Source organism: Dermochelys coriacea, chromosome 6 (genome assembly GCF_009764565.3).
Source record: "Dermochelys coriacea isolate rDerCor1 chromosome 6, rDerCor1.pri.v4, whole genome shotgun sequence".
Lineage (NCBI taxonomy): Eukaryota > Metazoa > Chordata > Testudines > Dermochelyidae > Dermochelys > Dermochelys coriacea.
The window spans coordinates 29,592,974-30,102,391 of record NC_050073.1 but is presented as its reverse complement, the minus strand read 5'-3'; the positions used below and the strand labels follow the sequence as shown (position 1 = coordinate 30,102,391).

General features: G+C 41.8%; 6 protein-coding genes, 4 long non-coding RNA genes and 1 other non-coding gene across 17 annotated transcripts; 3 read left to right on the top strand and 8 right to left on the bottom strand.

Moving 5' to 3' along the window:
• Positions 1-57,149: 57,149 nt before the first annotated feature.
• SWAP70 (switching B cell complex subunit SWAP70) lies at positions 57,150-114,747 on the bottom strand. The gene is made up of 12 exons (XM_038406891.2): positions 114,392-114,747; positions 104,533-104,673; positions 98,938-99,111; positions 82,878-83,102; positions 78,070-78,216; positions 77,510-77,618; positions 76,458-76,639; positions 68,311-68,418; positions 66,070-66,236; positions 64,910-65,108; positions 61,747-61,843; positions 57,150-59,937 (listed from the first exon to the last, which is right to left on the bottom strand). Exons 1-12 carry the CDS (start codon positions 114,587-114,589, stop codon positions 59,828-59,830), a joined length of 1,857 nt encoding a protein of 618 aa, XP_038262819.1. The 5' UTR covers positions 114,590-114,747; the 3' UTR covers positions 57,150-59,827.
• A 29,143-nt stretch (positions 114,748-143,890) lies between these two features.
• On the bottom strand, positions 143,891-161,672 carry WEE1 (WEE1 G2 checkpoint kinase). Of its 2 annotated transcripts, none has more exons than XM_038407145.2 (11): positions 160,798-161,670; positions 155,261-155,469; positions 154,508-154,574; positions 154,232-154,404; positions 152,831-152,952; positions 150,691-150,837; positions 150,216-150,311; positions 150,041-150,126; positions 149,616-149,786; positions 149,378-149,523; positions 143,891-145,264 (listed from the first exon to the last, which is right to left on the bottom strand). In XM_038407145.2, the coding sequence occupies exons 1-11, from the start codon at positions 161,332-161,334 to the stop codon at positions 145,114-145,116; spliced, it is 1,905 nt and encodes a 634-aa protein (XP_038263073.1). In that variant the 5' UTR covers positions 161,335-161,670; the 3' UTR covers positions 143,891-145,113. The 2 variants fall into 2 exon arrangements, with proteins under 2 accessions (XP_038263073.1, XP_043373360.1); XM_043517425.1 differs by lacking the exon at positions 143,891-145,264 and adding an exon at positions 147,431-148,139 and having other exon boundaries at positions 160,798-161,672.
• A 5,965-nt stretch (positions 161,673-167,637) lies between these two features.
• On the bottom strand, positions 167,638-173,453 carry LOC122460807. Its single transcript, XR_006282318.1, has 2 exons — positions 171,086-173,453; positions 167,638-168,110 (listed from the first exon to the last, which is right to left on the bottom strand). It is a non-coding gene; the product is annotated as an uncharacterized LOC122460807 (long non-coding RNA).
• Positions 173,454-181,761: 8,308 nt separating this feature from the next.
• On the bottom strand, positions 181,762-256,012 carry ZNF143 (zinc finger protein 143). Its single transcript, XM_038406033.2, has 16 exons — positions 255,596-256,012; positions 239,192-239,310; positions 238,291-238,383; positions 237,843-237,926; positions 237,521-237,601; positions 234,069-234,265; positions 232,874-232,948; positions 224,513-224,632; positions 222,375-222,450; positions 219,211-219,336; positions 205,158-205,337; positions 197,537-197,764; positions 195,681-195,829; positions 188,712-188,873; positions 187,327-187,470; positions 181,762-182,620 (listed from the first exon to the last, which is right to left on the bottom strand). The coding sequence occupies exons 2-16, from the start codon at positions 239,301-239,303 to the stop codon at positions 182,537-182,539; spliced, it is 1,911 nt and encodes a 636-aa protein (XP_038261961.1). The 5' UTR covers positions 239,304-239,310; positions 255,596-256,012; the 3' UTR covers positions 181,762-182,536.
• A 15,320-nt stretch (positions 256,013-271,332) lies between these two features.
• IPO7 (importin 7) lies at positions 271,333-319,722 on the bottom strand. Of its 2 annotated transcripts, XM_038405346.2 has the most exons (25): positions 319,387-319,722; positions 307,108-307,189; positions 303,083-303,236; positions 301,882-302,040; positions 298,842-298,998; positions 297,912-298,001; positions 297,353-297,447; positions 297,166-297,250; positions 291,019-291,153; positions 290,076-290,175; positions 288,797-288,873; positions 288,252-288,368; positions 287,187-287,276; positions 286,502-286,667; positions 285,758-285,918; positions 284,640-284,768; positions 282,822-282,888; positions 282,616-282,741; positions 282,213-282,310; positions 280,659-280,754; positions 279,311-279,531; positions 278,997-279,202; positions 277,600-277,806; positions 277,081-277,197; positions 271,333-273,681 (listed from the first exon to the last, which is right to left on the bottom strand). In XM_038405346.2, exons 1-25 carry the CDS (start codon positions 319,534-319,536, stop codon positions 273,584-273,586), a joined length of 3,183 nt encoding a protein of 1,060 aa, XP_038261274.1. In that variant the 5' UTR covers positions 319,537-319,722; the 3' UTR covers positions 271,333-273,583. The 2 variants fall into 2 exon arrangements, with proteins under 2 accessions (XP_038261274.1, XP_043373359.1); XM_043517424.1 differs by lacking the exons at positions 271,333-273,681; positions 277,081-277,197 and having other exon boundaries at positions 277,600-277,835; positions 319,387-319,615.
• On the bottom strand, positions 286,815-286,996 carry LOC119858134. Its single transcript, XR_005293792.1, has one exon. It is a non-coding gene; the product is annotated as a small nucleolar RNA SNORA23 (small nucleolar RNA).
• On the bottom strand, positions 315,386-319,096 carry LOC122460806. Its single transcript, XR_006282317.1, has 3 exons — positions 318,580-319,096; positions 317,180-318,328; positions 315,386-316,982 (listed from the first exon to the last, which is right to left on the bottom strand). It is a non-coding gene; the product is annotated as an uncharacterized LOC122460806 (long non-coding RNA).
• Positions 319,723-351,831: 32,109 nt separating the features above from the next.
• Positions 351,832-373,661, top strand: TMEM41B (transmembrane protein 41B). 2 transcript variants are annotated; one of them, XM_038405803.2, is made up of 8 exons: positions 351,974-352,108; positions 356,751-356,837; positions 358,169-358,286; positions 359,243-359,371; positions 364,241-364,334; positions 367,340-367,444; positions 369,160-369,298; positions 370,523-373,661. In XM_038405803.2, the coding sequence occupies exons 3-8, from the start codon at positions 358,201-358,203 to the stop codon at positions 370,690-370,692; spliced, it is 723 nt and encodes a 240-aa protein (XP_038261731.1). In that variant the 5' UTR covers positions 351,974-352,108; positions 356,751-356,837; positions 358,169-358,200; the 3' UTR covers positions 370,693-373,661. The 2 variants fall into 2 exon arrangements, with proteins under 2 accessions (XP_038261729.1, XP_038261731.1); XM_038405801.2 differs by lacking the exon at positions 356,751-356,837 and having other exon boundaries at positions 351,832-352,108.
• A 10,606-nt stretch (positions 373,662-384,267) lies between these two features.
• DENND5A (DENN domain containing 5A) lies at positions 384,268-497,206 on the top strand. Of its 4 annotated transcripts, XM_038404477.2 has the most exons (24): positions 384,268-384,843; positions 419,450-419,521; positions 420,150-420,259; positions 421,152-421,812; positions 443,497-443,684; positions 454,501-454,818; positions 457,169-457,384; positions 458,241-458,475; positions 459,165-459,315; positions 459,965-460,058; positions 462,900-463,031; positions 466,912-467,064; positions 467,838-467,942; positions 470,677-470,761; positions 472,727-472,811; positions 475,796-475,924; positions 482,362-482,483; positions 484,356-484,501; positions 485,412-485,530; positions 486,795-486,976; positions 487,908-487,990; positions 493,130-493,253; positions 494,292-494,460; positions 495,331-497,206. In XM_038404477.2, exons 1-24 carry the CDS (start codon positions 384,744-384,746, stop codon positions 495,512-495,514), a joined length of 3,963 nt encoding a protein of 1,320 aa, XP_038260405.1. In that variant the 5' UTR covers positions 384,268-384,743; the 3' UTR covers positions 495,515-497,206. The 4 variants fall into 4 exon arrangements, with proteins under 4 accessions (XP_038260405.1, XP_038260406.1, XP_043373357.1 ...); XM_038404478.2 differs by lacking the exon at positions 467,838-467,942 and having other exon boundaries at positions 384,286-384,843; XM_043517422.1 differs by lacking the exon at positions 419,450-419,521 and having other exon boundaries at positions 384,570-384,843.
• LOC122460805 lies at positions 404,116-413,699 on the bottom strand. Its single transcript, XR_006282316.1, has 2 exons — positions 413,600-413,699; positions 404,116-404,566 (listed from the first exon to the last, which is right to left on the bottom strand). It is a non-coding gene; the product is annotated as an uncharacterized LOC122460805 (long non-coding RNA).
• Positions 428,475-429,880, top strand: LOC122460804. Its single transcript, XR_006282315.1, has 2 exons — positions 428,475-429,338; positions 429,387-429,880. It is a non-coding gene; the product is annotated as an uncharacterized LOC122460804 (long non-coding RNA).
• Positions 497,207-509,418: the final 12,212 nt, after the last annotated feature.

The window sequence follows — 509,418 nt, the reverse complement described above, 5'->3', positions numbered from 1 at the left end:
AACAGGTAACCAGTAATACCTGAGACAACATGGACAGGATTGGATCATAGTCTACAGGTGGGATGTTTCAAAAGTTCATCGCTGACTTTCAATGGGACTTATGTTCTTAAATCATTTTCAAAAATCCCACCACATGGGCTTATCAGAGCCACTGGAGGGGAGGTATCCATCCATTATTAGCAGCTCACAGCCAAAAGCAGGAGGAAGGGAATGGATCTAATAACTTACTTCATGGAAACACATTGAAGTGATGTCCTTACTGTTGGAAAACTGGGCTGAGTCCTCAGTCAGGGAAGTGATTAGGACTTTTGGGCCCAGTTGCTCCACAGTTCCTCTGTGTGCAAGCAGACTTCTCCCTCTCAGAACTTCTACAGCTAGAAAAAAATTGTAGTTAGCCAATGCTACCCTGATTGTCTATTCCTTTGCCTGAGCCCTGTGCCTCTACTGGATGTCCTGTTCATACTAGTGGGGTTGCATCACAAACACTTAGCAATGTACAAGATGTCTTGTTTTTCTGTGATGTGGCTGTATGGCTCTGACTACAGGGACCACACCCACAATGGGAAGGAATAGCTAGGGAGAATATAAGGTGAAGTGACCAGGGAGGGTGAGCAGACTGAGAGCAAGAGGGGAGATTCATTGGAGCCCATTGGGGTGAGTATACTTCCTCTCAAGGGTAGCCACCTTGAGACTGCCATGTAAGAACTCCTCTGAGAACTCATCAAAGGCCACATACAGATTCAGTTGGTAACATCTCTAGAAGCTGTGGTCAGACATTGGCCCAGTAGAGCTCATCCATAGATGCCTCTCTGTGCTCTGCCAAGGACATGGCTACTTTCTGAGTAGTTAAAAAGAGCTCTGAGTTTACTGGAGGGGAAGTTTGTGAGGGAGTAGGATTGTGGGATGTAGGCCTGAATCCAGCAGAAAATTACCTCTCTGGATGCCTTCTCCCACTTGAACAGTGCAAACAGGAACTTGGAGTTGCTTAAAGGGTTTGATCCAGGAAATGTAAGCTTTAAGTGTTCAGCACACAGCCTCGGAATGCCACCAAATGCAGTCTAGCCTAGTCTAGCAACATTTCTCTTGGTTAAGGTAGACAGGTGAGACTTCCTTGGGAAGAAAACTGGAGCATGTTCAGATAATTAATCTCCCTGTGAGAAATAAGGCACAGGGGATTTCAAGCCAAGGCTGCAAGTTACAGTAATCCTCACTTAACGTTGTAGTTCTTTTCCTGAACAATGCAACTTTAAGCAAAAGGATGTTAAGTGAATCCAATTTCCCCATAAGAATTAATGTAAATGGGGGGGTTAGGTTCCAGGGACATTTTTTTCACCAGACAAGACTATTTTATATATATACATACATACACACAGTATAAGTTTTAAACAAACAATTTAATACTGGTACACAGCGATGAAGATTGTGAAGCTTGGTTGAGATGGTGGAGTCAGAGGGTGGAAGAGCGTGGGATATTTCCCAGGGAATGCCTTACTGCTAAATGATGAACTAGCTTTTGGCTGAGCCCTCAAGGGTTAACCCATTGTTATTAATGTAGCCTCACACTCTACAAGGCAGCATGAATGGAGGGAAGGGAGACAACATGGCAGACAGAGACAGAGACACACACCCTGTGTGAGAGAGAGAGAGAGATGTGCATTGCCCCTTTAAGTTCGCAGACCCCACTCTAAGTACACTGCCTTTTTAAGTAGATCAGCAAGTTGAGACAGCCCCTGCAGCCAGCATGCTCCCTCCGTCCTGAGCCCTGTCATGCCCCCCGCAAGGAGATGGGGTATGTGGGGTGCAGGAGAAGGGAGGAGGGGGACACCCTGATATTAGCCCCTCTCTTTCCCCCCCTGCACAGCAAGCAGGAGGCTCCTGGGAGCAGCTCCAACGCAGATGGCAGTGGGGGGAGGGACAGCTGAACTGCCTGCAACTGATAGCCTGCTGGGCGGCTGCCACACAGGGAACTAAGGGGAGAAGGGAGCTGATGGGGGGCTGCTGGCCCATCTTGGTTCCAAGCCTCCACCAGCTAGTTCCAACGGGCTGCTCTTCCTGCAAACAGTGGACAAAGCAGGTGGCTGCCAAACAATGTTGTAAGGGAGCATTGCACAACTTTAAACGAGTACGTTCCTTAATTGATCAGCAACGTAACAACCAAACAATGTTAACCAGGATGACTTTAAGTGAAGAGTTACTGTATCTGATCCATTGTGACAGCAACTAGAAAGGCCACTATATCAAGTGATTGTCTATATTGGTTCCACTCCTGGGACATGTGTGCTCAAGATCAGAATCTTTTGGTCTGCAATCTCTGTTGGGGCCATGCTTGTGCCCTACATGTCCTTGTGCTCTGTACCAAGGCCAGAGTGGTCCCAACCACCCTTATTTCCTTCTTACCATTGTGGCTAATGAGATGGAACACCGGCAATGTCTTCATTTCAACACAGCAAATATTTTTGCAGCTATTTATACATTTAGAGAGCAGCAGGCTTAGTATAGTTAGACTAGTTTTCCTTTGTGCCCATTGGCAGGTTAAAACTGTTGGTTTTTTGTGGAAAATTTTTCCCTGATGCTGGAACTAGATTATGATGAAACCTAAATCTCCTGAGTTCAAGAACTGCTCCTCTTATGAAGTGGATACACTGTTCAGCAATGGACACAGTAGATGTCTTTATCTACTGGAGGGGCACATCCCCAGTAGATGTAACATACATAAATCCTTCTCAGAAAAGACAAATCCACAGAAGATTGCCTTAAATTGTTTCTTTTGGATAAGGCTATGGGGCCTGCCTCAGATTCAGGCAAGAAAGACTTGCTGGTCCAAGGGTTCTGAGTCCAGAAGTGCCCTGATATGAGCTCCATCTCAGCAGCATCTCCATCTCCCAACTCTCTTCTATGGCTCAGGGTCGTCTATCTGATTCTTGTAGGGCAGAGTAAAACTCCTCTAAGTTTGTGTGGAGTGATGTACAAAGGGCAGCACTCTGGGAAACACGGGGACAGATCCACCTTTGCTGAATGGTGCAAGAAAGGACTAAAATCACCTCAGAAATCTTGAGTCCCTTTAGAGTCAGAGACTAAATTGAGTACCGCTGAAGCCCTCAGGACAAGGTAGTGCTGAAAGTCTGGTATCTCAGTCAGTGGTACGACAACCCCCAGTACAGTTCACTTGGCACTGGCAACTCTGGCAGAATCTACCCCCACATTGCATTTCTTGGTGCTGCGATAATATATGGTACCAGGAGTCCTTTGTAGTACAACAGAGATAAAGTCTGTTACTATCCACGGTGCTGAAAACTTCAGTAGTGACACCAACTACTTCAGCTTCATCGGTACTAAGATCATCTGCATCACTAATAAAGGCTCATACAACAGTGAATCCTGGGGAACCTGTGAGAGCAGCATCTCCATTACATGTGTTCTTTCTCTTCATGTGACTCTAACTCCATGGAGGGATCCTCTGCCTGTCACTTCAGATCCCGTGCTGAGAGCCCTTTGAATCAGATGAGAAATGAGAACCTCCTATAGACCTCATGCTAAGAAATCTAGGGATAGTTGCACCTTGTAGTATTTCCCCACCTTGGCTTCCAGGTCCCTAGGCATACAATATGTTATCATGGCCCTACTGGAACCTGTGGGTATATTTCATCATGCAAGAGAGCCTTTGCATCCTGTCCAGGATTAATACCACCTCCCCGCCTCCCTCTCAGGGACTGACAGTTGATCAAGCAAATTCCCATCAGACTAGTTAATCTTCAGATGAAGAATATCCTCCCAGGGAGGAACACTCCATCCCAGCTGCTGTCTCCATACCAGCTGCTGCCTGATCCCATCCTTGATGTGATGTTACATTCCATAATCTTTATGGAAATATGCTTATGATATGGATATGACATAACTAAGATTTGTTTTATGCAAGATGAGTCATGTGAGATATTGGAAAGGTTATGATTTACTGAATGTGATTATCCAATTTGTATGCATTTATCATTTCTGTATCTAAATTTAGGATTATGGACTATGTAACAATTACAACTGGGTGTGTATTTGGAAGACATCCACCAGACAACAGGCCATCAGATTTGATGGACCATTAGGAAGAAACAACAAGACTGTGGAGCTACTCATCTCTCTTCTTCCTGGGAGGTGTCCTGGGATGTAACTGTGACACTACTAGATCAGGTGGTCTTGTCATCTGATACGAAACGTTATCTTGGACTTCTTGTAACTTTCCACTAAAAGGAGAGGAAGACTTTTCAAGTTTGGGAAATAAAGGATTCCTGCCTTATGTAAACTTATTTAAGAGTGGGGAGGAAGGCAAATGGGGCTCTCCTCCATTGCCTACCCAAGAAGAAGGACTGCTGAAAGAACCTGAAAGGACAAAGAAACTAACCTCAAGGGAAAGGCAGGGGTGAGTCCAAACTGAGACAGGGATCCAGTCTGTAAGAAGAAATAACTGGAACTCTGAGATACAGAAACTCTGCATCCTGCCTAATTCAACATTTAGGGTGACAAATTACATTTTGTAACCTGTTTCTTTAGTGCATCAAGCTTAGTTTGCATGTTTTGTTTTATTTGCTCAGTAATCTGCTTTGTTCTGTTTGCTATCCCTTATAATAACTTAAGAGCTGCCTTTTATAGTTAATAAATTTGTTTTGTTTATAATATTGCCCAGTTAGTGCAATTCATATCCACAGGGGGCAAGAAGCTGTGCATGTCTCTTCACATTGAGGAAGAGGGCGAATTTTTATGATCTTGTGCTCTGCAGATTTTTCTATACTGTGCAAGACAATATACCTTTGGGTCTGCATTCCAAGGGAGATGGGCACCTGAGTGCTGGGGCAAATCCCTTAAACTGAATCTTCCCAGAGCTGATGTCAGTGTCTGTGTCTTTCTGCAGCAGGGTGGGGCCCTGCCTGTGTTTGTGCTAGAGGAGGCTTAAGAGCCTGGCTCAGCAAGACAGGTAAAAGGGGGCACATACTGGCAGAACAGGGGGGCTTAGTGGTATCTCTTGTTGATGGACTTCAAGGCTATTCTGTGTTCACTAGGATTATACACCCCAGCTCCCAAAAGGAAGCAGGGAGAAAACATCATATTCTAGATGAAGAACATCACCCACTGTCTTATACTACAAAAGGACCATGAAGCCTTCATGGAAGAGACCGTGTTTTGAAAAAAGAAGACTTTCAATCTGTACCCCAGCCACCTTTCATACTGTGATCACATTGAACAAATCCTCTTGACCAACGCATCAAATCCATGTTACAGTATTTTGAGTCTATAGGATCTTTACCCCTTCTCCTCTCTCTTTGGGCACCTCTTCTATTTCTTTTGGGAAACATGAAACCTCATAACATCAAACTATTTACTTCTAGAGAGAGTCTGCGTGGGGTCTTATTTTCAGTTTCATACCTTCCTGTTCGGGGATCTCTCTCATGACATTGTTGCTTTAAGAAGTGGAGACCTTTCTCACTCTAGGGGCAATAGAGGAAGTTTGGCTTCAATAGAGAGGAAATGGTTTTTATTCCAACGATTTCTTAATTCCAAATGGGAGTCGAAAGTAGTGCTCCATCCTGGATTTGAGGAGACTCATAGCTTTCATTCACAGCTTCAAATTCAGAATGGTAAACATTTTTTGCACCCATACTTCTATTATTAGATCTATGGAACCAGTTTGTGGTTCTTGACCTGCAAGATGCTTACTTCTTTGTTTCTGTCATATGAAGTACCTGAGGTTTCAGGTAGAACGTACCGAGTTCTGTCTTTTGAACTGTTGACAGCATCAAGAGTTTTCATCAAATGACTTGTGGTGGTGGCGGCTCATCTCAGAAAACAGGAAATAGTGTACCCATACCTCGAGTGGCTGATCTGTGGCAAGTCACCTCAGCAGGTGAAGAATTCTATTAATCAATCTTTTTCCTTGAGCCTGGGCCTAAGAAATTAACAAAGAAAAATCATTGATTCCAACACAGAGAATAGAGCCAGAGTTTCTGCCCCGGGGCAGATTAGAATCCTCAACCACCCTTATCAACCACATATTTTGGTGAGAACTTGCCTGAGTCTCCTAGGACATATGGTTTCCTGCATGTTCATCATGTAGCATGCCAGAGTTCATTTATGATGCACGCAGGGCTGGCTGAACCTGTACCTTACTCACCATACCTATCAAATAGGCATCCTTTAGACCAGTGTTTCCGAACCAGTGTGCCAGAGCACACTGCTGTGCCATCAGACACGAACAGGTGTGCCATGGAATTTTGAAAAAATTGCTTGTGATGAGAAAAAAAATTCTTCTTTGAGTGATTGCTCATGTGTTTCCACAATAGGTGTGCATGCTCGTCACGTGCACTGGTGCCAGAAGTTTTTCCCCTAGCAGTACCCGTAGGGGAGAGCCCCTTGCGACACCTGGAGTGGCACCTCTATGGTGCGGTAAAAGGGGCACTGCGTACTTCTCCCACCCTCAGTTCCTTCTTGCCGCCACTGAAGGTGTATCAGAACTGCTCCGCTCCAGCTTGTCTGCAGCTTTCCTCTTGTACTCTTGTTCATTCATAGTTAGTAGTACCTGTAGTTAAAGTGGTTTAGATTAGTGTTAGTTTAGTTTAATGCGCCCAGGTTGGGGCAAGCCCCATGCCCTGGGCTTTAAGTCATGTGACACTTGCAGGCAGCTGATGCCAATGAGTGACCCGCACGCGGACTGTTTTTGCTGTCTGGAGGAAACCCATATCAGTGATTGCTGCAAGATTTGCAGATCTTCCAAGCCTCGGACCAAGAAAGAAAGGGACATTTGGCTACAAGCCATTATGATGGAGTCAGTGTTGACCCCCAACTCCGGTGCACCACTCCAAGTTGGCACCAGGTACCGTGGTGTCAGTGCGTGGCGAACCTTCAGTGCCTTCCACCAGTCGGCACCACTCCCTGTCCATGGGGCATGCCAAGAAAGCTAAGAAGAGGTTTTCTCTGCCAAGGCACCAGAGCCAAACCGCGGGAGAGACTAGACCCTTGTTGGGCAGCTCTTGGTCCCTGTCGGCCTCCAAGCCTCTGACTCAGGCGCAGGCTTCCCCAGATGTCCAGGTGCCTTCCATGCTGGAGGCCCTGCAAGTGGTCTGGGACGTTATGTCTTTGCCAGTACCAGGGGCACTGCCACCATTGGCTCCCTGGTTGAGAGACAAGCCACCGCTTGGATCACCGCAGTCGCCTCCTGGTCGGTCCCATTCACAGTCGAGGGAACGTTCTCAATGCCATTCGCTGCTCAGCGACCATCTTGTGCATAGTCCATGCCGGTCACTGTCGACCCCTACCAGGTTGTCTGGCTGGGTTCCAACTGACGGGTTCCAGGCACTGCTCCGCCTTGAGAGACCATAGACTTTGCTAAGAGAGTGGGCCCTGTCGAGACTGAGACAGACAGTGCCAGAGGTCCTCTTCTCTGAGGGGCTACCATAGCCCATTGCGATATGGGCGTCGACACGGAGCCCGTTCGTTGTCTTGCTCCAAGACCCCACCTCAGCACTGCTCCCGCAGTCCTGGGTGTTGATCGCCGGCACCTCACCATCATGGATCCGCTCACTGGAGCCGATCACAGAGCAGCTGCTACTGGTGGTACCGTTCCTCTATGTTGGGATCACGATCTCATGGTCAGCACCATTCCCGATGCCACCGCTCCTCCCAGTCACAGGACAGTGGCAGGTCATACGCCAGCCTGGCCTCCCTTCGTTGTCGTCAGTCGATGAGACAGACTAGTCAGGCTTGAACAGCCTGCTCCGCTGGTGCCACAGCAGGTGCAGTGGCACCAGGCTCCTTGCCCGGCACCATGGTACCAATGGGCCCTGTGGCCTCCGACGCAGCCTCTGGTGGGGGCTTGCTCGGTGGCCAGAGCCTCGGAAAGACTGTCAGCCTCCCTTTCCCAGCCTCCCAGAAAGAAGTCAGTGGGGTGCGCATCTTTGGTTCTTCGCCCTGAGGGCAACCCAAGTGATGGGACTTCCAGTACCAGTGGGTACGCAGAGTACCGCGCCCGCATCCTCATCCTCTCCTGATGAGACGATTACGGCCCCTCCTCCCTCTGTTCCACAGGAGGACTCTAAAGCCCACCAGGAACTATTGAAAGGGATGGCATCAAGCCTCAACCTTCAGGCCGAGGAGGTGGAGGAACTCTCAGATTCCCTCTTCAACGTCCTATTGGCCTCAATACCAGGCAGGGTGGCCCTCCCACTCCATGAAGGGGTGGAAAAAATTTCAAACACCTTGTGGCAAACCGCGGCTTTCTTGCCCCCCATCTCTAAGAGGGCAGAATTGAAGTACTTTGTGCTCGCCAGGGGGCATGAATACCTGTACACCCACCCTGCCCCCAACTCCCTGGTGGTCGAGTCAGTCAACCACATGGAGAAGCAGGGCCAACTGGCCCCTACTCTGAAAAATAAAGACTTAATAAGGCTGGATTTATTTGGAAGGAAGGTTTATTCGTCCTCAAATTTCCAGTTAAGGGTGGTGAATCATCAGGCTGTGCTGGGTCGGTATGAGTTCAATTTGTGGGGCTCTCTACCCAAATTCAAGGACTCCCTCCGGGAGCATGACAAGAAGGAGTTCAAAGCTCTGGTGGAGGAGGGCACAGCGCCTGCCAGGGCAACCCTGCAGGTGGAATCAAATGCTGTGGATACGGCTGCAAAGTCTATGGCCTCCGCACTGTCCATGAGGAGGGCGTCGTGGCTCCTGCTGTTTGGGCTGTCCAGTGAGGCACAGAACTCCTTGCAGGACCTCCCATTCAATGGCAAGGCCCAGTTTGTGGAACAGATGGACGTGAAATTGCACGGCCTGAAAGATTCCCACACTACGCTTAAGACACTTGGCCTCTATGTGCTGGCTCTGGCCAGGATCAAGTTTAAGCCTCAGCAGGCTCCCACCAAGGCCACCCACTCTAAATGCAAGCCCCCTGATAAAAAGTCATGTGACTATAAGAAACACTCGCAGAGGCAGTCCTGATCTGCCCCCCAGCCTGGGTCCTCCAAAGGTAAACAGGCGGGGAAATGTCAGTTTTGACAGGACGCCCGGAAGCGATCTACCAAAGTGGTCTCCGTTTTCCCAATGGGTGGCTGAGCAGGGCGTTTCCCCCGTGGCTGCCCCGATCCAGCTCTTTTTAGACTACCTCCTTCACCTTAGAGCCCAAGGCCTGATGCCCTCGTCCATCAAGATGCACTTGGCGGCCATATCCGCCTTCCACCCGCCAGTGCAGGGGCACATGGTATTCTCCCATGCTATAACTAGCCAATTTCTTAAGGGATTGGATTGTCTCTTCCCATATGTTAGGCCCCCAGTCCCGCAGTGGGACCTGAACTTGGTGCTGGCCCGGTTGACGGGTCCCCACTTTGAGCCACTAGCTACATGCTCCTGGTCGCACCTCTTATGGAAGGTAGCCGTCCTGGTGGTGATCACATCAGCTAGATGGGTCTCGGAACTCAGGGCCCTGACTTCCAAGCCCCCGTACACGGTGTTCCATAAGGATAAGGTCCAGCTCCGCTCACATCCTTTGTTCCTCCCAAAGGTGGTCTCTGCCTACCACATGAGTTAGGACATTTTCCTGCAGGTCCTCTGTCCCAAGCCCCATGCATCCAATGAAGAGCACCGCCTCCACACGCTGGATGTGAGACAAGCTCTGGCCTTTTACCTGGAGTGGACTAAGCTGTTGAGGAAGTCTGCAGCTGTTCATCGCCTTGGCCAATTTCCACTCAGAAGCTCTCCAACTGGATCACCTCGTGCATCCATACCTGTTACAACCTGGCGGGAATCCCTCCACTGTCAATTGTGAGGGCACACTTGACTAGGGCGCAAGCCTCGTTGGCTACCTTTTAGCCCATGTCCCCATTCAGCGGTGGCAAGTAAGTTAATATGACACCTTACAAGCAAACATCCATCCCTTGCCAACAAGGGCACATATTTTTTTTGAGCGTTTGAAGGAGCAAAATGAAAAACAAGTGCAAATGATGAAAGACCATGTAACAGTTTCTGATAAACCACTGAAAGTAAGCTACTTCGCCACTGAACTTGCAGCAAAGGCAAAAAAGCTGTATACAGTTGCAGAAATATTAATTTTACCAACATGCAAAGAAATGGTGCGAGTTTGTGTTCGGTGCAAGTGCAGTCAATGAAATCACAAAAGTTTTCCTTTCAAATAATAAGTCGCATTGATGATGTCAGCTTGACATTGAGACTGCTCCTAAAAAAAAAAATCAAAGCAATCAAAAAATTTTCACTGCAACTTGATGAATCAACAGATACCTGAAACCATGCTCAACTCTTGGCTAACATCAGGCACAGTGATGAAGATAATTTTTTTTAATTATATTAGCAGACAACTGCCAGGTCACATGACTGGAGAGGACATCTTCAGGGTGAAAACAGCCTACCTTGAGGAGGGAGAATTGCACTGGAAGAATTGTCTTAGTTTTTGCACAGAAGGGACTGGCTCCATGACTGGCAAAGTGAAGGGGTTTGTAAGCAAGGTCAAAGAACAAAACTTTGGTGTCCTGGTGACCCACTGTTTCCTGCACCGTGAAGATCTCGTGGCCAAAACACTGCTCAAAGAACTTTCCTTACTATTAGATGGAGCAATAAAGATACTGAGCTTAATAAAATCACAGTCCTTAAAATGTTGCCTTTTCTTGCTGTTGAGTGAGGAAATGGGAGCAGAACACCAGAGTTTAATTTTGCACACAGAAATACGCTGGCTTTTCCATGGAAAAGTTCTCTCATGTTTGTACGAGCTGAGAGAGGAATTAAAAATGTTCTTAACTTAATTGAGGATGTGGCATGGTGTGAAAAACTTGCCTCGCTGGCTGGTATATTCTACCACCTCAATGAACTGAACAGGAAAATGCAAGATGGAAATGAGAATCTTCTCTCCTTCATGGATAAACTACATGAGTTTAGATCTAAGTTAGCCCTCTGACATCAAAAACGTACCAAAAGGCATAATAGAAATTTTCCCCCTGGAAAACGTGGCAGAGTCTACTGGCAGTATTTTTGGTCAGAGTCGTTTCTGAGCATTTGAAAAGTCTGGAAGAAAAATTCAGCTACTATTTTCCTTCATGCTATATAGAAGATTTTGAGTGGGTCTGGGATCTTTGGATTTCCTCTGCAATGGAAGGTGCTAAGAATCTTACAACAATGACTCGAGCAACTTGCCGAATTAAAGATGAACCATTCTTTTAAAATTAAGTTTGGTGATGTGCCTCTAGACTCATTCTAGTTGACAGTGACAGATGAATACACAGTAATCTTGGACCGTGCTATCTCCATTTTGTTGACATTTTCAACAACATACCTGTGCAAGTTAAGTATTTTTCGAGCCTGACTTACATCAAAAACAAAGAGAACATCTGAGATGAGTGGAGCAGGAGTTCCAAGTTGCACTGTAAACATTTCCTGCCAAGATTAAATGACTCTGTATATCAAGGCAAGCTCAAAATACTAATTAAAAGTAAAGTGGAGGGGTTTTTTTGGTGATAATTTAGCATGGGGCAAGGGTGCACCGCGCAAATCTTTTATTGAAGTAAGTGCCCTTAGACTGGGAAAGGTTGGGAAACACTGCTTCAGACACATGTAAGTACATGTCCCTCCCTGAATTGATGGAAAGATCCAGGTCAAGTATGCAAGGAAGTACTATTCTCCCCATAAGATACTGGTGACCGATGTAACCCTCTTGGATTGGGGAGCCCATCTTGACAATTATCCAGTTCAGGGGCTATGGACCTGCATGGAAATACAAGTCCATGTTAATGTGCTGGAGCTCAGAGCAATCACTCGGGCTTGTGCTGCTTGCCTCCCAATGATCCAAGGAGTGATAACACAAATTGTTTATGGCAGACATGACTGTTGTTATGTAAATAGACAAGGAGGTATTCCCTTCCAACCCCAGTCTCAGGAGGCAGTTTGGTTCTGGTGCATCTGTCATTTGAGTCTGGCTATAGCGGTACAGCTCCCAGGTCTCCAAAATGCCCTGGCAGACTGTCTAAGCAGACGTTTCTCCATGGTCCACCAGTTGGCTATCAAGGAATTCATTACAAGAGACATCTTCCAAGAATGGGGTCAACAATCAGACCTCTTTGCAACAGACAGGAACAAAAAATGTCCCATCTTCTGCTCCAGGTGAAGCCTATCCCCAGGTTCCATATCAGAGGCACTCCTCATACCAGGGTCTCCAAGGATGACTTGCACTTTCCCTCCCACCCCCCAGATCCTGAGAGCATTAAGGAAGGTCAGACAAGACTCTGTCACAGTCACCATATAGCACCTGCTTGGCCAAGTCAGTTTTGGTATACAGACCTCATGAAATTGTCCACTTGTCCTCCAGAACACGTACCTCTTTTATCAGACTTTATCTCCCAGGATGATGGCAACTTCCTTCATCCACACCTCAGTCTGAATGTTGGCTGGATGACTGACTCCTGGACATCTTAAAACATTTGAATCCCAAGTAGAAAAGACTCCAATAGGCTAATTTATGCTGCCAAACAGAGGAGGTTCTCAGTATGGGCTAAGCATTGTCAGTTACCTCCTATGGGTACCAAATTCCCAGCTGTCCTAGATTACTTGCTAATACTCAAGAATTCTGGAGTAACTCTTAGTTCTGCTCAGGTGCACTTAGCAACTACATTGGCATGCCATTCCCCCAATCCAGGGATGCACAATTTTCTCCCACCCAACTAATTATGGCTAGTCTACACTAACAGGCTATATTGGCACAGATGTGGCTGTGCCACGGTAGCACATCAGGTGAAGCTATGCTATGCCGGCAAGAACTTGCTTTCCCATCAACATAATTACTCCACCTCTATGAGAGATGGAAGCTATGCCAGCGGGAGAGCACTTTCCCATCGGCATAGCGCGTCATGGATACCGCTTTAAGTCGATGTAATTTGTGTCGCTCAGAGCGGTGGCTTTTTCACTCCCTTGAGCAAGATAAGTTACATCGACTTAAGTGCCAGTGTAGACAAGTCTTTAGATTCCTAAATGGTCTTTCACATAGCTATCCCCATTTAGGGAGCTGTCCCCTTAGGACCATAATGTGGCCCTAGTGGGTTTAAAAGGATCCCCATTTGAACTATTAACTTGCTCTTTGCTACATTTATACAGGAAACAGAATTTTAGTAGCAATTATATCAACCAGAAAAACTGAGAAAATTCAGCCTCTCTATGATTTTTTTCCATGAGGATAAGGTCACTCTAAGGCCCCACCCCAAACTTGATAGTCACTGATTTCCATTTGAAATGTACCAGTCTTTCCCAAACCACATACATACTACTGAGGGGAGGCTAGATTACTTATTTTGGTTGCTCTCAGAATATTATTCTATTTGAATACAACTAAACCATTTAGAGACTGAGACTCTTTATAGTGTGGGCAGACAGAGTGAAAGGACAAGCTATTTCAACCCAGAGACGTTCAACGTGGATATCTAGCTGTATTGGACTCTGTTAAGAGCTATCTAATTAATGGGCTACATCTGTGCAATCTAGGAAGTGTTGGAGGCTGGGCAGAGCAGTGAAAGATCAGCTGGAAAACTGAGGCTGAGTGGCTCCTATACTGCACAATGCCACAAGGGCGTGCTCTGGTAAGGATGTGCTATAACATGGTTACTTTACAGTAACTCTGGTTCTGTGACATGTATATGACATGTATATACATGTCAATGTATATTCCATGATCCGCCTTCTTCCCCACTGCTACGGACTCTAATAACACCTGGAACCTACATTAGTGAAAGAACTGAAGGACAGTCTGTCCTGCTCTGCCCTTATGCTCTTAGTACTGGGCACTAGGACCATTAGGGCAGGAACATAGGTGAGCCCCAGCAGCCACTTGTGGCAAATATTGAGTGCATGAGGTATGGTTAGTGTGAGGTAAGTAACTGTTTCTTTGTGGAACTGGCCAAACAGAACAGGGACGATGAGCCTGAGCAGTGGGCATCAGCACTAGGTGTAGCATTCAAAAGGGAATAAAAGATTTAGTGATAAGGTCTCTGGTTTTCCTTGCTGAGGCATGATTTGTCCAGTGGCGAGGCAGGGGGTTGACTAAATGAACAGACAGTTTCTTCTCTCCCTAAATGTCAATGTTTCTAAGAACAGGGTGTGAGTATCTGTGTGGTCTTACTGTTAAAACTCAAGCATTCATAACATAAAGGATGAGAAGATAATTTAACAGTCCTAGAAACAGTGCACAAATGACTTAATAAATCACCTATATATGGGCGGAAAGAAAAGTGGGGCAAGGTAGGGGGTGTGTGTGGGGGGGGGGGGGGTAAGGGCAGAGGAAGGACAGGATGCTCCAGCCCCAAAAGGAATGAAAACAATTTGGGACAAGTTTCCCTTTCTCCAAAATAACAAAGCAACAACCTAAAAACGTAAGTTATTTTAATTGACTGTGTCTGCTTCCCCAGGGAATGTTGTATTCTATGAATTGGCTGTGTTTGGCTCCCTGGGAGACGTTGTATTCCTCAGCATTTGGGCAACAGAAGTGGAAACGTTGAGTGCTTATTTGCAGGTATACTCAGAAGCCGGACCACAGTGAGATCAAAGCTTGACTTGGGAAGCGCTTAGGATGCAAATGGCATAGAGGGAGGGTGGGCAGCTTAATGGCAGAGATACTGATCTCCCTTTCACGTTTGTAACTCTGCGGGAACATCACTGAACTCAGTGACATTATTCTGGATTTCTATTCCTGTAATGGAGATCAAAGGACCTGGTTCAGCCCTTGCCAACAGCCTCGTAAATCGGGAGTCGCTCCACGGAAGTTGGTGGACTTGCACTTCCTGTGTAAGAAAGGGGAGAGTCTGGCCCGTTACGGACACCGTTTGTTTTGTTTAATTACACTACGAGCCCTGAAGAAAGGGGCAGGGGCGGTGAGCTACAGGGGCCCGCGGTGCCCGGGGTTCCAGCACGATCAGGCCATGGGGGCCCGGCTCCACCAATGCTCGGGGCTGGGTCTCTCCCGCGCGCCGCCCCTCGAGCGTCCCCCGGCCCCGCGCGCCGCCCCTCGAGCGTCCCCGGCCCCGCGCGCCGCCCCTCGAGCGTCCCCGGCTGCCCGCTGCAGCTCCGCGCTCGGCTACAAGGGGAGCGGCGCCGGGGCCAGGCTGAGGCGGCTGCTGCGCCTGCGGAGGGAGGAGGCGCATGGCAGCGCCCGCCCGCGGCCGGTGATTCCGAGTCGACTGCGGGGCTGGGGAGTTTATCCTGGCTGGGCTTCCCGAGCAGCAGCCTGGGGGCGGGGCTTGGGTGAGTGTCATGCTGGGGGGCACCGGGGAGCCACCCCCCCGTCCTTCTCCCGGAGCTCGCTGCTGCTGCTGCCGCCGCCAGTGGGGAGAAGGCTGGGGGGAGTCCTCCTCTCTGGCCCCCAGGCAGCCTGCCTGCTGCACCCCAAACTCTACATCTCCATGCCCCGCACCCCCTACCGCACCCCAACACTCTGTCCCAGCCCAGAGCCTGCACCCAGCACCCAAACTCCCTTCCACAGCTGCACCCCCTCCTGCACCCAAACTCCCTCCCAGAGCCTTAGGCAGATGTGGGTGGGGTGGGACTTGGACCCCTTCTGGGCATCACCAATAATTATATAAACCTGCAGCCCCTGGAAAGGGAAGAGAGAAGCTTTTGGTGTCCTCTCATTTATTCCTCTCCGCTTTCTTTTACTCTGTTTTCTATTGGTTTAAAAGAAAAAAAAGGGGGGGGCCAGTGAAGGGCATTAAAGAGCTAGACCCTAATAAAGAACTCTCATGAAAAAGGTTGTATAGAAGGGCCTTTGCATAAGAACCTCATAGTGTGTGTGAGTAAATGACCCAGCAAATTCATTTGTGTGGAGTAGTCGAACACTTCTCTGCTTCTTGCATTAGAAAACAGAACAACGCTTCCAAGTGCAAGATTTTGATTGCAATGGGAGTTAAAGGCATTGGATTGGGCCCTTCGAAGAAAGAAAATTGTTCATGGTTTGTCTAACACAAAAGGTTAATGTTTCCAAGAATCGTTCAGAGCTGTATTCTGGGTACAGTCCTGCAAACACTTGCTCATATGCATAGAATCCTATAAGCAAAACTCAAACTTAAAGGGTCATCATTTTCTGGAATGGACTAGACACAAATGGTTCCAGGTATCACACCTGCTTCTGAAGCCTCCTGCCAGTTTTTGTCATTTTTCATATTTCTCTTTAAAATATTTTTTCTCCTGCTGTTGTGTGAAAGACCCACCCAAATAGGGGAAACAGACTAAATGGTAGAACTAACTGTACGCACCATGCTGTCAAACATGCAAAATAACCTGGAAAAAAAGAAAATCTGTTTCTCTTTTCTAGTCATCTGAGGTGTGACAGGTAACAGTAGGTGGAAAAACATTGACAGAAATTTGATGTGGTTTTTTTTATATATAGTAGATGGTGTTCCTTTAATTCCACCAGGAGCACTGGTGGCTGGAAGCACCAAATTATTAATGTTGTCTTGGGCCCTGTGGGGGACATTTTCCTTCCAGATAAACACATTTTTTTCCTAGAATATTTTTGGTTTTCCTTGTGCAGCAGCTTTGTAATCATCTCTTGGGGCCTGATCGAAAGCCCATTGAAGCCACAAGGAGCATCTTTCCATAAACTTCAATGAGCTTTGGACCAGACACTTGGGGAATCGAGCATGACTTTTCCCTTCTCTCTCCAATTTTCCTCCTCCCCACTTCAAAGTGGTTGCAAAACTGGCGACATGCATGGAACATTCTCTTTGTAGTTTTTGTGCTCTTCCTCCATCCCAGGATTTATGGGAGGCTATAAATCACACTGATCATGGATGCAGGGTTTATTGTTTGTTTTTTGTCTCAAGCTGTTTAGCCACAGAATGCCAAGGTGCATATTTTCTGCCCTTGTGAATCTGCTGTTGTAATAAGTTTTTGTTTACACAGTGTCTGTCCATTGTAAGCTTTCAAAGCATTTCATAATCAGAAAAATTCAAAACTCTAATAAAGTTTTTAAAAAATAAGAGTTACAAGTGAATTGCAGTGTTTTTGGGAACTTTTCCCAGCTTTCCCTTTTTGTAGAAGTACTTCTCAGGGACAGGGCACTAGTGGCATTTTTCTTTGGCCATGCTGTTTTGCTGGGCTGAATGTAGATTTGCTGCACTGCTATAAAGTGGGGCTTGCAATACTGTGGCTTACCTCAAGGTGATTTCACTGAGACTACTTGCATAGTAAAAGACTATACAATGTGTATGGGTTGGAGGCGGGTCAGAATCCAGGCCCAGAGTATCCAGAGGGGGGAGGGACAGCTCAGTGGTTTGAGCATTGGCCTGCTAAACCCAGGGTTGTGAGTTCAATCCTTGAGGGGACATTTAGTTATCTGGGGCAAAAATTGGGGACTGGTCCTACTTTGAGCAGGAGGTGGACTAGATGATCTCCTGAGGTCCATTCCAGCCCTGATATTCTATGATTCTAAGAGTAAGCAAGGATTAGTCATAAGTAATAGTTGCAGACCTGAGTTCTAGATATAGCTAACTTTAGCTTTAGGGTTTGATCCTGTAAAGTGAAAATCCTAATTTACACAAGTAGTCCAGGGTCACGTGAATGTGTTACTGGAGCCATATTAAGTACATGCTTTTATAAACTGCACCATTGCAAACTGCATTTTTGTTAACAATTGCCTGACCCCTACTGCTTTATTGGAATTTCCTGTAATGCAAATGTTTGAATTGTGGTGGGCTGTCTGATACAAATGGAAACTTTAAACCAAATTGGGAGGTGCATCAAGTGTGAAAGCAGGGAAACACATTTATAAGAAATAGCAGCACTGAATTAATTCCGGTAAGTAAATATAACTAAGTATGAAGCATTAAGGTTATTCTCTGATATATTTTAGTGGGGATGGGCAGTCTGATGATAAGCATAAGGATGATCATACTGAGAGAAACAAACCTGCAAATAACTATGAGGAACTGACGACCTGTTTTCTAATGGTACATTATAAATTACAAAATGAATTAATCATATTCCCTCTGTTGGAAATGCAAGACAATCTGAGAAAATACTTTTTCCACTAATGTTAATAAATGGAACTGCATTAAATAAAAATCATCAACTGAAACAAATCAAAATTCTGTAAGACTTGGCAAATTAAGCATGGGCAGTTTTGCTTGAAAATTAGCATGGAAATTAAAAACGGATAGAGCTTGGCTGGAAATACATACATTGTGCATATATTTAAAATGTTGCTGGGAAGAGCCAAGACACTTTATATTTTAATCAGCTATACAAAAAATTATTTAAAACTGTCTAAAAATTTTAAACTAAAAATGGTTAAATGCCATAAAATTGATAGTGGGTTTTTTCTTCTATTGCTCAGTACACATACGGTTCAATAACAATTTCAGAAAATGTATGCAAACAGAATTGTACAAACATGTAAGTTGGCAGATTTTGCCTTTGATACATTTGGGGGTTAATGACCAACTTCTCTGACAAATTTTGCAACAGGCAAAACCAAACCTGTTTTTTGTCCTCGCATATATTCACATTTTCTGCATCAGAGTGGAGAGGGAGAAGATCTTGAACTCAAAGGTCAGAGTTTGCTACATTATATGATAGATTTATCTGAAACCTGTGTACATGTTCACCACGTACAAAAGAATGTAGAACGGAGAAACCCACTGGGGCATCAGTAGGAAACAACTGTTTTTAAAATTCATCAGGAATTGGTGAAAGCTCAAATTTATATCCAGTGTTAGGTACTCTGTTGACTCTATATAAAAATGTTGTTTGTTGTTATCTTCTTTGGTTGTCTTTAATATAGATATGTTAATTTTTAATCATGTAAAGGATATCTCCAAAATCACCATGTATTCCATAGGGTGATTGCAAAAAGAGGGTTACGAATACAAAAGGTCCTGCCCTAAATCCCACAGGGTGGCAGTGTTGCTTTTCTGTCCATAGGGATGGGGGGTACTCAGTGCCATCTGTATGGGCTAAATTTCACTAATAGGATCAGACTAGGAGGAACACAGAGGCATCAGTCTGTTCATATGTGATAAGTTCTCCACATGAGCAGACTTAGCTAATTATTCCATGTGGGTGTAATTCTACTCTGAACTATGTAAAAATGGGACTTTCCTACTCAGTAGATCTGTTCCACGTGTATATTTAGTGACAAATATAAGTGTTTACTTTTTTATTTCTGTTAGCTCTGCAGTGCTGAGAGTAAGCTGCATTCTTTTCCTCCCTGTGAATCATCAACAGACTTGATTACTGAATTCCAGGCACTGGTGCCTGTGCAAACCTTTGAAGGCACAGACATGTCACTGAGGTCATAATTTGGCCTACAGAATCAGATGATGTTGTTCAAAAGGAAAGAACCCAGCTTCACTCTCAGAGCCCAGGCTGATTTTGCAGGGCTGGCGTTTAGAAAAAAAAACATGCTACTTGCAAAATGAAATGGAAATTGCTGAGACACAATAAGCATGGAACCACACAATGTGATTATCCTTCCATAGTGTAACCATGATTTAAGGCCAATATTATGAGCTTAACTGGAGTGTAAGTGGTGTGAAGGTCTTGTGCAGGCCCTATGCCATGAGGAGAATTTCACTCTATGCTGTAGCTATGGGTCATGATTTTGGCTTTCATGAGTTTCGGTAGCATTACGCCTGCTCCATGCTTAAAACTACCCTTGAAATACAATTACAACTGAGAAGCATACAAGAGTCAGGAGATACAGAAGTAAGGCTAAAAGGCCTTAACTGTGCTTCCCATGTGCCTTTTTAAGAATGGTCTCTCTTCGTATGTTTATAAATAGAACTGGTTGAGAATTTTCTGTCAATGTCTTGGTTTGGGAATGTTGAAACAAAACATTTCCAAATTATTTTGATTTAAAACTTGGCAAAAAAAGACTAATATTTCAATCTTTTGTTTTAGGATGAAAGCTAACTTTAAAATAATGGAATTTCCCACAGGATGGAAATTCTGAGTGGGTTGGGGTTTTTTTTTTTTACCAGCTCTATTTATAAACTATTTGTTTGTAGAAATGAGACCAAACCCAAATCTAGATCTATCCATTTTAAACCCCTAGATCATCTTGAAACTGAGACATTTGATTTGATTTTTATCCTTGCAGCTGTCCACCTTATCTCTATAACAGAACTATTTTAAAACCCTTGATCTGAACACCCACAGACTTTGAAAAAGTTCCAGTTCTAAAAAAAAGTTCTAAATCTGAATTTTGCAGTTCAGACCCATTTCTAGTTGTTGTTTGCATCTGCCCTGCTGTCAATACAAATAACGAAATCGCTGCAGCAATCAGTGAGGAGAGGTGACTCACGGAAGGGAGACAAAAGCCATTCATGCCATGATTGTAGAAGTCATTTTGATACAGTAAACAAATATTTTTGGAAGGACAAAACCCAAAATATTAAATGTCACCCCCACGCAAAAATCCAAACAATACCCCCATGATTAAGTGATGACGCTTTTTCTGATTTTGGTTCATGAACTAACTGGACAATGTTTGTCATTTTAACAAACTGTCAGGAATACATGGGTAACTGTAACCTGCAGTGCTTTAATAGCTGCTGTGACATGAGATGTTTGCAAGGTAAAAGCAGAATCAATAGCACAAAAATGATAGCAGAGTGTCACATTCTTCCTCCTGTGCAACTGCAGCATGTGCATGCCAAGCCATTCTTAACCGAGCTCAAGGCCCTGAATGCTTCTCTTTCCACCTCTGTGTCTGCTGCTATCATGAGTATGGCCACTACTGGAGAATGGGCAATTAAAGAAGCGAAGAGGCACTCCAGTGTTAGCGCAGCTTATGATGGGAGGGGTCTGTAGTGGTAATATTCCTGATGTACCTTATTTATTCAATAGATGGAATTAACAACAGGAAGGATGATTCAGATTTAGTCTTCTGTCAGGATATTTATTGCCTTAGGCTATATACATACTTGAGCTAATTTCAGTTTGTGGCTAGCTTTGGTCCAGCTTATTTCTGTGTTTCACTCACTTACTCTTGCTGAAAATAAAAACAAAACCAACCCTGCCCTTTCCTCTAATACCCATGTGAATAGGTTAGGTCCAGGTCTCTATTCCCATATTTATTTAATTGTTTTGTTTTTATTTCCCAACACTATTGGCATCGACTGCAGCAGCTCTCGCTTCTGCAGCAAAGGTCATGTTTGTTCCCTTCTATAGCTTCTCTGACAGATACTGCTGTGGGGTGATGTAAGATCTCATTCTGTATTTAATTATAGTCTCCAACCTTCCCAAAGCAGTGCGGGGAGGGGGGGGAAAGGGGGCGGACTTTTGTCACAAAATGGGTATTTGTGTTGCTGGACAGCCAAATCCTTAGGAACCTCTCTGACTTCGAGACTATGGCATCATAAGACCAAGAAGTTGGAATACTTATGCTCCATCCTTCTCAGGTGCTGTTCACTCCAAACAGTTCTTGACCTGAGTAATTCCAGAACTACTTGTTTTTGAGTAACTTTGATTCACTGCTGCATTATCCTAGTGAATGATGAATTCTGTCCTTTCATTTACTTCCGTCTCTTAGAGTTATGATGAAGTAGATCATAAATCAGTGGGTGAACCCTTGATTTCTAACCTCCCAGGTCTGTGCTCTTTCTCTAGCCTTAAATTACTAATAATTCCATTTCTTCCCGTAGATTCTCAGGTGTCTGCTGGAGGTAGCCTCAAGCCACAAAATCTCAATTTTGAAGACCCCGTAGAGTTCCTGGATGTTTTGGATCCAGAACTTTAGTTTAGCCCATTTGTAGAAGTTGGATAGGGTTTATATTTTCATCACACTTGGGGTGAAATTCGAGCCCCAGTGAAATCAGTGGGAGTTTTGCCATTGCTTAAAAAGAAAGTAGGATTTCATCTCAAAAGTTTATGGGGGTTGGGGGGTGTCTTTGGATCCAGAGTTTCTTTTTGGGCCAGTTTCTAGTACAGAGAGGTTACTCACTGATAACTCTAGCTCTTTGAGGCTGTTGCTGCCACATATTCATGCTGTAGGGAAACTCTAGTACTTCAGAGGTTTGGAACCACAAGGCCCGGCACGTGGAGCAAGGAGTATCTCCTTAGTGGAATACCCAACAGCAGGGTTCTTGCCACAGAGGCATCACAAGACAATGTGTCTGAAGACTACTTGAACATTATCAATGTCCTTGGCTGCCATTGCAGCAACCCAGACCTCATCTAGGCTATGTATGGTTGCCACCCGTTGGGATTTTTCTCAGACCATCCAGGTTTTGGCTTCTGTGTCCAGGTGCCATTTAGGGTTGCCAGGTGCCCGGTTTTTGACCAGAAAGTCCAGAAAGGGAACCTGGCAATCCTAAATGGCACCTGAACCAAAAGTCTGGTTGCCACGAGGCTGGCGGAGATGCTGGGTCATTAACCTGTGCCAGCCCCTGCTCAGCCGGGGCCACCTCCTACCTTCAGGCAGGCTCCTTGAGACAATCTAGTGAGCAATGGGGGAATGGGGGAGAAGAGCAAGTGATAGGGGCAGGGCCTTAGGGGAAGAGGTGGAGCCGGGGAGGGACCTTGGGGGAGGGGGAAAGAGGTGGGGCAGGGCCGGGCCTCAGGGTCCAGTTACCAGCACTTAGAAAGCTGGCAACCTTAAGATTATACCTACTCTAAGGAGAGGGACAGGCAAACAAATACAATGAAAATAACCTTAAATTTTTACACTTTATAAAGGAAAACCCAAGAATTTGTCAAGAACATAAATTATACAAGGTAACATAAAATACTCATTTAGGAAAATTGTAAATTACCACACAATGAAAGAAATTTTGTCTTCAACATGCTGTCCCATCCCCAAGAAGGAATCCATTCCTCCTTTACCTGGCTGCAAAGTCTAGTTTCACCCCTGCACTCCCACCTTTGCCTTTCTCTGGTTTGTGACGCTCCTTTGATTCGACGCTCCAGTGACCACACTTCTTTTCAAAAGGTTCACCTGCGACTGAAAACGCCTCACTTGGAGAACCACACCCATCGACCCAAGCACCCAAACTGTATCCCTTTTGTCTGCATCAGAATGGTCAGTCTCACTGTTCATACATTCCATGCCCCTTGCACCCGAGCTCCTTCCGCACTGCTCGAGTTTCCTCTAGCGTTTCTTCCTCAGCACATCCTCTTTTCCCCAAGTGCCACCTCTTTTTGCCTCCATCCTCTTTAACCACTTTCCAACCACCTCCTCTCTAGCAGCTCCAAGCCCCCTCCATAGCTTGAGCTGCCCTCTCCTGGCCTGTCTCTCAGCCCAGGAAAGCCTTCTATGCTGCTGCATCATAGCTGCAAACTCTAACTCTACCCCTCTTGATTGAAACTGCAGCAGGTTCTAGTGCTAGGGAAAAGTTTACTACACAATCTCCAGCCCCTGTGGGAGAGGATGTAGCCAAGGGAGGATCTGCTTCCACGTGCTGCTGTTGATATTTAGCCAGGATACTTGACAGTCTGACACTGATATTGCAAAGGTGCTAAAAGTGATCTCTTGCTCCCCAGAATAGTCATTCTCCATGACTCTGTCTCACAATGAGGAGCCTGAGATCCCTTCACCTTCACCAAAGCCACCAAGACTAACAAGGATTTTGGTGTCAGAGCCTTGCTGTGGCACCTGATACAACCTATCCATCTTAGTTATGGCAGGTGTGGAGGTTGTGTTCAAACTCCAGAGTCCTTTGTTTATTGCAAGCAAGATCTGTCCCTTTTCTCTCAACCTCAGAATGTCCCATAACTAGATTTATAGTCGTCTTTAATGGTGGTAGCAATTACAAAAGAAAAAAGTCATCATATAAACTGGCAATGGAGATGGCCAGTTGAGTTTGGGGTTTGTAGCTCACCCCTACACTGTGCTTCTGGCTACCTATTGTTTCTATAAAGTTCCTCCTTGCTACACTACACAGAAAACCCCAAAAGCTGCTCTCTTATCTCCCAGTTCTCCTCACCCCTACCCCACAACCTGAAAAGAACATGGTGGTGCTACTGTTGATGTCAGGAGTAAGCAAATGCTATTCTGTGTTCTACCTGTTAAGGGGCAACATATGTCCTGACAATCCATGTGACTAGATATCCCCAGCTACTAATCGATGGTTCTTTAGGTTCTACTTTTCTGCAGAAAGGGACCTAGGGGTTACAGTGGACGAGAAGCTGGATATGAGTTAACAGTGTGCCCTTGTTGCCAAGAAGGCTAACGGCATTTTGGGTCGTATAAACAGGAGCATTGCAGACAGATCGAGGGACATGATCATTCCCCTCTATTCGGCATTGTTGAGGCCTCATCTGGAGTACTGTGTCTGGTTTTGGGCCCCACACTACAAGAAGGATGTGGAAAAATTGGAAAGAGTCCAGTGGAGGGCAGCAAAAATTATTAGGGGGCTGGAGCACGTGACTTATGAGGAGAGGCTGAGGGAACTGGGATTATTTAGTCTGCGGAAGAGAAGAATGAAGCAGGATTTGATAGCTGCTTTCAACTACCTGAAAGGGGGTTCCAAAGAGGATGGATCTAGACTGTTCTCAGTGGTAGCAGATGACAGAACAAGGAGTAATGGTCTCAAGTTGCAGTGGGGGAGGACATTAGGTTGGATATTAGGAAAAACTTTTTCATTAGGAGAGTGGTGAAGCACTGGAATGGGTTACCTAGGGAGCTGGTGGAATCACCTTCCTTTGAGGTTTTTAAGGTCAGGCTTGACAAAGCTTTGGCTGGGATGATTTAGTTGGGGATTGGTCCTGCTTTGAGCAGGGGGTTGGACTAGATGACCTCCTGAGGTCCCTTCCAACCCTGATATTCTATGATTACTTAGCTCTTCCTGTTCTGGACAATCTTTGTGTGAGCCTAGGGCTGGAAGTCTCTCATTCTACAGCCATATGCTAATAATGAGCCCTCTATAAGCAGTGCCTGCCTCTGCTTTTACCCCTGGATCTAGACTGTTACTGTTTCAGGACACCCAAATAGTCAATGGCAGAGACACTGTCCTACCATATAAATAAGTACAGCGGGGCTGGGATTTGCTTGGTACATATTCTCCTGCACCCTAGCAATTATTTTAAATGTTTCAGGCTTGCCCGAGTGTCTCATGGTTTTTTAAACAGGCAGAAAGACCTTGTGATAGAGAAAAGAGCCACTAAGTGAATTACCAAGGTCACGTACTGCCTGTGACAAAACTAGGAATATACACATCCTTGACTAGGCAGTTTTTTTTACTGAGCTAGTAAAATTATACTGGTTTGTTTACTTCTCCTGGGGTCACAGATCTTGAGGTTAGCTTGGAGTTCTAGCTTTGTATTAAGCTGAAAATCCAATCTACTAGGCAGTATGAAGTTCTCTTTTCTTAGATCTACCACTGTCTGTGACACCTTGGGCAAATCCTTCAATGTCTGTGTCTGTTTACCACTCTGTAAAACGGAGATCATACTAGTGCTTCCTTGCCTCATACGGTTAATGGGAGGCTTGTTTCTAAAGCGTTTTGAGATCCGGTGAAAGTTGCCATGTAAATGCAAACTGATACTGATGATCCAGCCTTTTTACTGAAGAATGCACACTCTGAATACTCAGACATGCTGAAGTCTTGTCTTTTCAGAACATGAGGAAGAAATGTTTTGTTTTTTGTTTTCAGATCCTGATCTTTATGTTTGTGCTTGCAGTGGTTAGAGAGGGACAGAGAAAGAGGGTTGGCAAGTGCAGTGCTGACAGAGATTAACCAGACTGAAACTGATTGATTGGAACAGCTGGGGGGGATCCCAAATCTTTCCAGTCTGCACACATAATACGTAACACCTAGCCTAAGAACAAAAGCTGTGTCATGTCAGATCTGTCTCCAGTTGGCAATAAATTATTGTAACATTAAGTTCCAGAGCTAAACAGAGTCCTTACTGTTCCCTTTCTCTTAGACTTAACTGTATTTTCTTCATCTTCCTATGTCAGCTTTCTTCTCTTTGCATGAGGATTTCTTCAATGCCTTCCTAACAAAGAACAGCTTTGGTAATGAACTAGCAGTACACTTCACTCATGTAACAACACGCACCTGTTTTTGGCTTACCAAGGTGCAGAAGCGGCTTGACACAGCCTGGGGTTTTGATTTTATTTGTTCTGTCCTCTAATTTCAGCAGTTTGGAAATGTCAGGCACAAAGTATTTTGTTGCGACATCCACAGATAAAACTAGTTTCAAATTGGCTTAATTTCATCACTTGCATTCTCCATCGTCTATTGTGGATCTCTGTGTACAAGTCATTACAAACACCAGTCCAAACCCAGTAGTCCTTACTCAAGCAAAACCTCTATTGATGTCAACAGGAGTATTGCCTGAGAAGCACTGTAAAATTTGGCCCAGTTTTTGCAAACTGTCCAGACTTCCTCTTAATGGTCTATGAAATAATTCAGAAAAACACAAGAAGAGAGAAAATTTACTAGCAGCAACCCTTTTCCCCAAGGCTTGCGAAAATATGAGAAATATTAATGCTACAATTTGAATTTTAGGAAACAACAACTGAAAAATACATACAGCCTGTTGGATCCCAGTCAAGAATTGTAGCAAAAAAATCGACATTGTTCCAGATCTAAGTAAGCCAACAAAAAGCACAGTTTGAATTTTAGTAGGATTTTGAAAGATTTTGGCCTCTTCCATACAGTATGGAAACAGTACACCCATCATGTCCACTGTCTTTGACCTGTCCTAGGTAAAATGGGTTTTCAGAGCTGCTCTATTAGTTCATTAAGAAACAGGTGAGTGTCCGCTGCACAATGCCAGCTGAGCTATTTCTGCAGAGCTGGATGTATTCATTGTAAACTTTCACTATGGCCCTAATTCAGGAAATCATCCATAATCAAGAAGGTCATTTCAGCATGCACTTAACATGTAAGGATGTGCTTAAGTGCTTTCTTAAATGAGGTGCTAGATCCACAAAACTGGGAAAAATCAGTGAAATTTTACTTTGATTATTTTTAAAGCACTAAACAAGTGGCAGCTCTCATCTGTGAAGACTGAGATGGATCATGAAAATATTTCATGTCAACACATGGCCAGCCTCTTTCTTGCTGAAATGAACATCTTTACAGTCTTTGGAGTACTGATGTGAGGAGAGAAATACTTGTTTGCAGATCATTAAGGACTCGGGGATAACCAAGTAAAATGTCCATTTCTCTTTCTGGCTAATGGGCTATATAGATATTGTTTGCCATGTTGGTCCCAGGATATTAGAGAGGCAAGGTGGATGAGGTAATATCTTACATTGGACCAATTTCTGTTGGTGAAAGAGGCAAGCTTTCAAGCTACATGGATATTATCATTCTGCCTCCAAGACTCTGTAGGGTGGCACCGGAGTTCTCTCCAAGCATCTTCCAAGAAGTAAGAGTAAGATCATTCGTATGGGCTATCTTCCAGTGATGTGCTGGAGTGCAGTACTTAGGACGCCTGTGTTAAAAGCTTGGCAGAACATCACAGGCATCTTCGATACTTTTAGCCTGAGGAAAGGCATTACTGTACTTCATGATCCACATTAGATAGGAGAAAGGGGAAGGTTTCAAAACAAACCCCAAAGTTCAATCTCAGGAGGAAATATTTTGCCTTCTAAATTTCTCTGATTCTGGGGCATGCAAGTCACAGGCACATGTAGGAAGACGCAGATAAACCATGAGAAAGGTGTGGGTTGGTGGGAGGGGAGTTTTCTGCAGAAAACTGACAAGTATCAACTCCTCCATTAAAGATTTGTTTTTTGCCAAATAGGAGAATGTTTCTCCTCATGTGCATGCATCCCTAGTAGAGAGCAAAACTATCAACTGCTGCTTCGCTAAACTTACCTGACTTTGAAAATAGGATGAACTCTTACTGAGAACTCCTGTGTGCGTGGAATTTACTTGTCAGGATTGTGAACAATAATGAAAATGTTTAGTCAAAAGTGGGAATCAATTGCAGTTGAAAGTAGGCTATGCCCTCTGTAGGCTTCTGGAGCTATACCATCCTGGCCGGATGAGCAAGGGAAACCAGGAGGTGGGCATGAAATTTTACCCCAAGTGGCGGGTGGGTGCATCTGCATGTCTGGAATGTGACCAGGCGGAGAGGAGCATGAGTAGCAGCACTGTTTGCCATCTTTATGCTTAGGTGACAGAAGTACTAAAATAAGTTCAATATTAAATGACTTATTAGGTGTATTATGAACAAAAATTGTTGCAAGCAGTTCAGGCTGTCCTACCGAATCTTCTGCCTCACTTACTACTACTTCCATATTTATCCACAGTCTCCTGTCTTCCACCTTCCCCCAGATTTCATCTAATTTTTCCTCACAATCTTGTACCCCTCACATTTTTCCACTGATCCCTTCAGACTTCCTCCTGTAACTCACTATCTTCGTATGTATCCATTTATGCAGATTCCTGCCCTCCACAAAGTTCCTGTCTTCCCCACACACATTTCCTGCCTTCACTATGTTTTTCCCTTTCTTCTTGTACTAAACTGCTTTGTCACACTGTCCCTTCCTCTCTGCCCATATTCACCTGCTCCCTACAGTGACCTTCCCAGCCAGCCACATAGATCTGCCATCTTCCTTGAGAGCAGCTTAGCTTCATTACCATTAGGAACAATACCAGGTGGTGGCCACCTTTACTAAGGATAGCCCAAACGTCTGTCTGTATAGGCTGTAGTACAATGGCAATCATCTGAACTGAGGGCAGTTTGTGGCCTCATTCCCAGTGAGAACAATGGCAGCTCATGGCTACTTTGTGTTTAAAAAAAAAAAAAGTAAAACTTTGAGTTTGTGCTCCCTCTGCTGGCACAAGGGAATAGCAGTAGCTAACAAGGGAACAGTTTTGAACCAAAAGTTGTGGGGAACGGTGCAAGGAGCTGGTTCCATAGGTGAGCTCTATTCCCCTTCTTCAAAGAGCCTCCAGTAGTACCATGTCCTATATCTGTGCCATACCGGTGTGCCTGCATCCCTCCCTGCCCTATAAGCTTCCACACCCAATGCTCTGTTCTCTTCTTTGGGTCTTCTCTCCCAACCTGTGGTGTCTGTCTCCTCGTGTTCCTAGCTGTACCTTTTCCATCAGGACAGGAAGTTGGAAGGGTGTCCTTTATGCCTCCTTCAGTGTGCCACCGGCTGGTGGGAAAGGGACTCTTCTTTCCCCTGCCTGTGCGTGCAGCTAGCAAAAAGGAAACTGCATTCTTCCCTTTGGCTGCCTCAGTCACTGTCTTCCTGGCTGGTGGTGCTCTTACCTCCCCCTTACAGTTCCACAGAGGAGGGAGAAGTGCTGAAGCTGCATGTAGAAGAATTTCTGGGGCTGGCTTCCCCTGCATCACAGGCCGAAAGTTGGGATGGAAATGCCCCCCCCCCCCGCCCTGTCCCCACTGTAATTATCCCCATCGTAGCTAAGAATATTAAAAGCAATGATGTGGTAAAAGAACGAGAAGAGGCAAAAAGGTCAGGAACTCTTGAAACGCCATGAGAAGGAGCCATCATCTGGGAACGTAAGAGTACGTCGATAGGTAGAAGTAGAACCATGACAGAACTAGGAATACCAGCCTAGCTATGAAAGTGGTTCAGGAGGACTGAGTAGTCCAGAGAGTTGAAGGTGGCCAGAGGTCTAGTGGAACAAAAAGGGAGAAGCAGCTTTCATTAGAAGAAAGGAAGTCATGAAGGAGAACAGTTTCCATGTTCTAGCCAGAATGAAATCAAGGCTGAGAATGATTAAGGACATAGGCACTGACTTGTTTTTGCAGGTGTACAGGAGTCCTCTCTGTACTCTCCCCGTGCGAAAAGTGGGCAGGGCTGCGGGGCACAGCACAAATGGGGTCATGGGGCCCACAACTGATTAATCCGCCCCTGCAGGTGCTGAGCACCCCCTATATTTTTTTGGTGGGTGCTTGAGCTCGAGAGCACCCACAGAGTCGGCACCTATGATGAAGGATAATAGGGTATATGAGAGTAGTTTGGAGAGATGCACATATCCTTTCGGAGAAAGGGAAGGTTTGAGTTAGGGTAATAATCATATAAACTGTCTAGGAAGTACAGAATGTGGCATATCGTATATGGTTTGGGAAAGTACCAGAGGCAAAGGAATTGCTATCAATGGCAGTAAACCTGGGCGAGAGGAGGGGGCAAGAGTAAGAAACAATACGAAGGGGGGATGAGGGAGGCAAAAGAGAAAATGCTTTTCTTAAATCACTTGGTGATGCAATCTGTGTACAGGTGAGACGGGGGAGGAAGGAGAGTGGCAAGAGAAATCGGTGGATAGAAGTGTTCAGGGTGAAGTATCAATGAGGGCAATTTTACATGCACAGCATAGGAAAGGGCATGCCTCTTATTGTTACCTGTCCTGACGCACCGTTCAGATATTCTATGCACAATATGTAATTAAAGGGGTGCCGCTAACTGAAGAAATCAATCTGCAGCTGTAGATTGTGCACCTTCTACTGTCAAAGAGAAAAACCTAAGATGATTAGAACTGAAAGAAATCGGGGGCGGGGGGGGGCATAGGTGCTGACTTTCTAATGTGCCAGGGAGTGCTCCCCTGGCTCCACCCAAGGCCCCACCCTGCCTCTTCCTGCCCCCGCCTCTTCCTGCCCCCTCCCCCAAGAACACTCCCCCTCCCTCCTAGCACCTCCTGCATGCCGCAGAATAGCTGACGGAGAGGCGCTGATTGACGGGGCTGCCAGCAGGTGGAGGCGCTGGGAGGGAGTGGGAGGCACTGATAAGGTGCTGCCAGTGGGTGCTCAGTCAGCACCTATCGGGGGTGGAGGGGTGTTATTTCAGTGTGGCAAATGACTGCATTTGAGAGCACTTTGTGTAGTCGCTTCCCCATGCAGTCAGTTGGTTTTCCCTGCACATGGCAATTCAAGGGGAAAGAGGGTGAGAGTGGAAATAACCACGGAAACCTGCTCACAACTTTTTAAAGGGACACAGGGCAGTTCAGCATCACCAAAATGACAACAGTGTGTTTAGAATCCTGACTGTTATCCCAGCAGTGACTGGAGAGATACTGTCTGCCTCTCTCAGCTACCCCCGTTGCCTCCCACAAACAGCAGCCACCATCAAGAACCCTTCCAGCTCCAGACTCTTGCCTACATTGCTCCCTATACCCCCACTTCCCCCAACTACCACTGAGTCTTCCTCTCCCCAGCTACTGCCTGCAGCCCCCATTCAGTGGGCGGGAAGGTAGGGTTCCACTAGCTGCCTCAGATCCATGCGGCTGGGTAGCTGCGAGTGCAGCGTTGCCTCTGCCGGTCTGAGAGAAGGGGGCAGAGTAGTGACTGAATCCCGAGCAGCCAGGGGGAGCAACTCACAGGCCAGAGTGGAACCCGCTGTCCCACCACCGGAGAAGCTAGCAAACCTAGCGAGCCCATCAAAGCCCAGGGAACACCTGGGCCACAGCAAGGATGAAAAGAAGCCCAGGAGATATCTACAGAGAAGGAATCAAACCAAGCAGAGCCCAGACAGGCATCTAAGCCAAGCCTAGGTGAAGCTGAGCCCAGAGGATCCAAGCATCAGTGAGGAGGAACTGAATTCAGCAAAGTGCAGGGGGCACCCAAAGTGCAGTGGGGACACTAAGCTGGGGGGAGAGGTAGATATGCTGGAGGGTAAGGCTAGGGTCCAGAGTGACCTAGACAAATTGGAGGATTGGGCCAAAAGAAATCTGATGAGGTTCAACAAGGACAACTGCAGAGTCCTGCACTTAGGGAGGAAGAATCCCATGTACCGCTACAGGCTGGGGACTGACTAGCTAAGCGGCAGTTCTGCAGAAAAGGACCTGGAGATTACCGTGGATGAGAAGCTGGATAAGAGTCAGCAGTGTGTGTCCTTGTTGCCAAGAAGGCCAATGGCATATTGGGCTGTATTAGTTGGAGCATTGCCAGCAGATCGAGGGAAACGATTATTCCCCTCTATTTGACACTGGTGAGGCCACACCTGGAGTATTGCATTCAGTTTTGGTCCCTCCACTACAGAAGGGATGTGGACAAATTGGAGAGAGTCCAGCAGAGGGCAATGAAAATTATTAGGGGGCTGGGGCACATGATTTATGAGGAGAGGCTGAGGGAACTGGGGTTATTTACTATGCAGAAGAGAAGAGTGAGGGGGGATTTGATAGCAGCCTTCAACTATCTGAAGGGGAGTTCCAAAGAATGAATGGAGCTAGGCTCTTCTCAGTGGTGGTAGATGACAGAACAAGAAGCAATGGTCTCAAGTTGCAGTGCGGCAGGTCTAGGTTGGATACTAGGAAATACTATTTCACTGGGAGGGTGGTGAAGGACTGGAATGGGTCACCTAGGGAGGTGGTAGAATCGCCATCCTTACAGGTTTTTAAGGCCTGGCTTGACAAAGCCCTGGCTGGGATGATTTAGTTGGTGTTGGTCCTGCTTTGAGCAGGGGGTTGGACTAGATGACCTCCTGAGGTCTCTTCCAACCCTAATATTCTATGATTCTATGACCTATGAGCCTCACTCAGGATTATCCAATCCCATCAGATCCCAGGAGGAGATTAACTGAGCCAAGGCTTTGTCGCCCAGGTACTCTCACTGAGGAGGAGCTGAGCCCAACAGTGCCTATGCTGGCATGGGGCATCTGAGCCTTGCGGTGTTAGAACATATAACCTACTTACCACAAGGAATTTACCCCATTGCTTCATATTGTTTCCTTTGGAATCAGGATGGTCCCCTGGGTTTTCTTCTTTTTCCTTTCCCTTCCCTTTTAAAAAGCCCTATGTTGGGACATCCCGTCCTTCTAGCCAAGCTGAGCTGGATTCTGCTCCTGGCTTGCTCAGAAGTGGTTGCTCAAGAGCAATGAGAAGCTTTCCCTCCTGTCAGGCGTGGTGTGCACAGCATCCAGAGTGCTCCTGGGGTCAGGGAACTAGGTATTAGGTTCAAAGAGAGATCCTCTGCATGGCAGCTCAGTGCGTCACTACTGAGACATCCAGTCCAATTGTGCATTCCAATATATAACAGCAGCCAGGTGTGTACAGCATTATGGGGATTTTAATGACCTTCCCATTAGGCTTGCTGTGTGTAGCATAAATAATTCCATAGTGGCAGCCCATGACATCTGTTTTATGAAGCCAAATCACACATGTCTATATTTTACTGTTAGCACTTCTGCAGTTAAGGGTCTGTCAACATTTCCAGTTTTGGAGGAGTGATTTGGCTGTTTTACATCTATGTCAAGGCTGAAATTTGGCATTAAAATCTAAATGCAAGATATTTGTTTTTACCATATATGATTTATATCAGTTTTGACCATGTAATTCTTGGGTTTGAGGAGGAGTTTTAGGCTGCTTTAGAGCAGCAGGAGAATTAATCTTTAAACACACAACTTTGCAAGTGGTTTGTGAATCAAAAGGAGACTAATCCCTTTGCCAGCTCCAAAGTTGTTTGTTTAACCCCCAGTTCTTTAAGTTTAAAAGTAGCCACTGTGCGTGCAGAGCAAATCCCATCCTCTTTCTTCCATACCTGCATTCTATGAGTAAAAAAGAGAATAGTCAAACATTTCACTGAGTACTAAGACTTGAATTCAAACAAACAGTGTTAAATGAAACACGTTTGGAAGAATCACACAAATGTACTATATGCTTTCTATGCCAAAACTCCTCAAAACTTTAACCATTAAAGTTAGTTACTGCTTCTTTGGCCAGTACTGTGGATTGATATGCTGTCGATACTGTCACATTCTCAAGTTTCACATATGTAAGACCACAATGGAGTAGAAACACAATGGATGAATTTTTCCCATATTGACTGAATTACATACTGGTATTTGACCTCAGACCCTAGGAAATATTCTTCCTACTACAAAGATTTGGAAAACATGGTCATCCCTGTGGTGTGGGACATATTTATCCTATCCACATATATTCATATCCATGAGCTCCCCACAGGCCCCTGGCCATATTTACCATGGCTGGGACTGCTGCTATGCTCTATGAGCATAGAATCATAGAGTATCAGGGTTGGAAGAGACCTCAGGAGGTCATCTAGTCCAACCCCCACCCCCAGCTCAAAGCCGGAGCAATCCCCAATTAAATCATCCCAAGGAGAAGTGAGAATGTAGTGCTTGTAGCTTGTGTGGATCAAGTGGAGTGAGTTCAGTATACCAAGTTTCCATTTATCTTGTGAATATACTCACAATAGTAGTACCTCTGTGCATTGTATCTTTTCCTCCTTGAAATGTGATCTTGAGGGTCTCTCCATCCACACCAGTGGAGCAGCTCAGCCAGATGAAGAGGAGAAGGACGAGGATGTGGGATGATATGTTCCAAGAAGTCTTGCAAGCCTCTGGTGCTTTGGATACTGAGCACAGCGCTTGAAGAATCACCCTTGCGGACAGAATGGACAGGGGTAGAGTGGAGAGGAGAAAAACACAGGAAAAGGAGAGAGAGGTGCAGCAGGAGATGCTAGCACTTCTCAAGCAGCGAACAGACATGCTGGAGACTCTTCTTGACCTTCAGGTTCAACAGTCCTGTGCTCACCTCCCTTTGCAGCCCTAAGAGAACTGCATTCCAGGACCTCCCTACACGCACATTCCACATGGCATCCGAGGCCGCTACACTACTCCTACCACTCCACCCCAGGAGTTTTGAGGTCTTTTATAATTTTTCTGTGAGAGTTAATTTGAGAGCGTAGTGTTTGTCTAATATCCACCCACATAGATGTTGGAACATTTGATGCCCTCGATAGTATGCCACATATGGTGAAAGGCATGTGTAGGTCCTGTAGATCTTGAAAGGCGTGTTGTGGGGGGTATTGATCATCGTAACAGTGGAGATATGGCTGCAGGTTTTGCATCTGTTGTTCTGGCAGGGTCTGGTGCCTCTTTGAGTTGGTGTGTGGGGAGCTTGCTTCTGATGATTAGCTTGGCTGTGACACTCTGAGTACCTCCCTAGACCTGAAGAAGAACTGTGAAGTTCAGAAGCTTGTCTTTTTCACCAACAGAAGTTGGTGCAATAAAAGATATATTATCTCACCCCCGCCTTGTGCTTCTTGTGATAATTCTTTTTTTCTTGATTGACTGACCTAAGATGAATTTGATTATTACCTTTTCTGGGAGGAGGACAGCAGAGAGGGGATTTGGATTGTGTATCCTGTCTTGAAGACAATATTTGAACAATTATTCTACTTTCTGGCAATTCCCTTACTGTTCCTGGAGGCTAATTCAATCAAGATGAATTTCATTCTAAATCTATGATCTCTTTTTTCCGATTACTAATGAAGCTATAATGACAACAGAAAAGAAAATTTTCTGGGAGAGTTGGGCACTTAACTATGGCCATTAAGGGTGGCAGAATTAATTCCTTACTCAATGCGAGTAGTACCTTATTCTGGGAGTCAGCCCATTGAAATAGCATAGCTGGCATCCAGAAACTGCATAGCTACTTTACTACACCCCCAGGGATATCCCCAGCATAAAAGGCATTCACCAATGATGTAGGGCTAGAGGAATGGGCTTATGTTGCAGGGCAATATCCTGCAACATTGGGTGTGCTGGGGTATTTTCTGGAATGGTGGGTATGTTAGGGAAGCAAGGTGGTGTGGTGAGAGTGTCTTCTTCTTCTTCAGATAATCTGGACTGCTGCAAGGGCCTGTAGTCATGAGGCCGCTCTAATGTACACTGGGACTACAGCTGTCCCTAACCAGCTCCTGAATCCAGGAGGTTCAAAAGTGACAAAAAGCTACTTTTGACCCCTTCCCCTCCCCTTCCATTCCTGCACTTAGCTCTGCTCAGCTGGAATAGAGAATCAGGTTCAATGTGAGTAAGGGTGTTGGAATTTGGCACTAATTCTTTATGAAGGAATTTCCTCAGTGTAATGCTGCCTAATGGCCCAATCCTGTATTCCTTGAGCACCTAATATTCCCACTACTTCAGTGGGAGCATTGGGTGGGCAAGGAATGTAGTATCCTTGTAAATTAGTTTCTTAGCAGCTAGCTAAGGATATCAAGCTTGTAGGGTGCTCCTGAATGCCTAGTAATGCTAAAAGGCAACCTTTCTAGGACTGAGACCTTGTACAGGAGGCCAGTGTTCAGTATGGATCACATTTTTATAGCTGATCTTCTACATGATAAATACCAGAAAAATTAGGTTAATTGTCAGAGCCTGAATTAAAGCAGTGAGCACAAGATCACTAACCTGTGTTGATTTGTATCAAGAGTAGCCAAAATTGTAACTTTGTTCTCCATAGGAGATAATGCCCTGGCAACAGATTGTTTCCAGTCCCAGTATCGCCAGTTCATTAATTTTGTCTCTGTAATCCTGGATTTTCTCTCATCCTTTCCCCCCCCCCCCCAGTTTTCTGTTGTACTTCCTTCTCAGGATTGACCTTCTGTCTCCTTTCCTAAAGCTCTCTGCCTGGATACAGAGGTCAGACGTTCTTTTCTTACACCCTTCTGCTCCTGTATTTAACTGCTAAGGGTATATGAACCTGTAGCCCTCATGTGAGGATGGATCTTGCAAGACGTTTAGTGACTTCCACTCTGATTGAGGGTGAATAACATTTTGCATAACCGAGCCCACGAGCAAAACTTCAATTAATTACAACAAGGAGTTTTGTCTGCGAAAAGCCTGTAGAACATAAAGGAAATGAAGGGCTAGATTCACAAAACATGGGGGCAATGGTGGTGCCACCCTCTATAACTTTTGGCCTTGTGGTTTGGGCACTCACCTGGTATGTGGGAGTTCAAATGATGCTTGATGTGAAGAAGGAATTTGAATTTAGCAGGGAGAGCTCTAACCACTCGGCTAAATGTTATAAGACACAGAACAGCACGGTCTCCATGGTGCCTAAGTCTCGGGGGGGGGGAAATTAGCCAAAAGCATTTGGTTCAAATACAGTTTCATGTTGACCAAAATTGCAGTTTTCAGCGAACACCTCGCCCAGCTCCAGTTAAGTCCCCTTTCTGCTGCTAGAACTGCACAGAGGGGGCCTCAGCCTGTCATCTGGGATCTGACCTGAAATCTCCCCTTTGGTCCAAGACTCAGCTTTGCCTTTCTCTCACTGAACATCTTTTAGCTGCCTGCTTGAAAGCTTTATGTAACTTTATGAAATAACAATGAACATACACACAATAACAAACCAGAAAAACAAAAAGAGGACCCTGGTTGAATATAACAAGTTTGAATACCACAGGATATGGAAATGTTGGGATTATCTCTATTACATACAGAGACCACCTAATATCTAGGTTGTTTTATTCATCCTGACTTTTTGCTGCTGATTTTTTTTCTCTTATCCTTCATCTTCCATCTAATCATCCTGTGATTACTTAGGACCTGCGTGATCCTTTAACTCAGTGAAAATGTTGTCATTGTCTTTAGTGAGCACATGGGTTGACCCTTTAGGATATTGAACTGAAAATGCCATCATGTTCTAAAATCAGACCACTTCTTGGTCAGAATGCAATTTATCTCATTGACTGACAGGGCTTCAAACAGAGAAATGGACTATACCGTAAAATGCACAGTGTAAATAAAGAGCTTTCATAAGTGACTACCAGAAAATTCTAACAGTCTTATTTCTTTCTAGACATGTATCCTGAAATGACTTTTTCCTCTGTCTACTTCCTTATTTTACAATGTAAGCATCCCATGGAGAAGATGAAAGGGATCTTTCTGTATTTAAAATTTCATCCATGTCATCACATTTTCTCATCTGGATATTACCAACTAATTGTATTTTAGGGGTATCTCTTTAAAAAACAACAATAAAGACCAAGAAGTAGAGGACATTTCCTGGCAGTGTATAATTGTTTTGCCTTGGGGCCCATAATTCCATTTACTTCTCTCTACACTGAGCTCAAAACCATGCTACCCACAAATGGATTTAAAGATAATCATTCCAACCATGATGCTATCCATTTCCTTAACCTGCTTGGAGAGCGATTTTGTATCTTACAGCCTTCTTATTAGAACCATGTTTTCCAGACAATAGCATGATTTTGGAACACAGTGCAACAGAGATGTGAGAGGATAGACTGGTTCTATTTCCTGTCATTTTTAATATTTAGATTTTGTTTTTCATAAGAGCTAAGATGAGACATTTAACTGCACTGAAGTAATAAATGGGCCTTTTATTTTCTGGATGCTGAAGCTCATGAAAAGCAATTAACACAGTACCTCACAAAGGGGTGAACACCTCACCCTCATCATAAAGAGCTTTTTCATTCTTAAGTGATACCCTTCCATCTGTGTCAGTCTGACAAAGGTGTGTATTCCAAGGTGAGGTCACTTTAACCATTCAGAAAAGCCTGACAGTCATCTGACTTGGATGGAGCTGCCTTGAGTATGGGGGGGGGGGGGCACTGTATATTAATAGCAGGGAAGCTTGCTCTGACTTTCCCCAGGTGCCATGATCTTTAGAGCCAAGATGTCTCAAAGACAGTGGTTTGAATTCTTTGCCTGGGGAAAATTCTCTAAGATCCCAGGGAAATTAGGTGCCCAGCTCCTGTTATTTCCTGTAATCTGTTTTGTGCCAGCATTACCATTGTATTCATTTAAGCAGTTTGGGAGTCATGTAATTATCAGAAAGAAACAACTTGCTCTCCTGGCTAAAGCATGAGCCTGGTCATTGAGGGTTCCAAGTTCTTTTCCCTGCTCTGCCATTGAATGAGTGGTGTTGGGCAAGTCATTTAACGTCTCTGCCTCAGTCTCCTGCCCTGCTAAACAGTGATGATAATACTTCCCTACCTCATAAGAAACTTGTGGAACTTCATTAACTAAGGAGGGTGAAGAACTTGGAAATGTCTTAAGAAAAGGTTCCGTAGCAGAGCAAAGATGTTTGTCATCATTTTCAATTAATGCCATAATTCATTTCTGCTGCACTGTTTCAAGAGAGTTTACTATTCACACAGTCCTTGTAGGCATGTTACTAACACATGCCCGCTATGGGCAGATCCTTAGTAACAGAGCCAAACAGGATAATGTTTGTTTGAATTGGATCCCCAATTCTTAAGAGGTCACCTACTTTTAAGATTAAGAAAAGCAGGAGGATTTGCTATAAAGCTGGGTATCAATTACATATTTCAGATTGCATCAGATAGTATCTTCCAGTGCCACTGGGATGGGCATAGTCTAAAATCCTTGCACGACAGATCAGAAGGGCAAACACAAGGTGTGGGGCTCAGGCATTGGGGAGAAAATTCTGGCAGAGTATTAAGATAATGCATCCATGTCAAGCCAAGCTGGGAAGCCACATCACAACTCTGCTGGCACAATTCTTATCCTAAGAAGTAGACAGGCTCCTACTGGCAGGAAATGCCTTCCGCATTCAGTCAATGTTAATTAGTGAATATGATTTTTCAGGCAGTTTACTCATAGAACTGAGGGACTAGGCACTTGGTTTATTGAGATACTAGGAGGGAGGGAGAAGACATGGGCTCACAGGGGCTTGATCCAAAGTCCTTTGAAGTCAAGTCAAGATTTCCATTCACTTCAGTGGATTTTGGATCAGGCTGTAGGATTGTTGTCCGCTTCACCTGGCTGTATTCATTAGGTATATTTGGAGTTGTTTTGGCATGGGAGAGAGTCAGGCTGGGGGATTCTGGTACCTTCTATCTACAGGTATCAGAATATGAGAGAGAGGCATCCCCCCTCAATGCCATCCTCGTATCTTGCACTTATGGTAAAGGTTATTTAGAAAGAAACATGTTGTATGTGAAACTCTTCAACATCACAAGCAAATTCTTCAATGTAAAATGTTTGGGGTAAATCATGCTGTGACTGCCTGGTGCTGAAATGCATGGAATGAGATTAGATAAACCTTTTCTTAATTAAAAAATGAAACTGGATTCTGAACTTTATCTAAGGGTCACTTTGGGATGATTTCTAGACAGAAAAAATCTTGGCTTTCTGGCAGGACAGCTGTGAAGGGAGTGTTCTGTTCATTAGAATACAATTTGTCCAAGAATGTACGTTCCAAATCCTAATCAATTTAGATGAAAACTTACTGGACAAGATTCAAGCAGGCCGGTTATGGAGTTTATAAAGCCAAACCCACATGTCTCAATGGGCAAGAGGGAAGATAATCTTAGCTCACATTGGAATGTTAAAATTTATACAGTTAAGACATTGTGACATAGGCATGATTTTTTAAAAACAGAAATGTGAAGAATTAGAAGGTTAAAGTAATGGAGGGAATGTCCCTTTAAGAATCACTCCTTTTTCCTCAGGATGAGTGAACTACAGCTAGTTAAGAACCTGGAGTGAGGACTATCTTAAGATTCTTATGAAATCATAATTTCCAGCAAGAGTATTTAAAGATGTGTGTATGTGTGATTTAAAATATGAGATCCTTGGGTTTATAATCTGGTGCTAATAGATGTTTGTTGGTAAATTACTTTGCAGTTCCTCATTGTATGATGAGCTGTTACACACTGAGTTAATAGCAGAGTGCAATAATTTGCAGAAACTTTGCACAATAAGCCCCTGTCAGGGTGACTGCACATATAATGTACTGTACAGCCACATAAATGTGCACATTATACCATGACTCAGCAGCAGTGGACACAGAAAAGCATAAGATTCCACCACCCCCACATCCTTTAAATAGTACATTTCATGGTGTTAATGGCAACTAATCTAGATTTAGGGATTTCCATCTCCCAAACCTGTTACTTGCAAGCCCCATCTCATCTAGTGATTGAAAGGCACTGAGTCAGAACTCTTAGTTTTTATTCCTGAGCTCTGTAACTTTGGGGCAGGTCACCTTACCTCCCTCTGTTTTGGTTTCCTTCTCTATAAAATGGACATAATATGTGAAACACAAGGTGGGTGAGGTAATATCTTTTCTTGGGCCAACTTCTGTTGGTTCAAGAGACAAGCTTTCGAGCTTACACAGAGCTCTTCTTCAGGCTACAACAACACTGCAGTAGTAGGCAAATGGCAGGCCAAATCCGGACTGCCAGATGTTTTTGAATAGACCCCAAAATCTTTTTATTTACTTATTATTGTTATTGTTGTGTTTTTTATTATTATTTTCTCTGGAGTCTGGACCTTAACTATACCTTGACCAAGAAATCTGGACCTTGGACAAAGAAATAGACTACCTTTGGCATATAATAATACGTATCTGTCTCACAGAGATGGTGTGAAGCTTAACTAATTATTAGACCTGATTCTACCTTAGTTATATACCTGAGCAGCTCTTTTGATTTAAATGGTGTGGAAGGAGGCAGAATTTGGGCTTGCAAACACTTTGAGATGCTAGGCTTTGGCAAATTCACAACTATTATAAATACCAGCAGGAGCCCAGGAATATTTTTTTTCTTTTAACCTTCTAAGACTATTCTTGCTCAGCTCATCATTTCCCTGGCTCTTTTTTTACTTCTTTGCTTCAAACCTTTGCCCTCCCTCTCCACCCCCGCCCCCATCCCTCTTTCACTTGAAACTACTTTGAGGGTCATCTAAGAACATCCACCCTTCCCAGAACCTAATCAGAATTTCCAAACCCATTAAGCTAACTGACAGCATTTTTTGCATATCTTAAAAAATGACTGTAAACATTTTGTTAAATATCCCCAACAGCTTTTAAATAAATCCGTGTCTGATAGAAAGTCTTTAAAATAGTGCTTTTAAAGATTTAACTCTATAAAGATAAGGAGAGGATATTCCAGAGACAGTAAGGTAGCATGTCACCCAGCAGAAGCAGCCTACATTTCACTGCAACTGCCTGCAAAATTTCACTTCCTGAAAGCACTCAAGATTAAAAATACCTGTGAAAACCAAAACCCCAGCCTATTTAGTGAGACTTGCTACAAAGTGTCCTATCAAAAGGCAGATTTTTCACCAACCGAATGAATCAGCTTTTAAGTGGCAGGCAGCTCCTTGAAATGAACTCATTAAAACTTTGTACAACAAATTGCAGCGAAGAGACACAATATTTCATTATTTTAAAGCCAGAGAATAGACAGGCCTCCTATGGAAAAGTGAGTCATATTCTGTGTAGTACATTCTGTTCATTCTGTTTAATAAACACAAGTGTTTGTTTGCTGATCCCCATTAGGAACTAGTTGTGTAAACTCCTTTAACAGAAAAAGTCCCACAGCCGGCTGTTAAGACTTGTGCTTTTTGAGCATGTTGTTTTTAATAGTACCAGTCCTTTCAGGATGCCATTCCAGAAGGAAGTAATGGCAGTCTTTCTGTTTCTTTTCAAATCTGTTCCAAATTTCTATTATACACTTCAAAGCTATGACTGTAATGCTTTCCATGCTTGTCAAATGTTCCATCCTCAAAGAAACTGCAGGGGAAGTTGTCATCAATATTCCTTAATTTCAGGGTTTAAGTAGTCGGGGCGGGGGAAGTAAAGTAAAAGTCCCATCTTCTCATAAAATTGTTCCCGTTATTTCATATAATTATGTTAATCTCTGTGCTACTAATTTGAATTGGTGTTACAAGACTGGAAGTCAAAAGGAGAACAGAACCTTTAGTTCTCTAACTTTAAACTAATCCTTTTAGTGTACCTATTCTGCTCATGGTTCTGAATTCCATAGTAGGTCAAATAACCAAGCAAACAAACTTAATCCCCCATTGTTGGGGGAAGGTGATGGTCTGACAAGCAGCTTTCAAAAGGGCTGGGTTCTTTATTATTTGTATTATTATAGCACCTAGGAGCCCTAGTCATGGTCCAGGACCCATTGTGCTAGGCACTGTACAAATGCAGAACAAAAAGATTGTCCCTGCCCCAAAGAGTTTCCAATCTAAGTGTAAGAAAAGAGACAACAGATGGTACAGACAGGCAGTGAGTCAGCATTGGTGAGAATGATAGGTAAACGTCTCAGTACAGCAGTGGCATAACCATGGTCAATGTTTTTTTGTAGGCATAGTGGGAGAGGTGTTTTAAGGAGGGTTTGGAAGAAGGCTAATGAGGTAGCTTTGCAGGTGTTCACAGGAGCTCCTCCCAAGAATGAGGGGTGAGGTGGGAGAAAGCACTAAGGTGAAAATTTTGGTACCCCACCTGGAGGGGTACTAAAAGGAAGGTGCTCCTCAGGCTTATCGTCTTGGGTCTGACAGGCAGAGTTTTTTGTGCTTGTTGGACACAATGGCGCTATATAATTTCATGCCTGTCACTTTATTGTAACTTCTTCCCCTTTTGACTCACATTGATGCTTCTGACAGACACACACACTGACTGTACAGAGAGTGGACATTTGCACATTGAAGGCAAATGGGATAACAGTATAGTTTCTGGGGTGTCTGCAGAGTAAACCAAATTTTGGGCACATAAAATAATAAACCTGTTTTCTGTTGGATGACTTCACTGCCACCATAACTTCAAGTTCCACAATTTACAACGTGGCACCTATCTGGAGGTAGTTACATGGATACAAAGCATCCTCTATGTCAGCTCTGAACAGCTGCCATCAGTCACTCTGAAAAGTATCTATATACTAAATAACCTCCTCCTGCTAAGCGCTGTGTTTTAGGGATCTGAAGTAATCAAGGAAGGTTTGGATTGGACTTCCTCTGCAGCCTTTCGCGTACCATTCCTTGCTCAGCCGCAGAGAAACATAAGTTGATTCCTCTGCAATGTTCTCAATCTTAGCTGGTCTGAGGAGCAACAAATCAGGTCCAAACTCCGTGTCTCTCTCTTATCCCAGAAGGCACTGGTGCTCTGAGCGGCATGGTAAAGGGGCGGGGAGTGGGGGGGTTGGATAAGGGGCAGGGAGTTCCAGGGGGCAGTCAGGGGACAGGGAGGAGGGGGTTGGATAAAGGGCAGGGGGTCCAGGGGACAGTCAGGGGACAGGGAGCAGGGGGTGGTTGGATAGGCGTGGGAGTCCCCGGGGGCCTGTCAGGGACCTGGGGTGAGGATAGGGGTCGGAGCAGTTAGGGGACAGGGAGCAGGTGGGATCCCGGGGCAGTTAGGGGTGGGGGGTCCCAGGAAGGGGTGGTCAGGAGACAAGGAGCAGGGGGGGTTGGATAGGTCAGGGTTCTGATGGGGGCAGTCAGGGGGTGGATAGGGGGTGGGGGCCAGACTGTTTGGGGAGGCACAGCCTTCCCTACCTGGGTGTAGTGTATTAAATTGCTCCTTGTAGGAATGGGCTACTTACAGTGTGCTACTTACAGCTGCCAGACCTGGTGTTCCGTAAGTAGCCCATTCCTACGGGGAGCAATTTAATACACTATACCTGGCGGCTCTCACAGCCGCGATGCCCAGCAGGAGCTCACAGCCCCGCCACCTAGAGCGCTGATGGCACGTCGAGCTGAGGCTGCAGGGGAGGGTGGACAGCAGGAGCAGGGCTGGAGGCTAGCCTCCCTGGCCGGGAGCTCAAGGGCCAGGCAGGACGGTCCCGCAGGCTGGATGTGGCCCACAGGCCGTAGTTTGCCTACCTCTGCTCTAGTGCACTGGTCCTCCTCTTCAGTGTATTGTGTTTCCAATCACCCATTTATAGGAACTCCCCAGAAATATTCTTTTCTGAGGTGATCAGTAACATACATTCAGCTATAGGTGGTATGTTTAGTTAAATAAGCCTGTTAGTCTTTGTGTGTGTAAACTGCTCACTGAAGGGGGGAGGGAGAGAGTGCAAAGACAAAGCACATTGCAATGAACAAGCAACACAATGAAAAACAAAAGTGAAAAAGTATGGTAAAATTTAGTGCTAATGTAGAAGGTCTGAGTTATTGCCCAAGGACCCTGAAAGGGTCACCAGTCTTCTCTGGTGGGTGTGTTCTTCTCAGTAAAGCACAAAGAATTTGTATGTAACAATTAAATTATTTTTATTTAAGGTAATAGAATACAGTAACCAGAGCCTGGTGTCTAGAGCAGTATGAAGTACTGTGAAGTCCCTGCAGGTGGGAACCCCACCTTCCAAGATGGAGGATGATCTTTGGTTTCTAGCCCGCCTCCACAAGTTTTAACAAACAACTGTGACAGCTGCTCCACATAGTGGGAAGGTAATCAGAGGGTCCCAATTTCCAGAAAAACACTATTTGCTCTCCAGGAAAATTAAGAAACTGCCCCTAGGATAAAAAGATTGAGCTTGTGCTTAACCCATAGGATTGAAGTTTGGCAGATCTAGATTCTAGTTTTGACCCTGTGACCACAAACTTGATTTTTCTGAATGTGTGTGCTGTTGTAGTGATTGCATGTGCAAATAGAGTAACTGTACATGCAAATAGCCAGACAAACATGTAAGTGATCATTACTTGATCTGCGAGAACTACACAGGTACATTTGAAAATAGCAGGCCTTTATTGTCTTTCAGCTTCTATTTCCTTTCCTGTAAAATAGGAATAATAGGACCTACCTGTCTCTGAGGTTATGAAGCTAAATTATTAATGTATGTAAAGTACTTGGAGACCCTCAGATGAAGGTGCAAAGTATAATGCTTCAAAGACCATGTCCTTAGGCATGCAAACAGTTATGTATTTTAAGAATGGGGAGCAGTTTCCATCTTGTTTTCTTTTGTTTTAAGCACACTGCTATGTCTTTCTAACTGCACTTCCTATGGCAAAATGAGTGTGCCTAATCCTTGGGATATATAACTGCAGTGGTTAGGCCCAAGGACTCCCCCTTCCATCCACAGTCTCAGTTTTTGCATTCCTGAGTGAGTTTAACCCATTGTCCCTCTTGCCATTTGCTGTTAGAGCTGGGATGGAGTGTATCCTGTGGGAGAGGTATCAAGAGCCGAGGAACCAGACCCATGCTCCACCACCAAGCCCCAGAAGGCATTACGCCTGCTCCAGGCACAATGCCACTGGGAGTGGTTGCATTGCTCAGTGTCTCTTTACCAGTCCCTCCCCAACACAGGCACTGGTTTGAATTACAACCTTTCGTGAAGCTTGTGACCCTAGCGTGTGTAAAAGCATGTCTGCCGTGGGAGTTATGGGAATACACAGTGAGTAGGAGTAAGGAATCAGAAAATCTGTGCACACCCCCTACATGTTGGTAACTTGCCCTACTGCTTCACTGTCTACTCCTGAGAGACTGATGCAGACGTTCAAGTTTATGCTGGCTGCCCCAAACTAGGAAGGTCAAGCAAATTGAAACACTTTTCAAATTAATTACATGCAGTGTTGATCAGTGTCCATTTGAGATCCTTTGTCTCTCTGCAGCAAAAGTATGAGCCACATCCCAGTCACCCTCTTGCGCCAGGAGAAGAGTGATGCCATTTTGATAAGTGCACGACTTGGACTTTTTATTTATTTATTTATTTATTTTAAAAGCTTGTTCAGTGGAGTGTGATTTTAACTAGAATGATCTCAGAGCTTCACTGAGCCTGTCCTTTACAAATGTTAATCCTTAACCATTACCCTTACAAGTTCTAACAGACTAGTAAAATGGACTGAAAAGGGATATGTTTAATTTAAGCAATGAGATTACCATGCTGCAAATAAAGCCACTTTTATTAATAATTACCTCTCTGCCATGACTTAAATTTAAACAGATGGGAATTTTACAGCCTCTGCTCTTCATTAATTTTCTTGGATCCTTCGGAGTAAAGCCCTCAATTCCTGTGATGTAATGGTATAAACAGTTGGCTCCCTGCTTAGCTTCCACCCACAAGTTCTAAATTTGGAGCATGGCAAATTTTTGCAGATTCCAGAAAAAGGCTATGCTCAAGACGTGCCGCTTCCTTGAGTCCCATTCGATTGCACCAAACAACAAAATTGTGTGCTTTTTTTTATAACTGGGATAATAAATATGACTCAGATGCACATGTTGTCTATGTAAGCACTTGGGGTTGGCTATCACTTTATGGCACTGGGAAGAAGCCAAGCCAAATAAAAATTGTTTTTAGTAAATATACATTTCTAGAGCATGAATAAGTTTTCTCTACAGCCAGCGTGTCGCTAATGGGAATAAGAAAGAAGTTGGGTGGAGGAAAGCAGTAACTAAATCATCGTGCTAAATGTAGACAGTCTGCACTGAGATCTGTTGTTTCAACTCGTCTGGGGTGTAATATCACAGCTAATTCTTAACAGGTCTCAGCAAGGCCACAAATGCTGGAAATAAAAATAGCCAGTATAGGTCAAATAGCTTGTCCTCCCTGATATTTTGCTTCCTTGAATGGAAACTCAACTAGTGACATGTAAAGGAGACCAATTAAGACCTCTCCAAACATACAAAGACTATGCAGGTGCTTAAGATGAAGCCCCATTAAGATCAATGGTATTACCCACATGCTTAATGATAAGCATGTTTTTTCAGGATCTGGCTTAAAGAAATTCTCATTAAGGAATTGGGATTTTCAACAATGCCAATGTGATGTATGAGCACAAGTGCCAATGAAAGTCAATGTAGACCAAATAAGGGACTAGCAATCAGAACTCCTGGGTTTCATTACAGCTCTCCCATTGGCTTGCTGTGTGACCATGAGGAAATAATCTGCACCTTCAGGGTGGGTGTAACAACAATTTTCGCTGTCTGACAGGTGTGGGGGGGTAGTTACTTACCTTTTCACCATTTGAGAACCTTGATTGGAAGATGTTATATTCACGTCCCACTACCACCACCATTTTGTGCTTATATATCAGAAGAAAGCATACCTGTGGTATCTGCAAAACTAGATAAAATAGAGCCGTGAATACTGCCTGATAATGAAATAAGCTTATTTATTTAAAATAAATTTTACCCAAAAAGGTAACATCCATTTACAAATGTGTTTAAAAAATTAGATTATTAAACCAAAATACATTTTCTGTGTCCCTAACCACAATGTATTTCTGAAAACAGCAGAGGCATCTCAAGTTGCGAGCTATAGACCTGTTCAAATTGCATGAACACTTTTCTGGGAGCAAGAATGTTCTTTTCAAAGGCTTCTTCTGTGCAATGTAGGGGAAAATGTGAGCTGGGTTTTAAAAGAAGCCTTCAGCCAGGAAAGTGCAGCTCACCAGGGAGAGCTCAGAGTCACTGGGAGCAAGACAGATTCCACAAAGTGTATATTTGAGAGACTCTATGAAATAATCATTTATAGGGTTAGAACATGTTAGCAAGGTGGGGTCAGAAGAATTCCATGTTCTAAGTGATTCAAGTATCTTTAGCAGATTAATTTAAGGAACTTCTTAATAGTGAGGGCAGGAATTTAATTTACAGATAAAATTGCTCCAGTTCTGTGAGCTCTATTGCTGAGATAAGGGGGCCTATTTACCATGCTGCTAAAGCAGCTTTGACTCTGCAGAATCTGGACAATAAGTATTGTCCATGTATTTGAAGCTGCCAATGATCGTTTTCTGCCAGCACAGCAAACCAAGAAACTTCTTTTGAAGGGATGACTCTCCCCTTTTGTAATACAGTATATTTTACAATTTAGGGGAACTTCTGTAACACAAGAAAGTGTTTAAATATTAGCGCTTCTAAAGTGTTTGAACAGCTGGTAAATCCTAAATGACCTTGTTACTAAAGGAAAGAGCAGTGAAAAGTAACACTGCAAGGAACAAAAGAACTAACAAATGCAGGACGTTAAACCAGTTTTCAAAACTGGGCGCAATTGAAGGCTCACATTTGCACTGATGAGCCTAAAATAGAATCTTGGGCATCAAACTACTGATTTGAATGCCCAGCTGCAGAACTGGTTGCCCTGACTTAGCAGTCAACTGCCCAGAGAACTCTGTCCTATAGTCTACAATACCTTCGCCACAGTCCCACTGTGCTGTCTCACTTACTAGTCCTGATTCTCTGATATGGCCAAGGCAGGCTCAGTGCCAGCTCAAGAGGGCGAGGTGTGCATAGATGACTTTAAGTTACCTTTTTGCAATCCTCTGCTCCTAAGACTGTCTGCATGATGGCCTAGTTCCCAGTGTTTAATTAGAGCAAACTGGAGGCTGCTGTAATTTAAGCTGGTTGCCAAGCAGGTCCCAGAGGCTTTCTGGCAGCCAGGGATCTCCTGGCCACAATCCCGATGATGGTAGGAGAACCTTCCAGCAGCCAGATCCATCAATTACAAGGCTGGTCTGCATGCCACAGGGCCATGGTAGCTGCTTACAGCATTCTTCTTCCAAGGCTGTCAAAACACTTAAAACGTTAACTAAGCCTCACAATTCTCCTGTGGAATTGTAATATCATCATCCCCCGGTCACTGATGGACAAACCGAGACAGAGAGAAGTTAAGTGACTTTACCAAAGGTGACAGAGCAATTCAAAGTATCTGTACTGCTAATATATGGCCAGAACCATCTGGAATTATATATAACTGTTCAACAAATAAAAGACAGTTTCCTAAAGCAGCTCAGTGGTAATAGGATTTCATGACTGGAACACTTCAAACCGCTGATCTATGGCCAGTGTATCAAACCCAAACAAGAAAGAGAAGAAAGCGGCAAATGTGAAAGCCCATGATGTTGGGTCTCTTTTAAACTATACAAGTAGCTTCACATTTCTGCAGAGGAGTAAATTCCCTGCAGACATCATAGTGGCTTTTGGCTTATTTTTGTAGGTCTGAGAATTCTATTTCTTTAGATGCTGGATTCAAATGAGCCTGGATCTTGGTGTGCCAACAAAGGGATGCTGGGGAGGGATCTCCAGGCTACTGGGATATTAAGGTGCCAGCTTTAACACAATGGAAAGTGAATTTTCTCTAGATTTTTCAGTGTGACCTTGGATTTTACCTATGGCATTAATATCCTGACACATGGGTCATTCTTACCTGTTCCTTGTTATATTACTTATTCCATACCCTAATGAAAACCTTAATGTAAAGTATAGAACATATTGTCTTGCTGCTTAATAAGTGATTTTTGGAAAGTGAAAACTTGCTGTACATATCACAAACAAATATCTGCTCAAATGCAGCCTTAAAAAATAAAGTAGGAATTACTGAAAGTGTTCACTGCGCTCTCTTTCAAAACCTGAACTACAGCTCTGCAGAGGAAAAGTCCACAAACCCCCCAGCATTGCTAGGCTGGGGCTTGTGCCATGGTGCGAGTCTGCCATCTAGTGTATGCTAATCACAAAGCATTGTTTAAATCCCTGCTAAGGAATGTTTCACTTAAACCACTCTCGTTTACTGTGGCACTTCTCTGGCACCAGGTAGGGGTTCAGGTTCAGGGGAGGGTAGAAAACAGAAAACTAGGAGAGTAGTAGTCATGTAGCATCTTAAATGGCATGACCCATCAAAAATGAGTGTACGTACTCCCCTATAGCTGGGGGTGAGTGTGTGCCTTACGATACCCTCGGAAGAGGATTCCTCTATGAATGGGATGTTAGTGTTTTAAAGCCAGATTTGTTGGTACCGTGATACCGTTGCCCACATGCAGAGTACCATTTCTGTCTGTCTATCTGAATACTTATATGGGCTCAGTCATCATAGCATCCATTTGGATGTGTTTTTAATACGTTCTTTTGTCAGTTGCATCTGGGTCAGGTCAATGAGTAGCACATAGTTACTAGAATGGCAAATCATGAGGCAGGTGCACCTCTCTTAACCAGTTGTCATCAAGAAATGAGAGACACTGGCCCCGCACATCATCACATTCCCTGTCACAGCACTACACACAGAACATCACAAACAGTTCTCATTCAAAGGAGACGACTTTTAACTATTCTAGGGTGGGTGACTGTAAACCAGGGGTGGAAGGATGAGCTTGTGGCTAAAGTACAGGAATGATAGGAGATTCTGCAGTGATAGGAGCAATATAAGATCTAGGCACAGTTTATTCCTAGCTGAGACATGGCCTCACCATGAGACCAGGGGCAAGTGTCTAATCCTTTCTGTCCTTCGGTTTCCCCATCTGCAAAGTGGGGCTAACGCCACTTACCTGCCTCCCAGGGATGTTGAGAAGCTGAGTTCATTAAAGTGCTTTGAGATCATCAAGTTGCTATAGATGTGGTAAGTGGTGTTACCTACTTGTTTGACAGTAGGATAGTCTTTGAGGGCCAGATTTTCTGTTCTTCCAGTTCTGCACTGACCACAGAGCAGCAAAGGAGGATCTCTTGCTCCTGGCCCCAAGGCTGCTCTGTGCTGCACTGGGATGACTCCCTGGTGTAAAATAGCTGGAGCACACCATACTCTGATGATGGTCCCTCCCACTCCTGACATGATTCTATGACAGGCCTAAAGGGAATTTCGCATAGAGATACTTTCTTGGATCTGTGCTGGAGGGGGATCCTTGAGTTGGGAGCACTCTCTAGTGGTCGGTTTCATCCCTTTTACCCCACAGAAGCAATTTAAAAGGACAGAGTGGCTTGGGCAGAGTCTAGTGTTTAGTCTGTGTGTATTTCATGGTCAAACATGAATTCTCCCCTTGAATATTCTTTTGCGTGCTCACAGATGCACCTGAGAAAGCTTTGTGGTTGCTTTTTGGCGAGTCTGTGAGTGTATCTACCTGAGTCATCCTAATGGCTTGGGGGGGCGAAGTAAGAACATGAGTTGAAAACATGTTTTTATTAGACTCCTCCTAAGGAACATGCCAAACGTTTTAGCTCAGCTGCCCTTTTACCCAGATCAGCTCTAAACCCTGCAGCCAGAGAGTGGGAGTCAATCTTGCCAGCTCCTGAATGTGCTCCATAATTAACTGCCTCTGAGGATCACTGATCTGGGAGACTTTGCTGCTGTTTGTGTTTGACTGGAGAATGGAATGCTTTACATTGTGAAGCTATTAATCACAGAAAGGTAAACACAGCCAAGCGTGTACGGATAAAGTGGAAGAGAGAGCTAACGTAGTCAGCCATGCTAGAGCCCTTTTTAAAGTAATACAGAAAACGGAGAGATACTCTCTGTCCCAATCAAGGAGATTTACAGGCTCTCTCATTGGACCCATTTTAATAAAAATAGATTCGGTAAGCGTGCCTCCCTTTAGTCTGTGTTGCAATCCCACTGGGAAATAAACAAGCTTTGATTTATAGGCCCAGACCCATACAGAAATAACTGCCCTGCAGCCATCTCTGGGAGACTGCTCAGATTTCAAGGTGAAAGAAACACATTCATCATCAGTCTAGATGCAGCCACACTGACTCTTTTCCTAGCCTTCTTCTGTTTTCACACTTGGGAGTAGAGATGCGCACAGCAAAGGCTGGAGATTCCTGAAACGTGCTCCCAAGAAAAGGGTTATGGGCTTTCCTACATTTCAGGTGCCTGCTTCCATTGGTTTCTATATTGAAAAAGATATTCCTGAAACTAGACAGACAATTTCATTAATGAAAGACTCAGTTTGACAGATTTTACTCCAAATACTTCTTAAGCTGAATTTTCAGCTTGGCCTTTTAAGGGTAGGGTTAGAATTTTCAGACATGCCAAAGAGATTTATGACAGTAAATCCCATTTTCAAACATGACTTATGCTCTTAGGGATGGGACTCACAAAGGTTTTTAGGCACCTAATTCTCATCGATTCCAACAAGAGTTAGGCACCTAAATTCCTTAGGGGTCTAAATTCCAATGACTTTCAATGCAATTTAGGCTCCCTAATGCCAGATTTTTAAAGATATTTAGCCCCCCCAGTGGGCTTTTCAAGTTCCTAATTCCTGGTGGGTAGGTGCTTTTGCAGAGCTCAGTAGGAGCCTATCTGCATCTTTAGGTGCCTGAATACCTTTAAAAATCTGGTCCTTAGTGCCTAAACCACTTTTAAATAGGAGATTAGGCTGTTATATCACTTAAGGCAAAATATTCAAAAGTATCTGTCTATACTTGAATGTTAATCATATTTGAACAATGCTAATTAATACATTAATGAACATGATTTGTAAAGTTGAATGTCCTGTCTACATAAGCATGTGTTGCTAATCATATAAGCCGTGGTGAAGCATAACTATCAACAAATGTATCCTGTCTACATTGGAGCTTATCATCGTGTGTTTAAACATTTACTAAAAATTCAAGTATAGATTCTGCCCTAATGGAATCTATTTTATGTGCATATCTCCTTGGCATGCACATGAAAGGCAAATGTGGAAACTGTATTTGCAGCCTGGCATTTGCATGCTTGGTTAGGTCCCACTCCTGCAAAGATTTGCATGTGTGCTTAACTTGTGAGTAGACCCCCATTGACATCAGTAGAACTACGCAAAGTACATAAAGGTAAGTATTTGTGAAAGTCTTTGTAAGATGGTGGCCTTATCTGTTTTGCAGAGGCAAAATATATGCACTTGCAGTAAATAGTGGGCATATTCAAAGAGGCAGGTGCAATTCTGGTCACAAACCTAAAACTTTGATTTAATGGCTAGTAAGTGAGTTGAGCGAATAAGTGTTTTCTTTTTTTCAGTTTGTTGGCAATGTGGTAGGTGCAGGGTACTATTTTGGGTTGAACCAAAAAAGAAACTTTTTTCAGCAAATCAAAAAAACTCAAAACAAAAAGTCATTTTGAATTGAAATGTTTCATCTAAAAAATGTTGAAACAAAATGTTTTGAGTTTTTGGAATTCAATTAAATTGACACAAAGTTTGTGTCTTTGAGTCTGCATTTTTCACCCCTCAAAAAGTGTTGGTCAAAAAAAATGTTGCCCATGTATAACTGAGAGTAGTTTTGCTTCGGTTGTGTCAGTGAAAAATCTTGTGCCTTGCATGGTCACGTTTATAATTAGGTTCTGGATGCAGGTTTGGATTTGTTTACATAGTTTTAGGCCCTCCTAATTAAAATGATCTATTTAAAGAAATTGTGCACAATCTCAAGAATTATTTAACCTGCAGCCAATAGTTTATTGCTGTTATCTTCAAGAGTTGCACCTTATTTGTCTAGCACAGACAAACCATGTTGAGTGCCTTTGGGAAACCGTGCTTAAAGTCTGCACTGAGATGCGTTGGCTACAACTGAGGTTGAACTGTGTCCCGCTCTACCTGTTGCTGACACCATTCTAAATCACCGCTAGATGGCAGGGTGAGACCAAATATGACCTTTACCAATGACAGTATGGCACTCACGCTCCACAGTTACACGACAGCCTCAGGAATGGAAGTTGTTCGTAACTCTGAAATGTTCGTAACTTCTGAACAAAACGTTACAGTTCTTTCAAAAGTTTACAACTGAACATTGACTTAATACAGCTTTGAAACTTTGCTATTCAGAAGAAAAATGCTGCTTTCCCTTTATTTTTTAGTAGTTTGTTTAACCCAGTACGGTACTGTATTTGCTTTTTTTCGCTGCTGCCTGATTGTGTACTTACAGTTCCAAATGAAGTGTGTGGTTGACTGGTCAATTCGTAACTATGGTGTTTGTTTCAGAGTAGCAGCCGTGTTAGTCTGTATTCGCAAAAAGAAAAGGACTTGTGGCATCTTAGAGACTAACAAATTTATTAGAGCATAAGCTTTCGTGAGCTACAGCTCACTTCATCGGATGCATCCGATGAAGTGAGCTGTAGCTCACGAAAGCTTATGCTCTAATAAATTTGTTAGTCTCTAAGGTGCCACAAGTACTCCTTTTCTTTATGGTGTTTGTAACTCTCTGAGGTTTGTAACATTGTCACCCTGCTGCCACACCACCGATCTCAGGGGAAGTCTCATTGCATGATACAAAGCCTGAACTGATAGGGAAATTTTAGTTTTGCTACTGTGGATTTTTGATTCAAGGCTGCAACTGTCTGTTGCAAATAATAGATAAAAGGTCACTATTTAGGAAAATAGAGACCCACCTGTATATGTAACATTGGAAGGATCCTAAGTTAAAATCTATTCACAATTGGCTGGTAGAAACAATGTGTGTGCTGTGTTACTGAAGGTAGATATGGGCTTAAGGAAGAGAAATAAGAGGTAGGTCTAACATTTTGTCTATTACAGACTGGGAGACGATTTGGGGCTGCTACCAAGGAAGACAACGTTGTTGCAGTGTGAGTGTTGTTCCATGCCCCTCCCTCTTTTGAGGGCTTCCTGAAGTGCTGGGAGACACCCACAAGTCATACATAGGACATTTGTGTATTACAGCTTGGGAGGAGGTGGGGGAGGTTCTCATGTGCCTAGCTTCCTGGCTCATCATGTGCTGTGGTGGGGGAAAGGAGCAATGCTGTGTTGAGACCTAAGTGGATCAAGGAGACACTTGTGAATAAGCTCACTCCTGCATCTAACTGATACTCTAAAAGGCACCCACTCAACTCTTCCCTCAGGGTGCTCTGGAGTGCAGCATGTAAGGGCAGCAGGCCAGCTTCTACTGAAGGAAACAGGCATTTTGCCATTGACTTCAGTGGGAGCAGGGCTTTAGTTTCCTTAGCAGTGTTTGAACTTAGACCTCCAGAACAGACTGTTGCCCAGTGTAGCATTTCACCAAGAACTTCCTTATAAACATTTTCTATCATCTTTTATAAGTCCGGGGCTTTCTGGAAACAGCAGGGTTGTTGTGGTTTTCCAGGCTGCAATGTTTCATGAGCCAATACATTGACTGACTGAGAAGTATCCTTAATGTGGAGACTGTTTATTTATTATTTTGCAGCTTAAGTGGACTTGATTCAAAGGGCAACTATTCAGTATGCTTGAAATGGGAGGGTGGGGATGTTTTTAAAGTATGTAGCATCTTTCACAAGATTTAACTTTTGAAAGCAGACAAAGCCCATGAAGTAACATGACTATTAATCAACTGAGGCAGCAAAACAGAAATCGGCTAAGAAATAACCCCAAAATGATGAGAGGGGTTTTTTTTATTTAGAAAGATGCTACATTTTAATTTTATTTTAAAACCCCATTAAGAGGATTGATACAATCAGAAAATGTTTGGGACAGCTTCCAAGACAGATGAAATCGTTGCAGTGTGAGTACTCTTCCATAATTTCCCATCTTTTGAAGGACTCTGAGGGTTTCCTGCTGTGCCAAACCAACTCCCAGGAAGGGTTTAGAGATGCTCCTGGGAGATGCACAAAAAGATGGTGGTGACAATGCAATCTGTAGGAGGGGGAAGCTGACTTGGAAGGGAGGAGTCTATAAAAGATGGGAGCAGAATGGAGAAGGAGAGAACACCAGAAGAAAGAAGAGAAGGGGCCACCTTCTTCTGACTAAATTCACACTGAACAGATTAAATGTGTGACCTAAATGCAAAGCAGAAGTCCCTTGGCACTGTGTTTTATTTACAGCAGCCAAGAAGCTGGCCCAAGTCTTCTTTTAGACCTACTCCTCATTCTGAATAAAACGACCTCCACCAGGCACAGTGATGCTGAGAACTGTTCTGTACAGTAACACCTTTCCTACTCAACGTCTACACTAGGGTTTTTCCTCCCCAAATGAGGAAGGACATTTCCCACTGTTGCTACCACTGGGTTAGCTCCTATTGGCGGTGTCAACAGTGCATGTTGCCAGTGGCATTTAAAACTGCTTAGAAAGCATGGTGGTAAAAATTGCTCATGGCAGGAGGAGCTTCTTCTACACTAGAGCCCCCATTACTGCTATTGGTGGTGGAGCTGCATTGGTGTTAGAAAAAAAAAAATTGTGCCAAGTCCATCGGAAGTAGACTCCTCAGAAGGAAAATGACTTAAGACATCCACCCCATTTTTTTGAAACAGGTATTAGCCTCCATGGGGCTGTACTAGCAGCCAAACTGTTTCCAACCCTAGTAAACGCTCCCCAGAGGGGGAGTGGAGTTCTTAAGAAAAAAGGCCCAAGTCAGGGAACCTGTGCTACATGCCAATAGCACGGACCCTATTATAAAACATTTTCTCACTATCCAAGTTTCAATCGTAATATGGAAAGACCTCTGGGATATGTTGGTCCTGCCTGTACTTAGAACAAGAAGAATGGCACTGGAGTGATGGGCAGACTGCTTTGAGGTTACCGTCCCTATGCAATACCTTGCATCCCCCAGCCCCCGCCCGTAGGCATCCTTTAAGTGCTGATTGCACTGAATATTTGTAACACCAGTCTTCAGCTCCGCCCGAGCTCAACTACTCAACAGCAATTTTTTTTCTCAGGGCGGCAGGGAAGCCACAAGAAATGTACTGGCCTGAACTCCTTGCCAAATTGCTGCACCTTGTGTTTGGCAGTTAATCTAAAGGCCCTATTCCTAGCAACACTGCTGGGCATAAAGGGAGAGTTGTTTCTGGAAGCAGAGAATACATTGGTACAACCACTACCGTAAAGAGCACTTTGTGCAGAGTAGTGTTGACAAATTAAATCACTGCAAAGACAAGGTCTACAACAAATTTCATACAACGTCCCTAAAATTGTTTTGGTGCTTATAGCCTGATCCAAAGCCCAAAGGATCCTGATCTCTGAGTGCGGACAGTCTCTGAATGTGGTCACTAGCTTGATGACTAAATTGTTTTTTCCATGTGGTTATTTGCTCAGCACAATAAATGTGCTGTTGCAGCACCGACCATTTCTCATTCCAAGAAGCCAAAGAAAAGTGTACAAGTTCATCTCGAAGGGTAAATAACTTTTTTGCATTATTTTATTAAAAAGCCAATTCTAGAGAACAGTAAAAAAGTCTGCATCATTTGGTATTTCCTTAAAATATTTTGGACAAGTTAAAAAAAAAAAAAAAGACAGCAGAAAATTAATTAGCACCTAATACACCTTCATGCCAAAAAAAAAAAAAAAAAAGGGTGGGGAGATGATTGTAAGTTATACTGTTCCAGCTCTTCCTTTACCAGTTTAAAAATGTATAGCTATGCTAGTATTAGCACATTCTTATGTAAACAACTATAGTCCGAGTAGTAGTTTAGCAGCAAACTAAAAGAAATATTAGTTTACTTTACAGTAATTACAAATATGAAATTCTAGGATGTGCTAGTACTCAAATCTTTATCTCCACTTATTGAAACAACGAGTTCAATTAATTAGTATAAAAATATAACCACCCATAAAAGTGTCTGATTTCAGATCTCCCGGTGTTTGAGTCTCCAGCAAATAAAAACAGATGAGTTCCAGTTTTGAAGGATGGTTTTGTTCAACATTGTACAGTTTCTACTTCTGTTATTTTACCGAATCACTTAGTAATACTGTTCTGTACACAAATATATGGTTATCAATCTAAAACATTCATTTTCATATTTAACTATGCAATAAGTTAACATTTAGTTGCACTAAAAATTAGAAGTTGAGAATTGTACATTTCATAGCGGTGTAAGTCAAAAGTTGATTGGCAGGCCCTATGCATGGGTAGCTGCTATTCAGTATGGGGCATAGTGCGCATTTGGAGAAATATTTCTCAGGCATTGACTGACGTCTGTGGGGGAATGTCTACAAAGCAAAATCATGTAGTATATTACTTTGAAACAAATGGCTTTCCCTGCTGCAAGACCCATCCTATGCTAGAATTCTTTTGAATGTTTTTAGTATAATGGGATAGATTTATAGCGTTCAGTGACAAAGGTTTTTGTTTTGTTATTTAAAGGTAATAATACTAGGTGAGGGCGGCATTGGAATGCTGGATTAATTAAGTTTTCATTCCAATTATAGGATTAAAAGAACAAAAAATCAAATTAATTTTTTCTGCTTCCTTGATTGGTGGAACCTGGTTCATAACCAGTTTTTAGCATCTCACCTGTTTCATAATAGTTCTTGTGGCTACACTTCAAGCTGGGGCTGTTGTTGCCAGCTCAGAGCACTACTCTCCCCGTGTACTAAAAACAGAATGTGGCTGCAAGCAGTGTGAGGGACTAGCTGCCCTGAGTGTAGGCGTGTTAGTGCTAATAGGTACACAGGTGGGAGTATGTCTCCTCCAGCTGGAGACTGTATGTACGATACAGATTTTAAGGCTTAAAGGGACTACTCTGATCAGCTAGGCTGACTTCTAGTATAATGCAGGCCAAAGAACCTCATCCACTAATTTCTGAATCAAGCCCATGATTTGTTTGAAGAATAGAATGTCTTTAAATCATGAGTGGAGGTCTTTTAAAAAGACTTTAACCAAAATACATCAACTGAAGACAAAAGCTTTAGGACAGCTGGACAGCAGCTGCTTTTCCACATAGAGACTGCACTACAGCTATGATCCTGGAGTGCTGCTATTCCCAATTGTGTTAGACCAGTGCTTCTCAAAATGTGATTTATGAAGTATACAGTGGTGGTCCATAGAGAGCTGTCAGGTCATACAGTGCTGACTCAGCTGCATCAGTGCAAAGAGAACCCAGCCTAGCTGCCTTCAGCAGGAGTTATTGTACAGTAACAGAGCCACAAAGAGGAAAGTAAGGGTATGTCTCCACTGCAATATAAGTTCAGGGTTAGAAGAAATTTAGTTACCAAGTCTTGGGCTTGAGTGCATACTAGAAATTGTTGAAACCTGGGTCCCACCATGGATACTTCATGATACAAGGCAGAGTCCAACTACCCAGACCCCAAACTTCCTAACAGGTGCTTGCTTTAGCCCTTTGTTCATGGTGCAGCGTGGGAACACTTGACTGGCCCAAGGAATATTTTTGCCAGATTCCTCAAGCATAAGTCCAGTGGGACTGCATCTACACTGTAAAGCAATAGGGTTTGAAGGCTGGGTCCCATCTTGACTCAAGTTGGGACTCTGGGGTAGCATGATTTGTGTGTAGAGGGTTAGGCTTGAATCTGAGCCTATTGAATTGTAGACATGTCCTACGTGTCCAGTGGAGGAGATGAAATGAAGGGCAAAAGGAGACTATGATTGGCAGTGGGAAGAGAAGTGGGGTTGCTCGCAGAATATGGGTCCCACTTGTTTTAAATGATACTGCCTGTATAAAGACATAGGCAAGCAGTTCCCTCACTTTAGAAACACTGGAAATAACAGTACTTAACCTATCAAATGCAGTCACAGTGTTATGTCATAAAATTTTTAACAGGTATTCTATGAACAAAATTATTATTTAAATAAAAATCTGCAACTGAGAGATTGGATAATGTTTTCCATATAAATAAAGCAGTTTCTGGAAGTGTTAAGTGTTGGAGGGAAAATTGCAGACTTGACAGCTCTGGTATACTGTTATGATAAAAGATCCCTTTGTAGACAGCATTTGCAGAATGTGTTGCTTTGAACATACTCAATCATTACAAGCTGTAAGCCATATCTGAAGTATAAAATGGCAGGATTAAATATTTTATTGCTGTTCAGTGAGATTTCAGCTGCCTTCATTACTCAGAAGTGGCCTTTTTCCCTTTCCAGCTCTTTTCTCTTTGCTCAAGTTCAGCTTGAGTGAAGGCTGCTGGTCCCCAGTTAGTAATTAAGTGAGGATTCTTAGACCCTGAAAGACATTATAATATTTGACATAAAATAGACATTTTTCCATAGGTAAAATTACTGTTTGCTACATCAGGCTAGATGGAGCACAGCCAGAATCAGTACAACTAGCGGTGCGGTAACAAACATCTGTTGGCTAGAGGAAGGTAACCAGTTTTTAAAAATCCATGGTTACTTTCTATATACACTTCTTGCAGAGACGCAATTTCATAATCCCATTCCATTCACCAAGTTCCTTTTTTCACAATACCTGCCTGGCATGACTTAAGGCAATTTACGTGTCTACTACTACAAGAAGTGCATCTGTATACGTGTCCAAAACCCACAACCACTGACTTCTATCAGCTTTGCCAAGATTTTCTCCCTTCCTTTAGGACAAACAGCCATCTCTTTGTAATTGTCCATGCCTGTGGCACAATTGACCAATCTCTTAGTGTAATCTCTTTTGGGGGCAGAGACAATCTTTTTGTTCTGTATCTGTATAATGCCTAGCACAGAAGAGTTCTGGACCATGACTAGGGCTCCTAGGCAGTTGGGTAATAGAAATAATACTATGAGTAACAGAGGCTTTTTCCCTCGATTTATGGCTGATCTACAGCACCCCTTCCCTGTGTCTGTAGAAACCTTGGGCTAAACCCTTAGTCCCACCAAGGATTCTCGTCAGCACTAAGGCACTGCAAAACTACCTTCACCTGCCTCCTGTCGATGGGAAATCTCCATGTGGCACAGAACAGATATCAGGAATGTCCCCAAGACAAAGGGGACCTGGTTGGGTAGCCTCCATGTTCCAGCAGTCTCCAGCTAATAGAGAAGTGCTGGGGTCACTCCAGGGCCCAGGATTGAGAAGCCACTTTTTTCTAGCCCTTGCACATGCACTGAATACACGCTCACTGGACTAGAGGACTTAGACTGTCTTGGCTGAGCTTGTTAATGTAAACAAGCAAGTGGTTTATTCTATGTTTTTGCTATTTATTTCCTGTATTAACCACCCTAAGTAACCAAACTAACTTGAGCTAGCCCTAGAAGTAACTTTTTCACACACACACACACACACACACATATATTGTAAACAGATTTTTAGGATTTTAAGAATGTGAACAAGGTTGATAAGGCTCAACCTAAAAAAGCTCCCAAGCATTATTTTTGTTTGTTTGTTTGTTTAATACATCGCTGAGGATAGCAAAGTCTTAAGAGTTACCACAGTATTGAATGTCCAGCCTCTTAGCAAAATTAACAAGCCTTGGGTATTGTGCTTCCCCTCTCCTGGCTGACTGTTCAGGAGGTAGAAAAGCACTAAGACCTCATTCTTTGAGTAGCTCAGGGCCCAATCCTGCTCCAACAAATGGTGTTGCTTTTGCTAGAGCAGGAATCTGATCAACTGAAATTTTGTTTTCACAAGGAAGGAGCTGGCAGGGAGATCAGATGGCTCTAAGGCTGTCAATGCTGACAGTACCCTTCTAATACTTCATATTGACACTGTTTACTTGGCTCCACAGCAAAGAAATGGAGGATAACGTGAAACTGTGGTATAATCTTTGTTCTCAAAATCATTTAAAGATTTTGTACAATCTACTCCAATTTCTCAATGCACTATATATTGAGTCAAAAATCACAGCCCCCAGATTCTGCAGGGTTCCTCTTTACTCAATGTGCTTATTTTAAAATGTGTATTTGCAGGTGGCAATGATACCTGATGAGCTAAAGGGAAAGGTTGCCCTTGATAAGTCAGGCAGGAGCTCCAAGTCCTTTCTTGGACACATCATAAAGGCACAATGAGCTCTGTTAATTTGTATTTTCTGTACTGATTACGCACCTGGTTCTATTAATCGAATTAATCCTTCATGATGAGCTACTTTATCTTTCCAGCTCTTGGTCTTGTTAGCTGCAAGTTCCAACTTCTTTTTGACTCCCTGAAACAAGATGCAGCACGTTTAAAAAAATTAAAAGGCTCTGGCCTATTCCAGATACAACACACAAAATATACAGGAAGATGAAACTCTCTTTCAAACCTCCCCTTTCAAAGGCTGATTACCTCCCACAAAAGCCAGTTAAAACATCCTTTGTCATCAGTTCAACTAGGACCACTCACTTTTTGAGAACAATTCTTTACCAATCAATTCAATTAGTCTCAAGTCAGAGTCTTTAATGATCTCTCTCTTCCTAGCTAAAGCTAATAAACAGTACTCCATCCTCATCCTCCTTGACCTGTCAGCTGCCTTTGACACAGTCAACCAGGTTCATCTTGAAATTTTGTCCTCCTTTAGCTTCCATGACCCTGTCTTGCTTCTCCTTCCACCTCACTAATTGCTCTTCCAATTTGTCCTTTGCTTCTGGGGATCCTCCTCATCCTCTCCACAGGGCATTCTTTGGTCTCCTCTTCTCCCCTTACACCTTATCTCTGAGTAATCCTATCTGCAAATAAATTCAACTACCATCTCTGTGCAACAACTCGCAGATCTGCCTCACTGCTCCAGACCCGTCTCCTCTCCAAACTGACGTCTCAGCCTCTCTCCCCCACATCTTCTCATGGATGTTGACCTTGAGTTGATGACTGAACATGGTTAAAACAGAGCTCTTAATATTCCCCCTCCTCAACCAAGAGCTCCTTGCCACCTCTTTTATCACTTTGGAGACAACAGCACCATCCTGCATGCCCACAGCCTGGACATTATCTTCAATTCACACCTCTGTCTAGGTCTTCACATCTGGGCTATGTCTAAATCTTGCTGATTTTTTTTTCTGCTTAACATTACTCTCTTATGCCCTTTCCTATCCATCCATGCCATCACCTCATGTCTTGATTACTACCACATCCTTCTCTCTAGCCTGGACAAATGCAATCTTGCCCCATTCATATCCATTCAGAATGTTGCAGCAAAGAATTTCCTAGCCTGTTATTATGCCCACATCACCCTTCTCTTTGTGTACCTCCAGTGGCTCCCTGTTATCTATTGCATCAAACATAAGCTGCGTGTCTTCACCTTCCAAGCCCTTCACAGCCTATCCCCAATTTGCTATCAAGCTGTCAGCACCGGCCTCTGGTCAGCCCATGATGCCAGCCAGCCTCCACTGCCTACATGCTGAATTTTCAAACAAGCATCTTTGTACTTTCACCCATGCTACTCCTCACGCTGGAGAGGAGCTCCACATAAATACGTGCCATCTTGTTATCCACCTTTGCATGATGCCTACAAAGAAACTTGACAATGTGCCAAGACTATTGCTTAGCATGCTGACCACGTATACCTCGTTATGTCCTTGTACTCTCCCATATGTCTATGTCTCCATTTGTAATCCTTACATCTTATCCTGAGAGGGTAAGCTTTTCGAGGGGTGGAGGGGGGGTGGACAATTTTTTGTTGTTGTTTGTACAGTGTGCACAGCACAGTGAGGTCCTGGTTCATGACTAAAGCTCATAGGGATTACAGTGAAGTACATAACAAAATGTTTTAGTCTAGCCTATAATGCTGTCAATTGAGGGAACGGAGTTTAGAAAGATATTCTGCACTAGCAGAGGTAGGACTGAAGTGACACTTGCAGGGCGAACAACTTCCACAGAGCAAGAGGTTTCTGTTTGTGGGCTAAGACCATTACTGAATGGCCATGCCCCTGAGAGTCCATCGTACACTAATCAGTAACTTCATAAAGTGACGCTCTGTGAGGAGAGTGTTCATCTTGGCACATGCAAGGCAGCTCAAGCATCCTGGAACGTTTGTCAGGGTATTGGGGGAACATGAATAAATTGAGAGCACCAGAATGAATGGGTGAAATGGAAGCCTAAAGACCTAGCCTTCCTCCTCTAATCTCAGCTGGCCTTTTGAATCAATGCCAGAAATTCCTAGAGGCCCAATTTGTAAAGGAAAGGTCGGACTATGTAATCAGAAATCTGAATATTTAAAGAAACCTTGTTAAATATTTAAAATATTTGCACTAACTTTAAAAAAGGTAACAAGTAGCTTAAAGTTTAGAGTTGTTAGATTTAAATCTGGTTTTGGCAGGTTGCTAGTTGGAGTAGGAATGTGGATTTGTTTATGGATGTACATACATGTGCATGTGTAATCAAAGATGGCTCAAGTGTTATCAGAAAATCAAGCAACTCCCATGGCAATGTCACACTTAGCCCCAATTATGTCAGTCTAAGAGATCCTTGGAAATTATCTGTTCAAGATATTGCACTTCTTAATTTCACTTTCCTCTCATGAGGTGGAAATGGGTGCACCCATTATTTCACTCAACTGCAACCCCCCAGAACAATTCGATGTTCTGTAACATTCCCAGACGCAACTGGGTATGGCTGAGGTACAATCACAATAAGGGGATGAGAACCACTTCGTCTTTGCCTCTGAACGTCCTGGCTTGCATGGTTTAATGTTAATGTGTTCCTTGCAGCACCATCAAGAAAGCAAGTTGGCCTGAGAATCAAGCCATTGTGTGTCACCCAACTATGCACAGAAAGGCCAGTTCTAGGGGTCAGAGGACAATCCGGTCCCCGTAATCATTACTTGTCATCCTCTGTCAACGGGGCTCTTGATTAGTGCTAGCTGTGCTGGTGGTTTGTGCAATATCGATACTTATCCTGGGGAACTGGACTGAAGCTCTCGCATGAGAGGCAGGATGGTCCTTGTTAGCCTGGGAGTCAGGAGACATGGGTTCAATTCCCTGTTCTGTGTGACATTGGGCCTCAGTTCCCCATCCATACAATGGGAATAAAAGCAGTTCCCTTTTTCACAGAGAGGATAAATACATCAAAGATTATGAAGTCTAAGTTGTGAAGTGACAGGGGCCATAACATGCACCATAGAGGCCACTGAAAAAGCTGGAGATAACTTCTTGTCTTGGGCTGGATTCAAATGCAGACACATGAATTAAAAAGGCACGACATCCCATTACCAACCCCTAAATTTGTTTTAATTTGGCTCTCGTTGAACACCTGGCATTAGGCAGATTAGGAACACAGATGGCATAAAGTAATTTACCTCATACTGTTCAAGTGCCTGCTTCCTTTCTAGTTCAAGCTGTTCCAACTGTTGCATAGCAACATGAAGAGCACGTTCCTTTATGATCCTCTGGGTCTCTAACTCTTGCTTCTCTGCTTCTGTCATCAGAATGGTCTGCTGCTGTTGCAAGTGCCATTTTTCCAGGTCAGCTCTCTTTGCTGACTCTTCCTCCAGTAACCTAGAGAGGAGATTGTGATGACTGCAGCACTGCATTTGAAAACTACGTCTAATCCATTATCTAGCACAGATGTGCTAACAAGCAAGGCAATCGAGCACATTACTTTCTGATGATTAACTTGGAAAGCATGGGAAAGGGAGGAGTTTTTACAAACATTAGAACCCATAACAGTCACTCAAGAGCAAAAACAACACAATCACAAAAAATGCTGTTCAGGGAGTTATTTCAGCCTGTAGTGTAACTACCCAACACTAAGAAACCACACGAAAAACGGGCACATAAAGTTGTCACTAGCAGGGAGGATTGAAATCCACAACAGAAAATGAAAGTGCAGCTCATCATCAGTATGAAATTAATTTGGCATAAAATACAAGTTGATATGAAAATTGCATAATTATTGCTTTGTGAAAACATGTAATAGCAAAATACTACACATGCAAGCCTCCATTTTCAGAAGTGACTTGACATTGTTGGTCACACACATTGACACACACTAAAAGGGGCCTGATTTTCTGAAAGTGCAGAGCACCACACCTGAAAGTCAGGCCTCTTTACGGTGTCATGTTGGAAACCCAAAAACTGAGACAGCCAAAAGCATTAGTCACTTTTGAATGTTTAGGCCTTAGAGACAAGGGTCCAATACTCAAAATCCAAATCTATTCTGTACCCCCAATGTGTCTACTACATTCAGCTTTGATATCTTAATAAAGATCACTATGATTATTAATCACTACTATGTATTTGTAAGTTCCTTACCCTTATAGTATCTGAGAGAGCCCAGTGGATAGCAGCACCTCAATCCCTCACCTCACCCCTAAGCCTCCTCTTGGATATCCTAGAGTCAGAGGTCATCAAGTCCAATCCCCTGCACTGAGGCAGGACAAAGTAAACCTAGACCATGCCTGTCAGAAATGGTTTTATCGATTTACTTCCACTGCGACCATAATACTAAAAACCACACCTGGCTTGAAGTTTCCTCACGGTCTCTTCATCTTGACGTGCCTGTTTCTCATCCTCCAAGGCTTCCTGTAGCTCTTTATACATTTCTTCGAGTTCACTTACTCTCTGCAAATACTGTTTAAGTTCAGACGATTTCTGAGCAACCTGCTCTTCCATTTCCTGTCTTACCTGACAACAAAGTGAAGACACACCTTAGCTCAGCATCCCCATGACAGTAGTGGGCTTTTCTTTGCCCAGGATGGAGCCCTCAAGGATATCCAATTTTCAGAGAGAGAACCTTTTCACTATACTTGCCAAGTTTCCCACCTCAAGCAGGATTTTCACATGCAGCTCACTTCCCCAGCTCCTCTGCTTGTACTCTTCCCAGGATGCTTACCTTCTCTGCCGTCTGTGCTGTCCACACAGCAGGATGTCGTAGTTACACTTAGGCCTGGTCTACACCCAGAGTTGTAGCTTCATAATTAACGTTGTGGTTTCATATTAGCTTAGTTAAATTGCTACAACTTTGTGGGGATGATCTTAGAGTGGTTTAAGTCTGGCTCAGGTCAGGCAAGTTATAGGCACAAGCTAAACAACTGGAACCAGTATTATACAGACAAAAGAGTCCACATACAATTTTAAACTAGTTCAACAGCAGTGTGTAGACAACCCCTTAGTAAATTTCACACTGTGAAGTCCAGAGTGGTAGGCAGTGAATAGTGGTGGAATGGCAGTTGTGGGTATGGGAGCACATGTGGGGCTGGAAAAGCAGAGAAACCAGAGAAGCAGAAAGAAAGCCACAGCAAAGGGTGTTGGCTATGGAAAGAGAAAGCAAAGAAAGCGGAAGAACTATGGAAATCAAGGAAAGAGACAAAGAAGACAACTGCCTGCCACTCCTCCAGCTATGCCAGACTAATGGGAATGCTCCACACCCCCTCTCCTTCAGATCTCTCAGTCCCTCTTTTAACACATGGCCAGAGCACGGAACCAAGCACAATTGACAGAACTGCTGCACAGCTGTTCCTCTGCTGGGCTCCCCATTCTCACCATGTGTCATGCAGAGCTGGAAGCTATGATCATTGGACGGTCTGGGAAGAAGAAAGTACCAGTTGTAGAAGGCTGTCTCACCCTTTTAGCAAGGTGAAAGGCTGAGGGAAGAGAGCAATGAAGGTAAAGCAGGAGACAAACATCTAAGTTTCCCTCCAGTCACTGTTTGAAACTTAGCTACTATGTCTTACTCTTGGCACCAAACCATGACCCTGAATCTCATTGTTGAAGACCAGGTAGGACATGCTTCAATGCTCATTACGGTCATTCCTTAAGCAGCTAGGGGGGCTTGCTTTTGAGTACCATGAAGGCATTTCCTCTCCTGCAGCTATTAAGCATGCTGCTTCCACATCTATCTCAAGCCTCTGTTGCTCCAGCAAACAAGATCATTTTCCAGAACGGAGCCCACCCCCTCCCATGTGCACGGCCATCCCATCACTGGATTAGCACAGTAGCTTTATGCCCCAAGATTTTATGCAATGAAGCATCTGAGTGACAATCAACACTTGTACTTTATTTTCAGTAGATAACATTAGTAATATAACCTTTTATTCAAGACAAAGCCCCTGATAAAAAATTATAATAAAATTCATCCTGGGATCTGATTTACTAACTGCGAGCCAGCATTACAAGGCTGCGATGTAAGACATGTTGCTTCTAAAGTTTAATAGGTAGATATGTGCTATGTAATAATTAGGGCTTTAGGGATAGCAGATGTATTTTAAGGAAAGCAGCATGGAATTAGCAAAGCTGGGCTCTGTACTAACTTTGCCACTGACTCATTTTTGTGACCTTTAACAAGAAACCTCTGTCTGCCATGGGTTCCTCATCTAAATTTTTGAGATCTACAACTAAAACTACAATATAAGTGCTGAGCACTATTATCTTTATAATCTATGCACACACAAAGCTCTTAAAATTCAATTTTAATAAAATTATTCAGAATTAAGAATAGAATTGACTGTTTAAAGCACAAAGAAACACACTTTTCACTCAACTACTACGTTCATGTTGTCCCAGAATTGTACAAACATCATCAATCTGTAGATGATTATTCAAAATGAATGCACCGCAAATAAGGATACAGTACATCTACTCTGGTACGCCACCATTTAAAACCTGTTTGGAATCCATTCAGCAAAAGCCTATGATTGTCAAGGTGGAAACACAGCTCACTGAGGAAATTCAAAATGTTTTTGGCTATCCCAACACTCACCATTTTCTCTCTCGCTAGTTCCAGACTGAATCGGTCTTGCAGTTCCATTTGAGTCTGAAGACGTTTCTTCTCTTCTACTGCGGCTCGAGCAGCTGCTTCTTCCAGTTGCTGTGCAAAGAAAAACACCATGTAAAAAAGTGTGAGAGACAGTTATCTCACACCTGCATGGATTACATGCTAACCAAAGGCTGACCAGAAGTGGTTCACTGACCTTCAGTCAGTCTGTTTACCTGGTACCATCCATGAAACCTCCTCCCATCCAGTCTCATGTTCTAGATGGAAACAACGTTCTCAGCTCCCATTCATACAAATGGACATCTCACTCAAAAAACTTTGGATGGCACTAGAGTTAGTCGGGAATTTTTTCAAATTAATTTTTTTGTAAATGCCAATTCATCAGCACCAAAACTGTTTGCACAAAAAGGTGAGTTTTCAGAACTGTCCAAATGCTTCGTTTCAAAACAAAAAAGTTGTTTTTCACTACAAAATGGCTTCTTGTTTTTAAATTTAATTTATAGTTTAAAAAATTTAGATAAAACTGAAATGAATTATTTCTATTAACCCAAACCAAAAATGTTGCCAGTTTTTGGTTCATAAAAATTTACGATTTTTTGGTCTTAAAATGAATTCTTGAAAATTCTCACGGGGTGGGAAACCCATTTCCTACCCAGCTCTGGGCAAAACTATGCAGATTCCTGCAATAGCGATTGCGCGTATGGGGACTGAACAACAGCCAGCAGTGAGTGAGTGGACAACAGAAGTACAACACACTTCTTGTGATTTTACAGATATTAACAGGGGTGTCTGTTTTATAATCAATTTTCCAATAATTAACAACTGACTGAGAAGCAGAGAGAAAAGGAGTACTTGTGGCACCTTAGAGACTAACAAATTTATTAGAGCATAAGCTTTCGTGAGCTACAGCTCACTTCATCGGATGCATCCGATGAAGTGAGCTGTAGCTCACGAAAGCTTATGCTCTAATAAATTTGTTAGTCTCTAAGGTGCCACAAGTACTCCTTTTCTTTTTGCGAATACAGACTAACACGGCTGCTACTCTGAAACCTGAGAAGCAGAGAGTTATCTTTCGGCCCATATGCATTCCCCAAAATACTACCCTGATCTAAAATTCTACATAATTGAATGAATTTGCCCTGCAATTTGACCTGTGGGACCAAAAGTCAGTGACAACAGAGCAAATGAGAGGGAAAAATCCAAAAATCCAGATTTCAGAGTTGAGTGAAAGATAAGGTCAGGAGGCTGGCAGGACAGTTCCTCCTGGCTGCTGCTAATACCCAGGCATAGAGGAAGAGGACAGGAGGTCACAGGCTTTGTGCAGGGTGGGAAGCCCCGGACTCACCCCTCTGCACACTTGGCTGCAATGGATGCTTTGAGGGAGGAGCTCTAAGGGCCTGAGGATTTCCACACAGAACCTGACAAAGCCAAAATTGTCTCAGAGGATAAGAATATGATTTTTTCTATGAGATTATTAAACATAATGGAGTATAACAGCAAAAAAATGAAAATGATCTATGCAATTTGACTGTGTCCCATTAACATCCACATGATTACCCACAAGGTTATATCATACAGGGTTGATAAGAATGGAGCCAATAACCATCACTTGAAATTATAAAGGAAAAGATAATAGTGAGACATGGTCAGAGCAAAGGACTGAGACACAGAAGACACTAGAATCGAGTGCCAAGTCTGACCCTAGCACCCTCTACAGCCTTTGGCAAGTCTCTTCACCTCTCTGCACCTTTGTTCCACAAATGTGGATGATAATCTCTGATCTCATCACAAGGTTTGTGCATGGATTAGTATTTGTAAAATGCTTGGACAGTGCTGTACAAGCAATAGTCAGGAATTTCGCACCACTTCTTTTAAAAGCAAAAATAATTCCTTCAAATGAGCTAATTCACACATTACCCCTCTTTTGGAAACCCATCTATATCTTGAGACACTAACATCTTATCAAAGTAAGAATATTTTGACATATTTTGACATTTTAGGCTGGGACACTCAAATGTGCTGAAGGGGGTTAGGGCCCCATCACCTTTCCGTGGGAGATGGACACCTACCTCTTCTACTGTCTTTTGAAAATCCCAAATTTGAACTGCTACTCTACTTCTTCTTTCTCCCCCGCAGCTTCACTAACTCAACACCTGCTCTGTTAAAGCTGCCAAGACACGCATTTTAAATAGCTTTCATTTCTTTGCAAGCCAGCAACACACACAAGTACCTGACAAAAACGATCAGGCTGACTAGCACTGAAGCAATAAGAGGGAAAAAAAAGAATAACTTTAGTATTAAATAGTACAAGAGAAGTTTGGTGTTAGGTTTAGTTCCCAAATGTAGGTGTTTTACAACAGTGTCTTTGAAAATGTTCTGGGAATGGGAGCAACATCTTAAAAACATCCAAATCTGATATGCACATTAAGGGCGCTTTACGTGTTCACTCCCCACACCCTTTTAAGATAAATGAACATAAAGCAGCACAATATGAACGTAGGGGCCAAATACATATCAGATTTATAAAAACTGGAATCTAAGATCATAATTTTTCAAGTGTCTGCACCAGCTAAGCCCTGCATCCATGTAGATCCCTGTAGACATCTGGGGGCTCCAGATGGACAAGCGCCACCATGCCAAGTCTCTTGAACGATCGGATCCTATTCCTGCTGCTATAGATTGAGGATAGATATTTTTACATTGGAGTTTTTTGTCCCTTATGTCCAAGAACACCCCCGCACCAGACACTGCCTTCAAACAGGAAATATATGTATAAATATTCAGGTGTGGGGAAGTTATAGAAGGGCATTAGATATCAGAAAAGTTACTGAGGTAAACAAAGTAGGGTAGGTGCTCTGTGTGAAACTTGCGCCATGTGACCCAGACCACATGCTGGCCTTCTGCATCACTTAAGTCCCACTTCTGATCACAAAACACAGACTTAGCAGGTTCATAGGCCTTGTGGTTGGCCTCACTATGGGGATAAAGTTAATCCTTTAATTAGATTAAGGGGAATCTCAAAATTCCATAAGAAAATGTTATTTTAGACAAATGTCAACAACTCACCCCCACTTCTAAAGATTTAGTGGCACACAGGCCATTCTCAGAGTGCACTTTAGCTCCTTGAACTCATGCTGGCTCACAGCCTGATGCAAACTGAGCTCCAAGTTTTCCGACATAATTCAGTTTCCTGGAATGTTTACATAGCTTTTTCCATTAAAAGAATTTCTTAACTTATCAAAAGCTGCTAATTCTTCTACCCCAAATACACAACACTTTCATTTGGTGGAAACGCAGGAGTTCATGTCTTAGCCTAACTTGTTCTCTTTTCACCTTTTAAGATTAAGGAATCATCCGCACCTATATGAAAGAAGCTTCTTGCCTCAACACTCTTGCCAGCTGCCATCTCTGCTGCAAGATTCACAGAAATCAGTTACAATTCAGTAAACATACAGCTTCGGTGAGAACAATCCCATGTTTCTTCCTCTTGCGCACCTGCTCCTCAAGTTATAGCAAACAGGAATCAATGCCCAGGATTTTTGCTGCCTGGTAAGTTACACAAATGATATCAGTAGGGAGTACTAGATATAAGCTAAGGCAGGCATTGCATTTTGGCACATTATCCATGTTTAAAATTATGCAAAAATAACGAGGCATACTTGTGGCACCTTAGAGACTAACAAATTTATTTGGGCATAAGCTTTCATGGGCTAAAACCCATTTCATCAGATGCATGGAGTGGAAAATACAGTAGGAAGATATATGTATAGAGAGAGAGAGAACATGAAAAGATGGGGGTTGCCATAGCAACTTAAACGAGACAAATCGATTAAGGTGGGCTATTATCAGCGGGAGAAAAAAACCTTTTGTAGTGATAATCAGAATGGCCCATTTCAAACAGTTAACAAGAAGGTATGAGTAACTCACTACAAAAGTTTTTTTTTCCTGCTGATAATAGCCCACCTTAATTGATTTGTCTCATTAGAGTTGGTATGGCAACCCCATCTTTTTATGTTCTCTATGTGTGTATAAGCAGAGTAAGGATGAGCTCTATCCTGATATCTGGTGACGAGTCATGGTGGGTTGGGGAAAAGAACTTCAGGGGCTGATCTTATTTGCATAGGCACACCCACCCTGCCTAGATGGTCACTTTAGCCCCAGTTTCTCTGTTATTGGAATAAACTGTTATTATCCTGATTATGTGAATCAAGGACAGTGGAACTATACTCGACCTTTTGTTATGATGGAGGGACTCACCATCAACTAAGCAGCACTCGCTAGGCAAGGGTCACGGGTTCCAAAACCCAGTGAAGGGAGAGAGGCTGGGGACAGGTATTAATACTTGGTGGCATGGGCCCCCTGGTGAGGGCCTTACATGCTCATTGCATTTCCTCCTCTCTCCACTGTGGAGTATCAGAGCTAATTTTGATTCCATTAGGAGTCTAGTTACAGGCTGCTGAGCTGAATTCACTTTGGGCTAATGGTGCGCCAGCACTGAGGCTCCCTTACTTACAAGCTGAAATCACGGAAGAGCTAAACTTATTAAGAGCTGAAATCACTGAGTGTTGTGTAGTGGGGGAGCCTAAAGATATATGGCGGAGCAGTTTGCGGGACGGCTGGCATAGCAGAGCAGCTGGTGGAGCAGAGCAGTTTGTCGGATGCCTGGAGCAGCTCATGGGGGCAGCTGGCAGAGTGGAGCTCCATGGAGAGGTGTGGCAATCAGCTTTGGACCACATAAGGTGCCCCATAACCCCTCTCCCCCATCTTCACCCAGGTTGGGAGGTAAAACTCTGCAGATAAACTTTCAAACTCTGGGAACAGACTGTTGGGTTTCTGGTCTCAAGAACCAAAGGGAAACGACATGCCCCAATTTGCTTGGGGTGGGTTTTTGCTCATCGGTTGTGTTATGAATCCTGTTGGTGGTGTTTCCCCAACATAATGCCACATTGTTTCTCTCTGTTATTAAAAGGCTTTTTGCTACACTCAGACTATGTGCTTGTGAGTGGGGAAGTATTGCCTCTTGGAGGCGCCCAGCGGGGGTGGTATATATTTGTCCCAGGTCATTGGGTGGGGGCTCGAGCTGGTTTTGTATTGTGTTTTTGGAATGGAACCCCTAGATACTGAACCCGGCCCTTGTTGCTGCCAACTCCAATGGGCAGAAGGGTTACATATATATCTATATCTATCTTCCTGCTGTATTTTCCACTCCAAGCATCTGATGAAGTGGGCTTTAGCCCACGAAAGCTTATGCCTGAATAAATTTGTTAGTCTCTAGGGTGCCACAAGTATTCCTGGTTCTTTTTGCTGATACAGACTAACACGGCTACCACTCTGAAACCTTTAAAATTATGGGGTAAGAATCAAATCAAAACAAGACCTACTATTACCAGATTCAGAGCAAGGCAAGAAAACTAATACTCCATATCCCAGTATTACCAAACAGATGTTTTCAAGAATCAGGCTCACAAGAATTACAAGATTTTAAAAGTAATACATTTGGGTTCTTTTCATTTGCCTTCTAGTTTCTGTGCCTATAGCATGCACTCAGATGACATTTTTAGGCTTCTCTCCACAACCATGATAGATGGAAATTCACTTTTTAAATGAAAGCTGAGATTCTAAAATATTCACATGATTCCAGGAGCCGAGACTTTAAAAACTCCAAATATGAGATTTATCATAAAGTCACAAGAATTGACAACACAGACAAGCTTAACTTTAAACACAATACTTAATGGGACTACTCACATGTTTAAAGTTAAACTTATCTATGTATTTGCAGGATCAGGGCCTCAGATTGCATACATGTATTGGATTCAAAGTCTGGGTGACTCTCTGCACTCTACATCTAGTCACTCTAGTTTACTTTATAATTGGATCTGATCTTGCTCTAAGAGCTTAAGAATAAGTAATAAATCAGATATTTTCTATTTATGAAGATGTATGAGAAATAAGGCAAGTGTGCTCTAACTGGAAACACAAAACCAACTGAAATGTAGGACAAGGTTACAAGCAGACCAGTTCTGCTTTTCATGTTACGTGGCTAAAGAATGTCATTTTAAATAGCTTGCAACCACAGTGGGGCAATGACCAAGTCTCCTTCCACATGTTGTATAGCATGGAACATACTGCCAGTACACAAATTACTAACAAATAATAAAAAAAAAATAAAAAGTATATGTAGTTGGAGACAGTATGAGCCGGGGGAGGGGAGGAGTTAATAGGAGCATGAAGTGGAAAATGGAAGAACAACATAGCAGGAAGAAGGAAAGCACAGAACAGAAGATGGAGAGCCAAGAGCGTTTTGAATGGCTTAACTACTCATAAGTTGTGAATCCACAAGTGAGTTCATTTGATATATACAGGTCTTCCCAAAGGAGTGCCAATAAAACTATTATACCACATCCCACATTCCCTCCATGCTCTACACATCTTCTAGAAAACTACTTTAGACATATTTTGATTTTTTTAATCAATACTATTTTTTAATCTCTGCCTGTGAAAGCCAGCTCTCAGAGGGAGAGAGGTTATGGCTAACACGTTTTTGAAACTTCTGAAAATGACCTAAAGTGAAGTTTATGTATCATCATGAATTTAAGGTCTGTTGTCTCTGAATTGACCAGGGCTGGAGGAAAGTACTGTGTCCCAATAAGAAGATGAGAATCTCCCCTTTCTATTGGTATAAGACCCTTTTTCAGCACTGATGGATCATGAAATAATTAGACTGTAGGCCTATTACTAGTTCTGAAATGGCCAGTGTAGTTTTGTGACAGAAATGCCTTCTTTTCTGAGGAAATGTAGAACATATTTCTCTGGCTTATTTAATTTTTTTTAAATGGAAAAGGCAGCTGTCTCATTTTACAGCACAGGGGTCGGGATGTAAGGAAGTGATGCTGGCTCCTGACAGGAAGCACTCTAGGTAGCAGCTGAGATGTGGTATGGCAAGTGGCGGGGTTGAAATCCAAGAATAACTCATGATATTTAAGGGAAAGTTCACTAGGTTTGTAAGTTTTGTCCAAGAACATTTAAATTACAAAACATTTTCTACAATGAAAACAGGGAGAGCTTTTGATACATAAATCTTAAATTAAGTAGAATGGATCTTTTAACTTTCACCAAGCCTCATAGGGGAGCAATCACACAGATGTGGGCAACTCTATTATCTGCAGTGATCAGCAAGTTAATAGCAAATACATAATGCTCCTCAGTGCTGTTCATAGAACCTTCTGCCAAGCTTCCTTAATCCAAGTTTTAAGCATCTTTAGGGCTTTTCAGATAAATGGATTTCTAAAGCTTTCTCCCAATATTCACACTCGAGCTGTCTGAATCTGTTGCTCTGCAAAGTCGATGCAAATTTTATGAGAAAACATGCATTTGAGCAAAGTACATGTGGTCAATACCTTTATCTGAGTTGTGAATCTGCCCAAAACTGCTTCAATCAGATTACAGACACACACAAGGATTCTGCAGCATATTTCAATACATCTTTGGAAACTGAGATTTACACATACTGTTGGAAGTGTGCTGGGGCAGGATTTTTTCCTCTCTCTCAGTCCCTGCTACCCCACACCTATGCAACTTTAGCAATCCATTAAAACTAAGAAAACCCTAATGGAAACTCTGTTAAACTCCACCCTGCTCCTTTAGTTAATTAATTAAAGGGGCTAGATGCCCAGGCCTTGGTGCAGCCCCTCTGAGATGCATCCATAGCACAAAGTGCTGTAAAGCTACCCTATGTGGACAGCTGGTGATTTCCCTTGCTCTACGCCTCTCTCCCCCTGACGGAGGCGGCCCACCCAGAGCATTTTCTGTTCCTCCAGTAAAACGGCCTCTACAGAGCTGTTGCAGACAGCACTAATTTAATTGGGGTCTAGCTCATTTGCCAGTAACTCCAGGTTGAAACAGCTGCATGCCTGCCTCCTTTCCCATCCCTTCTGCCCACCCAGGGTCCTGTGCTAAGCATAGCTCAACCTGACTCAGGGTGTCCTGACCCTGCACAAAAAGCACACACATGTGTAAAACAGACTAATATTTCAAGAAACTCAATCTCAACCAAACTGAAACTTGTCTAGGCAAAATTTTGGTCTGATCGGTGCAATGTGAAAGCTTGAAGGCTAACAACACGCTCCCACCTTTCTCACTGTCTCCAATTCCTCCTGCTTGTTCTCATTGGCTATTTGGAGTTCTTTCATCTGTCGCTCCAATTCCTCTTGCTCAGCTTGCAGTTTCTGGCGTAATTCTTTCCGTTTCTGGCGTGCTTCTTTGTGAGGTGGAGGGCTGCCAACCCTCAGCAGGCTTACAGTGGTCTGAATGGCTGTAAAGGAGTCCACGTGATTGAAAGGAAAAGCAACAATAAAAGAGAACTTCAGTTAGAAGAAATGCTAGACTCTCTGGATAGCCTGGGTGGGTGAGAAACAGCTATTTTCTCTTCATCCCCACTCTCTCTTATTAAGTTAACTAATAACATGAAAAAAGTAAGCGTGCTGGCTTTCTACACATTGCAATATCATCTGTATCCCAAAGAGAGGAATGTCCAGTAGTTCCAATAATACCCTGACTGATTATTCCATACCCAGTGTCAATTTCTGGTGGTGCATTGGCAAGATTAAGGTGGTATGAATGTAAATTATTGTAAGAGAGAAAGCCTTAGGAAACGACAACCAATTGCAAATTTCTCTCCACATCCCTAGACAATTTTCTCAGCATTTCTAATCCAGATAAGAATCCCTCTGTTTCTCAGGGGTACGTTGATTGATAGAACTTAAAAAATAGTACCCTCACATTTCATTTGCTAGGGCCAGCATTTTAGCTGGGCTGCACAAATAAAAATCATCTTTCATTGTGAGTTAGCCATCCAACAACATGCAGCAAATCAGTTACTGAAAATGAACTGCTCGGAGGATCAAATGTCTGAAAGCACTTCGGCACAGATTTTCAAACGGGACTAGTGATTTTGGGTGCCTCAATTTGACACCTTGAAAAGGTCCATTTTTCAGCATTTTGGTGCTTAGCTCTTTCTGAAAATCAGGCCCTTTTGAGATGTCTCAATTTGGGAATTCAAAGGGGAACCACCCCCAAATCGCTAGTCACTTGTGAAAATCTTGTTCTTAAGCACATGCTTAATTAAGTGCTTTGTGGAAGCAGGACCTTAACTCTCACATCACTAAGATTTAAGACACCGTACCTTGAATCCACTCCTGCTTCTTCTTTTTATCAGAGGCACTAATCTCAAAGCTTTTATCTAAGCATTTGATAAGAAAAAGGCATTTCTTCCCATCTTTGTCAGGCAAGGACTAGAATGGAAAACAAAGTATTAGTTTCCAGTTAACCTAAATACTACACTGCAGTATCGCATCCCACCTATGCACCAATCAGTCACATGTACAGGCTATGAAGGCCTACAACAGTAAAATATTTAATTTGCATATTTTATAGTTTGGGATATAAATGTCATTTTACATTGAGGTGCAAAACTGCTGTTCATGAAAAACTGAAACATTATAAAATAGTTAAGTTTTTACTGTTACTGCTTTCCACTCATGAACTTATTTGTACAAATTCCAATAGTTTCATTAAATGATCTTCATGAAAATAAAACCAAGAGAGACAGCCCAACAGACTCACTGATGCAAAAAGGAAAAAAACAGAACAAATATCCCACCATCACTGAATACACACTGGGAGTCCACCACAAAAGATGATTTTAAAATTTCTATATTTAGAAAGAGTTGAATTTATTTTTACCTCTACAAAACAGTTTTCATCCAACACGATGTCTCCTTTTTTGTCTTTTAAATCTTCACTCGTGTAATATGAAATAATATTTGGTTTTAGCACAAACCAACGTTCTGTCCAATTTTTCCTTCTGTGACCTTTTTTCAACATATAACCCTGTAAAAAGGAATGACCCACTGAATTGCGTCCCCTCGATTGTACTGCTCTGCCTTTTACTTGTGTGCACTAAGGTTATGGTCCAAGACCGATGAAGTAGACCAGGCCCTAAATGCCAATTCTTACACATTTCCGTTCCTCATAACTCCCAATTCCATCACCTGTTGCTTAGTTCATGAAAGTAATTTGTGATTCCTTTTTCCCCCGATTTGCAAATGGTAAAACCATCTTTAAAATAATGGAAATAATACTGCAATCTCTCTGGATTCTATTTGACAATATTTTACCACCACTCTTCGTTTTTTATTACTATTAATTATTATTGGCTCTGCTGGACATGTCATACATGATGTCTAATGACAGATTTTATTAAATTTAATCACATTGTGAAATGTCAACAACAAAAGATCTCCCCAGGGGTATATGTAGGGCCTGGAGCTAGATAGATATTCTAGCTAGATATTCCATCCCCTACTGTACACGTAACCCTGGGGATAAGAAAACTTCCACCTCCTGGAAGTGGTTCTTCCTGTCTCCTAAAATACCTTCTGCTGCCTTGCTCATCTAGCTGCACCCAAAAAAAGACCAAAGCCTTTTTTAAAGGACTGATCCCAACGACAGTGTGATAGAAACTTTAATAAGTGGGACTGAGAAAGGGAGAATGAAAACTATACTTCTGGCTAGTACACTATATTTGGGGAGCATAGGGCAAAATCCTGACCCCGCTGAAGTCAATAGTTGTTTTCCCGTTGATTTTACTGGGGCCAGGATTTCACCCATACTATTTTAGTTTTCCTTACATTTACTCAATCCACTTTAAAAAAAAAAAAAAAGAAACATTGCATCTCCAAGGGCTTGTTTCTATGAGCAGTTCGCTCACAGCAAGCTGGGTGTAAATCTAGCCTGCTCTAGCCTGCCATGCACTAACTGGTGGGTTGACACTGCTCCCACACACTAAAAAAGCGTTGCAGTGCACTTTGATCTACTGTAGTTTGTCAACACATAGATCAACGCCCATAATGACATTTTTAGCACCTGGTAGCAGTTCCGCCTGGCCAGTTAGTGGGCAGGCTAGATTTACACAATAGCTTGCTGTGCACTAATATCCATACAGACATGCCCTAATACATAACCTTAATTATCATCATCAAGATTTCAAACTCCTCTTTCCTTCCTTTTACAATCCATGCTTTTTACAATCCACACACACAGCAGGTGGACTTCATAAAGAACAACTAGTCTGATCGATTCGTCCTCAGCTGAACTGGAAGTGGAACTATTAGTGGGAACTTACACCTAATTATTTAAATGTACTACAGACCTAACATCATGTAGGCCAGCAGTAAGGAAGTACTATTTGTGATATAATATTGGAATTTTTTTACATATTTTTTCCCTTTTAGATAGCTAGTTAACTTTCTTTGAAAATGTATTTATATCCTTTGTCTCTTGGTGAGGAGGAGGAAGAACCAGGGGATGTGGCGGTCGTTCTTTGCTTAAACTGTGTTCAGTTTATGTGGAAAATAAATAAAATTGATCGAATAAAAGAAATACCACATTTCTCTTTGCTTTGAAGCAGAATCAGATGAGGATCACTTCTCTTTTCTTTTCTGTGGGGGAAGGAGGTCTAGAAGTACCCAATCCAAAACAGAGCTTGTATTTCACACAGAGGAAATATTAAAATGTCAAAGATGTAAAACTACAGTTGTTCTAGATACCTATCTGTGATGATGGAGTCCAATAGACTGGCCCCAGGATCCTAAGCATCTACATTGCACCTCCACACAGAAAGGACTCACCATAGCTGCCTTTCACCCAAGCCTTATCCTGGGCCATCATTTCCATCTCTTATCAGTTCCAAACGTACCCAAGTATAGGGTGAGTGAAGAATTTAGTGTAGCCTTCCCCTAAGCTCTAATAATGCAATTAACACACCAGGTACAAATACTGCTGTTAGCAAATGGGAAAGACCAGTTCAAGCTCCCTATTGCCCAAGAACGTCATAAACATGAGGCGGCAGAAGCAGCCATGAGATAGTTACACAGCTACATGGTGAATTCTTCCCAGGTTATGGGAAGAATTCCATCCCTCTCAATTTTCTATTAGTCCTCCATATAAGCCCTATTTACTCCTGCACCAGGGAGGAGAATTTGGCTCCAAGCAAAGTGGTGTGCCCCCATTCATCTCAATTAGCTGTTAACACTGAAATCTAATGATGAAAACATAATTAGATATATTAACTACTGTATTAACAATTTTAACAGAAGTGCCCACCTACTGTGTTTTATCCAGTGTGGTTACAGCTAGTCAAAAGGATGTTCCACAGGAAAGAGGATGCATGTTGAAAGATGTAAATGATTGAATGTTCTATCAGACATTTTAATTTATTGGCTAGTCAATTTTTTTTTTAAACTAATTTAAAAAGTTATTTTGGGTACTACAGCTTCCCCCATTTCCCCTGCTAATTTCTGTAATCTCATTTTCCCAACTCTTATGTGCTTTGGGGTTTGTTTGGTTTTTTTTGTCCTGTTGCCATCCTGTCAAGCAGGAGCCATTCAGCAGTGGGGTGGCTTCCCCAATGGCAAGGGGCTCTTCCTCCTTTCCATCAGAATCCTGGCTGAGGGTCTCTGCTCTGCCCTGCCAAGACTGCAGCCTCCCTTGCACCTTGTGCCAGTAGAGATCAGGCATCACCTGTCCCAGAGCCAGGCAGTGAGCCCTCTGCATCTCGGCTGTAGTGGCCCCACTCACGCACTCACCAGCCAGGAGTGTGTAGGCAGTAATTGTTCAGCAGCAGGATGGCCTCCCCTTCAGTTGGGAATTCATCTTCCTCTCTGCCGCCCTGGCTGGGAGTCTGTGCTCCAGTGGGCCAGGACCACAGCCTTCCACCCAGATGTCTTGGGCTCCTTGGAGCACCCTGCAGTTCTGCTGTCCTCTGTGCCCCAACTCTAACCCTAGCCCTACGCCACCCTTACTTTCCCACAACTGTAAAAATAAAAAGTTAATATTTGCACACACAAAAAATAAAAATAAAAATCAATATTGTCAAATTTGCAACAACAAAAAAAAATTAATTCCATCAATTCTAGTTACGTCTGAATTAAAGTGTGAACTCCATTTTCCAAAAAACTGGTAACTGTCCAGAAGGGGAGGGGACTAGATTATAACAAAAAACTTTTTTTAAAAGTCTTTTTAGAAGCAGGGAGACAACCCCGAACAAAGTCACAGTCACCAAGAGAGGAGACAGTCAAGACACTGCAGCAATGAGAGGCAGCACAGCATCAGATAGAAAGCATTTGAAACATCTAAAGAAATCAGAGATTTCCTTTCAAATCTCAAGTGGATGGACTGAGCTGATGCCAATTATTATGTTCAATGGTATCAACAGAATGACTTAAAGTTTTGTCCTCAACAGTTCATCCCACCAACGAACAATAAGGAGTTAACAAAAACAGATGCTTTGCATTGTTCTTTGGCTATTTTGAAAGAACTTCCTGTGCCAAGATTTTCTGATAACTTCTTCTGAATGGATTTGGAAGGGCTGCCAAAAAAGCCTTTGCTTGCTTTCTTCGTAAGGAGAAACAATCAAAGACCACCAACAGTTCCCCATAAAGTACATATGAATGTGAATTAGAACCCTAGGTAAGTGCAGTTTGCCTGAATAAAAACACTTCACTGGGGTTTTAAGGATTTATTTTCCCTATTAAAAATATACAGTCCTTTAAAGCCATTCTGGGACTTTCTGAAACATCTAGAACAACTGAGGAGTCCCCAACCAAAGGGTAATCAATCCCTCTACAGGAACTCCAAATGAGCAGAAGGTTGACAGAAATATTCTATGAATTTTAAGATAGAGCCATTACTTTTTAGCTTTGACTTCAGTTTAGTAAATCACTAATGCTCCATATTCTGCTATGCAGAGTTAAATAGCATTTTCTACAAATTTACAGCCTGTTTTAACTGCATCAATTTAGAAACAGACACAGTTAAATCGGTGCATCGCCCTTGTGTGGGCACAGTTATACTGATATATACCTATCAGAGCTTTTTTCTGTAAATTAACTGCAAATTTCAATATATTAATACTTATAATATATTAATATTTTAACATATTAAAGACTTACCACAAATTTAGGAATTAATAAATACAATTTTGCAGCTATTCTATTAGCTAATGAATTACTGGTATAAAGAGAGGTCATATTTTAAGTCAGACACAAGGGCCACTTTTCCTTCAGTTCCTAAGTATAACTCACCAAGGACAAGTATCTCTTTTGCAGTACTAGAAGGGTTAAAGAGATCTTTTTACATAGCACAGCTTCTGTTTTACAAAATATATTCTTTTAAAAATAAACCACATTCACAAAATCTTAACTGAAACCAACTCTCAGGGCGCTAAGTAGACCCCCTCGAGCTTGTTTGCTGCCATCAGCTAATGAAGTGAGCTGTAGCTCACGAAAGCTTATGCTCAAATAAATTTGTTAGTCTCTAAGGTGCCACAAGTGCTCCTTTTCTTTTTTGCGAATACAGACTAACACGGCTGCTACTCTGAAACCTAAAGAAACTGTTATTCATGGCAGCAGAATTCATGGGCAAATGATCTCATTATCCAATAACTCATACATCCTACTATTTTTCAAACACTCATTCCATGCCATTCTTACCTGTTTCAATACATCTAATATGAGCTCATTAAAGACTTCATTAACTGCCATTGATACTGTCTGTCGGTCCATCCCTTTGCTAAACTGTCCACTTCCAATAAGCTCAATCAATTCCCATGCAGAAAGACCTTGATTGGCACCGAGGCTGTTCTTATTATGTTCAAACTGTTCTTGATGCGAGCCTGCCCCCATTGCTTCAGTGAGTTTTTTAAGTAAGTATTCAATCTGTACAGAAATAGAAGCAAAAATTACATCATTTTTAACAAAGAATTTACTCAAATGCTTAAAAGCTCTAGGCCAAAATTTGGGTGCCTAAAATTAGGCTCTTAAATCCACATTTAGGCACCTAAAGATAAATGGCTTCATTTTCAAAGATTCCAAGCTCCCACAGTTCTTATTTGCTTCAACGGGATTTGTGTGTGCTCATCACCCCCAGAAAATCTGACTACTCATATTTAGAAGCCTAAATATGGATTTAGACTTCTAATTTCAGACACTCAGTTTTGGGATTTCTGTCCACGAATAATACACATGGAGGTTATTCTTTAATAGCATCAAGATTATGCAGAATTAAATGCGAGAAAGAGGAAAGATTCAAAAGCATTACAATTTTATAAAAGTAAACCAATAAAATATACCAGGAAAACTGAAGGAAATAGCTTGGATAAGGAAAGACATTAGCAACAGTCACGTCTGAGCCCTGACACCTCCCCCTCAAATCTGATATTATGATATCAGGACGGGCTTAAAAAAAATGAAGGCGAGGATAAAAAAGTATTCATTCCTAAAACAAATTCTCCTTTTCCTAATACTTTCCATATCATGTATCAGACAACTATAACAAAGCGTCTACTGAGGTTAGTCAAGACTTAAATCTTGCTATCTATCTTATACCACTAATTGCACTTATTTAATACTAGATTTATTTAAAACTGTAATAAAAAAATAAATAAATTTTATTACAGTAATAAAAAAACCCTACAAATCTTTAACCAACGCCAGTTGTGAGTTCCTACTTCCACAATCAAATCTATACAATAAAAATCACTGTTGAGAGTTTCCTATGTCTGAAGATACACAACACTTTGACGTGATATAATTAGACTTCAGGGATGGTTTGGTCTAGTCCTGAAGACAGGCCAGGTTTGCCCAAGACAGCAGAGAAAGGCATAAAGAGAACAATGGTTTACTGTATTTTTCCACCAGCTTCATGGCAAGGCCAGTATGTGCCATAGCCTTCCTGCCCCCCTAGTTGACTGGGGCAATGAAGCCAGAAAAAGCAAGGCATTTCCCTGACAGCCAAAGTAAACCTGGGTAAAGGGAGCAAAGCCACAGTGATACACCATGGCCTGCCAGACCCACCAAGAAGTTCCTATGGAGACAAGGGACAAATCAGCCTCTAAAATAGCTGGCCCATCTTTCCGGTGACTATAAAAGCGGGCATATGAATCCTGCCTCTGGCCTCCACCTAAGTCAGATGTTGCGCCAACTCTCCAATGCCAAGGGCTCTTAGAAGTGGTTCCTCTTAATTACTGAATTTCTTTGTGTGCAGAGCTGATGTTGCTGAAGGAGCACGTGATGGTCACAAGCTACAACAATGGCTTAGGGGTGGACACCATCGGACTGAGTCTTTCAAGGTACCTTTCAAATCCCCCTTTCAGTACATGCAGGATTACCTATTTTTTAGGCCTACTCTCTCTGATAGACAGTCCTGCTGGAGGGTTGGAACAATTGTGTAAAGTAGACCAATTGTAGGTACAACTTTCAAAAAGCACCTAAGTGACTTAGAACATCTCATGTTCAAAAGTGACAGGGTCCTCAGTGCCTCAAATGAAAGCCAATGGGACACAGGCTTCCAAGTCATTTGGACACTTGTGAAAATCTCCCCCCTCCATGTCCTTGATGCTGTGCAACCTCCCTTACCTTAGTGCCTCCGAGAAAGCAGGAAGTCAGTCATTTCTTCCATGGATTACAGAAAAGTCAGTTTGGGTCAAATGAGGCTTCACCATAGGCCAGCCTAACCTTTCAGCAAGAATAACTGGGCCACTTTTTGATTGGTGTATATAAGGGATTGAATTGGTAGGCTCTTGAGTGCCCATCACTGTCTCTCATCAGAGGTTTGGGAGAAGAGGAATGAGGAAGTGTTTTTCAATACATTCATCCTACAAGGACTACCAGGCCTCAAGCATCTGATGTTAGCCACAGTATATATGTTAATACTCTGGCCAATATGGCTTCTCTGGCTTCTTCTTGATGTGAGCAAGGACACCCTCCTTTCACCCAAGTCTGTGGCAAATAAATACAAAACACATGCAAATCTGTGACAGAATATAACAAGTCTGACAAAGCAGTTAATTACTGAACCTGAGCTGAACCTTAGAGAAGTGGGATTTTTACTGCTATTTCTGGAACATTGAGATTAGTTATTAAATAGTTTCCTTTTCAGTAATACTAAATAGGAATTAATGCTAAAGGAAAAATGAGGAAGTAAACTATAATCACTTTATTGTCTCAAAAAGAAAAACAAACACATAAGAAAAATTACCCAATTCATATGCTTCTGAGCTAACTGCTAATTGCTCAGGCATGCAGGAGTGAAATCAGGAAGGCCAAATCACACTTGGAGTTGCAGCTAGCAAGAGATGTTAAGAGTAATAAGAAGGGTTTCTTCAGGTATGTTAGCAACAAAAAGAAAGTCAAGGAAAATGTGAGCCCCTTACTGAATGAGGGAGACAACCTAGTGACAGAGGATGTGGAAAAAGCTAATGTACTCAATGCTTTTTTTGCCACTGTCTTCACGAACAAGGTCAGCTCCCAGACTACTGCACTGGGCAGCACAGCATGGGGAGGAGGTGACCAGCCCTCTGTGGAGAAAGTAGTAGTTCGGGACTATTTAGAAAAGCTGGACGAGCACAAGCCCATGGGGCCAGATGCGCTGCATCTGAGAGTGCTAAAGGAGTTGGCGGATGTGATTGCAGAGCCATTGGCCATTATCTTTGAAAACTCATGGCGATCGGGGGAGGTCCCAGACGACTGGAAAAAGGCTAATGTAGTGCCCATCTTTAAAAAAGGGAAGGAGGAGGATCTGGGGAACTCTAGGGAACTACAGGCCAGTCAGCCTCACCTCAGTCCCTGGAAAAATCATGAAGCAGGTCCTCAAGGAATCAATTCTGAAGCACTTAGAGGAGAGGAAAGTGATCAGGAACAGTCAGCATGGATTCACCAAGGGAAAGTCATCCCTGACTAATCTAATGGCCTTCTATGATGAGATAACTGGCTCTGTGGATAAGGGGAAAGCAGTGGACGTGTTATTCCTTGACTTTAGCAAAGCTTTTGACATAGTCTCCCACAGTATTCTTGCCAGCAAGTTAAAGAAGTATGGGCTGGATGAATGGATTATAAGGTGAATAGAAAGCTGGATAGATTGTCGGGCTCAACGGGTAGTGATCAATGCTCCATGTGTAGCTGGCAGCCGGTATCAAGCGGAGTGCCCCAAGGTCGGTCCTGGGGCCAGTTTTGTTCAATATCTTCATTAATGATCTGGAGGATGGCGTGGATTGCACCCCCAGCAAGTTTGCAGATGACACTAAACTGGGAGGAGAAGTAGAAACGCTGGAGGGTAGGGATAGGATACAGAGGGACCTAGACAAATTAGAGGATTGGGCCAAAAGAAATCTGATGAGGTTCAACAAGGACAAGTGCAGAGTCCTTCACTTAGGAAGGAAGAATCCCATGCACCGCTACAGACTAGGGACTGAATGGCTAGGCAGCAGTTCTGCAGAAAAGGACCTAGGGGTTACAGTGGACGAGAAGCTGGATATGAGTCAACAGTGTGCCCTTGTTGCCAAGAAGGCCAATGGCATTTTGGGATGTATAAGTAGGGGCACTACCAGCAGATCAACGGACGTGATCGTTCCCCTCTATTCGACATTGGTGAGGCCTCATCTGTAGTACTGTGTCCAGTTTTGGGCCCCACACTACAAGAAAGATGTGAAAAAACTGGAAAACGTCCAGCAGAGGACAACAAAAATGATATGGGGACTGGAACACATGACTTATGAGGAGAGGCTGAGGGAACTGGGATTGTTAGACTGCGGAAGAGAAGAATGAGGAGGGGATTTGATAGCTGCTTTCAACTACCTGGAAGGGGGTTCCAAAGAGGATGGATCTAGACTGTTCTCAGTAGTAGCAGATGACAGAACGAGGAGTAATGGTCTCAAGTTGCAGTGGGGGAGGTTTAGGTTGGATATTAGGAAAAACTTTTTCACTAGGAGGGTGATGAAGCACTGGAATGCGTTACCTAGGGAGGTGGTGGAATCTCCTTCCTTTGAAGTTTTTAAGGTCAAGCTTGACAAAGCCCTGGCTGGGATGATTTAGTTGGAGATTGGTCCTGCTTTGAGCAGGGGGTTGGACTAGATGACCTCCTGAGGTCCCTTCCAACCCTGATATTCTATGATAATTCTACATTCCTGTGATGTTTGCTTTTTGTAAGGACTTATTGTCCTCTTAAAGATTATCGTAAGCAAAGATGTATTTAGCCTTGCAGGGCAGATGGCTTTAGGGGCGCAAAAAAAGGTAAATTATTTTTCACCTCTGTTTCCCTACACATAACTGGACATTGAATTTAGTTGGGATGTATTCATACATAAATAGCACTAACAGCCAACCAACTTTAGGGAAGAAAATGTTTAAGTAGATGCCGTTTCAAATTGGATATCATGATTATTACTGAGAGTACTCCTATTGATTTCAGTACAACGATTGTACTTCTGAATGCTAGGTTGAAGGCTTTAATTCTGCCAGCATTTACTACTAGCCATAGTGCTTACTCCTGTGAGCAGTCCTGATGATTTCAGTGCAGTGATTTCAATAGGACTACTCACAGTAGTTAGCAGTACAGCAAATAGTAGGCTTTTGCAGGAATGGACCCCTAGACTTTGCATTTTAGAAGTTCAGTGCATGGCTCTGAATTACTCACTTTAAGGTCATTCAAGTTAAAGCAATCTGATGGTAATAAGCATCTCAACTCTTAGCTTCATAAAGCTATAATTTATAATCACTTAAATTTCATGTTGAATCAATAATTAAAATATTTTAATTTATATAAATAATTCACAAAAACTAAGTTTGTTATTTCCACTTTTCAAACTCTTATACTAAGAAATAACTTATGTGCAGCCAGGGCTTTCCAGAACAGATACCATAAATCCTCAGCATTCAGTAAGATTCAGGAAGCAGCTTACTTCCCACTTGCAGGCAAGCTTCCTCACCACCACCAAAGAATGCTACTTCAGTGTACATGAACTGCAGTGTCTGGTGACCCCAGTTTAGAAACAAATTTCCAGAAGGCCTCACCTTAATGACCTGAAATAAACATTGGCTTTTAAAGACAGGCTATCCTTTCTTTAATAAAAGGTAAGAGTAAGTCTCTCATTTCAGGTTTAAAATGCATTATGCCCATCAGTTCAATTCCTCTGAACAGAGCTCACTGTATTTCTTTTAGCAGGATGGGAAGTTTAAATAACCAGAGCAGAATGCTACCCTTTTGCAATATTCTGCACTTAATGTAAGTCATACCATCCACTTCATTTCGTTTGTCATGTGTCATCTCAGCCTACCAAAGTACAAGATAGTAAAAGAATTAAGAATTCTTACTGGCATTTAACTTTGGGTTTTTTATTTATTTAAAGAAAGGTGTGAAGCACCCTCAAATCCCTTTTGCTAATCATTTTACAAGACTGGGCTCACACAGAGAGGGACTAGAAATCATACTTGAACAGCTTTTCACTGTTACCCACAGCATGCAATCATGAATTTAAATCAAACTAACAGGTTGAGAGGGGAATACATCAAAACTGTTAATGATGTTTTATTAAAACAGACACTAAACAAAGGGATTTACTTTCATTAGTTCTATATAAACCAAGTATTACTCTGTGTGTGATTAAAATAGATGAATATTTAATCTCAAGGAGACAAGCCCACAAGTACAGTAATCTCCATGAGTTACACTCATCACTCTCTAAAAGCCCATTCAAGTGTATGAATAGCAATACTGTATTTAGATATTTTCTTACAAGAAAAGTGGCTTATTTATTAGTTTAACTTTTAAACATTAGAATTTTACAGGAATTACTCTTCTTACTCTGGCAGGTATATACAAATATTCTGTACAGTAGCTGCATTACAGCTGTGGAGATGGGGGAAATTAGCATAAAACAATGAGTGATCAACGTAATACAGTAGTTCCATCTGGTCAAATATGGACGTAAACACTAGACATGCTATTCATTTGCATGCTCAAATGAGGAACTTTTGATACTTCTGAGAACAGAGTACTTTACTTCCCTTCCCTTCCATTCCCCTTCCCTGAACCCCTCCACTTCACACGTTAACACATCAAAATAACTGACTAACTAAATCATCTGGCTTAGACAGTCTATACCTGTGGTTAATAAGTTGAAAGAGTTAAGAAGTAAGTATGACGCAATGTTTGCTGCTACTCTGAATGCAACTATTCTCTGTGATAAAGTTGTAAATTTTTCTTTTAAAGGATTGTTTGTTTTGTTTTAAACAATGATCAATGCTCTACTGAGAAGGTGAAATCATGACCCACTGAACTCAGTGGAATAACTCCCATTGACTTCGGCGGGGCCAGGATTTCACCAAGAGTCACTATTAAGAACATATGGGTATTAAAGAGTTTTTTGTTTTAATACTAGACACAAAGTGCCTTTAGCATCTTCTTTCAGTGGAATAGTTCCCTCTTCCCTTTCTGATGCCGTTTTCTTTTATTAGCAGTTTTTCCTGTATTGGTTTCAACCTTTTGGATATTATCACATTCCATGTGAAAGTACTGATATCAGTTTTACACGACCTTTTGCCAAACACAACTGGATGAACCCATGTGTTTAAAGGATGAAAAAAAAACAACAAAAACATCAAGGTAGCCATAATGCCCACCAGATGGCTCCTCTTACATTTCAGACATTCAAAGCTATTCTGCCAAGTCCACTCCATCAAAACAGTGGTTGCAGTGAGCCACCAGTAGATATGTGGAGGACTTGTAATGCCATCATTTTTTTATAAAGTAGGTGCAATGTCTAGGCCAACTGATAAGGTACTCAAGAGCAACTATGACCCATGACAATGGTGCTATCACCTCATCATTTCCCCAATGCTCAAAGTGACTCAACCCTGCCCCAGAGGGATCACCAGGGTTTAGGTGGGTAGCTTTCGCTTCATTTCCATTAGCCCCTTGGCCTCTCTGCTGAGACTGATAACAAGGGTTTCACTTGTGGGGTGTTTTTTGTGGAATCTGATCACTGGACTCGTTTCACAGATGCCCACCAAAAAACCCTGAAATGATAACTGCCAGTCTGCTACACACCTGGGCAGAGTTTGAACAGTCAGCCAACAGGTGAAAAGCTCTATATTCCGCTACCATCTCTTAAGCAATCCAAGTCCCCTTCTGGGCAAATATTCCTTCCTTCCTACCCTACACAAAAATCCCCACACAAATATTTATGTTACTTTAGCTCATACAGCTATTTGGGTAAACAGAGTACAAAGACTGTGCTTATCATCCAATGCAAACCATTATCTACTCTCTTCAAAATTAAACTAATTTAATTAATAATTTGATATAAGTTGTGAAGATGCACCTCAAGATAGGACCTATACATATATGGTGAACCAGATGAGAAATCAGCTACTCTGAATCTTATCCTTGTTCTTTTCAAGAAGCAAGAAAACTGTGGTTTCTAAATGGAAGAATTTAATGTAACCTATGAGTGAGCATGTGATACACATTCCACTCTGTTCCCAACACACAGGGCATGAGAGTCTGTTACAGCCCCCACTAAAGAGCCTTGTCTCTTTATCTCAAGCTGTAGAAGCTCAAGATTTTAGCTCTGGCGATCCCTGGTTCAACCCCTGGCATGTCTGGAAAGACAACAGCCATTACATTAACAGCTAGTGTAACTTTGGTAGTCAAAAAATGCTTTCTCCAAGCAGTTTTTCAGAATCACTAACATGCAACTCCATTCACACTCCTTAAATCCTGTCATGAAACTATATCATTTTTCAAGAAAAATGAGGACACACAAAGATGAAGCCATTTCTGTTTTGCAGTTTACCGAAATAGCTCGTCACAGAAGAGTTGCCATAGAACATACTTTTTCATTGCAACTAGTATTGATATTAGACAGAGCAGAGCATAGTGCTTCATAGTACTACTCACCATACTGCAGGCATCACCACCACACTTTTGGTCTGAAGCAAAGCAGATTTAGAAAAATTTTTAGCTTAAAACAGTGTAATTACTTACACAATTTGGCCCTAAACAGGGTCTGGGAACATTTAAATAAAAATAAAAAGTCTATTTGCTTTATTTTTAAAATTTTCAAGTGTTTATTGAACACAACACAATACACCACTATATACTGATTCGCATTACACAGCTCGGCACATTTCATTATTAAGGCTGGCCCAAGAATATGGCGGTTTACTAACCACACACCATAGATTTAGATGATAAAGAATTTCCAAGGTAACAGTCACATGTGCTGAAACAGAGGAAGGGGGAAACATTTGGAAATCTTTTTTAAAGATAAGACACGTTTCAGTTAAAGAACAGTGAGACATACCACCAAGTCTAACAGATAAGAAGGGCAGTGAAAGCAATATTCAAAATTGGAGATGCAGCCGGAAATGTTTTGCTTATGATTACAATTCTCTCCTCCACCCTTCTATTTCAGTTATCCCTCCCCCATCCGACTAGGTGCCTAATAAAAGCAAGGAAGACATCTGTGAGAGCTGGAGAGAACACTGTTGGGTGCCTAGCAGGAATGAGGTAGTAGAGGAGATAGTATGCCATACAACATGGCTAGACAATTTTCAGATTGCCCTGCAGTACCTACCTACTTGTCAAAGTTTTCCTGCCATAAGAGAAGACAAGGCTATTTCTGACTAATTATTTCACTAATCCAGAGAGATGCGCTTTCCAATGTAGCTCTCTTTAAAACAGGCAGAGACAACAACAGTAAGGCACAGTTTGGGACAACCACTCTTCTCAGATTTATCCTTTCCCTTCCAGGAAAAACCACCGAAGAAGTGGGTTTTCACCCACGAAAGCTCATGCTCCAATACGTCTGTTAGTCAATAAGGTGCCACAGGACTCTTTGCTGCTTTTACTGTCAAGTGAGAGCATGCCTACTTTCCCAGAATTAGAATCTCTCTCCAACCTCCCCAGTCACCAGGAGAATACATTAAGAAAGTGGTTCTTCAATAGATTTATTCTGCTAATCCCTTTGTAAGAGACCATGTCCTTTCCCATCCTCCAGTAGAAGTCCATTAAAGACATATTAGTTTTCTATTATCATTAGATCAACACAGCAGCATATGTACAAAACATTAACAAGCCAGGAAGTTAGTGGTTCTGATTCTTCATTCAGACTGTTGCAACTAAGGTGAGACTCCATTTAAATCAATGGAATTACATAGGTGTAAAATTAGTGTGCATAAAACAGGATCAATCATCCTTGTGAAAAAATTTCAGACTTAAGTCCTAGGCCTAGGACAGTCCATCACAAAAAGGAAGGGAAAGTGCCAGTGGCTTTCAAGCTGCACAAACCCAAACACATTCTCCTTGCCAGGAGGAGGAGTTTGTGGAAGCGTGGAGGTGGCAGAGGGCAGAAACCTTTAACTGCACTATACTCAGAGTTCAGTGGCAAAATATGCTCCAACCCTCTGAATTCTAGGCCATCCACAAGAGCACGCCCTCTTATGCATCTCCCCCACAAGCAGACATGCTGCTGCTTTCTAGCTGTCCTATGGATGTATGCTAACCCATCCACTCTCTCTGAGGGGGGTTTAAAAACTGCAGGGGGCGGAGGAAATCATTCTTTGGCAGCATTACTACACAGCAATCTACTGGTTTTGGAGGGGAGTATGCCATGCTGAACAGCTCCATCCCACCAATACCCAATATTCCCCTTCTGACCCAGGAAGAGGAAGCATATCAGACAGACCTGCCACTCACCCCGTGGACTACTTCTGGAGCACTTCAGTCCTACTTTACTCTCACTTGCTACTCTCCACACTTCTGAAGAGTGTGCAACAGCAGAGAATAGATTAATTGAGAGGGCACCCATCCAAACCAGAGAATGGGAACATCAATATTCAGTCAGATACCTCATCTGGAACCTAGGACTCTTCAAATATTTTCCACATGTTCACCCAGGTTTTGGACAAAAACTGGTCCACTGGTCCATATCATTAGATATCCAAGAAGCTCCTTTCCATTCCTTTCTAACAGCCAGATCTTCTGATTGTCAACAATGTAGAAAGATCTAAAATGTGTGATGAACAGCAGGAATTTTGAAGTGACCAGCCTTCTTATCTATCTTATCTATAGGCACTGGGCCAAATTTCCCCACCAATTTATGAAATTGCTGTGGAAGTTGGAGTGTGGAGAGAGGGCTGGAGGTCACACAAAGGACTCGGAGCTGGAGACTGTGGCAGATAGTGTATTGTACTATACTTAAAATGATAAACGCAAGCCATTGAAACAGAGAGATGGGGAAAACAAAATTCCCTGGCTGCAAAGTTATAGTGAATGATTACAGAGGTACATCACCCTTCTAAAAAATAAATCACTGGTAGGCTGTAGTGAAATGCTGTGAAGGTTCACAACAGTCTATCCATTTTATTCCAAAACTGCACTGTAACTTACAAACAAGCGCTTTAAGTAACACTACACCTGATAAGCAAACCTCTTATTATACTCAACAGCAGAAAATAGGGGAAGAGACTGTACTGTGATGGATTAATCATTCTTCTCCATTATAAAATGGAACCTAAAGCAAAATGAGGTGGCATATGTTTCAAAAAACAGACAAACAGCTTGATAAACTGTCATGTTAAATATTACTATGGAAGTAAAAGAAGCTACTTAAAATAGTGAGAGTTTTCCAACTCAAAAAAAAAAAAAAATAAGGCCTCCCTTCCTGAAGGGACATCAACAAGTTTGTATTAAAGAATGCTTAGGAGAACTCATCAGGATTTTAGATGTGAAGTATTTAAAAGGTAAAAATATCAAAAGTCCATAAAGCTAAAACAAAACAAAGCTGAAAGTTGTTTCATTCTATTTCTTGGATTTCTTGGTTCAGAATACGTTTGTTTTTAAAACCAATCTTTCAGGAAGACAGAGAACTCTACATTGATAGATGCAAAGCAAACAAAGAATAGTGTCAAATAGGACACTGCACTTCTATTGCGCTGGTTACTTGTGGTAAATTACATTACCTGCATTGACCCAAAGTGAAGAGTTAAAGAAAGAAAGAATATATGCATTGTGCATGATAAGAACAGAGTAGTTCAAATGACTTAATAAAGACAAGGTGGGTGAGGTAATGTCTTTTACTGGACCAACTTCTGTTGGTGAAAGGGAGACGCTTTCGAGCTTACACGGAGCTCTTACCTAACCCAACTTCTCTCTAATATCCTGGGACCAATATAGCTGCAATAACATTGCAAATAACTTTACAAACTTTCTTTAAACCATATGAAACTTAAAACACTTTGCAATAACAAAGAAGATGCAGACGGTGTCCGTTCTAAAAGATGATAAATCAAATCAAGAGTGAAAATGAGAGATACTAACTGACATGCCGCACTTTTTCCTGAATGAAACGTATGACTGTGGGGAGAGGAAATGAACAAAGACTGTCTATGAAAGAGACCCAAAATCTGGAGTATGTAGTTTGCACATTAGCTTTGGAGCTGATGATGCAGCCTGTCTGGCAGTCTCAGGAATATTGTGGTTATGCACCCAGCAACAGATGTTTGTAGCAGCATGAGATTTCAGAGGAGAGAAAAGTATACACCTTAGCACTGGGGCTCTGACGCTTCTAATGATAGTATCAGATAGCAAGATGCCAAATATTTACTCTCAGACCAGCCAGGCTGTCTAGCAGCCAGCACAATCAAGCACTAGATAAGGGATCTGATCTGTGTCCCAAGTTCTACAAAAAGAAAAGCAGTACTTGTGGCACCTTAGAGACTAACAAATTTATTAGAGCATAAGCTTTCGTGAGCTACAGCTCACTTCATCGGATGCATCCGATGAAGTGAGCTACAGCTCACGAAAGCTTATGCTCTAATAAATTTGTTAGTCTCTAAGGTGCCACGAGTACTGCTTTTCTTTTTGCGAATACAGACTAACATGGCTGCTACTCTGAAACCAAGTTCTACAGTTCATTAGGGGCTCAGAGCACCTTTCGGGGAGGGAGAGAATCATACGCATGATCTTGAGTGACCCTTACCAATACTGACTTACTCCTTGGCTTACAGAACAGTCACTGCCAGGAATGCCAAACTTTGAGAGAAAAATGGAGAAAGAACCCCATAAGTTCTGGCCCCGACACCACCAAGCCCCAGCAAAACATTGTAGTGTACTGCAGCTAAATAAACTGCCCTGGCAAAAACACAGAGGTTCATTTTATGCTGATGAGGCAATGTTTATCCAGGGAGAATAGTCACAAAGACTCTCTCCCCTACTACACCAAGTGACATTGCTGTATTCAGAAAGAATGTGGTATAAAGAAAAGGGGGCCTGCGTCTAATCTCACACCAGTGAGAATCAGGAATACCCTCCACTGGAATCACTGAAGTTTGTACCAGTATAAAAAAAAAATTTAAAAAAACACAGTCCTCAGGATAAAACTAAGGAGAATCAATCAGTATTTTTTATGAATAAAATGGTCTTTGATTGATACATGTGTGAAGTAAATATGTCAGTAAATAAGGAGTATTCATCACACTTTGAACACGCAATCCACTTAGCATAATAAACAATTTACATTCATTTTTATTTGTGATGTTGTGGAATTTGAATCACCCTGTTTTGATCCTTGACTCTAAACATTTGGCCCCCAAAGTGCCGAAGAGAGTCATACTTACTGCAGTGCATTCAACTGGATTTTATATAGCGTCATACAGGAGTTGCCACATTATGGCTTTCCTCTTCTCCATGGAATAAGCTCCTACTTGTTACCTTTTAAAAATTCTGTTCTAGTTTAAGTGAGTCACCTGCCTATAGTTATTCAAGTTCTTAAATTACAGGCAATTCATCTCGGGTGCTTCATTCACAGCACAACTCTGCTTCTACAGCAACCAGCCACTGTTTCAAGCAGATTTTTTTTTAAACTAAAACAAAGTGGTTCACGAAAATCTTCAAACTTCTGCTCTCTGACATGAGGATAATGAGAAAGAAAAAATCGGAGTCTTCTAAATCATTAGAACACTGGAATAGAAATAAGAGGAGAAGTTTTCTTCAGAGTGAGACTTTGTGGGTGGTTCTGAGGAATTCAACTTAACTACATGTGAACAGGTGCAGTGGTTAAACACCACACACACAAAACAAACAAGGTCTGATTCTCAAGATTGAAATTTTTTGAAGGTTAGAGTGTGTATTTGCAAGAAGAAAATAAAAGAGTTAACAGAAGCAGAAAAAATAAACTTCACACCTAGGGGTTCAGTCCAGTACCATGAGCCCCGGGCGTGGAGCCCTCCTTTCCAAAAGCAACCTTTCCTCTCTGACTCCTAAGGGAGTCATTCTTATAGCCTGTCCCTCAGCACATGTGCAACGAGAAGAGACAGCTGAGCTGAAGTTAAGCCCTTGTTTACTGGGAACCAGCCAGTACTCCTGCTATTTTAAAGACATATGCTATTTTGAAGACAGACTCTACACTGATGACATCTTCATCATCTGGACCCAGGGAAAAGAAGCCCTTGAGGAATTCCACCATGATTTCAACAATTTCCATCCCACCATCAACCTCAGCCTGGACCAGTCCACACAAGAAATCCACTTACTGGACACTATGGTGCTAATAAGCGATGGTCACATAAACATCACCCTATACCGGAAACCTACTGACCACTATGCTTACCTACATGCCTTCAGCTTTCATCCAGACCACACCACAAAATCCATTGTCTACAGTCAAGCTCTACGATACAACCACATTTGCTCCAATCCCTCAGACAGACAAACACCTACAAGATCTCTATCAAGCATTCTTACAACTACAATACCCACCTGCTGAAGTGAAGAAACAGATTGACAGAGCCAGAAGAGTACCCAGAAGTTACATACTACAGGACAGGCCCAACAAAGAAAATAACAGAACGCCACTAGCCATCACCTTCAGCCCCCAACTAAAACCTCTCCAACGCATCATCAAGGATCTACAATGTATCCTGAAAGACGACCCATCACTCTCACAGATCTTGGGAGACAGGCCAGTCCTTGTTTACAGAAAGCCCCCCAACCTGAAGCAAATACTCACCAGCAACCACACACCACACAACAAAAACACTAACCCAAGAACCTATCCTTGCAACAAAGCCCGTTGCCAACTCAGTCCACATATCTATTCAGGGGACATCATCATGGGGCCTAATCACATCAGCCACACTATCAGAGGCTCGTTCACCTGCACATCTACCAACGTAATATATGCCATCACGTGCCAGCAATGCCCCTCTGCCATGTACATTGGCCAAACCAAACAGTCTCTACGTAAAAGAATAAATGGACACAAATCAGACGTCAATTAATGAATTATAACATTCAAAAACCAGTTGGAGAACACTTCAATCTCTTTGGTCGCTCAATTACAAACCTAAAAGTGGCAATTCTTCAACAAAAAAACTTCAAAAAACAGACTCCAACGAGAGACTGCTGAATTGGAATTAATTTGCAAACTGGACACAATTAACTTAGGCTTGAATGATTACACAAAGTAAAAACTATTTCCCCATGTTTATTTCCCCCACTACTGTTCCTCATACATTCTTGTCAATTGCTGGAAATGGCCCACCTTGATTACCACTACAACAGGATTTTTTCCTCTCCTGTTGGTAATAGCTCACTTTACCTGATCGCTCTTGTTACAGTATGTATGGTAACACCCATTGTTTCATGTTCTCTGTGTATATAAAATCTCTCCACTGTATTTTCCACCAAATGCATCCGATGAAGTGAGCTGTAGCTCACGAAAGCTTATGCTCAAATAAATTTGTTAGTCTCTAAGGTGCCACAAGTACTCCTTTTCTTTTTGCGAATACAGACTAACATGGCTGCTACTCTAAGATTCTGCAGTTTGTTTCAGGAAAAAAAACTCAGTAATTTAAAAAAAGGAAACAATTGTATTCACTTCAAAAGAGATTTTTCTCTTCCAAAGGCTCTAGAGAGCCTTAACCATTTCAAAAGAGCACCAAATACAGCAGAACCTCAGAGTTACGAACACCAGAGTTACAAACTTACCAGTCAGCCACACACCTCATTTGGAACTGGAAGCATAGGCACCGACTCCGTGGGTGCTCTGGGGCTGGAGCACCCACAGGGAAAAATTGGTGGGTGCTCTACACCCACTGGCAGCTCCCCCTCCGCCCCCGCTCACCTCTGCCTCCACTCCGCCTCCTCCCTTAAGCGCATCTCTGGGTCCTGCTTCTCCCCCATCCCGCCCAGCGCTTGCTCCACTAAATAGCTGTTTCACGCGGTAAGCCTGAGAGGGAGGTGGGAGGAGGAGGAGGAAAGTGGCACGCTTGGGGGAGGAGGTGGGACTGGGGCGGGGATTTGGGGAGGGATCCAATAGGGGCAGGGAGGGGCAGAGTTGGAACAGGGCAGGGCGCAAGCATCTGATAAAAGTTGGCACCTGTGATTGGAAGTATGTAATCAGGCATCAGCAGAGAAAAAAGGAATAGTCCAGTCCTGTGTTAAAAATAAATTAAAAAATATGCATAGAAAGGGAAAGCAGCATTTTCCTTCTGCACTGTGAAGTTTCAAAGCTGTAGTAAGTCAATGTTCAGTTGTAAACTTCTGAATGAACAACCAAGCGTTTTGTTCAGAGTCACGAACATTTCAGAGTTATGAACAACCTCCGTTCCCGAGGTGTTTGTATCTCTGATGTTCTACTGTATCAGCAACAGAGGTCCATTTGGACACTGAAGGAACTCATGTTATTAAGCAGTTCAAATCACTGTTTCTTACCTCCTCAGGTACAATGACCAATGGGTATTTGTCCTCAGATAAAAAATTGAAAATAACCCAAACTTTAAAGGCATCTTCATCACTAATAAACAAAGGACTTTTAGTGAGGTTCTTTTTGAAGCAGAGAGTCCAGCACATCCTATTGAACTCAACTTTATCAAAGTTCCCTTGAACCTAAAAAGAAAGAAATGAAAAAAAAAATAATCTACATGAAACAGCACAGGACATTGTACAGATAAACATAAGTGAGAATGTATTGATCAAATGACACCAAAGGACCAAGAAAATTCTAATTAAGATTCTTGGACTCTTATCCAGTAAAACCAGCTTCAAGCCCACAGTTTCTGATTGAATTAAAGCATATTTAAAATTTTCAGTGAAGGAGAATTCACCATATTTCATATTTACTCGAGTGGCCTAGTTTAAACACACCACTAAACCTGTATAACTATCACCTTCTTAACTGCAACTATCCTTATGTTATGCTGAGTTACTCGGATAGAGTGAATCCAGACATCATCATATAAAAAAACCTAAAAGCTATATACAGAAGAGTAATTGTGAAAGGTTTGTTGTAATATATTTTACTATTTTATTATGTTAAATGTGCTGCTATTGTAATAAAGTCATAATCACTATCATTCATAATCACATGCAATCACTTATTTTTGAACACACAACCCTCACATACCCCTGTAATTTCCTCCTAAACTCTCATATTTTTCATTATTTTGAAATAACTTTGAAAATTTCCAGTTTCTTCTTCATCATCTTGTACATTTGTGTATATAATTTGTGAATGATTTCCAGATGAAGATTTTTCCCATACTATAATAATTTTATGCACTCACTCGTGTTAGATTTAAAACATACTCCATCACTCATAACTCTACAGCTTTGTAATGCTGTTTCTTGGTCTACACAGAAGTTAAAGACACATTTTGCATTGTAATGAGATTTCTCTTGCTTTTTTGTAACACACAAAAAATGTGGGGAGCCCCACACACCCAAAGCCCCTCATCGAGCCCCATCCCCCCATAGCCAGATACACACACCCCACTGAGCCCCAACCACCTTCATCTGGATATTCCTGCAGAGTCCCGTTAATCCTGGATAGGAATAACTGCTGGCAAATGGACAGAAATCAGTAATAAACACACACAAGCTGCTTATTGTGACATAAACAAATATCCATTTATAAAATCAGATACGAGCAGAGGCCATCCTGGATTTTTAATTTAAAAGAAGTTGCAAAATTAGCTTTAAAAATACTAATAGTGAAACTGACTTGACTAGACTCCAAAATACTGTAAGAATTTTTAAACCCAGACAGAGTCTGATCTTGAATTTTATTCATACATTTTTATAGGTCACAAGCAGGATGAAACTCCTATCTGAATAATGTAGAATCCTAACAAACATGTTCTTAAAGATTAACATTAGTTTTAACAATATTATTTATACCATACACTAGTATATGCTTTTTACTCTACTCTCTATGGAGCATGTGCAATTTACTTCAAGTCACCATTTTGCTTGGAAACTTCTGTAGTATTCTATGCTATTAACCATAAAGAAACTATCAGATTATTGATTTGTGCTTTTGTGCAAAGGAAGATACAAAATGAACTAAAAGAGAAGTGGAAAAAGCACTCTCTTACTTAAAACAATAAAGTATAATAATAATAATAATAACAATAAAAAAATACAGAACACCTCCATCTCCTCCCAAAGAAATTTTACACGGTAACTACAAAAGATTTAAGTCTCTGAATCCTGTAAGATTGTTTGTTTGTTTTCTTGGTATACAAAACAAAACCACCATCACCACTATATCCCACTAGCAGCATTTGACCAAACTAAACAGTCTTAAGTGCAACTATGTACAGAAATTCAACAGCCTGCCTGGAGCTTTACAAGACACAAAGACAGTCCCCAAGGAGCTGAAAGAACTTGGAATTTATCGGTCTGATTCTTCACTAGTTTGCAACTTGACATATGAAAAGCGGGGTGTAAAATGCTACCACCAGATAAGTGAAAGGAAGTGTGATTTTATGTATCAATTTTATGTAACTCTTCTATTATAATTTTGGCTGATATCCATGTGACATATTACTGACAACTCAATAATAAGTGCACAAAAAGCAGAGAAATAAAAAACAGAGTATGAAAAAAATCAGACTGGCAAGATGCATATTTCTCTCTCTCTCTCTCTTTACTTTTAGGGCAACAGAAATAAATATAAATAAAGAGGAAGCACGTTGAACTGAAGACATCTGAAATGCAAAAGCATCAAGACATCTGCCAGGGAACTATAAAGGGTAGTATAATGAAAATATTATAAGTGGAGGTATTAGTAATACTAATTCCATATACCAATAAAGAAAGTTTGTTGCTACTCGCTTCCTTCATCAAATTGCCAACCTGGGCATTTCTCCATGCTTCCCTGGTTCAACAATGGAGACTTTGTTGCAGGGCAACTCATTCCCTAGTACTCTAGAGAAATAATTCATTTACATTGAGGAGTAGAAGAAGAAAGATTTTAAAAGCTTTAACAGTTTTCTCAATGAGATTTACTCTAGAAGTGAGGCAGGATAATATGAGTTGTTGCTTTGGCACCTCAAAGTGATTTTTCTATACAGACTGGCATGTTTGCTGAAAATAAAAATGATTTGGGAACACTGAGAAACAATATGTTATGCTACAAAACTAATGCAAAAGCTTCTTTCTAATTTCCAGTAAAAACAAGCTGATATGTTTTCAGACGCCTTTAGACTAAAATTAAGTGTCTTTGCCATATACTAATACCAATGTTTACTTTCTAAGAAATGCTGAATCTTACTAAAATACAAATGCAAGGATTTATTATTTTAAATAAAAGGAGAGAGTCTGGGTAATTTTCAAAAAGCAAAATACCCTGTGAGTTTAAGAACTCCCTCAAAACAGGCTGCTTCCACTCTCATTGAAGACAACAGGAGGACAGTTATACCACCACCCCACAGGAAGAATTCATAGGAAACTTGCATGTCTGGAAATCCACCAAATGCATCCGATGAAGTGAGCTGTAGCTCACGAAAGCTTATGCTCTAATAAATTTGTTAGTCTCTAAGGTGCCACAAGTACTGCTTTTCTTTTTGCATGTCTGGAAATCAACAGAGTATCCTTTGGAATAAGTGGGAGTACCATAAGGAATAATGTGCTAAGGACTTGATCATGCAGTGTTTAATATGTGAATATTTTTGTTTAGGAATACAGATTTGGGGGGAAATCCTGGATAGGTATTTGTTCACTTGTTCTAAGATCATCCAAACTAAGGCACAAATTACTGAAATGGGGAAAAGCAAAAATTCATTTTTCCAAGGGAAAAATGGCACGCATCTGTGCCTTCACCCAGTGCATCTCTCTTCTCTTCTGACACTTGTTCATAAATACCTCCTAAACTGCCAAAGAAAACAGGGTACAATGAAGATTTTTACTGTCCACAAAGACAGCTTTGTACATGCAGCAATGCATAATTCAGATCTTAAAAAAGGAATAAAAAAAGTTTCTCAAGCAGCATAAAAAACCCCTTTTTTAATTTGTATCTAAGATACAAGCATTTTCAAATATCTGACATATAATTAGCATTACAAAGCAAGAGATTCTGGGCAATTCAACCCGGGTTTCTCAACTTTTTCCTTTTAAGATGAAAATGTTTTGCAAATTAAAGTGCTATTAAATGGTAATAGCGCAGTTACTCCTTCCCTCCCCCACCCAGTCTCCCACTCCTCTTATGCACACTTTTTTAAATGAAAGCATATTTCATGTAAGCACTTAGGAGGCTTTTCATTTCCCTTTTTTCTATTCTCTCTGTGACAGTGCATTGCAGATGACAACTGGCTTAATGACTTGATACTGCCTATGAAAGGCATTTGTAAAAAGTTGGGACTACAGTTCAGGCTCTCCACCCAGTTGAGGCTCTTTCTTTTTTGAGAAAAATAAGGCCCTTTCTTTCTTTGGAAGATTTGGTAGGAAAATTTGATGGATTTTTTGTATTTCAGAATAAATAGTCTCTTTAAATTAAACTAAAATGCTTCCACGTTTACCAGTTAACGCTGTAGAATGTTTCACCACAGAATGGCCAAGACAGTAACAGGTACATCAGCATCATGATGTACCCTGATGTGCTTTAATGGCTAACACACCAAAACCCCGCCACCATCAAACCCCCCCCCCCACACACACACACACAAAGAGGGAAGAGTGTGAAATCTGTGGGAGAACTAAAGTCTGGAGAGATAGCGGGGGCCGACTGGTTAAAACTAAAGGAAGGGATGAAGCTCAGTGGTGCCAGAACGGGGGGCCTAGAGGGCCAGGGCTCCATCATTTTTAAATTTTTTACCTGCCTTACGGGGGAGCAGGCAATGAGGAATGAGTGGCCTTGGGGGGAAAAGAGGTGAAGCGGGCACAGGGCAGGGCCACAGTTTGGGCACTGGTGGTCCCCCTACTTCTAGGGAGTTTCCAGCATTCCTGATGAGGCTTAACTTCACTGCTGGTGATACCTCAACCAGACCTGCCAGGAGTTATGCACCTCAAAGCTCTGTTATGCTCCCCAGTATTAAATGCATATGCTATTTTTAAGTTTATCATTAAAGACAAATTGGTTCATTAAATAATTTGCACGAAGTGTGACATGATGCTGCACAAAACTTTCCAGCTATTCCTTGGTACAGGACTCCATTAAGAGGAACTCATTAATGCTATAAAAAGGGGGCCACTATCTGCACAGCTATTGTCACCCCTCTGCAGAGCAGTAGCAGATTTTGGGGCCTTGCAGGTCAGCTTCTCACTGGAGGAGAAATCAGTGATGGGGAAACTGGGAATAGTCTTATTGCTGTTTATTTTACACTTTCATACACCATGCCTTGAACAGAGGTGGTCACAAACGGCACACAGACAACTCCCTCTTTTGGAATTTCTGACAAAACACTAATGCCCAGTTCCCAGAGGGCAACTCTGCCTCAAGAATTACTTCTAGTTAGATAGATTAAAGTAGAGAGCAAACCTTGCTGCTCACCAGAGTTCCCCCAAAAAAGAAAATACATCACAAAACTAACAATGCATTTCTTCAAAGACTAAACAATTCTTGTGAACTAAGAGAAAGAATTTTTAAAACTAACAGTACCATCTACTGACTCCCACTGTACTAGTATTTTTGTGGGTTTTCAAATTAAAATACCCTCTTTCGATATAAGGAATTTCTGCCCTTCCTGTTTGTAAATGAATCTACATATCACTACAGTATAATATAGGTCAACATACAGTTCTACAAGTTTTAAAATAATTTTAACCATGATCCACTATGTACATGAACATGTCTTTGCACAAGTGAGGCCCAGGAAGTGGGGTTAAAAAACAAAAAACAAACCATAATACTGCATCTTGCAATTTTAAGGCATACAACTCTGCACAGAGCATTTCTCCATTATGTCCCAATGTACAGAATCAGGATCAGCATTTCTTCGTTTCCCTTCCTTTCTGTCCATTTCTAAGTTTATTATCTAATCCTAAAACTGCTTACCTGAAGAGAGAACACAAGAAGAACTAAAAACTTACCTTTTCCAAGATGAATTTGTTTAAATACGGCATGTAACCCTGATTGGAAACTGGTCCTTCATCATCGTCCCGAAAATGCTCTTCCAAGGCCACTGGGTCATGTGGAACATTTAGCACTGTGCACAAATTGTGAGAAAGGACCTAAAAATGGAAAACAAATCAGTGAGGTCAGAGGTCACTTTCCTTAGTGGCAGTGCTGTGATTCACTAAAGTCTGCACAGAATGAGACACATTCATGTCAGGGTGAGTTGTAAACTGGGGATTTTTGTTAGAGGAAAATACAGTTCTAGTAGTTAAGTTACAGGAATTCAAACATTTCAAATGGTAACACTATTATAGATATAAAAATGGTTATAATCCGGTGGTTATCAAACAAATACAAAAACAGCTTCACAAAGAATTCAAATGATGTATTTGAAAGTAAGGGAAGATCCGTGGAAATACAGAGCTCATGTTTCTATGAGGAAATTAGTTAATAAGGGGAAATGATAAGCATAACCAGCTCCGGTTATAAAAATTCAGCAATGTGACTAAAATGACTCATGAAAAGTATTTCAACATACATCCTGAGTTTATAGGAAAAGCTAACTTGTCAAATAAAAGTATAGATTTCGAATTTCTCTCATCTGCTTGTTTTTCAGTTACTTTTCTATATCTACCATAGGTTTCAACTGGTAAGAGGCAAGTAATGTTACAAGAGGGCCCTGGGGGGAAGGGGTGGAGGGAAGGGAAGAGTTCAGAAGCAATTCTTAACATTTTATTTTAAAACAAAATATTTGCATGTGTTACTTCATCGGTTTCATCCCCCGCAAAACCTATCTAGAGAAATGACCTTCAATGAGAGGCTACATGCTTCATTAGTTTTAAGGAAGTACAGAGTTCATGAAAACTGAAAAAAAAAAAAGAAAAAAAAAAGGAGTACTTGTGGCACCTGAAGTACTCCTTTTCTTTTTTGCGAATACAGACTAACATGGCTGCTACTCTGAAACATAAAAATTAAGTGGCAATAAATACATCTAAAACTCTCCATTGTATGCAGCATTTTACAAGCAAAATATATGCCTGGTTACCAACTATAGAGCAAAGAACCTAGATCATTTTTATTTTTATGCCATGAAACTAGTAGCAGTAAGGCTACATTCTACACTACAAATTAGGGGTGTGATTCTCAGCTTGTGTACACCTTCTAGCATGAGCATAAAGAGTAGTGTAGCCATGGTAGCACAGGCAATGGCAACCGACTTAGCCATACCAAGTACATATGGGAGTCCAGGGGGTTGTACTCAGCATAGCTCAGCCATGCCACCACTACCTGTGCTACCATGGCTCTGATGCTATTTATACTCGCATGAGCATATGTAGGCTCTGGGAATCATATCTCTAGCTCATATTGCAGACATATCCTAAGAGTCCTGGTGAAAGGTGCCGCATCTCCCAGCCACAAAGAGTGTGGTTCCTTCCTTCTCTTCTCTCTCACATTCCTTCCCAAGGATTAGACAGCCTGCTGCTCAGCCAGTCTAAGGGTTTGTCTACACTGGCACTTTACAGCACTGCAACTTTCTTGCTCATGAGTGTGTTGCAGGGGGGGAAACACCCTCTGGAGCACTACACATTTCAGTACTATAAAGTGCCAGTATAGACAGTGCACCAGTGCTGGAAGCTGCACTGGGGCACTGTCTGCACTGGCACTTTACAGCGCTGAAACTTGCAGTGCTCTGGGGGGTAGTTTTTCATCCCCCTAAGCAAGAAAGTTGCAGCGCAGTAAAGTGCCAGTGTAGACAGTGCACCTGTGCTGGGAGCCACACTGTGATTTGCACCATTTTTCAGCTATTCATGCAAAAGTTGCAAATAGACATGCAAAGCCAGGTCTCAGACCATGAAAACAAAATTGCTCCCAGCGCTGGTAGCTATTCCCCTCACGGAGGTGTTTTTTTCTAGCACTAGGAGAGCTCTCTCCCAGCACTGGTGCCGCGACTACACAGCCACATTAAAGCGCTGCCGCGTCAGCACTTTAAAGTTGCTAGTGAAGACATGCCCTAACATGGCTTACTAGGGCTTGATCCTGCACCCATTAAAGTCAAAGAGGAAAATTCCCATTGGATTTATATAGTACGGTGTCAAGCCCTTAAGGATTATGTACCCCATAAAACTACAGAAACTGGGTTAAGCATTTAACCTTACTTATCTATGAAAGGATTGAAACTGTAAATTTCTTTTCCCAGTGTGCTGTACGAGAAACAATATAATAAAGACAACATGCAGAAAGAAGAGGCATTAAACAGAAAAAAGTAGCTTGTATTTTAAAAAAAAATGCATCCTGCCTACATAAAAGAAAGCTAACAACCCAGCTGTGAGAAAAGATAGCAACTGAAATCATTTGGTCTCTCTCTCTCTCTGAGAGATGTATGTAATGGTCCTCTTTGTTCATTGAGCAAGTACAACATCTAAAAAACAGAACAAAGGGAGACAGGGAGAAAGTCTGCAAATTTGTTATGGCTATTTATAGACAGCTAAATACATCTGTGTTAGTGAAAGAGCAGTTGAAAATGGGGTAGCTGCAAAACCAGAATAAATGGAAATAGATTTGAAATCTTCAGAGTTGTCAGCTAAGAAGAATGTATCTAGGTTACAGATTCAATGGAGAGTCATTCTGCTTTCCTATCCGATTACATTAAAATTTGCTCCATTGCTCTTATGATTAAAAAAAAACCTAGCAAAGTATGAGCATCATCATGAAATCCTACCAAGACCACATTTTAAATTTACAAAAGCACACACACACGTCAATGAAAACAAAATCTTCACATATGTACATTAAAATTAAACAAAATAATTTAATCTGACCTAGCCAGGTAACAAAAGTCTAAAGAGAACAGAAATAAGTACTGCCCTCTATTGCCTGCCATTTTATATTAACTAAGTTTTTCAAAGCAGATAATAAAAGTGTATCTATGTTTTGTGTTCACACTGTGATTTGCACCATTTTTCAGCTATTCATGCAAAAGTTGCAAATACACATGCAAAGCTGGGTCTCAGACTATGTATAAGAACTCAGGTGAATAAATATTGGGGATATTAGATGCCAGGTTGAGATCCTATTGAAAATTTGATCCTAAGCAAAATGCCTCACACTGGCTACACTGTACTAAAGTACAGTATGGTAGAGGAAGATGCAATAGTCCTCTGGAGTCTCTTAAAATACCCACCCATTCCAGTGATGAGAAGTTTAAAAACAAACATTCCCCTTCACTCTACCCTTTTCACCACACCCTATGAATTGGGATGATGATGTTAAAAAATAAGTAAAAAAAACCAACCCAGACATACGCACACAAATACACTGCCCTCCTCAACAAGATGGTCCCCTCCAATTTAAAATTACCTTCACCAAAGGTGAAATGAGAGATTAAGGGAAAGGAATAAATTGATCTGAATTTTTCAGCTAGAAGGCACTTAACCAGAACATTCCAAAAAAAATGTGCTCATTTACAAGGTTACCATTAACAACAACTAAGGAATATTCAATAAAAGCAGCACTTTGTTCTCATCTGCCTAGCTCTTACACATCTTCCTGCTCTCCCCCTTGAGGGTTTACTGCTGCCCAAAGGCTGAAGGAAACTCTGGATGGTTTCAACAACTAGGAACCAGATACCAGGAAAGAATTCTACTTTCAATCATTTTTGAAAATCTGCCTTATTTGAGACTCTATTATGCTCAGTTCCTTCTTTTCATAGTTCAAGAAATTCCCTGCTGCCTTCCAAAATCTTCCATTCTTTGAAGTGGCAGAGAGCCAACTGCCTTTCTTGGCATCTAGAGTACATTTAGAAAACTCAGCAATGAGTTCTTACTTTTTTTTTAAATGCCTATCATCTAAAGCATTACTTTGACGATCAATAGAAAAAAAAATAGCTGAGCACAAGCTTAAGGGACTAAAAAGCCCCTTGTATTGCAAAATCTCAGTTAAACTGTGAAGAAAATTTCCACCAGTAAGGATCATTCTTCTAGTGCCCATATGGTTGCTAGGCAACTTTTTCTTTCAGCATTTATTATGCTCTTGTTGCCACAATTAACAATCCACCTCCATACCAGAACCAGTCTTTTGCTCTATTCCAGAAAGTCATCTTTCTGCTATGCTGTGGATCAAGCTGCAAACCCCTGCAGTAACTGACACCAGCTAAAGGCTGGATCACTAGGGTCCTGAAAGCTTCATGAGACTTTGCTAGACGCTTCTGAATCATATTTTTATTTTTAAAGCTGCTTTACTTGGCATTTATGTCTCTAACACAGCTCTATCTGTGGTATTGCTGCAACTCCTAGAATTACTTAGGCCCTGATCCTGCAAACTGTTACACGTGTGCTGAAATGCAAGCATAAGAGTGCCCCCATAGGTGATCTGTCCCCCAGAAAGAGAAGGAACACTCCAACAACTTATTCAACAGATATTAACTGCCCCATATAAAAGAGTATTACAGTCAAAATAATAATGGGACCGTTAAGAGTAACGGCCTTCACTGCACAGGATATTGATAATTTCTTCAGTACTAGTTTCATATTTTAGGAGAGAGTGGGATTGGTTTTTTTCTTTAAGAATTTAAAACAGTTATGGAACTGTACAATTCCATTTACTAGCCTTCTACAAAGTCACTTTGAGATATTCTTGGACTGTCTCTCTGACATCTCCTAAAGGACATCTTGCCATCAGTTCCAGATCAACATGCTCTGATCCTCAGTCTCCTTTCTCAATCACTGACAATACCAGCATCCTGGACATCAATCAGGCCCATAACCTGGGCATCATCTTCAATTCAGATCTCTCTCTAGGTCCTCCCTTAAAATTCTTTTTGCATAACATCTCTAAGATACGGCCTTTCCTATCCACACAGCTAAAACTGTTGAGAGTTTGGACATCATCTTGCGTCTCAGTTACTGCAACATACTTCTCTTTGGCCTTGACAAATGCAATCTTGCCCCACTCATATCCATTCAGAATGCTGCTGCAAAGATCACTTTCCTTTCCCTCGCTTTGACCATGTCACCCCTCTCTTTCAACCCCTGCGCTGGCTCCCCCTTCTCTATCGCATCAAACATAAGCTATTTGTCTTTACTTTCAAAGCTTTTTACAGCCTATGTCCACCGTACCTGTCGTCTATCATTTACTATCAAAAAGTCAACTCTTACCTCCGATCGGCCCATGACGAGACAGCCTGCACTGCCCACTTGTTACATTTTCAAACAAGCACCTTTGTGCTTCCTTCCAGGCTGCGTCTCACCCTTGGGAGGAGCACTCCATAAACATTGACAAAACTAACTCATTATCTTCCTTCAAAGCCCTCTGTGATGCCTACAAAACAACTGACAACAGTTAGATCACTGTGTGAAAACCACTGCCTATCATGCTGACCAATAGTGTCTCATGGTTTTCTTGTATTTTGCCATCAGTCTGTGTCTCCACCTGTTGTCTCTTAGCTTACAATCTAACATAAGCTCTTTGAGGCAGGTTCTATTTTCCTTGTTCTGGTTTTGTACAGCACACAATGGTGTCTTGGTCCAGGTCTCCTAGGCACTATGCTAATACAAACAATATATTATAACAAAAGTGTTTCAGTATAGGGAATAATGCTGGCAGTTGGGAGACTTGAATTTAAAACAGAGGTGGGCAAACTACAGCCAGGAGGCCACATCAGACCTGCAAGACCCTCCTGCACGGCCCCTGAGCTCCTGCCTGGGAGGCTAGCCCCCAGCCCCTCCCCTGCTGTTCTCCCTTCCCTGCAGCCTCAGCTCACTGCGCCGCTGACGCAATGCTCTGGGCGGGGGGGCTGCGAGCTCTTGCCGGGCAGCGCAGCTACAGAGCCGCGGCCTGACCCGGTGCTCTGTGCTGCACAGTGGCGTGGCTGGCTCCAGCCAAGCGGCACGGCTGCCTGTCCTGGTGCTCTGGGCGGCGCAGCTGTAGCACCACCAGCCACCGGTGCTCCAGGTAGCGCGGTAAGGAGGCAGGGAGCAGGGGCGGTTGGATAGAGGGCAGGGGAGTTTGGGGTGGTGGTCAGGGGTGGGAGTGTGGATAGGAATTGGGGCAGTCAGAGGGCAGAGAACAGGGGGGTTGAATGGGGGCAGGGGTCCCAGGGAGGCAGTCAAGAATGAGAGGGGGGTTGGATGGAACAGCGGGGGGCAGTCAGGGGACAGCAAGGGGTGGATGGTGCAGGAATCCTGGGGGAGCCGTCAGGGGGTGAGAAGCAGGGTGGGTCGGAGAGTGGGCGGGGGTCGGACCACGCCTGGCTGTTTGGGGAGGCACAGCCTCCCCTCATCGGCTCTCCATACAATTTCAGAAACCCGATGTGCCCCTCAGGTCAAAAAGTTTGGGGCCCGCCCGGTTTAGAAGGGTATTCTGTACTGGTAGAGGTATGGCTGCAATGATGTTTTCAGTCTCAAGGGAGAACAAGATAAATAAGTTCATTCATTCCAGTTAATATAATAAAGTAACAATTTCTCATAATAATGACCAACTAAATACTGCTCACTTTTGCTAGATGACCCACCTTTATCTTCTCCACTTGGATATTAAACTAATGTTCTATAACATACATCTCCCTCTCTCGTTTCTGCCCTGTTATCCTAACCCTGTATCACCCTGCCGATCAGCACACTGGCCAAAATTTTCAAAAGTGACTAGGGACTTTGGTGGCCTCACTTTTCGGTCCCACACCTTGACACACCTGAAAAAGGCAAAATTTTCCAAGAGCATTGGTCACCCCACCTTCTGGAAATCAGGCCCTATTAAGGAGTGAAGTCGAGAATCCAAAAATTGAGATGCCCAAACCACTTTTGAAAATGTAGGCCACAAGGAGCAAACAAGAAAGAACAGCAAAGCTGTGACTAGTCAACAGGTAAGTGAGTTCACCACCAAACAGAAAATTAGGAAGAAATACAACAAAGTTTTCATATATTGTATAAAAATGGGTTTGGCTTGCATCATCTCTAAAGTTTCAATTTCTCAAACATACTACCATATGTAATGCTTACTGCTGTAAGCAGTCCCATGGAAATCCAGTCGTAAGCATTTGCAAGAGTTGTCCAAAGATTAAATTAAACTTTTGGAAACTACCATCATTATTCAAACCACCAAGACACAACATTTTAATAAACCATTTAGAAACTGAAGAGTGCAAAAAAAAAGGTGAAACCAAAAGGAAGATTTAAAAATAGTACAACATATGCCTGCACGTAGCTCATACTAGAGCCACAATAGTAAACTAAAGCTGTAATTGCTTCCACAAAAATTATACTGTAATTTTGCTATAGTGGCATTTGAAAGGGCATGGTGCAATATATAAACAAAACAAGAGCAATGTTTATAATTAGCATGCAATTTATGAACAGACAAGCATCATAAATGTTTACAATTTTTGCTGATGCGTAAAAGAATGGGGTAATCAATATAACTGCAGAACTACTAGAAAATATTGGTCAAATGAATCAATGCACGATATTTTAAAATACAAAAGAGGACTAATTTTGCTTAAATTAGTCAGTAGCACCCATATTTGCATTTTTTTAAAAAGACTGACAGAGGAACAAGTTAGCTCAAGAACTATGCCATATACTGTGGCTGTTCCTCATATTGTCCCCTCTCACTCCCAGGGTCTTTACCTGTTGGTTGTACAGATATCATGTACAAAAGAATTAAGTAATTAAGAGAAAAGGGATAAGGGACATCTCACACAACTGCTTCTGTCCTGATGGGTCGCAGTTTTTTTCCTAGGGGCTTGACTCCTCTCCAAATGATGCAGAGGGGGTAGAAAGGACCCACACACTTGTCTCCATCACTTTCTATTTCCATTAAATTAAGACCAGTGCAGAAAGTAAATCCCTTCAGAATTGGACATCTGCTGCATAAAAACACATTCATTCTTATGCTGGATTATTTTTATGTTTGTACTGCCTTGACAAAATAATAAAACGTCACTTTTGTGGAACAGACAGACCAGCTGGGAAGAGAAATTAGAATATGAGTTCTTCAGAAATAGTGGTATAATCCACTTCCAGAAGTATTACAAATACCAAAAATATTTAGGAAAATCTTTGGTATGGTTGAGGGATAACATAGCAGATAATTAAAGTTAACTTAAGCCACAGCAAACATGCTGACACTAAGAGGAACTGTCAAAGATGACCACCAACCATTTATTTTATAAACATCTCAAGTGTCAACCTTTCCTCATACCCTCAAGGCAGGGCAATTACAGTAATGGGGAACAATTACTGTTGTTGTAACTAGACAGAGACTGCACAGGACCTACAAATCAAGAGAGAATATAGCAGGGAGTGGCAGGAAAACAAAGAAGATTTTAAAAAAAAACAACAACAGGAGCCTTGATAAATTAGAACATTTGTATTCCCAACCGACTCAAGCTGACTGTGGATTTCCCACTGTAATAAGGACAGATGCACTGTCTTTCAGAAGGGAGACAGTCCTCAAGTTTTCTCCAGTGACTACAGAGGTTACAGTTGACCTGGTGATCAATACAATGATCTATGAAACACGGCCAGAATGGAATCAGATTCTACAGGCTGTATGAGTTCTATTAAGAACACACATCACTTTAACAGGTTTCAGAGTAGCAGCCGTGTTAGTCTGTATTCGCAAAAAGAAAAGGAGTATTTGTGGCACCTTAGAGACTAACAAATTTATTTGAGCATAAGCTTAAATGCATCCGATGAAGTGAGCTGTAGCTCACGAAAGCTTATGCTCAAATAAATTTGTTAGTCTAAGGTACCACAAGTACTCCTTTTCTTTTTACACATCACTTTAGAGCATAAGCTGGAAAAGAATCACACAGTTGGAGCCTCTTGACTACTTCTCCTGTTTACGCTCAAGTAAGAGAGCGCTGTAAAACCACAGTCTCCCTTTGGCAGACTAAATTCCACTTGAATGGGGTCAAGTCCTTTGTTTGGGACCTTACATCAGTCTACAAGAGAGCGGATGCAGAAAAGGGTACTCAAGGCAAATGACCGAAGGGATGGGTTTGTATAAGTGCACCTACAGGCCAGAAATCAAATAAGCTGCATCACCCTCCATGACAAGAGAAGTGCTTTAACTTCAGGACCCACACACACACACATATATGTAACAGCTCAAGACCCAGGGTGCTGCACATCAGACTAGGGAACAGCACTGGAGAAAAATGAATCTGTGGCCTACATAGCACTTCAAACAATCTGGAAAGAGCACTACTCTGCCCCGGTTTTGCCCACTGAACATGATGGGAACGGGATGGCTCACAGAGAAGATGGGGACATAGGGTGTGCATATTCTGCACCAATAGCTTTATTCCCATGGGTCCCCAGTAACTTTCCAGAGTTATATGGCGGCAGAGATGGACACCAGGGTACTATGTCCAGGACAGTCCAAGTGTGTGTCCGGATAGAACGTTTCCAGACCCCGTGTTCAAAGCCAGCTCCACCATTTTGGGGCCATCCCAAGAGAGCGTCAAGGTATCTGACGCTGTCCTGACTGGAGTATCCAGCAGAGCCACAATGGAGCCAAAGCACCAAGCGTCCCTGAGGCAACTGTCCCAGGGCTTTGCAGGAGGCTCCCAGGCTCCTGCTCTCCACCCCCACCCCCGTGAAGAGCAGGAACAAAAGACGGGAGGCTGCAGATTTGGCTCCCCCAGCAGCAGCAACCCAGGTACGGTCGCAAGCGGCTTCCTTCCTCTCGCCGTGGGGAGGGAGAAGGAAGGAATCACAGCCAGGAGGCCCCGGGGCGGGAGCCTTCAAGGCCCCTGCTATTGCCCCGTGCCCCTCGCCAACAGCAGCCCTGCGGCCCGGGGTAGGGCGGAGGGCTCTTGCCCCCTCCCGCACTTGCCTTGAGCTGGGACTTGGAGACCTTGCCGCTCCGGTCCAGGTCCAGGGCGGTGAAGGCATGCCAGATGGCCTTGAGCAGCTCCTCCTTCAGCCCCCCCATGGCCAGCCTGCCCCCAGGCCGCTGCGCCCCAGCCGCACGCGCCGCTAGCTCCAGCCGCCCCTGCGCTCCAGCCGCCCGGTCCCCTGCTGCCGCTCGCATCACTCCACCCCTCTCCGCCGCCGGCAGCCAACCAGGCCCAGCGGCGTGGGGCAGGGCTGCGCCCGCTGGGGCGATAGGAAGTGACTGAGCCCTGGGCAGCTGCAGGCTGAGGGTCGTGCGCGCCCCGCTCCACCTCTCCCTGACCCCTTGCGTAAAGCAGCCCCGAGGGGGGGGCGGCCCCTGCTCCCAGCACCCCTCCTCCCGGCAGCGGGCTGGAGCCGGCCCCTGAAAGGCGAAGTCCCCCCCCCCCCGGCCCTCCTCACTCTGCCCGCGGGGCCGCACGGCAGGCTCGGGCCCCACGCGAGTAATTATCACAGTGAAACGTGAGGCCCCGATCCTGGCAACGCTCCCAGCCGGGGCTGAGCGCTGGGCGGGGAGCGACGCTGCCCCGGGGCAGAAGTGGTTGCAGGCTCAGGGCCTTGTGTTCCCTAAGGTCTGTAAAACGAAACCTGTAGCCCCCAAATGCTTTACAGCGGGGGGGGGGGCAACCTGCGGCTCCTCGTATAGGCACCGACTCCAGGGCTGGAGCTACAGGGGCCAACTTTCCAATGGGCCCCCGGGTGCTCACTGCTCAACCCCTGGTTCTGCCCCAGACCCTGCCCCCACTCCACCCCTTCCCGTCCCCTCCCCTGAGCCTGCCACGCCCTCCCCCCCTCAAAACAGCGGATCGGGAGGTGGCACTGATCCGTGGGGCTGCCAAGGGCTGGGAGGCGCTGGTAGCGGTGTGGGGGAGCTGACGCGGGGCTGCTGACATATTACTGTGGCTCTTTGGCAATGTACATTGGTAAATTCAGGCTCAGGTTGGCCACCCCTGCTTTATAGGGTCAGATACTGACCCCTGCTAGGGCACAAGTACCTGCATTGCAGGTACTCTGCCTTGTCCCCTGGGACTGGTAGTGCTAGTGGGTACCTTAGTGAGGGGTGCTGGTGCCCTCCATTCATGCCCTCTGCAGCACATACAAGCATGGATACTACATGCATGCATATAGCTGTATTGTAACATGTTCTTTCTACCTTACAGAAGACAGCACATTTTGAGGTTAAGAATTAAAAATTGTTCAAGGCAACCCTGCCCCAGGCCATTGCCTCAAACATCCTCATTTGGTCACTTAAGGTAATGAGTGCCTTCTCCATAGAAGGGACCTATTATCCTTATTCACCTAGGACACTTGCTCCAACAAAGCACCTGATCCAATATGTGTAACAATTAGCAGGTGAGTAGGATTATTCACAAGAGTAAGTTTAAGCATATGTGGAAGTGTTTTTTTAGGAGTAAGGCCTTCAAGCTAATAAGGGAAAATCTAATAATTTGGGGGCCTGACCCTCAGGAATGTTTATATGTTTTTAAATGAGTGTTTCCAGTGGAATTTAAAAATAAATCATGGTAATGTTAGTATTGGGGTCCCTCTAACAACACTGATGAGCACCTAATGCTCTGTCTCAAATTGGCCTCATACAGATTTTGGTGTATCACCAACAGGCAACTCCCTCTCCTAAATTACTATTTTAAAACAGCCCTGATGATTCCACATGGCTTTGACTGACCTTTACATACACACTAGCTCTATAGGGCATGCAACTTTTGCTAGTCTCATGAGTGGTCTTTGAAGATGGGCTTGAGTGGAATTTGAAATGAGTTTGTGAATCAATGAGAAATATGGTGGCAGTTCCAGGCAGCTCTAGCAGGACAAGCTTTTGGATTAACAATGTGATACTGTCTGAGGAAGCCAGTGGTAAATGGAATATAAGGAGGGAAGAGTAGAAAGAGACAAAGTCAGTGAGGTAGGCTGAAATAAATCCATTGGTGGTTTTAAAATAAGGACATTTTTTATGTGGATCCTGAAATAAACAAGAAGCCAATAGCATTGTTTGATCACATTTTTTATGTCTGAGAAGGGAGAGGTAGCAGCATTCTGCACTTGCTAGCATCTGGAGAGACTGGATTTGCAGAGGCTAAAGAGAATGGGGTTGCAATAAGCCTGGCAAGATGAAATGAAAGCATGGATGGAGATGAAGCTCTGTGGCAACAATGCAGTGTTGTTTGAGGGGATGATAGGCAGCACTGCAATCAAGAAGGACAAGGCATGCTGAGAGTCTGGAATAATGCCACGGTATAGACAACTGAGACAAAGTGTGAGTCAAGGCAGAAGGCAGAGGTTCTTTTTATTTTCTTCAAAGGGGTAAGGGAAAATATTATTATATAATTTCTGTGAACTCATTTATTATGTTTATCCATATGTTACATTGTGGCTATGCATGAGGGTCTTTAAGGAACCCTCTCTAATGGCAATATGCCTCTGCCAAATATGTACACAATGAACCACTTTCTTTTCTGGAAACGCAGTCGAGAACATTCTCACAGAAATAAACAGCAACTTACGTAGATATAGTGTATTTCACTCCAAAGGGTATTTCACTCCAAATCACTTAATAAATGGAAATGCAAACTGTAAATAGGGCTCGTTTTATTGCTTTTCCCACAGCTGAAATGCAGCTACTTCTGGGGCAAAACTGACCCTGAATCTTCTTCCATGAAGTCAGGGGAAAGATCCCACCCGCTACAATGGGGGCAGTTTTGTTCTTGTAAAAAAGTTCATTGTGCCAAAGAAATTGACTCCATTTCTTATAAAACAAGGTGTGGGCGGATCACAGCAGGATGGTAGGGGTGGTATTGCAGTATGTAACAATCTGCCAGCCCATCCAGAATGGACCCTGTTGACAAACGGACACCGAGTATCAAACCTCAAGTAGCCCTAACAATACCAGTTCTAATTTACTTCTGACAGATACTTGAGAAAGCCTGTCTCTTTTTTCATGCCAATAAAGTATAATTGAAGTTGAAGATATAGAAGCTGGAGCTAGAAAAGATGTATGACATCTGTGTGCCCACCACCTTCCTGTGCAAGTGTGTCAAGGACATGAGACATATCAGATATCAAACTGAAAAGGTATTTGATTTTTGACAAAAAGTGAGCTGAACTTTTGTGAAATGTACATGCAATAAAAGAACAAAGCTGTAGAGGAATATGCTTCCTGTCCAATCTGATATGAAGATATTTATGTTGATAATCCTGTCATCACCAATATAAAAAAACAAATGGAGATGACAAAACTTGCAAATTGTGCAGTGCCATTATTTTTCCAGTCTAATCGGAGGAACCAACCCTAATCTAATTGAAGTTAATGGCAAAACTCCCATTGACTTTCATGGAGCAGGAGCAGGCTTTTTCCTTCCTTAGTGCTGTTTTCAATCAGGTTTAACAATATGTAAACAAAAAAGGTACTGACGCTGAGGGGTGATGTTGTCATCATTCGGCAAAACATGAGATTCGCACTTGTGTACTGATCATTTCACAAAGCTCATCAAGTAATGTTCCCAGATTCAGTTTATGCAAAAAAGAATTTTCCAATGAAAGAACAAAAGCTCTGCTTTCGTCTGTACTTGACGTTGCACAATGTCACAAATGATACCAGAAGCTGCATAATTAATACATGTACCTTTTAGAAGGCGAGAGTTATAAGGTCCCTTCTGACCTTAAAATCTGAGTGCTGTATTCAGGAAGGTAAAAGAAGTATCAGCCACAGGGTATGGTTTCCTCCATGCAGTTTCGTCTGTTATCAAAGCCAACAAATCATTTTTGGTTGGCTCATGAGATCAGTGGTAGAACAAAACGAAAGGAGGAATGTCACATCAGAGCTGGATGAATATTGCACACAAATTGTCACAAATGCTCACTTGAATTTAAAAGTGAACTTGTTTCATTTGTACACATACCACTACTTTGTTGAATTCCTGCACCTATTCCAGTAATTGAGGATTAGAGAGATAAGGTGGGTGAGGTAATATTTTTTCATTGGACCAACTTCTGTTGGTGAGAGGGACAAGCTTTCAAGCCACACAGAGCTTGTTTTCAGATTAAGGATCTCTCATAAAAATGATCATTCAAAGTAAAGGAAGCACAACCTTGAATATTCTCAACAGTGGCACATTTTATATGGGATGTGACACTGCAGCTGGAAGGTGTAATTACAGTGCCATCAGCTTGGTTAGACTTACATGCGCTAGCTCTAATCACAATGGAGAGCAAACTGTCAGAGTCCAGATGAAGGGTGGGTAAACTTTCTGACCCGAGGGCCATATCTGGGTGGGAAAATTGTGTGGAGGGCCATGAATGTAGGGCTGGGGCAGGGGGTTGGAGTGTAGGAGAGAGTGCGGGAGTGCGGTGTGCAGGAAGGAGTTTGAGTGCAGGAGGCTGAAGGGAGTTAGGGTTCGGGTGCAGGCTCCAGAATGGCAGCGGTGCGCAGCAGGGCTAAGGCAGGCTCCCTGCCTGTCCTGGCCCCACGCAGCTCCCGGATGTGGCCAGCATGTCCGGCAGTGGCTCCTGGGGGTGAGGAGGGGAAGGCAGCTCCACTGCGCACTGCCCTTGCCTGCAGATACCACCCCCTGAAGCTCCCATTGGCCCCGGTTCCCTGTTCCCAGCCAATAGGAGCTGTGGGGGGCGATGCCTGCAGGCATTGGCAGTGCACAGATGCCTGTGGGCATCCCCCAGGGATGTGGTGCCAGCCGCTTCTGGGAGCGGTGCAGGGCAGGCAGGGAGTCTGCCTTAACCCTGCTGCGCCATGGGCCTGATGGGCTAGATCCATCCCGCGGGCTGTAGTTTGCCCTCCCCTGGTCTAGATACACCATGTGGATTTGAGAAGAGAATTTTGCCCTTCAGTAGCTTTGCAGTTTAAAAGCAAAGTAGAGTTTAAAGTTGTGCTGGTTTTTTTAACTAAATAGAGATGCAATGGTCTCTCTTTTTGTAACATGGTAAATGTTTATGGGGTAAACATGTATTGCTTTTTGAAGGTATTCTAACACATTTTTTTGTTTCTTTGTTTGCAATACTTTTTTTGCTTATTGCTTCAAAGGTCTCAGAATCCACAAACTCTGGTGATTAGGCTCTGCTCCCAGGATGGATGGATCACTAGTGTGAACTTCTTTATGAATCTCAATAGGTTTTAACTCTAAGGATTAATTTAATTATGACAATTTAAATAGCAACACTGTTAATTGCTGATGATACCAGAAGCATCTAGTTAATGTATTTCTCCAGTGTAAGTGAGCATAGCTGTTCTACTTATTCAAACAGGAAACAAGCTGCAAATTTTGTATATGCAAATAGTCTATTGAATAATCTTAATTGGATAACTGAGAATGCACACAGGTAAAGATGAAGTTTACAGTGCCATCAGCAAAATAGGCTGGACTCCCACAGTGTGAATTTTGTGAGGTTTTATCAAAGGTGACTCATGAAGAGCAGCCAAGCCAGATTAATGAATAATCTAACAAATATATCTACTGAATTACTCTACTTCAATATTACTGTCACACCTGGTATTAAAATATAAAAAGGGATCTAAGTTATTGTGAACATAGCTCTGCTCTTGTGTTTCCCAATTTCCTCACCAGGATCTTACACCCTTTGCAACCTTCCCCTTCATCTAATCTGTATTTATAGTATTGTGTTATATGTTTCATTTGAAATTTGGGTTGCCTTGTTTAAATTAGACTGGAAACGCCTCATGGCATGGACTTTATCTTTTTCCATGTTTTGCACAAAGGTGAGTTAATTTTTGTCGTCATATATATAACAAACAATATAATAGAAAATGAAATCATAATAAAATCCCCAGAGAAAGTCTTTGCAGGTTGTGCCAAAATTTTGTACTGGCTTCTTTGTCCCCGATTGAAACCTAAAGAGGCCCTGATCCAGCAAAGCATTTGAGCAAATGTTTAGCATTAAGAACATAAATAGCCCCATTGAATAGGACTTCTCAGATGATTACATTTAAGCACATGTTTAAGTGCTTTGCTGAATTGGACCATAATATACTTAAGGTTTTGTCTGCACAAACTTGCACTGGTCTAACTAAAGGTGTATTTTTTAAATCCATTTATTAAACTGGAACAAGATTGTGTCTGGACGCACTACTTTCAGGTTGACTGGTTTACTTCAATTTAACTTCATCACGTTTTTATAGGATTGAATTAAGACACTCTTAAAATTGTCTTGACTCAAACTTTCACCAGTTTAATAAAACAAAGTTAGTTAAAACAGTGTAAGTTTGTAGTAGAGAAAGTCTTATTTAGACACATTTTCAAAGAGGCCTCTAAAACTGCAGGGGCCCTTTTCACATTTAAATCTTTGTCACACTAAAACCCGAATTTGTGAGCAAATATATTCCTTAGGTTTGGCTCATGCAAATTCAGTTTGAGCTCACTAGTCTGAGTTGCTGCACCCAAATATCTAGATGTGAAAATTTTAGAGGCAAGATTGAAGCTCATTTGATAATGTCTGTAAAGTGCCACATGCAAACAATTAAAATTAATAATTCTGGCCCATAAACTAATCGGCTGTTATAATGTTATGTATGTAGTAAACTCTGTGAACTTTTGCCATGGTGACATTACACAGAAATAAATCCAGTTGCAACATCTTCTTAGAAAGGCAGAAGTATGTCTGAATTATGAGGATTTTTTTTTTTAAATTGTGTTTATTCTGAACATGATTGCTCTTGTTCCAGTTTTAAAATGTGGTGGGGATGGGGGCAGGGAGGGAATATTGGCTCATTGTCTCTTACAATGACTCAGACCTTCAAGAGGAAGCTCTGACTAGACCCTGCTGAGCTCAGCTATAGGAGGTCATAATTACTTTGTTTTAGAAGCTTAATTACTCTTTGTTTAACCAAATAATAAATATTTGCCTAGCAGCTCCCAGCCCGAAGGCTCACTGTTTATTTATTGGCATTGGCTGATTAGATTGCCATCAAGGAAAGAATTCAGACACTCCAACAACTCATTTCAGAGTAGCAGCCAGGTTAGTCTGTATTCGCAAAAAAGAAAAGAAGAACTTGTGGCACCTTAGAGATGAACAAATTTATTTGAGCATAAGCTTTCATTGCATCCGATGAAGTGAGCTGTAGCTCACGAAAGCTTATGCTCAAATAAATTTGTTCGTCTCTAAGGTGCCACAAGTACTCCTTTTCTTTTTTTTCCAACAACTCAGAGTCCCAGACCAATATCACCCATACCAAACCTTCTCAAGCTCTTAACTGCTTCCTCCTCTCTACACAACAGAAATAAAATGAAACATGTAAGACTTGCAGATTAGCTGTCATTGTAGCCTTCATTTGAATCAGGAAACAATTTATGTGTTTAATTAATATGAACAATATCAGAGGAATATGACATGAAATTCATTAGAAGAGGTAAATTTTCCCCAGTAAATTTAGGGGAATAAACTTCACTTGGGTACAAGACACCTTTATACTAGAGCTGTCAATTAATCGCTGTTTACTCATGCGATTAACTCAAAAAAATTAATTGTGATTAATCACATCGTTAAACAATAGAATACCAATTGAAATTTATTAAATATTTTTGGATGTTTTTCTACATTTTCAAATGTATTGATTTCTATTACAACACAGAATACAAAGCGGACAGTGCTTAGATTATATTTTTTATTACAAATATTTGCACTGTAAAAATTAGTATTTTTCAGTTCACCTCAGACAAGTACTGTTGTGCAGTCTCTATTGTGAAAGCGTAACGTACAAATGCAGATTTTTTTTTTGTTACATAACTGCACTCAAAAACAAAACCACAAGTCCACTCAATCCTCCTTGTTCAGCCAATCGCTAACATGAACAAGTTTGCTTACATTTACGGGAGAGAATGTGCTCTCCTTCTTATTTACAATGTCACCTGAAAGTGGGAACAGGAGTTCGCATGGCACTTGTGTAGCTGGCATTGCAAGGCAGTTATGTGCCAGATATGCTAAACATTCATATGCCCCTTCATAGTACAGCCACCATTCCAGAAAGGATGCTTCCATGCAGATGAAGCTCATTTAAAAAAATAATGTGTTAATTAAATTTGTGACTGAACTCCTTAGGGGAGAACTGTGTCTCCCCTGTTCTGTTTCACCTGCATTCTGCCATATATTTCCTGTCCTAGCAGTCTCAGATGATGACCCAGCACATTGTTTGTTTTAAGAACACTTTCATTGCAGATTTGACAAAATGCAAAGGTGGTACCAATGTGAGATTTCTAAAAATAGTGAAAAGAAAAGGAGTACTTGTGGCACCTTAGAGACTAACAAATTTATTAGAGCATAAGCTTTCGTGAGCTACAGCTCACTAGCTCACGAAAGCTTATGCTCTAATAAATTTGTTAGTCTCTAAGGTGCCACAAGTACTCCTTTTCTTTTTGCGAATACAGACTAACACGGCTGCTACTCTGAAACCTAAAAATAGTGACAGCTCTCAACCTAAAGTTTAAGAATCTGAATTGCCATCCAAAATCTGAGAGGGACAAGGTGTGGAGCATGCTCTCAGAAGTCTTAAAAGAGTAACACTCCAATGCAGAAACTACAGAACCCAAACCACCGAAAAAGGAAATCCAGCCTTCGGCTGGTGGCATCTGACTCAGATGATGAAAATGAACATGTGTCAGTCTGCTCTGCTTTGGATAGTTATCAAGCAAAACCCATCATCAGCCTGGATGCATGTCCTCTGGAATGATGGTTGAAGCATGAAAGGACGTATGAATCTTTAGCGCATCTGACACGTAAATATCTTGCGATGCCAGCTACAACAGTGCCATGAGAACACCTGTTCTCACTTTCAGATGACATTGTAAACAAAAAACAGGCACCATTATCTCCTGCAAATTGCAACCAAACTTGTTTGTCTGAGAGATTGGCTAAAGTAGGACTGAGTGGACTTGTAGGCTCTAAAGTTTTACGTTATTTTATTTTTGAATGCAGTTAAAGGGAATGGCGCATTCACTCTGTTACTGGCATGTGGCTTAGAGAAGAACACAGGTAAAAATATGTCCTGGTTCACATGAAACTGGGAGACTACTTTTGGTAGAAATGCAGGGTGAGGGCATAGCTGCACCTTATCTTTATAAAAGACCGTATGGGGGCCCCAGAAGTCAGCGCTCTGAGCTCGGAAACCCTTCTGACTGAGGTTATGGTCACCAGAAAGGCCACCTTCCAGGAAAGGTAGGACAGAGGAGCAGGTCAGCATGGACTCGAAAGGGGGCCTCATAAGTGTGGACAGGACCAGGTTGAGGTCCCACTGCGGAATGGGCTGTCACACCTGGGGATAAAGCCTGTCCAAGCCCTTGAGGAATCGGTTCACCATGGGATTTCCGAAGACTGATCATCTGCTGCCCCCGGGTGGAAGGCCAAAATGGCAGCCAGGTGTACTTTGATAGCCTGCTGCTTGAGGTACAGTAGGTAGTCCAAAACAAGGGGAAGTGATGCTTGCTGTGGAGGGCTGCCCTTCTGCAGAGGCCAAATGGAAAACTGCTTCCACTTTGCCAGGTACGTGGCATGAGTAGAGGATTTCCTACTTCTCAGCAGAACCTCCCTAACTGAGTCCAAACACTGAAGCTCGAGTGGGTTCAACCATAGAGTTTCCACGCCGTGAGGTGGAGGAACTCCAGGTTGGGGTGTTGTAGATGGCCGTGGTCCTGTGTGATGACGGCCAGGCACACAGGAAGGGCTGTCCACTGAGAGGTTCAACAGTTTGGTGAGCCAGTGCTAGGGGGACCACGCTGGCGCTATGATGATCAAGGAAGCCCTGTCCTGGTGAGCCTTGAGGAGGACTTTGTGTATGAGTGGAAAGGGTGGGAACATGTACACCAAGTGACTCGTCCATGAAAGGTGGATCTGGAACACTTGGCATGCCAGACGAACCGCCCTCCGCTCCCTTACATTGATGTGCAGTGATAGTTCTATGTGGGACCATCGGCTTTGGGTTCTGATATTGTCCATGTGCACTCCCCAACTGAGTGCTGAGGCGTCCGTGACTAGGGATAGCGTAGGTTGGGGATGGGCAAAGGGTTCTCCCACACAGACCACTTGCGGCTGCAGCCACCAGCAGAGTGATACCAGTCAGTTCTGTGGTTTTAGGGAACCAGGGCGCAGTATCTAGCCTGTCTGACTCATGAAAGACACCCCCCCAGCCCCTGCTTGAACCAAAATTGATCAAAGAAAAGATTTGCAGAGAGCAGTGAAGGGCGGTGGGAGACACACCTAGACCCTCCTGACAAGGGTGACAAGATTAAGGCATCGCCATTAGCATACAGACTAGAGAACAGAGAACTGCACTGAACTCTGGGACCAGAAAAGCAGGGAAGCACCCCATCATGGGGAATCTCTGCTCCAGATGTTAATGAACCTATGCCTGCAAACACCCAGCTCAGCAGTTATCAGACCAATTCTAGTAATGATTCCTTGATTGATATCCAAAATACTGAAGCAGCCTAGTTGCATTGTGAGCTCCCTGGAAGAAAACATCACCCATAGCCAAAAATGATCAGCTCCTATTGTCTAGCCTAAAGAAAACCCTTGAGGCATCAGTTTACCCATAAACAAATCTAGTGTTCTCCATTGAACCACTGTATTTTCTCTACAAAAACCCCTACCTATGCCCATGTAAGTGTTCTGATACAGGGACCTAAACTCTGTATCAGTTCTACTGGACTCCCTCTCCTGACTGATCATGCTGGGGTTCTGCCTGTCTCCAGCAGTCCGGACCCTGAGCTAACATCACCACCTGGGAACCCCAACTAGTTCAAGTCTTGAGGAGTGGGTGAAATACCTCTTTCTCTCTCTCTTCCTTTCTACCTTTAATAATGGAACTGTTATGTTTGTTTAGCCCTCCTTGTGTAATTATCACTATTATTCAGTAAATAAATTTTATGGTTAAGGTGGTTGCTTCTCTCTCTCTCTCTCTCTCTCCCCCTCTCTGAACTTTATTCTTGTGTTTTTAGCTTCCCCATTTACTGTGCAGCAACGCTTCATTTACCTAAGCTAAAGATCCCTGTAGCACCCAAAAATACTGTGGGGTTTGCTCATCAAGTGGGTTACTACCAGTGTAATTGTAACATGGAAGTGGGGATAGGGACGTGCTGAACCTGCGGTGTATAAGGGTAGCAGCTGAAAATGCTGCTTGGCCCAGCCTATTGAGACCGGGGCATATAAGGGAGTCAGCTTGAGAGTGCTGATTGACCCAGTCCACTCAGACTTTCTCTGTAGTATGTGTGTGTGTGGGTGGGTGGGCGTGTTCATCCGATTCTGGGGCTGGAAGAACCCAGCCCTAGGGAACCTAGGTCCTGCAAGATAGCTACATTGGGAGGGGATTTGCAGAAGGGAGAAGAGCTCCATCTGAACACACAAGTACTACATTAATAGAATTACAGACACCCCCCCCCCAGAGTAACCCTAATAAATGAGCATACCCCAGAGAAACAGGCACATCTGGTAACAGGAGAGACTCAAGAATGCGAGGGTGACGAACCTGCCCAGTGGGTCCCTTCTGGGCTTGTGCACCTGGAGCAACCACGCCAGGAGAGGCCAAAGGCGCAATCTGATGTGCTGGACCACGCATGTGCAGGCCACCATATGCCCCAACAGTTTCATGCAATTTCTGGCCATTGTTGTGGGGAACCGGCAGAGGTTCTCGATGATGTCCCTGCATGCTCGGAAGCACAGCTCGGGCAGGAATGTCCTGGCATGCGTCAAGTCCAAGAAAGCTCCTATGAATTCTATTCTCTGCATCAGGGCTAATGTGGATTTGGGCATGTTTAATATGAGGCCTGGCCTGAGGAAGGTGGCCTAAGCCAGAGCCACATGCTCCATAGCCTGTGCTTGCGACGTGGCCTGGGAAAACTTGCACTTAATGTTTGCTAAGAAAGGCTGCTACAACCGCCATACACTTCGTGAACACCTAGGGGGCCACCGAAAGTCCAAACTGGGAGCATCCTGAACTGGCAGTGCTGGCCGCTGACCACACAGCGAAGAAATCATCTGTGGGCCGGGATAATGGAGATATGAAAGTACGCATTTTTCAAGTTGAGGGCGGCATACCAGTCCCCCAGATCCAGGGAAGGAATGATGGAGGCCAGGGAAACCATGCAAAACTTCACCTTTCCTTATGGATGTGTTGAGGTCTCACAGATCCAGGATAGGCTGGAGGCCACCCTTGGCCTTGGGGATGAGGAAATAACAGGAGTAGAACCCCTTGCCCCTGAATTCCTGAAGAACCTCCTCTATTGCCTGTAGCAAGAAGAGTTGTTCATGAGAACAGTCCCTGAAGAGGGACATGGAAAGGGGGTGGGAAGGAACAGAATTGGATAGAATATCCCACCCCTACTGTGCCGAGGACCCAGTGATCTGATGTGATCTGGGACCAAGCATGGTAGAAGTGGGACAGTTGATTCACAAAGAGGGGATAAGGATCCGAGGTTAGTACTGGAGCTCCGACCTTGGGAGCTTCTTCAAAAGTTTAGCTTCGGGCCGGGGGCTGTTTGAATAAGCCCTGTCCTTGGCCTGAGGAGAACTGGGTACCTCCTATCATTCCTACCTAGTCTCCTGGACAAGTCCCGCCTCGGGGGCCCAGAATAGAAGTGGGATGGGGGTCGAGGCTTTAATTGCTGTCTTTGGAGTGCAGGGGTGTGGATCCCCAAAGACTTGAGTCACCCCTGAGTCCTTAAGACTGTGCAAGTAAGAGTCTGAATTTTGGGCAAACAAGCCCACACAGTCAAAGGGCAGATCCTGGATAGTGTTCTGGACTTCTGGTGGTATACCCGACACCTGCAGCCATGTGCTGTGTCTCATTGTAATGGCGGTAGCAATAGTGCAAACTGCCGAGTCCGCCGCATCTAACGCAACCTGGAAGGGGGTTTTTGAGACCACCCTGTCCTCCTCTAGAAGTGCTTTAAACTCCTGGCACGAGTCAGCCAGGAGCAACTCCTGAAACTTTGCCAACACGCTCCAGGAGTTGAAAGCATAGCAGCCGAGTACCGCTTGCTGGTTGGCCACTCAAAGCTGGAGCCCCCCGGTCAAGTAGATCTTTCAGATGAAAAGGTCCAGCTTCTTAACGTCCCGTGACTTTGGAGCAGGACCTGGCTGCCCCTGCCGCTCCTTGTGATTTGCCTCATCGACCACTAGAGTCCCTGGTTGGAGGTGGGTGAAAAGGTGTTCAAACCCTTTCTGCAGCACAAAATAACGTCTCTCCACCCCTTTAGTGCTGGGTGGTATCAAGCCGGAGTCTGCCAGAGCACCCTAGTAGTGTACTGGATAGTTTTTATCATGGGAAAAACCACCCTAGATGAACCCTCCAGGGCAAGGATGTCTACCATCGGGTTCGACTCCTCCATAACCTCCTCCGCTTGGAGGTTTAGGTTTAGGGCCACCCTCCTAAGAAGGTCCTGGTGGCCCCTGGTGTCCATCACCGGTAGGGGTGGTGATGGTGCCCGCCCCTGCCTTGTCTGTCAAGTAGGAGGCGGCAGCCTGTGGGACTGGGTCTTCCTGCCCTTTTGGCTCCCTAGAGGCTGGGTTGGGTGGATCAGTCTCCCCCCGTGACTGGAGGTAGCTCCAGTACAATTGGTGGCACTGGTTCAGGTGCTGTGCCCGAGTACGAGGGCCCAGAATCCTTGTCCCGTATGGGGTCCTCCAGAGCCCTGGAGGTGTGGGGAGACACCAACGTTGCTGAGATGCGGATGCCAGTGATGCAGCCCTGACCCCGATGATAGACGCAAGGATTCCAAAAGACCATTGTACGGGTCCTGCTACTGGGGGGGCCAGGATACCACCGGTGCCAAGAGTCCACAACTCTGCAGTGCTGGGACCACGAGCAGTACCAGCTGCGCCGGGAGACAGAAGACTCAGACTCCAACTCAGAAGACTACTGTGAGCCTGACCAAAGGGGGACGGAGCCTGACTGTGCCAGGGAATGATACTGGAGTGATGGGGAGCGGCGCCATAACATCATGGGCTTGCCCTGATGATGAACAGGGGGAGGGGAGTGATGCCATTGGTGCTGTGAAGGGTGTCAGAGATGGTGCCACATGCAGCACCATCATAAATGCCACATACAGTGGTGTTGTCAGGGCTGCTGATGGTGCTGGAACTTGAGCCGATATCTGGATCGGTGCCGGTGTTCGCATCTGCGGGGCTGGGGACAGTGTCGTCATGGCAATAAGCTGCCTCATAGGTGTCCAACGTGAAGGGGAGGTCAAGCTCTTCCTCCAAATCCTCCTGGGGAGTCCACCAGCACTGGACTCGACTCTGGCCCTGACCGGAGTCCATCAACCGTTCTGGGTCTTGAGGGCTAAACTGGGGATGTCCCAACATGGAAGGACCCAGCTGGAATCCCCTTGCGGCTTCTTAACAGGGGAACAACCGCATCCACCTTCTTTTTCTTATGTGTGACCGGGAACTGAGTGCGGTGCCACCTGCTAGAGCAGGCCTTACGAGCTGGGGTGCTATGCTGATGCTACTTGGAGGAGTCCTTCCTCGGTGCTGGGGCATCCTGCACCAAGGCGCTATGCACCAATGATGCCGGTGCCATTTCCGGTACTGGCAGAGGGCTGACTCCATCGGGAGGAGCTTTAAACGATAGTCCCTTTTAGGGGAGATTGCTCTCTTAGTCCTAGGTCTAAAGCTCCTGGGAATTGGGCACTTGTCTGTCTGATGACCTTCTCCTAAGCACTTAAGACAAGCAGCATGCGGATCACCTCTCACACGCCTTAAACCCTTGTTACCGAGGCATGCCCCAGTGCCTGGGGAAAACTAGGGGTGGGCCCCCAAAGTAAGCTTAACTAACTATAGACTACTATACAACTCAAACTATTTACAAATGAGAAAAGGAAACCACTTGGTACCACTTGCGAATGCAAGAGACTGAGCTGCTCCAACGACTGTCACTGGCGGTAAGAAGGAACTGAGTAGGCGGTGGGTTAGCAAGGACCTATATACACTGCCATGAAGGTGTCACTCCAGGGGTCTTCACAGCTGACCCAACAGGTACAAGTAGGGGGAAAACCTTCTGACAATCATGCACATGGCACGCACACACACCTATTGGAATGCACATGAGCAATCACTCGAAGAAGAACTAAGTTCTCTCTTACATAAGAAATAGCTTCTTGGTCTAGCATGAGTAAGGTTGGAAATATAAAACAAACATGCTTTAATTGTTGTACGTGACTCTTTTTATATTGGAGCACGCATTGCAGTTGTAACAGCGGATCTTTCTGGATCATGGTCATCGTGAGAGGGACTTTCCAGAATGACCTCAGGCCTGAAGTCTGCTCACCTCAATGAGGATTGGGCCATGCTGACCATAACCAGAGCATGTGGACCACATACTTGGCCCCAAATCTATGAAGATGGCACCTGAGGTAGAGTAAGTGGGATTCATTAAAGGTCAAGACCACCATGCAGAAAAGCTATGGCTGTACAGAGCCTAGAGAGAAAAGGAGTACTTGTGGCACCTTAGAGACTAACAAATTTATTAGAGCATAAGCTTTCGTGAGCTACAGCTCACTTCATCGGATGCATTTGGTGGAAAAAACAGAGGAGAGATTTATATACACCCACACAGAGAACATGAAACAATGGGTTTATCATACACACTGTAAGGAGAGTGATCACTTAAGATAAGCCATCACCAACAGCAGGGGGGGGAAGGAGGAAAACCTTTCATGGTGACAAGCAGGTAGGCTAATTCCAGCAGTTAACAAGAATATCAGAGGAACAGTCGGCACTGCGATGGGTACCCGCATGGCCCCACAGTATGCCAACATTTTTATGGCTGACTTAGAACAACGCTTCCTCAGCTCTCGTTCCCTAATGCCCCTACTCTACTTGCGCTACATTGATGACATCTTCATCATCTGGACCCATGGAAAAGAAGCTCTTGAGGAATTCCACCATGATTTCAACAATTTCCATCCCACCATCAACCTCAGCCTGGACCAGTCCACACAAGAGATCCACTTCCTGGACACTACGGTGCTAATAAGCGATGGTCACATAAACACCACCCTATATCGGAAACCTACTGACCGCTATTCCTACCTACATGCCTCTAGCTTTCATCCAGATCATACCACTCGATCCATTGTCTACAGCCAAGCGCTACGATATAACCGCATTTGCTCCAACCCCTCAGACAGAGACAAACACCTACAAGATCTCTATCATGCATTCCTACAACTATAGTACCCACCTGCTGAAGTGAAGAAACAGATTGACAGAGCCAGAAGAGTACCCAGAAGTCACCTACTACAGGACAGGCCCAACAAAGAAAACAACAGAACGCCACTAGCCATCACCTTCAGCCCCCAACTAAAACCCCTCCAACGCATCATCAAGGATCTACAACCTATCCTGAAGGACGAGCCATCGCTCTCTCAGATCTTGGGAGACAGACCAGTCCTTGCTTACAGACAGCCCCCCAATCTGAAGCAAATACTCACCAGCAACCACACACCACACAACAGAACCACTAACCCAGGAACCTATCCTTGCAACAAAGCCCGTTGCCAACTCTGTCCACATATCTATTCAGGGGATACCATCATAGGGCCTAATCACATCAGCCACACTATCAGAGGCTCGTTCACCTGTGCATCTACCAATGTGATATATGCCATCATGTGCCAGCAATGCCCCTCTGCCATGTACATTGGCCAAACTGGACAGTCTCTACGTAAAAGAATGAATGGACACAAATCAGACGTCAAGAATTATAACATTCAAAAACCAGTTGGAGAACACTTCAATCTCTCTGGTCACTCGATCACAGACCTAAGAGTGGCTATCCTTCAACAAAAAAGCTTCAAAAACAGACTCCAACGAGAGACTGCTGAATTGGAATTAATTTGCAAACTGGATACAATTAACTTAGGCTTGAATAGAGACTGGGAATGGATGAGTCATTACACAAAGTAAAACTATTTCCCCATGGTATTTCTCCCTCCCACCCCACCCCCCACTGTTCCTCTGATATTCTTGTTAACTGCTGGAATTAGCCTACCTGCTTGTCACCATGAAAGGTTTTCCTCCTTCCCCCCCCTGCTGTTGGTGATGGCTTATCTTAAGTGATCACTCTCCTTACAGTGTGTATGATAAACCCATTGTTTCATGTTCTCTGTGTGTGTGTGTATATAAATCTCTCCTCTGTTTTTTCCACCAAATGCATCCGATGAAGTGAGCTGTAGCTCACGAAAGCTTATGCTCTAATAAATTTGTTAGTCTCTAAGGTGCCACAAGTACTCCTTTTCTTTTTGCGAATACAGACTAACACGGCTGCTACTCTGAAACCAGAGCCTAGAGAGTGGCTAAAAGATTTGTTCTTAGTAATGGAAATCAAAATCCTACCAAAGAATTGAAGAATGGTATACAGATATGGCTGCACAGGCAGGTATGGAAAGGATCCCCTTCCATAATAAAAATGATAGATAAGTTTACTCATATGGGCAAACTTCATAGAAATTAAATGATTCAGGTTGAGTCCTTCTGGTACTCTCTCCCATCCCTTTTCCCTTTCTTCCTTCTGTTGGTCTCCTCTGTAGTAGTATTGACTTTTATGTCCTTTATATTTCATTGTGTGTGCAAAAGTTCATATGATTGATAGTTTTATTCTATGTATGGTAACTTGTACTGTAGTCAAAGTTTTTTAATTATTACATTGGTATACAAAAATTTCAATAAAAAGACCATGCACAATTGTGCTTTCTCAGTTCACCAACAGTATCTAGAAGAAGTGCCCCTTTCCTTCCCAGACCATGAGACCACCCAGGATAAGAAGAGGTGGAGAGTCTGGTCATCAGCTATGCCAGCTTGACTAGTCTGCTCTTATCCAAGAGACCCCTGCCAGTGTCAAGTGCTCTGACTGAACTACTCCATCATGTGGTTCTACTAAATGCAACCACATGAGTTAAAAATCACAAGGCCACAAAGCAGAAAAAGTTCAAACTCTTTTTGTCTTAAGGGAGAAATACCTCTTTATTTATCCAACGCCCATTGAAAGCACTGGCAAAACACATGTTGTTTGTAGGAGCTGGAGCAAGACCTTATTTTCCTCTATGGCCAGGCAGCGCAGCTGCATTTCTGCTTTCTCTCTCTCTCTCTCTCTCTCTCTCTCTCTCTCTCCCTCCCCCCAACACCTCTTCCTTAAACACAATTCCAAATCTATGTGCCAGCTCAACAGCCTCCTCCTAGAAGCTTCTTCTTCCCCGCCCCCCCCCAAAATCCCTTTATTTTACAAATGGCTAGGGAGGGGAAAATGACTATACAGTTGACTTTTGCTAAATTCTGATGGGCAAAATCTGCTCTCAGTTACATTCATGTAAATCAGAACTAACTCAATATACTTTAATTAGTCTCGATTTATACCAATGCAAATTAGAGACAAATTTGCCTCTGCATACTAATTTTCCCAAAACTGTTACTTGAGTCTGTAATTTCCCTGCTCTGCATGTTGTCCTTCCTGAAAACAATTAAAATGTGAGGCCAAGATCCCAGCCCCTTATCCAACTGCTTTAAGCTATTCAGACAATGAAACGCTAACACAATGGGGCAACTGAGGATTATGCAGCACAGGGGAATCTTTAGGAAGCATGAAGCTGACACAACCAGTTTTGGGACACTCTCTGCTGGCTCCCAGATGAATGGTGGGCAAGGAGGGGGTATGACTGCATCAACTTGCTCTCCAACAATACAGTCCCTAAGGAACTGTTACTACTGTGTAACGTAGAACAGCACTTATTCTAGGCCAGTGGTTTTCAACCTTTTTTCATTTGCAGACCCCTAAAAAATTTCAGATGGAGGTGTGGACCCCTTTAGAAATCTTAGACAGACTGTGGACCCCGAGGGATCTTTGGGCCACAGGTTGAAAAAAAAAAAAAAATGGTTACTCACCTTTTCAGAACTGTTGTTCTTCGAGGTGTGTAGTTCATGTCCATTCTAAATCAGGTGTGGATGTGCTGCATGCATGACAGCTGGAAGCTTTTTCCCCTAGCAGTATCCGTAGGGTCAGCCTAGGCGCCCCCGGAGTTGCGCCTTCATGGCGTCCAATATAGGGCCCAGCCAACCCGACCCTTTCTCAGTTCCTTCTTGCCAGCTACTCTGACAGAGGGGTAAGGAGGGAGGATATTGGAATGGACATGAACACCACATCTTGAAGAACAACAGTTAGGAGAAGAAAAGGAGTACTTGTGGCACCTTAGAGAGACTAAAATTTATTAGAGCATAAGCTTTCGTGAGCTACAGCTCACTGCTCACAAAAGCTTATGCTCTAATAAATTTGTTAGTCTCTAAGGTGCCACAAGTACTCCTTTTCTTTTTGCGAATACAGACTAACACGGCTGCTACTCTGAAACCAGTTATGAGAAGGTGAGTAACCGTTTTTTCTTCTTCGAATGCTTGTTCATGTCAATTCCAATCAGGTGACTCACAAGCCCAGATTCAGGAGCTGGGGTCAGAGTTGTCCACTGATTGGAGCACCGCTTTACCAAAAGCGGTGTCGTCTCTGGCCTGCTGGGTAATTGCATAGTGCGCAGTGAAAGTGCGTATGGAGGACCACGTCACTGCTCTGCATATTTCCTGCATCGGAACCTGAACCAGGAACGCCGTTGAAGAGGCCTGCGCCCTAGTGGAGTGCACAATGATTAGAGGGCACAAACCCCTGCCAGATTGTAGCACTCTTGGATACAGGACACGATTCATGATAAGATCCGTTGGAATGAAAGGTTTTCCTGTCTCTCTCATCTGCCACAGCCACAAATAACAATGGATTTTTGGAACGGTTTTGCTCTTTCAATGTAAAAGGCTAGCGCTCTGCAGACATCCAATGAGTGAAGCCTCTGCTCCCTGCAGCTCAAGTAGCTTCAGATAGAATACGGGGAGGAAGATTGAGTTTGCAACATCCAGGTGTAGTGACCACTCGTGGAACAACCTGCTGAGATAATCCGCCAACTCGTTCTGTACCCCAGGGAGGTACAATGCTTGTAGGTGTATAGCATGCTCTACACAGAAGTCCCAAAGGATGAGGGCTTCCTGGCACAGGGGAGAGGAGAGTGCATCCCCATTTGTTGATATAAAATCACCACCCATGGTGTTGTCTGTCATAACTGATACACATCTTCCTGTTAAGTGGGCTCAGAAAGCCTGGCATGCCAAGTGTACCGCTCTCAGACATCAGATGTGGAGGGCGAGTTCCGCCCGAGACCAGAGGCCTTGAGTCATGAGGTCCCCCAGATGTGCTCTCCAGCCCAAGGTTAACACATCTGTCACTAGTGAGAGAGACGGCTGTGGGCTGGTGAAGGGGATCCCTGCACATACCACCTGTGGGTCGAGCCACCACAGGAGGGAGTCAAGGACAGGACAAGGCAGGGTCACTATCCTGTCCAAGCTGTCCCGGACTGGCCACTACACTGACGCTAGCCACGACTGAAGGATTCAAAGGGTCTGAGTCTGGCATGCTGTATTACGTAGATACAGGCAGCCATGTGTCTTAGAAGTTTCAGGCAATTCCTTGTGGTGGTGGTGGGGAACTGCCTGAGACCTTGAATGATCTCGCAGAGAGTCTGAAATCTTGCTTCCGGGAGGTATTCCCTGGTTTGTGTTGTGTCCAGTACTACCCCTATAAACTCTATCCTCTGAACCGGGGACAGCGTTGATTTCCCCTCGTTCAGAAGACAGCCCAGTTTGTTGACCGTTGCTCTTATGAAGTTGACCTGTGCCTCCACTTGAGACCCGGAATGGCCCTGGATGAGCCAGTTGTCAAGGTACAGGAACACCTGTACCTGCTGCCTGTGCAGGAATCCGGCCCGACTGCCAAGCACTTGGTAAACATTCAAGGTGTCACCGACAGACCGAATGAGAGGACTGAACTGGTAGTGGTTGTTGCTCACCACAAAGGGATATTTTCTGTGGGGTGGAGTTATTGCTATATGAAAGTACGTGTCCTTCAAATCGAGGGCAGCATACCAGTCCCCTGGATTCAAGGAAGTGATGATGGAAGCCAAAGAGACCAGGCGGAACTTAAGTTTGTTCATGAACTTCTTGAGCTCTCGCAGGTCTAGGATGGGCCTGAGCCCACCTTTGGCTTTCAGTATTAGGAAATACCAGGAATAGAAGCCCTTGCCTTTCAGCTCCTGAGGAACCTCTTCTCCTGTTCCCAACGATAGGAGTGAGTGCCCCTCCTGTATGAGGAGTTGCTCGGGAAAGGGATCCCTGAAGAGAGACAGTGAAGGGAGGTACAAGGGCGGGAGGGCCGAGAATTGGAGGGAGTATCCCCTTTCTACTGTGCATACACCAATGGTTCGATGTAATATGGGCCCAAGCAGGGTACAAAGGGGATAGTCATGACAAGAAGGTAAGACTGGGTGGATCCAGTTTCTGAGCTGGTGCTCCAGCCTCATGCACACCTTCAAAAGATTTGTTTCTGGCTCGAAGGAGGCTTGGTCTGACCAGAGCCCTGGCCTGAGTATGGATGTGGCCTCTTCTTGCTACTCCTATTCCTCCTCCGGGAGCCATCCAGTCAGTTTTGCTGGTAAAACTGCAAAAGAGGTTGTGGCCTAAAATGCCTGTGCTGTGTGGCAGGGGTGTGCATGACCATGGACTTGAGGATGCCCCCCCCCCCCCCCCGAGTCTTTTAAGCTGTGAAATCGCCTGTCCGTCTTTTCAGAGAACAGGACCAGATCTTCAAAAAGAGTTGGTCTTGAACGGTCTGTTGGACTTTGTGAGGTAGTCTAGAGACCTGGAGCCAAGAGCTCCTTCTCATGGCCACTCCTATAGCTATGATTCAGGTGGCCGTGCCATCAAGAGCCACCTGCAAGAAGGCCCTAGCAATGAGTTTGCCTTCCTCCACCAAGGCAGTAAATTCAGTGCAGGAGTCTGGTAGTAGCAGCTCAACAAACTTGGCCATCGGTCCGCAGGTATTAAAGGAGTATCTATGAATGATGGCCTGTTGGTTTGCAATGCAGAGCTGCAAACCACCAGTAGAGTAAACTTTCCTGCTGAACAAGTCTACCTTTCTCACCTCCTGGCTTTTAGGGGTGGGTCCCTGAAACCCCTGGCTCTCTCTTTGGCTTGCCACATCCATCACCAAGGAGTTGGGTGGAGGATGGGTATAGAGATCCTCATACCCCTTTGAGGGGACGAAATACCATCTCATACCTTTTCACTGTAGGGGGCAAAGAGGCCGGAGTCTGCCACAACATTTTTGTGGTCTCATTTATAGTTTTAATGAGTGGCAGTGCAAATATGCAAGGGCCCATAGGGAGCAAGGATGTCCACCATGGGGATCAGCATCCTCTACCACTTCCTCTGCCTGGATCCCCCAACAACTGTTGCAGGACTCTGCTATCCTCCAAGGCCAGGGCCGTTTAAGCGCTCACAATGGCCTCATCTGGGGAGGACAAGAGCACCGACACACAGCCTTGGTCACTGCCCTCAGCGTCAAGAAGGTCACGTTGTTTGTGGGGCCAGCGTAGCTGGTGCTGAGGTCAGAGCAGTAGCCGGAAGCACATGTGTCATCACCAGAGATAGTCCTGGAGCCAGCTGCTGTGCAGGGGCGAAGGATGCAGAAACAACTGACACCGACCTGGATCTCGATGCCTGGCTTGGATCCTGGGCCTGATGGTAAGGCCAGGAAGTCCAAAAGGGCCACTGAGCTGGTGGTTGCCATTGAGATAGGTGGCCATGGTGCCAGAGGAGGCTGGAGGTGTTGCCTAGAAGTAGACATTCTGCTGCTGGATCTATTTGAGTGATAGGACTCCTCCTCAGACTCCAAAAAAGACCACAGAGGAGCAGTACTGTTTGGTGCAGATGAGCAGTGCCAACCTCTAAGTACTGGTGTGGTTCCCCCACATGGGCAGCTGGCACTGGGGAGTGGTGCACCAGAGATGAGGAGTGACATGACATCATCGCTGGCTTGCTCCTAGATGGAATATGCGGTTGGGTTATCACCAGTACCTCATCCCTCCTTGTAGAAGGCAGTGCCATCAGGCAAATAAAGTCCTGAGCTGCCTCAAAGGTCTCTGGAGTGGAGGGGAGTTAGTGTCCCAGCCATGACAGTCTGGAGAACCGTAGTGGGCCAGATTTGATTGGACTCCTTGCTGGGCAGGAGCGACGAGCCTCTGGGAGCTGCCGGGCCCAAAGCAGGCTGGGTGGGCTGAGGTCTCCCTGCCACTGGCTCCTTAGGCTTAGGAGGGGCAGAGTGCCCTCTCTCCTGCCTCTTTTCCTTCTGGGGTACCAGAGATAAAGGTGGGCACCTGCCAGAAGTCTTACGTTCAGCAATGTATCAGTGCCAAGAGTCCTTGGCCTCCTTTCTTGGCGCCTGGGGTCAGACTGCAGGCGGAAGGCTGCCTCCATGAGGATAATTCTGAATCTCTGCTCGCACTCCTTAAGGGTTCTCGGCCGAAACCCTTTACAAATGAGGTAGTCATCTTTTTGGCCAGCACTTCAAGCAAGAAGTGTGCAGGTCACTCTTGGGCATAAGTTTTCAGTCTTCACAAGATTTGAACCTCTGAGACCAGGGCATAACAACCTTTTGCAGACCCCTTAGGCATTGTCTGCAGAACCCCAGGTTGAAAACCACTGACCTAGATGATTCTAAGACCATGTCTACATTATGGGGACGATAGTGGCATGCCAGCATAACCTCTATAGTGTAGAGGCAGACTACAGGAACAAAAGGGGTTTGTCCATTCCTGCAGGAACTCTACCTCCCTGAGTGACATTTTTCTGTTGACCTAGCTGCATCTACAAAGGGGGTTAGGTCATCATAGTTATATCACTCAGAGGTGCGGATTTTTTACACCCCTGGGTGCTGTAGCTATGTCAACCTAAATTTTAAGTGTAGACCACCAGACCTAAGTTACACCTGAGACTGAATGAGGCCCCAGATCAGGAAAGTAGAAAGGTAGCTTTGGATTGTCTCTTCCCCCCCCTGCCAGCTGGAGCCAAGAATGAGGGTTCTGTATTCTAACCTGGACTTCTCTCATACCAAGCTTTCCAATTGCCTTTGATTTATTCCTGCCACTCATACCTCACTCTACTCTTGAGCAGTGGCTGTAGATCAAGTGTAGTTATAGAAATATTTCTGGGGGAGAGGAGCGGGGGAAATCCATAAAACATTTAGTTTGTATGCAAGTCCACATAAATGGTGTAATCTTATATTACCCATTACCCCCTATGCACATTAGAAACTGACCCCCTTGTCATTGAGTCCCCCAACCTGGTACCGAAAAAAGTTTAATTGCTGCTGTAAACAGGACAAAACCATTTCAACATGCTATATAAAGTCTCCTGTCTCCAAGCCGATAAATGCTGTTCAGTGTTTCCTTTAGAGACAAAAAGAAAAACATGATTCTAGTTCAGCCCAAATGCTCTGCAGTCTTTTGTTAACCAAATGTACTGCTTTGACCAGCAGGTGTTGCTACAAGCTACCTAATGCATGTGGGTGTGGGGGGAGAGAGGGGATGAGGGGCTTTCATCAAGGAGAAACAAACAGAACTTTCACACCATAGCCTGGCCAGTCATGAAACTAGTTTTCAAAGCTTCTCTGATGTGCACTGCACCCTCCTGTGTTCTTCTAACTGCCCTGGTGTCTGGCTGTGCGTAACCAGTAGCCAGGCGATTTGCCTCAACCTCCCACCCCCCCCCCATAAACATCTCCCCCTTACTCTCACAGATATTGTGGAGTGCACAGCAAGCAGTAATAACAGTGGGAATATTGGTTTCACTGAGGTCTAACCGAGTCAGTAAACTGCGCCAGCGTGCTTTTAAACGTCCAAATGCACATTCTACCACCATTCTGCACTTGCTCAGCTTGTAGTTGAGCAGCTCTTGACTACTCTCCAGGCTGCCTATGTATGGCTTCATGAGCCATGGCATTAAGGGGTAGGCTGGGTCCCCAAGGATAACTATAGGCATTTCAACATCCCCAACCGTTATTTTCTGGTCTGGGAAGAAAGTCCCTTCCTGCAGCTTTTGAAACAGACCAGAGTTTCTGAAGATGCGAGTGTCATGTACCTTTCCCGGCCATCCCACGTTGATGTTGGTGAAAGGTCCCTTGTGATCCACCAGTGCTTGCAGCACTGTTGAAAAGTACCCCTTGCAGTTTATGTACTCGCTGGCTTGGTGCTCCAGTGCCAAGATAGGGATATGGGTTCCGTCTATGGCCCCACCACAGTTAGGGAATCCCATTGCAGCAAAACCATCCACTATGACCTGCACATTTTCCAGGGTCACTACCCTTGATATCAGCAGATCTTTGATTGCGTTGGCTACTTGCGTCACAGCAGCCCTCTCAGTAGATTTGCCCACTCCAAATTGATTCCCAACTGACCAGTAGCTGTCTGGCGTTGCAAGCTTCCACAGGGCTATTGCCACTCGCTTCTCAACTGTGAGGACTGCTCTCATCTTGGTATTCTTGCGCCTCAGGGCAGAGGAAAGCAAGTCACAAAGTTCCATGCAAGTGCCCTTACGCATGCGAAAGTTTCACAGCCACTGGGAATCATCCCAGACCTGCAACACTATGTGGTCCCAACAGTCTGTGCTTGTTTCCCGGGCCCAGAATCCGCGTTCCTCCACATGAACCCCATTAGCACCATGATGCCCACATTGGCAGGGCCCGTGCTTTAAGAGAAGTCTGCGTCCATGTACTCATCATTCTCATCACCGCGCTGATGTCACCTACTCACCTGGTTTCGCTTTGCCAGGTTCTGGTGCTGCATATACTGCTGGATAATGCATGTGGTGTTTAATGTGCTCCTAAATGCCAAAGTGATCTGAGCGGGCTCCATGCTTGCCGTGGTATGGCGTCTGCACAGAAAAAAGGAGCGGAACGATTGTCTGCTGTTGCCCTGATGGAGGGAGGGGCGACTGACGACATGGCTTACAGGGAATTAAAATCAACGAAGGGGGTGGCTTTGCGAGAAACTGAATGGCTGCCTCAGGGATAGAACTCAAAACTGGGTTTAGCAGGCCATCGATTTCACCGAGGGAGGGAGGGAGGAGAAAATGAATTCAAAACAAATCTGGTCTATTTCTTGTTTTGAGCTACTTCATCTATCCTTATACGTCATGCTGGCAGCAGACTGTGCAGTACGACCGCTAGCCAGTCACCTCCTGGGTGCTCGGCCGAAGACGGTGCAGTATGACTACTGGCCATCGTCTTCTGCTAACTGCAGATTAAAAGACAGTGTACTGCCAGTAGGACTCAATCTCCATGAGACGAAACAAGGGAAAATGACCTGGCTGAGTCACTCCCATGTTTGCCCAGGCGCCCAGTTAAAAGAGCACCCAGGACTACGTCGACAACGGCTACCAGTCATATTGCACTGTCTGCTGCCAAAAGGCAATAAACTGCTGCTATGTAGCAATGCAGTACCTTGTCCGCCAGCACCCAGGAGACATACGGTGACGGTTAGCTGAGTGGGCTCCATGCTTGCCATGGTATGGCGCCTGCACAGGTAACTCAAGAAAAAAGGCACAAAACGATTGTCTGCCCTTGCTTTTACAGAGGAAGGGAGGGAACAGGGGCCTGACAATATGTACACAGAACCACAGAACAAAACAGTGACAATGTTTTAGCCCCATCAGGCACTGGAATTTCTACCCAGAATTCAAATGGGCGGTGGAGACTGCAGGAACTGTGGGATAGCTACCCACAGGGCAGAACTCTGGAAGTCGACTGTTGCCTCGGTACTGTGGACACAGTCTGCCGACTACATGCACTTAGAGCATTTGTGTGGGGACACACACTCTACTGTATAAAAACACTTTCTACAAAACTGACTTCTATAAATTCAACCTAATTTCGTAGTGTACACATACCCTTAGAGTGACAGTCAATTTAAAAAATATTCCTATCTGAAAAATTGTACCTGGTGCTGTATCCTTCTGTGCCATACCTTAAGTGGAAGCAAGGCTGGTGCTGACCTTCTGTGTGTAGCCTTCCTTGGTGCCGTGGCTGCCGTCTGAGCAGTTCTGCGGGTGGCGCAGATGAGCTTGGTGCTGGAGGGGGAGGAGGCCACTTTGGGTCTGCTACTCGACTCCTTGCTTCTGCCAGCATAGGTCCCTGAACGGATGGTACTGGAAGTGACCAGTGGGTCAAAGGTACTCACTCTGGAAGAGGTTGGCACCATGGGCAGCGATCTCGCTAGAGACAGTTTCTTTAACTGTTCTCGACGTGGTAGAGGCATGGTCCTTTTCTTCCTTTTTGTAGAGGAATTGGCACTTAGTCCTTCCATAGAGGAAGTGCCCAAGGAGGCCCATGTTGCAGGTTGTCAAGGTCCAATGTAGGAGCAAGGGATTTCTCCATCAGAGTAAGTTTAAAATTGTTGCAGTGAGCGCACTTCTGCAGTATGTGCAACACACCTAAGCATCGGCCACATAAGGATTGGCCATCAGAAATTGGCATTACATCCTTACATGAAGTACATCTTTTAAAGCCTGGGGAATGAAAAATAGCTATTTAAAAAAAACCCTACATTTAATTAACACCAACTATACTAAAGTAACAAATTACTAATAACTAAGCTAATAGTCTAATTTTATTTGAACCTTTGTAGAGACACTGCTAACGGACTCCATCCCAAGCATAGGACAGTTGAGAAGAAACTGAAGAGGTCGGGGCGCGAGCATGCTAGAGGGGGCACCCGTGGCGCCGCAAGACTGCACACATGTGCCCTGACCAGACGCTACCAAAATTCTCCCATCTATAGCACCGGGATGCACTGACACTCGAAGTAGAGCACCCACAGGGACAGAACTCTAAGAACAAAGCCTGTGATTAGTCAATTTCATTATTTCCTCTGGATGAGTCATTCACAAAGTAATACTGAACCAAAAAACCCCACCATCACATTTTAAAAAGTTTTCTTAAAAACCCACAAAGATTGGCACAGAGACTCAAGACCAGTGGAAATACCTGACACCTTTCTTAATTGATGTTTTGAAGTAGTCTAGATTGAGAGAGTGTCCCTTTTAAGGCAGGGTACTTGGGACCCAGGCCCTGTAATTGGTGGTGGCTGCCCATGGCAGCAAACACCAAGAGACATGGTGCACAGCAGATGGGTGCTAACTGGCTACCTATTGATGCCACAATACCCACCAAGATCAATCCATATAGGTCCTGGCCACTTCCTTCTCCTTTTTAGGACATTCAACAAAACACGTTAACTATTGTGGGAGGGTTCCATCATTTTTGTAGGAGAAAGAGGATTTAGAAAAGTTTGGTTGATTCCAACCCAGTATAATCTTTTGCTTGAAAAGTCTATTTACTTAATTTTCAATTGTTTAAATGAATATACTTTTTTGGGAGGGGACTCATATGTAGCACAATGAAATTCTGTTTTTGCAGTAAAGATACAACAAAAAGACCTTAATTCTCCTCCACATGTAATTAATCCCGCCCCCAAAAACAAACAAAATCACAGTGCCTCTTTACAGAGCTTTATACAAAGATGGCTTCATTTGTTAAAGACACACAATGATGTAATCCAGGATATGTATGCTGATATTTTTCTACTTGGCAGGTCCTACACTTAAATTCAGATAAAGTGAATACGTTTGTACCTTTTTATGACAAAAGTTTTCAAAGACTTGTCATCTTATTATTCTTTGCATTAGAAAGTCAAGATTTCTGTAATCTTATTTTCCTACAAGGGTACAGACAATTAAATCAATACAAGCATTTGCTGCCCGGACTGTGGAATATGAATATATAAAGATAATTAGCTCTCAGATTTAAGAACCCTTTCTTGTTAATACCCATTTAACTCAAACACCCTAATAGATAAGATTGTTAAAGATTGTCACCTGTGACTCCTTAAAATTAAGGCAGTTTCAGAGTTGTCCATAAAGACTTTAGCATAGGGCAATAAGCCTATTACCTTTTCCTTAACCATACACATACAAAATACCCTCTTCTCTCCACTCCTCACCATACACCCCTTGGGATTGAGTCACCTGTCTCACAAAGAATCCCATCCTACCTTTCATTCAACTATTCCCTTACCCTTCCCTCTCCTTCCCACCCAATTAACCTGAATGATTCTCATTCATTCTTCCCCCAATCAATCAATTCTCATCCTTACCTCCACTAGATCTACTACGTAAGAAGCAGCTCTTTCAAAATTGATTCTTTTATCCTCAGCACTTGTTGCCTGGACCAGCTTCAGAGCTGCGAAAGTCACCTCAGCCTCTCTCCATCCATCCTGGCTGCACTGCTTACAGGTGCCATTTCTCAAATTATAGTGGGCTGCAGAGAGGTGGACAGCATTGCTGTACTCCTCCCCTATGATAAGCATCCATAGCCATAGGCCTTCCGTAAGCGAGGTAGGACCATTGGAGTAGGCAGGCCACGTCAGGACTAGCCATGATATACTATAGATATTTTATTTCCACAACTTTAAAGCCAAACAAATATTAGACACTATTAAGCTCAACCTGACTTTTAATATTCCAATTAAATACTAATACAAGTAAGTGAAACACAAACGGGGAACATTGTTTAAATCAAAGCTAATGAATAGGGACATGCCAGTAACAAACAAATTCCATTTTTGGCAATATCTGTCAGCTTTTAACTAATATCAGAAAAAGTGATTAGACAGCCAAATTGTATTCAGTTCAGAACTTGTACTGGAATAGATTCAATTCAGTCTTCTGGCATCCCAGACTGCAGTTTAGTATGGTATACTATGAGCAAGATCAAACAGTTATGTACATGAACATTGAACAGCCAAAATACTTACACTAAACAGCACAAGTATGTACAGGTACTCCAACAAAAATATGCAATAGCCATACAAACATGAAACTGAAGGGAGGGAGAAGAGGAAAACCCCAACATTCAGAGAACTTTATTAAAAAATTACAAAAACATTAATAGCTGAGACATTAACAATTGCACTACACTAATACAAAGTTCAAATATAAAATTGGTGCATTTAGTTCACAATGCACTAGCTTTAAAGAAAAATGCTGCTTTCACTAAAGGCAGCTTAGATATTTTTCACATAATTGTTTTAACAGAAAGCCTATTAACACAACAATGATTGTTTTAATGCTACAGTTTACAGCAAGGACAAAAAACTAAAATAGCAGCAGTTTCACATGGCATATACTTCCACAGGCTTATTTATCCATGGTTTAAGTTACGCCGACAAAGTGCTCCCAGTTGAACAGACAAGTAAAATTCACAATAAAAAGTTTCCTGACACCAGGTATATTGAATGGTCTTAAACCAGTCTCCTCAGCGTTCCTTCCCTGTTCCAAGGACAGTCTAATTTCAATAAAGCCCTTTTAAGATTAGGGAAAATATATTGTTACAATGTAGTAACACTAAAAAGCAGCACACCACTATAGTGGTTAACCCTGGGATGGTGTAACATTTAACAGTGTAACTGAAAGGCTTATGGATTAACATCCAACATTTTCAAATAGACCAGATATTAGAGTCCATATCTCAATTGTTAATACAGCTAATTTGCTGTATTTTGCAATTAAAAATCCTAAAAGTTATTTCTGTAAAACTAGAGACACTGATTGAAGACTGGGCAAGAAACCAGAAATTGAATTCTTCCTTCAACTCCTCAAAAATTCAATCCATTAAGAAGATTTCATAGTCTCTTCTCAGGTTTTTTTGGAATGGATATTTCAGTATATAGTAAGACTAACTGAGCGGTTCATTTTCTTTCCGATGAGTCGAGATGTTCTATTCTGTGTTGTAGATCTAGTTGCCATTCGGTCGGTGAACAACGCCCTCTCTTCTGCTGCAGCTTTTGCCATTTGTGCCTTCTTCAGTTCTCTGAAAGAGAAAAATCAAGAAATTTCCATCCCATACAAGACTCTTGACCAGGCCACAATTTATCTGGATTTGCATAGGCAGCATTAAAGCAATTTGCAGAACTGCCCAGTTGGTGTCTCCATTCATTTCAGGAGATAACAGGGAAAGTTCAAGATCCAATTTTTGCATCTTGTCTAAATTTTCTTACTTGGAGGGAGAAATAGGAAGGAAATTCCAGAACCATATATATTGTTGACGCTCAAATAAATACCCACAGATTTTTTTAAAATGTATATGCAACTGTAAATCAGTAGCTATTAATTAAAACATTTAAAACCACATTTCAGTAAATGTCAACACTCCAATATAGCTATGACAGCACTACATACACAGAAGCTAAATAATAGAGTTAATTAACAAAGGCCTTTTATTAACCTAATGAGGTGTGTCAGTTCAACTGCTTGTTGGTCACCAATGATAACTAAGAGATGGAACAAATTATTTAATTTTACCATGGAAAAGGGGAACCAAAAGAACCCATAATACTGGATGATTAATTGGATTGGTAGAATAAAGAATCTAATTCTTCCTTGTATCCCAGTTAAAATACAGACTAGTAGTTAATTGCCAGTACAAGCTGACCTTTAAATGTCCACAACTAGCCAACTTTTAGAGTGCTAAGTGTAGAGACTTCATCCTCAAGTCTAGCTACCCTTTTTAAGCTCTTTGTGGTCTGAAGTTTTCTGCAGAGATTTCAAAGTTTTTTCTTTTCAACAGACTGCCCCCTAAAAGAATGGCATCAGTGACAAACAGCCCAAAAATGCCACAATGTCATTTTCCTTCTATAGGCCAATACAGGCACTATACCTGAATCTCTAGTTTGCTTAACATGTCCAACTTGAGTTGGCTGCAAGACTGAGAAGAAAGCAGAAACTGCCATGCTGGATAAGACTGGTAGTCTGTCTCATATCTCATCTCTGACACTGGCCAGCACCAAATGCTTTGGAAGTTACAAAAAAAAAAAAATTATATATATTATACACCCCCCCACCCCCCCACCCACAAGTAGGTAGTTTTAGAATAACCTGACCACAGGGAAAATTTTTTCTAAATTACATTAGTTAGAGGTTGGCCCATGCCATGAAGGATGAAGATTTCCAACTTCCTAAAAAGGTAACTTGTTTTTTCCCCCACTATCCATATAAAACATCCAACACTTTTGAATCCTGCTATGTTCTCCGCCTAATTGAGTTCCACGGGCTAATTGTGCATTGTGTGGAAGTACTTTTATCAGTTTTGCTGCATATCCCCATATTATTGTATCGCAAGAAAAAAATAGCAGCAGCTCTCCATTTACTTTCTCTATACTATTTTATTGTTTCCTTTGTTTAATCATTATCTTTCATATAAAATTTTAACGTCCATAGTCATTACTTTCAACCATTGCTGAATCTCTTTATTTCTGCTGTATCCTCTTTAGACAGGGTGGCAAGAACTCAAATGCTCTAGCTCAGTGATTCTCAAACTGTGGGTCAGCACTCAAACGTAGGTCACGACCTTGTCTTAATTGGGTCGCCAGAGCAGGTGTTAGATTTGCTGTAGCCCGAGGCCAAAGCATAAAGCCTGAAGCCTTCAGTCCTGGGTGGTGCGGTTCAGGCTGCGCTTCGGCTCTGGGCAGTGGGGCTGAGATTACAAGCCCCCTGCCTCCGCGCGCTGCCCCCGCCCCAAGCACCCCTGCGGCCAATGGGAAGCTGTGGGGGCAGAGCCGAGGGGCAGCAGTGTGTGGAGGCCCCCCGGCCTGCCCCGCCTTGGAGCCAGGTAAGTGTCACCCACCGCGCTCCCCTCCCAGAGCCTGCGCCCCCACCCCAAACTCCCTCCCAGAGCCTGCGCCCCCTTCCCATATCCCCTCTCATCCTCAACCTCCTCCCCAGAGACTGCACCCCATCCTCACCCCCCTCCAAACTCCCTCCCAGAGCCTGCATCCCTGTCCCAGCACCCACACCCAGCACTCAAACTCCATCCCAGATCCCCTCCCGCACCCTAACTCCCTCCCAGAGCTCAACCTCTCACCCCTTCTACACCCAAACTCCCTGCCAGAGCCTACATCCCCATACCCTACCCCAGACCTCCTCCCCCACCCAAACTCCCTCCCAGAGCCGTAGGCAGGTGCGGGGGTGGAGTTTCAGGGGGTGGAGTTTTTGGGGGCAGGTTCTGGGCAGCATGAGTGACATTATTGGCCTGCTGGGAGGATTTGAGGACTGGCATTGGCCCTAAAGTAAATTGAATTTAAGACCCCTGCTTTAAAAGAATATCAAGGACACCATAGGACTTTTTTTTTTTTTTTTTTTTTTAAAGTTGCATCCAGGAAGGGTGAGGGAAGGATGTGAAATATTTCCCATTACTGATAATAGAGAATTTTGGTACATGCTTCAAATGCTCCATTGAAGCCACACTTTGAATCTGGAGAAGTGAACCTCTTTAAGGGAGAGGCTAGGGACAAGAGGGTTTGGGCGTGTCCCTCAAATGGGTTCTCTTCACTTAAGCCTGCTTTTGTACAGTACAAAGTAATATCCACAAGGTGATGACTGAGTGTTTGTGACATGGAAGAAGTAATTAAGAGTTGGACCACAAACATTTCACCAAGTATTTTTCCTGATCAGATTTCAAAAGTTTGCTTTGTGAGGGAATTCCTTTAAAGTAGTCATCTATGTTCTAGTTAAGCTTCCCTCCATTTCAGAATGATGGACATGACATGCTTGTTCCTAGATCCAGAAGTCCTTCCCAGAAACCGCTGACTTGGTGAAAGCTTGCTTCCTCTCCCCACTTGCCTGTCTGCATGAAAATCTCAGCACTCAGAATTTGTCTGTCAACAAAAGCCTGCAGACTGCTAGATTTACTTCCTCCTTTCTGCAGTAAGTGTCATTTCATCAGGAGACTGTATGAGCGTAACCAACCAAAAGAGCACGTCTGCCTCTAGCTGTACCAGCTATAGCAAAGGCTAGAGGAAAAACTGCAAGAGGGAATGGTGGAAAGCATGAAAAATGGAAGGCATGGGAAAAAGTGACTACGGGCATCTATATTAATCGCAAATGATGCGCAGAAACACAGCAATACACCACCTTAAGATTTCTAGCCATTAGAGGTTCAGATGTCGACAGTCACCATAATTCTTCCATCTCCTGCCTATAATTTAGAGAATGACTTAACAGCCAGCTCAAAGGGATTAAGGGGGTTAATATTCTTCCTAAAGGGAATCTCAGTTAAGTCACACTCACCCCTTACTAAAACCCTTTTATTATTACAATTGAAAACTTGCCCAATGTGCTATTCACTATTTATGCTATTTACATTTTCATCAGCAAAAAATAAAACCAATGTAAAACACTTCATTTATTCTCAGTACTGCAATGATTATATCAAAATATTGCAAAGGAAATTTGACTTTAAAAAATAATTAGTTTTTTAGGATGTTCTGCAAATATTGCTATTGTTCTTAGGTTTCTATGATATGTTTGGCCCCTCAGAGTCTCCTTAAAGGCTCCAAGACAGAGGTGGGTAAACTACGGCAGATGTGGCCTACGGGACTGTCCTGCCCAGCCTTTGAGCTCCCGGCTGGGGAGGCTAGCCCCCGGCCCTCCCCCGCAGCCTCAGCTTGCCATGCCACCAGCACTCTGGGTGGTGGGGCTGGCTCTGGCCAGGCAGCACAGCTGTGAGCTCCTGCTGTTCTGAACTGCATGGTAAGGGGCGAGAGGTCTCAGGAGGCAGTCAGGGGACAGGGAGCAGGGGTCGGTTGGATGGGGCAGAGGTTCGGGGCGGGGGGGCGTGTTTGGATGGTTCAAGAGTTCTTAGGGGGGCAGGAAGTGGCAGATAGGGGCAGGCTGTTTGGGGAGGCACAGCCTTCCCTACCTTCCATACATTTTTGGAACCCCAATGTAGCCCTCAGGCCAAAAAAAAGGTTTGCCCACCCCTGCTTTAAAGAGTAGATTTAGGTTTAGTGCAAGTATAGTTACGGTGCTCTTATGTCCTATCTTTAGTAATCTTAAAATTTGAAATAAGGGTATAAATTTCATCACCCTAAAACACAAACCACCACAAATTAATTATGCCTGATAATCAAGGAACCTTTGCACTCACTTTTGCAAGAGTGAATTTTTGAACTTCTCAGCATTCAACTCTATACGAAGTTGCTCTGCACTCTTTTTGGCAGCAGACAGCAGCACTGAATGCTTGCCCAGAGCCATTGCTGTGGGTCTTCTCTCTGGATCTGGACTAATCATAACCTTGAAGAAAAGAGATTCATGTTTAAAAACCACTAACTACTTACAGTATCAGAATAAGCAAGGAGCCATTTGCATACAACAACAATTCTTACTTTTAATAACTCCAATAATTCTTGAGAAAGAACTTGTGGTATTCTAGGCAGTTTTCCTTGTCGAATTTCATGCCATTGGTCTCCATTAGTCGGAAGTGGTTCAGCACCAGCAGCACACACAACAGTTAGAGCAAGAGCAAAAATATCAGCTTTCGGCAAGTGAGTGTAGTTCTGCAAAGAAAAAGTTAAACTTTCTGTGAATACCCACACCAGAATAGAAACTGGACATATGACTAATTTGGAAATAGAGACATCCAAAGCATCTATCTTCTCGAATTCCAAAAGGTGAGCCATTTAGAAAAACTCACGTTTTACAAAACAAATAGTTATTTCTACTTGTGGGTGATTAAATAAAAAAAAACTGCAAAAACATCATGCAGACTTAAACCTTATTTTAGCTTCAATTAGCAAAACAATGCTGTTACCTCTTGTAAAACTTCATTTGCAAGAAAACGGCTATCTCCTTCCTCTACTTGTGGACTAGATACTCTAGTTACATGACCAAGATCACCTAAAAGGAATAGTTAAGGGGAAAAGTTATTATTCAGAAACCAAATGAATTATATCATCTGATCTTTAACCATGCAGCATTTGCCTTACCTATTTTAAATACAACTTTGTCAGAAGACCAGTCATCATCATCACCTTCCTCTGATGTCATACTTGGAACTGATGTCCTAGATATGAAGATATTACCTGCAAAGAACAATTCCAGATCTAAATTTTACCTCATTTGATTTCTCAGACAACTGTATTTATAAAGAAACTGGTTTCATTATATACCATTTCCTAGAGTAAGACAAACTAGAGAGCAGAAACCACCACATGGAACAGAAGCAAAATTTTTTGGCAAGTCAACAAACTTGGTTCCACAGAAATGATGCAGGATAAACTTAAAAGCACTTTAATTATGCTAGCCAATTTTAAAATTGATCTCTTTGATGGTCTGAGTAACAACACAAAGAATTTACAGTTATTGAGGTGTGGCTGACTGCTTATTTTTCTGCAACAGACTAAACCATCTAAAGAAATTGTAAATATAACTTCAATAGAGTACAGTAGTTTACATACTTACTAGGCTTTATATCCATGTGTACCAGTGACATTGAATGAATATACTTTAAGCCACGAGCCACCTGAAGTAGAAGATCTTTCAGCTCAGGTTCAGTAAAATAGCGCATATTTCTGTAGTTTTCACTTATGGCATCAGCTAAACTGCCACCTAAGACAAAGCCAAAATACGTCAACTACCTTCTTCCACAAGTGTTTTTACGTAAAACGAAGGTGGTTTCCCATACAGCAGAGATTCCCAAAACATGGTTCGTGGACCACCGAACACTGCTGGTGGTCTAGAGCAGGGGTTCTCAAACTGGGGGTTGGGACCCCTCAGGGGGTCACAAGGTTCTTACCTGGGGGGGTCGCAAGCTATCAGCCTCCACCCCAAACCCCGCTTTGCTTCCAGCATTTATAATGATGTTAAATATATAAAAAGTGTTCTTAATTTATAAGGGGTCACACTCAGAGGCTATGTGAAAGGGGTCACCAGTACAAAAGTTTGAGAAACACTGGTCTAGAGAGCTGGATGGTCACATGGTATACCTCTTTCTCCTTATTCCCAGCTTCTACATTGAAATATATGTAAAGTAATTGTAAGCAATCACTGTAGTTGCCATGGGATCCCAAGTGTGAAGAAACTGCTCCAAATAGCCATGAATTGGAGGCCATGTCACCCATATAATATGTATTAGAATATTTTCTTCAGCATAAGAGCTTTGGAAGATTTGGCCCTGTTAATATTGTGGTGAAAGCCTCAATTTTTGGAACCTCCTGTCTTGGGACTAGAATGTAGGCTACAGAGAGGGCAACAGTTATCTGCAAAAGGAAAACCAAAAGGCACTGAATATCTAACCCTAAACCACAAAGGTGTAGATTTAGTCTGTGCTGGTGAGTTGACACACACAGGAAAAGTATTAAATTCAAATAAGGAGAACTGAGCATGTCCTCCTTAAGCATGACCTTTCTTGGATGCTGTCCACTTTTTCTTTGGATGAAGTCATTTAATCTAATTTTTTTGTTTTAAACCCATTTAAGGGACTTTGGTAAGACACCACAGAATTTTCCCTGAGAAAAAAGTTATTTGAGTTGGCTTTTTCACATTTAGGAAGTCAGCTCATGGCACTGAGCAAAAAGAAAGAAAGAAAGAAAAAAAAAAGCTACCCCTACTGCTTTTGTAAGTGGAAGATAAATACACTTTGCACTAGCAGCACTTTTCAAAGAAGTCTCTCAGTTGATAAGAGTATTTCTCTCTCCCTCCCTCCCCTACCCCATCTATAAAATGGAAAACAGTAATTAAGTGATTTACTCATGGTCCCAAAACAATTCAATACAGAAATATTCCTCAAATCTTTATACACAAGTAATAGTTCAGAGTCAACATACTTTCTGATATTAACATAAAAAGCAATACAGAAAGTTAGTTTAAAATCAAAATCACTTCTGGTTTGTGACTTAGACCCAGCTGCTGATCCAAATGAAGGCTGAGCTATTCAATTAAAATGGTGGAAGACCTGGGGCGGGGGGGGGGGGGGGGAGAAGAGGAGGAAAGAGGGAGAAAATAAAAATAAAAAAAAAACCCCCCACCTGTTTCTCACCTGCCCCTTAAATAAAGGGTGCCAGGAATTCTGATAGGGGAAGAGGGATTTTCTTTTTAGTTTAGTAGCAACGTAATTGTTTTACTGTACTTCAGTATGTATGGGCCTAGTAGTACAATAGTAGAATATGTCCAAAGTAAAATTTAAAAAAATGTTTTCCCCATAAGGAATACATTAATTTGCTTAGAAAAAATGGTTATGCTCTGCAATATTTACTTTATCAACCAGGGAGTAGTCAAGCAGCCCCATGGCTCACCAATTGTTACGTGCAAGGGGAGAAACCTTTTGCTATGTCCTCTTTTTTAGAGAATTTTGTTTTATTCGAGTATTTTGTTTGATCAAGTTTAGTGATTCAGGTTTTTAGATATATAAAATAGTCCTACCAAAAGGGACTGCACATTTGTGTAACTCCATCTCTTTCACATTTAGAAAAGAGTATCTCCTATAACCAGTGCCATCCACCCCTGGCTAATGCTCCTGAGAGACTTGCCAGTTCAAACCCTACAGGAAAGTTTAGAAGACCTACGGTTCATAGCAAGTTGACTGATAACAGGTTTTTCTTACCATTACAATATTCATTCTGTATAAGCATGTGATCGTCTTCTGCCCAGGCAGAGTAGTACCTGACTACATGAGAATGCTGCCCCAAAACTGCATGTGCATAGACCTCTCTTAAAGCATTCTGCCTATTATAAATAAATTTAACAAAACAAAAACAAAAAACAAATATTTAGTGATAGTTTAAGTTTATTTCAGAATATCTAAATTTAGGTCTGCTAGAAGTTGCTATTATATATATTTTATACACACACACAATCTTTATACAGTGGTCACATGGCTACTGCCTTAAAGGCACATTAAACACAGAGCCTGAAAAAGGGTATTCATCTGTCAATACTGCTTTGTTATCAAGCAACTGATCTAACACCACTCACCCCTGAAAAGAAGAAACAATTCACCTTGCCATTATAAACTTAAGGCTGATGTCTTTTAATGAATTTACAGATTTAATTGGGTGGTATCTGAAGTTACATTTGCATTGATGTCAGTGACTGAGTATTTAAGTTTTAAAATAATTTATACTATACTATATAAAGATTAATCACTGGGTAAAATACTACAATACAAGCTTTTGTTGTAGATCAGGTTGTATGGCTCCATTTCAAGAACAACTGAGCCTTCACCACTGGTAGAGGCTAGAAGAAAGGGCTGCAAATTAACTATGCATTTAAAGCACCATTGCCATCGTTTCTAAAGGCCTGCCATTGAACAGTTTCAGAAAAGGCTCCTGATGATACAATCTTTTGGTCCAAAGTTTAAAAGGGAACTAAACATTTATGGGTTAAATGAAAGAATTAAGATTGTGAACAAACAGTACCATAAATGTATGTTTTAAAGACTTCAGTATTTTGGATTTAAGTATTCCCTTGAAGTGTTGTAAACTAAATAGCATTGTGCAAGTGCACAAGAAAGAGAAAAAGAAACTAGCCTACTCAACTACTTTATCCCTGACTCAAAACTGGACATGGAGCAATATTTAACATTTTGCACTTCTGTAAAGCCTTCCCAGCAGGGGTCACAAAGGGCTTTACAGACATCAGTGCAACATATATACCATTAATGGAAGGAAGTATTATCCCTACTTTATAGATGACTAGAGTGATTTACTTAAGATCATACATGATGCCTGTGGCAGAGCTGGGAATAGAACCCAAATCTCTCTTCCCACTTCACATAACCCACAATATTACCCTTTAACTTCAGAAAGACTGATGAAAAGTTAGTTTTAGATTTCTATTTTAAAGGTGTTAGTTGTAAAGCAGATAAACACTTGCAAACTTGTATTCATCCTGAAAGTCTCATTTTAATGCATACACCGGAACAGTTGATGTAAGAGAAGCAAAAAAGTAAAAAGGCAACCAAGAGTTAGTAGCTAGCTTTTAATAAAATAAAACACATACTCACTCATCAACTGAGCCAGCTAAGGGCTTCTTGGACCGTTTTATAGCATAGATACAGCCATCAAGTCTTTTTACACATTTAAACACGGAACCAAATTCTCCAGACCCAATCTTCTCCAATTCATGAAATTCTGTTTCATACCGTGACTTCATATTACTTTCTGTTATTGTGATCCGCTGCAGTGATTAAAAAAGGAAAAAGGAAAAAAAAAAAAAAAAAAAAAGACTTAGGTTTGCAAATACACGCTACTAATTAAACACAAAACTATAAGCATGTTACCTTGGCAGGTCTGATAGTTTCATCTTCAAGCTCTCCATCACTTGCTTCCATGTCCTCCCCACAAGAGCTGAAAGTTACATTCATAATATATTTATTTATTGAAAAAATAAGTCTTGATGATCTTAAAGACAGACCATACGAATTCCAATTTTTACATTCTATCAAGGCCAAGCTAATGGAAAACCAAACCAAAAAGTCTGGAATGTGAAATCACACAAGGTAATACCCACCTACAAAATGTAGCTCTCTTGCATATATTTGTCTATTGTTTCTAGGAGATTAACAACTGCTGCAGCTGATGCCCACTGCTAAATGGCTATTCTATCACCCCCCTTTCTGGTTTCTATGTAGCAGAATCAAGACAACTATTACTACTTGACTCATCGTACAGTTGCTGGTTTCCCATCCTAACTCAAATCCTTGTCTGGACAACATGGTTCACCTGTTAATTCTTCTCCTAATCCAAGGATTCTCTAAACCGATTTTACCTTCCATCTGACAAATCCCACTGCAGATTATGGTCATGCACATCACACTGTACCCCAGCGCAACCCAGAAAATATATTTCTGGATGTCATTCACCTTGAAGATACCCATTGTTATTAAATCCAGAATGTACATTTTGGATCTGTTGATTTTAGGGAAAACAACAAGAGATTTCCTAGGAAATTTAGGAATACAATATATATATATATTTTTTTACAACTAAAAATAGTTTAAAATAAGCTCGATAAAGAAGTATGAGTTACTCACTCATTCCAATGTGTTCTCTTTCTTCTACGACACTGTCCAGCTGAAGTCTGAAGGAAAAGCGAGTCTGGAGTAAAGGGATTAATGTTCACATGAGGTGTCCGTCTCATAACAGCATCCTGCTTTTCTGACTTCCCAACATTCATGAAGAGGGATCCTACACGGAGTTTAACGGAGCTGGAGCCCATTCCTTGAGCTTTGGAAAGCAAACTCTACAAAAAACAAAAAAGGCTCGTCAGTAATTTAGATACTCATAACTAGGACCCTACCAAATTCACCACCACGAAAAACATGTCATATACTGTGAAATCTGGTCTCCCCCCATGAAATCTGATCTTTTATTCTCTACAGATTTCACAGGGAAGACTAGCATTTCTCAAACTGGGGGTCACAAGGCTATATGCAGGGAGGGGGGTGTCACAGTATTGCCACCTTTACTTCTGTGTTGCCTTCAGGACTAGGCGACTGGAGAGCGGCATATGCCCAGCTCTGATGGCAGTGCAGAAGTAAAGGTGGCAATACCATACCATGACACCCTTATGTCTGCACTGCTGCTGGCGGCGGCACTGTCTTCAAAGCTGGAGTCCCTGTCAGCAGCTGCAGAGCTTCCTGAAGCTGGGGGATGTTCCTGGAGATGGGTCTGACCCGGCCCCAGGAGCAGTCCATGCAGGGGAAGAGGAAGTTCGTTCCTTCACCAACCCAGCCAAGACCAGCAGCTGGAGCCTGGCATACAGTAGGAGCCCTTGGCCAGGGCACCACCATCCCTGCCCATCCCTGGCTCCAGCACATCACTCTGGCGCTCATGAGTTAAAGGGGCCTTGGGCCTGCTGTGTGTGGAGGCGGGTGTGTGACCACAGAAACCTCCCCAACAACCACAGCACCCATAAGGCTGGCCCTGCCCTCCCCCCACCCCAAGGCCCTCCCATACCATGCCAACTCTCTTCCGCAATGCTGGTGGTGGTGGTGCTGCCTTCAGAGCTGGGCGCCTGGCAGCAGCCACTGTTCACCAGCCGCCCAGCTCTGAAGGCAGTACCACCGCCAGCAATAGCACAAAGGGTGGCAAAAATGCAACCCCCTAAATAGCCTTTCCACTCCCCTATGACTCCCTTTTGGGTCAGGACCCCCCACCCCCAATTATAAAAAATCTGAAATTTCACAGTAAATATCTTAAGCCCTGATTTTTATTTTTATAAATCTTATGACTGAAGTTGACCAAAATTGACCGCGAATTTGGTAGGGCCCTACTCATAAGTGGGCACATTTAGCTATGTTTTCCAGAAAGTTGTTATTAATGATGACTACTGTTTAATTAGGATAAGAGCTGCTTAATAGGAATGAATTTGTCCAATGTAAATCACTTGGATATGAATTTTTAAGCTTTAGTACTGACATAGCAATTGCCAGAATAAAGATAAAACACTAACATTTTAATCATTTTTTAAGTCTGGCAACTAAAAGTGACCACTTTTTAGTCAGGATAAGACCATACAGAAGGATGGAACAATTAACACGATTCTCTTTCAACAGAGAAAACCATGAAGCATGACTATATAGAAACATGCTGAACTCTGAGCCACTAAATACTAAATTACCACACATTATCGGCTCAGCTACACAGCAGCACAATAAAGCCTTGTTATGACTTGCCTATAAAATTCTCATGTTCTTCTGCCTTCTATAAAAAAAAGTTAGTCCCTATACATCTAAGATTAGCAGTACTAGTGCTCAGTTCTTCACTGATGGGGCACTAGAAATGCACAAAATATATGGGTTTCCTCTAAATATTCAGAATTGAAAAGTTCATATTATACACAAATACTGTAACAGAATTTCTTTAATCCAAGAGAGGTTTTCACAGTGAAGAAAGGTCACCTATTGAAAAAAATGAAGTAAAACCAATCTCTCCATAACCCCAACTCTAGTATTTTCAGAAGCAGAGGGCAATCTACCAGTCAAATATATTCATCAAACCTTCTTTGGAGGGGAGAGGTGGGAAGATGAAAGACTGGAGAACGGGTTATAGCCAAGTTGCCAAGGCTTCAACCAGCGCCTGTCATGACCTGTAATCCCTAAAATTGACCTGGGCAGGCACATGCATGCTCTCTCTCATTCTGAGTTTTCAAACACATCAGAGTTCAATGGCATACACCACCCACTAAGCATGTTTCCTGTTGTATTTGATACAAGCAAGCATTGACATTTAAGTCACACTTACATGCTATGTAATCGCATTAATTACATGATTGATCAATCTACTGTTACCATTAGAGACATTTTCAGATTAAAAGTGTTTTTCCAAGTGTACTTTTATCAATAATTAATAAATCAAGTAAGACTATTTACTTTTAATTATTTATTTACATTAGTTTTTAGCACAGGAAGTTAAAAGATTAGCCAATTTCATACTTATATAGTATGTTTCCAAATAAATAGTTTTCAGATTTCCATGTATTCAAGCAGCAAGAGCTGGTTTGGAACTCTGGCATGGGAATAATTGTTTTAAAAGTTTGAAACAGCTTACATATTCTTTTGAAATTGATCATATTTCAGCAGTCCCAAGTCCCCCTAGCCATTTGTAGTTTATAAATTCTAGGTCTTCTCCTTTTACCCCCCACAAGCAAAGTTTCGCTCATGTGTCAAATACCCACAAAACGAGAAACAATGGAAACAAACTACATGGTGCTGTCAAACAAACATGGAGACAAGCTGATAGAACATTTAAATGCATCAATAGATAAAACTTAGACAGCCATGACTGAAAGGTTGAGTGTCACTTCAATATACATGTCCACTGAAGCGTTTAGAAGTACTGGAAATATGCCTTTTACTTTTAGAACTTGTTTTACAGAACCTACTTTTTAAAAAAATCCACATTGGATTAAACGGATCCATTTAACAGCTCATACATATTTATAATGACAAAGTAATCAAACTAAATTGACAAGTCAATTACTGAACTATAATTTTAAGATCAAAAAGCGAGACTGGAAAACTCTTCTGATGTTTAATAAAATAGTGGCAAACCAACAGGCTAGTCTGATCATCTACTTTAAAATACGAATTTAAAAAAGTACCAAACAGACCGGATTAATCTGTTACATAATCTTAACGGACAATTTGTGGGCAGGACCTGGAAAAGATGCCAACTTTTTTTTTTTTTTTTGGTTACAGGCAAACCACATATGTTATGTAAGGATTGCTCTAGAATGGGCAGTGGCACTGGAAACACAGATGACAACTTTGTTTTTAATCCCAGACACAGAGGAATGAAATGGGGCATTATGTTTTATTAGTTTATTTTTGTTTAGGTTCCCTGTCAATTGCATCAGCTATCCTCTGCTGGTGTAGTTCTATATTTAAAGGAGCCAGATGTTGCTGGAAGAGTTTGTAAAACACCATTTTCTATTCTAGTTCACTCCCTACACTTAAAAGGAAACAAACCTATCATTACCCTTACACCAACTGTATTATACAGAGTGACTGTACCCAGGTCGGTCTCAGGATATTAGAGAGAAAGGTGGGTGAGGTGTCTTATTGAACCAACTTTTGTTGGTGAGAGAGACCAAGCTTTCCAGCTACACAGAACTCCTCTTCAGGTCTGGGAAAGGTACTCTGAGCATCATAGCTAAATGCAAGATGATGGAAAGCAATGTTCCCTCTAATTTTTGACAGGCCATGTGCGCAAAAAATTTCTTCTGTGCAAATTGTTGTGCTTCTGTGCACATTTTTGTGCGCATGGGGTTTTGCAGTGTGCGTGTGCACAGCTTAGAGGGAACAGCGATGGAAAGGACTGTTTAGCTTTAAGTAGTTAGCACATATTCAAGGTAGAATAATTCTTCAAAACAATCCTTTCCACCTTGCATTTAGCTGAGAGTACCTTTCCCAGACCTGACGAGGAGCTCCATGAGGCTAGAAAGCTTCTCTCACTCACCAACAGAAGTTGGTCCAATAAAGGATATTACCTTGCCCACCTGGTCTCTGTTTGGAGTATTGTTAGTTCTTATTACAAATCTATCAAACAAGACCAACAAGTTTGAAATAAGTGGAAGTGTAATGCAAATGTATTAATACTTCTAACCCACCATCCTCCTGACATCCAACATTTTGTGCCTGCCAAAAACATTGCTCTTCCAGTAAACGGAGTTTAGTTCTCTAGAGCAGTGCTTCTCAACTGATCTGATGTGGGAGACCAGCATTTTTTTCCCCAATGTGCGCACAGACTGACAGCCGATGGCTCGTGGATCGGCACCAGTCCACGGACCACCACTTTGAGTAGCACTGCCCTAGAGTATTTTCTCTCAGGCAGGTGGGCTGGTTCTAGCCTATATTAGGCAGGGATCTTTACTGTAATACAAGGTCCAAATTTCTTGGTCAAAGTATAGTCAAGATCCAGACTCTATAGAAACATTTTTTCACACCACAACAACAATAGTGATAAGTGAATAAAGAGGTTTCACAACCCATTCAAAAGCATCTGGAAATCATGCCCATGATCTGCCTACTACAGGGGTGGGCAAACTTTTTGGCCCGAAGGCCACATCTGGGTATGGAAATTGTATGATGGGCCATGAATGGTCACGAAATTGGGGATGGGGTAGGGAAGGGTGTGAGGGCTCCAGCTAGAGGTGCAGGCTCTGGAATAGGGCCAAAAATGAGTTCAGGGTGTGGGAGAGGATTCCAGGCTGGAGCAGAGGGTTGGGGTGTGTTGGGGGGGCTCTGGGTGGGGGATGCAGCTGATGAGTTGGGGGTGCAGTAGGGTGCTCCGGAGTGGGCCCAAGGGATTCAGAGGACAGATGGGGGCTCAGGGCTGGGGCAGGGGCATGGCAGGGGTGCAGGTTCTGGGTTGCGCTTACCTCAAGCGGCTCCCAGAAGCAACAGCATGTCCCCTCTCCATCAGAGGGGCAGTCAGGCAGGTCTGGGCGCCGCCCCTACAGCCCCCATTAGCTGCAGTTCCAGGCAAATGGGAGCTGCAGGGGCAGTGTGCAGAGCCCCTGGCAGCCCCTATGTGTAGGGGACAAGAGGGAACATGGCAGCTGCTTCCAGGAGCCGTGCAGGACCAGATCAGGGCACGCCCTGGACCCTGCTCCCGAGTGGGAGCTCAAGGGACAGATTAAAACGTCTTAAGGTCCGGATGCAGCCCCCGGGCCCATAGTTTGCCCACCCCTGGCCTACTGACTACCCCTCCTGTACAAAGAGCCACAAAGCCAGGCCCCTCACTACCCTTCCCCCATATCGCACAGACACCACAAGCAAAGGAGTGGATACTACAGATCTGGCCCACAGCAAGGGGCGTGCGAGAGCCTATGTGCACAGTGCTTTGACGAGCCGGGGGAGCAGGCGAGACCCAGCACCGCAGGCAGCTCCTCCGGGAATCCTGTGCACAGACCGCGCCACGCCCTGTGTTGGAGCACGGGGCACACACGTGCTACAAGTTACAACCAGCCGCCCTTTAAGGCGGCAAGAACCAAAGGGGAGCTGTGCCACGAGCAGCCCCAGCCGCTCCGCAGGGCACCATCCCCACCCCAAGGCCGGCCCCTCACCTTGGGCGTGTGCGGCGTGTCGAAGAGCCGCAGCTTACGGAAGGTCTTGTGGGGCGGGGTGCCGGGGCACTCGAGCAGGGGGGAGCGGGGCTCCTCGCCGCGGACCCGGTACCCGCCTGCGGCGAAATGCGTCGGCGACTCCCCGCAACACCGGCGGCCCTTGAGCGGCGGCGAGGGCGAGCCGGCCATGAAGTAGGCTCCGGGCGACTTGACCGGGGACGAGCCGAAGCCCTCCTCCTCCCACGAGTCCTCCTCATCCCCAGGCAGCGCGGACCCCGCCGGCTCCATCTCCTCCTCTTCCAGCGGCGGCGGCTCGCCCCGCGCCGGAGTGCGGGCTGCCGAGAGCGGCGAGTCCGCCTCCTGGAAGGCTGAGTCCTCGCCGGTGCTGTTGCCGCTGCTGCCCCCTTCCTCCTCCTCGTCCTCCTCCTCGCAGTCGCTGCTGCCGGCCGGGAACAGCAGCTTCTGCCGGATCGGGGCGGCTGCCCGCCGGGCCGAGACGCGCCGCGCCGCGGCCTGCTGCAGGCTCACGAAGCTCATGGCGGGACCAGGGCTCCGGGCCGCTCCCAGCTCCGAACGGGCCCCGCTCACGGGGAGACGCGCTCCCCGGCACCCTGGCTCCCTGGCGGCCGCTCCCACGCCGCAGGCCCCGCGCTGACCGCTCCCCAGCTCTGCCACTATCGGCGCAGAGTAGGCACCGCCCCGGGCTCCTCCTGGCCCCGCACCCCTGCAGGCTCCGCGCGGACCCGCTCGCTAGCGCTGCCCAGGGTAGCCCAGCTCTTGCCGTTCAGACTCCGCGGCTTTCCCGCGACCGTTAGTCTCGTGGCCCCTACGCCAGCCAATCACACACGCCCACCCAGTTTGAAAACAAGGAAGACGGAGGCCGGGCCACGCAGAACATACGTCATACGTTCGTTTGGCGCGAATGGGGCGCTGGAAGGGGCGGGGCTGGAGAGTCTCCTTCCGTGGGGGGGAGCACGGAGGCGCTGCCGGCGGTAGCCAGGTGCCTCTGTTCTGGCGAGGGGGCGGCGATGGCCCTGGGGTAGAGCGAACAGCGGAAGGACCCGAATAGGGCGCTAGGACGAGTGTGAGCTCTGACCCCGTGAGTCAGTCGCCAGAGCTGCTCCTCCGACCGCACCATCCGGGGCGGCCCCTCGGGGCGCCGTTCTCGCCAGGCTCGTGCAGGAAAGGTGGAGAGGGGCTTGCTGCCAGCGCGAGCGCGGGGTGGCCAGGCAGGCTGCCAGGCTGCTCCCGCGCCGCTGGGATACGGCTCCAGTTCCCCATCGCACAACCCCGCGCATCAAGCGGGAACTGCCCCTTTAACTGTAAAACACGTCGCAGGCAGGGAGGGGAAAGCTGTCGCGCTGGAGGCAGGGCAAAGCCCCGGCCGGCGGCCTTCACCCCCCTAGCCCCGCTGCACACACGGCTCATTGCGGTGGAGCTACTGTAAGCGGAGGCGTTGCGTGCTGCTGTTCAGTGCCCTCCTCCCCTGGCGCCCTGCGGAACGGAATCCGTCTGCCCTGCAGCGGCTTGAGCCCGTCGCAGTTGCAAGGAGCAGACGAGCTGCGCGCACCCTGGCAGGATTCGCCTCCAGCCAGCCAAACCCACGTGTCTCACGCGAGGGCAAACAAAAAATATATTGTCCGCTCCCCTTTTCTAGAGAGCGCTTCCAAGTGAGCTTCTCGGCTCTATGCACACGTGGCAGGATCGGAAGTCGAAGAAGGCCGACAGACCCCCCCCCCCAAGTAAAATGCCACTTTGCTGGTAGCCGTTAGCGGCGGGGAGTTTCATCTCTGCCTCGTTAAGAACAAAGACAGTGTATGAGCCCCTTTAATTCTTCTTTTAAAGTCTATCACTGCACGACTGCTTGTAAAGACTGGCAGCGTTGAGAAGGCTAAGATCTAAGCAGATTGGATTTTTTTTTTTAAAGTTTCTCTTAATACCAGAAGAAGAAACGGAAGATTGACGCTAGATCATCTTTTCTACTAACGCTCGAAATTAACAAATATACTGGTTCCCTGCACCCCAGATATACATATTTGTTTGACATATACATCAGTAACTTTTGTGATGATGATTTCAGGTCCAGCAGTAACGTGATTTTTTTTTTTTTTTTAGTTTCAGCACAGAGTAAGTTTATTGTTTTACAACAAAATGCCCCATATTAAAAAGGACAGGTTTCAGAGTAGCAGCCGTGTTAATCTGTATTCGCAAAAAAAGAAAAGGTGTACTTGTGGCACCTTAGAGACTAACAAATTTATTCGAGCATAAGCTTTCGTGATGAAGTGAGCTGTAGCTCACAAAAGCTTATGCTCAAATAAATTTGTTAGTCTCTAAGGTGCCACAAGTACTCCTTTACTTTTTATTAAAAAGAACATAATTGCTAGATGTTCAGCTGAGCAAAATGGTACAGAGTGCTTAAGTACAAGTGGAAGAGACATAATCTTTAAATACTAAATGTTATGGCCCTATAAGACAAGATGTGAAACTACAGCATGATCTGAGAGCAAGTGATATGTAACAATCTCAGCTTTTTTTAAAAAAAGTTGTTTGCAGTAAAAATATTACAAATGGTTTGTAAACTTTTCTCATGATATTTGAGACCTGGATTCATGAATTTTGAACATTTGAGGTTGGCAATACAGCAGAGCCACTCAACCCATTTCCACTTGTGGTGTAAGTAAACCTTTGAATTAAGGATGGCCTATCAGGGAGGGAAAATGGTAGGCTTGTGCCCTGTTTTGCTCTTTTAGGGTGCATAATGGAGGGCTAGTGGCTCTTAGCCCAATTTAAAAAAAATCCCTTTTTTAGAAAATTTAAGCTTAACTATTTAAAGAAATGCAAATTACTTTGACTTATAAATATTGCAAACCTCTCAGAACACAGGGACATCAGGCACAGTATTCTGATTGGTTGACTTGCAGCCCTCGTTTAATAAGAACTTCTTACTCATAAACTAGAAAATCACCTCACAGTGAACGTGTTATATACTCTGCATTCCGTTTGACACACACTGACCTCTCTATGACCGCTTTGACTTTGGCCCTCCACTTCATCTCTATCAGCCCTTGCTGGACTGATAATGCAATCAAGTATCGGTCCTTTATCACTTTATTCAAATTATATTAACTAAAACTAATCTTTTGAGCAAAGCTATACTGACCAACTTTGTTTTCCCAGTCAGAGAAAGCTAGAATAATCCAGAGCTGGCTCAGTCTAGGTCCCATGACCTATCATCAACTTCTCCTTATTTACAAGACCATACACATTTCTTCACCCTATCCTTCAGGTTAAAGAGTCATTCGGTGGCTGATGCTAATGGCTAGAGTAGCTGTGACAGTCCCAGTGCCCCTGAATCCTTTTGGTAAGGTGAAAAACATACAGAATTTATCTAGCAAATCTTTTGGCCCTTATCCAGTTCTACATGATAGCATGTAGACAGCCCCCATTAGAATTGATGTCTGTCTGTGTTTTTTACCCCTCGAGTGGCATCCCCAAATCCTGTTTTCCTTATCTCTGGAAAAGCAAAATCAAACCTATTCTGCTGCATGAAGGACCTCTGCACCCAGAGAAATAGGGGCAGGATTTGCTTCTAAAAGTTTAGGAGACAATGAATTAAACACACCAGACCCAGCCTACAGAGAAAAGGGAAATTAAAATGTGTACTTATCCAGATGCTCCAGTTGTTTGCTGTTTGATATGATTCCAGGCAATGATGGATCCTAGTAACAGAAACCTTAACTTAAAACCATAAACTTTAAACACTTTTCTACCTCTCATTTTCACTTTTTTATAAGCCTAACTGAATACTGTCCTCAGCCTCTTCCTCCCAAAGAGCCATTTCACTGGTACATTGGAGCCGGCTCCTTTAACAACTCTTCCTCATCCTGTTTCCCCTTCCCACTGCCACACCAACTGGGGGTGCCATTGTTAGTTTTGTCATATAAGTGGGGGCATAACAGAGAGAGCAATGGAAGGCTTTGCCCTGACTTCTCCATCTGGAAACCACTAGCAGTTCTCCTGGCTGCCCTGTGAAAGGAAAGTAAACAGCTGTCTAATCTCCTAGGTAAGAACCCTGGCCACTGCAAGAACGGGATTGTCTGCAGGCTCTGCTGCCTCACAAGCTCTCGAAACCCAGATAACACTTGCCACCTTTACTGGATCTGTTCACAAAAATGGGACAGCCATTGTCACCTCTCCTGGGATTGTCACTCTTAGACCCTCTTCACACACACACAGGATTATTCTCCTAAATACATCTCTTACCACCACACTTTTCAGCAATTAGGGAATTCAACTACATTACTTGTAAGTAGTTTTCTATTTTACCAATTATAATCATTTCACCTTTCACTAGGCTAGGAGCTGGTGATATAGAGCAAGGTGGTCTGAGGAAGATATCTTAGGCCTTGTATATACTGGCACTTTACAGTGCTGCAATTTTCTCGCTCGGATTGTGAAAAACCCTCCCTGAGTGCTGCAAGTTTCAGCGCTGTAAAGTGGCTGTGTAGACAGTGCACCAGCAAGCTATTCCCCTTGCAGAGCTGGGGTTTTTTTGTTTTTTTTTTACCAGTGCTGGGAGAGCTCTGCGATGGCATTAAAGTGCTGCGATGGCACCACTTTAGCGTTGCTAGTGAAGACATACCCTTAGGGTGTGAGTTTCTCCAACTGTAGGTGAGTTTTTTTGGTTACTTTCTTCACTGCTCTTCCTAACAGCAAGAGACCTCCACCACAGACCAACCAGCTTCCCTCCCTCCTTCCCCATGCACTCTCTCTTACATGTAGTGGGTAGTCCCACCCATTTCAGTTTCAGCTCAGTAGGCCCCCTATCAGACTCCTGCCCCTGCTCTGCTTGGCTTCCCACTTTTGGGTTGACATCCCCGCATTGCCTGCCATTTCCTGTCTCAGGCCCCTCTCCCACTGCAGCCCCTCCTGGTTTGGCCTGACCTGAGGAGGTGGGCTTGATAAGCAGCTAGTCTTGGTGATTAGCTCTAAGTTATGTGCAGCAAGCGCTGCTGCCTTCCTGGCAGCTTCTCCCTCAGCAGAGGCAGCCAGCAACTGGGAGCTGGGAAGACTTACTATAGCACAAACTACTGGCTGGATTGGGGCTTTGCAGGAAGCCATTTCAGCAGTAGGGAGCAGGCATAGAGAGGCACCATATACAAGCACAACATTTGAATGCCCCTAGATGCACCTATGCACAGTGAAAAATTTAAAAGCCCGAGATATCCATCTTGCCTGCACTCTGCAGTTCTGTCCCCAAGGTTTCCCTTTATTATGTGACCAAAAAATATCATAAAGAAAACGTGTCTTTTTAAAACCAGGAACATAGTATGTTCCCTGACTTTAAGCAGATCTCAAAGGCTCAAGAACTTTTTTTCTAAACAGGATCTATCCTTCTATGCTATGTATCTATCCATATCCAGGTTCTCCTTGGGTGTCTTATCAGTGTAGGGTCTGAGCCCCTATTCCTCTTCTATTCAGTATCACCTGTGATTGTGGAGGCCTGAGATCCCACAAAAGTCAGTGGTGTGGCCACTGTATCCTAGGGCCAGCACTGGTCAATGTACATGGCTTCTTTCTTCCTTTTCTTTTCTTTCGCTTTTCTTCTATTTCTTCTTTTCCTTTAATTACTGTTTCTTCTCTCTAGAGATGTTCTGAACCTCTCTCCCCTTTGGGCCAAAACAACTGCCACTAACTGCCGACTCCAAGAACAGAGGCTTCCCATTGGAGCATCAGTTTGTCAATCAACCAACTCAGGAAGTGGGACTCTCTTTCCCATGCAGAGCTGCACAGGTCAAACAAAATGTGTGATTTTTTTTTTTTCTCCCATTTAGATAAATGGGTACAGCTTTGTGTGGGGCACCAATATATCAGTTTTAGAGCATCTTAAAGCAGTTCATCTTATGCCATTTTGTAACTGACAAACTAAACCCATTTAAGACATTTAAACCAATTTAAGTGTGTCCATATTAGGGAGGGAGTTGCTTCAATTTAATTAAATAGTGCACAAAATGTGTGTAGACAAAGCCTCCTTTGCCAGCAGAGCAGATAAATTCACTAGAATATGAGAGGGTAATTATTCCTTTTGTAAATCATAAACAGGAACACTTCCATAAAATATCAAACTTTTACATACTTCTCATGTTCTTTAGTGTGCTGAGAGCTGAAGTACTCCTTTTATTTACCAAAAGGTACAGTACGGGTGGTGTTAAACCACAGAGAGCCTCCAGAGGACAATCTTTGGGCTATGGAAACTTTGGGTGAATAGGAAGGTAAACTATCAACAACAACAAAATAAAAATTGCCTGTTAACATATATATATATATATATATATATATATATATATTTAAAGTACTACTAAAAGGGAAAATCCTGTGCTAGGAAGTGAGGTATCATTGTCTCCATTCATGAGGCCATTAGTTTAATCTGTTCTTGATAGGTGGGGGGGGGTATTGCATGCTGATACTTGTGTTTAAAACAGCCTACCTTCCAGCCTACAGCTCCTATGCCACACCCTCCTGTAGATAGCATAGGGGCCTGATGATCCCTGGCTGCTGGAGTATCCTTTTAGGGCTGCTGGCACTGGTGCAAATTGGAGCATGCTAATGGTCCCAAGACTGGGGGAGTTCAAAGTTGGTTTACAGCCATCTGTGTACTGTCCCCCACTCCTAACTTGTATCAAGTGTTCCTCAGCCAGATCCCAGGATCCAACCCAACATATTTACATTCCCTTATGCCTGTAGATCAGTGAATTATTTTATTTTTTTTTAAAGCAGTCACTTTTACATTTGTTTCTTTGCCAAGCAAAGAATCTCATCTTCTCATTTTCACTGACAATATTTTTCTTTTCTTTTCTTTTTGCAGGGAGGGGAGTTTGTTTGGTGTAAATTGTGAGAAATGTAATCACTTTCCAAAGTCCAGTTTCACTAAGACAAGAATCATTTTATCAAATTAAAAAAATACACTGAAAATTAACACAATTCTTCTTGCTTCACTTTCTCATCCTGTTTCTGCCCGTCTTGTTGGTATTACCTTCTCAAAGTAAAAGGAAGTTTTAAAAAATAATCTGTATTAACTGCTAAGAAACCTTTAGCAGTATTGGATTAAACAGCTTTTAAATCATCACAGTACTGAATAAAACAAAGATTGATATAAACAATAACATCTTGGTAAATTCTGCTCCACATGCTTCCTAGATCATGGGTTTGCTGTCACTACTAAGAAGTTTGCTCATCCACTTTAAAAGTTCAGCCACAAGCATGATCTTAAGTTCTAATATTTTCCCCCATAGAGAATGCAGAAAAACCTGTAACTGCAAACAAAGAAGTCAAGAGTTTGTCAAATGGGTGTAAAACACAAGCTCTTTGGATTTTTGGATGTCAGAGTGAAACAACAACAACAACAATATGCTTAAATAGAACAGCATTGTTTCTCCATATGATGATACTTTTGTTAAATTGAAGAATCCCATAAAGAGTCTTGTATTTTTCTTTCCCATTCTTTATTCGTGCTCCAGTCAATAAGGACTGTTCTTGCCACAAATAGCCAGTGCATTGTGTTAAAATAGTGCAAAATTACACTGTAATAACTTTGAACAAGATATTCAAATTCACTTTACAGAAAAGGTCTGATCACCATGACTCACAAGGGCCAAAGGAAAGGGCAAGTCATGTAGACTCTTTTTTGAGGGAGAAATAAGAAATAGGAGGCGCAGTGCAGTTCTTTGTACAGAGGCCAAACACCTAGCCCATAAGCCAAATCTTACCTGCATGACATTTTCAGATTCTGCAGAATTTAAGTTTTTGATTAAAATAAGAAATAAATTTATAGCCCTCAGAGTTGCAAAGTTCCCCTTCCAAATTTGGCCCAAGTGTAACCAATGCACTGTTGCCTTCCTGAGTTTGCAGGCAGTCTGGAATAATGGCTTGTAGAGGTATAAATGGTCTCAAACCCCATCAATTCCACTGAGGTATTTTTACTTTAAAGCCTAATTACAATACTTTAATGTAAGCATTAACTATTTAATTGCTGAATAGCAGAGGGAATGTGGTGAATAATTGGCAATTGCTGCAGGAAAAGCAGAGGGGAGACCCAAAAAAATATGGATGAGTGAGAGGGAAAAGATAAAGAATGGCGAGAAAGGGAGAGAAATAAAGGGGGGAAATAGCAGTGGTCCTAAAAGAAAGCTTATTTTTCCACTGAGTGAGGCTGAATAAGACAATGATGTACTAATCAAATAATGATCATGGAAGGTTCGTTACTGTAGTCCTAAAATTATATACCTTGGCCCATGAATCATAATTAAAAATGGAATTTGGCCTTCTCCACAGAATACATTTTGACACTCTTGCCCTAGTGGATACATTCCACATCAAAAAAGCTACTCCCACTGTTTGCACCCCTGTTGACAGCCTCAGCAAAGGCACCATAGAGTGAATGGCCTAAACTAGTGGTTTTCAAACTTTTTTTCTGGTGACCCAGTTGAAGAAAATTGTTGATGCCCACGACTCAATGGAGCTGAGGATGAGGGGTTTAGGGTGTGGGAGGGGGTCAGGGCTCTGGGCTGGGGGTGCAGGCTCTGAGGTGGGGCCGGGGATGAGGGGTTTGGGGTGCAAGAAGGGGCTCCGGGTTTGGGGGGGCTCAGGGCTCGGTCAGGGGATTGGGGCACGGGCTTACGTCAGGCAGCTCCCAGTCAGCGGCACAGTGTGGGTGCTAAGCTAAGCTTCCTGTTTGTCCTGGCACCGTGGACCGCACTGCGCCCCGGAAGTGGCAAGCAGCAGGTCTGGCTCCTAGGCGGAGGTGCACAAACGGCTCTGTATGACTCTTGCCTGTAGGCACGCCCCCCGCCCCCATCTCCCATTGGCCGGCAGAGCCGGTGTTCAGGATGGGAGCAGCGTGTAGAGCCCAATGGCCCCATTGCCTAGGAGCTGAACCTGCTGCTGGCTGCTTCTGGGGCAAAGCGTGGTGTCAGAACAGGTAGGAACTAGCCTGCCTTAGCCAGGGACTTTTAACGGCCCGCTCAGCAGTGCTGACCAGAGCTGCCGCAACCCAGTGCCTTACATTCCGGGTCGCAACCCGCAGTTTGAAAACCACTGGCCTAAACCATGGAGATTGTCTGAAGAGGTCATTGTGAGCTGGAGGCTGGGGAAGCTTGCACTGTGTTGTGCTCAGTGGACCAAACTGATCCCAAAGTCAGTGAAATTAAATAAATTACACCCAGATGAATTGAGCTCTTTGGCCTTGAGGATCTTGCAGTCTAAGGCCCCAGTCCTGCAAACAGATACACTACTAGTGTTGACCTTTATGCAGTGTCCCCACTGAAGTCCACAGGATTCCAGTACCATAAGAGTCTGCACCAATGCATCTATTTTCAGGATCAGGGCCTATGTTTTTGAATATAAGTTTAAACCAATTTTAAAAAATAAAACATAAATGTACACAATATGGAGCCTGGAAGCCTTAATAACCAGACATGCTTCTCTGGGCCTCCACAGACTTGCTGACAAATGGCTGCTCTTAATTACAGATTGTGAAGCTCCAAGGGAAAACTTTGTTACTTCCTGTTGTGGATAGAAGAGGAATCCTAATGATGCCAAAAGGGAAGGGAAATATGTGAAAAAATTCTTTGTGCTGTAGGGGGAAACTGACACAGAAGTGAGTGTGGTGCCATCTTGTCAAGGTTTTCTGCTCTTACAAGGTCAGCCACTGTTCATAAAACCACTTATGGCTAAATTAGAGGAGCTCAACCAAGGTTTGGATGGTGTCCAGTCCACAGCAGCCACCATGAACTTAAAACTGGTTAAACTGGTGAGAAAAATAAACAGTTTCCAAAAAAGAACAGCTGGAGAGCCAAATTGCACAAGTGAGAATCAGAAGCAAGCAGAGTAAAGCAGGACAACTCTCAACCCTGATGACTAATGTAATGAAAGAAAATAAAACAAAATGCTATGCTTTACAGTGGTTATGCTTGAAAAGCAAGTTAAGATGTATAATCTAAACAGCTGCCTGACATTTTACACATTGCTATAAGCGATGACCCTGTTTTCATTGAGCAATAGACTATCCTGTCATAACTACACACCCTTGACTAAAACTGTTAGTGCTAGAATTACTGATGTTTCAGATAAAATCTGAACCTTACAAGCTGCGCAGAAAAACACATACTGTGTAATAGCAGCAAAATTCTTATTTTTCCAGATCTTGATCATTGATTGCTCTAATTTATTCCAAGTATTGGCCCAATCCTGCAATCAAACAACTATTAAGATACCTTAAAGAAATCCTCACCTCTTCCTCTGTCTTGCACCAAACACAGCTCACTTGCACAGAGGATCTAGCCTTCTGACTCACAAGTTCTTGCTGTTGAAACTTAAAATACTTCAGACAGAATTCCACACATTTGGAATGTGTTGAGTATAGAGAAGGCTTCATTTCACAGAAATCCTTAATATTACTCAGTACTGTAGTACAAAATAGTTATATGGTTGTTGAGATTTTCTAGTAGTTTTATAAAGCCTTTATTTCTTACCTTTATGCATCTTAGGATCTGATCCTGTAACTCTTACTCAGATGAGGAATCAACATGAAGTCAAGATAAAAGTTAATGAGTCAGAATAATTTAAAATAATTATTGCTCTGACTAACATAAACAGATACTATGACTATAATATAGAGTTAAGATGTTCTATTCCTTTTTAAAATGATTACAGTTATAATGATTTAACATAAAATGGAAATCAGCATTTTGTATTAGTAATTAAAAATATTAAACAATTTCCCAACACAAGGTAAACAAATCTAAGCAATCACAGTAATTATTTCACTAGCTGTTAGTAATAATTTTTCTTAGTGTATGTAAAACCCTAAATAATTCCTCTATCTTCTTGGGGGTTTCACTATTATTATGTTTGTCCCCCTTTAGCCATCTCTTACACATACTATACAGATTGAGGGACAGATTTTTAAACATATAGGTACAGATAGGTGTCTAACACGATTTTCAAAACTGCCTAGGCACCTAACTCCCATTGAAATCAATAGGAGTTAGGCACCTAGGCACTGCTGAAAATCCCTCAACCACATATCTGCATCTTTAGATGCCTAAATACCTTTACAAATTTGGCCCTTAGGTCTTCTAATCTTTCCTCACAAGTCAGTCCCTTCCCCAATAACTTTGTTGCAATTCTCTGAACTCCCTCCAATTCGTCAACACCTTTTGGTTAAGGAGGGGACCAGAAATGAATGCAATAGTCCAGACAGGTGTAATCACACCATAAAGGGTCCTGTTTCCTCCCTCCTTCAGGACATAACACTTCTGCATATGCAGCTCAGAACAGCATCAGTCTTTTAGTTTGCCATATCATATGCAAACTCATCACATTGCCTGGTCTTTATCACTTCTAGATTTTCTTTTTAAAATTACTGTTCCAAGTTTCTCCTTCCCATTGAATATCTGTGCTTCAGATTATTTTTCCTTAGATGTACTAATCTGAATCTCATTTTATTTTCTGGGTATGCTTCTAACATAAGTACCTTTGTATTATGTCCCCGTCCTGAGTGGCATTTGCAATTCTTCCCATTTAATATCTGTGAATTTTGTTAGCATGCTGTTTACCATCTATTCTAGATCTTTAATCCTGGGTCATGCTGTTCTGGGCATTAATATTTAAAACAAGAAACAAAAATCAAAGTCCTGTATAGTAAAGAAAGTACAAATTATATTTTTAAATTCTAAATTATAGAGGGATGAAATCCAAAATACATACAACAGAGGGCCATATCATATCATTTATTATTGAATATTTTATATTTATCTTATAGTAGTACCCAGAAGCTGCAACAGAGTTCATGGTTCCATTGTCCTAGGCATAGTAAAAACACATAGGAAAACACAGGGCCAGATCCTCAGCTGATATAAATTGTCATAGCTCCATTGACTTCAACTGAGCTATGACAATTTACACCAGCTGAGAATCTGAATCGTGGTCCCTGCTCCAAAGAGCTTAAAATCTTACGGTTAGTGTCTACACACAAAAGTTGTACTACTTTAAGTATACCAGTATAACAGTACAACTCCCCTATTGTGGATGCAGTTATGCCAGTATTAAAGTGCTTATACTGGCATAGTTTATTTCTGAATAGGAGGATGCTCCTGAGAAGGACTTACACATACTGAACAAACAGCTATACCAATACAAAAACTGTGTGTAGACTAGGCCTTAGCTAGCCCTTCTAATCCTGCAAACACTTATGCATGTGAGTACCTTTACACATGTGAGTGGGACAATGAATTTAGTGGGACAATTAACATGCCTAAAGATGCATATTAGTCAAGGGCATAAGAGTTTGCATGATTGGGCCCTAAGAAGGAAAGCAATATATGAAGAATGGGGGCGGGAGAGGGATACAATCAAATATATACATTTTATACACATTTTGACATTTTAAAAACAATTATACATGAAGTAAATGCCAGTTAATCCCAATGTCCTGTCCCAATGACCCGTGATACATTGCTTCGCATCACAGCAATCCCTGTGCTTCCGTCTGCATTTGGCACCATCTTTCAACAGTTTGTGTACTGCATGCTCTGCCTCTTCCGGCTGCAGGAATGGATCCCACACTGTTGACCAATATGCTGCTTGCTCTCTCTAACGCATCACAAGTGGCAGTGGCGTTATTCCTTAAACTACAAAGGCAAGAGGAGTGCAACATTGATGTAGCTATGACACAAGATTGTTTGTGGCATTCACGGAGGTGCTGAGCACAGTGGAACGCTGCTTTTGGGCTCGGGAAATTACTGAGGGTGCACTTCTAGGATGACGAGCAGCGGCTGCAGATCTTTCGGATGAGTAAAGCCACATTCATGGGACTGTGTGATGAGCTCGCCCCAGCCCTGCGGCACAAGGACACAATAATGAGGGCTGCCCTGTCATTGGAGAAGTGCGTGGTGATTGCACTGTGGAAGCTGGCTACGCCAGACTGCTACCGATCGGTCACTAACCAGTTCGGAGTGGGAAAGTCAACCGCTGGACTCGTGTTGATGGAAGTGTGCAGGGCCATTAATTGCATCCTGCTCTGACAGACTGTGACTCTGGGCAACGTGCATCATATTGTGCATGGCTTTGCAGAAATGGGCTTCCCTAACTGCAGAGTGGGAATAGATGGTATGCATATCCCAATTCTGGCACCAGACCACCTAGCCACTGAGTACGTTAATCGCAAGGGGTATTTCTCAATGGTTCTCCAGCCATTTGTGGATCACAGTGGGCGTTTCACAGACATTAACGCAGGCTGGTCCAGAAAGGTGCATGACGCATGCATCTTTGGGAACACAGGCCTGTTCAGGAAGCTGCAAGCAGGGACTTTCTTCCCAGACCAGATCATCACCATAGGGGAAGTTGAAATGCCCATTATGATCCTGGGAGACCCTGCCTACCCCTTAATGCAGTGGCTTATGAAGCCATACACGGAGCATCTTCACAGTAGTAAGGAGCAGTTCAACAACAGATTCAGCAAGTGCAGAATGACTGTTGAATGCGCTTTTGGCCATTTAAAGGCCCACTGGTGCTACCTATATGGGAGGCTGGACCTGGCCAATGACAATATTCCTATGCTTATAGCCGCGTGCTGTACACGCTGTAATATTTGTGAAAGGGACGGGTGAAAGCTTCACTCAGGGCTGGACCACTGAGGTGCAGCGTCTGGAGGCTGAATTTGAACAGCCAGAGACCAGGGCTATTAGAGGGACGCAGTGCAGGGCCATAATGATCAGGGATGCCTTGAGGCAGCAATTTGAGGCTGAAAGCCACTAATATTTGTTGCTGTGCTTGGGAGTGTTGTGCTTGTAATGCTAGGAGGTGATTGTTATTGGTACAGACAATGCACTATGAAGGTGTAAGAAAATTGCCTGTTGCTTTGCAGGGCTCAGTTTGCTTTCAATTAATGGAATAAAGATTGCTTTCAAACCAAAACAATTATTTTATTAAAAAACAACAACCAGAGGAGAGAGACAAACAAAAAAACACATCAGCACTGACAGGAATGGGGGAAGGGAGGGTCCCAGAAGGAGGTGGGGTCCCAGGACAGTTAAAGATTTGTGTATGTTCAGGTATCATGTCCAACCTTCTCCTTTGGAGTACAGTGCAGCGGGTACTGTACTTCAGTAGGGCTAAACTGCAGAGGGATGGGAATTGAGTGCAGTGAGTACTGGGAGTCCGCAGGGCTGGACTGTGACGAGACAGGAGTCGAATGCAGTGCGTACAGACAGGAGCCAGGAGGTTGATAAGACTGTGTTGGCGGTGTCTGGGGGGGGCGCATGGGAAAGAGTTTTGCAACAACGGCTGCAGGGGAGGACGGGTGCGGAGCTGCTTGGTTTGCAGTGCTAGTATCTCCTGTAGCGTGTCCACTTGCTGCTTCATGGCTTTGTTCTAGCACGCCGCATTCTCTCTTCGGTCCCTCTTCTAGCTGTCCCGTCACTCCTTCTTGTTTTTCAGCCATGGAGTGCATCTTGACATCACACAGAAAGTCCTCCTTAGTTCTTGGTGGCCACTTTCTAATACTGGGCAGCCATTCAGCCAGCGATAATAAAGAGGGAGGCTGGGTTTCCAAGGTCATCTCTGTGAAGTCAAAATGCAACATTTTACAGAAGCAGTATTTAAGTATATACAGACCACTGATTTAAAACACAGCTACTATTCACATACCTGTCACTAACTGGCTGACCTCAGGCAAGCACACAGGAGCCAAAAGGCCCCCAAAATGGGGGGAAATCAGTGTTCCTGGACCCTACTGTACACTGGGCACGTGGCTCTTGGGTAGAGCCAGCACTGTGGGGGGGAGGGACCTAATAATCATTCCTGTCCCCACATTTTCCACAGGCTGTGCTCATATGGAAGATACCTGCTGCTGAGGGTGAGCAGGGAATCTAGAGAGGGTCTTCTCCAAGACTGTGGCTTCCGCCCTGGCCCTCATGTGGCTCACTTGTGTGCAGCAATGGTCCCTCTGCCTTCCCAGGGATGGCACAGTGGCATGGGAAAGTTACCCTTAATGGGGCAAGAAACAAAGCAGCTCTGCCAAAGAACCTGCATCAGTGGATTGCCCAGTATCTCCATGAGAGTTTCCTGGAGATCTCTGAGGCAGATTCCTGTGAAGTGAGGAAGTCTGTCAACACCCTGTTCCACCGCTCAAACTAGGTATGTGGTGGTACGCACATCATACAGACACAAGCCTGCTTTCTGCAACCCTACTCCCCCCACAACTTGCTTCAGCAATTTCCAAAATCAATTCCACATACCAGGGGCCTCCTCTCCAGTTTGCGCTTCACCAAGATCCGACAGCTATGACTGCCTAGTGTCCTCCGGGGTAGAAAAGAGCTGTTGGCTGAATGCATCTCTGACCTCAGAGTCGTCCTCTGCCTCCGGGTCCCCCTCCCCCAGCACATCCTCGTCCAAGATTTCCTCCTCCTGGCTCGGTCCACTTTCGACTGGCACGTGAATCACCAAAATATCCATGGTGGCCTTTGCAGTGGAGGTGGGGTCGCCACAGAGTATTGCGTCCAGCCCTTTGTATAAAGGCAGCTCATGGGAGCAGCACTGAAGCAGTGGTTTGCCTCCCGCGCTTTGTGGTAGGTGTTCTGCAGCTCCTTCACTTTGACCCTGCACTGCAGTGTGTCCTAGTCATGGCCCTTTCTGTCACGCATCATGAAATCTGTCCATAGATATCATAATTCCTACGGCTGGAGCACAGCTGGGACTGGACAGCCTCCTCTCCCCAAATGCTGATGAGGTCCAGCAGCTCGGCATTGCTCCAAGTGGGGGATCGCCTGGTGTGTGGAGCAGGCATGGCCACCTGGAAAGATGTGCTGAGGCCATTGCATGCATCACCGAGCAAACAGGAAGGGGACTTTCAAAGTTCTAAAGGAATGTATGGGGTGGGGATGATGGTTGGTCACCTGAGGGTAGGTCAGTACAGTTCAAACCAATGACCAGAGAGGTGAGAACAGGCATTGTAGGACACCTCCCGGAGGCCAACTGCAGCACTGTAATCAACCAGGGTGTCTACACTGGCACCATGGCACTGTACCCCCAGTGCAGAAAGCTGTACGCTTCTCGTCAGGATGGTTTTTTTACAGCACTGCAACTGTGCAGTTTCTGCGCATTAAGTGGCTTGGCAGTGTGTACACCTTGGGAGTTACAACGCAGAAAGCTATTTTACTGCGCAGAAAATTTTCAGTGTAGACAAGGCCTGAAATACTATGGTGATGTGAGGGCCATAAAATTACCTAGACAGACCAATAACATTAGGTAGCCAATAAGAGAAGTTCGATGGATTCTTAAATCTCAAATCATTCCTTCTCAGCCAGAAGGTCAGTGGGGAATTTAAAGGAAGGAAATAGTGAAATCTGAAAGAGATGAAGAAGACCCCTTTCCTCTGGGTAAAAAGCATTCAATTGTTCCAGTGGAGCTGTAAATATTTTGTCATTCCTTTAAGCAAAATACTTAAATAATCTCAACAGAACAGAAGCAAATCAGTACACAAAACTCTCTTTTCACTTCAGAACCTGAAATGGGATTTAAGAGAGTCACACTTTCATTAGAGAAGAACATACACAGAGAATTTAAGACCAAATGCTTATGGAAATGTATATTTCTGATATATCCTTGTACCTTTATTGGGTTAATAAAAGTATCCTCTGAATGTACCTTTCGGTTGAAGATGTCTTATATCATACCCCTGAAGGTTTAAGTGTCAGGCAGTTATCATTTTTAAGGTCTAATTGCATTAATGTCAGATGCTCCCTTCCCTTTGAAAAAGTGAACTTTGCTGGAAGAACCAAGAACAAGGAGCAATGTCACAACTGGGGAAAAACCTAAGATAAATTCTTAAATCAAGACGCAACAGGAGGAAATGGTTATTTGTATTGCTTAAGTGCAGTATAATTTACTGTAATAAAAGATGTGACACAGAGTTCTGGTAAGAGACTGCTCTTTATTTTCTGGCTCCTGATATATGCCATGGGACAGAATTACAAAACTATTATATCCTTATCACATAGCAGGGGTTATTACCCGTTGACTATCGTTACATTTACTACCATCTTTAAACATTATGTGGAACTGCAGGAAATGTAAAATTTGTCAACGTTTTGTTCCCCATTATTATTCGTGCTAACTTTTACCTCAGGTTTTACGCATTTGCAAACCCAATGCAAATAATTATCTAACTGCATTTAGTTTATACACTTATTTTATACATTTTTCCAAGACAGTGAAGGGGCAAACTGAGTACATTTTTTAAATGCTAACAATTGCAAAGTAGTATCTGAACCAGACATACTGGTCAGGTACAACCCACCACTCACCTTCTGTCTGGTAACTATTCCCATTCCCTAACCAGGTAAATAACAAGTCTCCTCTCCCGCAACTAATCAATGAAATATTTCAGAGTTGCATTTTTTTTTAAATAGCTGTAGGGTTTTATAAAATATTTCAGTCCTGTCACCCATTTGGGGCAATGTCTAATGGTAGAACTGGAGTACAATTATATCAGAGAACTCTCCTGCATCACAGCTAGTACTATGTGGCTGAGCTATGATAGACTATGTAACCCACAGGCCAAATCTCAGGGCCAGCATGAGTGAGCTCTACGGCTGTTGAAGCTGCCAGATGCTGAAGAAAGAATCTAACGCTTTCCTTACCAGTGGCTACATAGTAATCCAACCCACCTGTATCCTTGAGGATGTGGTTGGGGAAGCACTGAGCATGCTCAGTGCCTCAACACTCACTGGCCAAAAAGACATCTGTCTCTGGCACACGGGCACCATTAGCGGAATGCGCCTGTGGACAAGCACTCAAAAGAGAAGATATGGATTCTTCCATGTTGACTGGCAAGCAGCCTCCGAAGAACTTTAAAGGGTGTTTCACATCCCTTACAGGTCTCCAAATCAGAGTGCCAGCCAGTAAATAACAAAGGGCCACTAAGCCAAAGAAACACTCCCTCCAATGCAGTTGGGGGTGAGGCATGGGGAGAACTACTTCCCAGGGTGAACCATTTCCGTTTTAACCTTTTGTAATATATACACTATATCCCTAGCCCTTTCCTTCCCCACATCCCTACAAGAGAAACAACTGAGGGCTGCAGCAGCCACTGTGGCCCCAGTGGGATTCAGAGGATCCAGGAGCCACATAGGGTTGCTCAGCTCCCAAATGCCCGAACAGCTCTTCCCCCTGCCTCTGCCCCTTCTCCTTCACACTGTGCCTGAATAGCTCTAGCATCAGTGGTGCAAAGAGTAACTATGCAGCAAGAAGGGACTATTGCTCCTTTTACAAGAGTTTAACCAGGCCTGAAGTTTGGCCTCAAGAGCAAAAAGAAGGTAGCCCAGCTCCAGCCTATACATGTATGCTTCTGAGTTCCCTCTTCAAGGTAGGGACACTCTTTGTTATGTGTACAGTGCCAGCCCCATTGGGCCAGCCAGGCTGGAGCACCAACAGTAGCCACCATCCCCATCTGGGGGAAGCAGGACTCTTAAGGGAGAGAGATGCTAGGCTGCTGTGAAGAGCAGCTTAGCCCATGGTGATGAAAAGGATCTTGGGAGCTTAGGAGAAAATGTGATTGTGTGTTGGGAGGTGGGGAAAGTGATTGATTTTGAAGAACAGGGAAGGTGATATATTTTAGGGCAGGAGTTGGTTTTGTAGGGGCAGAACTGATTGTGTGGGGGTAGGGATTCAAATCTGAAAGTGAGAGGAAATAATGTGTAGGGAATACTTGGATAATGAGGGTGATTGTTGGGGAGTGAATTGTACAGTAAGTTATTTTGCTTGTGGGGGAGCCATTCATAAACTGCCTCCCTGTCCTCAGCTTGTATTAAAGAGTTCACTTCACTATGAGAAGGAAGAGACCTCCAAGGAAAGGGAATACGGCATAAGGGTCAGGGCAAGATATTCCTACTCCTAACTGCCCAATTTTAAAATGCCACTCCTACCTCCCACCTGATTCCCTCCTTCCCACACGCCCTATTCCTTCTCGCTGCTCCAGTTGCAATTCCCAGACTCTCCTACTGAATTTCTTCTTGCCAATCCCTCCCTCTAGCAACCCAATTCCGTATCTGATCTATCCCATACCAAAGAATCTTCCAATTCCAACATCATCTGATATCTTCTCCTAGTAAAGACAGTTCACCAAAAACATTCTTCTGGCTCTTAAAAGAAGAGATTAAAAGAACATTCATCTTTTCACTATGAACTGAATATCATCTCATTACACATGCAGATTTGATTCCCATATGTAAAATGTATGTAAACACCATTTCTCCTTCCCTCTCTAACTTGTATAGGCAGCCTACCTCTTTTCATCTCCAGTTTATTCTGTACACTGAACTGTGATTTTTTTTTAATAACTGGTAAACAATACTAAAGCACACCTAAGAACTTTCAAGTTTCATAAAAGCTATGAAGATACTTCCTATGACGTACAAGAGAGATTTCTTAAAAGATAATACTTTAAACAGCCTTCTGAATAGTGACAGATTAAAAGGCCGTGCAACAGACTGAATAGTAGAAATAGGAAAGCAGTAATCAAATTGGGATTGTAGATAATGTACAGAAAATAGAGCTGAAGCTATTCCTGTCATAGTCCTCTTCCTTCTTCAAAAAGATGTTGTTAACAATGAAGATTAAAAACCAAAACCAAAAAAAAAATTTCTGGGAGTTTATGCCAAATGCCGTATCTTTAATTTATGTATAAAGGGACAATTTTTAAATGCTTGTGACAAACTAGCCTAGCTGGCAGGCAGTTTATCCCTCCATGCCAGATAATATTTACTTCTGTGTGATAATACGAGCTACACCGAGGGAAGAGTGGGGATAAAATTTTCAAAAGCAGCTCAGTGATTTAGGTGCCTAATTCCCATTAAAAGTCTTTTTTGAGAAAAGTCTCAAAAGACTTTTGAGAATATTGCCCTAATCTCAAGGATATGCTAGATCAATGTGAATATTCTTGTATTCCCAACCCTACTCCATATTACAATACTTGTTCATTACAAGTGGTTTTGGTCATATGTATGAGCAACCTGAAAAGATACCACCAGTTTAGAATCAGTAACCCAGAACAACATTAATTAATCACTGATTTGACTATTTGCACCTGGGTTCTTTGAGGTCAAATGCCAGAGTGAATAATGAGGCACAAGATTTTTATGTAACTTTTTTGTCACAATACTTACTAGAGACTGATTATTCCTTTACAGCTTTATCCTGCAAGTGCTTACTGCCTTCTGTGAGATGAGAGTTGAGGGCACTTAGAACCTCATATGACTGGCTCTTTGAAGAGAATATTCATCTAAAACAAGCATAAATTCTTATCTTAAGACAAAGGTTCTTTTTTAGCATGTCTACTAACCAGACTAAATTAAAGGCACTTTTTGGTATATAAAAAGTTTAAAGGTTCCTTTTACTATCTCTTTCCAGATGCAACTACAATGAATCCTCTTTACAGAATGATGTATGATGAATAGTGGTGTACTTACAATACCAGGAATTAAATCTATTTCTAGTGACTTCTAGCCTGATTTTCTGAAGTTCTGAGCATCCATAAATCCCATGTAAATCAAGAGGAGCTGCAGGTGCTCAGCACCTTTGAACAATCAGACTGTAAATGCTTGTCTCTATATTATAACAAACATTTTTAAATTAAAAAATGTTTTATTATGGTCAGAATTTACATTTTCGGTAGAATGTGTTAGCTAACCTACCATCATAATCACTCTTGTACTGTCTCAGAATTCTTTTTAAATTAAAAATGTATACTAAATGTTTAATACACTATGATAGCTGCTGGTCAAAATTAGTATACCACAGAATAAAATTTATGATAAACTCACTTTGGAACGATTTATACAAAGCAGTAAATAAATAATTTGCACTTCAGTCTCATTAAAAAGTAAAACAGTACTTCACACCACAGTATCATCCTATCTAGATAATATAAACTTGTTATCCTTTATTGCATCATAATTTGAAGATAACATTTTAAGATTAAGTAAAATATGTAAAGAAACAGAAAAATTAGATTTACTTCCTTTAATATTGAACAACCAAAGTTTCTCTTTTGTACATAATCCATTTTTAAGATAATATAATTAGCACTTCCAGCATTAACAGTCTGTATTTACAATGAATGAGCTGGACAGGGAATCTAAATATGAAGAATCTTCACATCTGTATGAAATGCAAATCAAAATGCAAAGATTTACAGTAGGCTCAACTCCAAGATTCTTCTATTTATGGGAGACAATTAAAAATGCTTTACTTTCTTTATTACCTGGAAGGGTTCCTGAAATGATTTTGGTATAATGTTTTAAACATTTGAAATCTTCAATAATGCCTTCATTATTTTGCACATTATATTAAAAATTCATTCCAATACTTCTACATCAGCTTTTGCTTTTTTGTAGACTGGCTGAAATCTGACGAAAGGATAATGAGGAAATTTACTATGTAATCCTAATTTCATATTCCTGGATATATATTGGGTTGAGAAGATGGTGCTGGTCTATTCCACGGGTCATGTACACAAAAGTTATGCACGTTTTAAAACGTTCTTCACTCTTGCATAAAATGTGTACAGAGTATGAATGAGCAGGAAAACATCAAAGTTATTATGGATTGCAGCTGGCATGGACCTTTGTTGATTGAAAATAAAATATCATTTGCTCTATTGTTCTTGTAGCAGAGTTAGAAGTTAATCATCAATCCCTGGTGTTTCACCCTGTTGTATTCTGGAGGCTATTCTGATGGCTTCTTCCAAAGACTGCTGCTCTCCAAGCTGAAACAATGGTATGTGAAAAAAAATAAATTGATCAAAAACGTGACAGAAAGAGGGGAAAGCAAAAACTACACCAGTCAATTCTCCTTTCTGCAGTAATTGTGATAGCCAGTATGGTCACATTTTTCTGAATAATATGTACAAGCAGTTATCTAATCAGTTATCAAAATGAAAATACACCAGAGGAATTAAGCTCAGTTTGCTGAATGGCCTTCAGAGTCTTGGTGCACTGCAAACAAAATTTCACCACATGCATTAGAGATAATCTTTCAACTTGGCAGATATTAAAAGAAACTGCTAAGATAAGATTTTCAGCAAGCAAGGCAGGTGCTAAATAATGACCTATTAATACTTACAAGCCAGAATGTATGATACCACTTTTCTTTAAGTTTTCAGCATATAAACAAGACTTTGGGAACAATGGCATATCTTTTTTTTTTAATACAAGTGGCAAAATTCAAGTTGATGGAATCAAAAAGTTGGAAAATAGTGATGACAGTGCTCAACACTGCAGCAGTTTAAAAAAAGAAGACTCTTGTGGCAGCAGCTACAGGACCTTCAGTATAACTGTATCACTGTTAGAAGCCATTCCATAAAACTCCAATTTTTTGTTGTTGGAAATGGTTCTCAAAGTATTCTATATCAGTGAACTCATGGCTGAAAAAGTAATCTTTAAATTGTACTAACCTGCCCATTAGCCATTACCAAGTTGCACAGAGGATGAAGACAAAGTGAAGAGACAAGACAGACTACATGATAGATGACTAGATCTGGGAGGATAGTTCGCTAGTCCAAGTAAATATGTTTTTTATAGTCACCAGATGAGAAATTCCGGCCATACTGCAGTCAATGAGAGCAATGAGAGTCTCATTTGACTCCAACAGGACCAGGATTTCACCCTTGACATGTATCATTCTACTGGCCTCATTAATATTTAGATATCAATGGAACACATGTTTTAGTATAGAGCAAACTACGGCCTGTGGGACACATCCTACCCGGCCCCTGTGCTCCCGGCCACAGAGGCTAGCCCCTATGCTCTGGCTCGCCGCTCCTGCCAGGCAGCGCAGCACGTGGCTGTGAGCTCCTCCTGCTCTGAGCAGCATGATAAGGGGATGGGGAGTGGGGGGGTTAGATAAGGGGGGCAGGGGGTAGTTGGATGGGGCGGAGGTTCTGGGAGGACGATCAGGGGTCGGAGAACCGGGGGGTTGGATAGGCATGGGACTCCCAGGGGGCCTGTCAGGGGTTGGGGCAGTCAGGGGACAGGACGGTCAGGGAACAAAGAGCAGGGGGGAGTTGAATGGGTCGGTGGTTCTGAGGGAGGCAGTCAGGGGGCAGGAAGTGGAAGGTGGTGGATAGGGGGCAGGGGCAAGGCTGTTTGGGAAGGCACAACCTTCCCTACCCAGCCCTCCATACAATTTCACAATCCCGATGTGGCCCTTGGGCCAAAAAATTTGCCCGTCCCTGGTATAGAGGGATGGTGGAGGAATTGTTCTTAAGTGGTAACTATAGAATTTTCTACCTTGCTATATATTTGAAACTTTTATTAATATAGATTTTCCTCTGCATCTAAAGACTATCAGAAATTATGTATTACTTTGATAAAGGCTATGAAATTAGTGAAATTAAGATGTTCACAAAGAACATGATACAACAGAAGGAATAAATGGATTTGTCTATAAAAAGACCAGTAAATAATACTACCAGAAGTCTGCAAACTTGACACTTTTGCCTCACAATGTGATAAATTTTCTTTTTCTTTGTCAGCACATGGTCAATTTGAATCCTAATTAACTTCTGAATATTGCAGATTCAGAATATTTATTCCATCCAGTAAACATGGCATTGATAGTGATTTTCACTGTATCCCAAATACTGGCAGTTTGGAATATTTGATAGACTTTGTTGCTAAGAGACACTGGCAGGCTACTTATGCACTTTAATGTTCTTGATAAGCAGTTAAGGAAATCAGTAAGCCTGGGCATTGTTTCAAGTTTCTGTGTAGAAAGAAATAATACGTTTTCAGGTCTTAAAGAGTAATTTTTCAAAACTAATTTACAGCATATGAGACATATTTTATGGGGTACATTTTCAGCCCGGTATGTGGGAATGTAGACTTGTAAATCCTATTTTATATTCCTTTTTGGGGGGGGGGGGGTTGTTATACCTTAAATTTAAACTAGTTCGGTCTAACTTGTATTACTGGAAATGTAAGTCTAGTATTCATTAAACAGGCTTTCCTAGACTGATTTGCCAGTGTATTTCAATTCTGACCCAGAGTGATAACTTCTGTGAGTGAAAGGGCCATTTGTTTTCCTTGCCCATTCAATCACTGGACGCTTTGCTGAGGGTGCCAAGATGGGCTAATTACACTATTGCTTTTTGTTATTTGTATAACTAATTTCAGAGGGACCATTAAAATGCCCTCACAAAGTACCCAATTTTAATCAATACCAATTTAGGCAAAATTAGAACCAATGTCCTAGAATTGAAAGGCTCTGTAATTCATTACCATTCAAATTATGTTCCTTTCCTCATGAACCAAAGTGACAATGACATCCTCTCATACTCAGACCTCCAATGGAAATAAAAGGAAATAACCTGTAATGGGGGGGATGAGCTCTTTGAAAGCTGTATGCATCTGAGAACACAGAATATAGTTCTCCTGGGTGTGTCACCTTCTGAGTAATCATAAGTTTGGAATCTTTCAATCTCTCTGTTAGCTTTATCAAATAAATGTAGTTTTGAGTGGTCAAAACACTTCTGAAGAGTTACTGATTGTGACCCAAGGAGCTTCTCAAATACCAATTGGCAGAAGGCATACCATACCATAGCTCTTATCAGGCCTGACACACTCATTGCCCCAACTCACTGTTGTCATAATCTGTATCTTTACCATGTAAGATGTTGTCATATGCAAATTAGTCACACGCTGGTCCTTAATATTATTGTGTACGTACTGGCAGTGTGTAAAGAATTATAGACGTGTGCTGGAAATTTGTTCCTAAAATGTGTTTGGTAGGTAGTTCCTTTGTATAGCCCATCTTATACAAAGTTGTTTCACCCAGTTTGACCACGTTTCCAATGTAAATTAACCAAGTTAAGATCAAAGACAATGAAAAAGGCATTTACGTGTAAGGTAAACAAAGTCATCAGATGAGCAATTGGCGGAAGATGACCACTTAACAATCATGACAGGGGATTGTGGCTGCACCACCAAGACGCCTTCCTGCCTCTTGAAACAAGGTCATTGAACTTTGGGAAGATATAAGCAGACGCAAAAAGCCATTTTGTGATCCATCATAGGACGGAGACAAAGGGCCAGAGCTCTTGTAATCTGAGAAAGTTGGATCCTTCAACCAAGGGGGATGAAGTGTCTGGGAACTGACTCTAGATGAGGAATCTGCTTAAATAGAGATTTAAAAAGTTTTAGTCACTACAAAGCATGTTTTGTTTTGTTTAACCATCTCTGTGCCTTATATTCTTACTTATTATCACTTAAATATCTGTTTTTTGTTAATAAACTTGTTCTTGTTTATTATGAAACCATCTCAGTGCTGTATATTAACCTGAAGGGTAAAATCCTCAGCCAAACTACCAGACTGGTGTGTGTGTTCTGTCACTTTGGAGGCAATGACCATAATAACTTCTATGAGGGACCAGTGAAGCTCTGGACACTACAAAGGGGACAGTTTTGGAGAGACTCAGGATTAGGAAGGCTGCTGGAGTAACCAGGCTGGTGGAAGCCAGGCTGAGCCAATTGTGCTGTGAGCAGGCTGCTGATGTCAGGGCTCTGAGCCAAAGCTGAGCAGCACAGAAGCACCCAGTGTTAAAGGCAGGTGGTAACACAACCTATTGCTGGTCTGCGTGATCCCCCAAAGCATCCCACTGATACACTCAGGTAAATATCACAAAATATATTCTGCACAATCAACATGAAACTGGTGCATACTTATTCAGTATTTCCTTTCCATTCATTACTAATTACTAAAATATTTTGTATCAATATTTATCTTAATCTGGAGATTTTCAGGTACTTTCTCTTCCTTTTACCTCATCTACTTTTTGATACCTATTACTGAAACAACAAATACCCTTATTTCCTTCTGACTCTGCTTTTACTCAAACTGTACTTGTTATGAGGATAAAACAAAAGATGCGATTTCTGGGGATGTCAATCCTGCACAAATCTAGATACTGATTTCAGTGGGTGGTTTCACTATTGGTATTTTGAACCATAAATAACACAGAATCAGTCTGCCAGGGAAATCATTTAAATCCCTTTATCTAGTCCTGGCAATGTAAATTGGGGAGTTTAGAATTTCTGACCATCCCAAAATATAATCTTGAAGGATGGATAGCAGGGCTTCTCACTGAAGGCCTGTGCCTCTGGAATATTCTCTTCATCAATATACAGGAAAATGTATAAATATGGCATTTTTCCAGGTATGGCTCAATATGCCTCAGTATTTTTAACTAATTTTACAATTTGATGAGTGCTTATTTTATGTTTGAAAGAAGGAAATAAGGACGTTTGTTATTTCTGCATCCATGCTAGTATTTTATTTATTTATTTAAGTATTGGGCCAGACTGCCCTTTATTTTGGGGTGGGAGGGTGGAGATAAGTTTGTTAGTTATTTCATTAGGTGCCCAGAGACCATTGTACACAGGGCACACACTAAATAAGAATGCATTATTATCTTACCTGCACTGCAATTTGCGTTCCATTGGATGTAGCCAACAATGTAACAGGCCTGGTTTCTGTAGTCACTAAGTGATGCCCATGTTGCTGATGTCCCATTTCTGATGAGGCACTATGGAATGCTAAGTCTTGAGCCACTATAGCAACCTTTAAGGCAAAAGAAAAAAAAATCTGAAATTTAAAATTTGTTTCAATAATCTCAGTTGAATGTTAACTTCAGGGCCTATCTAGGACAATTTACTATTCTAACTTGATTCAACAAAGCAATCTAAGAGACAGACAAATATGATTAACTTTTTTTTAAACCAACACCACCATCATCATGTTCATGCTCTTCTTCAATCTTATCTGTCATGACCTCTCAAAAGATGCATCTGGAGAAGTGGGGTTTTTACCCACGAAAGCTTATGCTCAAATAAATCTGTTAGTCTTTAAGGTGCCACCGGACTCCTTGTTGTTTTTGTGGATACAAACTAACGTGGCTACCCCCTGATTCTCAAAAGATGGATATCCTCAAAGATCAGAACTCAGAATTAAGGGAGATGCTATGAACTAGTCATCAGATGTTACTTCTTTCAGTCCTGAGAAATAGAAGACTGAATTCACATTTAAATTTAATTCTCTCCTTTGGCAGCCTAATAAGGTACCACAGAAAAGCTCAAATTCTTTTATATTTTCAAAATTTAAATAGAGAAGATTGCATTATTTGCACATAAGCTTAGAATATTTGCTTAATTTGTGATTTATAGATCCATAGTTCTATAATAATTAATACATATTCTCATTTGCAAGTACACCTTTAAAACAGATATAATAGGGGATTATTTTACAACATTTGAATACATTCTGAAAAACAGGGATTAGGGAATTGCATAACTAAATTTCTATACATCTTTCTAAAAAAAATCTAATGTTTTGCAGATTAAAGGCAAAAAAGTGCAGCAAAATTTGCCAAAAAAAAACAAGTATTTTTTACTCTGCTTAAGGAAATGTTGTCCCTTAATGGGATTTGCAGGAGACAAAGAGCCAGGACTAGTTCTGGCTTTTATTCCCAGCTTTGTCACGGGTTTGCAGTATGACTTGGGCATGTCACAACCTCTCTTTGCTTTATTTTACCCATCTGTAAATTGGTTCTCTCATCACTAGGTCACAGGTTGTTTTGAGGTTCAACTAATTAATGCATATAAAACACAGAGCCTTCCACGTAAGGCAGTACAGAACAACGCTTTACCATGTTATTATGAGAGGAATGATATAGTCATGTATGGAAATCTTTGCTCTAATCAGATATGTTTGTGTGAAGCAGATAATACTTCAAGTGTCTTTGTGTATATATTTAAAAATATCTCAGAAAAAAAAAGATACAGGTATGCAGAAAAACATTTTACCTGCTGTCCTTCAGTGCCCTCTGCAGTTACCATTGCAACAGAATGTGTTCCTGCAGAAGAAATGACTGCATCATGGGCAGGGACTGTGATGGTGGTGCCATCTTGTGTTACCATAGTGATAGTATTTCCAATGGCCTGCATGTCAGCCTGAGATATGTTGACCTAAAACACAATGTAATTTTTGAATTAAAACAAGTTTATTTTAATTTCTGATTGAGCCTTAAATGAGTTTTAACTTTGGGTCATATGGCAATGTGTTTTCAGACAACAATCCAAGATTTGTAAACGTTTCCAAATAAGAGTTTAAATAAAGACAACACAAACTTAAAATGTAACAGTGTTTATAAAATACTCTTCTGCCATCTGGTAGCACAATTTCTTTGTCAATGAACAACAAGCCACAACTATCCTTAAGAAGAAAGTCAATTCTTAGTAACACTGAAGAATTTACTTTATCCAACTGTCACATTTAAGCTAAACTGGCTATAGACTCTAAAAGCCATCACCACTCTTCCTGCTGTGCTTGTTCCTGCATTTCCTTCAAACCACTTTTCTTCCCCTAGTTTTCTTGGGCAAAGTGTCACCATCCCAGCTCTTTTACTGGTTGGAATCCATTATTCCACAATCTTTCAGACGTTTCCTAATTCTTAATGCATGTTTACAGAAATAAAACTAAACTACAACGGATAGGTAGCAGCAGCATATATCCTCTTTCAGTCAGAGAACTGCTTAGAAGTTCTGTTTTAATTAGATCACGTCCAAATTAACCTCAGACATTACAGATTGTCCATTGAAGTGTCTTGCATAAGGAACAGTATAACTAAAAGTTTCACTAAAAGTGTTGGAGATGCAAACTCAACATAATACCATTTATTTTGTCTTAATAGAAGCATCAAAGACGCCTGCATTTTCATTTGGCTTAGAAAATGCTGGTAAAACATCATTGTAATTTTTCTTAAGAATTCAAAGACGTAAGTATTTATTTTATGTTTTCAGTCTCACATGCATTACCAAACAGAAAAGAAATCCAAAAATGAAAATCAAGTTGGGGTGTAAGAACAAGTGCAAAGAATTTCTGGGTTAGGGCTGCTACACTCCTTCTTCATCTTTGGTCATAAAAAAAAAAAATACACTACAGTAATGGTCTCAAACACTACAACACTCAAACACTACTGATCTTTGCACTGGTCTACACTATGAGTTTAGGTCGAATTTAGCAGCATTAGATTGATTTAACCCTGCACCTGTCCACACGACGAAGCCATTTTTGTTGACTTAAAGGGCTCTTAAAATCGATTTCTGTACTCCTCCTTGATGAGGGGATTAGTGATGAAATCGACATCGCTGGGGTAGTGTGGACGCAATTCGATGGTATTGGCCTCCAGGAGCTATTCCAGAGTGCTCCATTGCACCACTCTGGACAGCACTTTCAGATACACTAGCCAGGTACACAGGAAAAGCGCCAGGAAATTTTGAATTTCTTTTCCTGTTTGGCCAGTGTGGTGAGCTCATCAGTACAGGTGACCATGCAGTCCCAGAATTGCAAAAGAGCTCCAGCATGCAGGGCCGCCCAGAGGATTCAGGGGGTCTGGGGTCTTTGGCGGTGGGGGTCCTTCTGCTCTGGGTCTTTGGGGCACTTCGCCGAAGATATGGAGCAGAAGGACCCCCGCCGCCAAATTGCCGCCGAAGACCCGGAGCAGAAGAAGCGGCAGCGGATCCTCACTCCGGGCGTGTTCGGCGACACTGAAGGACCCGTTGCCGAAGTGCCATTGAAAATTCTCCTGGGGACCCCTGAAAATTCTCCTGGGGGCCCCTGCAGGGCCTGGGGCAAACTGCCCCACTTGCCCCCGTCTCTGGGCGGCCCTGCCAGCATGGACCGAACAAGAGGTAGTGGATCTGATCACTGTATGGGGAGACAAATCCGTGCTATCAGAACTCTGTTCCAAAAGACGAAATGCCAAAATATTTGAAAAAAATCTCCAAGGGCATGATGGACAGAGGCTATAACAGGGACCCACAGCAGTGCCGCGTGAAAATTAAGGAGCTCTGGTAAGCCTACCAAAAAAACAAAGAGGCAGGGATCTTCCCTGATACTAGTCACGCGGTGGGAGGAGGGGTGAAACGATCATCCCAGAGAATTGGGTGTGTGTGGAGGGGTTAGTTGGATTTGTGCTGCACGTTAACCTGAAAACAGCAGCCCTCCTTTTAAATGGCCAACCCAACAGGTGCTTGGTATGGGAAAGGAGGACACTGCTGTTTGAAACGATTCCCACATGTTATGAAGGTTGAAGAAGCCGAAAGACTGTGCCTTACCATGGCTGCCTGCAAGCCGAATTCTGTTGCTCGGCTCTGTGTGTGTGTGATTTCTCACACCAAACCAGCAGACCCTCAATACAAGAGGCAAAATGCAACCTTGTACCGAAAGCACATGTGCTATGTAATGTTAACAGCTTGGTTCATCGTGAAATAGTCTACCCATTGTTCTCTAAAAATGTGTCTTTTTAAATACTACTCTCCCTTTTTTCCTCCCGCAGCTGCAAATGTTTCAACACTCCCCCTATCATCTCCAGAGGCTAGCGCAGATAAGAGGGCGAAAAAACTGCACTTGCAATGAAATGTTCCCCTAGTTCATGCAGTCCTCCCCACTGAAAGAGCTCAGCAGAATGGGTGGAGGCAACCAATGGCAGAGTCCAGGAAAGCAGAAAATGAATGCGAGGACAGGAGGGACGAGCAAGATGAGAGGTGGCAGCAACATGATGAGAGGAGCAGGATGCAATGCTAAGGCTACTGGGGGATCAAACTGATATGCTCCAGCGTCTGGTGGAGCTGCAGGAAAGGCAGCAGGAGCACAGACTGCCGCTGCAGCCCCTGTGTAACTGCCCGCCCTCCTCCCCAAGTTCCATATCCACTTCACCCAGACGCCCAAGAACATGGGGTGGCAGCTCTGGGCACCCAACCACTCCACCCCAGAGGACTGCCCAAGCAACAGAAGGCTGGCATTGAATAAGTTTTGAAGTGCAGTGTGGCCTTGTCCTTCCCTCCTCCCCCACCGCACCCAGTGCTTCCCTCTTCCCCCACCCCTCCCAGGCTACCTTGGCAGTTATCCCCCTATTTGTGTGATGAATTAATAAAGAATGCATGAATTTAAAACAACAATGACTTTATTGCCTCTCCATGTGGTGATCGAAGGGGGGAGGGCGGTTGGCTTACAGGGAAGTAGAGTGAACCAAGGGGGTGGGTTTTCATCAAGAAGAAACAAACAGAACTATCACACCGTAGCTTGGCCAGTTGTGAAACTGGTTTTCAAAGCTTCTCTGATGCGCAGCGTGCCCTGCTGTGCTCTTCTAACTGCTCTGGTGTCTGGCTGCACGTAATCAGTGGCCAGATTATTTGCCTCAACTTCCCACCCAGCCATAAATGTCTCCCCCTTACTCTCACAGATATTGTGGAGCACACAGCAAGCAGCAATAACAATGGGAATACTGGTTTCGCTTAGGTCCAGCCGAGTCAGTAAACTGGGTCAGTGCGCTTTTAAACATCCAAATGCACATTCTACCACCATTCCGCACTTGCTCAGCCTATAGTTGAACAGCTCCTTACTACTGTCCAGGGTGCCTGTATATGGCTTCATGAGCCATGGCATTAAGGGATAGGCTGGGTCCCCAAGGATAACTAAAGGCATTTCAACATCCCCAACGGTTATTTTCTGGTCTGGTCTGCAGTTATTTCCTGCAGCTGTTCAAACAGACCAGAGTTCCTGAAGATGCGAGCATCATGTAGTTTCCCGGCCATCCCACATTGATGTTGGTGAAAAATCCCTTGTGATCCACTAGTGCTTGCAGCACCATTGAAAAGTACCCGTTGCAGTTTATGTACAGGCTGCCAAGGTGGTCTGGTCCCAAGATAGGGATATGCGTTAGGGAATCCCATTGCAGCAAAGCCATCCACTATGACCTGCACATTTCCCAAAGTCATTACCCCGGATAGCAGCAGCTCAGTGATCACGTTGGCTACTTGGATCACAGCAGCCCCCACAGTAGATTTGCTCACTCCAAATTGATTTCCGACTGACCGGTAGCTGTCTGGCACTGCAAGCTTCCACAGGGCTATCGCCACTTGCTTGTGAACTGTGAGGGCTGCTCTCATCTTGGTATTCTTTCACTTCAAGGCAGGGGAAAGCAAGTCACAAAGTTCCATGAAAGTGCCCTTACGCATGCGAAAGTTGCGCAGCCACTGGGAATCATCCCAGACCTGGAACACTTTGCAGTCCCACCAGTCTGTGCTTGTTTCCCGGGTCCAGAATCGGCGTTCCATGGCATGAGCCTGCCCCATTGCCACCAGGATGTCCAAATTGCTGGGGACCATACTTTGAGAGAAGTCTGTGTCCATGTCCTCATCACTCTTGTCACCGCGCTGCCATCACCTCCTCGCCTGCTTTTGCAGGTTCGGGTTCTGCACATCTTGCGCATTATCCTGCAGTGTGTTTACGATGCTCATAACCGCTGCGGTGATCTGAGCGGGCTCCATGCTTGCTGTGGCATGGCATCTGCGGGAGAGCAGAGTTGCAGCGGAAGTGGTCGCTGACAACGGTAGTGAGGACGCACTCCGCTGACTTAATGCGCTTAGTGTGGATATACGCAATCGACTGTATAAAATGGATTTCTAAAAATGGACTTCTATAATATCAACCTAATTTCGTACTGTAGACATACCTTCCCATCTGAATCAAAGGGTATTTTTCAGATCTAAATACATATATCAACTGCTTGCCATGCTGAAATATAAAAAGCAAGGATTTTCCCAGATATGTCTTGGTGGTGGTGCAGACCCCAAAGAAGAAATAAACAGATGAACTTCTTATGGCAAGGTCCTCTCTCAACTAAGTTCCCTATTTACCACTTAAATGAAAACAAACTTTCTGTAGAAATCTTTGTGCTGAGGTAGTGTCAGTGCACTTCTTGTTCCCTCTTGGCAGCGACTGAAGCCTGCTAGTGATGGGAACTGTCCAGCAGCACTAGAGCTGGCAAGCCCCTGCATTCAGAGGGAAGAATCAGAAGGTCAGGGAGTCTGGACAGATGTAGGTGAGTAAAGAAAGCCTGGACCTGTGAGAACATAACTTATTAAGGAATTTCAGGAAGCCTCAGAAATCAGGCTCTATGCAAAGAAGTTCTTATTATGGGGTGTGTCTGTGTCAGTGGGGGTGAGCAAAATGAGCCTGCAAAGCTTCTAAGGCCTTCCAACCCTGAGAGAGGGAACTGATCAATTAAACAGTAATAAGTCACCAGGACCAGATGGCATTAACTTAAGAGTTCTGAAAGAACTCAGATATGAAATTGCAGAACTACTAACCGTGGTATGTAACCTCTCTCTTAAATCAGCCTCTGTATCAGATGATTGCAGAGTAGTTAATGTAACATTTATTTTTTTTTTTTTAGAAGGCACCAGATGTGATCCTGGCAATTACAGGGCAGTGAGCCTAACTTCAGTACCAGGCAAATTGGTTGAAACTATAGTAAAGAACAGAATTATCAGACATATAGATAAACACAACATCCTGGGGAAGAGTCAATACGGTTTTTGTAAAGGGAAACTGTGCCTCACAAGTATATTAGAATTGTTTGAGGGGGTCCAGAAGCCTGTGGATAAGAGTGATCTAGTCGATATAGTATACATGGACTTTCAGAAAGCCTTTGATAAGATCTCTCCCCAAAAGCTCTTAAACAAAGTAAGCAGTCATGATATAAGAGGGAAGATCCCCAGTAACTGGTTAAAAGACAAAGGGATACGGACTAACACGGCTACCCCCGATACTTGGTTAAAAGACAGGAAACAAAGGGTAGGAATAAATGGTCATTTTTCACAGTGGAGAGAGAGAGGTAAATAGTGGGATCCCCAAAGACTTGTACTGGGACCTGTGCTGTTCAACAGATTCTGGAAAACAGGGATGAACTGGAAAAAGGGATGAACAGTGAGACGGAAAAACTTCCAGATGATACAAAGTTACTCAAGGTAGTTAAGTTCCAAAGCTGACTGAGAAGAGTTGCAAAGGGATTTCACTGAACAGCGTGACTGGGCAACAAAATGGCAGATGAAATAAAATGTTGGTAAATGCCAAGTATTGCACACTAGAAAACGTAATCCTAACTATACATACAAAATGATGGGTTCTAAATTCTAAATGTTACCATGCAAGAAAAAGATCTTGGGGTCACTATGGCTAGTTCTCCGAATACATTTGTTCAACACGCAGTGGCAGTCAAAAAGGCAAACAGAGTGTTAGGAACCATTAGGAAGGGAATAGTTAAGAAGACAGAAAATATCATAATGCTACTATATAAATCCATGAGACACCCAAACCTTGAATACTGTGTGCAGCTCTGATTGCCCCATCTCAAAAAGGACATATTAGAATTGGAAAAGGAAAAACAAAAATGACTGAGGTATGGAACAGCTTCCATACGAGGAGGGATTAAAGAGACTGGGACTGTTCATTCTGGGAAAAGAGATGACTACGGGTGGGTAAAATCTTGAATGGTATGGAGAAAGTGAATAGGGAAGTGATTTTTGTAATCCCTTCACATAAAACACAGAAACTAACGGTCACCTGCTGCAAATAATAGACAGCAGGTTTAAAACAGATGTAAGGAAGCAATTCTTCACACAACACACATTCAACCTGTGGAATTTGTTGCTGTGGGATGCTGTGAAGGCCAAAAAGCCTTTGTATTCATACTCTACTCAGAACAAACAAACAAGACCTAACCTGGGTATTCCAAAGGAAGCCCATTCCTAAACTTATATTTATTCTGACCCAGCTTTGGAAACCTGATCCTAATACATACAAACATCCATTATTCAGGGATTTTAACTCTAATGTAAGTACGCATAATGGAATATCTGAAGATAAATAACAGCTTTAATTCTGAATGTCCTCTTGTTAGCAAATTCTTTACCATGGTGAATACTTACATGCTGGGTCCCATCCTGGGAAATTAATGCAACTTGTTGACCCAGCCCTGACTGAGTAACTGTAGCAACTTGTGCGGAAACGACATCCTCCCCGTCTACACCTGTCACATAGGTTATCTGGGAGCCTTTTAGAACATCTTCACCTTGATCTATTTCATAAAAGGAAGACAGGAGGATATGTTACATATAGCAAATACTAATAGTAATAAGAGTAAACCTAAAAACTAAAAAAGAAACTTTTGGATAAAAAGTTTTAAATTCTGAGTTGTAACGAGGGGAGAGAGAGAGAAGGAAATGAAACTGATATTGAAATCAAATCAAAATTCCTCAAATGACTGTTTTACTAGGTCTGGGGCATACTTTTTAAATGGGGAATAATGCATATAAATCCTGTGCATTGAAAAGAAAATAGACATTTTGGTATTTAAGGCATATTTACTTAGTTTATAAGCAAAGAGAATATTAAAAAGGGGGACAAACAATACTGTGATTCATTTAATTAAACATTAACCTTTACATACTAAGGTTTGATGTAAACTCAATCGGCAGCCCATTAAAAGAAGTATTCATTAACGAACACACTGAACCTCAGAGGAGTAGAGTGGCATCATTGTGTGAGGACTGATATAACAGTATATTATCTTAACAAATATTTAACCTTGGCAAATAGAAATCTTCCATTCTAATCTTTCCTTTGTAAGTAGCAATCAGAATGCGGCAATTTACTTAAGAGGGGTTTCACTGCAGTCTCCCATATACAAATAGTAAAACTGCTTTTCCAGTCAGGATAGATCACTTATTTACGTCTACCCTGTATTCAACCCCAACACCAGCTAAAATAAGAATGTAAAAAATTACGTTTGTTTTCTTGCAATAAGAAAATGCATTTTTTCATACTCCAATCAGTCTGACTTTTTACTCTGACTGGATTTAACTGTCTAAAGTACCGTAAAGACTGTTTTCTAGATAGTGCTCCTACATACTGAAAAACTGCTTGCCAACAGTAAATGGACATCTTGTATGGGCTGTGCTGGGGGCAGATCCATAAAGCATAGCACTGTGGGCATTTTCAACAGTCCCACTACCCATAGGGCAGCCCAGAAAGGCTGTTGTAACTTTAGGGCAGCCCACTTTGGTCTCAGGAGTAGCTCAAAATCAAGAGGGTGCAAAGATAGTGTGAAGCCACTTTTTTCCCCTCCCTTCTCCAGCATTACGCCTTTAAGATCACAGCATAGACTCTCACGCATGGTGTTTTATATACTTAGAAGAATCCTTTAGGATGTAATATAAATATTTTGTCCATCCTCAGGCCTGCTTCAATATGATATTCATAGATGGTGTGATCTAGCGGTTAGAGCACAGGAAGGCTGTTTCTGTTTTATTCTCAGCTCTGCCATGGACTTGTTTTATGACCAAAATGACCAAGTCAATTACTCTCTCAATGCCTGGTTTCAGAGTAGCAGCTGTGTTAGTCTGTATTCGCAAAAAGAAAAGGAGTACTTGTGGCACCTTAGAGACTAACAAATGTATTTGAGCATAAGCTTTTGTGAGCTACAGCTCACTTCATCGGATGCATTCAGTGCCTGTTTACTTAGCTATAAGATGGTTATAGTAATACCTACCTGCTGTGCCTCACATGGGTATTTTGAGGTTTACTTAGTGTTTGTAAAGCACTTCAGTACTCTCAGATAAAAGATGCTAGTTAGTGCAAAGTATTAATAAAGAAAATATCACACCTGTCTTTTAAATTCCCCTGGCTCTGTGGAATACTGATAGTCATAGGTGTGTGCTGGATGCAATCTTTTATTTTGCTACTATGGGAGGAAGATCAGAGACTGGGAACATCAAATACAAACCTGGAGGCGGCTCAAAGAAAGCTTCCTGCTCTTCTTCAATTGGCTCTGTGTCATTGTGCGCTGTTCGCTTGTGCATAGCAAGTGTGGAAATCTGCTTGTATGTTTTCCCACAGTGATTGCAGTTGTATGGTTTGGAATGAGTATGTACAACATGGTGTTTGTATAAACTGGAATATTCTGTGAAACGTTTGTCACAGCCAGGAACCGTGCAGACATAGGGCTTCTCACCTACAGGGAAAGACAAAAGGGATGAAGAAAATTATAACCAGGATATGCAGGAAAACCCTGACAATAAATATCCTGCCACTTTCACAGATGTTTAATGGCCCAATTTTACTACCACCCAGGTCAGTCAGGCATTCTCCAGCTTCCTTCCCTAATGCAGCAGCAATGGTCACAATGCAATGCATGACTGTCCTCTTTAATACCAATGTGCTGCCACAATAAGCTGGCCCTACCAGGCAATCTGAGGAGGCCATTCAGATCAAGATGGACTATGCATACTGGATCTCCTACTTTTCATGTGCCAGATATTCACACTAAAGATGAGGGCAGCTGCAATCTGCTTCACGATATGAAAACAATATATGGCCCTCCAAGCTCCTGGCAAGATGCCAGTACAGCCCTCCGTTTGGCACAGTATTCACAATTCTGCCCTAACTCTTTACAGCAGCTGCCCTTCTGACTTCATAGGAAGATTTACAATTATCCTCAAAGATTAAATGTTATTTGGTCTGGTAAGTTAGAGTCCCAAACCTCAGTCTCTTTAGCTCTACAGAAATTTTATGGGATTTATATATTAAAATGATTAAGGCTAAATAAAAATGACATTCGTCACGTAAAATCAACGTAACACAAACTCAAACCAAAAACCAGTTAAAGAAGTATACAAAATCTTCAACTCCAAGAGATTTATTCATCCCTGCTAACAGTGAAAAACAGGAGGATACAAAAAATCATGGCTACAGGGCTGTAGGACCCTGCACATGGAGGCAGCGTTACTTCTGCTGATTCATCCTAGCAGCTAGACCAAGCGGATCCTGTTAGGTCCGGAAAAGGAGGTTACTCACCTGTGTAGTAACTGACGTTCTTCGAGATGAGTGTCCCTGTGGGTGCTCCACTCCAGGTGTTGGTGCGCCCCTGCGCCTTCGTTCCAAGATTTTTACAGCAGTACTCACATGGGCCGCACATGCGTGGTGCCTACTTAATTCGCCGACTATCTCTCAATAGCGCATGTGCGGCCCGGGCTCCTCAGTTCCTTTTCTACAATGGAGACCGCTCCAAACTCCGAAGTAGAGGGGAGGAGGGCGAGTAGTGGAGCAGCCAGGGACACTCATCTTGAAGAACGTCAGTTACTGCACAGGTGAGTAACCTCCTCTTCTTCGAGAGATGCCCCTGTGGGTGCTCCACTCCAGGTGGCTGAAAAGCAGTATCTCTTAAGGAGGTAGGGACTTCGGACCTAGTAAGAAAGCTGTAGACAGCACAGCTCGGCCCATTTGAATGTTGGTCTGGGGACCCTGAGTAAGAGTATAATGTTAAGCAAAGGTATGCTCTGAAGTCCAGGTGGCGGCTTGCAAATATCTGTGAGGGGATTGTTACATAAGAATGCCACAGACATTGGCAGAGATCTGGTGGAGTGCGCTCTAACAGAAGTTGGAGGATTCATCTTCTTTAGTTGGTAGCATAACAGTCTGCTATCCAATTGGATATTATCTGGGTAGAGATGGGATTTACCTGTGGATCGTTCTGCAATTGAAATGAAAAGTTTAGGGGAAGCCAGGCTTACTCCTATCGAAATAAAAGGACAATGATCTGTGCACGTCGAGTGTGTGCATTGCTGATTCAAAAGTGTTCGCATGCAGTTTAGGAAAGAAAGCTGTTAGATTGATAGGTTCATTGAGGTGGAAGGAGGAACGCACCTTTGGGAGAATTTAGGATGCATTCAGAGCGTAACTTTGTCCTTAAAAAAATATAGTGTACGGTAGATCAGCTATAAGCGCTCCAAGTTCTCTACACATCTGGCAGATGTATTGGCAAATAAAAATGCAGTTTTTATGGACAGATGTAGGCGGGAGCATGTTGCAAGCGGCTCAAATGAATGGTGCATCATGGATGTGAGGACCAAATTCAGGTCCCAGGGTTGAGTGGGTGATCTAATGTCCGGCTGCAGCATCTGGAGACCTTTGAGGAACCCCTTTGTGATGGGGTGGGCAAAGTAAGTAGTGTCTCCAGTCTGATTGTGAAACACCGTAATTGCTGCTAAATGTACCTTTATGGAGCTAAAGGAGAGCCCAGTTAGTTTAAGTTCTAAAAGACAGTCTAGCATTAGTGAAAGAGAGGAGGAAGCACAAGCTGTTTGCTTGATGGAGCACCAGTGAGTGAACCTAGTCCATTTATGGAGATAGTAGAACAAAATCCACACATACCACCTATGTAACATACTCTTTGTACCTGTTCAGAGCAGTCTAGTTCCTCATTAGAGAGCCATTGAGGAGCCATGCTTTGAGGTGCAGCATCGTTATGCTGGCATGGTGTAGTTGACCCCTGCATTGTGTTAATAGGTGCGGGGGGGGGAAGGAGTGGAATCGGCAGACAAACCGACATCTCGTTAAAAATAGGTACCATGCCCGTCTGGTCCACGTAGGGGCTATTAGTCTGATCCAGGCCCTCTCCGCTTGTATTTTTTGTAATACCCTGGGAAGAAGTGGTATCAGGGAGAATGCGTATAGGAAATTGTGGCTCAATTTGATGATGAATGCATCTGCCCCTGAGTACTTTCCTAGGCCCACCCTGGGCATTTCTTGTTGGTTGTGGTTGCAAAAAGATCCAGTTGCGGGTTGCCCCGTATTTTGAATATGTTGTGTAGGATAGTATCGTTTATCTCCCATTCATGATCTGCAGGAAAAGATCTGTTCAGCTCATCAGCAGTGGTGTGTAGTAAACCAGTTATGTAGGAGGCTGAAATTTGGATACTGTGTTGGAGGGAAAAAGAAAAGGAGTACTTGTGGCACCTTAGAGACTAACAAATTTATTTGAGCATAAGCTTTTGTGAGCTACAGCTCACTTCACTGGATGCATTCGGTGGAAAATACAGTGGGGAGATTTATATACACACAGAGAACATGAAACAATGGGTTTTATCATACACACTGTAAGGACAGTGATCACTTAAGATGAGCCATCACCAGCGGGGGGTGGGGGGGAAAGGAGGAAAACCTTTCATGGTGACAAGCAAGGTGGGCCATTTCCAGCAGTTAACAAGAACGTCTGAGGAACAGTGGGGGGTGGGGTGGAGGGGAGAAATAACATGGGGAAATAGTTTTACTTTGTGTAATGACTCATCCATTCCCAGTCTCTAGTCAAGCCTAAGTTAATTGTATCCAGTTTGCAAATTAATTCCAATTCAGCAGTCTCTCACTGGAGACTGTTTTTGAAGTTTTTTTGTTGAAGGATAGCCACCCTCAGGTCTGTAATCGAGTGACTGGAGAGACTGAAGTGTTCTCCGACTGGTTTTTGAATGTTATAATTCTTGACGTCTGATTTGTGTCCATTTATTCTTTTACGTAGAGACTGTTTGGTTTGGCCAATGTACATGGCAGAGGGGCATTGCTGGCACATGATGGCATATATCACATTGGTAGATGCGCAGGTGAACGAGCCTCTGATAGTGTGGCTGATGTGATTAGGCCCTATGATGGTGTCCCCTGAATAGATATGTGGACAGAGTTGGCAATGGGCTTTGTTGCAAGGATAGGTTCCCGGGTTAGTGGTTCTGTTGTGTGGTGTGTGGTTGCTGGTGAGTATTTGCTTCAGGTTGGGGGGCTGTCTGGAAGCAAGGACTGGTCTGTCTCCCAAGATCTGCAGCAATTCCAAAGTTTCATAGCCTCCATGCAGAGTGAGTGGGATCGAGCTCCCCCTTGTCTGTTTACATAAAACATGTAGACGATGTTGTGGGTCATAAGCCTGATATGTTGGTTCTGGATGTATGGGAGAAATTGGAGGCAGGTGTTGCGGACCGCCTGGAGCTCTAAAGGATTTATGTGTAGTGAGGCTTCTCTAGGGGACCAGAGTCCCTGAGTGGTGTGGTGTGCCATGTGTGCTCCCCAGCTCATGAGGGAAGCATCCATGGTAATTATAACGGAGGGGGACTCCTGCACGAAAGGGACTCCAGAGCAGAGGTTGTGTGGACAAGTCCACCAAGTGAGTGAGTCCTTGACTTCGGTAGGTATGGACAGAAGCATGTTTAGGCTGTGCACATTTGGTCTGTAGACAGTCATCCAACTCTGCAGGCACCGCATGTAGAGGCATGCATTCTTGACCACAAAAGGCCACAAAAAACCGCAAGAGGCCAGATGGTTGAGAAGTTGCACACAGTCCCAAACAGTGACTTGTGGGCTGTCTTGCAACTTGGCAACAAGATTCTTTATGGTACTGAATTCGTCGGATGGGACATTATGTAAATCCGGTTATGGAATCAAGATGAGTGTCTATGAACTCTAATCGTTGAGTAGGAGTTAATGTGGAATTTTTTTTTTTTATTTGTAGGCCAAGACCCTGGAAGCAGTTGATGGTCATCTGCGTGGCTTGGATGGCCTCCTCAAGAGTCTGCGCCTTCAGCAGGCAATCATCCAGGTAAGAAAAAATTAGGACTCCTTTTTTTGGTAGGTGTGCTCTTGCCACCGTGAGAATCTTGGAAAAAGACATGGGGTGCTGTTGAGAGGCCAAAAGGGCAGAACCTAGTGATTTGAGCCCATGACAAATCTGAGAAAAAATCTGAGACAAATCTGTGGGCAGGGTGTATAGTTGCATGAAAATAAGCATCCTGCAGTTTTCAAGGGCTGAAAACCAATCTCCCTGCTCCAGCGCTGGAATTATGGTTGCGAGGGTAACCATTTTGAATTTTTTCTTTTTCGACGAACTTGTTCAGTCGCTTGAGGTTGAGAATGGGTTGCCATCCCCCACTTTTCTTTTCTGTCAAAAATTATTGAGAATAAACACACTTTCCCCTGTACTGATTGGGCACCATCTCCACTGCTCCTATTTGTAGAAGATCTTGCACCTCTTGGTAGAACAAGTGGTCATGACAGGAGTCCCTAAAGAAGGACAGTGTGGAAGGTGGGTGGGAGGTATGGACAGGAAAGGGATGGAATAGCCCAATCGGATGACTTCTAGGGCCCATCTGTCCATATCTCGCCAGTTGTGGTAGAATGGGAGCAAACGGTGACCAAAAGGTTGGATGAAAAGTATAAGTGCTGGAATGGGTGGAAGGTCTTCTATACCCTCGACCAAGGCTTCAAATCTGCTTATTAGATGGCGGGGATTGGGACGGTGTGGGGCATCGTCGTTGATGCCTGGGTCTCTGGGAGTGTTGCCTCTGGCGGTTGTATGGCCTCTGTTGTTGTTGTGTGTAGGCCACGTATCATGTGTGTTGGTTAAGGCTGATACCTGTATTGTGTTCTTCTAGTTGCTATTGTATGGATGCCTAGGGATCTGAGCGTCCCTCTGGAATCTTTCATGGTGTGCAGCACCTTGTTGGTTTTTGCTGAAAATAACTTCTCGCCATCGAAGGGAGAGTCCCCATGGTGTTTTGTATCTCGCGTGGGAAAGAAGAAGAAGAAGAGGTAAACCATGAAGCTTGATGCATCACTACGGCCATCGCGGTGGACCTGGAAGCTGTGACTGCAGCATCGAGGGCAGCCTGCAATGCTGTGTGGGAAATAATCTGTCCTTCAGAGGCTACTGCTTTGAATTGTTGTCTCTTGCCCTCTGGGATGTCATTAATAAAGTCCATGAGTTTCCCGTAATTTCTGTGATCATATTTGGCCAGTAGGGCCACGTAGTTTGGCATGCTAAATTATAGCATGGATGAAGCATAAACTTTGCGGCCGAGTAGGTCCATTCTTTTGCTATTATTAGATGGAGTGGACTGAAAATGCTGCTGTTTGTTCAATTGGTTGGCTGCTTCTACTACCAGTGAATTTGGTGCTGGGTGCATGAAAAGGAATTCTGAGCCCCTGGAGGGAACATAGAATTTTCGGTCTCCCCTTTTGTAGGTAGGGTGTATGGTGGCTGGGGTTTGCCAGATATTCTTGACAGGGTCCATAATGGCTCCATTAATAGGTAGGGCAATCTTGGAGGAGGTCAAAGGTTGTAATAGGTCAATCAGCTCATGTTGAGTCTCTGACACCTCCTCCAGAGTAATCTTGAACTCATTAGCCACTCTTTTGAAGAGGTCCTGAAAACGAATAAAATCATCTGCTGTTGTTGGGGGCATAATAGCCCTTGTCCGGTAAGGTGGAAGAATTATTATTATTTAGGAGAGGATTCAGGTGCCTCCTCGTCTGCGTGCACCATTGCCGGTTGCTCCCATCCATCCATCACAGAAGTGTGCATGGGTACAGGAGGAGATCTAGTGTTGCCTCTGCATGGGCTGTGCCGGCTACTGTGGTGCCTGCTGTAGGACCCCCACGGGTTCCAGTAATGCCATTGTCCGGGGAAGGGCATGGGTGGTCCCATCCACAGGTGTCCATACCAGGGTGGTAAGACCCTAGAATACGAGGGCCTCAGTCTCCTTAGACGACAGTTCCAGTGAGAGATTGTTAAAAAGTAATGGGGAATCTGGAGTTGGCGAAATTAGCAAATTGCTGGAATGAATAAATTGTGGTGCAGAGGTAGAAGGAGCCGGAATACATTCTGCTGGGTGCAGCGGCGGTGCCGCATGGTCAGCCAGTGCCGATTGGTGTAGCGCCATATGCGGAGTCATAGGTGGTTGAGGTGTCGGCGCTGTGACAGCAACTATACTTCTGTGTGGCATGGGCAGCCTCAGCCGAATTGGCACCGAGTCCTTTGCAGTGCTGTGCGGTGCCATATTAGAAGAGGCAGGCAACTTTAAGCCCATAGCCTTGGCACCGGAACAGTGCATACCAGCAGCAGCTGGGGTACATGTGGTGCCAGAGATCCCCGGAGTATTGTATGTGCTGAGCCGTGTTCAGCACTGACGAGACAGGCCTGGTAGGAGTCCGTTTGGTGCACCAACATCTGGAGTGGAGCACCCACAGGGACATCTCTCGAAGAGCAGCAGCAGATTTTGATTCTTTCCACAAGGAAGGGGGAACTAAGGGCAGGGACAGAGTACCCCAAGAGAGAAAAATTCTAGGAACAGCCAACATCAGGCTGAGGTTTGTGCTTTACATTACTTAACAATAAAGGTGAAACTCGGGGACTAAGGGTTTGATCCAAAGCCCTTTAAAGTCTTTCCATTGTCTTCAAATGGCTTTGGATTAGGCCCTAGGTACAACTGTGTTGAGAGCAGGATGAGAAAGTCACACCTCCTCTTAAGCAGAAGTTTGGTCATTTGGTGTTGTCTCCTGGGGCAAACAAGTCAATCCAGGGGTCCCCCATTGATGGAATAATGGCTCCATGATACACCCTACAGTGACTATTTGTGGCTGGTCAAAGGGGAGAAAAGGGTTAAATAAAATTAAAAAAAAAAACATGACACATCACTATAAAAAAAACTTTCTACCCCAGTTCTGATATGCAGCAACAACTGGTCCACCAAGGAGAAAATCACAGCAGCTAAAAAGGAAATTGCTCTTCAAACAAAATGTCATTCACGTACCTGTATGTATTCTCACATGGTTCTTGTAATTGGTTGCACTGGCAAATGCTCTCCCACAACCTGGTTCTGTACAGTAATAGGGTCTTTCACCAGTATGTGTCCTGATGTGAACTTTTCTAATGTTGGATGTTGTGAATGACCTTCCACAGCCTTCAAAGGGACATTTGAATGGTCTTTCACCTGGAACAAATATAGAAATGTATATAGGTAAAGTTATAAACCACTACAAAAATAAGTAACTGGATTGAGATTAAATTTAGGATTCTAAAGTGCCTGTTTAATGATTTACATGTATTTCTTATATCATATTTTAGCCCAGTCTTACTTTCAAGATACTGTAATCAGTGTGGATCCCGCTGTTGGTTCACACGTGCCTTATGCATGCAGAGCTAGAACATCTTTGAACAACAGTGTCTTCATATACCCTTTGCCACCGCATGTTCCCATACAAGGACATAAAGGGCAGGAAGCGATCAGCCTCTATCAGTTCCCTCACAATTCAAAGTCAATGTTGCTGAGGACTCTGAAAACCGGGGATATAAGTTATGGGATCCACACTGACTACAACATCTCAAAGAGCCACAATTACTGTAGGTATGCATCCAATGAAGTGAGCTGTAGCTCACGAAAGCTTATGGTCAAATAAATTTGTTAGTCTCTACGGTGCCACAAGTACTCCTTTTCTTTTTGCAAATACAGACTAACACAGCTGCTACTCTGAAACCTTTTTAGAGAATGTGTCAGTGTCCCCTGGATGGTGGGAATGAGGAGTTCCAGTTACATTAGTCGAACAATGACTGTAGCACTGCCTCCTGAACTTGGCATCTGCCCTGGCTGCCATGTCAAGGCAATAATGTTTAACAAAAACAAAATAAAACAGTGGGTTGCTCCACATTGCAGCCATACAGATCTCAGAAACTGGAATGTTCCTGAAGTAGGTGGTAGATTCAGGCTATGCCCTAGTGCAGTAGTTCTCAAACAGGGGTCCGGAGCCCCCAAGGGGGCCTCGAGCAGGTTTCAGGTGGGCCTCCAAGCAGGGCCAGCATTAGATGTGCTGAGGCCCAGGGCAGAAAGCCTAAGTCTCACTGCATGGGGCTGAAACCCAGATCCCTGAGGCCTGCCACCCAGGGTTGAAGACGAAGCCTAAGCAATGTAGTTTCATGGGGGCCCCGTGGATTGGGGTCCCAGGCAATTGCCCAATTGCTACCCCCTAATGCCGCCCTGGCTTTTATATGTAGAAAACCAGTTATTGCAGCACGTGGAATTTTTATAGCATGTTGGGAAGATCTCAGAAAGAAAAAGTTTGAGAACCCCTGCCCTAGTGGTGTGTGCATCAATGAGGCCTGCCAACCAGTTGACAGCAAGTGGAAATGCACTTTGAAATCCACTTGGAGATTCTCAGTGATCAGATGGTTTGGCCCTTAAATGGGCTGGAAATGGCCACAAAGAGGCGGGAAGATAGCTGGGAAGTATTGGTCTTTTAAGGCCCTGGCAAGATCCAGAATGTGGCTTCAGGAAGAAGACTAGCAAGGCAATTTATTGGTTCAGGTGAAGGATTGAGACTACCTTAAGGATAAACCTGGGATGTGGTCTCAACACCACCTTGTCCCTACAGAATGAGGTGTAGGCCACACAACCCATGAGGGCTTGGAAGCTCCCTGACTCTCTGGGGTTGAAGTGATGGCCACCAGAAAGACCATCCTGACGGCACCGTGTACTGAGTAATCCAACAGTGGTTAAAAGGGTGGTTTTGTGAGTTGCAGGAGGATAACAGAGATTCCTCAAAGGAGTAGGGTCTCTAACTGGAGGGTAGGCGTGAAGGAGGCCCTTAAGGAATTTCAATACCTTTGGATGCGAGAAGATAGACTGTGACTCTACCAAGGTGTACATACTGATATTGCTGGTAGGTGGACTTTGAAAGAGTTAAATGTCCAGCCTGTTTTAGTAGCTGTGTATAGTCAAGGAACTTTGGTATCTGTACCTCTACTGGGTCCATATTATTTTAGAATACTCATATGGAAAATCTTTTCCATTAGGAGGAAGTAAATCTTCCTGCTACAAGATTTCGTGCTTTGGAAGAGAATTTTCTTAACCTTCAGAGACCAGTCTCTTGTCAGTAGTGCTCACCCAGACAATATCCAAGCCATCATTGCAACCACTGCAGATCTGGGTGCAAGTTCTGATGTTGATTCTAAAATATTATGTCCAGACAGGCTCAGAGGAATGGGGAGGCTACATGAACATCTGTATCTTGTCTGACAGCCAAAACTGCCTTAGCCAGTCAGGGGCTATCAGGATGACCGCAAATTTGTCTCACCTGATCCTGGATATTATCCTGGGGATTAGGGGAATCAGTGGAAAAGCATATAGCATCCCTCAAGACCACCAAAAGGAAGAAAAAGCAGCTGTAATGAGCCAAGACTCTCACCTTCTTTTAAGCAGAAGTTTGGTCATTTAGTGTTGTCTTTTGTGTCAAACCAGTCTATTGAGGGGGTTCCCCATTGATGGAATAATGGCACCATGATAGACCCTACAGTGATGATTTGTGGCAGGTCATTGCATGCCTGGTTAAGAAGTCTGCCAGATCATTGCCAACCCTGTGTAGGTATATAGCAAGCAGGGTAATATTGTGTTGGGGACACAACATTCAGAGTCAGATGGCTTCCTGGCAGAAATGGGATGATCAGGCACCTCATTGTTTGGTATGTATATAGTGCATAGTGGACATGTTATCAGTTAGGATTTGCATTGTGGTGTTCCGCAGAACATGCAGGAATGCTCTACAGGCTAGTCTGATAGCTCTCAGCTCCAGGACATTCATATATAAAATTTACATCACCCGGAGACCACGTCCCTTGCACCTGCAAATGGCTCAGGTGGGCAACCAGGCTGTTCCTGCAGTGTATGTGGCAAGTGTCAGCTGGGAAGGGAACAAAGAAGGGAACCCCTTTCCACATGTTCACTGGGTCTTAGCACCAAGGGATCTCTTGTAGGACGAGAGGCAGGTCAGTGGCCCTCCTTTTCATGTGATGCCTGGACGGGGAGTACATGGACCTCAGCCACAGTTATAATGGTTGGCGGTGAAGACTGGCAAACAGTGTCATCTACATGCACACAAACCTGTGGCTGTAGATACCCAGACATGTGTGCACCACCATTCAATTTTAGGTTGTTTGCCACCCACTGGAGAGACTGGAATTGGTCTTCTGGTAGGCAGGCTCTGGCTGATGTGGAACTGATCAAAGCACCTATAAACTCTTATCTGCGATGGTGCAAGGATTTCTTCACAAGGAGTCTTAGTTGAGAGAGCAGGAAAAAGATGTATCCCAAAGTTGTTGCAATCCCCGTTGGGAACAGACTCTGATGAGCCAATCATCAAGGTACAGGTAGACATGGATTCCCTGCCTCCTTAAATGTGTTGCCTCTACTGCAAAGTATTTCATGAAGACTCTTACCGCAGAGAAGAATCTGAAGGGGAGGATCCTCTCTGATTAATGGTTGGGCCTCGCTATTTATCTTAGATTCTTCTGAGGGGCAGATGATAGCTATATGAAAGTATGCATACTGCAAGTACAGACCTCTGAACCAGCCTTGAGCTCAGAGAGATGGAGCGATGGAACCAACTGTTACTATGTTGAGCCTGAGGCAACAAAAGTATTCATTGAGTCCCCTCAATAGCATGAAGACCCCCTTTCTTCTTTGGAATGAGGAAATACTAGGAATAGAACCCTCTTCCCCTGAACTCTACTGATGTTTTGGTGGTAATACAGAGCATTGGCATTGCTCTGCCCACAGATTCGATTCCTCCTGGTACTTTGGCATATGTGGTCTGGCAAGAGATGCTGACAGGTAGAGTGACCTCTTCCTCAAGTTTGTCAAAAAGTGGCTGGTGGACCCCAGTAACCTTATTTAAGCCATGGAAGCATAACATACAAGTACAGTTTGTTCACCAGGTGCTGGCTAGTCCAGTACCCTTCCTTATGAATCCGTGGTGGTGCAGGCCTACAGGGAAAGCTGACAGACCTTTCCATGGTGCTGACTAGTGACCACCTTGGAGAAGATTTTCTACTTGAAGATAGGGAGAACGTTTGCTCTGCCGATGGTGAGGAATAGATTTCCTCTGGGGTGCTGCCGAAGTGTATGGTATGCGTATCTGACCTGGCACTAGCAGGTGCTTTGGCATCAATGGCTGTTCCAGTTCTCCCCAAGTTTATTCTATGTTTGACGTCAACACCAACGGGGGCACCACTGGAGCCAAGATCAGGACTGGCAAGGTCTTTTGCATTTTAGGATACTCCTTCTCTCTAGCCCTTGAAACTGAGCAAGGCCTGGTGGATTTCCCTTTGAAGGATTTGCAATGTCTGCCCTTATGTCCAAGCTCTACTTGGAGCAATCCCTTTTGGTGTCCCATTCAGAGTGGTCCCTTTTGGGGTCAACTATGAAGGTGTTAGTGCCCAATTCAATGAAAGGGATGTTGGGATTGGCTTTAGTGCTAATGCCTGGCCCTTTCTCGGCTCCATTTTCCCTGCATTGGTATTCAGTGTAGCTTGTCTGGTAGACAGGGTGCTGGATAAACACTGACTTGTCCATTAGCAGAATACTTTGGAGCTCAACTCCTCAAGGTTCAAGGAGACCTTCATGGATCGTTCCAGAAGACTGAGTTTCAGCCTCAGGTCTTGTGACTTATGCAACTCAGCAGAGAATGACAGGCACACTGAGCCTCTGTCATTATGCGTGATTCTCCTAGACAGATAAGGCACTTACTTTTAAGAAAATTAGTCAATTGCAGGATGGACACGGCTTAAAGCCTGCAATTTTTGAGACTCCCATGTTAAGAAGTATTGTACAGGGAGTGCTTGGGAGGTGAGGGAGGAATCTAGCGGTTAGTCAAGATAGGCCTAAATTATCACTGCAGTCGAAAAAACAAGGTAATCAGAAGACTTCTGAAGATATTCGATATTATATTTAGAGGATCTTCAAGAAGGTTTAGCCAAAGCTAAAATTAGCAGATCAGACACTGCCAGGTTCCATCTTTTTGCTATGGGTGGTAAGAAGGAACTGAGGGAGGATCGCAGCCACACTGCCCTTTATGCCCTCATATGAGGGCATGAGGAGGCACAGAAGGCATAAGTGGCCCCAGATAGACACTATTATTCAAAGAAACCCTCATTTCTCACACATCTGGTGCATGAATACATACAGTGCGATTAACACGGATACATATTTGAAGAATGTAATTTTTCTATTAAGGACTGTATAAATGCATGATGACACAAAGATGTGCAAATATTGCGGAAGACGCAAAGAAGACCAGCATTTTATAGAAATAAATTAATCAACAGTGCTCACTTTATTTCATAAAATTAATTTTAACTTCTAGTATGTAAACTTTTACATGCAACATAAACTGATTTTGAAGAGTTGTAGCACAAAGCAATTCATTCTCTTAGTCAATCTTAATTAAAGCATTTAAAAATTGTGGGTTTTTTTAATAATTATTTGGTATTTAAGAACTAAAACTGTGTCCTAAATATTATGGGAAGGAAAGAAATAAATTTATACTGAAATATGTAAGAGGCTGGCAGTCTTTGCCTGAAACACTCCACCCTGTCAGCAGGTGTTGGGAAAATAGTTAAATTGGTTCTGCTGAATTACTGAGGGAAGTGATTTGTAACCTCACCAATATTTAAAAAGTGAGGATTTAGAATGTGGGCTGACCCCTAGAAGAAGCCAAGTCTGGGAGAAGGCTTGAGCAGAGTTTTATTTTGATTTTACTGTCTTTAGTCCTGATCCTGTACTCATATCCACTTGGGTGGATCCGAATGACCACTAGGAGTCACGTGCCCAGGGGTCTTACCCAAGTGGATGAAAATTGCAGAATCAGGGCCTTTGTTAATAACGTTAACATCTCACAAAGGGGTTAGGGTTTGATTGTACACATTTTTCCAAACATTCTTTTGATAAACAGTATACAGACAACATAATATCCTGCTGTATGAAGGATTTGCAGAGAACTGCAGCTATGCCCTCAACAGTTAAATATTGATGTGTTTTGTGTCCATTTTACAAGATTTATTTGGAACTGTTTTATATTATTTTTTTAACCAATATGGTACCATGAAATTAACTATTTTAATTTAATTTTTGTTATTATGGAGCTCCACTGGTGTGCCCAATAGAACCACATAAACCCCCAAGAAAATGTTTTAACATTTTAGGGCTTGATCCTGCCATCTAAGTATTGTGGGTGTTCCAAGAAAATGATCCTACATTTTTATGGAATCCTTCATCTTGAAACAAACAAAAATGCTTTATAAATTTAGCACCAAATCCTGCCAACCTTACTAAGCCATTGGGACTACTTGTGTAAAAAGGGACTTGTTAATTCGGATTGCAGACATGGGTCCTTAAAATAAGGATACAAACTATAAGCATGGATAATCCATCACTAATGTGTAGCCACCTCTATGGGTAAATATGGTAGCTACATTTCAGCACATAGCACTACTATACATCAGTTTAGAACAGGAAGTCAATAATGTTCTACTGAACGGGGCGGTTTAGGTATGCAGAATTAAATTACTCTAGCATGTACCTAAACAGTAGAGAATGGGGTTCAATCTTTCATTTGGAATATATATTTTTTGTATTTTTAATTAGAGACATACTACCAACTGCTTACTGGTATTTTTAAAAATTTGTTAGTATTTTCTTTAAATTGCTCTGCCTATAATCCTTCTCCATTTTGCAACCAGCATCAAAGTGACAGATTTAGAATACAAAAATATTTAGAATCTTTGGTCCTTAAAACACATGTAGTCTCTTCCACAGCTCATGATCATATTGGGAAAAAGTATTTCATGTAAATCCATTCTGTGGCTTGAACACAAACATCAGGAACACACTGAATTAACAAATCTTCTACTGAGATTAGCTGAATCATTGTTACTAAATATTTAGCTGGAACTGGGGCAATTATATGGCCTTTCAACAAAATTCTCAAACTGTGTAAATATTTAGATTAAAGGTGCTTACCAATTTGTATCATTTATTCACTAGCTTTTAATGACTCCTACCCATTCAATGCTCTTTAACATGTAAATATGCATTTAGATAATTTAAAAAAACCCCAACATATTATCAAATGTCAGCGTATTATACAATTTGTACATTTATAAGATGAAATTGACAAAGTGCCAAAAATGTTTTAGTGATTTAATATATAAATTGGATTTTTTTTAATTTAAAGCTTTTTCATAGTTAAAACTCTTTAATAAAAACAATTACTCTGCATGGGCAGAAACAACTTTTTAAAGTTGTTTCTGACATTTTAGTTTACTTCTTCAAAATACCAAAGCAAATTCATTACTGACATGGCCTTTATTTTTTTTTTTTTTTTTAAAACAAATCTATTTTGTGTAATAGAACTTTAAACACAGCACCTTAGAATAGGTTTCAGAGTGGTAGCTGTGTTAGTCTGTATCAGCAAAAACAATGAGGAGTCCTTGTGGCACCTTAGAAACTAACAAATTTATTCGGGCATAAGCTTTCAGGGGATAAAACCCACTTCATCAGATGCATGGAGTGAAAAATACAGTAAGCAGTATATGTATTACAGCACATGAAAAAATGGGAGTTGCCTTACCAAGTGGGGGGTCAGTGCTAATTCACCCCTTCTTGTCAACTGTTGAGAATAGGCCACCTCCACCAGGATTGAATTGGCCTCGTTAGCACTGTCCCCCAACCCCCCTCACCACTTGGTAAGGCAACTCCCATCTTTTCACGTGCTATAATATATATACTCCTTACTGTATTTTTCACTCCATGTATCTGGTGAAGTGGGTTTTAGCCCACGAAAGCTTATGCCCAAATAAATTTGTTAGTCTCTAAAGTGCCACAAGGACTTCTCGTTGTTTTTTCACTTTAGAATAGTAAATAGTTTCAAATTCATCCATGGTATAACTGCATCAAAAAATTACACACCCCACATTTTCTAATTTACACTCATCTATCTTAATAACAGCCACATTGATTTGTTTTTTAAAATCATGTAATAAATTATTTATATTGGTAGCCTCCCCACATGCTCAGGAAAGGCTGGAGGGCGGGGAAGGAAGGGAGGGGCAGGGATCATTATTGTAAGACAGAAATAAAAAAAGAGCCCTGAGACAGACGTTAACTCCCAGGAAACTTCAGAGCAGTTAGTTGTTTGGCAGAGGAAACTGTAAGTAATTCTTTAAAACAGCAGTTCTAGAAAAGTTTGTCAGTTTCCTGCCAAAAGGATGTATGTGTGTGTTTTAAATGTGTGCATGTCGCAATGTAGTGGTGCTATGGCTTCTACAATCCTTCCTTGAACACCGCACATCAGATTACAGATAGAAAAGAGCGGAGCTGGAACCAGACCTGCCCAGCAACAGTGTTTTCTTAAAGTCAGTTTTTTTACTGTAAGTGTAAAGAATACCTGCAGGAATGTCACACAACCAGTTCGTGAACTCAGCTCTTTGTGTTTCTAATTTAACTGTTAGACAACAAACCAGTTTCCAGGTGGCTGGAAGATGGCTATTTCAAAAGGCGGAAAGCAGGGTCTGCTGGGTTAGCTAGTCTACCTCAGTCTAGTTTAACGAGGGTTACAACAACAAACAAAGCAGGTCAGAACTGCTCTCCTCCCCAGTACCAGAAACCATTATTAATTCCTGGAGATATGCCCTTCCAGATGACCATCTCTCAACTACTAGTGTTCAACCAGGCCAGGAAGGCCCCTGTGTAAGTGGAGAAACCATTCTGGCAGCAATCAGTGGGCCTGGGGGAAAGCTGGCAATGAGGCAGAGGGAGAAATCAGGGTGAGGTAGTTTGGGGAGTGAGTTGCAGTAAGACTGGTAAAGCAACCCCCTATCCTTTCATGTATTTATACCTGCTCGTGTATTTTCACTCCATGCATCCAATGAAGTGGGTTCTAGCCCATGAAAGCTTATGCCCATATAGATCTGTTAGTCTCTAAGGTGCCACAAGGATTCCTCGTTGTTTTTAGACTTCAGTAACTCAGACAGAGGTTATGGGTGTATTATAGCAGTGGGTGGGTGAGGTTCTGTGGTCTGTGATCTGCAAAGGTCAGAATAGATTATCACAATGGTCCCTCTTGACATTAAAGTCTATGAGTCTCATCAGGGAGAAGGAAAAGAAAAGGCTCAGCATTTATAGGGAGGATTCCTGTCTATATAGGTTTTTATACAGTGCTCATTAAACACCTTTCAGTAGTGCATTAAGCCACATGACTACACATCTGTCACTTTGTTTGTTCTCTCATCCTCTCCCCAGAGGGAGAAGCACTTGCAGTGAAGTGTCTTGTTTAGATAATGTGTGTCTTTATTTATTTTTAATAAAAATATACCTGGTGCTATGTGTTTATATTAGAGAAGGCAAAGTCAAAGAAATGTGCCTTGGACTTGGAGTGGATTGATGAGATTTTTGATCTTCCTTAGTTTCTAGGGGAGTTAATTCCAGTGTCTTGGATCACCCCGGGAGAAAATTCTGTCTCACACACAGACAAGCTTTACTCTTACTGTTGAGAGTTCCACTGGGCAAAGGAGCAGAATTGTCCATCATGGTCTTCATCCTAGAGCTTTAGAAGATCTTTTGGGTAACCTGGAACCAGGCCACAGAATGCTTTGAAGACCTTGAACTTGATTCAAGATTCTATGTGAAGCCAATATAGAGAGAGTCAAGGACAGGTTTGAGATGTTCCAGGTAGACTGTGATTTTGAGGAGATGCGCTATAGCATTCTGTACTAACTGGAGTTTCCTAAGTGCTGAAGGCTTCATGCCCAGATATATTGCATTGCTGTACTCCAGACGAGAGGGGAAGGAATGAATAACTGAGGCTAGGTCTTAGTCAGCCAGGATGGGATGGAGTTTCCTAGCCAGACAGAGATGGTAGAAAGCATTACTCGTGGATGCTGCTATGTCAGAATTCAGCAACAGTGAGGAATTGAAGAGTACTCCTACACTACAGACTAAACTGACCAATTGTGGATGTGCATCTTCAACCCATGGAGACTACACCGGGGTTATAAGCTTTTCAAAATACTCCCCTCTGCCTTGCTCAGGTTCAGCTTCAGCCAACTGTTCTTCGTCCAAGAACTGATCTCATCCAACCACCACTGGGCCATCTTGGTAGAAGTAGTGTGGTTGTATGTGGTAACGGATAGGTAGAAATGTGTATCATCTGCATATTGTTGGCACTTGAATCTATGTCATCTAACCAGTTCACCTACTAGTTGCATGTAGATGTTGAAAAGTACCAGAGAGTAAATTGATCCTTGTGAAACTCCACAAGTGAGGGTCTAATGATGGAACTGCAGTTTCCCATCACTACTCACTGGAAACATTCTTCCAGGGATGACTCAAGCCATTTTTGTGCCTTATCCTGGACCCATGTTGCCCCTCTCAGGCGAGACAGCAGAATCTCATGGTCAACAGTGTCAAATACTTCAGAGAGGTCCAGCAGGATGAGAATGGATGCCTATCCATTGAAAGGAGGAGTTTATCCGTCCGTGCCAATAAAGCAGTTTCGGTTCTGTGTCCTGCCCTGAATACAGACTGTGTTGGGTCAGAATGTTAGGGTCCGTTAAATGAGCATGGTCAGCTTTTTGCTAGCTCTTCTCTGAACTTGCTTAACTATGGGAGGTTTGATGCAGGATGGTAAATGACTAGGACTTGAGTATCCAGGGTGGGTTTCTTCACGTGTTGGTCAAACTGTTGGGTGTTTGAAGGAGCAAGGGAAGATTCCTTCTCTAAATGAGGCATTGGCTATTTCAGTCAGGAGCGGCACCAGTTGTTCACAACTCTCTTTCACAAGCAAGAAGGGCATGGGGCAGATTCACAAGTCTTGCACTGAGTCTCCTTTAGGGTATACAAAACTTCTTCATTGAATATACTGAACTCTGGAAATGCAGGTGAGATGTTGGCTGGTGAGCGGAGGTGGAGCAGATGCATGCTGTTTGAGACGGCTTCTCAAAATGATCTTTTCAGCAAAGTGGCATTCTTTGCAGTATTTGGTGCTTGGCTCTATTGCAGGTTGGCATTCAGGACTGATGAAGAGGTTTACCACAATGGATAGCTCTTTGGGGTGGGATTTAGCAGCTTCAACAGAGGTCTTGGCCTGTAACACAGCCACAGCATAAGCTTTGAGGAATTTTTTTTCACGCTATCTGAATCAGGTTTGTTTTCCACTATCGGCACTCAAGTTTCCACCCCTTCTCCCTTCATCCAGAACAGACAATGTCAGAAAACCAAGATGTGTATGGGTGATGGGGATAGGGGACCAACTGGGGGCCAGCACAGCAGTGGCTGAGGCCACTGTGGAATGGCAATGACTCACCAGGTCCTCAACTCCTCATTCTACATGTGGGGTACTATTGTTCTTTAGAAAGCTATGGAATTTGTTGGAGTCCATGAGTCTTCATGGTTGAATCAGGGTCACTGGTCTTTCTTGTTATGTGGGCAATGGAAAGTCTGAGACCACTTCCCTAATCATAAACAATCAGTCCAAAATAGTGGACTAGGTTGTGATGTTCTCTATCCTAACATAGAGCCTGAAGATCAGGTCCAGGATGTGACTGGATTTGTGGATGGAATCAGAGATGACCCGTGAACACCTTCGGGAGGGAAGTGAGGAGATGAGTTTCTGGTCTTTTATATCTGTGGCCTTGTTTAAATCTCCTAGGATGACAAGTCTGGAGTATCTCTCCACCATCTCTGGCAAGGTATCAGTGAACTCTCTTGTGAACCCTTTAGCGGTCTGTAAGTGAGCATAAAATCTAGGTTAGCTTTGGCTCTGGTTTCTACTGTGAGATGAATGAATTCAGATGAAGTGATCTTACCTGAGGCCCCTCTCTTGCATTTCAGGTTTGCAGAAAAGATGAATGCAGTACTACCTTCCTTCTTGTGCTATCTAGATCTGTGCTATATTGAGAAACCTGGGGGAATGAAGTGCACCAACACAAGGCTTATGGAGTCATCCTTCCCGGTTTTGGTGATGCAGACTATGTCAGGTGCCTCATCACTCATGAGGGCATATGTTTTTGTTGTTAGCAGCAGATCTTGCATTGATCAGTATCAGCTTTACTTCGTAATGCCAATCAGGGCTGAGGGCCTCTGGCATGGTCTACAGAAGAGAACTGCACTGTGCAACTCGCACTGGTTCAGCGCATCCACATTAGTCATCCTGTTTTGGGTGCATCACTCTGTTTATCCACAAACAGAACTCACTGCAACTATTGCTGAACCTGTGGACTGTTGCATCTATTCATAATTCCTGGTGCAGCATCCAATGTCTGTGGCAGAGGTTCCCAAACTATGGTCCATGGACCATAGATGGACTGTGAAAGACTTGCTGGTGGTCTGTGACGAGTTTGCCAGTTACATGGTGCTAGCTCAACTCCTTAGTTGCAGCTACTAAATTGCATTAAAATACGTAACATTCTTTACTAATATGACTTTTCTATGTAAGCAAATGCTGTAATTCTCAAATATATGTGATTGCAAGAATGAGAGGAGGGACAGTCCACAGGACAATTTTTCTATTAAGATGAGGTCCATCCTATGAAAAATTTAGACAGCCCTAATCTATGGTATCTAAATGTGTATTTGTCTGCACTGTGTAATGACTGCATTAATATGGTTCAGTTCTCAACAAAGATCTACACAGGAGTTGGGAGGAGAAGGTGATGAACATTGGTATGCCCTCATACAAATATCATTGTGAAGAATCATAAGTATCTCCTGGCCCACTGGTAGATTGATTTGGATCTGGAAGCCCAGGAAGATGGAATGATTTTATTCTTTCAACAGTTTTTATAATTGTTGTTTGCCTGTGGTTTTGATTCTCTTTTCTGGATCTGTAGTACAACTAAAGGTTTCCTTCTCTCTCTCTTTTTTTAACCTCTAAAATCCAGAGATGTGAGCGGTAAAGGCCAGGGTCTGGAGGAAGGATGTCCTCCATGTGGTCCAACAAGCTCCCCACTATTCCATCCCATCTAATAAACTGGGGGCTCACTCTTCTATCACTCTTCAAGGGTACTTGGTTGGAGGAAGAAGAACAAGGAGGTGCTGGAGCACTATTATGAGGTATTTAATGGCACTAGAGGTTGAGTAGGGGTTAGGTGGTCATCCTGGTTGTGTATTTTTAAATTTATGTCCCTTTTTCAGATCTCAGGAGTGAAGGTGACATTCCATAGATGTACAGATTGCCAATACGACTATTATAGTAAGTGAATGGTGTGTGTGTGTGTAAAGTGCTTCCATGCTGCTGCTAATAAGGGATTTTTGTTCTTTTTATTTTTTAAGCAATCCACCACTGCATGGAAGACACCAAAAGATTTTATTTTTTACACAACTGAAAAGTTTTTATTAAAAGTATTTTTGCTGTTTTTCTGCATGATCTTGCTGTGTCCTTCCCTGCTGCTCTAAGGATGTGGGGAAAACAAGCTGAGTACCACAGTTCTTGGACCTGCACACAGCTGGTTGGCAAGATATTTGACAGCTAGCTCTGAAATGACAAAACTGTCACTGGAGGATGAGTAGCAGCATTGAGAGTTGGCACTGGGAGGAGTAATTGCTCTGTTGCAGCTACAATTCTAGTAACTTTTACCCACAGTGGCACTGCAAAGGTGCAGACAGACTCAGTCAGTGTAGGATTCAATGGTGATGCACCTGGTTCAAAGATAGGCTTTCACACTGCTATTGCAGTTGCACTATGCACAGTTCCCAAAAAAACTGTATGTTGAGATGAGGAGCATTACTATTGTGCTAAGGACTTGCAACGGTGTTTGCAATGCTAAAATACTGTTTTGTCACGTAAGCTTCAAAGGGGACTTTTGAGAGCAGTTGTGCACTAAGGCAGAGTATACTTATTCTGATTTCACAAATACAAATCACTCAATAAAGCGAAGGGTTAAATTCCTTCTATAGTGTCTCTAACTAAATAGATTTTAATTTAAAACAAAGAACCAAGAAAGCAGAGAGAAAGAGTGACCATTGTAATGACTCCTTGTACCTGTGTGGGTTCTGATATGTTTCTGCAGGTCTCCAGAAGTCTTGAATGACTTGGTGCAGTTCTCCTCCGTACACCGATAGGGCTTCTCTCCAGTATGGGTTCGGACATGGCTTTTTAATCCATAACCTTGAAGACAATTTAAAACAAGAACAACCAAAATCTTAAATGTTACAATACTGCCATAGAAATATATCTAATACTCCGAATGCATCTGGTCACAAAAACTGTGCTCGTATGAAGTCCTCTGATCAATCAGTAACAAAAATCAATTCTTCTATTCATCTCACTCTCCAAACACATCACTGGTCACATAACCAGGGCAACAAAGCACTGCTTGCATTTTAGAAATCCTCTTTCACCTTATTTATGAAAAATGTACTTTTTCTAATTTTTCTCCTTTTCCTTATAATGGGACAAATTCTGGTGATTATACCAAAGTGGTCAAACCTTTGCTCAAGCTTCTGTTAAAAAAAAGTCCAGAACAATCTGTGCTTTCTCTCTCTTAGCAGCTATTCCCATCATAATAGTTTCAGACAGAGCCCAATCCTGCTCCCACTGAATTCAAACGCACAGCTGGCACGTGGCTCCCATTTATTTATTGACTTCTTATTTTACAAATGACTATTCTGAGTTATAAAATTGTACCCACCAGTCAAGCCTCCGGGTGCAATTTCATTTTTTAGAAACACATTATGCAATAACCATAGACAATCTCCCTTTCTAAGGCAAATATCAAGAGCAATAATCCTGTGATAAATAACAATACTGAGAAATTTAAGGGCCTGATCCAGAGGCCACTGAACTCAATGGGAAGGCTTCCCCCCATTGAGGAGGCTCATTCACTTCAGTGGGCTTTGGATTAGGCCCTAAGTGGACTGCCTTGCGCTGTGCCCTGAAGGGACAACAAAATGGGGGTTTTGGTGAAGTGACAAGGTGGGGGCTATTTTCTGAGCAGAGGATCCTCCACTGAGAGCATCCTATCTCTAGTCCCCTAGAAAAATGCAGAACCAAAGAACCCAGAAAAAGTTGCTGAAGACAGACTAACATGCATCTTCCCTGGCCCCATAGTGATATACACATTTCTACTAAATAAAGGCCATGGATTCTCAGAATGTGGTTCCTGATTTAACTTTACAATGTGCTGTTGCTATATCTCCATAACAGTTGAAGTTTTGATTAAAAAACACTATTTGAAAACATGAAGTGCATCAACCAAGTTAGCCAATCCCCTAACTTGCATTCTTTCTTACTTCTACAACACAAACACAGCCTCAGAATCCAACTCAGAAAAGCTACTACTATTAAATCCAGGTCATTTAATCCTTGAAGATGCATTTAAACATCTGCAGGGTTTGCCATGCTCAACTGGTACAATAACTGACTAAAAATACACTTAGACATTAATAGGAAAAAAAGGTAATAAATTTGTCCTTCTGTCTGTTGCAATGGTATACAGCAGGGGTGGCCAAACTGCGGCTCACAAGCCACATGTGGCTCTTGCATAGTTAAAGTGCAGCTCGCAGAGCCCTGCACATTCTCCACCTACCAGACTGGCGGGGAGAGTTCAGGGCTTCTGCCCTGCAGTGGGGCGAAGGGCTTCTGCCAGAGATTACAGTGGCTGCTGAGAGTGGGGGGACAAAATTTAAAGGTTCGGCCTCCCCAACAGCTTGAGTCACAATCCCTAGGCACATTCCCCCCTCTTACCCTCAGCAACCCTTCCCTGCAGCTCCCAGGTGTTAGCTCCCCATGGAGAGGCAGCTGCAAACAGCTGGGAGCTGCAGGGACAAGCAGCAGCAAAAGCAGTGGCACTCCCTGCAGTTCCTAGCTGTTTGCTGCTGCCTCTCCCCATGGTCGCAGCTCCCAATTTGCTGGCTCCAGCAGCTGCCATGCAGGGAGGAGGCCTAGCAACACCATGAGACCGAGTGGGGTCAGCAAACCCTGGCAAAAATCAGGTGCGGGACGGGGAGGGAATGTGACCCCACGTGCCCTTCCCACGCATCACCTCTGGCTTCTGCCCCACCTCAGGGCTTCAGCCCCATGGGGCACACCTGTCAGGGCTCTGGGCTTCAGCAGGAGTGGGGCTTCAGCCCCAAGCAATGAGAGGCACCTCCCATGGGACTAGAGGCCCGAAACCCCCCCTCCTGGCAAGGCTAAAGCCCTGAGCCCCAACAGGTGCTTCTCACGGGACTGAAGCCCCGAGTTCCGACAGGTGCGCCCCAGCTCTCGAACTTCTGAAGATTGTCATTTGTGGCTCAGAGGGTCAGTAAATTTGGCCACCCTTGTACTATAATCTTAAAATTGCTTTACAAACACTGTGCAACTAAATTTATTTGAAGTCACTGAAGTGCAGTTGTTTCTATTCTGGCCTTTCAGCCCAGTATTGCTTATATTAGTATGCCTACAAAGAAACCAGGCTTTTTATATATTACAACAGAAGGAGTTCTTCATGCAATCTTCTTAATGTTTCAAGTTTCAGGGTTTTTTAACCCCATCTCTTTGTTTCTTTGTATTACAATCATGTTCAAAAACCAAGAAAATAACATTTTAAAACAGCCACTGCTTGTTTTACTATCCTCCATATTTACTTACTCATCTCATCACTCCATTTTATAGGATCAAATGAAATGTCATGCATAAATGGACTAGTCTGTATGAGCTGTTAAATTCACTTACTTTATGAGAAATGTCACTGCTTGATGCAACTGTGAAAAAGAACCAGATCAATCACACCGCTTGAAACAGAGTATCACCTATCAAAAAAATTTTTTTCAACTGGGGATCAGAGGCTTAGATATCCTTGTCTGCAGCCAGCAAGTTGAGCCTTTTTATTTTCACCTTATTTAAGTCATGAAACTTATTCCACATTAACGGATTTTTCTGTCTATAGTGTAAAAACTGATAATAGGATGATAGATTACACATTTTCTTCTGTAACTCTTTGTTTCATTACATTTCTGCTTCAATAACGCTCAAAATATTCTTTTCCATAAGCCTCATTCCATCTTTACTAAGCCATGTTAGCTGAAAATATGCCCACTTCTCAAAAATAGATTGAAATCTAGCCTTTTTGCATAGCAGTTTAAAAACTGCATTAACAAAAACATGTCTTCTAAGGAGACAGACAGGCCCTAGCAAACAGGAGAAAACACTCCCCAAAACATTACCTGTTGCAAATGCTTTGCCACAACCAGGATGTTCACACTGATATGGTCGATCTCCCGTGTGTGACCTTTCATGCACCTGTTAAAAAGACATCCATCACATTGATGTAATGCAGTATTTTGTTTGCTTTCTCGAATATAAAAAACTATTTCATTGTCAAAAATTATATATTTAGTCTCTCTTCTTGGAAGTCACTGCTTAAGAAGTGTTCTTTTTTTTCAACAGTAATAATGATTTTTAAAAAATAGGATAATAATGTGTTCTGGAAAAGTAGTAATGTCTCTGTTTTCAGGATCTGACCTGATGCCCTGATCAGTTTTATTGAAACAGGTGATTTGTCCTATTTTTGTAAACAAGCAGAAGAGCCAACTGAAAGAGTCACCAAACAGCTAAACTGGCAAAATTGACAGTAGTCTGGCTGTGTGCATGTGTGTCTCAAGGGCTACACTCCACCCTGAAAGGGTTGCCAGGCGTCCACTTTTCGACTGGAATGCCTGGTCGAAAAGGGACTCTGGCAGCTCCGGTCAGCACTGCTGACCAGGCCACTAAAAGTCTGGTCAGCGGCACAGCGGGACTAAGGCAGGCTCCCTGCATTCCCTGACTCTACGCGTCTCCTGGAAGTAGCTGGCATGTCTGGCTCCTAGGCGCAGGATCAGCCACAGGGGCTCTGCGCACTGCCCCCACCCTGAGCGCTGGCTCTGCAGCTCCGACTGTCCACGTTGCCTGGCTGGAGCCTGCATCCCAACCCCCTGCCCCAGGTCAGAACCCACACCCGCACCCTAACTCCCTCCTGGAGCCCGCACCTCACACCCCCTCCTGCATTCCAACTCCCTGCCCCCCTCTCACACTCAAACTCCCTCCCAGAGCCTGCACCCCGCATCCCCTCCCACACCCCAGCCCTAAGCCCCCTCCTGCACCCCAAGTCCCTCATCCCCAGCCCCACCCCAGAACCCACAGCCCCAGGCAGAGCCCACACCCCCTCCTAGACCCCAATGCTCTGCCCCAGCCCTGAGCCCCCTCTTGCATCCTGAACCCTTCATTTCTGGCCCCACCCCAGAGCCCTCACCCCCTCCCGTATCCCATCCTCAGGCCCCAGCCCAGTGAAAGTGAGTGAGGATGCGGGAGAGGGAGCGACAGAGGGAGGGAGTATGGAGTGAGCAGGGGGCAGGGTCTAGGAGAAGGGGTATGGGCAGAGCTTTGGGGCAAGGGTGTTTGGTTTTGTGCGATTATAAAGTTGGCAACCCTACACTCCAATCTTCCCTCAATCCCTATGAGGCCTCCCAGTGATCCTTCCCCTGCTGCATGAGACATTTAGCCAGTACTCCACCACAGGATTAGATCCACTCCATTAGATGGAGTGAGAGACGGATTCTAGACTGTACTATCATTGGAAAGGTTGCACCCTCCCGCATCTGCAAGTGACTAACCTAGTTGGCATCTGTACTTCTCTATATGTTCTGTGTACCAGAGCTAATCATGGGATTGAGAAAGGGAACCAGGGAGCAAGTAGAAAAACAAAAGCTGTTCCAATTTTTCAACTTTGAATATTTGATCGCTCTAAAGAATTAAAGATCACAATACAGCAATATGAGAATTCAAATGATAGAGCAGAGCTTCCCATTATATATAAACATAGAAATTAAAATGTAATTGTAGCATCTCCAGGCTACTGCTGATGGTAGCTATCTTGATGAAAAAAGTGACATACTTTGTGATACTTGCGATATAGGAATCTTACACATCTGCATTCATCCTGCTTTGAAAATCAGAAGATTGACAACCTTTACATTCAACCTTTTTTCCTGCTGGTCTTCCCAGTTCTCAGATGTGATGCCATTTGTTTAATTCATGTTTTCTGGCAGTGTTTCCCAAAGTATGGCGTGTATTTTGCTGACCCACTGACAACAGTCCATTACCTGTTAAACTTTCTAAAAAGGGCCTCATCTCAGAACACTAAGCATGACAGTTTGGAGAAACTGGGGCATCTAGAACATCCTGTTGATGGAGATTTCAGTGTACTCAACTTAGTATAAAAAGAATGCTCTTGTGTCTGACTTCTTATATGTTTCCATTACCTTTGTCCATGTAATGGTGTAACCAAAGAATGCCTGCAAGCCACTGACCCTCATTCTGCAATTACCTTAAGATGGTGAGCTGTTGTGTACAATTTTCCACAGCCATCATATTCACAGCGAAAAGCCTTCTCTCCACTTGGCTGAGATTTAGCTGTCACTCTTGTTCCATGTCCTTGCAAGACAATCTAGGATAAAACAAATATGACAACATGGAAATCATTTAAGACGTTTATAACCAATTAGACAAAAATCAGATTTTCAAAAGAAGAAATAACAAGAGTTAATCCTAGTTGATGTTTTTTGACTCAGTCCACCCTGCCATTTGTTGTGTTTGCTGATTCTCCTCCTGAAGCTTGTCTTCCTTCCAATCTACTCTCCCTAATGTCCCTTAAGTTTCATTTCCTTCTCCCGTTCTTGTCTTCATGCCTTCTTCAATGCAGCTCCTGCAATTGGAATTTCCTTTCAGACTGGTCTACCAAGCAACTTCATTTCTCTTTATTCAAATCTTTCCTTAAAACACAATTCTTCTGTGAGGCTTTTAAAGAATAATCCCCCACATAATTAATATAGACTTAAAAACAAACGATTTTTAAAAAAGCATTTCTGTCTTGAAGATTAGACCTTGAGCCTCTATGCTTGCATATTTGGACTGTGTAATCTATGTTTTGATTAAATTATCAATTCCTCAGGGTAAGAACTGTCTTTTTATAGGTTTATATGGGACTGAGACTATTACCAGGGCTCAATAAATAAACAATTATTCAAAAGTTAAGAGTAACATTGCACTTCAGTCTGCAAAACTTTGGCCAACAGAATTTTGTTGTGAAAGGAGGAAACAAAACACAGAAGCCTGTGAAGTTAATTTATTTTCAGCTAATAAATTATAATGGCATAAATGAATAATCAAAAAACAGTGAAAAGAAAGTTAACATGATAAGCGAATCCAGAAAGAATGCAAATAATCTAGTGCAAGTGAATGGGTTAGACTATAACACTTGTCCAAACTCATAGGAAAGGTGCTAAAGGAAGTGCTTCTCTGAACACATTCAGATGCCGTGCTTCCTACTTTCTACTCTGAAAGTGCCTGCTATCTCTAAATTACAATACAATGTATATGCAACTGCAGACACTCGTAACTTTTATTTTAAATATTAATCAGCAACAGAAGCAACTCCCAATTTACCTTTTTAAAATAAAATATTAAATATCAGGTCAGGACAGTCCAATTAGGATTTTCTTTTTTTTTTCTTTTTTTTTTTTTTTAAAAAAAGGTTTATTTCACCAAATATTAACTCATATAATTTATTTTTTAAATTATTAGTATTTCAGTGAAAACACTGGATCTAAATATTCCCCGGCAATATTTGCAACCCAACGGAACAATGCACTGCATTGGTACATAAAAACTAGAACATAAAATAGATTTGAAATCCATTATAAACAAAAGCAAAACTAACTAATCTGTTTTCCTTGTCCAATCTGAAAATGTAAAAAGTAAACAAATCAGGTTAACTGGAAAAAGTAAATTATATTGTTAAAATTATTTCATTTTAATCATTTAAGATATTAATATTAACAACTGTAAGGGAATATTTTTGTTAAATATTATTTTTATTCTAACAGTGTCCCTTTAAAGTCTAAAATCAGTGTGTCCTTGGGAAAAGTATTATTGAAATACACACCTGGGTTTAAGTTTCCGTTTTCAAAATGCTGGTAATAATGGGCTATTTTATCTTTACCAGCATGAAATAAGATTCTCTGCTTGCAACACAGATTATAAGTAACAGAACACACCGGACATCAAAATTAATTCAGTAAGTCACTAATTGTAAATACTAAACTTGCTACCACCAGAAAAATAGCTATATAATAACCAATCTAATGGTTCAGAAAGGTGCCTTATTGGACAACTAATGCCCATGATTATCTCTTATGTGTCATGCTTTTATTGTTTAGCTGATGTATCAATGTATCATTCCTCTAATAAACATGCAGACACCAACCTGAATCTAGATGAAATCATGGTCAAGTGACTAGTGATTTTGGGGTGCCTCAACTAGAGACACCTCAAAGAGGCCTGATTTTTAGAGTGGGTACTTAGCACTTTCTGAAAATCAGGTCTCATTCTGGGTTGGAGTATGCTGCGCCCTGGCTTTCCTCAGCTGCCATATGCTTCTTTGAGAATCAAAGCCAACCTGTGCAAAGTTACAGCAGACTCCAAATTGTTGTGTGTTGAGGCTGGGTCGGAGAATCAATTTTCTTCTTAATGTAGTTGCCATTGAAGGTCTCAGGTTAGACACCACACCCACAGACCATCTGAAAATATTGGTGCCAGGAAACTACCAGGCTGAACACTCACAAATTTTTACTACTACTAAGTATAACTAAAATTAATAAGAGGCCTTCAGAAAGTGAAAAATAAATTGTTTTCAGCATTTTGTCTCTCAAGCAAGTTTGCTATTGGAAACCTGCTACTCTGCTACCCTGCTATGGCCTTCTCACTGAAGAAATTCTGGTGATGAAATGGGAAAGTATCATTCAGCTGACTGTAGTCTACTACTAATGATCAAACAGAACTGTAGTATACTAATTTGTCCTTGACTGTTGAAACAGAGGGCCCATACCAGCATTCATGAAATCCTGAACAGTAGAGTTTAGAGTGATTGATAGCATGATTTAATCTAGGCTGTCTCCACTAAATTACAGAGTAAAATTTCTTTCTGTGAAGGAATTTTCATACCTTGGGGATAAAATTACTTAAGATTTGGTCCCAGCTCTCTGCCACCATTGTGGCATGTGAGATGTGGGCTTCCAGTGCCTTTGGTATGCAGACAACATCCAGTTTTAAATCTTTATCTTGTCTGACTTGGCTTTCCAAAGAGCTTATAACCAGAATATTTTGGAGGACATCATCAAATATTAGTTTTCCTGTCTTTCATGGGTGGAGACACAAATTTCACTTTGTTAGGAAATTCTCCACCCCATCTAAATCATGTCCTCTTTAGCCAGGTGAGCAGGAATTACAGAGATCTTCTTTGATGTAGGAAGAAAGACTTTTGATTGGTTTTTTAATTACCTTTTTTGTTTGTGGAACTTTAAAGTAAAAAAGCAACTCTGTTCTTTCCTTGTCTTATTCTATTTCTTTACAAAAAGACCCTGTGAAGAGAAAGACCGTCATCCCCACTTATGTTTAAGAGATTCAGACTCCTGACCCTTCTCTGGGCCTAGCTTCAGAAATTGTATCCTAGTTTTCCCACTATCCTTAGAACCCCTCAGGGAAGACTTCCCTTTTGGAAAGATTTTTAAACTTTAAGTGGTACTATGAACTCAATGAAACAATCTTATTTTCAAAAGGAATAGAAATTTTATGTTGCTCCTTAAAGGGCTGATTTGGATCAAGGCCTCCTTTGCTGCTCCTTTGCCCAAATCTGTGAGATAAGTGGGGGCACTTGGTAGAAGAATGAAATGCTACGAAGGAGACCAAAGAGAGCGTCTGGAAGCATATACCCAGTATGTCTCTCTAAGGAAAAGAACAACCACTTCATCACCTTTTGTGAGATACCTGGAAGCTGAAAAGCTAAATGTAGAATTGTTTAACCCAGAGGTTCTTAAACTTCATTGCACCGCGACCCCCTTCTGACAACAAAATTTACTACATGACCCCAGGAGGGGGGACCAAAGCCTGAGCCCGTCCTGGGGGAGAGCTGGGGGGGGCAAAGCCCAAGCCTCACCACCCCAGGCAGGGGGACCAAAGCTGAAGCCCCAGGGCTACAGCCCCAGGCAGAGGGCCTGTAACCTGAGCCCCACAGCCCAGGGCTGATGTCCTCGGGCTTCAGCTTTAGCCCAGAAAGGTAGGGCTCGGGCTTTGGCCCCGGGCCCCAGCAAGTCTAAGCCAGCTGTGACGATCCCTTTAAAACAGGGTTGCAACCACTTTGGGGTCCCGACCCACAGTTTGAGAACTGCTGTCTTAACCCCTTGCTGCTGTGTCCTCAAACCAAGAGTCAGCCTATAAACCAAATCAGAAACCCAAGAGAATTTTTTTTAATCTAGCAGTTTTAAAGAGAAAAACTTTGAAGATGATAGTGGGCGGGGAGAAAGGAGGTTACTTAACTGTAACTGGAGGGTCTTCCAGATACGTGGTCCCTATTTGTATTCTACATGTGGGTACGCATGCGCACCATGCTCTCCTGACTCTGGGGATTTTTAGTAAGCAGTGTCCATTGGTCACCACATGCGCTGTTGTTCTCTTCATGCTCTAAACTGAGGGCATAAGGGGCAATGCAGACTGGCGCCTCTCCAATTCCTTCTCCTACTACAAATCTAGTAATATCCGCAGCAGAGGAAAAGAAAGGCAGGTAATGGACTACAAATATGGGCTATACATCTAAAAAACCCGCGAGTAACCTCCTTTTCTTCTTTGAGTGATGGTCCCTGTATGTATTCCACATGAGAGATGAGTAAGCAGTAGTCATACCGGAAGTGGGTGCAAGGTCACAGAAGTGATGGCTGAATGTAATATTGCTGTCTCCACAGCTGAATCTGTAGTTGAAGACTGGCCGAAGTGTAACGTCTTGTAAAAGGTGTGGAAGGAGCTTCAGGTAATTGCTCTACATATCTCTACTAGAGGTACAACATCTCTTACAGATAAAGAAGAGATTGCTTGCACTCTGGTGGAATGACCCTCACCCTCTCTTGGGGAGGTATGTGAGCTACTTTCGTAGCAAAGGAGAATGCAGCCAGAGATCCATTTAGAAAGACTCTGAGCATGTATATCTTGACCTCTCTGCTATGGTAACAAAAAGTCTAGATGTCTTTCTATGTGCTTTTGTAAATAAAAGGCCAGTGCTCTTTGGACATCAAGAGAATGAAGACATCTCTCCTCAGCAAACACATGCGGTTTTGGGGGGAAAAAAATGGTAAGGGGATGGTTTGACTCTCATGAAATTCTGAAATTACGTTAGTGATGAATTTCAGGTGGGGGTGAAAAACAAAGACCTTTTCTTTATGAAAGATAGTATATGGTGGGTCTGCCATGAGTCCTCCCAGCTCACTGACTCTTCTGGCTGATGTGATGGTGTCTACAAAGGCAACTTTCATTGAGAGATGGGTCAAGGTCCATGTGGCTGAAGGTTTAGGAGGAGGTCTGGTGAGAGATGAAAGAATGGCGTTGAAGTCCCATTGAGGTCTTGGCTTCACCAGTCGTGGAAAGGATCTAAGAAGTCCCTTAAGGAATCAATTTGTCATGGGATGAATGAAGATGATACAGTCATTGATAGGAAGATGAAAAGCACTAATTGCTGCTAAATGACTCTGTAAGGAGCTAACAGAGAGACCCAATGCCTTAAGGATAAGTAGATATTCTAGAATAGCAAGGATCCCAGTGCTAGGGAATTCTGCACAACTAGTAGTTATGCTGCAGAAAGAGTTACTTGATGTCTGATATATCAATTCCAGAGGTTGACTGTCTCTACACACAAAGGAAAGGATATTGTTCCTCCCTGCTAGTTTATATAGAAGATAGTTAACATACTGTCTGACATTATCTGGGTATGTCATGACTGAATGAGTGGGAGGAAAGTGTTGCAGACCCAACAGACCACTGTTAATTCCCATAAACTGATATGCAACCTGAACTCCCAAAGGGTCCAGTTGCCTTGTGCAGTATGATTGTTCATATGACCTCCCCCATGTAAGAGGGAACGATCTGTAATGATACTCACTTCAGATGTAGGTGTGAGGAAGGGAGTCCCCACTTGAACTTTCTCCGGCTTTGTCCACCGGACAAGAGAGATTAGAATCTTGGATGGAACTGTTAATTGGGACTGATGTTGATTTTTTCTGGTGAGTAGATGGACTGAAGCAAGGTATGCAGATAATGGAGATGGAGCCTGGCAAATGGCATCAGGTGTGCACATGAGGAAAAGGCAAGTCTAATTGAAGTCCATAGGTGACCTGTTTTATGAGATTACCCATGGCCTGGAATCTTTCGACAGGTAGCTAGGATTTTGCTCTCATTGAGTCTAAGGTTGCTCCTAAGAAGTTTGAGGACCTTGTGGGTGGTCAAAGAGGACTTTTTGTGATTGGTAAAAATTCCCAGGGAATGTAGCATACAGAGGAGGAATTGGGTTGGCAACTGGGCCTCCTTGTATGATCTGCCTGTCAAAAGCCAGTGAGTCACAAAAGCCACAATTTACGGATCCATACTCTTTCTGGTCACTTTCTCCTGCTAAGGAGGTTTACTATGGCAAAATCTACAGGACACAGGTGTGAGGACTGTCCTGACCTTGAAGGAGAGGAGGGATCTCTTTTCTGGGGGGCATCCTTGAAAGAAGATGATTTGTCTCTATGCTTGTAAGAGTTTCCTTTACTCTCATGAGAAGCCTTATCCTTTGTCTTGGAAGTCTTAGCCTCGACTCCTGAGCTCCTGCACTGCCTGTTGACTGAGGCTGATGTACAGGAGGTCTCACCAACCCAGATCGGAGTGGGGTATCCTGGCTTTCTCCATCAGATGTTTTCTAAGTTGTAGCTCTTCATCATCATGAGTTCTGGGAGGGAAGGAGCAGCAAATTCTATACTTCACTGAGATGTGAGCCTCACCTAGGCAGTAATAGCAGAGTTGGTGTATGTTGCTCACTAAAAAGTAGCGGGGACAAGAAACGTAATTTTTGAACCCCAGGACTCTGGACATAATCCTAAATCCCCAGGAAGGATTTCCTGGGGACAGTGAAAAACAACTAACTAACCACACTAGTACTTAAAACTAAAAGAGTTAAATACGAAAACTATTTAAAATATATTTACAGATTGACACAATTGAAGAAGAAACTGGACGAAGGTTCCAACTCAGGCCATGTGGCAGTAACAAGGAACTGAAGAGATGCCAGTTCCCTTATACCCTTGGTTCACAGCAAGAACAACAACTGTCTGTGTGTGGACCAATGGACACTGCTTATTAAAAATATCTGAACTAAAGATGCATCAGGCAAGGTATTTCCGATAGAGACATGGAAGTGTATCATTATACAAGGCACTGGTGAGACCGCATCTGGAATACCATGTGCAGTTCTGGTCCCCCATGTTTAAGAAAGATGAATTCAAATTGGAACAGGTGCAGACAAGGACTACTAGGATGATCCAAGGAATGGAAAACCTACCTTATGAGAGGACATTCAAAGGGTTTGGCTTGTTTAGCCTAACCAATAAAAGGCTGAAATATGATTGCTCTCTACAAATTTATCAGAGGGATAAATATCAGGGAATTATTTAAGTTCAGTGTCAATGCTGACACAAGAACCAAGGGATATAAACTGGCCATCAGTAAGTTTAGGCTTGAATTTAGATGAAGGTTTTTAACTATCAGAGGAATGAAGTAACAGCCTTCCAAGGGGAGTAGAAGGGCTAAAAACCTAACTGGCTTCAAGACTGAGCTTGATAAATGTATCGAGAGTATCGTATGATGAGACTGCCTACAATAGCATGTAGCTGATCTGCAACTGCTAATAGCAAATATCTCCAGTGGCTGGTGATGGGACACTAGATGGGAAAGGCTCTGAGTTACTACAGATAATTCTTTCCCAGCTGTCTGGCTGGTAGGTCTTGCCCACATGTTCAGAGTCTAACTGATCATCATGTTTGGGGTGAGGAAGGAATTTTCCCCCAGGTCAGAAAGGCAGAGATCAAGGGGGAAGGGAGGGGGGGCTGCCTTCCTCTGCAGCCTGGGGCACAGGTCACCTGCAGGTTTAAACTCGTGTAAGTGGTGGATTCTCTGTAACTTGAAGTCTTTAAATCATGATTTGAGGACTTCAGTAGCTCAGCCAGAGGTTATGGGTCTGTTATAGAAGTGGATGAGAGAGGTTCTATGGCGTGCAATGTGCAGGAGTTCAGTCTAGATCAGGGGCTCTGAAACTATGGGCCACAGCCAAAAGTTGAGCTGTGACACAGTCCCAGGTGGCCTGCCATGGGCAGAGTTGGGGGGGCATTGTCTCCCCAAACTATATACATTGGCGGAGTGGCAGCTGGTGATGGTGGTCAATTGTAAATGTTTTTTAAGTCCCGTGAATTATTCTTCTATAAAGGGAGAAATGGAGCCTGCCATCTGCACAGGTTTGGAGTCAGAGAACTCCTGGTAGGCAGCCCAAGGACCTGGCTCAGAGCTAAATATTTGGCGCATGAGTGCTGGAACAATTTGTAGAGTGGGGGTACTGACAGCCATTGAACAAACTGTAAACGCTGTATATAATGGAAACCACTTCAAGCCAGGGCATGCTGCAGTACCCCCACACGCCTAGTTCCAGCACCTATGATTCAGCGTGCTTCCAGCTGTTATGAGGAAGGTGAACACTTGCACTGTAAAGACTGTTGGGCATAGAAGAGACAGAGAAAGTAAAAATCCAGTGGATCTAATTATATTGTATAGTGTTACATACCTGCATTTTTTTCTCTTGTTCATTTTCACCTATCATTCCTGAGCTACTAACACTTTCATTTCCATCAATAGACACCTGAAAATAATATGAAAGAAAAAAAATTAAAATTATTTACCAGTTGCTTTTCTTCCATGAATAATGCAAAAGTGAAAGGACTCAGCTTCTGAGGATGCACACTCATTCATAGCTCTGTTACTCCATCATCTTGAAACATGGCTACCATATGGTATATTAGCTCTTAAAAAAATGTAAAATCTTCCCCATGTTGTAACAAAAGCCGTGTACAACTACCAAAGTGCTGAACTTCTTATGGTTGTATTGAATTAAGGAGGGAGTGCAAGGACCAAATTTGTCCCGGATTTAACTACAGTGACTTCAAGAGCTAGTTCTGTCACCAATGACTTCAATGAAGCTAAAATCAGGGATGAATTTGGTTCTAAATCTTTCTTATAACCAAATAATTTCTAGCATTGTTCTGTGCATGGAGTTCCTGAAACTATTAGTAAAGGGGACATGATGGCAAATTTAAAAGTACAGAGCCAGATCATGCCTTTACAATGGCCCCTTTTAGCTGTTCCAACAGCATAAACAGACATTAAAACCAGCTTAACTAGACAGCAAAGGATTCCTCCAATGTGGGAGAATCCACCATAATATTTATGTAGGCATTTCTACACTATCCCCAAAGCTCCTGGCTCAGAAGCATTCTTACCTTAACCCTTCCAACAACAAGCTCATGACTTCATCTTGTCTCAACCACTGCAATTCCTTTTTCTATAATCCTCCTACATCCAATGCTTTGTAAATTTCAGGGAGTTCCTACTCTCCGTTACCTTCACTGGTTTCCAAACCACCTTTCAAATTATTCAAAATAACCCTTGTGGTTTTCCATATATTTGCTTCTACTATACCCCTCTGATTTTCTAGCCACTTAAACATCTGCTATCTCACTCTGCACTTTCAGTATTTAACTTCATAATCCCTACCTTCAACTCTACACAGTTTGAAGTTACATCTTTTATTTGTGATGCTTTGTCTACTAGGAATTCATCCTTTTCCATATTCCAAGCTTTTAAATAATTCCTCCAATTAATTCTCATCATATATTTCTTAGTTTAAAAGATGTCTGTGTAAAATGTATTGTGATGCTATATATTAAAGAAACTACATATGGATAAAATGTATTATAATGTACCTTGGCTGCATACTGCTCCAAAGCACTGATGGTATCTGGATCAATTGTAGCATCTCCCGTATGAAGGCCTGCTACTGTGCCATCAGCTTGAATAGCTAAGATGGTATCTGACTGTGGCATTTGAACTGTATGGTGAATGTAAGCAGTGGTTCCATCTTCCAGTTGGACTGCTTGTAATGCACTCTGGTCATAACTGTCTAAGAAATAATATTAAAAACACTGTTAAGACAGGGAATGAATATCAGAGTCTGCATTTCTCCAATATAAAGGCATTACATATGTGAAATTATCAATACACATTAAAATGCTACTGATGAGTACAATAGTTGAGAAAATTGCTACCAAACCACAGGTTGAATTTGTTGTAAATGATTACTTACCCCAAAATACTTCTATTTCTGTCCACTTATAAACAGCATTACAATTAGCCTAGCTCTTACTTACAAAGTATTACATCATACACTTTGAAATTTCTACTCCCTAGTGATCAATTAATTGTTGATACTGTCTGTTTTAGGATTTATATACCTGCTTCCTTTACACTAAGAACCCAAGCATCCTTCCAACGGCTAAAGCAATGTTTTGCCATTACTTTAATTTTACATAAAGGTTTGCATATGCCATTGTTTACAGAAACGAGTAATCTGTGGGAACCTAATAAGCAATCACAACAATAATTTCAATATTAAGATCATATAAAGATGTAGGGCTTGAAACATTTACCCAATATCTACTAGCCTTCCAATCAGGGTGAAAATACCTGTGCTGGCACTTCCCTCAAAGCCTTTGTGACCACAGTCCCATTGGTGATTCACCACTCTGTGTCAGCAACTCGTTAGGCCCAACATACTCACTACACCTAACATTGCTGCGATGACATATACCCAAACAACATCATGTAATACATCACTGAAAAACTAATAACAACTCACTGATTATTAATATTCTTGTGTGATGTAAAGAGTTATAAATATGTGCTTGAATTATGTTTTTAAAAGGCGTTTGGCAATCAATGCATAAGCATTGTCTGACTTAGATAAAGAAATGTGTATTTGCTTGTCTGACCTGCCTGGCCAGGCAAAAACAATGAAGGCACATTTATATAAAAGGTAAAAAAGCCCATTAAACTAATGAATGGGGAGATAGCCTCTTAAATATAAAGACATCGGGGTCTGAACCTCAAATAAAAGCAGCTGAATCAGCTGATTGTATACAATATTACTGTATTATACAAATGTATTAAGAGCTTTTATGAAAGCCTGTGGCACACTAGTGATCAATATCAATGTAAAATGTATGCTTTAACACTATATAACAAATTATAGATACTCACTGTTCTTATGCTTTAAAGTCTGTGACCACACACAGGGAGAAACAGGTTTTCTCCCAGATAGGAGGGAAGGCAGCTATCTATTTGTCTCCAATGTAAATTAAGCAGTGTGGAATAAAAGCAATGAAAGCTCAATTTAAATACAAATCAGCAGGGGAATGGAAACTGTACCCCTGGAAAGCCTTCCTGCTTTGTGAAGCAGGGCCAATGAAATTTGGGAAGATAGCATGGTGTCTAAATCCCAGCAGAACTTACTTTCCAAAGAATACATTTCAAAGGTTAACTGGACTATAAAAGGAAAGGGGGAAAGAACCTCAGAGAGGTCCATCACTTGGCGGATTCAAGGGGCCTGAGCTCTTGAAATCACAGAATCTTGAGTCCTTCAACCAAGAGGGTTGAAGTCTCTGGGAACTGAATATTAGTGACAAACCTGCTTAGGCAAGGCTTAAAAGTTAACTTTAGCAAGTACCTGTCCCTGAAGTGTATTTTTACTTTTGTTTGTTTGTAACTATTTCTGTCTTTATTCCTTATACTTGATATCATTAAACCTATGACTTTTTGTTTAATAAACTTGTTTGACTTTTACTTTAAATCAATTCTATGCTGTGACTGAAATAAGAGCATTTGTCAAATTACAGTGAAATTAATGAACTGCTGTTTATTCTCTTTGCAGCAGCAACAAACTTAACTTCTGTGAGTGTTCCAGAAGAGAGCTGGACACTGCAGGGAGATGTCTCGGGGAAATTCAGGAGTTGGGGTTTACTGTTACTTGTAAGGCAAAGTTTGGACTGGCAGAGTCCTGAGGAGCCTGCTGGCAAGGCAGACAAGCTGGTGTGGCAGGAGAATTGTCACACAGCTTAGCAGTAGCAAAACTCTCACTTGTTGAGGCTCAGAAGAGTAACACAGTTACTCACAATTCTGGGAGCCTCAGCAAATTATCACATGGAGACGGTTTTGGATAAATTTGGGACTAGGCAGGTATTTGGGTCACTGCAAAAATAACTGGGTGGTGGAAGCCAGGGTGTGACCTGCATGCTTGTAACACTGGCTATTGGCATCAGGGCTGTGAGCCACAGCAGCATAGCACTGAAAGCATGCAGAGTTACAGGGCAGGTTATGTCACAACCCTTCATTGGTCTGGGTTAAAATATCACACCCGCACTGCAATTTAAATGAATAAAAGTACTGTATACTATCTACTATATGTAAATCACACAATTAATTAACTTTCACCTTATAAAGTGTACCAGATTCAGGGTTTTTAGTAGCAAAGTGAAACTAGCAAGACTCTGCTATTGTTTATGGCTTTCCCAAGATACACCAGAGTGAAAACTGACCAGAGGCACAGCTATCTTCCTATCTGCACACTCAAGAAGCCAGCAAAACATCAGTTTATACTCAGTCCATATTTTTTTCTTCACAACCATAACGTCTAGAAATAGGCACTCTCCTGTGTCAGATTTGGAAAGTATATGGATACAGAAAGGTACGACTTCTAATGTGATAATGAAGGAGAGGGAAGATCATACATTGTCCAAATCCTTTGGTGAAGTACACCAGTACTGGTACGACATTTTTTTCCCCCTTCATTCAAAGGCCAATCTAAGGCTCAATTTAAAATAAAATAAATGTGCATACTTGACTGTCAACTATGGTGTTCTTTGTGTGTTACACTGATAGGTCTTCCAAAAAGTATCAAATGTCACTCACAGAGTATTTAAAATATCCCTAGAGCTCAAGAATCTAATTCAAGTGATGTCTGCTTTTTTCTGGTTTCCTTTTTTCATTTCCAGGTCCAGTCTTTCTTGAAATTCATACAAGGGTTTAAATTTCTAGAAGTGGCATGACTGCTTCTATGTTAAGATTCTAGGACAGCACACAGAAACGCCCAGCAATCTTCTGATCCAGCCATTTACTACTACATTCTGAATGAGGAAATCGAACCACTCTCAACTCAGATGTTTTCAGATATGCCTATTTAAATGCAACAAGTTATTTCCAATAAGAATACTTGTAAATATGGTCATAATCTAAACATATTGTCAGAAGTGGTACTCTAGAAGAGAAATTATAATTAAATTGTTTCATAATATAATGAATCACACTTCAAAATGCAGTTTACCTTTTGAAGCATGATGAATAAATGCAGTAGTTCCATCTTCCAGCTGAACTGCCTGTCCATCTTCCAGGCGCAGACTGTCCCCTGTTCAGGGAAGGGAGGGTGGAGAGCATAACTTTAGGCATCACCAATCATAAATGTATTTGATTTAATGTTTTAACAGATTAGAAACCACATTAACTAAAAATATTAACCTTCAAATAATAAAAGTATATGTATTAGACATCTGAAATTATTTTAACAATGTTTTATTGATTCTAACAATACTATATTATATCAGTGCAGTCAATATTTTAAAACATACTCATGGATGTAATACACTTACTACTTTTTGGCATGGATACATGTTGAACATAGGCAGCAGAGCCATCTTCTAGTTGAATCACCTGGCCATCCATTAATTTACCATCTGGAATACATTATATTTATGTAAAGTATCCTATATGGCATGTCACATTTTAAATCATACCATTGAAACTCTCTGGAATAAAGTATTTCATAGAACAAAAATATAGTTTAACAAGTATTAACCACAGTATTAGGATATGTAAAGTGCTTTGAGATCCTGGGATAAAAAACACTAAATTGGGATCAGATCCCCATTGTATAGGATACTATACAAAGAAGCAAATGAATACACTGAATACTCTGAAGCACTTGGCATTGGCCACTTTCAGAAGACAGGATACTGGACTAGATGGACCTTTGGTCTGACCCAGTATGGTCGTGCTTATGTACAGTGAAGAATTATTGATTTTTAGTCAGGCACATACCTTTAGAATTGTGCTGTATGTAAGCAGTGGAGCCATCAGCAAGCGTAACTGCCTGCAAACTTACACCTTCCATGTTTTCTAAATTGTCACCATCTATTGGGGTAAAAAGTTTATTTACCAGTATTGCCAACTCCATATGCTCTAAAATTGTGAGTTATGCCCCAAAAAATCATGAGATGGACTTAAAAGCTTTGTATTAGCCTTTTGATTTTGAACCTTTAGGATATACTGAGGTCACATTGTTAAGTTTTTATCCATAAGCATGAGAACTAAAATGTTTTATTTTAAATAAAAGCTGAAATTCTCATGAAATAACTTGAGAACTGGGGCTTTAAGAAGAACACCTAATATCAAAGACTCACAACAAAATCATGAGAAATGGCAGTATTACATGCACGTAATGTTAATCATTGTTCTGTGCATCATCAGTCATTAACACATACAAGACCATTTTGAATAAAATATAATAATTAGACAAAAGCTTTTATTCCTTTATAAATATTAAGAATGGCCAAAAAAGCATCAACATGTTAATATCAATCCTAAAACACCATTCTTTCTGTAAAACTGAGTCTATTTTGTACATCATTTACATATAAATTGGAATTACATAATCCAAAATAGTAATGCTGTATTTTAATTTGATTGGAATCAGATTTTACACTACAAACACAATTGTTATTTTAATTAAGCAATAATTTCATTTCAGAATTAAATCAAATTTCAGATTAATCAAATACACTATCTAAAAACAATTTGGTCTTTTTATTATTTTCTCCATTTGCAATACACAACATCACTCCAAAGTTTAGAAGTTTAACAGGGTACACAGTCTGCTCTTTCTGAATGCAAAACTACAAACTGCATGATGATGTGGAGATACTTTAACCTGAATGCTCACCTTGCACAGCTACTGCTTCTGTCAAACAGAGAGTCACATGCTGAGCCTCCATCCCACCTCCAGAAAACTCAGTCATTCCCTGAGAATCTCGATTTATCTGGGCTAATAACATTGTTTATCTAGAAACAAATAGCAAGTTTACAAAACATAAAGACTCAGAACCATAAGAAGTAACATCAAGAAATTATGTGAAATTTTATTCCATTTTCTGGATGAAACACAAATCCTAGAAGTTAAAAACAATCCTACTTTTACCAGAATTTCATTTAGCATGTTACGGATATTTGGTCTTACCTACCCCAAAGAGATTATACAATTATTTATGAGTGTCTGGAAAGTGCTTAGAAGATGAAAAAAAAAGTGCTATATGAAATGGCCAACTATTATTTTCATTAACTTTATCGAAGTAATTGCTAGATTTTAGGTGGGTCTGACTCTATTTATACTTCAATTAAACTTCAGTAATTATACCGCTAATTAAGGCTTACTAAGCTTTAAAAAGTATTTGGGCCAGTTTAAACTGTACTATAATCTCTTTTCAGACTTAAAAGCAACAACTTTCACAAATCACACATGGTCATATGGAGAACCCCTTCTGAGTCCTATTAAAGTCAGTGGGACTACCCATGCAATTAACTGCTCAACAGTAAGACTAAGAGGTTCACACTCTGGCCCATGCTGAAGAAAGGCCTGAATATGGGAAGTCAGACTGAATGATCCAGCTGTTTATTTTCTGGCTCTATTATTCAGGATTCTATTAAAAGAATGACCTACTCGAAAGTAACTATGTTTTATGTTATAAAATTGTCACTATGAAAAGAGGAATTGACTAACAAATGGAGACTGCAACTGAGCACTTACCTGGTAAAACCTTATCCCTTTTCAGTGAGAAATGTATTTTATCCAAGTTTCAACACAAGGGATTACAGAACACTGTTGGATCCTAAAGTCTGCAAGTACGGTTTCAAAAATCATACATTCCACAATTAACCAACAGTTATGGATTAAATGGACAACAGTGACTTCTAAGAGCTCTGATGTTGGTTCCATCACCACAGAAATCAAATACTGGACTGGACAGACCATATATTTCACTTGCACCTGCCAGCTGAGTTCTTCAGTGCTCTTTAAGTAACATCACACACCGACTCAACCAGGAATTCTTGAAATTGATTTGTATGAGCACTGCAAAGGCTCATTTCGCCCTTCTGACATATTGCACACAGAGCTGCAGATTTAGGAAAAATCATAGAAAAAACCTACACTAATTTATTAAGCTTCTGAAGCGCTTAGCTAGTTGGCTTTAAAGTGATATTTCTATTTCACCTCTTCCAATCAGACAGCTTCTCTTAAAGTATCAGAAACATAGATCTTTTAGGTTTCAGAGTAGCAGCCGTGTTAGTCTGTATTCGCAAAAAGAAAAGGAGTACTTGTGGCACCTTAGAGACTAACAAATTTATTTGAGCATAAGCTTTCGTGAGCTACAGCTCACTTCATCGGATGCATTTGGTGGAAAATACAGTGGGGAGATTTATATACACACACAGAGAACATGAAACAATGGGTTTTATCATACACACTGTAAGAAGAGTGATCACTTAAGATGAGCCATCACCAGCAGCGGGGGGGGGGGGGGGGGGGAAGAGGAGGAAAACCTTTCATGGTGACAAGCATTTAGATCATTTAGAAAAACATGCAAAAGGATTACATTTGCATATAACTGACAGGCAGATTTCTCATCTCATCATTTGGTCCTCTCATAAAGAAAAACTCCAGTGTAGATAAATCACCTGGATTAGACATTATTCACACCTGCTTTCTGAAGGGAAAAAAAATGTGCAATAGCAGATATTTTAAAGATATTTTAAAGATCATAGATGGGACTGGGTCACTGGAGATTTAGGTTCAACTCCGATCTCTGCCACTGGCCTGCTGGGTGATCATGGACAAGTCACTTCCTTTCCTGTGCTTCAGTTTCCCCATTTGTAAAATAGAGATAGTGATACTGACCTGCTTTGTAAAGAGCTTTGAGATTTAAAGACAAAAAGGCCTATCTAAAAGTTGGGTATTATTATTAATGATGATGGTCTAAGTTCTTAGCACTTACATAGTGCTTTACATACTCAGAGTGTTCTTCAGTCATTAACTAATTAATTTTCAAGACACCTCTCTCAAGTAGGTTGCTAAGTAACTATCCTCATTCTACAGATGGGAGGACAGAGGAAAGGAAGTTACTGATCTTGCCCATGACTACATTCTGAATCTGGCAGGGATTAGAATGAAGGAGGTCCTGGCCACCAGCCCAGTGCTCAGTCCACTGGACTGTGTTGCCTCTCTTATATTCAGACAATACATCCTTTAAAAGACCTAATGTAGCTAAAAACTGGAAAGCTGCTAATATATCTGTCTTTAAAAAAAAAGTCAAGGGAGATCATGAGAATAGAGTTGGATTACAGACAGAAGAACAGAACACTTAAATAAGAAATATAGCCTGACAGGGTCAAATCATCATGTCTGTTGTATGAGAAAACGTCTGCTTTTATTTGCAGAAAAAAATAAATTTCAGTGATCTAGTCACAATTATTTACTTGAATTTTCAAAATATTCAAAATATTTTATAAACTCCCTCCACTAGAGGACAAAGAGAAAAACTGCAGTGGATTAAAAAAAAAATTAAAAAACAGAAAGAGTCAGTGAACTTCTGACTACTCAGTACAGACAGAGGTTACCAGCAAGGGTAACCTAATGGTTGTTACAGAGGCCACCACTGTTCAATATACTCAATTAGACACACACAAAACCTATGTGAAAAAAACACTATTAGGGTTGCAAAGTCAAGCACTCAAAAGTTATAAAATGCCAGAGTTAGGGTGGTCTCTGCATCCTTAATTCAGGTTCCTTGTGCCTAGCATTATTATAATGTTCTAATTACATAATCATGTATTATTTTTTCTGTGACCCCTGCCTCATGCACTGCACGGGATGGACAATATTCAACTGAAGAGTAGCTATTCGATATTTTAGTTTATCCTCATTTTTTAATGTGTGGCCTTTAAGCCTTATTTACTACCTACTATGCTCAGAAGACAGAATTAACTTCCTTTTATGGCATTCTTCACTTAGTAACAGAGTACATCTACACAGAAAACAATAAAACCCCACAGCACAAGTCTCAGAGCCCAGGTCAGCTGATTCAGGTTCCCTGGGCTCTTGCTGTGGGGCTAAAAATAGCAATATAGATATTTGGGCTCAATTTGAATCCTGGTCGGATGCTCCTTCCCCACCAGGTTTCAGAGCCCAGTCTCCAGCCTGAGCCTGCTATTTTTAGCCCCGAGGTGTGAGCCTGCGTCAGTGGAACCAGGCTCTGAGACTCATTATTGTGAGTTTATTTGGGGGTTTGTTTGTTTTTGGGTTTTTTTGTGTGGATGTATTCACAACACCCCTGTCAGGAGCATATTACCGATGGGGAACTGTCACAGAGAGATTAAGGACAAAAGTACCCAGTAATTGTGGGTGTCCAAACAGATGTCTAGGACCTGATTTTTCAGAATACTTAGCATTATATAGTACCTTATTTGGTCAAATCAGTAGGAACTGTGCCTTCAGTTACAGCTGTGAGTGCTCAGCATTTCTACAAATCAGACCCCAGGTCTCAAGCTGGGAACCCAGAAAATGAGGATGACACAATTAGTGACCACTTGTGAAAAGTTTGGTTTAAGTCATCTGACTAGCATTGCACCAAGAACTCTGAGGCAGAGGCAGGGATAAAATCCAATTATTCAGGACAGTATTGAACTTGCCAGGGCTTTAACCATGAGACCATCCTTTTTCTTCCTGCAACTCCCTGCCTCATTCACTACAGACCTTCCAATTTCTGAAACAAATAAGGCAGGAGGCCTGAAGTCAACAGCCTCCTTCACTGTACAACTCTGATTCATCCCTAGAGCACCATCTGTCCTAGGCACTGAATGAGTCAGAGGGTCCTCTGGGAAAAAAAAAAAAAAAGAGTACGCTAGAACCTCAGAGTTACGAACACATCAGGAATGATGATTGTTCGCAACTCTGAAACGTTTGTAAGGCTGAACAAAACGTTATGGTTGTTCTTTCAAAAGTTTACAAGTGAACATTGACTTAATACAGCTTTGAAACTTTTACTATGCAGAAGAAAAATGCAGCTATTAACCACCTTAATTTAAATGAAACAAGCACAGAAAGTTTCCTTACCTTGTCAAATCTTTTTTTTTTATTAATTTATGTTTAACACAGCACTATATTAGCTTTTTTTGTCTCTGCTGCTGCCTGACTGCATACTTCTGTTTCAAATTAGGTGTGTGGTTGACAGTTCATAAACTCTGGTGTTCTACTGTATGTGATCGTGTAATTAAAGACTGTACCATAATGCATATGCACAAGTAGGCCAAATTAAGGTGGCAAAGGCAACCTTAATTCTGGCATTTCATAATGTTTGTTTGCTGGACTTTGTAACCTTAATAATGTTCTTTTAACATAGCTCTGTGTGTGTAATTTGCTAGGTTTCTAAAAAGCAAGTTGGAAAAAAAACCCCAAGCCCCTAGAAATGTCATCATGTGGCATCATACTGACACCCAAGATTCATGAGCAGGGCTGGAATCTTTAGATTCTCCACACAGACCTCTGCTACTCGAGCCAACCGATAACAGTAGTAGATTATCATTCTCTATGTGGACCAACACTAGAGGCAGATGAAAAGTATGCTTTGCCAGTGGGTTTCACAGATATTTGCGGACAGCAGAGAAATGGGGAGACTGAGGAATCTGAGGTACCATTCCACACTCTGGAGGAAAGCGGGTTCTAGTGGACACAAGCTCGTTTCCCCCCAGTCTTCAGACTTTCTGCCCAGTCCCTTCCAACCTGCCCCAGCCCTGTTTCTTCCCCACTCCTGGCTCCCTGTCACAGTCACAGACTCCCTGTCTATCCACTCCCACTCTCCACTCTTCAGGCTTCTCATCCCAGTCTTCTTGCCCAGCCAATCCCAGTCTTCCCCTGTGGGTTCTCCGTCTGAGTCCTCATCTTCCCTCACAACTCTCAGTCCCAGTCACCCGCTCCCAACTCTTTGCCTGAACTATCTCTTCTCCACCCCAATGGCTCCCAACTAGTCTCCCTCACTGGGTTCCTCACCTCATCCCTCCTTGTCTCAGTCTCTTTGCCCAGCCAATCCCACGCACACCCCAGGTTCTTGTCAGATCTGTCTCTCTTCTCCCCCTACCCCTGCTCCCCCTCACTGGTTCCTCCTCCAGCCAGCCCCAGTCTCCTCCCCTCACCCCAGCTCTTTATCCAATCTCAGTGTTGTCCCCATAACTCCATCAGATGTCCATTTCCCCCCACCCCCGGTTCCCTCACTGGCACCCAATCTCCACTGTTCCAGTGCCCTGCCCCACCGCAGCCCAGAGCCTGTGAGAGAAGCCATTACAGAGAAAGCCTTTCTAAGACTCTAGCTTTGGGCTAAAGCATGCTTAGTCGCAGTCATTGCTATGAACTTATTTTTACTGCATGTTCCTCAGACAAAGGCAACCCCTTCCAAATTTCAAGCCCCTGCTACACTGCATGCTACTTGATCATTTTAAAGAAAAGGCCTCACAAAATTTTAGTAGGGGCAAAACAATGTATTTTTCCCTTCTTTCATTCTTGGAAACAGCTGACCCATTTTGTCTGAAATTTTCCCAAAAAATTCAGCCTGAGACACCTTACATGGAAAATGTTGGTTAAAGTTTGATTAAGCAACTGAAAACACGATCTTATAATAAGAAAAGGAGTACTTGTGGCACCTTAGAGACTAACAAATTTATTAGAGCATAAGCTTTTGTGAGCTACAGCTCACATGCATCCGATGAAGTGAGCTGTAGCTCACGAAAGCTTATGCTCAAATAAATTTGTTAGTTTCTAAGGTGCCACAAGTACTCCTTTTCTTTTTGCGAATACAGACTAACACGACTGCTAGTCTGAAACCGATCTTATAATACGTGTCTGGAAACCTTAACAAGAGGCAATAAAACCAGACCTGCCTATAACGATTTGGAGGCAGAACTGGCTAGTGAATGAGTGAAGACTGCTGCTGGCACTGGGGGGGGGGGGGAAATCAGTGTAGAAAACCTACAGAGAAATGTAAAATTCAAATGGACTTTAAACAATGGCAACTGATGGCAGACAAAAAATTTACCTTCCATAAATGTAGCACAATGAACATTTTATAAAAAAAAACAAAAAGCAAAAACAAGTTTTGAACTTGCATAAGTTGGAGAAAAGAATTATTGGATTTATCATGAATAATGCAGAGTGCAGCAGCAGTCAAACAAGATGCCTATGTAACATGCTTCTGTACTCAAACAAGCAGCAGAATATTTTGGGTTCTTTTCCTTTACTTGGAGAAGGGATGAAATGTTTAAATCAGACAGTTCAATGGGAGCTGGAAGCAGCAGCTGGCATTGGGCAGCAGAGATCAGGAATAGCAGCTGGAATTTAGGCAGTTGGGAGCAACCGTGTTAGTTTCGAAATGGGCATCTGGGAATGGTGATTGGGTTATGAGCACTTGGGAAATCAGCAGCTAGGAACTTGGCTGGAGGGAGGTAGGCAGTTGAGAACTGGAATGACAGATGGCAAAGAGGCAGTTGGGAATGGGAAGGTCAGTTGAGAAATGGGAAGCTGGAATCTTACGTTGCCATAGGGAAGTTAGACAAAGAAAACTGAAAAAAAGGGTAACAACAATAGCAGGATCCCCCTAAAGAGAGGGAAAACATAGCAGTCACTGAGGAGAAGCTAACAAGAAGTACAGTAAAATCTGTAACAACAGCAATGTTGGGGAAGGAAAAGTGAGCTCATGAGAGAGCAAGAGGAAACTAAAAGACCAACGAAGAAACTGAGGATAAAGGGGGAAAAAAGCCTGAGAAAAATCAACCTGGAAAGGTAGGTTAGCTGCTACTTATTCTCTGTCTTTGTAGATGGTATTGTGAAGGGTATGGAATAATAAATATGAATTTTATTTATAACACACCTCTGGTGCTGTACAATAATTTTAAAAAATCTTATGAAAACAACTAAAACAGGACTATAAAACTACAACCAGAATGATAAGAGACACATAGCCCTATAACACAGAACAGAAATAAAGAAACAATACCGGCTTTCATTGATGAGGCTTGTGAAACTGAGATCCTATATTTCAGAGCAGCAGCCGTGTTAGTCTGTATTCGCAAAAAGAAAAGGAGTACTTGTGGCACCTTAGAGACTAACAAATTTATTAGAGCATAAGCTTTCGTGAGCTACAGCTCACTTCGGATGAAGTGAGCTGTAGCTCACGAAAGCTTATGCTCTAATAAATTTGTTAGTCTCTAAGGTGCCACAAGTACTCCTTTTCTTTTTGAGATCCTATAGTTGGTAAAATTGCAGATCACGCATATAGGATCACTGCATGTATTTAGAACACTAAGACCCAGAACCTCTAAAGTATTCAGGCTCCTAACGTGCCTAAACACCTTTGAGGCGCTGTCCCTGTCTAGACAAAGCCTAAATATGTTTGACTAGTGCTCAGTTATGTTGTAACATTTGTATACAGGTTCTTACACTTGTAATCACTAAAGCTGACACTTAACAAATGTTTATTCCAGGGCACAACTCATTTTGTGAAGTGTCTACATTAGCATTTACAGTTACAATGGTTAACACGTTGGTTAGAAGTTAAATGGCAATTAACATGTATTAGAGATGGCCTGCAGTTTTGCGGCTCATTTATGGTTTTATGATAAGTATGAGTGAGGGTGGTGAGTTTGCATGTTCATTTGTGCAGGTAGCAAATAATATGTGTATGCTGCAGTGAGGAGCTGTGTGTGGTGGTTGCATTGATTTGCGTCTGGGTAGTAGTGCTGGGGGATTCTGTGTTGATTTGTGTGAATGGAGAATGAGTGATACATGCTGCAGTGAGGGGCTGTGTGTTTTGGGGATTATTGTGTATGCTGTTTGTGTTGTGCTTCGAGGTTTGTAATGGCAGCATGTGTAGTGCACAAGAGTGGCAGTTCGACCAAGGAATCCACCATGTGTGCAGTCTCCTTGATACAACCTGGTGCATGCAAATTAGCTTCTGAGTAAGGGTAGTGATTGGCTGAATTACCTCTGCTATTACAATGGTCTAGGACTCTTGGCATGACATAGGTAGCTTCAAACCACACAGGTGTAACTCGTAAAGTTAAAATGGCTAAGAATTTAAAAATTGGATGGTAACAGACTGACAGTCTGTAACCCTATGTTCACCCCTTTTTCAAGACTATGATAAATTTTGTACAAACTCCCCCTTGTAAGGTATCACTTGAAAACTCTGAATTTGCTGATCATTATTGTCCTGGTAAAATATGTGTGGCAACATTGTATGTAAAGTTACAAGATTCTACTGTATGATGTTACTAAGGGCTTGTCTACACTGGCACTTTACAGCGCTGCAAGTTTCTCGCTTGGGGTGTGAAAAAAACACCCCCCTGAGCGCTGCAAGTTTCAGAGCTGTAATACGGTAGTGTAGACAGTGCTACAATGCTGGTAGCTACTCCCCTCGCGGAGGTGGTTTTTTACAGCGCTGGTACCGTGACTACACAGCCACGCTAAAGCACTGCTGCCCTGGCTAGTGAAGACGTGCCCTAAGACATATTTCAAATCTGTGGAAGCCGCCACAAACCAGTTCCTCAAAGACAAAAAAAAAAAAAACCCTCAGCCAGGTGACAACAAAGTCAAACCATCACCTTGTTAAGTGGCCATTCTTTGGCAGGAAAACGGGTGAATGAGAAATTTACATCTTGGCAAAGAAACAGCAGAAGGTTCCCATCCCCACAGACTTTCTGTCTCCTGAACCTCCGCTGGAGATGATTCTCAAAAAGGAGGAAAATAGAAGAATGGAGAACAAATACCTCAAGTTAGTCCACCCTTTCTCTCAACCCATGGCAGTCACAACACCTGAGGAACAAAGAAACAGCTTTGGACTGAGGGAGGAACCCTGTCTGAAAGGAATTCAGCCAGTAAGACGGCTTAAACGTGGTGAGAGCGAGCTTTTGCTTTGAATTCACTTAAGTTTGTTAAATTAGGAATTAGTTGTGTTTGACCTTTTATTTCTTTGTAACCAACTTCTGAATTTTAGGCCTCATTATTGGTAATCACTTAAAATCTATCTTTCTGTAGTTAATAAACTTGTTTTATTGGTTTTATGTGAACTGTGTGACTGGACTGAAGTGTTTGGGAAACTATTTGAGATAACAGAATTTGTCCACATCATTTTCTACTATTAAAATTGCAGACTTTATATAAGCTTGTGTTGTCCAGGAGAGGGCTGGGCACATTTCTGGGGGAAAGTTTGGAACTGGGAATTTGCTGGTGTTACTCTGCAGTGTAATTAAAGAGTGGCTGGCCATAGCACTCATACGATATAACTGGAAGTAATTTACATGGTGGAGGCTGTGTATGAGCAGACCAGGAGTGGTTGCTCCCACAGTAAAGCAATGTAAAAGGCACCTCAGCCTGGAGAATTGAGGGGACATAGGTGATCAACTGTCCAGTTTGTACCCTGGGTAATGTTACACAGACAGCAAAACCCAGTAATGTTTTAACCTGCTGATATTCTGAATAAAAGGAGCCCTCAAACATGCTTGTAGCGGTTTCCATTGTTTCACACTGACTCTACAAACATAAAATAGGCTTCAGAGTGACATACAGAGTGCTAATCCTGAAATCTTACTACATAGATCATAAGACTCCAGACCTTAATGCAGAAGGTCAGGACTGACAATTGCTTGGAGAACTCAATGATGCTTAAAAATAGAGGCTGCCTGAATACAAGTTATAAATTATACATAATATGTCAAAACAATATTATAGTTACCCATTGAAAAATTAAGAAATGGTAGATTTAAGGTTGTCTGTGCAATTTTATTTCAGTTCCCTGGTATATGCATATATTATGATAGCCTTGGCCAACTTTGCATATAAAGTCTGTGGCAGAGCAAGGAATAGAATCCAGCTCTCACAGGTCCCAATCTAGTGCTCTGAACATAAGAAAATACTCCTTCCCTTCTTGCAACTCTTTGCCTCATTAGATGTGTAACCCGTGCACTAAATGTGGCATGGGTCCTGTAAAACATACAGAATATGATTATGTAAAGACTGTAACACATATGCACAATGAAGACAAATTAAGTTTGCACATACATCCTTAAATCTGGTAATGCCTCATTTCCGAGTCCTTGACTTTGCAAACTTAACTTTCTGACAATATAATTTGTGTATGTAATTTCCTAAGGTTTTATAAAGCAAACCGAAAAGAAACAGAAGTTATCAGGTGGAACTAGACTGATCCCTTGCATGGATCATTAATAGGCTTGTAATGTATAATTTTCAAATCCACAGCAGAAACCTCCACCAGTTGAGCTAAAGGAGAAACTGGTAACAGTACTTGGCTGTTAACCTCTATGTAGACCAGCAGTTAGAGGGAGGGCAGACATGCATTTTGAAAAGTGTCTTACAAAACTATTTGCTAGACAGCAAAGGAATGCTGGGAATAAAGAATTATGGGCGTCTATTTCTGGCTCTGAAAGACACTATGGTTTCAGACAATACTGCCATGCATCTAGATATCATACATTCATTCTCAAACTCAGTGTAGCTAAATGGATGAAAGTTGGGTCTGCCACAACAGAGACTCTGGCCAAATTCTAGATCACATTTTGGCCTTTGTATGGCACTTCAGCTTTTTTGCACAACAAGTTGAGGCTTGTTAGTTATAACTAAGTTCTTCTCTGGGGTAATACAATGCTGCTAGTTTTGAGATTCCCCTGCAAATAAGATACAAGTACAAGACGGAGGTTATCATTGCCATAGGTCACCTTTAACTTCAGTGTAGTTACACCTGCTTATGAGAGCAGTGATAATTACTCATAACCCTTTGTGCTTTCTTACTATTCTAGCAGTTATATTTTTAACCCCAAACAGAAATGGAGAAAAACATGTTCAGTTTAATGTTTGAATCATCTTTAATAATGAACATATGAGCATTGCCAATCTTTGCATTTTATACAAAAGAATCTTATTAACCAGCTTGGTTACACAACAATTGACATTTTAAAAGTTTTATTTTCCCTGATATTATTGTTCTAGATTTTAAGTTGTATGGGCACTAACCATACTTCTGCCCTGGGTTTGTACAACATCTAGTACTGTGTGGTTCTGGTCCATGACTAGGGCTCCTGGGTGCTACAGTAATACAAATAATAATACATTCTGGTGAAATTTTGCACTCTGGTGGTGCCCAGAGTGCCCTTTAGAGTGTGTGACATTTAAGAGAGACTGTAGGAAGGTTAGAAAACAATACTGAGAATGTGCTGAAGATTCAGGATGATCCAGGTTAAGTTGGCCTACTCAGCACTATTCATGAATACGTGCACTTAACTTAGCAAAGGATGGTTAAAGACCTAAGTGAAATTATTTTGGTGGTCTTGATACAGTTCAAAATGGGTAAGCTGTACATCACAAAAATAACCATTCTAACTGGCATCAACTGGCAAGTTTGTTAGCATAAAATTGTACTGTTGGTAACTGAATGAATAGGACAGCACTGAAGAACCAAAAATGCAGCACGGTCACAAGAACAGTGCTGTTTAGTCAGCTAGCACGACCACACTTGCACTGTACTTCACCATTACAGATGCACAGTTTCTGGACAACTATTCTACAGTTGCCAAAATAGCTTCCTGAAGCAGTGACTTCTGGAAGATTTTTAAAGGCTTTCTAAAAGTCAGATTTCAAAAACCTCCTGGGGAAACAAGACAATGTTGAGGTCCCTGGAGAGTGCAGCTTCAAGCATCCTTGACCCCTGTGCTGTAGAATTCAGAAGGTATAATAGGCACTTACATAGTAGACTGTGGGATAATTAATAGAAAGACCATTTTCATGGTTAAGATAATTATGCCAGTGATCCTATACAAACTGCAGTGCACTGGTGGATTTGGCATGAGAGACAACCACTTCTTGGTCAGCCCAGCTCAAAGCCAGTCTAATTCAAAAGGTGGAGCAAGCATCAGTGCACTACTGGGAATAAATGTGTGAATACAAGATATATTACAAGCAGAGTAGGGGTGATTAGCACATCAAATTTCTCCAGCATAGACAAGGCCAAAAAGCACTGTGAATCATTCTTTGACTCAGAGGGACCCATCTCTAGAGTTAAAAAGCAAAGAGAGATTGGGGGGACAGGTTGGAAAGCTTACACTGCCATGCCTTGGTGCACCTGTCCTGGGAAGAGGATTGTCTCTGGAGCTGTCAGCTGGCCAATAAATTCACAGATAGCTTTTAAACATACTCATTAAATAAGTTGGCAGAGAAAATATTGTAAATGCCTGTAGAATAAATATGAAATTAAAGAGTTAGCTTAAGTTTGATTAAAGAAACGTGTGTCGTAAAGAAAAGTCCTGACGACCAAGTAGAAGGAAGGCCTTGAAAGTAATAAGATATAAAGCCAGAAGGAATGAAGTAGGAAGGATGTTTGGTCCAATGAATAACTGAAGAGATAAGGGAAATTTTCTAAGAGGGCTTCTGACCAAAAACAGTTTTGAATAAGACAAAGAGAATCTGACTTAGAAGGAGCCAACATACCAGTGTCATTTTAAAAGTAAGGCCTATGCAAACCCAGGTGCAACATAAAAGCTATTGCTCCACAGCAAGGAGGAGAGGCCTTGGGGAGAAAGGAGGTTGTAAATCTTTTCTGGACTAAGACTGGAAAGAAGGGCGAACTGGTTGTTAGCTACAGTAGTAATTGGCTATGACATTATTTGCTGAAGGGCATGGAAGTTATGAATGTGAGGGTTCTTTGTCAGCCCCAACCTGCTCATGCTGAAGCATGCCAGGATGAAAGAGTTTTCCCTAGGTCTGGCCTGAATACTGAGAGGCTGAGCTGAAGGAGGAAATGAGACAGGCTAAGTAAAAAGACTGGTACTGGCTTGGCAGAAAGATGGGAACTGGGGAGAAAAGACTGGAAGTAGCTAGGCAGAGATATTAGACTGGAAGGGGAGAGACTGGGTGCCAGCAGAGAGGGGAAGAGACTAGGAGTAGCTGGAGAGAAAGGCTGGGACAGGCTGGACAAGAGAAACTGGGAGCCAATGATAACTAACATTTTCCAAATGATAATTAGTGCCACTTGTGAAAAGTTTGGTTGTGTGTTCCTCATTGTCTGGGTGTTCAGTCTGAAACCCTGGAGTCTGATGTGCAAAAGTGCTGAGCACCCACAACTACAACTCAAGTCAATACAAGCATGTCTACAGTGCTATTAAACGTGTGGTCGGCACTTGCCAGCTGACTCAGACCTATGGGACTCACACTAAGAGTCTGCTTAAATGCAATGTAGATGTTTGGACTTGGGCTGGAGCGTAGACATAACCGATGAGCTGTATTTTGGACACAGAGCTATGTAATGCTGAGTATTCTGAAAAATCAGGTCCAACACATCTCAGTTTAGACACCCAAAAGTAGTGAATGCTTTTGACCTTAATCTCTTTGAGCCTCAGTTCCCCATCTATAAAACAGATATATTACCACTTTACCTCACCAGTGTATTGTGAAAATAAATTAATGTTTATGAATTATTCAGATTCTACAGATACACACGTGTGCAATAAATTGAACATGAGTAGACCCAATGAAACCTACAAGATTATTCATGTGATAAAGACAGGTTTCAGAGTAGCAGCTGCGTTAGTCTGTATTTGCAAAAAGAAAAGGAGTACTTGGGGCACTTTAGAGACTAAAATTTATTTGAGCATAAGCTTTCGTGAGCTACAGCTCACTTCATCGCATGCATTCGATAAAGTGAGCTGTAGCTCACGAAAGCTTATGCTCAAATAAATTTGTTAGTCTCTAAGGTGCCACAAGTACTCCTTTTCTTCATGTGATAAAGTAATACACATGGTTAAGTGTTCACTGAATTGAGGTTTTATAAATTAAACCAGAATAATAATTCTGTAGATAGTCTGTTAAAAGTAAAATGTTATTCCACAACTATGGTAAAGGCAACTTATGTGGACTGCAATAAACTCTGGGGATGGTGCTCATCAGTAAAATAATTATTATATATTATACTTAATCTATATGGTATCCTGTAATTAACATGACCATACAGTATTTCACTGCATCATCTTAAGTAAATAGTTTTATTTTCTTTACTGATTAAGTAGAAAAACTCTGCTGTGAAAATAACACTCAAATTCTTATTGCTCTAGAAAATGTGAAAGTCTTGGAGGATTAAGCCCTCACAAAATTAAATGATTAAAATGAAATCGAAAAAGCTAAGCCATTAAAGCATGCTTGTTTTATTGTACCTTCGAAATTCTAAGAATACATCTTTATAACTAAAGGCACATTCATGCAGATATACCAAATGCTTATTCCTTTACCCCAAGGATACAAAACTATTAAAGATAAATAAATTGAACTGTCTATTATCTACCTGAAACAACATGACATGTTATTTCTAGCACAGAAAAACGTCCTCTAATTCAATGGGAGATTTATAACATTGGAACCAAAATTTTGAGAAGTATCCTAGAAAAGTATTTTATTTACAATTTTTAAAAAAAATTAAATTCCTATAAAAGGAATCATTTGAGAAGTATGTCACACTTTGCAAGTTACTAAAGATTTAAAATTTGCAGTATCTTAACATTTAAGCAATAATATATTTTGTATATAGAACACTGATAACAGCTAGGTTTTCTTAAGAAGCCTCAATTTTTACAAGATGACCCATCTTAACAAAATCATAAAGCAGCTTAATTGTGAAAGTATATTGTAATCTACTGCAAAAGTAATGTGTTTTGTCTATAGTTGGATCTTCTAACTGTATATATGCAACTACAAATTCTGGAAAGAAGAATGTGCTAAGAAAAGAGAGGTGATGGTATTTAAAAAAAACATAGCTGTACGTTACTTTTATGAACAGAGAAAGTTAAAGTAAAATAGACTATCAGACACAATGCAAGGACCTCACCTTGTGTAAGTATCAAAGGGGTAGCCGTGTTTGCTACTTTTACAGACCCAGACCAAGAGTCCTGGGGGACCTTATAGACTAACAGACATACTGGAGCATAAGCTTTCGTGTGTGAATACCCACTTTGTCACATGCAACACATCCGACAGGAAAGTTTATGCTCCAATACGGCTGTTGCCGTATAAGGTGCCACAAGACTCTTTGCATCTTGTGTTAGTGAAGCTGTACCTATGCTTATGACACTATAAATACTATTGATAGAACAGCATCTTCTCCAGAATGAGCGGCTTCCCAACTCTCTTCAATGCGGGAGACCCGTTCACAGGGGTGATTCCCTTTAATGCTGTTTTGTAAGTCGTTCCCTCTTAAGCATAGAGTACTGTTTGTGTCATTGACAGATTTGAGAACTCCCTCCTTCACTGTCACTGCACCACACACCTCCTAAAAGTGATAAAGCTTCCAGATTGGCTCCAGCTGCAAGTCATTTTTTAAGAAGAGGAAAGAGAAGCACGCCGCATAAATCCTTTACATAGGGTAGCAATTAACACCCACCCACCCCAACACACACACTATACCTGCAGAATTTTATTTGCAGAGGGTAACTTTTGCATAAGGCAATTAGAAGTCCAAGGGACATGGGAGACTCCATCCCTTAGACACGGCAACAGTAAAACCCAAACCAAGGTGTTTGCAACAAACCCCTTTAGCACGAACACCACTACCGGCCCTGCGTCGCAATACAAACAAACTCCGAGGCGTGTGCGATGGGCGCCCCCGCAACTGCGGCTCAAGGCGGCGCTGGCTGGACGCCTGCCCCCGAGGCAGCGCGGCGCGCCAGGGAAAGCAGCTGCTGCTGCTGCAGCGTGCGCAGGGGAGCCGACACCCGCCCGGACACAGCGCCGGGCAGGGGAAGCGACCCCGCTCCCCAAGCGACGCACCATGCTAGAGGCGCCTTCCCTCTAAGGCGGGGTCCAGGGCACAGCCCCCGGGGAGCGGCGGCGCGCAGTCCCCGTCCCGGCCTAGCCACCTCCCCGTGCCCCCGCCGCGTGTTTGTCACGGAGCTCGGGAGCGGCGTCGGCCCCGAGCAACATCCAGAGGCGGCGGCGCCAGCGGGGAGGAAGCTGAGGCGGCGGCTGTGGAAAGCCCGATGGGGGAGGGGAGGAAAACGTACAAGGCGGGAGGGCGGCAGAACCGCGGTTTTATTAATGTCAGTCGGCGCAGCCCCCGCTCGCTGGCTGCCCCGCTCCGGTTCCCCGCGCTCGGCGCGGAGGGGCCGGGCCCGGCGGGTCGGCGCGGCAGCCCCAGCCGGAGATGGCGGTGGGTAGAATAAGGCACACTGGGTAAAAACACATTTATATACTAACCTCGCCGAGAAATTTTCCAACAATTCCTCCGTCCGACCACCATGCACCAGGACAGGAAACGGCCGCCTCAGCGCCCGCCCGCTCCAGCACCGCCCAGAGCTGTGCGGGCGGGCCCCGCAACCAGCACTCGCCGAGCCGCCATTGGACAGCCGGCACCAGAAACCACCGCCCACACACTCCATTGGTCGCTGGAGGCCCAGCGCCAACCCCGATTGGCTACGCGCCGCGGGCCGTGTTCCCCGCGCCACGGACTCTCAGCTATGCTGGGTTCGGGGCCGCGACCGCCGCCATTTTGTATCACGGCCAGCGAGGCGCTTGTGCGTCAGAGAGGGAGCGAGCGAGCTGGGCGCCATTTCCCCGCACGCTCCGAGGAGGAAGACGCTAGTTAGCCCCGCTTCGGGGACTCCGAGCGCCGGGCTCGCCCTGGGGCGCTATGGCGGGCGGAAGTCTGCGGTTTCTCTTATTCATCCCGCCGGGCGGACGCGCTCGCAGAGAGGAGGCCAGTAGTTTTTCTCTGCCAGCCCCACGGGCCACCAGGTGCTGTAATGGGGGCACAAGCCTGCTCCGTCCCGGGGCCAGGGCTTCTCCCAGCTCAGGAGCGGATCACTGCCGCATACAGTGAGGCGCATCAGCCTGTTGCTCCACACACAGCGGGAGAGCCCTACGCTGCCCCCCCCCGGACATCCAGCCTAGACCCCATTCACTCACGGGCTAAGCACCCTGCACCCCGCGAGGGTGACCAGGGAACAGTCCCGCTTTGGGGGCTTTTTCTTATATAGGCAGCTCTTCCTCCCCTACTCCCCGTCCCGATTTTTTACATTTGCTGTCTCGTCACCCTACCCCCCCCTCCCCGCACACACTGGGGAGAGCCCTAGGCTGGCCCTCTCCTGCGGGCTCAGTGCCCCCCTCACCCCCACACACAGCAGGTATCAGAGGGGTAGCCCTGTTAGTCTGGATCTGTAAAAGTGGCAAAGAGTTCTGTGTGGCACCTTACAGACTAACAGCCGTATTGGAGTATTCACCCACGAAAGTTTATGCTCCAGTGCGTCTGTTACTCTATAAGGTGCCACACAGAACTCTGTACACTCATAGGCTTAGCACCGTACCCCCCCCCCGCCCCGCGTGCACACATGGGGGCGAGCCCCAATTTAGCTTCCCCTCCCCCACACAGCCTGGGGGTTTTGGAGGAGAACCCTACCTAGCTTGGTCCCTCCTATGCATGGGCTTAGCAGCATCTCACACACACATTAGGGAGAGTCCCCAGCCACTGAGCTCAGCCCCCTCCCCCCCACTTCCACATGGGGGGAACCCCAACCTGGCTTTTCTCAACTGCAGCTCTCTGGGCCATGGCCTTTTCTTACCATCCAGTAGGGGATCCTGACTACCCTGTTATTGGGATGTAGCCCTCTGCCGACTCAAGAACTCGAGTTTGGCTGGTCCTCCTCCTGTACTCACTGATAGGAGACAGGTCCAGACTTTCTTTTCCCTTGACATTAACAATAGTGGCAGGAGATGAGCCCTATAGCAAGAGCGTCCTGCAAAGGGACCCTTGTCTGGCTGCTGGCACTTGTGGATTCAGCTGCAGGGTTGGAGTAGGACAGATTCTCAGGTGGAAACTGACGAACTTAATGAAAGGGAAAGAAGAGAAGGCTTTCCTAATTCACCTGTTTCTCCACATATGTCTCACCTTACGTGTATTTTTTTCACCTTTATTTTTTTTTCCTTGTCAAAGGTTTTAGAAATTCAGAGAGTAGGATCCCATTTTCACTGTCAACATTCAGCTCTTAAAAAATTTAAAAAAAATTTAAATTGAGGTAGTAATAAATATGCTAGCAATCATTAGTTTATTAGGTTTTTACTAACTTTTGTAGGCAGACACGGTGTTGTCTCCCGTTATGTATGTACAGTTATTTTAAATACCTAAGCATTTCAATTTTAAAAGATTAAAGGATCCAAAAATGATATTTTCAAACAAATGAGAGAAAGGAACTATTTTTTAACTAGTTCTAGTTTCAAAACCATTTAATAAGTTACTTGATTAGAGAAAATAACCCATGTTAACACATCACTAAAATTTTGAGATAGAAAAATTTCCCCTGCTGTTAAAAGCCTTTGCTTTCAAAGAGACTATAAAATCTATGCTACGTTATGGATATTAAACATATGGACTGCTTCCCATAACACCACGCCAAAAAAGTATAGCTAAAATAAACTTTTTAAAAATCAAGGGTTTTCAACACATGATGTTATTCAGTTATTCAGGCATAGTTGTTCCTGAGTAACTACACCCTCAGAAAAGTCCTGATTGTGTATATGACAATTGAATAAATGGATCTACATTTTTACTCTTCCCTTTAGAAGAGATTTGTCCTTTTTCATTTCTTAGTTGGAAAAACAATACTTGATTCTAGATTTATAAGCTTCTGTGTTTTGTTTTACACAGACATCTTATTAGTAATAAATGTAAAGTCTTGTTCCCGGGCAATTTCGTGTCTCACAAATTCATAGTGGTAGCCATGTTAGTCTGTATTAGCAAAAAGAAGGAGGAGCACTTGTGGCACCTCAGTCTCTAAGGTGCCACAAGCACTCCTCATTTCTTTTCACAAGTTCATGTGGCCAAAAAATAATTCAGATAGGGATCCTTCACCTAGAGCTCTATCAAATCCTGGCGCCTGGTCTTTGTATTTGTCCAGTTCTGGATAGTTGTCCTTGTCTCGACTCACTCTTCTTTCATTAAGTTTTCTAGAGCCAAGGTGGGTGAGGTAATGCCTTTTATGGGACCAACTTCTGTTGGTGAAAGAGAGAAGCTTTTGGGGTATACAGAGCTCTTCATCAGGTCTTGATATTATTACCTTACTCACTCTGTCTCAGATCCTGGGACCAACACAGGTAAAACAACACTGCAAACATTAATTTTCCTCTCCTTCCCCACCATATGTAGTTGTTTAAAAAGACCAAAAACCCACCTTCATTTCCAACCTGAGTTAAGATACACCTGCTAATTGCTGCACTCTGCAAGACAAAATCCAGACCAAAGTTTTTTGGTGGTGGTGGGTTTTTGTTTTGTTTGTTTTTTAATTTTCCCCATTCTACACACCCTTTTTTCATAGTTTGGTTTAATGCATTTTACATAATTTTAAGTTACATGAAGCATTCCTCTTGAAAAATCCCAAAGTATCAACAATTGATATATGTGTACAGAAATAGAGAAGAGCATCCACTTTGGAGTGAAAAGTGATATCTACCTGACATATATCACAACAGGAGGAAGAGGGGAAATTTTGCCTTAGGCCAACCAACCAAACTCCTCATCTCTGTACTTTCGGATCCCTAACATCCACACAGAACTGGCAGACTCTGATTAAGACCTCATCCAAAACACATTTTATCTGAGTTGTTGCAGTATGAAATCCTTTTTTATAGTACTTCCGGACTGTGTCAAACATACATAATTAACTGGGTTGAGAATTACTTAGACAAGTTAGATGTCTTCGGTCCGTAGGGCCTGATGAAATACATCCTAGAAAGAACTGGTTGAAGAGACCTCTGAGCCATTAGCAATTATTTTTGAGAACTCAGAGATCCCAGAGGATGGGAAAAGGGAAAATACAGTACCTATATATAAAAAGGGCAATAAGGACAACCCAGGGAATTGTAGACCAGTCAGCTTACCGTTAGTACCTGGAAAGATAATGGAGCAAATAATTAAACAATTTGTAAGCACCTAGTAGATAATAAGGTAACCAACATAGATTTGTTAAGAACAAATTTCAAACCAACCTTCTACCCTTGATAGGGTAACATGCTTTGTGGATAAGGGAGAAGTAGTAGATGTGATATATGTTGACTTTAGTAACTTCTGGTTTTTTAAGTTGTCTTGTGTGACCCCCTCATAAGCAAACAGTCTAGATTAATACAGTCTAGATTAATCTACTATAAAGTGAGTGCACAACTGGTTGGAAAGCTGTCATTATCAATAGTTCACAGTCAAGCGGGAAGGACATACCGAGTGGGATCCTGCAGGGATCTATCCTGGCTCCACTTCTGTATTTTCATAAATGATTTGGATAAAGGCATAGAGAATACACATATAAACTTTGTGGATGATACCAAGTTATGAGGGGTTGCAAGCGCTTTGAAGGGCAGGATTAGAATTCAAAATTATCTTAAAAAAGAAAAGGAGTACTTGTGGCACCTTAGAGACTAACATTTATTTAAGCATAAGCAAAATTATCTTGACAAACTGGAGAAATGGTCTGAAGTAAATTGAATGCAATTCAGTAAAGACAAATGCAAAGTACTACACTTAGGAAGGAATAATCAATTGCAGAAATACAAAACAGGACATGATTGGATAGGAAGGAGTACTGCAGAAAAGAACTTGGAGGTTACAGTGGATCACAAACTAAATATGGGTCAACAATGTAATACTGTTGCAAAAAAGTGAACATCAGTCTGAGATGTATCAGCAGGAACATTTTAAGCAAGACAGAAGTAGTAATTCTCTATTCAGCACTGGTAAGGCCTCAACTGGAGTACTGTGTCCAGATCTTAGCAGCACACTTTGGGAAAGATGTGGACAAATTGGAGAAAGTCCAGAGGAGAGAAACAAAAATGATAAAAGGTCTAGACAACATGACCTATGGGGAAAGATTGATGAATTGGGTTCACTTAGCACAGAGAAGAGAGGAGTGAGAGGACATGATAGCAATCTTCAAGTATGTAAAACGTTGTTATAAAGAGGGTGATAAATTGTTCTTATCCACTGAGGACAGGACAAGAAGTAAATTGCAGCAAGGGAGATTTAGGTTATACATTAGAAAAACCTTTTTAACTCTAAGAATAGTTAAACACTGGAACAAATTATCTAGGTTGTGGAATCTCTATTATGGAAGGTTTTTAAGAACAGGTTAGACATGCCTATCAGACACTTAGTCCTGCTTGAATGCAGGGGACTGGACAAGACAAGTCCTTGAGTTCCTTCTTGTCCTACATATCTGAGATTCTATGATATGGGAAGAACAAGAGTATGAAATTATTTAATACCACACAAATAGCATGCTATTTACATTTTGATAAAGCTATAGAAAATGAACATATCCTCCCTAAATAGCTGTCCATAAGTAATTCCATCAAGACATTATGATAAATTAAATGAAAACATGAATAATTTGTGAATGTCAAGATAGAATTCATAATGGAAGACATGCATGGTGGGGTTTGATAGGGAGGCTTCAACTACACACAATAGTTGCACCAGTCTAAAACTGGTTTTAGTTGGTGTAAATCCTGCATGTGGTACTCTTAAATCAATTTGCAACTGGCTTATCTTGATTTAGAAATTGGATCTTATCAGTTGTTCCCTTTGGAGATCTTGAGCCCCAGCTTTTTATCATCTAATATATAATTAGAGACGAAGTGTAAGGGAACACTGAGAGCCCAAAGCATTTTATGGGGAAGATGCATCAGAAAAGATGCCAGATTTTCTCAAGTCATCATTTACCTAACCAAGAACTTGGGATGTGTGGTGCTGCAGTTTTCCCTTTAAAGGAGTTCTGGGAGTTTTGCACTTAGGTGTGGCAATGTTGAGCATTGCAATACTTAGCTTTTAGGTGACCTGCTGACTAATGGAGTCCTCAGCACCCTAGGTCCCTCTATACATTCATAGGGGGAATTAGGCATGTAAGAAACAGATTTACAGAAACCAAACTGAGCAGAAAACCACTTAAATTAGCCAGTAGGAAATGCCGAGGAGAGGGTAGGTAGCCTAAGCTTCGAGGTATTCTGGGACACAGCCATCCATTCAAATTCCTGATCTGGCTGCCCCCAGATAGGTTTTGGGCAGGTTAGGTATGTCCTGAGCTTAGCTATCAGATCAGACACCATAGGCAAGACAGGTCAGGGAGCACTTAATATGAGACTCTTGTCAGGGCTTAGATGTGTGCTAAGGCACCAAGCAGTTAATCAGCATTGGAATTTAAGTGATTTTATGTATGCCCACTGGTAGAAACTTAAGCATGTATAGGGTTAGGTGTCAGCTAAGTGGAGGTTTCAAGGATTTAAGTGGCACCTAAATATTGGCACCTAGAGGGGCAGGCCCTTATGTCACTTTATGGATCTAGCCCTTAGCCCCTGAAAAGACCTTGACTAGTGAGGATCAGAAAATTGGTTACTGCTAATTTCCTTTCTGATAGTGTTTTCCATAATTCAGGACTTCTGGGCTGCTCTTCTCCCTCTAGCTCCCAGAGACAGATCAGTATTTTGGAACCAGGTGGATTGGCCACAACCCTTCTGTTCCTGCTGGCTACCAGGCAAATTTACCCCCAAGTTTTGTAAAACTTGCTGTTACGCTGGCAGATCAGCCAACCTCTGTATGACCAGAAGAACTTGACAAGAGGCATTACAAATTGTATTCAAAACAATTCACTTATTAATCAAAAAAAGGGGGGGATTGCTAGCAATTAACAACTCATTCATTTGTAGTAATAGGACTCAAGGGTAGATGCAATGGTTTTGTCTGTTTACCTATATCCTGTTAGAAGTTTAACAATGTAACCAAATTAGCTTGTAGATGCTAATTCCCTTTCATGTCTTAATTGCTTTACATTATATATGTGACTGTGTCCAGTTAACCTTAAGATCAACGATGTGAAATACTGCAGGAAACTAATAGTATTATGACAGGTTTCAGAGTAGCAACCGTGTTAGTCCATATCTGCAAAAAGAAAAGGAGGACTTGTAGCACCTTAGAGACTAACAAATTTATTTGAGCATAAGCTTTCGTGATCTACAGCTCACTTCATTGGATGCATGCAGTGGAAAATACAGTGGGCAGATTTTATATACACAGAGAACATGAAACAATCTGTTCTTGTCGTCTGCTGGAAATGGCCCATCTTGATCATCACTACAAAAGGAAAGGAATACTTGTGGCACCCTGGAGACTAACAAATTTCTAAGGTGCCACAAGTACTCCTTTTCTTTTTGCGAATACAGACTAACACGGCTGCTACTCTGAAACCTGTCACTACAAAAGGTCCTTCCTCCCTGCTCTCCTGCTGATAATAGCTCACCTTACCTGATCACTCTTGTTACAGTGTATATGGTAACACCTATTGTTCATGTTCTCTGTGTATATAAAATCTCCCCACTGTATTTTCCACTGCATGCATATGATGAAGTGAGCTGTAGCTCACGAAAGCTTATGCTCAAATAAATTTGTTAGTCTCTAAGGTGCCACAAGTCCTCCTTTTCTTTTAATAGCATTATCTACATTGTCTTCATCTTATCTATTATAATGAATGACTGGCTGTTGTCTTACAGTGTAACCAGATTACCTTTGTATGCATAGGAAATAGAAGATTAACTTCAAAACACTGATCCATTGCCTATTCTGCCTTGGATGAAAGCCCTGCTCTGACAATTGCTAGAAGGCCACATGTCAGCCTGCTAGAGAGCTATAAAAAAGAAGCCTTAGGCCTGATCCTGTCGTCTTTACAATGTTGAAAGTTTGAACAGGGAAAGTGTAAGCCCTACGACTGAGATGTTCTAAATAGTTATTTGGAATACCCTAGAAAATGCATGGAATGACTCTGTTAGACTCTACATCTAAGCTGCATTTGGATTCAAACTTTTTGGGACGATTCCAAAGACTTTTACAAATCAGCAGCCTTGCCATCTCTGTTATGAAACTGACCTAGGGCCTTTACACGCAGTTGTATGTATATTGATCTTTTAACCATTTATAAAACTTTTTTTCCTTTTATTAATAAATCCTAGGTTTAGTTAAGGATTGGCTATAAGCATATATTTAGATAAGATCTGAGATTCATATTACCCTGAGGATAAGTGAATAGGGTTTTCAGTAACCCCTCACTATATTAAACTTGGTTGCCAGATGGAATACCTAAAGGGAACTGTGGCTTTTTGTTAACCGGTGTGGTACTACAAAACCTCTTTTGTTATTGGCTTGGTGAATCTAATTATAGAATAAACCACTAGTTTTGGGGATTGTCTGCCCTATTTCTTGCAGTGTGCCTTGAGTGTTGCTTTCTCAGTGTGGTCCATCCAGGGCCCTGATCACACTTGCATAACATCATTAAATATTCCAGAGATAAAATAATTACATTTAGAAGATCATCATGAGGTAACTATTGCACTTAATATCTGACCCTTGACTTGTGAGCCATCTGGGACGGGTAGAATTATGGTAGAAACTGCTAGCAGAATGGAAGTTATCTGTAATAAATTTTTCATCCTGCACCTCCATGCTTTCCCCAATTCTGGATGGCAGGGAAATAGCAAGCAATGAACAGAATGTTATGAAACAAACAAACATTCAGGGGGAAAGAAGTGTAACCCCCTTTTTGTGAGCTCACTCAAAAGTCTGTATTATTTCTGGGCTACTGTCTGCAGCATCTTCTTGCCAAAGGAAATCTCTGCAGAAGACAAAAGGTCCATCATGTAGTGCTTAATGAAGGTATCAGCTGTAGACCAAGTGGCCACTTTGCAAGTATCTTGAGTGGACACACTTGTTCTGCCCATAAAGTTGCTAAGGATCTTGTGGAGTGTGCCTTGATCCCTTTTGGGGGAGGAGCCTCTGACAATGTGTAAGCTGCCACACTGCTTAGTCTAAAATCTAGTTAGCAATGGAGAACTTGAAAGCTCCAAGTCTCTGGCATTTTAGGTGGAAGGACACAAGTAGGGATTCTGATCTTTTAGATTCTGTATACCTGAGATACATTTTCAATGCTCTTCTGCCATCTAAAGTGTGCCTTACCTTTTCAATTGGATATTATGGTTTTGGACAGAATGAAGCAAGCATAACCTCTTTGGAAACATGGAAAGAGGAATTTACCTTTAGAAGAAAAGATTCTGGTACCCTGAATACACAGTACAACTCCTGCATAGATAAGGCTACCAGCTCTGACAAGCACCTGGCACACATGAGAGCTACTAAAACAAGTCTTAATGGATAAATAAAAGGCCGACTCTTAAAACAGAAGCTTGACGGGATGGCTCATCAGGGTGCTCAAAAGGTAATGGAAGATCCCATTTTAACTGATCAGACTGCTTGTAGGAATCTGGCTACCTGTGGATTGTCTACCAAGAACCCCAAGGATCCTATGATGCTATTAAGAGCAGAAACCTGACACACAATGCTACTGGGCTGAAGACCTCTGTCTTCTTGGAGAAAGTCCAGAATGGGTGGGATTTCTGGGATTTGCATTGTGGTCTTGGCACCAGTTGCTGAATCTGGACCAGATAAAGTATGTTTTTAGTGTCAGTACTCTCCTAGATGAAAGCAATGTCTTAATGATTATGGAAGATAGACTGAGTTCATTCCCTCTCAATAACCAGGGTGTTGAATCCATTTTTGTCTGGATGAAGAAGAGGGCCTTGGCAAGAGGCTATCTGGTCTCCTCAGATGCTGGAGTGGAGGATCTAGTGTCAACTCTATTCTGTCTGAGCCTCAGCCAAGGAGGATTTATCAGCATCATCATTGCCTTTTCTTGTTTTATTTTCTGAACCACTTTCCCCACTAGCAGAAAGGGTGGAAGTACATAAAGTAGGCTCTGTGGCTAACTGTGCTATTAAGCATCTGTTCCCATGGATCTGGTGTCTGCTTTCTTTGTGAATTTTTTTGGCCTCTTTTCATTCATACAATTCATGAACTGGTCAGTTGAAGGGAGACCAGACATCTAAACATTAAGCTTGAAAACCTTCTGAATCAGGCAGCTTGGAATTGTTGATTTTCTGCCTGCTGAGCCAGTCTGCCTTTTGATTCAGGTCTTCTTTGATGTGGATCACTCTGAAGGACAGAAGGAGCTCTTCTACTTACCTAATTATTTCCACTTCCACTTGTGTTTGTAGTGCCATGGTTTTCCCTAGATTGTTTCAATATGTGACCCTAGTCATATTGTCTGATTGAACCAGAATATGATTCGCCCTGTGGGTGGAACCTTTGCAGAGCTAGATTGACCAGTCAACTTTAGGTTTATGCTGTAAGCCTTTCCTTCTCAGTCTAGAGACCCTGAGTTGTTTGGGTCTCCCAAGTAAGCTCCCCAGTCCTCCAGGCTAACATCAGCTTAAGGAGGACTTAAGGATCTGGAAGGCAGATGGGCATGCCTTGGCAGACATGGTCATAAACTGACCACAGTTATAAGGAGCTGAAAACCTATGTTGGACCCTGTATTTGATCTTTCATGTGTTCTGGGGAGTAGTCACACACCTTTAATGTGAAGGCTTGAAAATTTCTGAGGTCCATGGAGTGATCCCTATGCATGGCCCCCAGAATCCTAACAGTTGGAGGCATAGTGCTTTGGCAGGCCTCCTACTGCTCTGGAGCAAGAAAATTAATTCCTGGGTGAAACCAGAGAACTTTTCTTGGCACTGATGATGGGCACCTAGAGGAGATTCAACATCTAAGATGTGGCCCTAAGTGCTACTGACTGTAATGGAGCTCTGATCAGGTTGAGGTCCAGGAAGGGATATATGCGAGTTCCCTGCAACCTATGTCTGGCTAGTCTCATTACTACCATCTTTGTAAAAAACTGTAGGGACCAAGAGCAGCCTGAATAGGTGTGTTTTGTACAGATAAATGTTTTCTGCCACAAGTGAACCTCAGGAATCTGGGGAGGCATGGATTGATGGTGTCAAGGTTCCTTCCCCACTCTGAACTCTAGGGTACAGATGTGGGGACCTGCATGAAAACCTCCTAAGCTTACTTTTAGCAGCTTAGGTTAAAACTTCCTCAAGGTACAAACTGTTTTACCTTTTGCCCTTGTATTTTATCGCTGCCACCCACCAAACATCTAACCGGGAGATTACATCTTTCCCCCCCAAAATCCTCCCAACTCTTACACCCCCTTTCCTGGGAAAGGCTTGATAAAAATCCTCACCAATTTGCATAGGTGAACACAGACCCAAACCCTTGGATCTTAAGAATAAGGAAAAAGCAATCCGATTCATAAAAAGAATTTTAATAGAAGAAAAAGTAAAAAGGATCACCTCTGTAAAATCAGGATGGTAAATATCTTACAGGGTAATTAGATTCAAAACATAGAGAATCCCTCTAGGCAAAACCTTAAGTTTCAAAGAGACACAAAACCAGGAATCTACATTCCATTCAGCACAACTTATTTTCTCAGCCATTTAAAGGAATCAGAATCTAACGCATATCTAGCTAGATTACTTACTAAGTTCTAAGACTCCATTCCTGTTCTGTCCCAGGCAAAAGCATCGCACACAGACAGAGCGAGAGCGCTTTGTTTCTCCCTCCCCCCAGCTTTTGAAAGTATCTTGTCTCCTCATTGGTCATTTTGGTCAGGTGCCAGCGACATTATCCTAGCTTCTTAACCCTTTACAGGTGAAAGGGTTTTTCCTCTAGCCAGGAGGGATTTTAAAAGGTGTTTAGTCTTCCCTTTATATTTATGACAGATGGGGATACGGAAATATGCATCTGCTAGATCTACTCAAGTCAAGAAGTCCACCCCAAGACAGGGATGAGATCAGAGGTCAGGGTTTCCATCAGAAACTTTGGTTTTTTTCCCATCCACTTGTTGAGCCTTCTGAGGTTCAGAATGGCTCTAATATTCCCATGCACTTCTGTACAACGAAAAAGATCAAAGTAGAACCTGGAGGACCTTTCTTCTGAGGGAACACTCTGTCACTCCCATATCCAGAAGATATTTCATTTGGGATCAGATTGTTTTACCAGGGGCCAGTAGAGCTGGGGGACCAGATGAAGAACAGATAGGGTGGAGCCTGCAGCTTTAGAGTATTCCTGGCTCACTATTTCCCTGACCCACTTATCTGTGGGTAATGAAAACCATGCCTTTAGGAAATGGGAAATCCTGACCCCTAGCTTCAGCTTTAACTGGAGGCCTATGCAATCTTTGTCAAAGTGCATTAGGGGTGGGGGCTGAGATCCCTCTGGAGTTTCCCCTAGGAATCTCAATTCCACCGTTTTGCCTTGGAAAATCTGTTGTGCCTTTGCTGATACCTTTGTGAGGATAAGGATTAAAAAGAACACCTCTCTCTGAAGATTGGGCTATATTCTCTCCTGGGGGCTCTGATAGGAAAGGGAGAGACTGTTTGGATTTTGCTGCACTGTCAGCCACCACCTTACCCAGCTTTTCTCCAAAAAGGAAGGAACCTGCAAACTTGGCGGAGCATAGGACCTGCTTAGAGTGAGCATCCACCTTCCAGGGTTGGAGCCTTACATGGCACTTGGCTACTGAGCTTGGAAGGCATGGCTTGGGCCGAGAACCTCATTGAATCGATGGAGGCATCAGCTATAAACACTGTTGCTAAGGAGACTCTAGTGAAGCTAAAGTCAGAGGTGATCTCTGTCCTTAAAGGTTTTGAGATCTTCAGCCAGGATAGAGATGCACCTGCAATGCTAGTAGCTTCCAGGGATACTTGCAGGGTGTCAGAGGAAACTTCAGTCTTTTTTGAGAGTAGAATCCATCTTTCCAATCAGTGGGTTCCTTAGGGTAGAACTGCCCTTCTGAGGGAATCATCATATCCCTGGCAAGGGATGCTACTGCAGCATCAAACTTTTAGTGTCTCCGCAATAGAGCTCTTTGGTTCTTGAATGTTACAGAGCCTGATGTTGCTCTTATTAATGTGCTAGTCCTCATAGTCTTCTTCTGTTCAGCCCTAATCACTTCCTTGAAGTAGTGAAGCTTCAGGGCAGGATTTTTGCAGGGAGAAATTTACTTTGAGGTTTACTCTCAGAAGCCTGCTCAGGTTTCAGAGCTAGAGAGCAAACTTGCTTTGGGGGAGCAGGAGGAAGAGGGGGGGACTTGTATTTCCTGATTTTTTTGTACTCTCTTTCGCTTTCTAGATATTTTAACATTTTCAGAGCACTTTGGGAGTGTAGGAGCTCTGCTTCAGTTTGGTGAGGCGTTCTGTGGCTTCCCTTTCTTAGGGCTTGAAGTGCTGAGAGGTCATCTTAGAATCCTCCCACACTGGGTCCTATTCCCCCTGGTTAGCTTGTGAGAAAGGGTAGCTGATTGGAAGTCATGCTTCTTTCCCGAGGGTGCTCAGGACCCACTTTAAGACTAGGTGGGGGTGCAAGACCTGTAGCCCTGCAAGCCTCTCCTTTGTTCTGCAGGGTCTCCTAGGGACTTACCCCCAAGTTGATTGGGTCCATCTTACTTCTGGACTCTCTCCCTGCTCTGCACTGGGGTTCTTGGTCCATTTTCCCCCCACTGGAGAAATGGGTGCCTTGGTGCGTAAGGGACCCAATCTGCCTGTCTGATTTGTAGCCCTGGAACCTAACTATTAGTGACAGAAGTCTGAGTACAATTTGCCATCTACTGAAGTTGGGAAGGATGCCTCAGCTGTAAAGCATCTCTTGGATTTGACCTGGTGCTTTCCTGGATGCTCTGCCATGCCTATAAGGGACAGAGAAGCAAGAAGATGTTGCAACAGAGGCTTATGAAGGGTTAACCAACTCAGAGAGGAGGAAGAATGGCAAGGAGATAGAATACTGCTCCGCAGAGCCCCAAAGCTAAGCAGAAAAATTAAAATAGGAACGAGGGTGACTGCAAAAGAAGCCACCACTACCTGCTGCTGCAGAGGCAGAGAATCTGGCAGTAAGCAGGAGCAGAGGGGACATGGCTGGACTGTGGAATGCCAAAACACTGATCCGCCTTTGTGATCTGTAGAGGAGAGAAATCCAGAGATCCAGATGGTGGGAAGACACTGGGTTGCAGAATAGTTATTGTTGAGCCTCAAGAGCTGAAGAGAAGTGACTAGTCCTTGTGAAGATATGTCTGGAGAAATCTTGAGTCAGAAGGGGGTAGAGGACTGAAAAAGCTGTGTCTTCCTCTAGCGGTCTGGGGTCAAATTAATATTATGTCCTCACCCGGTGCTATGTTCAGTTCTGAACAATCTCTCAAAAGAAGATAGAAGAGGTTCACATTGGAAATAAAAATTAGACATTAAGAGATTTTGTATAAAGGACTGAAAAAAGATCAGGCACTCCTACTTACCATGGGACAGTCAAAAGACAGCTTTTTTTTTTTTTTTAAAGTTATCTGATTAACCAAGTATCAGAGGCCAAGTATTAGCAGGATTCAAAAAAAGATGTGGATATTTATGTCTAGAGAACATAAATTTACACTTTGAATTTGTTTGTTTGTTGATATAAATACTCATGCTATAAGAGATAAATAGGTCTTATATTTTAGGAGTTTGTTAATTTCATTTTGGGATGTTTACTTTTAGCAATGTTTTAGTTTGATGTAGATGTCCAAAATACTGGGGATTTTTAGGGCTTCTTCTGTATGTACTGTAATGATCAATCTTTGTAATGTTCCCAAGTGCGCTTTAACATAGTCATTTCAAACAGAGCTGTTAAAATGTACTAGGAACATTTAGTGCACACCAGCAGGGTACATAGTGACCAATTAATGCATATTAATGTGTTTTAGAACTCACCTGCCCCAGTCCACATTACTGCTCTGTGTACACCAGTGCTTAGATACAAGTAATCGTTTAGTTTTTTCCAGTGTTTGCCGGATATATAAAATAATGTCGTGTATTGTAATTTTATTTTGTATCAGTATTTTATCAATTAAAATAAAAAAAATCAGAAGCCGTAGATATAAGCCAACCACTAACAAGCGGGACAAGAAATTTCCCCATGGGCACTTATTCCACAATTGTTGATGGGGGTTTCTTCAAACTTCCTTGGATGCATCTAATACTGGACCAATGTCAACCTAAAACAGGGCTCTAATTTTGAACAGAAATGGTAATTTCTATTTAAAAACAACTTGGCTTTCATTCACCTGTATTGGACAAATATCCATGAAATATGACTTCTGACCAGGACAGAAAGAATTGTAAGAAAATGGTTTCTAAACCAGAAATTTCCCTAAGATAAACTATTCAGGGCCAGAGCATGTCAAATCTTCACAAGGTTTCACAAATCTTTAAAGATACCTTGACTTCTGCTTTAAACTTGAATTAAGTGTAGTTTGTAAGGGGAATATGAGGCAATGTATCTGTGAAGGTCTGCTTGAAAAAAGTATAGTTAGCAGGATAAGGCAAACTTTAATAAGGAGTGATATAACTAGAACAAGAGTCCAAGATATTCTACGTCTACAGCTATGCATTTGGAATTATGCAGTGAGATAAGTGGTGAAGATGTAGTTTAGATATATTAATCCAAATGGAAAATTTCAACATTAGAAAAGCCACTCAGGTTTTACGTTCCCCAACACACTTAAAGAATCTAACAGGTAAGTGAAAGTCCCACAAAAAAAGGAGTCAGTTCTGAATTGTACAATGAGAATATCACTAAAAGTAAAAAACGAACGTAACTTGTTAGGTAATCTAGCACATCACCTTGCCAATGCAAAATTGTTCCTTTGGACTGTATACTGATGTACCTGTTGGAGAAGTGAAAAAGCAAATCCCAGTTCCCCCACCCTGAAAAGTGATGCAGTTCCTACCAATTTTGAGATACGTATGACATCATCGAAAACAAAACTGCATTTCACACTTATACAGAAATTTTCCATTGACTCGAGAAATAACTATTCAAGCTCTAAATAACCATGAAACTAGCTTCTCATTAGCTTTCCCTCAATTTTTTCACCCTCACACAAAATTTCCCTCCCCGCAACCTAAATTGTCATGCTCACCTACCCAAAAACTAAGCTATTTTTTTTAATACTTGGGAAGCATAAGTAGATAAATTATTGCCCCACAAGTGGAAGTTTAGAAATACAGTATTTTTATTTTTTTTAACATGTTAAATTAGGGAAGCTTTCAAAGTTCAGGAATGGACAGGAAAGTAAATGCTGTAATAATATCTTGTATCACCTTGCCACAAAAGCAAAATCAAGTTTTGAGATTCCCACCTCAACAGTAGAACACATTTTGAGGCCTGCAATGAATACACATTTTCAGAAGTTTTATTTTAAATATGTACTTTGCCAGTCAACCTTTTTAGGAATCAGAAAGTGATAATGGGGCTATCATACCACATCTCTATATAGGATACCCAGGCTCAAGGCTAACTGTAGGCTCTTCTACACCAGATGCAATATCCATTCCATAAAATGCTTACACATATCCCCTTAAAGGTGTTCAGATAGGGAAACATTCCATCACAGGCTTGGACTAGTCTTTCATATTAGAACTGTTTTTTGTGCACATGGAAAGATTTGTGTGAGAAAGGCAATCCAAAACGGAGGCATAAGTGAAACGTCCATTAGCCCTGCTCAGAACAGTCCTAGTAGTTGTGTGACAAGCCAAAAAGTAGTAACTATTACTGGTCAAACTCAAGGAAAACCCAACTTCTGGATACCTGTTACTCTGTTGACTCAAAAAATAAAAACACCACACAAACCAATTTTCTGAAGACTGCATTTTGAATATCATAATATATATATATATATATATCTATATATATATGTGCATTTCAGTTTCATTTTTTACAGATATAAACTCAGTTCATTTTAACCTGCATTTAAGATTTGGAGGCTTACATTTAAATTAAGGTAGCTTGTTTAATATCAGTTGTAACAGCAGGTGACACATAAAAACAGCCAAAAGAAAGAATGTTTGCTTTAAAAGATTTGACACCAATGATCTCAACACAGGATCAAACTATTAATTTAGATTTTCAGAGAAGAAAAAGGGGGCAATAAACCAGCCCATTCACAGCACCTTACTGCTGGCTTCTAGATAGAGTGGTTTTGACAGTGGTCCCAGAGGGAACTTTATTTCGCCTTTCTAGCTAAAATACGAGGTACTATAACAGCTGGAGATGAAGGGGGAAAGTATGGCTTCAAAAGTGAAAGCTTGGTGAAACCTTAAACATCCCATCTGGACCAGGCAAACAAGAGCACATATTAATGCTGGGAGTGCAAAAACAGGATGAATTATTTTGCAAAATTAGGAATAAACTGCAATCATAGATCAAGCCCAAGTTAGCCGAATTAATTTTTTAATAGATTGCATATATAGATGTTTCATCCACACACTTCAATAAACTCTTTAAGAGCAGAATTTCATGTCCAATTTACATGCTTCAGAGAAGATAATGTTTCTCAGTGCTTACATTAAGATTTTGTCTCCAAATTTCCACTTGTACATTGAGAGCTTTAAGAAAAACAAAGGACACAGAGGGTGTTGCCTTTTTTTGTTTGTTTTTTTAGCAGCAATGAAATATCACTAACCCCTTTTTACATAACCGAATTCAAGTCACAACCAGAGGTGACTGCACCACAAAGTCACCAGGTACAAAACTGCTAGTTAATTTTAAATTAAAACTTGAAATTATTTTCCCCATTACATCCCTTTTTTTTTTCTTTTTTTTTTTTTTTTTTTAATAAACAGCAAACATTTTGCTATTTTTGTACATAGGCTAGCAGGCTTGTTTCAATATGAAAGTGCTAATTCATTTACAGATTTACCAGTTATGTAGTGCTACAATAAGTGTCCAATATTCTACATATGAACAATCTTGATGAATGGAAATGAAGATTAAGTAAGGCTATCCGATTACCTTATCTTATTTACATGAAAAGAATAAACACCCAATAGAGAGGAGGGACAGGGAAGGAAATTGGGCCAATACTCATACTGCCACAAGTGTCAAAATTAAATCAGCCTTCTAGCTTGTCCTGTAAATGAGACATTTTAAATAGTCCTGCAGCCCACGCCTATTTTTTCCACAGAAAAAGAAAAGCTGCCTTCATGACATCCCCTCTTGATTTCAGATTTCCACAGTGTGTCATTTGAAGCTTTCAAGTCAGGTTCTTCCTATCTTCAAAAAACCTCTGGTTTGCTTTCCAGTATTAGGTTGCATGATCAGGTCCCACTTCCTGGGGTTTTTTTGTCCAATCTATTTATCAATTCGTTTAGAGTGAGTTGTAGATAACATGAACCAGTTCTGGAACCACTACTGGGAGGAACACAAGCTCTTCACTACAATCACACAGTAGCAGGAAAAATGATAATTCAATTCATTCCTGAGGCTGGACCTCCAAAATTGAACGAACTTGGCACAACTGGAGCATTGAATTTGTATCCTCCATGCTTTTCAATCATTTTGGATTCTGAAAGAAAAATATTTTAGTAGAATGTAGATATCAAAAAATGTAAATATCACAATTGGTCTGAGTAGGTAGTGTTTGTGAATGCCTCAGATTTTGGGGGCTTGAGACACCCAAAAATGCACCTGCTGAGCAACCGTCTAAAAATCAGATTCCTTTAAGGTGTCTACAATGGGCACCCAAAAATTGTTAGTCACTTTTGAAAAATCTTGGCAATAGATTTTACTATGATTTAAAAAAAATATACGGAGAATATTAATATTAAATTCAAAAATTACAGTTTTTAAATGAAATGCTTCCTGTGTGACATGTTCTGGAATAGGAGTCAAACACAGCTGAAAGTCTGGCCGCTGGATTGCTACTGAACTTTCAGTGTTTTCTGTTCAACAAGAGATACTCTAGGGACCAGTCAGTCAAGTCACTAAAAAAACCGTACTTGTACTAAATAAGCACCATTTGAACATCAATGAAAAATTCAATGTTCCTGCCCAGATTCAACAGCAGGAGGGGAAATATAAACGGAACAAAGAGAGGAAAGTTGTTCTCTATGCACATGTGCGCGCGTGCGCATGCGTGCGTGCGCACACACACACAATAAACTGTCTCCTTCCAGTTAAGGCTGCTACACTGCATAGGTTAGTGTAAACTATAAAAAAAAAAAGAAGCACTTAAATTATTCAACATCCCCTCTACATTCCACTCATCCAGTTCTAATTCTCAATCTCAGCTACCTTTCTATCACACAGAATCCATGTCTCTATCCTCATCTTGAAGGGACCAACGGTTACATTTGAACTCTGACCACATTGACTGGTCATATAGTTTCCATGTGTTTTTAAAAATTTTTATTGTTTGGTGTGTCTTTTCATAGGTTACAATGCACATGCAAATCAAGACTGAGTATAGATCAAAGGCACAACATACAGTTGCCTGATTACTTCCTTTCTGAGACACTCTCTCCTGATCAGACACATTTGAATGGTGCCTCTCTTCCTGCAAATACCAGGGGCAGTTCAGACTTGTTTGTACCTCTTCCTGCACTCAGACCAGACAAATACTTCTTCCAGAGCAGTAAGGAAACACTGAGAACCAAAACCTTGCACATGAGCCTTGTGCACTGCTCCAGTGCAGTAAAGCTGAAAAGCTGTTCAGTTAGGGAAATTCCTGCATGGCACAGTCAGCAACAGTGGACTACATTCTAACTGTCTCCAACATAGGGCATGTTAGAAGTATGCTCAGTCGCAAAGGGCCCAGCTGGAGGATCCTGTGCTATGGGCAATCCCTGGCTAACATAAGCATGTAGACACATTACCAGCTGATGTAAATTACATGAGCCTCAAAGTTGTTTTAAATTTGTGCTAAGAACCAACAGCTGAAAATTTAAAACTGATCCTTTTCATAACATGCACAGTTAGCATGTGGAGCCCACTCCCTCAAGGTATCATTAAGACCAAGAGTTTAGCAGGGATCAAAGCGGGTCTCGACATTTATATGGATAAAGACATCTAGAGTTCCAATAGTAGATTTTAAAAAACCCAACCATTTGAAAACATGTTTCAGAGCATAAACTAACTTCTGATAACGATTAGGAAAAAAAATCCCTTTGGGTTATTCTATAGCTGCTTACTGTGTTTCTTGCACCTTTCCACTCAAGCAACTGGTACTGGCTCCTGATAGGCAGGATTCTGGACTAGCCATACCACTGGTCTGATTCATTATGTTACTATTCAATCCTATTTAATTATATACATGGACTCAGAAGATATATCTGAAGAAATTCTGAAGGCAAGGCAGAATGGAGGTGGTCAGTCCAAGAAAAGAACAAATTTTCCCAATCTGTATCTTGACCTATCCCCAATCAATCAGACATACTAGAGAGGAAGTAGTAAGAAACAGAACGAAAATATTCTCCCTTTTCTAATCTTAAGAACTTTAATCTATTATGCTTGTATTGAAGAATGATGGTTAATACTGTAGTATTTTATAAACCTGTTAATGAATGAATAAAGGGGCCACTTTAGAGATATCCTCTGGTAGTTGATGCCCTTTCTGCCCAGGCTTCCATAGACCATACTCTGTGTACTGTAGTGCTTGATCCACCCTAGCTAAAGATGGTCTCAATGCTTTCAGGCCCAGGCATTTAGGAAGAAAGGAAACAAATAATGCTTTCCAGACTGTCAGCTCTACTAAGTTATTTGCACCACTGCTCACATTTACAATATGCCAGACTGTTCATATCATGTGTTCAGGTTTTGTATTAGCTAAAGGAAGACTGCTTGCTTGTGAGGCACTGGAGATGTGGGGAGCAAGGTGGAAAAGGTAAACCTTGGTTACAAAACTGTGGCGTACAAAATACACAGTCATCAAGGATGGTACAGTCAGTTACATGTTCTTCAAGAGCAGAGATTTTGGAGATTCTTCTTACCAACATGATTGCAGCTAGGAAATAAGTCAAGGACAGTCAGGAGGATTCTAGATTCCTTTGCCAAGTGACTTGATTATTCACTTTGGAATGAACCTCCAATGAGACATCCTTTCCCTTAACTGGACTGGAGGCTTGGAGTTTTAGACTTCCCCCTAAAGAGTCCTTGATCACGGAGATGAAATTCCAGCTTGCTGAGTCCCAAGAGATGAAGAGGACTGATCCATACTTGCAGAGGTGACTCTAAGAGAGTCTCTGCTTTATGGGGGAGGAGAAGCATCCACAGACCCAAACAAGCCACAGAGACCAAGGCCTGTCACCCAGCAGAGTGAGATTACATGAACAGAGAGCAACTGTGGCAGAACTTTGCTCCTCCAACTCCTGGGAGGTCTCCTTGTATTCTGAGTACCTCATGGTCTTTAGCTTGTTCTGTTTGCCTGCTCCATTGTGATGGGGGAGGAGACAAAAAACAAAACAAAGGAGCTTGGCAGGTGGTCCCTGTTTGGAGAGCAAAGCCAGGGAAGTTGTCCTTATTGCTGCCTACTCTCCCAGTCATCTTTAGAAGTTAAGACTACAATGGTGGGAACAGAGACATTACTCTTTTTGTATCACTGGAGGCACAGAAACAGGCAGAAGTACAGAAGGGCCTAGAACCTTGTGGGCAAGTCTGAACCACCTCCAATATATGTTTTGAGAGAGATCACTATTCAGTAAACAATTTTAAGCAGAAAAATTGACAGTGTTACATTATCAAAAGCCAAAACATTAAGCTGTAAGTTAATGCTGAACTATTCAAAACACACTAATTATCCTCTCTCCTTTGGGCTTCCCACTGCAACCCACACACTCTATGTCTTGTTAACATGCAAGTTTTTTTGGGGTAAGCTCTGTCTGTGTTGCATGTCTTGTGAAGCACTGAGCATATCAACATTTAAATAGTAAAAAATAATAAATGCTATAAAGTATGAATGGGAAGGTACCGTGGGCTGCCCGCCGTTGATCTGCTAGAGTTGCTATGTCCTGTAACTGTTTTCTTTGTTCTTCATTAAGACCATGTGTCAAAGCTTGGTACCAAACGGGGTTACGATTCTGAATTGCTACAAAGAAAAAAAGGACAATTCATCTCATTAGAATATTTCATCATTCAAAACATCTTCTCACTGCCACCTTAATCAGAAAGCAGCCTGTATTTTGACTTGGAGTTCCCCTAAGAAGAGAGTGTACTAAGAATACAAGAAATCTTAAAATTGGTATTTCAGAAACAGATACAAGTGTTCTAAAAAGCAATGAAAATGCCTCAAAAAATGTTGATCTTTAAATACTTTCAAGCTTCCCTTCTCCCACCCCAGAAGCCACACTGACTTTTCTCTCTAGAGAAGGAACTAATTTAATAATTTGTCACCAAATGACAATCCATTATGCATTTAATTTTCCAAAAACAAATTAAAATTGAATTAAAATATGTAACTGTCAGCTAGCAGATGAAATACAGTTCTTACTCTGAAAAATTGCTTTAAATATCTGATATTCATCAACAGGGTTGTCTTCATCATCAATAATTGTTGAATAGCCCTCCAGAGCAGTCTCTTCAGCATCATCTTCTTCCCAGTCCTCATCGTCTCCATCTTCTCCTGCCTGTTTTGCCAGAATCTCTAAGTATTCTTGTCCATCTTCATCAATATCATCTTCATCACTCCCTAATTCCTCTGTAAGGCGAATGTCACAGAAGAGGACTCTTTTACACATAAAGCAATGAGATTTTTAACTTCAAAATCAAATTGTTATCTTCAGGTAGGATTTTGGTTATACTGATCAGTGATGGAATCAATAAAAATGTGGTTTCAGAGTAGTAGCTGTGTTAGTCTGTATTCGCAAAAAAGAAAGAATACTTGTAGCACCTTAGAGACTAAAATTTGAGCATAAGCTTTCGTGAGGTCAAATAAATTTGTTAGTCTCTAAGGTGCCACAAGTTCTCCTTTTCTTTTTTGCGAATAAAAATGTGGTTTCACACAGAAGGGGCCACTCCTCTCCACCTCTACCAGTGTCACACTTTCCTTTGTGGGCCCTTTCCTTATCTTCTGAGCAGTAGGAAAGGAACACGTTGCTGCCACAAGAAACTAGTTATTAATAAATACACTTATATGGCAAATTTTGCATGACACTTCAGAAATTTAAGCAAGACACGGTCCCTAACCCCAAGGAATTTAGAATCTAAAAAGTCCAGGCAGGAGCATGGGGAGAGGTGGAGAGTGATGGAGATTATAGATGTGGAGACAGGCAAAAGTTCTGCAGAAGTCTGAACTTCGTGCAGAAAGACAAAGAAGAGATCTGAAGAGGAGGAAGACTGATCAAAGAGATTGGAAAGAACAATTGTTGGATAGATTGGAGACAGCTTATGAGGTGGAGGTTACGTTATGCTAGAACAGGCAGGAAGAAGGTGCTGTTTCAGATACAGATTCAAAGCACCAGAACATGGGGCACTTTGTAGCACAGCTGGAGTGCAGAGGAACAAGAGGACCACCTACAGGTCTTTCTGTGCCCCTCACTCATGGTTCAAATAGATGCAAGGGGGAAAAGGTCTGTCCCAGCAATAACCCCCTGGGAAGCAGGGGATGTCTATAAAAAGAGCTGGCCCAATACAACTCTGGAGAGAAGCAGCCCAGGAATCTCATCCATAAAAAAAAGTTTACTTCTGCTCCAGTCAGGAAAATTGCCAAACGGATCTATAAAAGGGCTAAAAAGACGCTCCAAAGCCCCAGCGCTAACTTTATCTGTGGAGGTAGAGGACTGTGGGGAATTACAGGAAGGGGCTGGCTGTCCCCATGCTCTAGAGACTGTCGGACATGGAGGGGACACGAGATATTGAAATTTAACAGTACTGTTTCAGTTTCCTTACCAGTTTCCTCATCTTCTTCAGCTTCATCATCATCATCACTGTCATTTTCATGCTCCGCATGGCAAGCGTATGCTCTTTTCAATCCATTAAATAAAAGGATAAAAGCTGGCAAGATCTGTCCTGAAACTTGATTTAAAACCTGTGGTATTTGCTCCAGATCAATAAGAGCGCACAAGCCCAGCACACACATCTTTCTGTCATGAAGTCTAAAATACAAAAACAACAACATTTTATATCTACTTAATTCCAATTTCTAAAAATAGAAAATAGGTGGTAGACTACACATGGCAGTCTTCAAACTGAGAGCAGCTTACCCCAAGAAACAGTCTACATCATTAAGCCACTGTGTAATGAAGTGATTAGTGACAGGCTCCACGTTATTGGGGAAACGAAGATTTTCCAAGGTATTTAACAACAGATGAGGATTGTAATACAAGGCAGCTATGGCAACCTGGAGGCACATCGTTCGCAGTTCACTTGTTTTCACCTCTCTGGTCAATCTCTCTAATGCAGCTTCCACAAATAAAGGTATACACTGGAAGAGATAGAACCATTATAAACTCAGTATTTTAACGGATCAAAACACCCTTTTCCCCCCCAGCACCAGCAAGAGTTAATTATATACGCAACATGGAATAATTAGATATATAATTTTAACAACAGTATTTCATAGGTACAGTTGCAGAATGGTATACAACACTGCTGAATAAGCAGTCTGGTGCACAAATATACCTGAGGTTATACACGAAGATGAAATAAAAACAGAAAGTAATGCAAGGATATTAACACCTCAGTGTTAATTGGTGGTACAAGTCAAGCCAACATGAATGAAATATATCATTAACCATGAGTAAAACCTATATGTAGTACTTGGGTTTGTAATATTACCCAGGATAGCCATACTAAAGATATTTAAGTGCATTTTTAATTCCCCAATAATTCTGTAATCTTGTTTTTTAAAAAACTAGCTCGTGTAAACAGAATATGAACATCAGTAACTCCAGAAAACAGACTTAGTCACTTCCCATATTGGTTTTTTCCACCAAATGCATCCGATGAAGTGAGCTGTAGCTCACGAAAGCTTATGCTCTAATAAATTTGTTAGTCTCTAAGGTGCCACAAATACTCCTTTTCTTTTTCCCATATTAAAAAACACCACCACACCTTTGACTTTTTACTGTAATAATGTCAGTTATTAATACTGGAGAACAGCATTACAGGATGCAACTCAAGATATCCAGCAGAAGTGGGAGAATAGTTTTCCTGCTTCCCTTAGCAGAGGGTTAGCACTATTATTTCAACACAGATTAAGCTTTCTTTAAAACACAATCTGAAGAAATTATTGCGTCCCTACAGATGGTGCCATGTGGCCCATTAAATCTTTCCCTTGCACTAGAGTTTATTACAGAATTTAGTCCAACAGCAAAAAGAGGTAGTCTGCTCTTAAACTGCACTCCCTCATGCAAGGAAGTGTTTTAGATTATCAGATGCACTCTACCTCTAGAGGCAAAGTATGAAATATGCATTTCTTTAGCTCTACCAGTGCTGCCTTATAATACTCCTAGCACTGCAGTATGATATCTCAGCAGATAATAGTTTCACTAAAACTAAAAATGTGGATTTTGTCACATGATTTTAAGATAGCAAACACATGTTACTAACCTGATCGATGCCACGCCCTTTGCACTGTAAAATGATGACTTCCAATAGCTTTGCTGCATGACATTCTGCATCTTCTCCTGCAACTCCAGTAAGGACCTGAAAAACAGAAGACTACTGTTGGTTTTCTGCTTACAGATAAAAGATGTTTTCGATATTCTGTTTTTCTCTGAGAAGTTAATCTACAACTATGATCTCTATTAAAATACTAGTGTGCCATTTCCAGCTTTCATCAGTAAAGAAGAGAAACAAAAAAGGGAATAAACTACAACAAAGATTCAGGATCATAACTGGAGATATGTAAGTGGAGCAAAAAAAATGGTTGCAGCGAACCACCATCTACTTGTTCTGCAAAAATGTTGAATCTTAGTATGTATGCAAGTTTATAGGAGTACTTGCATAAGAAGTGCTCATAGCCATTTTGAAAACATTTGCGCAAAAGATTCACTGAATAGTTATCTGAAAAATTCACATAGAATTTTATAAAGCTTGGTTATATCATTTTTTTTGGCCAACCAGGGACCAGAAAATACTATAAAAATCTAGGACTAACCACATGGCACTAAGGGAAAACAACAAGTAGTAAAAACTGACAATGACCAGGTCACAAATAATTAAGATAGTTTGTTTACAAAAACTACTCAATTACAAAATAAACGAATAGATGAAAAATCAACCTGTTTGCAGCTAATTCACAAACACAAAAAGGGCTGTAACTCTTCAAATAAGTTATTCACAACACAATTTAAACACTTCCAATCATAGAATCAACCAAAGGAAATAATGTGAGCACTTCAATCTAAAGAGCAAACTTGGTGCAGAGTTCAGATAACAAGACTTACATATACAATACACAAGTCCTGAAGAGAAAACTGTATTTGAGAAGGTTTGCATTCCCCTAGGTTAACTAGGGCTAAGGTTCCAAAGAATGCACTATACCCCTACATGTTGACAAGATTAAAATGCCAAGGATGGAAAATGTTGAGAGGCAGTGTAGTCCAGTGGAAAAGATGGTGAACCAGAAGCCAGGAGAACAGGATTCTATCCCCAACTCTACCACAAATCTGCCGTGTGGCCCTGGGCAAGTAATTTCATCTCTCTGTTCCTGTTTCCCTTCCCACATTATTTATCTTGTCTATTTAAATTTAATCTGTTTGGGGCACTATCTCCTACTACATGTTTGCATAATAAAGCTCCAATTTCAAATGCGACTCTAGGCACTGTTGTAATACAAATAATACAAGACGATGACTGACTCCAGCCATTGCCCGTGCATATTTCTAATATTCTTATGTGATGCACAACTTATTGCGGGGGTGGGAGGGAGTTTACTTTAACTAAACCCCTGATAGCAACTTGGTAATTTCCTTTTTTCAGCTGCTGTTCCTTGCAGAGTCATGGCAAATACCAAACATCATATATCCGAAAGATACAATTTTAAAAAGTCTCCAGTTTTAGAGTCTACTGTTGTAACAGAAAATACATTTTTACAAAATATTTTTTTGTTTCCATTTTGTACACAGGCCAGTAAGTTTTAGACAGAAGGCGTCTACCTACCTTTTTACACATACTGTAGATCATTTCAAGATATTTTGTGTCAGACAGAAGCGTGTCTGTATCGACAGTTACATAATTATGCAAGAGAGGCATCATATCTATTAAATAAGAATAATCAATTAGCCATTCTGTGTATTTTACACAACACTAGCTGTTAATATATAGCATTCAGGCTTATTGTAAGCTAGTTAAACATGGTGTTGGCTACTATAGTAGGATGTCACCTGACAAACCTGGTTATATAGATGGCTTAAGCAAAACTATTTTGGTCAAAATAATATACAGCAAATAGAACTCTGTTCTGAACATTGGTTAAATTGCAATCAAGATTTATTTCATTTATGCCCAACACAAATATATCAAACCCACTAATCTTAAGACATTTTTTATTAGGATTTCTTACCTGTAAAGTAATCAAAGCCATCCTGCTGAAAAACTTCAAAAACAAGAGGCAAAAGCTGCCACATCTGTGCAGAGACTTGCTGACATGTCAGACTGTGAGCCAAGGAAAAGATCTCTTCATAGAATTCTAAAATGGAAGCATCACTTTAGCACTATATTTAATGCTAATGACAGGCAAATAACTGACACAAACAAGGAGACGCATACCTAAAACATGCTGCTGTAAAACTGTTCCAATAACTTGCAAACAGATCCCTTCCAACTGTTGCGTAATCTGAAAGAGAAAGTTTAAATGAGTTTCAAGCACATGTAAAAATTGGTTTTAAATAAGTTTTAAAATAAAATTCTGTGAAGTACCTTTACTAGAGTGTCACCTTCTAACAAACATTACAAAATTACATATCTCTTGAATACCACATGTATTATAACTGCATCATTGTAGCTAAAGATCTGTCAGCCTCTCTTTAATGCAATCTTTTTCCTGGAACACCATTCTTCTTTGGATCTTGGAGGAATCTCACTGAGATATGTTTTTGCTTATACTTACTATTACTCTTATTTTAATTTAGTTTGAGTAACATTTTTAGTCCCCATAAAAAAAAATTATAAATGAATACATACAACACAACAGTAAGCTAGTTAAGAAACCAGAACGTCCCTTGGTTTGTTATATGGCAGCATCATGTTATGAGCTTTGATACAAAAGTCTTAGGGTACATCTACACGGCAATTAGACACCTGTGGCAGCTGATTTAGCTCAGGTATTTTTAATGGCAATGTAGACATTTGGGCTCAGGCTGTAGCCTGAGCTCTGGGACCCTCCCATAATCCAGGCTCCAGTCCAAGCACGAACATCTACAGCACAATTAAACAGCCTCTTATCCCAAACCCAAGTCAGCTGGCATGGACCAGCTGTGTGTTTTTAATTGCAGTATAGGCATACCCTTAGTATGCTTCCTTTACTAAGACCTCTGGAACTTTAAAAGCATGATTACCACCAAGCCGTTTAGGCACCATGGAATTAAAACATTTATCAGACATCAGTATAGTAGCATAATACTCGGTAAAATGTAGCCACATCAATCTTTGCTGGAGTATTTTACAACACAGACTAAGGCTACACTACAGAGGCTATGCTGGCATAGTTATGCCAGCAGAACCCCCTAGTGTAGCTGCAGGATATGTCTATGCAAGAAACACCAGGGTGGAACAGATGCAGCTGCACCACTGTGGTACGTCAGGGTATGCCTACACTTAAAATGGTACAGCAGTACAGCTGGAGCACTTTAGTGCACACTATTGATGCAGACAGGAGGGCTTCTCCCATCAGCGTAGATAATCCACCTCCTCAAGAGGCAGTAACTAGGTCAGCCCTGTCTATAATGGGGATTAGGTCGGCAGAGCTATGTCTTTCAGGGGTGAACATTTTTCATACCCTTGATCGACAGATATGCCAGTGTAAGTTTTAAGTGCCAACCATGCCAAAATCAAGAAAAAACAAAACAGAAACATACACTGAGTTTGGCCTTATGCAGATTTCCCAATACTTTGCTGTATAGCAGATAGCAAAATGATACATCAGCAGCAAATGGACGCAATATTGTAAGTCGATTACTGATGCATCTATTTTGTTCCAAGGGTACACGGCATCAAGTCAGACGTTTGTCAGTACACCTGACAAGACTGTTACATTTGCTACAGACAAACTGAGCAAATGACACCACTCAATTTTAGTGGTTACTGCCTCCATCTGCTGGTACACAAGAATTATATCCAAGTATCTGGACTGCTACAGAAATCTGTAAAGTGTCCAAGATCTTAAATGTTTATGCTCGTAAGTTGTACATGCAACATAGTTATGATTTTATACCTGTGTGTGCAGGTGTAAATAAGCTTAACAGTTTTTTAACTAAAAGGATTTTAAAACATTGGCAGAAAGCATATTGTTGGATTTTTATTCAATGTACAATAACTATTTTCCAGCATCTTCGGGCACTTACTTGATTTGAAAGAGTTTTTCCTTACCTCTTTGTGATCTTCAACTACACTGAGGAGTGTATCAATGGTATTCAAAATTCCCATTGCTGTCACTGCTTTGTCATCACTGCCTTCTTCATCTGGTCCAGTCTGAATGACTTGGTTAAATGTCATTGCCTGCACAGTAACAGTAAAATCCCAGATAAGCGTGTCACTCAAGTAGTTTAATTAAAGAGGGTATGCTTGGATAGAGACTATTGTACAAGTCTGAGATTCTGTACACTGAACTTTTAAGATATTGTGTGTTAAAAAAATCAGTACAGGTGAATGCCAATTATTTGACATATCCCTCAAGATCAGAATTTTGTTTTTCCAAATTCCCATTTTCCAACATCCCAAATTTCTCAATTCTGTCTAAAGTAATTTGAATAACCAGGGTTTATCTGTATATGAATAAAGTAGATTTGCAATTATATATAAAAAAATATCATTTACAATACAGACCCCAGGGCTAACTCAATAGTTTACAAAAACAGAGATGACTGATTCTAAAACAGAATAGAATTACTAGTTTAGTACCACATAGCTAAAGTGGATTACTGTACATATATTACTAATTCAGAGGAAACCAAAAAGTTAAGTTCATTATAAACCATTAAACCTAAACACTAAGGGCCTGATTTTGAGATCAGCAGCAACCTGGCCTCTGTACTTATGAAACTGCAGGTACAACTTATGCTATGTGGATGTTCCAAGAACACAATAGGTATTTTCAGATGCAACTAATTTAGCCTAAAACATCTAACTATTGGCACCCACAATTTGCTACCAAAAAACTGCTTCTAATATTTCTGTTTTAATAACTTTAGTTATTAAAGGTCAGTAAGAGGTCAGTAAGACTTTTTACTCTAATCTGATTCTGAAGTGTACTGTGAAGGGTTATCACGGCTAAAATCAGGATTACTATTTTTCTATGGAAGACATTTCCTTATTGTACTAAGAACACAGCAGCTTCTGAACACAAGGTATGTGAAACATCTGCATTAACGGGTTTAAATGGGCTGGTCTAAAGTCAGCTGGCAAATGACAAACCATCTTGAATATAAGGAACAAAATCCGTCATGTTTAACAAACTTCCCAAGTGCAAAGTGACCAAACAGGCTTACCAAATGCTGGGTCATTTCTACTGCAATGGGAGTAACCTCTTCACTATATTCACAGATCATTTTCTGAATCACATTGGTAAGATCATCATTTTCAGTCTCTCTTATAATATGAAGCAGAGCTTGCATTACAGGTCTAATGAATGGTGTAATATATTCCTTAGCTGCAAAGTAAATGGAAATAAAACACCAATTATGTTGAGTCTTACAATGATTTTTATAACAAGAATGTATCAGTCTAAGAAAACCAGAAATTCACACTTTAATACTACTGAAATATTTGACATGTAATAGCCTACATATATTTTTCACACAACTAAAGCCAATGGAGAGACAAAGTGTATCGACAAAGCACTATGAAACATGAAATACTTCATATTAAATTTTGTATACAGCAAAAAACTGTTAACAAATAACTATTACAAGACTCCAAATAGTAGCTGGGAATTCAGCAATACAGCAATTATATATTACAGGTTATGTTTCTTTCTAAGCTTGCTGAGCCACGACAGAAGTTTCCTTGTCCAAAAATTACTTAGGTCAAGCACTCCACTTGTTCTAACTACAGCTGGCAAAATTACCATGAATGGACTATAAAACGAATCTCCTAAAAGGTAATTACGATACTAATACATTAGTGCTTATCCCATGAAAATAATGCATTATATATCTTTTCTGCTTAAATTGTGTCTTCATTAGAAATGTTAGAGATGTTTTCTCTAACTTGAACAAAAAAAAAAAGTGTACCTTTCTCCTGATTACTGATCAAAACCTGAAGTGCTATGGCAGCTTCCACTTTCACAGGCATTTCCCTATCATCAATCAGACATCGTCTTGTGAGTTCCAGGGCTGTCTGGAGGTTCTGGTCACTCTTAAATTTAACTTCACAGAAATAATGAAGGACCCAGCAAGCCTGTGAAAAAAATGCATCTGACAATTTAAGAAAGTGGTCATTTTAACAACACTTGTGGATTGTCAGTTCTCCAAGAAAATAATGACTAATTAATTAGTAGTACAGATGTTATTTATTAACCAAAATATTAAGAACTTTTACAAATAAAGATGTTTGAGAGTTTGGAGGCTGGCCAGTGGTAGGTTTGTCTTTTAGACATCACTAAACCAGTACTATGATCTCAAGTTCATCTTTGGCCACAGGTTGTGTGTGAGCAGTACAGTCTAAATGCAAAACACAAATGGACCATACCACTAGACACAGAGGAAAAGCTATGCACACAGTACTGCAGCCATTTAAAAAATTGTATGTTGCTACATCTTAAGAAACTTACACTTATGATTAAAACTTGAATGTACTTTATTATAGGAGGGATGGAAACAGTTTGTCCATTTAGAGCAAGATACAATTCAGTAAAAACTGTAAGCTATTCAATTGTAGATCAACAAGTGAATAAAAGTAAACCTTATACATTCTTACCCGTGCTCTCATATAGCCTAGCTCACTGCTGAAGAGAGGGAACACATGATTCTGCAACATGTACTCCATCTGATCTTTGTATATCTTCTTCTGCGAGAATATTAAGGCAATTACATCAGTTGGTATTTTTAAATAAAAGCCATAAGTGGGAGAAAAAAATTGAGTTATTGTTAATCCTATTTTATACATAAAAGTGTAAATAAGGAGACTGTGATGTCTTAACATACCACAAAAGAAAACAGACTTTTTACCCTTCTTAGCCTGTCTGTCACTTTGTGGCATGGTTTGCTATCTATTCACTATCACAACCAACAAGACCGATTAAGAGCAATGATTCATGGTGCGGTTCGTTTGGTTTTTTTTAAAACAATCTATCTTTGGCTCACTAAGGCTTCTTTATTTTGCAGTTTCTATCTCTATTTTACACCAAAGACAAACTACTTATGACAAGGAAGAAAGGGCAACCACCTCAAAAATTGGTTATAACTGATCCATCTTAAGAGAAATCAGCTTCTTCCAAGTCATCCTCCGCTATTGTAAGCGAACAAGGTTGCTAAACCTGTTACACAACTGTTTTCTACAAGAAAATGAAGTACCTAAATCAGCAGGCTCTCTCTGATCAAACAAATTTTCTGACATGAACAACCAGGAATTTGAAAATCAAGTGGAACTGAAGAACCTATGTAGCAATTTACTGCTTATCAAAAGGCAGCACAGCAGTTCCAAGAACCTAAAATAAGTAGTATGAAATAATTTATAACGAACGTTGTCAGAGAGTCAACATTCAGTTATCCACATTCCTTTGTTGTCAACACACCAGAATAATATGTGTATGTTTCTGAAGTCTAGCTTCTTGCAAGAGATTTGTATAATGAAGTCTGCAACTGTTCAAGAACCAAATAATTAAGCTCCACCATGAAAGAGTTGTACTATGACATCTAAACCAAAACTTGAAAATTCAGAGAGCTAATTTCAATTATTCTAATACTGGGTTGGGTGTGGAGGGGATGGGTAGAAAAGGAGAAGGAAACAGAACCAGAACACCCACTAGAAATCAGTACTTACTTTTAGGAGAATTTCAGCCAAAGAACCAATCATATGTAGAGCGCCATCTTTCTTACGGGGATCAGCATTTGGCTCTGTGAGGATCTGATAACAAAAGCCCATGGTCTTCTGCAGGACCTAGTTTGATAAGGGCTTTGTGTTAGTAAAAATACTTCAGCCAGTCTTCTAAAGTACCATTGTCAGGTCTCTAAAATACTCATTGTTAAAATGTATTTCATTTTTTTCTTCAAAAGACTGGGTTTAGGCATTGCTTTATGCCATCACTAAACCACCATGTTGATTCATAACTCCTGGGTGTATTAGCAAAATATGTCTATCCAGCCTCAAGGAGAAAAATCATACCAACAGATGAGTACCAAAAAAACTTCTAGAAAACAACTGGATTATTGTGTGACATTATGGTTCCTATGTATTAAGCAGGAAGATTTACAACCACCTTAATAGATTCTTATCTTTTGTTTCAAATATCTCAGCAAGTTGCGCAGAAAATATCAAATAAGACTATTTGATTTGTTTAGTCCAAAGTTAATCCTTAAACAGCTTACCTCTTTTCTTTTACTACATGCTGTAAACAACAATGTCTGAGCAGCAGTTGTAGGAGAAATGAAGTCTTCAAACACATCTATTAAATATATTTAATAGTATATAAATTTTTGTCCATTAATGCAGTTCATAATGTTAAAATAAATTAAGGATCTAATGTAAAATAAGAGCAACAGTATTCAGACATACGTCACCCAGCTGTGCCTTGATATGACAAGCATTTCAACGCAGCTCTCATAAGAAGACTAAACTTTGAAATGACAAGACGAGACACGTCTTGAGTTTTCTGGCACAGAAACATTCCACCCTTTGTAAGCATGATGTCAAATTTTTGTGATTGTAAGATCCCTGGGGCCAGGACTTTCTCTTATATCTGCAAAAGATCTAACACACTAAATTACACTGGGAAAATATTTTCTAGTTGTAATAAGGAGGCAAAACTGGGAGAGCTGAAAACAAACTAGGTCTTTAATTCTCTTCTTGTTCAACCTTCTTCAGAGGCTTTCAGAACCCTTGTCAATAGCCATATGGTTTGCATTTTGGGGTTTAACCCCTATAGGCAAAGAATATCCCAGTGGGATCATAGGCAGCCTAAAGTCTTAAGCGTACCAAAAAGCCTTCACGAAGGTCCAATTACTTCACTTTCACACCCCTCTTGAACAGGCTACAAAGACTTTTAGAACACTTCAAAAAGACAACGAAGAGCCAGTGGAAAACATCATAAAAATGAACAGAACACCCAAAACTTCCATGGCTATTTTAATCTCTATATGGGCACATCTATTTTGAATTATGCCTTGTGTAAAGCACTTGGTCAACTAAAGTTACTTCACCTTGTAATAAGAAATTTTGGCACATGGTAAAGATCAGCATCTGAAAAGTAGCTACTGTATGTAAGCCATACATGCTTTTAACGATTAAATTTAACTGCATTTTTAAAGAAAAAACAGTATTAGCCAATCTAAACAACCTTCTGTAATTTTAAAACTTAGCTCTCTTACAGCTATGAAAAAGTTATTGCACCACCACATAAACATCTTGTGTTCACACACACACACACACACGTTCACCTACAGTGAGAACCAAGATCGCTGAATTTAAGGTATCTGTAGCCATGTTGACAAGCACTGATCTATTACCTCACTTAAGAAAAGTGCACTACACTTAAAAAAAACCAAAAAAACCCTAGTTATCTCTATTTTCACAATGCACTTCTTAAAATACTGGCTTCGTTTGGCATTATATTTTTTTTAACGTGTATTAAAATTTTAAAATTCTCACCGAACTTCATACGTATGTATTCATATGGGTCTTCTTGCCACAGTGCCTCATCAGCATCTGTATAGCACATCAATGGAAATATAACATCTTGGATAATTCCCTGCAATTAAAGCGTTACAAAAAAAGGATGTAACCTATTAAAATCAATCATTTGCTTTCTTCAATTTAAAAAAAATTTACTCTTACATCAATTTTAGATATGGGATGGATTACATGGTCATAACAGAGAAAAAGCCAACTGCTTCAAATTAAAGGACAACCTGCAATACAATGCAATTCAAGCCATTGTATTTGGAGTATTGAGCTGGTAAAGGTGGCATAAATTTTGTTGCGGACATTAACTCTGAATTTGTGTGGTGTTGCATTAATGGATCAAGAATTGTACATATAAGAATACAATAGTTTAACTATTAGCCTCAGTATGCTAAAGGGCTGCTGATGAAACTGCATGATTGTTTTGGGATCCTATTTATATTGTGAGAGCTTATTTAAAAACAGTTTCCATTGGATGTCTTAGTTCACACCATTGTATTAAGTCCTTATGATACTAATATAAATGCATTCTATGTTTTACATTTTAAAAGAGTGTCCAAGTCCACGATAAGGAGCATCAACCAATCTGGGTTTTAGCCTTTAGTGGGGCTGCAATCCCGCAAAGACACATGCTTGAAATCAATGGGACTATTCACAAGCCTAAAGTAGAAGTTTTTGCAGGACTGGGGCCTAAATATTGTAAATGTTTTTGTTTCATCCAGAGAAAGCCAATATTTCAACTATGCTAATGTAACAAGACCTGCTTCCCCAGAGCAGACCTCAACTCTCAATAAACAATTTGTAATACAAGCTCATACACCTTAAATAGTAGGGATAGAGAGTTTATAAACAAACTGACTTATACATAGTAATTTAGCCTTTTAGAGACTATTCCCAGAAAATGTTTTACTTGAATATGGGGCTTCAGATTCTTCCAGGTCACAGCATGTGACACTCCTTGATTGATGTAGTTCAGTGTTTGTTGAAGAACTCTAGGAGCCATGTACTGCTTTTCCTTGTACTGATACAGCACCTTCAGCAACACCTGTGAAAATCAAGTCTCATTAACAGCTTCTAGAAATCTGAATACCTTGGCCAGTAACCAAGAAGCCATTTAATCCACAGGACCGCCCGCACAAAGCCCCTTACAGTCTTGCAAATGTAAACAGATTTTTACTACACTAAAATGGTGTCGATTAGTCTAAGTTAACATGTGACGGGTTCCTCTGGTCTGTGCCACATCCAATTCCTCAACACAAGTTTAGTTAATTTGCTCAGGTAATTTTTATAGTATTCATGAGAGATGGTGGACTGACAGCCCTGGAGACTGAAGTCCTTTATTTAACCGAACAGGTATGGCTCATGCAGCAGTAGTGCAAGTTCTCCACATTCTATCATCAGCAAATGCCTCCTGGGAAAGAGGAGAAGATGGGCCTCAGAACTGTTTGGGTAACAGTGACTCACGCTAACTCTACCCACCACCACAGCACAGGATAATGAGTCCTTTCTCCCCTCAGATAAGGAAGTTAATAAGCACCACTAACATTTCTTCTTGCCGACCCAGCTGCTGCACTGCTTGGCCTGCCGCACTGCTTGGCCTCCTTAGCTGGTGCCCTCCAGCTGTTTGTTGCTTCGTGTTTGAATTTAGTATGGTATTATGGAGGTGTATCAGTCTCCTCATATAATATACACGTATAATAAAACCCTTAATTATAAACATAACATGCAACCGAGAGAGTAGAGGGCTGGCTCCATTTTCCTTCTCCTATGCCTCCTGGCCCTATTCTTCTAAAGGGATGGGGCTCCTCCAGGTAAGTTTAGCCATTTAAATTCTGTCAAGCCAGGGGCTGACTGCAAGCCAGAACTTGGATCCACTGCATTAATTATTGGTATTTAATCTCCAAGTAATTGGAAGAGTCTAGGGACCAACATCCTGCAAAATTTCCCTGCAGCTCAACCCAAGCCTGTAATACCACAATTGTTCTGAAAGAAGCAACTGGTTGGACTAAAGGGAGAGGTCAAGTTCAGTCTCTATGCTTAGCTGATGTTTCGTCTCTTTGATAAGACTGAAAATAGTGAAAACTGATTAAAAGAAAATATCCACTGGGAAAATATCACTCACATCTAACAATCCTCCTTACCAGCAGTGAAATATGGATGAAGCTAAGATCCAATTATTTTGAGAAATAATTCAGTTAAAAAAAAAAATCTATACACGAGATTACAAAGTTGCCTTAGACTGTCACAGGAGTTTCATTAGGGATCTATCCACATATTCACGATGGACATCACTGCTTTCTAAATTGTTTCATGATTTTTGCCAATGTATTAGCCTTCACTGAAATTGATTGGGCTCTAATCTATTAAGGTGTTTGAAAGCCCATTCATTATCTTAGCAGACTTGAAGATGCAGAATTTTACCCATCCCCCAATAGATGGCTTATACGTTGCCTTAGAAAGTAGAGTGGCATAGCACAAAGACTTTAAACGTCCTAGGTTTTATAATGGTGCACACGGGATGTCAGAAAAGCAATCCTTACTGCTCTTTACCCTCTTGTAAGCTAAATGAAGAGATACAGGATATGAAATTGAGTCTCAAGACTCACAGAAGATGAAGTTTGTATTATGGATGAAACTTTGGTCTGTCCACATCATTTTCTTGAAAGTGTTGAAATTCAATTGTTATAATTTAAGAAATATTCCTTGGAAAAGTTAGTCATTAAGATGACTACAATGATGGTTAAAAAAATATTCCATGGAAAAAACCTAACATTTCTGCATCAAGACTGAGAAATGAAGTATTTAAGAATCTGATTCTCTATGCCCTGTTATGGATTAAAATATGGTCTTTTTACTAAATAATCTGTTAATTAAACAATAGAGTTGGAATGTCTTATACAGCCTTATATATACACACAGTAAGTTACAGTACATTCAGAATTGCCTTGATTTTTAAGGCCTAAAGTAAAAAGCTACAAAACAAGCCAAGTTGGGGGCTGGGGGGGAGGGGAGGGGAAGGGAAATCACTTCAGTAGTTAAAGATAGTATTTTATGCTTAGTGATATTTAACCTATGAATGTGAAATAGGCTCCAATGTTCAAAATCATTCTACTTTTGTAGTATTCTAAAATATATTCCAAACTAAGACTAAACAACGTAAATAAATTGTTGAGATATAAGCCAAGTCAAGAGTGCATATCCTGTAATGTTATTTCCTGCATGCAAGGTTGCATCAGGAATTCCAGTTTGTATTATATATTGTATTTGACAATGAGTAGATGTCAAGAGACCATACTATAGAAGGCAAACCATAAGGGACCAGTGTTAAAATTGAACTTTCAACCTTCCGCATTTCCTGATTTCAGAGAGCGTAGGTTTTTTTAGCATTAGTGATGCACTAATTATATAATTTTGCATTGAATTCCCTTAAAGATTATCAGTACTGCTAGTAAAGTTCCTTTATCTGGCTATTAAATTCTGTCATCTCTAACTATGGGCTCATGTACACAGCTTTTTCAAAAATTTAAATTCAACAACTTATTAAGTACTAAACATATAAATTTTCCCCCTTTAAATACTTAAAACTACTGAAACAATTTCCTTTACACTTGATTTAAACTTGGTTTGTTTTGTAGATATTTAAATCCAAGGAATATAATAAGTCAATACAGCCATTTGAGTTATGAATACACAGTATATGGAGGAAAAGTTTTTAAAATAAACCTCACAACTCAAACACACATCCAGAACTCAGAAGCAGCTGAATATGTTTTACTCAAACTCTCCACAAAACTTCACCTTTGGTCCGAGATCAAGCTTCAACATTTTTAGTTCAAATTACATTTAAAATTACCTGCAACCGAAATAGGGGAATAAAATCAAAACTGGAATTCCATCATAATTACACTGTGTGCTATGCATGAGCACATACATGCGTAAAGATGATTTCTTGTTAAACCAGTTTAAGTTCTGTGTTGGATAACAGTATCTCTGAGGATTCCTTGAAGCTGGTACATATGAATAAGAAATCAGCTTTCCCTTGCTGCTCTGATCAAATAAGCAATAGCTGAAACCTGGACAAGAGTATTGTTTTGGAGTTTTTTTTTTCTTTTTTTTGTTTGTTTTTAAGTTGAGGGAAAGGCCATCCAGTACAAATTTTTGGTTATTATTTAGTTTCACATCTTTATAGTACTTCCTTTGTTATTCCCTCAATGTTTGAATTTGAACAATAAAATACTATAAATGGTGAAGGATTTTCTATGAGCCAGAATACTGTGCGAATACTCTTGATCACTTCTTTCCTCACCCTCCTAACAGTAAGACTATGCTTATTTGAGTATTATTATAGGACTCACCCCTAATTCATCAGCAGAGCAGTCCAAGATTCACAGGTGTCTCAGATAGTGAAGATAATTCCAAGTAATTGATTTTGTCCCTCCCAAATGTTCTAGATTATTTTTGTTAGAAGTGGGAATGCACATAATGTGAATAAATGGCTTTTTTGGCCAGGTTTAAGAAAGTTCATCCAGAGCTACTTCTTGAAAAGATCATCAGTCTTCTTTTTCTTGGATGTTAACATCTAACACCAAGTTCCTGAATTTCCTAGTTACAGGAGCTCCACTTCCCCACTTTATTTCAGCATAACATAATCAGTTGGCTCTGGTGTTTATTTGTTCTTTGATACCAAATGTGGTAGGATAAAAGTTATATTCTGCTCTGCCCATTTCAATACAGATGGTTCCACCTTGACAGCTCAAATGACACCAATGGCATTATTGAAAACCTGTTTGCTTTTGACATTACTTATACTTTCCAAAGCTAATCAAATTGGTCTCGGCATCAGCCAGCTGATAAGACTTATTAAACCACTTGTCCTGTGCTACGTGGGTTCTGGAATGTACTCCCCAGGTAAGTGATCTGTTTCAAGTCTTCCCAGTTCAGCATCTTCTGAAAAAAGCTATGTTTTGTTCTCCGCCATCCTCGTGGTAAGATAATCTCTTACCACTTGCTGTACATTCACTGTGCTGTTTAAGCTGTTTAGAAGAAGGAAGAGTGCAGAAACTTCATTTCTGTATGAAACTAGTACAACTAATAGCTTCACCAAGCAGTCAAAGTGACATCAGGTGTCCAAAAATTCAGTGGTTGATAACCTTCAGATTACTATTCAAATAAAATCCTGGTCTATGATCACACCCAGATAATGGATCCTGGGTGCTGGAACTATACGATTCTTCCCATTTATCATTTGTTTTGAGAGATGCCTTCTTTCTTCTGGGAAACCCATCAGGAGATAGTAATGGGAGGAGCAGACATGTACTCCACTCCTTTCAAGCAGTAATTAGGACCCTTCTGAAAATTCATGGAGATATGACCAAGGGAGCCTCATATTGGCAATCAGTGACATTTTGTAACCCAAACAGAAATGTAGGAGATGGCTCTTGAAGGAAGGAAGGAGCAAGCCTACAGTCACCAAGAACACCTTCAGTGATTTTGTGCCAAATCCGCACTTGAACAATTTGTAATCCCACAGTGCGTATTTACTTCCCATTTCTCTTTGATAAAAAATGAGTGCATGACAGAGTGTTAGTGGAACTCTTGAGCCTGTCCTCATGTGTCAGAAATTGCTTATTATTTTCTTGTGTTTCAGAGGGTCTCTTGATTTTGCAATTAAAGAAATGTTTTAAGAATTTTTTCCACCATGTAGTTGAGGGATCAATTTCCTTGCGCACATGCCTAAGGCTGACCGCCGCCGCTGTGCAAAAAGTCAGTTTTGAATAGCGTGGGTTCTGTGTCATGGGTTGGGTTTGAAGTCTGCAAAAATCTGTTGGAACAGTATATTCTGGACTTTCCTATTTTTATGTATATACACACACAGTGCATGTGTATGCATGTACCATCTTCCAAAATCTGTATCCTTCCTGAGAATCTGATCAAAATAACTCAGTGTTTCTATGTAACTTCATATTGTAGAGAGAGGAGACGTTTCTATGGGTTCAAAAATCCTGCCCCTCAAGAATTTTCCTTTAAAGACCTGAACCACAGTTGTTTCCTGGATAACACAATCACAGACGGAGAAACTGTGATTCTAGGCAAGTCTAAGAAGTGCACCTGAAAAAAATCCTCTCTACCAAACAGTATCAACTTGTAACTTTTGAAGACATTTTTCCATGCAATCAATTGCCTAGACTAAAATTATTGAGGAGGGGTTGGGGGGGGCCCCCCATCCAGGCTTCACAATTCCTCTTTAGGATGGACAATCTTGGTACTTGGCTCCTTAGGTCGTATTCACCTTCAGATAGTACATTAGCACCTCTACAAGGAGTTACTGCCAAATCCACTTTAGGAAGAGAATTAAATCTCGCCTTTCTAAACTGCACTGAATATTGAGAGAAGGTGGGTGACGTAATATCTTTTATTGGACCAACCTTTGTTGATGAGAGACATTTCAAGCCACACAGAGCTCCTTTTCAGTTCTGGGAAAGGTACTTGCAGCATCACAACAAAACGCAAGATGCAACAGTCTGTTTAGCATAAATAGTTAGCACATACTGTATGGGACCACTAAAGGTTGTGAACCGTTAACACCTCTGCAGAACTTCATGCAGTATTCAAGTGTGGTCATACCATGGATTTATGTATCGGCATTTAAGTTGTAATAAGCCATAAATCCAGTGCCCCTGCTCAGTCCTGAGAGCCGAGGCTCTAGGAACCTGTCAGTTGGGAGGGTCCCAAAACTTGGGCTGCAGCCTGAGCCTGAACATCTTCACTGCAATTAAACACCCCTTTAGCCTAAGCCCAAATCAGTGTCACAGGCCTAACTGCAGTACAGTGTACTTCAACAGATTACACAAGCAACATACGATATTTCTTAGGAAGCGAACACTGGATTGTTTCAGTTGATAACTAAGTGTAAGTATTTCCTACATGCTCCCTGATAGCATCAGGTTAATGCAAAATATTTTGAAAGGAGCCATATCCTTCGAAAAGATGAGGGAAGGAGAAAATTATTGTTAAATGTCATAGTTTCTCTAATACTCCAGGTTCAAGCATTTCTTACCTGTTGGACACCAACAGCAAATGCCTTTAGGAACACTTCAGCAAATTCACTGTACTCCTTGGAAACATTACCAGGGCTTCCATACCTAGAATTAAAAGTGAAAAATTCAAGTATGAAGAAATATTTTGCTGAATTTCATATTAGAAGTTAGGTTTTTTCAATTTGACAGTATGGGAAGAACAACTACCTCTCAAAAAGTCTAGCCAAGATGTGCAAAGCCCATTTCTTGGATTTCCACCAAGGCAATTCTGGTCTATCATCTTCATCAACTTGAAGAGTTTCCTTTAGGAAGAAAGATTAAATTAGTTGAATATTGCTGAAATGTCTTTTTTTTTTTTTAAATTAGCTGTGTAAACATGCTTCCAGATCATCAGAAATACCAGATCTAAAAATAGGAGAGTTAAAAAAAGCCCACAATAAAAAGGTAATGTATAAATGTTCAAATACAACTTTCCTTTGTAAAAAGCCAACATGAGTTACAATACAATTTGTAAATTGCTGTTTTGTCTATAAAGAACGGGTAATATTTTAAACTTTCTCCATTTAGTCTCTGTTGAAACCACCATATTAACCTTACAAAAATCTTATTTGTCCTGCCACACATTTAGAAGATGTCTCGTAGTAAGAATAAAGAAAACAATACTGTTAACATTTTTAACCAACTTTTAAATATAGGAAATTGAATTCAGAAGCCAATTTGCAAGCCCAAAGAAAAAAAAAAAAAAAACACATAAAAAAGTACTTACAGCAGGTACATCTCTGTCCACAACCGTTTTTAGAATTTCTATCCATTCTGTCAGGTTCTGCTGATTTATCAGCTCCAGAGGTAACGTATACTATTTAAAAAGCATAAAACAGGTTCAGTATAAAGCCATTTAAAACAACCCGATCAACTGCTTGAATTATATATGTTTGAATGCTCATCTATCAAAATCTTACTGAACATCTGCTATACACTTGAGTACTATGAGCGGTGAGCAAAGGAGCGAGTGTGATATTTGATGGTGTTCGAGATCTTTTGCATCCTCAAAAACATTCTGCTTCCTTTCAATTCTGCCTTACTTAGAATTTTGCTATAAAAGATGATTTCACAATATTTAAGTTATTATATCTTTCTGAATCAGAGACAATTCTTTTCTTCGCTTAAAGCATGATAGAGGGATTGGTAAATCTGGTTTTAAATTTCATTTCAAGACCACCCAAGCTCTCTAATATTAGAATATATGCTCTGAACCGCATGTTAGTCCAGTTTCCTTCTGGTTAGATAAGCTCAATATAGTAACACTACAAAAGAAAGATAAATGGTTGTTTCTAGTGTTATAAAATGGCTCTTGTTCTCTCATAACCACTCTGACTTACTCAGGAGTGGCACTGTCAGGTTCCAGAGAGTTCAAAGACAGTAGACTCAAAAAATGTGTGACCCAATTTTAAACTAAAAAAAAAAAAAAATCTGTATTATTGGTGTTATGGTACACAGAATCATACCAAAAGCTTGTTAGTCACACCATAGTTGAGCATTGGTGAAAAATGACTCAAATGAAACAGAATTGGTAATGTTGTTTCAAATACATTAGTACCTAGAATGTAATATATTTGGGGGAGGGGGGGGGAAGAGAGAAAGGAAGTAAACTTTCAGATTAAACCTTTGCTCAAGAATACAGAAAATTTGCTTCCACCTGAACAAGAGCATAGAAGATTTTGAAGATCTGTTTCTGGATGAGGACAGACTGATCAGATGGATCAGACAGAAGCTGAATGAAACGATCTTTCAGAACAGGCAGGAAGTGCTGCATTGCTGCTATCAAGGGACTCCGCTCCTCTGGTTTCTTGTACCTTTAGGTAAGAATAAAATGCTTTACAAAGATTTTACAACTAAACTTTATTGATATGAAAAGTAAGTTGTGCCTGCACAGAAGAGAGGCACACAGGAGCTGCAGCTCCCAAGGACAGATTTTAAAAACTGAGTTATATCTTACTATGGCACTCATGGGGTCATATAAAAAGCGCTATACCAACACAGAGCCAAACCCAATGAATTTAAAAAACAACTTAGCTGCATTACTTTACAATCATTCAACACTAACATAACGTTCTCCTGCTGACTCACTCTGAATGTCACATCACACACATGCCACACAATTTTCTATGGTAAAACAAGGTCACAGTAGCAAGAAAACAGTGAGCAAACCCCATAATTTTATAGACAAGAAAGTTACAAGTAGTGCTGGTCAGAAAATATCCAACAAAACACTTTCACTGGAATTTGCCAAAATTGAAACATTTCGTGGACACTGTTTGATTCTGATAGAACCAAGACAATGGAAGAAGTTGTTTCCTGTCATCTCGTCTACCCAACTCCACTGAGTTGTTGGAGAGCCTGGGCTTCCAGGCTTGAAACTCCTTGATTTCCTGGTGCTTCCACGGTCTATGGATCTAGGGTATCCTGCCAGGAGGACTTACCTGGGGCCAGGGCTCTATTCCCTTTAATGGAGTATTTCAAATATTTTTGCATTTTGTTCCAAATTGGAACAAAATCAAAATTCAAAATATCAAAATTCTCCACAGTGATGGGGTGTACAAACACCACACTGGAGAGCAAGGGGTTAAGGAGCAGCTCTGGGTTTAGGCAGCTCCACCCAACCACACCTCTGATGCCTGAACAACTTGCAGGCAGCATGTAAAAGGGGAAGCAGAGCAGCTCAGAGGGAGGCAGTCAAAAGGGAGCAGACCAGAGGCGCTGAACTCTGGGGGCAGTGTTGCCCAGGAGCTCGTTGCCTGAGCACACCTACAAAGAAAAGGCAGGTGACTAACCGTGCAGGTCAGTGACTTTATACGAGATTTTTTTTATTTAATCTGTGGGGAAAAGGAGGCTGGTAGGAAGTGGTCCAGAGGGCAGCTAACTTAGCACCCAATGGTGCGAAGGATCACTGCCTACTATTGGGCCCTGGACCAGAGCCTGCTGGAGAGGATGGGCCTGACCTCCCCAACCCACTCCAAGATGACATGACAACAACAGGAGCCTTCATTTGAGAAGACTACCCTAACCCTAAAGTCCCCATGCAAAAGGTAAGAACCAGAAACTGGGCCAGGCCAGGGTGGCGGGGGGGGAGCTGCTGAAAGACAGGACTGTATTTGCAATGGGGAGATGACCTGCCATATCCCCACCTCACCATTAGGCAGCACTGTTGGAGTTTGTTCACCTTCTATATCCACAAAATGCTATTAGCTTTTTTCACCCAGTTCTAGTTATAATAAAGAAAAAAATCCTACTAACTGAACAATTGTCAGATTAGAGTATTATCTGATACTACTAGTGATGTTCTAAACTAAGGATTTAAGAATAAAAAGTTTTACATTACTGTACTTCAGAATTCACAGCTTTACTTAAACAATTAACACTAAAGTATGCTCATTCTTATGCCACCCCATTATTGGACTTTATACAGCTCAACTTAAATACACAAATTAACCTTCTAATAGTGCCAGTTCACAAAAAACAAACTAAAACCTACATAATCTGATATTAAATGCATGTCTTATAAAAAATTGTATAACCATTTAAACAAGAGTCCAACCCAAAAATCATAAATATGGTTCCTACAGATTAACTTAATCAGAAGCATGAAGCTTAAGAAAAAATGGAGAACGTAAAAATGTTGCTCAAGAAAAGTTCACTACCAGCTTGCTTGAAGACACAATGATAAAGAACAGGGTAACAACAGAAAGGGAAAGATCAGAGAAAACAATCTGACCCATGTAAAAGCCTGCCAATTGAAATACTGGCTGCCTTTGAAGCAAAAATACCGAAGGCCCAAGTGATTTACTTTCCATCTGAAGTCAATTCAGCTCTTAAATTGGCCTAAAGTTGGTTAATATTTTAGATTAAGTTAAAGCTGATCAACCAGCAGGCTGCAACAACGTGGTTTAAGCCATAACACTACACATTGACGGACAGATTTTCAAAATTAACACATACAATTGCATGGACTGAATTTATGCTTAGATATACCTGGTTTATAGCCAAACAGATGCTCACAAACAAATTAAGCATGTAAGGCACTAGATTGGGAGCTAGAGAATAGGATTTTTATCTGCGGCTCTGCTACAGCTACCGACTTCCTATGAGAGAATGGACAATGCATATGCACAAGGGGCCCAAAGTAAGATTACACAGAACCTTAATTCTCGCATTTCATAACTTTTGAATTTTTGGACTTTGCAACTGTTATGTATTTTTCACATGTAACACAATATCTAGATTATAAACTGACTAGATGTCTAACAAACATTATTTCTCATGCTGTTCCTGACAAAGCCATGCTTTTATCCCCTGGACACTCTTTCCCCTATCACTAAGACTTGTGATACCATGCCCATCTTCAACTCCGAAAGCGACTGCTTTAAAGAAACCCTAGTATTCTGATCTCATATCTCAAAGTTTTAATATGAAGAAAGATTTATGTACTGTATTTATGGAACTAATTAGGAAAGACAACGTGAGCTACTATCTCCAGATGGTGAAATATTATCAAGACTTGTTATTGAATTCAGAGATTTATATTAAATTACCTCCAATCAGTGTTCATTGCAACATGCAATTCAATATTTTATACATTAACCTCCAGCGCATATTCAGAAGTATATATAAAACTTACAGAAAATATATTGCTACAAATGAATAGACTTTCTATGTTTTTTTGTTTGGGGAAAACTCACTCATAGTTTTTCACGAGTTGATAAAGACAAAGGAGAATTCCAAGCCAGCAAGCACTGTTATCAGACTGAAGATAAAAACCAATTTTCTCCACAACTGCAGTCCAGCGGTTGGGGTAATCATGCTTGATAATATGGTGAATGCAAGTAGTAAGCTGTACTCTGGAAGTCAAACACACACATGTTTAAACAAATAACTACCTTCATTATTTTAAGAGGTTTTTTTTGATGATGATGAAATAGCTCATTTTTGGCTGAACAGATAAAACTTAACATGCGTTCAGAAGTCTTGTTTACACACAAAGGAGTCTAATCTGGTCTTCTACTTCCCTTCTGCTTGGCATTTACCATCTTCTGAAATTTTGTAAAAGGGTTATAATAATTTAGGAATCCATTCTTCTCCAAGTACAAAAGATGTTACACAAATAAATCGCTTACATGTTGTACAATGTACAAATGAAGAATGAAAAGCCATTTTCTCTAACTGCATTAATTCTATGTTCTCCAATACATAAGAAGGGCCCTACTGGGTCAGACCAAAGGTCCATCCAGCCCAGTATCCTGTCTTCAGACAGTGGCCAGTGCCAGGGGTGCCCCAGAAGTAATGAACAGAACAGGTAATCATCAAGTGATCCATCCCGTTGTTCATTCCCAGCTTCTGGCAAACAGAGGCTAGGGACACCATTCCTGTCCAACCTGGCTAATAGCCATTGATGGACCTATCCTCCACAAATTTATCTAGTTCTTTTTTGAACCCTGTTATGGTCTTGGCCTTCACAACATCCTCTGGCAAAGTGTTCCACAGGTTGACTGTGTGTTGTGTGAAGAAATACTTCCTTTTATTTGTTTTAAACCTGCTGCCTATTAATTTCATTTGGTGACTCCTAGTTCTTGTGTTATGAGAAGTAGTAAACAACCCTTCCTTATCTACTTTCTCTACACCAGTCATGATTTTATAGACTTCAATCATATTTCCCCTTAGCCATCTCTTTTCCAAGCTGAAAAGTCCCAGTCTTATTAATCTCTCCTCATACAGAATCTGTTCCATAACACTAATAATTTTTGTTGCCCTTTTCTGAAATCTGTGTGTTACAATCTGTGTTACAATCCAAGACACAATGAAATTTAGTATGCAAATGGTATTAATTTTAAAAGAACAGTATCAAAACTATGACTACATTATAAGCCAATTAAAACTGTATACCTAATTAGTTCAGGGGAATGAATAATGGCTTCTACAATATTTTCACGAATACAATGTCTATCTTCTTCTGGGATGGAATAAGGTGGGATTTCCCCTGGTGTAGTTTCACGATCAGGCCAATACTGAGTTATCATATTCTTCAAGTAGATAACACCTGTCAGATAACAGCAAGACATCACTTGGTATCAATATAAAAGTCAGTCGATATGCGTATTTTTACATTTAGAAAATGCATTCCATAAATGAACTCCGACTGAATGGACAACATTTAACATATCAGAGCCATCATACCTGCACACAAAAACCACTAATCTCCCAATTTTCTATATGAAACAAAAATTTCCCCTTCTTCAGTTATCAAGTGTGGTATCTGTAATATTTCTTAAGTCCACTATTCCCAATACTATTATCTTTTCAGACAATGTTTTTGAAAAATAAGAGTATTGAAAGACATATTTCCACTTCTTTTCATGAAGAATAGTTGTGGTAACTTTTTAATAAAACACATCTCTGAAGAAGCTTCCTTTGTAATTATTTTGAGATCAATTTTTTGGTATTTAAAAACAAGGCTAGTCAGCAATAAATCTCTAGTCAAATATTGCTTGTATTTTAAAAGTATGATTTTATTCTATAATGTGACTATGTTTGGGCTACATGGTCTGTTTTACATTCAAGTGAATCTTGAAAGCAAATGGAGTTTCTCTACACAAAGATTATAGGTTATGACTCTTTATAGCAGATATTAGGTTGCTGACACAGATGCATGTTTCCACTAATTGACAAACATTCAAACTGCTTATGTGGCAGATTCCAGTTTACTATGCTTTATGAATCTCTTTTCTTTACAAGTGCAAAAGTCAGTCCAGATTTACAAACAGTTACAGCAAAATTAATATTAACTGAATTCTGACTACACCTGTACAACGTGCCATAGGTTCTCTGCTGGTTTTCAATTAAATGTTTATATGTTGTCTAGCACCAGTATCAGAAAGGATTCAGAGAGCACGCCTTGTAAACCTATTGTTTTGAATATGATAATGATGTAGTTCCTGATCTTGCCAGCTGATCTGTATGGGCACAAGAATCTGCCAGTATAAATTAGCTAAGAAAATCAGGGTTTTAGTTGAAATTATTTCTGCTGTTCTTTTCCTTATTTTCTGTAACCAGAAGCTATCCTGCTTACTGCAAAAAAGATAGGAGCCACTCCCAAAGAAACAGAAAAGGATGGTGGGATAATTAGTTCCAACACAGTCAGACATGACACAATGTAAAAACAAGAAGTCCAAAAGACCCAGAACCTCCACAGATTGCTTAGTTTTTCTTTGGTTTACTATTAGATTGTAAATATTCTCTTTAAAAAGCAGTAACACTTCATCTACCTTTTCATTTTCAATTTTTTAAAATATAAGTCAAAGCTTGTAGCCTTTTGATTCTGAAATTCTAAGTTCTTGCCATGTAATAATACCCTGGCAGCAAACCCAGCCCTGGCCGCTGACCCCAGGTGCCGACCCATAGTCCCGACCACATGGAAGTGGGTGTTGGCTCCAGGCGCTGATCCCCAGCGCTGGCTGTGTGGCAGCAGGCACCAATGCCTGGCCCTGGGCACGCACCGATCCTCGGGCGCACAGCAGTGCGTGCTGTCTTAGGCCTTGTGGCGGCGAGCAGTGACCCCCACATTTGGTCATGCAGCTCTGGGCTCTGGCTGCATTGCAGCCCTGGGATCCAACTCCCTGCCCTGGCCGTGCAGTTCCTGATCCAGGCACAAGCACTGATCCCCTCCCCAGCTGTGTAGCTCCTGCCCCCAGCTCCAGGCTCTAGCAGCAGGTACTGACCCCTGGCCACACAGCAGCAGGTGCCAACCCCCGCTCCAGCCGCAGGACTCACCACCCACCCTCCTCTCTTTTGGCCCTACATCCATGTCCCCATCCCCATCATCCCTGGACCCCACTGCCTTCCTGGCCCTGCATCCACCCCAGGCCCCCGTTGCCTCTCCCGGCCCACATCCATCCCACTGCCAACCCTTCCCCTCATGCCCCAATCCAGGGCTTAATTTGTCCTGGGACTTGCTGAGAAAAGTGATATTAAACATGCAAGTATCACTTGTCACAGCCTTCCAGATAGCGGCCTGTGAAAAATGATTGATGTTAACCAACATTCAATAATAAAAATATTACTGTGAAGTGATATTTGTATCTGCAATAAATAAATTACAATGATGTGGATGTGTATATGTGCTATTTATTTTTTCCCCTAAACTTAATCAAGTATTTTAGGAAAAAAGTGTCAGTTTAGCCACCAGCAAGAGAAGCCACAAAAAAAATTGTTGTGAGAACTCCTGCTTTAGAGTACTTGCCCCTACAGAACCTGAATTCAACTCAAGATTAGAGAGTCTCAATCATCCCTTGCTATCTAGCACAAATCCACTGCAAAGTATATCTGTCTCACCCACTTCTGGTGGCTGGTCCACATACTGCTACCAATTACTTCATTAGCTCATGTGGTAGAGGTCTGGTGTTAGGATATAAAGGTTATTCCTGGGGAAATTCTGCACCACTGCACAATGCAGAATTTGCGCAGAATTAATGTTCTGCACAGAATTTTATTTTTTCCTGCAGAAATGGTGCTGCAGGCCACTGCTAGGGACTGCTGTACCCAGCAGAGCCTGGCTCCTCAGCTCGCAGTGCACCTGCACGGGAGGGCTTTGGTTCCCAAGTTTGCCGGCCTGCTTAGTTGCGTGGTGAGCTCGGCCTCCTCCCTGGACAGCAGCTACGCTCTGTGAGGAGAGACAAGAGCAACACCTGCGGTCGGCAGGGAGGGGCTGCTGCTTTCTGAGAAGAGAATCTGAGGGTAAGCAGGAGTAGGGACCTGTCAGGGGGATGGGAGTGCAACTCGAGCTGTTCCAGGAGCAGCTGAATCTTTAAATTGTGCCTCCCACCCCCAATATTAGCAGGTACAAGTCTACCCAGCAGGACAGTAACGAAGCTGAGTGGAGCCTGCAGCTGGTCTCTGGGGGCGAAGGAGGTGTGGGTGTCTGGGCACGCAGCCCCTCCAGCAGCCCCAAACACCCCATCCCAGTACATAGCTCCCCTCCCCCTGAGCCTGGCATTTGGGAACTTGAAATATGGTAACCCTATGGGAGCAGAGAAAAAAGGTGAAAAATTACCAAAAGATCAGAGAGGCAGAGTTTTCCCCACAAGATGTGCCCAGATGGCACATGTGATACATCCAGTCTGAGGCACGCAACAAAAGCATAACAGAGAAACAGGAACTGGGTTGTTGTAGGGGTTTCTTTAATGTTCTACTCCTGGGGGAATCTTTTTGTTGTCTTTATTGTTACAGACATACTTGCTGATAGGTATTTTGAAATAAATGACCAAAATAATTGAAACTGGTGTGATTATATTGTGTTATTTTGACAAACCAAAAGCAGAATTTTAAAACATTGTGCGCAGAATTTTTAATTTTTTGACATAGAATTCCCCCAAGAGTAAAAGGTTCCAACCTTGCTGAGGACCCATGTGGAGGTAAATATAGTTCCATGTGATGGAATTTTTGTGCATTGTTTTTATTTTAGTGTGCTAAAAATCAAAATAAACTTAGAAATTACTTCCAAACACTGCATTAAAAGAATGTTACTGTTACAAAGGCAAGCATTCAAAAATTCAGAACACAAAAAAAGTCACAGTTAGCGTTGCCATCTTAATTTGGCCTCTGTGTATGCATATGCATGACAGTACACAATTATACTAAATTGCATAATAAATTAAGTTTTTTTCCACAGGACACTCATTCACTGCACAGAATGGATTATGCTCACTAAACTGGTAGCTTACTCAATATTTCTTTTTATCTTCATCATTCAACATATGATTACAAGTCTCATTTACTACACAGGCAACCTTAATTCTGGCACTGTCTAGCTTTTGAACGCTTGACTTTGCAACCTTAATGTCATTTTCATTTTTTTGTATGTAATGTATATACAGTATGTAAACATTCTGAATATAAAGAAAAAGAAAACTTGCCTGCCTGTCTCACTGGTAAATCCAGTTGCTCGGACATAGTGATCTGAAGCAGAGTTGAAACAAAGTTCACTGACTTATGAGCCTGCAAAGCAGAAGACAAAACCAAATAAGCCAGATGTTAAAGAAGAACACTGGAAACCAATAGTCTTGCAAATAAAACTTTGAAGCTTCAGGATACTCCAAGTAAATACATTTTCAAAAATGTCTGAGTACCATGTGATGCAATCATTATGACATCAGCAATTCAAACTATGTTGTAATATCAAGTGACAAATGAAAGCTTTCAAACCCCTTGAGTTTGATGTTTTCAGAAGATCACATGGTAGGGGGGAATTCTTATTGTTTACTGAAGACCACATTTCCTCCCTGCCCCAATGTCTTAAACAGATTTCTGTAATCAGATTTCTTTACCACAGAATAAATTATCCCCCGTTTAGGACAAATATATTACAGCACGACAACACAGCTACAAGTACACTGTGTAATTAAATAACTTGGCATTAAGACAGCATGGAATGGTGAAGTCATTATTTGATCTTTTTAGCATTTGGAGATGCCAGGCTGTACATATTTTGTATCATCATAGTATTCTCAGATTTTGCCTAACATTTTTCATTCATTGATCTGCTACTGTGACCTGAGGCTACGAGTACATTTGAACCAGACTAAAAACATTTTTAAAGATACGTATTTGTGTTTAGACAGAGCCTTTTCTTATAGGCCTATATTTAACCTAATTTGCTGCCATGTTTAAAGAAAGATTTGAATATCTAACGTTATATAAAATCACCCTCCATTAAATTTTTCTTTTAAATTCTACACTTTATCTAAACATTTAGGAAGTGAACATCTACAGCTCAAATAGAGAACCATAAGATTTTAGTCTATTAATATCAGTCTATGTGAGCTATAATTGCTCTCAGAAAAAGGAAATTGATAAGTTAGCTCTTTCCTAAGTAAAGGAAAAGATTAATGTAATTTAAGATACAAGCAAAGAGAAATAAAGGCAATTTTCTTGTCTTACTGCATGTAGGGGCAGCTGGGCAAAGACCACTTTGCTGTTAAAATTCATAGAACCATTTTTCCAATATGTCCAAAGTTTTATCTTCTTAAGCAATGCTGACAGGGGGCACTGGATGTCAAATGACTTCCCTTTACATTGAGACATGGATGATTCATCAAGGCATGAATTCATGATAGACTAATCTGAGCAGTTTGCAACTCTATTTATAAACTAAGCACTACATTCTCTTACCACAACTGGCTGACTTTTTTTTTTTTTTTAACCACACTATCAATAAATATGGCCTTCTATAACATAAAAGAATTGTATTCTCATCATCAGAGTACACCTCACATTGGCAAATTTACAGAACCTTGGATTCTGCATGGAAACCTAAACAGAGTAACATCAGCAATGTGAAAAATTTGGCAGGATATGCACAATAAGTCTCCTCAAAGGAGTAGTTTTCTTCACTACATTAATTAACTTTACCTACAAGAAAATGTTGTATGCAGTCTCAATATTACTAGCCAAGTTTAAAACTATGATAGCAACCTATACGCCCCTAACCCCAGCATGAAAAATTGGAAAAGACTAAAAGAAGAAAATTTCCTGAGAGGAAGTGACCTTAACTTAAACCTACACAATATATAAGGCTTTGTTTATAATACCGTTACAACTTGAAAACATTTCTTCCTTGATTTTGTCCTTTATCTACTTGTGAAATGTTGCTTTCTTGCTTGTCTTTGCAGAACGTAAGTCAATATAGTGGCTTTACCTGCTTTTCAGTGCACAAGTATCAATGATGTGCACCTGGGATAGAGCAATATTACACCTACATTTTAGGTTACCTACACATTATCCACTAGCTACTTCCTATATGAAGCAAAGAAAATATCAACATGTTCAAGATCATTAAAAGGGTATTACCTATTACATTACAAAATGAAAGAATGCCTCGTTACAATACAGTATAAAATTATGATAAACCAATCTTTTACAACTCCTCTACAAGATAAACAAGCCATCATGAAAAACACACTTTTATCAGGACCAAGTGCTCTTTGTACATGATCAAATAATCAGTAACACCATGAATGAATCTTATAAGCATTTACAACATCAACGGATTAGTTTATCCAGTGGTGACAGTCTTTCTAGACAAGTTTCATGAAGAAACACCTCCTAAATGCTCTAGATACAAATTCATTTACACTTGTTCATATATTTGAATATTCATGCAACTAGTCAACTTTACGTCAATTCCATACTTTTTAATAGTTTGATTTTTTTTTAAAAAAACTTGAAACACCTTCATTTTAAACAATATTAAGAAGCAAACTTAACTGGAAGTTAACAAGGTTTTTTGTTGCAGATTTAAAAAAAAAATACATATTTATGCATGCACATTGTAAGCATTGGGTCACAAGATCTACATGCGATATATATTAGACTGTGGAAGTCCACAGAAACAGTGCCTCCACTACGTACAGCTCAAGTGTCTTTTTTCTTTTTAAACAAAGCGTGCACTGGAGTCATTATTCCTACAGCATCCAGGGATTCAAGATACAGGAACATAGGAAAGAAAAGATAGGAACAAGTTACTGGGAGTAACAGACACTGCAGAGTTCAAGAGTCTATGGCCCCCTACCTCTCCACAGCTCTCTGTGTCCTAAAGATGTGGACCTTTTCATCAAATGAAGCATATTAGTTTATATTTAAAAAAAGGTTTGTTTTTGTGTAATCATCTGATGACATGAATTTCTGCACCTGTTTAAGCCTTCTCTATTCACTGCACTTGTGGAAATGGATGGCATTGAAGTACTTTTCTTGTACAGTAGTACGTTTTAATTGCAGTGACTCAAGCATTAGGCCCCAATTCAGCAAGGTAATGCAGCACACAACTAACTTTAAAGTCAATGGATGATTCACGTGCTTAAAGGGGCATATGATTAAGTATTTTGCTAACTGGGAGTTCAGCGAGATTTTTTTTTTTTTTTTTAAATTTAAAAGCCAGCCTATACACAAGGTGACTTGAGTTACCCAAGTTGCTTGCTATGGATATAAAAAAAACCAGACTATTCAGATTTATGTGATCATTTTTAATGTTCTTCAGAATTAGCCTGGAGACAAGGGGTAACAAGGTGGCTCAAAGTCCTGGATACCGTGAGAATCATCACTTTTAGAGACTGTCAGGGGATGGGGACAACATTCCAAAAATAAATCTGAACTAACTAAAGGTGTGAATTTAATTCAGTTAAACTAAATTAAACCTGTGTGAACACTTTTTTTCAGAACTTAAGCGGCCTTAATTTTAATTTAGTGTATTCCCTTTAGCAGAGTAGATACTCATTCTTGAAGTAGCTGCACTAGTAGCACAGTAGTGAGATAGGCTCTGCATGAAAGATGAAAGCTATTCTCCTAATCTAGGCAATTAAGGAGCACTAAATTCACATACCGGTACACATCAATATTTACATTTTATATCAAGTTTGGGCTCTAATGACAACAACTTCACAACAACCCAATCTTTCCCATACTACTAAATTGAAGGTAGGTTCCAGTGTAAAAAATGTTGAGACTCATTGCTTAATTATTATCAATACACGTGCAGCTAAGCCTTAACATGACTTCTGAGGCCTGAATTTTCATTGGCCCTACCAAAAAGAGTCAAGTAAGTTTTCCCCTTGCTTTCCATTTTTTTTATTAAACAAACAGCCTTCAAACAAGTACATTCAAACATTTAAGATGCTGACTGAGCGCCCACTGAAGTCTTTCCATTGGCTTCAACAAGAGCTGAGCCCGATGAAGTTGACTATAAAGTCAATGAGAATGTTGCCATGTCAACAGGGGCTGGATTTCACCCTCAGGGTACGACTATATTGGGGGTCTAATTCCCAGTTCAATGAGACATACTCAGGCATGCTCTCATGGAGCAAATGCATGAAAAATAGATTGTAGCCAAGGAGCTAGCTACCCCAAGTACATGCCCAGCTAAGACCCTAGGCAGGTTCTTGGAGTAGCTAGCCCATCCCACTGTTCAGGCTACACTCTGTTTTTAGCGTGTGAACTGAACAAAAGCTAGCATGAGCATGTCTCCAGCTTGACATGTGGACATATCCTAATTGTCTGAGGCAAATCAACAAAAAACAAACAAACAAACTCAGTTCCAATGGATCATTCTGTTGCACCCGAGTACTTCATTAATTTTCACACAACAGGTGGCCTTATATACTATAACTAAGATTAGAACCATATACTGGAGGTAGTCATTGTGATCACAGCATAAAAAAAAGGTTTTGGACAGACTTGCCTGTTGCAGCCGTCTCTGAGCTCCTACCATATTTTTATTCTCTAACAAATGGCTGTGTCCCAGCATTCCAGGTTCCTGTTCACTGACACAAGAGCTTAAAAAAAAAACAAACACACACACGCTCTGTTTTAAGCACTTGTTTTATACAGCCACTGACTTCTTTTGTTCTGAATGCAGGATGAGCTGGAATATCTAAGAACATAAGCGAAGTTGGGAATGAGGACTTAAAATGAGAGAAAATTCAGGCACCAATTAAATCTGACTTTAAGAATATTTCACATTCAAACAGTAATAGCCCGAATGCATGAAAGTTTATTTATTCCTCCTTATGGCAACTGTTTGAATTTAGAAGTTTTTGTTTCTATAGATTTCCACTTACCACAGCCTTCAGAAATACCAGATACGGGTATAAAGTATCCCACAAGTAATTACCATCACCCAAGATAGGAATGAAAAACAACAGATTGCAGGCTTGCAAAAGTGTTTCTACCTAATGCTCAAATTCTGTAAAGAACAGGAGAAATTCTTAAGGCTAAGTCATTGGCATCCGTAAAATGTGGTCAAATTATCTTACTCTAATCTTCCTTGTTTACATACATCATTAATTTTTGTACATATTAAAATAAAGTTAGAGTTACAAATATGTTTAATTGCAGCAGAATTTCTGCTAATAAAAGCCTGTCCTTTTCTACCAAGTAATACAACACTTAATAGCAAGGCTGACCTACTGCTCTTTTCCCACTCCAAAATGCTGTGTCACTGGTATGACTTTGTTGTCTAAGAGCCAAAGAATTTAGGGACTTTTCCCCTGAGCAATCTTTGCCATTGAGCCTTACTAGCTGAGGAATGTTTTCGATCAGACCACAAATGTTACCCCACTGTTTGTTAGCATCAGTTTTCCAGAGCCTACACATCTTCGTGCACATTTCAGAAATTTGATACACTAGATATATGTGCCTGCCTACCTGATAGTCATACATGTACAATTATATTACAAACAGAAAACTGTAATATGTGCTACATAATCTCAACTATAAAATTCAATCTGAAATAAACATGATAGAAACCAAAGCACAACATATTGAACTTCAGATAGGTAATTAGTACAGAGAAAAGACATTTTCCCACAAAGATAAATGTAACTGTAATGGATGTATAGTTCATACCAAAATATAAAATTTTATGAAAAACTGAACATTAAATAACCCCCACCAACTTCATCTCATTTTTGCTAGATAGGTAACCAACTTCCTTGCTCTCCCTTGGAGCATGAAAATTTTAAGCTATCATAAAAGCCATACTGCATATGGTATTTTAAGGAAGGGTTACAGTCAAAGCAGCAAACCAAAGGACTGTTTTTTAAAATAAAATATTTATTATATTTTGCTAGACTGGAAGCACAAGTTATGTAAACAAAAAACAAATATTCTTCCAGGGTAGCACACATTTTAATAAAGATCACATCAATAATTTGCATAATAGGTCAAAATTAAGTAAATATAAACTGCTAAAAAGTCTATCTATATAGTCTCTGCCACTAGTTGAGCAAGTAAACTATTTTACAATGAGATGCAAGTTTTTTTTTTAAAAAGTTCAGTATAGTATTCTAACACTGAATTCTTTATTTTCCTTTTCCAAGCAAGATAACACATCACTGAACCATGATGTTTTTTAAAAATGTAAAGCTTTCCTAGGTGAATTACTTATCTTCACCAATCCAGAAACGACATTAAACAGCAAGACATTACTACATTACGATGAAGAATTCAGTTGGCCGTTAAAAAGATGCTCAAGCCATTCTGATTTTATCTTTTCATAATTTGATTGTATCCATCTAGTCTCTCTTGTGAAGTTAGTATTTGCTGCATACAAAAAGTGTAAGATAAGTAACATTACTAAGTAGCAGTATTGGGACACCTATTCAAGCATGAGGTAGGTGAGGTAATATCTTTTACTGGACCAACTTCTGTTGGTGAGAGAAGAGAGTCCAATAAAAGATATTACCTCATCCATCTTGTTTCTCTAATATCCTAGGACCGACACAGCTACAACACTGCATACTGTAAAGAGAACATACATTCACATCAGACCTTGCCAAGCAAACCATTGCAGTCCTAACTCATCAGAATAGTCTGCAGGTACAGAAGCCTGTTTTGTGAGGAAAAAAAACTGCAGTCTAAGGCTATGTCTACACCACAAACCTTACAGCAGTACAGCTGTACCACTACAGCTGTGCTGCGGTAAGTTCTTTTCTAGCCGCTCTCCTGCTGGGATAATTAAACCCCTCCCAATGACTTATGTCAGCAGGAGGGGCTGTTTTCACTTTTTCCAGTGAAACTTGGGGGTGGGGGAAGAAATGGGGGCTTACCATACCCCTAACAAAAGTGTTAGTGTAGATAAAGCCTTACCAAGAGTTAGCCAACTCCATTGTCTTTTACTCCACCTGATAACTCACATAGAAACTACAAGATGCCTTGTCTTCACAAGACTTTTACCTAGTACTAGTTAACTTGAAATAGCAAACTCAGGTTAAGACCACAACTCTGCCCCAACTCCCATCCTGAGTGAAGACAGTCTTCTGGCTCCCTCCCATCCGTTTCACGTGTTGATCCTGCCTGCAACAGTATTTTCAAACTCTCTTTTTCACAAGCTAATCTCTCCCATTCCTCCTCTGAGGTTAAGTCTACACTACTGAACCAATACCAGCACAGCCCTCTAGTGCAGATGCACCATACCTATTTTGTCAGTCAGTGTAGGAACACCACATCTTTGAAACACTCTTCTGTCAGCATAGCTTCATCTACAGTGGAAGTTTTGTCAGCATAGCTATGATGATCAGGGAAGTGTTTTTTCCACACCTCGTCAATATAAGTTTTAAGTATAGAAAATATCTTAGACAAGAGTATAAACATTAGGATTTTTTCCTCTTAAAAATTGTACACAAAAATGTATACCAGGGAAGGAAGGCAAAGATGATAAAATCCTTTTACAACGATGTATGTACCGACTTTTTGGTTTTTGAGTAGTGGGGAAATGTGATGGTTACTGAGAAGCAAGTGCACCTTGTAACAGTAAGCCACTTGAGAAAGCATGATTTAGTGGTTTGAAAATGGCAAATAGCCAGGACTCCTATGCTCTAATCTTGGCATTACCACTGATTAGCTGCATGACCATGGTGGACAAATCACTTAAGACCATCTTAGTTTACCCATCTGAAAAATGCGACTACTACTATACTTACCCTACTTTAAAATGCCAAAAAGCTTAACTAACGTTTGGTTCAGCACCTGGAGATCTTTAGATCAAAGGCAGGATTGTATGTGAAAAATATGCATTTTACTCCAAAGCATTCACTAGTCAGTCTAGGTTCAAGAATTTTACTTAAACAATTATTTCAGCATCAAAGCATTTACGTGCGTGTAAAACAGAAGATTAATGCTACTCAATTGAATTACACGGATTTATTTTGTCAGGCTGACGGTATGCTTTGGCGACCACTCTTCAATATTGTACGGTACTCTACATATCATATTTCAGACTGAGATGTCAGATTAAGCCTGACTTTTGAAAGGAGTGGCTTCACGAGAGCACCACAAAGTTTAATAACTTTTCCCAACAAACTCAGATTTGTTTTCCTTCAAAAACAAAAACACAAAAAAAACCAGGTTACTGGGGTTAAGTAATGCTATGTAGCATTGCAATCGATGAAGTGAGCTGTAGCTCACGAAAGCTTATGCTCTAATAAATTTGTTAGTCTCTAAGGTGCCACAAGTACTCCTTTTCTTTTTGCGAATACAGACTAACACGGCTGCTACTCTGAAACCAGTAATCGGAATGCATCCGATGAAGTGAGCTGTAGCTCACGAAAGCTTATGCTCAAATCAATTTGTTAGTCTCTAAGGTGCCACCAGTACTCCTTTTCTTTTTGCGAATACAGACTAACACGGCTGCTACTCTGAAACCAGTAATTTTTTGAAAGTTCTCATACAAAAAAGTTGTATGATTATTTGAATGGGTCTTTTTAATGATAACACCTGCATTTGAGTTATTCTTGTGTCTTACCTAACAAGATTAGCTGGTAATGTTATGTCAGACAGAGTCAAGGAGTAAACCATCACCATTCTCTGGAATCACAATGAAGAAGATGCCAGAGAACACCAGCTACCAAAATAGTGACTGTTCCGAGTTTAGAAGGTAAGGGCATACAATCGACTGTCTTCCCATAGTTGCCTTCTTAAAACAACTTATTTTCATATGCATTTCTGAGGTACTGATCACTGTAGTATCTGAGCTCTTTTTAATATCATTTTCAATATACAAAATTATCCCAATTGGGAATATAGCTCATCCTCCTCCTTTATGATATGCTTACTTGAAGTGTCAGGTTCCAAGTAGAATCGAAGTGTCACTGTAGAATGTAGCTACTTAGCAATCTCCCATCCAGCCAAGAAGTAAAGATAAGTCTATTGGGAACCAGCCAGGTTGCACACCATCTTGATAACTTGGGACAGATGCCCTCTAATGAAGAAATGATAAAAGACTACCAGTTCTTCTAAGCGTTTCCCCTCCCTTCTATCAACAAACACTACCTCTGTTTTGCCCATACTGAACCTCAGATAGCAAAACAGAAACCTGTATCATAACCAGCTAAGATACTGAGATAAGAGTTAGCACTCAATGAGATGAAGAGCTGGGGGGAAGAGGACAGGGGAACAGGTTATTGGCATCATAGTCAATAGTTTATCTCCCCAAGTGATGTCATAAATATTGACTAAGAAAGAGCAAAAGATTAGAGCCCTCAGATCTCTGCATTTACAGAACATCTTTCAAACTCTGCAGATCTCAAAGCACTTTACAATCAGCCAATCCCTGACTGAAAAAAATAAAAACAAAAACAAAATAAAAAAATCAATGAAGAAGTCATATTAAAGTCAAGCAGAGATTAAATGACTTGTCCAAGGTCAAACATTCAGTAGCAAAGCGTGGAAGAATCCAGAAATCTGCCTCTCAGTCCACTACTCTGATGACATTCCCCCCTTCAGAAAGAAGTCTCATGAAATGTTTGCATAACCAGCAAATACATTATTTGAATATGATGCAACAATTATGTACATATACCTTCTTACATATCAAGAATAGGATGACCACTGGTAAAAACATTTGGCTCACAATAATTATAACTGTCAATTCATTCTTTATTCTCTTGCTGAAAACTGCTTCCCCTTGTCAGAAGGTAAAATCAGAAGTAGCCTCTTAAAGGAAAGAGGAAGAGCAATTCTCAAATCAAGTCTCATATCAGTCCATCAGAACCATTTCGGCCAAAGCACAGAGAGAAATACGACAGCCTGGAGGAATTAAACTAAAAAGCATATGAGCTGCTGGCCACCTGCATTTTATCATTCAAGTGCTAAAAGCAGTTTAATCTTTACAGCAGAAAGGGAGGCCCATTATAGAGCAGAAAACATCAATTTGAGTAAAGGTTACAAATTAAGGCCCTAAACCTGCAAACAGATGCATAATTGATTATACAGATAAGAGAGACAATTCATATAAGTAAACCTATACACATAGAAAAGGAGTACTTGTGGCACCTTAGAGACTAACAAATTTATTAGAGCATAAGCTTTCGTGAGCTACAGCAAGTGAGCTGTAGCTCACGAAAGCTTATGCTCTAATAAATTTGTTAGTCTCTAAGGTGCCACAAGTACTCCTTTTCTTTTTGCGAATACAGACTAACATGGCTGCTACTCTGAAACCTATACACATAGGTAAGTGCTTGTAGGATCACGACTTAATAATATTTAACCAGGAAAGTTCTCTCAGTTATCAGTGAGCCTGTATTTAAAAATAATTCACCATTTTATTATATGTTGGTGCAGTAATGACCTAGGATTTCAAAATAACTGGGATATTTGGATTTTACAGAGACACTTGTATACGGTATGGCAGGCCATCAGAGTGAACAAAATAAGTCAGTTGATGGTCAGCATGATTTCTCAATCAACAGTATTAGTCTGTTACCTGGAATCCCCCACTACCAGAGGATGTAAAAGTTTCCTAAATGCTCAACAATTTGGACCCTGCAGCAAATAACAGTACAAGTAGATCTGAACTAAATTACCATCTATGTTGATTTACTTGTGTATATTATTTTATATTCATTTTAGCCAACTTGTGTGTTCTTCTGTATTACTTTTACTCAAAAACAAAAGTAAATTTGAATTGAGGATTAATACACATCAAATACATTTTCTACAAGTGTATAGAATGGACAGGCAGCCCAGTCCATCACCAAGTCTGCCCTGTGACACCACCTTCTTCACATCAACCCTTAAAATGCAACTCTTCCAAAAGGTCTGCAAGTCCTAGTCTCCATCCCTCTGGCACAAACTGCGTTAGCCAGTTAGGTGGACTGAAACAAGTCACCCAAACTTTTTTAAAAATCAAACAAGCCATGGAATTATCAAGGCATGCTACTTTCATTGCATCCCATCCTCCACCAGACATAGGCACGTAGAGAGTGCAAACTTCTGGAGCAGGAACCTTGTCTTCAGACACGTATTAAGCACATAAATTTACACTGTTGGCACTTATGTAAATAAGTTATATATATATATATTCCAACTGCACACAAAACAAAGCTGCATCTATTGAATATGAGGATCAAAACCAACTGATTAAATACTATTAAAAAAAGTTTCAAGCTACTAGAATCATAACTAAAACTTTTTTTTTTTAACCAAATGCTAGCTGTGGCATTTAAATCACAAAGCAATGGAGTTCCACCATTTAATCTTCCTTTCCAGTTCTCAAATTTAGAGAGACAAGATGTCATTAAATATTCATACAGATGGCCACAAACTAGGTCCCAAATGCAGTACCTCCGACCCATAAAGATCACCAACCTATACTGAAAAGGAGTACTTGTGGCACCTTAGAGACTAACAAATTTATTAGAGCATAAGCTTTCGTGAGCTACAGCTCACTTCATCAGATGCATTTGGTGGAAAAAACAGAGCACCAAATACATCCGATGAAGTGAGCTGTAGCTCACAAAAGCTTATGCTCCAATAAATTTGTTAGTCTCTAAGGTGCCTCAAGTCCTCCTTTTCTTTTTGCAGATACAGACTAACACGGCTGCTACTCTGAAGCCAACCTATACTGTTAAACCAATTGTTTACTAGTGTTCAGAAAAGACAAGGGGGAGAATTTATGGCTGATATTAGAGAAACTGTGCATTTCTTGGCCTCCAGAATGGGGTGCTTTCTGCCACCAGCTGAGCACAACTTTTTGTGGCAGTTTGTTACACCCCTTCCTCCCCCTCTCCCAAAACTCAACATTATGGCCCTATGTGGATTAACTACACCCGAGAGTGATATCGAAGACTATTTTAATTAGGAAACAATTCAGCGTGGTTTTCCTTTCCCCAGACTCACGACCAACACTTTACAGAAGCCCATGGAAACCGGACTTGTCCGACTCATGGCTCCTCATGGGACAAGCAGGGGGCTGCCCCAGGCACTCAGCCCAAGCGGCTGCAGAGACCCACGTCGGGGGCCGGCAGGTAGCTGAGGACAATGCTGACGGAGCGGGAAGGCACCACGACATCAAGGCCGCGCGGCCTTTCCCCGGCCCCTCCAGCAGACAGACCTCTCCATGCCGCCGCCTCCCCCTCCACATGGCTTCCCCAGCGGGCCCCCCACGCCGCCGCTTCCCCCGGGCTACTCCCCTCCTGCCCCGGCTGACGGCAGGAGACTCCCCAGCCCCGGCCTCGCCTACCCCCGCTCAGCCCCATCCCCGAGGATCCCGCCAGCGCACCCCGGCCGAGTCCTGCCCCGCCGGCGGCCTCTCAGCCCCCGCTGCGGCCCCGGGGGCTGAGCGCCTCCTCCTCCGGGCCAGGCCCCGCGCCTGTCCTGCCGGCGGCCGGGCTCCTGCTCCAGCCCAGGCCCCGCTGCGCCCTCACCTCATTGAGCTGCCTCTCGGCGGCTTCCCGCAGAGCCGAGTCCATGGTGCCCCGCAGGGCCTCGATGATGGTGTTGGGGTCCATGGGCGGGCCGGGGCGGGCGGCGCGCGGGGAGGCGGAGGGCAGGGCAGCGCCGCTCGATGCGCACATGGACTCGCCGCTCCACAGCGGCGGCCGGCGCGAAAGGAAGAGAAGCGCCAAGGCCCCGGATAGAGCAGCTACCCCCCGCGCCGCGGGCCAGCAGGGCCCTTCCGTTCCGCCGCGGGGCACCACGGGAGCTGTAGTCCGGGGCAGCGGCCTCCGCCTCCGCCCTGGGCCGGGCCAACCCGTGCGCCTGCAAACCGAGCGCCCCCCCCCGCCGCCCCACACATGCGGGGAGACCCCCCCCGCACGCAGCAGTGGCCCCCCAACTCCGCTCTCGTAGGGGTGGGGAGCCTTCCTCACCCCCCTCCCAGCCCCGTCCTCTTGACCTGAGGTTATTTCACCTCTCTGTACTCTCTGTAAAGCGTCGAGAATAACTTTTCTCTTTCACAGAACCGTTGAGAGGATAAATTAATATTTGGGGGGGCTATTGTGCTATAGAAATGGGGGGCCATGTAACTGTCTGGACCCCTCTAAAAAGAAAAGGAGGACTTGTGGCACCTTAGAGACTAACAAATTTATTAGAGCGTAAGCTTTCGTGAGCTACAGCTCACTTCATCGGATGCAGTTTTCCACGAAAGCTTATGCTCTAATAAATTCGTTAGTCTCTAAGGTGCCACAAGTCCTCCTTTTCTTTTTGCGAATACAGACTAACACGGCTACTACTCTGACCCCTATAAAGTCCTTCAGTCAGATCTGCTGTCACCAAATATGGTCTTTATTTGGAGAGTAGGGAAGGACTTTTCTTATATCTCAAAGCCTCACACCCACTTAAGGGGAGGAATGTTTTTTCAGGTATATTTCTTTCTGTTGTTTATAATACAGATAGAATAATGCTGTACCGCACCATGGGTGGTGCATGAGCCCCCAGGCCTCAGCCCCCGGATGCCCCCAGTGCTGGCCCACTGGCCTCCAGCCAGAGGTGAAGCTGAGTCCCTGCCAGTTTGGGCACCGGCACTGGGAAGAGGGCAGAACGTGGGCAGGGCCAGGGCTTGGCTCCCTGCACTCATATAATAAGAGAACAATAAAGTATATTACAGTCCATAAGTAATTTAGGAGGATGTTAGACCACATCTAATAGGGATAAATATTTTTTAATCAGCAGTCCCAGATAACTTGCACCAAGAGATCTAAAAATTGGCTGAACAGATTGCTGGCCCACCTATGTTAATTTTTAATAAGGGGAATTCCACAAGATTGGAAGAGTGTTAATACTGTGCCAATATTCAAGAGGGGTGAACAAGATGACCCAGATGACTAGACCGACGTCAACCCTACACAAACTAATGCAAAAGCTGATACAAGGATTCATTTGATAAAGAATTAGAGGATAGCAATACAATTAATGCCAGTCAATGTCATCATTATTTTATTAAAAGTAGGTCTTGTTAAACAAATGTGATTTCATTGATTAATTTGATTATAAATTTAGTTGTTAAAGGTAATTGTGTAGATGTAATAGACTTTTTGATTTAGTACTGCACAACATTCTCCTTAAAAAAAGAGCACTATACACTATCAATAGAAAAGGAGTACTTGTGGCACCTTAGAGACTAACAATAGAGCACATGTTAAATAGATTAAGAACTGTCTGACCTCAAGATCTCAAACAGTAGTTATCAGTGGGAAATGATCATCAAAGGGGTTGTTTCTAGTAAGGTTCCACAGGGATCAGTACAAGGCCTCATGCTATTCAACATTTTCATCAATGATCTGGAAGTAAATCTAAATAAAACTTGTGGATGATCCACAGAGTAGCAGAGTAGTAAATAATGATGTGGATGAGGCAGTTGTACAGAGCTATCTGGACCACTGAACAATTTGGGGGCATTCAAACAAAATGTGTTAATAAAGCCCAGTGCAAAGTTATACATCTAGGAACAAGAAATACAAGCCATATGTACAGAATGGGGCACTGTATCCTGGAAAGAAATTACTCTGAAAATGATTTAGGGGTCATCGTGGACAAGCGACTGAACCTGAATGTGATACTGTGCAAGAAGGGCTAATGGGATCCTTGGCTATATAGACGGGAGTGGTGAGTAGGAGAAAGGTGGTGATGTGTACATCATTGATGAGTCTGCTACTGGAATATTGCATACAGTTCTGTGGTCCACATTTTTTAAATGATGTTGAAACATTGGAGAGGTGGGTGTAAAAAAGAGCCGCAGAAATCATTCCAGGGCTGGAGAAAATGCTTTTCAGTGAGACAATTAGAGCACTTAGTCTGTTTAGCTTATCAGAAAGAAGATAGAGGACTTGATTACAGTGTGTAAATGACTTCACAGGGAGAAAATGTTGGGTACTAAAGGGCTCTTTAATTTAGTGGAGAAAGGTACAACAAGAATCTACTGTTGGAAGCTGAAGCCACACAAATTCGAATTAGAAGTTAGGAACAAATTTTTAACAGAGAGTGTGATTAACCACTGGAACAAACTGCTAAAGAAAGTAGTGGATTCTCTATCTCTTGATGTCTTCAAATCAAAACCAGACACGTTTTGGGAATATATGTGTTAGCCACACAAAAATTACTGGACTCAATACAGGGGTAACTGGGTGAAACTGTGGTGTACAGGCAGCAGACTAGATAAACTAATGGGTCCCTTCTGGTTTCAAACTCAAATCATGATTTTTTCCCCACTATGTTCTACAGATGGCTGGCTCCACCTTGGATTGCATGGTACTGTCCAAGCAACGCAGCTCAGAGCCTACTTCCCCCATTTGTGCCAGGGAATGGGGGGGGACTGAAGGTGGGTTTAGCAGTTTATCTCCCTCAGTTGCTACCCTGTTCTCCAGGCTGCCTAGCTCACAGGCCTACACAGAGGGCTTCCCCTGGTTGTTGGCTGCAACCTGGACTCCAGCTTTGACTCCCTGACCCCCCCAGCTGCCTGGCTACATGGAACAGTGCAAGGACATGTGCTGTAATTGAGTTCACTTCTGTGTAAAGGGAAAACTGCAGAACAAGAGTCAGCTTCAGACAGAGCAGGAAAAAGATAAAATAAAATGGCAGGGCCCTGGAAAAATAGTGAATTCAGTGGCAAAAATGCAAAAAATCCATGACAACTTGAGAAAATGCCAAATTACAAAGCCACAGAATTGTGGAATTCACATGGCCACAGTTGAGATGATTGGAACAAATAACATCTGTCAGAGGTGTTGTTTCAGGACTTTGCTGACACTAATAGAGGACATGGCATCACTTTACACTTGCTTCCTATTTTTCAAGTTATAACCACAAACATAAGAACTAGGAGTGTTTTGTTATTTTAAAATGAAAGGTCATACTTCAGAGCACAGTACTGCAGCAAAGACGTAAGTTCTGTGGCCTCAGAACCATGAAATACCTCCAAATATGTTTCACTTGTGTACATTAGGAGCGTGATTCCATATTCCTTTTGCCAAAAAAATCACATAATGAACTCAAAGTCAGTGGGAGCCTTATTTTGTATTTTGTTTTGTTTTCACTTCAATATGGAGTATTGAAGTGGATGGACCCAATATTTTACTGGTAGGACAGATTTGACCCAGAATTTAAATTCTGTAAAAATAAGCTTTTACAAAAATAATAACAACTGAAGTGTTTCTGTGATTTATTAAAGTTGTGATGGAAACTTTTTTTAAAAAATAAACATTTACTGAAGTTTTTGCAACCAAGCCATTACAATATTATTCTAGTGCATTAGAATCTGAAAGTGAAAAAATAAACTTAGCCAAAATTTTGAAAACTTCATAGGATTTTAGTCTTTCAGATATAATAGTGTAAGATGCTAGTAATATAATAAAAATAATTAAATATATCATTTTTAACCTGACATTTTACCTTTAATTCTAATAATTTAATATGATATTAATCAGTTAGAGAGGTCAGTTTTGTTCAGTTCAGAATAATTAAAGTCTTTAGATCCTTATCCAGCACGTATTGAAATCAATGTATTTAATAAATCAAGATTCAGCTTTTGTTTTATAAAAAATATTAATAAGTATTTAGCATTTATTAGATGCTTTTCATCTGCAAAGAGCCCTCAACATTAATTTATAAATAAAATAATTTAGTAACAAAGTTTAGACTATTAAAACATTCTGGTCTTTGAATTTCCAAATGGTTGAATGCATAATTCACGCAGAAACACTAAATGCATCCGATGAAGTGAGCTGTAGCTCACGAAAGCTTATGCTCAAATAAATTTGTTAGTCTCTAAGGTGCCACAAGTACTCCTTTTCTTTTTGCGAATACAGACTAACACGGCTGCTACTCTGAAACCTGTCATTGTTCAGTGAGTGTTCCGAGTATAGTCAGTGGAACACCAAGAATGTGGTAAAATAGATTCTTAAGTTGCTGCATAACTTTCCATATTCTCACTCATCAATTAAAAGTATACAAACACTGCTGTCCGTGCAATGCTCTTCCACAACATTAGTTCTTAAACTAATTCTTAAACTGTCCTTAAAGCTTTGCCTCCTCCCATAACGGAAGTCATCAGTCAGATGTTTGGAGTAGGCAGGGCTTTTGCAAGTGGTGTTGATGACTCAGCACTGAAGTGCAGAATTGCAATGCAAATATGGAGGAAGGAAGGAATGTAAGGAAAGAGAAAGAAAGACAATCAAAGGTGGAGGGGTGGGAAATAGCATAACAAGAAAAATGAAAGAAAAAAAATAGCATAACAAGAAAAACAAGAAAAAAAAAAGAAGAAAGTAGAGGTAAAGGAATGAGATTAATTAAAAGAAAGGGAAAATGCATCTATTTCAGTTAAAAGATTTTAATTACAATGAATGGATGTGGTGAACCACAGGTCATGCAATCAAAGCTTGCATAGTGAGTTAATGTGACTGAAATTTAAAGATGATTTATAGTTTTGTTTGCACAGTTTGGGTGTCTATATATATAATTTAAAAAAAGAACAATTATTGCCATGTTTTCTCCTACCCTCTTTCTCCTTCCCAATCCACCTTTCTTTCTTTCTGTTGTAAAATTTAGGAGACAAATGTGTACTGTATACACTATAGTTACACACTTTTAACAGGCATCTTCCATTTAAAAAGCCTAAATCAAGAGTTCAAAACATTATGGATTTAACTTTCTTAGACAGCAAGTTCAAGCTGGAAGCTGCCTCGTCTTCAAATATATATGTTTATTTTAAAAATCACTGCATGATGGAACTTTCTGATTTAACTCTTTGGTGTGGGCTGAGAGTCATGTTCTTTTTTCCCAGTTCAATATTTTTATGTTTTACAAGGATAATAGGGAAGAGAGTAGAGGATTCTACAGCCAGAAATATAATGTTATGCTGGAGGGTTGGGTGAAATCTCATTGAAGCCAGCAGACAAAACTGTTGTCTTCTATTCAGAGGAAGGTAAAAAGAGTAGTTAAGCTCCTTTATGGAATAAACAGCTGAAACAATAGGAACCACCATCCAAAACACAGGTCATATGCCAGGATGTTAGTAAGTTGAGCTATGTGGATTGAAGGGTTTAAATGGGGCCTGAACACAAATGCAGGGGGATAGGTAGCGTTTGAGTGTGAGACAAGCAAACAGAGAAGGAAGCAAGGAAGCCCCAGAGACATCCAAAGAAGCACTTATAGCATTAACCTGAGAAAAATTAAGAGAAAGAGCTCTTGGGTAGAGTTCTGACTGGAAATATACATGGAACTGTGACCAAAGAAACTGTCGCCTGTTTTATTCCTAAGGCATTCAAGGAAACATGACTTTGTGTACATTATTTGTGAATAAACAAGATTGCATAAAATAAATACCTGTCAATTTATCTCCCTAATGGAAACACCTCACAAGAGCTCAAATATTAGCTGTTTGGGTTAAGAGGAGTAATAAAATGTAATACAGGTTTCAGAGTAGCAGCCGTGTTAGTCTGTATTCGCAAAAAGAAAAGGAGTACCCGTGGCACCTTAGAGACTAACAAATTTATTAGAGCATAAGCTTTCGTGAGCTACAGCTCACTTCATCGGATGCATCCGATGAAGTGAGCTGTAGCTCACGAAAGCTTATGCTCTAATAAATTTGTTATTCTCTAAGGTGCCACGGGTACTCCTTTTCTTTTTGCAAAATGTAATACAGTATATCTATCAGACACTATATAAATACAACTAAAGGAAGTCTCAAAACATTGGTATGCCAAAAAATTTTAAATCACTTCTTCCATTATACATTTATATAGTTCCAAAGACAAGAACAAATGTCATGACTTTTTGTTTGTTTTTCTTTCCATGTATTTGAAACATTGTCTTTTCTAGAGTAACAGTTCTAATTTATTTGGCTGATTTTACTGGATTCTTTATTATTTAAGTTTGTGATATTTTTATTAATTACTATAGTAATGTCCACACTGAACAGTAAAGTCATATATTAGTTTACTAGACTATATCAATTTATTATGTTTTTAAACTTGATAGTTTGAGTTAGTTTATGAAATATCAAAATGAACCATGGAGTCATGTAAATGGTTCAAAAACAAGGGCACATTAATGCTGGTTATCATTGTTATTGTCCAGCAATGGCATCAGTGAGGAAGGACTAGGGGGGAGGATACTCTCTCCCCTCTCCCCCCAAAGTTTTGCACTTGCTTAAAAGTTCCATAGGCTGTGGAACCCAGGGAGCAGTGGTCCCATACTAAATCAGTATGGCTGCTACTAGAGCACTCCACGGCATCATCATGGGTGCATGGTTGCAATGCCACTGAAATGTGTCCTCATCACCCCTCCATACATACTGAGGATGTGCCCAGTGTTTGGAGCAGGAGTCAGTAGCCAGGAATAGGAGCCCAGGCCCAGAGCTGGCGTCAGAGACCAGATGCCAGAGCTAAGGATCAGAGCCAAAGTCAGGAATCAGAGCCAGGTCACCTGGAGTGAGGCAAGGCAGGAGCAGGTACTATCAAGCCCTGAGCACTTTGAGCAACCACCAAAGTGCTGCTGCTGCTCCTGGGCATAAGAGCTGGTCTGGTCATCACTCTCCACTAGTCAGGCAGTGTAGTCAATCAGGCAGCCTACTACAGGCCAGCTGCACTTGTTAGGTTGCCCAGAGACTGGTTCTGCTGCAGGCAACCTCCATTCCTGAAAGGGTAGACAGGCCAAATTTCAGTGAGTGGTTTTGTGACTTGGTGTATGAGGTCATAACGCCACTCAAATTTGGCCCAGCTGCCCAGGCAGAGGGGTGGCAAAGCCAAATGGTGTTGCAACCTGGTGCACAGGAAGTCTGTTCCTTGATGGCACAGTACAAGTGAGTCCACGGAGAGCTTGACTCCTGGTAGCATTGTCTCATGCATTGCGGGGGCCATCTCTGGCCAAGGGAGATCCAGGGTCCTTGTGGAAGGGGAGAGGACAAGTGGGGACCAGAATTGGGTCCCTTCTGGGAGTTAGCAGAGCAGGGACCAGAATTTGCTTCCCTGCAGAAATATCTAAATTGGTGCCACTGTTGTCCAGCTTGTATTTTTACTGTCAATGCTTTACCCATGTGAGCAGACAGACATCTTCCTTGACATTTATTTCTGCTAAGAGCAAAATTAATTCATATGGGATAATAGGCAAATGTATAATTCCCAGAGCCACAACAGTGAGATGAAGGCTATGTGCACAAACAAGATATCCCACTGATATCTCTGTATCCTCAATTGCAGAAGGCCTTCCTAGTGGTTTCTCAATGTGTTTTGTGAAGGAGTCAAAGCTAAGGTGAAAAAAAAATCTACCTTTCATTCCCCTGACATACCTATGCACAAATGGTACTATGTAGTCATGGTACAAGGTTTCCTGACATGCATAGGTACACATGGTAGCCAGAATTTTTTCATAGCATAGATGCCATGTTAGCTTCCTCTTGCAGCTCTGTTAATGCACCTTTGTTCTGGCCTCCACTGCTCCTGGTATTCCATTTTTGGGCCTTTTTTGAGTAGGGGATTCCTTACATTATAATGAAATGTATTGTGTTGCATGCCTGTGTTACATGACAAAATAATAACTACTGAGGTTGAACCAAGCTGAAAAGTTACTAAAGTTTTTAAATGGAAAATATAGTGTCAGTAGAGCAAGCATTTCCATACAACTAAAGTATTGCTAATTCATTTACAACAATGTTTTATATAGAATATTGGTATATTACATTTTTTTCATGCATTTTAGTAGTTTAACATCACCATTTTTGTACCTTTACTTATACTAGCCTAATCATAAATTATTCTCAATTACAAATTATTATTAAATCTTTCACAAGACTATTTTTAGCCATTTCTTTTCTGAAAACAATAATTTTAGTCTATATAATTGTGGGAATTATACTAAGGAGCCATTCCTGCAATCTTTATATAGGCAAAAGGATGGAGTCCTAAGTATTGTGTTCATCCAAAATATAGGTGTATTTCTACACCACAGAAATCTGCCTTCCACACCCAGCTAAGCTATTCAATAAGAAACTTGTCTGGGCCATGGAACCAAGATGTTCAAGATCAGTAATCAGCTCTAGTACAGAGAGCTGCTTAAGGTGTAAACAGTGTAGTTCTTCCATTCAGCCCTTCCCCATGGAAGACACTAATCCTGATTAACAGCTGACTCCATGATGCCCATTTATTATGACACTAAATGCTGTAAGTGACACTAAAGTTTCTTCAATTAACCTAATAATTTTCCATAAGGATTCAGCTATAGTCATTTATCATCACTTTATTTTTGTATGAAACAGCTTTTCTAAAATATTTCCATTAAATATATCGTTGGTCCCTTTGATATTGCCCTTATTTATTTTACTTACTTATTTTATATTGTAGAATACTTAGTTTAATGGTGGCCTGAATGTATTTTAAAAAATTGTGGGGTTATATGTTGAATCTTCCAAATGCCACAGGAAAATTTATCATTTTCAGTATTTGGGTCTTTTCTCTGAAGAATTTACAGCTTAAGGGCCAGATCATAAGAGGTGCTGAGCACTCAAGCTGCAGATGCTCAGTATCTCACAGGATTGATCAATTATTAAATAAATAAATCAGAAAAGAAATGTAAAACTTTCTGTCCCTTTTTGTTGCAAAACTGGAGAAATACTTCACTATGTATTAGTGCACTGTTGCCTTCTCCACCCACAATGTGAATTAATGCACATTGCCTCCAGTCTTGTGATTGCAATAATAAAGGTATCTTTCCCACCCAACCTTGAAGTCAACTTGAAATGAGATAACATGAAAGTCTGGTTGGACAAAGTGTTCTCACATTGTTTCATGGTGTGAACCACATCATAATAGAAAGATAATTTCATGAACCCCCCTCCTCTCCCAGTCTCATATGCAACCATGCAACATATTTGGCAACTGCAGCAAATGTTTTACATGGAGATGTCATATTAGGAAAATATTTATTTATGTATTTACCTTCTTTGATTGTGATAAATGTTTTGTCCTTTTGAGGGAAAAAAACCTGTTTCTTCTTGCTCTTTGTTTCATCTCTCCTCCCATCTATTCTGTTTCTCTCTTTTGTTCATCAGCATGTGCGTCTCAGTCTTTGGCTTCCTCTGCATGTATTTTTTCCCCTTCTCTTCTGCATATATTTGCCAGGGACTTGGTTTCCTTCTCCCGCAACACACTGCCTAAATGCCTAATCCTCTTTCTCTGGCATGTGCTGCCTAGCTCTGTTCTGCTGTACCTTCCCACTCTTTCTAGGTTGCCATTTCTGATAGTGCTTCTTGTTCCTAATTTTTCCTCTCTTTCTCCTCTTATGTAGAAACAGCTTCTGGTGGAGCTAGAAATGCTGTCTTATCTTCGAGTTCCATTCCAGCTCTTGAAGCCTCTGGATGCCTGCAGAACCAGTTGGAAACAGGGGGCGGAATCAGGAATACGTGACCTGCTGACTGCAGGCCACCAGCAAGTGCTACATTGACCACATTGACCACCATTGGGTAACTTGCTGGTTTAGACTATTTAAATACTAAAAATTATTACTCACAACAAGAACGGAACATCTAATTGTAGAAAACCCACTTTAAAAAGCTACACTTGGGAGGAGGTTATGACTGTAGGTTAGAAAAATCTACACAGAAAATCCATCAGCTGTCTATCCTGACCAATGGTTGACTTGCTTTGGGATAATCTCAGCCACTGATTGGGTCAGCGGGCCAACAAGTGAACAACTGATTGCTCTGGGAAAGGGCCATGCAAATTTTAAACTCAGTCTACTGCTCCTGCTTGCCTCTATGACCACATAAACTGTATCCTGGGATGTGACACTCCTGCTAATTTTTGTACTTCTTTTGCTACCCCAGCTCCATGTGGACTAAGATAACATAAGTAGATGGCCTACTGTTACAAGGAGGGGAAGTTTTGTTCAGAGGTCCTATGGATGTATCATGTGCCCCCTTCCCACCAGGCTTGGTGCTTCACAGGACGTAGGTGAAGGCCTATGATCCTCTCCAGCATGCAGTACAGCTCTCCCTGTGCAGGTCAGCCCTGTCACCCAACATGCAGCAGATCTTAGCAGGGAGGTGTTGTGGGAGAATTGGTTTAGTGTAAACTTTAAAAGGGTTGGTGCACAGAGCATTGTTCAGCCAAATACATGGGAGATAGGACAATGCATTCTCCAGTAATGGAATGTCTTTGGATTTTGCATTGTATTGGGACATTATGGGCCTGACTTTCAATTCAAGTTGTTTGCTCAACACTTCTGAAAATCTGGCCCTTTGTTCTTAGAATTTTTCCAGTATTGGTAGTGTTTATTACCATCTGGGTCACACTTCTTAAGGGAAAGAAGGTACAACTCTAGTGACTCTGTGCTCCAGATAGTTAGTGAGTAGACATACTGGGGTTGCCAACCCTCCAGGATAGTTCTGTATTTCCAGGAATTAAAGATTAATCTTTAATTAAAGATTATATCATCTGATGAAACCTCCAGGAATATGTTCAGCTAAAGTTGGTAACTGTAAGGCCTGGTCTACATTACAAGGGTAGGTCGAATTTAGCTGCATTAGGTCGATTTTACAAGGAATGTGTCTACACAACCAACCCCGTTCCATCAACCTAAAGGGCTCTTAAAATTGACTGCTGTACTCCTCCCTGACAAGGGGAGTAGCGCTAAAATTGACCGTCCTGAGTCGAATTTGGAGTATTTTAGATGCAGCGCGGTGAAATTTGATGGTATTGGTCTCCAGGAGCTATCTCAGAGTGCTCCAGTGTGACTGCTCTGGACAGCACTTTCAACTCTGATGTACTAGCCAGGTACACAGGAAAAACACCGGGAACTTTTGAATTTCATTTCCTGTTTGATCAGCGTGGCAAGCTCAGCAGAAGAGGTGAACATGCAGTCCCAGAATCGTAAACGAGCTCCAGCATGGAGTGAACGGGAGACACTGGATCTGATTGCTGTATGGGGAGAAGAATCTGTGCAGGCAAAACTCCGACCCAGCAGAAGAAATGCTGCTATATATGCCAAAATTGCACAGGGCATGGTGGACAGAGGCTACACCAGGGACACACATGAAAATTAAGGAGCTCAGGCAAGCCTACCAAAAGACAACGGAGCAAAATAGACACTCCAGGTCAGAGCCCCAGACATGCTGCTTCTATGATCAGCTGCATTCCATTCTTGGGGGGGACCCTACCACTACCCCACCACTGTCCATGGACACCTGCAAGGTGGCAGCCTCATGCAACATGGAGGAAGATTTTGTGGATAAGGAAGAGGAGGAGAAGGAGAATGCGCAGCAGGCAAGTGGAGAATCCATTTTCCCCGGCAGCTATCAATTGCTGGCAGTTCAGCTGTCCCTCCCCACACTGCCATATGCTGCTCCTGCCCTATGCCTTGGAGCTGCTCCAGGGAGTCTCCTGCTTGCTGTGCGGGGGAGGGGGGAGAGGGGGGCTAATGTCAGGGTGTCCCCCTCCCCCCCGCTCCTGCCCTCCCTCTTACCCTTTCTCCATATAGAGCAGGGTGGGGACACAACAGGGCTCAGGACGGAGGGAGCATGCTGGCTGCAGGGGCTGTCTCAACTTCCTGATCTACTTAAAAAGGCAGTGTACTTAGAGTGGTGTCAGCATACTTAAAGGGGCAATGCACATCTTTCTCTCTCTCTAACACAGGGTGTGTGTCTCTGTCTCTGTCTGCCATGCTGTCTTCCCTCCCTCCATTCCTGCTGCCTTGAAGCGTGTGAGGCTACATTAACAATGGTGTGTTAACTCTTGAGGGCTCAGCTGAATGCTAGTTCATCATTTAGCAATAAGGCATTCCCTGGGAAATATCCCACTCTCTTCCACCCTCTAACTTCATCTTTTGCTTAAAGTTGCATTTTTCAGGAACATAACTACAACGTTAAGCGAGGAGTTACTGTGTTGGCATTTCAACATCCCCAACGGTAATTTTCTGGTCTGGAAAGAAAGTCCCTTCTTGCAGCTTTCGAACAGCCTGGAGTTCCGAAAGATGTGAGTGTCATGCACCTTTCCTGACCATCCCACGCTGATGTTGGTGAAATGGCCCTTGTGATCCACAGTGCTTGCAATACCATTGAGAAGTACCCCTTGCGGTTTATGTACTGTTTGGCAAGGTGGTACGGTGCCAAGATAGGGATATGCGTTCCATCTATTGCCCCACCACAGTTAGGGAACCCCATTGCAGCAAAGCCATCCACTATGACCTGCACATTTCCCAGAGTCACTACCCTGGTTAGCAGAAGGTTATTGATTGCCTTGGCAATTTAGATCACAGCAGCCCTACTCCAAATTGCCCACTCCGAATTGACTCCTGACTGACCGGTAGCAGTCAGGTGTTTCAAGTTTCCACAGGGTTATCGCCACTCGCTTCTCAACTGTCAGGGCAGCTCTCATCTTGGTATTCCTGCTCTTCAGAGCGGGGGAAAGCAAGTTACAAAGTTCCATGAAAGTGCCCTTATGCATGCAAAAGTTTTGCAGCCACTGGGAATCATCCCATACCTGCAACACTATGTGGTCCCACCAGTCTGTGTTTGTTTGCCGGGCACAGAATCAGCATTCCACTGTATCAACATGCCCCAATGCTGCCATGATATCCCAATTGCCACATCCCGTGCTTTCAGGAACGTCTGTGTCCATGTTCTGCTCACAGTCTTCCTTGTGCTGGCATTGGGAGCTTATCCCAGAATTCCAGTGGGCAGCAGGAACTGTGGGATAGCTACCCACAGTGCACCACTCCGTGAGTCGATGCTAGCCACGGTATTGAGGATGCACTCCGCCAACCTAATGCATTTAGTGGGGACATGCATGATCGACTGTGTAAAATCTGTTGCTAAAGATCTACTTCTATAAAATTGACCTAATTTTGAAGTGTAGACATGCCCTAAGAGATACATATCCTCTTGGTAGCAAACGTTAGTTGATTCTTTGTTTTATGTGAACTGCTATAAGAATTAAAAAGCATGTATGTGTGTGCTAATTGTACTGCTGATTTTCTCTCCCTTTTCAGACCAAATGATTTCACTAATTAGCACCAAAGAATCATTTGAGTTAGAATTTTATTCAGGGTAAAAAGTGAAAGATGGCAATGCTACTGTGTATTTAATCAACTATCTTTGTAATAACTTTAGATAACTGCAGCTATGCTGTTGACATATCCTGTCCCTGAATACCAAGGTGGTGCCAGTATTGTGGTTTATTTTCTGTAAAAACTACATTACCAAGCTACTGTTGAGTAAATGAGGAAACTAAATTGGTTTCTGTTTAGGTCTCATAACCAACAGACTCTAATTTTTTGTGCGTCTTTTATTGCACTTCCTCTCTCTTCAGTACTTAGACTAGAACTGTGCAATTCATTTTTGGTAAATAGATTTATCTCGTCAACTTCTTTATTTATTTCTTTGGGACACTGCCAGGAGCCCATCTTGAAGGTTAATTAAAATAATATGAAGCTGCTTGTGTGGAAATGTTGAGAAGAACATAGCCTGTTTTAGCCTAATCCACTGGAGAGAAGAAGAATGCAGAGGGTAAATGCTTGTAAAAAACGAAAGAGTTCCCTGATTGGTTTGTTATAGCTTGGAAGCCTAGCAGTCTGTAAACTAGATCCTTCCTCAGCCCTGCTCAGTACAGCTGACAGGACAGGGGCAAAAGTGACTTCAAACCACTTGCTTGCATTCTGATGCTTTAAGTTCTACCAGCTGCCACAGCCCAAAAGGGTCTTCTCAGATACTCTCCATACACTAGGGGCTGCAGGGTGTGGGATACTAACCCAGCTCTATGCCACTTGGCGTTTCTCCATGCTGGAGGAATCCACAACTTTCTAGACATGCCAGCTTAAAAAACCCTTTATGCTACCAGAGTGATGCAAAGGGACTGTACTGAGACCAAGGACCTGGCCATGTATTCTCTGGAAAAAGTGAGATTTTAGATGATAGGTGTATTTGTTTCAATCAGGGTAGCTCAGCTGACTGGAAATACCTTCGCAGACCCTGTATAGGCAGAGGTTGCTCAAACAATCTGAAAGGTATTAAACTGTATTAAAGGGGGTTTCAATCCAAGTAAGCTAACTTCAATGAGCTAACTCAGTTAAAAAACACACCTTTTTGCCTGTGAAGACAGGACTTTAGAGACCTCACTGATGTGGGTGCGAAGAAACACCTGAAGAATGAGAAGGGAGATCACCTAATTCCTCCAAAGAAAGGATATGACTAAATTTGAATTTTTAGGTATGTTACTTTAAATAATTGTAAATTTAGCTATACACTAGATACAGACTTTTTTTGTGTGTGTGCTAGTCATGTTTAACCCTGGTGTTTGTGTCCTGGAACAAATATTTATGTAGTGTTTAACCTGGAATTTACAATTGTGATAGTTAATGTGAAGATTACTAAAATCTTCAAATATAGACAAGTCCCAGATGGGTGGAGTCTCACAACAGTGATTGCTTTCAAATCAAGCAAGGACTTATCCTCTTGTGCCAATGCCACTCAGTGTTTTCCTTGCATTTGTTTTATGAGGTGGGATTTGGCCTCTGTTTGGGCTATTTCATCCAAGTTTTATGAAGGGAAATTTCAGTTGTGGGGTGCCTTTGGGGCCTTTGGCTTTGGGGTGGCTAGTGTCAGTGGATGAGAATGAGGTGACGAAAGGACTTTACTGCATTTGGAAGATTTGTACTTTCATCTAATCAATGGCTACAGACTGGTTGTATGCTTTAAGCCTAGATAGTCTAGAAGTCCTCCATTGTCTTTGGATCTGCTAAAAGATTTTCTTCCTGCATTCTTTCCCATAACTTAGGTATTTGAGTCTGAATGGTGAGCTATGATGAGGTTATTTGCCCTTTGGCAAGGTAAGCGAGTGGTTGTCTGGTGTTCCTTTAATTATTGGTAATTGTTTATTTGTGTCCAGAGGCCATTTGATGTTTCCTGGCCTGCAATGGGAAGTCCCCTCCTCTCCTGATGTTTTAAAGGAGAGAGTTGTATTTTAGGGGAAATAATTTTACGGTTTGTAAAGTTTTTTGTGTCTGTAGTAAAGCATTTGGGGGAGGGGGAAGGGGTTCACACTGCTAGTAAAGTATGAGAGTGAGGGCTTCAAAGAGGTTTGGTTAGAAAGGTAGAGATTCGTTCCTGGACGCTTGTATCTTTTTCTGCTTGGCAACAGGACATAATGGCCCTAATCCTTCTTGCATTAAAACATAAGAAAGGGGAAATCTAAGGGCCTGGCTACATTTGCAGATGTAGAGTGCTTTGAGTTAAACGAGCCTTCGGAGAGCATAGTAGGGAAAGCACTGCAGTCTGTCCACACTCACAGCTTCAAGCACACTGGTGTGGCCACATTTGCAGTACTTGCAGCGGCATTGGGTGCGGTGCATTATGGGCAGCTATCCCAGCATGCAAGTGACTGCAACGTGCTTTTCAAATGGGGTGGGTGGGGTGTGACAGGGAGTGTGTTGTGTGTATGTGGGGGGAGAGAGAGTGGGTTTTTGGGGCTGAGAGCCTGTCAGCATGCTGTCTTGTAAGTTCAGACAGCAGCATAACCCCTTCCCCTCCCCCCTGCCTCTCTCTCTTACACACAGCATTTCACACTAATGGCTTGCTTTGTCCCAGAGCAGATAAGCAACCGGCTGTCAGAAAGGGAGCTTTCAAAGGGCATATCCGCATTACTGCAGCGATTCAAAAATAATGACAAGAGTGGCAACTTGACTTAAGGGGATTATGGGATGTTTCTGGAGGCTGATCAGAGCGCAGTAATGCAACACCTCGTTCACACTGGCGCCGCGGCACTCCAGCGGGGATACAGCAAACGTTATTCCACTTGCTGAGTTGGAGCACCAGCAGCGCTGTAGCTGTGGAGTCAGAGCGCTCTACGTGTCTTGCCAATGTGGACGGGTAGTGAGCTAGTGCACCTGGGGCTCCTTTATTGCACTGTAACTCGCAAGTGTAGCCGAGCCCTAAGTAGAAAAGCTCCATGGCCAGTAGTAGCCCATACACCACCAGGGGTTTCTCCTCATGCAGAAGGAAATTCTTAGCTGGCCCCCCAATTAAGCAGCCAGAGTGCTAAAAAAGAGCTGTTTTATAGCTGAGAATCTGGCCCCATATGTTTAGACATACTGCAATGTATGTCGCATTGGAGCTACTATACATTATCAGTTTGTACTCTGCTTCTGTTTGATTAAACAGTAATGAAAAGAAAGTTAAATAATGATATGGGTGCCAAGAAAAAAACTGCATGATCTAATTTGTTATAATGTATACAGTGAGAAGAAAATATATTCCATAAATAAACTGCAAGGGGAAGAAATTCTGACTGTTTAATTTTTTAGTTCAGACTCAGCTGAATTTGATCTGTGAGATTCTTAACCTCACTTGCTCTTTGATCCCTATTTCTCCATTTTCTCCTTGAGCACTGATTCTCTTGAATAAAATCTCTCTTTCATCTTTGGGTATGGCTCCAAGACATTTTTAATCCTTTATTCACTGCAAGCAGAGCTTTTCAACCACTAGAGAGGTGTTTATTGTGTTTATCTCATTGATGGCACTTTTCTATTCATTTTTATCAGTGAATTCCACCCTGATTTCTCTTTTGTGTGGCCGCTGACTCACCAGTCTATATCCTGAAACTCTTTACCATGATCTAATGTCAATAGAAGGGATGAGCTCATCAAAACATACAAATCTCATTCCTTGCAATTGCAAGTAGGGCATATCCCAAATACAGTTTATTTGGGGTATTTTATAGTTTGAATAAAATCAGTCATAAAAATGCCAGAGGTTTCATTTCTGGCAGACATTTTTTATTGTTTACACAGTATTCTACATGTTTTAATTGCATTACAGACAAATGGGCAATTTAAGACATATGAGGATATGTGAGCCTCCTTAAAGAGTATTTTGCTGTACTAAAGATCTAGCTGCCTCTCGGAGAGATGGATTAACTACGTCCATGGTAAAAACTCTTCCACTGATGTAGGAAGTGTCTATGTTATGGCACTGTGCTATAGCTCTGCTGCTGTTGTAGCTGTAGTGTAGACATGCCTAGAATGTTGACCTGGGTTACTCGTATAACAGTAGTGGTTTAAATTTACTCCTTGGGTTATAGTGAAAAACCTTTATGTGTAGGTAAGGCCTTAAACTACATCAAAGCAGGGCACTCTCAATCTGAAATACGTGTGTCCATGTAAGACGGTTTCCACCAATTTAACTAAATCAGTTTCTAAAGCAATTTATTTAAATCCATTCTCAAAGGACCTGTATATAGATCAGCCCTTAGGGAATTTACCTTCTAAAGAAATATGCTGTTATCATAAGAATTCCCTATAGAAAGGCTGAATAGATGAATAAAGGTGACCTGAAAAGCAGTTTTTGTCTTTTTAAGCTTATTTATTATGTACCAAAAAGGCCTGCCTATTTTTTACCTTAGAAGTATCAAGAACATAAAAGCTGGTCTTCACTGTTTTTCCTAGAAGTGGTATCAGGTATTTATTGTGAGTTTTCACACTTTAATTGAAGGGATGAAGTGTGTCCATTGAAACGTTAACAGAAACATCCTTTCAACCAAGACCTTGTCTGGACTAGGGCTATGTCTTGGCTGCAAAAAAGGTACATTTTCACATTGTGATAACTGTCTTGATAAAAATCCTAATGGAGATAGAGTGCAGGTAGTTTTTACCTCAGTGTAGCTAGTCAAATCAACACTATACACCCATCTGGTAATTTATCATCTAGGCCAGAGGTGGCCAACCTGTGGCTCCGGAGCCACATGCGGCTCTTCAGAAGTGAATATGCGGCTCCTTGTATAGGCACAGACTCCACGGCTGGAGCTACAGGCGCCAACTTTCCAATGTGCCGGGGGGTGCTCACTGCTCAACCCCTGGCTCTGCCGTCGGCCCTACTGCTCTGGCAGCTGAAGTGGAAAATGTCAGGAGGTGTCTGAAAGTCATGGATTCCATGAATTCTGTGACTTCCCTGACATAATCTTAGCCTTATTCATTATGCATTGGAGTTAAATAGATGTTAACAAAAGTGAACAAAAACCACAGAGTTTTAAGCAGTCTGACTAAAAATCCCCTCAGCTTTCCAGTGTTCAGCTTTCAGCCTTTTGTGGTATCAACATTTCACTAATTCTTCAGTCACCAAAGAGTGATCCTGGTTAGACAAGACCTGAGGCCTAGCCTACAGTAGGTAACTAGGACAATTTAACTACATCTGTCAGTGGTCAGAAAAATCCACACAGCTGCGTAATTAAACTGACCTATGTCCCTGTGTAGACAGTGCTAGGTCAACAGAATAATTTTTCTGTTCTGGACCTAGCTACCACCTCTTGGGGTGGTTGATTATCTACATGGACGGGAGAATCCCTCCTGTTAGCACAGGTAATGTCTACACTGAAGTGCTACAGTGGTGCTGCTGTTGTGGTACGTTTTAAATGTAGACAAACCCTGAATGTCTTAAAAAAATAAAACAAAATCCTTTCATGGCTTCGTTATACATCAAAAAGAACCAAAAAAGGGAGCAAGCCCATATTTTTCCCCTATGGAGGTCACAAAGAAGCCAGGACTAATTGATGAGAGTGGGAATAAAGGGCTCTGAAAATACAACTTGCCTCTACCTCTGAGGAAACAGTACCTACAAACTGCTGAGTATTGCTTCACATATTGAAATTAATTTACATATGGTCAGCTAGAACCTGGAGGGATCAGGCCTTCTCTCTCTTTTTCCTGACAGTCGGAAACAGAACTTAGTCTGTAACAATGTCAATGATTTGGCCCTCCAACATATTCTCTCCTTGCCTAAGAGAATAAAAAAAAACACATAAATTTGGTCAGGCGAAAGGTCCACTGAGGGAAGGCACAGCTCTTTTAATCTGATAAAAATAAAATGTTCCAACCAACTACCCTCAAAGAGAGCTGACCTATGTCTGACCATTTAGGGCATGGCTACACTTGAAGATATAGAGCGCTGTGAGTTAAACTCGCCTTTGTAGAGCACAGTAGAGAAAGCGCTGCAGTCTGTCCACACTGACAGCTGACAGTGCACTGGTGTGGCCACATCTGCGGCACTTGCAGTGGCATTGGGAGCCGTGCATTATGGACAGCTACCCCACAGAGCACCTCTTCCCATTCTGGCGCTGTGGCTTCTGGGAAGGGGGCGGGGCGCATTCTGGGTCCTGTCCCAATGCCCCATGATGCATTGGTTTGCATCCCAGCATTCCCTCTATTTCCGTCTACATTTGGCGCCATCTTTCAACGTTTTTTGTACCGTGCGCTCTGTGTTCCCTTGCGGTCTGCAGGAATGGAGCCTGAACTGCTGAGGAATATGCTGACAAGTCTCACCAGCGCGTCACGTTTGACAGTCGAGTTACTCCTTAAGATCCAAAGTGATAGTGAGGGCTCCGACAATGACATTAATGTGAGTAACGCATACAGCACGAGTTTGCTTGTGGCATTCACAGACATGCTCACCACCGTGGAACGCCACTTTTGGGCTCGGGAAATAAGCACCGAGTGGTGGGATCACATCGTCATGCAAGTCTGGGATGATGAGCAGTGGCTGCAGAACTTTCAGGTGAGAAAAGCCACTTTCAGGGTCTGTGTGAGGCACTCCCCCCACTCTGCGGCGCAAGGACACGAGATTGAGAGCTGCTCTGACGGTGGAGAAGCAGGTGGCTATTGCAATCTAGAAACTAGACAGCTACGCATTGGTCGCTAATCAATTTGGAGTGGGAAAGTTGACCGTTGGAATTGTGTTGATGCAAGTTTGCAGGGCCATTAATCGCATCCTGCTCAGAAGAACCGTGACTCTGGGTAACGTGCAGGACATTGTGGATGGCTTTCCCTAATTGCGGAGGGGCGATAGATGGGATGCATATTCCAATTCTGGCACCAGCCCACCTAGCCTCCGAGTATGTTAATCAGCAGGGGTATTTCTCTATGGTTCTCCAGGCGCTTGTGGATCACCGTGGGTGTTACACAGACATTAAAACAGGCATGACACATGCATCTTTCGGAACACTGGCCTGTTCAGGAAGCTGCAAGCTGGGGCTTTTTTCCCAGACCAGAAGATCACCGTAGGGGAAGTCGAAATGCCCATTGTGAGATCCTTGGAGACCCCGCTTACCCTTTAATGCCGTGGCTTATGAAACCCTACACAGGGAGCCTTGACAGCAGCAAGGAGCGGTTCAACAACAGGCTGAGCTGGTGCAGAATGACTGTGGAGTGTGCTTTTGGCTGTTTAAAGGGCCACTGGTGCTCTCTGTATGGGAAACTGGGCCTGGCTGATTACAGCATCCCCGTGGTTATATCCACATGCTGTACTTTCCATAACATTTGTGAAGGGAAAGGTGAATGATTCACTCAGGCATGGAACTCGGAGGTTCAGCACCTGGAGGCTGAATTTGAACAGCCAAAGAGCAGAGCTATTAGAGGGGCCCAGCGCGGGGCTGCAAGGATTAGGGATGCCTTGAGGAAGCAATTCGAGGCTGAAGCCACCAGTAATGTCTGGTCCCCTGCACAGCAGCGAACAGTGCAGTGGTTCCAATGTTAGTAGGAATCCATGTTTGCTACGCTGACTTGCAGTGCCTGTTTCTTTCCTGGGCTAAGGTATCTCTTACTTTATGCAATAATAAAGAATGTTTTCAAAGCCAAAAAATCCATTTATTGAAAAGAAAATTCATTTATTGAAAAGAAACACAACTGCTTGGGAAACAGAAAGGGCCAGGGGGTGGGGTGGGGAACGGTACAATCACAGATTTGCGTATGTCCTGTCTGGAGTGCTGTGCAATGAGCGCTGCACTTTAGGATGGCTATACTGCATGGTGATGGAGGTTGAGTGCAAAGGGTAAGGGTCATAGTTTTCAGGGCTGGGTGGTGAAGCTACAGGTGTTGGAGGCAGCTGGTGGTGGTAAGAACCCAGGTGTTAGGGAAAGTGGGTTGGAGATGACATGGAGGCACAAGGGAAAAAGTTTTGGGACAAGAGCTGCAGGGGGGGTGGGTGCGGTAGTGCTCCGCCTGCATGGCTATGAGCGCCTGGATAGAGTCCGTTTGGCGCTCCATTATGCTTATCAGCCACTCCATGCTTTGGTGCTGGCGATCCACATTCTGCTGGTGAATCCTCCTTTCACTGTCCCGCCACTCTTGCACTTTTCAATTTTCATTACTTGAATGCTGCATTACTTCATGCAACGTGTCTTCCTTGCTTTTACGTGGCCTCTTTCTGATTCTTTGGAGTCTTTCGGCCGGCGATATCACAGATGGCTGAGATCTCAAAGGCAAAATGCGACACTTAACAGAGGCAGCATTGTTCACACCAGACAGAGCAAAGATTCCCCTGTACTTAAGTCTACACAATCGCATAATTTGCCCGTCCCAAAGTGAGCACACATAACCCCCGGGAGCCCCAAAATGGTGAGTAAGCACAGGCTCAAGCGTGACTGATTGTTTCCCAGTCGTACTGTCCTCTGGGTTTCTGTGCCTTGGGGAGAGCCAACAGCGGCGGGGGCCCCTATACTGAACACCGTCCCCACATTTTCCACAGGAGTTTGTCCTGGAAGATATCTCGCTGCTGAGGGTGACCTGGGAAGCAAGGGAGGGTCTTCTACTGTAATGTGCCTTCTGCCCTGGCCCATATGCAGCTTGCCTGGGTGCAGCAATGGTCCCCCTGCCCCTCACGGCACAGTGGCACGGACACGTTAGCCTGACTGGGACAAGGACCACAGTGGCTCTCCCAAGAAACCTGCACAAGCGCATTGCCCAAATTCTGGCTGAGACCTTTGAAGAGATCACTGAGGCCGATTACCGCAATGTGAGAGAGCACATCAATGCCCTATTCCGCATCTAGGCATGCATGCAGCCCTAACCCTCCTCGCCCTAAGAGCCCGTACCGAATAACTTCCTTCCCAAAATAGAAGTCGCTAACCGGGAACCTCCTCTGGTGTTTGTCCTTCCCCAAGCACCGTCCGGCATGTATGGCTACCTTCCTCCTGGCTTGAGAACAGCTCCTGGCTGCATGCATCTAGGAGTTCTGGGGTGTCTTCCTCCACCTCAGCACCCTCACTCCCACTTTCCTCCTCCTCCTCCTCCTGCCTTGTTGCATTGGCCTCTGAGGTGTCCATGGTTGTGCTCGGAGTGGAGGTGGGGTCGCCCCCAAGTATCACGTCCAGCTCTTTGTAGAAACAGCAGGTTGCGGGGGTTGCGAGGCTAACCACTGGAGTGCTGGTTAGCCTCGCGGGCTTTCTGGTAGGCATTCCGCAGCTCCTTCACTTTAATCCTGCACTGCAGTGCGTCCCGCTCATGGCCCCTTTCCATCATGTCCCTTGATATCTGCCCAAAGGTATCGTAATTCCTACAGCTGGAGTGCAGCTGGGACTGGACAGCTTCTTCCCCCCAAATACTGATGAGGTCCAGCAACTCAGCATTGCTCCATACTGGGGCTTGCCTTGTGCGGGGAGGCATGGTCACCTGGAAAGATTTGCTGAGAGCATTCCATGCCTGGCTTAACAAACAGGAAATTCCCAAAGAATTTAAAGGGCGGGTCTGATGGTTGGTCACCTGAGGGCAGGCAGTAGCCTCCCTTCATCATTGTCTCATCCACGCATAGAGACCCTGCAATTCTGACTAACTTGGCCTTGCATGTGGAACTGGAAGCATTTCAGAGAATATACCATGGAGGTTCTGGACTTTATTATCTTACCTTGCAGGCTAAATTTGGACTCCAGGATCTCTCTCCTACCTTTCTCTATGTCATTGATACCTACATGTACCATGACCATCAGCTGCTCCCTGGCAAATTGCACATAATTCTTCCTAGATGTCTCGAGAGATTCACAACCAACAGGCAGTTCACCATGAGGTTCTGCCGGTTATCACAGACCCAGCTATATTTCTAATGATTCCCCCCATTACTATTACCTATATCTTCCCAATAACTGGGATTCCCTCCCCTTGAGAGATATCTTCAGTGTGAGAGGATACCATGACATCATCTGGAGGAAAGGTCCAACTAGGGTGACCAGACATCTCAATATTATTGGGACCGTCCCAATATTTGGGGGCTTTGTCTTATACAGGCAACTATTACCCCTGCCCCCGTCCCAATTTTTCACACTTGCTACCTGGTCACCCTAGTCCCAACTATGGGATTGTTTTCCTCCTCTCCAGTTTGATGTTCTCCTTCCCTGAGATTTTCATCATCTTCAACAGCGCAGAGGCTGTCAGACTGGGGGTGGGACAGCTCTACTGTGTCCCAGAAAGTCTCATCTATGTATCTCTCTGTCTGTCTTAGCTCCTCCAGTTCAGCCATTGTGGTCTCAAGAGCCCGTACTTGGTCTCTGAGGGCTATGAACTCCTTGCACTGAATGCACACATATGCTACCTTCCCACAAGGTAGGTAATCATACATGCTGCATTCAGTGCAGTAACTCAATGGTCATGCTTTCATAAGGGGATTGGGTGGGGCGGGGGAAATTAATGAGCCCCTAATAAAGATGGCTGACATTTTCTATTGTTTCCAATGGAACTGAAGCCGCATTGTGCCCTCAGGAAACATGGCCACTCTAGAGCTATATCCCTAAAGTCTTCACACATATCATTCTTCAAACCTGCCAGTGTGTGATATAAGTAAGTAAAATAGACGACAAATGACCAAAAAGTGGAACTCTTAGCTATTGTGTGTCACACCATAATTGACAGAACATAATTTTTTTAACTATAAAATGTGTTGTTAATGATGTTTTCTTATGTTAATTGAATAAACAAGATTTTTAAGAAGACAGAAAAAAAGGGAGAAACAGAAATTCCAAGGGTCTCCTCCTCCATTGGTTTGAATTCTGGATTGTGTGTACTGCAGCAAAAGCATCTATCATTTGATCTAAAGGAATAACTGTTATTTGTCAGCCCTGCATGAGGATGTGACATTCCCTTTACCAGTGGTTTATACAACTATTTGCTCAAAAGCAGTGGAATGTTGGAGCTTCACATTCCTGGGTTCTGCTCCTGGCTCTGAGATTGGAATGTGGATTATGATCAGAGGTACAAAAAAATAGCTAAATCCATAGATTTGGGATGTTCAAACCTGAAAGGCAGTGTGACAGAGATTTGGGTCTACCCTAGTAGAAACCTGGGTTCTAGTCCCAAATCTGTCAGAAGCTATTTTGGGCAACCTCTTAATCAACTTGCAAAATGAAGGAATGATACTTGCTGCCTCCAAAGTTAGGCTATGAAGCCTTACTCATTAATGATTATGAAATACATAGAAAAATAGACAGCAGTGCATAGAAGTGAGATTTTAAGTAATGGTTTCCTGACTCCCCACTCAGAGCATCTTCCCCTAGGCTAAAAGGTATTTAAATGGCGATCTATATCTGCTATAGTTATGGGAGCAAGAAGTCCTACTCTTCCAGTAAGCCGTGTGAAGTGGCTAGTGGCACACTTGGAACGTGCACTGTTCCCCACCCAAAATGAGGAGGTTGAGATTGTGAGATTTAGGCTTTTGGTTTAAAGTCCTAGGACAGATTTCTGGCACAAAGATCCCTTGGTGGACTAAACAGGATGTGGTGATAGATCCTTTTCAGAGGAGGACCTCCAAGAAAGGAATGGACATAAATCCCAGGTACTAGGCCTGAGAAGTGCTATCCTCTTTTGGATTTCCCCCTAGGGCAGAGGTGGGCAAACTGTGGCCCGCGGGCCACCTCCAGCCCACGGGACTCTCCTGCCCGGCCCTTGAGCTCCCAGCCAGTGAGGCTAGCCCCTGGTACCTAAACTGCTGTCCTCCCTTCCCCGCAGCCTCAGCTCACCATTCTGCCAGCGCTCTGGGTGGCGGAGTGCAAGCTCCTACCGGGTAGCGTGGCTGCGAGAGCCGCTGGCCTGCCCTGGTGCTCTAGACTGTGCAGCAGCGTGGCTGACTCTGGCGGGGGTGGGGGGGAGGAGTTGGATAAGGGGAAGTCGGTCCTGGGGGGCAGTCAGGGGACACAGAGCAGGGGGCGGTTGCATGGGGCAGAGGTTTTGGGGTGGGGTGGTCAGGGGACCTGGAACAGGGGGGTTGGATAGGCATGGGAGTCCCGGGGGGCCTGTCAGGGCACAGGGGTTTGGATAGGAATTGGGGCAGTCAGGAGTCAGGGAGCGGGGGGGGTTGGATAGAGGTGGGGTCCCGGGGGGCAGTTAGGGGCGGGGAGTCCCGGGAGGGGGCAGTCAGGGGACAAGGAGCAGGTGGGGTGTTGGATGGGTTGGGAGTTCTGAGGGGGGCAGTCAAGGGGCAGGGGCCAGGTTGTTTGGGGAGGCACAGTCTTCCTTACCTGGCTCTCCATATAATTTCGGAACCCCGATGTGGCCCTCAGGCCAAAAAGTTTGCCCACCCCTGTCCCAGGCACTATGCTAGGACCTACTTTGTTGTAACTGTTTAGTCAACAAATTTAGGCTATCTGCATTTTTTTTCTGCCTAGTTAATTATCTTATTGTTTGAGCCACACATATAAGTGCTTTTTGGAACCCACCAGCTGCTAAGGGCTTAAAGTGCTGTCCTGCCAGTCATGGTGCACTTAGCACTCCACCAACTATCCCATAGATTCTGAGGCCAGAAGGGACCATTGAGATCATCTACAGAACTCTGACCTGCTGTATAACTCAGGCCACAGCATATATTCAAAGTAATTCCTGGCTGACTTAGAGCACAACTTTTAGAAATCTTGATTTAAAAACTGCCAGTGAGGGATAATCTACCACCAGCTTTGGTAAATTATTCCAGTGATTAATTACCGGCACTGTTAAAGGAGGCCCTGTGTTACCATACTTACTGACTCCAGCTCTGCATTACTGTATTTACTGTGTTTTTAAACACAATGAGCTCTGATTGAGTGTGTTACCACAGAACACCTGGAACATATACAAAAAGTCTTTGAGCGCATAAGGGAGGCAGGGCTAACTGTTAAGGCTAAGAAGTGTCAAATAGGCCTAAACAGAGTGACTTACCTTGGACACCAGGTGGGTCAAGGAACTATCAACCGCCTACAGGCCAAAGTGGATGCTATCCAAAAGTGGCCTGTCCCAAAGTCAAAGAAACAGGTTCAATCCTTTTTAGGCTTGGCCGGTTATTACAGACGATCTGTACCTCAATACAGCCAAATCACTGCCCCACTGACAGACCTAACCAAAAAGAAACAGCCAAATGCTGTTCAGTGGACCGAAGAGTGTCAGAAGACCTTTAACCACTTTAACCATGTCTGACTCTGTACTAAGGGCCCCTGACTTTGACAAACCGTTCCTAGTAACCACAGATGCGTCCAAGTGTGGTGTGGGAGCAGTTTTAATGCAGTCGGAATATGAACAAGAGGCTGCTAGGCAGCTCTCCAGCACCACTTTCTACGAGCCATTACCCTCTGATCCCACTGAGGGTTACCAAAAGAAACTACAGCATTTGCTCACGAAACTCCCTGAAAAAGCACAAGAACAAATCCACACAGACACACCCCTGGATCCTCGACCTGGGGTATTCTATCTGCTACCCAAGATCCATAAATCTGGAAATCCTGGACGCCCCATCATCTCAGGCATTGGCACCCTGACAGCAGGATTGTCTGGATATGTAGACTCCCTCCTCAGGCCCTAGGCTACCAGCACTCCCAGCTATCTTGAGACACCACTGACTTCCTGAGGAAATTACAATCCATCGGTGATCTTTCTGAAAACACCATCCTGGCCACTATGGATGTAGAAGCCCTCTACACCAACATTCCACACAAAGATGGACTGCAAGCCATCAGGAACAGTATCCCTGATAATGTCACGGCAAACCTGGTGGCTGAACTTTGTAACTTTGTCCTCACCCATAACTATTTCACATCTGGGGACAATGTATACCTTCAAATCAGCGGCACTGCTATGGGTACCCGCATGGCCCCACAGTATGCCAACATTGTTATGGCTGACTTAGAACAACGCTTCCTCAGCTCTCGTCCCCTAATGCCCCTACTCTACTTGCGCTACATTGATGACATCTTCATCATCTGGACCCATGGAAAAGAAGCCCTTGAGGAATTCCACCATAATTTCAACAATTTCCAACCCACCATCAACCTCAGCCTGGACCAGTCCACACAAGAGATCCACTTCCTGGACACTACGCTAATAAGCGATGGTCACATAAACACTGCCCTATACTAGAAACCTACTGACCACTATTCTTACCTACATGTCTCCAGCTTTCATCCAGACCACACCACATGATCCATTGTCTAGAGCCAAGCTCTACGATACAACCGCATTTGCTCCAACCCCTCAGACAGAGACAAACACCTACAAGATCTCTATCATGCATTCTTACAACTACAATACCCACCTGCTGAAGTGAAGAAACAGATTGACGGAGCCAGAAGAGTACCCAGAAGTCACCTACTACAGGACAGGCCCAACAAAGAAAATAACAGAACGCCACTAGCCAACACCTTCAGCCCCCAACTAAAACCTCTCCAACCGCATCATCAAGGATCTACAAGCTACCCTGAAGGACGACCCATCACTCTCACAGATCTTGGGAGACAGGCCAATCCTTCCTTACAGACAGCCCCCCAACCTGAAGCAAATACTCACCAGCAACCACACACCACACAATAGAACCACTAACCCAGGAACCTATCCTTGCAACAAAGCCCGTTGCCAGCTCTGTCCACATATCTATTCAGGGGACACCATCATAAGGCCTAATCACATCAGCCACACTGTCAGAGGCTCGTTCACCTGCGCATCTACCAATGTGATATATGCCATCATGTGCCAGCAATGCCACTCTGCCACGTACATTGGTCAAACTGGACAGTCTCTACGTAAAAGAATAAATGGACACAAATCAGACGTCAAGAATTATAACATTCAAAAAACAGTCGGAGAACACTTCAATCTCTCTGGTCACTCGATTACAGACCTAAAAGTGGCAATACTTCAACAAAAAATCTTCAGAAACAGACTCCAATGAGAGATTGCTGAATTGGAATTAATTTGCAAACTGGATACAATTAACTTAGGCTTGAATAGAGACTGGGAGTAGATGGGTCATTACACAAAGTAAAACTATTTCTCCATAAAGAAAAGGAGTACTTGTGGCACCTTAGAGACTAACAAATTTATTAGAGCATAAGCTTTCGTGAGCTACAGCTCACTTCATCGGATGCATTTGGTGGAAAAAACAGAGGAGAGATTTATATACACACACACAGAGAACATGAAACAATGGGTTTATCATACACACTGTAAGGAGAGTGATCACTTAAGATAAGCCATCACCAACAGCAGGGGGGGGAAGGAGGAAAAACTTTCATGGTGACAAGCAGGTAGGCTAATTCCAGCAGTTAACAAGAATATCAGAGGAACAGTGGGGGGTGGGGTGGGAGGGAGAAATACCATGGGGAAATAGTTTTACTTTGTGTAATGACTCATCCATTCCCAGTCTCTATTCAAGCCTAAGTTAATTGTATCCAGTTTGCAAATTAATTCCAATTCAGCAGTCTCTCGTTGGAGTCTGTTTTTGAAGCTTTTTTGTTGAAGTATAGCCACTCTTAGGTCTGTGATCGAGTGACCAGAGAGATTGAAGTGTTCTCCAACTGGTTTTTGAATGTTATAATTCTTGACGTCTGATTTGTGTCCATTCATTCTTTTACGTAGAGATTGTCCAGTTTGGCCAATGTACATGGCAGAGGGGCATTGCTGGCACATGATGGCATATATCACATTGGTAGATGCACAGGTGAACGAGCCTCTGATAGTGTGGCTGATGTGATTAGGCCCTATGATGGTATCCCCTGAATAGATATGTGGACAGAGTTGGCAACGGGCTTTGTTGCAAGGATAGGTTCCTGGGTTAGTGGTTCTGTTGTGTGGTGTGTGGTTGCTGGTGAGTATTTGCTTCAGATTGGGGGCTGTCTGTAAGCAAGGACTGGTCTGTCTCCCAAGATCTGAGAGAGCGATGGCTCGTCCTTCAGGATAGGTTGTAGATCCTTGATGATGCGTTGGAGGGGTTTTAGTTGGGGGCTGAAGGTGATGGCTAGTGGCGTTTTGTTGTTTTCTTTGTTGGGCCTGTCCTGTAGTAGGTGACTTCTGGGTACTCTTCTGGCTCTGTCAATCTGTTTCTTCACTTCAGCAGGTGGGTACTGTAGTTGTAGGAATGCATGATAGAGATCTTGTAGGTGTTTGTCTCTGTCTGAGGGGTTGGAGCAAATGCGGTTATATCGTAGCGCTTGGCTGTAGACAATGGATCGAGTGGTATGATCTGGATGAAAGCTAGAGGCATGTAGGTAGGAATAGCGGTCAGTAGGTTTCCGATATAGGGTGGTGTTTATGTGACCATCGCTTATTAGCACCGTAGTGTCCAGGAAGTGGATCTCTTGTGTGGACTGGTCCAGGCTGAGGTTGATGGTGGGATGGAAATTGTTGAAATCATGGTGGAATTCCTCAAGAGCTTCTTTTCCATGGGTCCAGATGATGAAGATGTCATCAATGTAGCGCAAGTAGAGTAGGGGCATTAGGGAACGAGAGCTGAGGAAGCGTTGTTCTAAGTCAGCCATAAAAATGTTGGCATACTGTGGGGCCATGCGGGTACCCATCGCAGTGCCACCGCTATTCCTACCTACATGCCTCTAGCTTTCATCCAGATCATACCACTCGATCCATTGTCTACAGCCAAGCGCTACGATATAACCGCATTTGCTCCAACCCCTCAGACAGAGACAAACACCTACAAGATCTCTATCATGCATTCCTACAACTACAGTACCCACCTGCTGAAGTGAAGAAACAGATTGACAGAGCCAGAAGAGTACCCAGAAGTCACCTACTACAGGACAGGCCCAACAAAGAAAACAACAAAACGCCACTAGCCATCACCTTCAGCCCCCAACTAAAACCCCTCCAACGCATCATCAAGGATCTACAACCTATCCTGAAGGACGAGCCATCGCTCTCTCAGATCTTGGGAGACAGACCAGTCCTTGCTTACAGACAGCCCCCCAATCTGAAGCAAATACTCACCAGCAACCACACACCACACAACAGAACCACTAACCCAGGAACCTATCCTTGCAACAAAGCCCGTTGCCAACTCTGTCCACATATCTATTCAGGGGATACCATCATCGGGCCTAATCACATCAGCCACACTATCAGAGGCTCGTTCACCTGTGCATCTACCAATGTGATATATGCCATCATGTGCCAGCAATGCCCCTCTGCCATGTACATTGGCCAAACTGGACAGTCTCTACGTAAAAGAATGAATGGACACAAATCAGACGTCAAGAATTATAACATTCAAAAACCAGTCTGAGAACACTTCAGTCTCTCCGGTCACTCGATTACAGACCTGAGGGTGGCTATCCTTCAACAAAAAAACTTCAAAAACAGACTCCAACGAGAGACTGCTGAATTGGAATTAATTTGCAAACTGGATACAATTAACTTAGGCTTGAATAGAGACTGGGAATGGATGAGTCATTACACAAAGTAAAACTATTTCCCCATGGTATTTCTCCCTCCCACCCCACCCCCCACTGTTCCTCTGATATTCTTGTTAACTGCTGGAATTAGCCTACCTGCTTGTCACCATGAAAGATTTTCCTCCTTCCCTCCCCTGCTGTTGGTGATGGCTTATCTTAAGTGATCACTCTCCTTACAGTGTGTATGATAAACCCATTGTTTCATGTTCTCTGTGTGTGTGTATATAAATCTCTCCTCTGTTTTTTCCACCAAATGCATCGGATGAAGTGAGCTGTAGCTCACGAAAGCTTATGCTCTAATAAATTTGTTAGTCTCTAAGGTGCCACAAGTGCTCCTTTTCTTTTTGCGAATACAGACTAACACGGCTGCTACTCTGAAACCTATTTCTCCATGTTATTTCTCCCCCCCACCGTTCCTCAGATGTTCTTGTTAACTGCTGCAAATGGCCCACCTTGATTATCACTACAAAAGGTCTCCTCCTCGCCCCCCCCCCCGCGCTCTGCTGCTGGTAATAGATCTCCTTAAGTGATCATTCTGGTTACAGTGTGTATGGTAACACCCATTGTTTCATGTTCTCTGTGTGTGTATCAATCTCCCCTCTGTATTTTCCACCGAATGCATCCGATGAAGTGAGCTGTAGCTCACGAAAGCTTATGCTCAAATAAATGTGTTAGTCTCTAAGGTGCCACAAGTCCTCCTTTTCTTTTTACCACGTATAGCAGTTAAACATTCAGTGTCAGATGAGCATATTTGACCATATTTAACAGCACGATCCTATTTATTGCGCGAGACACACAGCCCTGCCTTACTGTTATATTCAATAGCTAAACAGGCTACCATATTTACTCAAAAAGAAAAGGAGGACTTGTGGCACCTGAGAGACTAACACATTTATTTGAGCCTAAGCTTTCGTGAGCTACAGCTCACTCCATCGGATGCTCTCACCAAGTCCTCCTCGTTCTTTTTGCGGATACAGACGAACACGGCGGCTACTCTGAACCCTGTCATATTTACTCAGTAAAACACGCAACACTAGCTGGACATTACCGTATTTATTGAAGTCCAACTTTTAGGTTTAAACCATGTTTAATGGGTTAATCAGGAAGCCCTGCCTCACTTTACCCTCCGTTTTAGATTATTTATTGGGTTAAGCATTTAACACGCACTGATTTAGGCTTTACTGTTTTCAGGATGGGAAGCGGGAAACAGTGAAATCTGGATAGGCGCTGCCGTATTTAACGGGCTAAACGCAGCCGTGACTGGGCGTTAGCATAAACGGAAACATGCAACTCACCCTCAGTTTTACAACATATATCCCTGCCTAGGGATTACCGTATTTACATGGTTGAACACCCAATCTTGATTTAGCGTTACAACACTTAAGGCTTTGTCGTAATTAACAGGTTAAAAACGCAAAACCTGCTGGCCGTTATCGTATTTACCAGTTAAAGGCGGAGTCCTCTGCCTGCAGCTCCAAAGCGGTTCGGCGGGCATGCGCCGTGTGGGGCCGGGCCGGGGTGACGGCAGCGACGGGTCTCGTCTCGTTTTTTCTCGCGGCTCCTGGGGCCGGGCGGGCCTGGGCTCACCTGGCTGGGCCTGTGTCTCGTCGCCGGGCGTCCGGCTCCTGGCAGCGCGGGGCCATGGCGCAGCGGAGAGCGGCGGAGCGGGGCCCCGGCGAGCTGGCGAGCGCCCGGTCCCAGCGGCAGCTCGTTCAAGGTGCCGCCCTGATGGCCGCCGGGGGGCGGTGTGAGCAGCGGGGCCGCTGCTGGGGGCAGGATGGGGTCAGTGTCCAGGGCGGGGGCGGTTTGGGGCAATGGGGGGCAGGGAGAAGGGCTCTGGGGGGGCACTGGGGGATGGTTTGGGGCAATGGGGGGCAGGGAGAAGGGCTCTGGGGGGATCAGTGTCTGGAGAGGGGTAACTGGGGGCGGTTTGGGGCTAATGGGGGGCAGGGAAAAGGTCTCCGGGGGGGCACTGGGGGATGGTTTGGGGCAATGGGGGGCAGGGAGAAGGGCTCGGGGGGTCAGTTCTGGGGAGGGGGGAATGGGCCGGTCTGGGGCTATGGGGGGCAGGGAGAAAGGCTCGGGGGGGTCAGTGTCTGGGGAGGGGGCACTGGGGCGGTTTGGAACTAATGGGGGGCAGGGAAAAGGGCTCTGGGGGGCACTGGGGGATGGTTTGGGGCAATGGGGGGCAGGGAGAAGGGCTCTGGGGGCTCAGTGTCCGGGGAGGGTGTGGTTTGGGGCACTGGGGGGCAGGGAGAAGGGCTCTCGGGGGGTTAGTGTCTGGGGAGGGGTCATGGGGGCGGTTTGGGACAATGGGGGACAGGGAGAAGGGCTTTGGGGGGTCAAGGTGTGGGGTCAATGGGGGGCAGGGAGAAGGGCTCTGGGGGGTCAGTGTATGCAGAGGGGGCACTGGGGGGTGGCTTGGGGCAATGGGGGGCAGAGAAGGGCTCTGTGGGGTCAGTATCTGGGGAGGGGGCAATGGGGGCAGGGAGAGGCTCTGTAGGGGCAGTGCGAGGGGGAGGTCAAGGGAGGGGCACTGTGGTTGATGTGTGGGTTGGGAGCACTGATATGGGGTTGGTTTGGTGCAAAGGGAAGTGGACTGCAAAGGGAGCTAAGTTGGAGTCAATGGGGAGGTGGGGGGGTCTGTGGGGTTAGTGTTCTGGGTTGGGGCACTGGGGGGTTGGTTTGGAGTAGCATGGGGGGCAGGGAACACTGTAGGGTCAGTCGGTTAGGGGCAGTGGAAGGGACTCTGAGGGGTCAATGTTGGGGAAAGGAGCACTGAAGTGGGGTGGGGTGGGGTTGGTTTGGTGGGGTTGGAGTGTGGGGAGATGGGGGCAGGGAGAGGGGCACTGTGTAGGGTCATGGTTCAGGGATGTGTAGGCACTGAGGTGGCATTGATTTGGGGAGGCGGTGGGCAGTGTTGTCAGCCGGGCAGGTGTTGCTGTTAAGCAAACAGCTCGGAGGACATGCTGACCCCTGCGGGGCTGTGATGCTGTGGCTCATTCTGTGCTGATGGGCATCTCTACCCTTCTTCCAGAAGGGTAAGCAAGGGAGCAAGCCTCTCCCTGCCAGTTACCCGCTGGTGGCTCCTTCTTTGCACCCCAGTGTTTCCCTTCCAGTTGTGTCACTTCCCCATTGGTCAGGATCTGAGTGTCTTAAAGTAGACATCTCACTTTGGTCATCTGAGCCCTCCCTGTTATGTGCTAGTGAGGGGCACTCTACTGAACCATTCTTGGGTGAATGGCTCATACAGAAGGGTCTGCAGCACCTATGAATTGTGAGTTGTCACTTGATAGTTTGTCAGGACTGGGCATTTTCAGGGAAACAATGTTAATAAAATACAGTACTAAACTACACACAGTTGTACATAAGGCTGTTCATAGGCAATTGGTGACCCAACCTGATGATAGGGTATTCAAAATGAAAATATATCCTTAGTTTTCACTTCTGTAACCTGTCTTGTGCAACCCTGTGCTCACACATAGCCTTACTTGCACAGAGTGGCTTGTGAGATTGGGGCTTTAATTTGTGTGGACTTACTGGATATGTAAAGTAGTAGAATAATTTAATATCTGGTTGTAAATTGATAGAGTTGGAAAGGGATTTTCTAAGTACATTGTTGCCCTATCAGTTAGGTGCATTTGGGTAAGGCAGCTGTATGTATTTGGTCTGACTAGGTATGGCAAGTATTTTGATTATCTACTCTGGGTTGTGTTAAAAACATTAAACTATATTAGCATGGTTTGGACATGGGCATGATTTCACAGTGCAATTTAAAATCTTTAGGTTTCAGAGTAGCAGCCGTGTTAGTCTGTATTCGCAAAAAGAAAAGGAGTACTTGTGGCACCTTAGAGACTAACAAATTTATTAGAGCATAAGCTTTTGTGAGCTACAGCTCATTTCATCGCATGCATTTGGTGGAAAATACAGAGGGGAGATTGATATACACACACAGAGAACATGAAACAATGGGTTTATCATACACACTGTACGGAGAGTGATCACTTAAGATGAGCCATCACCAGCAGCAGAGGGGGGAAAGGAGGAAAACCTTTCATGGTGACAAGCAAGGTAGGCTAATTCCAGCAGTTAACAAGAATATCTGAGGAACAGTGGGGGGTGGGGGGGGAAGAAATAACATGGGGAAATAGTTTTACTTTGTGTAATGACTCATCCATTCCCAGTCTCTATTCAAGCCTAAGTTAATTGTATCCAGTTTGCAAATTAATTCCAATTCAGCAGTCTCTCGTTGGAGTCTGTTTTTGAAGCTTTTTTGTTGAAGGATAGCCACTCTTAGGTCTGTGATCGAGTGACCAGAGAGATTGAAGTGTTCTCCGACTGGTTTTTGAATGTTATCATTCTTGACCTCTGACTTGTGTCCATTCATTCTTTTACATAGAGACTGTCCAGTTTGACCAATGTACGTGGCAGAGGGGCATTGCTGGCACATGATGGCATATATCACATTGGTAGATGCGCAGGTGAACGAGCCTCTGATAGTGTGGCTGATGTGATTAGGCCCTATGATGGTATCCCCTGAATAGATATGTGGACAGAGTTGGCAACGGGCTTTGTTGCAAGGATAGGTTCCTGGGTTAGTGGTTCTGTTGTGTGGTGTGTGGCTGCTGGTGAGTATTTGCTTCAGATTGGGGGGCTGTCTGTAAGCAAGGACTGGCTTGTCTCCCAAGATCTGTGAGAGTGATGGCTCGTCCTTCAGGATAGGTTGTAGATCCTTGATGATGCGTTGGAGAGGTTTTAGTTGGGGGCTGAAGGTGATGGCTAGTGGCATTCTGTTGTTTTCTTTGTTGGGCCTGTCCTGTAGTAGGTGACTTCTGGGTACTCTTCTGGCTCTGTCAATCTGTTTCTTCACTTCAGCAGGTGGGTATTGTAGTTGTAGGAATGCATGATAGAGATCTTGTAGGTGTTTGTCTCTGTCTGAGGGGTTGGAGCAAATGCAGTTATATCGTAGAGCTTGGCTGTAGACAAGCTCACAAAAGCTTATGCTCAAATTTGTTAGTCTCTAAGGTGCCACAAGTACTCCTTTTCTTTTTTTAAAATCTTTAGTCACTTATAACTTCTCTACTGTATATCTTGCAAACTGCTAGAACAAATTTGGATGGAATGGATGAGAAACAGAGAACATACTAATGTCCCACACATGCTTAATTTTACTACTATTCCATCCAGTAGATTTCCCTTCCTCATATTGGATTATCATCCTGGAGAAGGTGGTAGTGTGTGTGTGGTAAAAAAAAAAAAAAAAAAAAAAAAAAAAAAAAACCAATTAAATTTGTAGCTGCATGGCTCTAGCACTTGAGACAAAACAGAGGCAGTAAAATCAAGTGACTATGGTAAACATTTGCACTGACTTCAAGGCAAAATTGGCAAAGTAAGTAAACTTGAAACTAGTCAGAGCACTTGTTTTGTTTTTATTATGTTTCATCATCCTTTTTCTGGCTTACAACATTGAAATGGTAATGCAATAGATTGCTGTGCATGTCGCATAGTGGCATCATAATCATGCCACCAGGAGCTGCAAATGAAACCATCATCTTGGGATTTTTGTGTTGTGGAGCCCCAGCAGAGAAACTAAGGCTAGGTATACATGTAAAATTTTTGCTTTTTTATTTTTAATGAAATAGCTATCCTGGCAAAAGCCTTAGTGTAGATGCATTTATACTGCTAAAAAAGTGCCTTTGCAGGTATAGCTCATTTTGCTTGCTAACCCAGTATTAGCTATACCATCCAAAGCATTTCTTGTTGGTATAACTGCTTATGTGGTTGGAGGGTTTTGCTGGTATAGCTGTATTACACTCAAGGACTGAGCTACAGCAAACTAAAGCAACGTTACTTGTGAAAAAGAGCCTCCATGGAAGGAGGGGGGGTTAATATGCATTAACTTTGCACCAGTTAAACTTAACTTTCCTGAATGTCTTTATGTAGGCAAACCATCATACTGCAATAAGAGTTGCTCCTGGTGGAATTCTGCACCAATTTTTTTTTTAATATTGTGCGCAGAATTTTTTAATTCTGCAAAATTCTGCACATTTTATTTGTCAAAATAACACAATATAATCACACCAGCTTCAATTATTTTTGGTAATTTATTTCAAAATACCTGTCAGCAAGTATGTCTCTAACAATATAGACAACAAAAAAGATTCAGGAAATGTTTTTTGACAAATAGATTCCTTGCTAGGCATATTAATACAGAACTTTGAGTAATAATTCATCTAAACTACAATACAAAACTGTAATGCATCCGATGAAGTGAGCTGTAGCTCACGAAAGCTTATGCTCTAATAAATTTGTTAGTCTCTAAGGTGCTACAAGTACTCCTTTTCTTTTTGCGAATACAGACTAACACGGCTGCTACTCTGAAAACAATACAAAACTGTATTTCCCACACCCCTCAGAAGCAGAGCAAAGGCTTGGAGGAGTCACAGGTAACGGAGGAGCTGAGTGAGAGGGAAGTAATTGCTGGGAAGAAGCCTGGGTGTGAACTTGGAGCGCTGTTGGGTATGGGTGGGAAAAGTATGGAATAGGTTGTTTTTTGTGGGGTAGCGAAGGATTGTTAGGGAGCTTCCCCCATGCACACCTGGCTGACTCCTAGGCTCTCCCATTCAGTCAGGCACATCTGTCCCTGTACCCTCTTCCAGCCACTCCCCTGTCCCTATGTAGCTCTGCTCCCCCTGTTGCCATGTTTCTCTGCACCTCCTTCCCCACCGTGGCCCTGTGCCTCCACTCCCATTCAGCCCCTGCGACAGTCTGTCCTCCCCCACTAGCCCTTATGAGCCCCATCTGACCCCCTCCACCCCAGAGCCCCTGTCTACTGACCTGACCTGACAAGCACTGCTGCTAAGACAGTTCTCTCCCTCCCTGAGGGCAGCTGCATATTTGTTCTATTGCCACAGCACCCTCTGGTGGGCAAAAGGTGGAACTGCATCAACATTTTGGCAGAAGTTTTTATGTGGAAAATTAGAAATCTCTGGGACTCATTAAATATACGAGTACGCAGTAGCGCAGAACTCCCCCAGGAGTAAAGAATATTTCCATTGGCTAGGGGAGGGGTTTACTTGTATCGTTATATCAGTTTAACGTCACATCTAAGGTTATACTGGAAAAAAAACTTTCCTGTGTATACTAAGGTGAAAACTAGTTTTAAAAGTACCTTTTCCTTAGGCCTTGTCTTCATTAGAAAAAGATGTTTTTTAACATGTTAGCTACAATATGTTAATAAGTATGTGTTAAAATCCTAGCCTAGAAAAGGCAAGATGATTTTGTAAATGTATCTCCTAGGATTTACTTTGATTAGTTAATGTGTTTAAAAATACCTTTTCTTGTAGTGTTCACCTGGGTGGCCTGAGTTAGTGCAGCACTAGATCTTCCCTGAACAGAGTTAGACAGCATGGCCATCAGCATTTTGTTTACTGTAGCTAAACCAGTGGTGGGAAATTTTTGGCAAAAAGTTTAGTGTACTGTACTTGCGTGTTCTCATGTTACTTTGCTGTGGTTAATAAGGGTGTAAAGCAGGTTTTTTCCCTTAATGTATTAATTGAGGGCCAGCTTCAGTAGTCCTTATTTCGGTTTATGTCAGTGGGAACTTTGCTCAAGTAAGGAATGCAAGATTTTGCCTGCAGCTTCTAGGGAATATAAGAGAGATGGCTTTTTGGTGGGAAGATTTTATCCACAAAATACTTGCTTTTAAAAACTTTTGGAAGCATAACTTTGAACTCTCATATTTGTTTTTGTTAACTATAATTTTGTTAAATTTTAGGAAGGGCCCATACAGAAGGTGGATCAGCACGAATGTCACTCCTCATATTAGTATCCATCTTTCTGTCTGCTGCTTCGATTATGTTTCTAGTATATAAAAATTTTCCACAGCTTAGTGAGTAAGTATATTAAGGATTAATTTGCTGGCTTTTCTTAGGAGTATCCTCTACAACTAAAGGTTTTAGGAGGTCCCCAAACTGACATACCTCAACATTTTCATAAGGGGATAGAAATTTGAAAAAAAAACAGGGGAGGGAGAGGAAATTCATAAGACAACCCAGAAAGTCAAAATATAAAACTTCAAAGTTGGAAATATCCAGAAGCAAGTGCTGGAGACTGCCAGTCAGTGCTAGTCTAAAAGCAAAAGTTGTACCACTTTAACTATACTGCTATAATTAAATTAGTACAACCTTCCCCTCTTTGGATACAGTTATACTGGTATAAATGTGATTTATACTGGTATTTTGTTCTCATATGGGTGGGGGAAATAAGCTATACCTGTGTAAGGCACATGTATACTGGTATAATTGTGTCCACAGTGAGAAGGTTGTATTGCTTTTAACTATAGTGGCAAAAAAAATAAAATTCAGTCTCATGACTAATTGAAATAAGGTATAACAGTACAAAAATTATACTGCAGACTTCAAATTAAAGGGAAAAAAGAAAGTATGCACCCATAAGGCAAAATACCTGAAAAAATGTTTCCTCTTGTGAAGGAGGCAACACTCCATCCCTCTTTTTAAAAAAAAAAAAAAAAAAAAAAAAAAAAAATCTCAATCAATGTTAATTTTTCTTCATTTGTATAAACTGAACAAGGAGAAATAATGTTGAAAACATCTAAAATTATCTGAGGGTTTCAGCTGCAGAATCCTATAGATTTTTCTCTGCATAGGAAAGTTATCACTAGCAGTTAGACTAATTGTTTTGCTCTCATTATAGCTCTTTGATTTATTATCTTGTATTGGGGCAAATGAGTTTTAAAATTGTATTTACTGATTACTTAGCCTAATTCCTGGAAATCTTTTTTTCCCCTCCCCTCTTTCCCCCCCCCCCATCCCCGCTCCCCCACCTTCAGAGAAGAGAGAGAATGTATAAAGATTCCCAGAGAGATGGATGATGCTAAGGCCTTAGGAAAAGTCCTCTCCAAATACAAAGACACCTTCTACGTCCAAGTATTAGTGGCTTATTTTGCTACATATGTTTTGTATCCTTTTCCTGCTGATATGAAAGTTTAGTTGCAATTAATGGTGTTTTTCTCTGAAAAATTTGAAGGAGGGATGTAAACAAGCTTACTGGCTCTTCTTCATTAGAGGATGAAGATTAAAAATGTAACTATTGGGTTGTCTTTAGGCCAGGTATTGAAATGCAGAAGAATACTGAACTCTAAAGTACTTAGTTATTTTCTTGTGTATTTCAGTGCCTTCCTGCCTGTAAGAATGGACCAGACTGGCAGAAGGAAAGTGCGGTGTACATGTACACTAGTAAATGCAGCTAGAACACTGTTTTAAATCTACCAATCTTGACAGTGTCCTTTTTGGAAATAGTTTATAAGTTAAATATTAAGAACCATCTGGCTTTATAGAAACATAGCGGTTCAATTGTTTCAAATCATTTGCATGGATCTTGTGGAGATCTTAAAAAGAAAATCAAAATTAAGTACAGTCACACATTCCTAAGATACTCAAACACTGCATCTATTACAGCTACTGTAAAAAGAATGAGAGAATTTAAACTTATATTTAGGGCATTTCTCAGAAGTATTTCAAGGTACTCCTTAATTCCTGTAATGCCTATTTTACACAAAGAATTGCTGGATCTCTTTATGTGAAGTTAACAAGTACAAGATATTTGGAATTAAAGTACAGTCTAATTGTTAGTCCAAGCAGCAGTTTTTGTTGTTGCTGGTAGTGATGCAGGGTTCAGAATATATTAATTAGTAATGGTAATAAAAAATGCTTAGATAAAAATGAACCTTCAACGGCTGTTCCACTTACAATTTTTTAAAAAAGGATAATGGAAGTCTTCTCTATCTCAATATGAGAGTTTTTAGTAACTCAAAACAGGGTTATTGAATGTCATTAATTCAGTAATTTATTTTACAGCTGGTTCTATTCCAAAAAGCAGTGGTTCACAAATAACATTTTAAATTGATTCTATACAAAAGGGAAATTAGTTGAAATGACAAAGATAGATGTAAGGTAACAAGTTTTTTTGTTTGTTTTGTTTTTTGTTTTAATCGGTTGTCTAAACACCATGACATCTGCTGCTCTAATAGTTAAATGTTGTTCTTAGATTAGTGACAGACTTTGGTCAACTAATGTGCATGCTGTGATGTGTTTATCTCAAACCCTTGAAATATGCTTACAAAGCAATTGTACACTTTGTTCATTTACTCTGGGAGTTTGATACTATATTTGTCTTGTTGTTCTGATCAGTCACACACAGTTAATATCAGGATGGTACTTTAAAATATGATTAATACTAAATTTTTTTTACAAGTTTCCTTACCAGTGAATTAAGCACTTTGCCCCTAATCATCATACTAGGGAACCACATCATGTGTGCTGGAGCAGATCTCCCTCCCATCTCTTATGGAAGAGAAGATCGTGCTCCATAGGGGGGTCATTAGCCAGATCTCCCTTGCTTGAGCCAGACATGGGCCTCTGTGAAAAGGCAATACCAAAAGAGCTCCAGCAACCTCCCTTGTCACTAGATGAGGCAGTAGCACTTGCACCTGACACCTTCAACGCATTCTAGTACCTGCAGACCTGGTTCTCTGAGGCCCTGAGCATTGAAATCTCAGTGACCCAGGAAAAGGTCGATTAAGATCTTTGACATCCTGAACTCCTCAGCCCCAGCCAGGATTGCCCTCCCTATCTGTGAAGGCACACTTTAACTCGAAGGGTATAATCTTCACCTTTGGCAGACCTCAACCACTCTTGCTCCTTCATCTATAAGGAGCAAAAAAGAGGAGCCCAAAAGAGCTTTGAAAATTTATATGCCCACCGTAACTGTGATATCAGCAGTACGGGAAAAATCCAGCTCTGCAAAGGGCATCCCAGAAAAGACCACTTAAAAAATGGACCTTTTTTGGTTTAAGACTGATTCCTCAGCATCACTACTAAGCTCTGTGTTCTAAAGTAAAATATCAGGCTTTGGTCAAAATATAATTTTGTGACATGACAGCAATGCTCGCACAGGATAATAAGAGGGAACTCTGAGAGCTCATGAAGGAGGGTCAAATGGCCTCAAAGATATGCCTACAAGTAGCCACAGTTGTATCGGACACTGCCATCACCATGAGATGGGCTTTGGTTTCCAGTGTTTTGGCATTTCTTGGAAATGCCATGCATTGTAGAGGACCTGCCCTTCAAAGGGATGGAGCTTGTCAGCAGCCAAACAGCTGAAGTGCTCTACTCCATTAAGGATTTTAGATCCCCGTTGTGATCCTTAGTGGAATGCACCCCAGTCCCTATTGTATCGTACATATATCGTCCCCAAAACAGAGCTCCCTTCTACTCCGTACTTAATAATTGGAGTACCTCTGTGAAAGGCCCTGAGATTTAAGGAGACACACTGGAGCCAAGTTAGAGCCTACCCTGACCTTCAGAAGCCACCTTGTTCTTTTCACCAGGTGCGGGTTGTGATTACAGTTGACCAATGGGTGCTAGACGACATCAGCCCTGGCTACTCTAACCATTTCCTTGCCTTTCCCCCTATGTAGTCCTCCTTTCCTGTCTTTTCAGAAACCTTTCTCATGATAACCCACTCCAAACAGGATTGGCCTCATTGCTTTGTCTAGAAGTCATAAAAGAGGTACTGCAGGAATACAGGGAAAGATATTCTGGTATTTCCTTATTCTGAAGAAAGGGGGCCTTTGTCCTATCCTAGAGTTGAGGAGATTGAATGAAAATGACACAGATTCAGTATGGTAACGCTTGCCTCCATCATTCCATCTCTTCAGACTCAGTAGAGGCTTGTAATTCTTGACTTACAGTACTCCTACTTCTGCATAGCCATCCACCCGGCCCACAGGAAGTACCTGAAATTACTAGTGTATTCACTACTAGTACAAGCAGTGAGTCTTCACAAAATGCTTAGTTGTGGCTGCAAACCAAAGAAGTATCAATGTCTACCTGATCCCAACAATAGATGTCAACAAGCCTGAAATGTGCCTTCTATCTGTTTTGCCGAAGTGTGCTTCCGTGTGAACTAAGAAGAATCGTCCTTCCCCATCACTAATATTAGTGTTCATAAAAAGAAAAGGAGTACTTGTGGCACCTTAGAGACTAACAAATTTATTAGAGCATAAGCTTTCGTGAGCTACAGCATCCGATGAAGTGAGCTGTAGCTCACGAAAGCTTATGCTCTAATAAATTTGTTAGTCTCTAAGGTGCCACAAGTACTGAGCTGTAGCTCACGAAAGCTTATGCTCTAATAAATTTGTTAGTCTCTAAGGTGCCACAAGTACTCCTTTTCTTTTTGCGAATACAGACTAACACGGCTGCTACTCTGAAATTAGTGTTCATAGGAGCCATGATCAGTTCTGGTCAGTGAGGGCTTTTCTTCCAGAGGACAGAGTCCTATCATTGTAGTAATTTTTAAACAGAATAAAATCAAACCTGAATATGATGATACAGACTTGCCTTGGAATTGTATACCACATTGGCAAGTGCTTGTGACAGCGCTTTCCAGACTTCCACTTGTGGCCCCTTCAGCTTTGGCTCCAGTTAGCCTGCTACTCGATAAGACATCAGATGAACAAGGTTGTAGTCCCACCTCATATCAACATGGAGCTGAATTGGTGGCAAGACCCCCAAGAACTCCTTTTCCTCTACTTCCAGGCAGCAACTCCCAGTTCCCATGGACTTTGTTGCGACCACTTTCTCAATTTCATTTGCTAAAGTGGTCAACAATGATGTATAATCATTGAGTTTGAATTGACACTTCAAGCAAATTAATACTGGACAAGGGAGTCCATCACTCTGAGTCACTGTTGCTTTCAGATTCATGCCTACATGGCATCAGTTACTCTAGGTTTGCATTTGGATGGCTTCCTTTACAGCTGAGAAGACTTAAAATACACCTTTTTAGAAAGGGGGGGAAAAAACCCAGTGAACTTCTGCACAAGTTGAACATGTCTTGACCACATAAATAAATATTTTAACTTAATCTGGACTATGTTTGACATCCCTTATCTAGTTTATGTAGTGAAAAGTATGTAGTCCTTAACATGGACCTCTAGGATGAAGAGGTTTTTAAAAGGGAAGAAATTTAGGGTAGGAAGGCGATCTCATGGCTGTCTGATATTACTATTGGTTTGTGTGCAAACGTGTCACTCTTTAAAATTAAGCCCATACAATGGATTATTGTATTAGATTTTAACTTTTGAAGACTTGGTTTCAAATTCTAGCGTATGTCCCAAACAAATATGGGTTTGGTCTTATCCTAGTACCAACACCCATAAAACCTCCACAATCTTTAGGATGTTTTGGCAACTTCTGGGAGGGGAAAAAATACTCTGCAGCTGAAACAGAAGTTAAAGGTTTGGGCAGGAATGACGAGGTGAAAAGTCTACAGCTAGAGTTATGTGGAAGGTCAGACTAGATTATCCTAGTGGTCCCTTCTGGCCTTAAAATCTAAGAAAAGTGGTGTGAGGCTGGAACGGTATGTGTATGCTGTGGGTGAAGAATGAGATTTTGTTACTGGTTATATAGTACTTATTTGTACTGTACCTTATCAAAGCGGTTTCAGTCATCCCATCTCTCGAATGAACACTAAACCTAAAATCTGAAAGAAGAAAACAGTTTGTGCTGACTTAACTAAAAGTGTCTTTGCAAAAAAGATTGTTAAATTGGTGCAAGTTTATGTGGGCAAGGCCTTAAAAACTAATATTAATGCAGTGCTCCCCAAATATCTCTTGTAAACTGCTTATGCCAACAGTAGTATTTTGAAGATGTACTATTTCTAGTGTTCAGCTTGCAAGTTGGTAAATACCATGATCACTTTTAAAATGAAGAATGTAAAAGTTCTAAGTAACACGATGCACTATCCTTAACTGAGAAGCACTCAGCTTGCAAACATTTGCTATACCTGGCTCTATATTTCTCAGTATCCTCTCAGGGTTTCTTTATCCGTTCCCATTAGCCTTATTTCTTGTTTGTCTGGTAAGTATGTATTCCTCCCTCCCCTTCCCCCAATTGGCATTTGGGATGACTGTGGTTGTGGTCAAGGAGGGTTTAGGAGCATGCTGCCTCTGTATCACTCTTAATCTCTGTAGCTTAACCCCTGAGGTGTTGGTGAGGTTGTTTTAGCACAGAGGCTATGTCTACATTGGTAATTGAATGACAACTTTTTTGTCTTTAAGGTGTTAATCCCCCTCCCCCCCAAAAAGACAAAAGTTTTGCTGCAAGAAGTGCCAGTGTGAACAGTACGTTGTTGGCAGGAGCGCTCTCCTTCTGACAACGCAAACGCTGCTTGTTGGGGGTGGAAGCTTTTTTCTGCAGGAGAGCTGACAAACAGCGCCTACGCTGCCCGACTTAGCTGCACGGCTGTAGCAGCGTGCCAGTAGCGACACAGCTGTGTCACTAAAAGCGGTGTAGTGTAGACAAGCCCTGATTGAGTCCAATGAGGCAATTGGATTGTTATCACTGACTTCAGTCAGCACTGTTGAGCTGATAGAGCCACGCTTCTAAAGTGCTCAGCCAGACTTCATTGGTGTTAGCTATTTGGGCCAGGGTACTGAGCAATTACAAAAATCTGGCCCCTATTGACTCATGCTGAAAACTACCTACAAAATACATCTTAAAATTCAGACCACTAATTATTTAGGTCTGTATATTACATTACAAAATCAGAGGGATACTGTGTACATAACAAAACCACTATGCTTACAAAAAATACTCCTCCCCCCCCCAAAAAATGTTTTTCCAGTTCCTATTGGTAACACAACAGTGTGAGCTGGGACGGGTTTTTAAACTGCTGAGTTTTGCGGCTTAAACAGAGGTTCTTGAATGGTCTTGACAGGCTTCAAAGGGTGTCATGTCTTGTCTTGTCTTGACCTCTTCTGCCAAAAAGATGATGATCCTCAAGGGCTTAGGAGAGAGTTAGTCAAGTAGATCTAGAGGGCCCTTGAGGTGATGGGTTTTCACAATTTGAGGAATCTGAATCTATTTAGAATATATTTATATTGTTACTTTTCAAAGCCTTGTTAAACTGATTGGTGGTAACTGTTCTCATTTAGCATTTTTGGAATAGAAAGTAATCTTGTCACATCTATAATGAATGTTAAGATGGATGTAAACCAATGCATCTTTTTGCCTAAATCAGTCGTTCTCAAACTTTTTTCATGGACCACTTGAAAATTGCTGAGGATCTTGGCGGACCACTTAATGATCTTTCCAAATGTTGTTTGTACCATTAGCTAACTGTGTTAAAGTGCTTTGGATAAAAGCGCTATATTAAAAAAAAAAAAAAGAAAAGTAGTAATTAACTATCCCTCTTGCTTCCATATATTCTGTACACATAGCTCTGCGTTAAGATGCTAAACAAATCTATCAGTCAACTAGAAATAGTTATGCTTGTTGCAAATATTAATACAAGGTTTTCTGATACCGGAAAGGAGAGTAAAAGGCATTCACCCAGGTTTATGAAATTTGTCTGAGATGTCAACTCTTAATTTGATTAATACTTCACACATAGAACAGTAAAAATAAGTAATAAAGTAACACAAACAGCAAAACAATAAACAAGTGACAACACTGAAAATATGAAGGGAAGTAAAACATCAAGTGGTTCGTTATGGGTATTTTAAATGAGTGTTTAAGACCCACCCTGTGCAAATGCACCAAAGCCTTGTAGAAACAGGCAGAGATCTCTTGGTGTTTCACATTGTGTATGTCACCAACTCAGAAACTCACAGTGGACTCACGGAGTTTTTACAAGCCCTGGAGCACATTAACACATGGCTTGGAGTTTGCAGACAGATCCCTGCTTCAAAGACTTGCAGATAAGGTCTTTATCCTACAAAACACCTAGCAGCACCCCTACTTAAGAGTCAATGGAAGTACTCTGAAGAGCCAGAACTATACCAGATAACAAAGATCTGGCCTTAATGGTTTCCACTTGTGTGGACAAGTGATTTCCATAAGTTTTTTTTTAAGCAGTAGCTTGGGGAGAGCTGTCTCTCCCCTGCTGTGGCATCCCCTGAGCTGGGCTGGGAAGGAGGGGGGCTTTCTCTCCCCCACCATAAAGAAAAGGTGTACTTGTGGTACCTTTAGAGACTAACAAATTTATTTGCGCATAAGCTTTTGTGAGCTACAGCTCACTTCATCGGATACGTCCGATGAAGTGAGCTGTAGCTCACGAAAGCTTATGCTCAAATAAATTTGTTAGTCTCTAAGGTGCCACAAGTACACCTTTCTTTTTGCAAATACAGACTAAGACGGCTGCTACTCTGAAATTTCCCCCACCATGGAGCTGAGGCAGGGAAGGAGGGCTGTCTCTCCCCTGCAGCCATAGCACTGGAGCTGGGGAAAGTCACCTCTTTCTCTGGCCACCACAGCCCTGCACATCCGAAATTCCGTTCCCCCCAAGGCCACCACCTCACCTTACATGTGCATCTTCTCCAGGATCCAGGCAGCTAATTAGTGGAGCTGTGCCTGCTTGTGTGACTCCACTAATTAGTGGATGGCCCTTCATTCTCGTGTGCAGCCGCTCAGGTGCACACCTTAGAGGGAAGTTTCAGAGTAGCAGCCAGGTTAGTCTGTATTCGCAAAAAGAGGAGTACTTGTGGCACCTTAGAGACTAACAAATTTATTTGAGCATAAGCTTTCGTGAGCTACAGCTCACTTCATCGGATGCATTCGGTGGAAAATCCTTAGAGGGAACTATCTGCGGACCACCTGAATGGAGCTTGTCCATGGACCACAGTGGCGTAAGCAAAGCAGTTATAAAAAATATAACAATAGGTGTTGTATGTGTATATGTAGGAGTGGCTAACACAGACAATTAAAGGAGAACCCTGTAAAGCAGCCGAAATGGATAGCTGTATGGAGCCAGGCCCTCTACTGCTAATGAAATCAGATTAGAGATTAGAGATTTGTTGTACAAATTAGAGATTGTTGTACAAATTGCAAAGAATTTCTTCTCACTTTTTTTTTTCCACTTGCAGTGTTCTGGACTTGGAGCCTCTTTCTGTTACATGCTTTCATATTTAGTTGGACGTCCAGTTGTGTACAGATATTTAACAGAGAAAGCAGTGAAATGGGCAGAGCAGGTAAAGTTGCTTTTGGTAAACATTCATGCTGATTATATAAAATGTGAATTGAAGAAGATGGAATCATAAGGGTTTTGGTGTTCACAATAAACCTAATAAGAAATGGCTGATTCTGCTATCATTACTCATACCTAGTACCTCACTCCAAATGTATTCTCCTTAAAGCAAATGGTGCAACTCATTGAGTGTACAGTACTACTGTACTTAGTATGAATAAGCATGGCAGAATCTGGCCCAAAGCACATTTATGGAATGAGGTGGAAAGCAAATTTAGCATTAAGCAGGTTCAGCAAATACAATTAAATATGTAGTCTTTCTAATGTGATATTTAAATTCTTTCATATAAGGAATCAGCTTAATATTTAAAAATTAAACTGTCCTCTTAAATTTGAGTTCAGAGTTAATCTGTCTAACTGCAGTAACTCTCTTATTTCAGATTTTTAAAAACATGATTTTTTTTTTAATGTTGCAACAGTAAACATCCTCTTGGATGAATTTCACTGGAAGAGATTTTCTTGATGAACAAAACCATACTCTCTACTTTCTGTGCCCAATGTTCTATTCTTAAACCAACTTTAAAGCCAACTTTTCTGGCAATTGTGGATCAGGAATAAGTGTTTTACAAACCTTTGTTTTGGATGTATAGTTCATTTAACATTTTTTTTTTTTTAAACTGTTTCTCCATAGCCAGGCAAGCTGTACCTGATCTGTTTTGGCAGGAATCATATTAAGCTGTTATCGCTATTTGTGTATATAGGGTCTCTAGTCCCACTTACATGACTATTCAACTGTGGGAGTGGGATTTGATTACAATGTAGTTGACCCATTACTCTTCCAACACAACTGGTTCTGCAGTGTAGATGAAACCGAGACAATTTTAAGAATTGTGCTAAAGCCTGGGGTATTTTCCAATTAAGTGAAAACATTAAGCACTTGCTATCTAGAACCTATGTCCGCTAGTAAAGCTACATACATGAACAGCCCAAAAACATGTTATAAGCATGTTGAGAAGCCGTTTCTAAATCAGATAACATATCTTGGTTCTAGGTCCACAGGTAAGATCAAACAGTGTTATAGTTTAAGGCTTCACTCCTCTTGTTTTTCACTAGGATAAAAAGTGTTGACGAGTATTCATAATTATTAGTTTTAATGTTAGCTAGTCAGACTAAGCCTTAGGCTTCCCTTGCTAACTCGTGTTTAAATGCACCTCATTCCTTATGTAGACACATCTACTGTGTCTAACCTTGGTGTATAAACATAGTAAAACCTCAAGTCTGGATAAGGTTTTCCAATATGTGGTGTAAAAGGGCATCTGGATCTAAGTTTATACATTTTGCTTTTCTATTTGATGTAGCTGCACAAACAAAGACCAATAGTTGCTCTTTGGTGAACTACTTTTCCTTGTTAAAGAGTGAGTTGATTTAGTTCACTGAGTAGATATAATCCCAAAAGTCAGAATTTCTAAGCTAACTTCAGCACTATATTTAATAAATGTTTTCCTGAACCTCCTCACAAGCTCCAGTCGGAACTTGTTTAAATATATTGTCTATTTTTTTTTTTTTGCTTTTGTTTCCACTAAAGAAAGCTATATAAACTTGTTAGCTAATAACTAGACTGCAGATGCACTGTATCTCAATAAGAGCAGCTTTATTTAATAATACATGTGTTTTTTCAAAGACAAGGATTTTACTGAATTTTTTCTAATTTTGTGGCAGGTTGAACGACACAGAGAACACCTCATTAACTACATAATATTTTTGAGAATAACGCCTTTTCTTCCTAATTGGTTTATCAATATAACATCTCCTGTAATAAATGTACCACTTAAAGTATTTTTCATTGGTACTTTTCTAGGTAAGAATTTTGGTTAATAAATTAAAGCATTTTAAGGACCCCATTGTTTCCCCCCCCCCTCCTTCAGAGAATCATTTAGTATATATCAGCATCTACTGGTCAACTAAATGATTACATGGCTACACTATTTCTTTTATTTGTTTTTCTATGGAGCTGATCATCATAATATGTGAGGGCCTCACTTCTTACTCAGTAGTGTTCCCATTTTACATTTGGGGAAAATGAGACAGACGTTCAATTACTTGTCCAAGATTACATGCCAAATCTGTGTGCTTCAGCAGTGTCCTTTGTTCCATTTTGTGCTTTTTTTTTTCCCTTTGAAGTAGAATGACTGTTTTTTTAATTGAAAAGGGAAATTCAGATTTACTTCATGTTCTTTATGCAAAATTGTTTTGCCTCAGAATCTTTGTTTTCACATCAAGGGCTTGTTTTTCTCCCATTTGTTTACCATTGTCATTTTTTTTGAACGGATTAATTTCCTAATGATATTCAAAAAATGTTTTGTATAGGCTTCAGTTTACATTTTGTTACAAATATTTTTCACATGGGCTATGAGCTATTCATATACTATTAACTGTATTGAAAGCCGTATAGTCTAGCGGATGAGACACTGTATTAGCATTCAGGAGACCTTGGTTCAATTCCTAGCCCTGCCATTGGAGTGCTGGGTCATCTTGGGAAAGTCAGTGCACCATTTCCCCATCTGTAAAATGAAGATGATAATACTGATGTGCTTTGAGATCTATATAAGAGCTAGGCGGTATTATTATTTATTATGTCTTGACTGAACCTAAAAGAAAGTGGTAACTAAATTAATCTTACAGGATGGGAATTGTCTCTATCTTGGTGAACAAGTGAATTATTTTCCCCTTAAAAAAACAACCCTATGATGTCAAAATACATCTATTCATTGGTATGTCTACTAGATTAGGTGCTTCGAGAGGTTTCGGAAACTCCATCTTTTCCTTGTTACAAGAAAATTATATTTTTCCAACCTTCTAGTTTTATTGAGCTGCATAGCTAAACAAAAATACAAACAAAAATTATCTACTTAGCACTTATTTTATTTTATTATTAGCCACTAACTATGTAGGGAAAAACAGCATGTAATTTAACTGTAATATGGTGTTGAGACTTAAATATAACAATCTGTTTGTAATAAAGCTTACTAAATAATAATAATTACTTTTTAACTGATTCTTTGTTTTATCTCCGCACACATAGGTGTTGCACCACCATCTTTTGTAGCAATTAAGGCAGGAACAACACTGTACCAGCTTACAACAGCAGGGGAAGCAGTTTCCTGGAACTCTGTATTTGTTCTCATGATTCTAGCTATTCTCTCTATTCTGCCAGCTATTTTCCAGAAGAAGCTTAAACAAAAGTTTGAATAAAGAGCACATTGGATCTAAATTTCCCATAATTCATCTCAGGATCAGTACTTCTGATGGTCATATGTATGTTTTGTTTTTTATCAGATCAGCAATGTAAAAAAAGGGGAGACTTGTAAGGGATAAGAACTTCCTTATTTCTTTAAAGGAGCGCATTTTACTGTCTGAAATTCAAGGAACTGTGTTCAGAAATACTCTGCATATAGTTTTGTAGCCCAAACCATCAGTGTTTTATCCTTTGAAAGCAAGAGGAGGGAACTCAAAACACAGAAGATTAGTTAGCTTTTTGCTCTGCTTCATATATGTGGCAGAAAGGCAAAATTGGATAGCTTAAAATGCAACTTGCAAATATTGGTTTCTAAAAGTTCAAATAACTTTTGATTGGTCAATGTAGTTTGTAGCATTGTACATGACTTTGAAGACTTGCATGTAACTTAATGGTTTGCTCTGAATAATTTTCTCTTCATTCTAATTTTCCCCTTTCATCTGCTTTTGTCCTTACTGGTCCCAGAATAATGTAAAGTACAATGGCACTCACTTGTAAAACATAAGGCTTCTCTCTTGGAGTAGTACCTTAAATTCCAGTGATGTAAAACTGCAGGAAGCTAAACTGCTTTCTTCTTTCTTTTCATTAGTGTTGTCTCAATTTAAATACTTGAACTGCTTTAACTGGATTAACAAATTCAGTCAAATCATTCCCATACTGTAGATTTTATTTTTGAAGAGCAGGTCAGAATTTTATCTTGGCTTGTTGATTAACTCTGAAGTTTTTAATGTTTGTTCAGACTGATTTTAATTTGTCTAGTTTTGCCAGTATTTCAGATGCATAGACTTATCTGCCAATTTAAGATAATTACCAGATTTTGTTATACAATATTTTTCAGTCCTTAAATGATTAAAGCAAATAGAGTAATTATAAGCGACTTACAATTCTTAGGATATATTACTTGAGAATTTGGGACAGAGGGGAGGGAATCTTGGTCTTGGCAATAGTAACCTGTTACCATTACAACTCATCGGGCTAAAAAGTTTTATCAGGTATGCAAATTATTACACAATTCTTCTGTTTATCTGAAATATTGCCATGTAAAGCTCAGTTCATCATGTAATAAAAATCTTACACTTTATACATAACCTAGAAGGCTGCATTCTGTGTTCTGATTGGTGGGTAATTGGTAGTGTTTTATCATCCACTAAGGTATATGATACCTTCTCTTGAATAGTTATCACTACTGTTGTCAAAAGAAAAGGAGTACTTGTGGCACCTTAGAGACTAACAAATTTATTAGAGCATAAGCTTTCGTGAGCTACAGCTCACTTCATCGGATGCATGAAGTGAGCTGTAGCTCACGAAAGCTTATGCTCTAATAAATTTGTTAGTCTCTAAGGTGCCACAAGTACTCCTTTTCTTTTTGCGAATACAGACTAACACGGCTGCTACTCTGAAACCTCTGACTACTGTTGTCAGTTTGTTGCATTGTCAGTGGGCCCTTTGAAATATAAGCTCCCAATTCAACATGATACTTAAGCATGTGCCTAAGTACGTGAGTAAGTCCCACAGAAGTCAGCATCTGCATGCTTTAAAGTTAGGCACTGCCTAAGTATCTGTCTGAATCAGGTCCTGACTCATTAGTACCTGCTTTGCAATGCTCAGATTTCTGAGGAATTACTCGGCTGAAATTTTGTACAGTGTTTTCTTATCCTGAAAACTTGTCATGTTATGGAACATTTTAGGTATAAGAGAACAGTACTATAAATGGGAAATATGAAAGGTACTGGTACCTTCAACAGCTTTGTTCTTTTGTAACGTAATGTGGATTGACTCATTCATTTTATCACAGTATTATGTGTAAATATATAGGAAATATATATTATTTGCCTACACTATTTCTGTCATCTGTTTTTCTTTTATGTAAACTAACTTTTCAATGCCTATTGAATTTTTCATTCCGATGTGGACTGCACAATAAACAGGTGGTTTTGTGTTGCTAACTAAAACATCAATGTTTTATCACTTGTTTACAAGTTTCTTTGTTAAATATAGCTTTGGGTATTTATGGGTTTAGAATTTTTAATCTAAAAATGTACTTTAGTTTTAAAGGTTGATAATGTTCTATGACCTTGGATCTATCAGTCTGAACAGTGAGACTTCTTCCTACTGTAGTGTTAACCTCGGTCAGAAAAAAAGTCACTCTTTAGAGATGGTGCAGCACCACTGCTAGTCCAATGGCATCTCTAAACATTTCTGTGTGTCCTGCCTGACATAGGTCAGTATAGATTTTACTTTTAGGTTTCATGTACACTGTCAAACTGCAGTTTGAGGGACTCTTGTCATAGAAGAGTCTGAAATATGTTTCAAGTCCTTATGAATCGTGCTAGAGCCTTGGATTTTACAGGGTAGTCACAATTCACTGTGTAGATAGGACTAAGCTGTGTTATGAAGTTTAAAACTGCTCCAACCATGTTCTAATTGGCTTCCCAGCACAGTAGCTTTTTATATCATAGAAAGGACTTTACCTTACAATTCTCTTCTTTTGCAAAACTTAATTGGCTTCTAGTCAACTGTTCCATATATATCTTCAGTGGATGCCAAGATAAATTCCTTGAACAGTCCCTCATCCCTAGAACCTACTTCAGGGTATCTGAATACTACAGGCATTAGAATGAAAAGAACAGAAAAGAATGTGGGGTAAGGCACAGTTATGGAACGCTTGCAATGCCTTTTCACTGGAAGGAAATTCAGCACGTGATAAGAGGTAGGCACAGCTTTCTAACAGGAAAATAATGTCTGTCATGAAGTGAGTGGGGAGGTAGAAGATAAAAAAAATGTAGCTCCTTTGAAATATCAAGGCATTTTGAACTGTTAGGTAACCTGTTCTCTTTGGAGTTGTATAATTCTAGTAAACAATATTTTCTAGACACCATTACTAAATGTCTTTTTTGCATTTGATAATAAAACAAAACTATACAAACTTGTAATGACTTTTCTTTTGTGTGCACTATCTTCACCTTTTTTCTGAACATACAGTAAGTTTTTAGCTGAATCTATTTATAAATAGTTGAAGTGTTCTGAAATAGTTTTTACAGGAACTTAGAATTACTAAGCCAACTTCAATGCACTGGTTATCCTTGCAGAATAGATTTAGTTTGTTTGTTTGTAGTGTCAGAGCAAAGTAAGAAAACCTGGTGTTTGGTCATGTCTGAGGATTTTAATATTTTGCACAAACAATCCTAATGACTAATTATGGAGTACTGTCATTGTGATGCTGATCAGACTAAGACAATTGCCATATCTAGGGATTTAGGATGATACAAATCAGACACTGATGACCAGATGATGAGATCTGTGCTGATCACTTATCACTTACAGTTCCTTACTTCATGTTGTGTATTAAGATTTGTGGGAAGGTGTTGTGTGAAATTTCTTTATCTCCTTAAATGTTCTAGATTTCTGGTTTGTAGCTTTAGAATTTAATATTTTTAGTATAATTAGTTTCTTTAATATTGTTCATTACTTTCAATTCTACAGTTAAACAATTGGAAAAAGAGAAAGGAGAGAACCTAAATTTCACTAAAATGTCCAGAGAGCCCTGTAAGGAAGAGTGCTCTCTGGATAAGAGTGAGGGAACAGTTTATTAGTAGCTCAGACCAACAACTTCTTTAGAGAGCTATCCAGTGTTCAGATGCTGGCAATTCTGAATGCACAAAGCCCAACATAAGCAGCTGGGTTCTGTTTCTGTTGGGGTATGTCTACACTGCAATATAAACCCAGAGCCTAAGCCCCCTTCCGTTTACACACAAATCATGCTAACCCAGGGTGTGGTCCCAGGATTTCATGGGGCGAAGGGCCTGAGTAAAACCAGGATACAGAGTACAAGTTCCACTGCTTTGCAACATAGATGCAGTCACACTGGATGTGTCCTCTGAGAGTTTGCCAAAAGCATCCCACAATCCCATGGGCTGAATTCCTTTATCCTCTGGACAGTCAAGTTTTCCCATTCTGCACCATGAACAAAGGGCTAGAGCAGCCACATTTTGGGGCAGTGCTAGGAAGTCTAGGATATGGATGGTTGGACATGGTCTTGGATAATGCAATGTAGATGCTGGAGCCCCAGGTTGAGACCCAGGGTTCAACAATTCCTAACCTAGGGTTACAAATGGGTTAACAAAATCAAGGCTTGCTAACTCTAGTTCTACTCACCTGGGGCTTACAGGGCAGTATAGACATAGCCTTGGAGGCTAGTAACAGAAACATCATTCTATTTAATTTTAAATTAGTTAAATTTGGTGGGGAGGGGGATTCCCTGGGAAAACATCTTGCTTGCTCTCCTGAAAAACCCCAAAGGCAGACTCAGATTATTTCCAAGTACTTTTTTTAGACACTCTCTAATAATTAGTCTACTATAACCTTAATGTATGTAATAAGCCACTGGGCCCATCAGACATAAAGATCATTCACTGAGCCAAGCTAAAGATTTATCAAAGACATTGTTCAGTCTTGAAAACCTTTACTGGGTGCTTGGAGAGGAGGGGGGAATAAATTTGCTTCTGAGCTTGAATTATCAGACATTTTTCTTTCTCAAATCTTGATGACTGAATCCTTAGCACTTGTGTGTGTGAAAAACATGTTTGTTTAAATGTTAATGTATGGATTACTTCTGATCCTTTCCCTCTCAAGTGAAACAATGTTAGGTTCCTAATCTATTGGAGTTAATACATTTTAAAAGTTATTAATGCAATATTAGGTGGCTAATGTTTTTGTAATCCTAGCTAAAATTATTTTAAAATATACTTTGTATTTGATTAGTTTAAATTCTAAAATAATTGTCTTTACTATTTTGAGAAAAAATAAATTAGTTTAGCTAATAGTTGCAGGTATGTGAGATGTCTTGAATGCTGAACATTTCACAAACGTTTTGAGCACATTTAATGTGTTTCAGGTGTACAGTTTACAATCATTTTTAAAATAACCCTCCCAATTTTCCTTAAGTCTCAATATGAATAAAAATATTTTAATGGGAGGGAAAAATAAGAGGAAATGGATACTTTCTGGGATATAAATACTTCCCTGCAGGGCTGAAAACCCAAAAGAGTTGTGGTAGAGTATGAGCTATTAAATGGAATTGACTTTAACTTTTTCACACTGAGTGAAGTGTAAAACAGACAGCCTAAATGGTATAGATTATTAAAACTGAATTTTAAAACTAAGGTATAAATGGAATTAAAACATTTTTGAATTACTTATCTCAGTAACATCTCTTAAACCAGGGAACCTAAAATCTAATGCAAATATAATACTCTTATCTGCATCCTTGGTGATGTGTACCAGATTTGCGTTGGGCTATGGTGAATAACTCTAACATTTTCGGTATTTCTTTTTAAACAGAGCCTCCCCCACAAAAAAGAAATCACGTTTTTAAAAGCACATCAAAAGTGCTGACACGGCATCCTTGACCCAGAACATTGCACCTCTTTTAAATCTCCTGCCTTCACTTAAATTATTTAATTGTGGTCCTATACGGTGGTAAACTAATGTATACTATTTAGCTGTATAGGAAGTTTTTCTTTCCTTCTTTTTTTTCTTAGTACTTACTTCATTCTAATGTATGGTAACAATTTATATAAAATAAAAATAACTATTTTAAAAAGGATTGTGAGGGAACTCTGGTGTGGAAAGTGGCCAGGTGAAGGTGGCTACAGCAGTATTTTTAATTGGGAGCATGTAATTACCATTCTCCCTCTCCCCACAAAACCCCTCCACAACTATTTGTAAATGGGGCAAGCCAAAAAGAATGATTTTACTTAGTTATATTTTTAATAGGCTTCACACCAGAAATAATAATAGGCCTAATCCTGAAGTTCATTGCACACACCAAATTCCAGTTGACCACAGTGGGAGTTATGTATACAGAAGGGCTATGTTATGTGGGTGCACACAAGAGCAGCATCAATAAACTAGTGAGTTTATGGAGGGGAATCAGTCAGGGATCAGATTTACATTTCAAGCTTCAAAGGGTGCTGCAGATAAGTTAAAAAGTGGGGAAATACCTAGGGTAGTGCTAATGGTTTAATGTAAATTTTTGCATGATATTTTATTTTCATGATAGCATTTAAAGAAAATATAAAACCAATGAATCCACTTTGCTTCATGACACCTGCATATACAAGGTGGCTTGGATGATGGCTTGATATGCCACGCTGATGCACTTCAGGAAGTACTCAAGCCATTCTGGTGAAATGGAGATGCCTGAAAACATGGAATACTAGAGACTGTAGTACTGATGTCATGAAACATCATAATGATTCATTTGGAGACATTAATGTGCATGTTTCAGTGCTGTTACTGCCCATTGACAACTTGAGACTGGTTTTGCATATTATGCTTATCATGCATTGACAGCCTATGCTGCAGCAGCGCTGGAGCGGAGCAATGTGAATACTTCACTATACGTAAAGCCATTCAAGGGATAATATAGTCTGATGAAATCAGTGGACTGTTATCATTAGAACCTGACCTAAAGAAGCTTGTCTCTCTCACCAACAGAAGTTAGTCCAATAAAAGATATTACGTCACCCATCTTGTCTCCAACATGGTTAAAATAACACTGCAAACATCAATAGAACTGGAAGAATAACTAGCAAAGATTATACACCAATATTTTAATTTCATTAAGTTTACAGATGTTCAATTTCTCTTCCAGATCCCTAACGAGAGTAAACATGAAAAAAAAATTTGAAACGCTGTCTTAAAAATGCAAAAAATATCAAACCTGACTATTTGAATGGTTGTAATCAAAAAGGCTCCATGAAATGCAATAGGTAATAGAAAGGTATACAATATGAATAGCTGTTTTTCTAACGTTAATTTGGCTGTTTGAAAATTACACCATATAAAAAACCTGTTCTCCATGTTGTGAACTGATGATTGTCAAAATTTTATTTGAACAAACAACGCTTTATAGAGTTCAAGACAATGATCTTTATGTGACAACTGCTGCTACGCTGGGATGCATGTGGTGAGGGATTGGTGTAATGTATCATTTTCCAGTTCGAGCCACTAGACATGCTACAAAGGTACAAATCCTAGGCTCTTGAGTCGACAATTTTTACTGAGTCTTTACTCAGGAAACACTCTTAGTGATTCAATGAGAGTTTTTGCCTGAGTAACGCCTTTATGATCTGGCCTTTAGTGTTTAGTTTTTCTGTAGGTAATGAGTGAAGTCTTTTTTGTTCGTGCTGGTGCCTCATTTCTTTGAAAAAAACAGCACAAAGAGTGATTCCAGCAGATACTTTAGGAGTGAAGGAGAACAGCTTTCAGGTATTGCTTCCCAGTAATCCCACACAAAGAGTGGGGCATGATTTGAAAATGTTTTGTTTGAAGATGCATTCTGAGGTGGTGACCTAAATGAATGAATTGAAACCAAAGAACCCAAATGACTTTCTAAACTAAAGGACTAAGAAAGTGAAAGATGATTTGGTTTTCCTGATAACCAGCAAAGGGTAAGAACAGTGAACCCATAAAAAGATGCCAAAGGACGTTAGGGCCAATGTCCATGCTAGTTCCATTATTTAATAAAAGAAATGCAGCATCACTTGTTGAAGCAGAGATCTGTTATGAACTGTGCTATGGATGGGTAATTATTTATGTTGGATTGCTATGGTATTGCTTGGCATAATCAAAAACCTGTATCTTCCTGAAATGGAAGCTGTTAAGGTGAACTGGGAAGTGCTAGGACAGAAACATTTATAACATTGAAAAAGTTACTTGTGTGCAAAATTTCAAGATTTCACAGTGTCCCTTGCCCTTCCTATCAGCTCACAAAGTGGAGGCTAAGAAATTGGATGAGTGTCACAGTGTGTCCAAGTAGCTTTACAGCACTAGAAATGGGAAAAGACTTTGAAAGATGCCTGAATGCACAAGAAAAATGCTTAGAAATTCTCCGAAGACCAGGAAAATGCAGCTACAGCCTCTCTCTGTTACACTAATCTTTGCATTAGTGCAGAAGCCTATCTAGCTTCTTATACAAGTTTCTACCATGCAATGCCATAACATGGATGGCATAATGGAAGTCAATGTGAATTTCTACAATGATTTCAAGGACAGCAGGATCAGAGCCAAAATGGACTGTCATATCCAGCACTTTGAATATTCATCTAACTCTTCTATAGTTATGGAATGCTGTGGATGTGCTGTGTGCTATTTTAAACATCCCTACTAATCCCTTTTATCCCTGTTATTCATAACCACACTTGTTCTTATATGGCAAAAGGCACCATGCCTCATTCTGAAGGCATGGCAAGTCTTAAGTCTTTTTGTTTTAAAACCTGAAAATAACTTTTTAAACTTTATACAATGCAATTTTACTTATTGAATCAGAACTCAGGATCTGAGTAAAATTTCCTTTGATCTGAAACTTTCTTAATAGGCAAGAAGCCTTTTTTTGTTCCTGTCTAGATAACAAAATTGCTCAACTAATTTTTAAGAAATTCCATTAACCTCCTTTTACCTTAAAAAAACACAGAACAAAATACTCCTAGGCAGTAATCATGAGAAATTTTGGACCAAAATCTGAAAACTAGTAGTTTTATGAATGACTGAGAATAGCGATTTAAAAAGGAAGTATCATACCAATTTGAATTTGCATAGAGAACATCACAACTGATGATTATATATGTACATTATGGTTGAAAAAAATTGTCTCTGTGCAGAGGGCCAGCACAAAGGCCGATGCATTTAAGACCTAGGTGAGCCCAAAAACAGCCTAAATGGAACTTGAATGATGCATAGGCCATTGTGCTGGCCCTCTGCACAAGGGTGAAATTCATCTTGTCTCATACATGTCACTGGTATATACCGTTGCAACAGAAATGTTTATATATTTAAATTTAATAAACAAAATATATATATATATATATATATATATATTTCCATTTGTTTAAAAAGTTAGTTTTTCTTTTCTCTTTTTTCCCCATGATTAATTACAATGTGTTAGTTTTGGGTTCGGGAAAGATTCAGTACTGTACCACATACCTTTCTCTACTCAAAATTAGGTTAAACATATCCAACAAATCCTGTGATTGATGTGCCTGACTGTTACTTAATACTCCATCATAGTGGCAGATTGCTGAAGTTGAAGTAGAACTGTACTGTAAATGTATAATGACCTACTTTTCATAATGTAGAGCAGGTGCCCCTTTTGCAAGACCAGAAAATGCTTTGATTTCTATTTGCAGGCAGAAGAAAGAGCACTTGTTGAATTACAGATAATTTCTCTTTCTATCAAAGAAACGTAAGGTTTGTGAAACGTGATCTAATGGAATGGTGTAAGGAGAAAAAAAGAAGCAGTTTTTATATGTGAGTGCAGCTCTGGGTGAGCTTTTTCATCTGTAAAGAGAAATCAGTGTGCTGTGATTATTACTATGATCAACATATGTATCTTCTAATATCAACATTTCCCCCTCTAATTCTCAGCTGATGGAGACTGAATTAACCCTGTCCAGGGTTATAGTGGAAGAGGGTAATGGCTTGCATGGTAGGGTAATTAATGTATAAGCATCCTGGGGTGAAACTCTCAATAGAAATTGTTGAAGATGCTGTACAGTAGCCATGCTCGGAGAGTTCTTAAGCAGCGCTGTGTGGGTTATAGCTAAACTTGGAAGGATTAAATTGTTATTGATAAATGTTGGTAAGTGGCAATTTTACCATACACACACAAACCAAAGAAATATTTCCATCAATAATAACTGAAATTTACAGATAGGCAAAGTAAGAAAAATGCTATTTGAAAATTTATCAGAGTTTGAGTTAAGGATATTAATTTTGACAACTTGTGTTTTATTTATTATAAAGCTTTAACTTTTTGAATCTCAATGTCTACTGTAATTAATTATTGTCTAACCCCACCCCCATAATTTCCTGCAACTGTGAAAATGTAGAGTTGTATGACGCCTTAAGGGAAAACAGAAACGCAAGATAGCTTCTTCTGTGGATGGGCCAGAAATTCTTTTCTGAGACTTCTGCAAAAGGGTGATGCTATGTGTTGTTTATTTCCACCCCTGTTGGAGGAAACAAGAATTGTGTACATTTTATATAAACAAATTGCCCTGCATCACTGATTTCTGTTCCAAACAGGAAACTGACCTGAATTCTTCTACCACTCAGCAAAGCCACAACACTACATTAGATCTGAGACACAGATGTGGTGTCAAACTTACATGGTGATACCCATGTGTACCTGTCCAATGGAGAAACAGGACTTCAGTTTCTGAAGGTGTTTGTTAATTTGGTATTTTTCATGAACACAAGACTTGGACACAAACAAAACTAAAAATTATTAGTAAAGTTATAATTAACTTAGAATTGTGAAAAGTAAAAGGATGTGTCTAATAAAGCACTAGTCAAAGCCATGTGTGAATATCATACAAACTAACCCCTCATCTATTACAGAGATGTCAGTAGTGACTCCATAGGTAAGGTTACAAAGAGATTTGCACTTAAGCAAGGCTAAAATCCCTCTTTCACACTTTAATGATTGAAAGTCTCCAAATTTGGCACAATAATCTCTAGAGCAGTGGTTCCCAAACTTGTTCCGCTGCTTGTGCAGGGAAAGCTCTTGGCGGGCTGGACCGATTTGTTTACCTGCCACGTCCGCAGGTTCAGCTGATCGCGGCTCCCAGTGGCCATGGTTTGCTGCTCCAGGCCAACTGGAGCTCCTGGAACTGGCGGCCAGTACGCCAGCCCTGAGCCTCTCCCACACCCAAACCTCTCATCCCCATCCCAGAGCCTGCACCCCCAGCCCAGAGCCCTGACCCCCTTCTGCACCTCAACCACCTGCCCCAGCCCAGAGCCTCCTCCCACACCCCAAACCGCTCATCCCCAGCTCTGTTGCGTCGCGGGCATCAACCATTTTATTCAACTGGGTCTCCAGAAAAAGAGTTTGAAAACCACAGTTCTAGATAATACTTAGGCCTGCCATGAGATCAGCGCACTAGGCTAAATGACCTCTCGAGGTCCCTTCCAGTCTTATGATTATTTCCATTTTACAGATGGGGAAGTGAGGCACAAAGAGACTAGATGAGTTACCCAAAAAGTTATACGAGACGTCTGCAGCAGAAAAGGGAATTGAACCTGAGTCCCAGGCTTGTACTGTCATGAAAGAACCACAGGTGCCTTGTCTCCACTAGGCTTTTACAACGGGATAGTTAACATGCGTTAATTACAGCACTGTAAAAAACCACCTTCTTTTGGTACAGAAATAGCTCTTAGACTAGAGTCTCTGTGAGGAAGGATATTTTTTTACAGCCAGGGAGCTAGTATAGGTCAACACTATACCACTGTCTGTGATTGGCCTTGCCCAGTCTACCTCACGAGAAAATTTAGGAAAATTTTACAGGTTTGAAGGGCAGAGAAAGGGGTATAATGAGGGATTTGAAGGAGAGTCTCATTAAACTTGTTTCAGAGTAGCAGCCGTGTTAGTCTGTATTCGCAAAAAGAAAAGGAGTACCGGTGGCACCTTAGAGACTAACAAATTTATTAGAGCATAAGCTTTCGTGAGCTACAGCTCACTTCATCGGATGCATTTTGGTGGAAAAAACAGAGGAGAGATTTATATACACACACACAGAGAACATGAAACAATGGGTTTATCATACACACTGTAAGGAGAGTGATCACTTAAGATAAGCCATCACCAGCAGCAGGGGGGGGAAAAGGAGGAAAACCTTTCATGGTGACAAGCAAGGTAGGCTAATTCCAGCAGTTAACAAGAATATCAGAGGAACAGTGGGGGGTGGGGTGGGAGGGAGAAATACCATGGGGAAATAGTTTTACTTTGTGTAATGACTCATCCATTCCCAGTCTCTATTCAAGCCTAAGTTAATTGTATCCATTTGCAAATTAATTCCAATTCAGCAGTCTCTCGTTGGAGTCTGTTTTTGAAGCTTTTTTGTTGAAGTATAGCCACTCTAAGATCTGTGATCGAGTGACCAGAGAGATTGAAGTGTTCTCCAACTGGTTTTTGAATGTTATAATTCTTTACGTCTGATTTATGTCCATTCATTCTTTTACGTAGAGACTGTCCAGTTTGGCCAATGTACATGGCAGAGGGGCATTGCTGGCACATGATGGCATATATCACATTGGTAGATGCGCAGGTGAACGAGCCTCTGATAGTGTGGCTGATGTGATTAGGCCCTATGATGGTATCCCCTGAATAGATATGTGGACAGAGTTGGCAACGGGCTTTGTTGCAAGGATAGGTTCCTGGGTTAGTGGTTCTGTTGTGTGGTGTGTGGTTGCTGGTGAGTATTTGCTTCAGATTGGGGGGCTGTCTGTAAGCAAGGACTGGTCTGTCTCCCAAGATCTGTGAGAGTGATGGCTCGTCCTTCAGGATAGGTTGTAGATCCTTGATGATGCGTTGGAGGGGTTTTAGTTGGGGGCTGAAGGTGATGGCTAGTGGCCTTCTGTTGTTTTCTTTGTTGGGCCTGTCCTGTAGTAGGTGACTTCTGGGTACTCTTCTGGCTCTGTCAATCTGTTTCTTCACTTCAGCAGGTGGGTACTGTAGTTGTAGGAATGCATGATAGAGATCTTGTAGGTGTTTGTCTCTGTCTGAGGGGTTGGAGCAAATGCGGTTATATCGTAGCGCTTGGCTGTAGACAATGATCAAGTGGTATGATCTGGATGAAAGCTAGAGGCATGTAGGTAGGAATAGCGGTCAGTAGGTTTCCGATATAGGGTGGTGTTTATGTGACCATCGCTTATTAGCACCGTAGTGTCCAGGAAGTGGATCTCTTGTGTGGACTGGTCCAGGCTGAGGTTGATGGTGGGATGGAAATTGTTGAAATCATGGTGGAATTCCTCAAGAGCTTCTTTTCCATGGGTCCAGATGATGAAGATGTCATCAATGTAGCGCAAGTAGAGTAGGGGCATTAGGGGACGAGAGCTGAGGATCCTTGCAACAAAGCAAACAAACGAGAGACTGTGTGTATATAAATCTCTCCTCTGTTTTTTCCACCAAATGCATCCAATGAAGTGAGCTGTAGCTCACGAAAGCTTATGCTCTAATAAATTTGTTAGTCTCTAAGGTGCCACCGGTACTCCTTTTCTTTTTTCATTAAACTTGGAAGGTGTGTGGGGAGCAGCAGGAGGGTCTAGAGGTGACCTGATGAAATTAATAAGCAGCAGGTTTAAAACAAACAAAAGGAAAGACTTCATACCAGGCCCAGTCCACCTGTGGAACTCATTGCCAGGGGATGTTGTGAAGGCCAACAAATATAACTGGGCTCAAAAAAAACCTAGGCAAGTTGCTAGCGGATGGGTCCAGCAGTGACGGATAGGCAGGGATGCAACCCATGCTCCCAGCGACCTTTAATCTCCAACTGCTGGAGGCTGGGACTGGAGGGCCGGGGAGGGCTGAGTGAACAGCCGCGGTTGCCAACCCTCCCGGATTGGCCCGGAGTCCCCAGGAACGGAAGACTGCCATGTGACGAAATCTCCAGGATCACGGCCAATCAACACTGGCAACCCTACTAAGAGCCCTGTTCATTCCCGCTGAAGCACCAGGCAGCGGCCACTGTGGGCAGAGCGGACACCGGGCTGGACAGGCCGTTGGCCCGACCCAGCTCCGCCGGGCTCCTGAGGGAACAGGGGTCCGGGGGCAGAGGGAGCTGGGCTGGGGGCGGGAAGGACGAGCCGTTGGGCGGGAAAGGAAAGCGCGAGGGGCCGGGCGGGGAGAGGGCGGCGCGTGAGACGACAAGGGCGGGGCGATGCCCTGAGACCTGCGCCCCCTCCCCCGCCCAGCCTCCGACAGGCAGCAACATCACGTCATCCCATCCGCTCAGAGCTCACGCGCAGCATTGCGGTTTCTCTCGTCCCCCGCCCCCTCAGCAACAGCTGGGGGCCCTGCCCACAATGCCGTGCGGCGCCGCCCGCTCCGCTCCGCTCCGTCATGGAGGCAGCGGCAGCCGCCGCCGCAGCTGGAACAGCTGGAGCAGCCCCGGCGATGGCCGCCTCCCCCCGGGCGCGCTGAGCCCCCCCGCACCCCTGGGGCTCCAGCATGAGCGGAGGCGGCTCCTCGGCACCCGGCCGCTTCGCCGACTACTTCGTGATCTGCGGGCTGGACACCGAGACCGGGCTGGAGCCGGACGAGCTCTCGGGTGAGGGGCGCCGGGGGAGGTGCCTTTGTCCCCTGCGGGAGGGGATGACTTGCCGTTGCCCCCGGGAGAGGCGCTTTGCCGGGGGGTTGCTTGCCCTGGTTGCGGAGGGTGTTGCGGGCATTTGCGGTTGCTTTGGAGGATGCCCGGCTCCCGGTGGGGATAAAGCGAGGGGCCGGGGTGCGCTGCGAACCGCTCCCGCGGCTTGCTTCGTGCACATGCTGGATCGGGGGCACACGGAGTCAATAAAAGGTCCCTGGGAGCTGCTTTGTTGTGGCAGCAACAGGGCGCCCCGGCGCTGTGAGACCCCGAGTTGCTGCTGCTGGTCCTAGTAGGGGCTGCTGGGGGGGAGGGGGGGGCTGCAATGCTCTGTCGCTTTCTTCTGGTGTAGGACGAAGGGTGCAGGAGGGTGCTGGCGGCCGCCCTGAACAGCTGGAGGGGAGGGCCGCCTAGAAACGCCTCTCGTGGCCCTTCTCCGGATGAACGGCCTTCTGGCCGCACTCACGCTTGGGGAGGTGTTTCAGGCGATGTAAGCAGTTTAGAAACAACCTCTAAAAAGAGCCGGGCAGCGTAGGGGTATCTTTCCAAGAAGAAACAACAAATAAAGCCAGGAGGAGCTTTCAAACCTAATGGAAATGTTACAAGTATCATTTATCGTAACTAGGGTGCTGGTGTGTGTAGGAGTGCAATAATTAGGCATGTTGGGATGGTACAGTATGTCCCAAACACATTCATAATGGTCAGTACCTTACATCTTAAGGTCACTATGCATAGGAGATCACTCTTCTGGTTTGGGGCCAGGGACTTAACAGGTTCAGTTAGGCATTGAAAATATTCTAGATAAGTACATCCCTCTTAAAATTTTTCTGTACATGGCTACACTTTTTTGGAGCTTTTTATCTGTGCTTAAAACAAGGTTAATGCCCTTTTTAAAAGTAGGGTGTGTGTACTTGCATGTGTGGTGGTGTTATATCTCTACTGCAGCTGCTTCTGTCAATTGATGTGAGATTCCTGGAGATAATGTTTTAAAATAAATTACTAAAATTATGTTTAGAGTTAAAAAAATCATATGCTGCCTTTTTAGACAGAGATTAAATTATATTCTGCATGTTTGTATTATCTTGAGTTACAACAAAAGTTGAGAACAATAAAAATGTTAAAAGAATAGTTTTGTTATTTCTAAGATATTAGTTTATTTCCTTTAACTGGATTCAATAGTGTGTCTTAGAAGCTGTGTCCTTATCTGACAGATGCATTTTTTTTGGCTTCTGGTTAGGAGGTGTGTCTTACAATATCATTACAATTCTCCTACGCTTATATTAAGTTTACAGGGCCAGATTCTGATATCTTTTTCTCTGGTTTAGTAGCACCTTGCTTCACAAGTAGTTCCATTTGACTTCAGTTGGACTATTCATGGAGTAAGACCCTTTTTCCATCCAAACACTGTATCGGAATCTGGAATTACATCACTGAAGTCAGTGGAGTTATTCTGTATTTACACTAGTGTAGCTGAGCTTAGAATCTGGCCCACAATTTGCATTTTCTTGCTTCCTTAAATGTGTTTCATAATGTGCGGTGGGTGTTACTGTCTTAGTAATATTGACTGGAAATTCTTGATTTTTTTTTTTTTTTTTTTAGGTTCACTGTAGAGTGAAACTTGTATAGAGGAGTACTCATTCTGTTGACTAAATTTACATCATTTTGGCTATGACTGAAACTTTTTCATATTAATCATTTAGGGCCAGATTTTTTCACCCTTACTCATGCAGAGTAACAACTTACTGTATAATGAGTCAATTCCTTTTCAATTTCAACAGGAGTAACTGTAAAGTAGGACATCAGTCTGAATGAGTGAGTAAGGATGGCACAATCTGGTACTTTAAAGTACATTATAAAACTTAGTTTTAAGGATATGAACAGTTAAATGTATTTGGGGTAAAAAGTTTGCTGCTTTAATAAAAGCTAGGAGTGAACAAGACTTGTGTGCTGAAAATAGTGGATTCTTCCTGGTGTTATTTTTGTCGCTCCTATTATTTTTTTGCCTTGTCCTGAATTCCACAAATTGCTGCACAATAGTTCTTTCCTCTGTTGCATGTGAATAGCTCCTCCTGCCATAATAAATGTTACTTTGAGAAACTATCTAATATTTAGGAAACTGAAAGATGATTGTATGATATTACCTTAATTTTATGTCTGAATTTGAAATAATAAAGACTGGAGTATGCTTTTTTTTTTTTTTTTTTTTTAACGTCTTTTTCTTGCTAAAGGAAATTTGTGGAAATATAGGCCCCGATCCTCCAGTCTGTTCTGTGTGGGTGCCAGGTCTGCCTGCATATAGTAACTTGCAGAATTGGGACCATATTTTGCTAGTGTGATATGCACTTTGTTTAAAGAGATTCTGTATTCCTTGAGGGGAAAAAAAATGAGGATTTTGGAGCAAAGTGAAACAATGGAGAGGAAAAAACGTTTGATATAACTTCACTGAATATAATTTAATTGGAGTTTCAGTGCAGTTGGATGAGTTTAGTGTAAGAAACTAGTATTAGTTATGCATGATAATGTGTTGGCAGATGTTGCTTTTTAAGTCTTAAGCAGACTATATTAACAAACTAAGCTAAGATCCTGATCCAAAGCCCATTGAAGTAAATGGAAATGGCTCTTAAATGTTTTTTGCTTCCTGGAAGATTCATTTATTTGAATGAAAGGAGCATTGTGTAACTTTTCCTCTTCCTTCTGTATTTTAAAAATCCATTCTGTATTCTTGAACTGTTGAAACAATTTGCTTAATAAATAGCCATTGTTGGATCTGAGGCATTGGCACTACAGTTGCTGTGTGCGGTGGAGGGGGAAGCAGGATTCTTAAAATAAAGCAAAGCTAAACACAAACGATCCCTTGATTTGGAGCACACTGAGATTCTCTTCAGGGTTTTTCTACATCAGGTCTGCCTTGAGCAAAGCCCCCAAATGATGTCATAGTAACTTAAACTTGCTTCAGGAAATTGACAATGGCTGCCAGAACCCCTAGGGATGCTGTAAGTAGATTTTTGTTATAGCCAAGCTAATCAAATCTTATACTTCAGGTGTTTTACAATAATATTGATCATATAGCATTTTGTTGGAGTTTTGTAAATAAACTATAAACTCACATACAGTTTGATTTTTCTTTCTGATTATTTTTGCTTAAAAGGTTCTGTTTCCACTTTCTGGCTTCTGTTTCCACTTTCCTCTATCTACATAAAAAGCTTACTAAATGTCATACTCGTATCAATTTACCAAACTTCATGATTGGCATTTGCACTCAGAGTGGTTTAAGGATAATATATTCTCTACCAAGTTACTTTTTTTGATCCAGAAATTTATACAGCATGGTTATTTGGACTTCAGTGAAGTAATGAAAACTGTTCTTCCTGGATGTCTTGGTGACAAGCAGCTAGAAAGTTTTTACTTGCTAGTAGTTGATCGAGTCATACTGTCATATCTTAAAAACTCTCCCTAGGGGTGGTTGGAGTGAGGGACAAGTGAGGGAGTGAGATGTGTTTCCATGAGTTCTGTAGAACCTCCAGAAGACTGTAGAATTTTTGTAGTTTAGCAAGTCTGTATTACAAACATTTTTACTTAATAGATGAAATAATGAAGTGCATCTATTACTAAGGGCTAGTTTACACTGGCAGTGCTTTTACGTTGCTTGTGAAGGCACCTCCACGGGGGGCGTGGCTCCCAGCACTGGTGCACTGTCTACACTGGCTCTTTACAGTGCTGAAACTTGCTGTGCTCAGGGGTGTGTTTTTTCACACCCCTGAGCAAGAAAGTTGCAGCGCTGTAACATGCCAATGTAGACAAGCCCTAAGACCAATCTATATTTATAGTGTAACTTGTTGTTGCAGCAATATGGATAGGATTTCTGAATTTAGGTCTCATGTCTGCATCTTGTAAATGTAATGAGAAGTGTGTAGTGCTTCTTATTTTTCAATCAGAACTATAAATGGGTTTTTCAAAATCTGAAAACTGGGGCAAAAAAAACCTAGTTTCATCATAAAATTATTAAGTTTGTGGCAATAGTGTATTTTTACATTCTTTTACACTAAAGATGTATATTTTTGTTCTAATTCTTAACTCAGTTTTATTAACAAAATCCTCTGGACAGCATTTGTTTACTATATAGTTAAAAACAAAGAATGAATCAGTTTATTGTGTTAGGTGCAAGATGAGTTGGGGAAATAAGAAACTCACCATTATATAATGTGAAATTGCAGTTTCACAAATCTGATCATCGGTTTATAATCCAATATAGTCTATCACTTACAGAATTTGAGTGTACATGGAAATAACGTCCATCTCATAATGACAAATAGGTAATGAATGTTTTTCCAAAATTACAGTGTACAATGGAGAAATGGAATGCAAATGTCTAAAATTAACTTGTGCTGTGCAGTAAAGATCCTGATGATTTTACAATAAACCAATAAAAAACAATAGTTCCTCTTTACTATGGTTTGGTTAAACATTTAACTGATGGCATATCTTAGGGATTGATCATGATAGTATTTAAATATTGCTCTGACCATATCGCCTTCCTCTTTTAATCTTCACCTCGGCTCCCCATTTTCCACTGTGTCAAATTCAAGCTTCTTGTCCTCACCTTCAATGACTTTTAGCAACTCTGCTCCTCTCTGCTTTATTTCCCCTTGTGTTATAGGATCTGATCTGCAAATCACTGAAGTCAATGGAAAGACTCCCACTGACTCTGGATGAAGGTCTATATTGTGTTATCCCTTTGCTCTGTCAAACAAGCCAGGCTTGAATGCCCGCTGTCAGCTTTCTCTGTTAACACCTCTGTGCTTTCTTCCATGTTGCCCTGTTATATGTGGAACACCCTCCCTAAATGGATGTGTAAGACCTCCTTCCAGAGCCTCCTCAAAACCACTTCTGCTTTGACCCCTGCAAGAAATCATCTAACTAAGGATGGCTAGGTTTTGCACTAGTCGGGGATAGCTATTGATTTTGGTTTAGGAAAAAACAACCTCAACTCTCAGATGTATTGGATCAAGTTTGAGCAATAAATAACCTATGTAGTTTGACCTTATTTTTGTAACTCTTTTCTTCTCCCTTCTCCACACCTTTTTGTATCTTGTTTGTAATTGGAGTGTAATTTGTGTAGGGCAAGGACTGTGCCCACTCAGGTATTCATACAACACCTAGCACAATGAGGCCTTGATATTGATTAGGGCTCCTGGGTCCTTACCATACATAATAAATGCTTTAATAGTTTTGATGCATGAAATCAGAAAGGAAAATAACTAGAATCTGAACAAGTGAAATGACTTACAAATTATGCAAGCTCAATTGCTATCCTCCCTTGTGTGACACTGTATGTGTTAGCAAGATAAGGGAAAATACTGGTATAAATTAATCCTAGTAAAACTCCGTTGACTTCAGTGGAGCTTCACCTAAATGAGTTTGGCCTACTGTTTTCAGAACCAGAAATGTTTCTCTTGAGCAATAATGTAGCAATATTGTTTCCCCTCTGTCTCTTTACATTTGGAGGCTCTATTCCTGGCTCCTTCAGTCTTCCAATACACCTGTATTTTTTTGTTTGTTTGTTTCTTAGCATTAAGTTTAGAATAGAAGATGATCTTCACATAGTCACTGGTTTTAGGGTTGTTTCCCCACACAGAACTTCCCTTTTTCATTTAAGAGCTTTTTAAGTATTATTCAGCTAAACTGAAGTACTTGAAGGATAAGTCAAGTGATAAATTGCTCATGTATTAGAGCATCAGAAATATAACTTTCCTTCTTTTTGGTGGCTAATAGAATAATACTGTTGCCAGCAATTGTTTGAATGATGTTGGGCATGACTTTTACATACTAGGAAACTGTTGTAGCCTTTATCTTATTAAAAGTGTATGAGTAAGGTATTTTTTTCTTTTTAATTCTTTAACTAGAAAGTTTGAGGAGGAAAACATTGTAATGCTTAACTTTGATGCTTTCCCTCTTAACTACTGATATTTTCCTTTTGTTTTGTGTATTCTTTCTCTGTGGATGAAGGATGATCTTGTGATTAAGATACAGGATTCGGAGTCAGACCTGAGGCCTCTTCCTGTAATAGACTTCTAGAGCACACTGTTTACATTTACTCATTGAATAAATAAATGTTCCTTTATCTGTAAGGTGGGGCTAATATGTATCCCTTTTGGCAAAGATGAATGTGTTGGTGGGAGGTGCTGGCTTGACTTCCCTAGAGATTGAAGTAGTGTTGCCTTTTTTTTTGGGAATAATAGCAGTGCTGGCTTCCCACACTGCCCTGACAGTATGCCTCTATTCTGACACGAGGGATTAATTCTAAAGACGAAAGGGTATTTTGATCTCCTTGGCCTTGCTAACAAAGGTGCTGATTCTGTTACGGGGGCCTGTCTAGCAGGACTTGAACTGAGGCTACTCATTGATTTCACACAGACCACTCCCTCTGAACAGGCATCAGATGATAACTTTAGGCTGCATTTGAACTGGCATCCGTGGAAAGCTCTAGGTCTCATTAGCAATTCCTCTTCCTTTCCCCAAGAAGCCTGAGTTGCTTTCTGTGTTTGAGTGCCAAAGAGATCTTTTGTGTCATTGGGAACTGAGGCAGACGTGCTGTGGTAGCTGATATGTAGAATAAAGAATGGGAGGTCTGATGTAAGGAAAAGCAGCTGTACTCCATTAATAGCATTTGGAGCTACAATTTATTAAGCTGTTTCTATAATACCAAACTTTTGATTATCTTGTCTGTGTTGTAAGTTAAATTACAAGTTGTGTCTTCCAAAATCTCCATTATAGAGAATGAATGACTTCTTTTCCCCCAGTACATTTTTAAAAATCCCTGCCTTAGATGTTCAACTTGTTTGTAAAGGAAGGAGCATGCTCCATAACAAGGTACTGGGAGTCAGGGTTTCTAGGTTCTCTTCCAAGTGCTGCAGTGTACTCATGATTTATTTATTTTTAAATTAATATTTTAAAAGTCTAATTTCTGGAGCCTACTTTAAATAGCATGTCATATCATACTCCTTTTCTCTCTACCCTTGCTCCCCTTCCTCTCCCACCAATGTATGAAACATTGTGCAAGTGTGTTTCTGCTCCCTTGTTGATCTTTTTAAGGACCGGCCTTCCTAAAAGCGAGCAATTACAATGCTGTTATATGCACAAACTAAATCTAAGAGCAAAGGTTATTCTCTTCTAAACTTTCAAACTGTAGCAAACTTGAGGGGAGTTACTTGTAATAACTGTAGGTACCAAATGTTTGGACAACTGTGGCTTTTCAAGTTGGTATTGTCCCTCTTCACTGCTCTTATTAGTATTAGTGCCTTTTAGTTTTCTCTCACCCACAGGGTTCATGTGGCAGCAATAATGCATATAAAGTGACATTGTCAGAGCAGTTACTTATTTTTTACTGTATACAAAAAGTATTCCTTCTGATATTTGTCACAAGAGCTTCCTGGATTTGTGGCTTGCAGTCAAGTTTACAGCTATCTAGAGCAGTGGTCTCCAAACTGGGGTGCGCGAGATGATCCCAGGGGGTGCACGGCAGTAGTAGCACCACCGGATGGCACTCCGCCTTTTTTTTTTTTTCTTCGGCGGCAGCTCTGCACGTCTGCGGCAGGTCTTCCGGTCCTCTTCTGTTGGCGGGGTGTGCGAGCCAAAAAGTTTGGAGACTACTGATCTAGAGTATGAAATGTTACTAAATACAGAAAAACTGTCTAACATTGACACAAACTATCTCAAGGTGGGGAATTTGCTTGGAAAGCTGTCATGTCAGGCTTATTTCCTTCTCCTTCCAGGGAAGATCTTTCCCCAGATGGCTATTTTTTGGGTGACTCGTTTTATAGGGATTTGTGGCAGGGGTGGCCTCTACAGTACTCTCTTGTCAACCGCTGTGGCACTATTTACCCAGCCTCATTTTCCCTCCTGGGGAAACTCTTGCAACCAGTAGTGTCTCTTGGCACCATCCTATGAGGTGCTTGTAACAAACAAACAATAGTCACAAGTAGAATATAAACAAAAAGAGGTCTGAAAGTGCTAGAATGACTTAAGAGCTAAGTCTCCTGGGAAGTCTGTGGATCTTAGATTCATAAGTGCCTCCGTAACTTTAGAAAATAGGACATAGGCTCCTAAGTCACTTTAAGTGTTTTAGAAAATTTGATCCTTTGTCTTCACATCTGTCTGTAAGGAGAGAGGTGGTGGGAAGTTAAAAGCTACAGGAAAGCAAATTACTCAGTGTTGGCTACCATATGGACTTCTGCCCAGCACTGCAGTGGAGTGTGCCACGTAGGCCTGGTGTGCACTGGTTTAATTTCTCCCAGAACTTGAAATGGATTTAAAACCAGTTCAGCTCAACAATTTTAAACCCATTTGGAACTATAGTATAAACCAGCTGCAGATGGCCTGAACTGATTTCAAAGGCACCATCAGCAGAGTTTGAGCCAGTCCGGTAGAAGTGGTTCAGTTTTCCTGGGCCTTGGGTGGCATTATGGCTGCAACAGGTTTTCAAATTGGATAGGATTCTTGATGCAGCTCCCTCAGGGGCATATCTGCATTACAAAATTAAGTCAATCTAACTTATGTCTGCATACAGATGCCACAGTAATTATATCTCTTGAGTGTGTCTGCACTTTGCTCCTTGTGTTGGCAGTGCACATCCTCACTAGGAATGCTTACATCAATTGAACTGTCAGTGTGGGACATAGTAGGATAACTTGACAGTCGGCAACAGTTGATGTAAGCAATACAGTGTCCTCACTGACACTACATTGACGCTGACTTTATGCCTCTTGTGGAGGTAGTTAGGTGAGTTACATCAGGGGGAGCAAAATTTTAGTATAAACACATAGTTAGGTTGACATAAGATGTCTTGTGTCAACCTAATTCTGTACTGTAGACCAGGCCTGAGTATCGATCATGCTGTAGAGTAGTGGGGTCTTTTGGGGGTTAGAATAAAGAAGCAATCTGTACAGTGTTCACATGGATGGTTTTGCTTGTCTCCTTGCTGTAGAGCTGCTGCTGTCCTAACCTCCACGCGTCGTGAGTTATTTTTGCTGGGATTTTCTCTTACTCCCTTCCAAACTGCATAGGAAAGGGGAACAGCTGAGCCATAGTACTTCCCCTCCATTTTCAGTTGGAGATAGTATTCTTCACTTTCTTTCCTAGAAACTCAGTGCTGTTGCTGGCTTAGGATGGCTGCCATATTGCAACTCTGTAGGTGGATGGCTGCTTTACACACTGGACCTAATCCTGGCGAAGGTGGAAGAGTAAGGACATCAGCCCTTGGATAAGGGGTGAGCCAGTCACTGAATGAGTGATCTTGACTTTCTTGTGAAAGTGTAAACAGGGCCATCACCTCCCACCAAAAGTGAACTGTTTTTCCCTAATTCAGTTTATGAACCAGCCCCAAACTTAGTGGCTATAGTGTGCCTGCCTCTTGGTTATTGCAGAGGCATAGTGACCCCTGCACTCTTTTGCACCATGGAACTGTCCCTGGCATCTACTGTTGTGCCTGACATTATAGTATACCTTGTTCTCTGGTACAGCTGAAGGAGGGGTTTAGCTCATAGTCTGTTAGTTCTCTTGGAGGGTAACTGTCATTGCTCTTACCCAGAGGATGATAGGTTCTTATGGGAAGCGTATTCAGACTTTTCTTGTGGTGATGGGGGAGGGGGAGAAAAAGCAGTGAAGTTGAATTAATATTTCTATGGGTAGTTCTGAGTAATTCATCCCTAAAAGCATTTTCCAAATGCTAATCCTTACAAACATCTCTTTGAGGGGGGAGAGACATGTTGATTTCATTGCACAAGCAAGATAACCAAGCTTGAGATTAAGTGATTTGTCCAAGGCCACAGAGGGACATCTGTGTTGGAGTTAGTACTGTATTAGAATTTGGCAGTTCCTGGCTCCCAATCCTATGCTTGGACCAAACCACTTTGAGAGATACAGGACTAGAATGTCCAACTTGCAGCTAAGCTCTTACAGGGTCTTCTAAAAATAAACACAGTTTTAAATGTTTCAGAGTAGCAGCCGTGTTAGTCTGTATTCGCAAAAAGAAAAGGAGTACTTGTGGCACCTTAGAGACTAACAAATTTATTAGAGCATAAGCTTTCGTGAGCTACAGCTCACTAGCTCACGAAAGCTTATGCTCTAATAAATTTGTTAGTCTCTAAGGTGCCACAAGTACTCCTTTTCTTTTTACAGTTTTAAAAGTTTGGTTTTTTTTTTTTTTTTTTTTTTTTTTAAAAGTCAGGTAATTCAGTGAGTTTCCTGAGAGAGTTCTATTGGGGCCTTACATAACCTCATGACTGACTAAGGCAAAAGTACTCTTATCTTGGTCAAGAGCACTTCCACTTCCCTTTTTAAATACTGAAGTGAAATTGACCTGCTTTGGCTATCTGTGCTGAGATAATCTTATCTGTAACTTTTCTATGTGTTGGGGGCTGGAGATGAGATATTGACATTGGAAACAAATTCTACAAACAAGAGTCCCAAACACTGCTCCAACTAAACTGGAGTTTGACCTACATGAAATGCTCCAAGAATTTTCTATTTGCTCAGGCTTTTCCTAGGTAGGTAGTCCTTTGTGTGCACATGTCTGGGATGGGTAGTTGGAGGATGTCACAGTTTCAGTGTTTACTGCACCTGTATTCTTCCTCCCTGGTCCCTTGAGGGAACCAACTTAAGGTTTCCATCTCCCAGACATCACCTCTCTTGGGTGAAGACATGGTTCTGTTCTTTCTGACTGGGGTTTTAAAGCTGCACAGCTGCCTGCCTTACACTGTGATATCCCCAGTAAGTCTAACTGTCAGCACCTGTGCATTGCTTTCCTTTTGGGGACTATGAACAGTGTTTTTTGCCAGCAGTTACAAGTTACCATGCAGCTCTTTCTAAGCAAAGAGAGTTATTCTTAAGGTAAAAGCATTACACAGAGAACCTGTTTAGCCTCCCCCCCCAAAAAAAACCCAATAAGAGTTCCTATATGCTAGCTAAAGGGTTTACCAGCAGTCCTGTGGGGCCCCAGTATGTCAAAACCTTTCTAATCCTTGCCCAAGGGTTGACACCCCCCTTATACTGAAGGGCCTGTCTGTTTGCTGGATCAGAAAGAAGGACCTGAATCAGTTTAAACCCAGCCATTTTATAACAAAGGCCCTTTCTTTGTCTGTTGGTCTTCGGAAAACCCAGTTTGAACCAGTATATTAAAGCCTCTGCAGGGGGTACACCTCTTGGGAGGAGTGGCGATAACCCTCCCCACTGGAATTTCATAAGATTCCCAGCCTTCAGTGATGCACAAGCTTAATACAATATGGTCCCCAAAGATATTACATGCTGTTGCAATATCTGTCTGTTGCGGGGCAGGGCCTCCTGTCGGTCATTCTGGGAATTGGCTCTTCCAGCCAGGAACACCCTCTGCAGGCCACCTGCCGCTGGCCCCCGTGTTCCTCCCAGACCCCAGTGCTCTTCTAGATTAGGGTTCTGCCCCTGGCAGTACCCCCTCAGTCTGAGTCTCCCCTCCCAGGGGACCCCCAACCCCCATCCCTCCTTTGCCTCAGTCACTACTGCCAGTCATCATCTAGCCCCCGCTCCTTGGGGCAGACTGCAGTCTATGAACCACTCATCGGCAAGGGGGGTTGGACCAGCTGCCGCTGCCTATCTCTGGGCTGCCCCTCTGCAGCCCCAGTACCTTTTATAGGTCTTTAACTAGGCCTGCAGTTTTGCTAGGCTCGAGCTCCCCAGCTCTATCTGCCCTTCCCCAGCATTGCTCTAAGCTAGCTACCCTTCTCAGCTCCCTGGCAGCCAGGTCCTTCTCTCTCAAGGAGGGAGGGAGAGACTGAGTCCTTCTGGCCCACCACCCTCTTATAAGGGTCAACTAAACCCTAATTGCACTGGCTACAGCTGTGGCTGCTTTCCCAATTAGCCCAACTTTCCTTGCTGCAGCTCTCTCTGGGGCTGCTTTATCCCCTTCCAGCAGGAGCAGGGTTACCACCACGCTACGCTGTCATAGAGGGCATGGGGAGAGTTTTGTACATGCTTAAAAGAATTGTGACACTTACTGTAGATGTGTATAGAGATCATCATTACCTCCAGGAAATGGAAATCAGGTGGTTTCTGTTGTGAAGATATTAACTGTGTTTAACATTGGCTGGCTTTGGGTTAGTTTAGAGACCTTCCCTTTAGCTCAGTTCTACAATAGCAGTGCTGATATATTCTTGCCCATAGTAGGGCTCTACCAAATTCACAGCCATGAAAAATGTGTCACGGACTGTGAAATCTAGTTTCCCCCCGTGAAATCTGGTCTTTTGTGTGCTCTTACCCTATACTGATTTCATGGGGTAGACCAGAGTTTCTCAAATTGAGGGTCATGACCCAAAAGGGAATTGCAGGGGGCTCACAAGATTATTTTAGGGGGATTGTGGTATTGCCACCTTTACTTCTGCGCTGCCTTCAGAGCTGGGCAGCCAGAGAGTGGCGGCGGCTGGCTGGGTGCCCAGCTCTGAAGGCAGCGCCCCACCAGCAGCAGCTCAAAAGTAGGATGGCAATACCATACCATGCCACCCTTACTTCTGTACTGCTGCTGGCGGTGGCTCTTCCTTCAGAGCTGGGCTCCCGGTCATCAGTCACCACTCTCCAGCTGCCCAGCTCTGAAAGCAGCACTGCCGCCTGCAGCAGCACAGAAGTAAGGGTAGCAGTATTGCCGACCCCCCCCCCTACAATAACCTTGCAACCCCCCACAACTCCTTTTTGGGTCAGGACTCCTACAATTACAACACTGTGAAATTTCAGATTTAAATAGCTGAAATCATAAAATTTGCTATTTTTTAAAATCCTAGTACCATGAAATTGACCCAAATGGATCATGAATTTGGTAGGGCCCTACCCATAGTGGAGGAAAAAGGGTGCCACTATAATCAGAATGTAGAAATAGTAACAGAAGCTGCATACAGTTCTCAGGATTCTTTTGATTTAAAACCCTTTGCCTTGGTAAAGACAGGTTCCAGTGTCTCCATCTAAAGAACTCAAATTTTTAAATCCCTCCCTAAAAATAAAGATTTTTACAAAACGTAGATTTTAATTTTTTAAATTTTTTTTTATAAAAGTGCCCATTCATTGCTGTGGGTGCTGTGCAAGCAATGAAAAACTGTTTCAGAACAACCCACCATCCTCAAAAACATAGTTCTTCATATAATCGCTCCAGAACTTAGTCAACTTCTTCCTGCTTGCTGACTGGCTGCCTCTGTTTCCTTGAAACTATACAGGAAAATGCAATAAAACCCCCGTTTGTGACCTTGTGCTATAAGTAAGCAGATGTGTGGCCTACTCTAGTCTTTTCTATGTAGATTCTTATACTGTGGTCTTCACTATAGTGTCAGCCTTCCAGTAACGTATTAAACAATGAGAATAATGTCTGTCATGTTAGTTCTCTCATCCTTTCCCCAGGGGGAGAAGTGTGTGCAGGGGTGTGTCTATTATTTAGGAGTTTTTTTTTATACTGTATACGTGTTGCTATATGTTTGTTAGAGAAGACAAGGTCAAAGCAATGTCCCTAGCACTTAAATAGGAAGTTGGTGAGGTTTGTGATGGTCCTTAGTTCTTAGAGGATTTCATTCCACAGTCGTGGGCTGGCTCCTGAGAAAGGTCTATCTCCCGCACAAATTCACAACTTTATCTTTATTGTAGAAACTTCTGTTGTGTCAGAGGAATGATGTTGTCAGCCACAGTGATCATCTCTCATCAGGCCAGATTCTGATACCTTTACTTATTCTGCAAGTAATCCCATTGACTTCATTAGGACTACTTGCAGAATGAGTTACCCTGACTCTCAGTTCATAGCATCAGAACAGCATATATCTGTGCAAAATTTTTTTGAAAAAGTCACTTTCTCTAAAAGGAAACTCTAGCGATTAAGTAAACAGGTGAAAAAGTATACAAAATCAGTTTAAATTGGCAACGATTAATACTTAAAGCATCAACTTTTCTATTACTCTTAATGTCTGAACTTGTGTAACCTCCCTCCAACCACTGAGCCACAGAGGAAAGGAGCTAGCAGATGTGAATTGTGTGCACTGGAGCAAGCATGCTCAATAGACTGGAGTCAAGATTCCCTGGTAGTTGGAAGCAGGAGGAGCTGTCAGCCAGTTGGTTGAGCTCTCCGAGAGCCCTGTCATCTTAGAGATCCTTGCAAAGACAGAGGACTAGTTTGGATATATGGGAAAGTATATTTCTGGTTTTGTTTTTATGATCTACTATGAAAGTACTGAAACTTATGACAATGCACTGATTAGCTGTTGAGTTTGAAGTGATTTCTTTTGATCACACTATAGCGGAAAACCCTTAACTATGACCTCAGAAATGTAGACCAACTTTTAGTCAGTTTCCTAATATGCAGGTATCCAAATTAGCACTCTTGTTGGCTGCATACATAAGGACTATGTTTTAACTTTGGGCTGCTTGGTCAGGGTTAAGTGACAGTGGGGCAGGATTACTCTTACAGTCATTAGGATGCAAAAAATTCCAGGTATTAAGTTACAAATATGAGACTCGTACAGTAGATGAGACCTTAATAGTCAGTAATAAAACCAAGGCTGTTATAATAAAATGAGTACCCGTGGTCCTTAAGAAAATATTCAAATATAAGTAATATGTTGCTGTTCTTCTGAAGACTGAGACTGGAGTTTTTCAAAGAGGCCTAAATCCCAGTCTCGGTACTTAACTAATCGATCTGATTTATTGTTATCAGTTCAATGTTTATTAAACTTAATGATTTTCCAAGAGGAGGAATAACTGCAAGCATAGAATGTGAGTGTTCTAGGGTAAAAATTGAAAGAACTAATTTTTTTTAGCATGTCCAGGGTGAATGAGAGAGGAGGAGGAGGAAAAAAGTATTGAATGAAAAATAGATGTGGTTCTGTCTGAGGAAAAAGGGTTGAAGGAAGGAAGGAAACGAGTCATAATTTGGACCCAAAGTTGTCCATCCCTGTACTGGCTCTTCATTTACAGATCTGGCAGCTGCAGCTTTGGTTGAATCTTGGTTTTGTTCCATAAATCCTTGTTTAACAGTTGCATTTCTTACTCCATCTACTGCCAAGCCTTGGATGCTGTTTCCTGTTTTTATAGCTTTCACAATAACATTGCTAAAGAAATAAGCAAAGGATCTTGCTAGCCTTTCAGAAGCAGGTGTGAGCTTGGCTGTGTATTAGTAAGGGCTTCTTCTGACTACAATACTAGATTGCATTAAAACACAACCCTGAGGAGTCATTTTAACTAACATGTTAAACTTGACTTTGCAGCCAGTAGGCAGGGACCAGTTATGTTTAACATTGTGCCAGCTGGTCATGGTAAACCTGTGCTACCGTTAATATGACTCCTCAAGGTAATGTTTTAGCACAACTTAATTTACTAATGAAGATAGACTTTAAATGACTTAAACCTTGCTACTGATTTGCGGTGGGGGAGGGTGGACATAAAAAACAGAGTAACTTGCTGAGTGAATCAAACATACAGGCTGAAATGGTACAGACTTATTAGTGACCTGATCATCACTAATAAGTGAAGTGAAAGTGATTTTTGAAATAATCATAAAGCCTGAAACCACAGGTTCAAATCCCATCAGGGTCTACTCGGACTATTATTCTTCTGAGGGCTGGGCAATACAGATGAACACGGTTTTGTTGTGTGGGACTTTCTGATGAGGCCTCTAACAACAGAGGTACTGTCTGCTTGAGTCTAAGAGAATATTTGTCCTGTTCTGGCCAGAATATACCTTCTCCTTGTGTAATGGGCTGTGCCCTTGGGCCCCACCAATTATTGGAAACCTTTTAAAACACACAAAGGGTGTTTGACAATATCCATACTATGCATATATGCTAATTCATAATTCTGGACAAGAACCTCTGAGCTTCTCTTTTTTCTCTATCTTCCGAGACTTTATCATACAAGGAAGTTAAAATAGTGGAAAGGGTCTGTAGCATGGGGCATGGGTCACTTGATGGATGCTTCTCTGCTCCTTGAAGTCTTTAAACCACGATTTGGGGACTTCAATAGCTCAGACATAGGTGAGGTTTTTCGTAGGAGTGGTGGGTGAGATTCTGTGGCCTGCGCTGTGCAGGAGGTCGGACTAGATGATCAGAATGGTCCCTTCTGACCTTAGTATCTATGAATATAAAATTTAGACCTATATTTAGAAATTATTTTCTAATGTAGGGACCTGATCCTATAAAGATTTATGCACATATTTAACCCTACATGAGTAAATCTTATTGAAGTCAGTGGGAGTACTTTGTGCTTAACATTGCACTTTTATGTAGTCCTGTTGATTTGATTGCATAAAATTGTCTGTGCATAAGTGTTTTGCAGACTTGGGGCTTAAGTTCCTGCGACATGCCAGGGCACAATCAAGACCAGTGCTAGTGGTGTCATGCCCACCCTGCAATTTCAGATACCTTACAATACCTTGCTGAAGTAGCTCCCACCTGGGTTGGTCACAAACAGCCTTCCAGCATGCAGGCTGGAAGTGTCCGTGTAACTGCAGCCTGCCAGCTACATCCTGGCTCTCACCAGCCTTGGTTATGCTGTAGGGTTACCCAAACACATCCCGAGTGCTGGATCTGTATGTGCTGTACTGCCCAGCCCTCTCCTGGACAGGACAAATATATTAAGTCTGTTATTCCCTTAAGGGAATAATATGCTAGTTTATTACTTAAATGAAGTTATCCAGACAATTAAACACATTGGATTAGATAAAACAATAAAACAAGTTTATTAACTACAAAGAGAGATTTTAAGTGAATACAAGTAATGAGGCATAAAAATCAGAAACAGGTACAAGAAAAATAAAGAGAAAACACTTCCTAGTATCTAACCTAACAAACTATATCAGATTCAAACAAAATTTCTTACCACATGCTTCTGGTAAGGTTATTGACCAAACTCTTCATGTCAGGACCCTTCCCAAAGTTCAGTGGTTGTTTTCCTTTTTCTTAGGTGCAATGCCAGAAATAAACAGAGGAGTGAGAGGGGGTGTCTTGAGATGTTTGCCCCTTCTTTTTATAGTTTCAATCCCCATCTTGAAAAAGATTTCCAACTGGGAACTAGGAGACAGAGTCTGTGTGGAAGGATAGTCCCTGAGGTTTTTTCCCACCTATTTGAGCTTCCTTTGTTTTCCCTTCCTGGTTGATTATTCTGTTTTAGTGTTTAAATGCAAATTAAGAGAAACATACACTCCTCTGTTCAAGACAGGCCTGTTTGATCAGTTTGGTGCTGTGTGAGTTTTGAACATGTACTCTTGACATCATACTGGGGAATCTTAAAACTTCACATTATTACACTGTTGCCACACACATTTTATCTGGACAGTACAGACCAACAAATTATGAATTTTCAAATGATATCTCACATGGCATACCTTGTACAAAGATTATTACAGTAGTGTGTAGGGTGTGAATACAGAGATGTATTCAGTCACAGTTCTTACCTATGCAGAAGTAATGAGTTGAACCTATGCATGCTGATCAATAAAACTGAGCTAGAAGCAAGGTTAGCTGGGTCTGTATTTAAAGAGGGTAACTAGGTATGCTTCATGCCTTCTGAATTTATCATGGATTTACTTGCATCTGAGTGGCTTCTAGTTAGCTTAATGCTCCTTGAAAAATCTTTTCTTATAGGCATTCTGATAGATTCAAACAGGCCTGATGCTTGGTTAGCAAAAGCTTGAAAATGAGATATAGGATTTTAAGTATATCTGAAACCTAACACGGGTTGTTCTTTTTGGGGGATTTGAAGAAAACTTTCTGGGGGCTGTCTTTGAAAACAACTGAAAGTAAGTTTTAAATACACTTAACCAGTTAGCAAAGACAGGAACTATCTTAGACCTGGACTAAACTAAGAAATTAGGTCAGTATAATTACATCGCTCCAGGGTGTGAAAATCCCCACCCTGTATGACACAGTTAAACCAACCTTACCTCTGTTGTAGACAGAACTATTTAGATGGGAGAATTCTCCCAGTGACTTAGCCATCGCCTCTTGGGGAGGTGGAGTACCTACGGGGACAAGAGAAGCCCTTCTGGTGGCATAGGTATTGTCTTCACTGCAGTGTTTTAGGTGTAAACAAGCCTTTAGGGTTTTATACTGCTGCCTATCACCATAGTATCTGAGTGCCTTCTGAATAAAATCAATAGCAATTCTGAAGTCTCTAGTGGACTTCATGGAGCCTCTGGCAGTCTCCTTTTTGTAGTAAAAACTCAGTTTGGGGATAGGACTTTGTATGTGTTTTAGATTTTATTAAGTTCCTTTAATATGTTGGTGGGGGGGATTGGTTGGGATTTTTTTTTTAGTAGAAGTGGGGTGGTGTCATGGGGGGGCATTCTTATGGTTGGGACAGTCTTCTTTGAAGAGGAACATACTACTAGAAAATCTCGCATCTTTACAAATTGCATTTGATCCCAAAATTCTTCAAACATATGCAGCACCTCTGAAATCTAGCCGCTTCTGGAAGAAAACTAAATAGTACATCTTACAATAGATTATTTTTTAAAGACCAAAATGGACCATTAGATCATCTAGTCTGACCAGCTGTATAATACAGGCCATAGAATTTCATCCAGTTACTTCTGTATTGAGCCCAATAACTTGTTTGAGTAAAGCATATCTTCGAGAAAAGGTATCCCGTTTTGGTTTGAAGACCATAAGAGACAGAAAATGCACCACTTCCTTTGGCAGTTTGTTCCAATGGTTAATCAACCTTAGTGTTAAACATTTGTGCCTTATTTCCAACTGAACTTGTCTGACTTTAACTTCCAGCCACTGGTTCTTGTTATACCTTTCTCTGCTGGATTAAAGAGCCCTTTAGTACCTGGTATTTTCTCACCATGAAGATACTTGTATACTGTAGCTATTTCTTGATCTTTTTAATAAACTGTGACTGGATGTCTGGAGGGGCCACACTGAAAATGCCACGCTCAGGACAGACTGCAAGAAATAGGGCAGACAATCCCCAAAGATGATGGTTTATTCTATCATTAGATTCACCGAGCCAGTAATAAAAAAGTGCTTCTGCAGTACCACACGGGTTAACCAGAAGCCAAACAGTCCCCTTTTGGCATTCCAGTCCCTGGCTCCCATCTAGGCAAACAGATCTAACGTAGTGATAGGTTACCGAAAACCCTGTTCACCAGACTTAAAGTTCTGCCAGTTCCAAAGCATCAGACACTTACATTCAGGTCAATATATTTTTCAGATCTTACACAAGTATTACAGTCATGCAATCCTTAGTAAACTCACTAGAGATTTATTAAGAAAAGAAAAGAGTTATTGAATGGTTAAGGAATCATATACATACAAGTGATTTTCATTGTTCATAAATCAGGGTCATAGCAGTAATGTTATATCTGCTGGCTTGTAAAAGTCTCTTTGGAATTATCCCAACAGGTCAGAATCCAAAGGCAGCTTAGATGTAAAGTCTGTTAGTCTTTCCATATTTTTTCCAGGGTATTCCAAATAATACTTGGAAGATCTCAATTCCACGGCTTGAACTTTCCCAGTTCAAAGTTCAGCAGATGAGAGATGACAGGATCATGCCCCAGATCCAGTATTTATAGCTCTCTAGCAGGCTGACAAACTCTTCACAATAATTGTCACTGCAGGGCTATCCTCCTCGGGGAAAAATAGGCAATGCAGATAGTTTGTGGACCTCTGCTTTGAAGTTAATCTTCTATTTCCTATTCATACACAGTGTAAACTAGTTACACTCATTTACATAGGGCAATTAGCCGGTCCTCCATCATAACAGATAGTTGAGCTGAAGACAGTCTAGATATAGATACCCGCTTGGCCCCACAATATGCCAACAGTTTTATAGCTGACTTAGAACAACAATTCCTCAGTTCTCTTCCCCTAACACCCCTACTCAACTTAAGCTCAACAGCCGCACTGCCCAGAGCGTTGCCCGGCCGCCCAGAGGGTTGTGCCAGTAGTGTAGTAAATTGCTCTCCGTAATTGCTCTGCTACCAGTAGCACATTCCTACGCAGAGCAGTTTAATACACTACACCGGCAACACTGATGACATCTTCATCATCTGGACCCATGGAAAAGAAGCCTCTGAGGAATTCCACCATGATTTCAACAATTTCCATCCCACCATCAACCTCATCCTGGACCAGTCCACACAAGAGATCCACTTCCTGGACACTACGGTGCTAATAAGCGATGGCCACATAAACACCACCCTGTACTGGAAATCTACTGACCGCTATACTTACCTACATGCCTTAAGCTTTCATCCAGACCACATCACACGATCCGTTGTCTACAGCCAAGCTCTAAGATACAACAGCATTTGCTCCAACCCCTCAGACAGAGACAAACACCTACAAGATCTCTATCATGCATTCCTACAACTACAATACCCACATGCTGAAATGAAGAAGCAGATTGACAGAGCCAGAAGAGTACCCAGAAGTCACCTACTCCAGGACAGGCCCAACAAAGAAAGTAACAGAACGCCACTAGTTGTCACCCTCAGCCCCCAACTAAAATCTCTCCAGTGCATCATCAAGGATCTACAACAGAAGTGGGCAAACTATATGGCCCATGGGCCACATCCAGTCCCCAGGATCCTCCTGCCCGGCTCTTGAGCTCCTGGCTCGGGAGGCTCACCCCTGGCCCCTCCCTCGCTGTTCTCCCTCCCCCACAGCCTCAGCGCACCATGCTGCCGGTATAGTGTATTAAACTGCTCTGCGTAGGAATGCGCTACTGGTAGCGGTTACGGAGAGCAATTTACTACACTACTGGCACAACGCTCTGGTGGGCCGGGCAATGCTCTGGGCGGTGTGGCTGTAGCGCCGCCAGACACCGGTGCTCTGTGCTGTGCAGTAAGGGGGCAGGGAGCAGGGGGGGTTGGATAGAGGACAGGGGAGTTCGGGGTGGTGGGCAGGGAGCGGGGGTGTGGATGGGGTCAGGGCGGTCAGAGGGCGGGGAACAGGGGCAGAGGTCCCGGGGAGGGCAGTCAGGGACAGGCGTTCCGGGGGCAGTCAGGGGACAGGGAGCGCGGGGGTGTGTGTGGATGAGGTAGGAGTCCTGGGGAGGGGGGGTCGTCAGGGGGCGAGAAGCAAGCGGGGGCAGATGGGGGTTGGGGCACAGCCTCCCCTAACTGGCCCTCCATACAATTTCTGAAACCTTGTGCGGCCCTCAGGAAAAAAGTTTGCCTGCACCTGATATACAACTTATCCTGAAGGACGATCCCTCACTCTCACAGATCTTGGGAGACAGGCCAGTCCTTGCTTACAGACAGCCCCCCAACCTGAAGCAAATACTCACCAGCAACCACACACCACACAACAAAAACACTAACCCAGGAACTTATCCTTTCACAAAGCCCGTTGCCAACTGTATCCACATATCTATTCAAGGGATGCTATCATAGGACCTAATCACATCAGCCAGAAGAGGCTCATTCACCTGCACATCCACCAATGTGATATATGCCATCATGTGCCAGCAATGCCCCTCTGCCATGTACATTGGTCAGACCGGACAATCTCTATGCAAAAGAATAAATGGACACAAATCAGACGTCAAGAATCATAACAGTCAAAAACCAGTCGGAGAACACTTCAACCTCCCTGGTTACTCGATTACAGACCTAAAAGTCGCAATTCTCCAACAAAACAAATTCGAAAACAGACTCCAAGGAGAGACTGCTGAATTGGAATTAATTTGCAAACTGAACACCATTAAATTAGGCTTGAATAAAGACTGGGAATGGATGGGTCATTACACAAAGTAAACACTCTTTCCCCATGCTAATTTTTTTCCCCTACTGTTACTCACACCTTCTTGTCAACTGTTTGAAATGGGCCATCCTGATTATCCCTTCAAAATTTTTTTTTCTCTCCTGATAATTGCCCACCTTAATTGATTAGTCTTGTTACAGTTGGTATGGCAACACCCATTTTTTCATGTTCTCTGTGTGTGTATATATATCTTCCTACTGTATTTTCCACTGAATGCATCCAATGAAGTGGGGTTTAGCCCATGAAAGCTTATACTCAAATAAATTTGTTAGTCTCTAAGATGCCACAAGTTAGTTTAGTTAGAATAAGATACTAGATGTGAGACACTGCAGAAAACTTTGATTTTAAGGTTAACTGAACACAGTGGCACACATAATGTAAGGCAATTAGACAGTAAAAGGAGTTAGCATCTAAAAGCTAATTGGATTACATTGGTAAACTAACAAGATATAGGTAAACACAGACAAATACACTTTGATTCTTATCAATACAAAGTGAATGAGTTGGGGATTGCTAGCCTAATGAACACTTCTTTGATACTCATACATAAGTGGATTGTCTTGATTACAATTGCAGTGCCTCTTGTTAAATTGTGATGGAGTCATTCATACATCAGTTAGCTGATCTGTCAGTGTCGCATAAACTAAACAGAGTAAAAGTCCTTAAATCTTTCACTGTAAAGTGTTTTCTCCAGGCCTTGAATCACTTTTGTGGTGGTTCTCTGCACCCCCTCCATTTTTTCAAAATCCTTTAAAAAAACGCTGACACCAGAAGTGAATGCAATATTACAGTATCTGTCTTGCAAGGCAACTGTAACTATACTTGGTCTATGGATTATAGGGCAGGAGCAGTTTGTAGGTTTATTACTTACAATAATCTTATGAGGTCGCAATTATTCTCCCTTTATGGGAAGAATTTCTAAAGTCTTTTTGTATGTTCTCTGAATTCTATTGTGGGTTGAATCAAGACTCCCACTATCATTCTTGCCTGAAGCTGAATTTAGAATAAGTACTTCATTGTTAACTGCCAGTTCCCCATATAATACGTTATCTGCATTTTGGAAGTAATTTTGATATTCATATTTGATACCTGTGTGTAATCCTGTTTGACTGTGCAGCATGTTCTTATATAATGCAGTTTCCACCCAAGAACAAGAATTAAGAAATCAAAAGGGAGTTATTTTTATGTTTGCTTTCATTTAAATATGTCCATGTACAATGCTCTGCAGTTTCTTGGAAGCAGGCTAAAATTAACGTAGAACATATGATGATTTCAAATACATACACTAATTTATCTTAACTTTTATGAGTAGTATTTGTTTTTATAGATTGCTTTGAATTAATATGTGCATTGCTGAGATGTGTTCTCTCTGGCACTCGGACACTAAGGGCTGGATTGTGACCTAGATTGCATGGTGCCATGGGTGAGGAAGACTACCACCCCTACATCCTTGCACAGGTTCCCTGGCCTCGACTTTGGGTTTGGAAATGTAGTAGTGAGTGAGTGTGGAGAGTGTGTGAGCGGGAGTTGATGGAGCCTTAGCTCTACTCTGCCAGTGTGCTGGCCAGCACAGCTGAGGGTGTCATTTGCTGGTGCTGCAGACCACCAGCAAATCGCTTCATGTTCTTGTTTAATTTGTTGCATTATATTTAGTCAAAGGTTAACAGCCAGGGTGGATAAAAATCAATGATTTAAAATAATAAAAAAAGTCTAAATTGGATTTTTTTGATAAAAGCTTTTTTCCTCAAAAAGCATATCTAAAGATAGATACATTATAGATCAAAGATATCTCATCATGGAATAGGGATTATAAATTCTAATTCTATAGTATGAGACAGTATAGTCATGTAATGTTTAAGAAAAGTTTTGTAAATGAGTTCCAATAGTTCATGGATTAGGGACCCAATTTTATGGGATTCCACGGGCTTCTGTATAGGTTATTTAGGTTAATCTTTCTATCTATCCAGTGGTATTCAGTGCTCAGTCTAGAAGATACCATGTGATGCTTAGTTTTGCAGTTCTCAAACTGTGGATTTGTGTCTCCAGAGGTAACAGGCTTGTTAACAGCAAAAACGTTTTTAAATAAATAATATATAGAAGTGAGAAGTAACAGACCTCAGCTCTATTGTCCCTCTGCAAATTTATGTACGCAGAATCAATCCCTTACCTCTCTCTAAAAGTGCAAAATTTCAAAAAGTTCAATGAATAGAAGATTGTTGGGAGTGGAATAGATCTGGACAAGCAGAAGAAGTCTGGAGATAAATGTGAGAAGCGAGGGACATATGCTTGTTTTGGTGAATATATTGTATGTTTGCTGTTTGAAGAAAAAAAAATCCAGAATATGTAATGTTGTTGTTTACTTAAATAAAACATTTTAAAAGTCTCTCTGGTGATGTTTTCCTCCTAATACAGCATGGCAAGAAAATCCTCCAAATATTAATGATTAACCTGTTGAATTGGAGATAGTTCACCTCCCAATGACTTTATAAATATCTGCTTCAATTTCCTTTGGTAAATGAAATAACCAACCAACCAATCATTCATTTAGCTGTAAAACTAATCTGAAAAGTTTTGAAAATAAATCACTGTTTAAAAATGGTGTAGTGTGTACCTTCCAAAAATGAAACCTACATCTATCGCTGAGTTGTGAAGAATATGTATTAAGGTTATAACAACTAACAAGAATGTACTTTTATGTAGAAAACCATGATTAAATCAAGCCTTCCGGACTAGTGATTTAAATCAAATCCACCCTGTTATCAGCCTTTAAGATTTTTGCATAGTTTATCTATTTTAATATCTGATGTCTTAATGATGGGAGCATTGGTCTTTATACCACATAGGATTCATATAAGCATATGTCAAAATATAAACTTGATGTTTCGTTAACCTGCTACATTCAGTATGACTTGTTAAAAAATGATGTACATTTACATTATCACAGGTTTCAGAGTAGCAGCCGTGTTAGTCTGTATTCGCAAAAAGAAAAGGAGTACTTGTGGCACCTTAGAGACTAACAAATTTATTAGAGCATAAGCTTTCGTGAGCTACAGCTCACTTAAATGCATCCGATGAAGTGAGCTGTAGCTCACGAAAGCTTATGCTCTAATAAATTTGTTAGTCTCTAAGGTGCCACAAGTACTCCTTTTCTTTTTGCATTTACATTATGTATTCCAAGACTGAATGAGCTGGATCAATAATATCCTGTATCATGGCCATTTAAGAAAAGAAATGATGCTTGACAGATGGTGAAAAGCGACAACTTATTGAATCAAAATCAATACGCTTAGTTTCTGGCTGTCTTTGTAATTGTTTTGAGCAGCTCAGACTCTGTACTGGAGCCAATAAGCAAATGAAGGTGCCTCTGTTAATGATTCTTTAAGGTCAGTGTATCATGATCAATCAAATTTGCTTGTATTTTACAGGCTTCTTTTGGTTAATAAAGGGCTCCTCTCCAAGTTTGCTGTTCCTGCAGTAGGGAGTGACAATGGAGCTTTACGATGCTTCCTCTCGTATCCCTTTAAGAGTTTGTTCTGAGTACTATGTTCCTGTGCAGTTTTACAGTCTCGCACGATTTAAGTACAAGAATAGTAGCTCTGCAATAAAAGGCTTTTATAAATTCCTCAAGGTGGAACTTGTTGACAAACGAGTTGGTTTGTGTGGTATTTTTAAAGGCAGTTTTCCTTTTTACTTACAAACATTTTTAACATTTTCTTTCATCCTCACCATTTTCTGTTTAAAGACAAATGTGCTCTATATGAAAATCAACTATTTTATAATATCTAGTGTTGAAAACAGGACCCAAAACCTGCCAGGGTAGCATGTGGGCTGCAAAAATTAAGTGATTGTGTTAAAAGCGGGAAAGAATCCCCTTGCGAACATATTTTCATTTTTTTAAAAAGAAAAGCAAATGGTTAGGAAAAAACAAATCTGTAAAACCATAAAGTTTTCCTTGGAAGGGATTGGCACTAGAAAAGGTACAGGTAATAATTCCTGTCCAGATAATATAACTGGACCCATATAAGTTACTTAAATGCATTTAATATAATTAGCATGGTTCAGATCTACTGTATACAATTTAGGCTTTTCTGCATTATAATTAACTAATTTTGTAATCCTCTAATCACAGGGTTGTCACAAATGAATTGTGCCCATATACAAAATAGTTAATATACTGTACAGTTAATAATAGTAGCCGCTAACCGTGCAGTGTCCCAGCCAATGACTTCCTGTAAATAGGTGGGAACTGGAACTGTTGGAAAAATGAATTGGTGAAAATGTTTGAAGTTTTCTGTTTGCAAGGTTTGAAATAGACTCATTGTCCATTAATGTGATTTTAAAAAAAAATTAAATTTGTCACTTATCAAAAAAAATCCAGTTTTCGGTAAGTATGTGGTTTTCAGTAAGCTATTTTGACAACTACGTCAATTAATATTCATGAAACGCATCATGGAAAATTTGTCACATTGACCATTTTCCCCACAAACTTTGTTTTAGAAAAGACATTTTTTCTATGATATGTGTGCAAAAGATTTTAATCCATTTTACTTGTAACATAGTTCTTTTGGGATATAGCAGGGGATCTTTTACCATGCCTATCTCATTTACTTAGTTGGTATTCCTTCCTCCCAGCTTTTTGTGAAAATAGGACATCCTTTGTGGGATTGTTGATGTAGCTGCAACCTTGTATAATTATGGACTCAGAAACTTTAGACTTGCTGATAAGCAGGTCAGATGGGAGACAGGAAAAAGCCTTCCCCTACAGTATCCAGAGAAGTTCTGAGGGCTCATCAGGAAGGAAATGATCAGAGAGAACCAATTACTAAAGAGCTGAGATCTTTTTCTCTAGGTTACAAATCTAAGGGAAGCCTAGTTGACAGGACTTTGCAAAGAACTGAAATGAGGTATCACCTGCAGAACACTTTTTCAAATTGCCTTCTTAAGAAGATTACTGTTGTGTGGATAATTTCATTCCCAAAGAAGACTCAAATCTTGCAATTCTGAGGAGAGTTGCTGAAGGGAAAGGAGTTTATGGGGCCTAAACCTTATTAATCATCTCAGTCAGACAGGGCTTAGCTGTAGGCGTCCTCTCCCTTTAAGGTGTACCACCCAGGATTACTGTGGGCAAACACAGAGGAGAAGCCTAAACACCAGAGAGGAGATGTGGTTTGGCAGGGGTGCAGGTGACGCACATCATGACATAGTCTGCTTCCAACTTTCAAAAGAAACCTTGTGGCTTGTTGTTTGTCAGATTAAATGCAGTTGGTGGTTTGAATATGCGATATTCTAAATACAGCAGTTGTACTGAATTTGCCGTGAGTAAATTCAAATAAAACAGATGCATGGCTAAGCCCTTAATGCTAAGTGAAGTCATTTCATAGTCAATATAAACAAGGTCAGGATTGATTGGCTAGTTCCTTACCTTGTCTTATGAGTCCATGCAACACAGAGTATGTCTTGGTTACTAGAGGTGTGGCATGAAGTCTAATAAGGCTGTGAAAACAAGTTAATTTTATCAGTTATCCACTAGAAACCATGGTAAATTAAAGGATTCTTGAAACCTGTTTAACTTCCTCCTAGAGTGGACAGGTTCTTAGTTTCCTATACATGTGTACGGTCTGGAGACTACACTACAGACCTATATTGGTATGACTGTTGCTCAGGGGCGTGAAAAAGCACACCCCTGAGCAGTGATGAGCTGCCAAAATCTGAAGAACCGGTTCCTTCTCTCGCACCGGGTCTTCAGTGGCACTGAGGGACCCGCTGCCGAAGACCCGGAGCAACTGAAGGACTTGCTGCCGAAGACCCGGAGTGCCGCCAGGTGAGTAAAAATGGATTCTCAAGGGGAGCCTCCCCAGCCAGGAGCTCAGGCGGGCAGGACAGGACGGTCCTGCGGGCCAGATGTGGCCTGCAGGCCGGAGTTTGCCCAACCCTTTAACAACCGGTTCTAAACGGGCTTTAAAATTTAACAACCGGTTCGCACGAACTGGCTACAGCTCACCACAGTCCCTGAGTGACATTGTTATACTGACCTACCTTCCCCCCCCCCCAGTGTAGACAGCTCTGTCAGTGGGAGAGCTTCTCCTGCTGACATAGCTACTGCCTCTTAGGGAGGTGGATTAACTACGCCGATGGGAGAGCTCTCCCTATCATCTTGGAGTGTCTTAATTAAAGCGCTATAGTGGTGCTGATGCAGCATTTTAAGTGTGGACTTGCCCTAAGACAGCTCATCAGCTGAGCTTATTTAAAGCTCAAGCAGAAGGGAGGTATTGAGCAACATCTGTGAACTGCATCAGTTAATGAGCTCAGTATTGAACTTTGATGCTTCCTGCCAGTGTAAGTTTGTATTTGGTACTTTTCTGTGATATGCCTTACAGTCAGCATTATGAATGGGGTTGGGAATTGAAATCTTGGGATTCTGTCTGTGTGTGCAAAGGATCCTGGGGAGAGGAGGAGATTATAGTGACTTTCCATGTCAGGCTGGTCTTCCCCAAGAATTTTCAATCTAGTTTAAGAGGAGATGCAAGTACCTTTATCAAACAAATAAAAGTAAAAGTGTCAAAGGATGGGAACTATAATAAACCCTAACTCCACTTGTGTTCCTAACTATTCAAACTTTATATCTTAACCTTATTCCTGCTTACATCATTTTCATTTAAACCAACCAATTTCTGTGGCTTCTTTTCCACTTTGTTGATATTGTGGGGACGATGGAAAAATGGGGAAAAGATAAGGTAGAATGAAGGGAGAAGAGGAGGGGTAGTGGTGAAAGGCTGGAAGTACAGTAAGGGTCAGAACGATGAGAACATGAAGCATAGTGAGGTAAAACAAGTAAACTTTTTCCCTCCCTGGCTGCTGTGAGTCCCCCCCAATCTGTGCTGGGACTCTGAGAGAAGGAGCTTTTAAGCTATGTCTTCAGAACCTATGTATGGGCTGAATAATTGATTGACGTTACTGACCTTGAGTTAAAACTCCAGTGTAGACAAACCCTTTCTGTGTGATGGTTCAATACCTTGCACAGTGGGGGGCCCCAATCCCAGCAGGGATCTCTGCATGCTGCTGTAATACGAATAGTAATGTAATGTTATAAAATTGGCTCATTCATTGAGGCATGCACCAATATGTTCAGAAATGTGCTGGCCTGAAGTAAAATACTGGAAAACAATGTTGCCAGCCCCCAAGATTCAAAAGTCATGAGACTAAAAATAATAATCATTAATATGTTTTTTGGGGTCTGGTCTTTTTAGTTCTTAACTCCCCTCTCCTCCTGCTGCGTGTGCGCGTGACGGTGCGTGTTGCCTACTCCCACGTTTATAGGGTATGGTGATTTTTGGTCACCTCCTGCAGCCACTCTTCCCCCCAACCCCCAAATCAATCCTGTTCCCTGTCCCCCACATCAGTTCAGCCCCGTCCCAGCTCATTTCTGCTCTTCCTGGGGTTCTTCATCCCTCCCCCCGCTGGACCTGTGGGGGCTGCTGCATGGGGGGCAGCTCCATGGATGTCACTTCCCTCTTCTCCCCCCCCCCCCACTTCCCAGGCTGAGTGTTGGAGGGAGGGGAGTGAAGGTGCCATCCCATTGCTCACAGGAGGGGCAGGGGGAGCAGAGACATCCTGAGCTGCTGGGCTCTTCCTTCATCCTCTTCCCCCCTGCCCCTCCTATGAGAATAATTGTATCTCCTGAGGGGGAGCAGGGAAGAGCCCTGCCTGGCTCCTGCAGCAGCAGTGATTGGCTGCTCTACCCTAGTGGGCAGGCCAGTGGGGAAAGCAGCCAATGGGGGAGGCTTCCCCTGTGTTTCCCTGCCCCCTGGAAGGGTGAAATTCACTAGAGGGCTGGAGCGTCTGGACTCATCACAAGATGAACACCAGCCCTGGCTAAAATCTGTCCCTTAGAACAAAAAATAAAATAAAACAGACAAAAAAATCTCAAGAGTTGGCAACACTGTGAACTTATTGGACACATCAGATTTTTACACAATTTTTCTTTTCTCTAGCCTCATCTTCATCTCATCTCATCCTCATCTTCTTAAGTTTAGAGAGACTATTACTGGTGTTTTCCAATATTAAATTTACTGTGTCTGTTAAACTTGATCTTCCCTTCTTTATTGAAGGCTTTGAGGTCAGCAGTAAATGAAGAGATGTCAAGATGATTTGCTCTCTTCATAAGCCACATGGTCCTGTAATCTGCTGATTGGCAGTGCCAGAAATATAGTTAACACCTTATTTGCTTTTATCTGCACTTTGAGATAAACAATGTCCACAAGCAATATATTTTCAAATTTCTATTTTCCTTGGTAGATGATGTGTTCAGCAACACTAAAACCTGCAGTTGCTGAATATCTTCCTTTAGCAGTTACAGGAAAAGAGTGTCTCGGGGTGGATTTTTGGACTCAAGAGGTCACATCTTGGTTTTCAGCCTGAACTCTGCATTAAGCCTTTTCTACATAACTTGCCTTTTGAAATTTCCTAATGGAACCCACCCATTTTCTTTTGAAGGCAAGATTGCTCATTCTGAAGGCCCACTTGCCAAGGCTGGTAAGAGACACCTATAAGGTGAAAAGGCATGCTGCAGTGAAAGAAAAGAAGAACAGTATCAAGGCAGTGTTCAACATATCCTACTCATACAACAGTGGCACATGTGCACTAGTTAGATTTCTGCTAACTTTACAGGATGGCATGTGAGTTTTGTTTTGTATTTCCACCTGGGCCATGGATTGACTTAAAAGGGATTGAGTTAAAAGGGAAAAAAACAAAAACTGTTGACTTCCAGGGGTCAAGTCAGTATTTTTGGCCTAACTTTGACAATGTCATTTTAAAAGATTTTAACTTGTAGACACAGCTATAACAACTTCTGATTTCACCTATACTGCAGAGCCACACTTTCTTTTCTTGCTGCAGGTTCTTAAATATATTTCAGACAGCTTCTCTTCAGTGATATCACAATGTTACTCTTAATTGCAGAGGTAAAATGGTCTCAGCAAACATTTACTTTGAAATTGATCATCATAATGAAACATCTTGTTAGAAGAAGGTTCCTAACCCACGGAATATTTGTGTTTTATTTTCTTTTAAATGTCTGCTGATAATTGTGTTTTTGGGAACCTGGTGTTTGAAACCACCTACCACAAAGTGTAGGAGAGAAGTTGTCATGCAAGTGTTCTGTCTGAAATACCATGGAAGAAAAACTACAAACTAACTTAGTAAATGTCCATCTTTTTCTGAATTGATTAAAGCTGACATTATATCATTCTAGACCGACATAGTATAGAAAACAGTAGGTGTTTTAAATCATAGAATCATAGAATATCAGGGTTGGAAGGGACCCCAGAAGGTCATCTAGTCCAACCCCCTGCTCAAAGCAGGACCAAGTCCCAGTTAAATCATCCTAGCCAGGGCTTTGTCAAGCCTGACCTTAAAAACCTCTAAGGAAGGAGATTCTACCACCTCCCTAGGTAACGCATTCCAGTGTTTCACCACCCTCTTAGTGAAAAAGTTTTTCCTAATATCCAATCTAAACCTCCCCCATTGCAACTTGAGACCATTACTCCTCGTTCTGTCATCTGCTACCATTGAGAACAGTCTAGAGCCATCCTCTTTGAAACCCCCTTTCAGGTAGTTGAAAGCAGCTATCAAATCCCCCCTCATTCTTCTCTTCTGCAGACTAAACAATCCCAGCTCCCTCAGCCTCTCCTCGTAAGTCATGTGCTCTAGACCCCCAATCATTTTTGTTGCCCTTCGCTGTACTCTTTCCAATTTATCCACATCCTTCTTGTAGTGTGGGGCCCAAAACTGGACACAGTACTCCAGATGAGGCCTCACCAGTGTCGAATAGAGGGGAACGATCACGTCCCTCGATCTGCTCGCTATGCCCCTACTTATACATCCCAAAATGCCATTGGCCTTCTTGGCAACAAGGGCACACTGCTGACTCATATCCAGCTTCTCGTCCACTGTCACCCCTAGGTCCTTTTCCGCAGAACTGCTGCCGAGCCATTCGGTCCCTAGTCTGTAGCGGTGCATTGGATTCTTCCATCCTAAGTGCAGGACCCTGCACTTATCCTTATTGAACCTCATTAGATTTCTTTTGGCCCAATCTTCCAATTTGTCTAGGTCCTTCTGTATCCTATCCCTCCCCTCCAGCGTATCTACCACTCCTCCCAGTTTAGTATCATCCGCAAATTTGCTGAGAGTGCAATCCACACCATCCTCCAGATCATTTCCTCACAATCTCCTGACTTGTTTTTAAAAGCCTGTACTACAGAGGTCTCTGGGGTTTTTCCTTGGAGTCTGTGTGAAAGTTGAGAGATCTGGGGTGGATGGATGGAATGTCATGTATTTTTCTTTGCCTATTTTTGACAGAGTGGTAGCATGTATCTAGGACAGTGTTTTCAAACTTTTTTTCTGACTACCCAGTTGAAGAAAATTGTTGTTGCCCGCGGCCCAACGGAGCTGGGGATGAGAGGTTTGGAGTGTGGGAGGGGCTCAGGGCTGGGGCAGAGGGTTGGAGTGTGGGGGCGGGGAGGGTCAAGGCTCTGGGCTGGGGATGCAGGCTCTGTGGTGAGGCTGGGGATGAGGGGTTTGGTGTGCAAGAGGGGGCTCTGGGTTCGGGGGGGGCTCAGGGCTGGGGCAGAGGGTTGGAGAGCAGGAGGGAGTCAGGGCTGGGGGTGCAGGCTCTGGGGTCGGGCTGGGGATTAGGGGTTTGGGGTGCAGGAAGGGGCTCTGGGCTTGAGGGGGGTGCTCAGGGCTGGAGCATAGGGCTGGGGTAAGGGCTTACCTCCGGCAGCTCCTGGTCAGTGGTGCAGCCCAGGCACAGAGGCAGGCTTCCTGCCTGTCCTGGCACTGCAGATCGCATGGCACCCCGGAAGTAGCCAGCAGCAGGTCCAACTCCCAGGCAGAGGTGTGCAAGTGGCTCCACACGGCTCTCGCCCACAGGCACTGCTCCCCCAGCTCCCATTGGGAACCAGCCAGTGGGAGTGTAGAACTGGTGCTTGGGGTGGGGGCAGTATGCGGCGCCCCGTGGGCCCCTCCCCCCCGGAGCTGGACTGGCCGCTGCCAGGGCACAGCATAGTGTCAGAACAGATAAGAACTAGCCTGCCTTAGCCAGGCAGCACTGCCGATGGGACTTTTAATGGCCCAGTTGGTGGTGCTGACCAGAGCCATCGTGACCCAGTGCTTTCCATTCCTTGATCCATTACTGGGTCATGACCCACAGTTTGAAAACTACTGGTCTAGGCTGTTGGGTTCACTTTTCGTTTGATTATTTCATTTTAAACTGTTCCATAAATGTCATTGTTACAAAATAGTCCTTTTCGTTGACTCTGACCCTCCAAATGATCTCGTTAGTTACATTTTAGAGGAGTTATATGTGGGTCCTTTTTTTTTTAATTACCCAAATGTTCCTATTAATAGATTTCAAATTTTCCCAAATAGGCTCTTGCACAGTAACTAGATATAGCTTCAGTACCATATAAAGATGTACATAATTACAAAAGCAGCTGAAAAAGGCTGCATGGCAATCAGATACATTTAAAAAAAAAAGGTGGATGTGCAAACTAAACTCATGAAAGTGAAAATTGGGGGCTCTTTTTTAAATATGGGGGATTAAATATTTCAGATCCAGCATGGCCTCTGTTAGGTTCTGATTCAGGAAAAAGTCACTGTTCAGTACAGCATTTAAAGATAATTAACTTTGAAGTATGTGCTTAAGTGATTTCCTGAATTGGAGCCCTTGTTAGGGATTTTCACTTTAAGAACCCCATTAAAAGAGTTGGTAGAGTTTGCTGCTGTGTCCCCTCAGAAAGCTATATTTGGGAATGTGGGGGCATTTTGCAGAACCTAATGTTGTGCAGCACAAAGATTTTAAGCTGTTTCAGTCAATACAGAAGTGTAATTTTAAATATTACTGTAGAAGAACAGAACAAACCCAACAAATTCCAAATCAACTTCCTTTGCTGCTTAATTATTATGTACAAGATAAGTTGAAATGTGGTGGGTTTTTTTTTGCTTGCTTGTTTTCCTTTTGCAGGTGTTGCTAAAGTCTCTAGATTTATTTAAAGCGTGTGATTTCTGTAATTCTGCCCAATTGTTACAGCAGCTGTTACCAACTGCATGCTTGCTAACCACATTCTAGTAAGAAGGCAAAGATTATTTTGGGAGGCAAATTTTGTTTGCCTTTTAAAAAAAAAAAAAACAAAAACCCAAAAACCAAGAATTAAAAATTGCAGGTGGTGAAGTGAGCTACAGCAGCAAGACCCATGATGGTTGAATTTTATACTCCGGAAATTAAATTCATCCCAGCACAGAGGCTCCAAATGAGGCTTTATGGGTCACTTAGGCCTCCCATTACTCAATGGGGGAAGTCAGCACCATGTCCATGCTCCACTTAAATCTCACTTAAACCCTATTTTGAGGGTTTACGTAGGTCTTAACTAGTGCATAGGCCTTGGGCTGGGCCCTTGCATGGGGTGAATTTCATCATCTCTATGGGAATTTTAGAATATGGCTTTTAAAGAAGGCATTAGTTTAACATGTAGTTAATTACCATTGCAGTGATGTCTTGGCCAAGGAAAACTTGTGCAAAAATTCCTGTCCTCTGAAGTGTATTTATTGATATTTCTGATGGCTTATTAATGCTCCATTTTTATAGCTATTAATATGCTTAAGAAGTATGTGTTAGGAAAATATGGAATCAAATCTATTGTACCGGCTAATTTTGTATGAAATATTGTGCATTGGTCACTTCTAGCTGTGTAATTACTGAATAGTTCACATTATTAAATTGTAATGCAGTGTTGTTTTTATTTGTTATATAGCACTATGCCAGTATATACAGGCCTCTAAAACCCGAGATGGTGCCGGCTGTTTCATTGCAAGTGCAATAGAAGGTAAAAGGAAAAAGAAAAGAAAAACAGCACAAACTTTCTAGCTCTTTCAATATCTTTTGTGCCTTTTGACCTCTTAACTTCCTAGATTCTCTCTTCACAGCTGACTTTTTTTTTTTTAAGTAGGGGGTGGATTTCCAGACTGTCAGTCTCCAAGAAGAAAATTTGAGGAGATTTTTAAGTGATGTCACTTGTGTGTCTGTCTCAAGCTCTGTCTTAAGCTTTTCGCTTCATCTTTGCATCTCTTGTCTATTTGTGCTTTTCATGGGTAATACAATTCAGATTATGTTCTGCAATGTATTCTATTGCTGTGCTCCAAACGGAATTTGAAATAACCCAAATGCAGCTTCTACAGTTGCTGCTAAAAAAATAAAGACAAAACAGTAACTGTAGACTGCCTCTAGCACATTCACGTTTCAAGAAAAGCACAGATAAATAATTGTGTATAAATGTTACCAGTGCTAATACTTTTCAGTCTAATTACATGCTATCTTGCATTTTCTGTTTCTGTTGAAGGGAATGTCTGTACTTAATCCACTTACCTTCACGTTTGCCTACTGACATTTTGCTTTCTGGCCTTACGTGAAAGAGAATGAAATGATTGACTTGATGTTTTCTTTCACTTTTTCAGGGGAAAATTTTGAACAGACTCCATTAAGACGCACATTTAAGTCCAAAGTTCTTGCTCGTTATCCTGAGACTGTAGAATGGAATCCTTTTGACCAGGATGCAGTGGGAATGGTCAGTATGACATAAAGTGCTTTTTGTTTTTGTTGGGTTTTTAAGACTAGTGCCCTCTTTACTAGAATTGCCCAGCTGGATTCTTTCAAGAAATTATCTTTTGATAATGGCAAAATAAAAAGCTGTAGTACAAAATCTTAAATACTGATTGACAAGTTGCTCTAAGTTTTGTAGATTAGTTTAAATGAAACAATTCCCATTTGATTTTATACTTGGAGAATATAAAAAGAAGGCCTTTTCCCCTAAAATAACTGATTTTCATATTATCATGCAATTTTAGGGCCAGAAGTGACCTCGAGGTCAGCTAGTTCATCACCCTGTGCTGAGGCAGAACTCATGATGAATCATTTTTTTTTTACCCTTATTCTGCAGTATGCCAGAGAGTATACTGTTGGAGTAGAAGTGAGGGAAAATTAGTCGTTTGTGGTTAATGATTAGTTGTTCCATCTACATCTATTTTTCTTTTTCAGGGAATGGAATTTAACTTCTTACCTCACCTTGTATTTTACTGTGCTTTAAATAAAACATATGTTCTTCTTTTAAAACCAAAATCATGATCAAAACATTTTTTCTTCCACTATTTTTGTAGGATGTAATTCTGTTCATATGAAGCCAATGATAAAATTTCCTGTGAACTTCAGTGGAAATCAGATGTGGGCCTTATGGCGCATGCCTTTGTTCTGTGTAATAACTCTTAGTTTTAATGTGTTTGTGTTTAAGACACTATCTAATGTAATGTCTTACAAAATCTATTTAGAGAGAAATGAAATATAATGTCAGTCCTCAGCTTTCTCAAATGCTGTCTGTTATTGCCAAAAAATTTGAAAGAACAAGCAAAATGTAATTTAGTATTTATTTAACTTTTCCCACTTTTTTTTGTTTTCTTTTATAGTTGTGTATGCCTAAAGGGCTTGCTTTCAAGACCCAATCTGATTCCAGAGACCCTCAGTTCCATTCGTTTATAATCACCCGTGAAGATGGCTCACGGACATTTGGGTTTTCTCTCACATTTTATGAGGAAGTTACGAGCAAGCAAATCTGTAGTGCAATGCAGACATTATATCATATGCACAATGCTGAATATGACATTCTGCATATTCCACCCACAAATGACAAAGATAGCTGTAGCAGCATAGAAGACTGTAATGTAACTTCTGTATCAAAGCTACAGCGTTTTAACTCCTATGATATTAGCAGAGACACACTGTATGTCTCTAAGTGCATTTGTCTTATTACCCCAATGTCTTTCATGAAGGCTTGTAAGAAAGTACTTGAGCAACTTCACCAAGCTGTAACTTCTCCTCAACCGCCACCGTTACCTTTGGAAAGTTACATCTACAATATTCTCTATGAGGTTCCTCTTCCTCCAGCAGGGAGATCCTTAAAATTTTCAGGTGTTTATGGACCAATTATCTGCCAGAGACCAAGCACCAGTGAACTGCCATTATTTGACTTCCCAGTTAAAGAAGTTTTTGAATTACTTGGAGTGGAAAATGTGGTTCAGCTCTTTACTTGTGCTCTTCTGGAATTCCAGATACTGCTTTATTCACAGCGTGAGTACTCTTGTTTTGTCCTGTGTAACTAATGGCATGAGGTTTTTTTTAATAGAGATTCAAAAAAATAAATAGCTGTAATAAACTACTATTGGCATGTCACTGCTGTCAGTGTGGTGCTGCTGTCAGAGTAATTTAAATCAGACCTCACTGGAAAGTGAAGGCCCTCAGCAACTCTGAAAATCATAGTACCTAACTTCAGGCACTTGAGTTTGAAAATGTTGGCTTTACTTTAATATCTCGTATGCATGTAATGACATGAGACAGGACAAGAAAGCTGGCCTTCTTCTTTCTTTGCAAAATCACCATTAATTAGAGGAATAAATGGATGGTTTCTCCCCAGCTTGCTGAATTCCTGCTCTGCCTTCACTCAATGAGGGGCATCTTAAGTGTGGTCTACACATAAATTGGGTCAACGCAGCTATGGCACTCGGTGGTATAAAAAATTTACAGCCCTGAGTGCTGTAGTTGTGCTGACCTCTCTGGTATAGATGCAGCTAGGTTGATGGAAGAATGTTTCTGTCAACCTTGCTACCTTTTCTTGGAGATGTGTAGTTCCTACACTGATGGAAAAAGCTCTTCTGTCATTATAGGAAGTGTCCATGCTACAGTGCTACAGCAGTATAGCTACGCTGCTATAGCTAAGTCACTGGACTGCCTATACTGTAAAGATTTATACAGTTGTAAACAGGGTGGATAAAAAAAATCCGTGATTTTAAAAAAAAAATTTTTTTTAATCTGATTTTTTTTGATAAAAAGAGTTTTAATTAAGATACATTTATATCATCATGGAATAGGGATAATACATTCTAATTCTATAGTCTGAGACAATATATTCATGCAATGTTTAAGAAAAGTTTTATATATAGAGGTGAGAAATAAGACCTCAACCCTATTGTCCCTCTGCAAGTTTGTGTTCACAGTCAATCCCTTACCTCTCTCTAAAAGAGCAAAGTTTCAAAAAGTTCAATGAATAGAAGATTGTTGCGGGCGGAATAGTTCTCAACAAGGAGAAGAAGTCTGGAGATAAATGTGAGAAGGGAGGGACAGGCAGTAGAAACAAAAGTGAAACTGTTTGAGCAGCATATTCCAGAAGTCTTGAGGTCTTTCTGAATGTAGCCTTCATTGGTTTGAGATCTGCCATACCATTCTCTCATTAGAAGGGAAAACCTATAACAGCAGCAGGCAGTAAAAGAGACCCAGTTTGGAAATATTTTAATGAAGTTCCTCTACCTGTGGGTAAGACAGGCATGCGTGCAAAATGCAAACAGTGCAACAAAGAAATGCAAGGCCTGGTTTCCTGAATGAAACAACATCATGAGATGTTCCTTCTTTGGAGGAAACTGTGTTGAAGATGATGAAAGGAAGATGACTAACTCTTCAGGTTGGTAAACTTTATTTTATACTTCTTTCTTAAGGACTGCCTGTCTTCCTTCTGGATTATTCTTGAATTCTCATGGTAGAGCAGAAAATGCAGTTGTTACTCTATGGTACTATCAATTTAGATGCAGTTGTGATAAAGAAAAAATAAAGAGCTGAAATAGGCAGATCTTCCTTTTACAATTTCACCTTTAAAGTAGTACCAAGTGTCAGTGAATGCAGTGAGTAATACTAAATGAGCAGTAATGGTAGTAATAATTAAATAACTGCATTGACTTACTTGGTTTAGGAGAATCGGTCCTCAACATACAGGATTCTGAAGACTATCCACGTTCAAGATCACCATCATTTTCTGTAGTTTCAGCGTTATCTACCAATGATAGTGTTTCAGTCACACCATGTATGTCACATAGCCACAGTATATCACCTGTAGCAAAAAGGAAAAAAAAAACACAAAAAAACCTCCATCATCCAGAAACAACCTTAGTGTTTGTGTTAAGAACCAGCAGATTACAAAAAGAGGTAATTGATGGAAAAATTGTTTGGTTGGTTTGTTTTTATACAACAAACTCTCCTTTCCGCATGATTGAGAACCCACACTTCATTATCATGGTTCAGTCATTAAGACCAGGATTCAGTCCACCCAACAGAGCAGATGTCGCAGGCAAATTGCTAGATAAAGTGTATGAAAGAGAAATTGAGCAGTGTGCAAAAGGTCTATAGGGTAAAATTGTTAACCTGAGTCTTGATGGGTAGAGCAATGTCCACAGTGATCCTCTTGTATGTGCTTGTGTGACAACAGAAGGAGTGTCTTCCTTACAGAAACAATTGATACATCAGGAAATACACACACAGCAGAATACTTACACGAAGTAGCAGTAAAAGCTATAACTGTGGGGAAAAAATTCAAATGTCTAGTACGCAGCTTGGTCACAGACAAGGCTGCAAATGTATCCAAGATGAGAAGAAATTATTTAGAAGAGAGTCCCAAGCTAACAACATACGGCTGCAGTGCTCATTTGATGCACCTCCTAGCCAAAGACTTCAGTGTTCCAGAAATAAAGGCAAATGTTGAAATTGCAAAATACTTCCATAATGACCACTTTGTAGTAGCTGCTCTGAAAAAAGTGGGAAGAACCAAGCTAACTCTCCCACAAGAAATGTGATGTAACTTAGTAGTGGACTGTTTTGAGCACTAGATCAAGAGCTGGCCTAATCTGATGACAGTTTGTGAACAAAAACGTGAAAAAATAGCTGGCACTGTCACAGCCAAAGTTCTCAACATTGAGCTTAAGAGAAATGCTGAACACATGCCGAGTACCTTGAAGCCCATTACTAAAGCCTTGAACAAAATGCAGGGAAATAGCTGTTTTATTGCTGATGCTGTTGAAATTTGGAAGAAACTGAGTGAGATCGTATAAAGAGAAATATGCCTTAACTGCTGAAGAAGAGGAGTTGGCTATGACATGGACATCCAGCAATCATCCTTCTATAATGCCAACTACAATAAAATTAAGAGCTAAAGGTGAACCATTCAAGAAATATGTTTGCTGATGAAGTTTTAAAGAAAGCCACACCAGTGAACTGGTGGAAGTCACTTAAGCACTTGGATTCAGAGACTGTTGAAGTGATGATCTCACTTTTAACAGCAGTAGCTTCTTCTGCCAGCATAGAAAGAATATTTTCTTCCTTTGGACTAATTCATTCCAAATTGAGAGATTGTTTGGGACCTGAAAAAGCAGGAAAGCTTGTTTTTCTTTTCCAGATTACGAGCAAACAGGAAAACAAAGGTGAAGACGACTGAGTTAGGTGCAGAAGCCAATATTTTAAGTTTCTCATGTTGACCTGGCTGACAGTCTATTTAATTTTTGGTTTTTAAAATATTTCATTAACTATTTTTTAGTTTAAAAACAATTGTAACAAAAGCAAACCTGATTTTAAACAACTTGAATGTTTAACTAAATTCAAAAATTCATATGCTTGTTTTGTTAAAATATTATGTTTGCTGTTGAAGAAAAAAATCCAGAATACATAATGTTGTTGGTTTTTAGTTAAATAAAACAATTTAAATGTCTGTCTGGTGGTGATCTCCTCCTAATACAGCATGGCAAGAAAATCCTCCAAATATGAATGATTAACTTGTTGAACTGGAGATAGTTAATCTCCCAATGACTTCATAAATATCTGCTTCAATTACCTTTGGTAAATGAAATAACCAAGCAATCATTCATTTTCTGATATAGCTGTAAAACTAATCTGAAAAGTTTTCAAAATAAATAACTTTACAAATGTATAGTGTGTACCTTCTAAAAATGAAACCTACATCTATCTCTGAGGTGTGAAGTGTAACGGGTCGCTAACTCACCACCACGGCACCTCCTGCTCATTGCTCCTGGAATTAGCTCTGTCCAGCTGTGGAGCGCCCTCTGCAGGTGGTGTCCCGCCCATTGCTTTGCTCTGCTCTGCAGTGCTGTCTGGGACCCGCATTGCTCCCTGGCTTGCGGCATTCTCTTCTGGACAGAGCCCTTCGGCTGTGCCCCACTCGGTTTTCTCCCCTTCCAGGGGTATCCGCAGTCCTCAGTCTGCACCTGCCCTTGTGACAGACTGCAGCCCTAAAGTCCCTTTCCTCAGGGCAAGCCACAATCTGTGTCGGGTCAGGCTCCTCCACAGCCAGGTGCATGGAAGGGGGGACCCAGGCCCGCCCACTAGTCTGGGTCCCCTCTGGCAGCAGCCATGTCCTGCCCTCTTTCTCTCCCCTCTACTGCTCATGCTCCCTGGGCCACTTCCCCTTTGGCCCTTGCACCTTCTCAGCCCTTTCTTTCAGGGGCCTCAGCCTGGCAGGTATCAGGCTGGAGCTTTCCCTCCATTCCCCTGAGCCTGCCCAGCGCTGCTCTATCTAAGGTGCTATCCCTGGGAGCCTGTGGTCTTTCCTTGCTTGTCAGGGAGAGATTCCTCTCTCCTCTGCTTTGTAGCCTTTATATGGGGCTCAGCCTGGCCCTGATTGGCTTCTTCTAAGCCTTCTATGATTGGCCGGGTTCTGTGCAGCCGCTCCAAGGGCTGCTATTTACCCTTTGTCTGCCAAAGTGGGGCAAATGCCCCACTACATGAAGAATATGTATTAAGGTTATAACAACGAACAAGAATGTACTTTTATGTAGAAATCCATGATTAAGTTGAGTCTTCCTGACTAGTGATTTAAGTCATGATTTAAATCAATTTGATTTAAATCAGATCCACCCTGGTTGTAAACATACAATGAACTGTATGCCCCAGGTTGTATTTCAAGAGGCATACAGTTAATTGTATATGGGGGCGGGGGGGGGATTTCTGCAAACAAATTTTGTGGTTGGACAAGTCATTTGAAAAATAAAATTTAAATCTCCATTTTCTGTTAGGCCCTGAGCCAATTCTCATTGAAGTCAAATAATATAAAATATAAAACATTTTTAGAAGGAGTGACAAGTGCTAGATTAGAGCAGCATTTGCTTTCACATGGCTTGCTTTGTTTTCTATGTCTCTTTTTATCTATCACCTTTGCAAAAGTATTAAACACACCAGTTGCTACATTAAGCTTTTGTCAACCCTAGGCTTCTCCGCTGCAGGAAGTGGAGTTATACCTGCGGAGAATTTTGACTTTTCTTTATATTTCCAAGAGTTGTTGCCAGTTGTGCAGCCCTGCCAGCAGTAGCAATGGTGGGCGTGCTAGTATAGACTGCACGACCACGATATAGCCACTGATGGCAAAGAAAGTCAGTCATGGTAAATCCCAAAGTAGCTTGTGTTAATTACATCATCTGCTGGTTTCCAGTGTGTTTTTTTTTTCCCCATCTTGCCCCATTTAGAATGATCTCTGAAATAAGTGGAACACAAATAAAATGTGTGTAAAATGACTAATTCCTTATAAAATATGTCCTACCTCTTCAGCAATAACTTATGCAGATCTACTGTATCCTGTACAACACAATATTCAGTTACACAAAGCAATGTGAATGCAAGGTGTTTGGGGAACTATCAGAACTATGTCTATATTAGGAGCTGAGATGTGTGTCCATATAATTGGGATTGGACATGATTCAGGTATGGTCAAAATAATCGGGCATCTTTCTGTATTGTTGCAGTGAATTAATATGCTCGAGCTGTTGTATTGTGTGCATTCTTCACTAGTTAGCTACATGAGAAAAGTAATATAAAATGGGTTCATTTACTTTTGTGTTTTTTTTATTCAAATATAGAACAAGTTATGACATCCTGTAACGATCCCTTTGTGGATTTACAAAACAAACTATTTCATGTATAGTACCTTTTTTTTTTTTAATTGGAGTCACTGGACTACACATCCAGTAGGCAGATTTCTAAATCTCTCTTTGATGGTTCAATAATTGTTTTTGGGGTTTTCTGTTTTGGCAGTTGCAACAGATTTTTCCTGTAAGATGCTTCATAAAACTTAAATCTATTATCCTTGTAATAATCTGGTTGACAAGTGATAGTGTGATCAAAATGGCTTGTAGTCAGCCTGGAGACATGTCCAGTAACAGATCTGTGTACATATAGCTAGTCGAAAGGAATGAAGGAAGAAATAAATACAGTGCCATGAGTACTGGGTGAACCCCCTTTCATACCCTTACAAGCATACCCCTTAAATGGCAGGCTTCACTTATTTCACCTCTTTCAAGGGTAGAACCCCATGGTTCAACCACAATTAGATCTGTGGGTTGCAGCCCCCATTTCCCGACAGGCCCAACTGTATTTGTTGCAAAGAATTTCCTTCTAAAATTTTGTGACCGTGAACTAATTAAAATGAATCCAAACAACTTTTACAAACCAGATATATTTATTCACCCAAAGGTACATAACAATCAGACTGTGACAACTGAACACACCTCCTTCTCTAGAAGAAAAGTTTTAATTGTGTAGTATCATTTTGATCTCCAGCCCTCAGCCTTGTCACATTAGCTGTGTTACTTGGACTGATGCCTGGAAGAAGCATCTTCCCAATTAGTGGCCCATGCATTGTTCCCTTAATTCCCTTCAAGTTCTTTACCCAGAGGTATCTTATGTCCAACCATTGTTTGGTTTCCTCCTTGCTCTTTGTATCAGACCCTTTTGATTTAATTCCCTTTAGCCAGTCTTAACAGTATCAAGTAGGTAAACTGAGGTACACATAATATTAATAAAAATGACTCTCTCCTGTTCTCCACATATAGGTACATCTGTTCACTAACAAACGAAGCTTTATATAGAAGCTTGTTAACTTCTTTGATGTGGTTGTCCTGTAGTGTGATCAGTTTGATTTCCTGTTTTGTTTATATGGGGTTTTTCAAACAGCAAAAACGGAAAACACTTTTAAAACAGGGAAGTTTGATTTAAAAACCTCAAAATTTGGCAGGGGAACTCCGCGGCAAGTAGAATGTGAAATCTTTTTAACTAATTTTTAGCATGGTCTAGATTTTGTTGACAGTTGTGTCTGAGAATGGATCTAGGTGCTGAACTTTAAACACCCAAATTTGAAATTTTTGCTCTAAAAACTTTTTTTTTTTAAATCAGTCATGAAACCTGATTTTTCCAATTATGTGACAATGTAATTGGTTAGAACAATTTCTGTTATGCTCTTTGTGTCAGATCAGATCACTGTACTAGTTCAGTAGAGCTTGATTAACAAGCATACAGATCTGAAAATCTAAAAAGTAGGGTGCTTGTCTACAGGAGGCTATGTTGCATTAACTTCAGTTTGTTCACCTAGCCTTGTGTCTAGATGTGAACTTTTTTAAAATTAAATTATTTGGCATCTTAAATTGCAGTAAGTCATCCTCCCTGGAACAGGAGTAAGTCCACTTCCCAGTGGGTTTGTTCACTTTAAAGTTTGCACAGACTAATTAAGTACTTCACTTCTGACAGTCCTCCAACTAGTATCCCACACTGCATTTATTCACTCCTGGATTGGCCTGTCTTCGTACCTTTGTGCCCTCTACTGCTCTGGGTCATCTTGATTGGATTTCACTTCTCGTTTAAATGCTGTATCAGGTAGTGGTAGTGAGTTCCCAGGCCGAGAGTAATGTACCCATTATAGCAGCCAGGGTGCTCCGGGCTTCCACATGGATCTCTTTTTAGAGATTCTGGACTTGTTTGCCCTCTCTGGAGAGCTGTGTGTCTAGCCCCATCTAGAGAAGAGTCACCAGAATGTATAAACCTGCAAGAGCAAATGAAGGTGAAGGGGTGCTGGCCAAGTCAAAGCTAAGGCACTATAGCAGAACTCCCTGAAGAAAATGAAGGACATGTTCAAGGAATATGTGACTGCATCCCAAGAGAGGACTGCTAAGGCAGAAGTGTGGAGGGATGGTTTCCTGGATAACTCTCAAAGGTTTGTAAGTGAGCGCATAGCCCTGTAGATGGACATAATGCAGACAGTACAAACAGCTGTGATAGAGTCGGTTTTGTTATGAAGATCCTGCATTGCATGCCAACCTTAAAATAGCCTGCAAACTATGGAGAATGCACCATACTGGGACCATCATTTCCATCATCCTAATTACAGACCTTTCCCACAACAGTCAATTATATTGGAGATGGAGAACACTTTTGAGCACATCGCATACAGGAGTTTGAACACTTCATAGTTTGGCCATGCCTTAGTTTCATTAGTTTTAACCTTTCACTAAGTTCTTGGTTAACTACGTACTTGGTTAACACAGTAAAAATCTTTGTTAAACTTGGCTGCAAAACTTCATTGAGGTATAGTTCCACCTATACATTACATAACATTTCCCCAAGTGGTATCCGTTCCTAATCAAATAAAAATACACAAACACATTTCAGTCATTTCCTTGACTACAGTACATTCATTACTCACAACTATTGGCTTCAGAGTAGGAGTACAATGCATCCCTGACCCTGTCTTGTTGGCTGCTGGGGTCATTTTTCAGAGATGTCATCTCTGGCTGTCCATAAAATTCAGAAAGTTTCTTTACCCCATCTTCTCACCCACCTGCCATGTGCTCACATTGCTCTGATGTTTTGCAAAATATCATAGTACTTATTACACAAGATACATATGGATGACAAACATCCAGCCTTGTCATGAAGCACCCTCCACCTTCATTTCCTTCTTCCAAATGCACACTCCACTATCATTCTGAAGCTAACCGGGGTATAATTAAACAGGTCTTTTCTCCTATCCAAGTGTCCAGTAAAAGGCTTCAAAAGCCAGGAAAACAGAGGGAAAGCTGGTCTCCCAGAATAACTCCATTAATGTCCAGGGTGGTATGGGGAGCAAAAACTCTCTTGCTTGCTTCAGAAACAGGCCAGAGTTTCTAAAGATCCTGGCACCATGGACCTTTCCAGATCACACCACACTAGTATTTGTGAACCTTCCCCAGTGATCAACCAGGCCTTGCAGCACCATGGTAAATACCCTTTCATGTTCATAAAGTCTCAGACCTGGTGTGGAGGGCAAAGAAAGGACACGAGTCCCATCAGTAGTTCCAAAACAGTTCAGGACCCTTATCCATGGAAAACTGTCAATAACCTCTCTTGTACTGCAACACTTTGTGACCCAGCATAGCTGCACTCCCTGAATAGCATTACAAACTTCCATGACATCAGCACTGACAACTGATCTACCAATACCAAACTGGTTAGCTGCTGACTCGTAGCAATCAGTGTGGCAAGCTTCCAGATGGTGATAGCCTCTCACTTCTAGCCTAGATGAACCTACTACTGGGATGCACAACTGGATGGAAAACTGTACTTGGAGTAGTTATCAGTGGTTCACAGTCAAACTGGAAGGGCGTATTGAATAGGGTCCCACAGGAATCTCTCCGGGTCTGATTCTATTCAGTATCTTCATAAATGATTTGGATAATGGCATAGACAGTACATGTATAAAGTCGGTGGATGATACGAAGCTGGGAGGGTTTGCAAGCGCTTTGAAGAATAGGATTAGAGTTCAGTCATCTTGCCAAAGTGGAGAAATGGTTGGAATTAATTAGGATGAAATTTAGTAAGGACAGATGTGAATTACTACACTTAGGAGGGAATAATCAGTTGCACAAATACAAAATAGGAAATAATTGCCTACGAAGGAGTACTGCAGATAAAGATCTGGCAGTTGTATTGGATCACAAACTAAATGAGTCAACAATGTAATACTGTTAGGAACCCCTGGCTGCCCTAGCCAGGGGCTCCTAGCTGCTAGTCCCGCTGGGCTGGGAAGGCACAGGATTTGGTCTTCCCCTGCACGGCTGCGCCTGGGGGGAGATCAGACCCACCTCCACCTCTGGCAACCTCCTACAGCTGCAGGAAGCTCCAAGGCTGCTGCTGAATTCCAGAGCTGTTTTTTCCCCCAACAGTATTACATTGTTGGCTCATTTAGTTTGTCAACAATGTAATACATGAGTCAACAATGTAATACATTCCCCCCAACAATGTAATATTGTTGGTGGGAATGTATTAGCAGGAGTGTTGTAAGCAAGACACAAAACGTAATTCTTTCACTCTGCTTAGCACTGATAAGGCCTCAGCTGGATTACTGTGTCCAGTTCGGGGACCGTGCTTCAGGAAAGATGTAGACGAATTGGAGAGAGCCCAGAGGAGAGCAACAAAATTAATTAAAGGTCTAGTAAACATGACCTACGAGGAAAGATTTAAAAAAAAAAAGGGGGGGGGAGGGGTTGGTTTCATCTGGAGAAGAGAAAACTGGGGAGGGGGTGATAGAGGCAGTACAGGGGATACATGATGGTAGTCTTCAAGTATGTAAAAGGTTGTTATAAAAGAGAGGGTGATAAATTGTTCTCCTCATCCACGGAGGAGAGGACAAGAAGTAATGGGATTAAGTTACAGCAAGGGAGATTTAAGTTAGGTGCTAGGAAAAACTACCTAACTGTAAGGGCAGTTAAACACTGGAACAAATTACCTAGGGCGGTTGTGGAATCTCCATCATTGGAGGTTTGTCAGAGCAGGTTAGACAAACATCTGTCAAGGAAGGTCTAGATGATACTTAGTTCTCCCTGAGTGCAGGGGACTGGACTAGATGACCTAACCGTGTTCCTTCAAGTCCTACATCTCGGTGATTCTCCATGCTGAGGGGAACTCGTGTTGGTGTTCTGCTGCTGCAGCTCCAGGTTGAGTTCTGCGCTGCTTTCTGGGAAAGTAGTCCTTGGTCATCCCTGTTCTAATCACTGCTCTCTCCCACCAGTCACTGCAAGTTGACCGAACCCAGAAGCAGTACTCCGCTGAGTAAAACTGCTCCAGATAAATGCCCTGCAGAAGTAACTATTCAACTTCCTCTTCCTCTTGTAGTCATATTCCTACAGCATCCAAATCTGTCCAGTTGCATGACTGTCAATACATGTGCGTTATCCTGTTCCTATTAATGACTGCCATGATGGTGGTGCTCATCAGGGCCTCCCTGGTGCCTCACAGCAGTTTGAAAACAGCAGTGACAAAATACAGATGTATTAAGGAAAGCCAGGAGAGGAATCGCATGAGTTTTTAGGGTATGTCTACACTACGAAATTAGGTCAAATTTATAGAAGTCGGTTTGTAGAAAGCGTTTTTATACAGTAGAGTGTGTGTCGCCACACAAATGCTCTAAGTGCATGTAGTCAGCGGACTGTATCCACAGTCCCGAGGCAACTCTTGACTTCCGGAGCTTTGCACTGTGGGTAGCTGTCCCACGGTTCCTGCAGTCTCCACCGCCCGTTTGAATTCTGGGTAGAAATCCCAGTGCCTGATGGGGCTAAAACATTGTTGCGGGTGGTTCTGGGTACGTATCGTCAGGCCCCTGTTCCCTCCCTCCCTCCGTAAAAGCAAGGGCAGACAATCGTTTTGCGCCTTATTTCTTGAGTTACCTGTGCACATGCCATACCACGGCAAGCATGGAGCCCACTCAGCTAACCGTCACCGTACGTCTCCTGGGTGCTGGCGGATGTGGTACTGCATTGCTACACAGCAGCAGTTTATTGCCTTTTGGCAGCAGACAGTGCAGTATGACTGGTAGCCATCGCTGACCTAGTCCTGGGCGCTCTTTTAACCGGGCGCCTGGGCAAACGTGGGAGTGACTCAGCCAGGTCATTTCCCTTGTTTCATCTCATGGCGATTGAGTCCTACCAGCAGTGCACTGTCCTTTAATCTGCAACCAGCAGAAGATGGCCAGCAGTCATACTGCACCGTCTTCTGCCAGCATGATGTATAAAGATAGATGAAGTAGCTCAAAACAAGAAATAGACCAGATTTGTTTTGTATTCATTTTCTCCTCCCTCCCTCTGTGAAATCAACGGCCTGCTAAACCCAGTTTTGAGTTCTATCCTTGAGGTTTTGAGTTCTATCCTTGAGGCGGTCATTCAGTTTCTCGCAAAGCCACTCCCTTTGTGATTTTAATTCCCTGTAAGACAACCCTGTAAGCCATGTTGTCAGTCACCCCTCCCTCTGTCAGGGCAACAGCAGACAATCGTTCCGCGCCCTTTTTCTGTGCAGACGCCATACCACGGCAAGCATGGAGCCTGCTCAGATCACTTTGGCAATTAAACACCACACGCATTATCCAGCAGGCAAAGCGAAACCGGGCGAGTAGGTGACGTCAGTGCGGTGATGAGAGTGATGAGGACATGGACACAGACTTCTCTCAAAGCACGTGCCCTGGCAATGTGGGCATCATGGTGCTAATGGGGCAGGCTCATGCGGTGGAACGCCGATTCTGGGCCTGGGAAACAAGCACAGATGGGTGGGACCACATAGTGTTGCAGGTCTGGGACGATTCCCAGTGGCTGTGAAACTTTCGCATGCGTAAGGGCACTTGCATGGAACTTTGTGACTTGCTTTCCTCTGCCCTGAGGCACAAGAATACCAAAATGAGAGCAGCCCTCACAGTTGAGAAGTGAGTGGCAATAGCCCTGTGGAAGCTTGCAACGCCAGACAGCTACTGGTCAGTTGGGAATCAGTTTGGATTGGGCAAATCTAATGTGGGGACTGCTGTGATGCAAGTAGCCAATGCAATCAAAGATCTGCTGATATCAAAGGTAGTTACCCTGGGAAATGTGCAGGTCATAGTGGATGGTTTTGCTGCAATGGGATTCCCTAACTGTGGTGGGATCATAGATGGAACCCATATCCCTATCTTGGCACCGGAGCACCAAGCTGGCAAGTACATAAACCGCAAGGGGTACTTTTCAATAGTGCTGCAAGCACTGGTGGATCACAAGAGATGTTTCACCAACATTAACGTGGGATGGCTGGGAAAGGTACATGATGCTTGCATCTTCAGGAAATCTGGTCTGTTTCAAAAGCTGCAGGAAGGGACTTTCTTCCAAGATCAGAAAATAACCGTTGGGGATGTTGAAATGCCTATAGTTATCCTTGGGGACCCAGCCTACCCCTTAATGCCATGGCTCATGAAGCCATGCACAGGCAGCCTGGAGAGTAGTCGAGCTGTTCAACTACAGGCGAGCAAGTGCAGAATGGTGGTAGAATGTGCATTTGGACGTTTAAAAGCACGCTGGTGCAGTTTACTGACTCGGTTAGACCTCAGTGAAACCAATATTCCCACTGTTATTACTGCTTGCTGTGCACTCCACAATATCTGTGAGAATAAGGGGGAGATGTTTATGGGGGGGTGGGAGGTTGAGGCAAATCGCCTAGCTACTGGTTACGCACAGCCAGACACCAGGGCAGTTAGAAGAACACAGGAGGGTGCAGTGCACATCAGAGAAGCTTTGAAAACTAGTTTCATGACTGGCCAGGCTACGGTGTGAAAGTTCTGTTTGTTTCTCCTTGACGAAACCCCCCGCCCCTTGGTTCACTCTACTTCCCTGTAAGCTAACCACCCTCCCCACCTCCCTTCGATCACCGCTTGCAGAGGCAATAAAGTCATTGTTGCTTCACATTCATGCATTCTTTATTAATTCATCACACAAATAGGGGGATAATTACCAAGGTAGCCCAGGAGGGGTGGTGGAGGAGGGAAGGACAAGGTCACACAGCACTTTAAAACTTATTGAATGCCAGCCTTCTGTTACTTGGGCAGTCCTGTGGGGTGGAGTGGCTGGATGGTCGGAGGCCCCCCCACCGCGTTCTTGGGTGTCTGGGTGAGGAGGCTATGGAACTTGGGGAGGAGGACGGTTGGTTACACAGGGGCTGTAGTGGCGGTCTGTGCTCCTGCTGCCTTTCTTGCAGCTCAACCATACGCTGGAACATATTAGTTTGATCCTCCAGCAGCCTCAGCATTGAATCCTGCCTCCTCTCATCACGCTGCCGCCACCTTTCAGCTTCAGCCCTCTCTTCAGCCTGCCACCTCTCCTCCCAGTCATTTTGTGCTTTCCTGCATTCTGACATTGTCTGCCTCCATGCATTTGTCTGTGCTCTGTCAGGGTGGGAGGACAGCATGAACTCAGAGAACATTTCATCACGAGTGCATTTTTTTTGCCTTCTAATCTTCGCTAGCCTCTGGGAAGGAGAAGATCCTGTGATCCTTGAAACACATGCAGCTGGTGGAGGAAAAAAAAAAAGACAGTGGTATTTGAAAAGACGCATTTTATAGAACAATGGGTACACTCTTTCATGGTAAACCTTGCTGTTAACATTACATACATCGCACGTGTGCTTTCGTTACAAGGTCGCATTTTGCATCCCCCGCTGTTAGCCACGCGGTGGGGGAACATTTCTGTTCAGCGATCGGCAAACAGCCCAGCAGGAATAGGCACCTCTGAATGTCCCCTTAAGAAAAGCACCCTATTTCAACCAGGTGAGCATGAATGATATCGCTCTCCTGAGGATAATAGAGAGAGATAAAGAACGGATGTTGTTTGAACGCCAGCGAACATGCACTGCAGTGCTTTGTTCTACAATGATTCCCGAGTATGTGTTACTGGTCTGGAGTGGTAAAATGTCCTACCATGGTGGATGGAGTAAGGCTGCCCTCCCCAGAAACCTTTTGCAAAGGCTTTGGGAGTATATCCAGGAGAGCCATGAATGCCAGGGCAAATTAATCATTAAACATACTGGCTTTTAAACCTTGTATAGTATTTTAAAAGGTACACTCACCAGAGGTCCCTTCTCCGCCTGGTGGGTCCGGGAGGCAGCCTTGGGTAGGTTTTGTCAGATTGTCTGACTTCACCCTGGGGTCGGTTTGTGGGAGATGAGGTAGTAAAGTTTCTCTTGGAGTTGCTTGGGGAAAGATTTGATGATATCCTTAAATTCCTGAGTGAGTTGTGGCGTGGTGTGGTCTTTGAGTTCTTTATATTAGGTGTAAGTTGGCTGGCCTTGTTGATGTAAAAAGAAAAGGAGGACTTGTGTCACCTTAGAGACTAACAAATTTATTTGAGCATAAGCTTTCATGAGCTACAGCTCACTTCATCGGATGCATTCAGTGGAAAAAACAGTGGGGAGACTTATATACACAGAGAACGTGAAACAATAGGTGTTACCATACACACTGTAACCAGAGTGATCACTTAAGGTGAGCTATTACCAGCAGGAGAGTGGGGGGGGGGGGGACGGGACGGGACACCTTTCGTAGTGATAATCAAAGAGAGCCATTTCCAGCAGTTGACAAGAACGTCTGAGGAACAGTTGGGGGGAGGAGGGGGAGGATAAACATGGGGAAATAGTTTTACTTTGTGTAATGACCCATCCACTCCCAGTCTCTATTCATGCCGAAGTTAATTGTATCCAGTTTGCAAATTAATTCCAATTCAGCAGTCTCTCGTTGGAGTCTGTTTTTGAAGCTTTTTTGTTGAAGAATTGCCACTTTTAGGTCTGTAATCGAGTGACCAAAGAGATTGAAGTGTTCTCCGACTGGTTTTTGAATGTTGTAATTCTTGACGTCTGATTTGTGTCCATGTATTCTTTTACGTAGAGACTGTCCAGTTTGGCCAATGTACATGGCAGAGAGGCATTGCTGGCACGTGATGGCATATATCACATTGGTAGATGTACAGGTGAACGAACTTCTGACAGTGTGGCTGATGTGATTAGGCCCTGTGATGGTATCCCCTGAATAGATATGTGGACACAGTTGGCAACAGGCTTTGTTGCAAGGATAGGTTCCTGGGTTAGTGGTTCTGTTGTGTGGTGTGTGGTTGCTGGTGAGTATTTGCTTCAGATTGGGGGGCTGTCTGTAAGCAAGGACTGGCCTGTCTCCCAAGATCTGTGAGAGTGATGGGTCGTCCTTTAGGATAGGTTGTAGATCCTTGATAATGCGTTGGAGAGTTTTTAGTTGGGGGCTGAAGGTGATGGCTAGTGGTGTTCTACTATTTTCTTTGTTGGACCTGTCCTATAGTAGGTGACTTCTGGGTGCTCTTCTGGCTTGGTCAGTCTGTTTCTTCACTTCAGCAGGTGGGTATTGTAGTTGTAAGAATGCTTGTAGGTGTTTGTCTCCGTCTGAGGGGTTGGAGCAAATGCGGTTGTATCATAGAGCTTGGCTGTAGACAGTGGATCGTGCGGTATGGTCTGGATGAAAGCTGGAGGCATGTAGGTAGGAATATTGGTCAGTAGATGTCTGGTAAAGGGTGGTGGTTATGTGACCATCGCTTATTAGCACCGTAGTGTCCAGTTAATGTAGTCATCATGGTTGAGATCTATGATGGCTTCCTCTTTGTCTGCTGGTTTGATCGTTATTGGGGATTGGATATCAGAGACCATATAGGTGTCCTCTCAGCAGTGGAAAGATTGTGGTGGATGTGATGTTTAGGGATTTCATGTCCTTTTTTTCTGAAGTTATCAAGGTGTCGTCATCTGCTGTGGAGTGTCCAGTCAGATAATTCTTTTTTCTTATGCCTGTTGCTGGGGACATGGTAATTGTGGGTAGTGATGTCATTGTTGTGAAATAATTTTTTGGAAGCAGAGTTGCCAAAAGAGTTTTCCCCAGGTTAGTATGATCTTGCGCACTGTGGTGCGGCAGAAGTTCAGTCCCTTCGAGAGTAGAGATAATTTGGCTCTTGTTGGGGTATTTTTGATAAATTTGATGATGATGGAATCTCATGTAGTGTCATGCTTTGTACTGGAGGTGACGTTCTGTGGGTTGTGGAGTTATTGCAGTTCCACTTACAAGTGTCTACATCAGCAAAGAAAAGGAACTTGGTTTTTTTATATCATTTCAGTAAAATAGCTAGATTCCCATATACAGCATGCACCAGCTGTTTCCCAGAGAAGTGTTGTTACTCTACTCTACTCTAAGGCAGCATTTTCAAAAGTGCGGGATATGTTTCAATGGTGGGGAGCGTGAAGGGCTAGCTGAGGGATATGGACAGACTTCTTAGTTGTTCTTCAGTCTTTTTTAAGGTCTCTAGTTATGGTTGTGTATAAGACTGTAAAAATACAAAGCAAGTGTAGCTGATGCAGATGTATCTACTTGAGTTTGCAGAGAGCCTGAAACAATAGATCTGAGGTGTGAACTGCCTCATTTCATGTCCAGGAATGTTAACTTAGATGCTAGTGATATTTAAATGTCATCTCTAATTATTTCAGTGCTCATTTATGCCTGTAAGAAAGGAAAGGAAATATCGTATCAAGATGTAGGGAATGAAAAGTTAAGGATGCATTTTAAAATACAATTCTTAAACCATGGTAAGCCTTTAACAACATGTGGGGAGGGCAATGGTTTCATTTTCCTCAATACAGGGTTCACGTTTTCAAAGATTTGGGAAATGTTGCTCTAAGACCTTTTATGTTGAGTGTTTTTCTGCCAGTGTTGCTGCACTAGTGAAACTCCCCAATGTAGATGTGTTTCACTGGCATAATGACTGAGTTGTGCCAGCACAACTTACTTAAGTTTTGAAGTAAGGATAAGCTACATCAGTGCCAATCACTTCTTTTTTTTTATCCGGTGCAGTGCATCTATGCTAGGGTGTGCTACACTGGTGCAATAAAAACCTCAGTGTAGCAAGGCCTTTCCACAACTTTTTGTTTAGTACTGTGAGTATGCTTGGTATTCCAGATTTTGCTTCTTTTGGTGTGTGCTCTTTGGAAGCTTTTCACCAAAAAATGGAGGAAGCTGACGAGAAGTCATGTGAATGTCAAATACTTCCCTCCTCCACAAGTGTATTTTTTATGTATCTGGTTGAGTGAATTAATAAGCTACATGCCATTTATGCAGAAAGCGTACCAAATTCATATTTATGAATCACTGCATGTATGATGTGGAATATGGCAGAAATTTTTCCCCCCTCACTCAATTTTTTTAGACCAACTTTAGTCTATCTAAACCTCTTCCTTTTCATCTTTCTTCTGGCGTAATTGATAAACAGATATAATAATTAACAAAGGTAAATGGGTTTTTGGTTACATGCAAGACCTATAAATAGTTTAGTCTACTAAACAGTAAATAAAGTAAAAACAATACAAAAGTAATACCTTCGGGTTAGGGCTTTTCCACAATGCGTCTGTCAGTCAGGCTATGGGAAAGCAGAGCCAAGTGTGGAAGATATACTAGCAGGATTGATTTAAACATCCTCTTAATTAAATTCAGAGATCAAAGGGGAAAAATGTAAAAATAATATGGAACAGATGTAGATTGGAGTTTGTTCTCTGGCAGCTCAGTGTGGATTACTATTTACAGGAATAATATATCAGTTTCCAGATAAAAATATTGAAGACATGTAAAAAAGGTCAGTTATTTATGGGATGAAAAGAGATGCACAAAATATTGCCTTTGTTAAACAAATATGGTAGGCCAAATTCAGCCTTGCATAAGTGTGTGCAACTCCACTGAAGTCACTGAAGACTGAATTTCACCCTGGAAAGTCAGAAAATAACAATCTTTTAAAAAGCCATACCTTTTGGAAAATGTACAGTTAGGGTCACAGAACAATTTTAATTATGCAGTCAGCACACCTGCAAGATATCAGTTGTGATCCTCACAACTTGATCTCTGGTTGCAGGCTTCTTAAATCCAATATTTTTTGGAGGTAACTCTAACTTAATGAAGCCTGGAGTATGTGGCGCTGCAGTTACTTGAAGATATGAACAGTACCACAGTTTAAGTAGCTAGGAATAGCTTGACTATCCAGGATGAAAGGTGACTGCATCCCCAGGTATCTGTCTTATACCAATAAAATAAAAACCAGCCGGATCTTATTAAAGGGGGAAAGGAAAAATGCCACATTTATTGTGAATACAGAAAGAATCATAGTAAGCAGTTAGTTATAGGTATAACATTCCATTCAATCTCATATTTATACACACACACACACACACACACACGTTCTGCAAGGTTGTTATCATAGTTACCAGCCTTAGAGTTGTTCATGCCAAGCCACTGGCCAGGTGGCCTGGACATGAGGAGGGAGCAGGGCCTTGTCACATGCTCATCTGACGCTCCTGGAAGTTGGTTTGCAGAATCAGACCCCAAAGTTCTCACTTTCTAGAGTCTGTTTTTATAGGAATTTGTTCCTATGCCAGTTTATGGGAATTGCTTTATCATGCTGTTGCTGAATCAATCAGCAGATGGCACATTCCTGATGGCGCTGTGCTGCCAGATGTTATCTTATTCTTTGGTTCTCCCATTCTTGAGGCTGTTGGGTGGATTCCAGTCTGCCCTCCGGGGGTCCTCTGGTTATTTCCACTTGACGTCTTCTTCAGCCGATGGGCACAGGATTCTTAGGCTGGCACCTCCTTGATCATTCAGTTATTATCCGCACCAAGCATCCATCCACATACATCCTCTATCTCTATTTTAATCACAATTGTTAACAAAGCGAGATGAATACAACAAAAGGGCGGGGAGTCTCTGGGTGCTGTTTCTGTTACAGAGTATTGCTTTGAGTCTCCCTCTGTGTGAGTAGTTGTTGTTACAAAGAATTACTTTGAGAACAGACTGTCTTACAATGTACTAACACAATTAGCAGCTTGCAAGTTTCACACACAGAGGGAGAGAAACAGTACCAAAAACCAAGAGACCTCTTAATTAGTTATACCCTGGAATTTAAACTATGGGGAATCGAACTCATTTGTGATTTTAATACAGAACTTCTTTAATGTGATCCAACATCTAGACAGCTGTGGCTGGTAAAGAAATAAAAATATTAACTATGGAGATACTGGTGTGTCTCCATAATTAGAATAATTGGGAAGGCGAATGCTAAGCGTTATGTAATGGAGAGAAAACCCACTTAATTAAGCAGCAGGATTTTTTTTTATAGACCCATTATTTTGAATATTAGGAAATCAATGTTTTTAATTTGAGACTTTTTTTTTTTTTTTCAGATTAACTTTCCCTCTCTGCAACTGCTGGACTCTTCAGTATATATGTGCTTGGCCGCTTTTAAAAATGCGAAATATTAAATGGTAGAATGAAGGGGGGGGGAGTTTGGGTTTTTTTTTTCCAAACCCTCTCCCTGCCCATCTCTTGGTTACTACCTATTTGTCACTCTCCCTTGCAGTGAGGCTTTGATTTAAGGTAATGATCTGCAAGTAACTTTGTGCAGACAGACAGACCCCAGTACCCAGACAGAAGTTGCAGAATCAGTATCTAAGATAGTAAAAAATGCACTACATTTCCCTTGTAATCATGGAATGCACAATTAAGTCAGCAACTTTGTCCTTAACATACATCACAAGTTTTGCTTAGGAATCACATTGGTCTTTAAGCAGCTTTATATTCTGCAGTCTGAACATTGAGTAGGGCTGATATGGATGGAATTCCAGACATAACTTTGAATTTATGGACACTCAGTGTCTTTAAAAAAAAAAAAATTCTTACTCTCTCCCTTTTGCCAATTCCTCCCTCAACATAATTAGACTTGACACAGCGTGTAGCAATTTTTGAAACCATAATGATGGGCTGTGTATTCAGATGCATTTCAAAATTTATATTTACTAGGTTTTGTAAACAGATTGAGAAGAAGAAGAAAAACCTCTTTTCTGAGGTTGGGGGGAAGAGAACTGTTTTTTTCCTCCTTTCCTCATTATTCATTTTTTAAAATTCAGCTTCTAGCTAGAGTCAGACATTGCTGAGGTGCCGTGAGAAGACTGTTCTTGTGTTTCCAGCTTGACTGGAAGTAAGAATTATCTTAAGTCTTGAAAGATTGTTGGTGCGGTCTTTGCCAGCCCAGTTTATAGAGCAAGAGTTTTAGACAGATCAGCTAAACCATCTGAACTTTCAGATGTATCTGCATTGAACCACTGGATCTTTTTGAGATTCTTCCATTGCTAATACCTAATCAGTTGTGTAAGGGTTTCAGAGCTATTAGGAATGATTAAAATCTGTTCGGTAAAAAGTATTTGCTTTGGCACAGTTTTGTAGTATGAATGCTTAATAACTGTCTAGTAAAAAATCCTTTAGAAATAGCTGTCGACCGCAGCATATTGGACATGTGTGGTTAATCACTTTTTAAAAATCTCTCAGCCCTGAGTGTTTAACTTAAACTTCTGGCAAGAACTAGTGCTATATAATAATCAGTTGCAAATTCAAATGAAGCTGTTCCTGATCTCTGACCCTATTATTTGTTCACCATCAATGTTGTGCTTGTTGCTGTCCAAAATGGATTGCAGCAGTTTTTAATAAACACATTTAAAAAAAGAAGTAATTTGCAGAGATACCACGTGTGTTGGGTTTCAGCCTGGTGCTAGCTTTTCTAGTGAAGTTATAGACCCATAGCAAGTGGGAATTCGACTGGAAATGCTGGTAACTTATCCTGCAGTAAAACTACTTCCATGCTTAAAATGGTGCCCTGGTATCTGCCATTTTGGTTTCAGTAGCAGAGAGTGACTAGATGAATGCCAGGACCAGCTTTTCTCATTGCTGTATGACTTTTAGCAGGACCAAAATTTTTGTGTTAAGCCCTTTCTTAATCAACTGTGTTGAACTCATATCTGCAGAATGCACTGAGGTACAAAAGAATCTGTGCATTAGCATAAGAACTTGTGTAGATCAGTGATACTCAGACTGAGACTCAGGAGCTGCAAGTGGCTCTTTAATGTGCCTCCTGCGTCTCGCATGATATGCAATCACCATGTGATTTATTTATTAACCAATCTTAAGTTATTAACTAAACAGGATGCTTTTACTCTGTTGTTAACCAACTGTAGAATACTTGGTCAGTTATTTTGCTGTGAGAAATATATATATAGAATACACACAAAGGCACACAAACACATTTATACATAGAGAAGGAAATAATGAATTTAACCCCAGAACCACTGAGGGCCGAGTATCACTGGTGTAGATAATACACTGTGGGCTCTATGTGTCACCTTTTAGACAAACTGTTACACTTGGACTTTCTAATTCAAACTATATAGCATCCCATCAATTTGTTGCCTTGAGTTTAAGTGTATTTCTTTCACAAACATCTTTCTTTATTGTTTGACTTTTAGATTACCAGAGATTGATGACTGTGGCAGAGACCATCACAGCTCTAATGTTTCCATTCCAATGGCAGCACGTATATGTTCCCATCCTGCCAGCCTCTCTCCTTCATTTCCTCGATGCCCCTGTCCCTTATTTGATGGGCTTGCACTCCAATGGACTGGATGACAGGTCTAAGCTGGAACTGCCTCAAGAGGTGAGAGAAGCGTGGCTAGATTGATAGATATTTTACAGGGCTAATAGATTATTTTGATAGAAGTGAGAGAGAAACTGAGTAAACAATGAAATCTGTAATAGGGAGTGTAAGGTGGAAACACACATTATGGGCATTCCTATTTGCATTGGCCTGATGGATTTCATTGGGGATATTGGATAAAATCCATTCCAATGAAAGAAAGAAAGGAAATAAAACTCACTGTTTTGGGAACTTTCTGCTGTAGTAAAGTTAAACCTTGTAATCTACCAGCTATAGTGTATTAATGCAGTAAAGGTACTTGAAGAAAAATACGTTTTGACCTACAGAAAAGTCCATGTTTATTTGTTGCTAGTTGACAGTAATTGTGTGGTAGACACTATACAGTCACAGAACAAAAAAGATGATCCCTACCCAAAGGAGATGACAATCTAAATATGGAGTTGGGGCCACACAAATGGCTGCATTACAATTATTTTGTCCCCCTTACCCACCTACCACCAGCTTACAAGCTTGACAGGAAAGGGTGGCATGTCTGGCTGTAGAAATCAGGGTGTGCAGTGACAGGATGGCCTTAAACACTGACTGAGACAGCACAGGGGAATGGCTGCAGGAGCAGGTAGCTGTCATCCTGAGGCTCCTAAACCAAATAGGAACAGAGCTTCACTCCTGGTAGACTTGAACTTGACATACAGCAGGTACCTTCCCATGCTGTTCAATTCCAAAATCCTCAAGGGGATCTCCATCTCTTGAGTTGTGGGAGAGCACCAGGCTGGCCGATGTCTGCTCCAGCTTGGGAGCTGTGTTGCATATTGTATCATATTTTAATCAATTAGTGCCATATAATTCATTCTCAAAATTACTGGGAGTTTTGAACCCTAAAACTACATGCAAGGAGGTGTCCAGAAAGTGTTTGGCCATCCATCCTGCTCTCATTTGACTGATATATGGAAGCAATATGGAAGTCTGAAGGTATTGGCACGCGAGAGCACGTTACAGTAAAATAGAGACTTTCCAGCATTAATGAAAGTGTCTAAATGTCTTCTTAAATCATCTTGGTTTGGATGAACTGATTTTGGAAAAAGGCCTTGTGGCAGGGCAGGGGTAAAACCCCTTGAATGCCCTGCCAAAATTCTGGCTATGCCCTGCTTTCTGGTAGGGAAACCAGGTACAGGAGCCTAGGCAGTCAGCAGAGAGCCCAGCTGCAAGCCCTAACCAGGGCTGGCTCACAGCAATGACTTGAGCTAAGTAGCGGCAGCTGGGCTGAGGAAGGGAAGGGCCATAAAAGCTGGAGAAAGCTCAGTCAGGAGGCTAGCCTGGGAGGAGGTAGGAAGCTTACAGCTCTGTCTCCTCACCAAAGGCAAGGAGCCTTATGGGCCAGGAGACCCTGGGAAGGGTCTGAATGGGGATAGCTGTTGGGGGAATAAAAGGGACTACACGATTGCACTGTAAATAAAGACACAAGAGTGAAGCACCAAAGAAGGCGTTGGGACTCTTTATTTGGCTGGCCAACACAGGGCACAGGCACAAGGAGGTGGAAGCTTGTGCAGACCCTGTGATGGGCCTAAATGCAGCTATTGATGCAATAATATTTCGTTGTTTTATTTGTACGATTTCTTTACCCTTTTGCTAACAATGACCATCAATATTTTCTTTAGTGATATAGGCATCTAGCCTTTTTCAGTGGACTGTTGCTTTCAGAATTAATACTTGTGAAGTGCAACTTGGACACTATGATCCAACTGGTGTTTAAATGCTAGTGTAGGCAGGACAAATCCATCCTCAACACTAGCTGAATAAGGAATAGGAAAATGTAGGAAAACACTGGTTATGGAATAATAATGATGAACAAAGAAAAGGGCCACGAGTTTATGGACATCTAGTTGCCTCTTTATTTTCATTTTAACTTGCATTTTTTCAACATGATAAAAGAGAAACCAGCAAGAATTTGGCAGAAAAATACATGCTTTTTATTATCCAGCATGCAGAAACACAGCTTGACATAGAAAACTTCCTAAAAAGGCCTCTTGATATTGGAGGGGCGATTCTTCTGTAAACCTCCACTTCAGTCACCATGCCAACCCTTTGTTGTTTTTATTCAAATCCATATGTCAACTAGTGTTTATAATAGTTTATTTTCAGTTGTTTGTCTTAGGAACTGAAAAGTTAAATCTTTCCCTACAGATACTGTCACATTCTTTTTAGTAAGCATTGAGTGATTTGTGTTTTTTTTTCCTAATACAGCTAAGCCTATATTGATCTATTTTTGTTTACTCCTTGTTTATGCACCAGCATCATTAATGATACCAGCAGGAACATGCAGAACTTTGAGAATGGTCAATTACTTGAGTTTACTTCTGCTAGCAGATGTTGCTCTTTGGTTTTGTTGGGCCCAATTAATATAGCTAATATTGATTTTTTTTTCTTTTAGTTTTTTTAGCTGCCAGCTGGAGTGAAATGAATGTGTGAGTCTGCATATGTGTATTAGTAATATATATTATTTATTAGGACATGCACTTTTTATTTATACAGTAACCTAAAAGTCAATGGTCCATAACAGGTGAAAAAAATATAGTCCCTTCACAATAGAGGAGAAGAGCTTGTCTTTAGAATCTGGAGAAAATTTCCCAAAAACTTAACGTTGTTAATTTTTAATTTCACATTTTGAATCTAAACTGTTTGACAAGTAAATGGCTGGCTTTCTGAAGGGCTTTCTCAATATTCTTAAAAGACCTAAATAGGAATATATCCACTTCCTATATGCTCAAAGTAATCCCTCTAGTACCTACATTTGGGAAGTTTGTTACAAATAATTTCTGCAGAATTAAAAGTTGGTTTTCTATAGCAGCTCATAGATAAAACACTCTTCTGAGAAAAATGTAGTGTTGAAAGGGGTGTTGCAATGTAATTAAACTGGAGTTTGGAATAGCCTGGACTAAAACCTGGCTCCTCTGAAGCTTAAATGGTTCAAATTCTTGTTCAAAGAGCCAGATTGTACCACTCTTACACCCAGTGAATAGACAGTACTTCGTTCTGAGAAGTCCCACTGTGGAAGTACACATAGACTGAATCTGAACTGAGTTTTATCACTTTGCCTCTACTGCTTCACTAGTTAGCTAATATTTTCTTAGCAGAAAGGAAGTTATGGCTCATTGGATGACTGGAACAAGTAAGTGTGGTCTCCACATTCCAAAAATATTTTTTCCAAATTAAGAAAAGCTGCAGTCAGTCCCAAAGTGTGGCAGGTTTCCTCACCTCTTCTTCTGTTTAGCTGTGAGGCAGTACCATGTGGATATTTATAGGATTTTTGATATTCAGGATCCATCTGAGTGTTTGGCTGCCTTTACAATTGTGTATTTAACTGCTCTGTCTGCAATCAAAATGGTCTCGGATTTAAAAGAGGAAATAGATTTTTCTTGAAGGTAAACTACTGGCAGATAGGAAGGAAGCTGAGGTGCCAAAACACTTTAGCCTTAAATATTTTTGCAACTTCCCTCCTCCATGTTCTCCATTTCCCTCTCCCGCCCAGCGAACCATAAATTGGAGCTTCTTATTTTGTTCTCTGACTGTTTCCTCTTATTTTGGAAAAACTTTGTTTCCAGCTGTCCTGCCCTGTGGCTTTATGTTCAAGGTTTGTAACATGAGTGGCTACTCCAAGTAATTGACTGGAAATATTTTCTGCGTTACTTTCGATACTATTTTAATTTTTTTGCATCACATGTTTTTCTAATGTACTAGATCTGATGCTCACCTCTGGTGATTTCACACTTAAGGTCTTACAGGGTTGCTCCCCATCTAGGGTTGGCTGCGATGCTCCATGTATGGAATCTAACTTCTGTAGTTTGCAAGGAGGCTTTTTATTTTGAGACTTGTTTTGGAGCTTGTTTGGGTTTTTCCTGAATTACCAGGAGTATTCTAAAGGTACTGCAAACTTCTGTGGTACAAATATACAACAGATAATCTGAGTTGGGGGGAAAGTAAACCAAGCTATACTCAAGTGGGCCTGCAGAGCTCAATAACGTGCATCTGTGTCCTCTCCCACTTGTTATGGATGAACGCTACATATAAAAGCAAACCTTGGTCTTTGCGTACAATGTACTTTTGATGTGCCCCAAACTGTGGAAAGAGCTCCCATGTATGTGAGTGAATTTGGAGATCTGCTAAGGTAGATATACAGAGCAACCTTATTCTGTATGAATATATGTGCCTGCCCAAGAGGCGAAATTGAGAAGAAAAAGAGATCCATACTAAGAAAATGTTCATGCAGCTTAATGTGATCATTTATTTTGGAGTTTCTTGCCTATTTTTAAAACGTGTTGTCATTTTCTGTTTGGTACAGCAGGTGAGAGTTTTTTGCCATGGATTCTATTAGTACAATCACAAAGATCAGTATCTGTTATCAGTATTTTTGGTACCAGTAATACCAGCAGTCGGCTTTAATATATTTGGAAATGCAGCTGCAGGCTGATATCAAACTATACTTTACTGTGAACATATACTGTCCAATATGCTCAGTTTTAAAACAAATAAAATAAAAAAACCTTCTGCTTTTCAGTTCATACAACAGTGGAAACGTAAAGCAACTAAAAAATGGCACCATGCAGCAGTACAAAAGCCTTGTAGGGCCTAATTGTTGTATTGCGGCAAAAGCAAACTATTAATATCAGTAACAAAAAAGAGGTGTGTAGCATCATCTGGTAGCTGAAAGTTTGGAACACTTTTTTCATATTGTACAGCGATCAGAATAATTACATATAGAGCTTATTTCCAAATCTTGCCTTTCCTTGACTTTTGAGAGTAGAAATCAAAATTTGTCTTATACCATGTGTGAGTCAAGAGGCGTCTTACCCGTTCATCAATTCATTGTTTTTTGAGTTGGTCACGAAAAACAGATTTTGACACACAGTTTGTGGAATTACAAGACTGAGCCTTTTATCTCTAACTCTTTTACCCAAAGAAAGAGAGAGTTCAGGTAAGAAATATGAAGTACTTAATTTAGACAATGGAAGAGAACTGAGTTTTAAGAACTAGCTAGTCAGTGGTTTTCAAATGGAGGACATTTAAGGATAAAATCTTGCTATTGTAAACACAGTAGGAATGTCTACACTGGAGTTTTAAACTCTAGATTTCAATCGTTTTCAACACTTCTGTGTCCAGGCTGGAACAAATGTTTTGTGGAGTGTCCAGACTAGTGTTTACAAACATATTGGCTAACTCAAGTTAATTGGCAGTTAGCTTGAGTTAAGTCTACAGGAGACAGACCTTGAGGATTATATTGGTATAGTTAAAGTAGTATAGCCCCCAACTTTGTTCCAATATAGCTATTCTTGTACAGAGATGCCAGTATAAATGTGCCCACTCTAGAACTTGTACTGGTTTAACTATTTTAGTTAGAAAATCACAGTCCTAACTGCACTAGTTTCAGCAGTACACAACTGGTGTGTAGACAAGGCCTTGGGTACATTGGAAAGTCAGCTGCAGAGGGTGAAATTCATTCAAGTTCCATAGGGCCTTGAAAGAGCCTGAATTCAGCAAAATCAAATAAAAGGAATTAAGGCTTTGAAGCTGTGTATATGGGGCTTAGACCAGCAATGTGCCAAAAGTGCTATGCAGTTGCGTAAAGCTGAGCATATGTGCTTAAATATTTTGCTTTATTGGAGACAGAGCGCTCAGCATTTTGCAAGACTGTGCCCATGGTGGGGGCCTGGGGCTAGTGGTAACATCACAGGCCTCTGAGGAAACCAGAGAAGGAGAGGGGAGGGGCTGTACAGCAAGAGGCTTCTAAAAATTGAAGTGGAGGGAAGGACAATCCAGTTTACCATAATTATTTTTAACGTTAGTGCTAAGAGTATGGTTTGTTTATCAGTAATGTAGATCAGAGTGCTGGCTACACAAGCAAGTCATAAAAACCTAGCACGCAAAAGCATCTGAATGTTTTCTGTGTTTCCTTTTAATTTATCTTTTAAAGTAATCTGCTTGCTCAGCTAATTGTGAGAATATTGCAACAGTTTATCTGGGGCATTTCATAGTACAGGCTTTATTTGTATATTTCATTTCTTTCTGTGAAAAGAAATGCAGGGTGGAAAGCACCGTGGACATTCAAATAGTAATCATTTTGAAATTTCTGATGAGATTGTGTAGTGCTGTTCAGTAAGTGCTGGGAGAGTCAAACACAAGTAGTGTTTGCTAAAATACTTGTTTGGAATGATGTGGTCCCTGTGATCTTGGGCAGATGTTGTTTTCTTTTCTGGTCATGTCAGAATGCGGAAAAGAAGATGACATTTTCACATTTTGAAGATGAAGTTGTGCCTTAGGCCAAAGCTTCTCCCTCCACCGCCGGTGTAATGCTTGTGTCATCAGCATTTAATCCCAACCATTGCAAAAATCTCACTTCTTAAATCTGATCTTAACAAGGGCCTTGTTTTGTTTTGTGTTTTTGCTTTACCATTCCAAAACAAAGCCCTTTGTTTCTCTGAATTCCAACACATTAGATCATCTTGACTGAGAGCATTACTTTGAATGCTAATGGCTGCTTTGTGTGTTTTTCTATTCATTGATCGGATGATTTCTTGAGGATGCTGCACATTCATTTTGGGCCCTGATTAGGTTGTAATGATGACCAATTTTAAGTCATTCCTACCTCTCAGCTTTAAGACAGCCATTTGCAGAGTTAATGTCTTCAAGCTGCCGCCACCAGTAATTTTCCCCTGCAGATTCTGATTTGGCATGAAGAGCAGCATCACTGTGAATCAGTGTAAATGGTCATCATGGATACTTTCAGGAATGGAAGAGAAACTTTCCTTGAAGCATAGAACCCATAAAAATGTTCTCTAGGCAAGACAACCTTTATGGGGCCAAGTTCTGCCCTCAGTCATACCATTGCAGTTAGCCTTTTAAATGGCTTCCCTTGTAAGCATATTCAGTCTCTCTCATGTCTATGCAGAGACACCTGGGTGTAAGTGGCCTGATCTTGCATCTGCTATGCATGTGCTTAGTTCCATTGACTTGAGTGCATAAGGCTAAGCACATGAGTTTTTGCAGGATAGAGATTTTGGATACCAAGGTGAGAGGTGCCTTAAAAATGCTTCAGACAACTCCTTCTGAACCTTCTTCATACTGTAACCCCATGTTGCCACAGAAGCATTTTTTTTTTTTTTTTGGACCTTCTTCCTATCTAGCCACAATAGGAGGGGGCAAAGCAAATCTTGGAAGCCTGCTTGTGACCTCCCCTCCCCACTTCCCGTGAGAGCCTGTGCTAGACAGATCCCCTGCTGTACACAGGCATTGAGTCTGTTTTATGTAGATGCAGGAGTGGAGTCTGAATAACATATGCACATTGTATGAAATGTTCAAAATAGAAGTATTTTTTTTCTACTTTCAGCATAATGACAGGGTGGGAACTTACTCATTGTTTTAGTGAATGAGCTGTTTTCTCTGCCTTTTAAGTGTCCTTTTTAGGAAACATTGATGCATTTTCTTCCTCTGTTTTTAAATGGAACTGAAAGGAAATATACAGGTTGATGCAGGAATTACTGAGTGAGATTTTTGGCTTGTATTCTATAGAAGTGGTCCCTCCTGGTTTTAAAATGAGTTTTGCCATTTACTTAATGAGGCTAGGATTTCACCATATGAATGTATGAAAATTGATTTACCCATCACACTCATAAGATTAATAGACTTGAAGCCCTATTTATTTTGGTCCATAAAAGTTTGATTACACTGTAGGCTGGACATTAAACTTTAACATTCAAACCATATAGCATTTAGTGCTTCAGAGCATAGTATGATTGATTACTGCAGGAGGCTGGGAAGAACCTTTTTATTGCACAGTTGGGTGCAACGTTGGGTATGATGAAAAAAACCATGGCACTGAATCTCAGAGCCTGGGTTAGCTGACTCAGGCTCATAAGGCTTGGGCTTCAGGGCTAAAAATTGCAGTGTAGACTTTTGGGTTCAGGCGGGAGCCTGGGCTCTGAGACACTCCTCCTTGTGAGACTAGAATCTGGGACCTGAGGCCAAATTACGCTGCCATTTTGTATCCTTTGGAGCCAGCCGTGGCCATGCCAGGGGTCTTTTTATTGTAGTGTAGACTTACCCTAAGTGAGCTCTTTTTTTTTTTTTTTTTTTTTTTTTAAGCTGTCTTTTGAAGCATGAGGAAGTGGCTGAAGCTAGAGGCAGGATACTTGACAAAATAAACCAATAGTATGGCAAAGTAAATATGTTTGTGTGCTTAGTCTCTGAAAGCAGAGACTAACTTTGTGATGGCCTGTCAGCAATTTTGCTAAGACAGATAATATCTTTCCATTATTTAAACTGAACTTTTAAAAGTTAGTTTTGACTTTTAGAAGTACGTGTGTATATGTGTGCGTAGCAAAGCAAGAGATGGCCCATGCATAAATTTCTGGAGGCTGGCATTGTTCACAACCCAGTCAGACTATGCTCCCATGAGTAGGTCATAAAGCTCTTTGAATGGTGAAAACCTCTGTACACTTTTTAATTTTTCTTTCTGTAGAACATATCCAACTCTTAATGCACGTATAATTAAAAAAAGGGGGAAATCCAGTAATTACAAATGGATACAATGTCAGTTAATGGACTCACTGCCTCTTCTCTCCCACACCCTTACAAATAAATTGAAAAATCAACACTTGGCTAAATATCCTACAAATGCAGGAGTCTTGCAACACAAGGTGGATTGATTTAAATAAAGGCAATTGAAATCAGGAAGTGAAAAGCCTTGATTTTTAATCATCGATATTTAATCAACTTTTCCATTTGTATTTGTTACTTTCTAAAGGTGCATTCTCATTGGTTGATGTAAATCAACATGTTTTAATGGTTATAACTAAATTTACACTAGATTTGGTACATCTTTTTACTACTACATTATATCTATATACATTTACTAAAGCCATTTTATAGTTTAATATTTTCAGACTCTAATTGTACATTTTTAGTGTAAAGTATAAAGCTTGACCTAAAAGGTTAGATGTTTTTCCCTGATTGTTTCTTTATATGGAAAAGCAGCCTTTAACTGAAAAGGTTTAAAAGAAGCTCATGGATTCAGCATATCTATTTTTTTTGTTTATATGGTTAAGAGATTATAAGTCTAGGCCTTAGTGTATTTTTAAAAAGAAATTAAAGTATTGTTAAAATATCCATAAAAAATCAGATTTAAATAAAAATTCAAATTTTTAACTTTGATTTTTACCCACCCTATTGCAACATGACCTGAAAACTGCTTGAGGCTATTATACCTACCTTGATTCTGGCATATGACAGTTTTTTCAATTTCTAGCTATTTTCTTTCTGCAGTGAAATTTAATTCTACAATCTTTAAAAGGCTTTTAAAATAGGGAAAACTGCCTTTCCTGTTTACTTTGGGGAATAAGGCTCTGATTCTGGAAGGCATCCCTGTATAAGAAGGGCCCTTAACCAGTTGTTTAACTTGAAGCCTGCGTTCAAGTCTCCTTGATTTCAATGACACGTAAGTGTTATCCTGAATGTGGACCTAAATTACTACTATTTATTACTTGCATTCCTGTAGCACCTAGGACATTGTTCATTAACCAGGACCCCATTGTGCTAGAAGCTGGAGAGAAACCAAACAAAAATCGGGAGAAATATTTGTTCTTTGAATATAGTAATGCAAATACTATACAACGCATGTTTAAGCATGAGCAAGCAGAAATACTAGTGGGGTAAATATTAAATGACATAGTAACAACTGGTTGTGTGATAACCAGCCACCTCTTTGGCTTGCATGTAGGCTGTGTGTATAGTACTCTGAAGAGAGACTAATTTCTATACAGTAATTTGACTAGAAGAAGAAAATGTTTGCGAGATGAGCCAAACACTGGGCTTCCCTTGCGAAGAAAACTTCACATCTGGTTTGGCTTTTCCTTTATTGGCAAGAGGTTTTATTTTCTGGATTATGCAGGCATGCTAGTTTCTCTGTAATTGGGATGAAGCTAGCAGTCCATTATAAACCAAATATTTGTCCAATTCTCCTCCAAATACCCCAAATAAATCTTTCCCATACTAAACCAAGCCAATGTAAATGTCACATGGAGAATCTTTTACTAGGGTGAAATATTGCTGAGAAGCGTAAGGAAAATTGGATGAGGCTTTTGTGAAATGAGGGGTAAAAGAAAAAAGTATTATTTTTTGTAAAAGTTTCTTAATGTGTAAGTGGCTTCTCGCTTCTTAAACAACTTGACAGAAATTAAACATTTTTTGTTCTGTTGTCCTGAGCAATTACAGGTAAAGTGGACTGATTCTGAGGTTTAATTATTTATTCAATACCCTGTGTTGCAAATACTTGTACTCTGCTTGGTAAGTATTTGCAGGATTGGGCCTTTAGTTATTAAAGCCTCTGATGCATATAAGAGGATCCCTGGGAAATTCCTAAATTCAGAGTCTTCTACTTAAAATACAAGAGCTTCCTAAATAATGCATCTGGGCCATGCTACATGGTTTCAAAGAAGCACATGGGAGCTGCTCTGCTGTCTACCCCTTCGGACGTAAACAGCTGCAGTTTGCATGTGTCTTAAGGCTAGCACTGGAGGCACTGTAGTGTGCACACCTAACGTTTATTGTGTTAAAACTACATTGACACTGAACATAAGTCCAAACCAACACACGTGCCATTAAAAATTGCTTTTAAGGGCTGGAAGATGAATCCACACTATACCATGAGTGTATGTGGAGTAGAGGTACGTTTGAGAGTCCATATACAATATGTAAATTGTATCTTTATAAAACATTTAAATTCCATGTTTGAAGCTTAATGTTATACTATCCTGACTTAATTTTGCAGGCTAACCTGTGTTTTGTGGACGTAGACAACCATTTCATTGAGCTTCCAGAGGATTTGCCCCAATTCCCGAATAAACTCGAATTTATTCAAGAAATCTCTGAGATCCTAATGGCGTTTGGAATTCCACCTGAGGGAAACCTGCACTGTAGTGAAAGCGCCTCGAAGATGAAAAACCTTCGAGCATGTGACATAGTTTCTGATAAAAGAAATGGAAACATAGCAGGATCACCTTTAAATTCATACGAACTGCTAAAAGAAAATGAGACCATAGCAAGGCTTCAAGCACTTGTTAAAAGAACAGGTGTGAGCCTAGAAAAGGTAAGTTATGGAATTGCATGTAATCTCTTCGGGAGTTGTAGTACAGAATTGCAGTATCTGCTGAGTGAGTGAAAGATTTACGGAGCGGTGTTCTGAATGCTTGGGCCTTACCTTCACTAGAAGAACGTGTATTTTTAATGCGTGTTCGCTAACCTATATTAACATCATAGTATAGACAAAGGCAAGTTGTTGTGGTTTGGTTGAGGTTAATCCCTTGGCTCCACCTAGTGTTTACTTTTCTCTGTTGACATGTTAAAAATACTTGCCTTTCCTACACTAGGGTCTTAACTTGTGTTAGATAATCAGTGTTTTAAAAACATATTTTTATTTTTCTTATGTAGACATGGCAAGAACTGGCATACAGTTATTTGTGGAGACTAATCTTAGCTTTCACAGAAATTCGTGTGTTGGCATCTTTGTCTCAGTTTCTCCACCTGTTGAATGTGGAAAATAACGTGCCCGCCTCAGCGATGCTGTAAGGCTTTATTCATTAATGTTTGTAAAGTGTTTAGGGCCTGGTTTTCAGAGATACTGAGCACATATGGCTCTCATTGTTCTCAACTGTGGGTTCTCAGCAGCTTTGAAAATCGGGCCCTACTTGCATAAGTGGTGGTACTGAAAGTTCTCCAAGGTTTGTTTTACATTTCTAATATGGAAGGAAGATTCTCCCAAAAAGGTTTGCTTGTTTGTCTTGGATGTTTGTTTGCCTTCCATGTTTAAATTGCTCCCCACAGACCTCCCCTTTTGTAAGGCTGATTCTTGTTTGTTTTGCCGAAGTTAATGCTACAAGAGGGGAGATTAGATGAAGGAACTGACTTACTACTGTAGGTCTGCTCTGGGGAGTAGAGCTGCATTAAGGAAAGAAAACTCCTTTTCTTTGTGTGAGGATAGTAAGGGTGAGCATTCAGTTACTAGATATGAGACTCTCTCAAATCAACTGTGTTTCTTTTAGGCTTTTATTTTGCATTGTTTTCTTTCTCTTCAGGGGAAATTGGGAAGAAGCTTTTGTTTTGCTTATTGTATTGGAAAATGGTGGGGAGAAATACAGGTGTCTATCTCCTGTGAGTTTCTATGCACTCCGGCCTCTCTGCACTCTCCTCCATTTTAGATTAGAAAATAGTTTCCAAACCCCACTTTATTAACTTTCTGTAGAAATATCTGTGATTGTGGATGTGGTCAGGGCATAACTTTGTTAGGTTTGTTTGTTTTTTTTTAAACTGTTTGAGAAACGAAAACTGCTCCTGAAGTAGCTATCCTTTAGTGCCTGACTCTGAAGCTAGAAGTAATTTCAAAATTTGAAACACTACCTGTCTAGGATAGAGTTGGAAAGAACTGTTGAATGTTGCAGCTGTCTGCACTGGAGAGAAGTCATTGTAGAATCCATGGGTACAGCTAGTCCTTGACTAAGCCTTTGTACCAGGCACTGCAGCCAGCTAATATAACCAATGTGGCTTAAAATGCATTGGTTAGCTTTTATGTGTGGGTGCAAGTCATGGAGTATATGTGGAAAGCTCAAGATATTCCATCCAATTACTTTTTTTAGTGGCATGTCCCATAATTGAGGCAGGAGATATGAATATGCATCATTTTGGATATTTTACATAGTTAATTATGGCTGAGATTTTCATAGCTACCTAATGAACTGGACACCCAATTCCTGTTAAAATTAATAGGAACTGAACATCCAGATCCTCTGTGTAGCTTTGAAAACCTCAGTCCATGTCCTTTGTAAAATTACATTTTAAAGCATTGTTTTGGCTGTTTAGAGAAGTGTGCGCTTTTTAAATAAAGCGTGCCACTGAGGACTTCGGATCTTGGAAAAATGCCTACTTTACTTGGATAGCAACTTTCTTTTGATTATGCACATCGATATTAATATGAAGGTCAATACATAATGACTTGGAACAGTAATAAATATGGATTTATGATACACCTGAGAGAAAAGCATATTCACCTAGTGTGCCTGAATAGTAAAGTTTCTTGTGACCTCATAAAAGTGTTGTTTTTTTTGTTTAAGGACCAAAGAAAATAAATGGTATCTTTGTATTCTATATATTATCTGTCTTTTAAAAAATGCCTATTTTTAGTGTCCTGAACATTGGAAATGAATATCCAGTTTATTATTGGAGCTATAATCTCTTATACTAAATCTTTTCAGCTGAGTTATTAAATGCTGCTCTCCTTGATAGTGCTGTTTGGAACCTTGTGGGTATAGGTTAGAATGTTGATTAGAGGAATGACAATTGGATAACAAACAGGGTCTGAATGTGGGCCTACATTCCCTGTGTACTTAAACCTCCCATAAAGGAAGGGACACATTTGGTTCTAGTATGTTCCCTTACTCTCTCAGCTGGAAGTGCGAGAGGAGACCAGTAGCAACAAGGATCTCAAAGTTCAGTGCGACGAAGAAGAGTTCCGGGTTTATCAGCTGAACATTCAAATTCGAGAAGCTTTTGCCAACCGTTTTACGCAGATGTTCGCAGACTATGAAGTATTTGTCATTCAGCCAAGTCAGGACAAGGAGTCTTGGTTTACCAACAGGGAGCAGATGCAGAACTTTGATAAAGTAAGTTTGAAAAGAAGTGCAAAACTGAGTCATGTTTGTTTAAATAATTACTAATCAAACCTGAAAGTACAGGTTATCAGAGGTGGTCAGAAAATGGGGGTAGGGTGGAGAAGGAATGTTGTGAACATTTTAATTTCTTCATTGAAACCTTCCAATCAGTTGTAAAAGAGATGCATATTATTATACATATGGTGATGTTTATATTTGAAGACATTCTAGTGCTTGTGGTAGAGAACAAAATTATGTAGATGACAATAGGCTCTCCCCCGATGTCCCTTCAGGCTCAGATCCCGAGAACCAGCCCATGCTGCAATGTCCGCACCGCTGTTTTTAGAGCCGTAGCATGAGACTGTGTCTTGACTTGGGCCCAGAGGCTCGCTGCTGTGGGCTGTGAAGACATACCTTTTGGGACTGATCCAACACCCACTGATGTCAGTGAAAAGACTCCTGTTGACGTCAGTGGGCTTTGGATCAGACCATAAGTACATAATGTGTATATCCAGTGTTGTTTTTGCCACTGGGGGAGCTTAGCTGAGCTAAAATCTCAAAATGTTGGGTTTTTCTAAAGTCCTGTATATTTTTTTTGTTTATAAATGAAGTGCTAAAAATAGTTGATTGCCAGGCAAACTAAAAAGTTTGCATAGTATATTTTTCAAGATGGAGTTGGCATCCACTGTAAAATGAAATGTTGTCTGCAAAAAAAACCCAACCTCCCCCAAAAACAGAAGGCTTTGGATCTCTTTAAAATTCTTCAATATGTCCTTGGTTAGAAATACTTCCACTTTAACGATATACAGAACTATAACAAGGCATTATATAGACTTTATATAAAGTCACTTGTCTATTTGTTCACTAGGCATCTTTCTTGTCGGACCAGCCTGAACCTTACTTGCCTTTTCTCTCAAGATTTCTGGAGACACAGATGTTTGCGTCTTTTATCGACAATAAGATTATGTGCCATGACGAAGATGACAAAGACCCAATTTTGAGAGTATTTGATTCTAGAGTAGATAAAATTAGACTGTTAAATGTTAGGACACCAACTCTACGCACATCTATGTATCAAAAGTGCACTACCATTGATGAGGCAGGTAAGGGTAACAAGAACATTTCTTTCAGATGTAATGAGTTATAGCCGTTCTCACTAGCACCTTCAAAGTTAGACTACTTGTTCAAATAAGATATTTTACCAGCCATAACATGAATCTAAATGTCTTAGTGTTTCAAAAACAAATTAGAAGAGTTGGAAATTGAGGCTCTGGTGGAGAAATAAATTCTATACTGGAAAGGGCAGTACAAGAACCTGTGAGAGCGAGCTAACTCTGTGAGATATCTGTAAAAGGGAATTCTGCTCAGCTCTTCTCTTCACCTCCCTGAGGGTGGGATGTTCCAGATAAGATGAGCATCTTGCTGCCATTAGTAGCAGTCCTTGGATACAGTACAGACTCGTACATAAGCCTCCCTGTTCAGATATTGGTCAATATGGGGATTCCTCTATCCCCTTAAATTACAGATTTGGTGGGTTTTTGGTTTTTTTTAGTATATATGGTAACTTAAAAAAGGAAGGTTATCTGCAGTGCTTAAAGTGGTTTGAAAAAAGTGTGTGTGTGTGTAGAGGTGTCTGTCATAATCTGGGAGAAGCAGCTTTGGTAAGGCAGTGTTTATAGTGTACCTCTCAGTGACCCAATTTGATTAAAACTTCTCCCCCACCCAAACACTTAGCACACTGGTTATCTGTAAAGTTACATGCTTAAGAGATTTTTTTTTTTTTAACATTCAGAGAAAGCTATTGAATTAAGGCTTGTAAAAATAGATCACACTGCAATCCACCCACACTTATTAGATATGAAGATTGGACAAGGGAAGTATGAACTTGGGTTTTTCCCCAAGCTTCAGTCTGACGTACTCTCCATAGGACCAGCAAGCAACAAGTGAGTACACAAACTTTATTGTGCATTATGGAGTGGCACTGGATCTTGGTGAGATCTAAAGTATAAGACCAAATTTGAGATGTCAAAATGCAAATTTAATCACTTTTAAATGACACTTTAGAATGTGGTAGACTCTTAAGGATCCTTTTAGTAACAAAGTGAAGCAAGGAGGCCAGTATTGCAATGGGAACAGAGTTAAGGTTTTTGAGTGACTTTAATTGATGCTGGTTAAAAGAGAGCCTTGTGTCAGAGGTCAGTTAAGAGGTAATGTCTTAAAATAAGGGACCATCTCGTAAAAAGTGGGAGGAAAGAGGAAGAAGAGGATAGTAGTTGCAAAGGTGACTAAGAAGCCTAAAAGATGTGGAAACTAGAAACCAAGTGCACAAAATTTTTTTTGCTTTTTTCCTAAGAACTATGGACAGATTTTATTTTCAAACAGTACAGGTTCTCTGCTTACAAGTCTGTATTTGTGTGTGCTTGCAGCTAACCTGTGTTTGGCACTGGTTCTGGCACATCTGTTGCCAGTGGGTATTTTTTTTGTAATGTGGACAGGCCCTGTTAACAATCCAAGATGGAAACCTTTGCTCCTGCTTTTCGCTCCTCTTCAGCTATTCTTGGTATCTAATGAATAATCTTGTTTGATCTGTAGATGGACAAAGAGAAATGCACCTGCGCAGTGGAGGCGGAAAGACAGACAAAAACAACACACAGAGCACCTGCGTCTTGACAATGATCAGAGAGAGGTGAAAACTGTTCAGTAACTGTAGAATATGATTTTCATTACAGAAATCACAGTCTTCCCTACAAAATGTCAAATCAGTTATTCCACAGTAAACTTTGAATAGATATGTGCTTATATATAAACAAAAAATAAAGCTTTGGGATACATTATTTTATGTTTGGGTGAAGAATCTTTTAACCTTCTTCTCTTTAAAGTTTATACCAAGATGCTTGCAGGCAATATTTTAAAAATATATTTTCTTGTTCATTCATCCCATCATTATATGTGAACAATGATATAAAAGGTTGAACTGCACTTTCCATTATAAACTCTATTTTCCAGGTTTTTGTGACTTAGTTGTAAAAGTTGTAGTTGGAGATAAAATTAGATGTCATCTCTTTTGTAACCATATTAAAAAAGAAAAAGGGGTTTGTGCACTTTTAAATTCTACAAATAAGGAACATTTACTGCTTTCACATGCTCTTTATGGTGCTGTCTTAGTAACATCTTCCATTTAGGAGAAGAAAGAGAAAGTGAGTAGTACTTAGTCCATAATCTGACATGTTTTTTGACAAATGTGGTGATAGCAGGTGTGAACCATTGAGGTATCAAACTGTAATTATACATGTAAATAGTCACTTTCCATTTTTCAGAAAGATTTTTTTTTTAATGAAAGCTGAATATACTTAGCAAATGGTTAATTATTGGAGAGCAGCTACCTTAGTATGTAAGGTAAATAATATATCTTATGAACCATATTGCAAAAATGTGTTCAGCAGATGGAGCCATTCTGGTCTGTAGAGTTAACTCATTTTAGATATTTAGAGTGGTACCAAAATCTGTTGGGTACATTATATCCATGGGGAACCCCACCCCCATAATTCCAGCTTTTCCCCATTAGTCTGTAACAGCTGTAAGGGAGTAATTTTGAGCGTTTGAGTGGAGAAGTGAAAATCCTTGTGGCTGGTAGGCAGGGATTGATAAAAATAAAAATTAAATTGATGGTCTGAGGCAATTGTCTAGAACAGTGGTTCGCAAACGTGTTCTGCCGCTTGTGCAGGGAAAGCCCCTGGTGGGCTGGGCCAGTTTGTTTACCTGCCGTGTCCGTAGGTTCGGCCCATCGCGGCTCTTACTGGCCGGTTTACTCCTCCAGGCTAATGGGAGCTGCTGGAAGCAGCACGGGCCAAGGGACGTACTGGCCACTGCTTCCAGCAGCTCCCATTGGCCGGGCACAGCAAACCACGGTCACTGGGAACCGCGATCGGCCGAAGCTGTGGACATGGCAGGTAAACAAACCGGCCCGGCCCACTAGGGACTTTCCTTGCACAAGGGGTGGAACAAGTCTGGGAAATACTGATCTAGAAAGAAACTTTGAAGTTGAGATTTGAAAAAGGACATAGTTCATTTTAATTCTTTGTTTAATCTCATCACAATTATAGTGTTTAAATGCTTTTTTTGCTCTTTCCTTTATTTAAGCTTTCATTATTTACAGGTTTTATGTTGCATATTTATTTATTAGCCTGAGCTTTAAATGGCATTGAGTTCTGTCTTAATTGTTTTCTTTTCTGTTTTGCATGCACGCTTTTATTCATATCTGCTTACCGTACTTTTGCTTAACATGGGCTGTCTGATTGTTTGCTACAAACCTCTCCTGCCAGCATCTGGATTTTTCCTTGCCAAAGCCTCATTTGCAATTGTATTTAGACTGGGACCAGCATGATTGGCTTTTCAGATCCTCTATAAAATCTGTGTCAGAGCTTTACCGGGTATGTCATATGTATAACATGACCTGTAGTCATGACATCAAAGATGCATAGTTAAATATATGTATTTCATAGTTCTTTAGACTGTTTCAGAAGGCAGATAAAGTGTGGATTTTTTGTGTTGTTTTTTTTGGTAAAAGGTAAACCCTTTAGCAAGAGTAGGATTTCAGTCAATCACATGCTGCCCTCTCACAAGTGTCACTGAAATACATATTGATCCATCCATCAGAATGCAGCACAGAATGCAGCACAGATATTTCAAACCTTCATGAGGCAAGGAAATCATTTTCCTCTAAAATGTTGATTGCTCTTTTTTAGATTTGTAATATTGGAGCCTATTCGTAATAAACTGCTGCTTCAGTTATCACACTCCTTAGCGTAGCTTCTGACTTTAATCACCTGACAAAGCCATTTAGGATATGTATGCATTGCAATTAGATGCCTGCAGCTAGTCTGTGCCAGCTGGCTTGGACTCTGGCTATGGGCTAATTAATTGCCATGTAGATGTTCAGGCTCAGGCAGACTGTACTCTGGGACCCTCTCTCGGTGCAGCCCAAGCCAAAATGTCTACATTGCGGGTAAACAGCCCCTTAGCCCAAACCAGCTGGCACAGGCCAGCTGCAGGTGTCTAATTGCAGTAGAGACATACCTTTACTGTCACACTTGCTCCTCCACCAAAAGCGTCATCACTTACCTGCAAAATAATCACATTTGGAAGGACTGTTTCACTGTGACAGTAATATCAAGTATGTATAGCTATAATTACACGCCTTTTCTAGAGGAGCAAAAGGAAAGACTCTGTAGTAGTGGAGGGAGAAATTAAAACTCTGTGCATCCAAACGGTTTTGTGTTTGTGTTAATCAAAGACTCAACTGCATGCTGATGCTAGCTGGTCAGTTTAAATGGGATCTTAACTCAGTTAAATAATACAGTAAATCTCTTTATCCTTTACAAAGGAGCATTATTTTGAAAGATGGTGTTATCTTTTTCCTTTCTGGGCATGGGGGCAGCAAAGACAGATTGTTTGACACTGATTCGTAGCTACTGTATACCATTTTGTCACTCTTGTTTTTGGGTACGTTTTTTCCATCTTTGTACAGAAGTATATCCAAGAAGCCAGGAATCTGGGCAGCACCATTCGTCAGCCTAAGTTGTCTAACCTCTCTCCATCGGTAATTGCACAAACAAACTGGAAATTTGTTGAAGGCTTACTGAAGGAATGCCGAAATAAGGTAATGTAGGGAACATGACTTCTCATTCCCACATCTTGCTGGGCTATAGTTAGTAAAACTAAACTCACCTTTTTACACGCGCGCGTACACACACACACACACACACACACACACACACACACACACACAGAGATGTATGCATAATCTGAAACTGGTCTACACTGTCTCTTTTGGGGATTGTATGTCCTTTTAATAAATTAAATGGATGTGGTTTAGATATCCTGAAAAGATTGGAGACTTCTCCTATTAGGAGACGTACTATAAGAACAAAATTATAGAAATAAGAAAGATCAGATGCTCTGGTAGGTCTCTCTAGGATTGTTCCCAGCCATACATTTTCTGGTGTATTGTCCAGGCTAGTTTTGAATGCTTCATTTTGAGAATATTTTTAAAATGTCATACAAGAGAGAAAATACAGTGAAAATCTAGACACTGTATTTAATTGTTAAAATGAAGTGAGTTAACGAACTGCAGAAAACACCTTTTTCCGAAGAAATCTGGTTCCGGTTTGTAGAATTATTTTGACTGATATATTTGAGTAAACATCATCAAAGTTGCTTTGCTGTTTCATATAACATTAAAGAGAATAACTCCTTCCATAAACTCTTACTTAAATTCTTCCCTGAAGTCAACAGAGTTAATTTGGGCCATCTTGTATAATGCCTGGTAAAAATCTATACATTTTGTTGTTCTTACTTACAAAAACCGAAATTGTGAATATGTAGGCACTCCAGATAATCTGTTTCTATGCTTTGTTCTTTGTAGACCTTCACTTGGTATAAACTGGCATATCTCCATTGAAATAAATGGAAATACATTGATTTACACCAGCTGAGGATCTGGCCCTTTGGTTTTAACTCTCCCATTATGGGAGTAAGGCGCCATTGGATGTGAAAAGTTTGCAAGTAATAGAGATGTTGTTAGATTGTCCGGGAAAGAGGGGGGGAAGTGTATGAGATGCTTATGACTGTTGGCATGAGATACCTGCAGCATTTCAGATGAGCCCATTAATTAGCTCTCCTTAGACATGGATGAATTAGAGAGATACTTAAGAATAGCAGCAAAAATTATGAAAAATGATCTACAGTGAGAGATTAGGGGAAATGGATACATCCATAGAGAAAAGATGACATAGCAAGCATATGATAAATGTCAGTGCTTGGGAGGTCATAACATAAAAAGGGTGAGGACTTTTCTGAAGGTGGTTAAGGACAGTGTATAAAGAAGTGATAGTTTGAAACTAAAAACAGAAAATGTAATTTATTAGGAATGATTTTTAGCTGCTGTTGCATTGTTTGTACGTGCCTTCTGAATAATAGCAGTGAGGTCACTTAGACAATGGAATAACTTGCACTGGGCATACTGAGAGGATAACCTGACAATACCAGGTCACTGAGGAACCATTTTCAGAGAGGTTCAAAAACAGACTATGGTAGATAAAAGAGATTAATGTAATGCACTGTTACATCAAATGGATTAGATACCTAGAGCTGAAAAGTGATGCCTAGCTTCTAGGATGTGACAGGATTATGGTAATTCCCAAGATCAGTTTGAAGCAGATAATGAAAATTAAAGCATGGCTTTACTCTGCAAAGTGACTGTGTAAAAATGGCACTTCTCTTTTATTTGATAGATCTGTTCCTTTCGAATATTTGGTCATCTGTTTTTTTTTTTTTTAACTGCACTGGATTCTATTTTATCTTTTGCATCATCAACATACTTGTTAAGAGCCAGATTGTGGACTCTTAGTCATGAATAAAAATTTAGTTAATTACTGTGCTCATTTAGTCTGATCCACAGTCTGTTGAAATCCATCGAAAAGCTCCCACTGATTTCAGTAAGTTTTGGATCAGGCCTATTCTTCCACTGACTGACTGCAATGGGACTATTTGCAGCTTATGGTACTGCTCTTCATGATAGACTGCCTCTAAATTCCATTCATTTACACCTGTGTAAACCCTTGGAAGGAAAGAGTTGCCTAAGTAATGCTGAGGACATAAGTCAAAGACCATGGCATTGCCTAGGTGTAAATGAGGGCCTAATTTGGTCTGCAGAACTTGATTACTTGCAAAAGTGCATGAGCTAGAAAAGAGACAACTAGAGTCTCAGATCTCTGGACAAGTTTTTCGTAGGAGGTATTTTCAAAAGCACTTATTAAAACTCACTGACTTTCAAAGTGGGATTTTCAGTGGGGTTTGTGTAACTAAGTGACTTAGGTACTTTTGAAAATCCCACTCTCAATATTTTTATGATTGAACGGAGAACATTTGATACATGAATCATTGAGAGGCAATAAATATGGATGCTTATATTTTATAAATGCATATAAAATACTTAGCTTTTATCATCTCTAGCTCTCACTCAAAGCACTGTCAAACATGGCTAAATTATTATCTCTGCTTTATAGATAGGCAGATTGAGGAAGTGAGAAATTTAAGCGACTTTCCCACAGTCACACACTAAATCTATGACAGATCTAGAAATAGAAACCAGGAGAGCTGGGTTCTAATGTTCTATCCACAAGGCTATACAATGTTTGGCATATACGTATTCTAAAGTGCAACCTCTCATAACTCTGTTCTAGCCTATTGCAGTGAATAAATTATCCATTGCAAGGACTGTCTCCTTATTTATGACTGTCATAGAACCCAGCACAATGGGGTCCTGATCCTGACTGGCGACTTTGGAAGCTACTATAGTTCAAACGTTTAATAATAAACCTATTTAAAAACCTGTTCATGAGGACAACTTCATATAGATATTGTTAGAATGGTAAAGTAAACCTGTTACAAGAATACATCTTTTCTGTGATGTGGCTGCCACCTGACTGGATAAATGTGAGTTGTCTTCATCCGCTCGTGCCTCTATCCCTGCATCCACAGACAGCAGCTTCATTCTGACCCCTCCCCACCACTGCTGTCTCAGGCGGAACTGCCATTATCAGGCCATCGCAAGGGCAAGAGTGGCTGTGGCAGAGCCGGGGTGGAGCAGTGAGCACCCCCAGCACATTGGAAAGTTGGAGCCTATAGCTCTAGCCCTAGAGTCAGTGCTTATACAAGGAGCCGCATATTAACGTCTGAAAAGACGCATCTGGCTCCGGAGCCAGAGGTTGGCCACCCCTGCCTTACACCTTCTTTTCTCAGTGAGAGGGCTCCCTGGCTACCTTCTTCTCTCTTTTAGGGGACCTTGCCACAGCTAGAGGGCAGTAGCAAGAGCCTCATTCTTCACTGTCTCCATCTCAGATAGGGAGCTTTCTGAAGAGAACAAGCTAATATTGAATCCAGACTAGTTTGCTCGTTCCTGTCCACCTTGCTACTGCTCAGGAACCCCCAAGAAGGTCACTCTAGAGGAATAGGATTACTTAAAAAAAACCTCTCTGGCAGAACAGTCTCCGAGAATGAGGTAGGATTTTCCATGTCACTCCAAGGCATTTTCTCAGAACTGATTCTGCCTGTTGACACCTCTGGTAAGAAAGGGGTTAGATTTGGGATATACCTCTCCAGATTCTATACCTACCCTGCTCCTGAATCTCCTCATGTTCTGCAGGCCAGCCCTGACTTCTGTGACGTCAAAGGTGCACTCAGTGGTGATTACCCATTCTAAGTCCTCATACCAGCCTCTGGAGGCCACGTGTGTCCCTTTGCCTAACTCAACTAGATAAATCGATGGAAGAGGCTGTCAGGTGATCAATACTGGTGATGCCACACAATGGAGGACTATTAGTGAAATAAGAGAAATGTGTTTCTGCACTAGCTTGCCAAGGGTGCAGTACAGTGTATTATAACTCTGTTACTATTGTAAAGGAATTTAAAGATTGTGAAGGATTGTAGCAGTTTCTGTTGTGTAAGAATAGCTTTCTTTTTGCCATCTTCTTTTCAAGACCAAGAGGATGCTGGTTGAAAAAATGGGTCGAGAAGCTGTGGAATTAGGTCATGGTGAGGTGAACATCACAGGTGTAGAAGAGAATACATTAATAGCCAGTCTTTGTGATCTCTTAGAAAGGATATGGAGTCATGGTCTACAGGTCAAACAGGTAAATAATGGTATTTCATAGAATTTACAACTTTACAGCCATTTTTTCACCGTTTCTTTTTTAATTTAATTTTTTTTCAATTCTATTCTATACTCTTAAAATTCAACAATTTTGGTACCGAGCTAATCCCCCCCTGCTCAAAGTATAGTATACAATTGTACTCTCAGGGATGACTTTCTGAATGCCTGCTTACTATTTTATTTGTCTGTTTACAGAGTAAGAGTTTTTATCTATTTATCTATCCATTTTTAATGTTCTCTCTTACTGTAGCTGTGCGGACTTAAGAGCTTGCAGTTTGTGGTGCTATTAACTGGTTATGGGATGTAGGGATTTGTTCTCAAGCAGGGTAGCTTAATTTACAAAACTATAAACCCCCTTTTTTTCCCTTCTTTTGTTTGTTCTCACTAAGTGTGGTACATATTTAGAGGTGGTCAATTGACGTTTACAAGGCCTCTAGCTAGCCACTTTCCTTTTATTATAAAGCTCCAGCTGTTTGGGCTCTCCTGTCAGAGTAGACAGCATGGGAGGTGTTGTTTCTTCCTCCTTTCCCATGTGTGTGAGGGGAGGGGAAAAGGAACTTGAATGCTGTTTTGTTTAAAGGAAGTATTTTGCAGAGTAAATACGTTTAATCCAGGCAGCCTTAATCCAATTGCTCTGTCCTCTGCATCCGTGCTGCCATTGCCTAAATCTGCTCTCATTCAGACTATAACAGTAGTTTCTCTATGTGAAGGTATATCGTCTGACTCTCCCCTTCCCTCTTGTATACTACTTAGGATAGAAGCTGTACTACTTTCATCCTAGAAGACAGAGCATCAGTATACTCTGCTTCAACTCAGATTTGGGCCTTTCAGACAACCAGGCGGCCAACCCCACATAAGGTTAATGCTTTGGATTGATTGCAGATGTTGGCAAACAGTGCTGAACTGTCTGTTGTGGTAGAATAATTAGAGGTCTGATGAAGGAAGTGCAGTGCATCTAACGCTGTGATCCAAAGTAAAAAGCACTACTAATCAGACGTGTACTCTGGCCTCTATTAAAATTGTGAAAGTCTATTTATAAATTGATTCGTCCAATAATGAGCCAATTCCTTCTCAGCAGACCATAGTAATGAAGATGGCTTCCCTCCCCCACCCCATGCTTTTGCCTGTTTCCTTGCTGATGGATCTGTTTTGTTCCACGTAGCTACCAACTGGTTCTTTTATGTGCTGTTAAACTCTACACCCATCAACTGACCAAAGCCCACCTCCTGCCTCAACTGATCCAGTATGATCATGCAATGTAGGATCTAGTGACCTTGTCAGTCTGGTCCAACCTAAACGTATATGAAGACCTTGATTTTTTCCCCTCCTTCCCTTGTGCTGTCTCCTTCTCCTCTTTATACTTGTAACTTGCATCATCATTACTCTCCTCTAACTCTCCAAATAGTAACGTACTGGTGAAAGAAACAGGCAGATGCGTACGGTATGATTTCTTCTCAGTACTCACTGGTATTGCTGTTTCCATATTCTGTAGAGGCCTTTGCTTATTTGCCTTCTTCAGAGGTGTTCCAGCACTGGGAGCATATGCTATCCTCGGCAGTTGCTGTACTGAGTTGCCAGAATGTATCTGAGTGTGCATTTGTTTCCCCCCAGAAATAGTATTTTGGCTGTGACCATCTCCCTGAATGATTTTCATACCTGTCCTTTTGCAAGGCCCACTGTACATTTTGTTTCCACAATGAATCTTCCAGATACACTAATGAGAAAACGGACTTCTTGGGGGTGGGGGGGGACACGACAACTTTTTGTTATGTTCTCAGGAAACACATTTTTGAAAGCAGATTTCCTTACACTGTCATAACAGACATATTTACTGCTTTATATTTTAGAAACCTACCACCATAATTTGTGTGGGAATAATACCTTGGAGTAAATCTCTTGTAGGTCTGTATATCGGAGACACTAATTCTCTCTGTCCACATTACTTGCAGAACTGAACAAATTGGGCTAGATTTTTAAAGTCGACTTTTCTTTTTGCACCTGCAGAATTCACCCCTCAATTATTTGCACCCTGACAACCAGCTGTTTAGATGTTTTAAATGACATCAGTGCTGCCTACTCACTGCAGGTGCAAATAGGTAACCCCCAGTAAAGCCAAGATTTGACAGCTCTTTTGCTGTACAAACACCTTCTCTTTTTGAACAACAATAATATCCTTATAAATATGCAAAAAACTTTCTAATCTACTCATTCAGCAGAAACATATGATTCCCAATCCTTTACTGGGATTCCCAATTAACTGTTAGCTTCCTAAAGGAATCTGTTACTTAGAAATCATTTACTGACGAAGTGCATCCAATTAATGTACTGGATTATCCCTATTTGGTTATTGGTGCCTTCTGTGACTTCAATAGCACTTGATTTGTCAATCACAAATAGCTTTAGGGTAAATCTGAGAATCTTTTTTGTTTGTGATGAGTCTGTGATAAATCTCACCACCTCACCTTTTATGGTTTTCTGACCCTTTTTAGGAAGCCAGCATATTGACTAACAGTATATATTTTACCTTTGGCTTACAGTGTCCTAAATACTGCATTCTGAATGTTGTCCTTTAAAATTTCTTTACTATCTCTAAAAACAGCTTCAAGCTTTATTTGAAATTCTTTATTTTCCTGCATGTGGGGTTTTTTTGTTTTGTTTTGTTTTTTACATTTGTAATGAGGCCCTTTGTTCTCTTTGCTAGAGGAACTTGGAAAAATCTTTGGAGGACCTGAAAAAGTAGCTTTCAAACTCCATCAGCTTGGGTAGACTGTTGTAGACTCAGGGCTGGGGTAGACTGAAAAGTTCCACTGGTATAGCTACATCTCTCAGGGATGTGAAAAAATCTGCACCCCTGCGAGACACATCTATGCCAACCTAGGCCCTGGTGTAGACAGCACTAGGTTGATGGAAAAATTCTTCCTTTGACCTAGCTATCGTTTCTTGGGGTGGTTGGTTAACTACAGTGACGGAAGGGGTTCTCCCGTTGTTGTAGTGAGTGTCTACACTGAATAGCTATGGCAGTGCAACTGCAGCTGTGCTGCTGTAGTGTTTTAAGTGTAGATATAGCCAAAGAGTCTGCCCTATCTGATTGTGCATCTCTTCCACGTTCAATGGATGAGATAGCTACAAACTCAGGTTACAGGGTCATGCGCCATCACTTTGTAGTACATATCACTTTGTAATATGTATTTAAATAAATGTTTTGGTCACATCTTGATAAACAATGAGAAGTGACGCTCAGCTGATTTGTTCAGTTACCGGAATCTGTTGGTCCAGCTAGTTTCTTTCTTTAAAAAAACATTGACACCAAGAGCAGATATGCAGGACAGTTACTTTTACAAATCATTTACACTTTTTTCCTTTTGTTCTACTGTCCTTTTTCCAGCTTTTTACCTCCTCCCACCTCTTTTGTTTCTTTTTTTTTTCTTTCTTTATCAATGATATCAATAGGGGAAACAAAACATCTTTAGAACAAACTATTATAAATGTTACTTTGTGTTTTTTAATTTTCAGTTTTTATTAAACTCAACAGACATTCATTTATTTGCATTGCTAAATACAATGTTACCAATCAATTTTTTTTTAATTTTAGGGAAAATCTGCTTTGTGGTCTCACTTATTACATTACCAAGAAAATAGGCAGCGAAAGCCCACATCAGGTAGCTTCAGTACCTCAGGTAACGTTGGCTTATATTACAGAAGGGTTTTTAAAAGTACTAGTTGAACTCCTCTAAAAATGGTCAAAATGTCCAAATTACTAGGTTTTAGTCTCTTCAAACCGATTCCAAATTATGCACATCAAGCAGAATACTATAATTCTCCACTGCTCCAGGTTTTAGAGGATGAGATTTACTATGATGGTGATGTCATTTTCACATAACTGTTGAGACTGATTTGTTGATTGCAGTATTTACATGGGGTAGACTTGTTTTTCCAGTTTTATGTAGGATTTCTTGTTCAAGACTTGTTCAAGACTGGTATCCTGTTAACAGGTGCTTGGTGTCCTACCAATATATGATGTTTCAGAGACAGGCCAAAAATAAATCTGTTTGATACACCTAGCCAATCATGCAGTGATGTACATAAGGTGGAAGATCCCTTTCTAACCCATGAAATAGTCATCGTCTGCTGTGAAGCATGATTTTTCTTTACCCCTTCTTAAACATGCATAGATGCATTACCGAGTGTGAAATTATCCATCCTGTTTTAAAATCCAAACACAATAGAAAACAGAGTTTCAGTAATATGCTGTATGAATAACTTTTACTGGTGGTACCTAATATGTAGTTAAATATAATTAACTATACTTATAGGTAGGAACACATTAGAAGCTTATAATTTCTTTCATATTAATAGATTGGGGAACTAAGTATTTCTTCCTCTACAACGGGGGTTCTCAAACTGGGGGTCGGGATCCCTCGGGGTTGCAAGGTTATTACATGGGGGGCACAAGCTATCAGCCTCCACCCTAAATCCTGCTTTGCCTCCAGCATTTATAATGGTGTTAAGTTTATAAACAAGTGTTTTTAATTTTAAGTGGGGGGTTGCACTCAGAGGCTTGCTATGTGAAAGGGGTCACCAGAGCAATAGTTTGAGGACCACTGCTCTACAATATAAGTTCCCTTACGCAGTATAAATACCTTCCATTTGGTGTAAAATTTGCTTTCAGCAAACAGGTATCTTTTGGAAAAAAAGAGAAGTACATTAATGCAGTTAAGTCAGTGCATTAAAAATGTGGGTAAAGCTCTTTAGTTCCCATTTTACCGAAGGAGAAACTGAGGCACAAACAGCTTTTTAGGGCCAAATTCTTTCCCCAAATTCAGTCGGTATGCCAGCAGAGAATTTGACCCTTAGTAACCCGTCCGTGCCTCGTCATTCAGGTAGTCAAAGGCGGAGCAGTGAATAGAACCTAGGTCTCCAGATTCTCATTCTGGAGCCCTGCGCGCATTGGTGTAACATGCCGAGACCTGAGTTCGAAACTAACTGCTGATCCTGTGCTTTCCAGCTTGAGACTGAGAGCAGGTGATTGCTCATAGTATAGTGTTTGAAGTATGATATAGAGGTGGCATTGTTTGTTTAGCATTTAAATTGCAGATTTTGGGTTCTTGTATTACCCATTTCTGTGTTTTAAGACTGTGATGCAGTGGATATATTGTATGCTTATCATTTAACACCAAATTCTCCAATGTCAATAATGCCAACTTGTTTTAGCTCATTTGGGAAGGAAGTGAAGAACTCTTTTTAGAAAATAATACTTAAGTGATAAATAGTCTGTTTAGATCCCACTCTTTGGTCTCACACCAATCCTGGATATGTCAAAGCTTATTAATATGTCGTAGTGCTGAGCATATTATGAGTTGCCTGAACATCTCTGTATACGGAGAGTCAGTGTTTTTCCATGAATTTAATATACTGCCATAGTCAGCACTGATTTGTGCCATAATGTTTTCACAAAACCATGTGTCACTGACAACAGAAAAGTATGCGGCCAGGTACCATTTCTGGATTCTAGGGAAAATCGTTTCTCTCAAGATGTTATCAAATACTTCCGTTGTGTTACTGGCACAAAGTGTTGTTTAAATATTACTTTTAAATCTTTGAATTATTTTTCCATTGATTAAAAAAAATTCTGCTCGCTTTAGGAGTACTTCTCGATTCAGAAAGGAGGAAGTCGGATGCCAGCCCAGCCATGTCGCCCCTGAGGATCTCTCTCATTCAGGATATGAGGTTAGTTTGGGGCAGTAAAAGAAATCCTAAAGATCTGTGTGTTCATTCCTATGCAAGTAACTTGTGTAAAAGATTTACTTCAATATCACTGGAAGAAAGTATAATTCTGAATGGCTCATGTGAGTTTTGAATGATCACTATCTTCATTCTGAGTGAACCTGAGCTCTGCCACAAAATAGGCTCAATTAATGTAAATAATGAAAATCCCCCTCTTATTGTTCTCCATAAAGTCTGTTATGAAGGAAAAGGGGATAAAAGGACTTTCATCAATAATCCTTGGAAAGACTAAAATAATGTCATGATACGAAGAACTGTGGATTATAAAGGCTAACTTTGGTATATCAAGGCTCAAACTTGCTTGGGTTCCTGGTTTTGCAGTCGATGTGTTTTAACTGGAAGAGATGCTTGCTCAACTGGAAAAGCAATATGCTTCAGCTGGAAGAAATTGCTAAGTCATTTACCAAAGATGATAGTGTAACCCTTTCACTGGCCTGAGTGAAAACTTGCTTCACACTGTGGGAACCGTACGCCTACAGTATCTCCACTGTAATACTCATTGGCTTATAAGTATAGCTGGACACTTTTTAAAAAAAAAAATCTCCTTCCTTGTCGCTCTTCTGGTATCTTATCTCTGAGATCCGGGGACAGGGTCATATCTACCCAATCACTATGGAACTGGTTGGGCAGTTCTGAACTCCTCCCTATTTCCCAATGAACCTCAACAACCTCTGAATCTTAGTGTTTTGGCTGGGCATTGGCCATTGCATGTACTTAGAATGTGAAAGCCAGTGCCACAAAAATATGAAACTCAAAACTGAAAATACATCTTTTTTTGTACTTGCTATTTTCTAGTAACAAACACTTTTTCTGACTTGAAGATGGATTAATTCTGAGGCCTGGTAGCTCTGCTATCGATTTCCTCTGTGGTGTTGGCAGATAACTTAGCTTCTCTGTGTATCCGTCTCTCTAAAATTGGTATGATCCCTACCACAGAGTTCTGGGAGTTATTTGTTTGATCTCTTCAGTTGAAAAGCATGATGTAATGCAGATTCCCATAATTTCTTCTCTTAATCATGATTAGTTCAAAGTCTCCACTGCACTTGCACCTGATTCATACTTGAATATTTTCAGTTTAAATTTATCAGTGTGCAATGCTAATGCATAAGGCTTATTGAACAACTGAAATGGACTAAATACTTTGGAACAGGGTCTATAAAATATGGGAGATAATTTTACAATTAATAAATCTAGTGACAGGAGTTGTGTATTTAAGCAAATAAAGTTTTACTTTTTTAATATAGATATTTATACTTCCATCTGGACTGTTTAAAGAAAAAAAAAAGTTTGAAACCTGGATTGACCAGCAATCAGAAGATACTCTTTAATAAAGCTGCATGGATTGGGGGATGATTCTGTGAAATGCTATTTGTCTGACTGCAGCTCATACTGGTTTTTTTTTTTCTTTTTAAACAAAACAAAACTTTAATTTATTCATTTTTTAAAGGTTTTCCTTTCCTTGGAGTTTTTCCAGGTTAACCTTAACATTTTGGAGAGGTAGAAGTAAACTGAATTTATTCAAGGAACGTGATCTTCCCTGTAATATGTATGTAAAATATGGGCACAAAGCATTGTGACTGCAGTTTTAGAGGACAAGCTGAAACTCTCTTCACAGTTTGGCCTTAAGTTATTTATTTTTTTTGTGTTGTGGTAGCATCTAGAGTCCCCAGTCAGGATCAAGGCTGCATTGTGCCAAGCTCTGTAGGTGAGGCATGGGTCACTTGCAGGTTTAAACTAGTATAAATGGTGAATTCTCTCTCAAGTCTTTAAACCATGATTTGAGAATGGCAGTAACTCAGCCAGAGGTTATGGGTCTATTACAGGAGTGGGTGGATGAGGTTCTGTGGCCTGTAGTGTGCAGGAGGTCAGACTAGATGATCAAGATGGGGGAGGGATAGCTCAGTGGTTTGAGCATTGGCCTGCTAAACGCAGGGTTGTGAGTTCAATCCCTAAGGAGGCCATTTAGGGATCTGGGGCAAAAATTGGGGATTAGTCCTGCTTTGAGCAGGGGGTTGGACTAGATGACCTACTGAGGTCCATTCCAACCCTGATATTCTATGATTCTTCTGACCTTAAAGTCTGAGTCTATAACCATCAGAGGAGTAAAGTTTTGGAATAGCCTTCCCAGGGAAGCAGTGGGGGCAAAAGATTGTGGCTTTAAGATTAAACTCGATAAGTTTATGGAGCAGATGGTATGATGGGTTAATGTGATTTTGGTAATTAATTGATCTTTAAATATTCATGGTAAATAGGCCTAATGGCCTGTGATGGGATATTAGATGGGTGGGATCTGAGTTACCCAGGAAAGAATTTTCTGTAGTATCTGGCTGGTGAATCTTGCCCATATGCTCAGGGTTTAGCTGATCGCCATATTTGGGGTCGGGAAGGAATTTTCCTCCAGAGCAGATTGAAAGAGGCTCTGGAGGTTTTTCGCCTTCCTCTGTAGCATGGGGCACGGGTCACTTGCTGGAAGAGTCTTTGCTCCTTGAAGTCTTTAAACCATGATTTGAGGACTTCAATAGCTCAGACATAGGTGAGGTTTTTCGTAGGAGTGGGTGGGTGAGATTCTGTGGCCTGCGTTGTGCAGGAGGTCAGACTAGATGATCATAATGGTCCCTTCTGACCTTAGTATCTATGACAGGAGTGAGCCTTAAATCATTGTGAGGTAATGGGATGGTCTAGAATCCTGAAAATAGGCCACTGCAGTACAGATACTTCCTTTTTCTGTCTTGCATTCCTCTTTAACCAGAGGACTTAGATAGTGAATTATATTAATTTATGGCCCTCTCTTTTTTCCAGCAATTGTCAAGATATAGAAATATTGTAAGCAAAATTCCTTCCCCAGCCCTGCTTGATGTGAAAAATCTGAAAGGATGATGTGGAGATATTATTAATCAGCATTTGATAATCTTTGTTTTCCTTTTTAGGCATATCCAGAATATTGGTGAGATCAAAACAGACGTTGGCAAGGCGAGGGCCTGGGTTCGACTGTCCATGGAAAAGAAGTTACTCTCCAGACATTTAAAGCAGCTTCTTTCAGATATTGAACTTACAAAGTAAGTCTACTTATCCTAAATAGAACTTTTAAAAATCAAACCTGTTTAATAATTGTTCAGCTTTAAAAACACAAACTTGCCCAGACTAGAATCTGTTTAACAGTGCAATCCGGAGTTACAGTGGTGGAGCTAACAAGCCATTCATAGCACCAGACGTGCTTGAGAGGGAGGAAGGTCTGTGGCTAAAGCCCTGGACTGGGACTCAGGAGAGCTGCGTGCAGTTCTCAGCTCTGCTACAGACTTCCTGTGACCTTAGGCAGTCACTTAGACCACGGTCTCCAAATATGACTAGTGATTTTGTGTGCCCAACCTGAGACATCCTGAGTGGTTAAATCAATTGGGACTCAAGTGTGTGTGTTTCAATTTGTTAGAGTGCTTTGAATCAGAGCCTTTGTGCGTTGAGTCTTTGTACATCAGCCCTCCCATGTGTAAAACTGGAATATTTCCTTTCTCCCCAAGGATTCTCGCTTTGTGTCTGTATAGAGCCTGGCACAATGCAGCCTTGATCTTGACTGGGGACTCCAGGTGCTACCACAATACAAAAAAATAAATAACTTCAGGGCAAACTCTGAAGAGAGTTTCAGCTTGTCCTCTAAAACTGTAGTCACAACGCTGCGTGCCCATGTTTTTCACATCCTAGTTATGCAGTTATTGAGTATTAGCATGGGATTGAATAAACTGTTTGGACTTGAAGGAAGATAGAAGTGGTGGGTGGAAATTGGTACTGTGGGTTACAGTACAGGTTTGTGCCTTGACACTACCTCTTTTCATAAAGAACCAATGTGGCTGCCATAGGTAAGGGATAAGGGGGAAATGACGCGCGTGCGCGCGCGCGCACACACACACACACACACACACACACACACACACACTAACACACTAAAGGAGAAATTAATAAAACACACACACACACACACACACACACACACACACACACACACACACACACACACACACACACACCCCATATATAGATATTAAAGGAGAAATTAAGTATAGTATTTAAGTATAACGGGCACCAGGATTTCGTTAATCAGTATCACTTATTTAGAGAAAATGTGTGCAGGTAAGTCCTTGCAGTTGGGAGTCATGGTGCAATGCTAAGGACCAGAGCTGAATACATTAGTGCTTAATGTGTAGGCATGGCCTGATTCCCTGACCTCAAGGTAATTAAACCTGGCAACATTTATCCATGTAGAACAAGTGACAGGATTTAAAAGGAGATGCTCAAAAGCACTTGCCTATGTGTTGCTTCTTAGTGAAACAGATACTAATTTTCTAGATGTAGCTCAAAATGAGAGAAACAAAAATAGAAATATGTACTCAAAATGGAGAGTGACATGCAGATGAACTACTTACATATAAGCAGGCATCAATAGTAAGTAATCTTGAGTGCCTGTTTGTACATTTTTAGATGCTCCAGTTAGAGAAGGATTAGAGCATTCCAGTCAGCACAGATGAGCAGTGTGTTAAACAAGGCCATTTCAGCTCTTTAGAGGGGGGACTTCCATGTGAATTGCTGCACTGAACATAACCATGCAATGTGACAGGTTTCAGAGTAGCAGCTGTTAGTCTGTATTTGCAAAAAGAAAAGGAGTACTTGTGGCACCTTAAAGACTAAGAAATTTAATTGAGCATGAGCTACAGCTCACTTCATCAGATGCATTCAGAGGAAAATACAGTGTGGAGATTTATATACATAGAGAACATGAAACAATAGGTGTTACCATACACACTGTAACAAGAGTGATCACTTAAGGTAAGCTAGTACCAGCAGGAGAGCGGGGTGGGGGTGAACCTTTTGTAGTGATGATCAAGGTGGGCCATTTCCAGCAGTTGACAAGAACGTCTGAGGAACTGTGGGGGGTGGGATGGGGAATAAACATGGGGAAATAGTTTTACTTTGTGTAATGACCCATCCACTCAGTCTCTATTCATGCCTAAGTTAATTGTATCCAGTTTGCAAATTAATTCCAATTTAGCAGTCTCTTGTTGTAGTCTGTTTTTGAAGTTTTTTTTGTTGAAGAATTGCCACTTTTAGGTCTGTAATCGCGTGACCAAAGAGATTGAAGTGTTCTCCGACTGGTTTTTGAATGTTATAATTCTTGACGTTTGATTTGTGTCCATTTATTCTTTTACATAGAGACTGTACAGTTTGGCCAATGTACATGGCAGAGGGGCATTGCTGGCACATGATGGCATATATCACATTGGTAGATGTGCAGGTGAACGAGCCTTTGACAGTGTGGCTGATGTGATTAGGCCCTAGGATAGTGTCCCCTGAATAGGTATGTGGACAGAGTTGGCAACGGGCTTTGTTGCAACCTGGGTTAGTGGTTTTGTTGTGTGGTTGCTGGCGAGTATTTGCTTTAGGTTGGGGGGGGCTATCTGTAAGCAAGGACTGGCCTGTCTCCCCAGATCTGTGAGATGATGGGTCGTCCTTCAGGATAGGTTGTAGATCCTTGATAATGCATTGGAGAGGTTTTAGTTGGGGGCTGAAGTTGATGGCTAGTGGTGTTCTGTTATTTTCTTTGTTGGGCCTGACCTGTAGTAGGTGACTTCTGGGTACTCTTCTGGCTCTGTCAGTCTGTTTCTTCACTTCAGCAGGTGGGTATTTTAGTTGTAAGAAGGCATGGTAGAGATCTTGTAGGTGTTTGTCTCTGTCTGAGGGGTTGGAGCAAATGCGGTTTTATCGTAGAGCTTGGCTCTAGACAATGGATCGTGTGGTATGGTCTGGATGAAAGCTAGAGGCATGTAGGTAGGAATAGCGGTCAGTAGGTTTCCGGTATAGGGTGGTGTTTATGTGCCCATTGCTTATTAGCACCCTAGTGTCCAGGAAGTGGATCTCTTGTGTGGACTGGTCCAGGCTGAGGTTGATGGTGGGATGGAAATTGTTGAAATTATGGTGGAATTCCTCAAGGGCTTCTTTTCCATGGGTCCAGATGATGAAGCTGTCATCAATGTAGCACAAGTAGAGTAGGGGCATTAGGGGACGAGAGCTGAGGAAGCGTTGTTCTAAGTCAGCCATAAAAATGTTGGCATACTGTGGGGCCATGCGGGTACCCATCGCAGTGCCACTGATTTGAAGGTATACATTGTCCCCAAATGTGAAATAGTTATGGGTGCGGACAAAATCACAAAGTTCAGCCACCAGGTTTGCCGTGACATTATCAGGGATACTGTTCCTGATGGCTTGTAGTCCATCTTTGGGTGGAATGTTGGTGTAGAGGGCTTCTACAGCCATAGTGGCCAGGATGGTGTTTTCAGAAAGATCACCGATGGATTGTAGTTTCCTCAGGAAGTCAGTGGTGTCTCGAAGATAGCTGGGAGTGCTGGTAGCATAGGGCCTGAGGAGGGAGTCTACATAGCCAGACAATCCTGCTGTCAGGGTGCCAATGCCGGAGACGATGGGGCATCCAGGATTTCCAGGTTTGGGGTAGCAGATAGAATACCCCAGGTCGGGGTTCCAGGGGTGTGTCTGTGCGGATTTGTTCTTGTGCTTTTTCAGGGAGTTTCTTGAGCAAATGGTGTAGTTTCTTTTGGTAACCCTCAGTGGGATCAGAGGGTAACGGCTTGTAGAAAGTGGTGTTGGAGAGCTGCCTAGCAGCCTCTTGTTCATATTCCGACCTATTCATGATGACGACAGCACCTCCTTTGTCAGCCTTTTTGATTATGATGTCAGAGTTATTTCTGAGGCTGTGGATGGCATTGTGTTCTGCTCGGCTGCGGTTATGGGGCAAGTAATGTTGCTTTTCCACAATTATAACCATGCAATGTGTCTCATTCTGCAATGCATTTTCCAAGCAACTGCTGTAGTTAGCAATATTAAGGGGATGGGTTTTGCCCTATGTGACAGACATACTGAGACATATATTCAGTCTGGAAAAGGAACATAATGAGGATTGGGGGGGAAGCCCCTGGCTACATTTCCTTACTGTCCTTGTAATAATGACTGCACGCTTCTGGCTATTTTTATCTGCGGCTTCTTAACAAAAAGTGAGGCCTAGAAAATGGAAACAGTCCTGCATCAGGAATTGGCCAGTTAGTTTGGTATCCGCCTAGTCACTATTCTTTATTGCAATGGAAGGTCATGCAGAATGATTTAGATCTCTAACGCCATTGTTTAAAAATATGGAAGAAGCTTTATGTCCACATTAATTCAGAATGAAAAATAATCCAGATCATTGTAGTAATTTCTACCAGTTCCAGGAAATTCTGTGGGATCAGTCTCTTCACAAACCAGAATTGTGGACAATGAAAGTAAGAGAATTCCAAAGACACTGGTGAGCCTAAATTTCAAATGTGCTTCTGGATGCTGATACCAGTATGTTCCCATTTTACATGACTAAAGGCTGAACTGTATATTCACACACAGGAGCAGGAACTATTGAAGCACCTTACTTTTGAAAAATGGGCTCAGAGTTGTAAATCTTGCGTGTTGAGATAACTTAGTGATTGGAATAATACCAATACAGTGAAAGTGGCTAATGTAATAGCACATGAAAACTAACAGGGAGCGAGAGCTGTGTTATACCAATACTTTTAAAGCATCCGTTCTGAGTAAATGAAGAATACTAATGTTCAGAAGTTGGTTGAAACACCATCAGAAACTTTCAAAAGGTAAAATACAAACAGGCGAAGGTCCTCAACAACATTTAGCCTCTTCGATATGCTATCTAAACACACAATTCAAGTTATACAAGTGAAACGTGGACGCATTGACCCGTTAGGTGCTCAGAGGTCTACTGCTCTTGTGGCTAAGGGCTAGTTCAGTTGATTTAAAACTGTGGAGCTTTATTTCCTGTGAAACATTTTTCTGTGTGACATGTGTTGTTGGTTTGGTGGTTATATAAATGAGGATGTTGTATGTTAATTATTGATTTGTTTTGTACATTTTTGGCCTGTGATCCACTTGACAGCTTTTCCTATGTACTCTCTGAGATTGATGCAGATTGTCAGGAGGTCTGCCTAGAAGGAACAATCTGTCCATAATATACTTGGTTGCGATAGAAATTTTATACTGCTCTTACATCTTTGCTGTTTAAATATTCTTATGTCCTTAATTGGGTTGATTTATCTTTGCATGCTCCTTTGTTGTGGATATTCATTAATGCTGATTTCTTTAGTTGCGATACTGCAGAAGAGAGAAGTTTTTTTGCTTAGGTGCTCTTCATTTCTGGATGTCTCTTGTAACTCTATATTGTGTAGTCATCCATAAAAAAAATATTGTAATCAATAAATAGAAAGTGACCACGTCTGTTTTGTGGCTTTTTGGCTGCAGCTGCATCAACCTAACAAAAATAGTGATTACTGCTATGTACTAGTGAATAATATCAGGCCAGGGTTTGTTCCAACTCAGATTTTGATTTGTAAAGATAGAGATTGTAAGTTCTATTTTTGGGTCTTTACAAGGTGGTGGTTAGCAAATAAATAATGCTAATCACTATACACAATTGCTTCCCTTTGTCTACATTTGATTCCTCTGTAGAGTGAATGGTTTCTCTAAACTACCAATCCTGGGATGCTCCAGGGACTACTTAAACAACCCTGGGGACCTGTGTAAGGGTATATCTAAACTGGAGCTGGAAGGTATAATTTTCAGCTTGCGGAGACATTCCTGCACTTGCTCTGATTGAGCTAGCATGCTAAAAATAGAAGTGTAGTTGCAGTGGCATGAATGGCGGGAGGGACTAGCTGCCCCGAAAACATGCCTAGGGTCTTGAACAGGATCGTACTTGGGCAGCGAGCTCCTTGTGCCTCAGAAGTACGCTTCTCATTTTAGCATGTCTGCTCGATCAGACCTAGCGCAGGCGTGTCTCCATGAGCTGGAAACTACACCTCCAGGTTGCAGTACAGATGTAGCCTCAATTATAGCAGCCCCTCTGGGCCACATCATAGCTGCCCAGAATCTCTGCAGTGCTGTGGCCCCATTGACAACGCTGCCTACTCAGGGAACAATCTTACAGCTGTTATCTACTGGGCTTGCCCCAGCAGGATCCTCACCTGGCTGGGTATGGGGCTTTTAAGGCTGCTTTACCTCACTCCACTATTTTTACACAGCATAAATGGGCCAGAGCAAGTGTGAGGATCTTACCCCAAAAGGTAAAATCCCCTTCTGCATATACACAGTGAGATATTTTATTCTAATGAACCGTATCCTAAATTAAATTCAGAGGGTGTGGTGCTCTCTGAACTTTCTGCAGCTCTCTAAGCTGGCAAAAGGGGTTGAGAATAGCACAACAAACTGAAATGATACATTCCAGAATGAACAGACTTGCAGGATGCCTACGAGTCTTGGCTGATTTAAATGCTCTCAGCACCCATACTTCTTGTCATTTGTAATTGCTTGCATATTCTTCACAGTTCTACCTAATATAATAGAAAACTTATGACTGAAAAGATCTTGTTAATGTCATAGCTTATTTTTGTTTTGTCAGAAAACTGTACAAGCGTTATGCCTTTCTCCGCTGTGATGATGAGAAAGAACAGTTCCTCTATCATCTCCTGTCATTTAATGCTGTCGATTACTTTTGTTTTACCAATGTTTTCACAACAATCTGTAAGTACCTGTTTTCCCTTCAGTGCTGCTCTTCCCAGCTTTCTGTTGCTTCTGCTTATGCAAGTTTCTAAGCTGTTTTTATATGCTCTTTCACAGAGCTGCATTAATTTCCTGTTCACATTCAGATATGTACCACTATGTCACTGTCATTTTTAATACAATTCCTGAGAGGTGGTAACACCTATCCTTCTATTGCTAAGGGGTTTGTGTTACTCTCAGCGTGTGAGCACTATGATCAATAGGAGTTGCCTGTGTGAACCATGAAACTAATAAAGCTATCAATAATGTTGCTTAATTCCCACTTTATAGTGTGAACTGAATATCGCTGCCCTATAAATGAAGAATTTCAGAGCAACCTCATTTAACCAAATCATTGGCTGAGGGACATAATTTGTTTGGTTTTAAATGAAAAATGTGTCAGTACAACAGATCTTACTAAGGAGAAATACTGTCCAACACTAAGCTCTTGTTTTGGATACTGCTAAACTATGACTAACGCTGCAACTAACAATACATAGGGAGGTGGTGGGGGAATGAAAAGGAGAAAAGTTTTAACAGTTTTAAAGGTCATGGGTACCAAGCATTTAAGAAAATCCAGTACCAAATGCTTTCTTGAGGCCACTGTCAGATGAGGTGATGTTGAGAGAGAAATATATTAATTACTTCAGCTGAATAGCCTTCACAATAAGCCATTTATACATTACAAAACCATGTAAATTGCCAGAGAACACAGTGACCATTCACATAATTGATTTTCTGTATAAAAGCAGTTTGGTAAATACGGCCGTGCATTAGAGTTCTATACCATGATGTTAGGCAGTTGATTAATACTTTTATATTTTCAGTGTTCTCGAGTCAGAGGAGCCATAATCCAGCTTCTCTGCTCATTCGTGAAATGCTAAGAAAATAAGTGCTTGATGCCCAAACTCAATTTTTTAAAAAACACTTTTATTAATAGTTTATTACTTGGTCCTTGAATTTTTTTTTTTTTTACTTTTTACATTCAGAATAATGCAATATGTGGTACCGCCAGGTGCACAGTGCTATAGTACGTACTATGTAGAATTGGACAGCTACAGCGTTTATCATCTTAAAATGTAATCGCTTTGTTGCAGTAAATATTGGCAACAAACAAGCCTAACAAGTTGAAGTTTCAGTGTGTGATTGAGTATGTCGGTCCTAATTAAGGCACATGCAAAGCCTGTTCTGAGTGTGCATGTGTGTTTATATAACAAAAATATAGGCACAGAGCTAGATAAAATAACTGGCTTTTAATCCCAGTTCTCCTGCAGACTCCCTGCATAACCATCGGCAAGCCATTTAATCTGGGTGCCTTCGTTTTCCTAAATGTAAAATGGGGACAGTAACCATCTTAGTGATAGGTTTTAGTGTAGCAGCCGTGTTAGTCTGTATTCGCAAAGAGAAAAGGAGTACTTGTGGCACCTTAGAGACTAACACATTTATTTGAGCATAAGCTTTTGCGAACAAATTTATTTGAGCATAAGCTTTCACACACATCTCAGTGATGTGATTTTTAAGATCTCCAGATGAAAAAGGACTAAATAAATGCAAACACATTATTTAAAGTACATTTTTATTCTTTTTTATGGTGTTTGTCATCAACTCTACTTTTAATATACTGCAGCATTTATTTTAGCATCAGCTGCATATTCCTAATCACTCATTATGTACAGATATTTTTGTGTACTTCTAAATTCACCATTCAATTCTTTGGCATTTGATAACAGATTAAATTATTAGTAAACATAAAGAGGAAAAGGTAGTGTAACAGAAAAGGCATAATTTATTATTTTACATGATTATTGTTTTTGGAGGGTATTCTTTTAAGTGAGTTACTTCTTGTATTTGCAGTGATACCATACCATATATTGATTGTTCCTAGCAAGAAACTTGGTGGCTCAATGTTCACTGCCAACCCTTGGATCTGTATCTCAGGAGAGTTGGGTGAAACAGGAGTCCTACAGATTCCCAGGAATATATTGGAGATGACATTTGAGGTTTGTATTATTGACACAAGGAAATATTTTGTTGGTAAAATATTCTTTGCTCAATTTAAATTAATATTTTTTGTAATGTTTCATCAGTGTCATAGTCACAAATATTATCTACGCTGGTACCCATCAAACTACACCTGTATTTAAGCAGTATGCAGAGAAGAATGATTGGTAAAATAAGCTTAGGTGAGGAGGGTGAGACTTCTGGCTTAATATTAATGTTGTCTAAGACTTTTACATCATCACCTCACCCTACATTGTGGCTTCTTTTTCATCTGTAGGATAAGTTTCCTGGTGACTTGTCAGTTCTTTTTTTAGATTAGTTCTCTTTGTGTTTAGTGAGCAAACCTTATTTCCTCCAAATATCAAGGTACCTAATATCCGGTCTGATTTTAGTACCAAACATTTCTAAAATGTTGTGGAGGTTGCAGGTTCCCACAGTATTGTAAACGGGGGAGGAAGCTTACCTTTTCCAGATCCTGCCACTAAGCAAAAGGAAAAAGCTTTAAGTCAGATGTGTGAGTTTCTTGTTCTTTTTTTTTCATGGTAGACGCCACAGTGTATAAGTGTTAATAGCGCATTATTCTTTGATATTGTTGTTTTTAGTGCAGTAGTACCTAGGCATCCCAACAGAGATCGCTGTACACTTGTAGTAAATGCTGTACAAACACATATTAATTGACAGTCCCTGTCCAAAGATCTTATGGTCCAAATAGACAAGACAGGAGAACCAGAGGCATGGAGAGTTAAAGGGATTTGCTCAGGGTCACATAGCAGGTCAGTGGCAGAGCAGGGATTAGAACCCAGGTTTCCTGACTGCTCTCCCATCACCCTCTCCCCCTGGACTACACTGCTTCAGCCAATGTCAATTTCTGTTTGTTTCACTATAACAGATAACTTGTTTAATTTGCAGTGCCAGAACCTGGGAAAACTCACCACAGTACAAATAGGACATGATAATTCAGGGCTGTATGCCAAGTGGCTAGTGGAATACGTTATGGTCAGAAACGAAATAACAGGGCATACTTACAAGTAAGTATCATCCTGGCATTTTAAATTGGGTAAGTAGAATTTTTGCAGGGAGTTAGCATAACAGACCTGTCTGTTCATCAGTGCTTCTCTTCTCAGACTGCATCTTCAGGTTCTGATGCCCAAGGGGCTGGAGAGTCACTTGATTTCTGGTATTGAGCAGGATTAAGATTTTTAGGAAAATAAATTGAGCTTCATTTACAGTTCATATTTAGCCACCCAAACAAATAAACCAGGTGCAGACATGGGGGGGAGGGGAGAGTATCTCAAAAGGAAACTGCCTTGGGACCAAACAAATAGCCAGTTAGAACTTGCTGCTTATCAAGTACAGATAATGTGCACCAATACATGCACAGATCTGAAAAGCTCTATGAAATTATCAGAGGAACTCTGATTTTTGGGGACATGTCAGAATGAAAGTGGGTGAGTGCTGTGTGAGAAGGGTAAGAGGAGTTTGATAATTCTTACTGCAGATATGATATATGTTGTTTGAAGTGTGATTTGGTGCCCTACCTCTTGCTTATATAAGCTATGACAGCTTTCTGTCAGTGAGAAGACAGCTGTAAATCCTTTCAGTTCACAATATCAGCTTGTTTGTCATGAAGCAAAGGGATAGTATTCTGGTTTTGGATACTGGTTTGCTTTCCTAATTGAGCTTGTTTGATTTGAGCCAGCTTGGCTTCCTGGTGTCTGGGCTACCAAATATCTGTATTTCAGTGGATTGGTCAGTGATTTTGAAACTGTGGCATACAGAGTTGTTTGTAGGTAGCCTGCTGTGAAAGTATTCATAGGTGCTTCAAAGAAGCCACGTTACCATATAAGAGCTTAAGTGTTTAACATGTCAGGTTAAATAAGCAATTGAGCAGCGAACCAATGTGCTAACTTCTTTTTGACTATCGCATCCAAATTTAACAGAGGTGCTTCCAATGTTGGAAGTTAAAAGTATCACTTGATTGCTACCATGTTGATATGGGGGGGGGGGGAGGGAGAAACCCTCCCAAACTAAATATCCTGTGTAGGGTAGAAGACAGGAAGGCTGCTACTTGTTTTACTTTGTGTACCTGCATCATCTATTACCATGTACAGCACAAATCTGGAATAAGACTATTTAACTTGTGTTCCCTCTGCTGGCTAAAAGAGCCAAAAATAAATAGAATTGATTTGTTTGCCACTGTGTCAGTAAGAAAGTAAAATAATTTTTGAAGTCAGTCAGGATATCCAGAAGCCAGAATATTTGCAGTCCCCAATTCTAAGCCTTTGTCTTTAGATTTCCATGTGGGAGGTGGCTTGGAAAGGGGATGGATGACGGCAGTTTAGAGAGGATCCTGGTGGGAGAGTTACTAACTTCACATACCGAGGCAGATGAAAGGCAGTGCAGGACCCCACCACTGCAGCAGTCACCAAGTATGATCAGAAGATTTGTCACGATATCACCAAATAACAAACCAAGTAAGTCATGAGGGACATAATTTCAAACAATGGAGCATCTGTTGCCAGTAAAGGCCCCTCCCAAAAATAAATCTACTGCATTATTTTTGTGCCTTCTGTGTCCTCTTCTGTTTGACTGTGGAATGGAGACGATGAATGAGACTCAATGTCTACACTGGAATTAGACACCTGTGGCTGACCCGTGACAGCTGACTCAGGGCTCGGGCTAAGTGGCTGGTTCCATGTGGTGTAGATGCTTGTCTCTGGGACCTTCCCACCTCCCAGAGCCCTAGAGCCTGGGCTGCAGCTTGAGCCTGAACATCTACACTGCAGTTACAGTCCCTTAGCCCGAGTCAGCTGACACAGGCCAGCTATGGCTTTTTTATTGCAGTGTAGACGTGCCCACAGAGATTTACCTTCAACTCTCTCCTGGGTCTCCCCTGGGTATAGACTGCAAATTATATCTGGTTACATGCAAAGGTTTTCTGTTAAAGGTGTTCTGGCTTGTCTTGTCACGTCATTCCTGGCATACCTTTTTCTTCTCAAGCTCACCCTGATTTATAGCAATACTTCTCCTGTAATACAACTTCGAAAACTCCTATATTTGGTGCACACACACACCCATACAGCCCAAAATACATTTTTTTCTTTTGTTTCAAACCCTAATTTGAAAATCTGCATATCTAAGTGTAAAACTGTGTCCATACTATTTTTGGATTGAAACATCACAGTTTAGGTCTACACCTTCAACTTTAAAAAGAAAAAAAAAATTAAACTTTATATGAGTGTATGAAAGTACTGGCAATCCAGCACCACAAATCCAAGGTACACCACAGATAATGACTGTGCTGGTTTCTCTCACCATGCCCTAGAAACGTGCCTTAGCCTTGGTCTGCAGGTACCACCTCAAACTTTTGTGAAGTAAATGAAAATGGTTTCTTATTTTTCACAGAGTTAAACACAGGTCAGATACAGGAAGCTATTGGTGAAGCAGTGAATGGCATTGTCAAGCATTTCCACAAACCGGAAAAGGAGGTGAGAATTTCTTTTGCTAGCTACTCCTTTGTTATTTTTCTGATACTTATTAGTCTACAACCTGGAATTGCACACCTCCAAGTACATCACTTTTTCCTCTAACTGTACTACTGTATGTTCTTGGTCCATGCCCATCATCCTGGTAGCTGAACCCACAATAAGGGCCAGATTCTGTCTAGGATTCATCTGTTTGGCTCTCAAGTGTCCTATATGTTTTTTTTAATGTGGTTGCATAAATCTTTTCATGTCTTAGTTATTCACTGTGAGACAAAAGTCAAGCATGTGATGAAGAGCCCCTATAAAAGAGCCGTCAGTTGCTTTATATTTTCCAAAACTGGGGGTGGCTTAATAGTTCTCACTTATATCTTTTGGAGCATGCAGATAGGCATGTCAGCAGAACAGAATACTACACTTGTCTGACTTGTGCTTTAGCTGTTTTGTCTTCCCATCCCCTTTCGTCTCCTAGAGATAAATGTATGAGTATGTTCCCTCTTTCTTTGCATCCCCACTTACAATGGGAATTGAAGCTAGTTGAACATCTTAACATCCCTTTTGACCTAACTTTTCTCATAGAATGCTGCATATTGGGATGTACTTAAGTGTGTTTTTCAGCTGTCTCTCTCATTTATCCTGTGATGGCCTTAGAAGAGCAGCATGTGCTTTTGTATCCATGAGGCTTTTATTATGATACTCGGAGCAGGGCATCTGCTTCCCATATAGCTTGTTCTGAAGGAAGCAGCATGTTTGCTTACTTGTTGGACTATCGGTTATTCTATTATGCCGACCCCGGCATTCCTTGCTTTGATTGCCTAAAACAAGGGAAGTGTTGGGCAGCTGAAATGCTTTGTCATGTTAAGATCCACAGATCTGTTGCAGTGGTATCTCAGCCTGCTTGTAGCTTTGGGGCAGAACCACACCTGCCAGTCACTGGCAGCAGGGGAATGCCCCAACCTCCTGAAGTTCCTTCATTTTTTTTCTCCACAAGGGTCAGTGACTCAGCCAGCCCGTCCTGTCTGCAGAGCTTTTCTAAGGGGAAATTCCAGTTTTTATTGCAAAATTGTAGACTACATTTCAGCTTAATAATGTGTCAGTCTAACTCCCAGCTATGTCCCAGGGCTGTGCTTGATTTTTAAGGAGATTGTCCCCTTAGCTCTGCTTTCAATTCTGAGGTGTTTGCAGTGATGGGTGCCGCCAGGGAGTGAGCTAGGCTGAGGAAAGCCAGAGACAAAAGGAAGGGTCTGTGTCTCCTGCTCCCACCTTAGCAAGTGTCTCATTGGGGAGCTCAGCCAGCTCCCTCTCTCTGCCCCATCTGGGTGGGGTTACCTCATAATTTCCCCTCCCCTGCTGCTGCCCCTCCCCCAGCAGGAGAGAAGACAAGAAGGACTGAAGAGGCTGGCTCTGCTGGACCAGATGCAGCCCAGGCTGGGCAGGGTTATCTCCACATTCCCCACCCCCCTTCCCCTGGCAGTAAAGGAACCAAGCAGGACCAGAAAACAACTGGTTCTGAGGCAGGCACCCTTCCTTCCCCATCTCCACAAGGGAAGTGAAGTCAAGGACAGCGTGCCAAGTGGAAGATCATATCTGAATTCCTGTAGCCTGCAGAGCTCAGCTGCTGCTGCTGCTTCCCCACAGGTCAGAGGTGCAAGGCTCTGGATGCAGCCAGTGCCAAAGAGTGCTGTGAGAGACTTTTAGGCCCAGTCTTGTCCTCCTGCTACCACCTCTATAACAGTCCTTCTTTCCACCCACCCAGGATTCCTACTCTCAACACAGGCCGAGACCTCCCGGGGAAGTACAGGCCAAAATGCCTCATGTGAATCCCATGCAGTAGAGAGAGGGGCTTCCTCACTATACAGGTCCTTCACAGGCAGTCAAGTCCAGGCCAGTTTGGTCACAGCCCCCTCCTTTGGGTATGAAAACTCTGCTGGCATCAAACCAACAAAAAATAAACAAATCTGAACTGTCATCTGACACCCTAATAGCCCCTGCACACATTCACAAGCAATACTAACGTGGGTGGACAGTATTGCAGGTAAAATCCCTTTCAACTAGAAATCACATGGCCTAAGAGCTTTTTCCTGAAAAGCATGGGATTCACACATGTTTCATGCATAAATATATGGGGCTTTAATCCTTGGGATCATATACTCAGACAGTTCAGTCCCAAGCTAGTTTAGTGATATAATGGGAAACTTTATGGAAAACTGGGGCTATTCAGAGGCATTGGAGAAGTCAATCTATAATCCTGATTCATTCCAGGCACTATAGAGAGGAATAGAAGTCCTATGGAAAGATGAACTTCTTCAAAAAAAAAAAAAAAAAAAATACAAAAGGAGAAAATACTTCTTTGCAAGTGGTTGCTAGAGCAAATGCAAGATCAGTATCTGTCATCTGTTGCCTCAGGGCTATCTGCATGTCTCCCAAACAGCTCTATCGGGAGTTGAACTCTTGGTTGGTGTCAAGCTCTCTCAGTTTGGAAGCAAAAAGGCTATTAACAGCTTTGAGCAAATGAGATCACTGTACATTGTCCAGAGAAGGTATCTTCTGGAGCTGTGCAAGAATTTCAAGAACAGCTTTGTCCCAATCCCAGTGTCGGCAACCCATGGAAAGGCCCCTGTGTGAATGAAATCACCCAGGATCTACTTCAGCTCAGAACATTGCAGCCTGCTCCGCATGCTATTTCTAGCCTGAGACAAGCAGAGCATGGCTTTAATCATTACCGTTGGTCTTGCATGTGCTCTCAGGGTTTCTGTCCAGGACCAAGGCAGCAATAATTTTGGCTTTAGATAAGAAAATTCACTTCTTTTCCCAGACAATTTTTCTGACCAGGGTCCTGTACGGAGAGAAAGCTGAAGCAAGAAGACCGAGCGGTACAGGTACCAGAAAGAGCGAGCGCAGCATTCACCAACTGGAATACTGTGATTCAATTGACATCTCAGAGCACTGGTCCTTCATGCTTAACAGACTTGTTCTGGTCATGACAGTCAATCTGTCTGATAAGGTTTTTATAACAACTTGGAAGAATGTGATCAGCCCCATCCCAGATTGAAATTCTCCTGTCCTGGGTGAAACAAAGTTTCCGATCTCTATGTGCACTGCCCACCAAGGGGGGAGATGAATATCAAAAGTTATGTGGCAGAAATTGGATTAGAAAAGTGTCTACTGCACCCAGAAATGTGTCATCCTAAATCAGTTTGGTGGACTTGTGATTGACTTCTTTGTATCTTGAAACAGTAAATAAAGTGCCTAGTGGCCTCCTTGTGTCAAGACCCAGGATGTGAGGTGGTGAATGACATCTTGTAAAGCTGGCCCAGATCCCATCTGTGTCTTTGCTCTGTTTCCACTTCTCCTCAGGCCAATACAAAGGATAGCAATGAAAGAGTGGCAGTGATACTGTATTTGTCTTCCTGGCTGAAGAGACCATGACTCTCAGGTTTGATTTAACCTAGCATTGGATCTTCAGGTGTCTCTGTCTCACTGAAGAATTCTGCTATTGCAAAGCCAATCCTACATCTGGGTCTAGACCAATTTAAAGTCAATACTTGGATGAAATGATTATTGCTCTCATAAAAGCCAAAAGTGAAATCAAAAAACAGAATTTATTTTTCTGGCTGGTTTAAAGTCTATAGTTAAACTACAGAGTTAAACCAGTAAAGCATAGCCTTGAATTCCCCCAGGGAGGCTTTTATTGGGTGTAGTAATGTCCAAGCAAAAGGTCAAATGTCTGTAGTACAACATTTTCGGCAGGTTCAAGAAAAAGAAAATTTTGTATAAATCCCTACATTAAATGCTTTCTTAGTGCATCAGTCTTACTTCAACCCTGCAGGGTCAGAGAGAGTGACCTTGGAACCTCATTCTGCTCCTAGCAGCACTATCTAGATTGAATCTCTGCAGGAGGTGGTGTATTTCCTGGTCATTAGAATAGTCTATTGATGGATGCTGTCCCCAATCGATTAGATTTTTTTTATTTAATTTGAAATTGTGAGCTTTTATGAGACCAGTATTGCACTTACAATTCAAACAGTCCTCACCACTGTGATAGCATTAATTCCTTAAGTAAATTCAAGAAATATTCTGCCTTTGGTTAAGCATCTAAGTCTATTCCTTAGGAGCACTGACAATCTAAGAGCGTAGTTATGTCTCCTGTATTAAGATTTGTTAGCTGGCTATTTGTTCACCAAATTCTTCATATTGGTCATCCAATCTTAGCCAATTTAATTTCCTTTCTTTTTGCAGAAGTTGTCTCCACACCTTAGTGCCCAAGGGCAGATGCAGGAGATAATTTATGTATAACCACCTCGTTTTGGGTGTCCATATTTAAACGGTATGCTGCTTCCCACACTGCAAGCATGCTGCTATGCAAATCCCATTGTAATGGGTCTGTGGACCATTTCACACGGAAGAATAGGAAAATGTATTTGTGCTTGCCTGGAAATTTCCTTTCTTTGAAAAGTAAGATCCACAGATCCATCCACCCTGGAGACAAATGGTTCATCCAGAATAGAGATGGAAAATTGGTATCCAAAGATTTGAGTTTGTTGTTATTAGATAGACCTTGATCTGCAGTTGGAGGAGAAATTGTGCTTTTTACTCAACCTATATTTAACACAATCTGTAATGTAGGAAAGTCGATTTGAATTATCCTGGCTGTGGAAGTTATCTCAACTAGTGAGCTTCAGGAGACAAGGTATACCACTGCTGCCAGTGACTAACCAGTCTGGTTTGGCTTCCAGTGTGCAAGCAAGCTGGGCTACTCATTGAAATGAAGAAAGAAAATTCTCAGGTTAGCACAGATAGCTTTTGCTATACAGGGGTCACTAACAGCTCCCACTATAATAAAGAATTGGATTTTCACAGACTAAACGTTATAGGCCCTGGCCACTTTGAAGACTTCCTTCTTGAGCCTCATTTTGATAGGTGTCCATGTGGCGGTGTTAGAAGTCAGCAGGAGCTTCTGGATTCTCGTGACATTTGGAAATCAAACTACGTTTTTTGGTGCCTATGTATGGGTTTAGGAGCCTAACTTTAGGCACCCATTTTCAAAAATGTTGGCCATAATAACACACATCATTTACTTTTCTATATAGAAACTGGAAAACTAAAAAGAGAATGTTTTTGTTTGTTTCCATATGTCCTTGGCAGAGAGGTAGTCTCACTCTGTTGCTGTGTGGAGAAAGTGGACTCGTTTCAGCTCTTGAGCAGGTGTTTCAGCATGGATTTAAATCACCCAGGCTCTTCAAAAATGTCTTTATTTGGGACTTTCTAGGTAAGTGTGAGGAAACCATACAGCCAGTGTGTTACTGTAAAGTACATATATCTGCCTTCTGTAGTGTCATCACCACTTTGTATGCCAGATTCTCAGCTGGTGTGAATCGCGTACTTCCATTAAATTCACTGGAGCTCTGCTGATTTATACCAGCTAAGGAGCTGATGCAATGCAGTGAGTGTTACATTCACTTTCAGGGAAGAAGGATCTGTGTTCTATGGATATTAACACTGGCATTATCATATATCAAATGTATTGCACTTCAACATTCTGGGGGGTAGGGCGGAGGTGGCAGCATTAAGCATTTTGAATATTTCCTAACGAAATGGTGTTAGAATGAGTTGATAATGAGGAGGAGGAGTTTAATGTAGTTGGAAGCTTGAGTCTGGTAGCCGTATGTTATTTTTAATAGAGCAGTGTGAAAGATATAATGCAAAGCAAAGTTCTGCTGAGCCTTCTTAACACAAACACTAGAAACTACACACGATATCTGTACTCTCAAATTCGTAGTCTTTTAAAAAGTGAGTCACTTAAATACCACTTCATAGTTCTGTTGAGGTATTTACATAGCCCTCATCACCAAAGTATCTGATTGCCTCACAGTCTTTAATAGATGTTAATCCTCTCTCCACTCCTATGAGGTAGGAAAGTATTATCCCCATTTTACAGATGGGGAACTGAGGCTTAGGGTAGAATAAATAATTTATCCAAAATCACACAGGAGGCCTATGGCTGAAATGGAAATTGAACACAGGTATCTTGAGTCCTAATCCAGTGCCCCATGTATGAGACCATTCTTATACCTACTTACATAGAGGCTGTCAGCCGAGGGTCTTAAATTGCTTTACAAATGTTCATGTAATTTCAGCACACACATTTGTTGTAGCTGTTATATTGAAGTTAAGTTTACTGTCTCTCAGGAATAGAACCCAGTAGTGCTGCCTCCCTGATCTCCATTCTAACCACTATTGCATAGCATATTTATGGCTATCGGCATTTCCATTGATCACCATCACCCATCTTTCCCTTTCTTTCAAGAAAAAGCACAAACCTATTATGAGACCCTTGATCAGAACGAAATAGTCCCAGAGGAGAACTGGCAGACTAGAGCCAGGAGTTTTTGTCACTTTGTCACTGCTATCAACAACACTCCTAGAAACATTGGGAAGGATGGCAAGTTTCAGATGCTGGTGTGCCTTGGAGCCAGGTATAGAGGAACATTTTGAATCATATATGTAAGGTCTGAAGGGGATGAGATGAGGTCACAAGGCTGCTTGCGCTGTGAAGATGGACTAATGTTTTGCAAAGTTCTTTGAAATTTTCAGATAGAAGGTGGTGTTTAATAAAACTGGACTCTCACAAACAACAGAATCTCAATTAGCCTCAAATTTCAGGGGCACCCAAAATTGGAAAGATCTGAGATTTTTGGAAAATTGGTACAATGTGAAAAACCAAAACAATAAGCAGCAAGCCAGGAGAACAGGCTGGGAGCTCGGTTGGCCCTGCCTAAGCGTAGGGGACTGCCTAGCAAAGGACTGCTCCCCTTTCCTACACAGCCAACCAGTAGAGTGGGCATGCGGTGGGTGTGTTGGGGGGAAGCTGAGATTGAACAGCCAGTTAGGGCTCCCTGATCATCTGCCTCAGCTCAGGTGAGAACAGCAACTCCCTCTCCTCTTTCCACCTGAACCATTGTGGGGAGGGAGGTGAAGGAGCTAGCCCTATGCCAACTTGGGAATCCCCAGCAGGTGACATGTGAGCGGATTCTGCTTCCTTTGCATTGTCTGTGTGGTGCAAAGGAGGAGCTGCTGAGCGAATCTGTCCATAAGTATTGTGGCTTCTTATCCTTGAAATAATGTGCTTGACCTTCAGGCTGAGAAGGTTGGACACTTCTGCCCTAGATTATAGTTCTCTACTTATAAAGTTGTCATGTATCACTACAGTATTATTCCTCCTTCCCCAGTTTATCTGGAGAAAGTGGTAGATTTCTTTAAAAGATTGAAAATATAATTTCATTAAAAGTGAGTCGTTAACTTGGTTTTTGTTTTTGTTTTCAAATTCTGAAATGTGACTTTCTCAGAGACCACCTCTTACACCATTGGATCGCCTTGCTTGCAGACTGTCCAATTACAGCACAGATGTACGAGGATATAGCATTGATTAAGGATCATACCCTTGTTAATTCCTTGATTCGAGTGTTGCAGACCTTGCAGGAGTTCAACATTACACTGGAGGCTTCCCTCGTCAAAGGAATAGACATCTGATGTGTCTCACCGCAGACACTTAAAAAAAAAAAAAAAAAAAAGCAACAAGGAACAAATCTTAGTATGCAAAGGTTCTTTCTGCTAATGCATTGTATTGTGAACTTGTTCATGGCCACAAAACACAACTTTGGCTTTTCTTGAAGGAATCTCAAAAAATAGTGCAGAAAAATGGACAGAAGCTGTAAACTCAATGTTAAAAGGGGAAAAAAAGGAGGATTTTTGGTATAAATCTATTTTAGAGTTTATTTGCTGATTTGCTTTTTTTACACACTTTCATGTGAAAGAGAGAGAGATGACTATTTGTGCAGCTTATTTTAAAGCTGCAGTATTTCCTTGCCGTAGATAACGTGCAGTGAGCCTTTCAGCATTCTCTGAATTTGCCTTCAGATGTGCTGTATGTTGTAAGCCCTAATGTACACACTCCATTTCTGCTAAGAAAGGTCATTCTAGAGTTTTTAAACTAATATTTTATATATTAACATTATTACCAATGTTTGATTTTTCTTTAAACTAAATTGGGTCACTGCTGTGCTGCCAGAGAAACGACAAATTCTGGTGTGAGCTTTTTTTAATAGCCTCAGGGCACTGATTTGTCAGCAACTCACTTTTCTTTATTTCTTTTGTCAGTATTACTTTTAGTGGGTTCCAGGAGACAGAACCATGCAAATGGACAGAGATGAAAGTAATATTTTTCATATTGGTACATAATTGCACAGAAGAAATTGTAAGTGTGTTGTATTTTTAACTGATATTTTTATTTATTTAACCTATCATTGTGTTTTTGTAAGATTTTGTTTTTTTTAAAAAACCTTATACAACATAACTGGCTGTTATGTTTGCAATTCAAAATTCACAGTTCAGTCCACTTAAATAAAAAGCCTGGATAAGAGAGTGTATCTTCCAGCAAAAATGTTTGTGTGCACCAGCCTTTCAAATTAGAATTTATCTTGGTGTGGAACACCCTTAAATTGTTAACAGGTAAAAAAAATAATTCCCTAACCCCATGTGCTTTGATTTATATTCTAATGCAAAGGGGACAGTAGCTAAGTAGAGGTCAGTGCCACAGTGAAGTAATGATGCCACTCATAAACCTAATTCCATGTTTCTATTTCAAATAACTTTCTGTGGTGATCTCACCTGACAAGCACAGACTGCACATAGGATTTACTGTTGCAATATCAAACTCTCTTATGTGCTAACTTTGCAAGCTGCTGGATTCTGGGATGCTTGTGTATCTTAAGTAAAAAGGCTTTAGCCCACGCTCATAAATTACAACGTTCAGATTGCTTGGATTTTGTTGAAATACAGATCTTGGGATTTGGTGAGTGCATAGAGGCAGCTCTGTTCCTTTTAATTCTCTAATAAAATCCCTTTGAAATGCAGACCTGATTTGAGAGAGAAACCTGGTCAGCATAATGAATTGCTGTTCAGTACTTCTGGGCTCTGTAATTAAGTGGCCTCCACTGTATAAACTTCCCAGCAATATCTCCCTGACTATAAGGAACAGAAGGTTGTTCTTGGTTGTCAATCTGTAGAATATTGTGGCACCTTTTCTTTATTCTCTTCATTTTAGTGACATCTTGTGATAGCTTTATTTCCGTAATTTAAAGGTATAGCACATGTATTAAATTTTTGACTATTTTTACTTTTGTCCTATTTATTTCATTATTAAATGGAGAAGTTTCTTTGTCACTCTTATATTTTCTTTTATCCGCACGAGGTCCTGCCTTCAATGCCTATTAGCGTTGGAAAAACGAGTGGGCAGTGTCCAGATCACACGCACATTCTCTTCACACTGGATAGATGAATGTACTTTCACAGTTTGGAGTTCACATCATTGTTCATGGAGCAATTTTTCCCCGTTAATTTTGGAAGGAAAAGGATTAGAATGCAGTGTATATGTGCTTAAAGAATAACTTATTCAACCTGAACAATGTAACAGAGAGAAGCCTTCTACACTCACCACTAAACCCCAAATTTAATCAAACATCTTACTATTTTTCATTCAACACTCCAGGCTTGTATATTTTACAGTGAGTACGTGTATATTAGGAAAAGAGATTGGGGTTAATTAACGTGTTTTAGCTGACCCTGACCTAACGTCAGACTTTTCTCTCATATAGATGCAGGGTAATGCTGTTTACCTTGAGTTAGTTGGCCAAAGTAGACCCCAGGCAGAAAAGTATTAGGTCAGAGTTAGTCAAAATGTGTTAGCCAACCTCAACTTCTTTTCCTGACATAGAGTTAGACATTATGGCAAATGAGTGTGGTTTGGTGGCTTTTGTTTTTTACTTCATTACTCATGGTAAATGTTTGAGATGCCCACTTGCAGGATGCAAGGACACAAGTGAAGGATCTCTGACCCCTGAGTGGTGGTTGCTTTCGGTAACACATCAGGCAGATAAAGTTGTTTTTCTTTAGATCATGTTACTTCCCAATGAGCAAGTCACTGTTCAAACATGGAGGGAAATGGCAGAGCATAATCTAAATCATGTTTTTTCACCTACAGTACTATGTCATGATGGGCCATTCCTGTCCTCTTTCACAGTCAATGAGCTCCATCTGGGTCCTATTGAAATCCAAGGCAGTTTTGCCACGGACTTCAGTGGAATAAATCCTTACAGGCTTGGAAGGGCTATAAGAGAAGAGGTTTCAAGTGCAGCTGAACCAGTGTGGGCACAGAGGGAATGGTGGAAGACTGTGTTATGCATCTTAGCTCTGTGGTAGTCTTTGTAAGCAAGCCAACACATGAGGGATTAAGGAGTAGAGTTTGGCTAGGAGGCTACAACGGCAGTTCCCTTGGTCAAAGCCTACTAGTAGGGGCCACAATACTGCAACCGTAAGGCTGCAGTAGCAACCATGCTCAATACAACTCTTCTTGTAGTTTGTCTTGTAGTTCCTGTTTCACACAGTCTGCTTGCTTGAACTATATAGATCAGGAGTCAGCGCACAGGAAGCAGGTTTGGGCCCAAAGTTAGCTGCTTCCATAGCAGTCACTTCTGATTGGCAAAAAGAAAAGGAGTACTTAGTCTCTAAGGTGCCACAACAAATTTATTAGAGCATAAGCTTTCGTGAGCTACAGCTCACTTCATCGGATGCATTTGGCATCCTGATGGCCTTCTGATTGGCAGAATCAAATGCAACAGTTCCATGCAACCTCCTTCTATGAGTCACCTCTGCTAACGTTGTAGAGAAAGAATCATGGTCACTGAATCAGAGTATTCCATATGACAATAGCAGGTGCGACATGTTATGCTATTTATTCCACTAGATAGAATTTTGTAAAATAATTCTGCCTTTTCAAAGATGCTGTTCCAGAATGAGAGATGTACTGATTTACTACAGCTACTGGGACAAATGCTGGTTGCCAACCTGAGCGCTGATTGGGTAATGCTGTTACTATACACGTTTACTGTAGGCTTTGAAAAATTTTTGGCCAAAAATGTGCCAGTTATATTAAACTGAAGTTAAAAATGCTGTTTTCATGTTAGCACCTTCTTTGAAATATAAGAGAACACAATGGACAAAAATATCACCTCTTAAATTTCCTTTATGTATTAAGCCTAGCATATTCAATACTATGAGACTGGTACACATTCACAGCAAATAGCCACGGCTGTTTTTGTTGTTTCACATTTAATGTAATACTTTGAAGGTAATGGTTTGTTTTAAATTGTTGGATTTAAAATTAATATATACAGGGAACTTAATCTTTCTATCATGTTCTGTAGCTGGAAGCATATTGTTCATGAACTGAAAACCATTCTTCTTCCATTTCCATTGTGAAGAGTATTTTTAAATTTTAAGAATTGTATATCTGGGACCTAATAGTTAAAAGCTCCATATATTTTGGTGTGGTATTGAATTTATGCCTATATAAAGGCTTTGCTTCTGCAGTGAAGCTTTCAGCAAGAGTTAACTGCATTCTGTATAGTGACAAAAGATTTTTGTCACAATAGTGCAAGATACTGTAGGAGACTTGAAAATACTTGAAGTTATTGTACATGTACTTCTCATCTTTGTAGTTCTTTTCCTTTTATATCTAGAGACTGGCTGTTACTCCAATTAAGATGCAGCATCAATTACAGTAAATTATATATTTTACTATGCGGAGAATTTACTGGCATTTTTTTAAGAGTGGGCATTGAAGTTTACATTATGATGACTGAGAGCAGGAAACCCAGGTACTGTACTCCTTTTTTGTAACCCTTAGGTCAATCAAGCATTACTGTAACTTGGAAATATGAAATAGTTTTGCGGATGTAACTTATTTGCTGAATTGCAATAAAACTAACTTCTAACATGAGGAACAGCATTAATTTAGTGTGCCATTTTTGGCAGCTTCTTTATTCCAATCAGGCTAATTATCGTCCCCTTTGTGTCCCAAAAACAGGTACGTATCGCTCCATTTTTCATGTCTCAAAGATAGAAGGCCACTGTTTCAACTTCGGATGGAATTGGTTAGAAACATTAACTTCATTATGTTACATGTACACTGTAAGGACTTAAACTATTGAAAATACCAAAATTAACGTGTGTAAATGATGACATTTCCATACCTGCTTTCTTAGTGTTTTGGAAAAAAGGTGTTTCCCTTTTAATCTTTTCACTGTAGCAATCAAGCCTGAAAAGTATGTTGTAATGTAACTTATCCATCTTTTTATTTAATAATGTTCAAAGGCATAGAGATATTTTAAAAGGGCTCTAGAAGTGATCCTGGCAATTACAGGCTGGTAAGTCTAACGTCAGTACTGGGCAAATTAGTTGAAACAATAGTAAAGAATAAAATTGTCAGACACATAGAAGAACATAAATTATTGTGCAAAAGTCAACATGGTTTCTGTAAAGGGAAATCATGTCTTACTAATCTATTAGAGTTCTTTGAAGGGGTCAACAAACATGTGGACAAGGGAGATCCAGTGGACATAGTGTACTTAGATTTCCAGAAAGCCTTTGACAGGATCCCTCACCAAAGGCTCTTACGTAAATTAAGTTGTCATGGGATAAGAGGGAAGATCCTTTCATGGATTGAGAATTGGTTAAAAGACAGGGAACAAAGGGTAGGAATAAATGGTAAATTTTCAGAATGGAGAGGGGTAATTACTGGTGTTCCCCAAGGGTCAGTCCTAGGACCAATCCTATTCAATTTATTCATAAATGATCTGGAGACAGGGGTAAACAGTGAGGTGGCAAAGTTTGCAGATGATACTAAACTGCTCAAGTTCATTAAGACCAAAGCAGACTGTGAAGAACTTGAAAAAGATCTCACAAAACTAAGTGACTGGGCAACAAAATGGCCACTGTCGGTAGACAGGATATTGGACTGGATGGACCTTTTGTCTGACCCAGTATAGGCATTCTTATGTAAGGAATAACCATATTCATAAACAGAGTATAGAATTGGAAAAATGCAGTCGCAGCTGGGAGCAGTACCACAGCAAAGGAGACAGGACAGTCAACTGGATGACAAATTTAATGAGTCGTCAAAGTGATGGTACCAAAAAAAAAAAAGGCAAATCCAAATTGGTCTATTACCAGGGGCATTCTGTTTACTATGAGCAAGGTTCTTCTCTGATCTGCTCAGAACAGGCCACCATTTAGACTAGTGTCATCTCGGGTTCGCACATTTTAAAGTGGTCTTGATTCTTTTTAAAGAGTTCAGAGACCAGCATGAAAAATGCCAAAGGTTTAGAAAACAAAACCTCTTGAGGAAAAGCGAAGAGAACAGGGCATGTCCATGCTGGAGAACAGGAGAACAGACAAAGGAGGGCAGGGAGCTATTACAAGGAAAAGGCATGCTGTGAGGAAATCACGGATCAGTTCTGCTTGCTCTCTTCCAGTAGCCCATCCACAGGGACGTCCTTTACTTCATGTCCCAAGGCAGGACCGGATCAGAGTACTGAGACATCTCCCTCAGGTTTTCTAGCCTTTTCCATCTCATGGCAGCCCAATCTTGTACAAAATTGGGTCGCATGGCTGCCTTGCTGATGCATCTTTCTCTGTTCACTGATAAAAAAATGATTTGGCTTTATGCTGCTTCTTTCCTGCCTCTCGCCCCTAATTCTACAAGTGTAGGTGGGGAGATTCACTCACCCTCCTAACCAACACTGTTCTGCAAGGAGTGATCCCCAGCTCTGATCAAAAATTGTGGTGCCCAAGCAAATACAAGAGGCCTTTTCATTCCAATCTTGCTCATGCTGGTGTAAATTAGGAGTAACTCCACTGAAATCAATGGAGTTATATCAGTGTAAACCTAGGATGAGATCAAAACCTGTTTATTAAGCCATAAAAACACAGGAAAGATGAAAATGATTAGAAGCATCTACCCAGTACGTGGAAATGCCCCAGGAACGCTGTGGTTGGGGTATGTGCTATAGCGTAATAAGCAATCGGTGAAAGAAAAGAGGATGATACAATGAAGATGAACTGAGTGCAACCCCTCCCCCCAAGCACACGCAGACTGGGGGAAGATGCGTGGCTGTTTGTGCAGTAAAAGTAGGCCCTGTTTGCCTCTTCAGTCAGGCCTTAATGGACTGACCCATTTGTATCAGGTGACTTATTACTTGTTTAGTGCGACCAATCTGCTTAGCACTGTACAATACACAAAGTGGTCCCTATCTCGTATATCAGAGATGGGGGGACACTAAAAACCTGGAGGGTAACTTAGAGAACCTCTCTCCATAAGTAATACTAAATTTTGTTTCTTATGAGCATCACAGAAGTGGGCTTTCAGACTGTATTTGAATGAGTGGGTGGTGAATGGGCAAACTGGGGTAGAGACACAATTCCATGCAGTGAGGGAAGACTGGAGAAATAGAGGGGAGAAGGAAGAGACAACATCGGGGGTGTCAAGACTGGCAATGTTGGTGGGACAGTGGGGGGAATACAAGAAACAAGGACTGAGATGGAGGCCACGTCAGAGCTCTGCAGGGCTTTGAAGGACAAAAAGTTCAAATTTTATGTAATGTGCAAGTGAAGAGGGTGCCATAGTTGGGTCAACAGGAGAGGAAGATCTCTGTCCTGAGAGTCCTTGTTGCTGTAGGACCAATCAGGTCCAATGCTGTACGAGAGTCCCTGTAGGACCACTTAGGACCTACAACCAAGCCCCATTCAACAATATGGGAGTGGGAGGAGGACTGGGCCTTAGGCAGCTCCTCTATCTGTATAAAACAATAGCTCCCAAACTTGATTGATTCATGTGCTGTCTTCTAGACAATTGTCAAGTGAAAGGTTTGGGAACCTCTGGTATAAATTCCTTCAGTCACACAGCACTTGATTGCCTAGTTCACAAATATATGTATGCAAGGCCATCATTCAGATCAACAGTTGCCTGATATAGTCTCTGTATCTGTCACATCTTTGCCTACTTGTGGTCTGTATGAAGAATTTCAGTGATCTCCAAACACCGAAAAGATGTAACACAACAAACTCTTACCAAACCAGCTCTTGGGTAAAGGCAATTCAGTTACCTGCACCACTTGCACGAATTATTCACCTGTCGCACTGAGTTATCCCTCTACCCCACGGACACCATAAAGCCAGATCCAAAGACCTCTGAAGTCCATGGAAGTCTTTCTGATGACTTTAGTGGGCTTTGGAACAGGCTGTGCAATACCCATTTTACTATGCTTGATCTCCTTTCATTGTGTTCCTCTCTGCTTTGGGGTTGGGCATATGTGGGCATGAAATGCGAAGATACCAATACCAGTTATTTTGAAGGTAAAATACATAGTCACAGATACACCATCCCTGACTCAAAATTTCCCTCCACACAGAGAGACTGGAGAGCTGTGCTCTGCAGTACAGAGGTCTTATGGAAAGGCCCCTGCAAGCTCCATGGATCCTGTCCTGCCCTCCCCTGAAGAGCAAAACTGCACCAGTTCTGCCACATGTAGAGCTGCCCGCCCTCCCGGGGGCAAGGGCAGGATTGGCTCCATAAGAGTGTAGTGATCGACTCATTTAAATATATGCAACTGTATCTATGTCAATATACCTGTTTACAAATGTTGAAATAGATGAGCCTGGGTCCACTTTCATTACTATCTCTACCTTTTTTCTAAGATATTAATTGAAAGGCTTGGTTTAACATTTGTGATATTTGCATTAATAAACTAATAGCAACAGGCTTGTATATGACCGATGCAATACCTGATTCCTAGCGACTGATGTGCATCATAAACAGATGAGTGGGCTTGTCCACGTTCGGATGGTTTTGTCCCCATCTTAGATTACTGGGTGGAGGAAATGGGAGAGAGGTCACACACTGTAAATGTTTGTCATGGACTCGCAGGTCGTGCTCACTCTTGGCCCCGTATGGTCCCTGGGGGGAACCCCTTTCAGTGTGACAGCCCTTCTCAGGGGTCCACTCTCTCTCGAGGGTTAAGCCCCTCTGCCTCCTGGAACCGCACCTCTCTGAGCTATAGCATGCCTGTCTCTCACCATGGGCCCCCTCAGAGAGTCCACTTGCTCTGGACCCCTGGGGCCTCCACTCCCTTGGGAATAATTCAACCCTGTTTTCTAGACTGGAGTGACTCTCAGCCAGCGCAAATCAGGAGGGTTTATTGAATGTCTGAACACAGCATAGGAAACTCTCGGGGCCCTCAGGCCTGGCCTCCCTCAGCACAGTATAGCTAAGTCTCTCCTGCATCCAGGTGGGCTCTGCCTGCTCTCTCTCTCTCTCCAGTCCCAAGCCCCCGTGCTTTCCAGCTGGGGATCTGATCCCCAAGCCCAACCTCTGTCCATTGTCTTCTATCCAGGTAAACATGGTCACCTGGGCCTCCTTTCCTCTCAGCCATCATTTGCACCCCTCTGGCTGGAACTGGCTGGTCAGGTCACCGGGGTCCTCTCTTCACAGCCCATTGTCCTCCCACTGGCCAGAACTGTGACTCCCAAGCTGGGCCTCCTGGTCACCAGTTGCTGGAGTATCCATTCTCCAAGCTTTTGGCTGGGGTCCTCTGATACAACAAACTCCCTCCCACATCACCTCATTAAACCAGTAACACCCCGGGAAACTGCATCCCACCCCCTCCGCATGCAAACCATTGAAAAAACCAAGAAAACCCCCTATGATAAAACCAAGAAAAAAACCAAGAAAGCCCTTATGATAAAACAAAACCAACACTTGTCACGAGTTACCTGTCAGAACAAACCTCTGGGCAGGGAGTGGAATTCAGTTTCAAGATTCCATAGTTACTATAAATGGTGTTTTGGAAGGGGGAATATTTACAGATTATGAAAAATATATTGACCAAAAGATAAAGATAAATGGCAGTTTATTGATTATTATATAGGAATTCAATATTCATTATTTGGAAGGATTTCCGATTGGTTTTTTTCATGGATGAGGGTTTTTAACAGCAGCAAAATAAAAACCTACTCTTCGCTCTCCCTGGGCAATGTTTTCCCCAGCCTGCACCAAATTTAGCCTAGGGCAGGGGTTCTCAAACTGGGGGTTGGGACCCGTCCGGGGGTCACGAGGTTACTACATGGGGGGGTGGGGGTCGTGAGCTGTCAGCCTCCACCCCAAACCCTGCTTTGCCTCAAGCATTTATAATGGTGTTAAATATATAAAAAAGCAGTTTTAATTTATGGGGGGGGGGGAAGGTTGACTCAAAGGCTTGCTATGTGAAAGGGGTCACCAGTACAAAAGTTTGAGAACCATTGCCCTAGGGTATCTCGTGTATTCTCTGCAGCGGGGTGAATTTCACCCACTGTGTACAGGGAAATAATCCTAATTTGTGAAATGCTTTAACTAGATGGCGCTGTTGACCTGAGACTCAGTGAGATCTTGGGGCTCCAAAGAACTGAAATATTGTACGTTTCCCCATTTGTGCTACAGTTTATATATTAGAGACCAAAAATGCCAAATCCTTTATGAACTGGGCCTCTAGTCTTCACCCTCTGAGTCTTCAAATGTTGAAACTGATCATCCCAAATTCCTTGTGGGTTCCTAGTTCTTAGGATTCCCAGCTGGTCAGGTCAGTGGGGACTGGTTAGGTAGAAGGATGTCAGAAAAGCTTTCTTGAGTCTAAATGCTATCTGCTGCTTCTGCATGCAGTTGGCACAAAAAGAGCAGTGGGGATTGGGTGGAGGGATGTGGATGGAGGGACTGTTGGCTCCACAGCACTTCTCCTTTTACTGCACTGACACTATTTATGTAGGGGACAATGTCATTAACAAACGTGCAGATGTGTGTTGCTGCAGACATTGTGTGCCTTAAAATCTCATTAAATGCTCTGTGTATATTATTGCATTATAGTTTGTTGTTGGAGGTGGTGATTTTAAATGCCACTAAAATGTTAGATGGTTAAAAATGTTAAAGTGAAAGCTGCACAAAGCAGATCATTGCCTAAAGATAATATGAAAATAGTGTATTTGTCCCTGTTGAACGATGCTCTCTGCCCTGGGAACCAACTCCTGAAGGTAGATTAAATTGAAGTAAATGAAATAGGTGTCCCAAATTCACCCCTAATGTGAGCAGGTGTAATGCCCATTGATATCAGTGGCAGTGGAATTTATTCCAGAGCTGAATTTATTTCAGGGATCTGACACCTTTTAAGAATAGCTAAGGGTCCTGATTCTCAGTTACAGTAAAATCCCTTTATGCCATCCTGGCAGTGTAAAGGGACTCATAGGCAGTGCAAATTACACTTGTACTCACATAAGGCCTTTGACACTGCCAGCATGCACAAGAATTCTCTAAGAATTCAATCCTGCTCAAGATGTGCCAGTGACTTCAGTGGGAGCAGGATCAATCTCCTTTAAATTACAAACTCAACTCTTACTGAAGTTCTACCTTCTGGAAGTCCACTTTGTGATCTCACTATGTCAATCTTAATAACCTGGGAGGTGATGAATACTATGATGAATCTCGATGCCAATGAAAAATCCTTCAATAGATCAACTCAGATGATCATGCTAATCAAAGCCTGATAACCACACAGGTGAAAAGGTCTAAGATGGTAAAGAGATGAGGGCCATGTAAGTACCTATATAGCCTAGTGAAGCTTTGGGAAAATGATATGTTGAAGACATTCCCTTCAGTTATCTTTTTTTTTCTCCCTCGCCCCTCTGTCCTTCTACCTACAGGTATCTTTCTTTTGGTTGTGGTAACCTCAGTTTCCCACATAAGCACTGTGTGTCTTAGAGTCCAATTAAGCTCCAAGTACTAATTAACAAAATGACCCACTATCTCTGTCCCACAGCTGTTCTCACTGTTCACTTCTCTGCAATTTACATTTATCCAGATTTCCTTAAAACACTTGGCTGTTATTAAACAAAGAAGACTACAAGGAACGTAGAGTGCAGAGTAGTTTCTAGTCTAAGCTTTTAGGCAACTCAGTTCAGCTCAGCCTAGAAGACTGCGTGATGAGTTCCAGGAGTAACATTTACCTTTTCATGCTCTACTCTTGTCAACAGTCATTTTTATGATTTGCTCTGCCCATGCTAGAGCTTAAGGAGACCCACAGTGGTGATACTAGGCAGCACAAACTGTATATAGTTTGGGAACTAGAGTCAGAGAGAACTTACATGGTCTTGTCTGTGTCCATCAGCCTCCTGAAAGAATCCCTTTTACCTTAATTACAAAGGAACCCTACAAACACAAGGCACTTCTATCCATATCAGCATGGTAGTCACATGGGACTGCAGCTTACAGGTATACACTGAGAAAATTAACCATTCAGCTTCAGGATTAAAATACTCTACATACTATTAGTATATATCTAACAAAAAATCAGCAATTGATTTTAGGATCAATATTAAAAAATTCAAGAAAGCAGTCTGGTCATATAGATCTGTCATGCTGGTGTCTCAACCACTGGTTTGTAGGACTTTAAAAAAAAAAAAGTCTTTTCACAACTTCTTGCTTTCAGAGCAACTTTTAAAAATATAGCTTATTACTTTATGCCTCATTTTTGGAGTAGTTCAGTTTCCTCTCACTCCTCGCTTGTATAATCCACATTCATAAGGCTCTGAACTTCATCAGCTTTTGCCTAACCTTTCTTCTAATAGGAGTTCATCATGCCCAGTGCATGTTCTTTATGGCTCTGGGTCTTAGTCTCCCACTATGATGCTGTATTATACTTTAATAGAATCAGTTATGTCAAAGGAGATTATATAAATTAGTCTGAGTTGAGCTCCTCACTTCAAATTCGATTCGATTTGTGTCCATAAATAAGGATGAGCCAAAGAGGACATGTGTAAAGGAAAACACTCTGGCATTGCTTTTTGATTATCATAATAATATTATATATTTGTATTGCATTATACTTACTCTTCTTTGCAAAACACTTTGAGATCTATGGACAAAAAGTTCTATATACCACCAAAGTTGTTTTAGTATTGGTCTATCTTATTTTGTTTCATAGAGACAAGACCCTTTGTCTTTATTATGCCTTAAAATTTGGCTTGCTTAAGCTTAACATATATGGCTTACACCTGTGTTACCTGTGACTTTATTCTGTGTCAGTTTCTACCTACCCCTCTATCTCACTGGAGTAATGTGAGACTCAATTCATTAATGTATGTAAAGCACTTTGAAAACCTTGGAAAGAAGGTGCTGCAGAAGTGCAAAGCAGTATTTTCTTTTTAAAATTAGGTGGTCTATAGTGACATGTTCCAATAGAAAAGGCCGGTTCTCTGACTTTTAAATTAATGGATGTAAAGCTCTTTGAGATGTTTGAATGGACAATGCTATAGAAGCATAAAGCTGTATTATAAATATTGTTTACTCACAAGATCATAGAAACCAGCAGCCACCATGTCCTTTAATTTAATTTTCCACTACTTTCTATTTGGTAAAATAAGCTGGAGGGATCCCTCAAGTATTTAATGGGCAGCTTTATGAATTTATAGAGGGGTTTGACTGCCGCTAAAAATGTCCACGATATACAATAGGTTGTTTCTAGCTGGATTTAAAAAGAAAATAACTTTGATCATTTCAAAAGCAATGAAGCCTGATGCTCCAGGGAGAAAGGAAGGCAGTAATTTATGGCTACCATTAAGGAAACAAAGACAAAGACCGAGGGAAAGTTTCACTAAGTGAAGATTTACAAATGTGTATAAAACACCCTTACAACTAGAAACAGCCTGGTATTTCGCCCAGAACAAAACAAAAGGGAAGAGGAGGGGGAAGAACGGGATACAGCCTGCCCACCAGCCTTCACTAGGCACAAAAAGGTCAAAGGAGGAACAATTTTTTTTGTAAAAAAGTTATTTTATCAGCTAACATGGCCACTTTGCCTGCAGAGGAAACTAGCTGTGGGAAAAACTGTCACGGTAATATCTGGCTTAGGAAAAAGGGTTATGGATGGGTGGTGGCCTTGGTAGTCTCTGTGCACGACAGGGACTCTGCCTCTATTTTGCACAGCACTTAAATAAGAACAATTAACAAAATAGTTGCGAGGGTATCTATGCAGGGGGTGTGTGTTCATGTGCAGTGCTTCTGTATACACATGTAAGTTTGAATGTAAATTAATGGATACGGAGTGTGTGTGCACTGCATGTGTAGGACGTTTGCATGGGTTTGACTTCATTAGAAATCACTTTTTGGACCCAGTTTCTCTCTGTCTACATGTGCAGTTGAAACATTTTCATGCCAGTTTAGCTGCAGCTATTGCTTGGACACCCCTTGTCAAGCCCTGTATGGGTGTGAGTGGTGGTTGTGTATGTCTGCAAGCAATGCCACTGTGCATATGGGGTATTGTGTAGATGTTTGAATACAGGTGGTGTGGGTGTGTGTATAAGTGTGGGACCTGCGTAGGATGCTGATGTGTGGTGTCTGACTGTGCATTGGCAGGTGTTTCTCTAGGTGGCGGTGCTTGTATGTGCAAGTGGGAATATTTGTAGATGCTCGGAGGTGTTTCTGAGGCAGAGTATTTGTGTGTGGTTGGGGGGGGGACTTT

Excerpts from the sequence above, each read along its gene's own strand:
- SWAP70 (XM_038406891.2), bottom strand. The coding sequence starts at position 114,589 with ATGCGAGCGGCAGCAGGGGACCGGGCGGCTGGAGCGCAGGGGCGGCTG. Across the intron at positions 104,674-114,391 it reads TCTCCAAGTCCCAGCTCAAG|GTCCTTTCTCACAATTTGTG; the intron begins GCAAGTGCGGGA and ends TTCCATTTTTAG. Across the intron at positions 68,419-76,457 it reads AATTGGAGACAGTGAGAAAG|CAACTGGAAGAAGCAGCTGC; the intron begins GTGGGAGCGTGT and ends TTCTTTGCACAG.
- WEE1 (XM_043517425.1), bottom strand. The coding sequence starts at position 161,334 with ATGAGCTTCGTGAGCCTGCAGCAGGCCGCGGCGCGGCGCGTCTCGGCC. Across the intron at positions 152,953-154,231 it reads TTAGCTGGCTCAGTTGATGA|GCAGAATGCTTTAAGAGAGG; the intron begins GTGAGTATGTGT and ends TATTTATAATAG. Across the intron at positions 150,127-150,215 it reads CAAAGTTGTATTTAAAATAG|GTGATCTTGGTCATGTAACT; the intron begins GTAAGGCAAATG and ends TATTCCTTTTAG.
- ZNF143 (XM_038406033.2), bottom strand. The coding sequence starts at position 239,303 with ATGTTATTAGCCCAGATAAATCGAGATTCTCAGGGAATGACTGAGTTT. Across the intron at positions 234,266-237,520 it reads TATTCATCATGCTTCAAAAG|ACAGTTATGACCAGAGTGCA; the intron begins GTAAACTGCATT and ends ATTATTTCTTAG. Across the intron at positions 195,830-197,536 it reads TTTCTTTGAGCCGCCTCCAG|ATCAAGGTGAAGATGTTCTA; the intron begins GTTTGTATTTGA and ends TTTATGAAATAG.
- IPO7 (XM_038405346.2), bottom strand. The coding sequence starts at position 319,536 with ATGTGCGCATCGAGCGGCGCTGCCCTGCCCTCCGCCTCCCCGCGCGCC. Across the intron at positions 303,237-307,107 it reads TTTACCAGTGAGACAGGCAG|GTGTTATCTACTTGAAGAAT; the intron begins GCAAGTTTTCTT and ends GTTATCTGACAG. Across the intron at positions 298,999-301,881 it reads CAACTCGTGAAAAACTATGA|GTACAAGAAACCAGAGGAGC; the intron begins GTGAGTTTTCCC and ends TCTTACCTAAAG.
- TMEM41B (XM_038405801.2), top strand. The coding sequence starts at position 352,033 with ATGGCGCAGCGGAGAGCGGCGGAGCGGGGCCCCGGCGAGCTGGCGAGC. Across the intron at positions 352,109-358,168 it reads CCAGCGGCAGCTCGTTCAAG|GAAGGGCCCATACAGAAGGT; the intron begins GTGCCGCCCTGA and ends GTTAAATTTTAG. Across the intron at positions 367,445-369,159 it reads CAGTGAAATGGGCAGAGCAG|GTTGAACGACACAGAGAACA; the intron begins GTAAAGTTGCTT and ends ATTTTGTGGCAG.
- DENND5A (XM_038404477.2), top strand. The coding sequence starts at position 384,744 with ATGAGCGGAGGCGGCTCCTCGGCACCCGGCCGCTTCGCCGACTACTTC. Across the intron at positions 484,502-485,411 it reads TATTGGAGATGACATTTGAG|TGCCAGAACCTGGGAAAACT; the intron begins GTTTGTATTATT and ends TTTAATTTGCAG. Across the intron at positions 494,461-495,330 it reads CTGGTGTGCCTTGGAGCCAG|AGACCACCTCTTACACCATT; the intron begins GTATAGAGGAAC and ends TGACTTTCTCAG.